Raw genomic sequence first — 576716 nt, 5'->3', positions numbered from 1 at the left:
TTCTGACTGGTGTGAGGTGATACCTCATTGTAGTTTGATTTGCATTTCTCTAATAATTAGTGATGTTGAGCATATTTTCATGTGCCTCTTGTCCATCTGTATGTCTTATTTGCAGAAATATCTATTTAGGTCTTCTGCCCATTTTTTGATTGTGCTGTTTGTTTCTTTGATATTGAGCTGCATGAGTTGTTTGTGTATTTTGGAGATTACTCCTTTGTCAGTTGCTTCATTTACAAATATTTTCTCCCATTCTGATGCTTGTCTTTTTGTCTTGTTTATGGTTTCCTTTGCTGTGCAAAAGATTTTTAGTTAGATCCCATTTGTTTATTTTTGTTTTTATTTTCATTACTCTAGAAGGTGGGTCAAAAAAGATTTTGCTGTGATTTATGTCAAAGAGCGTTCTGTCTATGTTTTCCTCTAAGACTTTTATAGTGTCTGTGCCTACATTTAGGTCTTTAATCAATTTTAAGTTTATTTTTGTGTAGGTGTTAGAGAGTGTTCTAATATTATTCTTTTACACGTAGCTGTCCAGTTTTCCCAGCACTTCGTTTTTTTCTTTTTGCGGTATGCGGGCCTCTCACTGTTGTGGCCTCTCCCATTGCAGAGCACAGGCTCTGGACACACAGGCTCAGCAGCCATGGCTCACAGGCCTAGCCGCTCTGTGGCATGTGGGATCTTCCCTGATCGGGGCACGAACTCGTGTCCCCTGCATCGGCAGGCGTACTCTCAACCACTGTGCCACCAGGGAAGCCCCCAGCACTTCTTATTGAAGAGGCTGTCTTTTCTCCATTGTATATTCTTGCTTCCTTTGTCATAGATTAGGTGAACATAGGTGTGTGGGTTTATCTCTGGGCTTTCTAGCCTATTCCATTAATCTATATTTCTTTTTTTGTGCAAGTATCATATGTCTTGATTACTGTAGCTTTGTAATATAGTCTGAAGTCAAGAAGCATGATTCCTCCAGCTCCGTTTTTCTTTTTCAAGATTGAACATATATGAAAATTCCTCTTTAAAGATTCCTTTCTCACAAATATTCTATAACTTACTATTTTCATTTTCTTATCATTTTTTCCCTCTTATTCTGGCAATAATTTTAGTTTAGAGCAACATTATTTTTTTTTTCCTCAACAACAATGATAACAAAAAATGCATCTCCATTACTCATACTGTCTTTTACCAAAAGCACATATCCTACTTTTCATATATAGTCATTTTTTTGGTTTTATTACTTTTAGTAGTTTTATTTTTAAAAAAAACAACATTTTTGCTGAGACTTTCAACTTTATTAGTTTAAATGTTATTTTCTTAATTTCAAAAACTTACAAAGCTTATCTAGAAAAGAATTGATATAAGAATAATTACAGATTTACTCTTAGAAGATAGCATAATTGCCTATGCATTAAGTTAAATGAATATAAATTCCTTCTACATAATATAATTAAAATAAGCCATATATTTTTTAGAAATTACAGTATGAAATTCACTTGTGTCTATAGGTTTATACTCTTAATTGCTCTGTTAGATTAAGGATGGTAGAATAGGTGAGGGCAGTAGGATCTTCACATTATTCCTGAAGAGGGCTGCTCTAAGTTGAGTAAGAAGAATAAAGATTTGAAAGATAGGACAACAACTTCTAAACTGATGGCACTGCTATGAACATCTTGGAAGCCAAGACCAGAATTCTCAGCCTTGCATGTAGTTATAAGAAACGGGAGATGTTCTTTTAAACAAAGATTGCTGCCTGACTACAAATCTGAAAAGACAAGGCAACAAGTATGAGCCTGTCAAAGAGTGATTATAGCCTGGCATAGAGGAATTATCACTCTGTGTGTGTGCAAAACAGAAAGAGTGGTTGTTCTTTTATTGGCCTTTTCAGCTGATTGTATATACCCTTCTGTTGCTCAAGCCACTGTGGTATAAGAGCAGTGGCTTTCAAACATGTTGGATCATTCCATAGCAAGAAATATTAGTATATATATGGCCCAGCACATAGCTATACTTACAAAACCATATAAAAAATTGAAATAAAAGTATAACAAACTGAGATGTAATTCCTATTTTTTAGTATATGCCATGCATGTATTGATTGACACTTTATAAAATTACTCTTTTATGTATATATAAATAAATAAATTATAATAAATTATCTGTAAATTATATATAAAATTGAATATATATTATTTACTTATCTATATTTATATAGATACCATTTATATTTTCTATTTAAATAAATGTAAATTAGGGTGTGACATCAACATCATACTGGAGGGAGATGCTCTCTTTGTCTCTCCCCTTTTAACATACAACCAGTGAAACATCCACAACTCAACAAAGGTGCTTCTGCCCCACACACCAGGATGGCTGAGTATTCTCCATATCTGTACACCTAAAGTTATGTGGGCTGGAACACATAGAGGAGTCAGAACCAGGGGGGACAGTGAAGGCAGTGTCTTCAAGACCAATTCCCTTGCCACAGTGGCTGAGCCCACAGTTCCAGAGAACCCAGTAGAAACAAGGGAGGCAACACACATGACTCTCTACTCCCGACCACAGAAGCACCCATGGTCACAGATAACTGGGCAGCAGAGGCAGTGGGCCTGTGACCCCGTCTCTCCAGCTGTGGAGGCACCCAAGACTCTGGACCCCCACCCTGTCCCTGCAGTGATGGAGCTCATGAACCCAACAACACCAGACATGGCACAGGAGCCCAGCACCCTGGCTCCCCTCCCCCACTTCCCCTACAGTGACAGAACCTGTGACTCAGGACATCCTGGACATTGCAGAGGCACCACCATCCTGGTGCCCTAGACAGCAAAACCAATGACACCTGCTGTAGCAAGACACCAACAACCCTGGAAGCACAGCAGCAATATCAAGGGTACTGAGCAACACTCTGACAGAGGAAAGTGCCAACTCTCAAACATAGCCAGAGGCAGTTCAGGAAAGAGACACCAGAAACTTGTGCTAAAGCGCCACCTACTGAAAAATAAAAGAAGACCCTAATTTCTAACATGAAACATTAGAATCAAGTGGAAGAAAAAAACAACAACAAAGCTTTATCTAAAGAAGAAAGGACAACATTTACTTTACATGTGACAGTCATGGTGCCATCAAACACAATGAAGAACCACAGTAAAACTGTATCACAAAATAATAATTCTTCAGAAACCAAACTTAGAGTCATAGAATATTGTGATCTAACAAATAGAGAATTAAAAATAACTGTCATGAAGAAATTCAATGAGCTACAAGAAAACTCAGAAAGACAGTTCATGAGCTCAGGAATAAAATGAATGAACAGAAGAAACCCTTAACAAAGAGACTTAAACTCTAAAAAAAGAAAAAAAACATAAATTCTGGAGCTGAAAAACAAGACGATGAATGCATTAGAAAACACTGGAAATAGAGCAGATCATATGGAAGAGAGAATTAGCAAGCTTGAAGATAGAAATCTAGAAATGATACAAGTAGAAGAAGAAAGATAAATAAGATATTTTAAAAATGAGAAAATTCTATGAGAGCTATCTGAGTCTTTTAGGAAAGGCAACATTAATGTAATGTCTATACCAGAAGGAAAAGAGAAGGAGAAGGGAGCAGAGAGTTTATTTAAAGAAACAATAGCTTAAAACTTCCCAAACCTGGGAAGGAACTGGATATACAAGTCCATAAAGTTAAGAGAACATCTAATTACCACAATGAAAAATACCTTTTCTAAGACACATTATATTAAACCTGTCAAAAGTCAGTGAAAAAGAAAGAATTTTAAAAGCAACAAGGGCAAAAGGAACCTACAAATAACCCCCATTAGGCTATGAAAAGATTTCTCAGCAGAAACTCTATAAGACAGGAGAGATTAGAATGACATTCTCACTCAAAATACTGAAACATAAAAATTGTCACCAAAGGATACTCTATTATTCAGATACAAAGGAGAAATACTTTCCTAGACAAACAAAAGCTGAGGGAGTTAATCATCACTAGATCCGCCTTACTAGAAAGGATCTCTTCTACTAGTACCAAAATTCAAAAATACACAAAACTTTGCGTAACATGATAGACAGACAGAATCAGAAAATTGCAACTCTATCAAAATAGATTGTAAAACAGTTTATTATAGTATAATGGTGAAAGGGTGGGAAAGTATGAAAAAATAACTGTGGCTACTTCAATTTGATAACAAACTCACAACATAAAAAGATATAATTTAGGACAACAAAAATATAAAAGGAGAAGAGGAAAAGGACAGACCCTGTATAGGCAAATAAAGGTAAGATGATATCAGCAAAAACAGGACAATTTTATCTGTGATTCATCTTATACAGATGCCATAGTAACCACAAAACATAAACTAGAGCAGAGACATGAAACAAAGAAAAAAGGAATCAGAAAAACATCATAGAAAACCATTGAACCAAAATAGCAGACAGAAATTCAAGGAAAAGAAATAATGGAAATATTTGCAAATGAAGCAACTAACAAAGGATTAATCTCCAAAATATACAAACAGCTCATGCAGCTCAATATCAAAAACACAAGCAACCCAAACAAAAAATGGACAGAAGACCTAAATTGACTTTTCTCCAAAGAAGACATACAAATTGCCAAGAGGCACATGAAAAGATGCTCAACATCACTAATTATCAGAGAAATGCAAATCAAACTACAATGAGGTACCACCACATACCAGTCAGAATGGGCATCATCAAAAAATCTACAAACAATAAATGCTGGAGAGGGTGTGGAGAAAAGGGAACCCTCTTACACTGTTGGTGGGAATGTAAATTGATACAGCCACAATGGGGAACAGTATGGAGATTCCTTAAAAAATTAAAAATACAACTATCATATGACCCAGTAATCACACTCCTGGGCATATACCTGGAGAAAACCATAATTCTAAAATATACATGCACCCCAATGTTCATTGCAACACTATTTATAATAGCCAGGACATGGAAGCAACCTAAATGTCCATCAACAGAGGAATGAATAAAGAAGTTTGTGTACATATATACAATGGAATATTACTCAGCCATAAAAAGAGACAAAATCATGCCACTTGCAGAGATGTGGATGGACCTAGAGACTATCATACAGAGTAAAGTAAGTCAGAAAGAGAAAAACAAACATGTATATTAACACATATATGTGAAATTTAGAAAAATGGCAGAGATGAACCTATTTGCAAAGCAGAAATAGAGACACAGATGTAGAGCACAAATGTATGGACACCAAGGAAGAAAAGGGATGGGCTGAATTTGGAGATTTGGATTCACATATATACACTATTTGTATTAAGTAGATGGTTGGTGAGGGCCTACTGTATAGCACAGGGAGAGAAAAAGAAATAATAGAGATATAGAGCAACCAGAAAACAAAAGATAAAATGGCAATACTACATCCTTAACTATTAATAATCACTCTAACTGTAAATGGATCAAATTCACCACTCAGATGTCAGAGTGGCTGAATGGATTAAAAATCAAGACTCACCTATATGTTCCCTCTAGAAGACTCATCTCAGCTCTAAAGACAAGCATGAGCTCAAAGTAAAGGGATAGAGAATGGTTACTCCAAGCAAATGACAGCCTTCCAAAAAAGCACATGTAGCCATACTCATATCGACAAAATAAACTTCAAGCCAAAAAAAGTGACAAGAGACAAAGATGGACATTACATAATGATAAATGGGACAATTCATCAATAAGACATAACAGTTATTAATATATATGCACTTAACATAGGAGGAAAAAAACATCTAAAGCAATTACTAACAGAAGTAAAGGAAGAAATTGACAGCAACATGTTGATAGTAGGGGACTTTAACACTTCACTTACATCAATGGACAGATTATCCAGAGAGCAAAGCAATAAGGAAATAGTGGCCATAAGTGAACATTAGGCCAGATGGACTTAATAGATTTATATAGAACATTTCTTCTCAATGCATCAGAATACACATTCTTTCCAAGCATGCATGTAATATTCTCTAGGATAGACCTCATACCAGGCTACAAAACAAGCCTCAACAAATTTAAGAGGAGAGAAATTATTTCAAGCATCTTTTCTGATCACAGTGGTATAAAACTAGAAGTCAACTACAAGAAGAAATCTGGAAAAATCACAAATATGTGGAGCTTGAACAGTATGCTACTGAATAGCTATTGGGTCAACAAAGAAATCAAGGGAGAAATTTAAAAATACCTGAAGACATATGAAAATGAAAATACAACAAACTAAACTTTATGACATGCAAAAAAGTGGTATTTAGAGGTAATTTTATAGGAAAACAGGTCTACCTCAAAAAAAACCAAGAAAAAGTCTCAAATAAACCATCTAACTTTACACCTAACAGAACTAGAAAAAGAAGAACAAGCCCAATGTCAGTTGAAGGAAGGAAATAATAAAGATCATAGCAGAAATAAGTGAAATAGAAACTGAAAACACAATAGGAAGATCAATGAAATTAAGAGCTGATTCTTTGAAAAGGTAAACAAAATTGACAAACCTTTAGCAAGACTCACTAAGAAAAAAGAGAGAAGGCTCTGATAAAGTCAGAAATGAGAGGAGAAACAAATACACAGAAATACAAAGGATTATAAAAGAATATTATGATAGCTATATATCAGCAAATTCCTAGAAACATATAACCTCCCAAGGCTGAGTAAAAAAGAAATAGAAAATATGAATAGACCAGCCACTAATAAAGGGATTGAAATGGCAATCAAAAACCTCCCAAGAAACAAAACTCCAGAACCAGATGGCTTCACAGATGAATTCTACCAAACAATGAAGAAGATTTAATATACCCTTCTCAAACTCTTCCAAAAATTGAAGGGAGGGAACGCTTCCTAATTCATTTTGTGAGGCCAACATTACCCTGATACAAAAACCAGACAAAGACAACACACAAACAAAAATTATATGCTAATAAGTCTGATGAACATTGATACAACAATACTTAACAAAATATTAGCAAGGAAAAATACAATACATTAAAAGGATCATATGCCATAATAAAATGGAATTTATTCCAGGGATGCAAGGATGGTTCAACATCCAGAAATCAATCAATGTAATACAGCACATTAACAAAATAAAGGAAAAAAATATACGATCATCTAAATAGATGGAGAAAAAGCAGTTAAGATTCAACATTCATTTATAATTAAAACTCCCAATAAAATGGGTAGAGATGGAACACACCCCAACACAATAAAAGGCATATATGACAAACCCACAGCTAACATGATACTCAATGATGAAAAACTGAAAGCTATCCCTCTTTTAGGAAAAAGGACAAGGATGCCCACTCTCACCACGCTTTTTTTTTTTTTTTTATCTTTATTGGAGTATAATTGCTTTACAATTGTGTGTTAGTTTCTGCTTTATAACAAAGTGAATCAGTTACACATATACATATGTTCCCATATTTCTTCCCTCTTGTGTCTCCCTCCTTCCCACGCTCCCTATCCCACCCCTCTAGGTGGTCACAAAGCACCGAGCTGACCTCTTTGTGCTATGTGGCTGCTTCCCACTAGCTATCTATTTTACGTTTGGTAGTGTATATATGTCCATGCCACTCTCTCACATTGTCACAGCTTACCCTTCACCTTCCCCATATCCTCAAGTCCATTCTCTAGTAGGTCTGTGTCTTTATTCCCATCTTACCCCTAGGTACTTCATGACATTTTTTTTTCTTAGATTCCACATATATGTGTTACCATACGGTATTTGTCTTTCTCTTTCTGACTTACTTCACTCTGTATGACAGACTCTAGGTCCAACCAACCTAACTACAAATAACTCATTTCATTTCTTTTTATGGCTGAGTAATATTCCATTGTATATATGTGCCATATCTTCTTTATCCATTCATCTCTTGATGGACACTTAGGTTGCTTCCACCTCCTGGCTATGGTAAATAGAGCTGCAATGAACATTTTGGTATATGACTCTTTCTGAATTATGGTTTTCTCAGGGTATATACCCAGTAGTGGGATTGCTGGGTCAAATGGTAGTTCTATTTGTAGTATTTAAGGAACCTCCATACTGTTCTCCATAGTGGCTGTACCAATTCACATTCTCACCAGCAGTGCAAGAGTGTTTGTTCCCTTTTCTCCACACCCTCTCCAGAATTTAATGTTTGTAGATTTTTGATGATGGCCATTCTGACCGGTGTAAGAAGATATCTCATTGTAGTTTTGATTCACATTTCTCTAATGATTAATGATGTTGAGCATTCTTTCATGTGTTTGTTGGAAGTCTGTATATCTTCTTTGGAGAAATGTATATTTATGTCTTCTGCTCATTTTTGGAATGGACTGTTTGTTTTTTTTGTTATTGAGCTGCATGAGCTGCTTATAAATTTTGGAGACTAATCCTTTGTCAGTTGCATCATTTGCAAATATTTTCTCCCATTCTGAGGGTTGTCTTTTGGTCTTGTTTATGGTTTCCTTTGCTGTGCAAAAGCTTTTAAGTTTCATTAGGTCCCATTTGTTTATTTTTGTTATTATTTCCATTTCTCTAGGAGGTGGGCCAAAAAAGATCTTGCTTTGATTTATGTCATACAGTGTTCTGCCTATGTTTTCTGCTAAGAGTTTGATAGTTTCTGGCCTTACATTTAGGTCTTTAATCCATCTTGAGCTTATTTTTGTGTATGGTGTTAGGGAGTGATATAACTTCATACTTTTACAGGTACTTGTCCAGTTTTCCCAGCACCACTTATTGAAGAGGCTGGCCTTTCTCCACTGTACATTCCTGTCTCTTTTATCAAAGATAAGGTGACCATATGTGCATGGGTATATCTCTGGGCTTTCTATCCTGTTCCATTGATCTTTCTGTTTTTGTGCCAGTACCATACTGTCTTGATTACTGTAGCTTTGTAGTATAGTCTGAAGTCAGGGAGCCTGATTCCTCCAGCTCCATTTTTCGTTCTCAAGATTCCTTTGGCTATTCAGGGTCTTTTGTGTTTCCATATAAATTGTGAAATTTTTTGTTCTATTTCTGTGAAAAATACCAGTGGTAGTTTGATAGGGATTGCATTGAATCTGTAGATTTCTTTGGGTAGTATATTCATTTTCACAATGTTGATTCTTCCAATCCAAGAACATGGTATATCTCTCCATCTATTTGTATCATCTTTAATTTCTTTCATCAGTGTCTTATAATTTTCTGCATACAGATCTTTTGTTTCCTTAGGTAGGTTTATTCCTAGATACTTTATTATTTTTGTTGCAATGGTAAATGGGAGTGTTTTCTTGATTTCACTTTCAGATTTTTCATCATTAGTGTATAGGAATGCTAGAGATTTCTGTGCATTAATTTTGTATCCTACTATTTTACCAAATTCATTGATTAGCTCTAGTAGTTTTCTGGTAGCATCTTTAGGATTCTCTATGTATTGCATCATGTCATCTGCAAAGAGTGATAGCTTTACATTTCTTTTCCAATTGGGATTCCTTTTATTTCCTTCTCTTCTCTGATTGCTGTGGCTAAAACTTCCAAAACTATGTTGAATAAGAGTGTGGGAGTGGACAACCTTGTCTTGTTCCTGATCTTAGTGGAAATGTTTTCAGTTTTTCACCATTGAGCATGATGTTGGCTGTGAGTTTGTCATATATGGCCTTGATTCTGTTGAGGAAAATTCCCTCTATGTCTACTTTCTGCAGGGTTTTTATCATAAATGGGTGTTGAATTTTGTTGAAAGCTTTCTCTGCATCTATTGAGATATGATCATATGGTTTTTCTCCTTCAATTTTTTAGTATGGTGTATCACATTGATTGATTTGTGTATATTGAAGAATCCTTGCATTCCTGGGATAAACCCCACTTGATCATGGTGTATGATACTTTTAATGTGCTGTTGAATTCTGTTTGCTAGTATTTTGTTGAGGATTTTTGCATCTATGTTCATCAGTGATATTGGCCTGTAGTTTTCTTTCTTTGTGACATCCTTGTCTGGTTTTGGTATCAGGGTGATGGCCACCTCGTAGAATGAGTTTGGGAGTGTTCTCCCTCGTCAATATTTTGGGAGAGTTGAGAAGGATAGGTGTTAGCTCTTCTCTAAATGTTTGATAGAATTCTCCTGTGAAGCCATTTGGCCCTGGGCTTTTGTTTGTTGGAGGATTTTAAATCACAGTTTCAATTTCAGTGCTTGTGATTGGTCTGTTCATATTCACTGTTTCTTCCTGATTCAGTCTTGGCAGGTTGTGCATTTCTAAGAATTTGTCCATTTCTTCCAGGTTGTCCATTTTATTGGCATAGAGTTGCTTTTAGTAATCTCTTATGATCCTTTGTATTTCTGCAGTGTCAGTTGTTACTTCTCCTTTTTCGTTTCTAATTCTATTTATTTGAGTTTTCTCCCTTTTTTTCTTGATGAGTCTGGCTAATGGTTTATCAATATTGTTTACCTTCTCAAAGAACCAGCTTTTAGTTTTATTGATCTTTGCTATTGTTTCCTTCATTTCTCTTTCATTTATTTCTGATCTGATCTCTATAATTTGTTTCCTTCTGCTAACTTTGGTTTTTTTTTGTTCTTCTTTCTCTAATTGTTTTAGGTGCAATGTTAGGTTGTTTATTTGAAATGTTTTCTGTTTTTAAGGTAGGATTGTACTGCTATAAACTTCCCTCTTAGAATTGCTTTTGCTGCATCCCATAGGTTTTGGGTCATTGTGTCTCCATTGTCATTTGTTTCTAGGTATTTTTAAAATTTCCTCTTTGATTTCTTCAGTGATAACTTTGTTATTACTTAGTGTATTGTTTAGCCTCCATGTGTTTGTTTTTTACAGATCTTTTCCTGTAATTGATATCTAGTCTCGTAGTGTTGCAGTTGGGAAAGATACTTGATACAATTTCAATTTTCTTAAATTTACCAAGGCTTGATTGGTGACCCAAGCTATGATCTATCCTGGAGAATGTTCCATGAGCACTTGAGAAAAATGTGTATTCTGTTGTTTTTGGATGGAATGTCCTATACATATCAATTAAGTGCATCTTGTTTAATGTATCGTTTAAAGCTTGTGTTTCCTTATTTATTTTCATTTTGGATGATCTGTCCATGGGTGAAAGGGGGGTGTTAAAGTCCCCTATTATGAATGTGTTACTGTCCATTTCCCCTTTTATGGCTGTTAGTATTTGCCTTATGTATTGAATTGCTCCTATGTTGGGTGCATATATATTTACAGTTGTTATATCTTCTTCTTTGATTGACCCTTGATCACTATGTAGTGTCCTTCTTTGTCTCTACTAATAGTCTTTATTTTAAAGTCTATTTTTTTTCTGATATGAGAATTGCTGCTCCAGCTTTCTTTTGGCTTCCATTTGCATGGAATATCTTTTTCCATCCCCTCACTTTCAGTCTGTATGTGTTTCTAGGTCTGAAGTGGGTCTCTTATAGACAGCATATATATGGGTCTTGTTTTTGTATCCATTCAGCCAATCTGTGTCTTTTGGTGGGAGCATTGAATCCATTTACATTTAAGGTAATTATCAATATGTAAGTTCCTATTCCCATTTTCTTAATTGTTTTGTGTTTGTTATTGTAGGTCTTTTCCTTCTCTTGTGTTTCTTGCCTAGAGAAGATCCTTTAGCATTTGTTGTAAAGCTGGTTTGGTGGTGCTGAATTCTCTTAGTTTTGCTTGTCTGTAAAGATTTTAATTTCTCCATCAAATCTGAATGAGATCCTTGCTGGTTAGAGTAATCTTGGTTGTAGGTTTTTCTCCTTCATCACTTCAAATATGTCCTGCCTGTCCGTTCTGGCTTGCAGAGTTTCTGCTGAAAGATCAGCTGTTAACCTATGGGGATTCCCTTGTGTGTATTTGTTGTTTTTCCCTTGCTGCTTTTAATATGTTTTCTTTGCATTTAATTTTTGATAGTTTGATTAATATGTGTCTTGGCTTGTTTCTCCTTGGATTTATCCTGTATGGGACTCTCTGTGCTTCCTGGACTTGATTAACTATTTCCTTTCCCATATTAGGGAAGTTTTCAACTATAATCTCTTCAAATATTTTATCCGTCCCTTTTTCTCTTCTTCCTCTGAAACCCTTATAATTTAATTGTTTGTGTGTTTAATGTTGTCCCAGAGGTCTCTGATACTGTCCTCAGTTCTTTTCATTCTTTTTTCTTTATTCTGCCCCCCAGTAGTTATTACCATTATTTTATCATCCAGGTCACTTATCCATTTTTCTGCCTCAGTTATTCTGCTCTTGATCCCTTCTAGAGTATTTTTAATTTCATTTATTGTGTTGTTCATCGTTGTTTGTTTCCTCTTTAGTTCTTCTATGTCCTTGTTAAAAGTTTCTTGCATTTTCTGTATTCTATTTCCAAGATTTTAGATCATCTTTACTATCATTGTTCTGAATTTTTTTTCAGGTAGACTGCCTATTTCCTCTTCATCTGTTAGGTCTGGTGGGTTTTTATCTTGCTCCTTCATCTGCTGTGTGTTTTTCTGTCTTCTCATTTTGCTTATCTTACTGTGTTTGGGGTCTCCATTTTGCAGGCTGCAGGTTCATAGTTCCCATTGTTTTTGGTGTCTGTCCCCAGTTTTTAAAGTTGGTTCAGTGGTTGTGTAGGCTTCTTGGTGGAGGGGACTAGTGCCTGTGTTCTGGTGGATGATGCTGAACCTTGTCTTTCTGGTGGACAGGTCCACGTCTGGTGGTGCGTTTTGGGGTCTCTGTGGACTTATTATGATTTTAGGCGCCTCTGTGCTAATGGATGGGTTTGTGTTCCTGTTTTGCTAGTTGTTTGGCATAGGGTGTCCAGCACTGTAGCTTGCTGGTCGTTGAGTGAAACTGGGTGCTGGTGTTGAGATGGAGCTCTCTGGGAGATTTTCATCATTTGATATTATGTGGAGCTGGGAGGTTTCTTGTGGACCAGTGTCCTGAAGTTGGCTCTCCCACCTCAGAGGCACAGCACTGACTCCTGGCTGCAGCACCAAGAGCCTTTCATCCACACCGCTCAGCATAAAACGGAGAAAAAATAGTAAGAAAGAAAGAGGATAAAATAAAATAAAATAAAGTAAGGTAAAATAAAATAAAGTTATTAAAATAAAAAATTATTATTAAGAATTTTTTTTAAAAAAAGTAAGAAAAAAAGCCACACAAACAAAAAAGCAACAACAACAACAACAACAAAAAAAACGGACGGATAGAATCCTAGGACAAATGGTGAAAGCAAAGCTATACAGACAAAATCTCACACAGAAGCATATACATACACACTCAGAAAAAGAGGAAAAGGGGAAAAAATAATAAATCTTGCTCTCAAAGTCCACCTCCTCAATTTGGGATGATTTGTTCTCTATTCAGGTATTCCACAGATGCAGGGTTCATCAAGTTGATTGTGGAGTTTTAATCTGCTGCTCCTGAGTCTGCTGGGAGAGATTTCCCTTTCTCTTCTTTGTTCGCACAGCTCCCGGGGCTCAGCTTTGGATTTGGCCCCGCCTCTGCGTGTAGGTCACTGGAGGGCGTCTGTTCTTCGTTCAGACAGGACGAGGTTAAAGGAGTCGCTGCTTCAGGGACTCTGGCTCACTCCGGCCGGGGGAGAGGGTGGGGTGCAGATGTGGGGCCTGCGGCAGCAGAGGCCAGCATGATATTGCACCAGCCTGAGGCGTGCCGTGCGTTTTCCTGGGAAAGCTGTCCCTGGATCCCGGGACCCTGGCAGTGGCGGGCTGCACAGGCTCCCCGGAAGGGAGGTGTGGAGAGTGACCTGTACTCGCACACAGGCTTCTTGGTGACAGCAGCATCAGCCTTAGCGTCTAATGCCCGTCTCTGGGGTCCACACTGTTAGCCGCGGGTCGCACCCATCTCTGGAGCTCCTTTAAGCAGTGCTCTTAATCCCCTCTCCTCGCGCACCAGGAAACAAAGAGGGAAGAAAAAGTCTCTTGCCTCTTCGGAAGGTCCATACTTTTTCCTGGACTCCCTCCCGGCTAGCCGTGGTGCACTAACCCCTTCAGGCCCTGTTCACGCCACCAGTCCTCTCCCTGCACTCAGACCGAAGAAGCCCGAGCCTCAGTTCCCAGCCCCGCCCGCCCCAGAGGGTTAGTAGACAAACCTCTCAGGCTGTCTCATCACTCTCATTCAGCATAGTATTGGAAATCCTAGACAGAACATCATCAAGAAAGAATAAATTATATTCAATGTTCTTAATTCAGTAAGGCAGGAAGATTTATAACCCTTAGAAATATAATTCTTTAAATTTTAAAGGGTTAATTTCTGTATCAGCACAGTTAAGATTCCTGTAGTCATCTGAAATATCATTTCAAGTTGAATAGATTATTATTTTTAGAATTCAAGTTAAGAAGATGTCCACATCTTGGTAAGAATATAAGCAATGTTTGCCATCGTGTATATTTGTTTACTTGTTTGTTGCTGTAGGTATATTTAATTATTGGGTTGCCTGAAGCATATAGTATGATAACTTTGCTCTAACTCTGAAACCCAAGCTCTTTCTGATACGCTATAACAATTCTTAAAGATTCATATGAGGAAATTCATTGGACGGGAATACTCCTTTGATATAGGTTGCATAAATTCCCCTGAAAAGATGAGTAGGACTTATATCTGCTAACTGGGCATAACAATTTTATGTAAGTCTTCCAACCTATAGGCTTAAAAATTACATAAATACAAGCAGCTTCCTGAAAGAGTCCCCAAATTAGTTTATTCTTCTGTTAACAAGAACTGTAATCTTTCTTCTACAAAATGGTGAGCAACTCTTTGAAAAACTTGTTAGAGAAATCAGTTGTTAAGAGTGTAAATGAAAAAAAAAAAAAAGAGTGTAAATGAAGACTTTAATCATGTATAGTCAGAAACCATAGTTGAGGATTATGCATTTCCATGCGGCCTAATGTTAGGTGTCCTAAAAAGCTGCAGTCATTATGCTACTAAAAAAGCCTTAAAGGGTTTTAAAACTTTCTGACTTAGCTAGAGATCAGTAAAATTAATCAGCCTTTTCTTAGGCAATTAAGCATTGATAAGAGACTGTCATCTCATTTTAATTTTTTAGACATCATTAGAATTTCATATTGACTATTGCCTTCCTGCATACTTCTTTAAAACGTTTTTCTACTAGTTATAAAATTATAACCAATGTATATACATATAAAACAAGAAAAAAAAAAGTTAATCACTCTAATCCCACCATCCAGAATCAATAACTTTTTAGCATGGCAGTGTAATTTAAGTTAGTTCAGATTATCTTACATGTACAGCTTTAAATCCTGGGGGTTTGTTGTCATTGAAAATACTTTAAATAATATTTTTGCATGTTGGAATAGAGCTTTTGTTAACATCATTTTAAATGTCATATTCAATTCTATCTAATGTCCAGCTTAACTGAATTTATGTTGTTTCTAAATATGCCACAGATTTCATAGTTTCTATGAGAAACATAAATAGTTTTAAAAGAAGTATCAGTAAAGGCCTTTAAGTAATGGGGAGGAATTAGTTGATCAGTCAATTAACATGTATTTATTTAGCATCTTTGATGTGTCTCATGCCGACCTAAGAGCTATAAAGAATGACATAGTTCTGAACTAGGAGAATGGGATATAATTGAAATGAAGGGAAACTATGATGGCCCCAAGAAAGAGCACCCAACTGAGCCCTGGATTCTCATCCCAGCTACATCACCCAGTGCCCTGTAACTAACACTGATCAAATTGTTAAATTGCTCTGAGCCCATTCTCTGTCTTTAAATGAGAAATAAATAAAATAATCCACATAAACCTCTTAGCAAGATCCCTGACCCATAAAAATGTTCACTAATTGCTAGTATTATTTTTACAGTCACTTGCTTTGTGATTTTGGGTAAACACTGAGATTCACAGAGTGTAAGTTTCCTTAAAGCTCCCTTAGGGACCACAGAAAAGTGTGAGAGAGGTCCTAGGGAAGAAAGGTAAGTGAAACTGAGTACCTTAAAGGAAGACAACACATGAATAATCATTAACATACTGTGTGACTATCATTATGATACACAGATACATATAAACATGAATTACATTTATAACCTCCTAAAAACTCTATGGAGCAGATTACTTTAGTCCTCATTTTTCAGGTGAGGGACTAAGGTTATAAATCTCAAGTAATTTTTCCAAGCTCACTAAACTTGTGAGTGGCCCAGCCAGGTTCAAACCAAGCAAATGGACTTCAGAGCAAGTCCTGGTATACTGTACGTCCTTGCTATTAAAAAATTAAAAGAGAGAGGAAGGAAGGAAGGAAGAGAGGAAGGAGGGAGGGAGGGAAGGAAGGAAGTACAGAAGCAGTGAGGAAGGAAAGGAGGAAGGGAGGAAAGGAAAGAAGGCACGGTTAATTTAGTTTAAAAATGTATTGAGGGACCACTATGTATCAGGAACTGTGTTAGATGCTGGAGTTACAAATATGAATACACTAAACATGATCTCAACTCTTCACAAGTAGAAGCAGGCATGTGAAGAGGTTTGTGCAAGGATAATGGTAAAAGTATATCCAAGGTCAGAAGGTAGCTCAGCAGTGATTAACTGATTTGCTCTGTGGGGAGGAGGGCCAAGGATGTCCTGGATCTTGGGATAAGGAAGGGCTTCACAGAGGAGGTATACCTGAAAAGTGTTTGAAGTGTTAAATAGGCAATTTCCACATTGTCAAGGGAAGAGGGGCATTGTGGGTAGAGGGGACAATACATCTGAAGGGATATAATTATGAACCAGCATAGGATATTTTAGAGAAAACATACAGTTTCAGCACTTCCAGGACATTGAATGAAGAGCCAGGAGGTTGACCTCTCTACCATTTAGGACACCTAGAAGTCTCATCAAAGGCTCTATTTAACCAAAACACACATACTACACTGTTTTAAATAATGGAATTTAACCTGATTAAAAATGACATTTTCCAGCCATAGACATAAAATCTTGACGTGAAAGGCAACTGTGCTTTACACTGTTTTGCAATAGTACATTCAGTGAATACTAGACTGTTCCCTAAGTGACCTCCACTTAACCAACATGCCTGTAAACTCTCATTCCAATCCCTCTGTAATACCCACTGACTGATACTCATGACAGTTGAATACTCATAGCTAGTAGGCAGTTCTCTAGTGTGTCCATGCATTTCTGAAACCATTAGATCAATTAAGAATATATTTGACAGTAAGAATCAGAAAGCACCAGGGAACTGTTTTCCTCACTTTACAAGAAGTCAGAGGTAGGCAGTTACAGTTCAGTAACTCAAGACCCCACAGTCAAGAGCATGGGATTGCACTGGTCTCTCCTTTGTGTAACAAAATTGTTGCTGAAACTCCAGCTATCATGCCCAGGTCCTCCTTATCATGGAAGGAAAAAAGAAGGAGAAAAAAAAGAGATAAGCGTAATACTAATTACATTGTCTTGTTTTGTTTTTTTGTTATTGTTATTATTGTTTTTTTTAATTAGAAAAGCAAACGATTCTTCAAAAACTAGTACAATAGCTTTAAAAATGTTGTTGAATTGTTGAATTAGGTGTATGAGGGCAAATGTAAAACATTTGGGGAGAAATCATGAAAATCTAAAAAAAAATCTGTACTCAAATTACTTGATATTTGTCTTTAAGTTCTTGTTCCCTTCAAAGATACCAAAATTTGAAATTTTGAAAGATGCACTACTGGTGTGTTTTATGCAAGAAAAAAAACAAACAAATAAGGGACTTCATTGGGTGTAATGCTACCCAAAGAAAGCCCTTGACCCTATATCAAAGGACTGGCAAATAAATGGGAATTTATATCCTTTGGTTAAAATAAAACAAAGTATATATGTATACTTTCATAAGAGTCTCTTCTTTGACTTTTGGATTAACCAATTACTTCATTCATTCACTCATTTATTCATCTATTTACTTAACAAACATCAATGAGTAACTGCTCTGTGCCAGCCAGCACAAGATGCCAGGGCTACATAGATGAACAAAGCATAATCTTATCTGGCAGATACAGAAAACCAACGCTAGAGATGTTTTAAAAAATACCAGGGAAACTCAAGTGAGTTGGGGAACTTTACTTCCTAACACAAAAAGAGAAATACTTTAGCATCCAATCCCTGCCACCCATTACTGAATGAAGTGAACAACTTGTGTTTCAAGTAATTTATAAGGATCAGAGGGGAAATTGTAACAGAGTTTTTTAAAAATATTTATCTCCAAAAGTATTACCTGTGTTATTTAAAATGCACACCATCACATTTGAAACACGACTATCATGCGCTAACTGCAAAGAGAATAAAACTGTTTTGTTGGGCTTAGCACTTTCCAAAGCTCTGGGAGTTGATCATCAAAATAAAAACCTATTGTTCTGGGAAAGGTGAACAGCAGGAACGTCAAGAGTCCTGGAGAAGATCATTCATTTGCAGTCCTATTTGGCAGGAGGTCAAATCTCTGAGTATTTCTGTGCCCAGAAACACTGAAGTCACAATGTTTGGTTTGATCAATTTTTGCCTCCTTGGCCTCTCCTCACCAGTCAGGGCAATTTACCATGCCAGGTCTGCCTCTAGGCTCTGCTTGCATTTTTAATGAGGATATTGCTTCCTTCTCCCTCGCCTCTGAGATATCTTTGCTATGCTTGAGTGGATTCAAGATCGTGTAGAAGTAACGGAATTAAGCTGTCAGCACAGCTCTGCTTAATATGTTTTTAGTCTGCCTTTGTTTGAGGGATTCATTTTTCTTAAATTCTCAGTGCTCTTCAGCACCACTGAACAGAATAACATTAGTGTGCATTTGTCATTATATCACTAGTTAGACATGTCCTTCTTTCACAGGAGGAAACTCAGAGCAATAGCACTCATTAACTACTTACATTAAAGTCTCGACAAAAGCCAGGTTGGAGTGTGAAAACTCATTTACACCTGCTGGAAGGGGATCATTAGCCAACTGAATGATGAGAAGAGGTGCATGCTTAGGACTGGGAAGGACAAGAGGGTCCCAGAATTTGACTTCTTGAAGCTTTTAATGCCGGTGATGTGGAGCACTTCACGATTCTGATCCCAGACTCAGAATTAGTTCTATGGCAAGCCTGAAGTGACACAGCCCTGAATTAGTTTAGGGATTTTTCTCCATTCTAAGAAGGGCAAGGTCAAGAATACGCTTTTGATTAGAAAGTGCCAAGCATTATGATTAGCAAACCATTCTTAAATTTGGCATGCTTTGCTTTAAGAGTCCTCATGGTGTGGGATGATTTCTTCCTCTTCTATATTTCTCTTTTTTTGTGAGGAGTGAAGTTGGTAGACAACATGGTCACATTGTTTCTGTTTTAATGGAACTAAGAGATCCACAATTAAGGACAAAGAAAATTCAACACACTGAATTATAGACCACCTAGTCTAATGCTCTAGGTAGGAAGGGCCTGCATGCATCCTTGCCATCAAAACAGTAGGCATAGAGGATGCTCCTCCACTGTCCCTCCCTTCTCCCTCTCCTCATTCTAATTCTCATCTTCTGTTCTACAAATGGGCAGATATGGGCAGAGATGCAAATGCATTGTTGACACTGTGTTCCTCTAGACAGTGTAATGCCAGTTTTCCCTCCTTCTTATAGGTGTCCCCCAATCTCTATAAATGACTCTCTCTTAAGTTTCTCCTAAAAGCAGGATGTATACACCATCTATGAGATTCCCTACTCACACACATTTCTCATTCCTGCTCTTCTCCTCCTTCTTATGTGACCTGAGGGCAGGAAACAAGGAGAGCAATTTCATCTGGTTCTTAACAAAGCCTGAGGGACATATGTGGCCCCAGTTCTTGTGACTCCTCACCTCTTTCCTTAGAATGTTTTGTACCTGATGCACCTTTATCCCAAGTTTTGGACCACTGTTAGCAGCCAGAGAAAAGAGGTAAAATTCCATTTAACATTTCTTCCATTAGTCTGAAAATAATACAGAATACCTGCCCTCCTTGTTGGCAGTTTTAATAATGTAACCCTCTTTTGGATTCAGCAATTACACCAGCTCAAATCTTGACCCAAATGTATGGTTGAACAAGTGAAGGTGCTGAAGAAACAGGACTCCCTAAGGAGACTTTGGAAGAATGACCTCCACCTCCAAGCCCAGCAAACATCTGCTCCTGACACTTTCTCACAAATCACAACAATCTGCCTGGAAGGGAAGGGAGGATGGGAGAGTTTGACAGGTCTGTGTGTCTTTTGGTTGAATAATCACTGCTATCTTAACTGTTTAATTAGAAAAGAAAGGAAAAGGCTTGCTTTCAGGATGAAGGATAAGGGAAGTTACCTAGCCTGAAAAATATGCATTTTTTGTTTTTCTCCAGAGCTTTTGGATTGTTATCAGTCATCAACCTTACTTATTTCTTCTGATAAAAGGGAAGTTGAGGATTGAAGACAATTTTTAAAGTTTATCAGCAAAATTTCTCTAAAGGAGTTTTGACTGGGTGCTGGTTCTGACTTGGGCTGAGAGTGACTACAGGTGCACTGCAGGGAGAGGAAGGGAAGGGAGCCTTGGTGAACTTCATTTCAGTTACAGAATGTGAGTCTTCAAAGGAGAAGTGTGTAGTTGTCCTAGAAGGGACCAAAAAATTGGCTCAGCCCTGCAAAGAGAATCCAATAATTCCTTTTACATAACCAATTTCCTCCCCAGAGCCCAAAAAAGATTGTAAGTTGAATCCAAATGTTATCATTTATTTGTTTTTTTAAATTTATTTTCCCAATCAACTTTGTACTTGCCCAGAAAAAATAAGCCTCAGAAGAATCACATGTGGAGTGATCCAAGGGGAGACCTTCAAGATGACGGAGGAGTAAGACGTGGAGATCACCTTCCTCCCCACAAATACATAAAAAATTCACCTACATGTGGAACAACTCTTACAGAACACCTACTGAATGCTGGCAGAAGACCTCAGACTTCCCAAAAGTCAAGAAAATTCCCATGTTCCTGGGTAGGGCAAAAGAAAAAACAGAGACAAAAGAATAGGGTTGGGACCTGCTCCTCTGGGAGGGAGCTGTGAAGGAGGGAAAGTTTCCACAACTAGGAAACCCCTTCACGGGCAGGGACAGGCAGAGGGAAGCTTCAGAGCCACAGAGGAGAGGACAGCAAACAAGGGTGCAGAGGGCAAAGCAGACAGATTCCCACACAGAGGATTGGTGCTGACCAGCACTTACCAGACTGAGATGCTTGTCTGTTCACCTGCCAGGGTGGGTGGGGGCTGGGAGCTGAAGCTCGGGATTTGGAGGTCAGACCCCAGGGAGAGGACTGGGGTTGGCTGTGTGAAGACAGTCTGAGGGCCTAGTGAGCCACAGCTAGCCAGAAGGGAGTCCGGGTAAAAGTCTAGACCTGCTTAAGAGGCAAGAGACCATTGTTTTGGGGTGTGCAAGGAGAGGGAATTCCTTTCCCGTGTGCCCACAGTAGGCAGAGCACTGCCTAAGTGAGCTCCAGAGAAAGGTGTGAGCTGTGGCTATCAACTCGGACCCCAGAGGCAGGCATGAACCACTAACACTGCCTCCACTTCCACCAAGAATCCTGTGTGCAAGCGCAGGTCACTACCCACACCGCCCTGAGAACCTGTGCAGCACACCGCTGCCAGGGTCCCGTGATCCAGGACTAACTTCCCTGGGAGAACACAGTGTGCCTCAGGCTGTTGCACTGTCATGCTGGCCTCTGCCGCTGCAGGCTCACCCCGCATTCCAATTATGACTACCATACCCCTTCCTCTCCCTGGCCTGAGTGAGCAAGAGTGCCCTAATCAGCTGCTGCTTTAACCTGCTCCTGTTTGGGTGGGGAAAAGACACCTGAGGACAGACTACACCCAGAGGCTGGGCCAAAACCAAAGCTCAACCCCAGGAGGTGTGCAAACAAAGAAGAGAAAGGGAAGTTTCTCCTTGCAACCTCAGGATCAGCAGATTAAATCCCCACAATCAACTTGATAAAACACTGCATTGGTGGAACACCTGAATTGAAAATGAATGTTCCCAAAATTGAGGTGGTGGACTTTGGGAGCAAATGTAGACATGGGGTTTGCTTTCTGTGTTTGATTTGTTTTTGGATTTATGTTTATCTTAGTATAGTTTTTAGTGCTTGTTTTCACTAATAGGTTTGTTTATTGGTTTGGTTGCTATCTTCCTTTTTTTTAATTCTCTTTTTGTCGGTGTGTGTGTGTATGTTTCTTTGTGTGAATTTGCCTGTTTAGATTTGCTTTTACCATTTATCTTAAGGTTCTGCCTGTTCTTTTTTGTTTGTTTTTTGTTTCTTTTTTTTGTTGAGAATGTGTGTGTGTGTGTGTGTGTCTGTGTATGTTTCTTGGTGTGATTTTGTCTGTTTAGTTTTGCTGTTGCCATTTGTTTTGGGGTTCTGTCTGCTCCTTTTTTTTTCCTTCCTTTTCCTCCATGCTGTGCGGCTGGAAGGGTCTTGGTGCTGCAGCCGGGGGTTGGGCCTAAGCCTCCAAGGTGGGAGAGCCGAGTCCAGGACACTGGAGCACCAGAAACCTCCCAGCCTCATGCAATATTAATTGGAGAGAGCTCTCCCAGAGATCTCCATCTCAACCCTAAGACCCAGCTCCACTAAGACCAGCAAGCTCAAGTGCTGGATACCCCATGCCAAACAAAGAGCAAGACAGGTACAAAACCCCACCAATTAGCAAACAGACAGCCTAAACTCATACTAAGTTCACAGACACCCCAAAACACACCACCGAATACAGTCCTGTCTGCAAGAGGTACAAGATCCAGCCCCACCCACCAGAACACAGGCACCAGTTCCCACCATGAAGAAGCCTACACAAGACACTGAACCAACATCACCCCTTGGGGGTAGACGGCAAAAAAACAGGAACTACGAACCTGCAACCTGCGAAAAGGAGACCACAAACACAGTAAGTTAAACAAAATGAGAAGACAAAGAATATGCAGCAGATGAAGGAGCAAACAAATAAAGAGGAAATAGGCAGTCTACCTGAAAAAGAATTCAGATAATGATCGTAAAGATGATGCAAAATCTCAAAAACAGAATGGAGAAAATACAAGAAATGTTTAACAAGGACCTAGAAGAACTAAAGAGCAAACAAACCATGATGAACAACACAATAAATGAAATTAAATATACTCTAGAAGGAATCAGCAGTAGAATAAGTGAGGCAGAAAAATGGATAAGCAACCTGCAAGATAGAATATTGAAAATAACTGCCACAGAGCAGAATAAAGAAAAAGAAGAATGAAAAGAATTGAGGACAGTCTCAGAGACCTCTGGGACAACATTAAACTTAACAACATTCTAATTATAGGGGTCCTAGAAGAAGAAGAAGAAGAGAAAAGGAAAGGGACTGAGAAAATATTTGAAGAGATTATAGTTAAAAACTTCCCTAACATGGGAAAGGAAATAGTCATTCAAGTACAGGAAGCACAGAGAGTCACAAGCAGAATAAACTCAAGGAGAAACATGCCAAGACACGTATTAATCAAACTATTGAAAATTAAATACAAAGAAAATATATTAAAAGTAGCAAGGAAAAAGCAACAAATAACATACAAGGGACTCCCCATAAGGTGAACAGCTGATCTTTCAGCAGAAACTCTGCAAGCCAGAAGGGGGTGGCAGGACATATTTAAAGTGATGAAAGGGAAAAACCTACAACAAAGATTACTCTACCCAGCAAGGATATCATTCAGATTCAATGGAGAAATTAAAATCTTTACAGACAAGCAAAACTTAAGAGAATTCAGCACCACCAAACCAGTTATACAACAAATGCTAAAGGAACTTCTCTAAGTGGAAAACACAAGAGAAGGAAAAGACCTAAAAAACAAACCCAAAACAATTTTAAAAAATGGTAATAGAAACATACATATTGATAATTACCTCAAATGGGAATGGAGTAAACACTCCAACCAAAAGACATAGACTAGCTGAATGGATACAAGAACAAGACCTCTATATATGCTGTGTACAAGAGACCCACTTCAGACCTAGAGACACATACAGACTGAAAGTCAGGGGATAGAAAAAGATATTCCATGCAAATGGAAATCAAAAGAAAGTTAGAGTAACAATACTTATATCAAACAGAATAGACTTTTAAATAAAGACTATTACAAGAGATAAAGGACACTACATAATGATCAAGGGATCAATCCAAAAAGAAGATATAACAACTGTAAATATGTATGCATCCTACACAGAAGCACCTCAATACATAAAGCAAATGCTAACAGCCATAAAAGGGGAAATTGACAGTAATACAATCATAGTAGGGGACTTTAACACCCCAGTTTCACCAATGGACAGATATCCAAAATGAAAATAAATAAGGAAACACAGCTTTAAATGACACACTAGGTCAGATGGACTTAATTGATATTTATAGGACATTCCATCAAAAAACAACAGAATACACTTTCTTTGCAAGTGCACATCAAACATTCTCCAGGATAGATCATAGCTTGGGTCACAAATCAAGCCTCAGCAAATTTAAGAAAATGGAAATCATATCAAGTATCTTTTCTAACCACAATGCTATGAGACTAGATATCAATTACAGAAAAAAAATCTGTAAAAAATACAAACAAACGGAGGCTAAACAAATACACTACTAAATAACCAAGAGATCACTGAAGAAATCAAAGAGAAATCAAAAAATACCTAGAAACAAATGGCAATGAAATCAGGACAACCCAAAACCTATGGGATGCAGCAAAAGCAGTTCTAAGAGGGAATTTTATAGCAATACAACCCTACCTCAAGAAACAAGAAACATCTCAAATAAACAATGTAACCTTACACCTAAAGCAATTAGAGAAAGAACAACAACAACAACAAAAACCCCATAGTTAGCAGAAAGAAAGAAATCATAAAGATCAGATCAGAAATGAATGAAAAAGAAATGAAGAGATCAAAAAAACTAAAAGCTGGTGCTTTGAGAAGATAAACAAAATTGATAAACCATTAGCCAGACTCATCAAGAAAAAAGGAAGGAGACCCAAATCTACAGAATTAGAAAATAAAAGTAAGTAACAACTGACACTGCAGAAACACAAAGGATCATGAGACACTACTACAAGCAACTCTATGCCAATAACATGGACAAACTGGAAGAAGTGGACAAATTCTTTGAAAAGTACAATCTTCCAAGACTGAACCAGGAAGAAATAGAAAATATGAACAGACCAATCACAAGCACTGAAATTGAAAGTGTGATTAAAAATCTTCCAACAAAGAAAAGCCCAGGACCAGATGGCTTCACAGGTGAATTCTATCAAACATTTAGAGAAGAGCTAACATTGATACTTCTCAAGCTCTTCCAAAATATGGAATATCACCATCCTGATACCAAAACCAGACAAACATATCACAAAGAAAGAGAACTACAGGCCAATATCACTGATGAACAGAGATGCAAAAATCCTCAACAAAATACTAGCAAACAGTATCCAACAGCACATTAAAAGGATTATACACTATGATCAAATGGGGTTTATCCCAGGAATGCAAGGATTCTTCAGTACAGGCAAATCAATCAATGTGATACACCATATTAACAAACTGAAGGATAAAAACCACATGATAATCTTAATAGATGCAGAAAAAAGGTTTGAACAAAATTCAACACCCATTTATGATAAAAACTCTCCAGAAAGTGGGCATAGAGGGAAACTACCTCAACATAATGAAGACCATATATGACAAATCCACAGCCAACATCGTTCTCAATCATGAAAAATTGAAACCATTTCCTCTAAGATCAGGAACAAGACAAGGGTACCCACTCTCACCACTATTATTCAATATAGCTTTGGAAGTTTTAGCCACAGCAGTCAGAGAAGAAAAGGAAATAAAAGAAATCAAATCAGAAAAGAAGAAGTAAAACTTTCACTGTTCACAGATGACATGATACTATACATAGAGAATCCTAAAGATGCTAAGAGAAAACTACTAGAGCTAATTGGTGAATTTGGTAAGGTAGCAGGATACAAAATTAATGTACAGAAATCTCTTGCATTTCTATACACTAACAATGAAAAATCTGAAAGAGAAATTAAGAAAATGCTCCCATTTAACATTGCAACAAAAAGAATAAAATACCTAGGGCTAAACCTACTCAAGGAGAAAAAAGACCTGTATGCAGAAAAATATAAGAGACTGATGAAAGAAAACAAAGATGATACAAACAGATGGAGACATATATGATGTTCTTGGATTGGAAGAATCAACATTGTGAAAATGACTATACTACTCAAAGCAATCTACAGATTCCATACAATTCCTATCAAACTACCAATGGCATTTTTCACAAAACTAGAACAAAAAATTTTACAATTTGTAGGGAAATACAGAAGACCTTGAATAGCCAAAGCAAACTTGAGAAAGAAAAATGGAGCTGGAGGGATCAGGCTCCTTGACTTCAGACTATACTACAAAGCTACAGTAATCAAGACAGTATGGTACTGGCACAAAAACAGAAATATAGATCAATGGAATAGGATAGAAGGCCCAGAGATAAACCCACACACATATGGTCACTACATCTTTGACAAAGGAGGCAAGGTTTTAAAATGGAGAAAAGACAGCCTCTTTAATAAGTGATGATGGGAAAACTGGACAGCTACATGTAAAAGAATGAAATTTGAACACTCCCTAACACCATACACAAAAATAAACTCAAAATGGATTAAAGACCTATATGTAAGACCAGACACTATAAAACTCTTAGAGGAAAACATAGGCAGAACACTCTATGACAAAAATCACAGCAAGATCCTTTTTGATCGACATCCTAGCTTAATGGAAATAAAAATAAAAATAAACAAATGGGACCTAATGAAACTTAAAAACTTTTTCACAGAAAAGGAAACCACAAACAAGACAAAAAGACAACCCTCAGAATAAGAGAAAGTATTTGCAAATGAAGCAACTGACAAAGGATTAATCTACAAAATATACAGGCAGCTTATGCAGCTCAATATCAAAAAACAAACAACTCAATCCAAAAAATGGGCAGAAGACCTAAACAGACATTTCTCCAAAGAAGAGATACAGATTGCCAACAAACACATGAAAGGTTCTGAACATCACTAATCATTAGAGAAATGCAAATCAAAACCGCAGTGAGGTATCCCCTCACACTTGTCAGAATGGCCATCATCAAAAAATCTATAAGCAATAAATGCTGGAGAGGGTGTGGAGAAATGGGAACCCTCTTGCACTGTTGGTAGGAATGTAAATTGATACACTCACTATGGAGAACAGTATGGAGGTTCCTTAAAAATCTAAAAATAGAACTTCCATATGACTCAGCAATCCCACTACTGGGCATATACTCTGAGAAAACCATAATTCAAAAAGAGACATATCCCAATGTTCATTGCAGTACTATTTGTAATAGCCAGGACATGGAAGCAACCTAAGTGTCCATCCACAAATGAAAGGATAAAGATGTGGCAAATATATACAGTGGAATATTACTCAGCCATAGAAAGAAACAAAATTGAGTTATTTGTAATGAGGTGGTTGGACCTAGAGTCGGTCATACAGAGTTAAGTAAGTCAGAAAGAGAAAACCAGTACCATATGCTAACATACCTATATGGAATCTAAAAAAAAAAAAAAAAATGATTCTGATGAACCTAGGGACAGGACAGGAATAAAGATGTAGATGTAGGGAATGGACTTGAAGACATGGGTTAGGGGGGAAGGGTAAGCTGGGATGAAGTGAGAGAGTAGCATTGACACATATATGCTACCTAATGTAAAATAGCTAGTGGGAAGAAGCTGCACAGCACAGGGAGATCAGCTCGGTTCTTTGTGACTGCCTAGAGGGGTGGGATAGGGTGGGTTGGAGGGAGGTGCAAGAGGGAGGGGATATGGGGATATACATATACATATAGCTGATTCACTTTGTTTTACAGCAGAAACTAACACCACATTGTAAAGCAATTATACTCCAATAAAGATGTAAAAGAAAAAGAAAAAGCCCATGTGACAAATCATAGGATAGAAGAAACCCCTCAACGCACGAACACTCACATTTTGTGTTTGCTTGTATTGTGGATAAATAATAATACCAACAAACTTAAAATCCCTCCATGAAAGCTCTTAATAATTTCTCAAATTTCTGTAACTCTTCACAGATGATAAATTACTTTCCCACATAATCCTCATTTAGCCACTAGAACAATCCTGAAAAATTACTATTTGTTATGTCCAGTTTTACAGAGTAGTAAGCAAATGCATAAAGTGTAAGGGACCTGCTGAATGTCTCACAGTCAGTCATTGGCAAAGGTGGATCTTGAAACCAGGTGTCATAAACTTATTTCCCCACACCATATATCCCCCTTTATTATTTCACTGAATTGTCCAGTATCTTCTCTACCTATTCAATTTCATTTTGTAAATGTTTGATACAGAGAGCTGACTGAAGTCAGGGCACTCACTCTATGATTCCCTCAACAGTGACCAACACAGCATTAGACCTTAAATAAACACTTATCTGATAAATGAATGAATGTCTATACCATTTATTGAGAATATATTTTTTTTTAGATTCTGTTCTTTTTATTTTGGAAAATACAGATTTTTAAAAGTTAATTGTTATATTTTTATTAATTAATTTTATTGGAGTATAGTTGATTTACAATGTTGTGTTGGTGTGCCTTACGAGGTATTTTTATATACACAATATTGTGTGATCCTTAAAATACCTCATTAAGTATCATCCCCATTTTATAGGGGAGGAAACTAAGGCCCAGAAAAGTAAGAGAACTTTCCCCATTCACTCACTAGAACGTACAAGTGTATTTGTAGACTGTGTTTATTTCTATATCTTTCCTCTTCTCCTTACATCTCTCCTTACCCAGTCTCTAAATCTGCAACATCCAATATAAGAGTCACTAGTGACATGTGGCTATGGAGCACTTGAAAGGTGAGTAGTCCAAATTGATATCTGCCTTGAGTGCACAGTATACACAAGAGTTCAAAGACTTAATATGAAAATATGATTGGAGGATATATTGTTGATATTTTATGTTGATCACATGTTAAAGTTATAATGTTTTAGATAAAGTTAAATAAAATACATCATTAAATTAATTTCTTCTGTCTCTTTTTACTATTTATTTTGTGGCTACTGGAAAATTTTAAGTTACATAAATGACCACATTTTTGGCTTATGTTATATTAGAAAGTGCTACTCTAAATATTCCCTGTGACCTTTCAAGTATTACCTTCTCAAATATTCAAGTATATAGCACTTCTTTAAATTTCAAAGTCACTTGAAATATATATCATGAAAGTTAATACTTCCTTACATTTTTTCCTAATTCTTCTATGGAGAAGGAGTTAAGGAACAAAAATATCTCTATAATCTCCTCCCTTTAATTTGATTCAATTGTTGTGTGAATCCAAGTTCTCATTTCTTCCACTGTCCCTCCTCTCCTGCATCTCTGCCTAATAATAATAAGTACATTTTTTTTTTTTTTTTTTTGCGGTACGCGGGCCTCTCACTGTTGTGGCCTCTCCCGTTGCGGAGCACAGGCTCCGGACGCACAGGCCAGCGGCCATGGCTCACGGGCCCAGCGGCTCCGCGGCATGTGGGATCTTCCCGGACCGGGGCACGAACCCGTGTCCCCTGCATTGGCAGGCGGACTCTCAACCACTGCGCCACCAGGGAAGTCCAAGTACATTTTTTTAAAGTATCTACTGTTGTATTAATCAAAATGGTTAGAATATGGTGCAGCCACCAATGACCCTAAAATCTTAACAAAAAAAGTTCATTTTTTCACTGGCATAAAACCCACCGCAGGTATGGGTTTCTCTCTAAGTATTGGCTTAACATTCCAGGTTACTTTGATTTTATAGCACTTCCATTTCAACACAGCTTTCATCATTATCACTAAGAAGAAGAGTACAGAAGATTTTAAACTTCCACTCAGAAGTGATATGTATCACATGCCCACAATATTCCACTGGCTATAGAGAGCCACATAGCTAGGTTTAACTTTAATGGAATGGAGAAAAACAATTCAATGTATCTAAGGTAGTAGACAACTGAATATTGGTGAATAGTAGCAGTGTCTACTATAACTCCTTGCTGAGTGTTGCATAGGTGGCCTTATGTTAAATATCTCCAATTCTCATAACAATCTTCTAAAATGGGTACTAACATCCTTAAACAGAGGAAGGAAAGAGATTAAATAAGTTGCCCAAATTCACAGCAAATCAGTAGCTGAGTCAGGATTTGGCCAGAACCCAGATCTTTCTGGTTTCAAAACCTGTAAATTCCTAACTTCCTTCTTCACTCTTAGGCTAACAAAATTGTTCATTCCCTCTATGGGTTTCTGTTAGCATTTGGTTCAAACATTTAGCCTTTTAAAATTTATTCTTCATAATTAATTGTCTGAATTTCCAGCTATACTCTGAGTTCCTAAAGGAGATGATTATCTTCCTACTTTCTGTGTCTAAAAGAGTATCCAGGGCAGAGTTGTGCCTTAAAAATATTTTTTAATCAAATGACTACATTGATTCATTTTGCAGGGAACACTGTGGAACCACTCAAATGTGCAAAGCTAATTCTATAGATGTTATATAATTTAGAATTCTACCTATATGAAAGGACATTTTATATGACAATCATAAGGGAAGAAGTTTATACAGAATAATCAGGTTCTAATTAAGAAAATAAAGACAATTGAAAGAGTAGTTCTTGAGGAAAAATGTGTCAGTGTGAGTCTAACAGTTACCCCAGTCAAGTCAGTCAAACCCAGGGATCTAAACACAGCCATTGGGCAGGCCAAACTCAGCCTCACTTGAAATAGCACTCCTTCTCAGTGGGACTCACACCTCATATTGGAATTTGAACCCACGATCCCTGACTAGGACGGTACTCAAACCCACTGTCTTTTGATTAAAACTGCTCACCTGGTGTCAGGACTTACTGACGCTCAGGTTCTTTTGTCTTGTCACAGAAAAAATTCAGTGTGAGGCAAAGCAGCAGGCAAAGAGTGAGTTAATTAACATAGGATGCTTGTGAGCTGTACGAGTAGGCTGGCAAGGGAATGCAACAGCCCCAAGAACAGAGAGGGCCATGCTCTTATGATCAAAGAAAAAGTGGGGAGGGGAGAAGACCATTTTCTTCCTCATTCTTGGGCAGATGTCAAGGCTTACATCATTAGTTCCTCCTTTGGCCCTATATGGTTTAACCAGGACTGTCATGGTGTTATTTAAATCATCTGCATATTAGCAAAAGGGTGGTAATGTATACTAAAATATGGTAATTTATCTCAGGTTTCAGTATAATGTCCCCTTTCACCTAGCTTTTTTTCCCTTTCACCTATATTTCTGTCTTGGCTACATGCAGAAATGATACTCTTCAAGGACTATTAACACTCTGAATTCATGTAACAAGATTCAGACCCTATAGTTATTGTCTTGTGTTTTAACTATCTGGGTTTGTGGCTTGAGTGTGTCTGACATTTGGATGCACCTGGTCTTCCTTCAAGGTAGTGTAGATTGTCGCTTGGTTACTAGATTCTTTTCTTGAGCAGTCATTAGCTTACAACAATCTCCCAAACTCCCTTAAAATTCCCTTTCTGTTTTTAATCCCCTAGTGGGATTTCTAAACTGACTATTTAATTATCCTACTCTATCCCTATCACACTCATTTGTTTACATATTGTCTATGCTACTTTTGTGCTATAAGGGCAGAGATGAGTAGTTGCAACAGAGGCCGTATGGTGGGAAAAGATGAAAATAATAACTAGCCTCTTATAGAAAAAGTTTGCTAACCTCTAGTCAAACCAGAAGTCTTTCCTTGAGAGCTAATCAAAGAGGGCAGCTTTATCAAAGCCATACTTAAATCTAAGAGCTTCATTAGAAAAGGAGCTTTTCAATGCCTTCCCACTAGGGACAAATAATAACACACCTGTAGTCAAGGAAAGTTGTATTTTTTGGCTCATTGCAGCAAGAAAGAGAGCACAGCATGGAAACTGTAAGGTGTCTCAGAAAGAGAGTACTAGAAGGGGCTTGTTGTAGGATTTGTGCATGTGTTAGGTGGTTTGGGGTGGGGGCGTTTAAGATGGTATAGTTTTGCTGTGTATTAGGAGCTGTCAGAAAGTGGGGAAAAATCTTATTCGTTATCTGTATTAGTCAAGCTTCTCCAGAGAAACAGATTGAATGGTGCCCATCCATATTGGGGAGGGCAATCTGCTTTACAGTGTCCACCAATCCAAATGCTAATCTCATCCATAGATATCCTCAGAGAAACATCCAGAAATAATGTTTAATCTGAGCCCCTGTAACCAGTCAAGTTGACACTTAAAATTAACAATCACAATATTTTACCAACTTTTATCTAAAAGGTAAGGGGGATGGAGCAGAGTGAAACCGTAGATAAAGAAGCAGCAGTCACTCATATTAGCTGAACAGGGAGATGTTTGATCATTGCTGTAGTTTGGACAGTGTTGTTTTTGTCTGTGACTCAGATGACAGAGTGGTACTGTTTTGACTTGTTCCAGGATGGTCAGAGTGACCTTTTCTGATGCTGGGTTCTGTGAAATTATTTATGTTCAACAGGAGAACACCATGGCCCAACTCAGGTACAGAAGTCAAGGACAAATTTTCTCTCATTCAGAACCTCACCTCTCTGTCTTTGGCCACTGCTCTCCTCTTTCTCAATCTCTCCCTTTATTTCTAGTAGAGACAATAGGTCACTTGACTCAGCAAACTGAATGAATTTAGAGCAATATCCTTATATAGAGTCAAAAAAATGTATTCAACAAAAAGCAATCTCACCTCAAATTAAGGAGGGAACTTGATTTCTTGTAAAGAGTACAGTAAGTCCCCTACATATGGATGAGTTCCATTCTGAGAGTGCGTTTGTAAGTCCAATTTGTTTATAAATCCAACAAAGTTAGCCTAGATACTCAGCTAACACAGTCAGCTATATAGTACTGTGCTGTAATTGGTTTATAATACTTTTCACACAAATAATACATAAAAAACGAACAAACACAAAAAATAAAGAAAACATTTTTAATCTTTCAGTACAGTACCTTTAAAGGTACAGTAGTACAGTACAACAGCTGGCATACAGTGGTTGGCATCGAGTGAACAGGCAAGAAGAGTTACTGACTGGAGGAGGGAGAGGACGTGGGAGATGGTAGAGCTGAAGGATTGTCAGCAATAGGAGATGGAGAGCAAGCTGCAATTTCACTCATGGCTGACACTGTTGGTACAGGTTCTGGTTTCTTGCTGGATTCAATTCTATCTACCCTCTTGAAAAAACAATCCAGTGATGTCTGGATAGTAGCTCTTTTTTTTCTCATCATATATGACACGGTAGCCCTGGATTGCATTCTGAATGGCTGCTTCAACCTTTGTGTATTGTTCTATGTTTGGGTCCTATGCCTCAAAAACTTAACAGTGCCTCCTCAAATAAAGAAAATCCCCTTGCCATTTCCTGTGTCGTGAATCTCTTTGGTTTTTTAGCTACTTCTTCCTCTTGTCTCTCTTTGTCCTTTCACTGGGCCTCCAATTCCATCAGGTCTTCATTAGTAAGCTCCTCGTGTTGCACAGCAACAGTACTGTACAGTAAAGTACACAAAAGCACAACCACTTGTAGAGGATGCACGCACATGACAATGTACGCCAGACATGGGAACTAACTTATGTGACTGGACATGAGAATGCACGCTTGCATCTTTGAAAGTTCACAGTTTGAAGGTTCATATGTAGTGGACTTAATGTACGTGCTTTGAAGACAGACATAACAGAGTTTAAAATCCGAGCTTCACCATTTTCGACGATATCATTTTCGAAAAAAATCTCAAAATAACTTTATTTTTCTTCATAAGCCTTATTAAGCTTAAATAAATAAGCCTTATTTTTCTTATATGTAAAACAATAAAATTGTTATAAGGATTATGTAAAATAATTTTTGTATAAGCACAAAGTACAATGTCTATCATGTAGGAAGTTTTCAACAAATAATAGCTATTATTACTACCAAATAATGATGGGCACTTCCTGCATCAAATGTTTCATTTTAATGAACACAAATAATAAAGTGACAACAAATGTGATGTTGTTAATTGATAGAGAACAAGCGTACCCTTTTTGGTGATAGATTGTTAGTGACCTAGAAAAAATATTGCAAAATAGTGTTTAGTTCATGCTCCCAATTTTCATGAATAAAATATCTTTGAATATTGGAAAAGTTGACTGTTTTACACACATATTAGTGATTTATAGTTCTTCTTCTGTATGTTGAACACTCATATTCTTTGACCATTTTTATCAGATTATTGATTTTTTTCCCTACATTACCAAAACCAAAATAAATCATTGGAAAGGGAACTTGTCGATCACCTTTCTTTCAAAAATTCCCTGTAGTGACGTATTGACACGAGGGTTGTCACTTATCTTAACTACTTGGCTCCTACTTTATGGTTCATGTTGTAATGTTGACAATGAAAGAAAATTACAATTTAAAAAATATTATAGTACCAAGAGGAGCTAATCTTGACTGTGAGCTGTAGAAAACAGGTAGGTTGAACCAACAAAAGGAGAATACTATGGGCCATCTGGTTTTCAGTGAATTGTTCTTAGAGCCGACAAATATGTTATGAGCCATTAAAAACTCTTTAGTCGACCATACATAAATTATGGCCCTAATTAGTTGGTTCAGTTTTGCTATGGGTGGTTTATGAGGCACCAGGCAGAAAAGACCAGCTCTTGCCTGACTTCAGATAGAGTTCACATTAGAATATTGGCAACCGGGCAAATATATCTCAATCACATGTTCCACTAATATCAGAAGAATGTGGCATGAATTCCATATGGTGAAAAAGTAGGCCAAGGAGTTTTGGGTGACATAGAGCACATGAAAACCTAGAGGACTATGACAGCCCTACTGGAATCCTGCCATTTTACCAAGTGCTCAATAACAGATGGGATGTTAAAAAAAAAACAAATCCCATGTATATTTTTCTTAATGGTTGCCATGGGATACAATTAACATATTTTTAATACAATAAACCATAGCCAAGAGTTAAAAAAATAAAATGTGAAACATCATAATCATCTACTCAAATGGGTTCAGAGAGTTCACAGGACACACATTTTTAGTGACTTAAAATTTGGGGTGGAAACTAATACCTAGGGTTTTGGAATTCCTAGGAGAAACAATTAGAAAGAAAATAATTTTATTTCCCCCCTAAAATAGCACTTGTGTTGAATTCTGAGGCATGAGATTGAAAGCATATTTCCTCAGGTAAGACTCTCACAGTTGATGGCAGAGGCATAACTAAACATAACAAAATTTTATGACAAGAACTAGACTAAATTACATATAGTGTAGGTCTGGAACACAAAAAAGTAGTGATCATCATCTGGGGAAAATTTGTCAGAAAAGAGGATGCTGTTGAGACCCCACCAAACCCCTGTCTGCTGAAAATGCTGGCTGATGACGATTTACAGCTCCCCTTTTCTCTAGAGAATTAGATAATTTGTTTAAAGGGGAACTGCCTCCTTGATACATTCTGTGTATACTCCCAGATCTTGGCCAATAACTGTTTGAAGTTAGGAAAAGCATATTCCCCTTGCCTCAAGATTGGGCATACTCTGAGGTGCAGTCTGTGCTCCAGACTTTACCCAAGGGATCAGATGGAAGCTAGTCTCCAGCTGACACCACCTCTTGCTTAGTTCATCTTGCCCTGCTCTTCCATTACTCCCCTTCTCCTGTGAGCACTCTCCCAATAATTCCATTGTACAGGAATTCTTATCTCAGGAGTCATTTCCAGGGGGTCCAACCTAAGACAGCTTTTTTTGTGATCCAACAGACCAAGCTAAGTGTTAAGGTACATGTATCTTTTCAACTGATAATAAATTCAACTATAGGGATGAAAATATTTTCCCCATCAACATGTCCCTCTTTATCCTGTATAAAGGTAAATACTGTCTAGACTGTAGTGCATTAGAAGTCAATCATTTCTTTGATATACACTTGGTCCTTTTTCCCCCCACAAATATCAGTATAGAAAATCTACTTAGTTCTTTGTACTTAATTTGCCTTTTTAGTCCAGACTTCTAAATTTAATCTCAAGTATATGATGCTTATTTTATGTTTGAAAGATCAAGCCTATTGTTATCAAAAAACGCTTCCTTATAATCCAGGAGCTCTTGATTTTTATGATAGTAATTGAATAGCATCACCAACTTCTACTTGTGGGGTAGCCTAAAGTGCTAAATAAATTATGGGAGTTCTGTTGATACTCCCAGGGGGTACTCTGAAGAGCAGAGTAAAGTAGTTGCTGTTTGCTTATCCCCCACTACTCCAGCTCTCTGTCCCTTTTCAAATGAGAGAAGAGATTTAACAAATCACTTAAGCCTGAATCCCCACCACATGCTTGAATCCACAGTTGAATATCTTGACCTGGTCATTCAAACTATGCATAAACATTCCAGGGTCAGGAAATTGACTCAACATAATACTTTTCACCCTAAAATGATAGAGTATTTTAAAATAGAGAAGGCTAGAGAGACAAATCCAGGCTCTTCATTTCATTTGATGAGGTAGCTGAAGATCAGAGATGAGAAATTCCTTCAGTGCTATATAGATACTGTTTATGATTTTTCATACAGTGCCACCAGATTATCTTTTCCTGGATTTCCAGTTTTCTCTCCTTGCTCTGTCTTGCTCAAAATAACAAACCAAAACAATCAAAACACAAAAAACTGACAAAATTGTTGTAGCAGATGACAAGTTAGAAAGTTTGTGGCATAGCTCATTAATGCTAGGAGCTCTTTGAGTATACACATAAACTGGCTCTGAATATTAAGAATATCTGTCAGATTTATTAGGAAATCTGCCCATGTTGTGAAGCTTCACTTCTGTTTGACTGTGAAAGGCTTAATCATTAATTTGCCTCACCTGATACTTTATAAGATAACCAGATCTCAGAGCTTAAATTCCAATTTGGATCTGATGTTATTTCTCAAGAAAATCTAGTCTAAGTCATAAATCCTACAGTTTTAAAGTCAAATATGGAATTTCTATTCTCCTATAAAGTGGCTAACTAGAAACAGCATCCTAAGGATATTTCACGTTTTTAATGCACAGCCTATAAAAATGCATTTATTCATTCATTCAACAAATATTAATGAGAACTTATCAGGTATCAAGCACTGTGCTGATTCAAAAATAAAAGTGCTCCCAGTGTGGTAGGAGGATTGACAAATATAATACTTGCTGTGCATACAGGCTTTTATGGAAACATGCATGGGTTCCAGGCACTCCTGCCTCAAGACAAACCCTCACACTGAATAGGATGTGTATATATGTGTGTGGCAAGTTCAAAAATAATTGCATTGAAAATGTGCTAAGTGAAAAGGGGGAAATCATTAAGGCTGCTTGAGTGGGTTTCATGGAGTAAAAGGACTCAAACCGAATCTCAAAGACTAGAAAGGCTTATGCCAAGTGTACCTTGAAGGATCAGGAACTCCAGGTATGGGAATGTCATGCAAATAAGTTTGAAGCTGTAAAACAGCAAGACAAGTTCAAAACCTACAGATTATTCTTTTCAGCCGAAGTGTAAGGCATAGATATCAATGACAGGAGATTAAGAAGTATAGGAAAGAAGGAAACCATCATGGAGAAACTTATCTCCACTGTTGAGAAAGTTTAATTTCATCTTTTAAACAAGAAGGGAGACAGTGAAGGGTTTTAAGTATGTAGGTGATATGGTTAGGTTTCATGTATATATCTACAAACATATAAATATATATTTGCATATATATGTATATATATTATGTGTATATATAGCATATGTGATATATACCTGTGTGTGCATATATTATAAATATATTTCAAATATATATTTTACAGCATTGTCATTATCATAATCATGTTTTAGAGTATTTGGGAAGAAAGTGTGAATTTTTTAATAGATGATGTTTGAACAACTGGTTAATCAAGTAGGAAAAAGAAGGAAATTGGATTCCCAATTAATATTTAGATAAAAATAAATTTCAGGTAGATTAAAGACCAAAGTATAAAAAGCAAAATCTTTAAATGTCCAAAGAATATATAGAAAAATACATTTAAGACCTTAGGGAAGGGTATACTTTTTTAAGAAATGAAAAGGAAAAAGACTGATAAATTTGACTACAGTAAAATGTCAAACTTCTGTTCAAACAAAAGCCCTGAAAATAAATCTAAAAGACAAGGCAGTGTCTGTGAGAGATACATTTGAGATACATGTAACTGACAAAGGACTAATCCACAATGAAATACACTTAATATCCATTCTAATGGATAAAATTTTAGAGTATAACAATTCCTCCTATTTTTGAAAAAACAGGAATTCTCACATATTACTGGAGAGAGTAAATGTTGGTACAACCACCACCAAGGACAACTTGGCCATACTCATGGAGCAGAAAAGGTGTATGTCCTCTTACCCAGCATCTCCACCTGTGAGTGTAGCCCTTAAGACAATGTTAATACATGGAATAAATGCTTCACAACAAATGCTATTCTTTTGTAATCTGATTTGCATCAGCAAAAATATTAAAAACATCTCAAATATCCGTTTACAGGACAATAAATGAATTGTGGTGCATTTATGTAATCTTTTAAGCGGTATAAAGCAATTAAAACAAATGAACTGAAAATGTACTTAACATGAAAAAAATCTCAAAAACCTACAGTTAAACAAGTATATTGTAAGATGATACGTATATGGGATACCAATTATATACAATTTTAAAAACATGAATATTTTTACTATGTAGAATAAATATGTAATAATATGCAAAAGCATGCATGGGAATGATAAATACCAAAATTCATGATACTTCTACCTCATCAGCTACCAGTAAATAATTATAATATTTTTTAACAGCTTTTTAAAAAATAAATTTATTTATTTATGGCTGCGTTGAGTCTTCGTTGCTGCGCGCAGGTTTTCTCTAGTTGCAGCAACGGGGGGGCTACTTTTCGTTGTGGTGCATGGGCTTCTCACTGCAGTGGCTTCTTATTGTGGAGCACCAGCTCTAGGCGTGTGGACTCAGTAGCTGTGGCACTCAGACTCAGTAGTTGTGGTGCACAGGCTTAGCTGCGGTGCACAGGCTTAGTTGCACTATAGAATGTGGGATCTTCCAGACCAGGGTTTGAACCCGTGTCCCCTGAATTGGCAGGCAGATTCTTAACCACTGAGCCACCAGGGAAGTCCCTTTTTTAACATCTTTATTGGAGTATAATTCCTTTACATTGCTGTGTTAGTTTATAACATTTTTTTGAGAGTGGAATTAGTGTCATGTGTTGCTGCAAATGATTTACAGATACTTAATTCTATCATTTAATCACCATAACAACCTTATAAGATATATACCATTATTATTCCAAGTTTATAGATAAGAAAACTGAGGTACATGGAGATTAATAATTTGTCATTGTTATATAGCTCGTAAATAATAAAATGCTGGAATTTTAACCCTGCTCTTAACTAGGACATGGTAATAGTTACCTCTGAGGAAAGTGGGATCCAGGGAAGTATACAGAAGGATTCAATTGAAATGTTTAATTTCATTAGAATTCTGGAGAAAATATGATAAAATGTTAAGACTTGATTAAACTAAGTAGGGAAACACAAGTTTTCATTATGTTATTCTCTTTAACTGTCTATGTATTCATATTAGATGGAGAAAGAGAAGAAAGAAAGGGAAGAGGGAGAAGGAGATGGCACAGGTAAGGAAGTTAGGATGAGAAGGAGGGGGCAGAATAGGGGATGGGAAAGAGAGACTTCCCTGAGAGCAGAGTAAGGGATGAACTGGAACGGGGCAAACTAGCATCAAGGGAGCAAGTAAGAGAATCTTCTCTAGGCAAGAGATTACAAATGCAATCAAGACATTTACTACTACTTGGTGATGATGTACCTAAAATGAGTCCTAAACTGTTTTATTCATGAAAAATCTAATAATATGCCTTAGAGTTTACAAAACCCCTTTCTACATATTTTACAATTTAAACATTCCCCGTAACCCTGTAATGCAGGCAATATTATTACTCCCTCGGAAACCTGAGGCTTAAAGAAGCATAATAACTTGTCCAGTAACCCTGCAGCTAAGAGGTCTTGGGATCAGGACATAGACTTGTGTCCACTGATTTAAAATCTCTTCTGCTTCTCAGATGTGAATAGTTCAAGGAGTCTCACAGCAGCCGTATCTATACTAAATTAACTACCTGACTTTAAAAATGTATTTACATGGTCCTTAGTAGCAGTCATATTCTTTCAACATAAAAACTTCATCTCACACATAATTTTCTGTAATCCATACTCTCAGTACTTGTGCTTTCAAAAACATCAATTTTAATTCCAGCTTTAAAGTGAGACTGGATAGGAGACTTCATATCATACTCATTTGCTATAACTTTTTGACTTTGAAGTTAACATAATTACCAAACACTCAGTTTTCCATTTGTTAGATTCTATCATTCCTGGCAATCTGATGTTATAGGTAATGTTATTCTGCTTTGTAATACGGTGAAGAAAGAACTTGGAGAGGGGAAAAAAAGCCTGAGCAATAATGTTTGCTCACCCTGGGTCACTGAAAGGTGATGTTTCCACTATGAATACATTGGTTGCTTATAGCCTCTCCCCACAAGTGGGGAGAACCCTGTTCAGGTTCAAGTACATTTTCTTTTTGAAGTTGCCAAACTTCCAATTTGACATTACTCTGAAAAAAGTGACAGATTATTGAACTACAGTAACTTTCTTGGAGCAGAGCCAATAACTAGAAACCTACACTTGTGCATAGAAAATTCTGCACAACAACTTTGCTTTATGAAAAGACTGGTCTTTAAAAAGATTACATCCAAATGTCTTGATATCTTAAGTTTTTCAACAAAACCAAAATAGATTCACAGATATAGAAAACAAACTTATGGTTACCAAGGGGGAGAGGGGGGAGGGATAAATTGGGAGATTGGTATTGACATATACACACTACTATATATAAAATAGATAACTAATAAGAACCTACTGTATAGTACAGGGAACTCTACTCAGTACTCTGTAATGACCTATATGGGAAAAGAATCTAAAAAAGACTGGATATATGTATATATATAACTGATTCACTCTGATGTACAGCAGAAACTAATACAACATTGTAAATCAACTATATGCCAATAAAAATTAATTTAAAGAAAGAAAATTCAAAATATGGTGATTAGATTGATTAAAATTTAGTTATTCCCAAATTTGCACAATTTGTGAATATTTCTGAAGCAAGCTACACCTACACAGACCCAGCTGTGGTTTTTTGTTTGTGTGTTCATTTGTTTTGCGCTGTTTTGTCTTAATGTCTGAATTTGCCTTAATATTTTGAACAGATCTAATATTTCCATGAACCACTGCTTTATGTCCCCTCTGCCAGGACATGGCTATCAGCTCCCCCCACCCTCTCACCATTCATACCACAACAAATCAGGAGCATTTATTTAATTGGGAAGAAGGCTAATCGCAACTTGTGAAAATTTGAATTGTGGGAATATATTTTTATATGCAGTTGCATTATTTCATTTCCTTGCATAATCCACGCCATTATTTTTCTGTGTGTTTACCTTAAAATAAAGACTGAGGTGTGAAAGAATACTGTCTGGTGTTCTACTCTGCCATTCTCTTCCCTTCTATTACAGCTTTGTGTCTTAAAATGGCTTTAAGCTGAAGAAGATCTGTAGATTCTGATGTGAGAAATAGAACCAACTTGTTTACTAGATATTAAAACCTAATTAACGCCTTGTTTGATTTAGTTTCTCAGTGGCTTTTCTTCTAAAATCTGAAACCATAGTAAGAACTTCCAAGTCCCCAACAAAAAGATTTATAACTAGAAATTAGGAGAAAAACACTCTTCTTACTCCCTAATGTCTTGTATACACTACGGTTTCCAGGATGCAGGAAACAGGGTCCACAATGTGAACTAGGCTTTGAGGTGGAAATAACAAAAGCACACTTAGTGGTGGAAAGACCAGTCCAAATAGAATAGTGGGTTCACTTGGGGAACTCTAGGGTGGTGCAATAATTGAGGACCAGATGATGAGAAAAATTGAAGGCCAGAATATGGAGTCTGTATTGTCCAGAATGAAGAACAATTAAAGATAGACTTTATTTCATTTGTGATGAGGATAGTTGTTGAAAGGAATAAGTGAATATGAAAGAGAATTTAAAGACTTAAATATTCAACAGAACTTGGCAACTAATTAAGTAGTTTATGTTCCAAGACTCTTGTTTAATGTACTTTAAAAATATTATCTGATTTAATTCTGATTTTAAAGATACCCAAAAAGCTGGAATAATTAGTTGCAGTTAACAGATAATGAACCTGAACTTTAGGAAGGTTAACTACATTTCCTGAAGTCACACAGCACAAAAGTGATGGAGATAGAGTTTAACTCAAGTTGATCTAGATAGTATCCACATGACCTTTCTAACTCACTAAGTGGTCTTCCAAGGTAATCTCAAGTTTTGAGAGGTTATATAATAGAATGGTTAATAGCATGCATGGGTCTGGAGTAAGACTGGCTGGGTTCATATCTCAGCTCCATCATTTAATACCCATTTTATTTGGGGCATATCACTTCAATTTGTATGTCATTTGTTAAGTAGGAATGAAAATAGTCCCCACCTCAAAGGGTTATGATCAGAAGTAAGTACTTAGAACAGTGTCAAGGAAAGAGCATGCATTTATTAAGTGCTCATTTTTACTATTATTCTCCTCTTTGTTTGGAAAAACAGAATAGTGGTGTTATAGTTATGGGGAGGTGATACAGAGATAGGATTTTGGAAAAAATCGGGTGAGTTGGCTTTTAGATACGATGAGACTGTTATATTGGCAATGCATCTGTTAACCAAGAATTCCAAGAACAGAGACCTGGTTGAGGCAAAAAAAAAAAAAAAAAAAGTGTGTATTTGGGATTTGTTAGGATTACAGCCTGGGAAGCACGAATTCAAAGAAAACGCTTAAACTGTGTTCCACTGGACTACAAAATGAGGGAGATTTATAAGGCAAAACCCCACAAGGTTACATAAATTGTCGAGAATTAGGATTGGAGCTGGCAAGAAGTAAGGGTGCTTGTTAAGCAAGGTTTGGTTGGGGTCAGAAATAATACACAGTTGCAAGGGTGGGGGGACTTTGAAACTACAAGGTTGCAGCTAGCAGCTACTAGCAGATACTGTTTTGAAAAAGTGCTGGTGGTATCCTTGAGTTTGACACAGTTCAGAGAAAATTCAAGTTCTCAGTAATGTAGGAACATGTCTGAAACCCTATCTACAATGGCCACCTGGCTCCATTTTGGATGCCTGAACCATAGTTACTCCATTTTGATTTTTAAATAATCTTAAATTTGTCATCACTACTATAGGTTCATTAGCAGCCATGGCTCCTGGAGTAACATTCTACTAGGACCAAAGTAAGGATTTCACTAGACCTAACATTATACCTGCCATCCGGTCTTTAGGGGCTCAGTATATTAGCATTAAAATATTGGACTTACTATATTAGTAGGAGTAATTGACCTAATTACAGGGAGGAGATAAGGTTTATGCCTCATAGTAATGTAACAAGAAGAACAAACCCAACTCCATATTGGATCTTTCCTTTTGTGCTCTGTTGCCTGTGCTTAGTCATGCTGGCTCTGCACCTTTGTAAAGGAATGTTGCCTATAGCCCGAAATATACATAGTAGCCCTTTCTCAAGGTTCTGCCTCCCAGTCTTGACCTTTAAAGCCATAACATTTTTTCATTCACATAGAGATAAAAAGCTGCAGAAGAGAAAATAGCATTTGTCTTATTAAAGGTTTACAGGAACATAGTGACCAGACCTACATGGACAGCTGCAAGAACAAAGGATTATCACATCCCCTCTGGGGTCTTGGAAGAACCAAGAAGTCTGCAACAACCAGCCAGACCCCCACCCCTTTAAATGTAAAAGAAGCCTGAATTCTAACTGAGGTAAGATGTTTCTTTAAGACACCAACTTCTAGGTCTGCTGGCTTTCTGAATAAAGTCACTATTTTTTTTTTTTTTTTTGCAGTACTCGGGCCTCTCACTGTTGTGGCCTCTCCCGTTGAGGAGCACAGGCTCCGGACGCGCAGGCTCAGCGGCCATGGCTCATGGGCCCAGCCGCTCCGCGGCATGTGGGATCTTCCCGGACCGGAGCACGAACCTGTGTCCCCTGCATTGGCCGGCGGACTCTCAACTACTGCGCCACCAGGGAAGCCCATAAAGTCACTATTTCTTGCCTCAGCAACTTCTCTCTCCATTTATTGTGGTGAGGAGTACAAGCTTGGACTCAGTAACATTTTCAGATTTTAATCTTTTAAATTGACATGTCTTTTTATTCCTTATTAAATGCAAGGTTAAAAAAAAAAACTATAACATTCTCTATTAAATACGATGTAAAAGCTGTATTTCACATCACCCTCTGACTGAAGTTGAAATCATCTACAGTTCTTAACTACCTGAGTCCCAAACAAGCGGATTAACAAAGGAACACTCCTGCAGTCAGCATCTGATGCTCTGCAGGAATTTCTAGGTCATCAGCCCCAAAGGCTGTGATAAACATCTTTATAATCTTTTCAGTGGTAAAAAAAAAAAAAAAAATCTTTAGATAAACCCTAGTCCTATTAGACCCTAGGTAAACAAATACATGAAGAGTAAGATCTCTACACAAAATAATTTCAAACAGGTAACTATAAATTATATTTACCTTCTGTAGTGCAAACAGAGAAAACATCATGCAGTAAAAAAGGGCTGTATCATATTTTTTTTACCATCTTGTTTAGGAACAGTGGATAATTTCAATATCTGCCATTCTCATAAAGAAAGAAGAAAGAAAATGTCATATGGCTGGTATCAGACACAATGGAGGGACTTTAACAAAAATGTCCTCCATAGCAGCAACAATGGAAATTTCCAGGAAGCAAAAGTAAAGGAATGTAGTCTATGCAAGAGGTTAGTACTGTCGGCATACAGGGTTTGAAGTCTTTGATATTTCCAAGGACAAGAACAAGAAAGATCCAAGACCAGCAGCCAAAGATAGACACTAGAAGAATACTTTACTCGCTAGATTATAGGAGGAACAATAGAGTCAACAGAAGGAGACATTGAAATGATAAAAGAATAACAGCAACATTCTGGTTGTAAAAGGTTAAGGTGGTAAAAACTTAAAGTACCCAGCAGAGAGGTCTTGGAAAATGAAAAATGAAAAAAAAGGTTAACAGATGTGTAAATAAGAAATTTAGAAAATGGCCTTCTTGAGAAGCGTTTCAATAGAATGATGGAAATAGAAACTACTTTTGAAGAGCCTACAAGGGAAATTGGTGAAGAAATTGAAATAGCAAAAAAATGTGCCTCTTATTTAAGAAGACTGAAAAATTGCCAATGCAAGTAAAGAGGATTGTACATAGACTTGTAAATACACAAGCATTTCCTGCCAAGTCGCCTTCATACATAGCCAAATATGATTTCATCCCAGCTGTTCTCGGAATTTTCAAGAGTGAATTAGTGAAGTGTTAATTAACAAATTTTTAAAAATTTATATCTTGATGTTCACTATCTAGATTTCTATTTTACTTAGGCAAATTTCACAGAATTTTATAATGTTTTACAGGATCAGAGTAACTATATATATATATATATATATTTTGGTTATGATGATTGCAATAAGTTCGATATTTAAACAAAGTTTCAAGATATGGTATTTTCAGATAATACTTCATATTGCTCTGGGTCCTAAATTTGTTGCCAGAAGAGTTGTTGCAAAAAAAAAAAAAAGTCATCAAAAACTGAAGTTTCACAAATCTAAACATAATTTATATGTGCCAAGAAAGTTTGCTATCTAAAGCAATCTATTTTTCTATCTACATACAAATTTAACATTAATTTTAAACAATTCTATATTTTCTCATGCATACTTAGAAGCAACCAGCTGTGCATATGTATACAACACTTAGAAATGCAACTTGAATATTCCGTAAACTGCTGGTTTTCCATGTCAGCAACACATAAAGCCAGGCTCACCCACTTTGACCTCTTATACTCACTTTTCTCTCCAGCCGTCAGGACAATAGATTTCCTGTCTTGGGTTATTTTTTAGGAGAGGGAAGTCCAAAAATAAATTTGTTTTTAACCTTTCTGATACTTTTTTTTTTTTTTTTTTTTTTTTTGCAGTGTACGGGCCTCTTACTGTTGTGGTCTCTCCCATTGCCGCTCCGCGGCATGTGGGATCTTCCTGGACCGGGGCACGAACCCGTGTCCCTTGCATTGGCAGGCAGACTCTCAACCAGTGCACCACCAGGGAAGCCCTCTGATACATTTTTAGTTTTACCTTGCAGCTTCTTTTTCCTCGGAATCCATGGGCACTTCCTCGAAGCCAGACCAGGTTCCTTCATAACAGTGGTTCCAAATTCAAATGCCAACTGTGGCTAGGCATATTACACAACTCAGAGGTCACAATGATGCCTTCAGGACTGTTTTCATAAATAAAGTTTTATTGGAACACAGCCACACTCATTCATCTATGCATTGTCTTTTGCTATTTTCCTGCTACAACAACGGAGTTGAGAAAGTAAGACAGTGACCATATGGTCCTTGAAACTAAAAACATTGCTATTTGACCCCTGAAGTAAACGAGTTGGCCAGAAATAAACAATAGGAAATGGCAGGGACTGTGGTGAACCAACAAGGGTGCATTACATCTGAAGGACCTAATAATTATTACCATGCAGAAAAAAGCAGGCACAGCTTACCAAATTCAATATTTGAAAAAAGAGAAATTCCGATTTTATATGATATCTTCAAGTTTCTAAGTGTTAGCTACTAAATCCAACTTTTTAAATGAATGAAACCAAACAAAATTAATCTACTGCCTGCATCTACCATTTTACAGCTTCTGAAGTAACGCTTACTAGCTATGTGGTATTTGGTAAGTAAGTTTCTCCGTGTGTATCAGTTTCTCATTTGCAAGCTGCCAACACTCCAAAAATACCAACAAAGTAAACTCTGATGATTAAGCAGAACTGGAATTTTTGCTTACCTTCACTAAAGGAAGCAAGTACAGAGTCTTAGTCCTGTCTTAGCCGGGGAGTGGGGAGGGGGAAGGCAAGGCATTTATAAGACTTGGAAAGGAGTCTGTTTTCTTGTTTGTTTATCTGGTTTTGGTTTTGTTTTGTTTTTTGGCCATGTGGCATGTGGGATCTTTGTTCCCCAACCAGGGACCAGGGGTCGAACTCATGCCCTCTGCAGTGGAAGGGCGGAGTCTTAACCACTGGACCGCCAGAGAAGTCCTGGTGGGGGGACAGTCTGTTTTAAGGTGTGTATTTCAGTGTGGGGAATGATAGGGATAGAGCAAATCTGTGACATAGCACAGGACAGGTGGACACAAAGAGGAGGCCTTGGGTTTGACGAGCCTGGTTGAACTATCTATTGTACTGAAGAGGGGGTATTTACGCTCATGAGAGCTGGTTGATTAGTCTACTGTTTGGACAAATGGATTTGCAGTAAGCTCTTGAAACAACAAAAAGTTATTTTCAACTTCGTCTTCCTGGGCAGGAATTTCCTGGGATAGTAAGTTAGCTCTGCCGTTGTAAATGGTTTCAGTTCTCAGATCCCCCTTGTGGTTACTCTTCAGGCTACCCTGATGGATATATCATTAAATATGGGAACAAAGGCAATCCTAATTTCACCACTGTGTGAGTTGTCATGATTGCACATGAAGTTTTAGCGGATGGCCATTTTAACTTCTAAAAAGTATCAGGTTTTCCTGTACTCATTTGTTGGATCATTTGGTGGGACAGTGGCTAGGGGACAACAGCTATGCTTCAGCATTTAAGATCATGGAGATCAGAGAGCTGAACATAGCAAATGAATACTAAGAGAAGGATTATGATCAGAGTTTATATGCAGTGTAATTCTCAACCAGGAGCCAAGAATGCTCTAAGTCAAGAGGAAATATCCAAGCCCTAATCTGAAGAAACCCAGACCAGAAATGGGGTTATTAGCTATATTATATAATTTCTTTACTATTTGCTTCTTGGGTAATTTTTATAATATTAAAGACCCTGGAGAGGTATAAGCATAACATCCTTCCTTCAAAATAGCATATGTTCCCCAGTGAGAGGACAAATTATATCCAAAGAGCTCCTGTTCTAAACTGACACCTGATCAATTTCATGACCCTCTCTAGTGAGGAGTTCTATAGTCTTGGTGGTATTGTCTTATTCCTCACACATTCTTTGAATCATAACCCATTGGAGTCCCCTACTCTCTGGGCTATTTATAAAGCATGAAGTAAAGAAGCTTGAGGATAAAAGAAAGTGATCCAGAATTCCCCTTAAAAGGCTGGAGTTTCAGTCTTCAAATCAAGGCTCAGGTTGGTTTGTTTGTTTTCTGTTTTGAATTAAGAATCTAATTATATCTTCTTCAGCAAAGGCAAACATGGATTTAAAAGTAACCCAAGTGATATCAGGGACTATCCTAAAGGCAGATATTCCATCCACTAAATTGACAAATCCATTGCTAGTTTGCAGGTAATATAACCAGTTGACTTTTGTACCACAATCGAATGACAGTCATCTAAAGTCAACTAATGATGTATTTTCCATATATATATATATATATATATATATATATATATGGCTATCAAATAGTTTTGAATGAAATTTATAATAAAGAGAGCATTAGGTAAGTCTAAATCAAAAGAGATTTAAGTTGAATTTAACCAGCATATCTGACTTGTGAGGTCTGTGGAAGTTAGCAGCCTCCAAATAGGCACCTTCTATTCCCTAGTCCTTTTTCAAGTTCTATGTCTGTGAAGGTTCAGTTACAAAAGCGACCTCCCACAGCAGGACCCTGTTCTTGGTAGAGATAGGAACCTCTCTAACCAGGTATGAAAATTTTAGATTTCTAAATTTTAGATTTCTTGCTGTCTGACCCATTGTAGTATACGCAATCTAAAAATTATTTTAATTGTCAAGTTATTTAGGAAACCAAGATCCATAACAAGTGGCACAAAGGGAAAGAAGCTATAAGGGTCCCAAAGGAAAATGTATACAAACCCAAATGATGGTTAATTTCAGTCTTTTATCAACACATAATTAAAATCTAGCCAGGTGTTTTACTTATAGCTGAAATGACTAAGGAGGCAAAAATCAACACAAAGAATAGGGGCTTTATGGATAATAAAATGAAAGTTAATTTGATTCCAAAGAAAGAGGAAAGAAAATAGGAAAATGCATACCTAAAGCTTACAGATTAAAGCATGACAACTTGGACTTCAAGTTGTTATCTGGATTTTAACCATCGATCTTAGTTGGAAGATACAGTCCATCCTAATTATTTGCTGATTTGATTCTTGCAAATTTGCCCACTTACCAACAATTATTTATAACTTCCAAATCAATATCCATGGTGCTTTTGTGATCACTTTTGGATATTCCCAGCACAGCAGAAAATTTAAGTCTTCCAACATGCTCATTCCAAGCTGAGGCTGAACATGGTAAAACTCTACCTTCTTGTTTCAGGTCTCATAGTGTTAGCAAGTATCCTTTCTGTTTTCTATTCAGTAGCATGTTTCCTGGGTTTTTTTTTGTGTGTGTGTGTGTGTTTTATTGATTTTACTGTTTAAAATGGCCCCCAAGCACAGTGCCAAAGTGCTTCCTAGTGTTTCTAAATCCAAGAAGGCTTTGATGTGCCCTATGGAGAAAATATACACATTAGATAAGACATGAGTCATGATGCTGTTGACTGGAAGTTTAATGTTTGTGAATCCACAATATATATTAAGTAAGGTGTCTTGACACAGACACACACACAAAACCAAGTTATGTATTGATCAATTCACAAAAAATGGGACCAAAGAGTTGAAAGAACTTAACCCTATATTTCAATATGGGAGAAGTGGTTCAGTATTAATTAATCCAGTGCTCATGGCAACTTTATAGAATATAACTATCATGAATGAGAATCTATTGTATCAGCATCTCATACCACCATCTATTTTCTCCAAAGGTCTTGAGTAAAAGCTGTCTTCCTCCAAAGATTGATTCTTAGTGGGAAATATAACTGTAACTTCTGACTCAAAGGAAATCAAATAGATAAACACAATTTTATTTAAAATTCTTCTCATTGCCACAGAATTTTGGTCAATCTAGCAATTTATAATGTTATTTAAACCTCAAGTTACCTCAGCTATTTAGATAAGACTTTTGCTGTACTGATTTCATAGGATTTATAAGAATTTATGCCACTATTAATTTACTATCACTATTTATTTTCTATCATGAGTCCTTTTCCTCAAAAGTCTATCCTCTCAAGCATCTATTTGTTGGCTGCCTTAATCAATAAGAAAATATATCAAATTCACTTTGATATGCTCTTCCATAAACTGAAATGATCTTTGAAGCAACTGTCAACCTTCCTTTCAAAAATCCCATGAAGTTTTGTTTCCCTCTGAACAATATTAGACATATGTGCAATTCAAAATTTTTGGATTTGTAAATTCTTTATTTTTAAAATTAAATTAATAAATGCTTACTAAATTATGATAGGCATTGCTAGAATTGTTAAACTGAGTACATTTTCCTACTAAGAGGAAATTATTATTATTATTTTTGGCGGTACGTGGGCCTCTCACTGTTGTGGCCTCTTCCGCTGCGGAGCACAGGCTCCTGACGTGCAGGCCCAGCGTCCATGGCTCACGGGCCCAGGTGCTCCAAGGCATGTGGGATCCTCCTGGACCGGGGCACGAACCCGTGTCCCTGCATTGGCAGGCGGACTCTCAACCGCTGCGCCACCAGGGAAGCCCTAGAGGAAATAATTTTTAACAAGACTTCCATTCTGTTAAATATACTGAATCATTTCCATTACTAAGTTTTCATACTAGTTGAGCATTACTGACCACTCTCAGATTTTAAAAAATATATTTAAAAATTATCCGTTGCTTTTATCATAAAACTAACACATACTATTATACAGAAATGTGAAGAGCTTAGAAATATAGAGAATAAAAATTAAAATTCCTATTTGCTACTCAATTTCCATTCTTTAGAGGAAATCATGGTAAACAGTTTTGAGAATGAATATATTCATGTAGTCTATCAATAAGCAAATGTGTGTGTATTCATATGTATGTGTGTATGTTCATGCAGGGGATGAGATCAGACTTTCTTCAAATGGAATCCTCTTATAGATGTGTTTCTTTCCTTGAAACATACTTCTAATTCCCTTCCAAATTTGTATGTAAAAAACTGCCTTATCCTTTTTACCTCATCTTTTTAATATATATCCCACTGAATAAATGTGACATGATTCACTGGGTATTATTTATGTATCCAGCAAGACAATAACCTTAAAAATGTTATTCCCTGTTGTTATTTTTCCAGTATATTGCTGTCATTGCCCATCTTGGCAGGAAATATCCTTCTCTCCCTCTTGAAGTTTCCCCATTGAAATATCTAGGAATACAGGTGGTTTACTAAGACATCTGTTTTCCCTTCAGATGCCAAGTGGAGGGAAACTAGAGAGTACAATTAGCCCCCGACTGCCATTGCTTCTGCCTCTTCAAAGTGCCCTTTTGTTGAAAGCTGGTCCTATTGATGGGTATCTACTAGAAATGTTAGTAGATGTGTATCTACTAGGTGATTCCAAGATTGAGCTACACATTAACATTTGCATTCACAATCTCAGTTATTCCCAAATCAGGGCAACTGTGGTCTGATGTCTGGGTCAGCTTAGGGATTTTAGTCTCAGCCCCTTGCTGTGTTAGAACCAGCCTTTCCTTATGAGCCTCTAGTCTAGACCTGGGTGTTACACCCTGACTCTGGTCTAGATGTTTTTCTCAAAAGTTATACCCACATTAGGCTAAGCTGTCACTTCCAGTCAGAATTCACAACACTCTGACTCCATCAGTAAGTTCTAATGACACTGTGTTTCAAATGAAAAAAAAAACTGGGGTCTCAATATAGTTGGGTTCCTCCCAACAGGTTACATGACTATTATGAAAATGTACCCAGCTTATTCCCATGAACCAGCACTCAGTATGGAGGAGTGTTTAGGGAGGCCTTTTGCCAGGCCATATGGAGTCCTGCTACAGACTTTTTCAACAGTTAGTGGTGCTTACCTTAATTAGGGTAACCAAAGGGATCCTTTAAGGTGTTTTCAGAAGAGGTAAAAAGGTATATTTCAAAATTCTACCTTCCCAATCCAAGAAGCAGAAGCGGTTTCATCTACTAAAAGCTTGAAGACTCAATTCTCCAGATATAAACTGCATTTGTTTATAGGGAAGTAATAATTTTATATATTACTTTCAAACTAGTCAGTATACTTATTGTTTCAAAATAGATTTTAATCAATTCTCTTTGGTTTTGTCAGCTGAAAGTAAAGGTTTTACTCCCTCTTTGCTGCTATTCATATCTCTTATTTTGTGTTCTTGTCTATGGAAATAAGCTAGTTTTTCCACTCTGTGTTAAAAGTGACTGTGGGCTCCTTGTCTTGTTTGTAAATTTAATAGAAATGTTTCTAGTATTTCATATTAAACATGAGACTGACACTTTTTGACATGATCACAAGGTTTTATTTCTGTTATGCTTTTAATTAATAGATTGTTATTTTCACCAGTTTTATATTTTTATAATGAACCCTGTTTTGTCATGCCACAGTATTCTTTTAAGTTACAGCTAGACTCTATGAACTTATTTATTAATTTAGAATATTCTCATCAAGATTAATAAATTAAATTCTATATGTATTTTTCCTTTTATGCATCCTGTATTAAATTGACTGCCTTCCAAAAAATAAAAAGAATTTTGATGTCTATCTTATTTCTCCATGCCCCTGAACCTCACAAATCACATCAGATTAATGAATTCTCTAGAGAATTAACCAGTGAAATATATAAGGCTAGTTGTTCATTTTTTTCTTTTCTTTTCATTTTAGAAGATAGTTCTCCAATAACTTTCTCAGGTATTTCCATGGCTATTGTCCTATTTTCTCTTACTCCTTAAAGACAGTTTTGATGATATATATTTTCCTTTAAAAATAGTATTTTTTCCCAAGTTTTAAATTCATTTGCATAATATGATAAAAAGGTTCTCTCACATTTTTAAAAATGTTCTCTGTATCTGTGAATGGTTCACTTTTCAGTTCTAATTCTGTGTGTTTCTGCTTACTCTCATTTTTTTCTTAATTAGAATTGGCAATTTACTTTCAATATACATCAACATAGACAGTATGATACTATGTATGTATTAGTCTAAGTTACACTTAAGGTGAAAAAAATCCATAGACCTAATTATAAATTCATGACCCAGCTAGCATACTATTTTGGAAGTCTATGTTTCAAATGTGATTACTATAAGTGCTTCAGCTATTGATATACCAGTTACACCAGAAGCTTTGTAAATTAGCATAATTAATATCAGAAATGAATTTTCACCAGTAAAATTAGTGAGCTATTTATCTGTGCAATAAATGTTACAGTGGACTCTTCCTGGAGAGATGGGTTACACTCAATACATATAGATTAGCTACAACATATTTAAAATATTGTCCTCCCTGAGAGATCATCTTCAAAGATGACCAGCATCAGTTTCATTTTTAAACACTAACAATGACCAATCCAAAAAGGACATTAAGAAACCAAATCTTAACAATACCATCAAAAAGAATAAAATACTTAGGAATAAGCTAAACCAAGAATGCAAAAACTTGGACGCTGAAAATTACAAAATGTTGCCTAAAAAAATCAAATAAGACCCAAGTAAATGAAAATATACCTCATGTTCATGGATTGGAAGACAATATTATTAAGATGTCAATACTACCCAAAGCAACCTATAGATTTAATGCAATCTCTAACAAAATCTCAAAGGTGATTTTTTTTTTTGCAGGAATAGAAAAATCCATTTTAAAATCCATATGGAATCCAAAACAGCCCAAACAGTCTTGAAAAAGAAGAGCAAAGTTGGAGTTTTCACACTTCCTGATTTCAAAACTTACTTCAAAGCTACAGAAATCCAAGCAGGTTTGAAATTGACATAAAGACAGACATATAGACCAAGGAATAAAGAGCCCAGAAGTATAACTCTCATATATAGTCAAATGCTTTTTTAAATGGGTACCAAGATCATTCAAAGGGAATAGGACTGTCTTTTCAACAAATGATGCTGGGAAAACAGGGTATCTACAAGGAAAAGAATGTAATTGGATCTTTACCTTACACCATATGCAAAACTTAACTCAAAATGGATAAAAGACCTAAATATAAGAGCTAAAACTAAAATTTTTAGGAAAAAACATAAAAAGAAAGTTTATTACATTGGATTTGGCAATGATTTCTGAATATAATATCCAAAACACAGGTAACAAGAGAAAAATAGATAAATTGGACTAAAAAAACCCTTAAAAGTTCTGTGCAGCAAAGGACACAATCAACACAGAGAAAAGAAACCCTATGAAATGGGAGGAAGTATTTGCAAGTCATATATCTGAAGGGGGGTTAATATCCAAACATGTAAAGAATTCCTACAGCTAAACAACGAAAATCAAACAATCTAATTTTTTAAAGAGCAAAAGACTTGAATAGGCCAGAAGAGAGTGGGATGATGTTGTTTTTAAGTGTTACAGGGGAAAAAACAAAACAAACAAACAAAAAACTGTCTACCAAGAATTCCATACTCAACAAAATTATACATGAAGAATGAAGGAGAAATCAAGAATCCCTGCATACACAAAAGCTGAGGGAGTTCATCAAAAGCTGACTGGCCCTGGCCTACAAGAAATGCTAAAGGATGTCATTCAGGCTGAAATACACAGTAATTCAAAGCCATATGAAGAAATAGAGAACTCCAGTAAAGGTAACTCTATAAGCAAATATAAAAATCATATTATTATACTTTTGATTTGCAATTCCTCCTATTTCCTACATTATTTAAAAGACAAATGCATGGAACAATTATTGTAAGTCTATGTTAATGAATACAAAATGTATAAAGATATATTTGTGACAATAACAGTATAAAGGGGGGATAGAGCTATATTGTAGAAGAGTTTTGTATACTATTGAAGCAAAGATAATATCAATTAAAAATAACTTGTTACAAATTTAGTATGGTAACTGTAATTCCCATGAAAAACACTAAGAAAATATCTAAAAATATATACACAAAAGGAATTGGGAGTGAATCAAAATGGTACACTACAAAGACTCACCTAAAAGAAAGCACAAAAGAAGGGAGTAATGGAGAAAATGAAGGACAAAAAAAGTGTGACATACTGAAAACAAATATCAAAATGGCAGAAGTAAGTCCTTCCTGCAGCAATTGCTTTAAAAGTAAATGGATTAAATTCTCCAATCAAATGTCAGAGGTTGGCAGACTGGATTTAAAAAATTGTATTTTGTCTATAAGAGGCTCATTTTAGATCCAATGACACAAATAGGTTAAAAGTGAAAGGATAGAAAATGATACTTCATGCAAATACAAGCAAAAGACTGCTGGGGTAGCTATACTAATATCAGACAAAATAGACTTCAAGTAAAAATCTCTTACAAGAGACAAAGAAGCATACCATATATTGATAAAAGGGTCAATTCATCAAGAAGATATAATAATCCAAACATAAGCACCAAACAATAGGTCTCCAAAATGTATGAAGCAAAACCCACAGAACTGAAGGGGGAAAATAGACAGCTTCATATTAATAGTTGGAGATTTCATAAATAATTGATAGAATATCTATACCAAAGTTAAATAGGAAAATAGAGGATGTGAACAACACTATAAATCAACTAGATATAACAGATATATATAGATCACTTCACCCAGTAAAAGCAAGTGCACATGAAATCATTTATAGTGCAAAATGTTTGAAATGTTCTGTTTCACATGTAAAATTTAAAAAATAAATAAATGTTGATATTCATGACAAATTTTAGTCGGAGACTTGTCATCAATAACTGGTAATGAGGTTTTAGAAGCTACTTTTATCTACCATATTTTACTATTTTGGAAGCTACCATTGTGTATTAAAAAGAATTAAATTGTCATAGGTCAGTTTACAATAGGTCAGAAAGTAGTTTGTCATGCCCTGCAAAGAACCAGTTTTTAGATTTAGTCTTTGTTCTTTTTATTTTCTGTTTTCTATCTCACTAACCTCTTCTTTTATCTTTATTTCCTCATTTAATTTTCCTTAAGTTTTTAAAAATCTTTCTTCCAACTTAGGTTCAGTTAACAATTAATTCTTTTTGTATTATATTATTTAATAACACAAGTGTCTAAGAAATGAGTTTTTCTGAGTACAATTTTCAACAATATTATTTATATCGTAATTTATGTTTTTATTATTTTTACTTTTTAGACTACTTTAATTCACATTTTAACAAGTTATTTTGTGTGCCTTATATTTCTAAGTAGTTGTTTTTGTGTTACTTTTCTATTTTATTAGTAATTTCTAGTTTCAATGTACTCAGCTTAGATAATATAACATTTATTATATAGCTTATGATCATATCAATAACTTTTGGAAGTTATTATGCTTTATAGGATAGAGACGTGTATGTATAAACTAAACAGAACAATGATTTACATATGTATAAACATATATAAAGAGAAATATACATGGATATCTCCCCAAAAAGCAAAATAATATGTGTGTATGAGTGTGCATGTCTGTGTGTGTGCATGTGTATGAACACTCTGTGTTGATTAAATTGAAGGGACATTCTCTGTTAGCTTCATAGAGTCTGGAATATAGATTTATATCTTTGACTTATTTTTCCTCTTATTTATACTCCTTAGTCATATACATTCTTTGTCTGTCTATTTTATCCATAGCTGGCTGAGAGATGTGTTATGTTAATTTCTTGTCCTATTTTTGCTTTTGCTTGTTTTTGGTTTTTTTGCTTTATGTATTGTGATGGTATTTTAGTAGCTATACAAAGACTTGTGACACTTATATGTTCTTTGTGGATTACAGCTTGTTCATCAGAAAGTGCCCCAGTTTGTCTCCTTTAAAGCTCTACCTTGCATTCAGTCTTGTCTGATCCTAACATTGCACTCCCTGATTATCTTTGTGCATATGTGACTTTTATCTTTTTAACGTCAACTGTTGTGCATTTGGGGCAGTTCATACTTGTCGTTCATCATGACCCTCAGTTCTCCACACTACCATGCAAAGAAAGACAGGTACATCTAACTTTAGAGGTTATTTCAGCTACTTGACAGTAAACATGAATTTATAATGTCAGATGAGAATATGAAAAAAAAGCTAGGTATTACAGTCATCATTTTCCTGAGGAAAGCACAAAAATAAATCCCTCTACATAGTTTCCTTTACCAACATTTCTCAATTCCTAGTCTCGGTATCCTCTACATAAAGCTCCCCTTTCCCACACCTGTTTCTTACCTCAGGCTTTCATACTACTTACCCCCACCATACTTTTGAAAAACCCCACACACTTCTGCATTTCATTTTTCTCTTCCCCAGGCAATCTTATCTACTCTCACTATTTTCCATGCCATCTAAACACTTATGGTCTCCAAATGTAAATCTCCAGATTCAAATTGTCATTTGCGCTTTAGAACCACGCATGTGAATTCTTTGTTTCTCAGCCCCCAAATCTGTTCTTCCTCTGTCTTCCTCATCCCATTAATTGGCCTACCTACTTGCCCACACCAGAAACCTAAGATTCACACATGTCCTCTTCTCCTCCACTTCTCACCTCTGCTTAATCATTACTAAATCTAATGGAGGCTGATTCCTAAAAAGCTCAAAACTCAACCACCTCTCTCTTTCTCTACTGCCATTCTCTTTTGGGAATCATTATTCTTTTCTCAAACAGTTATAGGGGTCTTTTAAAATGCAAATCTTGTCATGCTTACCCCTCTCCACTTAGAATTATTCTGTGGATTTGGATCAAGTAACATGAGTCCCTGATTCCTGGTAGTTCCTCTAGGCTTAACTCATACACTCTTATTCCCTTTATTTCATGCAGTTACATTGGAACTTTCTATGTATCTGTAATAAGAAAAGTTCTCTCCTGTTGCAGGTAAAATGCTGGAATATTTTCTTCCTTTCTCCTCAGACTTCTGTGCTTCATTTTTTTCATGCTTCAGTAAAATTCAATTTTCATGGAAGTCTTCATAGGCCAAATTAGATCTTTGTGCACACACCTCCCAGATGGCATTCATCATACTTGTAATTGTTCATTTTGTGTTTTTCTCACCCTTTAGACTTCATGAATGCAGAGGGAAATCCTGTCCTGGATTTTTGCTATGTTCCCAGCACCTGTCATACTTCCTGAGATGTGATGGGTACTTAATAAATACTCATTAACTACAGGAGAAAAATATGAAGTAACTGAGGTGATTAGATAGATGGTGCACACATTTCTTTCATTTATCTTTTTGCTGTATTGTTTCTCTTTTTATTTTAAAATTGATGAAAGGATTGTTTACCCCAACACACACAGAACCCATTTGCTCACACCATGAAAATAATCTCCTCTACTCTAAATTAGAAAATTACTGCAGACATTAGAAACTCCTATGATTGTAAGTTTCTCTTTACTTAACTCCTTATTTTCTATGAAACAATCAGACTCCTGGAACATTACCAGATAATTCTGTCATGTTGTCTAATCATGAAATTCTAATAATTTCAAACAGAACAAATATGTTCTGGTTTACATGATTTCAGTCTTATTGTAGATTTCAGTCTGCACCCTTGACAATTGATATTGGGCAGCTGTATAAAATTAATCAAACATATTTTCAAATAGACACCTTAGTGACAAGTTGCTTTTTCAGAGAGATAGAGTTACACTTTAAACTATTTTAATGAGTGTAGAAATTCAGTAGCAATATTTCCACCCAGTTTTCATCTAAAAGTAAAAAATAAGTTAACTGAAATTTAGATAATGTATGAAAGAGGAAACTCTGCTAATAGACTTTTAAAATTCTTATTAAGTGAAGGAAATGCACAGAAATGTGAGATGAGCTTATTTATAGAGATGTCAAAAATAACTTTCAACACATGCAGAAAACCCTTTTCTTTGTAACTACTTGAGTTGGCTTTATACTGTGGTTTGACACTTTTCCCTGAAGCTTTCTCTATTTTGGATATAAATAGAGTGGAATAGAATTAGACATTATTTAAAAAAAAATAGGTGGTATATAAAGTTTTTGTCACTTGGCCATATCTTGGAGTTAACTTAAAGGCTTAATACCCTTCAATAGTTTCTAACTCTCCCAGAATCCTAGGAAAGTGAATTGAGAAAGTCCATGTAAAATAATTTGCCAAACTCTAGTACTTGTCTCAGCAAGAGATGGCATTCAGTCACTAAATAATGAAAACTAAGTTTATTTTTAAAATATAAGCTTTTTAGTATTGGTAAGTTTTGAAAGTTCTAGGAGACTAAGCTGTCTTCCTTACCTAGTCAAAAATCCTTTACTGATTACAGTTATGACTTTCAAATGGTGGATCACGAAATTCCTAGAATTCCACAGACATGCCTCAACCATTAGAGTAGGTAACAAAGGGATTAGGGCTTCAACACATGAATTTCAGAGGATGTATCAGTCTAAAACATCTATCCTCATAGAGATAGTTGGATATACAAATCTGATGTCTGGAAGAAAGTTATGGGTTGGAGTCAATTTGGGAGTCATGCAAAAGTAGATAATATTAAAAGCCAAGAAATTAGGTGAGATCACCAAATGGTGACTGTGGATAGAAAAAGAGAAAAGAGATCCTAAAATTATAGCCATGAGCACTAAAATACTTAGAGACTGAGGAAATTAACTGAAACTAATAAGGGACACTAGGAAGGAATGAACAAAGGGTGCACACAAGTTGAGGACTTGGCTTTGGTTAGGAACATGGATGGAAATCCATAGAACCAGAAGAGAAAGCAAAGGAAATTGTGCAGGCAGCTGAACTGAGGAGGAGGTGGAAGCTTGGGAATTTCCTTTTGGCTGCTTCTGTTTTCTCAGTGAAATATGAAACAAGGTTCTTAGCTGAGAATGAGGATGTAGGAAAAGATCTTGGGGGGATTTGAGGAGAGAAAAAAATGAATGAAATGGTCATCTAGGGGAGTGAGAGACTGAATAGACCAAGGAAATATAGTCTGTCTGCTAGGCAGTATTAAAAGCCTACATGAAACCACAATTATGAATTTAAAAAGGAGAACTTTTAATGGTTAGAATGGCTATGTGCTTTCTCCAGCTGGGTTCAATCCTGTGCAGGGGCAGAATCCATGGAGAGTTGGAGTTAATCAGTTTAGCAAGTTAGTATCATAAAGAGAGAGAATGTTTGCAAGGGAGAGATTCCAATATTTGGGTAAGAAGATGCAGTATGGAGTAGGGTGAGAGACAGTAAAAAGGTGGTATGACTGATGGGTTTTAAGCACAAGTGTGTGAAGGAGTGTTAGTGATGGAGGACTAGAGGGAGTGAGCTAGAAAAATAGCAGGTGCTAGTTGAAGAGTGGAATGTTTAAATTGAGCTAATGAAGAGGTCAATAATACTGGTACTAACAAGGCTAGCACATGGCTGTGGAAATACTGACTTATATACTTGCAAAAGAAGATCACTGGAGGAAAGGAACCCAGAAACTGAGAAGTGAGGATTAAAGAATGTTGCTAGTGTGGAAACAAAGAGGACCAGTACATGATTGTGGGAATTAGTGGGATAAGCTCACTAGAGAAGAGAAAGTTCAGACACAGAGATCATCTACATAGATATGGAAGTCACCAAGATTATAATAAAACCAACAGGGAGAGAGAATTAAGATCTTCAAAGATTGAATGAGAGTGACTCAAAGATCAGTTTGAAGACTTCAGACTTAAATGTGGGTATCTTTAGAGAGGAAAAAAGTGGAGAATAATCTGGAAGCAGTAATGAGGAGCATGAAAACATTCTACCCCCTAGCTCTGTGACATGAGGAGCATGGGACAGAAAAGCACTTCAGAGTGCTTCAGGGAAACATTGTTCTGAGGAAAAGTCTGGTGCTCTTAGATTTAAAAAGTAAGAGAAACACTCAGAGAAGCTACAGGCACAGGATTAAACAGATGGATCAACATAGTGGAATGGATGTCCAAAATGGGCATAAAAACATAAGGAAACTGAATGCGATAGATGTGGCATTTTACATTGGTGGGGGAAAAACAGATTATTCAATACATGGGACAATTATTCAATCATTAGTAAAAGTAAAATCCTGCATCTATTTTTTTCTGAATCCATCATGAATCACAATTTAAATATAAAAATAATAATTTAAAAGTTCTATAAAACATTTTAAAAAATAATTTTAAAATCTTCAAGAATGAAGTTTTTCAGAGCATGCAAAAAATATTGAAACATTAAAGGAAAGGGTTGAATGTTTATGCTATAAAAAGAGAAAATTTCTGAATAAACACTAAAGAATTAAAAGGCAAACAATAAACTTGAAAAAAAAAGTTTGAAACACCTATTACAGACAAAAGACAAGTTTTGTTAATATATCAAAATGACACACTAATCAACAAAAAAAAGAGATGAGAAAACTAATAGACCACCAGTCCTGTAGGATTAGGGCCCCACCCTCATGACTTCACTTAACTTTAATTACTTTTTAAAGACTATATATCCAAATACAGTCACATTGGGGATTAGGGCTTCCACATGTGGATTTGAAGAGGACACAATTCAATCCACAGCAGGCAGGCATCAGCAGGTGAAGTCTAAGACATATGCTTGGGAACTAGATACAAAGGAACTTAATGAAACCTGAAAGATTGAATTTGACTGGAAATACTCCAAATATAGTAATAGTGTTCAAAGAATGCTGGGTAGAGAGAATATAACAAGTGCATCTGTTAATGCACTTAACTGTCTAACTTAATTCTGTTAAACAGAATTCAAGAAAATAAGACCTGGAATCACCACCTTAAACTAAGCTCCATATTGACAACATATAACCATATAACCTATATAACTGCTGCCTAAATGATACATAAATGAGATCTAGGAAAAAAATCAAGACAGCGAAGATGTTTAGCTCTTATAAACAATAGAATAATGTTGAAGAGCATAGAAAGGAGAGTGACAGGGAGAGAAGAAAGGAGGGGAGGAAGAGTGAGAGAGAGAACACTTAGCTTAGGGAGATATGCAGGTAAATTTTCTCCCTTGTAATAAAATTTTTTGCCAAAATAGTTAGAAAGAATTTTGTAAATAGTGTTAATTGGTGTGATGTAATGGGGCCCTTTCATATTCCATATAAGTCTTTGAGTGTTCTTTCTTGATTAGAAAATATGTGAAGTCAGACATAAAAACATATGCAATATTTTTTAAAAATAGGTTCTTTCTTATACCAAGTGGGGCTCAAAGCTCACAGTTTTGATTTATCCATTTTCAAAGTTCTAGATGAAATAAATTAATCAGTGTAATAGGGAAAATTCTAAATTGCTACTGGAAATAAGTCTCTGAAAAGTTTCAACAAGACACCAGAGCAAGGTGAGAGGAATGCTAATGTTGCCATTCATAAAATACACCAGTGGATGCTGCCTGAGAAGTAGAGGAGCAAGCACAATGTTCCAGGGATAGAACCTCAGCTCTCTGGCTGCATCACCGTGAACCACTCTTAAGAATGAGCCAGTATCATGTCATTGGACATGAAAAGGCCAAGGAGTTCAAGAACAGACATTCTGAGTATGTAGAGCAATGGCTTCCAATAAAACAGACCCTGTGGGAAATTGACACACCCATCTCATGCTTTCTACACCATAGACAGTTGGCAAATGTTAGCCTATAAAACAATCTACAAATATCTCAGCTTGTATGGTTTACCTAATTTTCTTTGCCTGATGTATTTCAAACAACATGAAATCAAGACATGTTGTTAAATTTTTTTAGTATTCCCAGTGGCAAAACAAAACTATCCTAATTTAGTGAAGGTTACTTTTAACCTTTTTATTTCAGATCACAGCAGGAAATAAAATAATAGCTGAACTTTTCTATCTTTTTGGCATAATGGAAATCCTGAAAACATTTCAATCTCATTTTTATCAATTACATTGGTAACTTCTATTAACTTTTCCCTTTTTCTTTAATCTACCCTTTCTAGTTTCTGTTCTGCCTGTCCTTGATAGAGGAGCTGCACAGCCTCAGGACCTGGGAGCAAATAAAACGTTTGCCTACTAAAAGTGAATGATCCTGAAGGACTTCCCTTTGGGTGGTCTAAAGATTGCAGCTGAGAAGTCACTTCGCGTTTTTGGGGATCTGAGTTTTCCAACTATCAAATATGTAAATTAATTCAACTGTATTTTAATACGGATGAGGATATGACCACCATGAAAACAACACAACTTCTCTGGTTTTAATTGAACATTTTATACTATTTCATTTTATCTCTTCTCAGTATGTCAATTATACTTCTCTTAAAAATTTTTAGTGATTGTTCTAAAGTTAACAATATAAATCTTTACCTAACCTAAGTCCACTTTCAAATAACACTATATTGCTCCTATCCTCTGCACATCATAAATGAAAGAGAAAGTATGATTGAATGACACTTTTCCATCAAGAGATGAAAACAACACAAACTCACCTGAGCCAAAGAAATTAATCTAATTTCTCAATCTTATCCAGGTGGATTTTGGTGTTTTTTGACTCCAGGGGAAAAACAGAAATAAAAAGAAACAATCAATAAATGCAGTTATATATGCATTTAAGTTAACCACAAAACAGTTAAATATATAATGGATATTAATATATCTATATCAATTTCTGGAATGTCTTTAAATGTAAATGGTTTAAAATCACCAGATCAGAGATTGTCAGACTGAATTTTAAAACAAACATCAGGACTTCCGGGAAGATGGCGGAAGAGTAAGACGCGGAGATCACGTTCCTCCCCACAGATACACCAGAAATACATCTACGCATGGAACAACTCCTACAGAGCATCTACTGAACGCTGGCAGAAGACCTCAGACCTCCCAAAAGGCAAGAAACCCCCCACGTACCTGGGTAGGGCAAAAGAAAAAACTAAACAGAGACAAAAGGATAGGGACGGGTCCTGCACCAGCGGGAGAGAGCTGTGAAGGAGGAAAAGTGTCCACACACTAGGAAGCCCCTTCGCGGGTGGAGGCTTCGGGAGGCGGAGTGGGGGAGCTTGGGAGCCGCGGAGGAGAGCACAGCAACAGGGGTGCGGAGGACAAAGCGGACAGATTCCAGCGCAGAGGATCGGGCCGACCGGAACTCGCCAGCTGAGAGGCTTGTCTGCTCGCCCGCCGGGGCGGGCGGGACTGGGAGCTGAGGCTCCGGCTTTTGTTGGAGCGCCGGGAGAGGACTGAGGTTGGCGGCGTGAACACAGCCTGCAGGGCGTTAGTGCGCCGCGGCTGGCCGGGAGAGAGTCCGGGGAGAAGTCTGGAACTGCCGAAGAGGCAAGAGACTTTTACGTCCCTCTTTGTTTCCTGGTGCACGAGGAGAGGGGATTAAGAACGCTGCTTGAGAGAGCTCCAGGGACGGGCGCGAGCCGCGGCTAAAAGTGCGGAGCCCAGAGACAGACATGAGACGCTAGGGCCGCTGCTGCCGCCACCGGGAGGCCTGTGTGCGAACACAGGTCACTAGCCACACGCCCTTCCGGGGAGCCTGTGCAGCCCGCCACTGCCAGGGTCCCGGGATCCAGGGACAACTCCCCCGGGAGAACGCACAGGCGCGCCTCAGGCTGCAACTTCTCGCCGGCCTCTGCCGCCGCAGGCCCGCCCCACACTCCGTGCCCCTCACTACCCCCGGGCCTGAGTGACCCAGAGCCTCCGAATCAGCGGCTCCTTTAACCCCGTCCTGTCTGAGCAAAGAACAGACGCCCTCCGGCGACCTACACGCACAGGCGGGGCTAAATCCAAAGCTGAGCCCCTGGGAGCTGTGAGAACAAAGAAGAGAAAGGGAAATCTCTCCCAGCAGCCTCAGAAGCAGCGGATTAAAGCTCCACAATCAACTTGATGTACCCTGCATCTGTGGAATACCTGAATAGACAACCAATCATCCCAAATTAAGGAGCCCTGTGGATGAAAAGCTCTTGGTGCTGCAGCCAGGAGTCAGTGCTGTGCCTCTGAGGTGGGAGAGCCAACTTCAGGACACTGATCCACAAGAGACCTCCCAGCTGCACATAATATCAAACAGCAAAAATTTCCGAGAGATCTCCATCTCAACGCCAGCACCCAGCTTCACTCAACGACCAGCAAGCTACAGTGCTGGACATCCTATGCCAAACAACTAGCAAGACAGGAACACAACCCCACCCATTAGCAGAGAGGCGGCCCAAAATCATAATAAGTCTACAGACACCCCAAAACACACCACCAGACGTGGACCTGCCCACCAGAAAGACAAGATCTAGCCTCATCCACCAGAACACAGGCACTAGTACCCTCCACCAGGAAGCCTACACAACCCACTGAACCAACCTTAGCCACTGGGGACAGATACAAAAAACAACAGGAACTACGAACCTTCAGCCTGCAAAAAAGGAGACCCCAAACACAGTAGGATAAGCAAAATGAAAAGACAGAAAAACACACCGCAGATGAAGGAGCAAGATAAAAACCCATCAGACCTAACAAATGAAGAGGAAATAGGCAGTCTACCTGAAAAAGAATTCAAAATAATGATAGTAAGGTTGATCCGAAATCTTGGAGATAGAATGGACAATAGAATGGACAAAATGCAAGAATCAGTTAACAAGGACCTAGAAGAACTAAAGATGAAACAAGCAACGATGAACAACACAATAAATGAAATTAAAAGTACTCTAGATGGGATCAATAGCAGAATAACTGAGGCAGAAGAACGGATAAGTGACCTGGAAGATAAAATAGTGGAAATAACTACTGCAGAGCAGAATAAAGAAAAAAGAATGAAAAGAACTGAGGACAGTCTCAGAGACCTCTGGGACAACATTAAACGTACCAACATTCGAATTATAGGGGTTCCAGAAGAAGAAGAGAAAAAGAAAGGGACTGAGAAAATATTTGAAGAGATTATAGTTGAAAACTTCCCTAATATGGGAAAGGAAATAGTTAATCAAGTCCAGGAAGCACAGAGAGTCCCATACAGGATAAATCCAAGGAGAAATACGCCAAGACACATATTAATCAAACTGTCAAAAATTAAATACAAAGAAAACATATTAAAAGCAGCAAGGGAAAAACAACAAATAACACACAAGGGAATCCCCATAAGGTTAACAGCTGATCTTTCAGCAGAAACTCTGCAAGCCAGAAGGGAGTGGCAGGACATATTGAAAGTGTTGAAGGAGAAAAACCTGCAACCAAGATTACTCTACCCAGCAAGGATCTCATTCAGATTTGATGGAGAAATTAAAACCTTTAGAGACAAGCAAAAGCTGAGAGAGTTCAGCACCACCAAACCAGCTCTACAACAACTGCTAAAGGAACTTCTCTAGGCAAGAAACACAAAAGAAGGAAAAGACCTACAATAACAAACCCAAAACAATTAAGAAAATGGGAATGGGAACACACATATCGATAATTACCTTAAATGTAAATGGACTAAATGCTCCCACCAAAAGACACAGATTGGCTGAATGGATACAAAAACAAGACCCATATATTTGCTGTCTGCAAGAGACCCGTATGCTAACACATATATATGGAATTTAAGAAAAAAAAAATGTCATGAAAAACCTAGGGGTGAAACAGGAATAAAGACACAGACTTACTAGAGAATGGACTTGAGGCTATGGGGAGGGGGAAGGGTAAACGGTGACAAAGCAATAAAGAGGCATGGACATGTATACACTACCAAACGTAAGGTAGATAGCTAGTGGGAAGCAGCCGCATAGCACAGGGAGATCAGCTCGGTGCTGTGTGACCGCCTGGAGGGGTGGGATAGGGAGGGTGGGAGGGAGGGTGACGCAAGCGGGAAGAGATATGGGAACATATGTATATATATAACTGATTCATTTTGTTGTGAAGCTGAAACTAACATACCATTGTAAAGCAATTATGCTCCAATAAAGATGTTTAAAAAAAAAAAAAAAAAAAAAAAAAAAAACAAACATCAACTGTATATTGTCCATACCAAACCCATTTTAATATAGTGACTCAAAAACATTAAATGTAAAAAGGCTGGAGAAAGCTACACCATGCAAACACTAATTAAAAGATTGGTGATTTCAGACAAAGCATACTTTAGAACAAGGGAGTGTATTAGGGATAAAGAGGAGTATTACATATTATAAAGGGGTCAATTTTATAAGAAGACATAACAGTCCTAAACAGTCATCCTCCTAACAATAGAATCTCAAAATATGTGAAGTAAAAACTAATAGAACTGAAGGAGTTCTATTAGAAATGGAAAAACACACTATTATAGTTGGAGACATCAACAGTCCTGTGTCAATCAGTAATTGACAGATCAATCAGGCAGGAAAATAATGTAGTCTGTAAGTCTAATTTAAAAAGGAGTTGTAGTGAGCATTATATTCTAATTGATAAAATTGGTTCCCAGAGGTATGGGTTAACAATTCTGAAACCGCTATATGTGTACACTAGAATTAAACAAGTAAATGGTTAGCAGATGAAAAGATTCAGATTATCAGTGTCAGAGTCAGGGATTACAGAAAAGCAAGGGGGAAAGGCAAGAATAATCCATGTGTTAATGGATCAGAGATTGAGACATCAATATGAGCTCATGTTTAGTTAACATAGTTATAGATGGTTACATATAGAGATATCTACAAATATATGCATATATACCAGTTAGTACACAAACATATATATATATATTTCCTTTCTCTGTCAGCTGAGAGAGTCTAGAAACAATGACTCTTTAGCAGCAACAAGCATACCTAGAATCAAGATCTTGATGTCCAATGCCATTCTCTAAAAAAGTAGCCAAGATTTTGGAGAAGTGGCTGATTCTAAGATTGGGGCAGAAAATAAGAAAAGTAAGAAAGTCGAATTAAATACACACACACACACACACACACAAGGACAGGAATTATGTTATGTCAAAGAGCCAAATGAAAGTGCTCTCAATCTCTAAAGCAGGACAATTAAAGTAGTATAGGATTATAACACAAAGAATGAAATAAGTACCCATTAGTCCATACTGATGTAAATAAACGATTGAATAAATAAATAAATGGGGGAGAATAGACAAATATCCCATGCAGAGAAATTCCACATAATTTATATAGATACTCATTCTTTAAACGACGGAACATAACTTTCCACTCCTTAAGTGTGGGTTGTGCATAGTGACTGGCTTCCTAAGAGTACAGTATAGAAAAAGGGGGGTGGGGTGGAGAATAACTTTAAAATGGACAAAATTGTTAAACATTACAAAGTTTGACCAGGGTAATATCAACAGTGATAAATCATGTTGATAGTATGCCCCCTTAATATGATGTGATGAGAATGGCATTTTACCCCTGAGATTATTCCTCCCCAATACCTGTAACTCCAGTCTAATCATGAGAAAAACATCAGACAAATCTCAACTGAGGGCTATTTTACGAAATATCTGTTCACTTCTTCTGAAAACCATGAAGGTTAGCTAAAACAAGGAAAACGTGAGAAACTACAACAGCCAAGAAGAACCTGAGGAGACAGGACAATTAATTATAATATGGTTGCCTAGATGAGATCCTGGTACATTATAAGGAAATTAGATAAAAGCCGAGGAGTCAATAAAATATGGACTTTTGATAATGATAATGTATCAATATTTGTTCATTAATTGTAACAAATGAACTACAAATGTAACTATTAATAATAAGGGAACTGGGTATAGGGTATATGGGAACTCTCTGTACTATCATCATATTTTTTTCTGTAACTCTAAAACTATCCTAAAATTTTTTAAAAGTTTATTTAAACAAATTTAAGCCTCTTTCTTTCTTTTTTATTTCTTTTTTATTTTTTTGCGGTACACGGGCCCCTCACTGTTGTGGCCTCTCCCGTTGCGGAGCACAGGCTCCAGACGCACAGGCTCAGCGGCCATGGCTCTCGGGTGCAGCCGCTCCGCAGCATGTGGGATCTCCCCGGACTGGGGCACGAATCCGTGTCCCCTGCATCAGCAGGCAGACTCTCAACCACTGTGCCACCAGGGAAGCCCTAAGCCTCTTCCTTTAGTGATAAAGAAAACCTTCCTCAGACTTTAAAATAGTAGTCCCAACCCCCTTCCCTTCTAGCCATCAAGGTTTCCGAAAATTTTAATACTTAATCCTGGTCACTGAGTTACAGGCTCCAATGCACTCTCGGAAAATCCATCTAGTAGGTGCTAATGTGATGAGCAAGATGATGTAGCCTTACATCATCCTCTTGGATGTTGTAACCTGCACGGTTTATATGGAAAAATGGCTGCAGGGTAATTAAGATCCAGTGCCTAAACAGTGTGGGTGCTTAATGATTGTTAGCTAAAGGAAAAATAGATGCATTCATTCAGTCTTATTCCAATAATGCTAGAAAAAAAAAATGAAACTAAAACTTATGTCTAAGAAGTGGAAAACAGTATTCTCTGTGATTAAATTGAAAATTATCTTAATGTGTAATTAATGGACTACATGTGTGTGTATTACATTTGTTTCTTAAAGAGTAAACCTAATTGTTGGCCAAGACTGATTAAGTTATTCATTTAGCAGGGGGAGTCACTTAATGAAGTCAGTCATTTTCTAAATTTATTGTCATTAAAATTAATTGACAAGACTTTTAAAAAGACATTCTCAGAATTCTGTTTTGGCAGTCATCATCACTGGTTCTACTCCTGAACATAGCTGTAGGTACATTTGTTCTTAAAAAACCATAGGTGCAAGTAGGAATTTAAATGTTTCTGACTTATAGACTGAAGCCTGTATTTTTCTGCTCTCATTGGCGAGTCATGGGCAAGAAGTTTGGAGGCCCTGAAACCTCAACAGAAAAGAAGAATTTAAGATTTCTATTTAAATGTGATACAAGAAAGCAAGGTTTGGATAAAAAATTTCTCCTCTCAATTTCAACTTCATTTGTTTTTTTACTTCTTTAATTCTTGCTCTTCTATTGGTTATAATTAATGACTTGTAAACATTGATAAAAAGAACTTAAATCACAGTTAACTTTTATTCTTGTAGATGTTTTAAAAATCATAAAATAGTTTTAAAAATCATAATCTGAGATCTTTTTCCCTGAAGCTAAAACTAATTTGATCCAGCTAACCATAGAACATGATTTACTAAATTATACAAGATGATTATTTTTCCATGAATCAAAATATCTGAAATAAAAGAATTATAAAATTAGTGAATATAGTATGGCTATCACAGACCATAATATACATTTTTTTTAACTTCTTTATTGGAGTACAATTGCTTTACAATGGTGTTTTAGTTTCTGCTTTATAACAAACTGAATCACAAATACATAAACATATGTTCCCATATCTCTTCTCTCTTGCATCTCCCACCCTTCCACCATCCCTATCCCACCCCTCTAGGTGGTCACAAACCACCTAGCTGATCTCCCTGTGCTATGCGGCTGCTTCCCACTAGCTATCTATTTTACATTTGGTGGTGTATATATGTCCATGACACTCTCTCACTTTGTCACAACTTACCCTTCCCCCTCCCCATATCCTCAAGTCCATTCTCTAGTAGGTCTGTGTCTTTATTCCCGTCTTACCCCTAGGTACTTCATGACATTTATTTTTTCTTAGATTCCATATATATGTGTTAGCATACAGTATTTGTTTTTCTCTTTCTGATTTACTTCACTCTGTATGACAGACTCTAGGTCCATCTACCTCACTACAAATAACTCAATTTTGTTTCTTTTTATGGCTGAGTAATATTCCATTGTATATATGTGCCACATCTTCTTTATCCATTCATCTGTTGATGGACACTTAGGTTGCTTCCAAGTCGTGGCTATTGTAAATAGAGCTGCAAAAAACATTTTGGTACATGACTCTTAGAATTATGGTTTACTCAGAGTATATGCCCAGTAGTGGGATTGCTGGATCATATGGTAGTTCTATTTGTAGATTTTTAAGGAACCTCCATACTGTTCTCCATAGTGGCTGTATCAATTTACATTCCCACCAACAGTGCAAGAGTGTTCTCTTTTCTCCACACCCTCTCCAGCATTTATTGTTTCTAGATTTTTTTTTTTAACATCTTTATTGGGGTATAATTACTTTACAATGGTGTGTTAGCTTCTGCTTTATAACAAAGTGAATCAGTTATACATATACATATGTTCCCATATCTCTTCCCTCTTGCGTCTCCCTCCCTCCCACCCTCCCTATCCCACCCCTCCAGGCTGTCACAAAGCACCGAGCCAATATCCCTGTGCCATGCGGCTGCTTCCCACTAGCTATCTACCTTACTACATTTGTTAGTGTGTATATGTCCATGACTCTCTCTCGCCCCGTCACAGCTCACCCTTCCCCCTCCCCATAACCTCAAGTCCGTTCTCTAGGAGGTCTGCGTCTTTATTCCTGCCTTACCCCTAGGTTCGTCATGACATTTTTTTTTCTTAAATTCCATATATATGTGTTAGCATACGGTATTTGTCTTTTTCTTTCTGACTTACTTCACTCTGTATGACAGACTCTAGGTCTATCCACCTCATTACAAATAGCTCAATTTCGTTTCTTTTCATGGCTGAGTAATATTCCATTGTATATATGTGCCACATCTTCTTTATCCATTCATTCGATGATGGGCACTTAGGTTGTTTCCATCTCCGGGCTATTGTAAATAGAGCTGCGATGAACATTTTGGTACATGACTCTTTTTGAATTATGGTTTTCTCAGGGTATATGCCCAGTAGTGGGATTGCTGGGTCATATGGTAGTTCTATTTGTAGTTTTTTAAGGAACCTCCATACTGTTCTCCATAGTGGCTGAACCAATTCACATTCCCACCAGCAGTGCAAGAGGGTTCCCTTTTCTCCACACCCTCTCCAGCATTTATTGTTTCTAGATTTTTTGATGATGGCCATTGTGACCGGTGTGAGATAATATCACATTGTAGTTTTGATTTGCATTTCTCTAATGATTAATGATGTTGAGCATTCTTTCATGTGTTTGTTGGCAGTCTGTATCTCTTCTTTAGAAAAATGTCTATTTAGGTCTTCTGCCCGTTTTTGGATTGGGTTGTTTGGTTTTCTGTTATTGAGCTGCATGAGCTGCTTGTAAATTTTGGAGGTTAATCCTGTGTGAGTTGCTTCACTTGCAAATATTTTCTCCCATTCTGAGGGTTGTCTTTTGGTCTTGTTTATGGTTTCCTTTGCTGTGCAAAAGCTTTGAACTTTCATTAGGTCTCATTTGTTTATTATTTGTTTTTATTTCCGTTTCTCTAGGAGGTGGGTCAAAAGGATCTTGCTGTGATTTATCTCATAGAGCGTCCTACCTATGTTTTCCTCTAACAGTTTGATAGCGTCTGGTCTTATATTTAGATCTTTAAACCATTTTGAGTTTATTTTTGTGTATGGTGTTAGGGAGTGTTCTAATGTCATACTTTTGCATGTAGCTGTCCACTTTTCCCAGCACCACTTATTGAAGAGGCTGTCTTTTCTCCACTGTATATCCTTGCCTTCTTTATCAAAGATAAGATGACCATATGTGTGTGGGTTTATCTCTGGGCTTTCTATCCTGTTCCATGGATCTATATTTCTGTTTTTGTGCCAGTACCATACTGTCTTGATTACTGTATCTTTGTAGTATAGTCTGAAGTCAGGGAGCCTGATTCCTCGAGCTCCATTTTTCATTCTCAAGATTGCTTTGGCTATTCGGGGCCTTTTTGTTTCCATACAAATTGTGAAACTTTTTATTCTAGTTCTGTGAAAAATGCCAGTGGTAGTTTGATAGGGGTTGCAATGAATCTGTAGATTGTGTTGGGTAGTAGATTTATTTTCACAATGCTGATTCTTCCAATCCAAGAACATGGTATGTCTCTCCATCTATTTGTATCATCTTTAATTTCTTTCATCAGTGTCTTATAATTTTCTGCATAAAGGTCTTTTGTCTCCTTAGGTAGATTTATTCCTAGATATTTTATTATTTTTGTTGCAATGGTAAATGGGAGTGTTTTCTTAATTTCATTTACAGATCTTTCATCATTAGTGTATAAGAATGCCAGAGATTTCTGTGCATTAATTTTGTATCCTGATACTTTACCAAATTCATTGATTAGCTCTAGTAGTTCCCTGGTAGCATTGTTAGAATTCTCTATGTATTTTATCATGTCATCTGCAAACAGTGACAGCTTTACTTCATCTTTTCCAATTTGGATTCCTTTTATTTCTTTTTCTTCTCTGATTGCTGTGGCTAAAACTTCCAAAACTATGTAGAATAAGAGTGGTGAGTGTGGGCAACCTTGTGTTGTTCCTGATCTTAGTGGAAACACTTTCAGTTTTTCACCATTGAGGATGATGTTGGCTGTGGGTTTGTCATATATGGCCTTTATTATGTTGAGGAAAGTTCCCTCTATGCCTACTTTCTGCAGGGTTTTTATCATAAATGAGTATTGAATTTAATCAAAAGCTTTCTCTGCATCTATTGAGATGATCATATTGTGTTTCTCCTTTAATTTGTTAATATGGTGTATCACGTTGATTGATTTGCATATATTGATGACTACTTACATTCCTAGAATAAACCATACTTGATCATGGTGTATGATCATTTTATTGTGCTGTTGGACTCTGTTTGCTAGTATTTTGTTGAGGATTTTTGCATCTATGTTCATCAGTGATATTGGCCTGTAGCTTTCTTTCTTTGTGACATCTTTGTCCGTTTTTGGTATCAGGGTGATGGTGGCTTCTTAGAATGAGTTTCGGAGTGTTCCTCCCTCTGCTATATTTTGGAAGAGTTTGAGAAGGATAGGTATTAGCTCTTCTGTAAATGTTTGATAGAATTCGCCTGTGAAGCCATCTGGTCCTGAGCTTTTGTTAGTTGGAAGATTTTTAATCACAGTTTCAATTTCAGTGCTTGTGATTGGTCTGTTAATAGTTTCTATTTCTTCCTGGTTCAGTCTTGGCAGGGTGTGCATTTGTAAGAATTCTCTATTTCTTCCAGGTTGTCCATTTTATTGGCATAGGGTTGCTTGTTGTAATCTCTCATGATCCTTTGTATTTCTGCAGTGTCAGTTGTTACTTCTCCTTTTTTATTTCTAATTCTATTTATTTGAGTGTTCTCTCTTTTTTTCTTGATGAGTCTGGCTAATGGTTTATCAAATTGTTTACTTTCTCAAAGAACCAGCTTTTAGTTTTATTGATCTTTGCTATCGTTTCCTTCATTTCTTCTTCATTTATTTCTGATACTATCTTTATGATTTCTTTCCTTCTGCTAACTTTAGGATTTTTTGTTCTTCTTTCTCTACTTGCTTAAGGTGCAAGGTTACATTGCTTATTTGAGATGTTTCCTGTTTCTTGAGGTACGATTGTATTGCTATAAACTTCCATCTTAGAACTGCTTTTGCTGCATCCCATAGGTTTGGGGTCGTCATGTCTCCACTGTCATTTGTTTCTAGGTATTTTTTGATTTCCTCTTTGATTTCTTCAGTGATCATTTCGTTTTTAAGTAGTGTATTGTTTAGACTCCATGTGTTTGTATTTTTTACAGACCTTTTCTTGTAATAGACATCTAGTGTCATAGCATTGTGGTCGGAAAAGATAGTTAATACAATTCCAATTTTCTTAAACTTACCAAGGCTTGATTTGTGACCCAAGATATGATTTATCCTGGAGAATGTTCCATAAGCACTTGAGAAAAATGTGTATTCTCTTGTTTTTAGAAGCAATGTCCTATAAATATCAATTAAGTCCATCTTGTTAAATGTATCATTTAAAGCTTGTGTTTCTTTATTTATTTTCATTTTGGATGATCTGTCCATTGGTGAAAGTGGGGTGTTAAAGTCCCTTACTATGAATGTGTTACTGTCAATTTCCCCTTTTATGGCTGTTAGTATTTGCCTTATGTATTGAGGTGTTCTTATGTTTGGTGCATACATAGTTATAATTATTATATCTTCTTCTTGGATTGATCCCTTGATCATTATATAGTGTCCTTCTTTGTCTCTTCTAATAGTCTTTATTTTAAAGTCTATTTTTTTCTGATATGAGTATTGCTACTCCAGCTTTCTTTTGGTTTCCATTTGGATGGGATATCTTTTTCCATCCCCTCACTTTCAGCCTGTATGTGTCTCTAGGTCTGAAGTGGGTCTCTTGTAGACAGCATATATATGGGTTTTGTATTGTATCCATTCAGCCAATCTGTGTCTTTTGGTGGGAGCATTTAGTCCATTTATATTTAAGGTAATTATTGATATGTATGTTCCTATTCCCATCTTCTTAATTGTTTTGGGTTCATTATTGTAGGTTATTTCCTTCTCTTTTGTTTCTTGCCTAGAGAAGTTCTTTTACCATTTGTTGTAAAGCTGGTTTGGTGGTGCTGAACTCTCTCACATTTTGCTTGTCTCTAAAGGTTTTAATTTCACCATCAAATCTGAATGAGATCCTTGCTGTGTAGAGTAATCTTGGTTGTAGGTTTTTCTCCTTCATCACTTTAAATATGTTGTGCCTGACCATTCTGGCTTGCAGAGTTTCTGCTGAAAGATCAGCTGTTAACCTTATGGGGATACCCTTGTGTGTTATTTATTGTTTTTCCCTTGCTGCTTTTAATATGTTTTCTTTGTATTTATTTTTTGACAGTTTGATTAATATGTGTCTTGGCATGTTTCTCTTTGGATTTATCCTATAAGGGACTTTCTGTGCTTCCTGGACTTGATTATCTACTTCTTTTCCCATATTAGGGAAGTTTTCAACTACAATCTCTTCAAATATTTTCTCAGTCCCATTCTTTTTCTCTTCTTCTTCTGGGACCCCTATAATTCGAATGTTGGAGCATTTAATGTTGTCCCAGAGGTCTCTGAGACTGTCCTCAGTTCTTTTCATTCTTTTTTCTTTATTCTGCTCTGCAGTAGTTATTTCCACTATTTTATCTTCCAGGTCACTTATTAGTTTTTCTGCCTCAGTTATTCTTCTATTGATCCCTTCTAGAGTATTTTTAATTTCATTTATTGTGTTGTTCATCATTGCTTGTTTCCTCTTTAGTTCTTCTAGGTCCTTGTTAAATGTTTCTTACAATTCTCTATTCTATTTCCAAGATTTTGGATCATCTTTACTATCATTATTCTGAATTCTTTTTCAGGTAGACTGCCTATTTCCTCTTCATTTGTTAGGTCTAGAGGGTTTTTACCTTGCTCCTTCAACTGTTGTGTATTTTTCTGTCTTCTCATTTTTCTTATCTTACTCTGTTGGGAGTCTCCTTTTTGCAGGCTTCAGGTTCATAGCTCCTGTTGTTTTTGGTGTCTGTCCCCAGAGGCTAAAGTTGGTTCAGTGGGTTGTGTAGGCTTCCTGGTGGAGGGGACTAGTGCCCGTGTTCTGGTGGATGAGGCTGCATCTTGTCTTTCTGGTAGGCAGGTCCACGTCTGGTGGTGTGTTTTGGGGGTATCTGTGGACTTATGATTTTTGTCAGCCTCTCTGTTAATGGGTGGGGTTCTGTGCCTGTCTTGCTAGTTGTTTGGCATAGGGTGCCCAGCACTGTAGCTTGCTAGTTGTTGAGTGAAGCTGGGTCTTGGTGTTGAGATTGAGATGTCTGGGAGATTTTTGCCATTTGATATTACATGGAGCTGGGAGGTCTCTTGTGGACCAGTGTCCAGAAGTTGGCTCTCCCACCTCAGAGGCACAGTCCTGATGCCTGGCTGGAGCACCAACAGCCTTTCATACACACAGCTCAGAATAAAAGGGAGAAAAATTAGAAAGAAAGAAAAAAAAGAAAGAAAGAAAGAAAGGAAGAAAGAATGAAGGAAAGAGGATAATATAAAATAAAATTATTAAAATAAAAAACAATTATTAAGATAAAATTATTTTTTAATGAAACAAGAAAAAGGATGGACAGAACCCTAGGACAAATGGTGAAAGCAAAGCTTTACAGACAAAATCTCACACAGAAACATACACACTCACAAAAACAGGAAAAGGGGAAAAAATAATATATCTTGCTCCCAAAGTCCACCTCCTCAATTTGGGATGATTTGTTGTCTATTCAGGTATTCCACAGATGCAGGGTACATCAAGTTGATTGTGGAGCTTTAATCCGCTGTTCCTGAGGCTGCTGGGAGAGATTTCCCTTTCTCTTCTTTGTTTGCACAGCTCCTGGGGCTCAGCTTTGGATTTGGCCCCGCCTCTGAGTGTAGGTCGCCTGAGGGCGTCTGTTCTTCACTCAGAGAGGACCCGGTTAAAGGAGCAGCTGATTCAGGGCCTCTGGCTCACTCAGGCCACAGGGAGGGAGGGGTACGAATGCGGGGTGAGCCTGCGGCAGCAGAGGCCATTGTGACGTTGCACCAGCCTGAGGAGCGCCATGCATTCTCCCGGGGAAGTTGTCCCTGGATCACGGGACCCTGGCAGTGGCGGGCTGCACAGGCTCCCCGGAAGGGAGGTGTGGATAGTGACCTGTACTCACACACAGGCTTCTTGTTGGTGGCAGCAGCAGCCTTAGTGTCTCATGCCCAACTCTGGGGTCCGCGCTTCTAGCCGTGGCTTGCGCCCGTCTCTGGAGCTCCTTTAAGCAGCAATCTTAATACCCTCTCCTTGCACACCAGGAAACAAAGAGGCAAGAAAAAGTCTCTTGTCTCTTTGGTAGGTCCAGACTTTTTCCTGGGCTCCCTCCAGACTAGCTGTGGTGCACTAAACCTCTGCCGGCTGTGTTCACGCCGCCAACCCCAGTCCTCTCCCTGTGCTCCGACTGAAGCCTGAGCCTCAGCTCCCAGCCCCCGCCTGCCCCGGTGGGTGAGCAGACAAGTCTCTCGGGCTGGTGAGTGCCGGTCGGCACCGATCCTCTGTGCGGGAATCTCTCCGCTTTGCCCTCCACACCCCTGTTGTTGTGCTCTCCTCTGTGGCTCCGAAGCTTCCCCACTCAGCATCCCACAGTCTCCACCCATGAAGGGGCTTCCTAGTGTGTGGAAACCTTTCCTCCTTCACAGTTCCCTCCCACTGGTGCAGGTCCCGTCCCTATTCTTTTGTCTCTGTTTTTTTTTATTTTGCCCTACCCAGGTATGTGGGGAGTTTCTTACCTTTTGGGAGGTCTGAGGTCTTCTGCCAGCATTCAGTGGTGTTCTGTAGGAGTTGTTCCACATGTAGATGTATTTCTGATGTATCTGTGGGGAGGAAGGTGATCTTCGTGTCTTACTCTTCTGCCGTCTTCCTCAACTCCCTATCCATTTTAAATGTAACGTCTGACACACATAGGGACATAATAACCATTTATTGAATTGATCTGTGCCATTTGTAGATTGGTACCTGTCTTACACAGAGCCTTTCATTAAATTTTAAAGGTATATAAGGCACTCGTGAATAGCTGCATATTTGCTTATAATTTTAACAGAGAGGATTTTTGGTTGTTGTTTTCTTTCCTTTCTTTTTTTATTTCTTTTTCTTTTTTTCTTCTTTTCCTTTTTCTTAAGAAAAGGATCAACTGCATGGGGATTGTGCAATCAATACTCCATCACTCTCAGTTACCCATCTAGCTATTTGAACCACCCAAACCAGGCACCACCGTAAATTAAAGTAGAAGTTAGCTTAATTGTGAATATGGTGCTGATGTAGGAACAAATTATATATTTGCTGGTTTTCTCAATTCAAACATATCAAGTAAGGGCTAATATTACACTATACATTCTATGTGCCATCTTTCAATTACACTGTCTAAACAGGAGTAACAAGCAAGTCTTCAGGGGCTGAACAGGTAACAAACATGTTAAGTAACTAGGATGCCAGGCAAAGGGGCATGGTTCTCACTAGTGTCATGGAGGTATAATTGTAAATTAAGCTTTATTAGAGAATAATTTATAAGTAGGAAATACGTGATCATAAGCTCTTATAATTCCATAAAGAGGAGTGCTTGACCTGGCATAGTGGTCTGTATGCACAACATAAATACCTCTGGGATAGGAACTCTGCATTTCCAATGCTCCACCTCAGTGGTTTTCAAAATGTGGTCCCCCACTGCTCCACCCCTACACCTACAATAGACCAGCAGCATAAGTGTCAACCAGAAACTTATAAGAAATGCAAATTGTTGAATCTACTCCAGACCTATTGAATTGATTTCCCTTGAGACATCTTGTTTGACCTATGGAATATTTAGAATTATGCCTTTTAATTTCCAAATATTTAGGTCTGTTAGGATTTTTCTTTTATATTTCTGGTATTTTGAGTCCATTATTGTAAGAGAACATTTTTTAATTTTTTCACTTTTTTTAATTTAAGGTTTTGTTTTTTTTTTGTTTTTTGGGGGTTTTTTGGTAGCCCAGGAAGTGATCTGTCTTGGTAAATGTTCCATAGGCACTTGAAAAAAATGTGTATGCCGATGTTGGATGGTATGTACCATAAATGCTAGTTACATCCTATAGTTTTTGGTGTTTAGTTCTTCTATATCTTTGCTGATTTACTAATAGTTCTACCAGTTATTGACACAGGGATGTTGAAGTCTCCAACAACAATTGTAGATTTGTCTATTTTTCCTTTGTTCTATCATTTGTTTCATGAATTTTGAGGCCCTGTTGTTTAGTACTCATACATTTAGGATTGTTATATCCTCTTGTAAACTAACCTTTTATCATTATTAGATGTCACTCTTTGTCCCAGTAATTTTCTTCACTCTGAAATCTACTTTGTGGGAGAAAAAGTATATTAGTATAGCTATTCCAGGTTTCTTCTAATTAGTGTTTGCATTGTGTATCTTTTTCCATTCTTTTATGTTCAACCTACCTACATTATTATAAGTCAGTTTCTTAAAGATATCATATAATTGGATCATATGTTTTAGACAGATTCTATCAATCTCTGTCTTCTCCAGTCTGCTATAGAGTCCATCCAGTGAGTTTTTTATTTCATGTATTATATTTTTCAGTTCTAAAATTTCCCTCTTAGAAGTGAGCCCTTCAGCTCCAGCCATGCCTTCAGATGACAGAAGTTCCAGCCAACATCTTGAGTGAAACTTATGAGAGACTATGAACCATTACAATCTACGATATTCCCAGATTCCTCAGAATATGTGAGACGTTTGTTGTTTTAAGACACTGAGTTGTGACATAATTTCTTATGCATTGCTATCAATGCTAGTTTTTTCAGAGACAGATGCATTAGGATGGGAAGGTGTCAGGCATTTATTTTATTGTATCACTTTTATAAAGCAAATCAGACTTCAAGAAGATTATGCCCAAATTATGTAAAAATGGTATCAATAAACACCAGTCCAAGTTTATTTTGGCCTTTTCTGATGGAGAAAGTCTCTATACCCAATATACTTGTCAGAGATAAGGTATGTGTTAAGAACTTAAATTTATTTATGCCATGAGCTATACCATTAGACCATCTTGGAAATATTTTCATAATGTTAATATATTTTCTTGTCCAGAATACCAAGATATCACTTTAACAGAATCCTTGACTTATTAAGGTCTCTTGTTTGAGCAATTTATAGCTGCAATGCCTCCTCCCCTATTCCAACTAAGAAAGTGATATCTAAGGCCCCTTATGGGCAAGAAATACATTTTTATTTAAGATATATGGAAAGACATCTTATCAGAGATACTTTTGTCTGCTTCAGGTCCCTGTACACTTGGAAAAGTACCAAGCCATTTGAACAATGAAGCAAATCCCAAATAGCCCAAGCTCTTTTCAGATTGAGCTTTTAACCCCAGACCATCAATGAACACCTGAGACTGCAAACATGAGAGCTTATTTGACTGGGCAGTTAAAATAATCAACACATATCACAAATAATTACTGTTGCTCTTTCTACCCTAGCCCACGTGTCCAGGCAGAGAAAATTAATAACAAAATGGCCAAATATGCAGGCCAACAAAATTTGTTTTGAGAGGCCTCTGAGGAATCTGGAAATCAGGATTTCTAGTTTGAAGTATTTGAAAGCACCTCTTCCTAACATAAACTATTCAGATGTAAGATGCTGTTATAGTTTATCCTGGGACTAAAGAGATAATATTTGACCATTCTATGTCTATGAAGTCTTGGTTACATTCTGTCATTCAAAGTCATACAAAGAAAATATAATTTGTGTGTACCCATGCACTGCTTAGACAGATGGAAGCACAGCAGGTAGGTAAATACTGACATTCTCTTCCATGAATACCTTCAAAGAAAGGGTCAAAGATAAAATAGTAAGTAAAGTGAATGCAGATTAGGCAGAACATCTGTTTAAATAGGATAACAGAGAAAACATTAATTGCTTTCTCACATAAAATTTTCTCTTCTAATTTATCAATGAGCATCTGGTTAATTCTCCATTCCTTGTAGCCTACCATATTGGCTTTCTGATTAAAATTAATAGCTTGATAAAGTACAGTTAGCTGCAAGATATAATTTGTGCTTTCTCTTTTTTGATTAGAAATTACTTGTCTTACAAGCATAAAGCTTTTAAGAAAAGCAACCATTGAAATATAAAGTTATTCTTGCAAACTTGTAACAGCAAATTTGAACTTCCATGGATTGAGTTGTGAGTTTTAATAAATTTTACTTCTGGTGGACAAAACAGGAGACTATTTTTAAGGAATAAAGAAACCAATATGATTTCATCTGGTTCATACCTTCTCTTATGCAACATATGATGCTTCTCACTTCCTTTCTTAAATCATTTCACCTCCCCAGCATTCATGACAGAAAGTAATCTTTGTTCTTTCACACCTATTATGTTCCTTCTTTTATGTTACATGAAACCTCCTCCATTTAAGCATTCTCTTCCAACTAGTTATTCCACAGGGTCTCATTTAGCTGATCTAGGTGGGGTCCAGGCCCAGGCTTACTTCTTCACATATCTAGTAATTTTTAACTGTATTCTGGACATTGTATATAGAAGAAGAATGGGGACTGAAATATCATATCATTTTGTTTTGTTTTCAGAAAATGAATGTCTGAAAGATATGCTGGATGGCTGGGCATTCACATTACTTCAAGAGTTGAGTTTAGTTGGGGCTGAGCTGCAGTTTTAAATACATTAACTTTACCCCATTAGCCTCACTGACAACTTCCTGAAACAGCTAGGAAGATCAGGGATCAATCCCTTTGATTTTGACAGTGTTTGAAATGGGAGGGGTACTTGGCCATTTTCAGATAGTTTTGATTCATCATTTGATTCAAATGCACAAGAGCTATAGAATCTAAATACTCTGAAAATGTGCAAGCCTGCACACACACACACACACACACACACACACACACACACACACACACACAAATCTGCCTTCTAACCCCTTGTCTATACATTCTCTATACATAAAAGTTTTGGTGGGAAGAAGGTGTAGCAATGCGATTTTCAGACTGAGTCTGAATATGTATAGATTTCAATTTATTGCACAATACTCTCATTTAAATACTCAGCTGGTTTCTCCTCATCCCTGAAAAATCTCATGTAAATCAGATCAATTGCTCCACTTGGACATATCTAAACCAGACACGTTCCTTCAGGTATGAAACTTTCTGCTCATCTGTAAGGAACCGTTCTCAAGAATTCAGTTCATCAAGGCATCATTCTCTACTTTGTAACCTGATTTTTTTTTTAAAGCATGATCCTTATATTATCTGTTTTTGCCTCGTGTTACCATGGGAGCAAAGGTATTTTGCTACTGGAAGCAGAAATCCACTCCTCTTAGAGATGCTCATTCATCAACCCATGGACCTTACTTTGAGAAAACTACTAGGAAATTGCACCATAAACAACATTTAGAGAAATCTGCTTAAAGTCATAACTTACAGATTGTTTTATATTCCTTACAGCCTAAGGCATGCATACAAGTCAAGCAACAGAAAAATGTTATTATTTCACCAAGATATTAGAACTATCAGCCACTAAGAATCCTTTGTAAAGCATCCCTTCTTGGTTTAGATGAAATTTATGTCAAATTTTACTATTGCTCACTCAGAGCCTAACACTCTTTTCTTATTTCAAGTATTGAAATAAGGCTTATCCTCAAAAAGTGCATACCAAAGTCATCTTCTATTTTTCCTCTGAGTTAAATGAATATTTTTTTAATTAATAAATGTAATTTGTCTGTATTATATTCAACATGAAATTGGCTTTGGCTCTTTGGGGGCTTTTTTGGTTTCATACAAATTTTAGGATTACTTTTTCTAGTTCTGTGAAAAATGTCATTGATATTTTGATTGGGATTGCACTGAATCTGTAGATCCCCTTCTGTAGTATGGACATTTAAAAAATATTAACTCTTCCATTTCATGAGCATGGTATATCTTTCCATTATTTGTGTCATCTTCAATTTCTTTCATCAATATGTTATAGTTTTTAGAGTATAGGTTCTTCATCTCCTTGGTTAAATATATTTCTAGAAATTTTATTCTTTTTGGTACAGTTGTAAATAGAATTGTTTTCTTTTTAATTTCTCTTTCTGATAGTTCACTATTAATGTATAGAAATAAAACAGATTTTTGTATATCAATTTTGTATCCTGCAAATTTACTGAATGTATTTATTATATTAAAACTACTTGTTCTAACAGTTTTTTGTGTTGTCTATAGGATTTTCTATATATAGTATCATGTCATCTGCAAACAGTGAGAATTTTACTGCTTCCTTTCCAATTAAGATTCCTTTTATTTCTTTTTACTGTCTGATTGGCTAGGATTTCCAGTACTGTGCTGAATAATAGTGGCAAGAGTGGTCGTCCTTGTCTTCTTCCTGATCTTAGAGGAAATGTTTTCACTTTTTCACTGTTGAGTATGATGTTAGCTATAGGCCTATCATATATGACCTTTATTATGTTTAGTTATGTTCCCTCTATACTCACTTCGTTGAGAGTTTTTAATCATAAATGAGTGTTGAATTTTTCAAAAGCTTTGTCTGCATATATTGAGATTTTTATGTGATTTTTATCCTTTCTTTTGTTAGTATGTTATATCACATTTATTGATTGAACAATCCTTGCATCCCTGCAATAAACCCCACTTGATTGTGAAGTATGTTATATTAAGGTATTGCTGGACTTGCAGAATGAGTTTGGAAACAATACCTTCCTCTTCAATTTTTGAAGTAGTTTGAGAAGGATAGGTGTTATCTCTTTCTTAAATATGTGATAGAATTCACATGTGAAACCATCTGGTCCTGGACTTTTTTTTGTTGGAAGTTTTTTCTTACTGATTCAATTTCATTACTAGTAATTGATCTGCTCATATTTTCAATTTCTTCCTGATTCAGTCTTGGGAGATTTTACATTTGTAGGAATTTGTCCATTTCTTCTAGGTTGTCCAAGCAGTATATAATTGTTCAAAGTAATTTTTATGGTCCTTTTTATTTCTGTGGTGTTAGTTGTAAATTCTCCTTTTTTATTTCTGATTTTGGGGAAGGTCTCTTTTTTTCTCTGAAGAGTCTGGTTGAAGGTTTATCAATTTTATTATCTTTTCAAAGAACCCAGCTCTTAGTTTCATTAATCTTTTGTACTGTTTTCTTTGGTCTCTATTTCATTTATTTCTGCTGTAATCTTTATTATTCCCTTCTTTCCACTAACTTTGTGTTTTGTTTATTTTTTTCTTTTTCTAGTTCCTTTAGGTATAAGGTTATATTGTTTGAGATTTTTCTTGTTCCCTGAGGTAAGCCTATATCTTATAAACTTCCCTCTTAGAACTGCTTTTCCCATAGATTTTGGAAAGCTGTATTTCCATTTTCCTTTGTCTAAAGGTTTCTTTTAAATTTCTTCATTGATCCATTAGTTGTTTAGTAGCATGTCATTTAACCTCTACATGACTGTGTTTTTTCAAGTTTTCTTCTTATAACTGATTTCTAGTTTCATACATTTGTGGTCCGAAAAGATGCTTGATATGATTTCAGTCTTCTTATATTAATTGAGACTTGTTGTTTGGTCTAACATGATCTATCCTAGAGAATATTCCATGTGCACTTGAAATGAATGTGCACTCTGCTGTTTTAGGGTGTAATATTCTGTGTATATCTACTAAGTTCATCTGATCTAATGTGTCATTTAAGGCCAGTGTTTTGTTATTGATTTTTCTCTCTGAATAATGTGTCCATTGAAGTGGGGTGTTAAGATTTCCTACTATTATTGTGTTACTGTCAAGTTCTCCCTGTATGTTTGCTAATAGTTGCTTTATATATTTAAGTGTTCCTGTATTGGGTGCATATATGTTTACAAATGTTATATCTTCTTGTTGGATTGAACCCATTATCATTTATGTAATGTCCTTCTTCGTCTCTTGTTGCAGTCTTTGTTTTAATGTCTTTTTTTCTGATTTAAGGAAAGCTACCCTACCTTTTTATTTGTTTATTTCCATTTTCATTGAATATCTTTTTGGCAACCCCTCACTTTTAGTCTGTGTATGTCTTTGAATCTGAAGTGAGTTTCTTGTAGTCAGCATAAATATGAATCTTGGTTTTTTTTAATCCATTCAGCCATGCTATGTCACTTTATTTTTAAGTACAGGGGTATAATTTAAGTTTAATAATGGTGTGACTTTAGAATGCTAGTAAAAGCACTATAAATGAGTCCAGAGAAAATTTCAATAATGGGGAGTATACTGGGTTCTGCTTGAATGTGGAAGGAGTTCTAGTCAGTCATCAGAGGAGAGAGAGACAAGCTAGCACTGCATGCTGAGAATCATTTCATCCATGGCTTCCCACACAAGAATTTTGGGCAATACCATGGAGCATATTTTCAGCAATTGTTTTAAGAAGTCTTCCAGTATTTTCTTTATGAACATTTTTAATTGACTATAAAATAAAAGCCTTTGCATTGAAGAATAATAAGCATTATAAGAAGGTAAGTAATTATTACTTTAAAAATAATCAACCTGATGCCTAAAGAAGTTAAAGAAATTTCTCCAATGATAAAACAAATCAAAGAAAGACAAGGCCAAATTTTAAACTCAGATATTCCAAAATATGTCTTTTCCACAGATTATTTTTCCCTTTATTCTAAGATCTGTTTCCTCTACTTTGCAAGTTGGAGTAGATTTCTTTCCTTGACATTCAGTCTTGGGGATGATTTTTTTTAAATTGAAGTATAGTTGATTTACAATACTGTGTTAGTTTTAGGTGAACAGCAAAGTGATTCAGTTATATATATATATATATATATATTAGATTATTTTCCATTATAGGTTATTACAATATATTGAATACAGTTTCCTTTGTTATACAGTAAATCCCTGTTGCTCATCTATTTTATGTATGGTAGTTTGTATCTATTAATCCCATACTCCTAATTTATCCCTCCCCTGTCTTTCTCCTTTGTAACTATAAGTTTGTTTTCTATGTCTGTTGGTCTGTGTCTATTTTGTATATAGATTCATTTGTATTATTTTTTAGATTCCACATATAAGTGATGTCATATAGTATTCATTTTTCTCTGTCTGACTTACTTCTCTTAGTATGATATTATCTAGGTCCATCCATGGTGCTGCAAATGGTAATATTTCATTCTTTTTTATGGCTGAGTAGTATTCCATTGTGTATGTATGTCACATCTTCTGTCATCAAAAAGAGTACAAACAGGGCTTCCCTGGTGGCACGGTGGTTGAGAGTCCACCTGTTGATGCAGGGTACACGGGTTTGTGCCCCGGTCCAGGAAGATCCCACATGCCACGGAGTGGCTGGGCCCATGAGCCATGGCCACTGAGCCTGTGCGTCTGGAGCCTGTGCTCCACAATGAGAGAGGCCACAACAGTGAGAGGCCCACGTACCACAAAATAAATAAATAAATAAAAGAGTACAAATAACAAATGTTGGCAAGGATGTGGAGAAAAGGGAACTCATGTACAATGTTGGTGGGAATGTAAATTAGTGCAGCCACTGTGGAAAACAGTATGGAGGTTTCTCAAAGAATAAAAAATAGAACTACCACATAGTCTAGCAGTTCCACTCCTTGGTATATACCTGAAGAAAATGAAAACATTAATTCAAAAAGTTACATGCATCCAATATTCACTGCAGCATTCTTACAATAGCCAAGATATGCAGTCAGCCTAAGTGTCCATAACAGATGAATGTCCTTATTTTTTACCTACTGTATCAAGTTGAATTCTAATTTGACTGTTAAGGTTTCCACAGTGTGACTTCAAGCTACATTTTGAACTTACTTCTTTGCATGTATCTTGTGTCCCATCCAAACTGGAATAATATTCTCTGTGTTTCCTTAACAGGTCCTTTGCTTTTTCATCTCTAAATGATTATGTCTGTTCCAGATGAAAATTCTCTGTTTCTCATTGCTCTCTTTATCCATCAAAATCCTGTGCATCCTTTAGCACCATCACCTTGACATACATCCTGATCCATGAAACTTGACTTGATCCCTTTCTCTTTATTCTCCGTATAGCATGTGGCTTTTACCTCTCCAAAATGTTTGTTCAGCTCTATATTATAGTAACAAATTTTTTGTTTCTGAAACCAGAGTGTGAGATCATTGAAGGAAGGAGCTAAGCTAACTCATGTCTGTATCTCACACAGCCACATCCCCACCAGCAACAATCACATTGCATTATGGTTAGTATCTTTTACACAAATCTTTATTTAAAATATGATAATTTTATATTGGAAAGGTACAAGATCAATGTGAGTTTCTGTGTTCTCACCTCATTCACTTGGTAGACAAAATATATTGAGGCTCTAGAAAGTTTAATGAAAGGAATTTCATTAAATTTAAACAAACCCAAATATAAACTATTAAAATGATACTTACTTAAGTGATTCCATGTTAGATAAGATTAAGCATGATTTAAGTAAGAGAAAATATGTCCCTTAAATTGATTGTTTTCCATCTGTTGTTTAGATTCACCACAGTAGAATGTACTGCTTTATTTTTTTTTTCATATTCCATCCATTTATTCATCAAATATTTATCAAAAGCCAGCACTGTTCTAGGTACTTCTACCCAAATCCCCTTAGGACAGACTGTTGCATTTCAGGGTTTTTCGTGTTCCTGTTTCTCTTCCCCCATTCCAATACACTTAAATTTTACTCTGAATTCAATAGTACCAACAGAGTCAAAAAAGACAAACCTTTATTCATTTTAATGGGTCTTCTGGAGTAACAACACAAAGTTTATAGAGCACTGCTATAACTAAGACATTTCAGGATATGAATTATTACCTAATTATGCATCTTGCAATAATAAGTGCTTTTATATATTCTCATTCTAGACCTTCTGAATAGTTTTTAAAACATTAATTCATTTATTAAAATTAATTCCAAATTTTAATTCTGAACATATTGTGTAATATTTTGACCTGCGTGACAGCTGCTTCCTTGCAAGCAGTCAGATGGTATTATTAATACCATGAAACTTTGCATTTATATTCCTTTGTGTCTTTCCTCAAGGAATAACAGTGCTTCTGGGCTGGGTCATCAAGAGAAATCCAATATGTGAAGAGTACTGAAGGAGTGGTGAGTGGCTAGTCATAAAACAAATGGGTTTGTAGTTCTCACCTGTGCCATACAAATCCACACAGGCTCACTTCAGAAAGGGAGAGTCTTTTGAACAAACATATAAATGATTCACCTTCAACTCTATTTCGTATTCAGGTATAGCTGCTCTAAAGCTGCTCTTTTATTTTGTAGAGCAACCTGGAATTCATCAGAGACAACCAAGGCCAGCATTGAAAAAATCAATACTCCTCCAGGTACTCACTCTTTTGTCACCTCCAACTTCTCCTGCATGCCACCACGCTGCCTTTCTAACAAGTAGGGTAGCATGTGAGCCATGTGTTTACATGTGTATATGCAGGCAGACGTTGCCAAGTGGAATCAGAGAAGTCTGTACTAATTCTTACTCATATGAAGTCAATATTACTCTGTAGCCTCAAATTTAGCAGTTACACAGATGGAATCACAATCAACCTCCTGGAGACTGGATATACTCTTCTTTTAAATGAGCATGCTCAATATAAGAGAAACTGAAACGTCTATAAATATCTGTAAATTTTAAATTTATACATATAAGATATGTACTTATAAGTCATAAATATATAATATACATAAATATATATAAATTATATGTATTTCAGTTTCCCTTATATTGAGAGTATTATTGTTGGCCTGGTAATTATGGATGGGCACACACATCATGATGAGATTAATCCTGATGACTTCTTAAGGTAAGGTAGAGAGTCAGTTAAATTATAATACCGTTCTTGGGATTAGGCAGTTTATAGAAGTCAGGCAGAGAAGCCAGACAGTATTTTCTAATGGAGAGGAAAGTAATGAGACTCTTTTATATCCTACTAAGAGTAGTATTAAGCTTGGTAGGGTGTGATCAACAAACTCAATACTCCTGAATAGATATCAGAAACTTGGACTAGCCATTTATTCTCAGATACAGACTAAATATGCATTTACTTATGTTTTCATTCTTTGAAAATTTCTTGATTTGTCATTGGACCTTGATTTTATGACAGAACATTTTTACTTTGTAACTTGTCAAGTAGTAGAACTCAGAAGAAACCAACCTGAAATGTCTTTGTCCGAATTTCCTATAAGAAGTAGAAAATGAGGAGAAACAAACCTTAATTCTCTTAAAGACCTAAGATGCTGGAAAGAGGATTAACTTTTCCTGCATTAAAATGGAATTTTCAAAATTTATATAACAAATTTCTTTTATATTTGGCTCCTAGTAACATTCTGAAATAAAACAGAACTTGAAAATAATTGGAATTTTCATTAAGATTGAACTTAAGGCTCCTCCTCTTTTTCTTTCCCTTCCCATTCTTTTCCTTCCAAAACAATTCAGTCAAATAGCACAAACTAACACAACATAGTAAAGCAATTATACATACATATATATATATATATATATATATACAGGAAAAGGACATTTGTACAATGTTTGTGTGTATAGTTCTATGTCATTTTATCACACATGTAGATTTCTGTAACCACCACCAAAATCAAGATTCAGAACTGTTTTATCCTCACAAAGTTCTCTCTTATGCTACCTATCTATAGGCACATCCATCCTCTTTATGCATCATCCCTAAACCATGGCGACCAGTAATACATTTTCCATCTATATAATTATCTTATTTCAAAAATGTTATATAGATAGAATTATATAGTATGTAAACTTTAAAAGTTCTCTTTTTTCACCCAGAGTAAAGACCTTGAGATCCAAAAAAAAAAAAAAAAAAAAGCTATTAGGTAGAATTCAACAGGTAGGCATCATATTGGAAGGAGAATAAGGTAGACCCTGGAATGGATGTTGAAACCAAAGTGAGGAAAAGGAGGGGATCCACATGGGGGATGCAGCAACAGTGGTCCAGGATTTGGGGACCCCAGTAAAGAGAGGAAGCACCCACACGGGACAAACTGATGGCATCCAGTGAAGGGGGAGAGGGGTGTGTAACAGGCAGCAGCAACAGGAGATTAGGGAATAGATCAAATAAGTGAATATATTAAAGATAATGAGAGCAAAGTTTCTCTTTGTCAGAGAAGGGAGTTACAAGTATGGAAAGAGAGAAGACTGGAATGTATTTTGTGGTGTAGGATTTGAGTTGTAGATATCAGTGTGAACTCATGGTTTTCAAAATGGATGGATGGATAGATGATAGATAGATAGATTGATTGATTAATATAGATAGGTAGATGATAGATAAATATGTGTATGTATGTATGCATGCATATATGTATAGATATTGTGTGGGTGTGGGTGTGTGTCCCTAGCTCTGTCTACTGACAGTAACACTCAATACCAAGAAGCATACTTAGCATCCAGATCATGATTTTAAATACCCTTCTCCACCTATAGAAATCAGGACTTTTTGGAAGGATGGCTGGGAAGATACAAGCTGAGCCTGGAATATCTTCTTATACCTGAAAATAAGGCAACACCCCCCAAATGATGCAGATTTCTCAAAAGGACATAGAGCCATTTTGCAGGGGTATCACTGGTCAAATCTGAGACAGTTTGACTATCAAAATAAATAATAATAATTGATTATAATCATTGAGTAAAACTGGCATCTACAAGTCCATACTGATATAAAAAAAGCAACAAATAAATTGAGAGTGTAATGAAGAATGATACATTTACATAGTCTCAAAATACCCCCCACAAAATACATATTAATTACAAATTGAAGAATCCTAGCAGATACCAACTTAAGTCATCAAAGTTAATATCGTCAGTAATGCAACAAATTAAAATGTTGTGCCACCTGAAAGGAGGCAGTAAGAATGCTGTATCGTGTCTATGATATTCTACCAAAGGTGTATAACCTGAATCTAATCCTAAGAAAGCATCAGACAAGCTGAGGGACATTCAGTAAAACAACTAGACTCAGGACTAGCCACGTGATTTGTGGAGCCCAGTGCACACTGAAAAGGCAGGGACCCTTGTTCAAAACGTATCAACACTTTTAAGAAGTAACATTAGAACACTAAACAAAGTACAGGGTCTTTCTAAGCATGGGGTCCTGTATGACTACACAGGTCACACACACATGAAGCTGCCCCTGCCTGGCCTTTTCAAAAGAGTCAAGGTCTCCAAAGTCAAGGGAAGACTTAGGAACTGCTCCCAACTGAAGGCAAAAGAGACCTGACAACAAAATGCGATGCAGTATTCTGCATTGAATCCTTTTGCCAGAAAATATATTATTGGGACAAAAGGCAAAACTTGAAAAAGGGCTGAGAATATGATGGTTGCAATGTATCAGTGATAAATTCCTAATTTTTTAATTACATTTTAGTTATATACGAAAATATTCTTGTGTAGGAAATACATACTGCAGCTTTTGCAGGTGATAGCAATTTGCCCACAAATGGCTTGAAGAAAAGGGAAGCTCTTTGTACTGTACTTTCAACTTTTCCGTAAATGTAAGATTATTCCAAAAATATATTAAATTTAAGGTGAAACCTCTCTAGATCTGACTACCCGCTTGAAACCCTTTTTTTAAAAAAACCTTGTATGAAACAGGACAAAGAAGTAACTGCAAGCCCTTTCGTAAAATTATCAGAAGTCTTCATATGAGAAAGGCAGAGTTCTGGTTATAAGGAAACACTATGGTCTCATTTCTGAGCTTCTTTGATGTCTGGGTTCAAAAGTCTCTGAAATCATATCACATTCTCACAAAGTGACTGTTTCATTGCAGGGCTGTCACCCTTCCCCCACGCCCCAATCCCCCAAAACAGTGACTCAGTTATGCTTTCTAGGTTTACTGTAGCAAATGTAGTGGAGTTTACCTGAGGATCTGACAGACTAAGGCCAAAGGGATAATACCGTTCTTTAGGTCACCACAACTCCACCTGGCTTCTCTTCCTTTTGCTGCTAATTTTCACGTGCAGGCATGTGCACGTGTATACACACACACACACACACACACACACCATAAATAAGAATAAAATGGTAATAAAAATGAAACTAGTAGATTCTGATCCAGACATGTTGGCATAGACCTGTTTTTCCATGTTCTTCCCCATTAAATACAATAACCCCTGGAAATAAAGCCAGTGGCGACCAAAGGAGAGTTCTGAAAGGCGGTTAGAGGAAGACAAACTTGTTTGGAGCCCCGTGACTGTAGGAACAACACAACAACATTCTTAGGACACCCTACCAGTGCATCCCAACAGAAGAAAGCAACTAAGCATAAGAGTTATTGACCCCTGACTGAGCAACAGAAGGCAGTCCAGGCAGGCTCGTTCCTCTTCTAGGATCAAACGGGAGTCCCCTGCATGCACCAGAAGAATTGGGCACCACTTCTCATTAGGGAACCCAGCTAAGAAGCAGCAGCCAGTCACTAGCAAGGGGATCCCCCTTTCCCACCACCACAAGTAGTCGAGCCCAGGAAGCCCCTTTGTCCGTGGTCCTGAGACTCCCTTTTTCAACTGAGAGACACCTAAGGGGCACAGCCTGGAGAAGTCCCTACTGTCCCCTCAGGCAGCACCAGCAGGGAACAATGGAGCCCCAGGGGCACCAGATACACTAAACAGGACAAAAGGACACGGCAAAAACTCTGACTAGGAAACTCTCATTGGAGACACAGCTCATAAAAGTAGGTCAGGACTTTCAGGCTTAAACGTTAAATGGTGTGACTGTCTGTTAAATAAAAGATTTAAATAGGACCCAGAATGTCCTGAGGTTATAGGTAAAATGTCCAGAGTATAGTAGATAAAAACTCATCATACCAAGAACTAGGAAAATCACAACTTGGAGGAGAAAAGACAATCGACTGATACCAAGGCTGAGACAAATCAGAGGTTGGAATTATGTGGCCAGAATTTTAAAGTGGCCATCGTAAAAACACTTAAACAGTTAATTATAAATTCTCTGAAGCAAGCTAAAAATAGCAAAACTCAATTTTAATAAATAGTAGTTATAAAGAAGAATCTAATGGAAATTATGGAAGTGAAAAATATGATAACATAAATTTTAAAAAACTCATTGAATGAACTGAATAATAGGGGGGAGATGACAAAGGATAGAACCAGTGAACTGAGGACAGATAAAAGAGCATACCCAATCAGAACAACAGAGAAAAGAGACAGGAAAAAAAATGAGTAGAACCTTTGGAAACCTGTGGGACAATGATGAAAAATCCAATATTCTTGTCATTGGAATTCCAGAAGGAGAAGAGATAGAGAGTAGGTCTGAAAGAATATTCGAAGAAATGACAGCTTTGATACCTCCTCTCTATATTTCCAAGGAAGAGTTGGTTTAAAAACAATCTAGTCTCCTTAACTCCTATAAATGTCCAAGAAGCTGAAAGAGAGAACTGGATTGGTTCTTTCCTGGTTCCGTGCTAACTCATAGGATGATTTTAGGTAAGTCGCTTTATCACTATGGCTTATGAGATTTCCATTTCTTCATTTGTAAAAGGAAAAGGGGGCAGTGGCTTAAGGGAGACAATCCCCAGGGTTTTTCCAGCCCTCTGAATCAATGATATTTGCCTTCTGATTTTTTTCAATAGTTTTCAGAGCCCTAGAGTGTATAAGTACTTGAATCCTTACTGTTCAGTTCTCAGCTCCCTTTGGGTGTGAATTCAGAGCTGATAAAATTTTAGGTCTCAAAGATCTGGTCTGATGACAAGCCTCACCCTTCCCTGACACCTCCCCATCTCTCCTAATTCTCAGGAAAACACATTTTCATTTTCACTTTTGCTGCTCAGGGCATGACTTCTACAAATATTCTATGTCACCTAGACCACTTCAAATCCACGCCTACAAACATCTTGACATTTATAATCAACACTTAAGTTGCCCCATTACTCCTCTGATGTAGGTTAGCGGGGCACAGAAATTGCCAGGTGCCTACTGGAGAGTTTGTGCATATACTGTCAGGACTCTCACCTACATTAGATTTGCTGGAAGATGGTAGAAAAGCATTTAAACTCTCTCTGCTCCGATTTAAACACTGAGGAATAGGACAACATTTGGGAAGCATTTCAGTTTCTTGGATAAATAAAAATGCACTGGGCACTGAGGACTATTATTATCCTACTTGTGAAGCACTTCATCTCTCTGTCTGTAAGGGAGCTTCTGCCTACACGAAATGTGTAGGCAGCATGTCAGCAAGCTGCCAATGCCCTGCATTAAGTATTTCCTGTCATCTGTGCTTGTCAGAGATTAGTTTGCAGACATTTTTGCAGAAAGCATGAAAAATACATACTGTTGAATACAATATTTATCATACAACAGCTCCAGTGATTGAAAAGCATCACCCAACAGCATCCTCTATTGTGTGATTTCTTTCCATCAATGTACCCTAACTAGGCAGTACATCACTAACCACTGAGTCACCCCTAGTCTAACACAGAGCCAAGACCAGGAGTTGACTCAGTTCTACAAGAGCATCGTGGTGTTCTCTGAATATATGTGTGTGGCTTCCCGTAAGGAAAAACTGAGGATACAAAAATATATAATTTTTTATTATTTATTTTTCCCCATAAAGAACACCCTGCTGCCCATTTCAGTTGAAAGTCAACTCCCTAAGGCCATGAGTTAGAATTAGGGGAAGAGATATACTCAGTTACAAGGAACATTAAGCAGCACCTCATCTTCCTTTTCCTAATATACATGCTCCTGGGATAATAAGATTTTGAACAAATTACTCTCTTTATTCCATGAGTGCCATGAATTCTGGCAGGGTTTACTTTGACAGCTATTTTAACGGTACCATTAACTCTAAAATCTGTCAGACCAAGTTTGTCTTCCCTCCACTAATGACATTCTTGCCAAGAGTCAAAGTAGGTTTTAGCAGAGGGGAGGAGATGTTGGAACCAAACCAGCCAGGGAGGCTGGAGAGACCTCAGGTAAAGGACTGAGCCCTCCCCTGGAAAACATTCCACCTCTCTCCTCACTCTCCTGTAGGAAGGACATTTCAGGCCAGTTTGTCAAGAAGCAAATGCCCCTTTCCTTGTTCTGTTCAACACACATAATGACAAGTGTGTACTACCTTCTTTCTCTACCCTGACTTAAATTCTGTCATTTTCTTCTTTGAGTTTCTTTTAACAGAATTGTTCTTAGTGTGGAACATTCAGTTCTTTTCCAACACTGCCCTTATGTTGAGGCCAGCATGTGATAGCAACAATATCATACTGAAGAAACATTGTGATCCCCAAGTGGGGACAATACTTCAAAACAGATTGGAAAGAAGGCATGAGCCAGGTAAGAGTGGAGGAGCACTGTTGTATCCTAATACCTCAGGAGTGAATAGAAGATAAGAATCCCACTCCCAAAACATTAGAGGAAAGCAACTCTAGAAAGAAAGGGAGGCGAAATATATGTACATCATATATATATATTTATTTCCAAAATGTTTTGTAGCCTGCTTGTGCCCCTCCCCAGTCTGTGAACAATGTATTATGGGAACATTTCTACATCAAGTCATAAATACCTACCTCATTCTGTTTGACATTTGAATGATAGTCTCTTGTAAGAATCCCCCATAACTTATTTAATCACCTGATTTGTTTCTAGTTTTCAATATTGTGAACAAGTCTACACATAATTACTGGGTTCCTTGAAATAAATGTGTAAATGGTAGAAGTAAAACTGACAGATGAAAGGATATAAACAAATTGCCCTCCAAAAATATTGGATAATTACAACCAGACGTCCCAAAATATATGTATGGAGTGCTTACTTCCCAACATCCATGTCAACACTGAGCTTTATTCATTTTTAATCTTCAGTTTATTATTTAAATTTATATCTCTTTGATACTAAATGAGAGTAAACATTTTAGCCCATGTTTGTTGGTCAACAGCATTTTTGTATGTAGGTGTATGTGAAATACTTTTTCTTGTTTTTTTACCAACTTTTCCATTAAGGTATTAATTTTTTCTTAGCTATTTATAAGCATTTTTATCTACTAAAATGCCTAGTTATATACTATGTAATTATTTTCCCAGTTTGTCAGTTATTTTTAAATATTGCTATGATGATTTTGCCATGCAGACTTTAAAAATATCATATGGTAAAAATCTTGCAGTCTATTCTTTGATGGCTTCTGACTTGGGGTCTTCCCCAGCTAAAATTATAGATAGCCCTTGACCTTCATATGATTAATTTTCACGCAAGCTGGAGTTCCCTATACTACACTGCTGTCCCCAAACCAACTTGCCAATAATGAACTCAGACATTTAGACATTCAGTGTTTATGACATTAGGTCATAAACATTCCATTTTAATTATTGTATGTTTTGCACTCCCTACTAGCCAAGGTCAGCTTCAACAACATAGCTATTTTTAACCTTGCAGTAGTGTTTCTACAATTAATTACTATTTTACTCTGCTTTGCTTTAACAAAGATTGGTTTTATAAGGCAACATTTTTCCCTCTATTTTAATGGACCCCCGCCACCCCCAAAATTAGTTAGGCTATGTAATGTTACTTGCTGTTCCAAACAACCCCAAAATATCAGTGGCTTACCACCATGAAAGTTTATTCCTCATTCACATCACAGAACAATACAGTTCTGAGTGGCTCTGCTTGAAATGGTTACTCATTGTGTAGCTTTTGTCTTGTCAGAGTCCTTTGCTTGTAGGCAGATAAACAGGAGAATGAAAGACTATGGGAGACTGCACAAACATTTGTGGTCAGCCCTTCAAATAGTCTATATCCCTTTTTCACAGACCCCATTGTCCAGAACACAGTCACAAGATCCCAGTCAGATATAAAGGAGACTGAGAAATTTAGGCTCTCTGCATTTCCAAGAAAAGGAAACAGGACTTGAGAGCATCTAGCCAGTTTACCACATCCCCTGACTATATAAAACAATACATATCTATTGCTTTACTTCCATACATTTAGTTTCATACATATTTCATACACATGTATTATTTATGAAAGAATGGAACTATATGAATAAAAATATTTACCGGCTCTCTTCTATTACTTTTATGGTTTTATTTTTAATATTACACATTGAATCCATCTGGAACTTGTATTTGTATAAGGAAGTATATACAATGTGACATTTGTTAAAAAAATAAACATTAAATAATCCTTTTCTTATTTATTGATTTGAAATGTTTCATTTATCATTCATTAAATTTTCAAAGATTTATTTAACAAATTCAATTAAATGCTAACTTTTTTCTTTTAACATCTTTATTGGAGTATAATTGCTTTACAATGGTGTGTTAGTTTCTGCTGTATAACAAATTGAATCAGCTATATGTATACATATATTCCCATATCCCCTCCCTCTTGCATCTCCCTCCCACCCTCCCTATCCCACCCCTGTAGGTGGTCACAAAGCACTGAGCTGATCTCCCTGTGTGATGCAGCTACTTCCCACTAGCTATCTATTTTACATTTGGTAGTGTATATATTATTTAACAAATTCAATTAAATGCTAACTATAAGCCAGGTACTTTTTTAACACTTAAAGTTAAACTACTTTATTCCCAAACAACCCTATGAAGTATTACTATTATTATTCCCATTATAAAGACCAGAAAACTGCAGCCTATAAGGGTTACTGAATTACCCAAAGTCATGGAGTTAGTAACTGGTAGAACTGGATTTGAACCTAGGCATCTGGCTCCGGGGTAAGTTCTAAACCACTCTATTATGCTGCCTCTGCAAACATGTGAGCCTTTAATTGGACTCCTGCTGTGGTCATTTCAGAAGTGGGAAGACCCCCCCCCCCCGCAACATACATCCAAAATGTGATTCATAAGCTGAGACTGATGATAACAGACACACACACACACACACACACACACACACACACACACACACACACTCCTCAAGAGGATAGGAAAAGATTTACTATTTACACAATGAAGCGTTCTGGAGAGAGCACAGTATGGTCCAAAGCAGGTCCAACGATGGCCTCAGGAACAGGGAAATGGTGCTGGTAGTAAGTCTGTATTAGTTTGCTACGTGTGCTGTAACAAAGCACGACACACTGGGTGGCTTAAACCAGGGGTCCCCAACCCCTAGGCCATGGACTGCTGTTGGTCCGTGGCCTGTTAGGAACCAGGCCACACAACAGGAGGTGAGCAGCAGGCGAGTGAGTGAAGCCTCATCTGTATTTACAGCCACTCCCCATCACTCGCATTACCACCTGAGATCCGCCTCCTGTCAGCAATATGGTGAGTTATATAATTATTTCATTATATATTACAATGTAATAATAATAGAAATAAAGTGCACAATAAATGTAATGTGCTTGAATCATCCCGAAGCCATACCCCCACACCCGCTGGTCCGTGGAAAAGTTGTCTTCCACGAAACCGGTCCCTGGTGCCAAAAAGGTTGGGGACCTCTGGCTTAAACAACAGAAATGTATTCTGTCATAGTTCTGGAGGCTAGAAGTCTGAGATCAGGATGTCAGCAGGGTGGGTTTCTTCTCAGGGCCTTGAGGGCAGGATCTGTTCCAGGCCTCTCTCCTGGGCTTGTGGATGGCTATATTCATCTTCACATGGCATTCTCTCTGTCTGTCTGAGTCTAAATTTCTCCTTCTTACAGGGACACCAGTCATGGTGGATTAAAGCTCACTCTAATAACCTTATTATAACTTGAATACCTCTGTAAAAAAACCTATCTCCAAGCAAGTTCACATTCTGAGGTAGTAGGATTTCGGATATTAATACACGAATTTGGTAGAGGGGATGCAATTCAGTACATAACGATGTTTTTTTATGGTGGTTAGGGATGGGGCCAGGGTGAGGGTTTCCCATGGACAGGCAGAATCTTCTGTGGTTTCAACTTCATGCTGATGCCAAAGAAGGGAACACCTGGGCTCTCTTATCAGTTTGCCCAGATGTAAGGCAGAAGGGGAAAAGAGATTGGTGGGGTTTCAAATTGTCTGCAAACATCAGAAACAGAGTCAGACCCCTTATTACAGTTTTAACCAGGTTATTAAATCATTCCTGATCCAGCATGTTTTAATGTCCAGCATGTCCTGATCCATACAATGTTTTAATTACTGTACCTTTTTAAAAACTTAACAGCTTAAAAGAGCAAATGCCCACCTAATTATCCTTTATTCAGAATTTTAAAACTATATGTCTAACGCATTTACTTTTCCAGATGAACTAATATCCAATATCCAATTTGTCAAAATCTTTGACCAAAAAGAAACAATTTGATTGGAATAGCATTAAATTAATATATGAATTTAAGGAGAATTGACATTTTGAAGAGTATGGGTCTTCCCATCCTGAAACATTGTAATTTTCTTAATGTGTTCATCTCTTCTTTAAATACCAGTGGTAACCACCCTCTAAGATATGTCGCCAATGATCTGCACCTCCTGGAATTAATGCCTTGGTACAGCTCTCTCCCACATTTTATCAGGGTTGTTCTGAGTGACCCCAGAATACAGCAGAGGTGAAAGTATGTAACTTCAAAGGCTTTATCCTTGCTCTCTCTTGGATTACTCATTCTGAGGGAAGCTAGTCATCATGTTGTGAGGACACTACAGTAGCCTACAGAGATGTCCAGTTAATGAGGAACTGTGGCCTCCTGTCAACAACCTACACCAACTTGCCAGCCATGCAATGAGCCATCTTGGAATCAGATCTTTTAACCTCAGTGAAGCCTTTAAATAACTATGACTGCAGCCAACATCTTAAATGTAACCTCATAAGAAACCCCAATCCAGAAACATTCAGCTGAGCTTCTCCAAAATTCCTGGCCCTCAGAAACTGTTAGGTAATTAATAATTGTTACAGATTTAAACTGCTAAGATTTGGGATAATTTTTATACAGAAATAGATAATGGTTTTATGCTTTCCTCACAAATGTGATCTACACTTCTTAGTAAATCCATTCTTTGGTATTTGACTTTTTTTGTTTGCAATACCCTGAAAAGATACAATATCACGTCATTTACAAAAATCATTCCGCTACACATTTCAGATACTGCACTATCTTTGTTGTAATGCTCAATCTTGAGGACAAATTACATGACTTGGGTCACCTAGTTGTCATCAGGATAAACAGTGACAACAGGGAACACTCTGTATTTCAGATTATTTGGAGTGTTCACCAGTTCAATGGAAGGAGATGTGGGATGAACAGGCTCAACTCAAAAAGAAGGAACAAAATATATTCATTGCAACATCTTTCTCTATCCCCATTTCACTTTCTTCCTGTTGCTGTGCACCACATGACATAGAGCAGCAGGGACATTTGACAAGAGAGTTGAGAAGTGCAAGCCTAGAAATAAAACTTTCCACTGCCATCTTATCCAGTGGAGTTTTTTTTCTTAACCTCCTCTTGATAGGTTCTTAATATTTAATAATGCATAAGACCTATTCATCAACATCAAACGGTCCTGCCACTAGAAACAGGTACCAAGGCATCTTGGTGACAAGGATAGAATTTAGAACCAACTACATGTGCTTTTCCCAGTATCCTAAGTACATCCCAAAGTCCCTGCTCAGAAAACCCTAGTCACAAAAGAAAATTCTAGAAGCACTCTGTATCTGTCAGGGTCTGTCAGAAGACAATAGTTACATGAGTGATTTGCACAGAAAAAAAACTAATAAGAACTTTGATCACGTGAAAAGGATTAACTATTAATAGGGGGAAAGTAAATGCTAAAGAATAAATGAATGGCAAACCTAAGAAACAGCCACTACCTTAGGCTGAGACAGCACTCGAGGAAGGAACAATGGAAAGGTCCTGCCTCCCCCAAGGCTAAGAGCCAGATCTTAGAGCAGTGTGACTGTGGCTCCTTGGAGTGGGAAGATGTTTGCTAAGGTGATACCGGTCAATGTTAGCAAGTAGGAAGTGCCTGCGTAAGTACCAGCGGGACTTCCTGAGAAGCTCTTCAGGGTGGTGACTGTGCTGAGATTCACTGACAAGCTGCCCACTGCCAAAGGAGTAAGAACACTACCAGAATCAATGAACACCCCCTTCATCTTGCAGCGTTCCTCCATCGCCCTCTACTGATAAGGGCTAGCTTTGTTCCAGCTGGCAAAGGAGGAATGTATACAATATACCAGCCCAGGGTTGCCAGGTATTACTAAAGACAAAGAAAGGTGGATTTGGAACTGAGCGGCAACAAGTTGATGACTGGCATATGCTCTAAAGCACAATGAAATGCAGAATGTTAAGGAGAAAATTTTTTTAAACCCCTGGAAAAATAAGAAAAATCAGATTATAGCTGGCCTCAGGTTCTACCTTAAAATTGGAAATTCAATATTGCTCATCCTCTTCTCTATTATAACTCTCCTCCATGAACTTTCTCAACACTATTATTTTCATTTTATGGACAAGGAATCTAGTAGGCCAAAGGATATGCTCAAAATATTTCCTTTCCAGCCCTCACAGTCACATTCTCTGACTAAGAGAAGAAATCAAGTTCAGAGTTCCTGAGAGACAACAATTATCTGAAAATAAAGGCTGTCATGTAATACTAAAATATTTTTATCACAATTTCTATTTTCCTTTCAACTCATTTCATTCTGCTAAATTAAATACATCAGCATAGATGCAGTGAAAAGGGGAATCAAAATGAATATTTTTTCCCCACCTGTGGGGAGCAACCATGAGCATCCCCCCTCACTCTGCAGTTGCTGACATGCAAGGATAAAACCCAGCAGTATCTACTCCTGCTTGGAAAAAGTACTCGGGATATATATTCTACCTGGAGGCTGTAAGTCTATGATCAGATCTGCTTTGGGGAAAATTCCCTGCTTCTCTCTTCCTTCTGTTTGAGTCTTCAGTATAATAAGCAATTTAATCAGCTCAGCTCCACTAGAATGCTTCAGATATTTGCATATTAGCACTACTTCTCTTTCTTTTCCTTATTAAAATTGGCATCTACTGTGTCACAATGCAGAATTGCAGAGCCAAGCACCCGGGGCCGATGACAGCACAGATACACAGATGCTTGTTCAATAGCCTCAGTGTCGGTCTCTGCCACTTGTCCCTCAGACCTGCACTTTACCAGCTATAGAAAATCCATGCTGGTCCTACCCTATCCAAAACAAATCAGATGAGAGATGTATTTTATTATTGTTAATGAAACTGCTTACATAAAAGTTCAACACAAATATCTCTCTTGCATGATTAAAGCATTGACGGGGGGACGGGGGAAGATGGCAGAAGAGTAAGATGCGGAGATCACCTTCCTCCCCACAGATACACCAGAAATACATCTACACGTGGAACAACTCCTACAGAACACCTACTGAACGCTGGCAGAAGACCTCAGACCTCCCAAAAGGCAAGAAAGTCCCCATGTAACTGGGTAGGGCAAAAGAAAAAAGAATAAACAGAGACCAAAGGATAGGGATGGGACCTGCAACAGTGGGAGGAGGAAAGGTTTCCACACACAAGGAAGCCCCTTCGTGGGCGGAGACTGCGGGTGGCAGAGGGGGAAAGCTTCGGAGCTGCAGAGGAGAGCACAGCAACAGGGGTGCAGAGAGCAAAGCAGAGAGATTCCCGCACAGAGGATCGGTGCCGACCGGCATTCACCAGCCCAAGAGGCTTGTCTGCTCACCCACCGGGGCGGGTGGGGCTGGGAGCTGAGCCTCGGGCTTCGGTCAGAGCACAGGGAGAGGACTGGGGTTGGCGGCGTGAACACAACCTACAGGGGGTTAGTGCACCACAGCTAGTCTGGAGGGAGTCCAGGAAAAAGTCTGGACCTGCCAAAGAGACAAGAGACTTTTTCTTGCCTCTTTGTTTCCTGGTGCGCAAGGAGAGGGGATTAAGAGCGCTGCTTAAAGGAGCTCCAGAGACGGGTGCGAGCCACGGCTAAAAGTACGGACCCCAGAGACGGGCATGAGATGCTAAGGCTGCTGCTGCTGCCACCAAAAAGCCTGTGTGTGAGCACAGGTCACTATCCACACCCCCCTTCCGGGGAGCCTGTGCAGCCTGCCACTGCCAGGGTCCCGGGATGCAGGGACAACTACCCCGGGAGAACGCACGGCATGCCTCAGGCTGGTGCAACGTCACGCTGGCCTCTGCCGCCGCAGGCTCGCCCCGCACTCCATACCCTTCCCTCCCCTCGGCCTGAGTGAGCCAGAGTCCCCGAAGCAGCTGCTCCTTTACCCCGTCCTGTCTGAGTGAAAAACAGACGCCCTCAGGCGACCTACTGCAGAGGCGGGGCCAAATCCAAAGCTGAGCCCCAGGAGCTGTGAGAACGAAGAAGAGAAAGGGAAATCTCTCCCAGCAGCCTCAGAAGCGGCGGATTAAACCTCCACAATCAACTTGATGTACCCTGCATCTGCAGAACACATGAATAGACAACGAATCATCCCAAATTGAGGAGGTGGACTTTGAGAGCAAGATTTATTATTTTTTCCCCTTTTCCTCTTTTTGTGTGTATGTGTATGCTTCTCTGTGAGATTTTATCTGTATAGATTTACTTCCACCATTTCACCTAGGGTTCTATCTGTCCCTTTTTTTGGTTTGTTTGTTTGTTTTTCTTTGTTTGTTTTTTTACTTTAAAATTTTTTTCTTAATAATATTATTTTATTTTAATAACTTTATTTTACCTCAATTTATTATATTTTATTTTATCCTCTGTCTTTCTTTCTACTTTTTCTCCCTTTTATTCTGAGCCATGTGGATGAAAGGCTCTTGGTGCTGCAGCCAGGAGTCAGTGCTGTGCCTCTGAGGTGGGAGAACCAACTTCAGGACACTGGTCCACAAGAGACCTACCAGCTACACATAATATCAAAGGATGACAATCTCCCAGAAATCTCCATCTCAACACCAGCACCCAGCTTCACTCAACGACCAGCAAGCTACAGTGCTGGACATCCTATGCCAAACAACTAGCAATGCAGGAACACAACCCAACCCAATAGCAGAGAGGCTGCCTAAAATCATAATAAGTCCACAGACACCCTAAAACACACCACCAGACATGGACCTGCCCACCAGAAAGACAAGATCCAGCCTCATCCACCAGAACACAGGCACTAGTCCCCTCTACAAGGAAGCCTACACAACCCACTGAACCAACTTATCCACTGGGGACAGACAGCAAAAACAACGGGAACTACGAACCTGCAGCCTGCAAAATGGAGACCCCAAACACAGTAAGATAAGCAAAATGAGAAGACAGAAAAACACACAGCAGATGAAGGAGCAAGATAAAAACCCACCAGACCTAACAAATGAAGAGAAAATAGGCAGTCTACCTGAAAAAGAATTCAGAATAATGATAGTAAAGATGATCCAAAATCTTGGAAATAGAATAGACAAAATGCAAGAAACATTTAACAAGGACCTAGAAGAACTAAAGATGAAACAAGCAACGAAGAACAACACAATAAATGAAATTAAAAATACTCTAGATGAGATCAATAGCAGAATAACTGAGGCAGAAGAATGGATAAGTGACTTGGAAGATAAAATAGTGGAAATAACTACTGCAGAGCAGAATAAAGAAAAAAGAATGAAAAGAACTGAGGACAGTCTCAGAGACCTCTGGGACAATATTAAACACACCAACATTCGAATTATAAGGGTTCTAGAACAAGAAGAGAAAAAGAATGGGACTGAGAAAATATTTGAAGAGATTATAGTTGAAAACTCCCCTAATATGGGAAAGGAAATAGTTAATCAAGTCCAGGAAGCACAGAGAGTCCCATATCAGATAAATCCAAGGAGAAATACTCCAAGACACATATTAATCAAACTGTCAAAAATTAAATTCAAAGAAAACATTTTAAAAGCAGCAAGGGAAAAACAACAAATAACACACAAGGGAATCCCCATAAGGTTAACAGCTGATCTTTCAGCAGGATCTCTGCAAGCCAGAAGGGACTGGCAGGACATATTTAAAGTGATGAAGGAGAATAACCTGCAACGAAGATTACTCTACCCAGCAAGGATCTCGTTCCAATTTGATGGAGATATTAAAACCTTTACAGACAAGCAAAAGCTGAGAGAGTTCAGCACCACCAAACCAGCTTTATAACAAATGCTAAAGGAACTTCTCTAGACAAGAAACACAAGAGAAGGAAAAGACCTCCAATAAAAAACTAAAACAATTAAGAAAATGGGAATAGGAACATACATATCAATAATTACCTTAAATGTAAATGGACTAAATGCTCCTCTCATATCAGAAAAAATAGACTTTAAAATAAAGACTATTAGAAGAGACAAAGAAGGACACTACATAATGATCAAGGGATCCATCCAAGAAGAAGATATAACAATTGAAAATATTTATGCACCCAACATAGGAGCACCTCAATACATAAGGCAAATACTAACAGCCATAAAAGGGGAAATCGACAGTAACACATTCATAATAGGGGACTTTAACACCCCACTTTCAGCAATGGACAGATCATACAAAACGAAAATAAATAAGGACACACAAGCTTTAAATTATACATTTAACAAGATGAACTTAATTGATATTTATATGACATTGCATCCAAAAACAAGAGAATACACATTTTTCTCAAGTGCTCATGGAACATTCTCCAGGATAGATCATATGTTGGGTCACAAATCAAGCATTGGTAAATTTAAGAAATTGAAATTGTATCAAGTATCTTTTCTGACCACAACGCTATGACACTAGATGTCAGTTACAGGAAAAGGTCTGTAAAAAATACAAACACATGGAGGCAAAACAATACATTATTTAATAACGAAGTGATCACTGAAGAAATCAAAGAGGAAATCAAAAAATACCTAGAAACAGATGACAATGGAGACACGATGATCCAAAACCTATGGGATGCAGCAAAAGCAGTTCTAAGATGGAAGTTTATAGCAATACAATCGTACCTTAAGAAACAAGAAACATCTTGAATAAACAACCTAACCTTGCACCTAAAGCAAGTAGGGAAAGAACAACAACAACAACAAAAAACCCAAAGTTAGCAGAAGGAAAGAAATCATAAAGATCAGATCAGAAATAAATGGAAAAGAAATGAAGGAAACAATAGCAAAGATCAATAAAAATAAAAGTTGGTTCTGTGAGAAGATAAAAAAGTTGATAAACAATTAGCCAGACTCATCAAGAATAAAAGAGAGAAGACTCAAATCTGTAGAATTAGAAATGAAAAAGGAGATGTGAAAACTGACACTGCAGAAATACAAAATATAATGAGAGATTACTACAAGCAACTCTATGCCAATAAAATGGACAACCTGGAAGAAATGGAGAAATTTTTAGAAATGCACAACCTGCCAAAACTGAATCAGGAAGAAATAGAAAATATGAACAGACCAATTACAAGCACTGAAATTGAAACTGAGATTAAAACTCTTCCAACAAACAAAAGCCCAGGACCTGATGTCTTCAAAGGAAAATTCTATCAAACATTTAGAGAAGAGATAACACCTATCCTTCTCAAACTCTTCCAAAATATAGCAGAGGGAGGAACACTCCACAACTCATTCTATGAGGCCACCATCACCCTGATACCAAAATCAGACAAGGATGTCACAAAGAAAGAAAACTACAGGTCAATATCTCTGATGAACATAGATGCAAAAATCCTCAACAAAATACTAGCAAACAGAATTCAACAGCACATTAAAAGGATCATATACCATGATCAAGTGGGGTTTATCTCAGGAATGCAAGGATTCTTCAATATACGCAAATCAATCAACGTGATACACCATATTAACAAATTGAAGGAGAAAAACCATATGATCATCTCAATAGATGCAGAGAAAGCTTTCGACAAAATTCAACACCAATTTATGATAAAAACCCTGCAGAAAGTAGACATAGAGAGAACTTTCCTCAACATAATAAAGGCCATATATGACAAACCCACAGGCAACATTGTCCTCAATGGTGAAAAACTGAAAGCATTTCCACTAAGATCAGGAACAACACAAGGCTGCCCACTCTCACCACTCTTATTCAACATAGTTTTGGAAGTTTTAGCCACAGCAATCAGATAAGAAAAGGAAATAAATGTAATCCAAATAGGAAAAGATTAAGTAAAGCTGTCACTGTTTGCAGATGACATGATACTATACATAGAGAATCCTAAAGATGCTACCAGAAAAGTACTAGAGCTAATCAATGAGTTTGGTAAAGTAGCAGGATACAAAATTAATGCACATAAATCTCTAGCATTCCTATACACTAATGATGAAAAATCTGAAAGTGAAATCAAGAAAACACTCCCATTCACCATTGCAACAAAAAGAATAAAATATCTAGGAATAAACCTACCTAAGGAGACAAAAGATGTGTATGCAGAAAATTATAAGACACTGATGAAAGAAATTAAAGATGATACAAATAGATGTAGAGACACACCATGTTCTTTGATTGGAAGAATCAACATTTTGAGAATGACTCTACTACTCAAAGCAATCTACAGTTTCAATGCAATCCCTATCAAACTACCACTGACATTTTTCACAGAACTAGAACAAAAAATGTCACAATTTGTATGGAAACACAAAAGACCCCGAATAGCCAAAGCAATCTTGAGAATGAAAAACAGAGCTGGAGGAATCAGTCTCCCTGACTTCAGACTATACTACAAAGCTACAGTAATCAAGACACTATGGTACTGGCACAAAAACAGAAAGATAGATCAATGGAACAGGATAGAAAGCCCAGAGATAAACCCACACACATATGGTCACCTTATCTTTGATAAAGGAGGCAGGAATGTACAGTGGAGAAAGGACAGCCTCTTCAGTAAGTGGTGCTGGGAAAACTGGACAGGTACATATAAAAGTATGAGATTAGATCACTCCCTAACACCATACAAAAAATAAGCTCAAAATGGATTAAAGACCTAAATGTAAGGACAGACACTATCAAACTCTTAGAGGAAAACATAGGCAGAACACTCTATGACATAAATCACAGCAAGATCCTTTTTGACCCACCTCCTAGAGAAACGGAAATAAAAACAAAAATAAACAAATGGGACCTAATGAAACTTCAAACGTTTTGCAGCAAAGGAAACCATAAGTAAGAGCAAAAGACAACCCTCAGATTGGGAGAAAATATTTGCAAATGAAGCAACTGACAAAGGATTAATCTCCAAAATTTATAAGCAGCTCATGTAGCTCAATAACAAAAAAACAAACAACCCAATCCAAAAATGGGCAGAAGACCTAAATAGACATTTCTCCAAAGAAGATATACAGACTGCCAACAAACACATGAAAGAATGCTCAACATCACTAATCATTAGAGAAATGCAAATCAAAACTACAATGAGATATCATCTCACACCTGTCAGAATGGCCATCATCAAAAAATCTAGAAACAATAAATGCTGGAAAGGGTGTGGAGAAAAGGGAACCCTCTTGCACTGCTGGTGGGAATGTGAATTGGTACAGCCACTATGGAGAACAGTATGGAGGTTCCTTAAAAGACTACAAATAGAACTACCTTATGACCCAGCAATCCCATTACTGGGCATATAACCTGAGAAAACCATAATTCAAAAAGAGTCATGTACCAAAATGTTCATTGCAGCTCTATTTACAATAGCCCAGAGATGGAAACAAACTAAGTGTCCATCATCGGATGAATGGATAAAGAAGGTGTGGCACATATATACAATGGAATATTACTCAGCCATAAAAAGAAACGAATTTGAGCTATTTGTAATGAGGTGGATGGACCTAGAGTCTGTCATACAGAGTGAAGTAAGTCAGAAAGAGAAAGACAAATACCATATGTTAACACATATATATGGAATTTAAGGAAAACAAAAGTGTCATCAAGAACCTAGGGGTAAGACAGGAATAAAGACACAGACCTACTACAGAATGGACTTGAAGATATGGGGGGGGGTAAGCTGTGACAAAGCGAGAGAATGGCATGGACATATATATACTACCAATCGTAAAATAGATAGCTACTGGGAAGCAGCTGCATAGCACGAGGAGATCAGCTCGGTGCTTTGTGACCACCTAGAGGGGTGGGATAGGGAAGGTGGGATGGAGGGAACCACAAGAGGGAAGAGATATGGGAACATATGTATATGTATAACTGATTCACTTTGTTATAAAGCAGAAACTAACACACCATTGTAAAGCAATTATACTCCAATAAAGATGTAAAAAAAAAGCATTGACAGGCCAAGGAAAAGGTGAGAACATGACAAGTAATTACAGTAGTGGTATGACACTTGCAGAATTTATGTTACTATGTTTTACACTGTATTCAAACAGTGAGTAATTGTGCATATCAATAAATTAGATACTAGGCTAGAAGTGCCACTAAAAAAAAAATCAGGTTTCATTATATTTTTTAAATTAAACCAAACAATCAGTGGGGCTTAGTGATCTCCCTTAGAAACTAGCTTCTAGATGTGTTGACTCAGAAGTATTATTAAAATGTTGAATTAAATTATTGATTTTTAAAGTCTCATTTGTAATGTATGGGAGAGACTGCCCTTTATTCTTAAAATCCATTCTCTCACAAAGCCCACCTTGCATCAAGTTGTGTCCATGTAAGTAATTATCATCAAAGGATGTGGTAAGATGTGATTTATATCACTTTCCAGACAAGGCTTTCTGGAAATGCGTGTGCCTGCTTACCACCCTGCTTCCCCTTCCATCAACTGAATACGGAAGATAGCATGACCATAGGACCTGCAGAATGGGGGAAGTCACAATTTGGAAGGAACCTGGGTCCCTGAGTCATCAACAGGGAAGTCAGACTCCTACTGATGAAGCATACCTACGTTTGGCTTTCTCATGAGAAAAAGTAAACTTTTACTGGGTTTGGACCATTACAAATTGAGATGGGGTCTCTGAATGTTATGTATTTCTTTATGTATTACCAAAATATAAGAACATTTTAGACCAGTTAAAAGGTCTGGGAATCTGATCTTTCTCTTCCCAAATGCTACTTGATCTTAGCCAAGTCATCTAATCTTTCTAGCCCTAATCTTATCTGCCAAGAGTGTAAATTTGTTAGACATGCCCACAGAAAACATCTTCAGAAATACTAAAACTGCATTTTTAAACTATGGTCAAAAAAGTTGTTATTTCAGAGAAAATAAATATTGCATGTCTTGAGGTAGTTTTAGGATGTAACAGATGAGACAGAATTTTGATTACATTTGGGCTTTTGGCACATGCCAGCACTTTCCCACTGACATTTATTCAAAGTGACTAGTGACCTACAAAGCCACCAAAATATCCATCAAAGCAACTGAAATATCGCATTCCAAAATATAAGCGCTTTATGGCATCATGAATGATGCTTTCAAAATTCAGCATTTTCCATAGCACTAAGCACTGTGTTTTATGCTCAGTACATATTAATTGAATTTAATTGGTCAATTAGGAAGGAGCAACCATTTCTCTTAACTTAGATTCGATTGGCTAAAATCATCAATATTTCCAAATATGCTTTGTAATTTCAGTAGATAGATTTCACATTCTCATCTATTCTTAATGTCACTTAACTTGTAGCTTTGCTAGTGGTGGATCCAAAGGATTTTCCTTAGCCTCCTTTCTTTTTTAAAATTTATTTTAATTTTTGAACCTGAAAAACACCTCTTTCCAAAATCATATTTCCTTTTAGTTACAGCACTTCTATGTAGCAGTAGCATACCTTCTATTATGTCTACTCATTTTTCTCTTTTGGTTATGTTTCCTCTTTCTTTTCTTACAGGCTTTCCTGTGAAGCTGTTTTTCTCTCTCTCTTGCTGTTTCATGTCTGAGCTAGTGATGCCTGAATTTTTTCTCTAGGTTTGCCAATTTTCCTGAGATCTCAAATGCCTATTGTCAGTTGCTTAAAGAATGCACGTGTTTTCCTCACCGTCGCTTCAGTTTCCACATGTCAGCATGTTTTCTTCCTTCAATATGGACATCTATCCCCCTACATAGTTGTTTGAATTAGCGACATAAAGTTCTGCCCATTGTGAAGCCTTTGAATAATCATTGAATTAGCCTTCTTCTTCATTTTCCACATCGAATTTGTTGCCAAGTCCTTTCAGTGTTGCCTGCAAAGCACCTATTGAATTCATCTCCTTTTATTGCTATGATCAGCATCTCAGTCCAGATGCTCAGTCCTCAAGTGTGGGCTTGACTATTCTATCCTAATTGACTATAACTCCATGCAACCCCTACCCCCAACCCAAAATACAGTTTACCAATTGTTCTTAAATCTGGCTGCACATTGAAATCTCTGGGGAGCTTTTAAGAACATATCAATATCAAGGCTCTCCCCTAGAAATTCCGATTTACTTTGTCTGGGGTACAGTCTGAACATGAGGATTTTTTAATTCTCCCAGATTATAATAATATGCAGCCAAGATTAAGAACCACTGAAGTATCCCATTTCTAGACTGTTTATTTCAAGGAACATTTTTTCCCCCCTGTGGATGTAGTAAATCAGATCTGTTCTTTCATTATATTTTCTAAGTGGCTACTGTTGGTATATAGAAAAGCTATTGATTTCTGCACATTGATTTATAAGTAGAAATATTTTAATGAACTTTTTCATCTCTAAGAGAGTCTGAAAATTAATCATCTTGGGCTTTCCAGGTTTATAAACACATCTGTATTAGTTTCCTATTGCCCCTGTAACCAATTTCCATAAACTTAGTGGCTTAAAGCAACACAAATTTTAGCAGTTCTGGAGCACAGAAGCCCACAGGGCTGCATTCCTTTTGAGGGCTCTAGGGAAGGATTTGTTTCCTTGCCTTTTCCAGCTTCTAGAGGCCACCTACATTCCGTGCTCATGGCCCTTTCCTCCATCTTCAAAGCCGACAGTATAGCATCTTTCTTCCTCTCTGACCTCTACTTCCATCTTTACATGTTTTCCTTACCTGTATTGCATCCCTCTTTTAAGGACCCTTGTGATTACTTAGGCCCACCTGGGTAATCTAATATAATCTCTGCATCTCATAATCCTTAACTTAATCATGTCTGCAAAGTTCCTTTTGCCAAGTAAAGTAAAACAGAGGGTTGTCATTATTCATCCCACTACATCATCTAAAGATAATGATGAATTCCCTCCTTCTATCAAATATTTTTTACCTCATTTCTTTCTCTTTTCCCTTGGCTTTGGTCAGTCCTTCCTGTTACTCTTTATAGTAATGAGATATATTCCCATCTTATGTGTAGATTATTATTTATCCCTGAATGTAGGCATTTCTCTCTGGTCCTATTATTTGCTAAAAATAGCAGTTGGGGTCAGGGATGACCTTAGAACATTGTCCTCTTTCTTAGGGAAATATCATTCCTCAGTTTTCAGAATTCCCACTTTTAGAGTTAAGAAGATTATTCAAAGCTCCCAGGACTTCTTTGTAGTTTAATATTATTTATCTCTGTTCAGCTGAATCTGAAGGGAACTTATAATAAAAAGCTGATTGCTGCTTCTCCCTCTCTTCTACTCTGCCTCACCCCAGTTCATGTATCTTGGATCAGAGGCTATCTCAAGAAAAGGAAAGATGGCATGTATTTCTAATAGTATGAAACTGGGATCCTAAGGATGTGTTTCTTGCTTCTCCTTAGGCCAACTCACACTCTGATCATCCTCATTCCTAGTAAGAGACACTTTCTTTAGAGCTTTTAGGACAAGTTCACTGTGTTTAGGAATTTTTTACCATTGTTTAGGTTTAAAAAAATATGAGTCTATGAAGGGGGTCAATTGATTAACATGTTCAAGCTCCCTTCCAAACTCCCTTCGGGTCCACCCTGACCCCTGATTTCCTGCATTTTGAGTAGAGTCTGATTTTTGCTAGACCAATTTCTACATGTCCATAATGAGCAACAACAGAATAGAAGAAATCAGCCAGACTGAAAATGTGGTAACAGAAGGAAGAAAATGGGAGGAGAGAAACCAGAAAAGGCGATTTTACAAAGTGTCACAAAGGATGTGTTTTTCTTCCATTTATTTGTTTGTCAAATATCTATTAACTTCTATACGTATCTTCTATATATTAGACACTGCAGGGTAGAGCAGTAAACAGATTCATCAAGTTTCCTTCCTCAAGCTCACATTCTAGTTGGTGAAGATAGTTAATAAATAAACAAACATACAAACAAACAACATTAGCTTCAGCTTGTGGTAAATTCTAAAAAGGAAATAAACAAGATGGTAGGATGGAAGTGATGAGATGGAGAGACAGTTGAGGGGGTCAATGAAGTACTCTTGGAGAAAGTAACATTTGAACTGTAGCCTGAAGTATTAAAGAAAGCTTCCTTTTGTAAAGCTGGTTAAGGGGTGTTCCTGTCAGAGGACATGAACCCTAAAACAGGAAATAACTTGCCTCATCTGAGTAGTGAACTGGTATGAGGAATGTCTCAGTGTGGCCAGATGGACAAAGGGGTGAGGGCAGGGTAGCACAAGGTGAGTGGGAGAGGGAGCAGAGGCCAGATGGTGAAGCTCAAGTCCATGTGGCCCAGACTTGAAGTAGCATCTCAGTCCAGCATCCAGAAACAATCAATAATTAATTCAATTAAACTTTTTTTCTTTCAGAAAAGTCTAGCTCCTCTGTTTATAATCTGAATTTCTCTAATCCCCTCTATCTTCTTTGAAAACTTCAGTTCTACAGTTACCTTCTCTTTCCTACATCATGTGTCCTCCAACCCCTGCCCTTTAATGGGATCAATTCAGGAGCATATGAACAAAGAAAAGTCCAGGACCAGATGGTCTCAGAGGTGAATTCTACCAGAAACTTAAAGAATTAATACTTACCCTTCTCAAACTGTTTCCAAAAACTGAAGAGGAGGGAAACTCCCAAACTTATTTTATAAGGCCAGCATTACCCTGATACCAAAGCCAGATAAGGATACTACAAGAAAACAAAACCACAGGTCAATATCCCTGATGAATATAGATGCAAAAATTCTCAACAAAATACTAGCAAGCCAAATTCAAGAGTTTATTAAGGGGGATTTATCCTTGGATACAAGGATGGTTCAACATACATGAATCAATAAATATAATGCACCACATTAATAGAATGAAAGACAAAAATCATATAATCATGTCAATAGATGCAGGAAAATAAATTTGATGAAATTCAACATGCTTTCATGATAAAAATTCTCAAAAAATTGGATATGGAAGGAATGTACTTCTACATAATAATGGCCATATATTGTATGACAAACCCACAGCTAACATCATATTAAATGGTAAAATGTTGAAATCTTTTCCTCTAAGATCAAAAGAAAAGGGTGTCTACTCTCACCACTCCTATTCAACATAGTATTGGAAGTCCTAGTCAGAGGAATTAGGAAAGAAAAAGAAGTAAAATTCATCTAAACTGAAAAGGAACAAGTAAAATTGTCTGTTTACTGATGACATGATCTTGCATATAGAAAGTCCTAAAGACTCCACAAAAAAACTGTTAGAGCCAAGAAACTAATTCAGTAAAATTTCAAGATAAAAAATCAACATATAAAAATCAGTTGAATTTACTATAGGAAACACTGAGAAAAAAATTGAAGAAAACACAAATAAATGGAAAAAAATCTCATGTTCATGGATCAGAAAGTAAATATTATTAAAATGTCATACTACTCAAAGCCATCTATAGATTCAATGCAATTTTTATCAAAATTCCAATGGCATTTTTCACAGATATAGAAAAAACAATCCTAAAATTTGTGTGGAATCAAAAAAGACCCCAGGGGCTTCCCTGGTGGTGCAGTGGTTGAGAATCTGCTAATGCAGGGGACACGGGTTTGGGCCCTGGTCTGGGAGGATTCCACATGCCGCGGAGCAACTAGGCTCGTGAGCCACAACTACTGAGCCTGCGTGTCTGGAGCCTGTGCTCCGCAAAAAGAGAGGCCGTGATAGTGAGAGGCCCACGCACTGCGATGAAGAGTGTCCCCCGCTTGCCACAACTAGAGAAAGCCCTCGCACAGAAACGAAGACCCAACACAGCAAAAATAAATAAATTTTAAAAAATAGACCCCCAAATAGCCAAAGCAATCTTGAGAAAGACAAATCTAGAGATATCAAGCTTCCCAATTTCAAATTGTATTATGAAGCTATAGTAGTCAAAACAGTATGGTACTGGCATAGAAAAAGACACATAGACCAATGGAATGGAATCAAGAGCCTCAAAATAAACCCATGTATATATGTTCAGATAACATTTGACAGGGTAGCCAAGAATAATCAATGCAGATAGGATAGTCTCTTCAACAAGTGGTGCTGGGAAAACTGGATATTCACATGCAAAAGAATTAAATTGGACACTATCTCATACGAGTCACAAAAATTAACTGGAAATGGATTAAGGACTTTAAGACCTAAAACCATAAAATTCCTAGAAGAGACCATATGGTAAGCTACTTTACATTGGTCTTGGCAATGGTTTTTGGATTTGGCACCAAAAGCAAAGGCAACAAAAATAAAAATAAACAATTGGTACTGCATCAAACTAAAAGCTTCTGCACAGCAAAAGAAACCATCAACAAAACGAAAAGGCAACTTACAGAATGGGAAAAATGTTTGCAAACCATATATCTGATAAGAATTTTTTTTTTTTTTTTTGCTGTATGTGGGCCTCTCACTGTTGTGACCTCTCCCATTGTGGAGCACAGTCTCCAGACGCGCAGGCTCAGCTGCCATGGCTCACGGGCCTAGCCACTTTGCGGCATGTGGGATCTTCCTGGACCAGGGCATGAACCTGTGTCCCCTGCATCAGCAGGCAGACTCTCAACCACTGCACCACCAGGGAAGCCCTCTGATAAGGATTAATATCCAAAGTATATAAAGAACTCACACAATTTAACAATAAAAAAAAATCCTATTAAAATATGGGCAGAGGAACTGAATAGACATTTTTTTCCAGAGAAGATATACAATTAGCCAACAGGTATATGGAAAGGTGTTCAACATCACTAATCCTCAGGCAAATGCAAATCAAAGCCATAATGAGATATCACTTGACACCTGTTAGACTGGCTATCATCAAAAGCACAAGAGATAAAAAGTGCTGACCAGAATATGGTGCACTATTGGTGGGAATGTAAATTAGTGCAGCCACTATGGAAAGCAATATGGAGGTTCCTCAAAAATTGAAAATAAAACTACCATATGATCCAGCAATCCCACTTCTGGGTATATATTCCAAGGAAGTGAAATCACTATCTCAAAGAGATATCTGCACCCCCATGTTCATTGCAGCTTTATTAATAATAGCCAAGGCATGGAAACAATCTAAGTGCCTGTTGATGGGTGAATGGATAAAGATGTGGTAATATAATAGAGCACAGCCGTGTGCAGCCCTTAGCAGGCAGCTGTTGCTCTGCGCCGATACCCCGCACCCCGTTACCAGGCAATGGTTACCTCAAGACCACTAATGGTTGCTCAGCCATTGTTCAGTGCTGCAGTGGGCCCCTCCCCCAAGCAAGCAACTGTCAGTGAGCAACAGTTTGTGGGCCTCTTCAGCCAACGGTCAGTGGAGTGGTGGTCGTCAGGCAGAGAGTGAGGTAAAAGACAGATCCCGGCCTTCTCCCTGGAGCCCTCCAGCTCACCTGGCCTCAGGCCAGTGGGTGACCTAATGGGGCCCAGGGAACAGGCTGGGGGCTGTGTCCTGCAGGTCTCCAGAGCCCTCACCAAGGCTGCCCACTGGCCGGGCAACCTAATGACAGCGACAGTTTGCATCCCTGCCTCTGCAACCTAATGACAGCGACAGTTTGCATAGGATGCAGTTTGTGGGACCTGGCCCTCGCCATTTGGGTGGCCTGGGAGCCTGAGGGCTGGTTGGGTCCTGGGCACCTGACTCCCTCAGTGATGGTGGCTGGACAGGATCTGGGGACCTGACCCTGAGGGAACCATCAGCTGAGATCTGCCTCTTCAGCCAGGATCTGGACCTCAGAGGGTGAAAGTTGTGCCTTGGGACCTTGCCCTTTCTTGTCAGAACAGAGAATAACATTTGCTTGGTGAAGATTTACAGGAACATCATTACCTGACCATGACCTGACCTCAAGAACAAAGGATCTGACATCAAGAAGTTTGCAACAACTAACCACTCCCCTCCTTCACTTTTCCTACAAAAAGGTTTTGCTGAAAGCTTTCAGGGAGTTTGGGAGTTTTAAGGCATGAGCCACACATCTCTATGCACGGCCCTGCAATAAACTTTTCTCTGTTCCAAACTCTGACGTTTTGGTATTGTTTGGCCTCACTGTGCATTGGGCACATGGACTTGCATTTCAGTAACAGTAATATATATACAATGAAATATTATTCAGCCATAAAAAGGAAGGAAATCCTGACATTTGTGACAATATGGATGGAATTTGAGCACACCATGCTAAATGAAACAAGTCACACAAAGACAAACACTGTATGATTGTACTTATCTGTGGAATCTAAAAAAGATGAACTCATAGAAGCAGATTGTAGAACTGTGGTTGCTAAGGGATGAGGATTGGAGGGAATGGGGAAATATTAGTCAAAGGGCAAACATTTTCAATTATAAGATGATTAACTTCCAGGTGCAGCATGGTGACTATAGTTAACAATATGTATTATTTACTTGAAAGTTGCTTTGAAAGTAGAGCTTTAATATTCTCACCATAGCAACAATAACAAAATGGTAACTATGTGAAGTGAAGAATGCATTAACTGACCTTACTGTTGTAAACATTTCACAATATATGTGTATCAAATGATCACCTTGTACACCTTAAACTTACATGATGTCATATGCCAATTATATCTCAATAAATCTGGGGTGTGGGGACAACTAAGAAAATAATGTTTCTAAAAGGTGAAGAAATGAGGCTGGAGAGGATTGTGGGATCAAGAGCATATTAAGATGTTAGCACTAAATTGTTCATATGCTTACTAGATTTATCCCATTAGAGATGGGGATGCAGGAAAGAGAGGGGCCAACTGTAGAACTGAAGTCTTCTAAGAGCTTAGAAGGAATTAAAGAAATTCAGATTACAAATGGAAGAGCTAGACTTTTCTGAAAGAAAATAGCTTAGTAATGAATTAATTTTTAATTGTTTCTGGCTGCTAGACTGAGATACTGCTCGAAGGCTGGATCACATGGGTTTTAACTTACATTTGAATCATATATCAGTTTTTAGCTGCTGTGTCTATTATTGGCAAATTGTCTTCATAGTTGGTGAATTTATAATTATTTCTTTTTTTTTTTTTTTTTTTTTTTGCAGTACGCGGGCCTCTCACTGTTGGTGGTCTCTCCCGTTGCGGAGCACAGGCTCCGGACGCGCAGGCTCAGTCGTCATGGCTCACGGGCCCAGCCGCTCCGCGACATGTGGGATCTTCCTGGACCGGGGCACGAACCCGCGTCCCCTGCATCGGCAGGCGGACTCTCAACCACTGCGCCACCACAGAAGCCCTATAATTATTTCTTAATTTTATTGTGAAGGGAGGTTAACTGTTTATTCTTTTATTGTTTCAGGTAGGCTAAACATAGGGGACAATTAAAAATGCCATCTATTCTCTGTGATATTTTTACAGAAGTTCTCTACTAGTTTAAAGTAAAAGTTATGGTACTATTATTTACTTGTATGTTTTCTCCAGAAACTCAGTCTTAAATATCTATATCATAGGCATCATGGAATATGAATTTAAAAGCTAAACATTTTCTCTCTCTTTCCTTCTCTCCCTCTCCCTCCATCCCCTCCTCAATCTACCTCTATCTCTTCCCCTCACTCTCTCTCTCCCCCCTTTCCCTCCCTCCCTCCCTCTTTCCTAGCCATAGTTTAAATACTATTGGCTTGAAAGTCAAACAGCATTTCCTTCCTTTCAGTGTTTTCTCTAAGGGTGTCCTAGGATGATGCTTAATTAGAAAATATAATGATTTAAATGTTTAATTATTTTAACTAGGTCCAAAACTGTATGACTGTATTGGCATAATTTATTTTTGACCAACATTTCCAAGCTCATTTTCCAATTAGTAGACTCAGTTGAGATATTATCGACTAATTAATGATATTAACTTATTGTTTTCATAATATCACACAACCATCAATCACACTTGAATATGAGTTAGGAATTTTATGCTGGTTTATTAACAGGCAGTGTAGGATGATTTGTTGGATGATATAAAAAGCCTAGAGAACAAGATCACTTCTTTGCATGTACATCCTTTGGCAAATTAAAAAGCCTAACTCTTTAATCTGAACAAATGGACTCCATTTCTTTCTTAGAACTGTCCCTTAAAATCCAAGGGACAGTTCATACCTCTCTCTCATATCATTTGTCCAGATTTAACCTTGGAATAAACTGGATTTTTGTCCTAGCTCTGTGCCCTCAAAGCTCTGAACCACAGACAAATCAATTCATCAATGCTCAGTTATCTCAATTAAAGAATATTTGTCTCACACAATTATTGTGAGGATTAAGTGAGAAAATGTTTGTGAAAGCACTTTAAGCTGTAAGGCCATATAAAAATATATTGTCCTTATTTTATTTATCATCATCATCATCTTTATCATCATCATCACTATTTGGACATGTCCTCATTTACGATCATTAAAAATAATGCTTTAGGTAATATTTATGAAAATATTTGTATAAATCTAGATGGTAAGCAACTTGATAGTAAGTTAAAACCAGGTCTTATTGTTATTCTCTCCCATAAGCACATTCCAAAAATGTGTGTTGAAATGTGTACTAAATGTTTTATAAGTTTGTTCCTGCATTTTGAAAATGTTTCCTATCAAGCACAGCCCTCAATTTTAAAGTGACTCACTCACACGTACTGAGCTCTTACTTTTAGGTGGAAACTATCCTGAGCATTTTTAATGCAAAACCTCTTTTAATCACCCCAACAGCTCTAGAAGGTAAGGTACTATGGAAATCTCTTCCTTCAAAATGAGGCTTTCCTTTTTTTTTTTTCACTTAAATGTTCCTTTTTTTTTAACATCTTTATTGGAGTACAATTGCTTTACAATGGTGTGTTAGTTTCTGCTTTACAACAAAATGAATCAGTTATATATATACATATGTTCCCATATCTCATCACTCTTGCATCTCCCTCCCTTCCACCCTCCCTATCCCACCCCTCCAGGCAGTCACAAAGCACCGAGCTGATCTCCCTGTGCTATGCGGCTGCTTCCCACTAGCTATCTACCTTACGTTGGTAGTGTATATATGTCCAGGCCACTCTCTCGTTTTGTCACAGCTTACCCTTCCCCCTCCCCATATCCTCAAGTCCATTCTCTAGTAAGTCTGTGTCTTTATTCCTGTCTTACCCCTAGGCTCTTCATGACATTTTTTTTTTCTTAAATTCCATATATATGTGTTAGCATACGGTATTTGTCTCTCTCTTTCTGACTGACTTCACTCTGTATGACAGACTCTAGGTCTATCCACCTCATTACAAATAGCTCAATTTCGTTTCTTTTTATGGCTGAGTAATATTCCATTGTATATACGTGCCACATCTTCTTTATCCATTCATCCGAGGATGGACTTAGGTTGTTTCCATCTCCGGGCTATTGTAAATAGAGCTGCAATGAACATTTTGGTACATGACTCTATTTGAATTATGGTTTTCTCAGGGTATATGCCCATTAGTGGGATTGCTGGGTCATATGGTATTTCTATTTGTAGTTTTTTAAGGAACCTCCATACTGTTCTACACAGTGGCTGTATCAGTTTACATTCCCACCAACAGTGCAAGAGGGTTCCCTTTTCTCCACACCCTTTCCAGCATTTATTGTTTCTAGATTTTTTGATGATGGCCATTCTGACAGGTGTGAGATGATATCTCATTGTAGTTTTGATTTGCATTTCTCTAATGATTAGTGATGTTGAGCATTCTTTCATGTGTTTGTTGGCAGTCTGTATATCTTCTTTGGAGAAATGTCCATTTAGGTCTTCTGCCCATTTTTGGACTGGGTTGTTTTTTTTTTTGTTATTAAGCTGCATGAGTTGCATATAAATTTTGGAGATTAATCCTTTGTCAGTTGCTTCATTTGCAAATATTTTCTCCCATTCTGAGTGTTGTCTTTTGGTCTTGTTTATGGTTTCCTTTGCTGTGCAAAAGCTTTGAAGTTTCATTAGGTCTCATTTGTTTATTTCTGTTTTTATTTCCATTTCTCTAGGAGGTGGGTCAAAAAGGATCTTGCTGTGATTTATGTCATAGAGTGTTCTGCCTATGTTTTCCTCTAAGAGTTTGATAGTGTCTGGCCTTGCATTTAGGTCTTTAATCCATTTTGAGTTTATTTTTGTGTATGGCGTTAGGGAGTGTTCTAATTTCATACTTTTATATGTACCTGTCCAGATTTCCCAGCACCACTTATTGAAGAGGCTGTCCTTTCTCCACTGTACATTCCTGCCTCCTTTATCAAAGATAAGGTAACCATATGTGTGTGGGTTTATCTCTGGGCTTTCTATCCTGTTCCATTGATCTATCTTTCTGTTTTTGTGCCAGTACCATACTGTCTTGATAACTGTAGCTTAGTAGTATAGTCTGAAGTCAGGGAGCCTGATTCCTCCAGCTCCGTTTTTCGTTCTCAACCTACCTAAGGAGACAAAAGACCTGTACGCAGAAAATGATAAGACACTGATGAAAGAAATTAAAGATGATACAGATAGATGTAGAGACATACCATGTTCTTGGATTTGAAGAATCAACATTGTGAAAATGACTCTACTACCCAAAGCAATCTACAGATTCAATGCAATCCCTATCAAACTACCACTGGCATTTTTCACAGAACTAGAACAAAAAATTTCACAATTTGTATGGAAATACAAAAGACCTCGAATAGCCTAGACTTTTCTTTAAAATGGGAATTTCTGATTCTGGAAAGAGTGCTTACCTTAACACACTGGAAAGCCAAGTGAATCAGCTTGTGGTCCCACTCCTGGGAAATATGTCTTAAGAAGGAATTTGTTTTGCAACATCTTCAACATCAATTACATTTAACATTGGAAACTTCAACTTCCTTGCCTAGCATATTTTATGACATTTTCACTGACCTCTTTTTTCTTTGGCTGCTTCATTGTGCGCAGGCTTTCTTTAGTTGCTGTGAGCGGGGGCTACTCTTCGTTGCAGTGCATGGGTTTTTCATTGCAGCGGCTTCTCTTGTTGCAGAACATGGGCTCTAAGCTCGCAGGCTTCAGTAGTTGTGGCTCGCGGGCTCTAGAGCACAGGCTCAGTAGTTGTGCCACACGCGCTTAGTTGTTCCATGGCGTGTGGGATCTTCCCGGACCAGGGATCAAACCTGTATACCCTTCATTGGCAGGTGGATACTTAACCACTGCGCCACCAGGGAAGCCCTCAATGACCTCTTAATTGAGAAATATCTGAGCCATATGCTGTCAATTTGGATAATTTTAAAGATGAAAGGGTGATTTTTATTGATTTCACTCCAAAAGCAGCATAGCATGGATATGAGGTCACGCCAAGAGGAGCTTTGGAGAACATGCTCCATTGGGGGCAGAGTCTTTATCTCCCACAGGGCCTAAGACAGTGTGAAAAACATAGGCTGTCAATGAATGCCTGCTGAATTGAAATGAATCAAGATTGTTAAATTAGATGAGATACTAGAAGAAAAGTCAAAGCAACAAATAACAAGCAGGTTGTTGGAGAAATAAAGAAGACAGAGGTAAATTGCCCTCCATTTCAGAACCAGTAAGTATAGTAAATTGACATGGGGTATATTCTCATAATATATTTAATGATAGATAATTTGAGTTGTCTCATCACTTGCCAAGAGAAGAGAAATATGAAACAGTACTCGGAATAAATAAATAAATAAATAAATAAATTTGAAGAAGAAGTCTTTGTTTAATCAAACCATATTATGCTTTGTTAAATGGGAAAGCTGGATAAAAATATCTTGGAACCTCAAAATATTCATCAAGTGTAGAACATTAATATAATAGTTGAGAGCATGTGGCCTCTCATCTTTGCTCAACAATTCCTTCCCTTAGATGATGGGACTATGTAAGTGGGGTGAGTGGGAGAAACATGGGATTTCAAGTCAGACCAAATGTTATCTCTAATACCCTGACCTTGAACAAGTTACTTCTCTCTGATGGTGCTTCTCAAATTTGGGGGATGCATAATAATCACCTAGGACACCCAGGTGCCACCCACAGAGATTCTTGATTAGTAAGTGTAGGGTAATTTCCTGGAACCTGATTGTTAATAGGCACTCCAAGATATTCTAATGCAGGTGGCCAAAATATCTTTCTCCTAAGGAGGAAATGATAATACTCATTAGACTGTGGATTTGAGGGGTTTCTTGGCACAGGATCAGGGAAGAAAAATGAGGTAACACATGTGAAGTCATGTAGTTCAGTACTGGCACTTTGGAGGTGCTAAATACATATTGTCAGGAGTAATTCCCAAAGTTATACAGGTATCATCCAGCAAAACCAACCACCACCACTTCTGCTGCTCCCATGCTTCAAAGCTTTCCTGATACCTCATGCTCTTGCTGCCATCAGCAGAAAATGCATCAGGAAACCATCTAAATGAGTGAATCAAATTTCAGTTTCTTAAACACACCTAAGAGGCAGTCATAAAGAAAAATGTATTAGATTAAACCTAAAATCTGCTGCTCCCAGGACCCCAAGTCCTGAAGCCCAATTATACACAGATCCTTAAAGTCACTGATGTGTCAGTCAATGTCCAGTCCAAAACAAAAACGAAGCAGGAATGGCTCTGGGAATTCTAAGTAGGGAGAATTTAATACAGCATTTCCAAAGTGTTGGACTGACTAGAGGAGAAAAATAAAAGTTTAGTTTGTTCAGACATTGGTAATGATAGGAAGCCTCCATTTTCTAATAGGACTGAAGGAGCAAAAGGGTAAATTGTGGTACCCAAAGCCTCTGCTACGTCACTGAGGTTGCCAGAGCATCCACAGCCATTATTGGAACCCCATTTCTGCTACTTGACAAAAAGCTAAGACACTGTTCTTCTATTGATGCTGCTGTAAGTCCAAAGGCATACTCAGCTATTATCATCACAGACACTGGGCCACAGGGCTATGTTACTGAGGCACTGGTGTCTACAGCTGCCATGCCACCCCTACCAGAACCAGAGCAGATAGCCCCATGCTGTGGAGGCTGCTGTGTCTTTGCTGCCACTGCACCATGTGGAACTCTACCTGAGCAGGACCTCAAGAGCCTGGACTTCTGTTGTCTGAGGAATCAACCAAGGGGACTGACTTCTTTTCTCCATCCCTCCAATATGTCTTCAGTGTCTTCTATTGGAAGAACCTAATTAGAAGCCAGCTGGCAAGGGAATCAGAGAAGTGTAGTTTGTAGGCTTCTAGTCTCTCGTGATAAAGTGAAAGCACAGACGGGAGGAAATGTTGCTAAGATCCAACAAAGTGTCAGAACAACCTGCTGCATATCTCTTACCAGACGGGAAATAAGTCCATTTGTGAGGGTTATCCAGACACCAATGGATTAGAAAACTCACTCTTTACTTTTATTCTTTCTATAGTTGATCAGAGAAAGTATGATAGAAGATTTTAGGAATAAAACAATACATTTGGAATTTTGTAAGTGTGAGCTCATCAGAATTTGTATTTCAGAGATTTTACCATGAAAGGTGAGTATAAGGTTTTAGTTGGAGTTTTCAGCATAGTAAATGGAGGTATTTCCTTCAGGACTCACTTATTACTTGTAGCGTATCAAATTAGTTCAGCTCAAGAAACTGCTTTCTCCTATGAACTCTTCCAGTACCTATTTCTGGAGTTATCTATTTAGCATCTAACATATAGTGATTGGGAAATGTTTGCCATGCAAATAGATGCCTTCTTGAGAACTGGATTCTATGGTTTATGTCTCTTAGTGATCTAACACTTAGCAAAGGTCTTTAGACATAGTAGTTGTATGATAAATGTTTGCAATAATGTTATTACAAAACAAAACAAATGCAACTTAAATAATAAAAAGTAATTTAAATAAAGATAATTTTGAATAAATATTAGTTAACATTTTTGCTACATTTTCTCACTCCCCTCTCATTTCTTAACTATGTGCAGTACATAGCAAATACCATGACACTTCACCCCTAAATACCTCAGCATCTGTCTCCTGTGAACAAGAACATTATCTTATATAACCACAATGTTATTACAAGTCAAGAAATTTAACATGGATTTAATAATGTTGTCTAATATAAAATTCATCTTCAAATTTTCCCAAATGTCCTTTATATCTGTTTTTCCCCCTGTCCAGAATCCAGAGTACATGTATTGCATTTGGTTCCTATTAAACCAAAATAATCTCCTTCAACCTAGAACAATCTCCTAATAATTTAGGTCAGTTGACTAGTACAATGTTCCATATTCTAGATTTGCCTGATTCTTTATGATTAAATTCAGAGTAAACATTTTTGATAAGAATACTGCATAGGTGATGTTGTATAAATTCCTGAGTCACATTTGTTCTATTAATGGGGGCCCAAGTTTAAATATTTGATTCAGGTCAGATTAGTGTCTAATCTTTTCATTATGAAAGTACCCTTTTTCTGTCATTTAACAAGCAATCACTAGGGTGATATTTTGAGACCATGAAATATGCTGCTCCCTATTTCACCAAGTAATTTTAGCATCCTTGATGATCCTTGCCTGAATTATTATATTGGTGGTATCTAAATGGTTATATTCTAACACTATCATTTCTTCCACGTGTATTAGCTAGCATTCTTCTATGAAGAAAAGCATCCATCCCCCTCTCCCATTTTTCGGTATTGTTATAAGTTCATGTATTTTTTTACTTGTATTATACTCCATTGCCATCATTATTTTTTATGCTTAAATTGTCTCAAATTTAGCCAGACTCATCAGTTTAGCTCTTGTATCCACTTGACATGTTCTCAATAGTTTTTGAACACTTTCTTACTTTCAGGCACTAAAACATTCCTAGGTTCACCTTGTATTTTCTCTGCCTCAGTCCTGGAATTATCCATTTCTCAAAGGAGTCCTGCTCCCTTTTATTGGGTATTTAGGGTCTCACTTTTCTTAATGAAGCCATTTAATTGAAGCTTTTCAAACCCAATTTTAAAGGCAATTTACTAGTGGGCCACTTCATTATCTTCACATAATTTCAAGATGGTATTGATTTGAAACTCAAGCACTGATTGAATTCTTTCAAGAGGAATGGTTGATGTTCTCAAATTTTCCCAGTCTGTGCTATAAAAGATTAACAGCCAAAATATAGGATAGAAAAGTTGAATTTGATTGTTACCTGAGAGGATATTATGAATAGTTTATGTCCCTACCTTTGCACTTCTTAAATTTATGTCACAATGTGCATTACGTAAATACAGTACTTTACTGCCTTGTCCATTTTCTTTCCCCCTAAATACTCAAATTGTGCTCAAATTATCTTATTAGTTCAGTATATTGTTCTAAACTAGGGATCAGCAAAACTTTTCTGTAAAAATTCAGAAAATAAATATATTAGGTTTTCAGTCTTTGTGGCAACGACTCAACTCTTTAGTTATAGCAAAATCAGCCATAGAAAATATGTAAATGAATGAGTGTGGCTATGCATCCAATAAAACTCTTTTTGCAAAAATAGAAACTGAGTTGTAGTTTGCCAACACCTGCTCTAAACGAAACAAAACTAACAACAATAATTATGACAACTCTTTATTTCTATATTATTGCTACTACAATTATAAATGAAATTTGGTGATAGTTCTAGAATCCAAGGCATTCACTTTTAATGTTTTGCCATGCTTCCTTCCAGTCTTTAACCTATGCACTTTTCTTACATAATGGTCATTGTTCTCCATACATACAGTTTTTCTCCAGCATTTTTCATTAAATTCTATAATCAAGACACTTCTCCTTTGAAGAGATACTGCTGAATTTCCCTTGCCCCATATTGCCTCCACCCTCCCTGAGTTCACCTGCAGTCACATGGACAGCTCCCAGACACGCTGACAGCTTCCTATCTCCATCACCAGCATCTCCGTTTTTCTGCTTGAAGACTTTCTCCAGGCTCATGGGAGCTTGCGGTCGCCCCAAAGTGCCATGGATTCAACCTTCCCAAGGGCAACCCTCAATCAGTGAGGCACTGGAACTGGTGGATCCAGCTTCCCTTTTCTTCAATGCCTATTTTTACAATTTATCACAATTATATTTTTGGTACATTTTCTCCAGTTTGTTGATATTCCCATTTTGTTTATAAATGTTTTATGTATATATGTTTTAAATATGTATTTTTATTAATTGATTTTTTACTGCTTTATTAGCTTTAGGTTGATAAAATTCTCTCCCAGATAGTGATATATATGTATTCTTCAATTTAACTTTAGAATCACTTAGACAAATTACCAAAATCTTATGTATATATGATAAAATGTTGAATTAAGGTGTGTGTATATATATACACACACACCTTAATGAGAACTATATTTTAACAAATACATTTATTGACATGTTATTTTATCATATTGGAACTTTCCATCTATTAATTTAGATTGACTTGCCATAGTTTAGTCTTTTTTTCTTAGTATTTATTTATTTATTTTATAACCCTTTTTTATTGAATCATAGGTAATTTACAATGTTGGTTAGATTTAGTCTTTTTTTAACGTCTCTCAGTAGTGTTTATAGATTTCCTTGATATAGATGTCATGTAGTCTAAGTTAAAATTATTGCTGGGTTTTTATCTTCTTCATTGCAATTGTGAAATAAGGTTTTTTCCTTCATCCATTACATTCTGTAAATGGTTGAGTAGTTTATAATTATTACTGATTTTGTACATTTACCTTGTACCTAAAAGAATTTTCATATTCATTCCTGTACAACGTAGATGTGCATTTATGGAATTGTATTCTGTTGAGATGCTATCAGCTATATACAGGGACTGTGTGGGAACAATCTTTTTGAAAGACACTGCTGTAATGATATAAATATTTTGAGAAGGCCGTTCATAGCCCATTTACAAGGATAAAATGGTCTACGGTCTGCATTTTTTTTGTTTAATTTCTGGCTTCATTTAATATCCTTAGTCTCTCCTTATTCTAATATGCTAGTTTTCTGTATTTTATATCTTCTTATGGGTCTCCCTACATAATCTCTAGAACCACCAAAATTTAATTCCTTTAAAATGATATTAACTCTAATCATTAGAAGTTGATTCTTTTATTTTCTAAATATGCAAAGGAAATAGAATTTAGCTTCCTCTTTTTCAGTACAAATCAAATATTAAAATACACTTTGCTCCTTTACAAAACATATTGCCATACAGTGCAATGGCATTTTTCTCCAGTTTGTTGATTTCCAATTTTGTTTATAATTTTTGATGAATACAGGTTTTAAATATTTATGTATTTATGTCAGTTTACTTTTACTGCTTTTTTGGCTTCAGGCTTATAAGATTCTCTCTTGGGTAGTGAATATTTGACTCTTAGATCAAATTCCAGCTCTGCAACTTACTGTGCGAGCTTGGGTGAGGTACTTAAACTTTTTGTGCCTCAGCTCCCCGATCTGTAAAATGAGGTTATAAGGACATCGTGAGGATTAAGGTGGCACATTCTAATATGCCTGCTATGCCTTCACATTATGTATTTTATTAATTTTAGGCTCTCCTTTATTTTATAGTTATTCTATAAAGTGCTTAAAGCACAGATGTTGCCTACCCCTATATAAAAGAAAAAACTTAAGGGTGCCAAGGTTTACAACCAACCATTCCCTGTGGGGACCAGGAGGGGTTTTTTTAAGGCGGGAGTCAAGAGTAGTACCTGCCTCTTCCCCTACCAACAACAACTCTTCTGCATCCTTAATTTGTTGCCAAACTATTCAAGAACTCCCAACATGCAGCACCAAAAGCAATCAGACCAACTTACTGGCCAAGAGGTGACCTGGAAAGGGCACTTATCTGGTTTGTATGTACATATCCTTAGAGGACTCACTGAGAATCCTTGATCCTCATACAAAGCCCTAAAAAAGGCAGCAATTTGAGAGGATTCAAAGTACTCAAAGGACATAAAAGAGAGGGACTAAATCTACTCCCTGAGGAGCTATTCTTCCAGAAGAATGGGTGTTTGCTTCAGTCATACAGAACTAAGCCTGTACTTTAGACACCAATTGTGCTTTTGGCTGTGACACACAATTTAAAAATAATCTTGCGTTCACCTAATTAGAAGAGCAAGTGAGTCGAAGACAGTATACACAGACACACTCACACATGCATTTACTTTTTTGTATAACAAGATGAAACACTGGCATTCATAAATTGATAACAGTTTAAATGCCTTTCCCATTTCTTCCCTATTCCTGCCCACCTTTCTCCCTTCTCTATTGAAATTTTCATTTCCTACACATGTGCATTACAAAGGATGCCAAGCGTAAGCCAACAGATGTTGCAGGAGAAAAAGAAAAATAAACATTTACCACTTCTCAAAAACATAAAGATACACTTTCTAAGTGGATTGAGTCATGTATATCAGATTGCACATTTATATGTACCTGAATTTCTTTTTATATCACCACCTCTCAATGGTGGCCCAGTTTGTTCCTTTGACCAACAATGAAGGGAACATTAATATGATCATATGTATCAACAGAGGTGGCACCAGTGATAACAGAGAAAGCCTGTGCATTGGTAATCTGATCAGTCTTTAAGAAGGCAAGCATGCGGAATAATGGAGCCCATGTGTGATGGGTAAGGGGAAAAGAAAAGGGGGTTGGGCAGACTCTCTTGTGGTCTCAAATACCTTCAAAAAGACAGAACTGTAGGGATTTGAGTGGCTTGTATTACCCATGTAAGACAGATAATCTTGACTCACCTTCCTGTGTGTCTTATTCTACACTTCAATTTAGAGTACATGAGAACTTTTGTGACCCTTTGTTTGTCTTTGTGCATTATACTGGCTGAAAACTTCACAGAGATACACTTCTATGAGGTATCTTTTCAGTAACTTTGAAACTTATCAAATGCAAATTAGACTGGGGAGCTTCAAGATAGTAGAAGAATAAGATGTGGAGATCACCTTCCTCCCCACAAATACATCAGAAATACATCTACACGTGGAACAACTCCTACAGAACACCTACTGAATGCTGGCAGAAGACCTCAGACCTCCCAAAAGGCAAGAAACTCCCCACGTACCTGGGTAGGGCAAAAGAAAAAAGAAAAAACAGAGACAAAAGAATAGGGACAGAACCTGCACCAGCGGGAGGGAACTGTGAAGGAGGAAAGGTTTCCACACACTAGGAAGGCCCTTCGTGGGCGGAGAGTGCGGGTGGCGGAGCAGGGGAGCTTCAGAGCCATGGAGGAGAGCATAGCAACAGGGGTGCGGAGGGCAAAGTGGAGAGATTCCTGCACAGAGGATCAGCGCCGACCAGCACTCACCAGCACTAGAGGCTTGTCTGCTCACCCGCGGGGACGGGTGGGGGCTGGGAGCTGAGGCTCGGGCTTCGGAGGTCGGATCCGAGGAAAAAGACTGGGGTTGGCTGCGTGAACACAGCCTGAAGGGGGCTAGAGCACCCTGGCTAGCCAGGAGGGAGTCCGGGAAAAGGTCTGGACCTGCCGAAGAGGCAAGAGACTTTTTCTTGCCTCTTTGTTTCCTGGTGTGCCAGGAGAGGGGATTTAGACCACCGCTTAAAGGAGCTCCAGAGATGGGCGCGAGCTGTGGCTATCAGCGCGGACCCCAAAAACGGGCATGAGACGCTAAGGCTGCTGCTGCCGCCGCCACCAGGAAGCCTGTGTGCAAGCACAGGTTACTATCCACACCTCCCCTCCCAGGAGCCTGTGCAGTCTGCCACTGGCAGGGTCCCGTGACCCAGGGACAACTTCCCCGGGAGAACACACAGCGCGCCTCACACTAGTGCAACATCAAGCCAGCTTCTACCTCCGCATGCTCACCCCCACACTCCGCACCCCTCCCGTCCCACGGCCTGAGTGAGCCAGAGCTCCCGAATCAGCTGCTCCTTTAACCCCGTCCTGTGTGAGTGAAGAACAGACGCCCTCAGGTGACCTACGTGCAGAGGCGTGGCCAAATCCAAAGCTGAACCCCGGGAGCTGTGCAAACACAGAGAAAGGGAAATCTCTCCCAGCAGCCTCAGGAGCAGCGGATTAAATCTCCACAATCAACTTGATGTATCCTGCATCTCTGGAATACCTGAATAGACAACGAATCATCCCAAATTGAGGAGGTGGACTTTGGGAGGAAAAATATATGTATTTTTCCCCTTTTTCTCTATTTGTGAGTGTGTATGTGTATGCTTCTGTGTGTGATTTTGTCTGTATAGATTTGCTTTTACCATTTTTCCTAGAGTTCTGTCTGTCTTTTCTTTTTCTTTTTTTTTCTAAGTATACTTTTTAGCACTTGTTATCATTGGTGGATTTGTTTTTGGTTTGCTTGCTCTCTTCTTTCTTTCTTTTTTAATTGTTTTATTACTTAAAATATTTTTTAAAAAAATTATTTTTTATTTTAATAACTATTTTATTTTATTTTACTTTATTTTATTTTATCTTCTTTCTTTCTTTCTTTTATCCATTTTATTCTGAGCCGTGTGGATGACAGGATCTTGGTGCTCCAGCGAGGCATCAGGGCTGTGCCTCTGAGGTGGGAGAGCCAAGTTCAGGACATTGGTCCACAAGACACCTCCCAGCTCCACGTAATATCAAATGGTGAAAATCTCCTGGAGATCTCCATCTCAATGCCAAGACCCAGCTTCACTCAAATACCAGCAAACTACAGTGCTCAACACCCTATGCCAAACAACTAGCAAGACAGGAACACAAACCCATCCATTAGCACAGAGGCTGCTTAAAACCATAATAAGGCCACAGACACCACAAAACACACCACCAGACATGAACCTGCCCACCAGAAAGACAAGATCCAGCCTCATCCACCAGAACACAGGCACTAGTCCCCTCCACCAGGAAACCTACACAACACACTGAACCAACCTTAGCCACTGGGGACAGACCCCAAAAACAACAGGAACTATGAAACTGCAACCTACGAAAAGGAGACCACAACACAGTAAGTTAAGCAAAATGAGAAGACAGAGAAACAGACAGCAGATGAAGGAGCAATGCAAAAACCCACCAGACCTAACAAATGAAGAGGAAATAGGTAGTCTACCTGATAAAGAATTCAGAATAATGACAGTAAAGATGATCCAAAACCTTGGAAATAGAATGGACAAAATACAAGAAACATTTAACAAGGAACTAGAAGAACTAAAGAGCAAACAAATAGTGATGAACAACCTAATAAATGAAATTAAAAATTCTCTAGAAGGGATCAATAGTAGAATAACTGAGGCAGAAGAAAGGATAAGTGACCTAGAATATAAAATAGTGGAAACAAGTACTACAGAGCAGAATAAAGAAAAAAGAATGAAAAGAATTGAGGAGAGTCTCAGAGACCTCTGGGACAATATTAAACACACCAATATTCGAATTATAGGGATCCCAGAAGAAAAAGAGAAAAAAAAAGGGACTGAGAAAATATTTGAAGAGATTATAGTTGAAAACTTCCCTAATATGGGAAAGGAAATAGTTAATCAAGACCTGGAAGCACAGAGAGTCCCATAAAGGAAAAAGCCAAGGAGAAACACACCAAGACACATATTAATCAAACTATCAAAAATTAAATACAAAGAAAAAATATTAAAAGCAGCAAGGGAAAAACAACAAATAACACACAAGGGAATTCCCATAAGGTTAACAGCTGAACTTTCAGCAGAAACCCTGCAAGCCGGAAGGGAGTGGCAGGACATATTTAAAGTGATGAAGGAGAAAAACCTACAACCAAGATTACTCTACCCAGCAAGGAACTGATTCAGATTTGATGGAGAAATTATAAGATTTACAGACAAGTAAAAGCTAAGAGAATTCAGTACCAACAACCCAACTTTACAACAAATGCTAAAGGCACTTCTCTAGGAAGGAAAAACAAGAGAAGAAAAAAACCTCCAATAACAAACCAAAAACAATTAAGAAAATGGGAATACGAACATACATATTGATAATTACCTTAAACATAAATGGGTTAAATGCTCCAACCAAAAGACATAGACTGGCTGAATGGATACAAAAACAAGACATGTATATATGCTGCCGACAAGAGACCCACCTCAGACCTACAAACATATACAGAGAAAGTGAGGGGTTGGAAAAAGATATTCCATGCAAATGGAAAACAAAAGAAAGCTGGAGCACCAATTCTCATATCAGACAAAATAGACTTTAAAACAAAGACTATTACAAGAGCTAAAGAAGGACACTACACAATGATCAAGGGAAGAAGATTTAAGAATTGTAAATATTTATGCACCCAACATAGGGGCACCTCAATACATAAGGCAAATACTAACAGCCATAAAAGGCGGAATCGACAATAACACAATCATAGTAGGGGACTTTAACACTCCACTTTCACCAATAGACAGATCATCCAAAATGAAAATAAATAAGGAAACACAAGCTTTAAATGATACATAAATCAAAGTGGACTTAATTGATATTTATAGGACATTCCATCCAAAAACAACAGAATACACATTCTTCTCAAGTGCTCATGTAACATTCTCCAAGATAGATAATATCTTGGGTCACAAATCAAGCCTTTGTAAATTTAAGAAAATTGAAATTGTATCTAGTATCTTTTCCGACTATAACACTATGAGACTAGATATCAATTACAGGAAAAAATCTGTAAAAAATACAAACACATGCAGGCTAAACAATACACTAATTAATAACCAAGAGATCACTGAAGAAATCAAAGAAGAATTCAAAAACTACCTAGAAACAAATGATAATGAAAACACAACAACCCAAAACCTATGGGATGCAACAAAAGCAGTTCTAAGAAGGAAGTTTATAGCAATACAATCCTACTTTAAGAAACAAGAAACATCTAAAACAACGTAACCTTACACCTAAAGCAGTTAAAGAAAGAAGAAGAAGAAGAACAAAAAAACCCAAAGTTAGCAGAAGGAAAGAAATCATAAAGACGAGATCAGAAATAAATGAAAAAGAAATTAAGGAAATGATAACCAAGATCAATAAAAATAAAAGCTGGTTCTTTGAGAAGATAAACAAAATTGATAAACCATTAGCCAGACTCATCAAGAAAAAAAGGGAGAAGAATCAAATCAATAGAATTAAGAATGAAAAAGGAGAAGTAACAACTGATACTGCAGAAATACAAAGGATCATGAGAGATTACTACAAAGCAACTCTATGCCAATAAAATGGACAACCTGGAAGAAATGGACAAATTCTTAGAAATGCACAACCTGCCAAGACTGAACCAGGAGGAAATGGAAAATATGAGCAGACCAATCACAAGCACTAAAACTGAAACTGTGATTAAAAATCTTCCAACAGGGCTTCCCTGGTGGCACAGTGTTTGATAGTCTGCCTGCCAATGCAGGGGACAGAGGTTTGTGCCCCGGTCCAGGAATATCCCACATGCCGTGGAGTGGCTGGGCCCGTGAGCCATGGCTGCTGAGCCTGTGCTTATGGAGCCAGTGCTCCAAGCAGGAGAGGCCACAACGGTGAGAGGCCCACGTACCGCAAAAAAAAAAAAAAAAAAAAAACCTTCCAACAAAGATTCCTGGCCCAGGACCAGATGGCTTCACAGGCAAATTATATCAAATATTCAGAGAAGAGCTAATACCTATCCTTCTCAAGCTCTTCCAAAATATAGCAGTGGGAGGAATACTCCCAAACTCATTCTACACGGCCACCATCATCCTGATACCAAAACCAGACAAAGATGTCACAAAGAAGTAAAACCACAGGCCAATATCACTGATTAACATAGATACAAAAATCCTCAACAAAATACTAGCAAACAGAATCCAACAGCACATTAAAAGGATCATACAACATGATCAACTGGGGTTTATCCAAGGAATGCAAGGATTCTTCAATATACGCAAATCAATCAACGTGATACACCATATTAACAAATTGAAGGAGAAAAACCATATGATCATCTCAAGATGCAGAGAAAGCTTTCAACAAAACTCAACATGAATTTATGATAAAAACCCTGCAGAAAGTAGGCATAGAGAGAACTTTCCTGAACATAATAAAGGCAATATATGACAAACCCACAGCCAACATCATCCTCAATGGTGAAAGACTGAAACCATTTCCACTAAGATCAGAAAAAAGATCAGTTTGCTCACTCTCACCACTATTATTCAATGTAGTTTTGGAAGTTTTAGCCACAGCAATCAGAGAAGAAAAATAAATAAAAGGAATCCAAATTGGAAAAGAAGAAGTAAAGCTGTCACTGTTTGCAGATGCCATGATACTATACATAGAGAATCCTAAAGATGCTACCAGAAAACTACTAGAGCTAATCAATGAATTTGGTAAAGTAGCAGTATACAAAAGTAATGCACAGAAATCTCTTGTATTCCTATACACTAATGATGAAAAATCTGAAAGTGAAATTAAGAAAACACTCCCATTTACCACTGCAACAAAAAGACTAAAATATCTAGGAATAAACCTACCTAAGGAGACCAAAGACCTGTATACAGAAAATTATAAGACATTGATGAAAGAACTTAAAGATGATACAAATAGATGGAGAGATATACCATGTTCTTGGATTGGAAGAATCAACATTGTGAAAATGACTATACTACCCAAAGCAATCTACAGATTCAATGCAATCCCTATCAAACGAGCAATGGCATTTTTCACAGAGCTAGGACAAAAAAATTCACAATTTGTATGGCGACATAAAAGACCCCGAATGGCCAGAGCAATCTTGAGAATGAAAAATGGAGCTGGAAGAATCAGGCTCCCTGACTTCAGGCTATACTACAAAGCTACAGCAATCAAGATAGTATGGTACTGATATATAAACAAAAATATAGATCAATGGAACAGGATAGAAAGCCCAGAGAAAAACCCATGCACATATGGTCACCTTATCTTTGATAAAGGAGGCAAGATTATACAGTGGAGAAAAGACAGCCTCTTCAATAAGTGGTGCTGGGAAAACTGGACAGGTACATGTAAAAGTATGAAATTAGAACACTCCCTAACGCCATACACAAAAATAAACTCAAAATGGATTAAAGACCTAAATGTAAGGCCAGAAATGATCAAAGTCGTAGAGGAAAACATAGGCAGAACACTCTATGACATAAATCACAGCAAGATCCTTTTTGACCCACCTCCTAAAGAAATGGAAATAAAAACAAAAATAAACAAATGGGACCTAATTAAACTTCAAAGCTTTTGTACAGCAAAGGAAACCATAAACAAGACGAGAAGACAACCCTCAGAATGGCATAAAATATTTGCAAATGAAGCAACTGACAGAGGATTAATCTCCAAAATTTACAAGCAGCTCATAAAGCTCAATATCAAAAAAAACAAACAACTCAATCCAAAAATGGGCAGAAGACCTAAATGGACATTTCTCCCAAGAAGATATACAGATTGCCAACAAACACATGAAAGAATGCTCAACATCATTAATCATTAGAGAAATACGAATCAAAACTACAATGAGATATCGTCTTACACCGGTCAGAATGGCCATCTTCAAAAAACCTACGAACAATAATTGCTGGAGAGGGTGTGGAGAAAAGGGACCCCTCTTGCACTGTTGGTGGGAATGTAAACTGATATAGCCACTATGGAGAACAGTATGGAGGTTCCTTAAAAAACTAAAAATAGAACTACCATACGACCCAGCAACCCCACTACTGGGCATATTCCCTGAGAAAACCATAATTCAAATAGAGTCATGTACCAAAATGTTCATTGCAGCTCTATTTACAATACCCAGGACATGGAATCAACCTACATGTCCATCAACAGATGAATGGATAAAGAAGATGTGGCACATATATACAATGGAATATTACTCAGCCATAAAAAGAAACAAAATTGAGTTATTTTTAGTAAGGTTAATGGACATAGAGTCTGTCATACAGAGTGAAGTAAGTCAGAAAGAGAAAAATAAATACTGTATGCTAACACATATATATGGGATCCAAAAAAAAAAAATAAAGTTCATGAAGAACCTAGGGGTAAACAGGAACAAAGACACAGACCTCCTAGAGAATGGACTTGAAGATATGGGGAGTGGGAAGGGCAAGCTGGGACAAAGTGAGAGAGTGGCATGGTCATATATACACTACCAAATGTAAAATATATAGCTAGTGGGTAGCAGCCGTATAGCACAGGGAGATCAACTCAGTGCTTTGTGACCACTTAGAGGGGTGCGACAGGGAGGGTTGGAGGGAGGGAGATGCAAGAGGGAAGAGATATGGGGACATATGTATATGTATAACTAATTCAGTTTGTTATAAAGCAGAAACTAACACACCATAGTAAAGCAATTATAATCCAATAAAGATGTTTTTTTTTTAAAAAAAAAAAGCAAATTAAATGGTAGTTCCATTATTGCTACCAGCACATCTGCCACAGAAAGGACCAGTGGGCAGCATTCCCTGACTATTCCGTAAACTTGACAATTAGGTTCCACTTTTTTTCATTTTTACTCATGCTTCACTTTCTGATACACATCGAATTCATTGCTTAAACCACTATGATAGATTCATGTGCATGTGATTTTAGATTAGGTAAAAGTATACACATCATTTATTTATTTTAGAGAGTACAGAATACTAAGATCTTTGGGGGAAAAGCAAACAAATAACCATAAAACTATATAGCAACTAACTGGAGTACGTCAAAACCCACCTGGGTTGAAAAAACAAAAATAATTATAGATGGAGCATCACAGTAAGTGGACTCCCAGTAGCTGATTCAGCTGACATGGCCACAGATGGAAATGCATTTCCCTCAAATAAATGACTAATTGAATTTATGCCAAATAGATTTCATGCCAAGCAATTGTGAAACAAATCCATTTTAATTCTTTTCACTAGGTCAATAGGTTATTTTCCTTGGTTGCAAAGGAAAATAACAATTAATTTCTTTCTGTATAAGCTGAGAGCTGAGGGTTTCTTTTCCCCTCTAATCCCCTAGTAATAATTAGAGTTACATAGAAATATAAGTGAAGTAGAACTGCTTGCTTTGATCATTTGGATAACGTGAAGAGTTCATGGAATTTTTATTCCTAAACATGCCTATAAGTAGAAATACCCTTCTGACTTATGTGGTATAGCTAGTAATAATGGACACTGTATTCTATTCATCCTGAAATGTTCCTGTAACTACCAGGATCTGATATATGATAGAGGCTTAATAAAAGTTTTTTGAATGAAGTTCTAGAAACAGGAAAATAGACAAAATGATCTTCAGAATTCACTTCAATTTCTACAATTTCAAAACAATAGTAAGGGAAGTAAATTTTCATGTTCATTCAGACAAAAAATATCATAGATTAAAAATAGATTTGTGACTACATTTAGATTGCCTGATTAGTTACATCCAGTTTATCATATAAATACTCACATGAGGTCCATTTTGTCCAGATAAACTTTCTGACCAATGAGAATTTTAATTTTCTTTCAGACGCCTTTATGATTTCAGCATTTTTAAATTGCTTGAAGTCAGCAGCGACTGTATACAAACAGATCTCTGGGACTGAGAGAAATGTCTGAGTTTGCATGGTGAAAAACAGTGGCCATCATTCTAATGCTTGCATTCATTATTGCAGTGAGGTACTGCTGAAAAGGAAACATTTAAGCAACTGCATTGATCAAAATTGGTATTTGTTGCAGGAATCATGAAACAAAATCAACAATGGTTTCTTTTGATTTATTCATTGCAGATGTGCAGAGCATTAAACTTCTTATTCCAAATGGCAATTTTACTGCAATTAGGGTGTAATCATTATTCGTAGTATAATAGTGCACTCTGCAGGATTTCATTTCTAAATGCAAGATGTGCTAATTATGCCTTTGACAGAGACAGAGAAAGATGGAAGAAGAAAAGAGAGAGAAAGAGAGGAAATGATGAAAAAATGGAGGCGGGGCTGAGGAAAAGAAGGAACAATCAGAAAAGGATTTGTGGAATAGTGGTAAAGAGGCCCCAAATATTTCCATGCCCAGTTTACCAGGAAAGGAAATACCTAATTTAAAAAGGGAAAACAAAAGAAAAAGTGTTCTTTTGACTGCAAAGTACCCTGTCTTAAATATTTTAGGAAGCTGAGTTGGGCAGTTCCATCCTTTAAGAAGAAAATGACCAATGATTTTACTGTATATCTGTCTATTATCTGAAAAGATAGATAAATTTCAAGTAGGACCCATTTTTTTCCAGCTTTATTGAGGTATAATTGACAAATAAAATTGTAAGATATTTAAAGTGTACATTGTGATGGTTTGATACAGGTATACATTGTCAAACAGTTCCTCCCATCTAATTAATTAACACATCCCTCACCTCACATATTTAGATAGATAGATACATAGATAGATAGGGAGGGAAAAACATTTAATTTCTAGTCTCTTAGCAAGTTTCAATTATATAATACAGTGTTATCAACTATAGTCACCACACTGTACATTAGACCCTCAGATCTTACTCATTTTATAGCTGAAAGTTTGTATCCTTTTACCAATCTATATTTCCCCTATCTCTCATCCCCTAGCAAACTACTTTTCTACTCTCTGTATCTATGAGTTTGGCTTTTAAAAATAGATTACATATATAAGTGATACCACACAGTATTTGTCTTTCTGTGTCTGGTTTATTTCACTCAGCATAGTGCCTTCAAGGCCCATCCATGTTGTTGCAAATGGCAGGATTTTATTCTTTCTCATGGCTGAATAATATTCCATTGTATGTAATATACCACAACTTCTTTATCCATTCATCCATTGATGAACACTTAGATTGTTTCTATATCTTGGCTCTTGTGAATATGCTGCAATGAACTTGCGAGTGCAAATATCTCTCTGAGATAGTGTTTTCATTTCTTTTGGATACATACGTGGAAGTAGGATTGCTGGATCATACAGCAGTTCTATTTTCAATTTTTGAGAAACCTCCATGATGTTCTCCACAGTGGCTGCACCAATTTACATTTTCATCATCAGTGCACCTGGTTTCCCTTTTCTCCACAGCCTTGCCAACACTTGTTATCTCTTATCTTTCTGAGGATGGTCATTCCTTTTTATATAATGTTATTTTTCCAGTTTTATTAATTGTTGACATATATCACTGTATAAGTTTAAGGTGTACAGCATGATTGTTTGATTTTCACATATTGTGAAGGATGATAGCCATTCTGACAGGTATGAGGTAATACCTTTTTTTTTTTTTTTTTGCGGTACACGGGCCTCTCACCATTGTGGCCTCTCCCGTTGCGGAGCACAGGATCCGGATGCGCAGGCTCAGCGGCCATGGCTCACGGACCCAGCCGCTCCGCGGCATGTGGGATCTTCCCAGACCGGGGCACGAACTCGTGTCCCCTGCAACGGCAGGCAGACTCTCAACCACTGCGCCACCAGGGAAGCCCTGAGGTAATATCTTATTATGGCTTTGATTTGCATTTCCTTGATGATTAGTGCTGTTGAGAACCTTTTCATGTGCCTGATGACCATTCATATGTCTTCTTTGGAAAAATGTCTGTTCCATTCCTCTGCCTATTTTTTAATCAGATTGTTTTTTTCTATTGAGTTGTGTGACTTCTTTATATATTTGGATTGTTAACCACTTAACAGATATATGGCTTGCAAATATTTTCTTTCATTCCATAGGTCGCCCTTTCATTTTATTGCTGGTTTCCTTTGCTGTGCAGAAGTTTTTTTTTAATTTTATGTAGTCCCAGTTGTTTATTTTTGTTCTTGTTGCCTTTGCTTTTGGTGTCAAATCCAAAAAATCATTCCTAAGACCGATGACAAGGAGCATAATCCCTATGTTTTCTCCCAGGAGCTTTATGGTTTCAGGTCTTAAATTTAAGTCCTTAATCTATTTCCTGTTATTTTGGGTGAGAAGTATGAGATAAGGGTGCAGTTTAATTCTTTTGCATATGAATATCCAGTTTCCCCAGCACTATTTGAGACTACTATTTCCCCATTTTTTATATTAAAAATCTTTCATCTTGAGTGTTTACTTTGATCAATTAGTGGTACCAGGGTCATGGGAGAATGGTAGTGGCAGCATAAGTTCCATGCATTTATCATCCCTTGATATGGTAAAAAGAGTAATGAATTGGTATTCAGAGGATCCATGTTCAAGTTCCAATCCTACTTTATCATTGGGTTATAACTCCATGCCCTGAAACAGTGTCTTACACTTAATAAACATGTGCTAGAATAAAAACTCAATACATAGACCTGAGAGGACTTTGAATGACACAGCTGAGTTTGCAGACTGCTTCCCTAGTATCAGTCTCATCTAGTCCTAATACCAAAACTGTGGAGAAGGAGGTACTACTGATAGCATGGCAGAGCGGGAAGAAAACCAAAGAGGTGAGAATACAGATCTGGATTTTAATTCTGACTTTTCTATTTAGTTTTCTCACCTTTAAAATGAGGTTTATAGTAATAATGACTCCCAATGAATGTAATAATGTCCACTTTGGAATGTGGCATTGCTGCTCTTCTCATCAGGACTGGCCTTGTGACTTACCCTGACCAGCAAAAGCAATATTTACAAGTGTGATACCTAAGCTTTAAGTTATTTTATACTTTTCAATTTCACTTCCTTGGAATCCTTAGGCCATGATGCTGTGAAGGTCAGTCTAGCTTAGTGAAGGTTAAAAGGCTACAGGTAGAAGAACTGAAAAGACTCTGTCCCTTCAACTGCCAGATATGTGACTGAGGCCCTCTTGGAAACTCCAGTCCCAGTGGAGCCATCAGATGACAGCAGCCATATGAATTATTTCCAATGAGGCCAGGAAAAGAACCACCCAGACTGTACATGCCCAGAATCATGAGAAATAATAAAATATTATTGTTTTATACCACTACGTTTTGCAATGTTTTGTTATACAGCGATAGGTACAAGAACAATGCCTACCTTCTAGGATTGTAATGAGGACTAATATAATGCATTACCTAAAATGACAAAAACATGAGAAACTCAATAAAGGGTCAGTAGTATTATTATCTTCCTCTTACATATGTGTAATAGGCTTACCACAGCTAAGTGAATTAGTCAAGGTCACACAGCTTTTAATAGTGAAGAAATGCCATATAGACATTAAAATCAAGAGCAAAATTCTGTGGTCACACTCCCTGGACCCACCACTCATTAGTGTGAGACCTCTGGTAGGCTGATTATCTGTAAAATGGAGCAGTAATCATGCCAGCCTAAAGGGGTTGATATGGATTAGTAGAGATAATGCATGCATATTAATTAGCAGAGTGCCTGGAACATAAGAATAAAGTGGTATAAAGATTTTAGTAAAGGTTTCCATTTTAAAATATTATAGAAGTTTTACATTCTTCCTTTAACAAATTTACCTTTAAGCAGAAATTCTGTGGGCCCTGAGGCAAACCTACAGTTTCATCCCAGTCAAGGATATAGACAAGATTAAGGTCACATGACAGACTGCAGTTAGGAAGTTCAACCACATGGACTTGAATTTAGGGCCTCACATACAGAGTCAGTGACCAAATGACCCAACAGACAGGTATGAGCAGATGTGGTTTTCTAGAGTACAGCTATGACTCAGGGGTTAGTTTAAATGGGTAAAAAGCAACAGATGAAGAAATGAGATTAAACTATGAAAATGGGGATTATCATTCAATGAGTTACCAACATTCTACCTGAGGTAGAACAAAGACAGTTGACTCTATGCCTTTTTTCCAAGTAGAATTCTGGGCATATGCTGCTAAGGGTCAGGTTCTGTGTTATTCCAGGCTATCCAAGAACTGGGTGCCAAGATGGGATTAAATTTACAAGGAGTTATTAGGGAAATACCTGTATGAGAAAAAATAGAAAAATGATAGGGGAAATGCTGGGCGAGCCATCAGACCATGATGCCAGTCTGACCCCAATGTTTGATAGACGTGTTCTAGACCACCATGTTCTCAGAAGAAGGTTTGACAAGGTCTTGAGAGAGTACTTGAGCCAAAGTATCCATGAGAGCAGTCCCAAATCTCCCAGGAATGGGTCTGCCTGTGTATCTTGGCCAAGCTCAGTCATTGGCTGGAAGCAGCCATGGGAAGCATGGACTAGGTACAAATGTGGCAGTAGATTTCAGAACACAGCAGCTGGGGCTCCTGTTCAATTACACCTTCCATATCTGATAGTGTGCAAGGAGCATTCTCATGGCTGCCACAAGCCCCCTAGAGAAAAGCTGGTATGAACAGGTACTACATTCACGGGGAAGTCATGGACATTCTGGCACACCAGTGTGTTTCAATTGCAAATATAAGGATGATAAAGAAGTGATAAAGCTACTCAAGAGAACTGTTCTTAAGTCTCACTAAAGGAGAGAAGATGTCAGGACATGGAAGAGGTTTGTCTCTGTTCTGAGATATTGGTTTTACTTCAAGTGACATCTCTTTTTGTATAATTGATAGACAAGGATCTGTCCAGGGTTGGTTGAGTAGAGTGTTAAGTAGGTATCCGTAAAATTCAGATGGATCCTCTGACATCTCTGCTAAGAAGAATAACCGCTGCTCTGCAGAGAGAGGTGAAAAGAGGCTGAATAGACATCTGAAATCAAATAATCTTTATCACCCATATTTCAAAGAATTCATTTCATTATTATATGCACAGGGATTTATATCTCTGAAAGCAATCAAAGAGTTACTATGTTCTCCAAATGAAATTATGTATTATTTTAATATTGACAACAAAAACCCATTTGCAATTCATCAAGTAAGTATATTTGTTTCATCTTCCTCTTTCTCCCTCTCCCTCATTCTCTTTCTAATTTTTTTATATTCCCCTTTCAGTCAAAATTTAAAGTTTCACAACAGCTAGAAAAAAAGCTGGTGAAAAAACACATGCTGATTTTTAGACTCTACTATCCCATTATTTCTAGTAAGTTAGATGTTTCATCCCTATAAGTATTTATCAGGAGCTTACTATGCGTTCAGGTCTTTCTTCTAGGTATAAGTGGGAATAAAAAAGATCAAACAAGAGTCCAGCTCCTCCAGAAATTTCCAACAGTACTGAAATTCCTCAAGGACGAAGGAAATGCCTTTCTTCTCTAGAACTGTCACATACTGTGGTGCAAGTTTTTCACTGCCCAAAGATGGCCAGCCAAGGAAGTAAGATAAAGTTTGAAATAACCCATGCTCTGCTCATCAAACTATGCAACCTGACACAGAACTATGTCTTCTAAGAGAAAAGCTGCTTTTTTTAAAAAATTGGCACAAATTTGCCATTTGACTAATGGTACCCTGAAAATAGCTCTGAAACTTAAGTGTGCTCAACACCTAGTAGGAATGCACTATTAAATGAGTGAAACAATTATACATTAGAAAATGCAGTGTATATTCTATTGTCCAAATGCATGGTACAGAAAATAGTTTCTTTTAGAGATCAAAATATAGAGAGACTGCCACAAGTTATATCGTTCTTGGAAAACTACCTTTGTAGCAGAATCAATTCTCAAATATACACATGGATGATTCACAACAGAGTTAATTGAGAAGGTCAGAACAAAAGACATTGTGGGCTTTGAATGGATATTGGATGATTTTTGAGACTCAGCAAAACTACTGCCTTAGTGCATTTTGCTCATTCTCATATTCAAGCAGATCTGCATTGCTCTAATAGCCATTGATTGGTAGCCAGAAAGGCAAGTCCTAAATTAGAAAGATGAAGTCTAACTGGGAACAAATGCTTGTCAAAAATCAATCTACCAGAGAAACAGATCACTGGCTAATAATCTCATGCAGTAAAACAGGAAAGAAAAAAAATGTATTTTCCAGAACTCTAGGGGAAGGCTAGCTGGCTAAATGGAGCTCTCTCTAAAAGAGGAGCAGGTAGAATTAGAGACTGAGTGGGATGAGTCTCATGGTGGGAGAGAGAAAAGATAGCAGAGCGTGAGATGTGGAGCAACAACGGTAGCAACAACGGAGAAATCCTAATCAAGGATCTCTGAAATAAGACCACATAAAATGTAAGTCATCACATTACTACATTCACTGCGGTATGTATAATCCAGATGAAAGCAAACATGAAGGGGCTTATAGGACTTTGTAAGAACTTTGGCTTTTATTGTGAATGAATTTGGAAGTCACCAGAAGTTTGAGCAGAAAAGTGTTATAAAGTGGACTTTAAAAAGTTTGGCTGGGGCTTCCCTGGTGGCGCAGTGGTTGAGAGTCCGCCTGCCGATGCAGGGGACACGGGTTCGTGCCCCGGTCCGGGAAGATCCCACATGCCGCGGAGCGGCTGGGCGCGTGAGCCATGGCCGCTGAGCCTGCACGTCCGGAGCCTGTGCTCCGCAACGGGAGAGGCCACAACAGTGAGAGGCCCGCGTACCGCAAAAAAAAAAATAAATAAATAAATAAGTTTGGCTGTTATATTAATATTTAACTGTAATAGGGCAAGAGGAGATGTATTATTTGAAGGCTACCTCAATAATCCTTGTAATAGATGGTGATTTGGACCTGGATGATGACAGCAGTGATAGTAGGTACTACATATTAATGTGGTATAATAGCCGTATTAGGCATAATGTCAATATAAATGCATAGTTACTAAAATCATTTTAAATGAATTTAGATGTAGCTGCAGTTCTGAAACTACCCATCTTTATTCTTTTTCCCACCCCTCAAAACTGAAGAGGATTATTGTTCTTGCCTGAGAATTTGGTTGAGCCCTTAAAAGTGACAATTTCAAGGCTTTAACCAGATTTTTCACACTTAAGAAAATAGGTAATTTAAAGTTACCTTTTTTTTTTTCTTTAAACAGGTCAGCAGAGGCATAATTTGGAAAGGGTAAGGTGAAAGAAACAAATGGAAAGAAACTAACACAGTTCTGCATTGTGATATACTGTCCAAACACTTTGAGGGATAATTTAAAATTATATAATTTTTGAAATAATTTATTGACTATCAAATATATTGCTGGACCTTAAAATAATTGAATTAAAAATTATTTTCAAAATATAATTCTTTCTCTAAATTACAATAATATATATCCATGTAGCTGCAAATAAAACAGTATTGTACTGATTATTAGTGTTTGATTATTGATGTTATAGCAAAAAAGTATAAATAATGTAAGTGGAATACTTATTTTGGTATGGATTAATTTCCTTTACTTTCTTAGCCATATCTACCTCTAATCTCTTACCACTAGTATTCTTCTTAAAGTTGCTTTTTTCAAAATGTTATTTTTTAATTTTTAAAATTAAATTTCACACATCACCCTCAACATTGCATTTTATATGTAATAGATTTTAAATTGTTGACACCTCCAGTTGACCTTTCTCTGTAGACCAAAATGTCTTTAATTGAGAAAATCATTCCCAGAGACACTGAGGTATCTCAGTGTCTTGCTGGTATTGCTCAGAGCAGGTATTGCTCAGAGCAATTTCTCATAAATGGATGTTTTTCTCAATCCTAATTCTTTGCTTTTTTTAATGTGTAAATATTTCAGAACAAATATTTTTATGGATACTGTTACTTTTGCTTCCATTTAGATATTTTCTTTAATAAAAAATCATCAAATCTCTATTTATGATTTTTTCTCTATGATTATTTTGTATATTTTGCCAAATTTTGCTATCTTCATAGGCCTCTTCAATTTCATGTCATCCTAGCAGAGAATAATAATTTTTCCAATTAATAAAAAAGTATCATCAAAGTATTCTTCTTATTTGTCAAGGTATTCTGAAGTGTAATTACCAAATTTCTAAATGAAATCTTTTATACCAGTGCTTATCAAATTATAATGTAAATACAAAAGCCCCATGAATCATGTTAAAACAAAGATTCTGATTCAGTAATTCTGGGGTGGGTGAGAGTCTGCATTTCTAACAGGTGATGCCAATGCTGCCTAGGACCACAGTTTGAATAGCAAAGTTACAATCTAGGTTTTTATTGTTTTATTTGTTCAGTTTCTCCTTTCCTTTTTGAGAGACCAAATTCACTGTCTTCCTGTTTGCAAGCTTGCTAAATACTTCAAAAGCTGCAGTTTTTTGGCATTCATGTGTTAAATATTTTGATTAAAGATTTCCAATTAATTTTGAACAAAATGCCATCAAAATTAAAGGAGTTACTTTAAAAAAAAGCATCATAAAACATTTAGTTTATTTTCTAAAGTTTCTCATCACAAATCCAACATTTCTGACTAATACTGGATAACTAAGAGCAGTAAGCATGTACTGCCATGCTGAAGTATTTTTTTAAATTTAATACCATCTTCATTACCAAAAAAAAAGTTGTAGTTTATTTATTCTAAGTGGATATATATGACATTTGTTATTTTGATTTCTACAGCTTCCATTTTGATTGGTAAAATAGTATATTTGGTTTAGATGCAATTATAAATAATGTGTGTACCACAACCAACTTCAAGTACATTTCTGCTCCATGGCCTTTTATTTAATAAGAACATTATTTTTACCACCATACTCCACTAAAATCTGTATTCATCTTTTCTCCACATAATAAATATTTTATATTAAATGTTGACATATTTAACTAAATTTATAATAGTATTCACAATACTGTCAGATGTTGTAATTTCGACAGAATGATTTTGATTCCATTAATTGGGACTTAAAAATTCACTATTGTTGAATTTATCTAAATTTATTTTCTACTTGAATTATTTGTTTACACTGAGGGAAAAAAAAGTGGTATCATTTAAATCTTTGCAAAGTTCTTCTGCTAATGAAATTACCATATTAGCAACAATTACTCTACTTTTATTATGCTCACAAGGAAAGTTGGAATCAACAATAAAAGAAATTAATTTGAAGCCATCATTTGATCTAAATGAAAAGTCATTCTTCACAAGATGAAATGTAAGTGCACTTTCTGTAGCTCTATGTTTTTAGTCATTGCCGATGAGATAGTATTCTTAAAGTAACTACTAACTTTCAAAATAAATGATGATGCTTCTTTAATATTTTATTTATTTAGTATATTTTTGACTCCTGGTTTTTATGTGGTCATCAATATCATCACAACCTCCTTAGTGAATAATAATTGTCAATAAAATTTTATGAAAGCTTCACATTCATTAAAATGTTCTTAAGAAGCAAAAATTCATTTTTAATCTTTTATTAAATATACACTTTTTTGCTTTAGCTCATTGCAGCAATAATTTATTACAAAATTTAAAAATGCATAATGAAACAGTAAAATAAGTAAATCGTTGTAGATAGAGTAACCATAGAATAAATGACAAAAATCACTGTGGAAACAGCATTCCAATAAATATTTCTCAAACATGTTTTACATATATCTCACCTATAATTTCGCTAGTTTCCCATTGTCTGTGATTGGTGCTTTGTGTGTCTAGCATCTCAAGGCAAGCCCACAGCAATTTACCAACTGGCCAGCAGAAACAGCAGCAATAAACAATTCTCCCTTTTCTGCCTAAAAGTAGGTGTTAGCTGTCCCTAGCTTCTCTAGAGTGCACTTGAGTTCAACAGCAAGCATCTTAATGCTATCATTCAAAGGAAGAATTTAGGGTGTTAGCTACCTTACATTTGGAAAGAGTCAGAAAAGAGAAATAGGTCATCACTAACCCATTTTTCATATTTAACTATGTGTTAAAGTAAGAACCCTTTTCACTGCACATGCATCTGACACTCAAGATGGCAGAAACTAGAAGTAGAAATGAAATCAACCAAAGGCACACTGGTTATCTGAATGCAGTTATCTATAATGACATTATGCTCAAAAAAAATGAAAAATCTAGGACAAATGCTAAATGAAACTGGATACCATGATTATTGCCATAAACCAGGACTGCCTCAGGCAAAACATGGAGTACAGTCATTCTGATTAAAATGTGAAGTACTATCCCCCCTGTAAGAAAAACAATCTCTCAACTTATTAGGAAAGTTAGGAAAATGTTTCTCTCCCCTTAAGGATTTAGATGGACTGCAGTAGCTTTGCTTATAGTACAAATTTGGCCTGCAGACATTTTGTTGGATTACACAGAGTTGTTTTTTATTTGAATTACTTGCAAAAAAATTAAATTGGAGATTTCACACATAGAATTGTGTTTTCTCAGGAAGAAAGAAAGAAAGTCCTGACAACTCTAAGCTTGAATTTCCACATACTAAAAATCAAATGTAATGTCACAGGGCCATGTTGTCTTACAAATTCAAAGAGCACCACTTAGCTTGTAACCTAAGTAAAATTAATACAATGGAGTTGTACTTATATGATACAAATGTGTTACTCCCTGGATCTGAGCAACTTCTGAGGTCCTGAAGCTATGAAATACACCTTTAAAAGAAATACATAGTCTTCAGTTTGACACAACCCCTACCCTACCCAATCAATCAATTTCCTTACCTGGCCATCTAAGCAACTGAGTTTGTTACCTCTGCTTTAGACTATACTTATCCTAAGAGTTGTTTCTTTTTGAAAGGTAAGTATTTCTCTTTGTTTGATTTTATAGTTAGCTACTGGACAACCAAAATAATGAAGAAATGAATCTGCAACTCCCACTGGTGGAAAATACTCAAAGGGAATTGCCTTACACCATCCACTTTTGTGTGGGTTTTGAGTAATAATGTCCTCCAGACCCCATTACTCTTTAACACATTATTCAGTGGGGTCGAAGAGAAAGGGGCCATGGGTTCTGTTGTGCTGGAGACCTCAGACCATTATTCTAAATATTACTTAAACAAATAATTAAAACGTTGTCATATGTCCTCCATGTGGGTAGGGAATAGCATGGGTAGCCTGAAGTACAGCAAGTAGAAGAAGGTGGTGGTCCCAGAAAGAGATGCATATGAGAACAGTGATACAGAGTAAGGAACAGAAAACATTCCAAAGATACCCCCCACACTCAGAATCAACCATTATCCCTCCAAAGTTGAAATTCTTGGATGCTTTCTACTATGGGAATAGTTGTATTTCCCACTGACTGTTCTTCCCTTATTATATTGTAATTTCCTTTAGACTCCAATCTTTTAACAATGTTGGGTATATCCATGAAGGCTTGCATAGTGGTGTTTTGGACAAAAAGAAAAATGGGGGGTAAAGGCTAGTGTGATTTTCTGGTGCCCAAGCATACTATGGAAGGGGGTGTATGTGGGAGATACAAGTGGTGTTCAGCAGAGTGAGATATAGAACACACGACCTTAAGGAGCAGCAATTCCATGAATAACCCATGACTCAAAAAGAATATGAAACTAACCCTCACTACTGAATACAAGAGGAGGTGCAGAAATAGAATGAATAGCAGAAATATATGTATATATATATACATACACAATATATCTACATATACACACATTCATATACACAAGTATATAAGTATAAATAAAAGATGGATAGATAGATTGTTTTGCAAGTAATTCCTTTTGAAAGAAAGAACTGATTAAAAGATTTGGAGGTCCTTACCTTTTCCTTGTAAAATTCCTGGAAACTAAAATTTGCATCTTGCATCTTCCCTACACCTATATAGCCAATGAGTGACATTGTGTGCTCAAGTTTTGACACTGTAAGCATTATACTAGTCATTCCCATTGCCAGTTTAAAAGTACACCCTTGTTTAATGGCTAGAATGCATCTTGGCAGATAAGGTATATTGAATAATGTCAATACAGCTTGTTAAAGCTGACAATGTATGCTCAGAAGGTGTCAAACAGGAGCAGAACACAGCCTTCATCCTGACCCAGGTTGCTTAAAGCTGAAGTGTGGTAAATTGGGCATGTCTGAAATGGAGCTGTCAAGCTTAGAAGGTTTAATATTGACTTTTGCCCTACAGACCTCAAACAGACTAATGTACCTAGGCACTTGCACCTAAGTTACAAAGTACTTGAAAAATAATACTTATTAAAACTACTAAAAATGCCCTGTGAAGTAAGGGGGCAAGTGAAATTATTACATGATATATTATTTCCTTCTACAAATGCCCATATGATTCTACCAAGTTTCCTTCCATGGATTTATTCCAAGGATGCATATGTTTCCTTTTGACGATTAGTGATGGTTGTCTCAAGCACCGTGTTGAGAGGCCATTTCTAGGCTAAAACTAAAGAGTATCACAATCCAGTCTGGCCAGAGAGGTGTGGGTTGAAAATGTCAACACAAATGCCAGGTGTTGGCTGTAAACTAAACTGCTGGGTATGGCAGAGATCTGTTGTATCTGGTCTGTGTGGGGCCATGCTCAGTGTAGTTAATAAGTTAAAATGTTGTAGACTTGTAGGGAAAGGTTTATTGTTCGACAAAATTCACCTTCCCGTCTAATGATATTACTATACGGAAGAAAAAAAAAACTCTTATGGGAACAAAGTGGATGAATCAAGACTGTATTCTGAGTAAGGGAGAAATAATTTTTTTAATGAAGTATCAAGTCAAAAAAGATGGAGGAAAAGAATCTGAAGCAAAAGATTGATAACACTGGTCAAGTAAATAGCGAGAGAGTTCAAGGGTAAGAATCTGGAGAAATTCTATGAGACAAAGATATAGAGAGGAAGGGAACCCTTTACATAATCCTGAAATGGAAGTTGAGAATGGAGGGGAAGATGCTTAAGGTCAAGTTAGACACTCCAAATGTTAATTAATGATAACTGAATATGGGTATGACTGACAACTGCAGTGAAGAAACTGGTACCCAGTATACCACACACTACAAATATAGACAGATAGGTAGATAGATAGATAGACAGATAGGTGTGCTACACATGACAGATATTTAAGAATTTATGTAAGTTGCAAGGACATTAAATAAAATGGTTAACTGAAGTTAAATATAAACTTCCAGGGACTTTTTCCTTTGTCCAACCTTAAACATTTCTATGACATGAGTTCTGAAAGGCAAATGAGTTGAAAATCACATGTTGTAGGCTGAATAACGCCCCCTACCAAAGGTGACTATGTAGGAATTGGATGAGGAAAATGTCCTGCAAGAGTTTTAGGGAAGGTGAATACTCACAATCGGAGACATGAGCAAAGGGTAGACTTGGTGAGCTGAGCACCAAGTCCTGGAGGATGCTCTAAATGAGAGAGAGCAGTAGATGGCAACTTTCAAAACAGAAACCTTTGCCATAAAGAGAATGGTATGTGAGGATTGTGTACCTAATCTTGAAAAAATTTTAAATAGCATTTCTGAGGTCTACCTGGTGAGATATTTCCATCTAAGAAGAATTCATAACCAACTTTCCTTGTATTTCTTATGCTTATTTTTCCCAACCTGGAGACCATTTTTGTTCTAGACTTTGCAACCCACTTGGCTCACCTCGTATACTTAGAAAAATTGTCTCACTTCCTTCTGAGCAAGTAGTTTGGATGTCAGTTCTAGTTTTTGTGTAATTGAAAAGATTTTTAGAAGTTCAGTTAGAAAGTACAATGAGTGGTGAATACTAGCCTCCTAAAAAACTAAGCAAGCAGTGGGGCTTCCCTGGTGGTGCAGTGGTTGAGAGTCCGCCTGCCGATGCAGGGGACACGGGTTCGTGCCCTGGTCCGGGAAGATCCCACATGCCGCGGAGCGGCTGGGCCCGTGAGCCGTGGCTGCTGAGCCTGCGCGTCCGGAGCCTGTGCTCCAGAGCGGGAGAGGCCACAGCAGGGAGAGGCCCGCGTACTGCAAAAAACAAAACAAAACAAACAAACAAAAAAAAAACGAAGCAAGCAGTGAATTGCACTTCCAAAAATGATGAATTGAGCCATGGATCAAAGAAAAGGTGTGTGTCTTCATTTGTGTAATAGGAGAAGCTAGGTAAGGAGAGAATTGAGTTGGGAAAAACTGAATTTCTTATAATGGGTTCTGTATGTTATTCTTGACAGATCCCATTTTGATTGAAGAGTCTGCTTGGTTCTGAAAAGCACACCACCTGTTCCACATTGAGGCACATTCTGCCTGCAGTCAACCTTGCACCACACACGTACACACACACATTGAGACAGAAAACACATGTATCCCTGCTACAACATGCAGCTTTGGTGGCACCTATGGGTTTCTCTGTGCATACTCTCTAGATTAATAGCTAACCTGCCAACAGTGAGTAGTTGACTCGTTACATAATTCAAGTCCAGATTTCTGATTACATATTGCCTTAACTAACACCAATGTGGTCAGTATATAGCAGTACAATTTCCATTCTGATGGTTTTTCAGAACTGCTATCCCACCTCTCTCTCACTGTATCACCATGGGGCAGTGATGGGACAGTTCCGTGGGATGAAGGAAAGGGAGGAACTAACCAGCATTTTGCAAATGTCAGTAATTTATGATAGCTTCTATCATGATTTGTACCAAAGTCATGCACCATTAATACAATTATTTAATTGTATTATCCTTTAAATTGACTTGCTATGTTTACTTGGCCTCATCCTAAGCAAATAACAACCATGGTAACACAGATTTAAGGGATGAATAACTTTTTAAATGCTCATTCAAATCCATAACTGATGGAACAAAAAAAAAAATGTTCACACATGACCTAAAATCATCTTATGTGCCTAAGTCACACTTTGGAAAATTCACATCTAATAGAAAGCCCAGCTGAGAGCTGCTAGAATTTCAGACTGAGCCCAAAATACCCTAGCTTGAGCTGGATGAAAAGTCAGGAGTGGAGAATTCTCATTGCAGACTCACCCTTCTCATCTAAATACACCATCATTTCTCTCCACTTTTCCACATCTTTACTACTAGCAGATACCATTCAAGTACCGGCATCTGTTAGAAGAAACTGAAAAGGAGAAGAAATAGAAATTAAATAAAAGAAAACATATCTGACAACTGAAATGGAATCTGCTTGGTTTTCTGCTGTTCCTGCATTTTGTAGGTTGAAAGGCTACTATCAAAATATTGTGGTTATAAAAACATCATAATTATAGGATCTTGAATCATGTTTGTTGTCACTCCATGCCTTTGCCTTTGTCTTTCTTTTAATCTCCTCAAGGTACCATAATTATGTCTTCAGTGCGGGTCAATTATCTCTGAACTAAAAAGCAATTTACCATCATTACCTCTGATTATTCTTCCCTTTTCTTTGATCTTATTTTGTGCAGCAACCAAAATTTTGTGTTTATTCAACCCTTCTCTTCCCTGGTTGCCTTATTGGCAGAGCTGAGATACAGTAGAAAATCATTCCCCTGCCATTTCCAATATTATCCTTTCTCTTCATCCCACTTTTCAAATATTTTTGGCACCTGCACATTATCAAAATATATTCAAATGATCTTATTACCAGTGTAGCTCCTGACTAACACTGTCTTTTTAGTCACAGTGTCCCTTTCATCTTTTTCTTCCCAACCCTAACTATGTTTACTAAATCCAAATTAGTATACAAAGGCCCATTTAAACAGCATTAATATGTTAAAAAGCGACTGCATCCTCTTTTCAATAATCCTGAGACTAATGGACCTCAGGTCTTACGTGACACAGAAAATAAACGAGACTGTGTTGGAGCAATGATCCATGAATCATGAAGGACCTCTCCACTATGGTTACAAAAACTAATGAAATTAGCATTTCTTTTGGTTGGAAAAGGAACAAAGCGAGAAAGGGTTTGAGAGAAATGATCTTAAGAAATAATACTTAAGACATAATACTTGCAAAATAGAAATACACAGGTCTTATTGGTTAGGTTTTTTTGACAGTTGTCCAGAGGAGTAAAAAGACTAAGAAGCAAAGTAATGTGTTTGCTTTCTCTTTGTGGAAATGGGATGCACACAAAGGATGAGGGAAGCACAGCCACAGATACATTCTTTGGGGCAGTCTTCCTGGTTCCATGCCATCAGGCTTCATGATGATTTTTCTTGCCCCATATTGACAAGCTGACTTCCCAGAAATCCCCGCAGTGAGTCAGAAAGACATTCTTGATGCCTGGTATCCAAATGTACTGTGCAGCCAAGTAAAAGTGGGAGAAGGGGATTCCCAGCAGAAACTTCCTCCAACTCCCTCTGGCCAGAGCTCTGTATGTAATCAAAATTTTTGCTCCTACCATATCTCAGTGCCCCCTCTGCATCTTATGAGGTACTTTTCCTGTGCTGATTATTCCCCTCTATTTCTCATTGCTCTGAATTCACAGTGAGGGGGAAAATATCTTAGAAATACAGCCCACTGTGGCAACTATTTAGCAAATAAGTACCACTAGATGTGTTGCAGGCACCACATAGAGAGAATCCTCTAGGTCTTTGTTCTATGTAACTCAGATCTGGGGCATGGAATGGGAAGACTGTGGTACTGGAACAAAACTGAACTACTTGATATTTTAGAAAAACTGCACTATTTTCAAGAAGAATAACTTTTAAATGATTGAGGCCATCATGATGGGAATAGCACATGATCAGAGATCAGGATCCCAAGATAAGATTCTCATACTGCACCGTCCCCAGCTGAGGGATTTTGAAATCACATAAGCTCTATGAGTATGAGGGTCCCAACTCCATCAGAGGGTTTCTGTGAGGATCCACTGAAGTAATACATGTGAAATGCCCAGAATTAAAAATAATGTACAAATACAAGATGCTTCCTATAAACTAAATGTTTGTGGTCCCCTAAAATTCATATATTGAAACTTTAATCTCCAACATGATGGAATTAAGAGGTGGGGCCTTGCTTGCTTCATGAGGACGGAACCCTCATGAAGGGATTAGCGTCCTTATAAGAGAGTGAGAGAGCTTCCTTACTCTCTTCTCTCTGCCCTGTGCGGATACAATGAGAAGATGGTGGTCTGTAAACCAGTAAGAGGTCCCAGGGCAAGTGGACTAAGACGATGCTTTTCAATAACCCATTTTACGTTTTCCTACTCTCTACATGGCAGAGGGAGAAAGTCCTGTTATGAATTTCATGCATGTGACACTCATCCAGGTGTTCTCACATATTTTTTCTCATTTAAACCTGAAAACACCCCTAGGAGAATTACATTAATATCCTGATTTGATAGCTAAATAAAATGAGGCTCCCAGAGGATTAATAATCTTCCCACTTTTGTGAATTTCATGTCTTTACTCACTCAACAAATATTACATGCTAGATATTGTTCTAGAACAGAGATTGGTAAGCTATAGATCACAGGCTAAATCCTGCCCAATGCCTATTTTTGCAAATAAAGTTTTATCGGACCATAGCCACACCCAGTCTATGGCTGCTTTCATACTATTGATACAATGGTAAAATTAAATAGCAGCAACAAAGGCCATATGGACCACATAGCATAAAATATTTTCTCCCTGGCCCTTTGTAGAAAGAATTTGCTGCCTACTATTCTAGGAGCTTAGAATACAGCAGTGGTAAAAATAGGAAAAACAAAAAACCAAAGAAACAACCCCGCCCTCACGGTGCTTACATTCTAATGGGAGAAGACTGTCAATATGCTTAAGTAAAAAGTTCACATAGTTAGAAAGTTAAGTGTCATGGGAGAGAGGAATCAGGGTAAGGGGAATGGGGCATGTTTAAGGGGAGGAGTTTCACATTCTGAAAAGGTGTTTTGGGCAGTTCTTATAGTGAGTTAAGGGTAACGAGCAGTTGACTTGGGGCTTTAGAGGCATTGTAAGAACTTTGGGGTTTACTCAGTAAAATAGGAAACCACTGACATTATTTAAATGGAGAAATGCCATGATCTGATTTGGTTTTTAAAGTCTACCTCCTGTTGTTCTGTTGAAAATGAAGTGTAGTAGGACATGATCAAAGCAGGGAAATGAGTTAGTGGGCTTTTGTAATATGGTAGACAAGAGATGATGACTGTAGCAATGGAAATAATGAGAAATAATTGACTTCTTGGAATATTTTGAAGGTAGAGGAACAGGATTTGCTGATGGATTAGATGAGAGGAAAGGAATCGAGGATGACCTCCCCCACTGCCAGGTTTTTGGCCTGAGCTGGAAGACCAGAGCTACTATCATCTGAAGGCTGGGGCTGAAGCAGATTCGAAGAGGGAGGTAGTTTCCCCGGGGCGACTGTAACAAAGTGCCACAAACTTGATGGCTTAAAGCAACAGAAATTAGTCTCTCTCATAGTTCTAGAACACAGAAGTCCAAAATCAAAGTGTCAGCAGGATTGTACTCCCTCCAAAGGCTCTAGGGGAGCATCTTCCCTTGCCTTTTCAGCTTCTGGTGGCATTTCTTGGCTTAGAGCTGTATGACCACAATCTCTGCCTCTGTCTTCACATGACCTTCTCCTCCTCTGTGTATCTTCTCTTCTGTCTCTTATAAGAACACTTGCCATTAGATTTAGGACCTACCTGGATAATCCAGAATATCTCATCTCAAGATCCTTAACCTAATTACATCTGCAAAGTTCCTTTTCCAAATAAAGTCATATTCACAGATTCCAGGTAGAAATATCCTTTGGGAAGGGCACCATTCAACCCTCCACAAAAGGAAAACCAGAGTTCTATTTTTACATGTTAAATATGAGACTCGTCTGAATTTATTGAGTGGAGATGTTGAGTAAACAATCACATGATGGTGGAAGCCAAGAGTTCAACCACTCGTTCCTCTAACCATGCTTGCTCAGATGTCACAGGAGTCTCTTCTATACAATCGAGTAATTGACAAAATGGTCCTTGATATAAAGTAATTTGCCCTGGCTAGGTCATTCCCAATGTTGATGCCCTTAGATATAACCCAAAGAGACTTCTGCTTTATCTTTTAAAAAATGGTGTGGATTTGACCAAGCAAGATGAGATTCTTGGAGGTAGAAGGAAAGCAACACTGTTTGTTTTCCTTTAGTGATGAGATTAAGCTTAGTACAAAAGGCCCTAATGAATGCCATGGTTCGATTGTCCCTGGTTCGATTGTCCCTGGTTCGATTGTCCCTGGTTCCCGCCTTGTGAAACACTGCAAGTATTTACAAGCTGGAGTTAAGAATCCAACCAATAGTTCAGAACAGCAACTTTCTCTACTCTACAAAGAATAAGTGGCTTTGCTAGCAGCATTTTCTAACCCATGGACCTAACTAGCTGAGAAGGAATTTGAGCATTATACCATTTAATACTGACTCAACATAGATATTCTACCAAATCAAAAACTTCAAAGCTCAATATATTAATGAGTTCCTGGAGTCTCTGGAGACCTGTTGCTGGTCAGATAAATGATCAGTCAAAGTACTTTCTCTTTAATTTAAAATGAAAATTGATGTTCTCTGGTCTCAAGTGTAATCATGTTAATTTATTGGGAAATATATAAGGAATTGCCAAAAGTAGGAATGAGCCAATTATTGGTTTAAATGAGTTTGGGTTTCCTTGTTTTTGTCAGTCTGATTCATGAAGTATTTTCACTTTCAGACAATCAAAAGTTATCTATATAGGTTTGGGCCTTATTAAGGTAGCTAAAAAGGCCCAGGGGTAGAATTACAGCCCTTTTCTAAAAAATAGTGAAATTGATATACTAAAAATCTAATTTAAACATTAGCATTTGCTACTTTTAATAAGTCACAGAAAGTGGATGCCTTGGGACAGGATAATGCCAGAGAATGCTTCTCAAATGTGGCTTTTTTCCTCCAAAAGGTTTCTGGCTCCATTTTTTTCAGAATCTGCCAGGACAGAAAATATCCTGATCTCATGGTTCGTTCAATGACGTAATTGAGTGAGTAGCTTCCCTAAGCTTCTATCAAGTAGGGAACATTAGGAAATCTTTTGTCTCAACTTGGGCACCAAAGGTGCATCTAAATGACTCTGCTACCTTATTCTTTCAGGACAGAAATGAAAATAATTGGAGAGGACTCACATGTTGGTCCTTTTCTCTTACAGAAAGAGGAGAAAGCAACATGCCTTGCCTCATAGTCACTACCCCTTGCTCTAAGGGAGATAGTAGTGTGAAGTTTTTTTAAATAATAGTCTTTAGCATTAGGAGTACATTTGTGAGTATCCATTTTGCAATTTGTCTCTTCTGTGACTTTTGGCAAGTCACTTAACCTTTCTAAACCTCATATATAGAAAAGAGATAAAAAATAGTACATATTTCATAAGGCTGTCAGTAGAGTTAAAAGTGAAAAATACAACACATTGCCTAGCACAAGGTAAGCAGTATTAACTGTAGCTATAATTATTATTATTATCTGAATACTCAAAGCAGGGTTGAAGTGAAGTGTTAATAATTCCACACCTTTCTGTCTGAGCCAAATGTCCTTTGATTAAATCTTAGACCCAATCACCCCAAATAAGAGACTTTGATGAAAGGACAATTCTGCTGAAAATGTGATGAGAAGTTTGCACTCCTATTAGTGAAAGTAGAAAAGTTGTTTTTATTCATTTTTGTGATTTGGCTGTGGATCCAAAGGCCCTAGGGCACCTGGCATAAAGAACTAGAAGTTATTATTAAAAACTGAACATTTTTGATGAACCTAATAGCCAAAGGCAGATCAAGTCCACATAGCATGAAGCCTAAAAGTAGGGCAATAAGAAAATCAGGGCTGAGATAATATTCAAGTCTCAGACCTCTGGCAATAAATAATGGAATAGGTCAGAGTGAGTGAGAAACAAACCAAGCCAGCATAAATGCTGATTTGGGCTCTTTTCAGAAAGAAAATGTCTACCAGTAGTCATTGATCTTGAAGTTGTTCCTGTCACTGGGAAGTCAGAGGCCAATTATATCTGATTTAAGATCCCACCTAGATAGGTAGTTTTGCCAGATTCCACTCATTGTTAATTTCCTATTCCATCATCTATTATAAAAGAATCTTAGTCTTCAAATAAAAAAAAGCTCTCACTTCTACCCTTTAGAATGTCTTGCCAGCTTAGCCCCATAATTTTCCTAAGGTGGAGCTCACCTTCTTCTACCTAAAGGGGCATTCACTGCCTTACTGGAATAACCTTACCAAGAGTTAAAAGGCAGTCTTTAAAGCCTATTAAGAGATAAGAGAGGTGAGAACTGTGTACACAGACGTGCACACATATGTGTTGATTGGTGAGGGAGTCTCAAAGCAATCTCAAATCCTGAGGGTGAGCCTGGGGGACATGACCTCCAAACAGCCACCCAGTAACAATAAGCAGCCATTCATTCATTCCCTTAGCAAAAATCTGAATTCAAATTTAATATGAATTTAGTTAATTCATATTACTGGAATGCCTACTTTTACCAAGTGTTGGGGTGGACAGGGGAAATTAGGAGGTTATAATAGTCCAAGTGAATGACAATATTGTTTTAGATAAAATAGGTAGTAAAGAAGGTCTTGAGAAATGATTGGATTCAGGATATGTTTTGAAGGTACCGCTGAAAGAATTTTACAAGAAAAAGAGGAAACTCGAGTTGAATCCGAGATTCTTGGCTCGGGTGACTTGGATGGAGCTGCCAGTCACTAAGATAACCCTGTGGGAGGAGCAGATTGGGAGCTTAGAAATCAAGAGTTATGTTTTAGCCATATTAAGTCTGAGATGACAACTTTACATCAAGGGGGATGTGTTGAGTAGGCAGTTGGATGTTTGAGAATGATTTCGGGAGAGGCATGTGGGTTGTAAATATAAATTTAGGAGTTTTCAGAGTTCACATGGCTTTCAAAACCCTGAAACTGGGAGAGAGAGCTTAGGGAGTGAGTATAGAACCCGAGGAGAAGAGGTCTGAAGAATGGGCTTCAGGGAGATGAGGAAGAACAAACAGAGATCCAGGAAGGGTAACAAGCAAAATAGAAGGAAAACACAACCAGGGTACTTCCTGGAAGCAAAGTGAAGAAAGTGTTTCAAGAAGAAGAGAATGATCAACTCTTCCTAACATTGTTGATAGACCTAATATGATGAGGAATAATAATCACCTACTGGATTTGGTACCATGGTGATCATCAAGGACTATAGAATTGCTCTTTCAGTGGAAGAGGGAACAAAACACCAATTAATATGGGTTCAAAAGAGACTGAGAGTAAAGGAAATGGAAACAGCAAATATAGACATCTGGTTTTGAGGAATTTCTCTATAAACGGGAGAAAACCCTGACAAAGGAATCAAACCACTGGCTAGTTTCCTGAATCATAGGGTGATTCAGGACCCCATTAAGTTCCAGAGCAAAATCCAAGTTGACAACACTCTAAAGATCATATGTTCAACCCCACTGGGATGGTGGAAGAGATAGAGATAAGTAAGTGAGCCCTAGTCCTCAGAAAGGTTTCAGTCAAGGAGGAGAGATATTTAGGATATCAGGGTCAGAAAAAAATTTAATTGCTTTTAATCCTTGAAACAACCTATTACTTCCACTTAGCAGACCCTCAGCATCTATTTAACAATGGGAGATTTTTGAATATTTGTAAGTCACTCTGAAGTTTCAAGATGTGTGGCTATTTTCAGTTTTGCTGAGGAGAAGGCTGGAAAGTGTGTACTGTCAGTCTTGTGTGGGGAAAAGGACCACTTAGCCCCACCTCCCAGCAACTGCATCTCACTCAGCTTTATGGTTATCACCTAACTGCCATGTGAGTGATAATATGTGTCAAAAGTCTCAAGTAGGTTAGTTAAGATTTTTTTTCATACTTTACAAAAAAGAAAATATGCCATCAAAATTTCCTATTAGAGTAACAATATATTAAATGGAACATTTTCTATTATCTCAGGATTTTGGCTGAAACTCTAACACAGAAAACAATAAAACATATTCCTAGATTATTTTTTTCTCCCTGCAGGGCTAAATATCCAAGCACCATCATGAATGACACAATGGACAAGGAAATTAATGATGAACTGACTGATTCAGGAGAGACAAGTGGTAATAGTTGCCATTCAACCTCAGAAGACAACATACCTAACTTATAAACACAGAAAAATCTAGCCAATATACACATAATCATACGAGTTACTATATTTAATTTCAGAATCAGAACCACTTAGTGGCAAAGCAACAGATTTTCATGATATATATCCCTTGGGTTATGCAAAGAAAATTAAATCCAAACACAGATTTACAAGACATGGTTTGTAAGAAAAGAAAAATGGTCCAAGCGTGCAGCAAAACATAAAAACACACAAAAATAAGAATATAGTAGAGAGTCAGGGTAACTGAAAAGTTGAATTTGTTATGGGATTTTGGAATTTAAAATAATTAAAGACCCTGAAATGGCTTGATCTGTGGCAGTTGTACAAATTTTTATCAGATAATTATTGTATATAAGATGAATCCATGCTGTGCTAAAACATAAACACATCAAATCAGTGACTATGAAACCTTCCATCATCTTCTGCTTCTGACTTATAAGACTAGAAATTCAAATAGTTATTGAACAGAATTGGTCGAAGAATTTTCATACAAGTGAAGAATTCTTTTTCTTTCTCTTCCTACCCCCTTAGGAAAAGATTTGGAAGGGTGGTGTCTCCCCTCTATCATGCCAAGAGAAAGAAAGCTTAAAGATTAAGAAAAGAAGTGAGGTTAATACTAGTTTAATGCCCTTTGAGCAAGAAAAATTCATAGGCCTGTCCCAAGTCTCTGTGGAGCCAAAGTGAAGCTATGGGGAGAGATATTTGAAGAGTCTGCTATGTATCCCCAGGAGTTTGCAGGCACAAATAGTAGTCACTGGGGAAATCTGAAGGTGAGAGGCTGGCTGGATCAGCCTTTGTCTACACGTTTAAAAGAGGGCTATTAGAATTTGGGGAGACTGCTCTTCCATGATTTGGCAGGATAAGGATGTATGTCCTAGGGGCCAAGTAACCATGTTTGAATTGTCTTGTTGGGCTTCTACCAAAGAGGATGCCCTGCTGGCATAGGACAAGCAAGTGGTAAGAAGCTATAGGGATTTCTGCTACAGGCAAAAGCTTTTGGGGGTATCATCAGGTCCAGCCAGAGGGTGCATCCATATCAGGGGCCTGTTCATGAGAGATGTGCCCATAGGGCCCTTTGGAGAATCCATTGATACACCCACAGAAGAGCCAATATCTGGATGCCTGCCATGAGACAGTGCATGTACAACCACAAGAGAAATACAAACAACTAAAAAAAAACCTTTTCTCCTACCATCTAGAACCCTCCTTTTGTCATGATCTCAGAAGAACCAGAAAAAGGGGGAGGATATGTGAAAGTTCCAGAGGAATAGTGACACAACCGTCCATGCCAATTTTTACCTCTGTAGCTCTAGCATTCTGAGATATCACCTTCTTAGAAGAGAGAAAGTATTGCACGTCATGAGTGACATGGATATAAGGCTCTGATAATGCAAAGGTTAGATTACAAGTTACTCACCTCTTACTGGAGTCCTCTTTTGTAATTTTAATAGAAGTAATGAGGACCAAATTGTGAGGGAACGTGACACTGTGTTCAACAGCCCATTCCCCATTAGATTAAATGTCATCTAATTGGAAAAGCAGGCGTTAACACAACTGGAGCAGTGGAGGAAAGCTTAGTCAATCTAAGCAGATTCTCATAACTCTAGATATTGATTTTAGATTACAAAATCATTGATAAATTGTACTACACATCTAGGTTTATTGAGTATTTCCCAAAAAAGGTGTGGAGAAATGGGAAGTCAGTGGCAACCATTATACAATACTTCAAGGGGGTGACCATGTTGTCATTACCTGCCATGACAGCATCTATTATTCTTCAAATCCATCCACACCCAGATGGCTTATTTTTCTTCAGATTGTTGATACTCAGTGAGGCCAAGCAATGAGACTAGTTCACTTTTTTGGAACTTTAAACTTCCAATGTAGAGGAGCTATTTGTAATTTTCAGTTAATACTAATGGTGATTATGATTGTATATTCAACAACAGATCAGATATTTATTTATTTAAGTGAGTGCCATCCACAGACATCCATTCACCAGCATTTGTTAAGAACTTATATTGTTCTTCAATTCTGCTAACAATCAGGGACTCTGTGCAAGATATAGTCCCTGTGTGACTTCAAAGGACTCCTGCCTAATTGGAGAGTCTAACAAGGAAATTGTAAGTATGATACATTGTGTTGAGTGGTATATAAAGATATATAAACAATACCCAACATGTACCAATTACTTCCCATGTATCTGTGAGGTAGTGATATCAAGCTGTCTATCAAAGGTTCATGTTCCTCTTCTGAAGGGAAGAATTACTGCTGGGAAGAAGCTGCCCACATAGGTACTACATTTCCCAGTCACAGTCAAATATAAGGAAGACCATATGGAATGTGGGCAGAAGTGATGTTTTTCTGATATTCTCCATTAACCCTTTTCCTCTCCAGGCATATATCCCACCACTGCCACCTGAAATAGATGATAGATAGATAGATAGATAGATAGGGCAGATAGATAATAGATCACCCAGTAAAAACTTAAAAGTTATATGTTGATGATGGCAGAGCCTCCATCAGCCTGGGCCCCTGAATTACTGTGTGGAGTACCCTCTCTCATTTATGGAGTGAAAAATAAACTTCTATGTTGTAAAACAACAGAGGTTTGGGGAGTTGTCAGCTAAGCAGCTACTTTGCCATTACTAATATACCCAAAGCGCTAGTTACAAATTCCTGATGTGATTAATCTTTTAAAACAACCACAACAACCTTATGAAATGGTTATTATAATTATCCACGTTTTATCAGTGAGGAAACTGAGGCCCAGAGCTGAGATGCCATTTGTTCAAGGTCACAGAGGTAGTAAGTAGTGAAGGCAGTTTATTAGTGACTAATAATAAAGAATAGAGTCATTTTGGGCCCTGACCTTGAAGAGGTTTCCGTCTCAAGGTACAGATGATATAGATGTGAAAATTCCTAAATATAAAAAATCAAAAGTCTGAACAAGAAACATAAAATCTCATCTGCATATTTTCAGAATGAATCTCCATAAATAATTTGAAAATGCAATAATAATCCAATGACAAAAAGTTAAAATAATTTAAAAATACATGGCTTGGAAAAATTAATTCAGAAGCAATTAATGGTAGAAAAATATATATGTTTGGATTAACAGGATATAAATTTAAAACAATATAATTTTCATTTTCATTCAGAATTTATGTAAAGATAAGCATATAATAGTAAGAGTTTAGCATCAAAAGTGTTTTATAATCAGTTTAATTTATTTATTTTTTATTTTTATTTTTTTGCGGTACGCAGGTCTCTCACTGTTGTGGCCTCTCCCGTTGCGGAGCACAGGCTCCGGACGCGCAGGCTCAGCGGCCATGGCTCACGGGCCCAGCTGCTCCGTGGCATGTGGGGTCTTCCCGGGCCGGGGCACGAACCCGCGTCCCCTGCATCAGCAGGTGGACTCTCAGCCACTGCACCACCAGGGAAGCCCTATAATCAGTTTTAAATTCAATTTTATTCTTATAAAGTTTTTAAACTAATTGAACCAACTACTGAATATTAAAATTTATTTATGGGTGTTTATAAAAACTTTATTATAGATGCTTATCTGACTCATTCAAAAAAATGGGGAAGAATTTGAGGCAGCTTACAGAAAAGTGAACAATTGAATAATATAAAATCTTGAAATAAGTGAGCTAATTGGTGTGAAAAGGTAATGAAGTCAAAAAATAAGTCAAAGATAAGACTGATACAAGATTTATAACAAGTGATACATTTTCACAAAAGGAGGTGCATATTTATATCTGATTTCCCTGGGCAAAAGGTAGTGAAAATATTAAGATTAATTACTAGAGTTACAATATTGTTGAGGGGAAGTCCAACCTTTCTGGGCTTCGGATATGAACGGAATTTCTTCTTCATCCTTACATAGAAGAAGCTATATAATACAACAGACTGTAAAGCCTCAATACCATGCCTACAAGACATGCATCTGCAAGATTCACACAGCTGTTTTCTGTATAACATTCCTCAGTACTAACCTTGGTGTCACTCCAAACCTAGCTCAGTAAAGACAGTTTATAAAGAGTCAAAATAATGCAGTCTAGGTACACAGTTCTCTAACGGTCCAAGTCTGATGTTTAATTATTCCGTCCCATCTACTTACTGGGAGATGACATAGCCCCACTTGGAGAATGAGATAGATCAGCCTGAAAGCACTGACAGAAGCACATAGTTATTATTTACCATAGACAGGTGAGAGGGGTGATGGCAGGAGGAACGGGAATTACAACCCCTGCAAAGAGAAATTAGGACGCATACATAGTAAGAAGAAAGGAAGGAAGGAAGGAAGGAAGGAAGGAAGGAAGGAAGGGAGAAAGGGGAAAGAAAGAAAGAAGCAAAACTGTGTTGAAAACAGAATTTATGTAAAGATAAGCATATAATAGTAAACAATGAAAAAGTCATCATTATCTTTAGATTCCCTTTTTTATACAAAGAATGACCTACTGGAGCATCAAGGCATATGTTTTCAATTGTTATTATTGAATAAGGATTTTCTGTCCTACTCTACTCCTTTCCTGCAATTAGTGACGTATAATATGGCAAGAGGTAGGGATATAATGACACATCTAAGTGCTGTTAACTAAGCCATGTATGGTCTTAGCCTCATTTGTACACCTACTTGGCCTGTAAGTCAAAGAGCAAGAATGATGTCACCTAGCCACAGAGAACACTCTGGTAGAAACTCCAAATGGTAGCTGCATAGGAAGTGAGGGAGAGGTCAGCAAGCTGCTGATGAATGTGGAGGTGTATCTAATTAGAAGTGTATCTACTGACTCATTTTAATATATTTTGCTCCCCAAACCCATTCCCCTAGTCCTTGCTTCTTTAGAGGTTTTAGTGCCCAGAAAAGGGATCCTAACAAGGTATCCAGAAAGTGACAGTATAAAGGTTTCAATGCAATGGAAACGACCTTAATTCTAAAGGGGAGCTGGGATTTTGATGTTCCATGGAGCTGGAACAGTGGTTTTAGAGCCCAGGAAACTTTCTATAAAACTGTAACGAACAGCAAAGATAAATAGAAGACTAATTAGGGCTTAGATCTCTCAGAAAAGAAGTTTAGGATCATTCAGTAGGAAAAGAACCCATTTTCTAAGACTGATGGCTAAAGGCATCTGTGAATCAATGAACAAGGAGGGAAGCTGTATGTACCAGCTGTTTACTCATTCATTTGTTCAGCACATATACTGAGCATCTGCTTTGTTCCAGGAACTATTCTGACTCTAATCCCTTACACAAATAAAAGCTATGTTTTAAATTTCCTTTTCTTGCTCACTGTCAGAGTATTTAAATTTGAGATATACTCTGCTTTCTTTTGTCATCTTTAGTAGACCTTTATTGTATAGAGGAATTCTACTTGCATTTTTTTTGCTTAGCTTACTAATATTGCAATTTTACTCCACAATCAGAAAGTGTTAGTGATTGTGTGCCATTTTATACAGAAGAGTGGAATATTAAGATGGAATTATGAGAGAACCAGGAGATATTGTGAACTTTGAGACAAAAACAGTTTTTTAAGGAAGACTACAGCTTTGCCTCTGGATGGAATAACTGGATGTGACTTCAAGTGGCTACACAAGAACATTTTACAGTGCTAGGAAAGAGCATCCTCGGAGCTGTATAATCACCATGAAGGAAGCTGTATGACCCAGTAGGTAGGAGGTGGGATGCAATGGACGAGAAACCTCAAAAAATCTTGCTAAGAAACTAATACTCAAAAAGTATTCTGTGGCAGGCAAATCATGTGCTTCAAGCTAAAAGAGTATTGATGCCTTTGGCACAAGTGATTGGGTTAGGGAGAATTTCCCAATTATGACCACCTGAGAAAAATGGCCCACTTTGGATGGTGGTTAACCAACCCAACTTACCTAGGGAGACTAAAGGTGAAAGGTAGAAAGCAAAGCAGGCACTCCTGAAGGAAATTCAGGAGCCATTATTGGAACAACTAAGCACTAGAACAGAGACATTTCTATATCCTCACTCTGTGCAGATAAAGTGCTACAACTCTTACAAACTAAAGGGGCAAACAAATATAGTGGTGTTTGGAAGGCAGGTGTTTTGAAGCCTCTTATCCAGAGAAGCTATTAGGTGGTATTAGGAGTAAGCTCTAGATTTGGTGTCAGAAAACATGGGTTGGAGAACTAGTTAAGTCATACACTAAATTTGTGATACTGTCCCAATATGTATACTGAATATTTTACTTATTAGGAAAATATCCTTTCCATTTCTTTCAAGGCTCAAAGCCATGTTGATTTTGATGTAACACTATAAATTCTTTATTTTTTATTTTTATTTTTTGTAGTAGGCGGGACTCTCACTGTTGTGCCCTCTCCCATTGCGGAGCACAGGCTCTGGATGCACAGGCTCAGCGGCCATGGCTCACAGGCCAAGCCACTCCACGGCGTGTGGGATCTTCCCGGACTGGGACACGAACCCTTGTCCTCTGCGTCGGCAGGCGGACTCTCAATGACTGCGCCACCAGGGAAACCCATAACACTATAAATTCTTAAAGGTAAAAAAATTATAACTGCCATGTACATGCAAGAATAAATGTTGCTAGTTTTCTCAGCACCACTTACTGAAGAGGCTGTCTTGTCTCCATTGTATGTTCTTGCCTCCTTTGTCATAGATTAGGTGACCATAGGTGTGTGGGTTTATCTCTGGGCTTTCTATCCTGTTCCACTGATCTATATTTCTGTTTTTGTGCCACTACCATACTGTCTTGACTACTGTAGCTTTGCAGTGTAGTCTAAAGTCAGAGAGCCTGATTCCTCCAGCTCCATTTTTCTTTCTCAAGATTGTTTTGGCTATTCGGGGTCTTTTGTGTTTCCATACAAATTGTATAATTTTTGTTTCTAATTCTGTGAAAAATGCCATTGGTAATTTGATAGGGATTGCATTGAACCTGTAGATTACTTTGGGTAGTATAGTCATTTTCACAATATTGATTCTTCCAATCCAGGAACATGGTATATCTCTCCATCGATTTGTGTCATCTTTGATTTCTTCCATCAGTGTTTTATAGCTTTCTGAGTACAGGTCTTTTGCCTCCTTAGGTAGGTTTATTCCTAGGTATTTTATTCCTTTTATTGTAATGGTTAATGGGATTGTTTCCTTAATTTCTCTTACTGATCTTCCATTGTTAGTGTATAGGAATGCAAGAGATTTCTGTGCATTAATTTTGTATCCTGCAACCTTACCAAATTCATTGATTAGCCCTAGTAGTTTTCTGGTGACACCTTTATGATGTTCTATGTATAGCATCATGTCATCTGCAAACAGTGACAGTTTTACTTCTTTTATTCCAATTTGTATTCTTTTTATTTCTTTTTCTTCTCTGATTGCCGTGGCTAGGACTTCCAATACGATGTTGAATAATAGTGGCAAGAGTGGACATCCTTGTCTTGTACCTGATCTTAAAGGAAATGTTTTCAGTTTTTCACCATTGAGAATGATGTTTGTTGTGGGTTTGTCATATATGGCCTTTCTTATGTTGAGGTAGGTTCCCTCTATGCCCACCTTCTGGAGAGTTTTTATCATGAATGGGTGTTGAAATTTGTCAAAGCTTTTTCTGCATCTATTGAAATGATCATATGGTTTTTACTCTTTAATTTGTTAATATGGTGTATTACATTGATTGTTTTGTGTATATTGAAGAATCCTTGCATCCCTGGGATAAATCCCACTTTGACCATGGTGTATATGTAAAATAATGAAATTAGAACACCACCTAACACCATACAAAAAGATAAACTCAAAATGGATTAAAGACCTAAATGTAGGGTTTCCCTGGTGGTGCAGTGGTTAAGAATCCTCCTGCCAGTGCAGGGGATATGGGTTCGAGCTCCAGTCTGAGAAGATTCCACATGCCGTGGAGCAACTAAGCCTGTGCACCACAACTACTGAGCCTGTGCTCTAGAGCCCATGAGCCACAACTACTGAAGCCCACACACCTAGAGCCCGTGCTCCACAGCAAGCCACCACAATGAGAAGCCTGCGCACCACAGTGAAGAGTAGCCCCTGCTCGCCACAACTAGAGAAAGCCACAGCAAGGAAGACCCAACACAGCCAAAAATAAATAAATGAATAAAAGACCTAAATGTAAGACCGGACACTATCAAGCTCTTAGAGGAAAACATGAAAATAAAAACAAAAATAAGTGAATGAGACCTAATTAAACTTAAAATCTTTTGCACAGCAAAGAATATCATAAACAAGACGAAAAGACAACCCACGGAATGGGAGAAGATATTTGCAAATGAAGCAACAGACAAAGGATTAATCTCCAAAATATACAATCAGCTCATGCAGCTCAATACCAAAAAAAAAAAAAAAAAAAAAAAAAACCCAATCCAAAAATGGGCAGAAGACCTAAATAGACATTTCAGCAAAGAAGACATACAGATGGCCAAGAGGCACATGAAAAGATGCTCAACATCACTAATCATTAGAGAAATGCAAATCAAAACTACAATGAGGTATCACCTCACATCAGTCAGAATGGCCATCATCAAAAAATCTACAAACAATAAATGCTGGAGAGGGTACAGAGAAAAGGGAACCCTCTTGCACTGTTGGTGGGAATGTGCAATTAATACAGCCACTGTGGAGAACAGTAGGAGGTTCCTTAGAAAACTAAAAATAGAACTACCATATGACCCAGCAATCCCACTACTGTGCATATACCCTGAGAAAACCATAATTCAAAAAGACACATGTACCCCAATGTTCACTGCAGCACTATTTACAATAGCCAGGACATGGAATCAACCTAAATGTCCATCGACAGACCAGTGGATAAAGAAGATGTGGTATATATATATACAATGGAATATTACTCAGCCATAAAAAGAAATGAAATTGGTTCATTTGTAGAGAAGTGGATGGACCTAGAGACTGTCGTACAGAGTGGAGTAAGTCAGAAAGAGAAAAACGAATATAGTATATTAAATCCTATGTGTAGAATCTAGAAAAATGGTACAGATAAACCTATTTGCAGGGCAGGAATAGAAAGGCAGACATGGAGAACCGATGTGTGGACACAGGGGGGAAGGGGAGGGTGGGATGAATTGGGAGATTAGGTTTGACATAAATACACTACCACGTGTAAGATAGATAGCTAGTGGGAACATGCTGTACAGCACAAGGAGTTCAGCTCGGTGCTCTGTAATGGCCTAGTTGTGTGGGATGGGGAGGGGAAGGGAGGTCCAAGAGGGAGGGGATGCATGTAGGCATAGAGCTGATTTACTTGGCTGTGTGGCAGAAACTAACACAATATTGTAAAGCAATTATACTCCAATTAAAAGAAAGAATAAATGCTGCAACGTTGTATTAAATGAGTATACAAAGTAATATGTGCAGGATGATGGCTACTTTGGAAAGACTGAGATACATGTGGAAAACAAAGAGGATACTCAAAAGTGGACATTGTGATAGAGTGGTGGGATTTTATATGATAGTTCCCATTTTTCAAAACAAACTGTGATATTGTTTTATGTTTTCGTATCAGAAATTAGACTAAAACAATGTGTCCATGTGGAAGCATTGGCTCTCATCCAGAAAACATGAGTGGTTAATAGAAAAACCCTGTGCAGTTGCAGACATGTGAGATTTTGAATAGTATACAACGGAAATAAGAGAGAGTCAACGAGTTCTGGAAGGAGGCTGTTTTCAAGATGTATCCAACCTGAACACTCTTTACTTTCATCCCCACCTCATGCTTTAGCCCAGATCAGAGAGAGAAGATTCAGACGGAGAAACAGAGAGCATAGCCCAGAGAGACCTTGGACAGATGTTGAGCACTGGCTCCGTGTCAGGCATTGTGTTGAGCCTGCAGAAATATGCAGCAGTGAATAAGCAGACATGCTGCTTCTCCACACAGGGCTTCTAGAAATGTGTGTGTGTGTGTGTGTGTGTGTGTGTGTGCATGCTGTCAATGTGAGAGAAGAGAAAATCTCCTCAACTTCTTTTTTTGTTTGTTTTTTTGCGGTACGCGGGCCTCTCACTTGCTGTGGCCTCTCCCGTTGCGGAGCACAGGCTCCGGACGCGCAGGCTCAGCAGTCATGGCTCAAGGGCCTAGCCGCTCCGCGGCATGTGTGATCTTCCCGGACCGGGGCGTGAACCCGTGTCCCCTGCATCGGCAGGCGGACTCTCAACCACTGCGCCACCAGGGAAGCCCCTCCTCGACTTCTTTATAAACAGGAATAGAGATGGGAAGATCCAGGGATACAATCAGTGATGACTCTCTAAGGCCGGAACTTTCATCAATTACAGACTGAGAAAAAATATTGACAATCTCTCGTTTTAGTACTAAGAACCCTTTAAAAAAAAGAAGTTGTAAAAAAAAAGTTGGTATAGGATATACATAGCACAGAATGCAGAAAAGAATCAATGGAAAATATAGAATGAGAATAATTTTTTTTAAAGCTATCCAAATAAAACCAAGAGAGACATTGCCTTTTGCTGTTTCCTACTTTTGGTTTAACCAATTCTTCTGTAAGAACAGAATAAAAGTTCATCCTTAAACCAAACTTTACATTATTGTTTGGTTGTTTCTTATATAAATGTGCATAGATTAACTCACTAGTAAACTGCATATATTTCTCATCCCATTCAGTAATTCTTTGTTAATCCTTTGTTGTGTTTTAAAATACTGAGTTAATTACTGTTTAGATTTCATATAGGTATGCACGTGTGTGTGTGTGTGTGTGTGTGTGTGTATAATTGTTTTACAAAAACTTAATGTACGTGAGATAGACCCCAAATGACAAGATTCTGCTGACAAAACTGGCAAAACCCACAAAAAAGCAGATTTTGCAGAATTTTACCTTTACACTTGTTCTTGTCTGGGCTGCAAAAGAAATTTGCAAAATTTCAAGCAACGCTTCACTGGGAAAATCTGACCCAATGTCAGAAGACCTAGGCTCAAATCCAAGTCTTACCATTTATGAGCCTTACAATGAAGAGCCTTTCACTTGAACTTTAAATTTTATTTATTAAAAAAGTACCCCCCCAAACTTATTTACTCAAAAAATATTTGTTGATGGTTAATTATGTACCAGTCTCCTAATTCTCAAGTGTTTGTCTTCAGGAAACTGATATCCTTGGCCAATCAAAACTAAGAACAGCCCGATTTTAATGAAAATGCACTGATTTCAGTGGCATCAGGAAAACAGTTCAGAAGTATAAAGGTTCTCCCCAATGTCTCAATGCACATTTCAACAAATAAAACAAACCTAACAAATATAAGAAGAGTAAGGACCATGCCTCCAAGTCTTTAACTAGTACCCACTATTTTTTAATATGTAAAACATTCTATGATGAAGGGAATTCAGGATATAATGAAAAATGCAGAACGCTAAGGTATGTACAAGGAAATAAAAAGAGATATGTTGAGGCAATTCTGATGTCTCAGTTAACCACAGACATTTGATCCTTATCCCTGTGCCTAATTATAGCTCAACACTCCTCCTTAATCCTCCCCAACAGCAGCATGGAGCATGGATTGCATGGGGTCAGCAATGGGAATAGGGACACAAATTAGAAGGATGTATAGCAATCTTTGTACCCTAGGAACAACACATACTTCAAATTTCCCTAGAACACATTAAAATCAGCACATACTAGAACAAGCTAAAGAAACTTCAAAATATTTCAAAGTAAAAAAAAAAAGACTTTTTTAATAATGCAATAAACTTTAAATAAAAACAGAATTGCTAACCAAAAACTCAACTATTTAAAAATAGAAAAGACTTTTTAAGATAACAATTGGGCAAGAGAAGAAATTAAAGCTGATTTTATAAGACAATATATATAACAATAGGAAAGGGAATAGTTTATGTCAAAACTTATGAGATATGAACTAATTTCTTGTGATGAAATTTTACACTATAATTGGTGTTATCATTAAATGAGATAAAAATAAATTAAGCATTCAGCACAGTAATTTATAAAAACTAACATCAAATTAGACTGAGTGGCAGGAAGAAAGAAATAATAAAGTTATGATATAAAGAGAATATAAACCCCCAAAAGTAGTATAGAAAGAAACATAACCGTCAATGCAGAGGTATATTTTAAATAGTTGAATATAGTCTACAATTCTGTGCTTATGTATTTGAAAATTATGATAAAATGGGCATTTTCTAAGAAAACAAAAATGACAAAAATTGTCCTAAGAAGGGTAAGCAAACTTAATAAAAAAATGAATGAAGAAGGAATTGAGAAATATAGTCAAAAATGAATTCCAGTACCAAAGATTGTTATAAGTGATTGCTTGCAAATTTTTAATTATCAGAAAATCCAGATGCCACTTAAACTATTGTAGTGCAAATAAAAAAGATGTATCTCTGCAATTCATTATACAAAGCTAGCATAATCTTGCCAGCAAGGTGTAACATAGCACAAAGAGAACTAAAGTTTAGGCCAATTATTATTTAAAAACACAGGAAAATTCTAAATAATTGAAAAATAAGTCCATAAACATAATTAAAAGTATAGTATAGTATGATCAAGTTGGCTTTGTTATATAATGCAAAGGAGCTTAATAGGAAAATTTTTAAATATAATTCATCATATCAGTAGGTCAAAATAGATAAATCATGTGATTATCTTGATACTGAAAAGATAATTGATAAAACTTAATATCCATTCCTAATCATCTTAGTTAGTACCTTAATCATGTAAAGAGTGAGACTCGCTCAAACTGGTAATAAATGTCATTCTTAATTGTAAAATCCTAAAGTCATTCTCTTTATAGTAGCAAGGTAATGTTGCATGTGATTATTACTACTATTTGAAACTATTGTTATTTAAACAGAAAAATAATATTTATTTATATGAAAAATATATAGACGTGAGAAAGAACTGGGTAAAAGTAAAAATATTGCTTTCAATATTATTATTGAATATATTATATTCAATATTATTACCTGGAGAAATCTAAAAGAATCCATTAAAACCTATTCAAACTAAAAGGAGAGTTCTTAAGGTTGTAATATACAAATAAATATACCTAAATGTCCTTTTATAAATGAGAAACAACCAATTAGAAAAAAAAATCTTGTTTATAGTTGCAACATAGAATATAAAGTGCCTAGAAATTAACTAAAGACTAGAGACACTAAATATGGCTAAAGCTGTAAATCTTCCCTGTAAGATATAAATGAAGTTTAAATATTTGGAGACACGAAGATGCTTATGAATAGAAAGGCTTAATAATGGAGGATGTCAGTTCTCCTCCTCCTTCTTTGTCACCAATTACTCTGAAATGGTATGGCGATATTAATTAAAATTCCAATGCTATTTGGGGAGAGAACTTAAAATAACTTTAAAGTTCATCAGGAAGAATAAACGTCCACAAAGTTTTAAATCTTCCTGTGATAACAATGTCTAGTTATCATCGTTAAGTGGCCCTTTTCTCCTTTCAGGCATGTAGCAGGATTACACTTCCCTGCCCCTTGCAATTAAGCTAAGCCATGTGACTGATTCTGGCCAATGAATTGTGTCATTTCTAGACATAAGGACTTAATTGCCAGTGTGAGACCTTTCAGCTCTCTTTCCCTGCACAGGAATTGTGGAGGAGAATTTGTGTTGAAAAGTCAGAGCAGTCTAGATTGCTGAGTGTTTACGTGGAGGACAGCTTTCCTGAAGAGACATCTGAACCCACAGTAGACTTCTTGTGAAAAAGATAAATCTTTGTTGCATGAAGCCATTGAGATTTGAAGGTTGTTAATACAACAGAACCCAGCGTAGGCTTACTGATGAACTTCTTTGTAGGAAAAATAGAACTGTCATAAATAGATAGAAAAGACATACCTCAGGCTGACGTGAGATCATAAAAATGAGCAAAGGATATTGTAATAGCAGTTTACAAACAAAAAAGCACAAATGGACAATAAATATATGAAAAAAATATTATATTTCACTACTAAATAAGAAATGTAGATTTATTTATTTTTATTTATTTGGTTTCACCAGGTCTTAGTTGCAGCAGGTGTGCTCCTTAGTTGTGGCCGGCAGGCTCCTTAGTTGCAGCACATGTACTCCTAAGTAGCAGCTCACGGGCTCCTTAGTTGTGACATGCGAACTCTTAGTTGCAGCATGCATGTGGGATCTAGTTCCATGACCAGGGATTGAACCCAGGCCCCCTGCATTGGGAGCACGAAGTCTTAACCACTGTGGCACAAGGGAAGTCCAGAGAAAATGTAGATTTAAATTGTGATACAATTTCACACATTCATTTAACTGAGTGAAGTTAATAAGATTCATGAAATTAACTTTTGGAAACAATGTGGGAAAATAGAAACATATATTGCTTGTACATTTATAATATAATACTAACCCTAACTCAGAAATTTCCCTTTAAGCTCTCTAAAGATTTTTTCCATGTTCAAGGAGATATGTACATGCATGTTCATTGCAATATTATTGCTATTAGTAAAAAGAGGAAACAGTCTATGCCTCAGAAGGAGTCTAAAAAAAAGACTGTTTAGTCCTTAAATGGATCTGTATGTGCATATGCCATTACAATAAAGGTCACAAATCTAATGTAAAGTGGAATAGAAGTACACAAACATTCATGCCTACACACACACACACACAAAGAATCCAGTTTCTTATTATTAAAGACAAAGCTATGAACTAATGTAGACAGATCTGTTACTGTGGCAACAGCAACCCCACGTGCTTTGTTTGAACTCAATAAACAATAGAAAATCCTTGAAATTTCTTCCTTATCATCTTCATTGAAAACATTTCCTGATGGCTGATGAATCATGAATAGCACTATTTGACTGCTATAGGGTTACAGAGTATAGAGAAAGCAATTTGCTTTTGCCCTTTCAAGGTTATGATTTAAATAAAAATGTCAAGAACAGCTGAGGGATAATGATGGGTCTGATTTATGCCAGTACATCAAGTAAGTGAACAAATTCCAAAGAAAAAGGAAATGATGGTATATAGATTAAGATATTTCAGACATAGATATTAGCCATATATTCAGAAAGATTTGTGGATACATACACAAATGCAAATGTAGATAGATATATATGTATATATAGACAGGTATTTTTGTTGTTTATAAAAGATAGTATTTGGAACAATTGACCTTCACACTCTCCTGAAACAAACAAAAAGTGCATGAACATAGTGTGCCCATAGTTTAGAGACAGAGACTTGCCTCAGAGATATTCTGGTCTACTCTTTCTCAAACATAGAACATACAATGTTACAAGATATGATTTTAGTTAATATGTGAACACTTTATTTTAATAATTAAATACTTTTTATCAGTTGACACTTTATGGCAAATATATAGTATTACTACCTACTATTTTATAAAGTTAATTTTTAAACAAGTTATTTAAGTTAAAACGGGTTGATCTGCACCATCTGCTTAATTTTTCTGTAAATCTAAGACTGTATTAAAAATAAAGACAATTAAATATGGTTTGGTTGAAGGAAATATATTAATAAATAAAAGCACAGGTGATCCATAGTTATGGCAAACATTATAAGGCAAAACACAAACTACTACTGATTGGGAAATTACTATAAGTTCTATATTTGGGAGTTTTATCTACCTATCATGTTGCCTTCATTTGTCACTGTGGTCAACATTTGTAACTTCATCTTTTAAGGTAAATCTACATACCAATCCTTATTGATGCACAGAAGACGTTTTCTCCCAGAAACCTTAAAATTATGCTTACATTTCAAATAAGGCCAAGTCAGGAGACAAACACCACACCAGTAATTTAACAAGGAAAATTTAATATAAAGAATTATTAATGAATAAAGAATGGTTAATACTAAAAGCAGTAAGAGAGGATTCTAAGACATAATAGCAATTGAAGCAGCAATGGCAGGAAGCAGCACTATTCCTAGGACTAAGGGAGAACAAATAAGAAAGGAATTTAGAAACTTATAGGAGCCCTTCCCGCAAGCTGAGATTCAGATCTCTAAGAAAAGCTATAGCAGCTACAGGAACACACAGCCAATAGTGGAAAATCAGCTTGCCAAAGGGCAGCCACTACAGCTAGACTACAGGGGTAGACAGCTGCTGAATGGAGGACATATTTGCTGAAGAGTGAAGGCTGCAAACCATGAGGGCTGTAGAGATGAGCATGTTTCCCACTATTACCTGCACACACACACACACACACAGACACACACACACACACAAACCAATATGTGGCTATCACAGCAGACTGGAAGAAGGAAAAGAAATCCCTTCTTCCTGCTCTGGCCTTGCAGAATCACTCCAGCACACTTTATTATCAAAGACAAACATTGTGCCAACCGGAAAGAAGAAATGTCTACAGGGCCCAGCTCCAGTATCCAAAGCACAGTGAAGAAGAGTATAGTTCAGGCTAAGAGGCAATAAATTCATAACTGGTACAGTCAATTTAAAGGTGTGATTCATGAGGACACGCTTCCAGAAAAATTAAAATGCACTGTAAGAAAATTCTTCATGTGCAATGAAAATTTGGCCTAAGGCTTTTAAGTCTGAATGGGTTCTTAAAAATGAAAAAAATATGAGAATTTGTATGCATTTCTATTTAAAATACCCACTCCTTGTGAAAGTTTCCTAAAGGAAAGCAGAAAACCTAGGAGTATTTTATAAATGATTTAATTCAGTAAAACTTTAAAAAGCTTTTATGGCAAAAGGTACTATATACAAAACCAAAGAATAAAAGATAAACTTAGGAAAATACAAACTATTTGCAATATGTATGAAGACAAAGAATAATTATCATTAATTTACAAAGAGCTCCTTCAAACTGATTAAGAAAGGATAAATAAACCAATAAAAATGAGCAAAAGTATCTGAAGAAGCAATCACAAAAAATGACATGCAAAAGGCCAATATGAAAATACTCTCAAACACAATAGTTGACAAAACACAAAATAAATACAAATTTTTAAAAGGTAATAGTTTTCCTTCCACTTGGAAAAGTTTAGCAACATTTCATGAAGCAAGGAAGTAAGTAAAGAAGTCTACTCATGCATTGTTGAAAGGCTTAACTTGCAACAATTTTTGAATTGCCTTCTGGCAATATGGATTAAAATTTATAATGCAGGCATCCTTTAACCAAGCAATCCTACCTCCAGAAATTTATTTTAAAAATAAAAATAAAATATAGACATATGAATGTATATAAAAGCATTATTTTATTAGCAAAAAAATGGGAAAATTGGAGCATCTTTCAATATGAGAATGGTTGAGTAAATGACGTACATTCTTAATATGGGATATAATGCATTCATTTTAAAAACTGAGTTATATTTTTGAGGGCTGTCTTGAAAAAGTATTCATGAAATAGAGTGAAGTGAAAAAAATTCCAGAATAACACATACTGTGATTCTGGTTTTATAATAAAATTGTATATGTATACAATTGATGTAATCTTGCATAAACAAATAAAAATATATAGAATGATAAGAATTTTATGTTTAACAGTGGATACATTGAAGAGGGCAGAATTGGAGCTTGAGAAAAAACACTATTAATTTTAATCTAAATACTTTCATAATGTTTAAATTATTACATCAGGCATGTATTATTTGTATTTATTTTTTTCTTCTCTTCCATTATGGTTTGTCACAGTATATTGAATATAGTTCTCTGTACTATACAGTAGGACCTTGTTGTTTATCTATTCCATATATAATAGTTTGCATCTATTATTTGTATTTAAGTGACTAATATTTAGATATATATGCCTGCTTTAGTGCTGGCTTATGAAGTTCTAATCCTCTTTTCACTTATGGCTAAGGTAAATTGAGCAAATCTAGTCTGAAAAATAATAATTCAAAAAATTAGACTCAGTGATATGTAAGGTCCCTTCTTTTCCAGTATTATATAAGGTGTGTGGGAGATGTATTGTCAGATGGAAAGCGGGAGTACGGCTGCCTTAGGGGAGGAAGAGAAGTGGGCTGTAGAAAGGTTTAAAGGACAGATGCAGATGAGCAAAGCTGAAGGACAGTTTTCTAAACAGAAGTAGAGTAGGCAGTGAATTCTATTTTCATGTTCTTCATTCACAAGAAATAGTATCATCAAGAAGGAAAAAACTGCAAACCACCTTCACCCTTCAGAGTATAGCAGAAGGATCAGAGGATGCCATCTGCCACATGCACTGTCACAGGAGATGAATTTCCTAAGGTAGAAGCAAGTTCAGATTTCTACTTCAAATTACCCACTTGAAAATCAGAGGAAATTCTAGAAATAACTGATCAAGGTAGCTAAACACAGTATAAGTAAAGCCCGACTAAGTTATAAACAGCGCTGACAGAGTCAGCCTAAAGAGGAGATGGGCATCCCACAAGCAATCAAAATGTAATTAATTGGTTAAAACAATGGCTAAGATGAGAACATTCCTTTGAAATAGTGTGGAAAGGGGGATGCCCTGGAGGCTATACATTGATTAACCACTTTGTAGTCAATGAACTAGATTTCATTGAATATACATGGTAACTTTAGAATACATGTTATTACACCTCTATTTTATAAATGAGAAGCCTAGGGAGGGAACTGACTTGCTCTTTTTGCAATGTTAATAAGAGGAAAAGCCAAAAACCAAACCCAGTTCAGATACTAACCTTTACGACCTTTATATTACAGTGTCTCCCAAACTGGCTTACTTCACAGAAGGATGTTAGGGAACCGTATGTTTCAAACTCAGCATATCGATTGCATGCCAGCCATGTGTCTAGAAGAATCCCGTTTGCTATGGAGAATCTGAAAAAAACAGGTGACATGGAGGTTCTTTTAGGAAGGCTAGTATGTTTGGGGTGGGGGGGGAGGTTAACTCATACAGATGGCCGGCTTCCAGCAGTGTAGTATATAAACGCCTACAAAAGGCAGCCAGCTAACGTGAATGAAAACAAGTAAGCCCAGTAGGGACTGCGCAATTAATATGGCCCAGAGTAAATTAAAACAGAGCTTTCAAAGAGTGGTATCTATTTCATAAGGGATGATTATCCCCATTGCTTCTCCATTTAACAACTCAATTTGGTCTATTCTTAAACTTGGTAGGAGTGAATGGTGCTTCGCAGTAGATTACCTCAAATTTAATGCCATGTTCCCACAATTAAGGCATATTATTCAGGAACTGGTAAATATTCACCATTATCGATTTGGCTATGTTCTGTTCAGTGCCTTTTTCAACAGTCTCTCAACTGCAGTTTGCCATCATTTCTGAAGTGACATAACAGACCTATACCCAGCTGGTCATTGGGTACCTCAACAGTTTTTAATCACACGTAATCTTTACAGGCAACATCTTAACTGCATTCAGCTTTCTCCTGGGGCACAGATATGACATTACATTGATGATATTCTCTTCCAAGATGACTCATTTAATATACTTGTTAGTACATACAACTACTCATAAAAGAGCTCAAAAAATGGGGATTGGGCTTCCCTGGCGGCACAGTGGTTGAGGGTCTGCCTGCCAATGCAGGGGACGCAGGTTCGTGTCCCAGTCCGGGAAGATCCCGCGTGCCGCGGAGCGGCTGGGCCCGTGAGCCGTGGCCACTGGGCCTGCGCGTCCAGAGCCTGTGCTCTGCAACGGGAGAGGCCACAACAGTGAGAGGCCCACGTACCGCAAAAAAAAAAAAAAAAAAAAATGGGGATGAGCCATTGCCCCAGATATGATTCAAAGCCTCAATTAAATTCCTTAAAATTATTTGGTAAACCAAAGGCCACTCCATCCCTGACACTGTCAGGAAACAGCTATTGACTCTTTCAGCATCTACAGCTATAAAACAAGTCCAACATCTTTCAGGCTTTGGAGGGTTCTAGAAGCATATACAAATTTTTGCTTAAGCCCATTAATGCCATTATTTGCAAATCTTCCCCCTTTGAATGGGGCTCCCTCCAAAGAAAGTCTGTAGAATCTATCCAAATTACAAAACAGTAGGTACTCTCCTTAGGGCTTTCCAGAAACTCCTTCATTCTAGAGACTTTAGCAAACTCCCTTCTGTGTCCGGGAGTCTCTGGACCACCTATGATGGCCATAAGCTGTCCATGGGATTCTCAGATAAGAAGCTGCCCTCCTCCTTGGTCCCATACTATATGCCATTAAGTGGTAATTGCTGACTACATATTGGGCTCTCTTTGAAACAGAGGCCCTTGAAGGCCCTGAACCTGTGACCCTTCACATGTAGCTTCCCTTCATGCCTAGTGTCATGGAAGTAGCACCTGCAGCCTTGGCATGGCCACTGAAGCCTCCTTGCTAAAGGATGGACCCAAATCTGGGCCCTCTGTTGTACCGCACCTAACCAGACGGAGTGGCCTCACCCCTCCACAGTTCCTTGCTACATGCTATAGTGCTATAGTGTTAATGGTCAGCGTGTCTCCCCAAGGACTCCAGTTTCATAATTATGTGGCCATTTGACTTTATCTCTCAGCTTGCTGACACTCTATTTTTTGTTTAGCCTTTTTTCTCTGTTGTGTTCTATTCTGGATATGTTTTCAAGTTCATTAATCTATTTTTCTGCTCCATCTAATCATCCCTTAAACCCACCCAGTGTGTATTTCATCTCGAACATTTTATTTTTCATCTTCCAAAATCTGAAAATCCATATATTTATGTAAATGATATGTATATATACATATATATATATCCTACATATATATATATCCTATGTATATATAATTAAAAACATTTTTAATAAAACACTGTGAAACCCAAACAAAACACATTAATGCTCCATGAACTACTATATCTCAACGTCTGGGAATAAAACAGGATTTAAAATCAGACAAAGAAGAGGTTCGAATTCCAGATTCAATGCCTAATTACTGTGTGGATCTTGATCAAGTATTTCAATTATTAAAATAAGTTTGTATTTTAACTTAGATTTTAACTGAAATGGTTGTGGAACATTGCCTGAGCCTGTGTTGACCATAGTGAGATTTTTTAGAGTATGCATGTCAATTCAATATTGCCAAAACCCACAGAACCTAAGCAAGGAATCAAAGTTGCAGCTCTGTTCAGCTGCTGAGCATAACCTCCTGTCACGCATGGGCAGCCACAGATCCCGTCCTACAGCCCCACTTGGGCAGGATGTCAAACCCACAGCCCTGTCCAAATGTTGAGCATAGCCACTGGCCCGGCACAGCCAGGGAGCCTGAAGAGTGACCCTGCAAAGCCTCAGTACCACCCAAAACACAAAGCCCAGCCTACAGCCCCACCAGACTACTGAAAACAGTCTGTGCCTTGCCCAGGCAGGGAGCTCAGCCAGTGACCATGCCCAACCAAAGATCCTGGCCAGCGACCTCACCTGACAGCCAGGCACAGCCAGGAGCCTACCTGCTCACGGAGTGCAGCCTAAGGCCCTTCCAATCATGAAGCCCTACCTACAGCCTCACCTAAACACAGAGCTCAGCCAGCAGCACCATATGCAGTCTGGGAGCACAGCCTGAGACCCTATTTGACCAGAAGTGATTGTGGAGCCCAGTTTGCAGCCCTGCCGGGGAACAAACCTTTGACCTTGTACAACCAGAGATGATCCTCTCAAACTCTTCCACAAAACTGAGAGAAGTGGGAGAAAATATTTGCAAATCATATATCTCATAATGGGTTAATATCCAAAATATATAAAGAACTCAGACAACTTGATAGCAAAAAAAAAAAAAAAAATCTGATTTTAAAATGGACAAAGGGCTTGAATAAACATTTCTCCAAAAAGGATATGTAAATGGCCAAAAGGTACACAACTACACTAATCATCAGGGAAACAGAAATGAAAACCACAGGGAGATATCACCTCATACCTGTTATAATGGTTATTATCCAAAAGAAAAGAGATAAATGCTGGAAAAGATGTAGAGAAAAGGGAACACTTGTGCACTGTTGGTGGGAATGTACCTTGGTACAGCCACTATGAAAAACAATTTGGAGGTTCCTCAAAATATTAAAAATAGAATTACTGTATGATCCAGCAATTCTACTTTTGGGTATATATCTGAAGGAAATGAAATAACTATCTCAAAGAGATATCTGAACCTGCATTTTCCTTGCAGTATTATTTACAATAACTAAGACATGGAAACAACCTTAGTGCCCATGGATGGATGAATGGATAAAGAAAATGTGGTATATATATAAAATGGAATATTATTCAGCCACAGAAAGAAGAAAATTCTGCCACTGTGATAGTATGGGTGAAACTTGAAAACATCAAGCTGAGTAAAACAAGTCAGACAGAGAAAAACAAATACTGTGTGATCTCATTTATATGTGGAATCTAAAATTTAAAAAGGGGAGACCTTCAAGATGGTGGACGAGTAAGATGTGCAGATCACCTTTCTCCCCACAAATACATCAGAAATACATCTACATGTGGAACAACTACTACAGAACACTTACTGAATATTGTCAGAAGCCCTCAAATTCCCAAAAGGCAAGAAACTCCCCACATACCTGGGTAGGGCAAAAGGAAAAAAGTAAAAACAGAGACAAAAGAATAGGGATGGGACCTGCACCTCTGGGAGGGAGCTGTGAAGGAGGAAATATTTCCACACACTAGGAAGCCCCTTCACTGGCGGAGACAGGGAGTGGCGGGGGTGGGGGGAAGCTTCAGAGCCACAGAGGAGAGCGAAACAATGGGGGTGCAGAGGGCAAAGTGGAGAGATTCCCGCACAGAGGATCAGTGGCAACCAGCATTCATCAGCCCGAGAGGCTTGTCTGCTCACCCACTGGGGTGGGTGGGGGCTGGGAGCTGAGGCTCGGGCTTTGGAGTTCAGATCCCAGGGAGAGGACTGGAGTTGGCTGCATGAACACAGCCTGAAAGGGGCTAGTGCGCCACAGCTAGTGGGAAGGGAGTCCAGGAAAAAGTCTGGACCTGCCTAAGAGGCAAGAGACCATTGTTTCAGGGTGCATGAGGAGAGGGGATTCAGAGCACCTCCTAAATGAGGTCCAGAGACAGAAGCGAGCTGTGGCTATCAGCGTGTACACCAGAGACGGGCATAAAACTCTAAGGCTGCTGCTGCAGCCACCAAGAAGCCTGTGCACAAGTCATTATCCACACATCCCCTCCTGGGAACCTGTACAGCCTGCCACTGCCAGGGTCCCGTGATCCAGGGACACCTTCCCTAGGAGAACACACGGCGCGCCTCAAGCTGTTGCAATGTCATGCTGGCCTCTGCTGCTGCAGGCTCGTCCACATTCCATACCCCTCCCTCCCCCCAGCCCGAGTGAACCACAGCCCCCTAATCAGCTGCTACTTTAACCCCATCCTGTCTGAGCAAAGAACAGACACCATCAGGTGACCTACACGCAGAGGTGGTTCCAAATCCAAAGCTGAACCCCAGGAACTGTGAGAACAAAGAAGAGAAAGGGAAATCTCTACCAGCAGCCTCAGGAGCAGCAGATGAAATCTCCACAATCAACTTGATGTACCCTGCATCTGTGGAATACCTGAATAGACAACAAATCATCACAAAATTGAGGCGGTGGACTTTGGGAACAACTGTAGACTTGGGGTTTGCGTTCTGCATCTAATTTCTTTCTGCTCTTATGTTTATCTTAGTTTAGTATTTAGAGTTTATTATCATTGGTAGATTTGTTTGATTTGGTTGCTCTCTTCCTTTTTTTAAAAACAAAATATATATTATATATATATATTTTTTCTCCTTTTGTGACTGTGTATGTGAATGCTTCTTTGTGTGATTTTGTCTATATAGCTTTGATTTTACCATTTGTCCTAGGGTTCTCTCTGTCCTTTTTTTTTTTTTTTTTTGGTATAGTTTTCAGTGCTTGTTATCATTGGTGGATTTGTTTTTTGGTTTGGTTGCTCTCTTCTTTCTTTCTTTCTTTTTTTCACACTTTTCTTCTGAGCCGTGTGGCTGATAGGGTTTTTGTGCTCCAGCTGGGTGTCAGGCCTGTGCTTCTGAGGTGGGAGAGCTGAGTTCAAGACATTGGTCCACCAGAGACCTCCTGGCTCCATGTAATGTCAAACGGTGAAAGCTCGCCCAAAAATCTCCAACTCAATGCTAAGACTCAGCTCAACTCAATGACCAGCAAGCTACAGTACTGGACACCCTATGCCAAACAACTAGCAAGACAGGAACACAAACCCACCCATTAGCAGAGAGGATGCCTAAAATCATAATAAGGTCACAGACACCCTAAAACACACCACTGGATGCAGTCCTGCCCACCAGAAAGACAAGATCCAGACTCATCCACCAGAACACAAGCACCAGTCCCTCCACCAGGAGGCCTACAAAACCCACTGAACAAACCTTAGCCACTGGGGGCAGACACAAAAAACAACGGGAGCTACGAACCTGCAGCCTGCGAAAAGGAGACCTCAAACACAGTAAGTTAAGCAAAATGAGAAGACAGAGAAACACACAGCAGATGAAGGAGCAAGGTAAAAACCCACCAGACCAAATAAATGAAGAGGAAATAGGCAGTCTACTTGAAAAAGAATTCAGAATAATGACAGTGAAGATGATCCAAAATCTTGGAAATAGAATGGAGAAAATATAAGAAATGTTTAACAAGGAACTAGAAGAACTAAAGAGCAAACAAACAATGATCAAAACACAATAAATGAAATTAAAAATTCTCTAAAAAGAATCAATAGCAAAATAACTGAGGCAGAAGAACGGATAAGTGACCTGGAAGATAAAATAGTGGAAATAACTACCACAGAGCAGAATAAAGAAATAAAGAATGAAAATGATTGATGACAGTCTCATAGACCTTTGGGAAAACATTTAAATGCACCAACATTCGAATTATAGGGGTCCCAGAGGAGGAAGAGAAAAAGAAAGGGACTGAGAAAATATTTAAAGAGATTATAGTTGAAAACTTCCCTAATATGGGAAATAAAATAGTCAATCAGGTCCAGGAAGCACAGGGAGTCCCATACAGGATAAATCCAAGGAGAAACACACCAAGACACATATTAATCAAACTATCAAAAATTAAATACAGAGAAAAAATATTAAAAGCAGCAAGGGAAAAACAACAAATAACATACAAGGGAATCCCCATAAGGTTAACACCTGATCTTTCAGCAGAAACCCTGCAAGCCAGAAGGGAGTGGCAGGACATATTTTAAATGATGAAAGGGGAAAAGCGTGCACAGGAAACACAAGAGAAGGAAAAGACCTACAATAACAAACCCAAAACCGTTAAAAAAATGGTAATAGGAACATACATACCAATAACTACCTTAAATGTAAATGAATTAAAAGCTCCAACCAAAAGACATAGACTGCCTGAATGGATACAAAAGCAAGACCCATATATATGCGGTCTACAGGTGACCCACTTCATACCTAGGGACACATACAGACTGAAAGTGAGGGGATGGAAAAAGATATTCCATGCAAATGGAAATCAAAAGTTGGAGTAGCAATTCTCATATCAGACAAAATAGACTTTAAAATAAAGATGATAACAAGAGACAAAGAAGGACACTACATAATAATCGAGGGATCAATCCAAGAAGAAGATATAACAATTGTAAATATTTATGCACCCAACATAGGAGCACCTCAATACATAAGGGAAATGCTAACAGCCATAAAAGGGGAAATTGACAGTAATACAATCATAGCAGGGGACTTTAACACCCCACTTTCACCCATGGACAGATCATCCAAAATGAAAATAAATAAGGAAACACAAGCTTTAAATGATATATTTAAAAAGATGGACTTAATTGATATTTATAAGACATTCCATCCAAAAACAACAGAATACACTTTCTTCTCAAGTGCTCATTGAACATTCTCCAGGATAGATCATATCTTGGGTCACAAATCAAGCCTCAGTAAATTTAAGAAAATTGAAATTGTGTCAAGTATCTTTTCCGACCACTATGCTATGAGACTAGATATCAATTACAAGAAAAAAATCTTTAAGAAATACAACTACATGAAGGCTAAACAATACATTACTATCATATCACCAAGAGATCACTGAAGAAATCAAAGAGGACATCAAAAAATACTTAGAAATAAATGATAATGAAAACATGATGACCCAAAACCTATGGAATGCAGCAAAAGAAGTTCTAACAGGGAAGTTTATAGCAATACAAACCTACCTCAAGAAACAAAAAACATCTCAAATATACAACCTAACCTTACACCTAAAGGAATTAGAGAAAGGAGAACAAAAACTCCCAAAGTTAGCAGAAGGAAAGAAATCATAAAGATCAGATCAGAAATAAATGAAAAAGAAAGGAAGGAAACAAGAGCAAAGATCAATAAAACTAAAAGCTGGTTCTTTGAGAAGATAAACAAAATTGATAAAACATTAGCCAGACTCATCAAGAAAAAAAGGGAGAAGACTCAAATCAATAGAATTAGAAATGAAAAAGGAGAAGTAACAACTGACACTGCAGAAACACAAAGGATCATGAGAGATTACTACAAGCAACTCTATGCCAATAAAATGGACAACCTAGAAGAAATGGACAAATTCTTAGAAATGCACAACCTTCCAAGACTGAACCAGGAAGAAATAGAAAATATAAAGAGACCAATCACAAATCTGTGAAAAAAATCTTCCAAAAAACAAAAGCCCAGGACCAGATGGCTTCACAGGTGAATTCTATCAAACATTTAGAGAAGAGCTAACACCTATACTTCTCAAACTCTTCCAAAATATAGCAGAGGGAGGAATACTCCCAAACTCATTCTACACAACCACCATCACCCTGATATGAAAATCAGAAAAAGATGTGACAAAGAAATAAAACTACAGGCCAATATCTCTGGTGAACATAGATGCAAAAATCCTCAACAAAATACTAGCAAACAGAATCCAAAGCACATTAAAAGGATCATACACCATGATCAAGTGGGATTTATCCTAGGAATGCAAGGATTCTTCAATATACGCAAATAAATCAATGAGATAAAACATATTAACCAATTGAAGGAGAAAAACCATATGCTCATCTCAATAGATGCAGAAAAAGTGTCAACAAAATTCAACACCCATTTATGATATAAACCCTCCAGAAAGTAGGCATTGAAGGAACTTACCTCAACATCATAAAGGCTATATATGACAAACCCACAGCCAACATCGTTCTCAATGGTGAAAAACTGAAACTATTTCCTCTAAGATCTGGAACAAGACAAGGTTGCCCACTCTCACCACTATTATTCAATATAGTTTTGGAAGTTTTAGCCACAGCAATCAGAGAAGAAAAAGAAATAAAAGGAATCCAAATCAGAAAAGAAGACGTAAAGCTGTCACTGTGTGCAGATGACATGATGCTATACATAGAGAAACCTAAAGATGCTACCAGAAAACTAGAGCTAATCAATGAATTTGGTAAAGTAGCAATATACAAAATTAGTGCACAGAAATCTCTTGCATTCCTATACACTAATGATGAAAACTCTGAAAGAGAAATTAAGGAAACTCTCCCATGTACCACTGCAACAAAAAGAATAAAATACCTAGGAATAAACCTACCTAAGGAAACAAAAGACCTGCATGCAGAAAACTATAAGACACTGATGAAAGAAATTAAAGATGACACAAACAGATGGAGAGATATACCATGTTCCTCGATTGAAAGAATCAACATTGTGAAAATGAGTATACTACCCAAAGTAATCTACAGATTCGATGCAATCCCTATCAAACTACCAATGGCATTTTTCACAGAGCTAGAACAAAATTTTCACAATTTGCATGGAAACACAAAAGACCCCGATTAGCCAACGCAATCTTGAGAAAGAAAAACGGAGTGGGAGGAATCAGGCTCCTGGACTTCAGACTATACTACAAAGCTACAGTAATCAACAGAAATATAGATCAATGGAGCAGGATAGAAAGCCCGGAGATAAACCCACGCACCTATGCTCACCTGATTTTTGATAAAAGAGTAAGAATATACAATGGAGAAAAGACAGCCTATTCAATAAGTGTTGCTTGTAAAACTGGACAGCTACATGTAAAAGAATGAAATTAGAACACTCCCTAACACCATACACAAAAATAAACTCAAAATGGATTAAAGACCAAAATGTAAGTCCAGACAGTATAAAACTCTTGGAGGAAAACATAGGCAGAACACTCTATGACATACATCACAGCAAGATCCTTTTTGACCCACCTCCTAGAGAAATGGAAATAAAAACAAAAATAAACAAATGGGACCTAATGAAACTTAAAAGTTTTTGCACAGCAAAGGAAACCATAAACAAGACAAAAAGACAACCCTCAGAGTGGGAGAAAATGTTTGCAAATGAAGCAACTGACAAAGAATTAATGTCCAAAATTTACAAGAAGCTCATGCAGCTCAATATCAAAGAAACAAACAACCCAGTCCAAAAATGGGCAGAAGACCTAAATAGACATTTCTCCAAAGAAGATATACATATTGCCAACAAACACATGAAAGAATGCTCATCATCAGGCTTCCCTGGTGGTGCAATGGTTGAGAGTCCGACTGCCGATGCAGGGGACATGGGTTCGTGACCCGGTCCGGGAAGATCCCACATGCCGTGGAGCTGCTAGGCCGGTGAGACATGGCCGCTGAGCCTGCGCATTCAGAGCCTGTGCTCCACAGCGGGAGAGGCCACAACAGTGAGAGGCCTGTGTACCACAAAAAAAAAAAAAAAAGAATGCTCAACATCACTAATCATTAGAGAAATGCAAATCAAATCTACAATGAGGTATCACCTCATACCAGTCAGAATAGCCATCATCAGAAACTCTACAAACAATAAATGCTGGAGAGGGTGTGGAGAAAAGGGAACCCTCTTGCACTCTTGGTGTGAATGTTAATTGATACAGCCACTATGGACAACAGTATGGAGGTTCCTTAGAAAACTAAAAATAGAACTACCATATGACCCAGCAATCCCACTACTGGGCATATACCCTAAGAAAACCATAATTCAAAAAGAGTCATGTTCCACAATGTTCATTGCAGCTCTATTTACAAAAGCCAGGACATGGAAGCAACGTAAGTGTCCATTGACAAATGAATGGGTAAACAAGATGTGGCACATATGTTCAATGGAATATTACTCAGACATAAAAAGAAACGAAATTGAGTTATTTGTGGTGAGGTGGATGGACTTAGAGTCTGTCATACAGAGTGAAGTAAGTCAGAAAGAGAAAAAGAAATACCATATGCTAACACATATATATGGAATCTAAAAAAAAAAAACAAAAAACTGGTTCTGAAGAACCTGGGGCAGGACAGGAATAAAGACGTTGATGTAGAGAATGGACTTGAGGACACGGGGAGGGGGAAGGGTAAGCTGGGACGAAGTGTGAGAGTGGCATGGAAATATATATACTACCAAATGTGAAATCGATAGCTAGTGGGAAGCAGCCCCATAGCACAAGGAGATCACCTTGGTGCTTTGTGACCACCTAGAGGGGTCAGATAGGGAGGATGGGAGGGAGATGCAAGTGGGAAGAACTATGGGGATATATGTATATGTATAGCTGATTCACTTTGTTATAAAGCAGAGACTAACACACCATTGTAAAGCAATTATACTCCAATAAAGAGGTTAAAAAAAAAAAGAGGTAAATGGGGTCCCTAGAGCCATACTCCAAATACTATAGCAAGGAAAGTGTGTCTCTTGCTATAAGATGCATACTGATGAAGTTAACTTACTGAAGTCTATTAAAAGAAATTCATCTAATATAGCAATAGTGAATCTTATCTCCATAGGCCAAAAACTCTTAAACCTGATAGAACAATTGTCCTCTCATCCAACACAATTTTACAATGAGGTTTTCTCCCTTATCTAAAGTATTTTGTGTGTGATTTTCTTACCAAGAGACAATTAACTGACACTGGACATTAACATCTCTCTCAACCTCTTCAAACAATAGCATCAAATTATTTCTTTTCTTGTGGAAATTGAAAAGAAAATCATTAACAGATGGTACCAAATTATAAGACTTTCTTTTTTCTATTTAGTATTTCTATTTTGCAGTGGCTTTACAAACACTATTGTTTCTTTTTTTCAGCAGGAGTTTCACAATTATGATGGGACATTTTCTGCCAATAACAAAACCAGTGGCTCGTCTAATTTGGGACTATCAAAAGCAGTATCATGTGGTGACCATAGCCAGTTTCATTTTTCTGTACCAGTAGAGAAGTATATGTAAAATAGAATATAATTTTCACCGTGACTAATGCATTCAGTAATTATTACTAAGGTAAATTCTCAAAGAAAAATAGACAATTATTTATACTAAACTTTTTTCATTTTGTTTTGTTTTTACAACTTGGCTGCCTGTCTGTCTTTATTAAGGTAATACTTATTTGATCTCTAGTTAAAATAAAAGATTTTTGTCCAAAAACAAAAAAAAAATTAAAAGAAAACCTCATAGATATAGGGAGAACACAAAGATGGCACCCTTCAGCCTCTGTCTTTGGAGAGTATTTCAGTAGGCCCCTGGATGTGTGTTAAATTAGACGCCTGCCTCTCAGGCCAATGCTTTAAGATAAGCCTCTTCCACAGAGACTGGGTGTTTTTCAGTCAGCTGCCTCTGTGCTGGGATCGAGGGTCGAGGGTGGCTGAGTCCACGCAAGCCCTTTATGGACTGTTTCTCAGTTTGCGATAGTCTTGTTGGCTTCAAAGCTAGATGTTTTGGGGGCTCGTTTCCCAGGTGCAAGTCTTAAAAGCTAGGGTTCCAGATGTGGGGGTGAAATCCCTTCACTCTTTACAGAGAAGCTCAGGAATTTGATTTTCCTCCCAACTGTGGGTCACCGTGTGCCAGGTGTGAGGCTTCTGGCAATATTGTGTTTCAGTCTCTCCTACCTTCTTGGATGTGTTTTTTTTCTTGTTCACCCAATGTGTAGGAGTTGCCCAGCTAGTTTGTTTTGTGTTTTGTTTTGTTTTGTTTTTCCCAAAGGGCATTTTTCCATACGTAGCTCTAGATTTGGGATGTCTGTGGGAGGAGGTGGGTATAGGCTCCTCCTTTCTGGCCATCTTGAACTGAAACTGTTAATTCTTAATTAGCGTGGTATCTAATTGCCTAGCCCTGGTCAAATTTTTCTTGGTCCTAGGGAAGATTTTATGGAATGTACGGTGGGTTGACTCATTCTGCTGGCACTTTTTTTTTTTTTAACATCTTTATTGGAGTATAGTTGCTTTACAATGGTGTGTTAGTTTCTGCTTTATAACAAAGTGAATCAGGTATACATATACATATGTTCCCATATCTCTTCCCTCTTGCATCTCCCTCCCTCCCACCCTCCCTATCCCACCCCTCTAGGTAGTCACAAAGCACCAAGCTGATCTCCCTGTGCTATGCAGCTGCTTCCCACTAGCTATCTATTTTACGTTTGGTAGTGTATATACGGGTGTTAAGCTTTAATTCTTGGTTTATATGTTTGGTCAAAATATGGTCTTTAAGGGGCTTCCCTGGTGGCGCAGTGGTTGAGAGTCCGCCTGCCAATGCAGGGAATATGGGTTCATGCCCTGGTCCGGGAGGATCCCCCATGCCGTGGAGCGGCTGGGCCCGTGAGCCATGGGTGCTGAGCCTGCGTGTCCGGAGCCTGTTGCTCCGCAATAGGAGAGGCCACAACAGTGAGAGGCCCTCATACTGCAAAAAAAAATATATATATATATATATATATATATATATATATATATATATATATGGTCTTTAAGGACTGAATGTGAATCAAATGATTTCTAAGGGAAATTTTCTTTTCTTCCAGTATGATCTGCAAAATCCTGCCTATGGTTTCGTGATGCTGCTGGTCTGTGTCCCTACAACCTGAGCACTGAAGGTGGGACTGTTTTAGAGGATAATTTCCATTTGGATAACTTCCCTCTGAAGGATCAGGGTTTTCTGTACACTTAGGTCACTGTGCTAGGAAATGGAAGGAAATGCTTTTTTTTCTTTTCTTCTCTTTTACATTTCTTATTTATTTGTTTATTTATTTGAGATATTTTGTAAGAAAAATCAGTTTCCTTCAGGAAATTAAAATGAATATAGACTTGCTATTTTATACTATACTGATACTTTTTGTGTACCTTCATAAAACTTTCCCCAGGCAACATTCCAGGGAGGCAACTGTTAAATCACTTCATAACCAGTATCAGTGGAATACACATAATCTTCTGCTAGGTCTTGAGAGAAAAACATGAACTCCAAATTAATTTTGTCTGTCTTCAAAGAGCTTATAATATATTTATCCATTCCATAAATGCATTCAGAACTATTTTTGATAGATTACCATGTGCTAAGTTATAACTGGCTGGGGAGGCAGGCCACACAAATGAAACTTTTTTTCTACCAGAAACAAAAAATGTGGTACTGCGGGCTTCCCTGGTGGTGCAGTGGTTGAGACTCTGCCTGCCAGTACAGGGGACATGGGTTCGAGCCCTGGTCTGGGAAGATCCCACATGCCGCGGAGCAACTGGGCCCATGAGCCACAACTACTGAGCCTGCGCGACTGGAGCCTGTGCTCCGCAACAAGAGAGGCCGTGACAGTAAGAGGCCAGCACACCGCGATGAAGAGTGGCCCCCTCTTGCCTCAACTAGAGAAAGCCCTCACACAGAAATGAAGACCCAGCACAGCCAAAAATAAAATAAATAAATAAATAAATTTATTTTTTAAAAATATATATATGGTACTGCAATGCTAATATTAGCATTTTTATTCCAAAATATTATTTAAAGCAGCATAAGTTTGTGTCAAATGAGTGATAAGATCTTAAGGCCTGTGGGAGTTCAGAAGCAAGAAATGTCACAGGAAACTAGGTGAGTCAAGGAAGAATTCCTTGTGAAGATAGTATTTCAGCCGGCAAATAAAGAGGAGTTTAATTTGCCATCATAATTTTCTTGGCATCTGGCCCCTCCCAATCCAAATCTTTCATCCTGGAAAATCACTGGCCTCTATGTTTCTCTGTTTTTACCTCATCCCCAATCACAAGTCCTGTCCTCTGAGAACACTATTCATAGAATCTTGACCCTGAAGAGATCTTTGGAACATGGAAGAGATTAAAGACCCACTCTTCACATTGAAGCAGGAAAGGGACCCAGAGGCCAGTCCACTCACTCCTCCACATTGCCCTGCAGCAAAAATCATGATACCTCAAGGCGAATATACCATGTACCTTAAACTACCTGTCTAGGTCCACTCACTAACAGAATTCGCCAGATAGATTAAATGGTTAACTGCCAGTGGTTAGACTGCTAATTAGTGATACCTCCTAGGTGAGACCTTCGAGTCTGGTGCTTCTGTTATTACTCTTAGTTCACCATCAAAATAAGCATCACCTCTAATTTAACCTCAGGACCAATTACATAATTTACAACAAATGTTAAGAATTTTAAGAAGGGGGCAGAAGACCATTAAACAAATCAAGAGGCCCTTCTGGGCATGGGGACTTTGTGACTATATACGTTGCCTGCCCACAAAGCCAGCCTGCTTATCCTTCTTATGTTGATCCTAAAGAGGGAGAAAGAAAATGGGTAACTAAAAAAATGATTAATTCCAAGTGAAAGTCACTTTTAGCTTCAATAACTTTTTTCCGTCTAGGAAATGTGGGTGAGTCATTCAGGCAGCATGTCTGTGGGGAGGAGTCTAATGGTCCCACTGTAGCAGATTTCACAACATACTTCCTAAGACTTGAATTTTACCCTCTAACTAAAAACAAAACAAAAAAAACAACAATAACAACAACAAAAAATCTATGAACAAATAGATGTCCATCAGTGACCCATTTTCTGCCTCTTTTGGTTTTATTAAGCTTTTCTGTTATAAATACTGTTCTTGACTACTTTATGTGAACTGAAGTCCTAAAGTCAGAAGGCAAGGTGAAATATTATAGCGGCCAGGGGAGGATAGCCTGATCTTTAGGTGAAACAGATGGGCAATCAAGGGATTTGGAGTTCTTTCTCTCTTACTGCATTTTCTGAAGTGCAGTGAGTAAACTAAACCATGGAGAATTAGTTTGATGCAGGTAAACAAAGCTCTTCCCTTTTACTAGCTCTTTCTATCCTTCCACCCTCACCAGGCCTCAGAGTTGCCAATACAACAGAAAATCTCCAACACCTTTAAACAGCAGAAAGGCTGTCTGAAGGGCTGCTAAAGAAATGCAGCTGGGAAGGGGAGCACTTTATAGTTTGCTTATTGTGTCTGGTGTCAAGCTGGAACCAATGATGCTGTCATTCTGAAAAGAAAGTAATCAACATGAAAAAGAGCTTATTTTTTTTCTATCCAGGCCCCCACCAAAGAATCACTTAGATTTTATATTTAAAATAGTTCTGGGAAAAGAAAAGAAATAAATACGCTGGGTTGGTTCACATAACTATCAAAAAGCCAGTTCATAAACGCAGGGATTAGCATTTCCCAAGGGTTAACACATGGTCCTTTGAGGCAATTTAAGTTATTTCTGACCCCATTTGCCTAAAAAATAGAAGCTTCCCGTAAAGGTAGCTACCTCTCACCCTGAAAAGGGGTATAGTGGAGACTCTAATGCAAATAAGGGAATAATCAAAAATATTCCTATAAGGTTTTGCGATATAGCATTTTTAAGGAGCAGAATTTCCTTAATTATATTTGCAGACATGAATGTACATATGACACACTGGGTATACACTGACTCATGAGAGAAACTACAGCATCTCAAAGCTTTCTGAGGAGAAGAGTGTTATCAATTTGTGATTGTAAAATGTAGCTAATCCATTTATGGATAAAAGACTATAAAAATTCTCATGTGCTCAGGAATAAATCACTGTATATACATGTATTAATATTTAAAATCAAGAGATCCCTTCCTGGACTCCATTTCTGGAAATCAGAAGATAATAGGCATGCCCAAATGTGCGTATTTTTGGATAAAGATGAAAAGAGGAACCAGGGCCTTTCATAGGGTTGCTCTTTTTAATATCCAAAGCACGGTCATACCCATTCCCCACTCTACCCGCCCCTACTCAGACACCTGCGGTTGCTGCCAGCCAGAAACTGAACACCTACCTTGCTCCTGACCAGGTACTGATATTTGAAGAAGACAGCTTTCCATGTCCAAATTGGGGCTGATATCCTTTGGGGAAAGTGGAGGAAGAAAGAGAAAAAGAATTTGAGGGTTGAAAGGCAGTGGCCTTCCAGTTTACCTGACATTCCCACAACCAAACCATTAGCAGAGGCAGCAAGGAATAGAGAAAACACTCATGAAACTGCAGGCTGAAGCCAGAGTATAAAACTTTTTGTTTTTCTCTGGATTCATTTGTGTTATTGCTGATGTTGCTTATATGTTCTCTTGTAGTTCAGAGTATCATGAACAGCCACTGGGGTGTAAGATTAGATCTCAACTCAGTATAGCAAGACCAAACCAGATAAATCTCTGATAGAAACTGGAAGCTGGGCTGGAAGCTGTGCATCTCAAACTTTCCTTGAGCTGTAAATCTGAGAAGAGGATTTAATCACTCTTCAAAGGGACAATGAGCAGAAATAAAGAAAATTCACACACCATGTCTCTTGACTGAGTATCAGTACAGCACCTACCCCATTCAAGAATAAGTGTTCTTAATTCTATGAGTCTTTGAATATATTATTATATAGCATTAGCATGGCCAAGTAAACAACGGGCATGGATGGAAGAAAAAATATTTGTAATAATTGCAATCTCCACTGCTTACTGCCTGTTACCTGAAAAGATCTAGTAATATTTTTCACTTGATGATGTCTCAAATGTGTCTCTCTACCTAACCTGATTCATTTTTGTTCCCACTCTTACCAGATCTTTGAGTCTAGATCTTACACACTACACTGAAGTCTTTCAGAAATGCAATTACAAGTCATGCTCCTTTGGTTCTGATTTGCATTTCTTAGATTCCATTGCCTTCTAGAGCCATTTTACTTTGAAATATAAATCTAGTTTCAAGCAATAGGCATCTCAGAATTAAGGTAGAATATTAAGATTTTTTTTCTTTTTCTGTTCAGTTCTTATAAGGAATGGGACACCTAGACCAGATTTGATGAGAAACAACCCAGGGTACTGAGTTTTTAAATTACTTCTGGTTTGCCGGAAATTTGAATGTCCCTAAATGACTTCTGTAAAGGAAGTATTGCCGGAAGTCTGTAACTTTCCTGGAATTTGAGGTAGATTCCTGTGCCCTGTGTTCTTGCTGAAGAAGAAATAGCATAAATCACATTCTTAATATGAAAGCTCCATTCTCAAGGCCGTGTCTTAAGCTGATTGCCAAGGAGAAAACAAGCTGAACCAGGTCACATAACAAAGGGCTATTTCAATTCCAAAGAGTATGAGAATGATAACTTAGATCTAGTTCACGGTTGCTACTACTTCAGTTTGCTACCAAATCAGTAAACGATCAGTGTAAAAGGATACATGAAATTAAAATGCAAAAAAGTGGAGACACCTTGACAATACTTTCTTTTTCCTCAGGGAGACCCCAAAGCTTTGTGGTCTAGCAACACACAAAGTTTCAACAACCCAGAGTCATTAGCTTAGTGAAAGGTCAAAGCATCACTCAAGGGTCTACCAACTACCATATAAGGAAACTCCTTGCTAACTCACAATAACTTATTTCACTGTTTCATTCATATCTCTGTCAAAATCAGGGTGCCATAATTAGGAAAATGCCTTCAACATCCAAAACACATTCACAGACCCACTGCAGACAGCTTCTTTGATTTGTCGGCCTTAAAAATAAAACAGTAATTATTTTACCAGCAAAATGGGTTTATTTGGGAAGAGCAGAGAATTGCAGTTCAGGACAAGCAAGCTATGGTGAAACATAGGCAAGTCCAAAGAGACAAAGGGAAGGTCAGCTTTTGTTAGGTTTTAGGAGGAAACTGGGGAGGGTTGTTTTGAACAAAATTTCCTTGGAGAAGAGCAAGAGTTTGAGATTTTGACATTTTCTCATTGGCTGCACTCTGGAGTTAAAGTTTTGTTGCTGGGGCAGGAGAGTTCTTCCTTCTTTTTCTTAAAAGCAGGAAATAAAATTCCCATGTGATTCATGTCCTCACTTGTCAAAATAATTCTTATCTTCCTTCTTCCTGCAATGAGTGTGTAAGAGCTCCCACTTCAGGGCTTCCTGACTCTATTTTATATGAGGTTTTCTTTATTTATTTTCATAAATTATAAGAAATGAACTCTGACAAGCTTAAAGAGAACACGATATTTATTGGAAAGATCTTGAATAGTGACATAGTCCATGGAAAGGCTGGAGAAGTAGACGCTGAGAAGGAATTCTCGGTAAGACATTGATCAAAGTGCTCACACTAGAATAAAGTAAGTATTTTTCCATGTTTCACAGCACCTCCAATATCACAAGATAGTGATATTAGTCAATGTTGACTAATATCACTATCTAATGTTGACTTGAGTCAACATTAAAACATATGACCACTCCTTGGATAGGGGAGAGGAGACCATACTGATGTACAGTGCTACCAGGATGACACACAATCACAGAGAAATTATTGCTCAAAAGTTACTTGCAATGTTATTACAAAGCAACAGGTGGTGGATGGGTTAATGGATACTGAGTTTCTGAACAAGCATCAAATATCCACTACCCAGCCCAATATATTTATGCAACATTCTTCCTCATTAATTTTCTGCTCAAATGTTCCTGGGATGGTCACTCAGCCCATTTGGAGGTGCCACACTGACTATAAGATCAATCCACAGCATTCCTGCAACTGTGTATCCAGGACATGAGAAGTTGTGCTAATGTAGTCAAGTTACTTGCTCTGCCCTTAAGAACCATGACCCTGAAGAAAACCCACTGCGCTGCAGCTGTCCCCAGTGAAAAATTCAGTGCTTGTCAATTTTTACAAATGTTTTAGCTGAAGACTTTGAGGAGTAATTCTTCTTAGAAGGCTTTTCTACCTCACTAGAGAGCCCTCCAGGAAAAAAAGTCTTAAACGTCAACAACAAATATCTCCTACTAGCTGTACCGATTTTTCCCTAGACAGTCTCTTGGAATTCAAGATGGGATTTTAAATCTGTCTTGAGTGTATAAAGGATGAAAAAAAGAGAGAGAGAAGAGGGACAAGAAACAATGAGGGGGGATATGCACATACTTTACCCATGTGGGTCTCAGTTATTTCACCTGCACTGAGTCAACCACCACAAAGCAAAAACACCTCTTGTTTCATTCCCACAGTATGCCATGTGACCTACATGACCAGTTCATTTAGATGAAGTTAATGAACTCACTAGTGCTCTATTGACCAAGCTGAGGATCTGTACTGGAATATGATAGAAAGATGATGGCATTTGGGGAAAATCAGGCTGAGATTTATATCCCTGCTCCTCTATTAACTAGACAAAAAAAGTAACCCTTCTGAACCTTATCTGAGGTCTATAAAATAATTTTTATTTTGTCCCTATTCAGTGAGATGATATATGTAAAGTGACTTGTGTTTAATGGATGCTCAATAATGATCATTCTCTCTTCTATCTCTGGTATAATTAGAAGAATATAATTATATTCTGGAGCATATAATTAAATCTGGAGCACACATAAAAATCTAGTCTTCATTTCTTCACACGTTAAATAAGAATTTATTGCATGTCTACACTATGCCAGATACCATTCTAGAGACTGGGCATGTAACGGCAAACAGGACAAATAAAGTCCCTTCCCTCATGAAGGTTACATGCTGGGGGAAAAGATAGTGACAAATAAGTAAACAAATAAATACAAAATATAATCAGAGAAAAAAAGTGGTGAGTGCTCTGAAAAACATAATGTAGGGTGGGGATTGGCTATTTAAATAGAGTAGAGAGGGCTTCTCTGAAGAGGTAACATATGAATACTAATATGAATGATTTTTTAAAATGCTGACCTTGGAGACATATGGAGAAAGATGGTCCAGGTGGAGGGGACAGCAAGAATTAAGGCCCTAAGTTAGCAACGAGCCTAATATTTTTGAAGAACAACAAGAAAGTCCACGTGAGTGATGCTCAGAGGGAGTGGGATACACTGTTAGGAGAGAAAATCAGAAAAGCAGCTCTTGCCAGATCGTGCAGGGCTTTGTAGGCTTTTGTGTGGAGTTTAGATTTTATTCTCATATAATGAAAAATCATGGGAGGGTCTTAAGAAAGTTAGAAATATAATTGGACTTCTGATTTAAAAGAATCACTTCTGGGGGCTTCCCTGGTGGCGCAGTGGTTGAGAGTCTGCCTGCCGATGCAGGGGACACGGGTTCTTGCCCTGGTCTGGGAAGATCCCACATGTCGCGGAGCGGCTGGGCCCGTGAGCCATGGCCGCTGAGCCTGCGCGTCCGGAGCCTGTGCTCCGCAACGGGAGAGGCCACAACAGTAAGAGGCCCTCATACCGCAAAAAATAAATAATAAAAATAAATTTAAAAAAAAATTAAAAGAATCCCTTCTGACTGCTACATTGAGAATAGATTCCTGAAGACAGTCATCATCCCCCACTCTAAACACATTTCCGTTCTAATCACAGTCTTTGGGCTACAGTCTAGGTCACTCATGAATTTCTTCAAATTGATATTAAACATAATATTTTGGGTGTTGTCTAACCAGTTCCAAGTAGTATGAGACTATGTACCTCAGTTGCTCAGCATACTGTATGTACAGCAAGGAAATCTAGGGTCATATTCACTTTTTAAAAAAATTACTGCGTGGCAAGGTGAAGTAAGAATCACTAGATTGACTCCTGCTTGAAATAATTTAAAAACTGGGTGAAATATGTGAAACAAAGATTTTCAGACATTGTATGTTAGATAGCACAGGGTAATGATTCCCGAGAGAAGAGAAACAAATAAGGGGAGCCCTACAATGGCTCCAGCTTACCATCTGAAGAGTTTCCAGAGCAATGAGTCAAGAAGCTGAATGGGGGAGTCCCGACAAGTCAAGGTGGCAAGAGTTCTCAGAGCAAAGTGTCAGAGAAGAGAGAAGAGCTGCACAGACAGAAAGCTCTGGAGGTCTGTGGAGAGTTCCCCTCCAGGCTCCAGGTGAGAACTTAGTGTACACAACTAAGAACACTACCCAAAAGTCAGGGAAAGAACAATTCAAAAGGACTAGAGGGAACAGTCTCCAGAGCTCACGTGGGACCAAGAATAGTTTGTGTTCCCACCAGGCAGAGTGGAAGAACCTTGTAATGCATCAGACATTTGGGTATTCAGAAGGGTATCTTTCTCCACTGTGAAAGATGGAGAAAGCTAAGCTGTACACTAAAGGCTGCCCTAATTCCACCTTAAAAATTTTAAAGCAAGGCTAGAAAATATTAAATAGTTTCTATGTAATGGAAATGCATTCCAAAATAAATCCAAAAGAAGAAATCGAAAGAGAAATTAGAAAGTATTTGGAATTAAATAAAAACAAAATATCAAAATTAGTGAGTAGACAAAACTAAGCCCAAAGTGAGCAGAAAAAAGGAAATAAAGATCAAGCAGAGCTCAGTGAAACAGAAAACATAAAAGCAATAGTGAGAATCAATAAAACCAAGATCTTGTTCTTTGAGTAAATAAAAGTAATAAACCTCTAGCCAGCCCAAAGAGAGGAGACACACCTGAAAGAAAGAGAAGACATAACTACAGGTCCTAACAAATATTAAAAGGGTAATAATGGAATGTTAGAAACTTTATGTCTAAATAATTAGATGAAATGGACAAATTCCTTGGAAGACAAGCAAGCATAACTAAAACTCCTTCAAGAATAATTAGATAATCTGTAGAGCCCTACACCTATTAAACATATTGAATTTGTAGTTTAAAATTGTCTCCACAAAAGGAATTCAAAGTTCAGATGATTTCACTGGTGAATTCTATAAAATACTTTAAAACAAAATCATAGAATTCTACACAAACTGTTCCAGAAAATTGAATACATGAGAACACTTCCTAATTGATTTTATGAGGCCATAATTATCTTTATATCAAAATGAAATAAAGACATTAAAAGAAAACACAGCCACAGAACAATATCCCTCATGAAAAATACAAAAAACCTTAACAAAGTAATAGCAAATCAAATCTAACAATATTTTTTAAATGCATAATGACCAAGTGAGTTTATCCTATAAATATGATTGGTTTAATATTTAAAGATAAAGCAATGTCATTAACCGTGTTAACAAGTTAAAAACAAAGACCATGATCATCTGAAGAGAAGCAGAAAAACATTTGACAAAATCCAACATCCATTCCTAATGAAAACTCTCAGCAAACTAGGAATAAATGATACTTCCTCCAACCTGATAAATGTCATCTATGAAAAACCTACAGCTATCATCATACTTAGTGTTGAAATATGGAGTGTTTTCCCCCTGAGACCAGGAATGCGGGAAATGGTATCTTTACTCACTCCCTTTACTCATTTTGTCTTTGGTGCAATAAATCAAGACAAGAAATAAAGGCACCTAGATTGGAATGGAAGAATTAGAATTGTCTTTATGTGCAGATGCCATGATATGCAGAAAGTCATACAGAGTCTGCAAACAAGCTACCCGAACTACTGAGGTTGGCAAAATTTCAGGATAAAAGACAATTTTAAAAACTCAATTGCATTTCTATATGCTAGACACCAAACTCGTGTCTTTAAAGACAGGGTTTCCTGAAATATAAACCAAGGAAAAGCTAGAGAGTTTGTTTAAAGACACAAATTGGGTGATTCTAACAAAAACTAAAATTTGAGAACCACGGATATAAAACAAACATATTGAACCAATTTCATTACAGTCAAGATTCTGGTGCTCCAAGTGGGCAAAGCTGCATCTTACAGAATTCTGTCCTGAAAGTGATGGTTTGTTCCTGGTTATGTTAAAAAAAAAACAAAAAAAAAACATGCTTTATTTATCTTGCAGCTTTGTAAGTTTACATGTTGTCAAACTACTAAAGCATTTTAGGAAATAAATAGCAAAAAGTTAAGAAATACTCAATATACATCAATAAGAGATAAAGTCTCCTGGCACAGTTACACGATAAAATATAATTCAGTGGTTACTGTGAATTAATAGATCTGCATGTGTCAATCAACATGGCTCACTCTCTAACATGCCGTTGAATGAAATAGGGAGTTGTGAAACATTCACATAATTTTTAAAAAATACAAAATACACATAGGTTTTAAGCTTTTGTATATAGTGAAAATTTTTCAAAAACATGGGCTAGCAGGATTCACACAAAAGGTATATTAAGGACTGACTCTGAGTAAGGAGAACAGGATTAGTGAGATAGAGACTTCAACTTAAAAGATCAGAAGTAAAAAGAAATTTATCAATTTCACATTTATTCATTTTCTGTGGTGGGTACATAGGTGTTAGTAATATTATTCTCCACGTTCTTTTCTATTTCATTTTTTTCCCCCAAATTAAAAAAAATGTTATTTGAAGTTTGATGTCTCAAAACATTGTGAGGGTAATAAAACAGCTATAAAGCAACTAGTGACAGAGATAATAAGGCAACATAAAAAAGCAGAAGAAAAATATGAGTCAGCTGTGATTTCTGTAATTACACTGATTGAATTTTGTGGTTATTTGGGGGAAGGGATGTTCCATTCCCACATGTAACAGTGTCACAAAACAGCAGTTTGAGGTTTCAGGGGCACCTTGCTTTTGATAGCTATATCTTTTAAAGGGCTTTTGGGAATAACCAACCTTTCCAAGATTCATTCCAACTCCTAAAACTTTCAATCAAATTACACACAAGCAGAACCCCCTGAACTTCACAATCACCTGTCCTATCACCTTCAGGGTATGGTAATCCTTGCCATTGATGTACAGCACTTCATAAACTAGGAGATAGCAGATTGTAAGAGATCTAGCAATGAGCCCCTATGATGTGGCATTTACTGCATTGAGCATATTATAGACAGTATTTTAGTGACTTCTCACTGCAATATTATGAGGTACATGTTATCATACCCATGTTACAGACGAAGAAATTAATACTATGAGGTTAAGACCCATAGCCAAAAAGACTGGTCCAGCATGTCTCTCAGTCCCCACATGCACAGCATACATAACAGCTCCTCCCCTTTCTCCTGCTAACAGGGAGAGTGTACCCCATTAGGCAAGAGCAAAATGAATTATTTTAGCGGCCCGAGGGCAATTATTTGTGTCTTAAGTGGTGGGAGTGAGGTTACCAAAAAGTCTAATGCAGATTGCCTTTGGGTCCCTGATAGTCTGATTTCTATTGTTCTTAATTACTTTACACATTCCCCATGTCTGAAGCAACTCTAACATTGGTCAGAAGCTAATGTGTGTGGTCTTAATTGATTTTGCCGTCTTAGCCCAAACTCTCCCAGCCTTAGAGCTCATCCCCAGCCAGACCTCAGGCAGGAGCTGATTGAGGTTCCCAACAGCCCCCGTCATGCACCTGCCATTTCAGCTCAGCTTTTGTAACCAGCCAGGTAACCAGTGAGAGGCAGAGAGGAGATTGGAACTCCAGTCTTTCAATACTCCAAAGCCCATAGTCTTTCCTGCATACCAGCTGACTTTCCTATTTAAGCTCTGGCAAACACAGAAGGATCTTAATTAACATTTGCCTGTAGTGAGAAACTTTTATCTCATTCTGAGTTCTCTGTGGGATGTTTAGAATTCAGGTGACTTCTGAAACAGTAGACAGGAAAGAAACAGCACAGCTCAGCTTTCCCAGCTTCTGCATTTGCCCCTGCTTGACTGCCTCACAGCACAAGAGCAAGAGTCTCTTTGGTTTGAACTTAACAGATGCTTGTTTCCTAATAAGATCTTAGAGAAAGAAAGGCAGAGGGGAAAGTGTGACACAGGAGCTTGAGGTAGTCAGCTATGAAGGCTGCATTCCCATTAGCCCTCTAAGACTTTTTGATAGAGAAAAGGCCATTAACTGAAATTGGAGTCTCTAAGTGATTCCAGGCATGCTGCCTGAGTTTGGGGTTCCAAATACTACAAGGAAGCTTTTGCTGCTAAGTTTGTCAATTAATTCCTTGAGCCCAAAGGGGATTTGAGAGAAGATTAAGCCATATGCTACTGATTGGTTTACACTTAAGTCGGAAATGTATTGTTTAGAAAGTAAGATTTGGTGGGGGGAAAAAAAGGCAGAAAGAAACCTTATAGTGCCGTTCTAATACCATTAAAGATTTATTTGCTTCATAGTAGTAAAGTAGAGATTTTTTTCCCAAATGTAATTCAAGTCTAATCTCCCTTAACACCTTAATAAAAGTAAGGTGAGGTCGAGGGCTTCCCTGGTGGCGCAGTGGTTGAGAGTCCACCTGCCGATGCAGGGGACACGGGTTTGTGCTCAGGTCCGGGAAAATCCCATGTGCCGCAGAGTGGCTGGGCCCATGAGCCACGGCCACTGAGCCTGCGCGTCCAGAGCCTGTGCTCTGCAACGGGAGAGGCCACAGCAGTGAGAGGCCCGCGTACCGCAAAAAAAAAAAAAAAAAAATCATAGATGGAATACTGGAACCATAGCAATGGTGATGATTCTCCCTAATTCCCCCATTAAAACATATAAAGCCACTAAAATAGCAAAACAAAACTCACACAGACAACACCCACAACACCAGGTAACAAAGGTATTCCTATGAACCCCAGAATATAAACAGGTGGGGAATGACCACTTAGAGCCGAAAGGCCCTTGTGATATCAGCATCTATGTGGAATGAAGCCAAAGGGCGTCACACACACCTGAGAACAGGGGACCCCAAATTGTTAACAGGGGCACACTGGACAGCACACATCGCAAGCCAAATGAAAACACACCAGAAAGACAGGTCCAAAATGAACAAAAACGGTGACCTACTTCCTCAAATAAGCTAAAAAGCACATGAATTTGATATAAGACACAGAGTACAACACAAAAATAGGTGAAATAAGAGAACAGAGCTCAAGAAAATTTTAAAATACATTGCTAAAAATCATTTCAGAAATGAAGACTAAATGACTAAACTAGAAGGAACACAGAAGTGAATAAACACAAAAGACCATGGAAGTTGAAAAAGAAAAAAAGTAGCAGATATAGAAATTTTTTAAAAAATGAAGAACCAACACACCTGTGTTAGCTTTCTGTTGCTATGTATCAAATATTCCCCAAACTTACAACCATGTATTATCTCTCTTGGTTTCTGAGTGTCAGACAGTACATAAGTGGGAGAGATTATTCCTACTCCATGATGTCTAGGGCTTCAGCTGGAAAACTTGGGGGCTGGAACCATCTAAACCCTTGTTCTGTCATATACCTGACAGTCATTGTTGGTTCTTTTCTGAGAGCCTGGCTAGGGTTGTGAGACAGGCTGGGACCTGGGACCCTTTGCTGCAGTGCTGCAATGCTTACACATGGACACACCTCTCCTCAAGCAAGAAAATACAAAGAAACTATATGGGACTAAAAATAACTGCACGCATGTGCAGTTGGAGCAAATTCTGGACCCAAAAGATACAAAGAGACCAAAAACCAAACTGCCACTTTTGAAGAGCCTGGAGCAAAAGCAGGGGGTCAGGAGCAAAAGTGGGGTACTGTGCATGATCCTTGCACACAAAACCACCTAAGGGGTGGGCAAAACACCTAAGCCACCCCTCCAGCCCAACCCCTGGACATACCCCTACCCTCACCCCATATAAGGAACAAGCTTGCCCCCACTCAGGGAGCGAGCCAGCAAGGGAACCTGTTGTTCATTCTCGCTCCCCTCTGCTGCAGCAGGGGCCCCAATAAAGCCTTGCCCGAATTTCTTGTCTGGCCTCTGATCAATTTCTATTGATTAAGGAGGCCAAGAACCCTGGTTGGTAACAGCTGGAACACTGGAATGTGGCCTCTCCAGGTGGCCTGGCCTCCTCACAGCATGAGGGCAGGGTCCCAAGGCCAAGTATCCCAAGAAACAGTCAGGAGGAGGCTGCATTATTCTTATGACCTAGACTCAGAAGTTATACAGTATCACTTCTTTCGTCATCCGTTGGTCGAGGTAGTTCCAAGGCATGATCCAGATTCAAGAAGAAGAAACAGAGACTCACCTCTTGGTGAGAAGCATATCAGCCATAATGGGAGAAGAGCATGTGGGTGGAATAAGTAGGTGAGTGTGACCATCTTTGGAAAAATACAATCTGACACAAAACTTCTAATAGAATCCCTGAGGAAGTAAACCAAAACAATGGAGCAGAAAAATACACAAACTTTACCTGAATAAAACTTTCCTATAAGTTTTAACTAAAAGAAAAAAAAAAAGAAGAGTTGACATTATATTCTGTAAGGGTACACAATCTACCCGGGAAAATCAGCCCAGAAGGACCCAAACTGAGATCTATTCTAGGAAAGCTACAGGACTGTTGAGGGGAAAAAAAAAAAAAAATCCTTTAGACATTCATGCAAACCAACCAATTCACTTATAAGGAAAATAAAAGTGTCATCATATTTTTACACCAGTGCGTTATTCCAGATAACAGTGGAATAACATGTTAAGTTACGAAGGGAAAGAAAATCTGAGCCAAGAATTCTACATACCAGCAAACTAACTTTTAAGTATAAAGCCCACATATAAACTATTATGAGCATGCAAGGATTTGAGGACTATATTGTTTCTTTGTGCCTTTCCTGAAGAATTACTAGAGAATAATACATTCTAAATGATCCAAGAAACACTGACATAAAGGCTGGTAGAGTTCCAGAACGGATAGTCTATGAGACCCCGATAATGACTGAGTTTGTCAGCCCAACATACAATTAACCATAGTGTTAATTATGGAAATATCACTTTAAAAAATCAATCTCTGTGCTTCCAAATACAAAATGAAGATCTATGATCTGCCCTTGAACTTTGTGGCCTGCAAAGAATATGAAAATCTAGCAGTGAGAGCACATGGTCTTTATTACAGTTATGACTGATTTGTATTGTGTGGTTAAGATTCTAAAACCAATATTTATCTACTTTATCAGGTTTTCTAATTAAAATGAGACGTACTTTTATAGGTATTCTGAGGATTTCAAATTGTATAGGTCATAGTATGACTTCTTAATGTCATGCCGAGTTCTTGTCAATAGACTCAAATTGACAAGAGCAACTAATTAATGTTACTAAAAGTAACACAACAGTGTTTGTCTATTTTTTAACTGACTCTCAATAAAATTTTACTTTCACTATCCTTAGTTGGAATATACAAAGATATTACTTATTTCTTCAAATTATCCCAATATTATAATAAAGAGGTATAATTATGCATATTTTAAGTATCCTGAAAATGTACATTAATAACTTTTAAAAGGAAAAATTCTGAAATGCTTGTAATAAAACACCCAATTTTAATTTTATAAACAACAAGATCAGTAATGATGTCTATTTATTTTCATAAACTTTTCAAATTTTGTATAAGAAAAAAGGAAACAGGTTTTGTACTGGCTGTTCCCTCTGTCTTGAATACTCTTCCCTCAGATATCCACATGATTCACTTCCCCTTTTCCTTCAAGTCTGGGCTCCTTCTAAGTTGGAACTTCTCAGACCACCCTACTAAAAACTGAATTCTCCATCCCCACTCTCTGCTTATTTGTCTTTGTGCTATTTCTCACTCTAACACAACATACATTTGTCTGTTTTGTTCACTTCTGTATCCCCAGTGCCTGGCATATAGAAAGCACTCAATAAGTATGTTAAAATAAAAGAAAAAAATAGACAGTGGGTCAGGGAAGGTTCTAGATGATCCTTAGGACCAAAGGTTAAATGTCATATTGCAAAGCATTTTTTGTCTTCAAACTCTTAGAACCCTATTTGAAAACAAAATGATTCTCTTATCCTTCTTATAGAGATGAGGAAACTAATATTCAAAAATGCTTCATTACTCACTGTGTAAGTAGAACACTTACTATGAGTCAGGTTTCAGGTACCAAATTCAGTGCTCTTGCCCCTTTATCAGTTAATTCTTAGTGGAGTCCACAGATGTTACAGTGAGCATTACAAAATCAGCTTCAGGGCTTCCCTGGTGGCGCAGTGGCTAAGAGTCCGCCTGCCAATGCAGGGGACACGGGTTCGTGCCCCGGTCTGGGAAGATTCCACATGCCGCTGAGCGGCTGGGCCTGTGAGCCATGGCCACTGGAGCCTGTGCCTGCAACGGGAGAGGCCACAGCGGTGAGAGGCCCGCGTACCGCAAAAAAAAAAAAAAAAAAAAAAAAAAAAAAATCAGCTTCAGGTAAGTAGTGAAAATAAAATACCTTTGAGGAAAAGAAAAAAGAAATAGAAAGCGATATTTAATATAACCCAGTACTTCTCAAGTAGGGCGTTTTCGCCCCCCAGGAGACATTTGGCAATGACTGGAGACATTTTTGTTGTCACAAATGGGAGTGTACTACTGGCATCTAGTGGGTAGAGGAATAGGATGCTGCTAAACATCCAATGTTGCATAAGACAGTCCCCACAACAAAGAATTATCTGGTTCAAAATGTCAATAGAGCCGAGGTTGAAAAACTCTGATCACCTGAGATTTGCTTAGTCTTTTGCACACCAAGCAAGACTAATGCACCATGAAAATCGGTAATAAGGGATAGAACAATTCTTATCACATTACCTTCAATCATTTAGCCTATTGTTTTAAACGTTGTTATTTAAAACAATGTAGTTTACTTACATATAAAACCCTTTAATTGTAATTTAATCACCATTCTTTTCCTTGTAATTAGCTCATTAACTGTCTTACTAAGTAAAAACAACACTAAGCAAATGAGCTAATGAGTGTCTAATGATCGGTTACTAAAAATTACTACAGATGGCTTACAAATGGCTAGCTTCTTTACTACTACTGGGAAATTCAGTTGCTAACCTTAAGTAATTGACTACAATTAATATAGCAGAGTGTATACATAAACTGCAAGACGGTTAGAGCTGAAGCAAGAAATTTTCATCATTTCTTGGGGAAAATACATTAACAAAAGGATTGTTTGCATTCATGACCACATACCTCCCTCCGGCGGCAGAGCCTGGAATGAGGAACGGCATATTAGAGTCAGGAAAAAGCAGACGACAGAGCACTAAACTAAGGAGGCTTGGAGATGCCAGCTTATCCAGCACTGGAATGCTGACAGGGAAGCTGTAACTTAAATCAGAGATCAGGAGCCAGAGTCCAACAACCCCAGAAGGTAGGTTTTATTATTATAAACTGTTTCATTTATTGTTATTACCTGTTTTTCAGGTGGAAAAACTGGGTACAGAAAAGTTCAACCACTTGCCCAAAGACACAACAAGCAAGCAGGGATTCAAACCAGCAATCTAGCACCAGAATTGTTCTCTTTATCACTAGGAAATGATGCCTTCTTCCTATTACACTGCAAACTCAATACAGAGCCTGCCACTGCAGAATGAAGTGGATAGGTTTGTCACATAGGTGAATTTACTTGAATTTGTAATCCCAAAGTGTAGCCAGTTACACAGGCACCCTCTGGCCTCAGACACCAGGCCACTGAATAGACTTTAAATCAGAGAGATACTTTGGAGTCAGGCAGATCTGGGTTTGGGTTTATACTCTGCAGATTACTCTTAGTGTCACTTCTGGTAAGATAGTTAATCACTCTCCACCTCAGTTTTCTCATTTGCAAAACGGGAGTAATAATGTTTATCCTAAAATATGCTATGATGATGAAATAAAATCATATAAAATGTTTACACCAGGACCTGGCATATAGTAGGGGTTTCCTTCACTTTTATTGCTATAGCAAATAGCAATCTTGAAAACATTCTGTTGTAATTTTTTATTTTTGTGTTAAAATTAAAAATATACTTATACCCTATAAGTCAAAGGTAACACAAGAGAAGTTTCTAGTTTCTACACAAGAGAATATTTTCTTTACAGTTCATAGATGTGTGGAGTAGGGATATTTATAATTAAGGGAGTGGCAAAAAAGTGATAAAGAAAACTAAGGGAATTGCCATTATAGAAGCTGATCTCCTACTTCCTATGGGCACCAAGAAATAGCCCATAAACTCATTTCCTCTTTCATTTCATCACCCAACATTTACTGAATACCTCCTGTCTTCTAGGGGCTAACTTATTCACTAGAAATATAGAAAATCTTGAAACAAAAGGAAATAGTTTATGGTAGGAAACAATGAGATTTTCTCCATTCCACAAATATTTATGAAGTACTAAGCATAAAAAGGCAGGAGACACTGTCAAGATGCCTGTCTCTCCCAGAACTTAGCAAGTTGTGTGACAAGTTACAACAGGGGGACAGGATACAAAGCACAGATACACAACACTGTCTTCAGATCAGGGGCATCATGGGAGTTTCCCAGCGAATCACCTCTGATCTGCACGGTGAAGGGTGAGTGAATGCTTCCTGAAACCTAGAAGCAGCAGAGCACTGCCGTCATGAGCATGTGGTGTGGATTCCCAGATCTGACTCTTCCTCCCTGTGTAAACTCAGGCAAGTGCTTCAGGTCCCTCCTTTATAAAGTGAGGATAATAAGGGTACCTACTCGTTCTGTTGCTGAGTGTACTGAATGCATTAATAAATGAAAACCCTCAGAATCCTAACTGGCTCATAATTAAGTGCCCAACAAATTTGGCTGTCATTTCTCATTCTTCCAGTTTCAGCTTAAATGAGAAGTGAATGGCATGTACAAAAAAATCAAGGGCATGAAAACCCGGAACCATTTGGAAGACTGCACTTAGATTGAGTAGACTGGAGCAGAGCATCCTTCTGGGGATACAGATAGAGCCCAGATCATGCGGAAGGAGCCTGGCTCCAGTACTGACTAATCTGGATTTTATCTTGATGGTTATGGGTCATGGGAGACACTGATGGATTTTTAAGCATGAGAGTGATTGGATCTAAATTCTATTTCAACAAGATGACTCTGTTAACAATGTAGAAAGCATGTGGGCCAGAGGCAAAAGTGGCTGCAAAGAAATCAGTTACAGTGCTATTGCAGTACTTTTCCAGGTGAAAATATTAAGGGTCTTGACCTAGGGCAGGGTAGTGAAGATGGACAACTTTCTCGTAGGTGAGGCAGTTGGATTAAAGGTCTTATTCCGATCTCCTAAAAGACTAATCTTAAATCCATTACTCATATATCGGGGTTCAAGGTGTAAGAAGAAAGGTGTTTGTGCATTTTTTCTAGGGTTTGGATAATGTCGATTTTTTTCTTTTTCTTCCTGTTCCTCAACAGACATTTCTTTTCTGAATGGTCTCAATGATGATGCATTCTAAGTGCTTGTAGACTTAGAAAGAAAGAGTGCAGAAGAATCACTGGTCTCCAGGGGCAGACAGCAGTCTACTTCTACGTAGGACCACTGAGTAGAATGCCAGGGTAAAATGACATCTTTTGATTTAAGTCTCCAAGCATGCTGTATTACCAAATCTGCTTCCCATGCATTATAACATCTCCGTGTATTTCATGACAAGAAGTGGGAGGAAATTTACTCTTAATTTCATTCATTACACTGAATTAAATCATGCACTTTTGAAATATGCATCTTAAATTACTCACAATTTGGATTAGTGTCGTTTCCATAAAATGTGCTAATAATAAGTTATGTGATTCCCTGTTTCAGAGAAAGAACTAATTCATCAAGGCTAACTTCACTGCTTTAGAACCTCCTAAAAAGTGCAGATGGATGTGATTTACTGTTAATGTGCAGAGCTAAATTTGTTGGAAAAATTCCTCTGGTATTCTTGGTGAATGACTCCAGGTGCAGTTATTAAGGTCAAATATTACAGTGTTACTGTCAAGATTTTTTTCTACAAAAACTAAGGGAGAATTACATGTAATCCTTAACATAGAGGCTCCTAATAAAGTATGTCCCACCTGCAGCTCTTAAGGCAAGATTCATCTCAATAAAAACGTGTGCTTATCAAAGTTTCAATTGTAGACTTAAGAAAATCATAAAATTATAGGCCTAGGAAGGAAGTTGCATAGCTTATTCTCTATTCCCTTGGCTCTAGATGAGACAATATGTAAAATGCTGCAATTCCCTTTGGTATGTGGAGGCCATCTGTAACACATCTCTAAGGGTCACAGTGGTTTCAGCTGATCTGGTGGGAAAGGCAGCTACTTCCTCTTTTTCTCATCATTCTACTTGGGCCCTTGCCAAAGATGCACATTTGGTCAAGAAGCACAGTGTTCCGAACAGAAGGACCATTTATCTTATCAAGGGTATTCAAGGATTTGTTCTTTCTCACTGCGAGTTCTAAAAAGGTTTATTTAGGGCCAGAGAGAGGATGACATAGGACAGTAAATTTTCCAAGACTGCCATTCACTGAAAAACTGTTTGAGATTGACAGCCCTCACAGTTCAGAATTTGAGTTTAATCTGAATATATAAGCCAGAAGTACTTTAAAAATCATGTCCTAATCTCTCTCCTTTTTTACATTTACGAATCCAGTGATATGAAAGGACTCCCTCAGGTTGTATGACTAATTAAAGGCAGCCCAAGGATTAGAACTCAATGATTGCATATTGTCCAAATAACCTAAGTGCCTCGTGTTGTGGGATATACTCATGCTTCTAGTTCTCTTTTGATAATATGATTTTTATCTTCCTCTTTAATATTAGAAGGAGGGAAAATTTGGAGAATTTCACTTCTGGCTTGCAGAATTATTGAGACTTGAGGTATATGGGAGAGAAAATTAAAGTTGCTGAGTCACTAGTGAATTGTTTTATTGCCTCAGATGATGTGGTGGTGTGCCCCAAAGATGCATATTCCTTGTTTAAAGGAAGAATCTCAACAATACAAAGGAAAACTACCCTGAATTCACTATGTCCTCTGGGTAAGCACTTTTGGCATGTGGTATCAGAGCTGAGGACAAGACTGAACACGCATGGCCAGGAGAGCACGAGCTTGGAACTTCTTACAATTCTTCAGGAAATGAGAAAAGTGACAAGGGAAAAGCAGCAATCATAGTTTCAAACTCCTGTGACACTTTCTCTCTCCCAACCTTATAAAATAATCAAATGTACCTACCAGTTCTTTCCTAGCGCTGCTTGATATTTAATTTAGTAGGAACTTGTGCTAAGGGCTACATGCTTAAAAGGATTTATGAGCAGACTGTTAGGAGGAAACTTTATAGTTTCAAGATCCAACTCAAACCCACTAAAGAGAGTGTTATTTCCTTATGGGAATCTCAATTCCTGCAACAAGGAAAACTGTGAAAATTAAAGCTGTTTTACGTGAAAGGGCCCTATGTGTCTCCTGCATATTTCTGTTGGTACCGTGCACTCTGACCATTGAAGACGTGTTTAGAGTGGGGATGGGGGCTGGGGCAGAGAGCAGTGGACACAGTGGTTTCAAGTCACTGAAAAAATCACTTGGAGATTTCTGCGGATATTTTCAGGGAGTACGGAGATTTGTAAGCTAGCTAAGTAGACAAGAAATGGCTTTTTAATCTTTCCATTAAATATACTTTCTATTGAAAGTATTTTTAAATGGTAAAATAGAGAACCACAGACAGAAATGTCTGCCAAGTCTAATGGTCATTTGAATGTAAAGAATGGAATCTGTCTACATCCAGGTCTGGTGAATTTTCAAATAATAGATACTTAATTGAAAAAAATTAAGTTTTCTATAAATCAAAGAATCAGGAAGGAAAAAAAAATCCCTTTTTGCAGCCCTATAACACTTGCCTGAATGGGACTAGACCAGGGGTCAGCAAACTACTTATGTTCAGCTCCAGTTAGTAAATATTTTAGGTGTTTTAGGTTCAAACTATCACAACTAGTCAACTCTGCCATTGTGGTGTGAGAGCAGCCATAGGCAACACAAATGGGCTTGGCTGTGTTCCAATAAAACTTTATTCATAAAAGCAGGAAGTGGGCTGATTTTGGCCAGGGATTTTAGTTTACCAACCTCTGGTCTAGATGTTGATGCCAAGCTGGCTACTTAGACTCCTAAGGGGGTCAAACTGAAATGTCCAAAGAAGAAAACGTGTGTGAATTGGAGGTAATTGGGTTACTGTAGATGCATTGTTGACAGATGCCATATAAAATTTTGACATATTCCTGGACCTTTCTCTTGACTTGGTCTTCTTGACTCCCATAAAATTCAAAGATTTAAAGATTAAGGGTCTGGGGCTTCTCTGGTGCCGCAGTGGTTAAGAATCCGCCTGCCAATGCAGGGGACATGGGTTCGAGCCCTGGTCCAGGAAGATCCCACATGCTGCAGAGCAGCTAAACCCGTGTACCACAACTACTGAAGCCCACGTGCCTAGAGCTCGTGCTCCGCAACAAGACAAACCACCTCAATGAGGAGCACACGCACGGCAATAAAGAGTAACCCCTGCTCGCCACAACTAGAGAAAGCCCGCGCGCAGCAACAAAGACCCAATGCAGCCAAAAATAAATTTTAAAAATTAAAAAAAAAAAAAGATTAAAGGTCTGCTTCTGATCTGGTCGGCTTTAAATCATCCTAATTTAATTTTCAACAATAAAAACTGGGTATCATAGACATGCAGAGGGGGTAGACTGATGATAAATCCAACCCACCTTAGTCTTCTAAAGGAAAATCACAGCACTTTTTATAAATGTGAGGCACGGAAAGGGTGATGTAAGACTAGCATTGAAATAAGAGACTAATAGATTTCAACTAAATTTTCTCAATCCTCTCCTATGAGTCACCTTGTACATTTGAAATGAGGGAATCACTAGCAATTCTCAGATATTTTAGTTCACATGTTTTAGTGTTTTTACTGGAGAATTTATGTCTTTAAAATTCACACACCATTTATCACTTTGCTTTATGCAGGGGAAAGGAACTGCCTAGTCCATATGTGTTGTAGTTTCTTAAAGACTTTCCTTAAATGTGAAGATAAATCAATCTCCAGCTGTGTGTCAGCAACACTGTCACACTGAGAAAAGGAGCCTTGGCTGCTTTCTATATTTTAGGCTTGTCTTTAAATGTCTGGAATTTATTTCACCTCCACAGAATCAAAAACCTTAAATGGAGAAAAGGCCTTAGCAAACCTCCTCCTTTATCACCTAAGACAAGCACAGACTGGGCTTCCTTTCACAGTGCATGTGAAGGGACTTCTCTGGCTGCCACAGCAGTTTCTCTTGGCAAGAAAAATCCTCCTCTTTTCTGTTTTGCCTTTGCTAGTCATAACCTCTGCTAGCTGACTTATTCTAGAGAATTTCAAGAGTCTTTTCAATAGACATAATATTTCTTTTTAAAATACTGATTTTCATAATTTTGAATAAACAGAATATTCCCATGCAGAAGAACGCAGTTTATTTGCCTCTATTTGTTAAAGAAAGTACAAGTTACATGGATTTCTAGATTACAGAAAAAAAAAGCCCCTCTTTGCCCCATTCCTGATCATTTGATCTTCATATACAGCTTATTCTTGATCCTTTATCTAAAGCAAATTTCCTTGCATTTGCCCTATAAGTAGATCCCTTCTTGCCTGTTGGGTCCCTCTTTAAGTGAATCATTTAACAGACCTGTACCTCACCATACTCACACAAAAGGCAACGCAGGGTATGTTTCTGTGTTAAAAAAGCACAAAAACTACACCCTTTTCTGGTACAGCTATGAAGCATCAGGGAAAGAGAGGAGATTCAGAGCTAAAAGATCTTGATTCAGACACAGCTCTGGCTCTGAATTTTGAATCTGAGCCTTGTCTGAAAAGGGGGATCATAATAACACTTACCTCTGAGTTGAGAGGATTAAAGGAGCTAATGCATTTAGAAATGCTTTGTAGACTGTAAGATGCTAATCAGTTATTTGTTGGCCTGATGACTTTCCCAGTACAGAAAAGGAAACATCTCATGAACATGACCCTACTCTCCTTTGAGCCAGATTGCCCTGGATAGGGTCAGACGTCAGAGGTATGTATTATCCTCAACATCTTCTGGTAAGTTTCTTGCCTTCCACAGTACTGTCTGCAGGCCATGTCCACATGTGCTTTTGTAGCCTACACTGATGCTGGCCTGAAATGCTTAGAGCAACAATGCTCCACTTATCCATATAGCCAGGGGAGGAGGAGAGAGGAAACAGGGGGAAAAGAAGGGGATCAAGGAGTTTAATGAAAAAGGGAATATTAGATGATGCTATGCCAGAGTCGATTTATTTCTGTAGAAATGGAGCTTTCCTCAAGCTATCCCACACTTGGAAATGGTTTTATTCAGTACTACAAATCAAAGAGAGCAAGCAGAAAACTGAAACATTGTACAGTGGCAGTGGGAAGCTTCCAGAATGTGTAGACAAAGACAAGGACTTTGTGCCTTAATAGTGAAATATGAACAACTGTCATCTGAGAGACCCTGAATCTTATGTACTGTAATATTCTCTAATAGTAAGAAGTGACTAACCCAGCATGAACTGCGTGGGATAAGAGCTGCCTGAAATCAGGAGAAACCCATCCATGAAAAAGAATAGTGAAAGAGAAGCCAAATAGGGCCACAATAAGCACTTTAACTTTTCTTTAGTGAAGAGGGTTAGAAGTTAACCTTAGAATCACATCTTAAAAAACAAACACACAAAACCACATCGTATAGAATTAAATTTGTTTTATAGATATATAGGTACGATTCTAAAATAAGTTTTGCTGCCTGGTAAAGGAAAGAGCCCCATTGCTCTTAACAGAATTGTGCCATCACTGGGTGTTTTTCTGTCTAGTTTTGCCACATTTTGTGCTTACTGTGAAATGTGCTTCTGACTCTTCCACATATTGTGAACAGAAACTGTTAAGAGTTTGGAATTTTCAAATCATGTATGTTCATGGGGGGTAGGGTGGTGTGATAAGAGAATTATTTCTTTAAAAAAAACCCTAAACTCAAAATTCTACAAGTAAGAAGGGAAGAGCTCTGAGAAGGAATCACTGAAAGAGGAAGGACAATTGTCCAAGGGGGTTTTGCCTTTGACAAACACATCCTACTTTTAATCCTGATGCCGGCCATATGCACTCCCTAGGGACATTGCCTCATTGGGAAAGACTGGAATATTTAAGTGTGACCTGATTAAAACTAAAGAATTAACAAAGAACAAAGAAGGCACACAAATGTAAAAATAGAATCATCACATTTAACAATTATAAGCTTAGAATCCTATTACACTTAGTTTAACAGTCATGGTACTATATACAGAATATATAAAAAAAAATTTAATCAGAACTAAATGAAAATACTGGCTCTGCTATTATTAGCTATGCAACATTGGAAAATTTCATTTCCATGAACCTAATTTTCTCACCTTTAAAAAGAGGTGATAGGGGCTTCCCTGGTGGCGCAGTGGTTGAGAGTCCGCCTGCTGATGCAGGGGACGCGGGTTCGTGCCCCAGTCCGGGAAGATCCCACATGCCGCGGAGCGGCTGGGCCCGTGAGCCATGGCCACTGAGCCTGAGTGTCCGGAGCCTGTGCTCCGCAACGGGAGAGGACACAACAATGAGAGGCCCGCGTACCGCAAAAAAAAAAAAAAAAAAAAAAAAAAAAAACACAACTAGAGACTCATTGGAAGTGATTATTTCAGGATAGGCTCATGACCTAAGTGGATGCAATAACTCAACTCTAGGACTTTTGTTTCAATTTTGGGGAAGAAAGACTCTCTCTTTCTATTGGTTAATTAGGGGATGAAACATAACACTGGAACAGCAGTCTACACATTAAACAGAGAATCTGCCTGAGAAGGAATCAACACAGAGGAAAGAATAGCTGAGAAATGAGAATGACCCTTTGTTTGAGAACTTGGATCCAGCCAAGCCTGAGTATTATCTTGGTACAAGACATTGAAGCCCTTTAAATTCTTTGTAAAAAGAATTTCTTTCTTTGATATCTAGATAGTTCAATAGCATCATTAAAAGATTTTGGCCACTGATACAAAGGTGGCTAGTCCAATTTGACAATAACATGACAATACCATGGCATTTGAATTCAGGTACAACTGCTACATTTAAAATGATAGTGTGTAGGTGGTTTTTAATTATATATTTAAAAGATTTATAATTTTTTTGCCTTCAGCCTCATTGCCTAAATGCCTTGGCAAAACCTGGTGTGCTTGAGTTACCTAACTCATACACAGATGAGGCTATAAAAAAGAGGGTCCATCTCTTCAGGGAGCCCAAGGTAGGAGGACACACACCAGCCTGTCCTTCTGCTACTATACCTGCTGGAAGTCACTGACTAGACAAGTGTTTTCTCATCTTATGACCCAACTATTTTGAAGATTGAGGACCATAGGCTATCAGGACATCTATACCATCTACTTGGCCATATTGGTGAGAAGCTGTTAACTTTTAACTGTCCTCTTGCTGGAGTGCTTTATTTTGTTTCCTGCTGTACCTAAGAAAGATAGGTAGTTGCCCTAAAGCTTGCTTTTGTTTTATCTACATTAAGTGATTCTATTTCTGTGTGTGTAAAGGCCCGCATATCTAGAAGAAAAAGAACTTGTTCTAATTCCAACCTCTGAAACTGGAAGATTTGTTTCTAATCCCACTAATACACAGATTTATGGCCTAGATATTTCAGACATAGGAGCCAATAAGTTCACTTTGGCTCAAACCAATTTGAATTACATTTTCTATACCTTGCTACAAAAAGAGTCTAGGCTAATACAGTACCTGACCCACAACAGTAGGCTTATCTAGTCTTGCAGACATAGACAAGTCTGAGTAGAATCTGCTCTTTCATCCTCAGAGCTCCTTTGCTGTCATGTGTTCTATTCTCACAAGAACAATGCAGTATAATCAGGTGTCTATTGAAGGCGTATAATATATATTTATAAGGTCATTCCAAATGAATATTAATACTGATTGGTTTAAATATTTTAAAAAACTATTCTTGTGAAAAATATCCACTTAACAGTGGGAATCATACCCTAGTCTCTTTATATGCCCCATCCCTAGTGAAATGCTAGGTGTATTAGTTGCATAAAATAATGAAGTTAAATTGAATTAGAAAAATCCCCTGGGTGGGAGGAGTTGAAGTGAGTTATTGTCAGTACAGAGTCCCTGTAGGCTATGTAAAAATGTTGCATGAGAAAATTCTCCTTTTATAAGAAAGAATAAAATGCACAATTACATCGACAAAGTCTAAAATAAGAAAAGGTATGCCAAAGGCTGCAGGAAGGTTTGATGCTCTGGGGAGGACAGAATTGCCTGTACTGGATGAGGAGTGAAAAGAGAAAGGGTATTCTGTCAGAAGCTATATTTAAAGAATCCAGATGCCCTCAAATAATTATAGTGATCCAAGCAGGGAAAAGGCCCAGTTCTGCCGTATTATGGAGGCTACCATGGGAATTGTGCTCCTGGAGTTCACAGCAGTCCCAGGACAGTCAATGGGGTCCCCCATAGGGGGATGATCCTACCTCTCTCATGTTCTACTCCCTTCATCCCATGTTCATGTATCTGGTTAAAGCAGGGAGGCAGAGGCTGTGAAAAAAAATTGAGTAAAACTCTGTGTTAGGAAAAAAATCCTAGTTCATAGATAGTCCTAAAGAGCAGCATTTTCCCAACTGAACTAAAGTTTATTTTGATAGTCCTATATTTCCAAGTAGCGTAACTAACACAAACAGCCTAGTTTCCCTATTGGAAAAACAGACATAATACTACTTGCCCTGTTTCCTTTGGTTATTATATGACTCAATGACAAAACTAACTACTGTACATGAAAGTGCTTTGTAAATTTGAACACAGTCCATGATTACAAGTTTTATTTTTGCCCCTCCTATGCCTGGACTTAGTGTCCTGGCTTTTAGGATTTGGCACTGTGTAAGTCAAGCACTGATGCTGAATAATTAAGGTAGTTTAACTGCTGCAAGCAACAGCCCCCAGATCACCCTGGCTTATCATGGCTAATTGCAATTTCTCACTCATGTCACACCCCATCATGCATCAGCAGGTGGTTTTTCATCCAAGCTTCTTGTATCTCATGACTCCCCACAACTCTAGGTTCATAGAGACCTCTCCTTTCCACCAGCTGATGAAGAAATAGAGTAGGCACAGTCCAGGAGCGAATTTTATGGGCAGATGGGGCAGAGGTACAACACTTCTACTCACATTCTGTTGTACAGCACCCAATGACATTGTTGCAGCTAACTACAAAAAGGATCTGGAAATGGTAAGCTGTGGTACCCAGGAGGGAGAGCAGAACATGGATAGCTGTGAGCACTAGATACAGACACTCAGCCAAGGCATTAATGAACTTATGCAATTCTTCAGCTTATATTACATGAAAAGATCCTCCTCATCTATGTACTCCCAGAGTTTCTGGTTTACAGACTCTCTATAAAACCGAATTAAATACACTGCAAGCCACTTAAGTGCAGGAACATTTTGTCACTTTATTCTTACAATGCTTAAATATAGTGGGTACTCAAAATATGCTAGTTGAATTGATAAAACTAGTCAGGTGCCCGATTCGACCTGATTCACGTCCAAAATCAGCAGCGGTTTCTTAAACACCTCCCACAATGCCACGTTGCTGCCAAGAAATGGTTGCCTAGCCAGAAAAGTTATTCTGAAACTTAGGGCTTTCTACTTTTCTCTTTCAAACCCAGAGACATCCACGACTAAAACATAGTAAACACTAATTATAAATGTGATGGTTGAGTGAGTGAGTGAATGAATGAATGAGTGAATAATTTAGTGAACTAACAAGCTACAGACCCAAGAGTTTTATAAATCAAGTGAATTTGCTATTTGGATCATTCAAGCATTTGGAAATCAGTAACTTTAGTTCTTTTCTACCTTCTTGTAAGTTTTGGGCTCTAATCTACCCAGATCTAACTGACCCACATTGATCTAACTGTTTTATCTAAAAGCTAATAACCTGATAACCTGGCAGATGAAAGACTCCAGTGTTAGTCCTTGATTGAACACTAACTCACTCTATGTTTTTGAGCAACTTGGTAGATCCCAGGGCTGCTCCCCCTTCCTTACTTGTCATTCATTTGGGACTTTCTCACACATTAGCTGTACCAGCTTGTTGTCTTGTATTCATGTCATCTTTCAGATTGTCACATCACTCTTCATCTGGGAAGAGATTTTCTCCTCAAATTGGTTGGAAACAATATGAGAATATGGCCCATGTGTTCTTTGTTATTACTCTCTAAACAACATTTTCCATACACAAAACAGAAATAGATAAATAGTCCTGAGGTTCACTGATGAATCCTTTCTATGTTCAGCAGACATTTTAGTCCTGACCATGTGCCAGGTGTAACACTGAGCTTCATTAAGTTATAGTCCTTTCTATCAGGGAGCATCTAGTGGGGAAAGAAAGAAACTAAACAAGTACCTACTAAGCAGTGCAATAGTTTATAAAAGAGTGTAAAAGAAAAAAGGAGTAAAGAAGAAAGATGAAGAAACTTAATAAACTGCCAAGGTTTAAAAAAATCTCAGCTTCACCACTCACTGGCTGTCTTTGACAAACTACTTAACCTCTCTTATCCTCAGTTTCCTCATCTGTAAAAGTTTAATAATAACAATAGCCATCTCATAGGGTTGTAAAGATGATTAAATGTATTAATATTTGTAAAATGTTTAGAACTGTGCCTGATCTCAGTAAATATCTAATAAAAGTTATCTCTTATACTTAGTATTTTTATTGTCACTTTATTGTAAAGTACAATAAAGATATGGTAAGTGATATGCCTGAATCAAGGTGTATTTCAAATAAACATTTAGAAAATAGTTTTTAAAAGCAAGATGGTTCTGGAAGTGTTTTAAAAAGTACTGTATATTTCCAAGCATTATTATTTGCCAAATTATAATTTTGTTGTTCTGTTCTTATAACAGGATGAATCCAGTATATACTTATAAAAACTCAGTTTGCACAGACCACGTACATTACATTCATCTGTCATTGAAATGGATCTGATAAGTATCAGAATTACTACTTTCCTGTATTATTACTGTAACATACTACTAAGTCATGAAACCTTCCAGTTACCAACAGAGCTTGACTGTTTTCTTTACTGTTTCTTTGGGTTGCAAAGATTGAAACCTGAGATTCAGAGCTGAGCTGTTTGTGGATCTGGCAGGCTGGTGACACTGTTGGGTATTTATTCGTATGACTTTATGGTGCAGTGTTGAAGTGCGGGGGAAGAATTTAATACAGGGAGGCTTGAGTCAAAGATAGAGGGGAGAATTAGATTTGGGAGGGAATTGCTTGGCATCTGTCTCCCTGTTGGCCAGAAGGACTGGTTTCAAAGTCCTATAGAGAGAGAAATTAAGGCCAGAAGCTGCAAGGTTAGGTCTGATAAAGGATATGTGAGATTCTGGGAACAAATTGTGCTTCTTCAGGACATTTTATGAAGTGAGACAGAATCAGAGTGAGAGCCATTTTCATCACATGAAGCCCATCCCCAAACCCATGTTCCAAGGCCACAAACCCAGTGTACTTTGAATCCCTCCCACCATGGATGCCAGCTAACCTGCTGAAGCCATACTGTGATGAGGGTGAGGGTGGGGCAGCTGCAGAGCCACATCAGGAGCCTCGACAAGAAAGCAGAGCCAAAGAACATGGTCAAACTTTTCCCTGAGCACATGTGTGCAAGCGCCCCAAACCTGAGGACTCCCAGAGATAACTAGGGGAAGCTTTGAAAGAGACTATGAATCTGTACAATGGGAACAGGGGAGAAAACCATCTCAGCAGGAGCAGGACATTTCACCACCTAGTAAGCAACAGGAGTGGGATTCAAATTCACTTCTCTGTCTTAAGATCCAGTCCTTTTTCAGAATATCATTCTGCCAAATTACTTTACATTGTACCCATACCACCCTAATAGCTACTTATGGGGAAAGAATATTACTCTAAACTGAATTACTAAAAAGAATTTTTTTAATTAAAAAATAAACTGAATTACTGCAACGTCCACTATTTCTGCTGCATTCTGCACATGCAAACACACACACACACACACACACACACACGTACAGCACTTCTTTTTTGTACCAGAGGAGGAATGTTTTAACTAAGTAATATTTAGCAAAAAAACAAAAATAGAGGATCATTTCCATGTTATCTACCCACTTGAGCCAGAGAAAGGCCAAGGAGTGGCCTATTAGGACCATGGTTCCAGAGGCAGTGAAAAGATAGAAGTTGTATCTTACATGTAGCTCCAAATCAGAATCCCTCCACCCCAAATGATAGAAATGCTTAATTAAGTCCATATTTTTAAGCACTCCAATCCTTTTTAATGTCATTATTTCAACTTTTGCATCTGGCTAAATACTCCTATTTTGGCCCAAGAAAGAAAAAGCAGGCTCCAGAAACCATTCTGCTGCTAGGAGACCTAGCGGCTTGAAAATGAGTTTTTGACAAATTGGAGAGACCACCTCCTTGCCCTGCACCTAGACAGCACGTAGCATTTTGTAAAGTGGCTTCATTCCTTCCACCCCCGCAGCCCAGCCTGGACCACATGGTTGAACCGTGTGATGCCTTAGAACCGTGTGATGCCTTGGAACATTGCTATTTCAACATGCCTTGAAATCATCCAGGACGGTTGCTGTGACCAAAGCAAAATTTTTAAATCGAGGGCCTTCAGGTATCTGGGTTTGCACCCCACCTCCCACACAACGATCTATGCTGCTTTGCTACTGAGAGCGCTTTCTCTGCTTTATTCTGCATCATGCTTTTATGCTGACTATACATGCTATGAGCGAAAAGACTCCTTCCAGATATGGCTCTAAAGAGTTGATCATAAAAGATTTAGCCTTAATGTTACAAGGTTATTTCTATACACTCAGCCTTAATTTGGAATTATAGCTTCATTTGACTCAAGAGATTTTTTTAAATTTCATGATTATTGAAGGTCTCAGCTCTCCCATATGTGCAAATTAAGCCAGGAAGGCTTGAAATTCACCAGCACACTGAATTAGTTTTTCCACCCTTTGGGTTCCCACAGCACTTCAAACTTCCTTTTAACTTTATGGTTACTAGGTGTCAAAATCATGTATGTCTTCCTTTCCCTCTAGCCAATAAGTGTCTTAAAGACAATATATTTTAGTTATCTTTTTATCCCCGAAGCTTAATCAAGTGCCTGGCAAGGACCTAATCATTACTCAATATATATGTTGTTGGATTAAAATTTTACATGTCCATGATAACCATTTCAATGCCCTCGGGCACTGTTTATACTAAAAACCTTATTTCTTCTCCATTTGTACCTCCCGTCCAAGAACCTCCACAGACCTGCCTGAAGCTATGAGAGGACAATAGTTCTAAGGGAGACAGAGAGGAATGTTTAGAAAGATAATGGATATCATAACCATATCAAGATTTCCCTGCTTCTTTACCTGCATATCCATCTCTTACCATCTTTATTCAAGCTCAAACTCTCCATTACCTGCACTGATAAAGGGAAGCTATAGTATACATAGTTCCAAATAGTAGATCATCTAAATAACCCTCTTGTCCTTTGGGGGAAAGTGTCATACAGAGCAAGAGCCCTAACTTCAGAGACATAAGGCTGAAGTCACACTTCTTACTTATAAGATGACCCTGGAGGTGTCACTCAACCTTTCTGAAACTCAGTTTCTTCACCTGCAATGTTTACCTTTCCTAGCCATAGGACTGGTGTCTGGATGACACAATTTGTACTATATTCTGCAAATCATAAAACACAGTACACATCTAAGATCATGGGAATATTACATTTAGAATGGAATCTCATGGCAACGAGTGATGAAGAAGCTGACATAGAATTAATATGTGGTTTTCTGCCAAATAAATATTAAAATGAGTTTACTGTTCTCAAGACTAAACCAAGTGACAATGTGGTGAGGCAGTCCAGCTACCTATTAGGTTCAGGGAGAACTGGATGGGGTTATAAAAGAGTCATGACTGATCCACTACATGGCTGGTTCCTGTGCAGATAATCAAGAGTTGACTAATTCACAGCAAGGGCACAAGCCAGCACCTTGCACCACTGTTACCCATATGGTGGAAAAACGAAGGTTGCTTCTGCCAAGTGCAGATCCAATTAAAACTTGGAAAGGTTGCTCCATTATCATATTTGCAGTCATAATTAAATTTGTTGCTGAGAAGAGCTGCCAAGCTTGCCTCTGTTTTGGAAGGTGGGACATCTGTTACCATTAGCATGGACATGGAGCATGGCCGAAAGTCACAAAAATTCTGCTTCAAAATAAACATTCAAAATAAACTATAGTTTCTTTTAAGGCTCAGAATACTAAGCCTTCTACCATTTAATCGCCTCCGTTTCCTTGTTATCTCTCCTAACTTGTGATTTTTTTTTAACTTGAAATGACTTTTCCCTGTCATTGCTCATTTCCAGAGTCAAAGCTCTGAACGATTAGAATTCAGATATGATTAAAATTCAACAAGGAAGATAATCGATTATCAGAATTAAAAACCTTTAAGGAAGACCCTTGATACTTCCTATGGAGCTACCTACTGCTGGGATTGTATATGACTTGATTCAACCACATATAGGAGGCAGCAAAGCTGGAGGGCTCTGGAGTACACAGTTAAGTAATAATATTAATGTATTTGCATTATATCTTACAGACAACATGAGCTTCCACATTCACAAATTATTTTAAACCAGACAGCAATGTTATGTAGTAGACAGTTGTCTTCTCATTTTGCAGAAAAGTAAATTAAGATTCTGAAACATTGAAATGCTGATAGTCTCACAGCCAAATGGTAGAGAGAGGAGAAATAGAATCCAGGTTTTCTAAATCCTACGCCACATATGTGTACTTAATTTATAAACTACATTAACTTATGTCAATAGAGCCCACCATACCCACATAAAGAGCTAAATGTTTTCATCTAAACAATTTTTTAAGATTATGATACTAAAAGATTAAATTAAAATCCATTTTCTTGCCTATTAGGATGAAACCCTGAATTGAATAATATGAACCAAAAGCCACACTCTCACTATATAGCCCTGACAAATCCTGCATCCGACTATGAAGCACCTGGGCCCTGAAATTTACAATACCAGAAAGGGGAAGGAGAAGCACGTCATGGAAAGAGCTCTAAGCTGAGAGACGTGAGTTCTGGTGCTTAAGGCGCAACCTGGGCAAAAGCACTTCATTCATTTCAGCATCATTTCCAGAACAGGAGGAAGAGATATGGCTGAAGTGAGTTCTCCCTAAGATCCCTTCCATGCTTAAAAACATCATGATTCCCATGAAGGACATTGAACTAGAATTGCACCTTATATTTTCCTGATGTATTGTCAGATCTGAGTTTGAATGACTCTAAGCTCATGCAGGTTTCACACTTACAACATTTTCCCTATAGCAATTCAGCCCCCAGACTCTCCAACGATTCACAGAGTCTTTAATGATAATAAACCTGGGCAAGGGAGCAAACAAATTAGTTCTGCAATTAATGACACGACAGTGAGAGAGATCTCAGAGCAGCAATTTATATAGGAGAATTCTCAGAAGAGAAGGTGGCCTGCTAGGCCTGAACAGTTAATCTTAAGTGGTCATTTAATTTTATATGAAAGGTGGCTTGATAAGAAGATGGAAAAAGAAAAAAAAAACATTCTGAGAACATATAACTAAAATTCAGCTCTCTTCCATGTTTGTATACATATATAGTAAATTCTAGAATTATTAATTTTATATATAAAGTAAGAAGGTAGAAAACTGAAAATCAAGAGCAGTGTGGAATAGTTTGAAAGGTCAGAATTTTCCAGAGAGGGCTTAACTTGATATTTCTGACCCCAAAACAGAATGTGGCAAGTTTTTAGTCTATGAAGGACGTTTACACACATGGCTTTGATCCTCACTGCAACCCTATAAAGAAGAAAAGATGTTATTTTCCCCAATTTAATAGATGGAAAAGGAACAATAAGTGTTGTGACCAAAGTCACACATTAAGAAATGTGTTATGCATTTGAAGCCACCAGAACACGTGTTAAAAGCCCACAAAATATATAATTTCTCTTCATAATGCCTGTTTCAGACAAGCACTAAAACTTACTAATTCAAGCAGCTCTACTCCTCACCCCAAAAGGCAACCAGAGGAAACAACTAAACATTTGAGAACATATGTATCAGTAGAGCTAGTAATCTGTCTTTCTGAGTCTCTTGTAAGTGGCCAGGACAATGTAATACAGTATCTTTTCGGTCAGAGTTTAGCTTATTACAGATAAAATTGTTGTTTTGAATATATGTGACATAATCAAACTATACATGGCTAACTGAATCATTTTTCCTTTGGGCATTTTCTTCTTTCAGTGTTTTATAATAATAATTATTATAGGGCTTCCCTGGTGGCGCAGTGGTTGAGAGTCCGCCTGCCAATGCAGGGGACAACGGTTCGTGCCCCGGTCTGGGAAGATCCCACATGCCGCGGAGCGGCTGGGCCTGTGAGCCATGGTCACTGAGCCTGCGCGTCCGGAGCCTGTGCTCCGCAATGGGAGAGGCCACAACAGTGAGAGGCCTGCGTACTGCAAAAAAAATAAAAGTAAATATAAATAATTATTATTATATACATGTAGGTAACTTTTGTATAGCAATTACAGTCGAGAGCAATTTACAAAATATTCCAATATCATATGAATTTAATTCTCTAATTAAAGCTCTGTGATACATAATCTATTGGCCTTTCCACATTTTACCTAGCTAACTCTTTTTTTATTGCGGTACGCGGGCCTCTCACTGTTGTGGCCTCTCCCATTCTGGAGCACAGGCTCCGGACGCGCAGGCTCAGCGGCCATGGCTTATGGGCCCAGCCACTCCACAGCATGTAGGATCTTCCCGGACTGGGGCACGAACCCGTGTGCCTTGCATCGGCACGCGGACTCTCAACCACTGCGCCACCAGGGAAGCCCACCTAGCTAACTCTTAAAAGGCATCAAAACTCAGCTCAGTTCTGGAATCATATTCTGACCTCCAAGTCTCTGTTTCCACCACAAATTACATTTGGTAATTTTCCTATTGGACTCAAAGCTCCCTAAGGTCAGGGGCCTCTCTCTCATTGTATCCTGGTCTCCTGTCATGTATAGGTGCTTAATAAGTGAGACTGAACAGACAGATGAAAGCAGGAATTGGGAGCTGTAATCCAGGTAATATACTGGAGAATGTACATTTAACAGAATTCACTGCATTATTATTTGAGCTGATTGGCCAATGTTCTAGAATGTTCAACAGAGTCTATATTTTATGTCTAAGTTAAACACAAACTGCTTTCTCAGGAGACAGAGACTCTCAAAATCAGGGGCTGGACAAAGTCTCCAGAACCATCTGATACAATCCATGCCTACAGGAAAGTAAGTGAGTGTCTAAATAATCCATGGCATTTTCTGCTTCATTTAAAGCTTCATTTTTCCCCCTTAAAACAGGAGAAGAAAGAAGTAGCAAAGATTGCCTTTGTAGAATTTCTGGTTTCTATCCAGAAGAATCCTGCTCCCTTGCCCTGACCCTTGAGAGAACAGACTCCCAAGAGTCCCTGGAAAACTGCCACTTACATAAATTTGTCCCTGTTCAAACTTCCTTCATTCTTCCACTGGCAAAACCTCTTTCCTCTCTCACACACATTTTCAACTACAGAACAAAATGTCCATTTCACACTGTTCAAAATCTCCGTCTCATTTTTCAGTGCTAAAACGATATAGTGCCCTGCAGTTTCTCAGACACTCATTCTTTTAAAGGCATTGGCTGAACCAAGTTCATTGGCTGCGGGTTTAATAAACTCTCTCACAGTGCTGGTATCTTTCAGGCTGTCAGTTTAAAAATCATTTCCTGAGCACCATAGATCACTGCAGAGAGAGAAGTACACTCACAAAGAGAAATAGCAGGAGAATACCAGAATGCAAAGACTGCAAATGAATGGCTCAAAGGCTGCCACTGATGAAGATAATGATTAGACCAGTTGTAAATAAAATCACTTTAAAATGCAAAATGAGACACCCCCATTAGAAAAAGGTTGTTTATGTTCTGGCATTTTCAAGGGTAATGAATACAAGACATTAAGAATTACCCAAGTTGTCCACTTAAAAATTCTTAGATTTCCTACTCAGTGCTCAACCCCCTGCCTAAAAGATGAAAGACATTCAGCTCTATCAGTGGTTTTGTTCCTTACTTACTTATTTCATTTATCAGTGGTTTTGTTCCTTACTTACTTATTTCATTTTACTCTCACATAAAATCAGGACCATTCTTAAATCCAACTCTCCTTAAGGATGGCCCATTTCCTTCTCTCTCTTATAAATCTGATCCCATTCTCTCCTTACATAACATGCTTTGCAACCTGTCCACATACTGCCTTGCACTTCCTTTTAATTGCGTATGTTTAAATGTCTTGTCTCACCTAATAAAATCATAAACTACTTAAGGGTAGGAATAATGACATATTTCTCTTGTCTAACCCACAACAGCTGGCAGAGTAAAAAGCACAACACAGGTGTTCCATATAAACCCTTTGATGTGAATAAAATGAGAAACTTGGAGGCTGAGAAAGTGATTCTGTCTTTCCTTCTGGACTTAACAGAAATGCCATCTCAGAGCTTTCTCAACTCATGCATTATTGATTTTTACAGGTGCCACCTTTTTCTAAGGAGATATGGGGCACTAACAGCCAACCGCAGTGTGTGACTCTAATCAGCAACAATTTCGGTCTTATCCTAATCAGAAACACTTGTGCAGTGAGGATGGGTCCCATAAATGACAATCATCTCACCATTGTTAAATCATGAATGCACCATAATATCATCAAAGCACAAAACTGCCCCAAATTGTTCTCTTAAGTAATCGTACTGAAAGATTAGGCACCAGCAGGTAATTTGGCCTTATCTTTCTTCAGAAAAACTTAGAAGGGATTTGAAGTTGAATAAATCACCATGAGCAATTGTAAGAACAAACTACCCAGGGCATTTCAATATCTTTCTGTCTTCACACATATGGGGAAGATAATTTTATACTCATGATTTTCATATCATACTCTGGGCTCATAGTTCTGTTAGAGTGAATAATATTCTCCTTTCCCCATCAAAAATAGTGTACATGCATTGATTCAGGCATAGGGTTTCCCAGACATAAGAGATATTGACACAGGATTAATTGTTTTCCCAGTTTTCTGGAAGATGTTTGAACCTAAGACCGATCCTGGAAATATAGGTCCTGTCAGCCAAAAGAAGAGATCAGAGTGTGATAAAAGACATTTTAGAAAAAGATGGCAAGGCCAAGAACAGATAGGGTTTGGCTGGAATGCTGCTGATAAATTTTTTAAAAATAATCATTGTAGTACCCTGGGAACTATATTATTTACTTATTCAGTCTATACTCATTAAGCACCTAGTGTATACAAATAACTGTGCTGAGAAATGCAAGGCATACAGAGATAATGATCTGTCCTGAGCCCTAAGCAGTCTTGTAACCTAGTAGAAAATATCGTGTTATATGCAAAAAACATTAAGGCACCATAGACAACATGTGAAAAGGAACACCAGTGTCTTTTATATGATTAGATGATGTTTCACACACCTACCTGATGTTCCATAGAGATTAGGATTCAGCAGGCTTGCCGTATACCTAAAAATCTGTATATCTTTACAAAGCTCAGATGATTCTTATAATTAGTCAAATTTGAGAGAGCTCCAATTAGATTTTAGTTTAGTTGGAGAGTGAGACAATTTATACATGGAATGATCAGTACACAATTAGGAAAGTCATAGCTATTCATCTGGTTTTGAGGAACAATTAAGAGATAAATGTAGGTGTGGGGAACATTCTAAAATAGAACAAGTTGAGCTAAGCACAAAGGCAGGAAGTCACAAAATATATCAGGGGAGAGAGAAAAAACAGTCAAGAGAGGAAGGTAGAAGCCAGAATATAGAGGGTCTTGACTGACAAGATATGAGTGAGTTTTGAATTTAATCACCAGGGACTAGGAAACAACTGATAATTTTTCAATACAATCAAAGTATTACTTATGAAGAATTATTTAGCAAATAGGAATTTACAAAATGGATTAGATTAATGGAATAATTGGAAGCTTAGAAACAAAGAAGAGGATATTGTAATAGCTTAAGCAAAAATGGGGTACTGCAGTAGGATAGTGGCAGTGGAAAAGGAGAACTTGGAATGAAAGAAGTTGGAAAATTTGGTTACTAATGGTGTATGGAGGGAAAGGGAGAGGTAGGAAGATGACTAGGCATTGCTAAGCCTGGTAGCCACAGGAGAATGGAGATTATTAAAAACAAAAGAAAGAATCCAGAAGTTGAGCTAGTTTGACAGGAGTAGGGCTGGGCAGTTAATGATTTCAATGTTAGATTTGTTGAGTTTAAAGGATTTGAAGAATATTTGTGTGGAAATATCTGGTATAAAGATGGGGGGTCAGGAAGTGAGTGGAACAGGCCGTGGATATAGGACAATCAAAAGTCTTGCAGATACTCTTACCATAGGATCTAGCAGTTGTGCTCCCTGGTATTCAAAGAGCTGAAAACTTAAGTCCACACAAAAAACCTGCACCCAAATGCTCACAGAAACTTTATTTATAATTGCCGAAGCTTGGAGGCAATCAAGATGTCCTTCAGTAGGTGAATGGATAAACTGTGGTACATCCAGACAATGGGATATTATTCAGCACTGAAAGGAAATGGGGTTAACAAGCCGTGAAAAGGCATGGAGGAACCTTAAATGCATGTTACTAAGTGAAAGAAGGCAATCTGAAAAGGCTACGTATCATATGACTATATATATATATAAAATATATATATATAATATGTGATATATATATATTATATATATATATAAAAAATATTCTGGAAAAGGCAAAAACTATGAAAAGAATAAAAAGATCAGTGGTTGCCAGGAGTTGGGGAAAGGAAAGGATGAGCAGATAGAACACAGTGGATTTTCAGGGTAGTGAAATTACTGTCTATGATACCATAATGGTGGACACATATTATTACACATTTGCCCAGACCCACAGAAAGTTCAAGACCAGTGTGAACCCTAATGTAAACTATGGACTTTGGATGATAATGATGTAGTTTCATCAATTGTAACACATGTAGTGCTCTGGTGGAGGATGTTGCTAATGGGGAGGCTTTGCATGAGTGGGAGCAGGGAGTATATGGGATCTCTCTTACCTTCCTCTCAATTTTGCTGTGAACCTAAAACTGCTCTAAAAACTGAAATCTTGGACTTCCCTGGTGGCGCAGTGGTTGAGAGTCCGCCTGCCGATGCAGGGGACGTGGGTTCGTGCCCTGGTCCGGGAGGATCCCGCATGCCGCGGAGCAGCTGGGCCCGTGAGCCATGGCCGTTGAGCCTGCGCGTCCAGAGCCTGTGCTCCGCAACGGGAGAGGCCACAACAGTGAGAGGCCCGTGTACCGCAAAAAATAAATAAATAAATAAATAAATAAATAAATAAATAAAACTGAAATCTTTAAAAAATATATATACACACACAATACTGATGCCTAAAATTCCAGTGATTCATTTTTCTTGTTACCATTACAATTTTCCTCTTTGCAAAGGCAGATAGAATGTTTCTAACAAAGAGTAGGAAAGAAAATGCAGAATGAGAAGGGGGAGAGTTAAAGCAGTAGAGAATTTTCTGAAAAAGAGATAAAAGGCGATAAGCAAGGGGCATCAATGAGGGGATCAACTTCCACAAAGATTTTCCTAAGACTGAAGAAAAATACTTCCTTTACTGTAATAAATCCTAGCCTTGAGGAAGCTGTGGAGTGCTTGGGACTCTCATATAATTGCTGCTAGAAGTGTAAATGAACACAACTGTTTTGGAAAATTGTTTGATATTATCTACTAAAGCTGAACCTGCCAATGCAGGGGACATGGGTTCAATCCCTGGCCCAGGAAGATCCCACATGCCGCGGAGCAACTAAGCCTGTGTGCTACAACTACTGAGCCTGCGCTCTAGAGCCCGGGCTCCGCAACAAGAGAAGCCACGACAATGAGAAGCCCGTGCACCGAATGAAGAGTAGCCACTGCTTGCCTCAACTAGGGAAAGCCCATGCACAGCAACGAAGATCAAACACAGCCAAAAGAAAAACAGAAAACAAAAAAACACACAAATGAATAAATAAATTTATTTAAAAAAACTGTATAGGACTAGAGAATTAGGGTTGGTTTTTAGCTTTGGATATCAGAAAATATTCTCTTAGGTAACAAATAACCTGGGATTTGAAGGACTTCGTTATTTAGTTTCTCATGCACATTTTAATATTTATTTTGATCTATGATGTAACTAATTAAGATTTCATGTTGATTAAGGAGAGAAGAAACATATTTTTACTCCACACACACAAAATAAAGTTTCAATAAATTGACTCTGATTTCAAATTGGTAGAATCATGCTCTTTGTTATTAAGTGAGTAGATCACTTGCTTAAGGCACCTTCTGAGGACCAAGAGCTGAGACTAAAACAAAATACAAGAACAAGACTAGTCCAGATTTAATGGGTTAGGGAATTGAGAAGGATGGATTTGGGTCACAAATGAAAGCTACCAGCCTGAAGGGAAGTAAAAATCACTAAATGTTAAACTCATTCTGTGGTGGATAAAACTTAGAGTCTGAAATACAAAACCAGAGCAGCCGCCCTCCCCTAGCACTCAGGCTTCTGAGAGGCAAAATGTTTCATATGAACCAAAGTAATATAAGGTGGAGATGAAAAATACCCTCTCCTCAGCCCTCCTCCCACCCCCACCCACATACCCTGTTTCAGTTGACTGGTAGTGGCCACCTGGAGCATAGTGTCAAGAAAGATGCTGAGGCCATATGCAGCCTCAGCAGAAAGGAGTGCCAGTATGGCTCATCTATATTTATTCTGGGGGTAAGAGGAAGAAACATAGAATGACCAACATTTCACCCTCAGTTTCCTTGAGATTCTCTTGGTTTTAGCACTAAAAATCTAGGATGTTTCTCACTCTACCAGGAAATGATTACCTGCCTTTGCCTTCAACGGTCTATTTCAAGGAGACTGATCTTTGGAGAAAAATAACCTCAGTTGGTTATCTCTTTTGTACAACTAATTTATGAGATACCTTGTCTCTCAGAATCTCAAGCTCCTTGTGTAAAGTAAAGAATATAAAATCTACTGTATGGGGTTATGAGCGGACAAAAAGGAAACAATGATTATAAAGAGCATTGCAAGTCACATCATGGAATCCCAATAAATATTATTAGTTCACTCTTCTTTCTGGAACAGCAATTTAAATCAGTGCTACTACTAGCACTCTTAATGAGGCCAAGCCCCTCATGGACAGTCCCATCCAAATCAGTTTCTCAAATTGTATTCTGTAATGTCTTATTAACACACACACACCAAAAATGGGCTCCAGAGCAAAATACTTTCCAGACACTCTGGGTTAAATAAAGTTAAGCAGGCTCTTTAATGTGAGTCTTTCCATCCAAGAAAGCGATGTAGGGAGCAGCTTCTCCCAACTATCTCCCAAATATATTTAACCGAGAAACTCTTTTCCTCCATGGATCATCTCTTAAGACTAGTACTCTTTAGAATACCTAATAAAATGCTGACCCATCTCCACTCAAGGAAAAGCAATGCAAAGCTCAGATCTGAATGAGAAGTGAACCCCAAACCATTTGCTCATCAAGACAGAAAATTATAGACGAAAGGAAGACAAGAGTTCAAGAATCAGAGATCTGGGGTCAGGTCCACATTTTGGTCATACTGAGCTTTGTAACCCTGTCCCCTTCTGCACAATGCAGAGAACGAACTAGAAAGTCTCCACACCCATCTCAATATTCATCTTTTTTGAAATTATTCCCTTGGAGGTAGCATTATTCAAATACCTTGATCTTAAAAAAAATAACTACAGAATCCTTTTGCCATTTTGCTTTTTGCTGTCTTGGTTATTATTATTAGTTGTTATCCTTACTTCCTTTTAAAATGCTTCTCCAGCACACTACCTCTACCATTTTGTATGTTTAAATTATGCCTCAGTTTCTGCTGCTGACTCTACTTTCTCTCCTTCGAACAAGTTCTCCCTCTTCCACATCCCATGGCATGCTTTTCCCAGCTGAGAACATGAGTTTTCATAAAACACCTCCACGTACAGATTGCCTGAGCAAAAAAATAAACCTCATAATTACAAGGACCAGTGGTTCCCAGGTCCATGCAGATAATGCACTCCTGGGTCTTATTTTTTTCTGGTAAAATTGTAATAAGGACAAAAAAAGAAAATAGCACAATGTGAATCAATTCTTATGACAGTAATTGTAATGAGGATGGGACGTGGTACAATTTAGGCATTTGACACCCGACGCTCCACTTGGTAAAAATCTAATCTATTTTTCATTAGAGTTTCCTCACAGAAGATCCCATGGGACAGGCCAGAAGCCCCTGTTCCACGTGCAATCAGATTAGTCCATCTGGCTTCCAGCCATCTCTAAATGTTGTTCTCTGAACAACATGCAGATGGACACTAGAGTGACATTTTTTAGTTTTAGCCAGGGAAGAAAATATAGCCCATTGTGCTGAAATGTCCTGTTAACAGTGCATGCAGAAAAGGTATTGCTTCCATGAAAATTATGGGGTGAATTTTTAGTGGTATCTAACCAGAGGACCCAAGAATTTGCAAATATGCCCTACTACCCTCTTACCAAGCAAGATTTCCAAAGGAGCTTAACACAGAAGAAATTATAGCACATGGTTTATAAAATCTCTCTTTGTTTTCAGCTGAGCTTTGCCGAATACGCCTTAAAGAAAAGTACTGATAATATTGGGTTATAACACGCAGCTTAGTTTTAAGCCCTATGCAGGGTCACCTGCTTCTCACATGCAAGCCTGGTTCCAACTTTTACCACCCCAGGACCCAGCGCAATGACCAGTGTTCAGGGGGAAAAAGAAAAAGGAAGATGGCCAACCCTGTTAGCTGGCCCTTCTCAGTTTACTAGTTGCAAGGCCTGGAGAAGTGGTAACCAGATTGAGTAAGCTGTACTCATATTTACAGTGAACCTGCCCACTAGTGAACCTCCAATCAGTACCTCGGGCTTGAAGTCATGGGTCAGCAAACTATAGACTTCAGGCCAAATCCAACCCACCTTCTATTTGTCTGTCTTTGTAAATAAAGTTTTATGCAAACACAGTTTTAAATGAACACGTGACCATTTTCTTATGTCTTATCTATGTCTACTTTGACTCTATGACAGCAGAGTTGAATAGTGGTTAAAAATATCATCTGGTCTTCAAAGCCTGAAATATTTATCTTTGGCATTTACAAAAAAAAGTTTGCTAACCCCTGCTCTGAGTGCTCAGATTTACTAATTACCCTCTCTGTGGAAAAGCAAGGAAAGGGCTGAGAAGCATGCAGAGAGGCAGGGGCACTTCCTTCTTACTCAACCAGCTCACTTCTGCTTCCGTTAAACCCCTTGGGTTTAACAATCAAGCCTATATCCAATCAGAGGAGTGGCTGAGGCTCCCTCCAGAGCACTGGACATACAGACATACATGAGGCTTGGTTTACTCTTTCTTTCTCATAAAAAACTTTTTACTGAGACCATAGATTCTTTCACTTCTGTGTTCTATCCTTGGGACATATACAAAAAGACATCTATCATAATGCTAGTCATAATAATAGACAAAATTTGGGGAAAAAACCTATATATACAACAGTAGGGAAAGGGCAGAGCCACGTGATATAGCATTAAGTAAAGTATTTTTGAAGAATAGATATTATTCATATTAAAATTCCAAATAAAATATGGGATATAAAATTATGTTTTCAAAACTTTTAAAGCAAACACACATAGACAGGCACACATACATGATATGTTTAAAGGTAGTTATTGTGTGATGTGATTTCCTGTTTTGAATGTTCCAAATTTTCCATAATAAGCATGAGTTACATTTAACATATTCAGATGGCTTGAAGGCACTTGTTCAAGGAGCTACTTGAAGGGCCCAGACTAGAGAGTAGTAACTGGAGGAATTAAGTCTCCATCCATTTCCACCATATTTTTGAAAACTTTAATTTTAACAAAGGGTTCCAGAGCTAAGAAAAAGTTGAAAACCACTATTATTTAGAGTGTTATCAAAACTTTTTTGGAGTAGTTTCCAAAACCTCCTTTTCTGGTGCATGAGTGGATAGGAATACAGTTTTTCCTGGATTCTTGGATTAATGATTAAGGAGGGTACTGTAAGGGTTCAGGTCCTGGTGCTTACGTGACACAATCCTTAAGGGAATGGGGCCAAATGGGTATAGAATTCAGAAACCCTGATATCTTAAAATGTGGAATGGATCACAAAAATATCCTTCCTCTGCAGCCATAACCAGAGGGAAATGGAAGGAAAGAGAATAGGGAAGCTCATCACTCTATAACACATGAATCCCTTCCCAGGGCAAAGGAGTGACCGCTGCAATTGTTCTAGATATCTACAAAGTGGACTGCTCTGACAGCTTACATTTTCTCTTTTTTTTCTAATTTTTACCAATATTTTTAATTGTACTTTTTCTCCTGCTTTTAATTTTCTTTATGATAGAAGAGAAAAAGAGTTAATAAATAAATAAAAGCCTCTAGTATTGGTTTGATAGGCAGATTTGCCTCAATACACTGTCCAGACTAATCCTCAGCAAAGTCCCAGATAAAGAAATGCATCCACTGGGTTGATGAGTCAGCGTTGCATAAAACTGAGAAGCAATTTGCCTCCACCACTGCTCTCAGTAGGTAACTGTTGTCTGAGGAACATGCCAGCTATGCTAAATGCCATTTCCCAGCACTGGGCTCATGAGCTGACCTCAGAAAGTGTCACTCTGGCAGCCTAGGAATGAAGGTCCTCTGGTTTCATGGGGAAAGCAAATGAGATGTTGGCCATCAGCCAATGCCAAATATTTCGGCGAGGCTCCCATTGGTCTGTCATGATAAATAATACCTGCACACACACACACAAACACACTCCTTCCCTTAGAGACTCCCTTCCCCCATTCAAGTTTTAACAAGCAGTTATTTTATTCTTACTGTGGGTAGTCAGTGTTATACATCAGAATTTCTCAGTAGTAGTCAACTCCATATTCTGGGATCCTGGCATACAGAGAAAGTTCAATAAATATTTGTTCAAAGAACTCAGAATAAAATAGCACAAGAGGTTTGGTCTGGCTAACAAATATTCTTTAGTAAACTCTACTATATCAATTCAGGTGAAAAGTTAGTATCATGCACGAGCTTGCCCACAAGTGAACGGCACAAAGCGGGAAAGGATCCAAGGCAGACAATACTCTCAAGTCCAAACAGGTAAGTAGAATTAGGATGTTCCATCTAAGAACAGAAGAGCTACAGCCATTGGATAAAGTTTCAGAAGAAGGACTCTGGTTTACAGGAGGACAAGTAAGGTCAAAAATTAGCCCCTTGTCATAGATGGCTTACAGGAAAATGATTTGAAAAAGAAATAAAGATTAAAACACAATCCCAGGCCTGTGTATCAATATCTAGAAGAAATTATGCTGAGACTGTGAGGTGAGAACTGGTTGATTCCTTCTGCCTCAGATCAAACTTCTTCTGGTATTGGATGGAGTAAGCCTAAATCTACAAAAAGGAATTAGGTGTGATAGACTTAGAGAGGAGAGGGATACAGAAAAGAGTAAAACAGACAAGGTGTGACCCTTGCTCTATTAACATGGAGTACATGGACAAGTAGTTGAAAATTCTTGAGTATCCTTGCAGCTAATCAATAGTACCCTTAATTCTGTGAACACATATATATCTTTTTTTATGGACAGCTTCACTTCCCATATCTATCCTTCCCAAGAAATAAATTTGCATACCACATAAGGTTGATTTCTCAGAAAAACCTCAGAACCTAATAGGTAAATGGACTCTAAGACTTTCATTAATTTATTTACTTTTACAAGTAAAAATAACTATTACTTGTTATTTCACAAGAAAATACCAAATTATTTTGTTATTTTATTCCTATTGTTACTGACGAAGAAATTTAAGTTTGAAGTGTGTGCACAGAACAGCAGAGCTTGGATCTGAATAAAGATCTCTCAGATGCCAAAACCTACTTCTCAACTGCTCCTCTAAAAATTGTTGGAATCTTGTTAACTGGCCACTTGGAGTTTTATACTTTCAATAGAAAATTAGAACAATTTAAAATGTACATAGGGAAAAAAGCAGAGGAGACATATGGGAAAGAAGTCAATGTGAACTCAGAGACTCCCACGCCTCATTAAGGGATTAAAATAATCCATTGAGCTGTGATAAATTAAAAGGGTTCCTCTTCTCCGCCCACAGCCTCATCTCCTTCTCTTTCAGCCTTAGTGAGATGAAGCTACATCACCCAGAGATGAACCAGTCATAGTTAATAATATGTATATTAATAAAATATTACCATAGTATCTAAATATTTTATGTGTATCAGGTTTGTTTTATTATCTTGATTATAAGCACCTGAGGTTCTGTGTGTTTGTCTTCTTTCTTTTTATACTGTCTTCAAAAAATAAATTCAATCTTTTTTAAACATCATCTTTAAATGTTATACAGTGTTTCATTCTAATGGGGATAGAGCTCTTTTAGAATGAGTTCCGAAATACCCTCTTGCTATTATGGTTTGCATTAGAAACTATTTGAAAAATATAGTGTTCTTGCCGAAGTTGTTAAGGGGATCATCCTATGAAAATTCCAATAAACACCTGAATTTCAAGTGCTTGTAGAAAGCTATTTTGAGAAGTGTGAAAGTTACTTTCTGTTTAGAAACATATCAATCTTTTAAATTTTACTTTTAGGAGAAAAAAGAGAACAGAGAGAAGAAACAGGCATAGAATTTTCTTTGCTCATCAAAGATATAAATTGATAAAGACAAATCTAACAGCTCTATTGGACCCTCACAATGTAGTTTACATCATGGGAGCTCCATAAATATAAAATAAATGGATAAACAAATCACAGCATTCTTAAGTAGAAAATAAGAAGTACTATATCTATTGGGAAGCTAAATACCTCATTAGAAAATGAACAGTGAGAATGCCACCTTAATTATTTGATATATTATTTGGTATATATGTGTGTGTGTGTGTGTGTGTGTGTGTGTGTACACATATATACATACAGTTTACCCTTGAACAATGTAAGGGTTAGGGATGCTAATTCTCTATGCAGTCGAAAATTCACATATAACTTATATTCGGCCCTTTGCATCCTTGGATTCAACCAACTGAGGATCGCATAGTACTGTAATATTTACTACTGAAAAAAAATCCCCATAGAAGTGGACCTGCATAGTTCAAACCTATGATTTTCAAGGGTCAACTGTACATGCATGTATATGCACACACACACTCAAGTATATGTTTTTAAAATAATTCATTTTCTAGTACACAACTAAGAGGGAGATAGTCTTGATCACCTGCAATCCCACCACCAAGAAAGACACCACTGTTAACATTTTGCTGTATTGTGCTGCCTTCCATCTCTGTCATACATATACATATGAGAGAGAGAGTAAGATTACACATACATCCATCCAATATATACATTTCCACTGTAGAAATCAAACTGTACATAGATTTTTTATTCTGCTTTTTATATACAACATTTTAACTGAGAATTTCCCAAGCAGATAGAAATAGTCATAAACATTTTTAATGACTGCATAAGATAACAACTAGAAGTATAATACTCTATGAAACTATTTTATTGTCATCTGTTTTGGGGAATTATAATTCTTTGTAATTTTTCACCATTATTATTAAAAATGCAATGAATAATCTTCTACATAAACCATGGATTATATTTGCAATTTCTTAAGATTGAGTCCTGTAAGTGAACTACTTTAGAAATAATTTAAGGTGGTTTTTAACTTTAAATACATATTTTTTTGCTTACAGGAGTAATACATGCTGTGGTAGGCAGAATAATGACACCTAAGGATGTAACTAAGGGAGAAGAGTAAGCTTCTGCAACTTTGCTGACTTTGAAGGTGGAGGAAGGAGGCACATGCCAAGTTTTAAGGGGTGGCCTCTAGAAGCTGGAAAAGACAGGAAAATAAATTCTCCCCTTGATTCTCCAGAAAGGGGCACAGCCCAGTAATTTTAGCCCATAGTGACCTACATCAGACTCAGAGTCTACAGTCTACAATTGTAAGATAACTGAAACATAACAAATGTATGTTGTTTTAGGCCACTACCTTTGTAGGAATACGTTACACCAACAATAAAAAACGAATACATGTGATCTACAGAGCATCTGGAATATGGAAAAAGGCACAAAGAAAGTAGACATCCATAACACTAGCATCCAGAACTTTTTAAAAACATTAAAATGTCGATACATTTCTCTCTAGCTTGCTTTTTTAAAATGATAATATATACATAGTTTCTTTTTAATTAAGGGTACACTGAATCCTCTACTTCCCTCCTAATATTAAACTCATTAAACAAGCTTTGTTAAAAACTCATTTAAAACATTATTTGAATAACTATTTCATTAATATATCATTTGTATGCACTATAATTAATTATACATTAGACTTTTCAAATATTTGTGGTTATTAATTATTCTTTTCTTTATCCCAACTTTTTTTTTTTTTTTTATAAATTTACTTATTTATTTCGGGCTGTGTTTGGTCTTTGTTGCTGCACACGGGCTTTCTCTAGTTGCGGCGAGCGGAGGCTACTCTTCGTTGTGGTGTGCAGGCTTCTCATTGCGGTGGCTTCTCTTGTTGTGGATCATGGGCTCTAGGTGGGCGGGCTTCAGTAGTTGCAGCACGCGGGCTCAGTAGTGTAGTTGTGGCTTGCAAGCTCCAGAGCGCAGGCTCAGTAGTTGTGGCACACGGGCTTAGCTGCTCCGCGGCATGTGGGGTCTTCCCAGACCAGGGCTCCAACCTGTGTCCCCTGCATTGGCAGGCAAATTCTTAACCACTGTGCCACCAGGGAAGCCCTATCCCAACATTTTAACTTAAAAACTTTCAATATATAGAAAAGTTGAAAGACTCATTCTGTGAACAACAATATACCAACCACCTAGGTTTACTATTAATTAAACATTAACTAATTAATGTTCAACTATATTTAGCTTAGAATATATCCATCCATTTATTCTTCCTCTATACACCCATCAATAAATTTTGATGCATTTTAGAGTTATCTGTAGATAACAATAAGCTTCATCTCTAAACATTTCAGCATATATATAATTAACTAGCACTGAATAAAAATTTCTTAATTAACTTCCATATAAATATATATCTTCTCTGAATTTTGATTATTTTCTTAAAATAGCACTTTGGAAAGAGAATAACTGGGCCAAAATTTATGAATATTTAAGGTTTTCAAACATATAAACAAATGATTTTCAAAAAAGTTTTGTCAAGTTATATTTCTACCAGTAGTACATGAGACTATCCATTTAATGGTATCCTTGTGAATATTAAGTATTATATTCTTCATTAATGTAACACCAGGAAAATTGGATGTTATTTTTTTACTTTGAATTTGTTTGATGTTTGATGATTTGGAACATTTTCCCATGTTTTTCATTTATATTTCCTCTGTTAATTGTCTGATTCATGTATGCCTATTCTTCCATTCAAATTTTAATGTTTTTCTCATCAGTTTGTGTAAGCTTTTTGTATATTAGAATTATTGACAAAAGAATATGAACAGCTTTAAGGAACTTGATGCATATTTTCAACTTCCTAAAAAGAAAGAATGTTACATATGGCATAATGATGAGAAATGAGACAGACTCATAAAATCTCTGTCTCTCAAAGATCAAATCTCTATGTCTCAATAACCAAATATCATTCAAAAAAGAAAATAAGAATAATCAACACTTTTCATTCTAAGATAAAAAGCAAACAACAAACAAAGAAAAACAAGCAAAAGTTACTCTGACTAATTCTGGTCTCTAAAATAATAAAACCTTGAATATTTCTTGTAAATCTGGACTCTAACAAAATTATTTTCTTAGGTTTTTGCTATGCTGCTGTCTGAGGACATGTCATAAACTTTCTGAATTTCATAATTGTGACAGAGTTGTCATCTTTCACTATGAGAAGACCAACGTAAACTTGGTAACCATGCAATTTTGCACTTTGATTCCCTAAAATGCTTTTTGTGTTCTGTATTTCATGAGTCAGTCCTCCTGAAGTCTGACTCTCCTGCACTCTTTACAAGTGAACTTTTTCTTTTTTTATCTAAATGCTTCCACCTCTGAATATTTTGGACATATGTAATGATTTATAAGAAGAATTCCAATAAATAATGGAAGAACGTTTATATCAGACTAACCCTCTTGCAAATAACAATTACAAACTCTGGACAAAATTTCTTTAAATAACTGCTTGAAGGCACAGGAAAGCAACCAAAATCAAACAGAAAATGGAAGGGATTTGACTCTTGAAAATCACATGTGTTTATATAATTTGTTCCATGAGGGCACTCCATAGCATGGAGTGGCTAAAACTTGCAAAGCAAGGTACAGATTGTTTTGGTTTGGTTTGGTTTTGACCTAAGGAATCAGGAAAAGGAGTTTGGAACTGCAAGAGTCATTGGAAATTAAAGGGGGAAATTTCAAATAAAAAAGAAATCCATAAGGACCCAACTTTGCAACTTTGAGATTTCCTTCAAATGCTTGTCTAATCTCCAAACTACACATACATGAGAGAGACGCCAAGGATACCAGGGTGAAAACAGTAGCTGGAAACCTAAAAGAGATGAATAAGGGGAAAATGTGTAATTCTAGACCTCAAAATTGGAGGAACTTGGAAAACGTCTCAAGCTTTTCATGGAAACACAGAAAAACCACTTAAGGAGTAAAGGAAACATTTCACAACTAAAGAATTTGCCCTAGGAATTATGGCAAGAAAGGGGACCTGGTCTTGCAGATTATAGAACTAAGCCTTCACAGGTTCAGGATTAGCAGTGAGTAATTTAACTGCCTTCTAAAACAAAACTAAACATCCTCTAGTGGAAGATAACAGAACCCAGTCTCTATAAAGTGTCCTTCAAAATATCCAGTAGTCAATGAAAATTTACTAGCCTGTGGGGGGAAGGGGGGACCACAGTGGAAAGACAGGAACATGTAACTAACAGTCAAGAGAAACGTTATTCAAGAAAAACATACTCAGAACAATCCAGATTTGCTATTTTCAGATAGGATTTTAAAATACTATCTACTATACTATACTACTATACTATACTACTATACTACTATACTATACTACTATACAGTTATATTAAAAGATATAGATATAAATATATATATTGAGAATTTAATAAGAGATTTCAACATTATAATAAAAAAAATACCATTGACCCTTGAACAACACAGGGGTTGGGGCACCGACCCCTGCACAGTTGAAAATCCTCATATAGCTTTACAGTCGGCCCACCATATCCACAGTTCTGCATCCCTGGATTCAACCAACTGTGGGCCATGTAGTACTTTAATACATATTTATTGAAAAAATCTGTGTATAAGTGGACCAGCGCAGTTCAAATCCATGTTGTTCAAGGGGCAATGGTAAATCTAAGAACTAAATAATACAATATCTGAAATCAAAATTTTTTTTGAAAAAAATCATTGGATGAGATTGATAGTAAATTACACACAACAACAAAAAAAGACCAGTGAACTTGAAGGTAAGTCAATGAAGATCATCCAACTGAAGCATAAAGAGAAAAAAAAACTGGGGGGAGAAAAGCTAACAAAACTTCAGTTACATCTGAATCAATATCAAGTACTCTAATATTCATGTAACTAAAGTCTTGGAAGGAAAGAGAGGGAATGGGGTAGAAAAAAATTTGGCCAACTTTTTTCTAAAATTGATCAAAAATATATTAGCAAATCCAAAAATATCATTGAACTCCAATCAAGATAAATACAAAGAAAATCACACGTATGTTCATCAGAGTTTAACTGCTAGAAAACAAAAATAAAGATCTTAAAAATAACCCCAGGAGAAAAAAATCATTACATGGAGGGGAATAATGAAAAAATGACAGTTGACTTCATATCAAAACAATTTAGGCCAGAAAATAATAGAATGATATACATAAGATCTGAAAGAATAGAATTGTCAACCTGGAGTTCTATATCCAGCGAAAATAACCCTCAAAAATGAAAAGAATAAAGATGCTTTCAGAAAAAAAAAAAGGAAGCCACAAAAATTTATTGCCAATAGACCCACTAGAAATTATACCAAAAAAATTGGATCCAAAGGAAGTTTATACATTAGACAGATTTTTTAAAAATATTTTTGCTTGCTGTTTCCCTTTAAGTTTCTTTTATTAAATTGTTGTTATTTTACATAGCCATATCTTTCCCTTCTTTGTTCCAATGTATAAATTAACAATGATACTAGATGACAAAGGATGTGATTATGAGACAATTATTATGATATAGCTTTACTTACTATTTCATTTTTGTCCTGGTAAAAATAAACTAGATTTTATTATTATTCCAGTTACTGTATACTGTGACAATCTTTATTATTTTACTACTATTTGAGATGAGGAAATATAATTTGCCCAAGATAGTTTCTACTGTCACTCCCATTTTACAGATTGCAGAACTGTGAATTTGGAAAGATTAGGCAATTTGCCTAAGTGAAAAAGCTAGTAAATTGCTAGCTAGAATTAAATCACAGGTCGCTGACTCCACAGCCATGCTCTTAATCAAAGTATTCTATACTGCCTGCATTCATCCTACAAACAATATTCCAGTTCAGAGATCAGGGAAGTAATCACTGACAGTTTCTTATAATGCTTGTGTAGTTCATTATATTAAAATCTAACACTTTTTTAGATATATGATGTGAAATGAGGATTTAACTGTACATTAAGTGTTTACATATTTGAGGGTCTGGGTCATCTAGCCTGTTCATTGATCATTCTGTCTACCTCTGTGCCAGTAGCATGCTCTTAATAATTGGGACTTTATGGAAAAGAGTTTTGACAGCTGAGCATCACAAAGTTGTTCAGCTTCCCTTACTGTGACCTTTTAAAAAAACTAATGACAAAACACCAAATGCAGCCTGAAGAAGGTTACACAAATTTCAGCTCTAATAGCAAGTTTCCTTTAGCTGGTATAAGAAGTAGGGGAGTTTTTGTGGAACTGACTCGTGTATTTGCATTTTTGACCCCCTGCTGACATCTAATCTTCAGCAAAGTGACATGTTGTTACACTGTTCAGATTGCTCATGTGGGAGAGATATCTTATCATTATCATTCAGCTCCCTGGGCTAAGAGTAGCAATTGGGCAGTGCAGATTTTTTAGAGATAGCAAGAGTGAAAGCTGCAGAACACACACCCCAATTCTTCCCTCATATTTCCTGAAAATTTTCAATCATTATTTCTTTTTTACTCATAAATTTGGTTTTAATAGAAGGGTCATGAACAAGCTTCTGCCTTTTTCTTATCATCCAATGAAAGACCATTTCTTAGGCTGGAATGTAAATGAGGGCACACAAATCTTGCTCTCTTACAATGAGATTTATTTACTAGTATTTTCTATTCCCTTCGTCCAAAATTACAAACATTTTCTACAACACTGTGCAAGATAGCCTTTGCCCTTACACTTACAAAAACTATAAATGGTGCTAGGAAGTCAAGTTTACTTTCTGAGCTTTCTAATAAACATTTCAGAAAAGGTCATCTCTCCCAAAGGAGAAGTCCACAGATTGACAGCAGTTGGGGACCTTGGCATGTTGTGACAACTTGGATGTCACTTCCAATGATATGTGTCACCATTCTTATGGAAACAGGATTTCAATGGTCAAAAATGACACCTGTGTTTTCCCTGCACCCAAGGCTACCAGAAACAATTAACTTCCAACCTGCTTCTCCTGTATCAAAAAGACAGGAAAGATTCTTTTGCATGACCACTCTGAGACTATGGACAGCCCACTGCAAGATGTGAAGCTGCTTCTCCAATCTCTGGAGTAAACATCTACAAGATATGTTTGTAGTATTTCTTGTGCTTCTTGTTATAATCAGCTTTCCACCCAGTCTTCCTCTTCCCTTTCACCTTTCTTTTCTGTTGCAAGTCTTTTTCTTCTGGTAGACATGACCTAACATCTCTCTTCCCTGACCTCCAGTTTATTATCTACTCCCAAAGTTGTAAACTTCTTTCGCAATGTATATCCTTCATCTTGTTTCCTACTGTTAATCTTTGTCTTTCTGCTTATTCAGATAGAGTCTATCCTTCAAGAAAGATTTCAAGTGCAGTAATTCCTGACTTCTCTCCCTCACACTGGTGGCTACTAAATATACAGCTTGAACCACACTGGTTTTCATTTAGTTTTATCTACTTTACAATATCATAGAATGTTAGAGCTAGAAAGGATATTGAAATCATCTGTTCTGTTCATCAGAAAAAAAAGAAGCATAGGAAAATGGGAAAAATAATAAGCACAAAATAAGATATAAAAAAGTCTTAATAAAGACTAAATTTGTCAGTTTTAAGACAGATTGTTAGATTGAATTGTTTTAATTCAAAGAAAGGCATAAAATAAAATAGGAGAGAAAAAGGAAAGCACCTTAAAAATAAGTTTGCATAGAGATATTAATATAACACAAAATAAACTTTAAGAGAAAACCTCTATCAGTGATTACCACTAATATTGATAAAATGTCGACTCACCTAGAAAATATAACATTTCTAAAGACGTATCATCCTAATAAAAAATATACCAGCAAAAAAAAAAAAAATTACAAAAAATTAAAAACCACCCTTATCGTGGAATATTTCAACCCACTTCCCATACTACCAATATGCCAAGCACATAAAAACAGATACTGAAGATTTGAACAACATAAATAACATGACTGATTAATGAACATATATATATCAGCACCTGTCAATTTTAAAATGTATATTCTTTCCATGCATACAAGGGACATTTACAAAAATTAGCATTTACAAATACAGATCATAAGTCAAGTCTCAAAGGACTTCAAAGAACTGATATCATGCAGATTATGTTCTTCTACCACAATGCAATTAAATTCAAAATCAATAATAAAAGAAAAATTAAGAATTTCCATACATTTGGAAATTTGTAAATATCTCTTTTAAATAACTGAAAAGTTGAAAAGGAAATTATAATAGAAATGTTAAAATGCTTAGAAGAAAATATTGTGTATCAAAATCTGTGGAATATAGCTAAAGTGGTTTTTAGAGGGAAATTTTAGCTTTAAAATAAGCTTCTATTAGAAAATTAAAAAGCTAAAATTAACGAGTGAAGCACAATAAAATTGGAAAAAAGTAATCAAGTTAAAAGCAGAAAATAAATGAAATAGAAAACAAAGTCATTAGAGACCATCACCAAAGACAAATTCAACTCTTTAAAGAGATAAGCGCAGTAATTCTCTGGAAAATTAATTCAGAAAAAGAGACAGAGGGAAGAAACAAATTAAAATGTGATCCAAAAGAGGAATAACTATAGTTACATAAGAGATATTTTAAATGCTAAGAAAGCACTATGAACAACTGTATGCCAAACATTTTGAAAACTTAGATGAAATGAAAATACACTAGCAAAAAATAATAATAACATCAAAACAGTCAGGAAGAAGTAGGAAGTTTCATAACTATTTTGAAATTTTCACACAAAAATCCACACTCAGGTAATACTGCAGAATATTTCCACCAAATTTCCAAGATACATATAATTTCAACATAACATAAAATCTTCTAGAAAATAGAAAAATGAGAAATATTTTATAGGATATAATTTTTTCAAGTGTTCATCAGTTTCTCAATATGGTCATGTAAAGAAATAAGAAATAGTTACAAATAAGTTCATCTGTACCATTTTTCTAGATTCCACAAATAAGTGATACTGTATGATATTTATTTTTCTCTTTCTGACTTACTTCACTCTGTATGACACACTATAGGTCTATCCATATCTCTGCAAATGGCACTATTTCATTCCTTTTTATGGCTGAGTAATTTTCCATTGTATATATGTACAACATCTTCTTTTTTTTATATTTTCAACATCTTCTTTATTCATGCAAAGCAGAAATAGAGACACAGCTGTAGAGAACAAACTTATGAATACCAAGGGGGGAAGGGGAGGGTAAGATGAATTGGGAGATTGGGATTGACATATATATACTACTATTTATAAAACAGATAACTAATGAGAACCTACTATATAGCACAGGGAACTCTACTCAATGCTCTGTGGTGACCTAAATGGGAAGGAAATCTAAAAAAAGGGGATATATGTATATGTACAACTGATTCACTTTGCTGTACAGCAGAAGCTAATACAACATTGTAAACAGCTATACTCCAATAAAAATTCTTTTAAAATTTCTAAAAAGAAAAAAAGAAATAGTTATACATTTGTCAGTTTGTAATAACTCTCTGCCCTTGGAAAACTTTTTTTTCTTTTTCATGTTTGCTTAGTAACTTTATCTCTTTCTCCATGTTTGCACATAGAAATATGATAGCATATTATTTTATTAAAGCTGCCTATTTGATGTATATAAATGAGTACCAACTCTTCAAAATAAACTTAAAGATTAAGAGTTAATGTACAATTTTTTAGTGTAGGAAAATAGAAAAAAATTAAAATATTATTTACCACATCTTTGGAGAAATGATTATTTCCTCTATTTAAAGCAATACAAGAAATCATAAATAGAATTGAAGACTTGCTTGACCATCTAAAATTAAAAGGCATTTGCATAAAAAAGTAAGTTAAAGAGGAAAACCAAAGTTATGAAAATATTTGCAGCAAGTTGTTAATATATATTACAAGAAAATAGCTCAAGCCACCAATAGAGAAAATGGACAAGGGATAGCAACAATTCAGTCACACAAAAGGAAACTCTAATGAATAAATATATGGAAAATGTTCAACTTCACTATTAATAAAAATGTAAAGTCAATCTTGAGATAACAATTTTTACCTATTAAATTATTTGAACTATTCAAAAGTTTAAAATATTCACTTTGAAAAATGGCAATATTGTATTGACATTGGTATAATCCTATGTGCTTGTGGCATTGTAAGATAGTACAATAATTCTTTCAATCTACTAGAAAATGGATCCTAAAGAAATAATAGAACAAAATAACAATGAAAAGCTAAATCCATGAAGATAGTGCCCCAATATCTATAGCAGCAAATACTTGAAAACTATTTCAATGTCCATGTAAATGATGGCACATTAAGTTAATGAAATAATGTAATATTATACTCTTATCAAGCAACTATTAAAATAGACAATGTGAACACTACGGAGCATAATAGAAAGTATTAATGCTATCATAATGCTAAGTAAAAACAGATTATAAATCTGACTACCAAGACAGCAACTACAAAATAACAAATGCATATGGAATTGAAAGAGCATTTGAAAACTAGGAAATCAATTACTGGGTTAAGATAACATACAATAAATGACTAATATTTCATTGTTTAAGCTTCCTTTTATTTTGTTGTAAAATTGCCTTTCAATTTTTCAAAAATTGGTTTAATAAGTGAGGAGTGATGAAAGCTAGCCTTTCAAATCCAATGACTTTAGTGTGAACATTTATCACAGTAAGTGGATTTGAAAGATGACCATTAAACTTCCAACGGATTTATTTAACGATAATGTCAAGGCATCTGGCCATAGTTATATGCTTCTTAGTAACTCATCACTACAAGTAATTTTCCAGAACATTTTTTCCTTTTCATTTAATCAAATTCATGTACAAACCAAAGAAATTCCAAAAGGCCCAGTGCTGTTCTCATAGGAGATTTGATGTGGTTAATATAAGCTCTATGGTTCATAGGGTATAGCTATAGTTCCCCAACAAGAGGCTATTTTGCAATTTGCCTGCAGTCCAAACATTCCTGGAGTTAAATTTTGAACTGTAATATCTAGATTACTTGATCAAATTTAGCTACAGTTGAAAACAACCAAGAATTGTCATCAAAGGTGATTTGGACATTGAGCTAATTAGCTAATTAGCTACTAAACATATTTGCATTAGACTTATTTGTTCTACAAGGATGACAGAATCTTTACCAGCCCAGATTAAATTTCCTGGATATAACTGGAGACCAGTAACGTACAGGGTCCTGTACACTTACTTTTTTGTCTTCTCCTCCCCACCTCTAATCCTCTCCATTACCACATGGAAATCTTCCCCTATGTTGGAGTACAGTAAGGAGAGAAAGTGAGGTATGGTGATGCGATAGAAAGAAGTGCCCTCACATTACAGGGCACCTCTGTGTATGGAGAAGTCCCCTCAGGCACGACTTGACCTCCAGGTGCTTCCATCATAAAGTAGTTGCTTCAGAATTGATTGGGAGTGACAGACTTTGGTTTCAATGTTGAAAAGTAAATAACAACTCCTCTTGAGATAATCACTGCTGAAATTCAGGTACATAATAATGACAATAATAGCTAAGATTTATAGGACAAATAATATTTTACAAAATGCCTTGATATATATATTATTTTGTTTAATTCCTACAGCAATTTTGCATCCAAAGATATAATTATTCTCATTTTACAGGTGATAAAACTGAAACTCAAAGAGATAATAAATAGATTACCAAAATATGCAGATTTATGTATAAGTATCTTTATGTAGAAAAGATATAAATGAGCCCTCCACAGTTTGCGACAAAGACTTATCTCAAATAAGGTGGGAAGCTCTATTGCCAAGATTCAAGCACAGGTCTTCCAATTCCAAATCTCATGCTCTTTTGTAAACAGGTAGGGTTACCCTTCTTAGTGAGGTATGCCTTTTTTTTGGTCTTGGGGAAAAGAACATATATGTGTATCCGGATGTGTAGCAGTATAGTTAAATTGTCATTTGAAACTCAAAGCTGACTTTAACTTCTTCTGTGTTTGTTGAGGAAGTAAGGAAGCAGGGTAGAGAGTATGGTTTAAATCATACCACTTGAAAAATAAATGTCTATATGCTCTTTAAGAGAAAGGCAAAAGAAAACTGAAGCTTTAAAGCCTCTGACAGTCCTTCTGTTGGACTAAAGAGTTTCAATTACTCTTTATTTTAGCAGAGCCCAGTAACGGGTCTTTGGATATGCAAAAGTAGACCCAAACTCTGTAGAAGGATGAAAAGATAAATCATTCTGTATAATGATGTGAGGGAAACTGAAACTAGAGAGGGGAAAGGAAATTGTGTAGCAATGTGGTGGACAGACTCTTAAAAGCATCTACTATTCAGTTTTTTTGTCTACAGGTGATAAACTTCATCATCATGTACTTTCTTGAACATCGTGCTCGCAAGCACGCACACACACACCTTGCATAAAGGATGTGGGGAATAAACAAAGAAAAAAGCTAAATCCCATGTTTGATTCACCGTGCAACCAAAGCAGTGTCAAAGGAGGTAAGTTGTAATTGGATTGAAATATCAAAGTAAAAATTGACCATGAGAACATAAGTCCCTGAGAATCTGAAAAAAAATATGTGTGGGAAAGTATCAGAGTTAGCTCAAAGGACAGGTTGACTTCACAACACCTGGGTAAATAATACATGTCTGGGTGAAGAATCCTTTATATGTAAGTATCTATATGTGGAAAAGCTGTGAATGAGCCTTCCGTAGCTTGGTTTATCCCTTTATTCAGCAAATATTTATTCAATGACTATCAATTACCAGGCATTATTACTAGATGCTGAGAATGTCCGGGAGAATAAGACATAGCTCCTTTTCTCAAGAACTGAATGGTTTAATGTGAGAGAGAGATAAGGAAATGGATTATTGCGATTCGGTTTAGAAAAAAACTAAGAAAACAATGTCACAGTATTTTGACAATGTAAAGAAGAGACACCCATCCCAGTCTTAAGATCAAAAAGACCTGCTAAACACACCTCCTACATTTTCCAGAACAAACCCAGTTTTGAGTAATTTGCCTCCATAGATATATTTTAAAGTGTCAATCTATGTACACTGATAAATGATTTGAAAAATATGGCCATCACTTCCTTAATCTGTCAGGAATGTACTCATCTTTATGTATGTTTTCCACCTTTAAAATTACCTTAGGAGTACGAGTGTGTGCCAAGATGGAATAAACTTACCACACAGCTTCTCTCCCACTGCTTACAACTAAACACTGCACAGAATACAAAAAGCAAAAACCTGAGAATTTTGAAAAATAAACACTATTAGGAAACTTAAAGAGCAACCAGAGTGTGTTGAGTTCCTTGTTTTTTCCTTGCTTTTTTCCTTCTTTTACCCCAGGGCAGTGTGGTGTGGAAATGCACAACAAAACCTCTGAAAGAAACATCATTTTTCTGGCTAGAGGACTGAGACAAGGCACTCTTGCAAAGTAGAGGGTTCTCTCTCTCTCTCTCTCTCTCTATTTATCTATCTATCTATCTCTTTCATTTTTTCTCTCCTGGACATGCCTGGAGGGCAGCCCAAGTCACAGAGCTGCATTGTCATCACAGCATGGATGGTTGTGTGGGCACCAGCACCCTTGAGGGGAAAACCCATCTCTCTGGCCAGAGAAAATGGGGAAAAGGATGTTTGTGGTCCAAAGAGTATACAGGGATGTCGCTGTTAAGTTTTCCTCTCTGTCCTCTTGCCTCATCACACCACAGGCAGCCCTAGTTGTGTGGAACTATAAGACAGTGCAAGAGGCTAGCACTCGTCGTTCTGTCCAAGGAAACTAAGAGAGGAGGCCCTGAGGAGCTGGGGAGAAAGACAGGGCTGTGACAAGGGTGAGGCAATGTAGGCATCTAGGGAGCAAAATTGAGGAGAGCACTAGTTCTCAGGGTCATCCAAGTGCCAGCTCAGTACATTCACCACACCAGAGTGAGCAGCTCCTAAAATTCTGCACCCTGGGTGTCTCACACTTAATAAAAAATCTTGAATACACTTAGAGAAAACTGACATCTTGCATAAAAGGAGAAAAGTGATTCAAATGAATTACGAGTTTCTCCTCAGGAATTTCTAAAGCCACAAGAAATTGGAAGAACATCTTTAGAGTGTTGAAAGAAAGAACTGTCAACTGAGAATTCTATAACCAGTAAAAATACCCTTCAAAAATGAAGACAAAATAAAGCCACTTTGAAATGGAGGAAAATGTATGAAGTTTCAGGTGAAGAGACATTTTTCACCAGCAAATCAGTTCTAAAATAAATGCAATAAGAAGTTCTTCAGGTGGAAGGGAAATGAAACCAGAGGGAAGCTTGGAACTTCAAGAATAAAGGAAAAACAACAGCAATGGCATGCATCTGGATAAACACAATAGACCCTTTCTCCTCTTAAGTTTTCCTAAAAACACAAATAAATGAAACTAAAATATAAAAATAATGGAGAAAATTCAATGAAACCAAAAGCTGGTTCTTTGGGAGATTAATAAAACATATAATCATTAAAGAAAGACTGACCAAGAAAAAAAAAAGGGTGAAGATGCAATTTTCCAGTAATAGGAATGAAAGCAGAGCATCACTACAGACAGCACAGATATTAAAATAATAATAAGGATGTGCTACAAACAGCAGTAAGCCCATAACCCCAACAACATAAATGAAATGGTCCAAATTCCTAGGAAAACTCATTCCAAACTACCAAACAAACTACCAAAGCTCATTCGAGAAAATTAGATAACTAGAATGTTCCTATAAATTGAATTTCTGGTTTAAAATCTTCTAAAAAATACTCCAGTCCTAGGTGATTTCACTGGCCAATTCCACAAGAGATTTAAGGAAGAAAGTATATGAATTCTACACAATTACTTCCATAAAATAAAAGAGGAGAGAAGATGTCCAAAATCATTTCTGTGACCAGCATTACCTTGATACCAAACCCAAAGACATTACCAAAATAAAAAATACAGTGCATAAATATAAATTCAAAAATCCATGAAAATAGAGTTAAAATATTAGCAAATCAAATCAAAGAGTATATGAAATGGATCATGACCAATTTGGGTTTATCCCAGAAATGTAATGTTGTTTCAACATTCAAAAGTTAATCAATATAACTAATCATCTTAGCTGACTAAAGAAGAGAAAAACACATGATCACTTCAATAGATGCATAAAGGCAATTGAGAAAACTCATATCCATAAATAATTTTAAAAAGAAAAAAAACCTCTCAGCAACTATGAATGTACAGGAACTTCCTTAACCTGATAAAAGTCATTTACAAAAAAACACCATAGATAATATCATACTTAATGGTGAAAGACTAAATGCTTTCATCCTAAAATTGAGAATAATACATGCTTTCACTGTTCCAATTCAATAGTATTCTGAAACACCCAACCAGTGTTTTGGGGGAGGAATTTTAAAAAGACATACAGATTAGAAAAAAGAAATCAAATTTCCTCTGTTCCCAGATGATATGATTGTATACATAGAAAATCTAAATGAATCTATAAATGAGCTTCTAGAAATATTAACTGAGTTTAACAAGGTGTCAGAATTCAAGCTCAATATACAAAAATCAAGAGTATTTCTATACATTAGCAATGAATAATTAGAATTCAAAACTTGAAATAGTACCATTTACAATAACACAAAAAAATTAAATACATAGGTATCAACCTAACAAAATGCATGCAAGACAATATGATAAAAAGTACAAACCACTGATGAAAGAAAAAGCAAAAAAGATCTGAAGAAATGAAGAAATATGCTATATCAATGAATTGGAAGAGTTAATATTGCTGTCAGTTCTCTCCAATCTGATCTGTAGAACCAACAAAATACCACTCTAAATCCCACAACACTTTTGACAAGAATATTCTAAAATTTATGGGAAGGCAAAGGTACTAAAATAACCAAATAAATTTTAAAAAATGAATGAAGAAGGCTCAAATTACCTAATTTCAAGACAATGTAAAGCTACATTAATTAAGAGTATAGTGAATGGATAGCCACTTAGATCAATAGGACAGAATAGGGAGTTCATAAATGGCCTACTTATATATGAACAACTGATTTTTGACAAAATTGCAAAGGCAATTTAATGGAGAAAGGAGAGTTTTTTCAGTAATGATGCTGGAACAATCGGAATCACAACCTACATTTTACTTTTTATTGAAAAATTAACAGAAAATAGATCTAAATGTAAAATGTAAAACTATAAAAAGTTTAGAAGAAAACATAAGAGATCTTTGTGGCCTTAGATTGTGTAAAGAATTCTTAGATATGACACCAAAAGTGTAATCCATAGGTGGAAAATCATGATAAATTGGACTTCATCAAAATGTAAGAACTTTGCCTTAGGAAGGACACTATTAAATAAAAATATCAGCCACAGATTAGGAGAAAATATTTACAAGTCATGTATCTGACAAAGAACTAGTAAACAGAATCCATGAAGAACTCTCAAAATTCAATAACAAGAAAACAATGTACATTGTTGTGCATAAGATCTGAACAGACACTTCACCAAAGAAAATGTATGGATGGCAAATAAGCATGTAAAAAGATGATCAGCATCATTAAAAATATAATGAAAGACAATTATACATCTATTAAAATGGCTAAAATATAAAAAGCTGATAAAACAAAATGCTGGTGAGGATGTGGGGTGTCAAGAATTCTCATACATTACTGGTAGAAATGCAAATGGTGCAACCAATTTGGAAAATAGTTTGAGGGTTTATTATAATTAAACATATGCTTACCATACTACTCTGCAATCTCACTCTTAGGTATTTGCCTAAGAAATATGAAAACTTATGTCCATGCACACAAAATGTATGCAAATGTTTAGAGCAGCTTTATTCATAATTGCCAAAAACCAGTAATAAATGAAGTGTATTTCAACTTGCAAATGGATAAACATACTGCAATGCAGTCACACAGTGGAACACTACTCAGCAAATGAAAAAGAGTGACCTACTGATTCACACAGACATGAATGAATCTCAAATGCATTTTGTTGGGCCAAAGACAAAGTCCCAAAAGACTACACATTGTATTTTATCCTATGACAGTCTGATCAGGCAAAACTATAGGCACAGAAAACAGATTCATGATTTCCAGAGGGTAGAGTTGGGGGAAAGAGTTGACTACAAAGAAGTACAAGGGAATTTTGTGTAATGGAAATGTTCAGTATCATGGCCATGGTGTTGGATACACAGCTTTATTCACATGTCAAAAGGGCACAGAACTATATACACTGAATAGTAAATTTTGCATGTAATTTTTTTTAATAAACACCTTACATATGCTTGAACACATAAGAAAGTGAAAAGTTGACACTTGACCTCTAACAAGTGTTAAAAGGAAACATGCTGAGACTCTGGGAGGGCTCACACCAAGGAGTACTTCCCAGAACTTCTGCTGCCAGTGTCTTTGTCACTACGGTGTGCCACAGCCACCCCTAGCCTCTGCAGGAGACCTTCCAACTCTAGCAGCAAAAACAGAAAGAGGCTGGTCTATGATGACATTATGGAGTTGCCATATTGACCCTATGCTGCTCATTTCTAGAGTTCTCATTATATGAGATAAACAAAAGAACACATTTATTTAGGAAAACTAAGAAGGAAAGAATGGCTGTGGATTTGCTGCCTGCCCAGGTGATACCGTGTGGATGAAAGACTCTTGGTGCTCCAGCCAGGAGGAGTGCTGTGCCTCTGAGGTGAGAGAGCCAACATCAGGACACTGGTCCACAAGAGACTTCCCAGCTCCACATAATATCAAATGGTGAAAATCACCCAGAGATCTCCATCTCAACACCAACACCCAGCTTCATTCAACGACCAACAAGCTACAGTGCTGGACACCCTATGCCAAACAACTAGCAAGACAGGAACATAACACCACCCATTAGCAGAGAGGCTGCCTAAAATCATAATAATTCCACAGACACCCCAAAACACACCACCAGATGTGGACCTGCCCACCAGAAAGACAAGATCCAGCCTCATCCACCAGAACACAGGCACTAGTCCCCTCCACAAGGAAGCCTACAAAACCCACTGACACAACTTTAGCCACTGGGGAAAGACACCAAAAACAACAGGAATTACAAACCTGCAGCCTGCAAAAAGGAGACCCCAAACACAGTAAGAGAAGCAAAATGAGAAAACAGAAAAACCCACAACAGATGAAGGAGCAAGATAAAAACACACCAGACCTAACAAATGAAGAGGAAATAGGCAGTCGACCTAAAAAAGAATTCAGAATAATGATAGTAAAGATGACCCAAAATCTTGGACCTAGAAGAACTAAAGATGAAAGAAGCAATGATGAACAACACAATAAATGAAATTAAAAATACTCTAGAAGGGATCAATAGCAGAATAACTGAGGCAGAAGAACGGATAAGTGACCTGGAAGATAAAATAGTGGAAATAACTATTACAGAGCAGAATAAAGAAAAAAGAATGAAAAGAACTGAGGAGAGTTTCAGAGACCTCTGGGACAACATTAAATGCACCAACATTCAAATTATAAGGGTTCCAGAACAAGAAGAGAAAAAGAATGGGACTGAGAAAATATTTGAAGAGATTATAGTTGAAAACTTCCTTAATATGGGAAAGGAAATAGTTAATCAAGTCCAGGAAGCAGACAGAGTCCCATACAGGATAAATCCAAGGAGAAATATGCCAAGACACATATTAATCAAACTGTCAAAAATTAAATACAAAGAAAACATATTAAAAGCAGCAAGGGAAAAACAACAAATAATACACAAGGGAATCCCCAAAAGGTTAACAGCTGATCTTTCAGCAGAAACTCTGCAAGCCAGAAGGAACTGGAAGGACATATTTAAAGTGATGAAGGAGAAAAACCTACAACTAAGATTACTCTACCCAGCAAGGATCTTATTCACATTCAACAGAGAAATTAAAACCTTTACACACAAGCAAAAGCTGAGAGAGTTTAGCACCACCAAACCAGCTTTATAACAAATGCTAAAGGATCTTCTCTAGGAAATAAACACAAGAGAAGGAAATGACCTATAATAACAAACCCAAAACAATTAAGAAAATGGGAATAGGAACACACATATTAATAATTACCTTAAATGTAAATGGATTAAATGCTCCCACCAAAAGACACAGACTGGCTGAATGGATACAAAAACAAGACCCATATATAGGCTGTCTACAAGAGACCAACTTCAGACCTAGGGACACATACAGACTGAAAGTGAGGGGATGGGAACAGATATTCCATGCAAATGGAAACCAAAAGAAAGCTGGAGTAGCAATTCCCATATCAGACAAAATAGACTTTAAAATAAAGACTATTAGAAGAGACAAAGAAGGACACTAGATAATGATCAAGGGATCAATCCAAGAAGAAGATATAACAATTGTAAATATTTATGCACCCAACATAGGAGCACCTCAATACATAAGGGAAATACTAACAGCCATAAAAGGGGAAATCGACAGAAACACAATCATAGTAGGGGACTTTAACACCCCACTTTGACCAATGGACAGATCATACAAAATGAAAATAAATAAGGAAACACAAGCTTTAAATGATACATAAATCAAGGTGGACTTAATTGATATTTATAGGACATTCCATCCAAAAACAAGAGAATACACCTTTTTCTCAAGTGCTCACGGAACATTCTCCAGGATAGATCATATCTTGGGTAACAAATCAAGCCTTGGTAAATCGAAGAAAACTGAAATTGTATCAAGTATATATTCCAACGACAATGCTATGATACTAGATATCAATTACAGGAAAAGATCTGTAAAAAATACAAACACATGGAGGCTAAACAATACACTACTTAATAACGAAGTGATCACTGAAGAAATCAAAGAGAAAATCAAAAAATAACTAGAAACAAATGACAAGGGAGACACGAGGACCCAAAACCTATGGGATGCAAAAAAAGCCGTTCTAAGAGGGAAGTTTATAGCAATACAATCCTACCTTAAAAAACAGGAAACACCTCGAATAAACAACCTAACCTTGCACTTAAAACAATTAGAGAAAGAACAAAAAATCCCAAAGTTAGCAGAAGGAAAGAAATCATAAAAATCAGATCAGAAATAAATGAAAAAGAAATGAGGGAAATGATAGCAAAGATCAATAAAACTAAAAGCTGGTTCTTTGAGAAGATAAACAATATTGATAAACCATTAGCCAGACTCATCAAGAAAAAAAGGGAGAAGACTCAAATCAATAGAATTAGAAATGAAAAAGGGGAAGTAACAACTGACACTGCAGAAATACAAAGGATCATGAGAGATTACTACAAGCAACTCTATGCCAATAAAATGGACAACCTGGAAGAAATGGACAAATTCTTAGAAAGGCACAACCTGCCAAGACTGAATCAGGAAGAAATAGAAAATATGAACAGACCAATCACAAGCACTGAAATTGAAAATGTGATTTAAAATCTTCCAACAAACAAAAGCCCAGGACCAGATGGCTTCACAGGAAAATTCTATCAAACATTTAGAGAAGAGCTAACACCTACCCTTCTCAAACTCTTCCAAAATATGGCAGAGGGAGGAACATTCCCAAACTCATTCTACAAGGCCACCATCACCCTGATACCAAAACCAGACAAGGTTGTCACAAAGAAAGAAAACTACAGGCCAATATCTCTGATGAACATAGATGCAAAAATCCTCAACAAAATACTAGCAAACAGAATCTAACAGCACATTAAAAGGATCATACATGATGATCAAGTGGGGTTTATCTCAGGAATGCAAGGATTCTTCAATATACACAAATCAATCAACGTGATAAACTATATTAACAAATTGAAGGAGAAAAACCATATGGTCATCTCAATAGATGCAGAGAAAGCGCTCGACAAAATTCAACACCCATTTATGATAAAAACCCTGCAGAAAGTAGGCATAGAGGGAACTTTCCTCAACATAATAAAGGCCATATATGACAAACCCACAGCCAACATCGTCCTCATGGTGAAAAAATGAAAGCATTTCCACTAAGATCAGGAACAAGACAAGGTTGCCCACTCTCACCACTCTTATTCAACATAGTTTTGGAAGTTTTAGCAACAGCAATCAGAGAAGAAAAGGAAATAAAAGGAATCCAAATCTGAAAAGAAAAAGTAAAGCTGTCACTGTTTGTAGATGACATGATACTATACACAGAGAATCCTAAAGATGCTACCAGAAAAGTACTAGAGCTAATCAATGAGTTTGGTAAAGTAGCAGGATACAAAATTAATGCACAGAAATCTCTGGCATTCCTATACACTAATGATGAAAAATCTGAAGGTGAAATCAAGAACACACTCCCATTTATCACTGCAACAAAAATAATTAAATATCTAGGAATAAACCTACCCAAGGAGACAAAAAACCTGTATGCAGAAAATTATGACACTTATGAAAGAAATTAAAGGTGATACAAATAGATGGAGAGATATACCATGTTCTTGGATTGGAAGAACCAACATTGTGAAAATGACTCACTACCCAAAGCAATCTACAAATTCAATGCAATCCCTATCAAACTACCACTGGCATTTTTCACAGAACTAGAACAAAAAATTTCACAATTTGTATGGAAACACAAAAGACCCCGAATAGCCAAAGCAATCTGAGAACAAAAAACGGAGCTGGAGGAATCAGGCTCCCTGACTTCAGACTATACTACAAAGCTACAGTAATCAAGACAGTATGGTACTGGCACAAAAACAGAAAGATAGATCAATGGAACAGGATAGAAAGCCCAGAGGTAAACCCATGCACATATGGTCACCTTATATTTGATAAAGGAGGCAGGAATGTACAGTGGAGAAAGGACAGCCTCTTCAATAAGTGGTGCTGGGAAAACTGGACAGCTACATGTAAAAGTATGAGGTTAGAACACTCCCTAATACCATACACAAAAATAAGCTCAAAATGGATTAAAGACCTAAATGTAAGGCAGAAACTATCAAACTCTTAGAGGAAAACATAGGCAGAACACTCTATGACATAAATCACAGAAAAATCCTTTTTGACCCACCTCCTAGAGAAATGGAAATAAAAACAAAAATAAACAAATGGGACCTAATGAAACTTCAAAGCTTTTGCACAGCAAAGGAAACCATAAATGAGACAAAAAGACAACCCTCAGAATGGGAGAAAATATTTGCAAATGAAGCACTGTCAAAGATTAATCTCCAAAATTTATAAGCAGCTCATGCAGCTCAATTACAAAAAACCAAACAACCCAATCCAAAAATGGGCAGAAGACCTAAATAGACATTTCTCCAAAGAAGATTGCCAGCAAACATGTGAAAGAATGCTCAACATCATTAATCATTAAAGAAATGCAAATCATAACTACAATGAGATATCATCTCACACCGATCAGAATGGCCATCATCAAAAAATCTAGAAACAGTAAATGCTGGAGAGGGTATGGAGAAAAGGGAACACTCTTACACTGCTGGTGGGAATGTGAATTGGTACAGCCACTATGGAGAACAGTATGGAGGTTCCTTAAATACTACAAATAGAACTACCATATGACCCAGCAATCCCACTACTGGGCATATACCCCGAGAAAACCATAATTCAAAAGGAGCCATGTACCAAAATGTTCATTGCAGCTCTATTTACAATAGCCAGGAGATGGAAACAACCTAAGTGTCCTTCCTCAGATGAATGGATAAAGAAGAAGTGGCACATATATACAATGGAATATTACTCAGCCATAAAAAGAAACAAAATTGAGTTATTTGTAGTGAGGTGGATGGACCTAGAATCTGTCATACAGAGTGAAGTAAGTCAGAAAGAGAGAGACAAATATCGTATGCTAACACATATATATGGAATTTAAGGGGAAAAAATGTCATGAAGAACCTAGGGGTAAGACAAGAATAAAGACACAGACCTACTAGAGAATGGACTTGAGGATATGGGGAGGGGGAAGGGTAAGCTGTGACAAAGCAAGAGAATGGCATGGACATATATACACTACCAAACATAAAATATATAGCTAATGGGAAGCAGCTGCATAGCACAGGGAGATCAGCTCAGTGCTTTGTGACCACCTGGATGGCTGGGATAGGGAGGTGGGAGAGAGGCAGATGCAAGAGCGAGGAGATATGGGAATATATGTATATGTATAACTGATTCACTTTGTTATAAAGCAGAAACTAACACACCATTGTAAAGCAATTATACTCCAATAAAGATTTAACAAAAAATAAAAAAAAAATAAAACCGAGCCTGAGAAATGTTAGGTAATTTTTTTTTTTTTTTTGTGGTACACAGGCCTCTCACTGTTGTGTCCTCCCCCACTGTGGATCACAGGCTCCAGACACACGGGCTCAGCTGCCATGTCTCACGGGCCTAGCTGCTCCGCTGCATGTGGGATCTTCCCAGACCAGGGCATGAACCTGTGTCCCCTGCATTGGCATGAGGACTCTCAACCACTGCGCCACTAGGGAAGCCCAGTTAGGTAAATTTTAATAGTTTGAATCTGATTGCCATGCTCTTTATTACACCAAATTGCCTCTCATGTTTTAAACCTATGGCTTTAGAATAGAAAAGTAATTTTTAATCCCATCATTAGGACATGTCAATGTTAAAAATCATCCTTCCATTCAAATAATCTCTGATAGTTTAAATATTTCTTGAAAATACATAATCTCATTTAATCCTACTAATGCCTGTGAGTAGGGAAGGCAGATTTTAAATCCCTCACATTACAGAGGAAAAATATGTGACCCAGTGAGTTTGAGATTTGGTGTAAGGCAGAGCCTAGACACAAAGCCAGGTTGTCTAATTTTTATGAGTTTTCATGATTCCCAAAACACTGTACCAAAGAAAATAGAGGTATGTTACTTCAGCTTTCATTTTGCATATGGACAGATGACCAGGAAAACCACAAATCACAGGGGAAAATAAACAATGACAGCTCTACCTATGACTATCATGGTTGAGAAAAAGTTGCTCAGTCCCTTCAGACATGTCACGTGTAATAATTATCCTTCAGAACAGAATGCAAAATTCCTTTAGCACTTAGCCACCATTTCACTTTCTTTGTCCTCTATTTTAAGGCCTCTATTTAAATATTTAAATTGTTACCCACTAAGACACTGTAGGAACAAAATAAACTTTTGTGGACTTTTCAAATCCTCTGATTATTGATACAGAAGATAATTTGGATAAATTTCAAGGGCATTTTGCTGAGTGGGGGAGAAAAAACAATTTCAAAATTGTTTTGAAACTGTATGATTCCGTTCCTGTAACATTCTCAAAATGACAAAATGACAGAAATGGAAAACAGATTAGTGTTTTCCAAGGGTTAGGAATGGAGGGTGGGGAGTGGCAGAGAGGCAGAATAGCAATGGATGTGACTATAAAGGGGTATTATGAGGAATTTTTGAGATGATGGAGCAGTTTTGTGTCTTAGTTGGGGTAACGGTAACAGAATCTACATGTGATAAAATTGCGTAGAACTACACATACACACAAAAATGTGCATGTGATTTGGTAAACTCTGAATAAGCTCTGTAGATTGTACCAATGTCAATTTCATGGGTTTGATAATTGTACTATATAGTTGGTAAAATGTTACTACTGAGAACTACTATCATCTTTGTATTTATTTTACAATTTCCTGTAAATCTATAGTTATTTCAAAAAATAATCTAAAAAAAAAATTTTTAATCTGCTGATCTTAGCGGGGTCTTGTTGGATCATCAGTGTCTATGCCTTGGCAGATCTATTCTACTGTCCCCAAAAGTCCCCTTCCCCCCAGGAGAAGTGGCAAGGACTCTCAGGACTGCTGTCAAATGTATCCTTATCTCAAATCTAATCAGGTTACTTCTGTTTTTAAAACACATCCATAGAATAAAGTTCGAATTCCTTCTTGAGTATGACAAACAGGTTCATTGTAATCTGAATCCTGCTTACTTTTTGATGTCCCTCCCCCTCTCCCCAAAAAGAAAAGCTTTCATGCTGGTGGTTCTGATTATGCTCTTCCTTCTTTCTGGAATGACTTTCTTCATAGACTCTACAGACTCACACCGTTTTTTGAGACAACCCAGTTCTGCTCCCAGTAGGCCTTGCAGCTAAAAAGTAGCATATGGCAGGTCAAAGCTGGACCCGCCAACAGACCCAGTGAAGACTCCTCACAGCCTCTCCCCAGCCAGGATTCTTAAGCATTTGCCTTTGCCAAGTACTAAATCCACTCACCAATATCTTATAGCTAATCTCCTGTGATCCAGATGCAAAGCCTAACCTAAATTACCCCAGAAGGGAAGCATGTTGACTTTCTCTTCCACCATTTCAGGTGTTTACTACCCACCAAGGTTTCAGAAGCAACACTAGGGCGTGGCCATGACAAAAGGTAGCACTAAGATTGGATACTGAAACAATAAATCAGCTAGACTTTGCCTATATGGGTTACCTGTGAGAGGCTGAGAACAAACAGCTTAATTTGCATCACACAACCCCAGGGTTTCATGGGCATCCCTTTTAGAGGAGAAAACAATACAGTAAAGCTGCAGCTTAACCCAGGACCACGAAGCCAATCCAGTCCCATTCACTTGTTTATCCTGAGTATTTCTGACCATGTCTGGTTCTTCTGACTCCTACCTTTCCATCCCTGGTGACTAATCCATTGACAAGCAGTAGCACTTCCTGAAGGGGGTGCAGTTCAAACAAAGTTATTTTGAGAGATTATTGAAGAGGAGTGGAATATATTCATGAGGTCAATTCTTGTCCCACAGAGTACACATTTTTATCTAGCACTGAGCTGATTTTTAGCTTAGAAGGACATTCTGATTAACCTTATCTTTAAAATATCTTCTCATCATAACTGTACCAAGTTTGCTGGATCACCAAGCAATACATATGGATAAGATAAAGAACTGTCGATCCTTTTAAATAATTCAACAGCATATTAATCTTTGTGAACTTTGTGGGACTGTGTTAATGTCAGCTTTCCATTGCTTATCTGGGAACACAGAGTATTCAGGACACATTTCTCACCTCAGTTAAAGAACTACATCCCGTTCAAGATGGTGATGTAGGAAGTTCCTGAACTTACCTCCCCCCATGGACACACAGAATCTACAGTTACGTGTGGAACAATTTCCTCTGAAAAAACACCCCAAACTAGCTGACCGATGACTACACATCAGGCAAATGAAGAAAAACCCACAATCAAGCGGGTAGGAGAGGCCGAGACACAATGTTGTCATAAACCCTACCCCCAGCAGATGACTCACAAGTGGAGGGAAGCAAAGGAGTTGAACGTCACATTGGGCACCCCAACTTTTAAGACTTGCACCTGAAAGTTAAGCCTTCAAAACATCTAGCTTTGAAAGTCAACAAGGCTGGTGTCCATGAGACCCACAAGATTCTAGTGAACTGAGAAACAGCTCCAAAAGCTCCTGTACTCAGACTCACCCATCCCAGGGCCCTGTGCAGAGGCACCTGGTTGAAAAGTGCTCAGACTTCCTGTGAAAGGAGGCAGGGGCCTGGCAGCACCATCTTCCCACTCTCCCTCTGCCTCATCCAACTCAATATGTCTCCAGAAAGGAGCTTGTACCCTCTTCTGATACCCTGATTTTTGTGGCTGCCACTAGGGGCCACCTCTAGATTACCTGGCTCTGGTGGCCAGCAGGGCTTACACTCAAGGGTCCCACAGGACTAATCTGAAGCATTTGGCACTGGCCACACATGAGTATTCTGTGAGTGGGGCCCTGTTCTGAAGAACAAGGGCTGATTCTTCATTTCTTCCCAATCTCTTTTCCCTCCAGGTAAGTAATAACCCTAGAGCTGTGCCCATAATACCTAATAGAAAAGGAGAAGACATGGCTATTGAAGCAGAAGGATCAGCCCAGTAGTAGATAGGATGGTTCTTTCCTTCCAGCCACCCAGAGCTATTTCAGCCAGTTGCAGATGGTGAAAGCTACTCAGAGAGACATCAAAACAATGTAGATGCATAGAAGTTATCTGGCTAATTTTATGATACAAGTTAAGGTGTGCATTAATATAATCTTATCTACATAGACCAAAATACCAGGTATTGTAGAATCTGCCTATAAACACAGAAGCATAGAGTTCTTAGTGATTTTCTGGTTCAAAAAAAAAATGACAAATATTTTTAACTCTAAATGCCCTAAATTTACAATCTGTATAAGGCATGTATGTAGAATTCAACCTCTATCTAATTGTGAAATGTTAAATCCACTCATTATTGAGTATCTGATCAACCACTTTAAATTAAAGAATATTCCTAAAGAAAGTATTTTCAAATCCTTGCAAAACAATTTATCTAATTAATGGCTCAAGTGTATGTCTCTAGGGAATGGATGTACAGTAAACCATACTTTTTACAAGAGCTGCTCTCTACTCATTGCCTTCATAAAGGATTGCCAGGTTACAGATTTAACTGGTACACCACTGAGTATTTGTACCCTCAAATTTTACCTGATGGAGAATGTTGATAAGAATTAAAAACTTTTTAGAAGTAAGAATTGATTTATCTATAACTTTGTTCAAACACTCTCCTTAGGAGGTAAGGCTGGTCCACATGATAAGCAAAGACTCAGTGCTAGGAGTTTCCAAAACCTTTAAACTAGAGGGTAGCAACCAATCTACGGCAGTATGAAAAGAAGCAGGAACATACACACAAGTCAAAATATATTGATGATAGCTGAAAGTAAGATACCAAAGAAGCAATTAAAAAAATTGGGGAAGGAATCCACAATGCCAGAAATGGAAGATTTGAGGGAAGGAGTCAAAAGTGTAAGGTCAGAAGGGGATTAGATCAGGCAAAGAATACATCAAGAACAAGCAAGGAAGATCCAAAGTCCTAACTAAAAAGACCCTTCAAGGGTCTGTGGTGTGCTTTTACATTTGGGCAGCTAGGAAGACATAACCACCTGGCTTAACACATCAGAAGTAGGCTGCAGAAGCCTTTGATCACACAGATGGAAACAGTGTATGGGTCAGTCATCTCAAAATAGGTCAGGGACTCCAAATGATTCTTCCAAACCTTTGTTAAATCACCCCTGTGAAAAATAGATCACACAGGAATGGGCTCCAGACACTGTCAATTCAGAACTTAACCAGTGTTTTAAAATTTTTAAAAAGCTGAGTTCTAAACACTCTACTTTAAAATTTATACTCAGAGTAAAAATTCAAGTCAGGTTCCTTAGTTTTCCTATCAAAATGTTAACTCTTCCCCTTGTGCATTTTCTTCTAAAGTATATGGATCTCTTTCAATCACTAACACAGAATATTTGAAATTAAGAAAGGAGACACTGATCTTCATAATATATTCTATCCATCTAATCTAAAAACTCTCCATGAGACAACTGATATTCTACAGAGACAGGCTAAGAGAATTGTTAAATATTCATTTCCCTCAATCTTCTAACTTTTATCTCTGAATCAAATCAAGTAGCCAGAAGAGCTATGTGCAAGGATTATTCTATTAGTTCCCTATAAAAATGCCTTTACAACCCAGTGTTATATTATGTCTTCTTATTGAAAGGACCAAAAATTTGTCATCTTTTGCAAAATTGCTATTGAAAATAGTACATTGTGTAATGCTTTCTCTATAAAACATATCAAAAGCAAAATCAGTGCAAGGGAAGTATTAGATTCCCTAACAAACAGAAACTTTTTCAGAAAATGATGTCATTGAGGTTTTCTACCAAGACATCCAGGAAGTTCAAAACTAGTATTTTTGTACCTTCTCCATTATTGATTCTATATTCCTCTACTCCTGTCTTATTGGAGGCTCACTCAAGTCAGTTTTGGAAAGAGGAAGTATAGGATTAATAGATATTGGAAGTAAATATAAAAATAATAAAAGTGGAATGATAATTATAGCTTCACTATTGTTTTCTTTTTTTATGAGTGTGCATCTCATGGTTAGATCCATTTATTTTTTTATTTTTTATTTTACATCCATTTATTAATTTGGATATTGAGGAAAGTTCCCTGTGGCAGAAACAATGCTATACATTTACCAATCTCCATTTCATTTTCCTCCTCCTGGACATGCAGGAAGAATTATTCACTTCTTGCCCAACCTGCAGTTAAGGTGGTACTATATCTGTGGATTCTGGCCAATAAAATTTAGAAGAACAAATGTATATCACTCTAAGCATGACACTTAAAACCATTCCATGCTATCTCCTTGCACTGTCTTCCCCTTCTTCAGCAACCCTGGAAGGCATGATGAGAAAGTAACATCATAAGAGGATGCAGCCTCCATCAGCCTGGGTCCCTAAGTGACTATGTGGATGGAGTAGAGGCCCTCTATTCTCCCAAGTTGAACATCTAGCATAATTAGTAAATTCATTGGTAAATTCATTAATTGGTCATTTTTGTAATTAATTGTAATTGGAAAATTAATTGGTACAAATTGATAAATAATTGGTACCTATTGGTAATTGATAACTAATAGGTTCAATGGGTAATTGGTAATTAATTGGTAAATTAACTAATTGGTAAATCACTTGGTAAATAAATTAATTGATAAACTTTTTCTCTGAATAAGTGACTGAGATTTCAAAGGTAATTTTGTTATCACATAGCCTCTTCTCTCCTTACTAGTTCCTGTGAAATATGTGATTCAAGAACCCTTCATAAAAATTCTCACCTTTTATTCTTGACTCGGATTGCAGCCTCAGATAACTTTCTGCTCTATTATCCCAATGAGCTGGACTAGAAAACATGGAAAATTCTATGGCCTACTCTTCATATGGTCTTGTTTTCTTAATTGTGGTAAAATATACCTAACATAAAATTTCTCACCTTCACCATTTTTAAGTATACAGTTCAGCAGAAGTAAGTACATTCACATTGTTGTGCAACTATCACCACCATCCCTCTCTAGAACTCCTTTTATCTTGCAAAACTAAAATGCTATATTCATTAAATAATAACTCTCCATGCCCCCTACCTCACCTCCTGGCAACCACCATTCTACATGCTGTCTCTATGAATTCGACTAGTCTAGGTACCTCATATAAGTGGATCATATAGCATTTGTCTTTCTATGATTGATTTATTTTACTTAGCATAGCATCCTCAAAGTTCATTCATGTTGCAGCATGTGTCAGAATGTCCTTCCTTTTTAAGCCCGAATAATATTCATTGTATGTATATACCACATTCTTTTTCTCCATTCACCCATCAATGGACACTTGGGTTTCTTCCACGCTTTGGCTATTGTGAAAAATGCTGCTATGAATATAGGTGTACAAATGTGTCTTCAAGACTCTGCTTTCACTTATTTTGGATAAACCCCCAGAAGTGGAGTTGCTGGATCATATGGTAATTTTATTTTGAATTTTTTAAGGAACTGCCATACTGTTTCCACAATGGCTGCACCATTTTACATACTTACCAACAGTGTACAAGTGTTCCAATTTCTCCACGTCCTCGCCAACACTTGTTTTTTTCTGGTGTTTTGAGAGTAGCCATCCTAATGGGTGTGAGGTGGTATCTCATTGATTCGCATTTCCCTGATGATTAGCAATGTTGAGCATCTTTTCATGTGCTTACTGGCCACATGTACATCTTCTTTAGAGAAATATCTATTCAAGTCCTTTGCACATATTTTTATCAAGTTCTTTGTTTTTTTGCTGTTGTTGAGTTACCGACATGGTCTTTTAATGCCCAAACCTGAGCAATTAGCTCTTTCTTCATCCTTTTCCTTTGGATTCTATTCCAAACTACTTCTTCTCTCCAGAGATGAAGGCTTAAGAAAACTATATTTTCCTAAGATAGGCTTTCTCCTTATATGCAGTTAAAGCTGGGATATTTATTTTCACTAAATGTAAAGACTAAAGTAAATTTTATCTGAGGAAACAAGGTGAAACTTCTTGAAAAGTTAGAGCTTTGTGTATGTCATAATTAATTAGTTCACACAAATTGCCAGCAAGGATCAGGCCAAAATGTAGGGACCAACAGTGAAGGAAAAGTGAGGCAAGATCAACTCAAGACTGATCATACGGCCCTGCAAAGAGAAGCTTAGCCAAACAAAAGTAGCTATGTGGTCCACAGCATATTTTCCACAGGTCACAGCCTGAGCTATTTGAGGTGCATTTCCAGCAAGTAATTAAATTCTTATTTGTCCAATTCAGAGAATTAAACATGCCAGTCTAGGTCAGGGTGGAGATAGTTTATCACTTTCTTGCTTCAGAGAAGATCTCTAGCTGTTTCCAATTCATCCCACACAAGCTCAGGTGGGAACACTCCCTTTCTCACCATTACTGCCATGATGGATACAGGGCTCTGCTTTCATCCTCTGGGGTCGTATCCTGCTTTCCTCTGGGGCTTACAAATGATTTGGGACCTTACAAGATGGAGGAAGGTGGTAGGCTGTTCACCTCAGATAGATTGGACAGGGACAGAGCAGTCTCCAAGCACAAAAAGCATCTTTCTGCTGGGTGGTCAGTAGACCTTGTGCTAATGAAGTAAGGACATCTTGCTAGACATGAGGTAAATCTAACAGAGACCCTAGACACGGGTGATGTACCCTGGTCACTAGCAGGGAGACTGGATGATCACCCATGCCACTGATGGGCTCTGGTCACTGGGGGCAAACACTACTTGCTCAAGTACAGTCTGTGGAGTATGAGGACGCTGACTCCCCAACAATCCCTTCGGGGGCACCCTTGACTTCAGCCCTAACAAGCGTTTCCTCTCATCACTTCCGCTCTCTCCCTTTGTCCTCCTCCCCCAGACCTGGAGAACTTTTTCTATACTGAGGAAAAGGATGATACTTGTCATGTTTTTTCCCTAACAATCTGAATATGACTCATAGAACCTAAACTTAAGAAGCTCAAAAGCCAGGAAGAGGCACATTTTTCCCGTATGCTCTCTGCTAATTCATCCCTGCCGTGATAAAAAGAAAGAACAGAAACACCTGTGTATCAATGAGGGTGGTCAGCTGGCATTATATCAGAAGAGCCTCAGTCCACAGGAAATAACTACAAGCACTTCTATATTCATATTTTAATCAACACTTGAAGTTTGGCTAATTGGCACAGGAAGTAGCAGAAATGGGTTTTTATTGCTGAAATGTGTTGCATGTTAAATAACGTAATAAATGCTAGATACGCAACTCCTCTTTGGGAAAATCTGACGTACTCAAGATATGTGGATTGGCTAAAACATTTTAGAGATATGTTTCACCCTTGCAATACGTGGGTATAAGTATCTGAACAGGCTTCCGACTTTTTCCCTTAAGGATGATCTTGCCATCTCTCTCCAAGATTCTATTCTGGAAACAGCATACAGAGTCTTCAGACACACCTGCTACATTTTTTTTTTTTTTTTTTTTTTTTTTTTTGCGGTACGCGGGCCTCTCACTGCTGTGGCCTCTCCCGCTGCGGAGCACAGGCTCCAGACGCGCAGGCTCAGCAGCCATGGCTCACGGGCCCAGCCGCTCCACAGCATGTGGGATCTTCCCAGACCGGGGCACGAACCCGTGTCCCCTGCATCGGCAGGTGGACTCTCAACCACTGCGCCACCAGGGAAGCCCAGTCAAGGTGCTTTTTAAGAGACCTATAATATCTAAGCCCATGTTGCGCGCTCCTCCTCAAACTTGTTTCCAGCTCCCAACCTATCAAGTCCCCATCTGGTCTTGGGGCCTGATTCCTGGCTCTGACTCATATACTTCCAACTTTACTGTTCTTTTGTAAAACATTCCAGTTTCTCTTGGTTTTCTTTTTCATTCTCTATAACTTGAGGCAATGAAGGCCATAGATCTAGCAGTTCAAATGAGGAACAGGAAATGCAAAACAAAAATCCAAAAACCTTTTTGGTAGCTATTCCAAAAATATCTTGAAGCCATGACTGTCCACCCTGCTGATTGCTCTTTTTCTTGATAAGAATTTTATTCATTCATTACGGGGTGATATTCTGCAGACACCCTCAATTTGGAGACAGTAAATTTCTTCATCTGACTCTTTTGTTTCAGGGGCTGTAATAGTATTTACTTAAGTAGATCTCCCCATAAATTTTGCAGGTCCTTCTTTTTCATCCAGGAAGTGACCAACACAACATTTCTGTCTATAAATGAGAAGAGTTAACCTTGCTACACTTTCTGGATTTACTGTTGGAGGCCTCAGTATCTGTCCCCTATGTTTCCAGATTTGCAAATGAGACAGAGCTGAGCGTTATCTCACAACTCATGCAAATTAGATGCCAGGAAAGCTATTGAAAAGGAAAGATGGTATCATCTGTCTTGCAAGGGCATTGCTCAGATTGACAGCCCCACATTTAACCTCCTCTTTTCCTTCCCACGAATTAATAGCTCAGCTCACCCTCCCTAAGAAGTCATCTGCTTTATTGAAATGAAATTCCAGCTACATTGGGGAGAGCCACTAGACAAAATCTGTCACTTATTTCCTTTGTTCTCCTAGGCTGGAAGGGTCCATACCCTGAAGGATAGATTGTCTTGAAGAATGTTTAAGGGATATTTTAGATGTGAGCGGTGAAAGGGGTGAGGGCTGCGGGGGTAGTAAATACACTTTCCTGATTTTCAGATGCCTACACATTTATAGGCTTTAGTCAATGGCCTCCCTGCTGTTCCCGGCTATCATTCCTGCATTTCGCCTGATGTCCAAGAAATGATGTTGCTAGACTTATTGATCAGTACACATCCTAATATATTATGACTGCCCAGACTTAAGGTTAATTCAACCTACTACATGAAAATAAGAGTACCCAAACAATATTTGTCATTATTTGTTTTGATATATTCAGATGAACCTATAATTAGTATCAAACCACCAATCAAGAGGCACACATGTGTCCATGACCCAAATATAATTAGAAAACATGGCTAGTAACTAGTTATTCACTGAACAAATATTTATTGAACAACTACTATGTTCCAGGAACTGTTCTAGGTGTTCAGGATACAGTGTCAAACCAGACAAACAAGATCATTGCTCTCAGAAGTTTATAATCATACTGAGAAACCAGAAAGAACATACCATAAAATCAAATAAATAAACTCACTGATTTCAGATTGAGGTAAATGTCATGATGGAAACAAAACAGGGTGAGGTGATAGGGAGCACTGGGGTAGACACACTTTGGGTAGGTGGTCAGGGAAGGCCTCTCTGAAGAGGTGACATATGAGATGAGACATGAATGATGGGAAGGAAATAGGTATAAACAAACTAGGGTTCAAAATCCCAAGGTACATACCAGCTTGGGATAGTCCAAGAATTGAGAGGTCAGTGTGGCTAGAGTCTCATGACTGAGTCAGAGGGATAGGAGGAGCCAGAACCCACTGGACCTGGTAGGAAGACTCAAGAGTTTTCAGCTGGAGTTGGCATTATCTAAGTTTTAAAAATACCACTCTGGGAATTCCCTGGTGGTCCAGTGGTTAGGACTCGGTGGTTTTACTGCCGTGGCCTGGGTTCAATCCTTGGTCAGGGTACTAAGATCCCACAAGCTGAGAGGTATGGCCAAAAATTATATATATATATACCACTCTGATATTTTTTATATGAAACTGGGTGAAAACTGAGTAATGGTGGAACATAAATGAGACAATAGTGTAATCCAGGTGACTAATGGCAGGGACATAGACTAGGGTGTGTGGGAAAAATAAACCACATTGGTTTTGAATCACAAACATCATAGTCAATTCTTTATTCTAAAATTGATGATGCTGGAAAAAACAGGGGTTGAACTACTTTCTCCCCACTCAGAAAATTTTGGAAATAACATATACATTTGGAAGAAAAAAAAGGAAGCAAAAAGTGGAGGGAAAGTATATCGATGATGTCATTTGCAACATAAACAAAAGCAACATACATTTTAGGAATCAACACCTTTTCAGGGTTTCATGATTCTACCCATTGTTTTCAAGAAGAGAACAAAGGTTACAATGCAAGTACTTAAAGGCAAACTCAGATAAAAAGAATTTGACAAAAATCTTGATTTATAGGAGATAAAAGAAAATCTCAAAAGAGGAAATCTAACATTTGGGACAGGGAGAAAAACAGTTAAATTTAGTCTTATTGGAAACCACCTTCAGCTTGAATAATTGGATAGTCAAAACTTCTGTTTAGTTTGAGTTTCTTATCAGATCAAAGTAAAGTCTTTCATAAACAGCACTGCATCTGTATAAACAAAATTTCCACAGCATTTTCTTTCAGTGAACGATTCTTTGTTTTAGATGTTCCCTTTTCAGTCAAGTTGGGCAAAAGGAAACATACAATTTTTATCGCAGCTTGAATTCCACAAGTGTGAGCAGTGGTGATGTGAGGAGATAGATTCAGAACACATATACAAGCAATGAGATGAGAGTGATGAGACTTTGCTACTGGATTAGATGTAAGGGGTAAAGAAATGGGAGGAATCGAGGTAAATGCCTCAACTCTGGGCTTGAGCAGTAATGTAGGTCTTTATGAAAGTAAGAGGCTTTAGTAGCCTTGGAAATGTAGCACCAAACTCCTTAGAAACTAAGGAGTCTTAGGAGTTGGTCCTTACTGGTTTAGTAAAGACTCCAAGGTTCCTGAGAGCAGGAGCAGAATATACACACTTGGGTATGTCCAGCAACTAAAGTGTACTGAGTGTAGTTGCAGATGTATGGATTACTACAGAGTCATGCTTGAATAGAAAGTTATATTAATGAGGGTGTGGGGTCAGTAAACCAAAGAGCTTTGAATAGACTACTTAGCATGGCTGGAAAACCAATTCTTGTTAAGATCTAATAACTAATAATCACTAGCATTTGGATGATTACCTTGTATTAATTTTACGGTACCTTATATGTATTGTTTCAACTAATCTTCACAGAACCCTATGGGGTAGATCCTGAAACAAAAACAAAGGGTATCCAGGGGCTTCCCTGGTGGCGCAGTGGTTGAGAGTCCGCCTGCCAATGCAGGGGACACGGGTTCGTGCCCCGGTCCAGGAAGATCCCACATGCCGCGGAGCGGCTGGGCCCGTGAGCCATGGCCGCTGAGCCTGCGTGTCTGGAGCCTGTGCTCCGCAATGGGAGGGGCTGCAACAGTGAGAGGCCCGCGTACCGCAAAAAAAAAAAAAAAAAGGGTATCCAAACTTGCCCAGAGTCACATGGTTAGAAGTGGTAGAGCCAAAATTAGAACCCACACCAACCATCAAGCCTTGGCTCAGAACAAAGGGTGAATGATGTTCCTAACATGCTTGGCATTTCACCACAAGTGAATCAGTAAATTCTGTGGAAGTGTACCTTTCATAAAAGAAAGCAGAATTTCGAGGAAGGCAGATGACTCCATTTGAAGTTCAAGACCTGGAGAGCTCTGTGCAGAGCAATAGGTATGCTCTGAATGCTGTATTGTCCGCAGGATGGCCCAGTGCGTAGGACGGTGAATCATGGCCTCTGGAGCTACATTTGCTGCAGACTTATTCACTTACGGAAACAGTGCCTACCCTCTCCTTTGGGTTAGTATTTCCATGGGTGGAACCTGCAACTCAAAAGGACATTTATATAGCTTCCTTTCCTCTCTGTATAGTAAGTCCCCTACATACGAACAAGTTCCATTCTGAGAGCACATTTGTAAGTCCAATTTGTTCATAAGTCCAACAAAGTTAGCCTAGGTACCCAACTAACACAATCGGCTATATAGTACTGTACAGTAATAGCTTTAAAATACTTTTCACACAAATAATACATACATAAAAAATGAATACAAAAATAAATCTTACAGTACAGTACAGCAGTACAGTACAACAGCTGGCATACAGGGGCTGGCATGCATGTTCGAATCTTTGAAAGTTCACAACTTGAAGTTTCTTATGTAGGGGACTTACTGTAGTATGTTTCTGTAGAGAAACAGGACCAATAAGTTGTGTGTGTGAGTGTGTGTGTACGTGAATGTGTATATGTGTGTGTGATTTATTTTAAGGAATTGGTTCACGCAGTTATGGAAGCAGCAAGTCCAAAATCCGCAAGGTGGATTGGCAAACTGGAGCCCCAGGAAGAACTGATGTTGTGGTTTAAGACCAAAGGCCATCTGCTGGCAGAATTTCTTATTGCTTGGGGGAGCTCAGTTTTCTGTTCTATTCAGGCCTTCAACTGATTAGATGAGATCCACACATGTTATAGAGAGCAATCGACTTTACTCAAAGTTCACCAATTTAAATGTTAATCTCATCTAAAAACACCCTCACAGAAGCAAGGCCAAATACCTAGGCACCGTAGCCCAGCCAAGGTGGCACATAAAACTAACCATCAAACTCACTTAGGGAAAAGATGGAAAATCAGTGGCCTCTAAATGTTTTCATGTTGCTCCTTCCCTGGGAAGGTCCCAGTCTTTGGGGGGATGCAGCACGATACATAACTAATGGTTAACTCTATGAGTTTTGGTATTAAACCTAATTTTGAGTCCTAGCTCTTCTACTTACTAGCTTTGTGACTACGGGAAGGTCACATTCACTTTCTACCCAAAGGTTTCTGATTTGTGAAATACAGGTTATAATGATCAAATCCCAGAGTTGCAATGAAGTGATGGAGACACAGCACCTAGTACACTGTGTCTCCACAACTACCAGCAGGAGAAGCCATCTAACTTTGCCCAGGTAATGGTGAGGGTAACTATTTTCACCTTGTGGAACAGAAAAATAAAAGCAACATAAAGGACCTAGATTATAAAATATTCCTTAATTCAATTCCCCAAAGTTAGACTCATACTAGGATCTTTCCCTACCTATTCAAACCCACAATGATGTCCCTTTCTTTGCACTACTTTGCACATAATTGTAATTTAATGCAGTTTAACACTTATTTCTATTCTTTAAATCAGTGTATTCCTAGGAAGCACAGGATGTTAATAGGTGTTACCCACACCGAAAAGGCTCCTGATCACATGAAATTTGATATTACACAGGCTTCTTTATCAGATTTCTCAGAGCCTTTAGGGTACATAAGTACTTTGAAATCTCTGAAGGATGATATAATCTGCAACATTTCAAATTTAAATGACCACAGAACCCTTTCTGATGCAGCTCTCCCACGATTAGTGTTCTGCAGCACACTCTTTGGCAAACAATGTCTAATTGTTTCGAGTGTGCCAGCCTTGTCTCTCAGGTTAAATCATAAAGTCCCCAAGAGTAGAGAAATAATTGTCTCTTTTATATCCCTACTAACACCAGCACAGTGCAGAAAATAGAGCATTTCAGTAAATATGTATCGTTTGATAAAATTATTCTAATTCCTTAATAATAGTTTCTATTTTTGGAGTGCCAACTGTATGTTAGATATTATTCTAGGCACTAAGAAGACAAAACTTAGTAAAATACAACCGCTGCTCTCAAGAAACACAGTCGAATAAAGAAGAAAGGTAAGCATATAAATACTTGCTAATTGCTATGTCATGTTTACAAGGTCTTGGGGTGATGCAAAGAAGGAAATAATACCTTCATGGCAGGAGGCAGAGAATGGACAGGGATGGTTAGGAAAGGCTTCACTGAGAAGGTGACAAGTGAACTGAAGTTTAAGCACTGAGAAGGAATTCTCCAGACAGGCAAGGAATTAAAGGGCATTCAGGAAAAAGCAAGAGACATGCCCAAAAGCACAGACGTAAAAATAGCACAGCTTGTTTACTGAATCACAAGAGTCCTGTATGGCTTGTGCATAAAATGTACGGGAGGCTGCTGTGGGAGCTGGAGAAGAGGATGTAGGGGAGGCAGGTCGTGGAAGGCCTGGTATCTTGATGCCGTATTAAAAAGTTTTAACTGTTCTTGAGGTAATGGGAGCCAGAGATGGATTTGGGGGGTCTTGAAAGTGTTGAGGAAGTTATCAGGAGGAAGGAAAAGACAGAACCCAGGAACCACATACTCCCAACTTGAGAACACGGCTGATAATGACACAGCATGGTGTCTGTGTTTCTTCCTAATTGAGACAAATCCGTATCATCTCCGTTTGTTGATACTGAATCAGTACGATTGCCATTTAAGCATTCCAGGTAGCCCCGTCTGGAATAATAGTGTCCCTCCAATATGAGGAATTACTAATTAATATCTGACTATTTCAAAAAAGAATAAGTGAGAGTTTTGGGTAACTGTGAATGATAGTATTATCATAAACTGGTCTCATTTGGAAACCCCATGATATTTGAAAAGAATTATGTCAAAAGCATCCTTGAAAATATTTCTGGTTTATTGTTTTTAAAAACAATATTCCTTAATATGAGAGTATATAAGGAGCATACTTTGGTTGAAGCATGCTCTGTAATAAAAGAAAAGGATTATGATTCTACCTTGTAGTAACCCCAGCATTAATGAAATTGCTCTCTGGGGAGAACTCAACATATGCTTTTAAACACATTAAAAATTTTACATGATCCTTTAAGGATTCTTCTAGAATAAACTTCAGAGTTAAGCAGCTCACTTGAAATCATAACTTGAAATAAGTCTCTGGGCTTTGAGATGATGCCACTGTCTTCTTGCCTTTCTCCCTCAAGCCCCAATTATTAGTCCTCCCCACACTGCACCACTTTATTACCACATGTGCTGTGAGTGACCGAAGTCCACTGGACATGTTTTCAGAGCAACATGATTTCACAGAGAATCTTCAGTTCCCTACATAATAAAAAAGGAAATAAAGGGACTTCTCTGGTGGTCCAGTGGCTAAGACTCTGTGCTCCCAATGCAGGGGGCCCAGGTTTAATCTGGTCAGGGTACTAGATCCCACATGCCACAACTAAGAGTTTGCGTGCCAAAACTAAAGATCCTGAGTGCCTCAACTAAGACCTGGTGCAGCCGTATTTGGTGATGCTGTGACAGCATCTGTCTCTCACAAGTGCAGTGCAGGGAGAAAGGAGACCCACTCCCAAAAATGACAGAAGGATATGAAGGAGGTATTAACTCCAGGAAATCCTCCTAAATGAAATAACCAAACCTAAAAAGAAAACAATAAAGCTCAAAATGACCTGGTTGTTCCCAGAGAAGGCAACCGAATAAAGGACAAAGCCTCTGGCTAATCCTCAGGGCTCTGGCTTGAGAACGTAATCAGGAACAATCTGCAGGCAAGCAGAGGAGGCTGCTGCTCACCTGGAAGAATCCAAGAGGCACCTGGTGTTAGAAGTCAGCTCTTTGGCCTGGACCTCATAGGGCAGTGGTGGGACACAGGGATCTGGGGTCTTCTCAGCTCTGCAGTGAAAGCACTCCTATTCATCAACTCAAGGTCATCAGCTTCAGAGATTCTAGAACTCCCTAACCATTTCGAGAGGTAGATTCATTAATCAATATGGCATTTGCCTGTGGTTGTAGAGCGAACTATTCAAGACTTCTGTAACTGTAACCTGAGCGCTATTGATAACAATAATTGGAACCTCAGGAGATAACTTGGAGAACCCAAACCCCCAGGTCAGCAGGGATGGAGAATGCTCTGGGGAATACTAAAATATCTTCCACCCCAAAAGTAAAAATGTGACTTGTAGGCCTGAGACAATGCAGGTGGAGCTAAACAGAGGGAAGTGCAATCTGCTCAAGGCTGAGTGAGCCCCGCTCTGGGGAGGGATGCCCCTGTACAAATGCTCATGTTTCATTTTCTTGACATAGGGGTGAAAAAGCTTCTGTCTTTGCCTCAGACGACTGAATGTCTTTTTTCTTTCCTGCTAAGGGTTATAATTCTACTATCCTTGTTCAGTTTGCCTAGGAAAAATCACATGTGACCTAATATATAGTGTCCTCCTCCTGTGATGACATTCCCTCACCAATCACATATTGGATAATTCACATTATGGAAAATTGTATTGTAGCAGGACGACTACTGGACTTTCTGCTCTACATCTCTCCTCTAGACCATATAGCCCTGAGAGGAACAGGGAACGGAGATCTGGGTGTGGTCACCAACCACAGGACCCAGTGATCCTAAAATGCACCACAGTTTCTCTTTCCATGTAACTGACAGCAAGGTGATGCCAGAGCTTGTGGGGAACAAGCCCAAAGGTGGCTGTGGGCAGATGTAGGCATAATTCCATGAGGGGGTTTATAACATTAGAATGTCTCATGGGAGGCAAGTACAGGCTATATAAGTACAATGGCCATTTCTAGACCTTCAGCTTTACTGAGAATGGGGGGTTGGCACAGTGGGCAGTAGGTAAAAAGAAATGAGAATACAGGTCATGGAAGCCAGGAGGAAAAGGTATTACAAGAAGAGAGCTGCCACCTGTGTACAGATAAGTAACAGGAAATCTCTGGACCTGGCAACATGGAAAATATTGTTTTCCTTGACAAGAGCAGTCACATGGGATGGATGGATACAGGAGCCTGAGGAGAGTGAACTGGGAGGAGAATGTGTTATGAGGAAGTGCAGAGACTTTAGACCAGGGGTCTGCAAAAGGCCAGATGGTCAGTATTTCAGACTTTGTGGGCCTTATGGTCTCTGACACAGCTACTCAACTCTGCCATTGCAGGGTGACAGTAGCCACAGATATAAGCAAATGGGCAAGGCTGTATTCCAATAAAACATAGACAATGAAAATTGAATTTCATATAATTTTCACATCACAAAATACTTTTCTTCTTTTGATTTTTCCCCAACCATTTACAAACAGGAAATTCTTAGCTCCTGAGCGGTACAAAAATGGTTGTCAGGCCAGATTTGGCAGGCCATACTATGCCAACTCTTACAATAAACTACTCTTGGGAGAAGGTTTTCTGTGAATGGTGTTGAGTAGATAACAGGGAACCTATAGATCAGAAGGGAATGCCAGCGTAATAGGGAAGAACAAATCTGACTCCATATTGGATGCTTCTTTTACTTTAACCTTTGTATTCTACTGCTTTTGCTTTGAGTTGAGAATGTTGCCTATAGCCTGAAATATACAGGATAGCCCATTCTCAAGGCTCTGACCTTTAAGGGTCTAATACTTTTCCATTCATACAGAGAAAAAAAGTTGCAGAACAGAGAACGGCATTTGTCTTGTTGGAAGTTTATAGGAACATTGTGACCTGACCTATGTGGACAGCTGCTGCAAGAACAAAAGATTCCAACACCAAGAAATTTGCACCAAACAACCACACCCTCTCCCCTTTTTAGTATAAAAGAAGCCTGAATTCTGACTTGGGTAAGGTGGTTCTTTGGGACAGTAGCCTACCACCTTCTCAGTCTGCTGGCTTTCCAAATAAAGTCGCTATTCCTGCCCCAACAACTTGTCTCTTGACTTATCGGCCTGTCATGCAGTGAGCAGTGCAAGATTGGACTTGGTAACACAAACTCCATGCAGGAGATACATTTTTTCTCTTGTGTTCTAATCTATCCTCAGCTTCTAACACGGGGCTTAGCACATAATAAATGCTTAATAAATGTGTGCTAAATAAATGAATTAATTTTAACCTAAGTCTGACTACTAAGTCCATCTACTTTCTACTCTATCCCACTGCCACACAGGCACATGGATATCTTGAATTAGAACCTACAAAATTCTCACCAGATAATAAAATAATAACCTGTCTGTGTGTGCCATGTGCTGTGACCCCTTCACTCCTTCTGTCTACCATACCTGTCTACCAAACTGGCTGCCTGCTTACTTGACTTTTCTTGAAACCCCCTGACACAGACATCTGCTTATGTGCTCAGATTTTACCCTGAAAATTCATCTGAGACTACATATACTGGTTTTTGAAAACAGCCCTGATTGAGTCAGGAAATTCCCCACCTGAATACAATCTCAATTTTCTTTTAGTGAAGAATCCCTTTCCTTAACAGAGATACATAGCTAAATGAGAAGGCCCAGCCAAGAAGATGAGATTAGAGAGATAGATAGATGATAGATAGATAGATAGAGAGAGAGAGAGAGAGAGAGAGAGAGATAATAGGCAGACAGGTACATATATACATATACACATACATATACACATAAGTACATGTACACATGTATACATATACACACTCACATATATACACATATTTTTTTCTTTGCTCTGTCATTTTCCTCCTTCTCTTTGGAGACCTGCTATCTTATCTTTCTCACAAACAGCCTCTGAGCTGCTCTGCCTGATAAGCCCATGAACGGGCAAGCCCTTTCAGACTTCTCCAGGGTTTCTGGCAGCTATGCTGGCTGAGGGAACAGATAACCCTGGGTTTGAGGAATGACAGAACTTTCCTTGATCCACTAGGTGATTTGCTAAGCTCTCTGCTACACATAGATACAGGGTCTGTGTTTTCAAAGATCACTCAGGAAGACAGAACCAGGGAGAAGAACTGTCAGCATAGAATTTCCACTACAAAAATGACTCAAGGAGCAAATGCTCACATTGCCTTTTCCTCCTCTGAGCTTACATCACTTACAGTGTAAGCCACTTGGAAGGTAATCACACACCGGGCTGGGTTATTAAAGCCTCCACCCACTTTTTTAGTCTTATCATTCATTGCACACTCTTTTCGATCCCTCACAGCCTATATTTGAGTCACACTGAATTTTCTGTCATTTTTGAACAACCCATTTTCCTCCACATCATTTATTCACTCTTTTTTTTTTTTTTTTTTTTTTTGTGGTACGCAGGCCTCTCACTGTTGTGGCGTCTCCCGTTGCAGAGCACAGACTCCAGACATGCAGGCTCAGCGGCCATGGCTCACGGGCCTAGCCACTCCGCGGCATGTGGGACCTTCCCGGACTGGGGCACGAACCCATGTCCCCTGCATCGGCAGGCGGACTCTCAACCACTGCACCACCAGGAAGCCCTATTCACTCATTTTGAAGCCAATGACCTACCTCTCTCCCATCTCATCTCCGTGGCCCTCATCTCTTTCACTCAAAGTCCCACCCATCTTTCAAGCCTTTACTATAACTCTCTTTCTTCCAGGAAGTTTTCCCAGATGCCCATGTTGGCATTCACATCTCCAGGTCTAGCCATCCATTTCCATTTATTTCCTCCTCTGTTGCAGCATCTACCACATACAGTAGATTTCAACAGAGAGAGTATGTGCTCTTGGTAGACTGACATGGTTCAAATCTTATCTCTGCCAATTACTCACAAGGGGATCTTAAGCAAAGTCAGTTAACCTCTCTGAGAGTCTGTTTTATTATTGATAAAATGCCTAAATGTTTCCAAGTTTGCTTGAGTAGCAAATGAGATACTGAATGGAAAGCGCCTGGCATGAATGATCAACACAGGACCAGTTTGCTCCTTCATCCCACCCATTCTATAAAGAATGACTTTGTCTATACAACTTCCATATTTGCTCCTACCCAAATATTTTTCATAAGGGATCTGGCCTGTATTCTTAAGAGGAAAGTGTTTAAACCCAAACACCTATAACTAACCTCTCAAGTTAAACAAAAATAGAATCAAAGAGTGATAGAGTAGAAGGCATCTGGTACCGTTACCACTGTCTGTCACCTGATAGCCATGGGTGTCTACACATGGACTCAATCTAATAGAATCATTGGCCATTATCTAGTCCTGTGTTCCAGGCCCTAAAAACTGCTTTTCCAAAAGATCTTTCTCTCTAGCTCATATCCCTTCAATGTGCTGACTATACCTATAATCATGGCAATACTGCCTTGGTTTGTAAACAAAAAGGAATTATTGAAATAAACAATTTAAAAGGCATATACCTTATATGGCTGTCCTTACATTATTATATTACCAAATCTTTGATATTTTTTATCTCATCTTAATTCTCTCTCACTTTTACATAACTCATTTCAAAGGGATGATAATATTGGAACAAGCGTAGCTCCACGCATTTTACAAAATGGAAAAATTAGAGTTATAATGGTGAGGACAATGTGGCAATGTTGCCACTGATCTCTCTACCATGGCCAAAAACTTTAGAAGACCAGTGAGTGGCGTCCCTTGTCTAAGGGTAGGCTCAAGTTTGTCCCGTGGTCATCATTCTCAGGGCGTATCTGGCCTCCACCAGACTGAGGTGGAATGACACTAGAAATCATGTGTTTAAAGTAGGATATTTTCAGTTTGCCATGAAAGAAAAACAAAGGCAGGAGGAACAAGGAAGGAGTTGACAGCCCCGTGGGTAAAGAATATGCTTTCAAAAAAGGAGATGTACCCAAGAAGATGATCAGCTTCTCAGGCAAAGCAAAGCGTACTCCAGTAAAGGTCAGGTATTCCTCTCAGATCAGAGTCGTTGAAACCAACTATTTGTTTTAAAGTGAGTTCCTTAGTATTTGTGTTTATGGATCCTGGTTTCCCTCATGTAGGGAAACTACTAAAGGAAAAAAAAAGCACAAACATCATTTCCTATGACCTATGCCTGGGAATATTAAATGGTGCTTGGCTATTTAAATATGCTGTTTATACTGAATTCAAAGTGCATTATCCTATATCTTAGCTGATGTTGAAACACTTAGCCAAATGCTTAATGCCCAGAAAAAAAAAAATAGGTAATGTCAGAATGTTTTCACTAGCTCTTAAGTTAACTCTTGGTTATCCAGCACCATATGAACACAGTCAACCCCTAATATTCACAGGGGATTGGTTCCAGGACCCATCGAGGATACCAAATTCTGTGAATTCTCAAGTCCCTTATATAAAATAGCATAGTATTTGCACATAACCTATGCACATCCTCCCGTACACCTTAAGTCATCTCTAGATTACTTTTAACATCTAATAAATGTAAATGCTATATAAATAGTTGCCGGTGTGCAGAAAATTCAAGTTTTACATTTTGGAACTTTTTTCCCAAATATTTTTGATCCATGTATGGTTGAATTAATGAATATGGAACCCAGGGATACAGAAGAGCAACTGTAAGGCCTAACATGTTCCTGAACTGTAGAGGAATCATTGAATAGTGGAGAAGAAATATTAGGAATCTGCTTAGGTGATATCCTGAAGGAAGTTCTGATCTTTTACTAAGATTAACAAAAGGCTAAGGGACTAAGAATTCTGTACCCAGTTCCACTATGGAGGGTGTAGGGGGGTTTCTCTGCACCAACAAAGCAATGTTCTGACACCACCTTGGTGTCCTACAATTCAACTCAATTTGGATACCATCTACCTGGAGAAAGCGTCAGATCCCACAGGTTAAGGGCTTAGTCCTACAAGACTGCTTCCCCCGCCAACTTCAGGTTTACACCTGTGTTTCTGATCAACAAGCTACAGACAGAGGTTCCAAAACCCTTTCCTTGAATTTGATTAATTTGCTAGAAAGGCTTACAGGACTCATAGAAGCATTTTACTTACTAGATCACTGGTCTACTATAAAAGAATATAACTCAAGAACAGCCAGATGGAAGAGATGCATAGGGCAAGTATAGGGAAAGGGTGCTGAGCTTCCATGCCCTCTCTAGGCCTGCCACTTTCCCTGCATCTCCACGTGTTCACCAACCTGGAAGCTTTCTGAACTCAGTCCTTTTGGGTTTTTATGGAGGCTTTATTACAAGGCACAATTGATTAAATCACTGGTCATTGGCAATTGATTTGACCTCCAGCTCCTGTCCCCTCCCCCAGATGTGTGTGGAGGTGAGGGAGACTGACATAACAGAAGACACCTTTATGGCTCTCATCACTTAATGAAATTTCAAGATTTTTAGGAGCTCTGTGCCAGAGACAGGGATGAAAACAAAATATGTATTTCTTATTGTAAATCACAATATCACAGGGACAGACCAAAAGTTGGGATGACTAACACAACTAAAGGGCACTCCGTGGTGGAACCCATGAAATGGCAAATAATTCCTGGCTTGCAGAATGCCAAGATGCTACTCTAGGAATATGCAGGGAACTGGTACTGGCCAGGGATGACCCTTCCTAAAAAGAAGCCAAAAAATTAATGGGCTCTTGCAAGATACAATCCTAGGTCAAAAGTTGTCAGATTCTTGGTAAGAAGCCATATTAATAATTATAGCCTATTACTCACCATGTCAGACCTCATAATAGGGGTTTTACATGCCTCATACCATTTAATTCTCACAGCTCTTTGTAAGATGGGAATTATTTTCTCTACTTCATAGACAAAAAGTTTGAGGCTCCAAGGGGTGAATGAACAGCTTGTTAAGTGTCAGAGGTGGGATTTGAACTCTGTATGTACAGTGCTTAAGCCTAAGTACTTACTACCACATAGCCCAGACCCCCACGAGGTCAGACACTAGGGAATTAAAGACATAAGAGGGGTCAATGAGGCCAAAGTCAGGAGTAGAAGTAATGCATCTGCCAGTTGACCTTTAAATATTCCGTGCAAGGGCAGAAAGTTAGAAGATGATATCTGACAATTTGCTCTGGATTGCCAATTCATTTGCTTTCCCATGCTGCTTCATGCTCCCTTTAAGTTGATCCCTGTATCCTGTCTCCCTTGATTGGTACAGGGACCTTTCTAAATTCCCTTATCTAGAATGTTAATCTCCACCCTGTAAATTCTCTTAGTCTCAGTGTACCTGGCAGTTGCTATAAAATATATCCACTCCACAAACCTTAGTTGGAAACTTTAGCATACCGATCAGCCTCTGACTCCTCTGATTTCCTTTCACTTGCTGGCCCTCAGCTCCATCCTTCCCACCCCACTACTGCGGTGGGGTTAACACCCAAGCAGGAGGTCACAGTGTCCCGAAAGAGCAGTAAAGCTGTGGGCTAAGTAAACATTCCAGTTCTAAGCAGACATTCTAATGATGGTGAGTTCAAAAACCTTCATCAAAAACCTTCATCAAAGAGGGCACAAATCAGCCTTGTTGAACACCCATGCAGATTCCATGTGTTAAGTGGCAGAGAAAAAGAGCAAGGACCCTTTTCAGATATTCAGGTTTGAGTGGAAATTTCCACTGCTGGCCTCCAGACCATCACTGAGAAAACATTTTCTCTCTGCCAGAAAATACTCGCGACTCCTCCTTCTCAGGCGCTGTTGGTTGATTCAGTGGGTGCACCAATACTTTTCTTCTCAGGACCAATGCCAGCCATCTAGCTCTTTCTTGCTTTCCCTGAACTCCACATTTTGCTCAGGAAGTGCTTAACTGGTGCTTTAGTACCAGCTTAGTTCTCCCTCCATTATTCCCTGAACTCTGACAGCCCCATCGCAACTCTCCTCTTTTTTTTTTTTTTTTTTTTTTCTTGCCGTACGCGGGCCTCTCACTGTTGTGGGCTCTCCCATTGCGGGGCACAGGCTCCGGAGGCGCAGGCTCAGCGGCCATGGCTCACTGGCCCAGCCGCTCCGCGGCATGTGGGATCTTCCCGGACCGGGGCACGAACCCGTGTCCCCTGCATCGGCAGGCGGACTCTCAACCACTGCGCCACCAGGGAAGCCCTCTCCTCTTTAATGTTTAATGCTATGATGACTGTTACTGATTAGGACTAAACTTTACCCTAGGATGCCTAGGGAATAAATGTTTTTTATTAAAAGTACAAGAAAGGGAAAGCCATTCTGAAAAATAGAAAAGATTCCTGTGATTTCCCTCTTGAGACTCATTGAGCAGAGAGCAGAGTTGGCTTGTGGTTATTATTTGATCAGCTAGAGCTAATCTGTGTTGATGCCTCCTGCCAAGTCCTGCCATGTGTGCGTGATTTCTCGTCCATTAATACGTAATGTATAGATCTGGATACAGGCAAATCAATGATCCTGCTTCAAGGAAGCAAAGCCAAACTAATGGAAACATTAGCCCAAGACTTCAGAAAAATTGGAGATTTGAAGACCCCGATGTTTGTGTTTTGTAAGTGTGTGTGGGAGTTTTCAAGGAGGTGGGAGGCAGAGAAAAGGGTCACAGAGTAAAAAGGAGGGGAAACAGGGGCAAAATTGTATCCCTTGAGGCCAAGATAACCTGGCTGTTCTGTGTAGAGGACGTCTGATGGTAACAACAAAGGCTCGTGGAAAACAAAACACAAATGATTCCAGGAATCATGGTTTTGTTGTGTTAAATTATCAGATGCAACAAGATATATATTTAGCTCTATTGAGCCAAACTGAGAATTGGCATGAACACCCACTAGAGAAATTATAAAAACAGACTGTTCTAGGGAAGACTGTCTCTGCCGTGTTGAATTCTTCAGTTCACAAGAAATCTGAAAATTGATGGCCCAGACACAATGTCTTAATATCCATGGGGGGTTAGGGGATGTGAAATTGGAAGGGGTCGGGAGTAATCTTGAAGGCTGGCTGAACTTAACTACTGTGTGCCTGTGAAGCCAGTTTAAATCCATCTCTCTCTGGAGATAAATTTTTTAAACTTTTGAAATATACACTATGCCCTTTAAGTTATTTACATGTAAAAATGCTATCAGATGTTATTATTTTTCAGAAAATACAGATTTTCTAGGTGAACTTAATCTAGAATTTTATGATATAAGACACTTGTAAGAAGCACTTTTGTATACCACTAAGAATTCCCAAGACTGGGTTCAGTACCTAGTATGTAGTAGGTACTTAAGAAATGTTTAAACAGAAAAATAGATGAGTGAGTGAATGAAGGAAAGGTATCATATGCATTCAGTTAGAGCATCCTAGATGCATGCAGGTGTAGGCAGATAACTTTAAAATATTTTTAAATTATAAGAACATTTTTACAAACATTTTAGATGATTATGACCTCTTTTCAGTACTTGGTAGTGAGTCTACCCTCTCTGAGTAAAGCAGAAACCAGATGAGAGCCTTATATTTGTGAGTAGAATAAAGAAAAGTTAGGTACCCACTGTGTGAGTTTTTCACTTGGGAAGTCACAATCCTTAGTTGGCATGAGACTCAGCTATAACACACCATTAAGAAAATTCAAGCTAAGCAAACATCAATAGATGCCGTAGGGTCTGAGACACTCAAAGTGGAATTTCAGACAAGAGGGGGAAATTCTGAATGGTTCAGAGACTACAAAAAGCCAAATTTACTACAAAAAAAAATTACAATTTGATAGTAGCCTGTAAAACTCAATACCTTAAACTTCTATGAGACAGAATACTGTGATCGTGTGAACACAGACATAGAAATACATTTTGATGTTACCACTATTAGCAGCTGTCAGGTATTGAATAACCTATGCTATGCACTTTGTATGACCTCATTTCATTTAACACTTAAAACAGCCTGAAGCTGAATATTATCTCCATTTTATAAATGAGAAAATCGATGTATAGGAGGTGAAGTATCTTTCCAGGGTGGCATAGTCAGGATGTGACAGAGTTGAACACAAGTCCATTTGACTCCAAAACCTAGCTTTTGATCTCCAAGAGCCACTGCATTCTGTTTCCAGAAAAACGAATATAGAAAATTAAAATTTTGTTAGTTTACACTAATTCAGACATGAATTTAATATTGATGTGCCTGTAGTGAAGGTCCTCTGCTAGGTTCTGGGGATATGAAAGTGAATAAAGCATAGTTCTTGTCCTCAAGGAACTTATATCTAGCATAAGAAATAGACACAGGCACAATGAAGTATAACATAGAAGTCCAAGCACTGTACAGTGATACAACTGAGGAAGCAACTGCCTGTGTAGAGAAGAAATCAAAATAAATATTTTTTTGTCAAAAGACTATAGATCTTCTTAACTGGCATAATCAACAATAAGATTAAGGACTGAGGTGAGCATAATGTGTGATACCTAATGAGATGTTTCTAATTCTGTTATTTGTGCTTTGTTTCTGTGCAGAGCTCTATATAATCATGAAATATTTTATGAAATATACCTTGTGAAAAGTGAAGCTGTAGGAAAAGCCTCCTTGCAAAACTGAAGCAGAAAAGCAAGAATATATTCAATGACACAATTATTACTAACAGTGAAATTTCACCCTTTTACTTAACTAAATCAGCACTTGAGGACATACACACAGCATTCTCCATTGTGAGCTGATTCTGCCTTTATTCAAAATTTAAAAAGAAAATGCCTGTGATTTTTCATCATGTCATTAAACTACAAGCTAACGTACTTATAGTTGAGTAATAAAAAAGAAATATAGGTCAAAGAATATCAAATAACTTCTTGCAGCCGATAATATGCTCATGGTATTAGGCAAACAAAAGAACTATGAGATACCTTAGTACCTAATGATGAATCACATGCATAAAAATACCTAAAGGTGTGGGACTTCCTTGGTGGTCCAGTGGTTAAGACTTTGTGCTTCCAATGCGGGGGGTGGGAGTGGAGGTGGGGGTAGGTCGATCCCTCACACATGCTGAGCAGCGTGGCCAAAAAAGATGAAAAAAAAGAAAAAGAAAAAAACCTAAAGGTGACTCTACCAACATGGAGAAATTCTCATTAGGAAAAGAGCACTGTGAACTAAAATAATGCAGCTAGAAAGATTTATTCTGTGTAAGAGTTATTTTGATTTACACAGACATAAATTTTAGGAAAGTTTTGAAGCCATGGAGATTTTATCTCCAGGTTTTGTAGAGAATTGTCCTTATCAAAGAAGGTGAGGTAAAGATTTCTTAGATAGGCACAAAAAGCAAAAAGTATTAAAAAAATTTATTTAGAAAATCTGATTTTATCAAAATTAAAAACTTCTCTTTGAGAACACTGCTAAGAAAATGAAAAGAAAACCTACAAAATGGGAGAAAATATTTGTAAAATGCATATCAGATAATAGACTGATATCCAGAATATATGAAGAAATCTTGGGACTTCCCTGGTAGTGCAGTGGTTAAGAATCTGCCTGCCAATGCAGGGGACATGGTTCGAGCCCTGGTCCAGGAGGATCCCACATGCCGCGGAGCAACTAAGCCCGTGCGCCACAACTACTGAGCCTGCGCTCTAGAGCCCACGAGCCACAACTACTGAAGCCCGTGAGCCACGGCTACTGAAGTGCCTAGAGCCCGTGCTCCACAACAAGGGAAGCCACCACAATGAGAAGCCCATGCACCGCAAAGAAGAGTAGCCCCCGCTCACCACAACTAGAGAAAGCCCACAGTGCAGCCAAAACACAACACTGCCAAAAATAAATAAATTAATTAATTTTAAAAAATAAGTATTTATTTAAAAAAAGAAACCTTACAACTCAATAATAAAAAACAACACAATTAAAAATGGAAAAAATTTGAATAGACACTTCATCAAAGATATACAGATGGCAAGTAAGTACATGGAAAGATGCTCAATATCTTGATTTGTTGAGTACCTACTAATAACTAGTAACTTCATTAGTTGTTAGGAAAATCCAAATTAAAACCACAATGAGATATTACTTCACACCTGTTAGAATGACTAAGTTAAAAAATCTGAGCATAACACTTGTTGGTGAGGATGTGGAGCAAATGCAACTCCCACATACTGTTAATGAGAATGTAAAATGGTCCAGCACCATTGAAAACATGTTTGGTGTTTTCTTAAACACCAAACATGGTGTTTGGTGTTTGGTGATTTCTTAAAAAGCTAAATATACACTTACCATATAACCCACTCATTCCACTACTAGGTAATTACCTGAGAGAAATAAATATACGTTCACACAAAGGCTTGTTCATGCACGTTCATAGCAGCTTTATAGCCAAAAACTGGGGTGGAGGGGGAATTGAGAGAATGTCTATTACCTTGTGAATGAGTCAACAATGTGTGGTATAGCCATACAATGGAACATTATTTAGCAATAAAAAGGAACAACTATTGATACATGCAACAACAAGGAGGAAGCTCAAAAGCTTTATGTTGAGTGAAAGACACCAGATTAAAAGGTACAAGCTGTGGATTCCATGCATATGGCATTTTGGAAAAGGCAAAACCATAGTGAAAGAAACACATGAGTAGTTACCAAGGCTTCATGTGGGGATATTGACTACAAAGCAGCTAGAAGGACGTTTTGGGGGTGATGGAAATATTGTATATCTTTATTGTGATGGTGGTTACATAACTCTCTCTCTCTCTCTCTCTCTCTCTCTCTATATATATATATATATATAAATAATATATCTGTCAAAATTCATAGAACTGTATACCAAAACAGGATAAATTTTATTGTATATAAGTTATACCTAAACCTGACTTTAATAAAAGAATATATATGATATATTTATTACATTTGCCTTTAAAGTTTAGTAGTAGAAAAGTATTTTACACAATCTGGATCCCAAATAGAATTGTCACATGTAGGAAATCATAAACTATCATTTATTCAACAGTAAAATAAAATCACTACCTGAATTTACTAATAAATGTTTTTCTATTTTAAAAAGTAATCAACCATGAGCTACTGAACCTCAAAAATTCCTCATCTGTAAAAGAATGTATATTAAACTGAATGTAGGATTTTCTATTACACACTTAGGAGTTAATCATTCTTAGCTAATGCTTTGTCAGCTTCAAAAATCCCCAAGTTATATACTTCTCCCAAAGATTATAAAATATAGATATCTGAACCAAATGGATTCCACTAGTTACATTTCTGCTTTCTCACAATGAACAAAATATAGTAATTAGTAGGAGCACCCTTTATGTAATTTTTAAGGATTATTTCAACCTGAGTGCATAACATGTTCCCTCTGGTCTGTAGCACACTCTCTAATGAGCAGTATTGAAAGAAGAATCACGCCTTCAAGGGTGAACTTGGTGAATACCTGCTGCAAACGCAGGCTCATGAAGGCTGCCATCCGTGAGGTGATTTCAGCTCGCTGTGTGCAATCTGAAACCAGCAATTGCCTCTGACTGAGAAAGAGTGTAACTTCACATTATTGTTTCTGAGCTTTCTGAAACAGGGTATTTTGCCTTGCACGTGATAGATATACTTCTCTCTTAGTTTATTTTCATCTCATTGTATGGAATATTTTCCATAGAGGATTCAGGAGGAAGCAATGCAGGAAGCTGCTCCAGGCATTGGTGGAATGGCCTGATTATTTAATTTTTTTGCAGAGAGCTCAAGGGAAGAACTGCAGCTGCACTCCAGAGCAGCTGATGCTTAGCATGGCACTAGGGTGACACATCCATACATCTTAATAAAGCACCATGCATTAATCTATTAGTAGCAACTCAAGGAAATACTCCAGTGGCCCAAGCGAGATCGGGTGTATGGTAAAGACTAAAAAGATGGACAGGAGAAAAGCATTACAAAGAAACTTAATGATAATGTTTTCTCCCCCACCACAAAATAGAGAAGAATGGTTCACAGTAAAGGAATCGCTGTTGGAAGAATCAGCTGGATATGGTGGGAATTGAACTACAGGCTCAAGCAAGTCAGATATGCATTGAGGTTATTTGTCCCATTTGATACACAGGAAACAGTTGAAACAGCAGCTGCCAGCTCCTGGAATGTCATCAACAGAAAAAACTCTGGCAAGGCAATTACAAGAAGTGTTACTTAATTTTAAAAAATGTAAAAGCATTTTGCAAGCCAAAGGTTAGGGGAGACAGATATTAGCCAGCTGACTGGCTTCTTTGAGGTCTAGAGTCAAACCTGGTTTTTGCATGCAATGGATGAGGTCAAGTGGAAGGTAGGCAATAGTGATACAGCAGCACAACACTGGACTTGGAATCAGAAGATTTACATTTGGATCTCCATTCTGCCATTTGCTAGCAGGGTGACCTCTAGCAAGTTACTGAACTAATCTGAAATTCAGTGAAATAATGAGTATGAAAGTGCCTGGCACTAGCAGACACCAAGCAGAATTTTGCTTGATCTGTTTATCTGATGTGGAGACTTCAATGCACGTAGTTCCAGCCTTGTGTGATGAACGTTTCTTTTTAAGTGTTTTATTGTAAACAGTTTAGTGGCATAGAACTCTTCAGTCAAGATGTCAATACCTCTCTTGAGTAGGCCTAACCAAGTGGGGTCACTCTCTCAGCTGACCCGCCTAAATGCTTAATATACACTGCCTGCAGTTGTGTGTACTTACTGCTAAATTACTTTGTAAGCATTCTTATGTCTGTTTATGTGTGCATACCCTGTCTCCTCAATTAGGATTATTGACTTATTGAGCCATAAAGTATTTTAGAGGAGAGTTTAGGCCAAATTTTTTTTCCCATTGTATGGTGGGAATATCAAGGTCCAGGGAAGTCCAGTGGCTTGTCTCAAATCATACATCGATTGGTGACAGAGTCGGTATTAGGACCAAGTTCTCTTCAATCCCTAGCCAATGCTTCTTTCTCCCATTTCTCATCACAAACTATTCTAAAAATAAGCATCTGAGAACAAGAACCAGTTTTGCTGCTATTGTTGTTTATACCTAAAATCTGATACCCATTCATTTACGAAGAGTAATCAAAATAGAAAAATGAATGCACAGTTAGGTAATTAAAATAAAAGCCAATGTGTGATAACTCTACAGCAGAGGTACAAAGTGCTTTGGGATCAAACAGAAAAAAGGGATTGATTTTTGTCTGAACTGTTGCTAATCATCAGGAAAAACATAGGATTGGGACTGTCTTATTGAAGGGTAGAAAATAACTAATTTCTTGAACTTCCCTGGTGGTCCAGTGATTAAGATTCAGAGCTTCCACTGCAGGGAGCGTGGGTTCAAAGCCTGGTCTTGTGGGGACTATGATCCTGCATCCAGCATGAACTGCAGCCACAAAAAAAAAAAAAAAAAGAAAAGAACTAACTTCTAATATAGAGAGGCTAGTTTGCTAGAGACTAAGGAAATGGTCAGTGAAGCAGTAAAAGTAGAGAAATATATTACTGAGCATCTATTAAGCTATTATAGGCCAACCTTTGTTGTGATACTTTCACGTCCATCATGTCATCAAATCTCTGACCAACCTTCCTTGGCCATCTTTATTTCAGTGCTAATTGGGAAATATTTAATCCTTGTAAGATCATTTTATGAATATGAATTAGTAGATTATGTTCCTTCCATAGTTATTAATTAGGCAGCTATTACCTGCAATAATCTTAACTGGGCAAAAAAGTGAATATTTTCTCATTTGAAGGATTTCTAAACTTTGAGAGGCTATAAGAATTAAGTATTCACATACAGTGGTTTCCAAATCCAGCTGTACGTCTGAATCCTGGGGGAAGCTTTTAGAAAATGTAGATTCCAAGACCCCATTCCCCAGAGATTCTGATTCTGTTGATCTGATATGCAGGTAAGAAGCTGCACTGTGTATAAGATGCCCAGGTGATTTTAATGTGCAGCCAGTTGTGGAAAGCACAACTGACACAGGAATTGTCTTTTAATTTGTGTTTTCATAACATTATTTGGCTATTAGATTGAAAACTTGGGGAACACTATTTGCATTGCAAGGACAAGTATCAGTTATAAAGGGTTTACCATGAACTCACAATGCCAGTAGGAAGGAAAAAAATCTGTCATCCACCTGATATGATAAAACTGCTTTTGCTGACCTATTGCAGCTACTTTGTATGAGAGACTCTGAGCTTTATTTTGCAATAACAATGGATATATCAAGTCATAAAGAGAGGGTATAAGAAATGCTCTGCTAATGAGCATACTGGTGGTTAAAGGGAAAGAAGCCATTTCACTTGAGACAATTAAATGTGGATCTGCTCAGTGATATTTGGGTTTATAATTACATACTTTGCCTATAGAAACAGCCTCATTATTGAAAATTTTCAGGAAAAATAATGTTTGATACCATTGAAACAGTCATTTTGGTTAACACTTTTTTAAACAACACCACATTTAAGTAATGCAACTAATAATTAATAGCAGAATAAACTACATTCTCTGCCCATGAATAGGTATAATAATGAATATGCAAATATGCAAATATATGCTAGAAATACATTGGGGGTGGGGTGGGGTGGGGTCTTAAAAGATTGGTAATAATTATGTTAGAAAGGTAGGGGGCATGTTAGAAAAACTACTTAATGCATTTGTTTATTTTTACCAAATAACTAGTTGGTAAAGAGATTTACCAAATCTCACTATTTAAAGAGATTCTTAGTTATATTTGTTTATTCCACAATCTCACCACTCTACTAATTAGAAAGTTCTTCTTGAATGTTCTTATCCCTTTCTATGTAATTCCAATTCATTCCTAAGAGGATGCTTTGGTTGACAGAAATCCTGCCTTAAGGACATGGCAATTGGATGGTTTGACTTCCCTACAGAGACAAGTATTGACCTCTACAGGCAACTCAAGGCTCCTTGCTTGTCCCCCACCCTCATTTTACACCTTTCCAAGGATGAGGCCTGTGACGGGGAAGACACTTCAGTCTTCAGGGGGCAGGATCGCTGATCAGGATGACATCCTTGGACTGAGGGCTGTGCTTTTATGGGCAGAGATTTTAAAAGTGTTAAAAGGTCACCTTATTACTGTGGTCTTTCTCCACTTTCTGTAGATCTCCCTCAGGCACCAGGAACAGCAAGGGCTGCTTCCAAATGGAAAGAGGCTGACCAGCTTGTCACTTCTGATGTCCCCTTTTGCTAGGGCTGGGCCAGGGCAAAGCCAGGAGCAGGGATATTTTTGCAGTGGGGCAAGGGGGCTTTTTTGCAGTCTGGCTCTCTTGGCATGGCTTTTTCTCTCGACAATGGGACAAATTTCTGAAATTGGAAGTGGACTTAGGGGAAAACAATTTGGCCATTTTCCAAGCATTGATTCTAGGCTCGTAACTAGAGGCAAAAAGGGAACTTTCTATAGTTTAGCACTCTGTAGAGTTTTGTATTGAGGTTGGAGAACAAACCCTGCTAAAAATAAGGTGTCTGTTTATTCTCTTTTGCCTCCATTGTGTTTATATCTTCCCAAGGGACACTGCTAAAGTCTTTCTGGGTGCCCCAGCCCAATATCAAACCCATTCCTTCTCTTTATAGCACCCCAACTCACCCTCCCCACTCCAATGGAAAGCACAAGTCCAAACTGGGATCTGTGTTTTCAACCTCAGTTTCTTTCCTTCTAAAAATGCTGCTCCAGGTAACTAAAGCTCTTCCTGGTTGTGCTTCCTACTTCCAAGTAGCAACTTGTCTGTGAGTCAATTACTGAAGAGTTTTCAGGACTTTCTACCCGTCACCTGCCTATTCAAATACGATGACCAACCTAAAACACCTGTCAACTCTTCCCATGAATTATTAGGTCTGTAATTAAAATCCAACAGAGAGCTCAAAAATTAATTAGGACAGGAAACAGCTATGTGAGCAGCATGGAACACAGCCTCTATAAAGGAAAACAAGCTTCATATAAAGCAAGGGTGTACTGCAGGCCTCTGTCCATCTCCCCAGGCCTCTGTCCATCTCTGTTCCCTGAACTGCCTTTTTCTGACCTGTAACCTCATTGTGAAGGTGCCTAATGGAAGACTCCACATGGCAGCATCAATACATTGCATTGACTGTCTGATTTGCTACTTAAAATGTAATCCAGAAAAGTGTATTTCTCCTGCTTAGAGAAAAACACAGAAATTTAGAGGGATCAAATATCTTGTTGCTCACACCTGGGTTTTATTCTTCAGGTCTCCAACACCCTGTGCATGGAGAGTTCTTTTAAGTTTTCTGGAGTCTGCACTCATGGGCATAAGGCTGTGGAAGCAGGACAGTACAGTGGTTACATACACTGGAATCAAATGTATCTGCTACTTACTGTGATCCCTTGGGCAAGTTACCAATACTCTGTGCCTTGGTGTCTAGCACATGGCCAGTTTTCAAATCTTAGGTATGTTATTAATTCAGGTTAGTCCCTAACAGAATGATGATAGTAATGATGTCTGTTTTCTCCTGCTCTCAAGAGGGGATGCTAAAAGATTCATATTAATAATTTCAGTGTACTCCTAGATCTGTAAGAAATAGTTTCCAAAATCAGGGTGCCATGTTTTATGCAATGTTTGGCGATTGGCTAAATATTTTTTTTAATAGTAAGAATGAATCAGAGAAATGAAATATCCTTCAGCATAGCTGTGAAGAGAGATATATTAACAAATCCAAGAATTCAGCCCTTCAAAAATAAAATACCTTTTCACCTTGAATAGCTGCAAAATTGCACCTCCTTTCCCATATTGTGGAAGAAAAGGACAAAAATTTCTTCCAAAATCTGTTATTTTAAGATTGGCAGTCAGAGAAGGGGACCATAAAACACTGTCAGAAATGACAAAGGTTGAATTAAATTCCAGGGACTGTTAAGAGTGATGTGAAGGACTCATCTCTGGCCAGGAATAACTGGATATAAAAGCATATTGGGGCTTCCCTGGTGGAGCAGTGGTTGAGAGTCCACCTGCCGATACAGGGGACACAGGTTCGTGCCCCGGTCCGGGAAGATCCCACATGCCGCGGAGCGGCTGGGCCCGTGAGCCATGGCCGCTGAGCCTGCGCGTCCGGAGCCTGTGCTCCGCAACGGGAGAGGCCACAGCAGTGAGAGGCCCGCGTACCGCAAAAAAAAAAAAAGCATGTTGATTAATAATGTAACCTTATTTTAAACCTGTTCCCAAGTAGCCCAAAATCCTTCGCTGCACTCAGATGAGAAATATGAAAAGGTTTCCCCAAGATCCTCAATAGAAGCAAAAACTGGAATAAACTAGACTTGTCACAGAACAATTTTCACCATATGGAGCCTGAATGCCTCACTGAGCAGCCCCGAAGGGTCTGAAGGGGATACACAATCATGCTTGCTCCTCGTCAAATGCCCCAGAGAAAATGTCTGTGCTTTTTCAAGGGAAACTCTTTATTTATTTTATTTATTTATTTATTTTTGCGGTACGCAGGCCTCTCACTGCCGTGGTTTCTCCCGTTGCGGAGCACAGGCTCCGGACGCGCAGGCCCAGCGACCACGGCCCATGGGATCCTCCCGGAACGGGGCACGAACCCGCATCCCCCGCATCGGCAGGCGGACTCTCAACCACTGCGCCACCAGGGAAGCCCAGAAGCTCTTTATTTAGGCACACACAATCCATTCAAAAACTAGACACAAAGTCTAAGACGAATGCTTAAGAAAATCTCCAAACATAGCCAATATTCGGTGAAGAATATTTCATGTACAACTCTGGTTCCCAACCTACAGGCAGAGGAGAGAGTGTTAGGCTCTACAGAACTATCAGAAATAGAGATTCTTTACGGTTACCTCTAGCAATGGGAAATCAGCTGTGAGGTTACATGTGGAATTAAGAACAGCAGAAATCTCCCAGGAACCCAGGAATGGCTGGACTGAAGCTGGAATATAGTTTAAAAACTGTGAGGTTTTTTTCAGGACATACAATTCGCAAGACTCATCAGCATCAAAACTCTGACAACCCTCCTCAATGGTAATCCTCTCAGATTCTCTACTGTTGATATTATTAACCCACTACCCCACTCTCTATTTGGATATCATTTTTGTGTCTTTTGGCCTTAGTTTACTGATAGCTTCTGACTACTCTTGGCTCCTGCTGTATCTGATCCTACTAATGATTGCCCTATCTATCTACCTACCTATCTCTTGATCTATTCATCTATCTAACAAGAGACACTAACTGATACAAAGTCTCATACCAGGTCACTTCTAAGGATGCCAACCATGTGGAGACTGGCTCATAGATTTGCTATTCTTACTTCAGGTCGCTCTCCTGGTCCAGTCAGCTAAAATGGGGGAGTCAAATGATTTAGAACAAGGACACTCAATGTATGGCCCACAGCACAAATCTGGCCTGCCAGCTGTTTTTGTACTTTGATTCACTTAGGTATTGTCTGTGGCTGCTGTTCACTACAAGGGCAGGCAGTTGAGTAGTTGCCCACAAAGCCTGAAATATTTACTATCTGGCCTTTTAGGAAAGTGTCTGCTGTTCCCTGATTTAGAACACAGCCAAGCAAGGAAGTACTCTGAAAAGGAGCTATAAGTGGGTTTTCTTAGGAAAGGCTCAGGAGTGGAGCAGATATTCTGAAGCTAAAAGCCTCAGGAGAAAGCTGCAGAGTTGTCTTGAGAAGTACTTGGATCTGTATGCACGTTACAGACCGAATAAATATGCATACATTCAAATTATATAGACGATTTTGCTGTGGGTAAAATATAAATTAATTCACTTGAAAGTGATATTGATCCCATACTATCTCTTCAATGACTCTTTTTTCTCTGTGAATTGGAATGGATTTTCAATCATGTTGAGAACCCCTGATATAGAAATATCAAACTAGTACATGATCTGAAAAGCATTTCTGTTTAGCTCTGGAATGCAATTTGATGTTGTTTTGTTATGTTTTTGTAAGGAACGTGGTAGGACACTCACCTTATAACATGGGGTTAAGGCTAATATGAAATACTATAATTTCTAACATTTTGGAGCTCATCTGGTTCTTTTATGTTAAGAAGCCAATGAGGAAAAAACGTGATCACTAGACTCAAGAACTTAATGAAAAGTGAATTTTCTGTCCATTTGACAACAAAATTAACTCTGCCCACTAAGCTATGAGTTCTTCCTTATTTGATTGTGAGCACTTGGCATGTAGAGGTTGGATTTTATCTCCTTCATATACCACTGATTCCTAACACAGTGACTGGCACATTTGGGGACCCTAATATGTGTTTGTAGAATAAACAAGTGAATGTTGCCATATGTTCTCATGGCTCAGTTAACAAAGCTGACAGAGAATGAACTTTAACTGGAAAGGAATCTGGGCACAACTTTGTAAGTGCTATGCCCCCTACAGAGATGAAAAAACACTTAAAAGTTCTCCCTATAAGGGAATCGGGTGCGGAGTTTGTGAAATCCAGACTTAACTAGTGCTTTCTTCCCCTCCTGGTCATTGCAGTATTTGTGCTCAAGCCTATACTAACAGACCTGGCTCTAACCCTATGTCGCCCAGACCTTTAATCTATTCCAGCAGCCAACCCTCCTTGCAAAGTTAGTTCCACTCTGTGTTCAGCACTTAGACTGAATCACAATCTTTTACCAGACAGTCTTTCTCAATAGCTTGGAAGTTCATATTGTACCTCCGTATGATAAAATTCAATAACGAATGAATAAGTGATCTAAAGGATGTAAAATATAAGGCTTTATCCTCTCCTCTCCCTGACCATCTATGCCAATTGATCATGACATACTTCATTTGCTAGACCTACCTTCTTTCTACACATCTTTCTTAATGGTGTAACCTCTCCAGGTAGCCTCTACTGTATTTCAAAGTTTGCACAACTGTAGGTATATATTTGCCATCCAGAGGTTCAAATCCCAGACATGGCTTTTATTAAACCATCCCTTTCTGCAGCTATCTAATTCCTGATACATGTCAATCCCCAAACAACCACCTCCCCAAGCCCCCCACCTGTCTGCTAACTAAAGAATATCAGGTTTTACTGCCTATGTGAAAAGCAGCGAGCAGCATCCATGTAACTCCCTGCAGAGCAGCGAGCCTTTAGCAGCAAAGCACCCTGGAAAACACAGCTGCCTGCCCTTCCCAGAACGCTCCTGCTGCTCCCAGGGATCATTCGGCCAGAATACAGCTACCCAGCGAGGCCTTTGGGAGAACTTGATAAGTTAAACAAGGCTGCCCTCTCATGGTTAAAAAAAAAAAAACAGCTATATAAAATAAAATGTTTTCTATTCTCCAAACACAGAAATCCAGGGCACCCTATTGAAACTGTGAGTGATGCTTATGTCTTTTTTTTTTTTTTTTTTTTTTTGGTGGTACGCGGGCCTCTCACTGTTGTGGCCTCTCCCGTTGCGGAGCACAGGCTCCGGACGCGCAGGCTCAGCGGCCATGGCTCACGGGCCCAGCCGCTCCGCAGCATGTGGGATCTTCCAGGACTGGGGCACGAACCCGTGTTCCCTGAATTGGCAGGCGGACTCTCAACCACTGCGCCACCAGGTAAGCCCGCTTATGGCTTTTTAAAAGCAGATAATTTAAAGCACACAAGTCAGCTTCTAAGATAAGATAAATAAGTAAAATTGTAAGCGAAAAAGTACATTGTCCATTGAAAAGCCTGCTCTAGATTGAATTATAATAATCATCAAGAATTCATAACTGGTTTCAGAATTTAAAGGCTGATGAAGTAATCCTTAAAAACATGGGATTTCTTTAATAGGTGATTTGTTTTAGACTTTCGTTGCTTTACACAGCAGCAACAAGGGTTCCATTCATATACTCATTCATTGAGTAAATATCTATAAAGTACTTACTAGGGAAATTCAACAATTCTAAAATACTTTTTTCCCCCCATATATTATCATTTCTGATGCATTTGACAAACTGTGGTGTGTTATAACTTGTCACCAGGTGGCAGTTAGAGACGTGGATAGGGTTGTCACTGCCTGGGCATATACAGTCTGCTTGTTGCTGCTGTTGGCTCATAACAACAACAGCAACTACTTCATGATTCAGTCATCCCTCCCCAAGTCTATTTAAGGACCATTTGGGGAGGGAAAACCAATCCTGCTTGTTGCCTGATAAACCTTTCATTGATACTTTCTGGTAAGACTAAGAAAGCACCACCACCCAAACTTGCAAAATGGGTGTCAACAGTTTAAGACAAAATATTGGGAGGAAACAGGGGAGCAGTTTAAGGAATGTTGAAACACCAATGCTCTTGATGGCACGAAGGATGACACGGTGTGGAAAAACACACTGACACACTGACATCTCTGAGCCAAGAGTGAGTCAGGAAAGTTGGTTACATATGGGGGAAAAATTTTGTTAATTTTTTTTTTTGCTTTCATTTTTCTGCTCAGATATAAATAGGAGTCATATATGCAAAACAATCTAGGACTATTGTATCTCAAAGGGTTATTTAAACAAATATAAAATAAAAATGCTAAGTAATCAGGAAGCACAGTTTAATTGGAAACCTTTCATCTAATTAGTAGTCCCTAAAATAATAGTGCATCTTACAACAAAGTCTTAGATTCAATGAACCATGGAATGTACTAGCAATGTCACTGTCACTGAGTAACGTGGCAATGAACAAACAGAGCTTTCTCTGCCCTCATGAGCCACATGAGGGGGAGATAACTATAAACATGCAAACAATAAAGGCATGAGACCATTTCAAATAGTGTTAAGTGCTATGAAGACAATAAAAGAAAGTAATAGGATAAAGGGAGGCCAGGGCAGAGAGAGGTTTAGATTAGCACTGTAGGGAAATGCAGGGGCAAGGGAGAGTATACCATCCCATCACAACAGGTGAAGGAAGAAATGTGTTCAATAAGCAGGCAGAGGTCAACTGTGACACTGGCATTAGGAGGAAAAGTAAGATGAGTTGAGAGGACTGTCCTTAGTATTGGCAAGACCATATCTTTTTTTATTTATTTTTTTTAATATTTATTTATTTATTTAGCTGCATTGGATCTTAGTTGTGACACACAGGATCTTTGGTGTGGCACATGGGATCTTTCATTGTGGTGCACAGGCTTCTCTCTAGTTGTGGTGCAGGCTCTAGAGTGTGGGGGCTTAGTTGCCCCATAGCATGTGGGTTCTTAGTTCCCCAACCAGGGATCTAACCTGCATTGTAAGGTGGATTCTTAATCACTGGACCACCAGGGAAGTTCCAAGACCATATCTTTTAAAAGGGAGCTTACAGCTGGACTGAAGTGTGTTGAAGGACAAATGAGAGGCAAAGATGTGGGTAAAATGGAGCAGGACCCTGTGGGGCCCTCCCATGTTTCTTGTTTGCAGGAATTTGGCTTCATTCAGCCTCCTTGACCTTCCCTGAGTTCCAAAGGGCAGATTCAAACAGTTGCTTATCAGGGAAGGGAGAGAATGCAGAAACAAAGGAGGGGCAGTCAAGAAACAATAGTGCAGCCTCAGAGCAGGGTCCTGGTTCCTCCTCAGGGAATACACATAACAATATCTTTGAGTTCTTCTACAGGAATTAAGGCCCCCACCCAGGTGGAGGAGGGTAATTTCAGGCTGAGCACCAGATTCATGGAGCACCACCACCCTATTACCTCACCACCAACCAATAAGAAGAAAATCTGCACACAGTGGAAGATAACAAAGACTCTGGTGCCCTCCCCAAATAATTCTTCCTTTAAAAACTTTCACAGCCAATCAGAATCTTAGGATTTTGGGTTAGAATCTTGGGTTTTTGGACACGAGTCCACCATCTCCCCAGGTTGCCAGCCTCTTGAATAAAGCAATCTTTCTGTTCCTACGAGCACTTGTCTCTTGAGTATTGCCTTTCCAGCAGAGAGCAGCCAAGCCCGAGTTGATAACATGGGGGGAACAAAAATGCATCTCTTTGGATAGGTGTGCTTTCAGAGACTATGGGGAACTACATGGTGGGCCTTCCCTGCAGCACAATGTAGAATAACAAAAGGGTATGCTTTGCAGTTTGAGGGGGGCAATATTAACTTTTGCAAACAGGCAACAAGTGAAAAATAATCATACAAAACAATTTCAGATTATAACCAGCATTATAAAGGGCATAACCAAAATGACGTGGTAGAAAGTAGGAAATAGGAGCCTACTTTAGACTTTGGGCTTTAACAATTTTGAGCACCAGTAATATGCCAAGGCCTTTGTTAAAAGTGTTCAAATGTTGTGTCATTTAATCTTGAGACACACTGAGAAATGTGGAATTGGCTCCACTTTTATAGATAAGGAAACAGGTTCTGAAAGAATGATTTGCCTGTCAAAGTTCACAGTCAGTGAATGGCTGTGAGCCAAGCCATTTGAACCAAGTTTAACATCTAAATTAATGTCCCTGTTTCCTTTGCTGTCCACCTCTTCTTTCAAGGCTCTCCTGGAGAACAAACATCCTAGGAGCATCCCTCTAGGCCTGCCCTTTCCCCACTCCAGCCTGAAATTCCAGTGCTGAATCTCTTGGGTTTTTTGAGCCCCATTCCCACCAGACATTTTTTCAAGTAAACTGATCAACAAATCATACATGATTCACAACATGTTAATAGAAACTAAACATGTGACTGATATAATGCTAGTAGGACATACTTTTCCCAAATAGGTGACTCTTGCATATTTAAATAGTGGTGTTTAGGGAGACCTTGCCAAACCTCAGAAGCTGTTTTCTAATAGTGGACATTTTAGGACACCTAGTAGGTTAATAAACTGGTTAATATTTACTGAGTTTTATTATAGTCTGAGCATCATTCTATGTGCTATACATCATCTCATTTTTCAAAATAACCTTATGAAGTTATTTTTATCATCTGAGATCTGGGACTTGAAACCAGGTGATCTGACTTGCATATCTGAGCAAGATTTCCAAAGGAACACATAGGAATTAAATTACAAACCTCAAATAAGTTAAGTGTGAACTGGTGAGGTCATGAAACCCACCAAAAGCAAGTTGCCTTGGGTTATGAAAATATTGGTTCCCCTGGTTTACTTTTCAGATAAAATTTTGGTTTAAAACTTCATTGGAATCCTTTGAGATGACAAATTTAGCCAAAAAGTGCTCTTTAGTCCCAGATCTCAGTGGCACTCCTTAATTATAAGTATGATGAGGGAAGCTAATGAAAGCATTTGTGTGGTTTAAAGTTCAATATTGGTGGAAGGGTGAATGTTTAAAATCAACCAACAAACTTTTACTTAGCACTGCCAGATGAGGAGTGCTTGACTAGATGCTGCAGGTGTTACCAAGCCAAACTTGGGTCCACTCACTGGATGCACAAGCAAAACACATCTACTGACACCAGGTTGCAGAGAAGCAAAGTACAGTGTTTATTGCAGGGCACCAAACAAGAAGAATGGGCAGCTAGTGCTCAAAAGACCCAAACTCCTCAATGGCTTGCAGGGAAGGTCTTTTAAAGACAACTTTTGAGGTGAGCATTGCAGGGTGCATGATTAGCTCGTGAACTTTCTTCTGATTGGTTGGTGGTGAGGTAACAGGGTGATGTTTCAGGAATTGTAATCATCCTCCTTCTGGTTCCAACCAGCCTGGGGTCTACATGTTTGTGGTCAGCATGTAATCACCAACTTCCATCTGGGTGGGGGTCTGCATTTCTGTGGAACAACTCAAAGATACAGGTCAAATTGTTATGTATATTCCTTGAGGAGGAACTAGGACTCTGTTTTATTGCTGAACTATTGTTTCAGCTATCATTACCTGTCTTGAGTGCCTTGTTTTTCCTTTGATTCTGCATTCCCTCAATTCTCTAATTGTTAACTTCTTGTCCCTGCTCTTTGGAACATGGGGAAGGCCTAGGAGACTAAAACCTTTTCTAAAAACAAGAATGGGGGGGCATGAAAGGGTTTTTGTGTCTGGGAAGACCCTGCAGGGTCTTGCTTGGTTTCACAGGTGCTCCCCAAGATCAATGACAGGAACTTGGCTCTGGGTACAGTTTGTCTCATTCCTAAGCTTTGGAATGAGACAAACCCAAATTCATCTCCCAATTCTGAGTGACTTTAGGCAAGTCATTTAGTAAAATGGAAATAACGATTCTTAGTTTATAAAATTATTATTATTATTGGAGATACCAAAGCACTTTTTAGAGTGGCTGGCACAGTAGGAAGTCAACCAGTGTTAGCTCCCATCACTCTCCTTATGCCTCTCTCATCTTGCGTCTCTAAGTTCAGCCAAAAGCCCAAGAGCAGGAAGAGAGAAAAGACTGAGCTTTGAAGTTAATTTCCAGAATAAGAAGTTTCCAAGATGTAGATACTAAAAAATAACTGTGGAAATAAAGTCAACATACACCTTTGTACATATAGTTTTCAAAAACAATGGGCAATAATTATTGTGTAAAATGTTACTTTTAAAGATAATTAATACTAATACATCTATAGATGCATAGGGTCTTGCTATATTTGAAAGAACCCAAGCTTCAGTCCAATTTCATCCTTAAAGAGTATTGTCTTATGACATTTAAGAACTGCTGGTCTGAGCAGTATTCATAGAGGAGAAAAGGCAAGGAGATAGATAAAGAACACAAAGGAATCTGAAACTAATTGAAAGAGAAGAATTGAGGATAATTTCAAGATTTTTTATTTGGGAAAGTATGATACCATTAGCCAATCTGGGGACTTTTAAAAATCTTGATGCCCTTGATACATTCCAGGTTCGTTAAATCGGAATCTCTGAGGGTGGGAGCCAGGCATCAGTACTCTTTACAGTAGCTCAGGTGATTCCAACACATCCATCACTGCCTTCATCAAAACAAAGAAGTCAGGTAGCATACTGAGACAGTGGAGGAAGGGGATGAGTATAATTCTAGTTCTGTCAAGGTCAGAGCTCCAACAAGGCATCCAGGGAGGAATTAAGGACTGGATCTCAGGAAGGATAGAGCTCAAGATTTTGGAGAGTCATTCATGCATTCAATAAACTTTCCTAAGGCCTGTTAAGTGCCTGGATACCAAGCCCAACAAACAGGATTCTATTCCCTTGAGGGGCTTATATCTAGGAGGGGGGAACATATTTCTTTTTTTTTGGCTTATAAACAAGAGAATTTTATTTCTCACAGTTCTAAAGGATGAGAAGTCCAAGATTAAGGCACTGACAAATTCAGTGTCTGGCGAGAGCCCACTGCCTGGTTCATGAATTGCCATCTCTTTGCTGTGTCCTCACATGGTGAAAGGAGCAGGGAGCTCTCTGGGGTCTCTTTTATATTTATTTGTTTGTTTATTTATTTAGGTTAGGCTCTTGTTAAATACCATTTTTAAAAAAAAATTATTTTATTTATTTTTTTATACAGCAGGTTCTTATTAGTTCTATCTATTTTATACATGTTAGTGTATACATGTTAATCCCAGTCTCCCAATTCATCCCATGGGGGGAACATATTTCTAAACAAACAAGCAGTACAAAGTGTTGTGAGCTCTAAGACAGAAATCTGTATGTAGGACAGGAAAGGAGGACTCAGTTCTCTTGGGAGTGGTCAGAAAATGTTTCAGAGAGAAGGGACAAGGAGAAGGCATCCTGAGGGAAACGGAGAAAGAGGAAAAGAGAGACTACAGAACTCTGGGGAGGCTAACAGTTTTAGCAGGCAAGGAGGAAGATGGAGCCAGATGAAGATCATGAGAAGTAGCAGCCAGAGAAGGGAGTACTGTATAGGATAGGGAAGTGCCCTGAAAGGTGAGGGGGGAAAGAAGGATGGCTAATGGGACGGCATCATATAGCACAGAGAGGGCAAAGAGGATGAGGCTGAGAAATGGCTTGGAGTTGATGATCAAGTGGCTACGGAAATTAGTTTCCACAGTGGAACAGCTAGGGAAGAGAGAGTGGGAGATGTCTGGAACTGGACCCATTAGAAAAAGAGAAGGATAAAGAGAGGGCTAGAGAAAATACTGGGTTGCCCCAAAAGTTCATTCCATAACATCTTTTGGAAAAACCTGTATGAAAAAACTTTTCGGCCAACCCAATACTATGGGGAGGAATGGGGGAGAACATTTAAATATTAAAATAGAGAAAAGGTGCCTGCAGTGGGAAAAGTTTGGGACTCAGGGATAAGCTATTGTGTTGCATTCTCTTAGCTGGAGCTGAATGGCCTTGGGGCGGTTACTTCGCTTAGCTGGCTGTCCATTTTTCATCTGTAAGATGATGCAGTAGACATGAGATTTATAAGGGTATGTCCAGATCTGACAATCTAAAAAATTTAGTGGAAAGAACAGAATCAAATGAGAGGGTGAAAAAGACTCTTAACTGCATAAAGCCTGATGATGGGTCAACTTTGTTTCCAGATACGTGTGTTTGCCACGTTCGGTCACCTCATTCTCCAGGTACCATCCCCTAGAACCCACTTTTTAAAAAGGAAAGGGTACCACCTACCATCTATGCTCTACCCATGAGAGTACATAGGTTAAAGTCACAGCTTCTGGAATCATACAGTCCTTCACTATGACTGCATGAAAAATGACTTACTTTGGTTTTTCTAATCTGTAAAACAGAGTAATAAGAGTACTGGTTTCAGAGTTATCATGGGATTAAATGAGAGAATGCATGTGCATGTAATGTATTTACAGCACACCTAGCATATAGTTCTAGTAAAGAAAATATTAGCATTCTTGAACAGGTACAGAAAGAACAGCAGGACCCTGTGCCAGCAAAGTCTATGTATATCTTCTTTAAGATAGGAATACGGGTCGTGATATACTTTGAACCACACAGATCTTTAAAAGAAAAATGAGGAGAAACATGCTCAGTAAGCAGATTCACCTAGTGGCAAAAATACAGGCTCTAGAATCAGGCAGCCATGATTCAAACTCTAGTCAAGCTATTTATTAGTGTTATATATACATATATATATTTTTTTTTTTTTTCGGTACGCGGGCCTCTCGCTGTTGTGGCCTCTGCCGTTGCGGAACACAGGATCCGGACACGCAGGCTCAGCGACCATGGCTCACGGGCGCAGCCGCTCCGAGGCATGTGGGATCTTCCCGGACCGGGGCACGAACCCGCGTCCCCTGACGTCAGCAGGTGGACTCTCAACCACTGCGCCACCAGGGAAGCCCTAGCTTTATATTTTTAAATCTCTGATTACATATTTGTACAAATGAAGTGTATGCTACCTGTCTCCAGGCTTAGGAAGACTGCATTCAGATGGAGTTCCACTTCCAGGCACTTAAGTGTATTTAAAGTACTGTAAAGGTTATTTGCAGGAATTCCCTGGTGTTCCAATGGTTAGGACTTGGCATTTCAGTGGCCCGGGTTCAATTCCTGGTTGGGGAACTAAGATCCCACAGGCCACGCAGCGTGGCCAAATAAAAAAATAAAGGTTATTTTCTTTGCTTCTACCTAGCATTATGACTTATGTGTAAATAAACGCTTAGTAAGTGTTTTTAGAATTGAAATTTTAGTGAGATTTTGCTCCTGGTATCCAGAAATTTTACCCTTGTTTCTTTCTGGGATTCTGCCTCTTCTCTGACCTTAACTTAGCTGTGAATTCTATCCTACTCTCAGACCATACTAACACGGACTGGGTTGATTATCCCCCCGGGGACTTGGCAGATCATGGAGAAAGTGGCAGAACACAGAAAGAAGGCTGCAACCACCACAACACCCCCGTAGGCAAACGGGGAGAAAAGAGCTTCAGGTAGTACCCATCAACCTGGTTCTGTTTACCCCGACATAATGTCCTGAACACACTCCCTGGTGCCATGTTTTCAGTGCCTCAATCCTGTAGCACAAGGAAATAAAAAACAAAACTTCTCCCATAAGAAGTAGCAGAATTATGTTAAAAATATGTATGTTGATTCCTTCCCAGTTCTCATTCCCTGGGAAGGCCACTAACACCAACAGCAGCCTAAGCTGAAATTTTCTCTTTAAGCTTGTAGGGTTCAGAGAGTGGAATATTTTGTAGAGTCTATAATATGAAAGAGATTAGGTTGGTGATGTCACAAGAGGTTTTCAACAGTGTGGGCAGAAGCTGTAGCGATGACTAAGGTAGTTGATAAGTAGCACCACAAGAAGTAGTTATTGGGCTTCCCTGGTGGCGCAGTGGTTGAGAGTCCGCCTGCCGATGCAGGGGACGCGGGTTCGTGCCCCGGTCCGGGAGGATCCCACATGCCGCGGAGTGGCTGGGCCCGTGAGCCATGGCGGCTGGGCCTGCGCGTCCGGAGCCTGTGCTCCGCAGCGGGAGAGCTCGCGGCGGTGAGAGGCCCGCGTACCGCAAAAAAAAAAAAAAAAAAAAAAAAAAAAGAAGTAGTTATTCACCCTGGATAAGCAGGTGGAGAATATTAGTTACAGGCAGGAGGCATTTACAACAAAAATGATTCATTCTAGATTTTAGAATCCCAGGTATTAGCTCACATGGGTCAAGAAAAATTAGAAATAGCAGAATTAGAGCAAAAAAAAGTTAACCCCTTGGCACACACTGGAATTGGTTTTGATTTCTATTTTAAATATATGACTAAGGACATAAGCCAGACCGATCTCCTTTTGATCTCTTGTCACCATTTCCAGGGCCCAGGAAGGGCTTGTCGAACTGGGCCCCACTTGACCACAGGAAGCAAGATCTAGAGGCACAGGGAGCCCATCTTATGCTAACTTCCATCACCTTGGAGACACACCACTCCCCAGCAGGCTCCGGCATCATCGTGGAAGATTGTTACCATCGCTAATCAGATGTTAATCGAATGCACCAGAAAAGGAAATAAATTCCGCTTCTGAAAGGGCAGCTGGAAAGAGGTTGAAATGCTCCAGCTCGGATTTACATTCCAAAGCAGTCCTAAAGCCAAACACTCCCTGCCGGAACAGAAGGAAAGCCCCTCTCTTCTTCTCACCTTCGCTGGAAAATAGTTCCCTGGAGGAACCGAGAACTCGCTGGGCGGCGCCACGTGGTCCCTCAGGAAATTGGGGCGAGACAAAGGACGCCGGCTCCTGTGAGGCCTCTCGATTGAAGCCAGTCCCTCCTCCTGTCCATCACCTGCAGCCTTAAAGTGCCAGGGACACATCTTCCCTCCCGGATCTCTGGGGCGGGTAGATAAGTCGGGGTGGGGTAAATATTTCTAGTTAGGCGATTCACTCAGTGGTTAAACATGTATTTTGTGGGTGCCAAACGCTGACCTGAGCGGGTTATGTGGTTAATGCTCACAGTAACCCGAGACGTGTGTTAACTCCATATTTCCTTCTTTACAACGGGGAGCAGGAAGCGCAGAGAAGAACAGCACCTCGCCCCGTGAGCGGCAGGATCCGCCCCCGGGTCACTCGTCCCCAGCGGTGTCCCCAGGGCCGCCCGGCCGGTTCCGCGGCTCGTGGCAGGTGCGCGTGTGCCCGCCCCCTCCGGCGCTCCCGCCTCAGCCCCCGCAAGGACCCAGCCCGGAGCCCGGCGCCTCGCAGCGGCCAGGGGAAGTGCGGCCCGGGGGGCGGAGCCAGGGCCGTGCGGGTGGAGTCGTGAGCCGCGGTGTTGGAGGCCCGGGCCGGCTCCCTGCGCTACCATGGCGTTCGGGAAGAGTCACCGGGACCCATACGCGACCTCCGTGGGCCAGCTCATAGGTAAAAGGGGGACCCCTCCGGCTTGGGGCCGGGACGCTACGCGTTGACTCTGTTCCCGGCCGCAGAGGATCGCGTGGGTCCGAGTTCGACGAACTCCTCCCCGCTCCCCCGCAACTTTCCCAGGCCCCGCGCTCCGCTGGTCCCGAGCGGCACCTGTCCCCGCCGACCTCTCTCGAACCCCACCTCCTCACCTCCCGTCTTCCGGTGCTTTCCGGGGTGGGGGTGGGGTGGAAGCGGACAGGTGGACCGAGGGGATCCAGGTGTGGCGTGGCTGGGCCTCTACAGGGGCGTGTCAACTTCTGGGTAAGGGGAAGCTGTTCAGAAAGTGAGTCCACCCGAGGGCCAAGTGTTGTCCTGCCCGTTTTGCAAAGAGAAAAAGTTTCCAGGAGGTTAAGTGCAGTGACCTCGATGTGACAGGCAGGTCTCCAAACTAGTTCTGACTCCAGGCCCTTAAAACGTGAGTTACTTTTTAGGGGTGAACAAAGAGAACGAACATGCCTAGCACTGGAGCGAAGGAAGAGGGAGCCAGGCGCGCTCTGGGTACACAAGAGGCCTCTCCAGGCCACTAGGGGCTACACAGGTGTCTGCCTGACTCCTTCCCTCTCCCATGGCCGTGCTCTGATCCATGTACGCGGAAGCCGGAGCCAGTGCCTGGACTGTTTAACAACACCGGCTCCCTTCTCCCTGGTCTCTGATACCTCCCTTGGGAACCGGGTGTGGCACCAGTGCATATAGATGCCAAGCAAATCATCATCACTTCGGGGAGCTTCGTGGGATGAGGAAATCATGAAAACCTGGTAGTTGTAATAAGGAGGCTCAGATTTGAACAGTTTTGCCTGCAGCTCAGTTAACTGCTGTATGACAAGAACACATTACCCAGGGACTTCCCTGGTGGTCCAGTGGTTAAGACGTCACCCTTCCAATGCAGGGGGCGCTGGTTCTATCCCTGGTCGGGGAACTAAGACCCCACGTGCTGCGCGGCCAAAAATAAATAAAGAATGAATAAATTAAAGAACCAAAACCAAAACACTACTCAACCTGAAGCTTAGTTCCCATACCTTTATAAGATGGTGAGTGTAACTATCATTGAGGAGGAGATGCTTTCTAAACTGTTGCTGGCTGTATCTCTGTTGGGTATTAAAATGAACCCTGAACAGAAGTGGATTCAGGCTGCATCTTCATAAGTTGATTTATTCTTTAATGCTGTGAACATTTACTGACTGCCAGCTATATCCCTGGACCTGGACCAGGCAAAGGTAAGATGTGGTCTCAGCCATCACGGAACGCATAATCTTATAGGGAAGACGCACACAATTTCGTACTGACAATAGTGCAGTACCTTTGCAATAGAAGAGAAGTGTAAAACACCCAAAACTTATGAAAAGGGAGAACTTAACTCTGCCATGGCCTTTGAAGGGTGAGTAGGAGTTTTCTAGGAAGATGGGAAGGTGGGAAGAAGGAGGACAGAATGGGGAGCAAGAAATCTGGCAGAAAGAACCTTGTAACTGAACACAAGATTGGTAAGCCTTGTCCATTTGAATGCCAAATTCAAATAGTGTTTCTCCTAGATGAGGAGCAGTCTAAGCTTTGGAGTTCCCCTAACCAAACCTTTATCCTCTTCATTATCCTTTTAATTTTTGCTCAATTCCCCTAGAACCTCATGTTTTCATGCTGAGGGATATTCTCCTTTCTCGTAGTAGAGATGTTAAGCTCATTCAGGTTGAGTGTTCTATTATCCTTCCCAGGTGACATTTTGTATTCTTAAGGAGGATGTCAGAAGAGGGAAAAGCTATCTGACTGTTTAGTGATGGGGTTACAGGTACAGGAGCCTTCAAGTCTGCCTGGTGCAGCTCTGGTTAGTACAGGTGCTAGGAAGTACATGGACAGTTTCAGTAGATCTGTCTTTTTCTCAACACCACCCCCAAAGGAGAATAAGTGACTTTTAAAAAGCAAACAAAAACTGGCATCAAACATCAAACAACCTAGATTTGAATGCTAGTTCTACCGTGTACTGACTGTGTAGCCTTGGGTAACTTCCTTAACCTCCTTGAACTTCTGTTTCATCACCTCAAAACAGTGGGTTAAATGAAATCGCATAAGATAAAATACTTAGTTTAGCACTGTGCACTTCATCTTGTAGGTGACTGTCCTTCTCTGAAAGACAGGCAGGCAGATGGAGATTTAGCTGGGCTGTCCTGGCCCTGCAGCCTTTATTAATAGGTCACTCATTACTGTTGCAACAGAAACACCTGGGTTTTGACTGATTCTTGAATTACTGGGAATTGCTCAGAAAAAAAAAATCTCTCTGCTCTTTGGTGATATAAACTTAATGGTACTTGCTAGTGAACTCCAGGCAGATTGTTTCAGGAGGACCAGACATGTTTTATTCTGTTGTAGCTCAGATTCAACACAACAGCTTTTTCTTTGCAGAAAAGGCTACATTTGCTGGAGTTCAGACTGAAGATTGGGGCCAGTTCATGCACATCTGTTACATAATTAACACTGCCCACGATGGGTGAGTTCAGTGTGTGGTTCATGTATTTGCCTCTCATAAGAAGTGTCAGAACACATTTTCTCTTGCAAACTGGTTTTCTTGTTGAAATAGTGTTTCCATCACCCTTTAAGCACCCACTGCCTTTTGAAGACATGTCAGGTTGAAATATTAGGACAGCTGCTTGTTTCAGCATGTGGAATATCTGAGAATCCATTATAATTTTTCTCCTCTTTGCCTTTTCCTTAATAGTTTCAAATTTTGTCTCGGTGAAGCTCAAATTCCTTGTTCTTTAAGGAGAGAGGAAGATACTGTTTCCTTTGTTAGGAATTCTTCTTGCTCTGATTGGCAATATTTTATGTTACTGTAACTGAAAAATATTATCAAGAAGCTAGTGGTCTCCTGGTGGTGACCTGTCTCTGGGCAGTTGTCATTACCAACCAGGAAATAATCTAGCAGTTGTTTTCCTCTGCGTGTCACAAGACAATTTTTTTTTTCTTCCGAATGCCAACTCACCCATGTTTATGCTGAGTTCTTAAACAATGTGTTATCTTTTGTTACACTTCTTAAACTTTACAGAATTGAAGTTTAAAAAATAAAATCATTAAGAAGACCAACTATTTTGTGATTTAGTCTGAACTACAAGTTGTTAAAAGGGATACAATTCTCTTGATTTTCCTGTGCATTTAAACTAATAATGAACAGCAAAGGAGACTGTCTTAGTTTTTGTTGATGAAGAAAACATTACACTTAATTATTGACTATCTCAATGGAAAGTGCTTATGGTTAGTACTTTAAAATATTTATGGTGTTTTCCCTGTAATCTTGTTTACCATATTTGTTTCCTCTAAAACTTTTCTTCATTGATAATACTAATTTCTTCATTGATAATGCAAAAAGGGAAATGCAATGTAAAATTTTTTTCTTTTAAAACAGTGTCTTTATTCTTTTCAACTTTTCTAAGGGTTTCATCTTAGATATCATATATGATTTTTTAGAAATATATATAATATTTTATAATAGTTACAATTTTAAGTATATGTAATATTATGTAATTATATTATCATATAATAGAAATTCTAAATTCAAAAAATATTTGTATCTTTTTTAAGTTTTGAGGTATAATTGGCATATAGCACTGTATAAGTTTAAAGTGTACAGCATAATGACTTGAATTACATATACTGCAAAACAGTTTCCACAACAAGTTTCGTTAACATCCATCACCTCATACAGTTACAAAAAATGTTTTTTCCTTGTGATGAGAACTTTCAGGATCTACTCTCTTAACAACTGTCAAATATACCATACAGCAGTATTAACTATAGTCATCATGTTGTACGTTACATCCCCATTACTTATCTATAACTGACCATCTCAGAGTAAATTTAGACTGTCTACTTACACATAGTTCCTCCTTTTGTAACATAACATTGTAGCATATCAGAACCTGACCTGGTTAGTCCTAACTCCTCCTACATCCCATTGCCTATAGGATGCTTAGGAAATACTAATAAAAATAGGTAACATTTTTGGAAATTACATTTCCTGTAAACTGGTTCTGTCTGTTGATATGGGCTGTGGGTGTGAGTATGCGTTGATATGGGCTGTGGGTGTGAGTATATTTCACATGTAGTGCTTTCTAGGTAATGATCATCATCTGCATATTTCATTTGATTCTGACAAGGAGGTAGGTGGTATTGTCTGCCTAGATGTATGAGGAAACGGGTGTAAAAATGTTAAGTCATCTGCCCAGTGCCACACAGAACCAATACCTTGGTTATCTCCTTAGCCGTTCCTCTTTCCACACTGCATGCTGCTTTTCAGAGACTACTTGCTTTCAGCAATGGCTACGTTGATGATTTTACTGTGTTTATTGCCACAGGCCAAAAGATGCAGTAAAAGCTTTGAAGAAAAGGATTTCCAAAAACTACAATCATAAAGAAATACAACTTACCTTGTCAGTAAGTATTTACTTTAATGTTAAATTAAGACCAGAATTTTCCAAGCTATAGTCACGTTTCTAATTTTGGGTATAAAAGATACAAATATTCTGAGATAATTAATAGGTTAGCAAAAAGTTATTTACAGTATGAATTAAAACTATTCATTTATTGAGAATTGCAGAATCAAGGGAGTTTCGTTGTTTGTAGTAGCATTTAATTCGGTGGAAAGTGAGTGTTCCTGGAAAAGCGTATTTTCCTGGTTAGGAGATGGGAACTGGTCATGAAAAACCTGTAGGTACTGAGTTGCTCAAGAAGTTTGTGTATGTGTTACACATGGGGAAGATTGAAGCTTGAGAAGTGCCTCCCCGTCATCTTTCTACCTCATTTGAACACCTCTGTGGAATTCTGAGATGCTGGAGGCTCTTTAGGGTTCAGCCAAGTTCTGCTGTTTGGTATAATTTGGAGAATGTTCTTTGTTGATTTAAACAATTCTCCTGTGCACCTTATTGCTTGATTTGGGTGTGGGCATTTATTTGACATGTTCCCATTTTCCCCCAACCTTGGCCGTGTGACCTCTTCAGTTGCTTGGTGAGTTGCCCGTTTTACTTCAGTATGTTTTGCAAACCCTGCCTGCTGCCTGAGAGTGAGCTGTGTGGCTTTCTAGTTTCTTCTGTGTGCCTTTGCTGACCTCAGCCCAGCCGCAAGCCACATGTGGTTATGGCACTACTCTGCCAGCATCACACTGCTCTTAGGGGACTTGGACGTGTTTATCTAGAGGGCTGTGGAACAGAGGTGAGCACAGCCCCCCTTTTCTAGCTTCAGGGGGAAAATCATTTATCACATCTTGCTTACTTGGAGAGTAACTGAATGAGAAAATGAATTGAAGTCTTAATGATACTATCACTGAAGAAACCCTTCAAGTTGGGGTCTGAATATAGTTTTGGAGGGATTTTCTTCTCTCATCTTTTTTGACCTCTCCCCTGTCCTTTACCATAGCAGCCCCCTCAGGGAGGTCACAGAATGCAGGCAACTGGAGAGAGAGGAGTAAGGCACTTTAGTAGAAATGTCAGAACAATGGGTTGGTGGTGGAAATAAACCTTTGCCTGGTACCTGGTTGATGCTCTCAACAACCCTTTGAAGAAGTTGTATTATTGACTCCACTTCAGAAATGAAGAAACTGAGACTTAGTGAGGTTAAGTGATTTTTTTTTTTTTTTCCCCTCCAAGATTTAAGTAGCATAGGCAAGATTTCAGTCCGGTTCTCAGATTCTAAATTCCATGTCCTTGCCCCATACACCTTGCTTCTCAGAACAAATCAAGCCCCTTGAAAGAAAAGGCTGCTGTGTTTCATTTGTGTTTTCAACTCCTTTCTACATGGTAGAAGACCTAGTGCATCAGTGTACCAGGTGTTGAGTGGTTAAAATGATTGAGTGTCCTTCAGCTCCCATCCCACTCTCCTAGCATCCAGGAAGGACTCAAGGAATGTACTGTAGAATTGGGGTAGAAAGATACGTAGCTGTGCCCTAAAATGAAGTGGATCTAGGATATCTCAGGGCTGCTGAAGGTTAGGAGAATTGACTGAGTAACCTAAGGGCAGAAGATGAATTTATGCCACTTTTGAATTTCAGCATGCGGTATTTCACCTTCTCACAGTTGTTTATTCTGTATAATGCGTTTGTCTCTTTCTCTGTTGTAGCCAGCCTACGTGACATTTCCATGGTTGCTTCTTATCCTCAGCTCCATATCCTCCTCCATCACAGTTCCTTCCTTCTGGGGATGAACCAGGACTCTTCCCTGGGGAATCTGACTTATCCCAGAGTGTTGTCTCTTTCAGCCCTCCATCTCTGAGTTCCCACTCTTTCTGTCCTTCCAGTCGTCTGATCTCTTAGGCCTTACTCCCAGCTAGCTGCCTGTTCCCTGTTCCACCTCAGGTAACTGTACATCCTCCACCTCCTAATTTCCACACCAGTACGTGAGAACAAGTGAATCTAAAACCTGTGCCAAAGTAAAGGTGAGAGTCACAGGTTGGGGGTCATTGTTAGGGGCAGAGTTCATTAAGGTACCTACTTCTTGGATTTTCTTTGAATTGGTCTTTGACTCTTACTAGCTTCATGCATATTTCCCCAAGTTGTATAGTCAGTGGCCCAATCACCTCACCTCACGCTACTCACTGCATTGTAGTGGTGTCTTTAAGGCTTCAGAACAGACTTTAATATTAACTTAAGCCAGACTTAATCATGAGAGAGATTAGTCACAGAAAGAATCATCCAGGGGCTTCCCTGGTGGCGCAGGGGTTGAGAATCTGCCTGCTAATGCAGGGGACACGGGTTCGAGCCCCTGTCTGGGAGGATCCCACATGCTGCGGAGCAACTAGGCCCGTGAATATTTAGCATTCATTTTACTGTTAGGGAAAATGAGATTTGGAGGCAAAGTATCTTGCCTAAGACTGCATATCTGGTTACATGAAGTATTTTTATAAATTCCCATTGAACTAGAGGCACTTTTCCTCTCAGCAGTTCATCAGATAAAAACTCATCATAACAGTATATCAAGCAAAAACTCATTTGTTATTCAACTTTTCAGCTTGTCTTTTTCTAAACAACTTGCATTAAAATACAATAGATTCATCTTAATATGTTTTGGCTTCTGATTTTACTTTCCTTTGCCTTAAAGGTTCTCCCTGTATATTTCACAAAGCTGCATGTGCTCAGCTTCTGTATTTTATGGTTGCATTTTTAGCCACATTGCCCTTAAAACTGCAGCTTTCATACCTTCTTATTTCTGTATTGCCATTAAAGTGACACAAATACAGAGCATGGTGTAAAGTCAGTTTTCAGGGCTTCTTTTCTGCAAAGATGATTATACCTATCCTGGTCACGTTATGGTTTTTGTGACCTCGGAGAAGGTGTTAGCATGGGAACTAGAGATTTAATTTTGTTTTTAGATCACTTTTAGAAATCCACTTTCTGCATGCAGTTCTTCAATACCAGCTCATTCTTTCTTAGCCTGACTTCTGCTTATGTTGCTTTATTGAAAATCTTTTTTTCAAGGTGACTGATGACCCCACTAACCAACAAACCTGGCTGAGTTTTTCAGTCCATATTCTTAACCATTTGACACTCCATCCTCCTAGAAACTCTGCCCTCTTTTGATTTTACCAACATTATGTTCTATTTATCTTATGCATCAGTTTCTGTTGATTGCCTTTCCTGAGCGTCCTTCTGGCCTCACAGGTGAACCCCTTTGTCCCTTCCTCTCTGCTCATCCAAGGCAGGCTTGATTACTCACTTTTGGCCTCACTCTCCCCTGAACTATAGCTGTGCATGTACAGCTCTCAGCAAAAAATCTCTACTTGAATGTCTCATTGTCCTTTTTGTCTTAGTCATCTTGAGCTGCTCTAACAAAATACCATAGATTAGGTGGCTTAAACAACAGACATCTATTTCTCACAGTCCTGGAGGCTGTGAAGTCCAAGATCAAGGTGCCGGCAGATCCAGTGTATGATGAGGGCCCACCCTCTGGCTTGTAGATGGCCATCTTCTTGCTGTATCCTCACATGGCCAAGAGAGAGATGATCTGTCTTATCCCTTTCTTATAAGAGCACTAATCTCATTCATGAGGACTCCACCCTCATGACCTAACTCCCTCCCAAAAGTCCCACCTCCAAATACCATCACATTAGGGATTAGGAGGTGCAACATGGGAATTTGGGAGGGACACAAACATTCAGTTCACAGCACTTATAAACTCAAAATATCTAAATTTCAACCCACCATTTTGACCTTCGACTAGTCATAGTATCCCATCCACTTCCAGATTTCCATCAATCTCATGCAGAGTAACAGTCACTTAACTTTCAGCCTTTCCTTTTCAACAAACCCCGGTTGCTGAAAGTTCTTGCTTCATAATTCTCATGTCTTTCCCTTCCTTGTACCCACATCATCCTAGTTTAGGCCTTTCTGCATCAGGCTGTACTAGTGGGTAACTGCTGGATCTCTCTATCATTCCAGGGTCTTTGCCCTCCAATTCCCTTTGTAGGGTGCTGCTTGAAAACCTTGTCAGAGTACTATGCATGCACTAACCTTTCTCTCAAGTTCAGGATAGAGGTGTGATGGTGACAAAACTAATAAGAACCCTTCAGTGGCTTCTTACTGCCTTCAAGATAATCTTCAAATTCTTTACATTGCCACACAAAATTTCTCTACTGTCTGGATGAAGCCCCTCCAGACTTAATCCACCCACCTCCCCAATGTCCCCAGTTTGCTGATGTAAAGAAGCCTCTACAAACTGGAGTACTTATCTTCCTCCTCACAGCTCATATGCTTTGTCACCTGTACTTATATTTTTTAATACCATTTACCTGTCTAGACTATTGCTCTATACTTATTTGTACTTTTCTTGACCATTTTTCAAAGCCCAGCGTAGAACCACCCTTTTCCAAAAGTCTTAAGACCACCTGGCCCTAAATTATCACATCTGCCTATAAAGGTCTGTAGCTGGGGTAACCATGTAATTTTTCATCTAGGCAAGGACATTTTTGAGAGTGAAAGGAGGTATCATCATTAATAAAACCAGGACAACAGGAGTTCACCAGGACTTTCCTGGCAAAACTAGGACACGTCACCTTGTATAGAGCCCACATGCTTTGTTTGCACCTCCCATTGGCCCTTGGCATTTACTACCTTGCATAGTTATTAGTTCTCATATAATTGTGTCCTGGCTCCCCAACAGGACCATCCGCTAAGCAGTTACATTATGCCTTATATTTCCTCACATTTCCAGAACCTAACATTTTGCCATGTATTTTAGTAGATACTAAATTATGTTTATTAATTGGAATGCTGGTGGAAATCATTACTTGGCAATTTTTACCTTATATTTAGGAGGTGGTTTTGCAAAGAGATAAAACGTTTGATTTTTCTCTTTAGCTTATTGACGTGTGTATGCAGAACTGTGGTCCGAGTTTCCAGTCTCTGATTGTGAAGAAGGAATTCGTTAAAGATAGTCTAGTTAAGCTGCTGAGTCCCAGATATACCTTGCCAATAGACATTCAGAATAGAATTTTGAATTTCATTAAGGTAAGTCTATTATATATCTTATGGGATGGTGAATGTCTAAGATTGGAGATTTAATTACCTAACTCCCAATTGGTTCAGTGATCCTTTACAAGCCTGGGATTGAGCCCCGAAGAGTTTTTACTATTCGGTTTTCCATGTAATAATAATTTCTTGGCATTGGATAGGGGCCTTTTTCTGAAGAATTTGTAGTCTTTTCCATACATGTCTTTCAGTTTCTATCTTATCTACATCAGATAGGAGAGAGAGTGACGTGTACGTTCATTTTGCAGGTGTGGAAACTATGTTCTGGGGTAGATAACTCACTGCTTTCAGAGTTATTTGGCAAAAGAGCTACTGATGCTGTTTTAGGATCTGTTAATTCTAGATTTAGTATAGCAAAAAACAAACAATAGTATTTATTCCAGAGTTTCATTAAATTGTTGAGGCATGGCAGTTTGGTGATTAAAAATATATTATTCTAATGGCCATCATCAAAAAATATACAAACAGGACTTCCCTGTTGGCACAGTGGTTGAGAGTCCGCCTGCCGATGCAGGGGATGTGGGTTCGTGCCCCGGTCCGGGAAGATCCCACATGCCGCGGGGTGGCTGGGCCCGTGAGCCATGGCCGCTGAGCCTGCGCTTCTGGAGCCTGTGTTCTGCAACGGGAGAGGCCACAACAGTGAGAGGCCCGCGTACCGCAAAAAAAAAAAAAAAAAAAAAAAAATATATATATATATATATATATACACACATACACACACACAATGGAGAGGGTGTGGAAAAAAGGGAACCCTCTTGCACTGTTGGTGGGAATGTAAATTCATACAGCCGCTATGGAGAACAGTATGGAGGTTCCTTAAAAAACTAAAAATAGAACTGCCATATGACCCAGCAATCCCACTACTGGGCGTATACCCTGAGAAAACCATAATTCAAAAAGAGTCATGTACCACAATGTTCATTGCAGCTCTATTTACAATAGCCAGGACATGGAAGCAACCTAAGTGTCCATCAACAGATGACTGGATAAAGAAGATGTGGTACATATATACAATGGAATATTACTCAGCCATAAAAAGAAACAAAATTGAGTTATTTGTAGTGAGGTGGATGGACCTAGAATCTGTCATACAGAGTGAAGTATGTCAAAAAGAGAAAAACAAATACTGTATGGTAACACATATATATGGAATCTAAATTTTTAAAAAAGTGGTCATGAAGAACCTAGGCAGGACAGGAATAAGGACGCAGACATAGAGAATGGACTTGAGGACATGGGGAGGGGGAAGGGTAAGCTGGGACAAAGTGAGAGAGTGGCATGGTCTAATATACAGTACCAAATGTAAAATAGATAGCTAGCAGGAAGCAGCTGCATAGCACAGGGAGATCATCTCAGTGGTTTGTGACCACCTAGAGGGATGGGATAGGGAGGGTTGGAGGGAGGGAGACACAAGAGGGAGGAGATATGGGAACATATGTATATGTATAACTGATTCACTTTGTTACAAAGCAGAAACTAACACACCATTGTAAAGCAATTATACTGCAATAAAGATGTTATATATATATATATATATATATATATATATATATGATTATTCTAGTCTCTAAAAATGTACATTCAAAAGTAGCTTTCTTTTTCTGAGTAAGGTACATAATTGTCAATCTCTCATTTTCTGTCACCAGTTTAGGAGTTGTGTTTTGTTTTGCTGCTTATTTATCTCTGGAACTTTCCATCTCTTGAATTCAGACATGGTCGCAGGGTTTCCCAGGAGCTGTGGATGTAAGTGAAGTGAAAGAAGTGTACCTGGACCTCCTTAAGAAAGGTGTTCAGTTTCCTCCATCAGATGCAGTGGCTGAAACAGCCAGACAAGAGGTAGGAGGCCGTTCTTTGACCTATGTAGAGTAAGACAGTGTAGTGCATGGGTCTTTTCTCTTTGAAAGGGACCACCCTAGCTCCACCTAGCTTCACCTAAAAGATTAATCTGTTAGAAGGATACTGTGATACCTCATAAAATACAAGCCGCAAGAAGGGTGGTGTTAGCTGGATCTTTGAACAGAGAACCAAGCATTCAAATGCCTTGTTACTTGTCTACCTTCCTTTGATCATCAGCTTCGTTCTTCTCTCTCATTGCAGACTAGCTTTTTCCACATGGTAAACAACATAGCTCCCAAATTTTCATATTATAGCCTTAGCTTTTTCACATTCCACGTCCCAAATTTCAGGGAAGGGCCTCATTGAACCAACCTAGGTCAGTTTTCCATTTCTTCACAAATTAACTAAGGTCATGTAAGAACGGGGTTGCTCCATATAGAAATTATTTAGGTAGAGCAGAAGAGGGGCAGTTTTCAAAAGAAAAGATTGGTGCTAGACAGGCAGGGGTCTCTATTATACGTATTCATATAATAGATTTGCTTATTAATACTGTGCCCATAGAAGAGTTTCGCAATGTTCACATGTATTCATTCTCAAGTTTGCAAGCAACTTTCAAGGTTTTGAACTTAGAACACTTGTAGTGACTGATTATAATTCATCTCCTAACTTCCTATGATTTCCATAACGTAAAAACAGTAATTCTTTCCTTCTGCATATTGGTGAGTCCTGCCTTGGTAGAAAAAGCAATTCAGGTGTATACCAAAAGTCTGATCTTTGTGAAGGCTTTGTCCTGAGGGCTCACTCTCCCTAGTGACTGAGTCATCTGAATGGAAAAACTGGATTTGGAGTGGCTGACTTAATTTAAATAATAATATTTCTATATTTCATGTTGATAGACTGCTCAGATCTCACCAAATCCACCACCATCTGTTCCTACTGCACCAGCTCTTTCTTCTGTGGTTTCCAAGAGCTCCACTATTATATTGGTCCCAGAACAGGTAACAACAGCAATGACTGTATTTATTGATGACTTTTTCTAAGTTCTAAGTACTTTATATATAGTTTGTTTATTTTTAACGATATTATCATAAGGTAGAGGTACATTTTAACCTCATTTTACAGAGGAGGGGACTGAAGCTTAGTGGCACTGTATAAGTTATGATGGTTCAACTCTAAGTGGAATTAATCCCATGGATTCTGCCTGATTATAAAAGCCTGAGCTTTTAACAGTTGTCCTCGTCGAGTGGCTTTTGTGGCTTTGTGGAGGCTTGGCTGTGGGACGGATCTTGTGTAAGTTGATTCTTGTTGCTCCTGATAGGACTGTCTGTATGCCACACCAGAGAGCTCAGTAAGTGGTCATCTTATTACTATTATTAACTGTGCCAACTGAATTACATTTACTTGTTTGTCTATATCTGTTTATCTAATGTTTAGACAAGCAATTATGAAATGAAGCTCATTTCTGTCCTGCTATAAGGGAACTATCATTTAAGACTTTATATTATTATTATTCGGTATTATATAACAATCCATGTGATTAATTCCTCTTAGAATTTAATCCAGGAAGAAAAAAAAGTGTTTCTCTCTTGATTCTTCCCTCTTAATTCCATGGGACTATAAAACATTCACTTTTTTCTCTCCCATTGGTTTCTAAGAAACCCAGACTAACATTTGCCATTTTCTTCGGGTTGCTGATATGGTTACCTTCTCCCTTCTCCATATTGATTCCAATCTGACTTTTTCCCTTCATTAACTTTCCTAGAGCATAGTTTTAAATTTATTACAAGAGCTCTCAAGACCTTTTAGAAGGTGACAGATTGTACATTTGTAAAATAATTATATGTACATTTGTATAAATTTGAAAATATTAAATTTTACAAAAGTGTTTTCTCTGCAAGCAAGAAACAAGGTAGCCATTCATTGTGTCACACTTACTGGTGATTGTGTTGCTCTCGACAGATTGGAAAACTGCGCAGTGAATTGGATATGGTGAAAATGAATGTGAGAGTGATGTCTGCCATATTGATGGAGAATATTCCTGGGTCTGAAAACCATGAAGACACAGAGCTTCTGCAGGTGTAGTATGATTTCAGGGACAAGCAGTCCCTGAAAGTTATTCTCTAAACTTAGAGACTTGGAGATAGAAGGCACCGTAATATTGACTTGTCCATGCTCCAGCATGTTTACTTGATTTTTAAACTTAACAAGGAGCTGCAAGGATGACTTTATCAGAAATGCCGTGGTAACTTAGACGTGGTACTTACCCTCTTGCAATAAATAATTTAACATCATTTAATCATTCATAGCCTAGCCATATACAGCCTCTACTAATCTCTAATTGTTTTCAGTGTGTAAAAGTTACCTATCTATTCAGCAAACATAATGAGTAACTATAACGTGTTAAAGGATATAGAAATGAGGAGGCTGTCCTAGTCCTTAAGGAACTTAGGTCTAGTGAGCAAGAGTGTTTTGTAAACAACAAGTTTAATAAAATATTGATGCTATAATAGAAATGTATTTATCATACTGTGGGTTCAGGGGTGGGGGCAAGGAGAAAGGTGAGGGTTTTTGGAAAGGTTTAGGTGGAGGCAGTGCCGACGCTGTGGAGGAGCAAGTGGACAGTGCATTTGGATGTGTATGGGCATGTGAAGGACACGGGCAGCTCATTATGACTGGAGTGGGGGCCCTCCGAGACCCTCTTCTGTGTCTCTACATCCAGTGCACTTTTTCCCTCTAATGGTTTGTTCTAATTTTCAATTTTAAGGGTTTTTTTTGTTTTTTTTTTTTTGCGGTACGTGGGCCTCTCACTGTTGTGGCCCCTCCCGTTGTGGAGCACAGGCTCCGGATGCACAGGCTCCGGACGCGCAGGCTCAGCGGCCATGGCTCACGGGCCCAGCTGCTCCGCGGCATGTGGGATCTTCCTGGACCGGGGCGTGAACCCGTGTCCCCTGCATTGGCAGGTGGACTCTCAGCCACTGCGCCACCAGGGAAGCCCATCAATTTTAAGTTTTAACACACACTTTAACACATTATTTTAGAAGCAGTTAGAGGAAAAAAAGCAGTTTCTAAATCTTTTTCTTCCCCCCAAAGTTAAGAAACTTATATTTTTACTTTTCTCTGATTCCACTCCCCACTTCTCATGTTGTTGTTATCTTTCCTTTAAGTCCTTCGATTGTTAGTAAATAACATTTTTCCTGATTATTGCTTGTTTGGGAAACAATCAATGGTGTAAAAATGTCCTTTTTCAACATTACCACCTGTATTTAACTGCTATCTCTTTAAATTGTTACTAGTGGTAAACTTTGAGTGTTTACGTGTCCAAAGATGTCTTTTGGCTGCCATGTTAAGGGCTCACAGTGTGGCCTAGGTACAGAATTATTTTCCTTAAGTCCTTCAAAGATACTGCTCCATTGTTCTTGCACCCAGTGGTGCTATTGAGAAGTATCATATTATGTATTCTTGCACCTTTGTTTTATAATCTGTTTTTCTGATTGTATTTGTGATTTCTCTTTAATGCCTCTGAAATTTCACTATACTGTGTCTAGGGATATGTGTGCATGTATGTGCATATGTGTATTTACCTTACTTAACCTGCTTAGTATCAATACTTGATAGGCCTTTTGCCCTGTCAGCTTAAGTGTATTTTGCTTCTGGGAAATTCTCAGCTCTTATTTCAGATATTTCTTTTCTAGTATTCTTTCTGTCTTTGTATGGAACATGATTTAGATGATGAAACTTTCAGTTATATTTTTCTTATCTCAACTTTTATAAACGTTTTGTTTCTTCTTCCTTTTACGCTGTAGTTGTAGCAAAGCTTCTCAATTTTATGTATTATTTCTCTTAAATGTGAACATCAGATTGTCTATTTGGCCCTCCTAATGAATGTTTTATTTCAACAATTTTTTATTTTAAAAAATTATTTCAATTTTTATAATAGTTCTTTCATGGATACGCTTTTCCCTTTTGTCTTTCTAAGGATAGTAATTATTTTTAAAGGTGCTTTTCCATTTGCTCTGTGGATTCTCTTTCCTTGGGTACAAGTTCTTTTGTTCATCACCTCTTTCATTTCATTTCTCAAGTATCTGGATAGACTGGTGATAGTGAGCTTATTTTTGTGTGAGATCCCTGACAGCTCGTCTGCATTTCTGTGACCCACCTTGCCCATGCCAAGTGGAAAACACTGTTACTGCAGCTTGTTCTTAGTACTATTTCTGAGTATTTCTGTGTTTGCTGCTGTTTTCAGAGTACATAGCATTGGCACGGGATGATGCTGGGTGGGTTATATTGGTAGCTGATCTTCTAAGTTATATGCTTCCTATTTTTCCTGGTTGCTACCAGCAACTGGAAACAGTACCCTATGTCTCTGTCCCAAGCATTGCTCCCACCTAGACACAGATGCTCCTGCCTCAGCTGTCTGGTCTCACATGGGGAGAGAGGCGTGAGCACAGGTTGTCTTGTCCAGTTGTCTCACTACCGTACCTCAGCTGTTTGTTAGCTGCCCCTCATACTGTCTTCTTCTGGCTTCCACGGTCTCTAGTCATGGAGCATCCTTCATTTCCTTCCATGTTCTGTGGCAGTACTCATTGTGGGCAGTCTTGAGTGTCCTGGACTGTGCTTTCCTCTAATCCAGGGGTCAGCATGCTGTGACCAGTGGGTTATATGCAGGCTTCGGTTGTCTGTGAACTCAGAATGGGTTTTACATTTTTAAACGATTTAAAAGAAAAAAACAGGTCATTTCTCAAGTTATATCTATGCAAGCCTACCTCCAGAGACCACAAGGGAGTCAGACACACCCCTCAAGGAACCCCTTGCCACCCCCCACCCACTATCAATGGATTTGAGTTTGTGGTATCCCTCAGGTGCACAGAGGGCTTTTAAACCACAGCTTGGGAGCATCAGGTTCCAGGAGAAGGGTGGCAAGATCTGGTCTGCCCAGGTTATTGCAGACTTGATATGCTATGCCTAAGTGGGCTTAACCCAGGTGGCAGAAGGAAGCCATTAAAGGGATATAAGCTGAAGGACTGCATAACTAGGTAAAACTTTAGAAAGAGTCCTCTGGTGAACACTGAGATGACAAATTCTGGGGGAAGCAAGACACAACTCTTGGAAACAATTTAAGACAGCATTTCCTACTGGTCTTATGTTGTATGTTATGTGGGGAATATGACATCTGTGGTCAAATAAGTTCCAAAACCAATTGTTTACTGCATTTCTCCTCTTGGAGGGTCAAAAAATTCATTAGTATAGTAAAGGCTCTAAGAGTCTTTTTTTATTGAAGTATAGTTGATTTACAATGTTGTGTTAGTTTCAGGTGTAGAGCAAAGTGATTCAGTTATATCAATACATATATATGTATATATCTATATTCTTTTATTTGATTCTTTTCCATTATAGCTTATTACAAGATATTGAATATAGTTCCCTGTGCTATACAGTAAATCCTTATTATCTATTTTATATATGGTAGATATATTTTATATATCGTCCTAATTTATCCCTCCCCCAACCCCTTCCCCTTTGGTAACCATAAATTTGTTTTCTACGTCTGTGAGTCTGTTTCTGTTTTGTAAATAAGTTCATTTGGACAATTTTTTAGATTCCACATATGAGTGATATCATATAATATTTGTCTTTCTCTATCTGACTTACTTCACTTAGTATGATCATCTCTAGGTTGCTGCAAATGGCATTGTTTCATTCTTTTTTTTGGCTAAGTAGTATTCCATTGTGTATATATGTATATACCACATCTTCTTTATCCATTCATTTGTTGATGGACACTTAGGTTGCTTCTATGTCATGGGTGTTATAAATAGTGCCGCTACGAACATTGGGGTGTGTATCTTTTTGAATTAGAGCTTTCATCTTTTCTGGATATATGTCCAGGAGTGGGATTGCTGGGTCATATGGTTACTCTGTTTTTAGTTCTGGAAGGAACCTCCATACTGTTTTTCCGTAGTGGCTGTATCAGTTTACATTCCCACCAACAGTGTAGGAGGGTTCTATTTTCTCCATACCCTCTCCAGTATTTATTATTTGTAGATTTTTTGGTGGTGGCAATTCTGACCAGTGTGAGATGATACCTTATTGTAGCTTTGATTTGCATTTCTCTAATAATTAGCAATGTTGAGCATCTTTTCATGTGCCTGTTGGCCAAATGTATGTCTTTTGATTGGGTTGTTTGTTTTTTTGTTATTGAGTTGTATGAGCTGTTTTGTATATTTTGGAAATTAAGCCCTTGCCGGTCACATTGTTTGCAAAGATTTTCTCCCAGTCTGTAGGTTGTCTTTTTGTTTTGTTTATGGTTTACTTTTTTGTGCAAAAGCTTGTAAGTTCGATTAGGTCTCATTTGTTCATTTCTATTGCCTTGGGAGACTGACCTAAGAAAACATTGCTACAATTTACATCAGAGACTGTTTTGCTTGTGTTCTCTTCTAGGATTTTTATGGTGTCATGTCTTATGTTTAAGTCTTTAAGCCGTTTTGAGCTTATTTTTGTTTATGGTGTGAGGGAGTGTTCTAACTTCATTGATTTACATGTGACTGTCCAACTTTCCCAGCACCACTTGCTGAAGAGACTGTCTTTTCTCCATTGTATATTCTTGCCTCCTTTGTCAAAGATTACCTGACTGTAGTTGTGGTGTGACCTATTTATGTGTGACCGTGGGTTTATTTCTGGGCTCTCTATTCAGTTCCATTTATCTATATGTCTGTTTTTGTGCCGATACCACACTGTTTCAGTTACTGTCGCTCTGTAGTATTGTCTGAAGTCTCCAATGGTTATGCCTCCAGCTTTGTTCTTTTTCCTCAGGATTGCTTTGGCAATTCTGTGTCTCTTGTGGTTCTGTATAAATTTTAGGGTTATTCTAATTTTGTGAAAAATGTTATGGGTAATTTGATAGGGATCACATTAAATCTGTGGATTGCTTTGAGTAGTATGGCCATTTTAACTATATTAATTCTTCCAATCCAAGAACATGTGATATCTTTCCATTTCCTTGAATCATCTTCAATTTCTTTTATCAGTGTTTTATAGTTCTCAGCATATAAGTCTTTCATCTCCTTGGTTAGGCTTATTCCTAGGTTTTGTTTTGTTTTGTTTTGATGCAATTTTAAACAGTATTTTTTTTACTTTCCCATTCTGATATTTCATTGTTAGTGAAAGAAATGCAACAGATTTCTGTGTATTAATCTTGTATACTGCTACCTTGCTGAATTCATTTATCAGTTTTAATAGTTTTTGTGTGGAGTCTTTAGGGTTTTCTATATAGATATCCTATTGTCCACATATAATGACAGTTTTACCTTTTCTCTTGCAATTTGTATACATTTTATTTCTTTTTTCTGTCTGATTGCTCTGACTGTGACTTCCAATACTGTGTTGAATAGAAGTGGTGAGAGTAGGCATCCTAGTCTTGTTCCAGAATTTATTGGGAAGGCTTTCAGCTTTTCACCATTTAGTATTATGCTGGCTGTGGGTTTGTCATAAAATGGCTTTCATAATGTTGAGATATGTTCCCTCTCTACACGCTTTGGCAAGAGTTTTTATCATGAATGGATGTTGAATTTTATCAAATGCTTTTTCTGCATCTGTTGAGATGATCATGTGGTTTTTGTCTTGTTTTTTGTTGATGTGGTGTATCACATTGACTGATTTGCATATGTTGAACCATCCTGTGAGCCTGGGATGAATCCAACTTGATCATGGTATGTGATCCTTTTCATGTGTTTTTGGATTTGGTTTGCTAATGTTTTGTTGAGGATTTTTGCATCTGTGCAAAGAGTCTTTAACCCAAAGTTTACAGACTTTTTGACTAAAGAATCTCTAGTTGCTAAGTATCTGTTAATATCCTATAGAACATCAGAGTAATATTCATTGAGAAATAAATCAGTATTTTGGATCAGTGGTTTTAAGTATATTATTTTTAAGATATTTTACTTAGGAACGTTATATCATTTTGCTAATGATTCTTATGGTTCCTGGCCTTGGGCAAGTCATTTACTATCATTGGACTTAGTTTCTATATATATATATAAAATGAAGAGCTAAGATAAGAGCTTAGCTCTTCATTTATACATCCAAGTTATGAGGAGATTAAAAAGAAAATTAATTATAGAGTTCCTGTGTAGTAATCCCTTTTAAAAAATCCACAATCAAAGGCATTCACAGATATAAATTCTGTGACTCATGATGTTAACAAGCATGTTAAACTAAAATTTAAAAAGTAAATATCAAAGTAAAAGGATATGTGGCAGATAATATTTTTCAAAAATGGACATGGCAATATTCCTAGTTCCACACAGTCTTCCCAGCCTTTCAGAGCTCTCAAATGAAGTGATAGGATTTTTCTCTCATGTTTTTATCTATCTGTGGCAAACAATCACTCCTTCAGTAAAATGTACACTGAAACATCCCATTCAAATATGCGCATCCAGTTTTATTTGATGCCATCGTGGAGTGCACTGAAATGCCTTTTTGTGTCCAAGTCTTTGGGTACAGATGTTTGGTTGAATTTTGCAAGGATAATGCTGATTTGCTGGTTGCTGTTTTGATGCCAGAGGCTAGGGTTGTGTGTTGCCTTGAATAGTAAAGAGACTTGGGCTGTAAATCAATGTTAGAACACTACTCATGGCCAATTCCAGTTGAATGGTTCTGGCCCCAGGTCAGTTTGTTTATGGAGCCTATTGAATGTGTAACTTTATTTTTCTCTCTTAACCCGTTTTGTTAGTAACAGAGAGCTGGTGCGGGGAGCACTGTTTTTAAATTCTTTTGACAGGTATTTGAACTTTTTCTTGTAATCTAAATAACCTCGTAAAAGAAAACTATTTCTCTATTCACAACACTTCAGACACCAGGTCTGAAGTTTTTTCCCTCACATTAAATCATTCTGGCACTAGCTACCCAGAGATAGCACAGACCCCACATGTTAAGAGGCTTAGTCCCACAAGACTGCCCCCACTTCAGACGCCAATTCACAAGTAGTGGGTACCCAAGTTGCCCACACTTCTGTCCCATTTTGGCTACAAGTCAAATCGGGGGTCCCCGTGATCCCCTCCTCAGGTCCAGTAATTTGCTAGGATGGCTCAGGGAATCCAGGGAAACACTTTACTTACTATTACCAGTTCATTATAAAGGATATAGATGATAGCCAGATGAAGATGTCAAGTGAAAAAAGTACAACCTAAAAGTTTTGTGTGTTTTTTTTTTGTTTTTTTATTTGCTGTGCTGGGTTTTCATAGCGGGCTTCTCTAGTTGTGGCACGCATGCTCCAGAGTGCATGGTCTCAGTAGTTGTGGTGTGTGGGCTCTTTAGTTGTGGTGTGTGGGTTTAGTTGCTCCACAGCATGTGGGATCTGAGTTCCCCGATCAGGGATCGAACCCGCGTCCCCTGCATTGGAAGGTAGATTCTTAACCACTGGACTACCAGGGAAGTCCCTAAAGGTTTTGAATTATATTTTATTCGGTGGACAAAACTGAAGACTTAAGCCCAAGACACAGCCTCTCAGATAGCTCTAAGGTACTACTCTGAAGAAGCAAGGGAGGAGCCAGGATATATAGGAGTTTTTTTAACAAAGACCAGGTAATTGGAACATCAAAAGATTACTGTTACTGAAAGAAAACCAGATATCTCATGTTAAAGAATTTAGTGCTTTTCTATGTTTGCACAGATACAGGAGTCTGGACTCACTGAAGTCATTCCTTTGATATACACCTCAGCTATCTGGGGTCAGCATCCTGTGCTTTCTCATCCTCACTTTCCTCAGGGTACACTCTTGGGGGGTGGCTGCAGAGGCTGACTGCTAGATGGTGGGCATCCTGTTTCTATCTTGAGTTCCTTCAGGGCTCACCGTCGGGGAGGCTGTAATGTGATGGCTTGATGGCTGCAACATCCTTTGTTTACTGATATGGCAGGTGACATTTTTCCGTTGTTGACAAAGAATACATACAGCAAGGTGTGGAAGGGTCCTGAGCACAGGAGCTTCTGTCCCTGTGGAGTTGGAGTTCACCACCTTCCTAGCATCTGAGTGTGTTCACCACCTAGAAGCTCTCTGAACCCAGTAGTTTAGGGTTTTATAGAGATTCCATTACAGAGGCATGATTTATTTAATCATTGGCCACTGGTGACTAACTCAACCCCCAGTCCCTCTCCCCTTCCTGGAGGTTGCAAGTTTCAACCTTCTAATCACAGGGTTGGTTCCTCTGGCAGCCAGCCTCCATCCTCCAAGAATTACCTCATTAGCATAAACTCAGGCTTGGTTGAAAGGGGCTTCTTATCAATAACGAAAGATGCTTCTCTCATCCTACTGCTCTGGAAATTCCCAGGGTTTTAGAAGCTCTGTGCTAGGTACTGGGGATAAAGACCAAATATATATTTCTTCTATCACAATATCCTGTCCAACTATGGTCAATCTAAAATAAGGTGATGGAATCTAAAAATGAAACCAGCAAAGATAGACTATGGAGAAATAAAGTAATTCTTTAGTTTGTACTTTTTCAGAGGTTTTGTCACAACAGTGTAAAACCAGCAGCCCCCAACGTTTTTGGCACCAGGGACCGGTTTCGTGGAAGGCAATTTTTCCAGGGACTGGGGCTGGTGGGGGGATGGTTTCGGGATGATTCAAGCACATTACATTTATTGTGCACTTTATTTCTATTATTATTACATTGTAATATATAATGAAATAATTATACAACTCACCATAATGCAGAATCAGTGAGAGCCCTGAGCTTGTTTTCACTTGCCACTCACTGATAGGGTTTTGATAAGATTCTGCAAGCAGTTGATTTATCATGGTCTCTGTGCAGTCAAACCTCTCTGCTAATGATAATCTGTATTTGCAGCCACTCACCTGCGCTAGCATCACTGCCTCAGCTCCACCTCAGATAATCAGGCATTAGATTCTCATACAGAGTGGGCAACCTAGATCCCTTGCGTGAGCAGTTCACAGTAGGGTTTGTCCTCCCATGAGAATCTAACGCTGCCACTGATCTGACAGGAGGCGGAGCTCAGGCAGTAACGCAAGCGATGGGTTGCGAGTGATGGGGAGTGGCTGTAAATACAGATGAAGCTTCGCTCATTTGCCCGCTGCTCACCTCCTGCTCTGCGGCTCGGTTCCTAACAGGCCGCAGACTGGTACCAGTCTGTAGCCTGGGGGTTGCGGACCCCTGTTGTAAAATCTACAGATTAGTGGAGTTAGGGCCCCCAGACAACGCTGGCTTCCTGCCTAGCTTCCCCATGTAACCGCAGGGGCTTTTGGAGGCTTCAGCATGAGCCTGGTGGGGGGTCATCAGAGTTGGGGTAGTGGGCAAGGTGGGAGGCATTGAGGACCCAGGAGCATTACAGGGCATTCAGAGTTTTTCTGTAAAGAAGTACTAAAAGTATCTGAAATCCACTGTGATAGTTGTGAAACAGACACTGTTTTTTCCCCAAACTAGCTAATAACCACTTTTTTTCTTTTAGCTTGTTAAAAGAATTTACCTTCTCTTCCCCAAACCCCTTTGAAATGACAGACAAAATATGAAAATAAGAATAAATTCCAAGGATTACAGGAGAGCCTAGACAGACCGTCAGGGTACCAGAAGAGTGAGGATATTCAGAGTCCAGTAATGTAGGTGGGATCAGCCAACTGAGGTACACACAGTCCCAGAAGAAAGAGACCCTTACAGTGTGACTTTCCTCAGAAGAAGCCTATAGTAACCTCAGAATCAGAGTAAGATTGGATGGGCCTTAGGCACTCACATGGACATGAGTCTGTCTTCTGCTGTCCCAGCACTATACCTCCAGGAACAGGGAACTTCCAGTGTCACTAATAAGACCAGAGAAAAAGGACTTCAAATAACTTGTGGTTTCCAAGAGAACATGGGACTTCAGCAATCAGAAGAAAAAAGAAAAACACTCACTAGGGCTTTTAAACTTTGAAGGCAGAGGGTCTCATCCCTAGAGATGATAATGCAGAAAGGCTGTTAGAATTCTCAGGAAGAATACGTAGTTTCCTTCTCTCCCTCTAAAGGTGAAGTTTCTCCTTCTCCTTGCCGTTTTCCTTTGTGGGGCTGAGCTGCTTTTTCTAACTTTTTAACTTATATAACAAAAGGAAAACTTTGTTTTTTGTACTACTCACAACCAGCACTTCTGACACCAAATGTATGGGTTTTTTGCCCACACTGACTGATTTTCTGATGCCAGCTGGGTGTCTTAAAATTAAATTCAATTCCGACATTAAGTACCCAGAGTTAGCATCAGATCCCACAGGTTAAGGGCTCGGTCCCACAAGGCTGCCCCACTTCAGATGCCCTTTGCAAGTTTAAGTCTCCCATACTTCTGACCAACAGGCTATAAACCGGGGGTTCCCACAACCCTCTCCTCAGGTTTGATAATTTGCGTGAATGGCTCACAGAACTCAAGGAGACAATTACTTATATTTAGTGGTTTATTATAAAGGATGTTACAAAGGATGCAGATGAAAAGCCAGGTGAAGAGGTACAAAGGGTGAGGTCTAGAAGGGTCCCAAACACTGAAGCTTCTGTCCCTATGGAGTTGAGGTGCACCCCTGTCCCAGCACATGGGTATGTTCACCAACTGGAAGCCCTCCGAACCCCAAAGTTTATGGATTTTTATGGAGGCTTCATCAAGTAGGCATGATCAGTTAACTCTCATCTCTAGCCTCCCTTCCATACCCGGAGGATGGAGGATAGGGCTAAAAGTTCCAAGCTTCTAATCAAGTTTTAGTCTTTCTGTTGACCAGCCCCCATCCAGGAGCCCATCAAGAGTTGCCTCATCGGAACAAAAGATGCTCCTATCACCCAGGAAGTTCCAAGGGATTTAGGAACTCTGTCAGCACTGGGGGGCAAAGATCAATATGTATATTTCTTATTTTGTATATAGGTCGTAGGCATTCAGATGTCCCAGCTGCATCTCAGTACCTTGTTCGGGCCCCAGGCTTTGTCTCCTGCCTCTCAGGGTTATTAGAGACTGACAGATGGGTGCCTTTCGGGCCCTTGTGCCTTTATTGCCTCTCATATCTTTGGATCCTATTTGGATTTAGCCTTTGAGGACTTCTCATGCTTTCTTGAAAGGTTAGGCATGCACATTAAAATACTTTTATATTGTATCCAATATTTTTAGGTATTTTGTTGTCAAAAATATTTTCAGGATATTGAGTACAGTGCTGTGTTGAAAATCAAGAACTATATAGCTTTTTTCTTTAATTGAGGTAAAATTCACATAATATTAATAAAAATGTTAAAACATTTTAAAACATTTTTTTAAAACATTTTTATGTTAAAACATAAAATTAATCACTTTAAGGTTTACAGTTTAAAGTGTACAATTTAGTGGAATTCATGTTCACAGTGTAACCATTTCCTCTATTTAGTTCCAAAACATTTTCATCATCCCCAAAGGAAAACCTATACCCATTAAGCAATCTCTCTCCCTTCCTGTCTTTGCCCAGTCCCAGGCAACCAGTTATCTGCTTTCTCTTTCTGTGTATTTATTTACCTATTCTGAGTATTTCATATACATGGAATCATAAAATATGATTCTTTCACTTACTATAATGTTTTCAAGGTTCAACCATGCTGTAGCACATTTTATGGCCCAATATTCCATTGTATGGGTATACTATATTTTATTTATTTATTTATTTATTAGTTGATGGACATTTGAGTTGTTTCTACCTTTTGGCTATTGTGAATAGCTGCTGTGAACATTCATGTGTAAGTTTTTGTTTGAATACCTATGTTCTTTTGAGTATATACCTCAGAGTAGCATCACTAGGTCATATAGAAACTCTATGTTTAACTTTTTGGAGGAACTGCCAAACTTTTTTCCACAGTGGCTGCACCATTTTACATTCCCACCAGCAACACACAGGTTTCAATTTCTCCACTTCCTTGCCAACACTTGTGGTTTTCTGGAGTTTTTTAGCTACGTAGTAGGTGTGAAGTGGTATCTCACTATAGTTTTGATTTGCGTTTCCCTAATAACTAATGATATTGAGCATCTCTATAGCTTTCTAAAAGGTAGACCAGATCATGTTGCTCCTTGCTGGAAACCCTCCAGTGGCTTCCCATTACACTTGGAATAAAACCCAACTTTCTTACTCTGGCCACAAAACCTCTCCCAGTCTGCTCCTGCCCGCCTTTCCTTCCATAGCTCATGTGTCCTTGGTCCAGCCACAGCGACCACCTTCCTATTCCCTGGACACACTGAGTTCGTTCTTGTTGGGGAGCTGTTTCACCCTTGACTCTCATGCTTCCCCTGTCTTTTAATGGCCAGCTTTTTCTCATCATTCCAACTTAGTATGTTACCTCCTCAGAGGGGTCTTCACTGGCTCCCCAGTTTAAAGTCATCACTTTCTTTTTCACCCCCTTTTCATTCTCTGCCCAGCACACTGATGCTTTTCCTGCATGATTGTGCAGCTGTCTTTGCCTTCTAGAATGGATGCTTCAAAGCCTTGTCCTGTTTACTGCTCAGGTTCCGCTCCCAGAGCAGTGCTGCACAATGTAATCATTCAACAAAAATATCTTTAATAAATTAATGGATTTTCCCTTGATTTTATGTGGTTTAAAATTAAAATCTTGGGACTTCCCTGATGGCACAGCAGTTAAGAATCTGCTTGCCGATGCAGGGGACACGGGTTTGATCCCTGGTCTGGGAAGTTCCCACATGCCACGGAGCAACTAAGCCTGTGTGCCACAACTACTGAGCCTGTGCTCTAGAGCCTGCAAGCTACAACTACTGAGCCCACGTGCCACAGCTACTGAAGCCCGTGTGCCTAGAGCCCATGCTCCACAACGAGAGAAGCCACTTCAATGAGAAGCCTGCGCACCGCAACGAAGAGTAGCCCCCACTCTCTGCAACTAGAGAAAGCCTGTGAGCAGCAACAAAGACCCAATGCAGCCAAAATTAATTAATTTAAAAAATAAAATTAAAATCTTTATCCTTGGTATCAGTTAGAGATTTTCCCTTCATTGATCTTTTTCAGTTATATGGCTGGTTGTCCAAATAACATTTAGTAACAATTTATACCTTCTCCACTGATTTCAAATACCTCTTTATCATATTTTTATTCTAGTGCAAGGATGTCTTTCCAGAGGCTGTTCTCTTGGTTTGATCTGTTTGTCTATCCCTGTGTTGGTATCATACTATTTAAATTGCTCTGTTTTCATGCCTTTTAGGGCTTATCAGTGAAACAGATGGCATGCTCCATTTGGGTAATTTGAAAAGAACTTAATCAAGGTACTGTTTATTTAGTGAGGTACCACAGGGCTCAGAGAAACCACAGGAGCAAGTTTGTTACCCTGGGCTATTAGCTAATACCCCTAGGCATAAATAGGCAAGAAGAAACTTTTGCCAGAACCCAGTGGGCAGAATATGAGGAAGGCAGCCTTGAGAGTAGTGGTGCCTTTGGTGGAAGGAATGAAGATAATATCCAGACCTCACTCTCCTTCGCCCTCCCATTTCCTCCCCGTGCATCCTGTGGGCTGAACCCAGTCAAAAGCTAGAGGGCAGGGGACCTGGTGGTATGCCCGCTACAGGCCAGCCCCCAGGGCACACAGCAGGGCAGAGTATGGATGGTGGATCTGGAAGGCAAAAGAAAGGTGTGCAGCCGGTAGGAAAAGTCTCCGCTCAAAAATTTCTCGGCTCTTCTTGTACATATACTTTACCAGTGATCACAGTCTTATATGCAGTTTGTTAACATTAAAAGCATTTCCTGTTTTGTCTGTTGGCGCATACCTTCTGGCAGCTGTTCTGTTTATTTGAAATGCATTGTCTGTTTCCTTCTGTCTGAAATCTGGTATACTTATGTGGAATCCCCTATCTGTTCCTCCAATCCGTGCCGAGCGGTTAGATCCCGAAGCCCTGCTTATTCTCAGAGCTCCTTTCTCTTTGTTAGATTCTTAGGCAATGAAACTATTTTGGTGAAAGACACCTTTCCCAACCACTTTGAACTTCATTAGGGGCAGAGACAGGATTTCTTTTAGCTTGCCAGAGTGGTGTGCGAAGATTCTGAGGCCACGTCTAGTCTATGAGTATTGCGATGAGTTAAAAGTATCTGTTCTGGTCACAGCAATGAAATGTTGCTGCACGTTCTTGCATTTGTTTTCTAGGTATTGTGTACTTGTCTCTGAATCACCGTGCTCTTACCGTGAGTGGCTCACCTCCCATTTTAGTCTTGTTTTTGCCTAGACCCAGTAAGGACAATGAAAGAAGAGAATGTTTTCGTCTTCTGTAGAATAAAGTGAGCTCCAATTCTGAAAGCACAACTAGAAAAAGCCTTACTCTAACTTATTAGAGAAGTTTCAAATCATGTGAATCTAAAATTTGGTCCTGTGAGAATAATTGGTAACAGTTGAGAAAAAAAAACCTGAGAGTAAAATAAAAAGTCATCTGCCCTGACTGCTCTTACTGTCTTTCCCATTCAGAGACTTGTAAGGTGTTAAGAGTGGAAGGGACTTTCAATGCCATTAAGACCATCTCCCTTTACAGATGAGGCTACATGTTCAGAAAGGGAATGATTTGTCCACACAGTGGCAAGCGAGTGATGGAGCTGGAGTGGGAACCTTGTCCTCCTGAGGCTGTGTTCTATCCAGTATAGCTCTTGTTTCTCATTTTGAACCCAGGACTGACTTTCTAGCATAGGTGGCTAACCTATTGTCTGTTCATGTGGGTATATATTAGCTCCTGAGCTAGAGTGGAAGCAACTTGAAGGCAGTAACCAAGACCTCTAGTTATAAATCCATACAGCTATGCACATTTAGAGTGTATGTTTTGTGTACTGAGTGAGCTTATCAAATGTCTATTAAGTTGAATAGATTGATCCTCTGTTGAAGAATTAATGATTTAGGGCAAAAGAAGGGCTAAGGAGTTACTGAAGATGTTTACAATATTTAGTTGGGAAAAAGAGTTGGAAGTTAATGATTTTCTGGAGGATTATGTTAACTGTTAACTTGTCATTCATTCAACAGAAGCCTGTAAAAGAAAGAAGAAAGTGTATGAGCAAGTTATGCTGAGGAATGTTTGGTTTCATGGTGAGCGGGGGCAGTTTTGGTTTTGAATATATAGGGACGTTCTCGGGGTCTCTTGCTGTCTTGGTAGGAGGTCCTGGGAGAGAGGAGATGTGTAATAGCAGTAGTGCCAGAGGTATTATTTCCAGAGAAGGCTGTTAAGCAAACACATTTCTTCCTTTTATTACTTTTTCAAGGGATATGTTCAGATACTTTTGTTTTTCTTTTTATTGAGTTGCCCTGTGTTGGTGAATGTGGGACAATTGCAGTTGAAGTTCAAAGTGTGGAAGAATCTTCTTCCTTAATTCCTGAATGCTCTGCGAAAGAGTGGGAGCCATCTGGATGTCAGAAGAGGAAGCTCTTAATGAGCTCCTTTTTGTTTTGCTCCAAAGACGTTTGAATTGATTGTTAGAATCACTTTAGCTCAGAAGCCTGCCTGGGCTTTGATATGGTGTAAAGGGAGGCGATTCCAGGGCCTCTGTGATGGGCATATGCACCAGCAGCTGTTCCTCCGTATTTTAACTCGTGCCCCCTTGCTCCCCACATCCACAGCCCTGCAGGTGCCTGCTGTGGGGAACTTCTGACCCATCCTTTTGGTCCATGGTACTTGATCTGTGCTGTTTCCAGGTGGCTTGGCCCTCCTCTGAGACAGACATCAATTGCAAAGATCAGAGTGGGCTGGCTTTTGAAGAGGTTTTTCAAATTCTGCTTTGCAAACCTGCTGAGAAATGTGGTGCCCCTTTCATGTTTCCATTCCATCTGTCTCTTGAGAGGACAAAGGGACAGTCTTCATGTGACCGGGGGCTGTTGACGTTGGCTGCAAATTCATTTCAGATTACTTTCTACTTTTGTCACAGGCATCTAACAGCCATTGTATTTCCTTGATCTTGACATTGTTCTAGCAAGGCTGCCAGTGAGCAAGGAGGAGAACTGTTCTGTACACTAACGCAGAACAGAGGTAAAGTTCTCGTTCATCATGGGGTTATAACCAAATGCTTCTTAGTTTTTTCCTTTTTTTAAAAAATATATATATATGTATTTATTTTGGCTGCACCAGGTCTTAGTTGCAGCATGCAGACTTCTTAGTTGTAGCATGCATGCCGGATCTAGTTCCCTGACCAGAGATCGAACCCAGGCCCCCTGCATTGGGAGTGCAGAGTCTTATCCACTGGACCACCAGGGAAGTCCCAGGAATGTATAATATTAGTTTGCTAGTTAAGCTGCTAGGGACACCTCCTTAGGCAACCATAATACATTCATTGACTACCCTGTATGCCATACGTGGGTTTCAACCGCATCATTTTCTGTTCTGACAACAACCCTATAAGATGGTTGTTATCCTTGTTTTACAGATAAAAAAGTAAACTGAGGCTAAGTTTTAACCATATCCCGTATCAGGTATGTAGATGGGAGAGACCTTTGGATCACTGAGTCTGAAGTCTTTTCTCTTTGTGCTCTACCAGGGGACCATAAGTGACTCAAATTTGGCAACCACCTGACTTAATTTTACTAGGATGTGGCCACACCCATTTGTTTACATATTGTGTGTGGTTACTCTCACCTTGGCAGAGTTGGGTAGTTACAACACAGGCTTTGTGGCCTACAAAGCAGAAAATATTTAATATCTGGACCTTTAAGGAAAAGTTTGTCAACTGCTGCAGACAGTGACCACATCATTAGGAACCGGGACAATTTTTCTGGTTGCACAGTGCAAGTATGAAAACCTAGAGTCTGTCATCTGTCTGTCTCACTTTTTTTTTTCCTTTCCCTTTTCTTCTGTCTTCTAAATACTTCTGTTAAGATTTTGTGGAGGTATGGTAGCCTTTACCTCTAAGTCTAAATGCCAGCTAGTAGTGGTTTGGTTTATTTATTTAGAGATTTCCTGTTGGAAATCTTGTGATAGATTGTTTGAGATTCTAAATGGTTTTGTGAAGTGTAAGTTTTTCAGCAGGTCTTTTTTTTTTTTTTTTTTAAGTCTGTCTTTCTTGAGGGAAAAGATCAGATAATGTAATAGTGCTGTGATTTAGCAAGTTCTGCTGCTTTCATTTTGAAAGGAGAGCTTCCCTGTGTTCTTGCCTGATGTTAATGTATTATTACATGGACAAATTCTAGCCAGGGTGGGTTTGAAGGAATATTAATACCAGTTTTATGCTCCTCAGGCTTACTGGAGGTTTGCCTAAGAGAAAGTAAGTTGTAAGATAGCAGTTCTCAAGTATCAGTGTACATAAGAAACACTTTGAGATGCTTGTTTAAAAAGTGTAAATTCCCAAACTCTCAGCCTAGGCAATTCTGAGTCAGTAAGTCTGTTGTAGGTGCCTCTGATGCTTATGAGAAAAAGCTGGTTTGGGGAGTAGAGTCTTGTGTAATACAGTGATTCCAGGCAGTCCAAATAAAAATGGCATTGATGACTAGTTTTTTAATCCTGCTTCAGTTTACCTTGGAATGTGATGTTGTAACTATAAACGTTACATGTTTAAGTAAAACATAACAAGAAAATTATACTGCTATAAATGCATTTTAACTACTTTCTTCTATTACCACAAATAACAACAATAGCATTTTATGTTTTATGTAGTTCTTTATAGTTATACAGTTCCTCATTATACACCTCATTTGATTTTCTGTCACCCCTTGAGGTAGATGTGGCAAGTAGTATATTTTTCACTTGTCAAGTGAGTAAACAGATTTAGAAAACAAGTGATTTTTTTTCCCTAACACAGCACAGCTAATAAGTAGTAAACCTAGAATTCCTGTACACCACTTCTGACTTCTAGTCCAGCATTACATGCAATGTACATTATTGTCCTTATGATGCCCATTTTGATTTTTAGAGGAAAATATTGTTCTGATATCCTTCATAGAGAAAGGATGAGCTGTCCATAGTTAAATACTTTGGTAATCTCCCATAGGTGACTCAGTGTGGAGATGGTCACAGTAGTATACAGATTGGCAAATCAGTTGTTTTTTTAGCACTGAAGAAGAAATCTCTCTCCTTCTTTGACAGAAACTTTATAAGACAGGTCGGGAGATGCAGGAGAGGATCATGGACCTGCTTGTAGTGGTGGAGAATGAAGATGTCACTGTTGAGCTAATTCAGGTGAATGAGGATTTGAATAACGCCATCCTTGGATATGAGAGGTGAGCAGTGGCACGCCCTCTCCGACCCTCCTCCAGTGCTAGTTTAACCTCCAGGTACTCTGTGTTCTTAGAGTGCCTACAGGTGAGCACTCAGAAAGATCAGGAATAAGTTCTGGACATGGCTGCCTTCCTCCCAAGATAGGGAATCCTGGTCCTGCTCTTCTGGGAGTGTGTGATATGGCTTGCAGGAATGAGCGTGTGCCTGAGCAGTGTGAGGGGCATTCACGGGCAGTGTAAGCAATGCTCACGTACTGCCCTGTGAGCAGGGCCTGGATCTTAATCACAGAATGTTGTCTGCACTGAGCACATCGTAAGCTCTCAAATAGACCAATGCTATAAACAAAGAGTCGTAGTGAAAGTGAGGTTTACCCTAAGTTTGAGGTGGAGAACAACATGGAAATGGTAAAGAGAAGAGAGGAGGATATTTATATGGAGAAAATAGTCTACACAAAACCAGAGTAGCCAGTGAGGATAAGCTGTATATGAACACAGATTTTTTTTTCTAAATTCCATTCATAAAAGTATGAAGGCAAAAAGTTTAAACACAGTCATCTCTTGATATCTGTAGGGGATTGTTTCCAGGAACCCCCCCCCCCAAGGATACCAAGATCCACAGATGCTTAAGCCCTTTATGTAAAATAGTGTAGTATTTGCATATAACCTATGCACATCCTCCTGTACACTTTAAATCATCTCTAGATTACTTATAATACCTAGTAAATGTAAATGCTATGTAAATAGATGCTGGTTCATGGCAAATTCAAGTTTCCTTTTTAGAACTTTCTGGAATTTTTCTTTTTCAAATATTTTCAATCTGAGGTTGGTTGAATCCTCAGATACAGAACCCACAGATACAGAACCTGTGGATACAGGGGTCAACTGTACTCATAATTTTGTTTCTAACATTTTAGTATTTTTCTAAACTTTTTTATAGTCGTGATCATATAAAGAACATATACTTTTGTTTCTCCCTTGATTTTCTTTGCCGTAAAACCAGTATTTGTGTATCCTATGTTCTTAAATGCTTTGGCTAAACCATTATTTTTAATAGCTGCATAATGGTCCACGTTTCTCTCACAGTTCACTTATTAGGCATTTAAGTTGTTTCCACGTCTTTTATTCATTCATCAAAGTAATAGTCTTTTTTTTTTTTTTTTTTTTTTTTTGTGGTACGCGGGCCTCTCACCGTTGTGGCCTCTCCCGTTGCGGAGCACAGGCTCCGGACCCGTAGGCTCAGCGGCCATGACTCACGGGCGCAGCCGCTCCGCGGCATGTGGGATCTTCCCGGACCGGGGCACAAACCCGTGTCCCCTGCATCGGTAGGCGGACTCTCAACCACTGTGCCACCAGGGAAGCCCCCAAAGTAATAGTTTTATAACCTATTGTAATCTATAGTCAAGCCTATAGTCAGGAAAACACCTTCAATCATATATATAAATATACACACTTGGAAAGTGAAATAAATGCAGTGAATAGGAGGTCTGTTTAGTGAGAATAACAGCCAGACCTAATCCAGGTCAGAAGAAGGACAGGAAGGCTTCTATGAGGAAGTACCATTTAAGCTGAGAACTCTGGGATGAGGAGGAGTTGACTAAACCAGGAGCAGGTAAGAGCACATACGGTTGTGAAGCTATGGGAAGGCACAACAGGCCTGGGGAGAGAGCTGGCACCTAGAACCCGGCCCCAAAGAGCGGCAGCATGCTTCGCTTGACAGGTGGCTTTCTCCTCAGTCTTAATGAGAAGTGCTATATACAAACATAGCTTCGGGCAAGTCTCCTGGTCTCTTTCCAAACCTGTACCTAGGCCTTCCTAGCATAGAAATTCTGGAGTCTCTGAGATCCCCAAACTTTTTCTAGATCCTTGTTTCAAATAAGAGTTGTATTGGCATTTTGGGTAGGGCAGTTTTCCCTTATGTGGCCCCTACCTGCTAAATATCAGAGGTTTTCCTCCTAGTTACAGTGACATTTCAAGACGCCCTTAGGGGAACCATTTCTGTCGAGAATTCCCTGGAATTAGTGGCCATATTTCCCACCAACAGATGAAGAATGGGACCAGTGTGACATAAGGGAAGGAGGTGAACAGGTCCGGATTCAAGTCTTACTGATGATTTTGGACAAATTGCTTAACTTTTTTTAAGATTTGGGTTTTTTCCTATTTATTAAAGAGGATAATACTACCTATTTGGAGAGGGTTTGTTTATTTTATTTGTTTGTTTCTAAGAATTAAATGTGATAATGTATATTAAAGCACCTAGCTGGGTGCTAGCACATTAAATATTAATTTCTTGTCCTCCTCCTCTTCTTGTCCCAGTGAGCCTTCTAATTTATTGTCTAGACTTTTTTTCCCCACTCATCGTGAATGAACCAAGAGAATCAGGGAAGTAAAACCCACAGCTGCAAAATAAGTTCTTTCCCTCACTATCTCACTGTCAGGGAGAGCGGCCGTTCTGTGAAGAGGTGACAGGGCACCAAGGGAGGGATGTGAGCCCTGTGACCATGTTCCCTTACCACTGAGCAAAGCTTGCCCTTCGTTTTTTTTGGGGTTTTTTTGTTGTTTGTTTGGTCTTTTTGGGGGGGTGGTTGGTATAAATCTTTGTAAATGGGAAGATATCTAAGGAAAACCATATGGTTTTCAGTAGAGTGCTGACTCATGGTTTTCATTTTGGAGAATTCTATTACAAACCATAAGACCCCTTACTAAAAGCTTCCTCCAAGGGGGAATGTGTGTTTATCTGGTCTTGATATCAGGAGACTGGGTTATTTCTGTGAACAGCTTTTTCTGATTCAGCTTTGAACCAGGGCTGCATTCCTTTTTGGAGGAAAATCTTTTCCTTAACTTGTGCAACTTATGCCACTTTTCTAGGCTCCTGACCCCTTTCCTCCATCTTCAAAGCCAAAGTTGTCTGGTCGGGTCCTTCTCACATTGTATCCCTCTTGCTTCCTTCGTCTGCCTCCCTCGTCCACATTTAAGGACCTTTGTGATTACACTGGGCTCATCTGTGTGGTCCAGGATAATCTCCCTGTTAAAGTCCACTCATTAGCAATCTTCACTCCATATGCCATCTAACATAACATATTCACCGTTCCATTGATTAGGATGTGGATATCTTGGCAGGGGAATCATCCTACTTACCATGCTCACCACAGTCTGCCCTCTGTTCCCTAAAGATTCACATCCATCCCACAGGCAAAATACATTCACCCTATTCCAAAATCCCCAGAAGTTTCCACTCATTACATCCAGGGAATAGCTGTGCAAATAAGGTAACAGAAATTGTTACTCAAGGCTTGATTTGTGAAGGTTGTTCATACCTTGCACATAACTAGCTAGCATGCAGGAAGCCAATACCATGAGTAGATGGAAGAAGTAGTACGTGTGTTAGAAAGGGGAAAATCCTTAAACCTAAGTCATGTTTTAATTCAGTATAAGCTTTTAGACTTGAAAGTGTTTAGGTTCATGGAATCAATGTGTCGTAAGAGTAATACTATGTATTTCTAAAGCAGCTTTTAGTTTGCAAAGCATTTCCACATTCATCCACCTGTATTATCTGTCTGTATCTCGCCCTTGAGAATAACTTTGAGGAAATGGTTCAGATATTGCTATTCTCTTTGAGTAGATGGAGAACTGAGGATCATATGTGTGGTCCTATAACTACTCAGTAATAATACTGACACTTGTGCCTTGGATTTCTGCTTTCAGCTTCACTATTCTTTGAAACCTATTCTCTTATTTATTTAACTGCTCCTCCTTTACCCACAGTGTACGAACAATGTAAAATTAAAACAAAGTTGTAAAAGGTAATATTGTTAGGTGTCAAGTGTCTTATAAAAATGAAGATTAAACAGTGAAAATATGTTAATTGTATGTGAATTTTATGGAAAATGATCATTTTTGATAATTTTGGCAAAATTAGAAACAACTCAAATATTTGAGAATAAGGAGAATATTTATATATGTGATTCATTAGGTTAAGTATGCAACCACTATAAGTTGTATTTCTGAATAACTAGAAAAATGATCTGAACATAATGGAATTAGAATACAGAATTATGTAAAGTATAATTTCAACTAAGTTTAAAATAGATTAACTTACAGAAAAAAATACTAGAAGGAAGTATATCATAATATTAATAGGAACCATATCTTGATTATGGAATTATTCATATTTGTAATATTTGTCCATTTTCTCATAGTTTTCTTTAAAGGCATTATTACTTTTATAAACTGGGAAAAAGTTATTAAAGTACTTTATTGGGAATTGGGGATGAGGCTGATTATCCCTAAATATTTGCACATTAATAATTCTGTTAAATATTATAGCATTTTCATATCTGTTTTCTTTTAAAGACTTGCATTTTGTTAATTCAAACAGGTTCATTCGAAACCAACAAAGAATTTTGGAGCAAAATAAGAACCAGAGGGAAGATGCCAATGTAAGTAAATAGAACTGTTATAAAATAAACAATTGAAAATTTTATGAATTCTACAGCAAGGAGCAAAGCTTATATAAAACAAGTCTTAAAAAAGAGAAGACATGCATTAATGATTTGGAGTGGTTTTAGTAGTGTAGAGTATCTGCCTTAATAACTCATTGAGTTATTGATAAGAGGTCATAAGAAGATTCTCTAATTAAGCAGGGACCCATGTCAGTGGCGAGATGTGATTAGTACTAGCATTGTCTATTGAATGGAGAGTTCCCTCTCAGGATACTTCCAAATAGGATCTTCCTTTCTCCAAAGGAAAGTCTGGGGAGAAAGCTGTGACAAACTGCCTGACATAGTTTTTTCTAAATTGTGTTTTTGTTTGCTTTGTTTTCAGACTACCAGTGAACCTTCTGCCCCATCCTCCGATCTCCTTGACCTGAGTCGCAGCCCTCCGATGCATAGGGCCACTTTGGGAGAACTCAGCACCCTGAATGCTCAGCTTTCAGACTTAAGTAAATAAGCACATGGGCCTTTTCAGACCAGTGGAAGAGCTTGATGTGAAACAGTTCTCTTGGTTTCTTGATTAAATGGAACCTGAGAAGAACTGAAGTCAGTTTGAATATCAGAGAACTATATCAGGAGATTTAAGTACTTCTTGACAAATGGTAGGTCACACCCAGTACAGGAATGGGATGTGTCTGGCGGAGGAGGTCCTTGAAACTCGTCCCACTGGCTTAGTATTTTGACAAATTCGCCTGGCCTGCTTATAGAGCTTGTTGAGCTCCATGGCCAATACTTAAACCTACTGTGAACCCACTCACTATTATCTTTGGTTTTCTCTGCCATACTATAGCATCAGGAAGGGGAATATTTGATGCATATAGACAAAATCAGGAATTATGAGGCCTCATGATGGCGAAATGTGGAGGGCAAATCACAAGCTTTTGAGTCAGAGAAGTCCAAGTTGAAATCCCAGTTCTGGCACCTCTTAGCCCCCCACCTTAGAGACTTTCCTACTTTATAAAGTGAGAGCAATTGTTGCTTTAATGGTCTTCTGTGAAGGTAAATGAATGATGTTGCACTGTAGGCTTAGGGTTACCTACCTTATCTGTCTTATTTGTTGTCTCCTATTACCCTTCCCAAAGAGTTTTGGTAAATTACAAAGTAAAGATGATGAAAAATGCTGAAATCCAGAATTTTCTGCCAAATTAAAATCAGTTTGTTTTCCTTTATGTTAGCAGGATTTTTTAGAATCAGAATAGTCAGTATCACTCAATTTGTGGTTTTCTTATTACTTAACCCATTTCTAAAATGTTGGCTGCTTGCTTAGACCAGTGGGATGTTTGGAGTCCATTATATTGAAGAGTTTTCTTGAGTTTTTATCAGGCATTTTCAGAGCGGGGGTGGAAATAATTATTCTCTTTGGGGTGTCTCATGATTATGGGAACTTGAGAGTTTGGAGAGGTGAGGGTAGAGCTCTATATATGCCATAGCTTTTTACTTTTGTGCTTGACAGGAAAAGACATAAAATCCCTTCCATTGTGAGTCAGCTTGGGATTTTAGAAAACCCAACACAATAACGTTTGCTACCTTTACAACATCCTCTTTTTATGGCAGGGAATTTCTCTCTTTCCAGTTGCCATAAATGATGTTTTTGAATTTCTGTTTGAGGAAATCCCACGATTTTACGGTGACAGAACTATCTCAATCTCCTTAATTTGGTGTTTTTTTTTTAAAAAAAAAAACAGAAAATTCAACAGAACTGATGGACAAAATGTTTTAGAGCCAAGCAATAAGTACATTTTGTGTTCTAGATTTCAGCTCTACAAGTCCTGTTGTAACAAACAACTTGAAACCCAGTCTTCATCCACAGGTGGATTTGCTAGCCTCAGAAAACACAGAAACACCCCTGTAAGTATGTCAGTAATACTCCAGAACTAATTCCATCTCATTCTGATTCCTCGTATTTAAGAAAACATGACATAATAGAAAAGGTAGAGACTTAGGAATCATACATAACTGATTTAGAATTTCAGTACTGCTTCCTATTAGCTGTGTGACCTTGGATGAGAAACTTAACCAGTGTGAGCCTTCATTTCTCTTCTAAGAATACTCTCTAGGATTCTTAAAAAGATTCTGTGCAATGCTGTATGTACCTCCTAGTATAGCACTCAGTACATAGCAAGCCTTCCGTAAATTCTCTGTTTCTCTTATTTTTTTAGTGGTAACAGGAGGTAGGAAAAATACAAAGACAAAGTGGGGGAACAGAAACGACCACACAGATTGCAGAGCACTTGCTATGTGGCAGGCACTTTGCTGACCTGTTTTTATTTATTGCATTTAATCTTTTCAAAAGTTCTTGGATCAGTGCTATTATCATTATTCCCATTTTATAGGAAAAAAGGCTGAGACCTAGGGAATAGAAGTTCATGTAGCGATTAAGTAGCAGGTCTGGTGAACTGATAGTTCACCAAAAAAGAAATACAGATGATTTAGAAACATATTTTTGCTCAGTGATGCTCAGCCTTACGTACAGTTACAGAAATATAAATTAAACTGCAATAAGACTTTTTTTAACCTCACAGATTGGCAGTAGTCTACATGTTTGCTAACATGCTTTGTTAACTGTGGAGAGACAGATACTATCACAAAACTGTGCAGTTTTTATGAGGGGCAAGTGGCAATATCTATTAAAATTATAAATGCATTTACGTTTGAACTTGCAGTCTAGGAATTTATGCTTATTTATGCAAAATAAGGTCTTTACAAGATTATTCTTGACAGCATTTGTGCAATAGCTAATAATTAGAAACAACTCAAGTACCCTTCAGTTTGGGGAATGGTTAAATAAACATCTACACAATATATTATTATACTTCTGGAGAAAAAAGTAGGCCCTCTATGTGAGGGACAATCACCAATGTATTTATTATTAAATGAGAAAAGGTGCAAAGTAGTGTGTGTATACTATCTCAAATTTGTATAAGAAAGTGAGAAGTAATATATGCTAATATTTGCCACTCTTTGCATAGAGAATCATAAGAAAGATGCAGAAGAACCTAAAAAAAACATGGTTACCTAAGGTCAAGAAGAGGCAGGATGGAGCAGATAAACAGCAAAAAAATAAACAGAAGTTAGATTTGCCTTCCATCAAAGCCTATTGTATTCTTTTTTTTCCTTTTAAATATATGTATTTTAGGTAATAGGCAATACATTTCCATGATGCAGATATCAAAGCAATATAAAAAGATGTACAAGGACAATACTTGATCTCATCCCACCCCCATCCTGCCTCTTGCCCTCCCTTGGGTCATACCTGCTCCCACCCGGGAAACCCCTTTGTTAGTTTCTTATTTATCCTTCCAAAGTGTCTTTAGGTAAATAAGAATATGAATTATTTTTTCTCCTTTATTAAATAAAGGGCAGCATACTATGCATACTGTTTTGAACCTTGCTTTTGTTTTTCACTCAACAGCATGTCTTGGCTGTGTTTTTATGTCAATGGACTTAGATATTTTTTAGTTACTTTTCTATATTAAAAAGGAGAGGGGCAGACTGAGGAGAAGAGAAAGGAGAATCAAACTGGGGAAAAAAGCAAAAAAAAAACAAAAAAATGTGTAAGGGAAGAAGAGAGAAAGGAAAGATTCATGTGCTGGGACATGGCTATCTCTTGAAGCACCAGGTTGGGTCATTACCTTAGCTTGACTCCCTCTGGTCTTGACTGCTGTGATGCAAGTAAATGTTGAAATGTTGTAGGCAGAACTCCAGTGAAGTTGATTAGTAAACAATGTGGTCTGAAGTAGCTGATTCTGTTTTCCTTTATTCTGCAAATCTTGTTGGGAAAGATTGACCATAAAGATGAAATCCCATTACAAAAAATGTCTGTCTATACAACTCACACAAAGATCAAATCCTAGCTAACAGCTGCTTAGTTTTGTGGATCTCATACTCTAAGGTGCATAAAAATCACTTGAGTGATTATTGAACAGTAAAATTGCTGGCCACCAGAAACTCTGATTCAGTAGCAAGAATCTTTAGTTTTAAAAAATGTCTCTGGGGAACCATAAGTGATCGGCTGATCGTTAGAAACCCTGTTATAATTGTCTGCCCAAGTTCCAGATATCAAAATAATTATAATAGTTCTTAGAATTTACTGGAATAAAAGATAATGTGTGACATCTATATTTTGTTTTCTAGACTATGTCTTTTGTATCTATTTTTTTTCTGATTTTCAGAAGAAGCTTATATTGATACATGAGTGAAAGTATCACTAGTCAGTTTTTTAGTGATGGAAATTGAAGCGCTAAAGTTACCTAAGGCATGAATCTGGGTTAAATCATATGCCAAAGATTACATATGAGTGGCAAAATCAGCCATCAAAATATCTTACAGTCTTGAGATTTTTCCATCTCTCTGTGTTTGCAGTTTAATTTATCATCACAGAACAAACGAGTGATGGAATTATTCATAACAGAAAGGATCCCTGAAAAGCGATGATGATGGGATAAAGCCACAGGTCATATTTATAGCCCAGTTAGTATCAGGCCATAGGCTAAGAAGAATAAGAAATGCTTACTAATTACTTACTAGTGCTCCCTACAGGCCTATGAGATAGGTATCCCCAATATTCACTGTACAAGTGAAGAAACCAAGGCTGCTAACTAGTGCAAAAAGAGGATTCAAATTCAAGTGGATCTGATTTCCATACCTGCTCTCTTTATTTTCTTTCTGCACTTTAATTTTATTTTAAAAATTTCCGAGAGCTTCCCTGGTGGCGCAGTGGTTGAGAGTCCGCCTGCCAATGCAGGGGACACGGGTTCGTGCCCCAGTCCAGGAAGATCCCACATGCCGTGGAGTGGCTAGGCCCGGGAGCCATGGCCGCTGAGCCTATGAGTCTGGAGCCTGTGCTCTGCAACGGGAGATGCCACAACAGTGAGAGGCCCACATACCGCAAAAAAAAAAAAAAAAAAAAAAATTCCGTATGGTAAAACTGACCCTTTTTTTGTTTGGTGTACAGTTCTATGTATTTTAACATATATACATAGATTCATGTAACCACCCCCACAGTCCGAATGTAGAATAGTTCATTATCCCAAAAAGCTCCCTTATGCTATTATTCCTTTATAGTCACACATCCTCATCCCCAACCCCCAGCAGCCACCAGTCTGTTCTCTATCATTATAGTTTGTGACAATAGCATCTGAATAGAGTCATACAGTATGTGATATTTCTAGAAAAGTTTATGTAAAATTATTTGCTTCATGTATTTGAAGCTGTCTTTAAGTGCATTTGCATTCAGGATTGTTGTCTTCTTGGTGAATTGACCCTTTTATCATTATGTAATGTCCCCTCTTTATACGTTGTAATTGTCTTTGCCCTCATGTTTACTTTGATATTAATATAGCCACTCTAGCTTTCTTTTGATTAGTGTTCACATGGTATATCTTCTGCCTTTTTACTTTTTTTTTGGCTGCGTTGGGTCTTCGTTGCTGTACGTGGGCTTTTCTCTAGTTGCGGTGAGCGGGAGCTATTCTTCGTTGTGGACCACGGGCTCTAGGCACATGTGCTTCAGTAGTTGTGGCTCACGGGCTCTAGAGTGCAGGCTTAGTAGTTGTGGTGCATGGGCTTAGTTGCTCCGTGGCATGTGGGATCTTCCTGGACCAGGGATGGAACCTGTGCCCCCTGCATCGGCAGGCAGAGTCTTATCCACTGCACCACCAGGGAAGCCCTGCCTTTTTACTTTTAACTTAATTATTTGAAGTGAGTTTCTAATTGATAACATATGGTTGGGTCGTACATTTTTATGTATTTTAATAATTTATGTCTTTAATTGGTATGTTTAGACCATTTACATTTAGTATGTTTGGATTTAGGTCTAGCACTGTGTAATTTGCTATTTGTTCCCTTTGGTGTGTGTGGGTTTTTTTTCTGTTTCCTCTTTCCTTCATACTTTAGGTTATTTGAATGTTTTCAATATTCCATTTTATCGTGATTTTGTATCTTTGTGTAGTGTATATATGGGGAGGGGAGGAATGGTTGCTCTAGGAATTACAGTTTTTGGGGGGTACTTAAAACCAGTATTTTCCCATTTGAAGTGAAATGTAGAAACCTTATTATCATACAGCGCTCCCCTTTAATAATATAAATTATAGTTACTGTATGTATTATGTCTGTTAAAAAACCACAACTAGACAATGTATAATTATTATACAATTATTTTTCCATAATATAGTTTTTGCTTGCAACCCTCAAATAAATTTTAAAGACTCAGGAAGAGAAGAATAGTCTATTATATTTACCCAATAGTTACCATTTCTGTTGCTTTCCTTCTATTCTGGTACAATTTCTCTTCTCTCTGAAGAATTTCTTTTAGCATTATTTTAGAGAAGGTCTGTTGGTAGTGAAAGTCTCTTAGATTATTTCATGTGAGTATGTCTTTCTCATTTTTGTTCCTGAAGGATATTCTCATTGGATTCTGGGTAGATGGTTCTTTTCTTCCAGCAGTTTTTAAACATTGCTCCAGTCTCCTCTGGCCTAAATGGCTTCTAATGAGAAAGCTAACATTCATTCAAATTTTCCCCTGTTGATTCTGTGTTGTTTTTTTCTGTCTGTGCTTTAAGAACTTTTCTTCTAATTTTCAACAGTTTGATTATGATGTGTCTGAGCATGGCTGTCTTTTGGTTTTACTGAGTGTATTCATTTCCTGTGGCTACCATAAAAACACCACAAATTGGTGGGTTTAAAACCACAGGAACTTCTCTTTATAGAGTTCTGGAGGCTAGAAGTCTGAGAGAAAGCAAGGCAGTCTCCCTCCAGGGCTCTCAGAGGAGAAGCCATTCTTTTGCCTCTTAAAGATTCTGGTGAGTGTTGGCACTCCTTTGTTATTTTGGCTTGTGGCCACATCACTTCACTTTCTTTCTCCACCTTCACATTACCTTCTCCCCTGTGTGTCTCAGCCCCTCCTTCCCCCCACTCCTGTTTTTCTGTTTTAAGGTCACTTGTCATTGAATTTAGTGCCCACTCGAACATCATCTCAGTGTCCTTAATTATATCTACAAAAACCCTTTTTCCAAATAAGGTGACACTCATAGGTTCCAGGAATTAGGACAAGGACATAACTCTTTGGGAGCCACGACTCAACCTATTACACTGAACTTCTTGAATCTGTGGGTTTGTCTTTGACCAAATTTGCGAAGTTTTAAGCCTTTATTTCTTCAAATGTTTTTTTCAGCACTACACACCTTCTGCCGTCCTTCTGGGACTTTTGATGGCACACGTTAGATCTGTTGTCATTGTTTCATAGATCCATAGGGTTCTGTTCATTGCTTTTCTCACTCTATTTCCTCTGTCATCCCCACTTTGCTGTTTAGCTCATTCTGTAACTTTTTAAAAATTTCAGTTACTGAAATTTTCAATTCTAAAATTCCCATTTGGCTCTTCTTTATAATCTTGTGTTTCTTTGCTGAGACTCTATTTTCCTGTTTTTTATCAAGAGTGTTCACAGTTCCTTGCTGAAGCATTTGTATAAATAGCTGCTTTAAAATTGTAAGATAATTTCAGCATCTGTGTACTCTGGATGTCAACCACTGTTGATTGTCTTTTCTCTTGCAAGTTTAAATTTTCTCAGTTCTTCATATGCATAGTAATTTTGGATTGTATCTTGGACATTTTTAATGATATGAGACACTTCATCTTATCTAAATCCTGTTGAGAATGTTGATGTTTTGATTAGTAGGCAAACAACCTCATGAGGTTTACGCCACAGTTTCAGCCTGCCTTCTGTGTGCTTCGGTTCTGATGTCAGTTAAATTTTCAAAGCCTTGGCAGTGCCATTGAGACCTGTCCCACATGTGTGCCACCCAGTATTCATGTAAGGTCTGGATAGCAGGCTGTGTGTTCAGTTCTCAACATCTTTGGCATTTATTGGGATCAGCCATGGATGCATAGATGCATAAAGTTGTTTCATAAACAACTTTAAGGTTGTTTTCCTGAATTCCTCCCTCTTTGTGATTTCTCTGGTTCTTTGCTTTCCTGGGACGCCCTTTTTTGGCTCTCCAGTCAAAAAGCTGAAGGTTTACTATGCCATGCATTTCCTTGACTATGCTTGTGTTGGGCACCAAATGGCAAGACAGAAGGGATAAAAGAAACAACAGAGGTTTGCCATATCCTCTTGGGATCACAGTTCTACCTCTTAGAGAGGAAGGTTCCCCTCACTCAGAGTTTTAAGCCCCTGTAGGTCCCTGTTGCCTCTGCTGTCACTGCAGCCACCTTGGGATTGCCTAGGGTTTGGGGTGTGAAAGAACAAAGAGGAGAAAAGGGATGGGGGATTTCCACACTCTCTCTGAGCATTAGGATTTCCCTTTTCTGCTCCTTGAGTGAGAATGAGAGGCTTCTCCTGGAGCTCTGTCTTCACTGCCCACTTGGATTTTAGGCTGCACTGCATTCCAGTTAGGGAATACCAGAGGGGCAGAACATGGTAAGTTCACCAACATTTCACTGATACTCAAATTCTAGTCTTCTTTCCCAATCAGCCTGTAACTAGTGTTTACTTTTCAGTTCTCAAATATTTGCTCCACGCATCCTGTCCATGTTTTATAGCTGCATTTGGTGGGAGAGACAGGGTGAAGTGTGTTTATTCCAACTTTACTCCAAACTGTCCCCCCTTCCTAACTTCTACTCTGCATTGCCCCTCATCCTTTAGGAAACGATGGGGTGGTAGCTACGCTCATGCAAAGACTGAAGGCTCTGCTGTCACTGGTATAGTGTGCACACTCCAGGGTCTCAAGGCTGCCACTGCCTGGGGACAGGGTTTTATCTTTACTGTCTTTGGTATTTGGGCATCATGATCTGCTGGGCACTAAAACCAATGGTAATTTTTATTGATATATAAAATTAATACATTTGTGTAGTCTGAAGGTACATTTTGGGTTTTGTTTTTAGACCAGGAAACTCATCTTTTGGCATCTTTGATCTCACTGTAGGGTAATCATGCTGTGTTATCACACTATCCTAGGTTTGTCCAAAGGACCAGCCAAAACCTCGCCTCAAGTCCTACATATGAGAGTGTAAGTAATGAAGACCTTCCCTGGCAGTGCACCTGATGAGCAATTATCATGCTAAAAAGGAACTCCTGGTCCTTAATTCTCATGTTCTGCTCAAAGTTTCTTTATAATGTGTTGATGCAGCCCTTGTTAGGACTTTTCCTTGCTGTCTTTTTAATCATATAAGATAGACAAGTGTAGTCTCACTTCCGTTAGAAAGATGGTTAAGGATCAGAATTCCCTTAGAGCTGTTTATATTTGCCGTCTCCACTTTCTTTCCTCCCATCCTCTGACAGACTTCAGACAAGTTCTCATTCCAGCCACTTTACTGGCAGAGCTCTTGTCAAGGTCACCAGAGACCTACAGATTTACTAAATGTAGTCCTGCAATTCTCAGTCTTCATCTCACCTGATCAACAGCAACTGACAGTCAGTCACATCCTATTTTCTGCACGTGTGGCTTTCAGACACCACTCACTTTGGGTTCTTCTCTTGCCTCAGTTCTCCATCCCCTTTGTTGGTCCCTCCTCCTCTACTGGCCTTTCAGTATTGGAGACCCCAGGAATCTGGCATTCATTCCTCCATGGTCTTTTGGTCTCATATCTTGAAATTCCATTCAGACTGACGACTTACAAGTTGCTGTCTCCAGACCTTATGCCTTCCCTACACTCAGAACTCACATTTCCACCTTCCACTTCACATCTCCTCGTTTTCTTTCAGCCCTGTCTCCCGATTTGCTCTTCCTACTGTCTCCCCCACTCAGTAAATGACCACTATTTCAGGGGCTGAGGTCAAAAACCTTGAGAAATCATGGTGGCCTCCACCATTTTACCTCTACCTTCAAAATATATCCATTATCCAGCCACTTCTCACCACCTCCACTACCACATCCCATTTCAAGCTACCATCAGATGGATATTGCAGTGGCCTCCCTGAGTGTTGCCTTGCTTCAGCCTTCACCTTCCTCTCCACCCCCACCCCCATCACACAATCTATTCTTAAAACAGAAACCAGAGCAATCTTTTATTTTTTCATTTTTTTTTTTTTGGCTGTGTCGGGTCTTAGTTGCAGCACATGGGATCTTTCGTTGCAGTGTGTGGGCTTCTCTCTAGTTGTGGCACACGGGCTCCAGAGCACGTGGACTCATTAGTTGCAGTGTGTGGGCTCTCTAGTTGTGGCACATGGGTTCAGCAGCTGTGGCACACGGGCTTAGTTGCCCTGCAGCATGTGGGATCTTAGTTCCCTGACCAGGGTTCAAACCAGTGTCCCCTGGATTGCAAGACCAATTCTTAACCACTGGACCACCAGGGAAGTCCCCATGGCAATCTTTTTTAAAAGTAAAGTTTGTATTATGTTACCCATTTGCTCTAAAACCACCTGTGATTTTCTTCCTGACTCCATTTTACTCAGTAAAAGCCTGAAATGCTGCTCTGACCCCTCCCACTACCTCTCTAGCTGCACCTCTTGCCTCTCCAACTGCACTGGCCACCCCCCTGCTTCAGAGCATATGACCATATGACCTTAGCTAATCACAGGACCCGCATCAGAATCAGGGCTCTGCTCAGTGTCCCCAGTGGTGAGGCATTCCCTTGACTATGACTGTCAGAGAAATATCCCACCCCAGCCTCTCTTCTCCCATTACCCTGCTTTTTCCAGAGAGCACTTGCTATCTGACACCTGTTTACGTTTGTTGATTGTCTGCTTCTTGAGGGTAGGGATTTGGCCTGCTTTATTTACTGCTTTATTTATAGAGCCTGGCATACAGTAGGTGCCCAGGACATACTTGTGAAATGAATGAAGAAAATTACAAGAAGAGATATTTCTAATTAAAACTTTAATCTTTAAGTCTTGATTTAATATCTTCACCTTATGCTTTTTTGTGGTTAATATTGTTTTTTGTCCTTTGAGGCCCAGGTTTTATTCAGTGTGGAACAACAGACTCTGGTCTGAGCCATACATTCCTGCTTCTTTTTTTAAAAAGCAACATTTTTTTTAAGTTTACATTTTATATGGGAAATGAGGTGCAATGGGCATGAAACCAGACAGAAAAGCAGTAAATTCTGTAAGGGGTTATTATCTTAAAAACTAAAATAATAGTTAATAATTACTAATTCTTATCCAGTTCAGAATATATGGTTCTTGGAATACTGCCCCTTGGAAGCCCAGGAATCTAAATTATAAAGTAAAGCTTAATGTAGAATGTTTATTTGAACGTACACCCTGCTCTCTTCAGTTTCCGGAATATTCAAATTCAGTATTACTACAGCCAGTTACTCTAAAGACCATTCCAGCAACACCATCAAACCAGACACCACCATCCCTGCCCAGCAATCATCCAGGTACTTGACACCTTATTATTTGCATCAAATAAGGAAACTTGTGAGAATATATGAATCTGCTAAAGATTTATTGGTAACTGAAAATAGATATACAGAGAGGAAAAATTAGAGTTCATTTACATTTTTAAGCTACATGAGATAAATTCAGGGCTGATACCATTATTACTGACATTAGGAGATTGTAAAAATGCTTGTGTTGCACTGAATATTGTATTTTGAGTGCTGAGGTAAATGAACCTGTAATCGAGGTTTGGAAACCTTTTTGTTATGTATAGATTTGTTGTACTTGGGAGTAGCATTGGAACACCAGTGTGCTTGTTTCTCGTTGTCAGTGTTTGTTAGGATCTTCTGTCAGAAGTCTAAGTCATAAAGAGAATATTAATTGTGTGTATCTCCTCGAAAAGCACAATGTGTGTTTCTTTTTGTTGCTTACAGCGATGACAAAGAATGATTTCCAGCCACCCAATTACTACGAGGTAATGGAGTTTGATCCCTTAGCTCCTGCTGTCACCACAGAGTAAGTAATTTACAAAATGATTATCTTTTTTGTCTTGGTTCCCTTTGGTAGCAGAGCTAACAGGGCTTGGTCATACATTTAACTTTGTTTAGGTCTTGGCAGAAATCAATGACCTTATTTAAAAATGACTTGTGAAGTTTTCTTGGAGGTTGTTGCTCTTAATGGTCTTGTTATTCTCAGCCTTGTGACTAAAAAATAAAAATGCTGGGGTTGCACATTAAGAAATAACCAGAACCATCGTGTGCATTAGTATATTCCTTGTAGATGCCTTGGAGGAAAGTCAGGTTCTCTCCAGCTTGAGAAGGGCACTATTCACTGATTAGTGACATAAGTACCACATGGATGGGGTATTTTAGTTGTTCTTTGACTAATGCCAAAAAAGACTTCTATAAGAACTTGTTTTTAATCTTCACTACCTATGACAAGAGTGTGCTTAAAATGGATTATTAGTGTAAAAATTACTTTTTAACTTGGAATCCTTAAAGCAGCATTATTTTGTGATTTCATATTGGTCAGTATATAAAAATATTTATGGAATGGTAGGCTCCTTAGAGCTTTAATATACTTTGACTAAAGGTTACCCCCAAAATTGTTTAAAATGATTAAAGCAGGTTTATGGAAATCACTGTTTAGAAACTAGCAGCCTGCAGGCTGTTATTTGCCTGCAGCTGTGTTTTGTTTGACCTGTGTGAATTTTAAATATGCATTTCAACACTAACTGCCAACAGTTAAAAAGTGGGATATTTCCAAAAATATCTGGACCTCTGGATTCTTTTCGATACAACAGCATTTTTACGTGTTAGCAATAGCTTGGGGCTGCGTAGTAGCTGCCTCTTTAAGATGAGACAGCTTCTGCAGTCCACCAGGCCCCACCTGGCCCACTGCATACCTTCATCTGACCTGCCTGGCATGTGTAGGCATTTGAGGTTTTGACCCTGGTTTAAACCCTCAATGTAGTGATCTATTTTGGAATGATTTATGAACGAATCTTAATAGGCTTAGGAATTCATTAAATATTTTTTCCTAACAAGATTATGAAACTTTCCTAGGTCATTCTGCTTGATAAAGTATCAATGAATATATTAGTGGTTTAAGGAATTAGAAACTGGTTAAACTGGGTATGCTGTCTGGAAACCGGATGTTTTTATCGGTTTCTCTAGGCAAATAGGAAGTGGAAAAGTATATTATTATATTTTAGTTAATTATGAGATTGTTGTAAGTAGATGTGGTGGTGCAATAGATATTAAAGGTAAGAGAGATAGTAAGAAGCTGGAATTCCCTACCACTACAATTCTTACTTTCAGGAGGGTAGGGTGTCTCAATTTCTTTGAACATTCAATGAAATCCAGGGAACTTCTGCCTAAGGAAAAGCACAAAATCTTGCAGAAAAGTTCTGGGATATTCACATCACTAGTTGTCCATGAACCCCAGGTTAAGAATTTCTACTCCAGGAGAACAGAGAGTATAGTATTTATGAATATACATATACATATACATACACATGATTCATCCATTTGACAAATGACTGAACACTGTCTATGTGCAAGGGGAATTGATTGCTGCCTAATTTATCGTGTTAAAACTCATGGAGGGTAAATCTAGTATGGATGCAGAAATTAAATCAGCAGGCAAACATGTATTTACAGTTTGTGTTAATGGTATGAAAGATATCGACTTGACAGTGTATAACAGAAAGAACTGATTTAAATGAGGGTAGAGAAAGCCTGAGAAGTGACGTTAAGGTTAAGACCTGCAGTTTTTAGTGTGACAAGTTTGGGAATCAGTGTTGCAGGCCCAGGTAACAACTTATACAAAGACCCTGTGGGGAGAGAGTTTGGCGCATTCAAGAAAATGGAAAAGCAAAGAGCAAAGAGAGCAACGGGGAACAACCTATTACCAGATGTGGAAATTGCAGTTTGGAAACAAAAAGGAGGGAGTACACAACTGTGGTAAACATTACTGAAGACAAACACTCAATAATGGACTAAGTAACAGGAAATCATTGGTGATTTTAGTAGAAGCATTTTGGTAAATCGATGGGGACAGAACCAAATTTCAGTGCATTAAAAAGTAAGAGATGAAGTAGACAGTAAGTGCACAGGTAACTTACATAGAAACTTAAACATGAAGGGATTGTGGAAAGTGGCCTGGGAGCTAGAGGATTACTGAGGTGATTAAGTAGACATGGGATAAAGGACTGTATTATTTTATAAAATGGGAGATGCTGGAACATCTGTGAATCCTAAGGGGTAGGATTTAGTAGAGAATGAGAGGCTGAAGATTTAGGAAGGGAGATACCTAAATGAGTGAGGTGTTTGAGAAGCCTAGGGGTAGACAGATAGGATCATAGAAGTAGATGATGGTGCAGATGAAAACAGAATTGAAGATTTGGTGATGGAAGCATGAGGAGGTTTCCATATCCAGACATTTAATTTACTAAAATGTGAGGTTTCTGACTGAGAGGAGGGGCATCAGAGATTTGAATAGAGTGAAGGAGGTTGAAATACTTTTGTGGAAAACGAGAGACAAAACTTATTAGAAAAACATTAAAATTTCTGGACCATGCTGGGGCTTCTTGAGGTTAGGGATCATGCCTTCAATGTGCTGTGATTTTTATGAGATTTTTTTTCCTTAGCCATGTGTTGTTATACTGTATATATTAATGTCATATTTCTAGGTATAGATATGTTCTATCTACAGACATATGTAAGACAAATATAAAGAATTGAACAAAGGCTGTCATAGAAAGGACTATATACAAAGCACAAAGATGACAGTTATATGCTAAAGGTAGCTCAGGAGTTTGGACTGTAATAACATACGTTAAATAAGCTAGAATATTAATTTTTAATGTTTTTTATAAAGCCAGGGAAAGCTGAACAATTTTTGCTTTTTTTTAAATCAGGAAGCAAACTGTCCAAATTTTGAGCCATATTTCTCATTAAATTACAAGTAAAATGGTTACATGAGATACATATTTATAAGATGTACGGGAATAGCAGCATTAGGATCTAAGAAAGTTATAATGTAAGCTTCAGGACAGAGACCTTTGTTTTTATTTACTGATATAGCCTGATTTCCTGAACACCTAAAATAGCACCAGATTTTTAGTTAAGTTGTTGGCAGCTAAAAGCCAAAATAGTACATTGAAACTGATATATAACCCTTTTGCCATTATGGCTTGTTTGTTTCAGAGCTATTTATGAAGACATTGATGTTCACCACCACAAAGGAGCTCAAAGTCACAGTGACCGTTGAGGTAAAGGCTTCAACTTACGCAACTTACATTCCACATGATTTCAGTGTAACTGTCACTTTCTACATTTATTATTTACATTTTGTAAGGGCCATCACAGTCTGACACTCTGATGAGTGAGATATTATTACACAAGTTCCTCTGAGTCACTCAAATTGTAATGAACTATTGTTCACTAATGAAATACATTCTTTGTGACCATGTTAGCTAAAAATTATAAATCTTGGGAATGCAGAAGTAGGTTTATGGTATAGAAATGTTAATGCTAACAAAAACCGATGATCAATAAAAACTTCTTAGCACTAGAATCAGATGTGTCTTTTATGTGCAGTTAATACCTGTTAGCTGGGACTGGTAGAAGCCATTCATTGTTAGTCTAGATTGGTCTGGATTCTATTGCTTTACTAATCATTCCATTTATTTACTAATAAATGCACACAGCCACCAGTAACCTATTAACCTTATTTATTCCCTCCACACCTTCCCCCATGGAAGTAGTACATTCCCACCTTTCCTCTACTAGACTGTGGCTCTCTAGTTACAAGGAATGGGGAAAGAGGAAAAGATGGAGATGGTTGACTCTTCTTTTTATTCCAGGTTGAAGTGGATGACCAGCTCACTAGCAGCATTATGGGTGCCAATTCTCCTAAAGGTAGACCCTGTCCAGCTTTGAGACCCAGAAGTTAAGACCTTCCAAAACGTCAAAGCCACAGTGGAACATTTCTCCTCTGCAGTAATGAGGTTTAAACAGAAGAGTAACAGTTCCAGAGTAACATTTATGGCTCCTGACAGCAGCTCAAGCTTTATCTCAAAAGAACTTGGTTGTAACATATATTCACTTAAAACTTAAGCAGAAGAAAAATTCTTGGTACTGAGGCCAACCAGATTAAGTGTAGCACCTTATGTTTCAGACCTTCCTACATTTAGAAATCATCACAAGAGCTCGGATAAGAGTAGATGAAGACTTTCATTACAAAATAATTGTTAACAGATGAAAGCATGAAATGTGAAAAACTATTATTATTCAGGAAGAATACTGAGTGCCTTCATTTAACTAAAGTTGAATTTAAAGTCAATTTGCACTTCTTTATAAATAATACTCTTGTTTAGGATTATGAATTGTAAAAGCCTTGATGATTGTAGTTTAATATTTCAGGTACCCTCAAGAGGTTACTGGATTCTACACTGTTTGCCTTTAAATATAATTCTTTATAACACTAAATGCTCCTTTTTTATTTCTTTTTGGAAAAAAGACTACTGGAAAACATTCAGAATAAATTGTACTTTGGTTTGTCATAAATTACTATTAAAACAGTTCAATACATCTTTTTTCAGAAGAACTCTGCTGTCAGTAAATCTTCACAATCCCACTTACATTTTAAAATTTGGAGACTTGGAACTATCACAAAAAATGCTACAAACCTACCGGATATACTTATGCATTTTATTTAAATTTCATGGTACTGAAATTTCAAAGTACTTGTTTAGTACTCTGAATGTAAAATAGCCCTAGATCCTAAAGGAAAAATACAGTCAAATTTGAAATCAGAATGTAATCTTTAGGCAAGCTGTTAGGGCTTAGTGATTCCTCTTCCATTTTGAGCTTTTAAAATAGTGACTGTTCATAATGAAAGTAGTAACCAACTATTCTAGAAATAATAATAAAAATTCATTGCTACAAGTATGAAGTGCTCATAATTTGAAAGGGGACCAGTGAATTAAGCTGAACCATCAAGTCCATGCCAACATATTTAAGAAACAAAGCAGTTTCTTCTAATACTACTTAAACTCTAAGTATGGTTTTGAACAGTTACACATTCTAAGTAGGGTAACTTAGTTGGGAAAAAAGAACCATAAGTATATAAAATGTAAAATAGAAGGCTTCACATTATTATAAATATTTCTCCTCTGAGAAGATACATGATTTTTCAAAAATCACAAATTTGAAGCAGGACTTAGTTCTGACTTCAATTATAGCCTGGAACCGGCAACTTATGCCCCTCCTTTGCTTCAAAAAAAGTATAAGAAAGAGTGATGAGATCAACATTCACCATTCTTGGATCTTCAGCAAATTCAGGATCAATGTAGAAAAATACCGGCATATCTACTTCCTCTTGTGGATTAAGCCTTTGTTCTTCAAAACAGAAGCACTAGAAGTTATAGAAAGGTATTCATTAATTAATATTTCTATTCTATTACCTATAATAGAAACTAATGCTTCATTTATTGGCTTTAATAAGCATTACTGTTAATTATAATCTTTAAATTCTGTAATAGAATAACAGCATCTTTTATCTCAGATTGAGTTTTCCTTTAAGGATTGAGAATCAGCAAATTCTTCTAATCTTAAAAAAGCAGATATCTATATGGTTTGACTCTCAACCTCTGCATAGCTATTATAAGCAATGAAAAATAAAGTTTGAAGTTTAGAAGAAATGAACTTTAAAAAATTAGTACCTACTAAACAGACACAAATAGATTTAGTATCAAACAATTTCATGTACCTTTATCACATTCTGTAATGTCTGCATTTAGTTATACCTGTATTTTATTGAAATACTGTCCAGCTTCAAATGGTACCACATTGTATGTAGAAATTCCAATTACTGGTTTGTCAGTAGGATTCTTAGCTTTATAAAACGCCAGTGCAGTCTCCCCTGGCACTACCTGTTTTAAGGAAAATATACATTATCCTTAAATCTCACATGGCTCCTTCTTTCCCTCCTAAATTAGTCATTATTATCATTTCAGACCATAATACCTCATTTAAACTAATGTTAAGGGTCAGCAAAATAAATTGTGAATACTACCCAAGAACATTTGATTTTCAAATGTTACTTGCATATGTCAGTGGAGAACCAATGTTCTCTTACGCATACTTAGATACGGATTGTCCTCTTGTATGTCTGAAGTCTTCAAGCAATAATCTGCAGATGAAGTTATTTAAAATGTATCCAACAAAGGAGGCAAGAAAATACAATGGAGAAAAGACAGCCTATTCAATAAGTGGTGCTGGGAAAACAGGACAGCTACATGTAAAACAATGAAATTAGAACACTACCTAACACCATACACAAAAATAAACTTAAAATGGATTAAAGCCCTAAATGTAAGGCCAGACACTATAAAACTCTTAGAGGGAAACATAGGCAGAACACTCTATGATGTATAAATCACAGCAAGATCCTTTTTGATCCACCTCCTAGAGAAATGGAAATAAAAACAAAAATAAACAAATGGGACCTAATGAAACTTAAAAGCTTTTGCACAGCAAAGGAAAACATAAACAAGATGAAAAGACAACCCTCAGAATGGGAGAAAATATTTGCAAATGAAGCAACTGACAAAGGATTAAGCTCCAAAATACACAAGCAGCTCATGCAGCTCAATATCAAAAAAACAAACAACCCAATCCAAAAATGGGCAGAAGACCTAAATAGACATTTCTCCAAAGAAGACATACAGATTGCCAACAAACACATGAAAGAATGCTCAACATCACTAATCATTAGAGAAATGCAAATCAAAACCACAATGAGATATCATCTCACACCAGTCAGAATGGCCATCATCAAAAAATCTAGAAACAATAAATGCTGGAGAGGGTGTGGAGAAAAGGGAACCCTCCTGCACTGCTGGTAGGAATGTAAATTGATATAGCCACTATGGAGAACAGTATGGAGGTTCCTTAAAAAACTAAAAATAGAACTACCATATGACCCAGCAATCCCACTACTGGGCATATACCCTGAGAAAACCATAATTCAAAAAGAGTTGTGGGGCTTCCCTGGTGGCGCAGTGGTTGAGAGTCTGCCTGCCGATGCAGGGGACACAGGTTCGTACCCCGGTCCGGGAGGATCCCACATGCCGCGGAGCAGCTGGGCCCGTGAGCCATGGCTGCTGAGCCTGTGTGTCTGGAGCCTGTGCTCCGCAACGGGAGAGGCCACAGCAGTGAGAGGCCCGCGTACCGCAAAAAAGAGTCATGAGCCACAATGTTCATTGCAACACTATTTACAATAGCCAGGACATGGAAGCAACCTAAGTGTCCATCGACAGATGAATGGATAAAGAAGATGTGGCACATATATACAATGGAATATTGCTCCATAAAAAAAAACAAAATTGAGTTATTTGTAGGTAGGTGTATGGACCTAGAGTCTGTCATACAGAGTGAAGTAAGTCAGAAAGAGAAAACCAAATACCGTATGCTAACATATATAGAATGTAAAAAAAAAAAAAAAAAGGTTCTGAAGAACCTAGAGGCAGGACAGGAATAAAGACACAGACATAGAGAATGGACTTAGGGACACGGGGAGGGGGAAGGGTAAGCTGGGACGAAATGAGAGAGTAGCACTGACATATATACACTGCCAAATATAAAATAGACAGCTAGTGGGAAGCTGCTGCATAGCACAGGGAGATCAGCTCCATGCTTTGTCATGACCTAGAGGGGTGGGATAGGGAGGCTCAAAACGGAGGGGATATATATATATATATACATATAGCTGATTCACGTTGTTGTACAGCAGAAACTAACACAACATTGTAAAGCAATTATACTTCAATAAAGATGTAAGAAAATAAAATGTGTCCAAGAACAAGCCAAGCCTAACTTCTTAACACTTATCCCTGAATATTATATAATTGACTAAAGATTCTTTTTATAAAAGGTTACCAACCTTAAACTTAGTTTACAACCAGAGTAAATTAAATGTAAACCAGAGTAAAACTAACTGAATAGAACTTTTATTTAACCAAAAAGCACTAATAGTTTTTTTTTCTTGAGAGAAAATAACGGATAAAATAAATTGCAAGGCTTTAAAGAAGTCAACGTAAAATGAGACATAAATAAAAAAAAAAAAAGAAATCACCGTCCAAAGGATGCTCTGTCGCATGTACCAATTTAGCAACTAACACCACTGTATACTACTGTGTGATTGCAACTAATATTCAGAACCATAATCTAGGGCTTCCCTGGTGGCGCAGTGGTTAAGAATCCGCCTGCCAATGCAGGGGACATGGGTTCAAGCTCTGGTTCGGGAAGATCCCACATGCTGCGGAGCAACTAAGCCAGCGTGCCACAACTACTGAAGCCTGCGCGCCTAGAGCCCATGCTCCGCAACGAGAGAAGCCACCACAATGAGAAGCCCGCGCACTGCAATGAAGAGTAGCCCCCGCTCGCCACAATTAGAGAAAGCCCGCATGCAGCAACAAAGACCCAACGCAGCCAAAAATAAATTAATTAATTAAAAAAAAAAAAACCAGAAAGAACCATAACCTATAACACCCTCAAATCACTGAAGAGATTCAATGAAGCTTACTAACCTGGGGAAGCACTAATATTAATAGGGTTTTCCAATAAGAGTTACAATTAAGCTTTTCTGGCTATTCAGTTCATGAGATAATTTCAGTTAAATCCTCTAATCACAATTTTAGGAAACTTTTAAGGTGTATAATCTTTCTGAAATAGAACATGACTATTTAGCATGATTACTTCAAAGATCCTCAAATTTTTTTTTTAAGGGACAGGGATACTTCTGATGTAAATCAGTAAACTACTTTCCATTGTAACCAATGATTTTCAACATTTTTCTTGTATCATCTATACCTGAGGTAAAGTCAACTATAAAGGATGACAGCTGCTCCTACCGTCAAGATTAGTGACCAGAAAACTTCTTAGTGAATTCTTAATACGATTCAAATAAAAACATGACATTTTCCATAGTTCCAAACTGACTTTTATTATAATGCCATGTAACTTAAAAGTATATCCTGTTACATTAGGTCAGAATATAGGGCACTGTCAAAAAGTAGTCTGCAGGAATAAAAGGATTACAGTAATGGAATCTGTCAGTATTTTGAAATTAAGTTTAGATGAATGTTTCCTAAATTATGAACCAGTAAGCGATGAAAGAAAGGATTTTTACATTGAAAAAAGCAATCTTTTAAAAACTGCTTTAATCACTTACATATATTTCTGTTTGCTGAGGTCTAAAGTTCCACTGGAGACTTGCATGCACATCTGCATTAAAGGTGACTTTAATGATGCGATCCTTAACAGGTACCATGTTTTCAATCTGGTCTGATGCATGACCTGCTACTGCCGATCCTCCAAGTCCAGTAGTCTAGGAAAAGACAACAAGGTACAATATAATATGCTAAACAACAATACAGTAGTTTTAAGTGCTGATGACCTATTTATTGGATGAAACAAAATTTTAAAAACTATTTAACTTTAATAATCCAGTAGCAGCAAGGTTTATATACTATCACTGGCCGTTTCCTATGAATGTGCCAATGGTTTGACCACTTTTTGGGTGTCAAGGGCCTATACTGGTTAAAGTCATATTATTCAGTAATCACTTGGTTATATGGCATGGTCAAAAATGAATCATTTGAAAGAGAGCGGACTCTCCACTGATAATAGAGCTCAGAATTTTTAGCTGAACTTTTCATTAAACATATATCCCCTTATTGTTAATATTTCATATCAACTATTATTATTAGAAATAAAATTTACCCACAACACTGTCATTTCAATAAACTATTTAAATAATTCCATTTTTCCACATCCCTGTCTGGTCCTTTTTCATATCATAACTTTTAGAACACAGATTAGTGTGTAGCTTCACTTCTATAGTCTGCTTTCCTCAAGCATCATAAGTATTTTTCCATGTTGGTAAATATTTTTCTGTATTTTTTTGTATAGTACAGCTTTTATATATATATATTACCAGTTAATCAGAGAACCTGATCTCTTTGGCCACTGAATCAACTAGTCATAAGGCATCAAGATAATCTGTGATACTTCTTGTCTATCTTCATTGCCATTAATTATTTCCTTATCAGAGAAGCTTAAAAAAAATTATTCTTTTGATGCTTGAGGTTGCCAGAATTCTGGTCTCCGGATAATTAACCTGTTACTATACTAGGAAAAAAATACCAAACTTGAGGCTAGGGAAGACTCCCAGCAAAATATAGTATTACCATCTTAGCTTGTTACACAAGTCAAGCAGCTTCACTCAGCTGCCATGCAATATAAAGTTACATTATAACCCTACAAGATACATCAGAGGGCAAGCCTTTATTTACTCTTGCTTAATAAACAAGTATATACTTCTCTTCAAGAGGGCTAAGTTTTAAGATGTTTTCCTGAAGAACCTGAGTCACTTAAATAAAGATTCCTGAATATTTTCTTTCTGACAGGCTGTCTTTGAATACAGATTCTTCAAATTAGTAAATGTGATGCTTTGAGAAATTAAACAATAGAAAAAGGCACTGAAAAGAAAATGTCCTGCGCTCCAGTTTAGTTCTGTCACTAGCTCTAAAAACTCACTAAATCTTACTTTCTTTGGGCTACACTTTCCATACTCATAAAATGAGCTCAGTGTATGAAGTGGTTTATATGATCCCTAATTTTTTGGCTCTAAAGTTTCATGGTTCCAAAAATAAAAGAGGTGCTCTTTTGGAAACGTCACTACTAAACATCCAACTATGATTTAAGTTTAGGATTACAAATTACAATTGTTTTTACTTTCCTGCCCTGCACTTTCACCCAGGTGCATGAAATATTGTCATTCACTTCAGTTTGGAGCAGGGTTTCTCAATCTTGGAACTAATGACATTTTGGAGAGGATAATTCTTTGGGGTTTTTTTTCGTTTTTTTGGTGGGGGTGGGGGAATGGATCTGCCCTCTGCAGTGTTGGATGTTTAGCAGCATCCCTTAGCCTCTACCCACTAGATACCAGTAGCACCCTCCCCCCCTCACTTCCCAGGTTGTGACAACCTAAAATGTCTTCAGACATTGTTAAATATTGCCTGAAGAATAAAATCAACACCCACCTTCCCCTGCCTACTCACCGGTGGTTTGGGGTGATCTACACTTGCTGTTTTAGATTCAGGTCTGCTTACGACTTAATCAACTGGTAGTTCTGGGATTCATGCTTGGTCCAGGCTGGCCTCTGATGAAAATTAATTCACATTCTACACTCATCCTCCAGAAATCAAGCTACTGCACTTTCCTACATAGATGCTGATATTAAGAGACTGAAAAGTCCTTCAGATTTCTGCTGTTTCAGCCATTATCGAAAATAAAGGCAAAAGTTAATCTTCATAAGGACAGGAGAAGTAAGCCAGGCATTAACAATAGTGGCAGGAAAGAGCAACTAACCAGTGATTCCCCAACTCTTCTGAGCATTGCAATCTTTAAAAAATTACTACTTCCTGACTCCCACTCCAAGACCTTCTGATTTAATCGGTTAGGGATGTGACCTGGGTGTCAGGATTTTGAAAAGCTCTCCAGGTGATTCCGATGTACAACAAAGTTTGGGAACCACTATCACTCACGCACTGAATGAACCCAATGTATAGCTCTCATTTATGTTTTTAAAACATAAATTCCTGACCCCTACCCACGTCTCCTAATCAGGATCTCTGGGGTACAGGAGCCCTGACATGTTTGTTTAAGAAGCCCCATGGGTGATCCTAATGCCCAGATAAAGCAGCAAACTACTGCCTAAGAACTTAGCAGAATATATATGAAATAGGTGAACTCTGCCTTTGCCCGCGGTTCTCAACCGTTAGCCTGCATCAAAATCTGCTAGGGAACTTATTAAATACAGACTGCTGGGCCCTGCCCCCAGAGTTTCTGATTCAACAGTTCTGCAGTCGGACTCAACAATCTGCGCTCAAGTTCCCCTCCCAGGTAATGATGCTGCTGCGAGTCCTGGGGTCTGCACTTTGAGAACCATTGCACTAGAGTTTCTTATCTAAAAAGGAGCCCTGTGTAAGGACATTACAGTTACATATTAACAAGGGGGAAAAGCCTCGAAGTCCTAATTCATGCTAGTTTGTATACATAAAAAGCTACTCCCAGTTTAACTACAAGTAGCAAGCACACTCCCATTTCCAGGGTTAACCTTTGCACAGAAACCATGGTTTCTGTGGTTCAAAGAATTGATGTATGACCATAAATTACATTTTAAAAGCGGGACCGTGTGTGAACAGCAGGAGAGTAAGGCAGATCGCTGGATACCGTAATACAGGTTGCACACCTTGCCGGTGGTGTAGCTGAGATCGGGAAATTTCACTAGGCAGAGGAGTATAGGCACGATCACTATAAGAATTCGGGTTCTACCGGTAGCCTTGTCACCTTCTTAGTGACCCTGGGCAAGTAAGTCACTTTCTAAGGCCTGTTTTCTTAGAAAGCGATTTTCTTTGGTAGATAATCTCGGACATCCCTCCAACACGACACCGTGGAGCATCGCTGTCTAGGGAACTGCCCGCACCCCCGCCCCTCCAGACGGCCCGCCCAACGGGCAGCGCAAGCCCTACCTGGCAGTAGAGCCGGTAAAGGGGCACGGCGGCGTAGGACGCCCCCAGCATGCCCACGGCCGCCGCGGCCACATACGTGAGGACGGTCTTGTTCCGCCGCCGCCAATCCTCCTCCTGTGCGCGCGTGAAGGGGTTAGTGCTCTTTGGCCGCCGCGGTGGCTGCACAGCCAAGCTCGGGCGCCTCCATGTCCCGAGCCGTCTCAGCTCCCTCTCAGCACCCCGTGTCCCGCTCCTCCCCGACCTGAGACAAGACTCTACCCTCTCCGCAGCCCTGGTCGGGTTTCCAGGGTGGTTCCAGGGCCACCCACAGAAAGGCACGCGAGTCCATCGCGTAACCCAGAGCCCTCCCATGGCACCCGGAAAGAACGCCCGCCTGTCAGAGGCCAGAGGCCAGATCTCGCGAGGCCTGCTCTGTCTCGCGATCTCTGGGTTGAGCCAGCCGCTGCCTTGGCTACGGGGCTCCTCAGGTGGCGGCGTCTGTAGTGGGGCTACGGAGGCCGGGTTGCCGGGTAAGTTCGCGTTTTGCTTCTTGACTGTTCCTCCCACTTTGCTTCCCTCCAGTCGCTATTTAAGTTACTTTTAGGAAAACGACTTGCGTTCTTCCGCGTGCTAGCCATCATCACGTGGGTTTGTGTCCCCGATCTTCCTAACCTCCAGCAGCCTTTGTCTAGACCCGGCGGAACCCAGCGGCCGCTGTCACGCGCGGTCCTTTGACTGGGGTACTGTGGCCGTCGATCCGCTATTACTGCCCTGAACTCCGGCTCGAGGATCACCTCTCCCAGGAAGTCTTCCAGTTTTAACCACAGCCCACTCAAACACTTGAACATATACATTTTCCCAGCCCCTGGGAATCGGCTTCTGCTGCTCTGAAGTCCTTTAACCATTAGCCCAGTGAAAATTAACCAGTTCTGGGGCGGGAGAGACGTTGTCAGACTGGTTTTTTGAGATGATAGTGACCAGGATATGAGGATCATTTAAGGAAGGATTGAAGGAAATGGGGATGTTCATCTTGGAAAAGAAACGCATGGGGGATGTAATAGCTTTCTTCAGTTGTGCTACAGGACAAACTAGGACCTGCGTGGGGCGGACGGCATAGGCAATTTTGCTGTAATGGAAGAAAGAATCTTTCAAGGAACTATAAAGTAGAGGTTAAGAGCTCAGATTCTGAGGTTACAGCAGGTCTGCATTCATACCCGGGTCCTCACTATGGCCGTGTGTCCTTAGGTTATTTGGTCTTTTTAAAACTTAACGGCCTTACTTGTAAAATACGAATCATAACAGTAAATGAGAATATGCATGTAAGTAATTTTCACAGTGTAAACATTTAGTAAACATTACTTTTTTATTGCTAATGTCCAGAGCAGGTATAATTATCCCCCACTTCATGGATGACGAAGCTGAAGTCCTGCGAAGTTAAATGACTGACTTTTGTCATTCAACATTTTATTTACTGTGCTCTCTTGTGGGCCAGACATTGTTCAACCTACTGGGCCTACAGCACAGAGAAAGTCAGAGAAGATCAGTTCAATTATGGAGTGTGTCCTTTCTACTGAGGGACTCAGGAGAAAAGCAAGTAACAGACACATAAATAATGGAATTTCAGATAACAGTACAGTGTGACTGAAAGTCAAGAGGAAGGGAGGTAGGGCTTCCCTGGTGGCGCAGTGGTTGAGAGTCCACCTGCCGATGCAGGGGGCACGGGTTCGCGCCCCGGTCCGGGAGGATACCACATGCCGGAGAGCAGCTGGGCCCGTGAGCCATGGCCGCTGAGCCTGCACGTCCGGAGCCTGTGCTCCGCAACGCGAGAAGCCACAACAGTGAGAGGACCGCGTACCGCAAAAAAAAAAAAAAAAAAAAAGAGGAAGGGAGGTAAAGTAAGGTCTTTCTGAGGATGTGACATTTGAGCCTAGTCCTGAGTGATGATAAGGAGCAAACTACACAATGACAATTCCAAGTCATGCCAAGACCCCTAGGCAAGAAAGAGCTACTTACCACTGAAGAACAAAAAGGAGGCCATCTCTTCCTAGCCTTGTGAGCAGGGAGAAAAGTGGTAGGAAATGGGTCAGCGCAGGTATACTGGGGCCAGATAATACAGAGCCTTATAAGCCATGTCCAAGCGTTTGTATTTTATTCTAAAAATAATACGAAGCATACAAGTGATATCTGATTCACATTTTTTAAAAGATATTGGTTATGGTGTGGAAAAGGGAAGGGAGCAAAAAAGAAAATAGAACAGTTAGGAGGCAGTTGCTGTAGTGCAGGTGAGTGATGATGGTCACCTTGAGAGAGTAACTGATTAACTGTGGTCACAGGGCCAGAAAATTAGAAACCAAAAAAAAGAAAAAGGAAAAAAAAAGTATCTTCTTTCTTTTCTACATTTTTTTTTTTGGTGTGTTAGTTTCTGCTTTATAACAAAGTGAATCAGTTATACGTATACATATATCCCCATATCTCCTCCCTCTTGCGTCTCCCTGGCACCCTCCCTATCCAACCCCTCTAGGTGGACCCAGCACTGAGCTGATCTCCCTGTGCTGTGTGACTGCTTCCCACTAGCTATCTATTTTACATTTGGTAGTGTATACATGTCCATATATACACTACCACTCTCTCACTTTGTCCCAGCTTATCCTTCCCCCTCCCCGTGTCCTCATGACTTTTCTACTTTGACACGAAAATTTCAAGATTCTCTGATTCTACAGACTTATTCCTGTGTTATGAGAATGTTTGAAAATTTTTTTCATCTGTATCTACCTTAGTTCTTATACCAGATTGTCATCTCTTTCAGGACAAGACCTGTCATATTTTAAATTCCTTACAGCATAGACTCAAACCCTGTGCAAACATTAATGTCACTGAAACCAACAAAACATTCCCTTTGACTATTCTTTTTTTCCAGGCAACCATTCCATGTAGCAAGAGGTAGCAGCATAAATATGTCACTAATAATGTCTTTGTTTTGTACTTTTATTTTGTTGTATAATTGCAAATGAAATTACTCTTTTCCAAGGTACAGTAATCTCGATAGCAATAGAGCAGTGTTGGCTGCAGTTCTTGTGAGTCTGAGTGTGCTTGTGATGTTGCATAAATCATTATGGTAACTAACGCTAAGTAATGGGTTCTACCATGAATGGAATGGGAGCAACTCAGGCAAGGCTAGTACAACCCTGTCCTGCAAGTAGAGATGTTGATTACAAACTTAAAACATCAGGGGCTGGACTGACGTTTCAGACTCAGCATCTTTTATTTGTAATATCATTTTTAACAGTAAATAATTGAACCTTGTGAACACTTTCTAGTTAGCTATGATCATGTTCAATTTTACATAGTAGGTAAAATACGTTGTTATTTTTCATACAAACCATTTTGGGGGATGGAGGTGAGTGAAATGGGTGCAGGTGGAAAAAGAAGGAAAAATGGGAAAAAAACCTGATAGTCACAATGTTTTCTTATCTGATTATTGGTTTTCAGGCTTTCTGACTTAAGGATTATAAAGACGTATTGTTTTTAAAATTTGGTTTCTGGGAGTTCCCTGGTGGTCCAGTGGTTAGGACTCAGTGCTTCCACTGCAGGTGGCATGGGTTCTATCCCCGATCTTGGAACTAAGATCTTTCAAGCCGCACAGTGTGGCCAAAAATAAAAAAAAATGGTTTATAATTACATTTTTTTAGTATTTTTGATGCATAAGTTAAGGACATTGCAATGTAAATCTTAATATGTTAGCCACTGAGCTGTATTTCTTAGCTGGCTGCCTAATAAAGCCATTTAGATCCATTTGGCAATTTGAAGTACCTAACAATTATTCCAACAGTACTAACAACTGTTTATTTGGTAGGTATTTATTGCAGTGCTTTCCTTCTACCTAAAAGAGGAAGAGTAATACATTTGAGTAAATAATAAGAACAAATGAATTGTAGTTTGCCTGAGAATAGACTGGATAATCACTGTTTTCCAATTAGTACACAATAATGGCATGAAGTTGCTGCAGTGAGTCTTGATATCCTAGTTTTTTTATTTCTGTGCAGCTTCCTTTATTTTTTTTTGATATGAAAACAAAAAAGTAATTGTTTATATTAAATTATCATCATGTAGAATCCACTTTAAAAATGTGGAAATATTTGCAGATTTAATTTTTATTGGAGTGTAGTTGATTTACAATGTTGTGTTAGTTTCAGGTGTACAGCAAAGAGAATCTGTTATACATACGCATATACATATATCCACTCTTTTTTTGATTCTTTTCCCATATAGCCTGGCAGCTTCCTTTAAACCACATGTTTGAGAGGCTACTCCATTTAAAAAATCTTGAATAAGTTTATGTGATTGACAGATAAGGTGAAATGAAAACAGAAATTATTCATCAGTAGAAGGCATTTATTTTTTTCAAGTAACATTTATCAAGATCAGGGCCAGCTTCATCGGTATGTGACCTGTGCAGTCAGTCACACAGGCCTTGCTCACTTAGTTGGACCCTGTACTTGGTTTAATCCTCTGCTGTCACTTTCTTGAAATTGTTAATAATTTTTTTTTAACAAAGGGCTTCGCATTTTCATTTTGTACTGCCCCCTTCCCCCAATTGATTATATCCCAAATGAACTGACTGACATTCTGGCATAATTCAGGCTAGGGTATAGTCAGCCTACCTAGAATAAGCAGAAGTTAAAGAGATAAGGCAAAAGGCAAATTCAGATCTCCTGAGAACAGTCAGGTTGTACGAAATAAGATCAAGCAAAAATTCTTATTTTTTACATGATGCCTAAGACTCTAAGTACTCTAGACCCTGCCTACTTCTCTCTAACTTCATCTCCTCTCTCTCCCCATTCGTCATGCTCCAGTCACACTTATTTTGTTCTGTAAACATCCCAAATTTTTTGCTGCCTTGAGATGTTCTCTGCCTGGAATACTTGGTACCTCAGTTTTTTTCCCTCAGTTTTTCTCCTGGCTGACCTATTATTTGGATCTTAGATGGAACTCTAGTACCCAGTCTAAATTAGCTCTCCTTTGTCCAGTCACATATGATCATATCACCTTTCAGTATCTAAAATCTAGTTCACGTTGTTTCCGTTTTTGTTATTTTTCTCCCAGCGCTAGCATGTAGATGCCATAAAAGCAGAGGCCTTGTCTTTTTTGGCATAATATCATAAGTATTTAGCACAGTGCTTGAACATGATTGTACTGAGCCAGTGATTGGCAAGCAGAAGGCAGTCAGGTAGTCTAAGGAAACTTGTGAGAGCAGTGAGCTGTTGGTCTGATGAAGATCTTTCAAGACGCCCAGAAAAAAAAAAAGACGAAGAAGCCCAGGTCTCCTTCTTTGAAGCAGTTTTCCGTTGTTTCCCACTGGGTTGTGCTGTGGGTTACAAGCAGATGCTATTCATCCACCTCCAAGACAAATGAGTAGCATTCCTGACCTGCTTAGATTCTTGAAAATCTAAGAAAAAAATGTACCACCAGGGGGAATATTGCCTTTGGGTACAGAATCAAGAAGATAGTAAAATAACCCTTTGGCCGATTTTTTATATCTTGATTTCCTGAAACTTTAATGCCATTTTAAAAGATCAGTTAAAGTCTAGCCCAGGGAAGGGAGTCATACCTGATTTTTGCCGATGTTCTTAAACAACCCTAGGATTATATAAATAGCTAATGCTGTCTTGAAGAATTTCTGCTGTCATAAGGTGTACAAGTTGTCACAGTTCCTAAACACTGTCATTTTCTTATATGTCTGTTTCTTCAAGTATAATACTGAATCTATAGGTCTAACTTTACAATAAGCGATATTGACATTTTTAATATTAGTTCCAGTGAATTTATAAATAGGAGGCATTTCTAATTTGTCAGTCACAGAATTCAGACAGATAACTTATTGGGTAGCCCTCCTTCTCCCTTAAAATGACCTTAATGTAAAATTTCACTGTTTCCTAAGAAAAAGCCTCCTTGTTCTCCTTTTTTTCTTTTTTTTCCCCCTTTCTAATGACATAAGCATAAGCTGTCACACTCAGTAATGAACTAAAGTTCCCCAGTCACTTGATTGAAATAATCTGGTGAGTCTTCAAAGACATTTAGATGTATATGACTCGATAGCTTCTGACAAAGCACCTTTCTCATGTGCTTTTTAAGATGATGATGGGAATGATGATGATGATGATGATGATAATGATGATGATGGAGGAGGTGGAAGAGGAGGGAGAGGGGAGAGACTGTTTGGGTTTAGTATTAAGCCAATAAATCTCTCCTCCCCTGTTACAACACCTGTCCTTTGTCTCTTCTGTTTACCATTTCACTTTAGAGGAACAACTAAAAGACACTAGAGTTCCTTGGCAACACAGCTTGTTAAGAACTTTGAATTAGATATAAAAATACTTTGTCGGGCTTCCCTGGTGGCACAGTGGTTGAGAGTCCGCCTGCTGATGCAGGGGACACGGGTTCGTGCCCCGGTCCGGGAAGATCCCACATGCCGCGGAGCGGCTGGGCCCGTGAGCCATGGCCGCTGAGCCTGCGTGTCCGGAGCCTGTGCTCCGCAACGGGAGAGGCCACAACAGTGAGAGGCCCGCGTACCGCAAAAAAAAATAGTAATAATAAAAATAAATAAATAAATAAAAATACTTTGTCAAGGGAGGATGAGAATTAGGTTCTTGCTTATAAAGCTCTTATGAGTCTATTCTAGTTATTATTTTAATCTTTGTAATGATAACTCAGTAAGTCTTCTAATTAATTAATTGTCTATAAGCTGTGAGTACGTGTATATGTATTGAAGTGTTAAATAAGATGCACTTGGATATAAATGAACATATTGCAGTTACACAATTTTCAACTAAAATGTAATATATGAATTGGGCCTGTTTTTCCTTCAACTAGTTTACTAGTAACACTAAAAAATAAAGACATTAAATCATGTGATAGAATTTGGGGTGAAAGAGATTGTTTTCTAGAAGATTTTACTAAGTTTCCCCAAAACAGTTTTTATCCTTTCAAAATAATAGGTGTTTTAAAAGGCATTAAGTTAATAGAAAAAATATCAAAATGCCTAGGAATTAAATAAATAAGAAATGTGCAAGACCCATATGAAGACACTTTAGAACACTGCAGAAGGTCACAAAAGAAGACTTGAACAAAAGGAAAGATATACCAAGTACTGTGACAGGAAAAATCAAAAAGATAGATACCAGAGCTTCCTCAATCAATTTGCAAATGTAACGTGATTCCCAACAATTAGCTTTTTTTTAAAAAAAAACAAGGAGATTTAGATGTTAATGTGTAAAAATAACCAAAAATAGCCAGGAAACTTGGATGAAAAAGAGCAGTGAGGGGGGTATTGTCCTTACCAGATATGAAAACATATTATAGAGTGTCTATGATTAAAATAAAATAGTGTTGGTACGTAAATACGTAGAATAACAAATGGGCCAGAATAAAAATGTACTGTAGTAGACCCAAGTACTTATGAGATCTGGTGTATGATAAAGGTTGCATCTCAAATCACATTTAATAAATGTGGTTAAGACAACTGAGTGATCTTCTTGGGGGAGAAAATAAGAGTTGGATCTATACCTTATACTGTAGGTGGTTTCCAAATGGATCAAAGATTTTAGAATGAAACTGTAAGAAAATATGAGAGTTCTTTGTAACTTTGTGGAGTCGGCAAGGACTTTCATTTGACTTAAACCAAAAATCATAAAAGAAAAGATAAATTTAGCCACAAACTTTTGCATAACCAAAAAAAAAAAATCTAAGAACAAAAGGAGGAAGATATACTTACAATTCTTAGTGCAGACAGAGGAATAATCTCCCTAGGATTTATGAACTAGAAAATAGACAGTAAAAAGCTAACAGTGAATAGGAAAATTGGCAAAAGATAGGAAAACACAGTTCACATAAAAGGTCCTGAAAGCATAAAAAAAAATTGCTCAGCCTCACTCAGACTACATTAAGATACCATTTTCATCAATATGACTGTCAAAATCCAAGTAATGTAGTATACCATGTTGGTGAGGATTTGGAATACCAGGCACTATTATTGTTGGAGGCACTATTATTGATGGAATTGTAAATAGTACAACCCTGCTGGAGAGCAGTTTGGCATTTTCTGTCAAAATAGCAAGTGTGTATAAACTCTGATTTTTGTAAATTTATCTTACAGATAGATTTGTACATGTGTAATGTGACCTATATATAAAGATTTCATTATAGCAATAGCAAAAAAAGTGAAACAATTTAAATATCTATCAATAAGGGAATAAATAAATATGGTCCATCCATAAAATGGAATACTATACAGCTGTGAAAATAAATTAGTATGCTATGTAAAAATATGAAAAGAATTCCAAGTTATATATTAAGTGAAAGAAAAAAAGAAACAGGTTGCACAGTAGTGCATATAGTATGCAGGGCTACCACACACTCCAGAGTACCTCTTCACATCAGAGTCTGTATGACCCATACAAACCCTCAGGATTGTACAGTGTACAACCTGAACAGCTGGGTGCTTTGTGCCTGATTGTAGCTACTTTCTGCATCTAAAAAATGTAAAGGAATCAGAATATTTATTTATATTTGTTTATTTGTATATAAAAGAACTAAAAGGATTCACAAGAAACTAAAACAGTGGGTACCTAAGTGTGGAAATGGTGTGGAGCTGGATAGGACAGAGATATGCATCCATAATATATAACCACATTGGAATGTATTAACTATTATTTAAATTTTAAAAATATAATGTTTCATATGGCATTATTATAGTTTAATCAAGTTAACACTTACCATCATTTCTGTCAGATGTTTTTATCCCTTTCCCTTTTATATTCTCTATTTTTGGTCTGGTAAAAAGAACTAGTTTTAGAAAATACTGAATGTCGTGTCTCTGAGAACATAAATTATTAAGTCTGTTATTCAGACATCATGTGCATGATAGGCAGATTTTTATCTGATGAGAGTTTTAATTGTATGGCATGAAAACTTCTAATGCAGTCATAAGAGAGTTGTGTATCAAAGTAAAGCTCTAATTTAAGTTTTCCAGAATAGAGTCAGCTTATAAAACAAAATATTTTCCCCCAGTGTTCCACTGTCTCTGTTTTTGCTGACCTAACCTTTTCCCCCTATGAGTCAGCAACCTAGAAAAACAAAATATTTTCCTTGAATAGTCATATTTTTAGTAAAAGAATAGAATATTTTCTTTGTGTCATTCATTAATACTGTGAAGTTGGGGGATTGGGGTGGATGTGTAACATTACTAGAACTCCTATCAATTGAGGACCTTGCTCGCTTGTATAAAGGAAGGAGTAGGAAACAAGCAAAGGAGAGGGAAGGAAAAGGCATTTTATGATTTTTAAGGATAAGACAATGGATACCTTGTTCATGTGGAGAGGAAAAAAAAAAGCCTGATGTTTGAATGGATAAGATTAAACCCATTTCATTATTGTAAAGAAGTTTAATTAGTAGTATCATCTTCATAGGGACTTCCCTGGCGGTCCAGTGATTAAGTCTCCATGGTTCCACTGCAGGGGGCACGGGTTCAATCCCTGGTTGGGGCGCTAAGATCCTGCATGCTGCGTGACACAGCCAAAAAAAAAAAAAAAAAAAAAATAGTATCATCTTCATAGAAGAGAGACAGCATTAATTAACACTCTCTTATCCTACTTTGTTGGAGGATGACATTTTTCCACATAAATTAATTTTCTAGTGTCCTGTAGCAGAAAAAGCTTGTGTTTGAAACCAGGCAGAACTGGATTCAAATTCCACTTTATAACTGTTTAGCACTGTGGCCATGGGCAAGTCACATAGCTTCTCCATTAACTGATTTTCTCTTATGTAAAATGGGTTAATATTACCTGCCTTTTGGGGCTCCTCTGAGGATAAAATCCTCTAGTATGATGCCTGGCTGTGTTGCTGTTTCATGACGACTCCTCCATTCTGGGTTAGATGGCCTTCCTCCATGCCCCCAGCACCCTGCGAATACCACTGTCAGAGCACTTAGCACACTCCTGATGTCTGTTTATTTGACTGTCTCTGGGGAGAGACTCTTTTCTTTTTATCTCACCTCCAGCACTTAGGACAATGACAGGTATGTTAGGTGAATGAAATAATTTAAAAACTGAAATTTCATTTTAATAGTTTGAAGTAGAAAAAAAATTAAATGACACTATATGGAATCTATTATAGAATTTAACAATGACATATTCATTATACTTGGATATGTTCCATGACCTGGGGACCCAGTGCCCAGCTAAGACAAATCACTACTGCATGGGGATCTTACTCACTTTGGTAACACTGTGAAGACAGCCCAGTTTTTTACATCTCCCTTAATCCTCATGGCAACCCTTTTAGCTAGGTGTTATTATTCCTACCTTAATATGAAGAGATGCCAGGAGGTTAGGTAACTCTTCTAAGGCTGTATGGCTAGCATATAGTGGTATTGCCATTTGAACTCAGCTTTTTTTTACTTAAAGCTAATGAATTTTTCATGATATTAAATAAGATAAATACACTTGAAATACTTAGCACAGTGTGTGACACATGGTGCCAATAGATGGTAGTTGCTATTATTATTGTTATATCAAAACTTCCTCACTGAAGGTTTGGGAATCTGCTCCATTCTGCTATATTATTAAAGCAGTCTATAATGAACTTATAAAAACTTACTTTTAGAATTGAACTCTCTTCTACCGCTGCATTAGTCTTGTGGACCACTGCAGCAGCTCTTGACTCTGAGTCATTACTCTGTCAAGCCCTAGGATTGTAAGCTCTTCCCTCAAGTTTCCCCTCCTTCCCCCATGGGGTACTGAGTAACCTTCTTGCTTCCTGGCCATCAGACTCTTGCTGCTGACAGCGCTTGGTGGCTTCATTTCCCTGCTACTGTTGATCTGTGTGCTCCCACTGTTTCTGTTGCTTGCTACCACAGGGGCTGTGAAAGTTGAAGCAGGTTTTTAACACCCAGACCAGTGATACAATTCTGTGTTAGGATCCCAGAAGGTTGTCGGCTCTTTCTTCAGAGTCCATTTAATTTATTGACAGAAGAATCTAGGATTTCTCTCACATAAGTAGTTGGAGAAGAGACGGGATAATCCCCTTGATTTTAGTTCTCCACCTCAGTTTCACTGTCCCTAGTACTTTGGGTTCCTGAGTCCCCAACCTCTCTGGGATTCTACAAGATATGTTCCTCAACATCTCTAGCTGTTTTTTAGGCCAGAATTTTGCCATGAATCAGTTATGGTGTGCTGAGTTAGTGATTGCCCCTTAGCTTCTTAGAGGTATAGCATGCCACCTCTGTTTACCCCAGTACACCATACAAGTATTACCACTTTCTATATGTGTGCTCAAACTTAAAAGTGTTTACAAAGCCTTTCCCTAGCTTTCAGCTTCTTCAGGCCTCCTTTATCAATTATCGTCCTACCATCTATTTTTTGTCTTCCAGAAATTTATTGAAACTTTTCATCTCATGGGTCTTCTTTCATTTTTTCGCTAACATTATGAGTTTATACTGTTTGTAACCCTTTATATTAGGGTTATATTAGTGGGCTCTTGGAGGAAAAGAAGATACATGCCAAGGTCAAGCTGCCATTTTTAACTGAAAATTGGATTTTTTAAAAAAATTAACTTTACTAGGGAATAATTGATTTATAACAAACAGCACATATTTATAGTGAGACAGTTTGGTGAGTTTTGACACATGTATCCATTTGTAAAACGATCGCTACTACCTACTGTACCTTTGAAGAAACTGATGCTTGGAGAAGCCTAGAAGCTCAAATTGGAATGCAGGTCTGTCTGATGTCAAGTTGCATGCTGTGGGCTCTGAAGCCTGAGTTCTAGTTGGGAAAGAAACCATTGACTATTTCTCATTTGTATAGGGAAAGTACACAATCTCTCTGAATCTAGCTACTCATTGCTTTAATAAGAGAGCTGTGCTAAATGATCCTAAGGTCTTTTTCAACTTCAGGTTTCTATACTTTATGTTTCTTATACAGAAGTGGTAAATCTGTTCAAATACAGTTTTTAAATTAAATGAAACTGCACTATTCTCTATAATTTTCACAGTGGAGCTATATGAGACATTAAAATAATATTTTTTTCTTTTTATAGGAAAGTATTTAAGAAGCTCATGGAGTAATATGAGTCAGAGTAATATAGGATCTGCAGGAAGTCCCTCAAGATAGTTGGTGAGACAGTAGGAATTTGTGTTTTCTTCAAAGTGTATTGTATAATTATTTTGCAGACATTCTGACTGTAAAATTCCTAGCCTTGTGCTCACAAGAGACATTTTCCTCAGTCTTTTATTATTATGTGTTTTTTAAGCTTAGTAACGGTGGAAGCTATAATAGTTACCTAAAGCTTAACTGTATTCTTCACTTCTGCTAGAATATACAGATTTTTATATAGCTATAGATATTAATAATGATATAGATATAGTCCTATAGCTCTATCTAGCTTTCTATCTACAGAACTGCCTTTACATTTCTCAGATATTATCAGCAATGACTAAAATGCCATAGCTCAATATATATAAAATACATCTATCATCTATACACAGGGACATATTGTTTACATGCCAAGTATATGTAATGTTTTTATGCACAGTTAAAATCAAATTTGACTGTTCTAAGACATGACAGTTTATTTTCTACTTCTCCAATCTTAGGAAAAGAAGAATTTATAGACTCTTCGTCAAGATCTTCATTTATACAGCTGTTAAATCCAAGGCTACAGTAGTGGTGAAACCATGAATAAAAATACATCTGCTGTAGTATCATCCGGTCTACTTGAAAAGTAATTGCTAAATTAAATTTAATATGTTTTGAACTATCATAGTTTAAAATATGTAGAATACTAATGAACATTTGGTGGAAAGTTTTATACAGCTACGTACCTGTGGTCTAAGATAGTGGTAATGAAAAGGTTGATCAGAGCTTTCTGTGTAAATCAGGGTAAAGGATAATTATGCATTCTCTTTTAGAATTATTTATATAGACTGCTTCTTAAAAATTTGATCTGATTTTTTAAATACCTAAAATATTTTATAATTCCAGTATAAAAATAACAATGTTAAGATTAACATTTGCTGACTAACAAACCAGCTCAAAATACCTTGAAACAAGCAAGCATTTATTCTTCCTCATGATTCTGTGAACAGTTCTTCTGGGCTGCACCAGATCACGTAGGGTGGCCTCATTGACATGTTCTGGGGCCTCATCTAGGAAGGCTGGATAGCTGAAGTCTCTTTCAACTTGGCATCTCATCTTCCAGGCAGCTAGCTCAGACTTTTTCACGTGGTGGTAGAATGGTTCCCAGCAGCAAAACACAAGTGTTTTTCAAATGTCTGTTTTCCTCACATTTGCTTATGCACCATTGGCTAAAGCAATTTAGATAACTAAGTCCAAATTCAAGGTCTAGAGTTACAGACTTTACTTTTTAATGGAAGGAACAGTAAAGTCACATTCCTGGGGGCATGCAGACAGAGACGAGAAGAATTGGCCGTTTTGCAAACATGTAACACACATATAACAAGGTATATTTGGAGAAGTCCTGCTTTCAGTCTTGTCTTTCACTCTGTGCCTTCATTCCTCCTATAAATAGCCATCTTTATTCTTAGTTCTTTTTCAGTGTTTCTTTTTGCATAAGCAAATACATATCCATATAAATATATATGCATGTGATATATATATGTGTGTATATAATTATATTTTTTCTCAAAGTTATTATTTATTCTGTATATAGTTCCACTGTATAGACATTCTTCTACTCTTGCTTACATAGTAAACAAGTGTTCACCAGCCCTTTGACTCAGGTTTGAAGATCTTCCCTGCAGAAGGGTGTCAGGTTAGTTAAACTCAAGGTATCTTTCTCTGATGCCTCCTCCTGGGAGCAGTGGAAAGCTCCAGTCTCATAGAGATATAAGCCAGCCCCAGCTGTTGGTAGGTGAAGAGCTCTGTCTACAGAGCTCCATGCATTGATGTTGAACAGTTTTACTCTGTGTGACAGCACAGAGTTTTATCCAACTACTTAGGGCAAAATCAAGTTCATGAGGAAGTAGCATATGACCAAGGCAAAATGTTCCAAAACACCCAGGATTCAGCTCCCAGGCTCCACTTGCCAGTGCATTCTTAACAAAAAGGTAGCATATTATATATAGTGTTTTGACCAGACTTTTTTTTAACTTAAAATTATATCCTGGTGATCACTTCATATCAATTTATAAAGATCTTCCTTGTACCTTGTTGTAACTGTATAGTATTCTGTTCTTAATATACCATAGTTTATTCATCCAGTACCTTATTGATGGACATTTGAATTGTTTGCTATTTTTGGTGATCATAAATTATGCCAAATGACGAACCTAGTATACAAGTCATTTGTATTTCTTGCCAGAGTATCTTTGGGAAAGGTTCCTAGAAAGGGGATTGTTGGATCAGAAGGTAAAGTTAGAGACTTCCAAATCCCCTCTTTAGGGGTTATGCCATTTTGCATTACCACCAACAATGTAAAAGAGTACCTCTTTCCTGAAGCCTTGTCTTATATTGTGAAAGTTCTAAATTTACATTGATCTGATAGGTGAAAAGCAGTGTCTCTGCCTGGTTTTTTTTGTTTGTTTGTTTTGTTTTGTGTTTTTTTTTTTTTTTTTGCGGTACGCGGGCCTCTCACTGTTGTGGCTTCTCCCACTGTGGAGCACAGGCTCCGGACGCACAGGCTCAGCGGCCATGGCTCACGGGCCTAGCCGCTCTGCAGCATATGGGATCTTCCCGGATCGGGGCACGAACCCGTGTACCCTGCATTGGCCGGCGGACTCTCAACCACTGCGCCACCTGGGAAGCCCAGCAGAACTATTTTTAATAGACAAAAAAAAAAAAAAAAAAGAAAAAAGGAAGTAATATAAATTCTTAACAATGAGGGAATTTTAAAGTAAGGTCCTAGCAAGTAAATACACTGCTGTGTTAATAATAGATACTGTGTGTTGGGATTAGAAAAGGAGGGATCCCTTACTGAAATAACATATGCTGGAGATCGTGTGTGTCCCCATTGAAGGAAATTGACATTTAGAGGGTTTAAGAGGTTATTGGAGGTGCTTAATGAGGACCTTTGTCCCCTTTCTTCATCTTGCCCTTTTCTAGGCTTCACCCCTTTACGTCCTTGCAGTCTAAATCTCCTGTCAAGAATGGACTGAGGTTCTGAAATCTGACTGTAGAACATTTTCTGCCTTTTTTCCCTAGGTAATTGACTATTACCCTAGTATCCCCAGATAGGCCCTCCAACCCTAGAGCTGAATTCAATATAATGCAACCCTAAAGGATGTGCTATATAAAGGGCAAAATATTCAAAAACAGGGAGTTTTGTAAGTTTTTTTTAAATTTTTAATTTCTTTCATTCTACTTTTTTATGATTTAACTTTTGAATACAAGTCTTCTTAAAGATATAGTCAGAACTTCTATGGCAGAAGTTAAGAAAATTTTTTTAAAGCCATAATCATATGTAAGATATGAAGTAACTCTTTTCAAAGAGCGGTTTCTGTGTTTTGGCACGTTTGAAGACAGCTGGAAGTCCTATATTCAACAATGGCTTTAATGCACCAGTGAAGTAGACCTTAGACCATACTTTGTCTCTGGAGTTAGACAGACTGCCCTCACATTGTTGTTCTCCAGCTTCGTAACCTTGGGCCACCAAGTTAACCTGCCCAGATTTGGGTTCTTTTAGAAAAATGAGGGTAATCATCATAGGGATTTTATAAATATTAGTTGAACGGCCTAATGTATGTATATTGCTTAGCACAACACCCACTACACCATAAGTAAGCAGACGGCCCTGAGCTTCATTTCATGCTTTATTCAAGTTCTCTTGGACCAGTAAAAGTGTCTGCTCTGACCACTGTTTAGAAACACAACTGAGGTGAAGGGGGGAGAGTACCTTTTGCAGAATTCTTTTAACAGTTCCTTCTTTTCTAATGGCATCACTTTTATGTCTGGCAGAAATTGCAGCTGGAGCAAGTGATTTGTACCAGGAAAATACTCTTTCTAAATTAAAAAGATAAACTGCATTTTTTTGAGATTCAAATGAAGGTCATATTTATTTTGCTTTAAGTGGCCAAAAACATGTCTTTTAAAGTCACTTACCTAATTCATTAAAGTATTTTGTTTTGGAATCCTTCAGTGTAGTCAAAATAATCAGTTAAAACTAAGTCTCTTCAGTCACCTTTAATAAATCTTTAAAGTTGTTTGAATAATATTTTTAAAGTATTTTCTACTCCAAAGAAATAAGCATTATTGCAGTAATTTCTTGTACTGTTTGGCTGTTTTATAGAAAAACTAAAATTAGAGCTAAGAAAATTCATTTGATTGCTTTTGTATGATCATACTTTTTAAAATGTCGTTGCTAGTGTATACGGAGTATTCTGAGTTGTCTAGTTCTAAGAATTTGATTTACCAAACACTTTAAAGAAAAAGTAGGTGCCCATCTCTAGGCTAACCTGTGCATGCTACTTTACTTTATCTTAGGGATCCTGCCTTTCAGATGATTACAGTTACCAAGGAGACAGGCCTTGGTCTGAAGATCCTAGGAGGAATTAACCGGAATGAAGGTCCCTTGGTATATATTCAGGAAATCATGCCTGGAGGAGACTGTTATAAGGTAAAATGAAAATAAAAATAACCCTTCACCTAAAAGACAAAACCACTAGTGATGAGGTGTGTTTTCCTATATCATCAGTAAAATTTTTAATTTTTTTTTGTGATGGTGTATACATCTAGGAAGTAGAAAGAATTAACATTTTGACTAATAAGACAGAGAAACATTTAAGCATGCATTAAGCTAAGGAAGAATAATCTCAAATTTTACTTTTTTTTTTAACTTTTTATTTTATATTGGAGTATAACCGATTAACAATGTTGTGATAGTTTCAGGTGCACAGCAAAGCAACTTAGCTCTACACGTACATGTATCCATTCTCCCCCAGACTCCCCTCCCATCCAGGCTGCCACATAACATTGAGCAGAGTTCTCTGTGCTTTAAATATAGCAGTGTGTACATGTCAATCCCAAACCCCTTAACTATAACTTCCCTCCACCCTTCTCCCCTGTAACCATAAGTTCATTCTCTAAGTCTATGAGTCTGTTTCTCTTTTGTAAATATGTTCATTTGTATCATTTCTTTTTAGTTTCCACAAATAAACAATATCACAAGGTATTTCTCTTTCTCTTTCTGATTTACTTCACTCAGTATGACAATCTCTATGTCCATCCATGTTGCTGCAAATGACATTATTTCATTCTTTTTTATGACTGAGTAATATTCCATTGTATATATGTATCACATCTTCTTTATCCATTCCTCTGTCGACGGACATGTAGGTTGCTTCCATGTCTTGGCTATTGTAAACAGTACTGCAATGAACATTGGGGTGCATGTATCCTTTCCGACCATGTTTTTCTCCAGATATATGCTCAGGAGTGGGATTGCAGGGTCATATGTTAGCTCTGTTTTTAGTTTTTTAAGGAACCTCCATAATGTTCTCTATAGTGGCTGTACCATTTTACATTCCCACCAGCAGTGTAGGAGGGTTCCCTTCTCTCCACGACCTCTCCAGCATTTATTGTTCGTGGATTTTTGATGATAGCCATTTTGACTGGTGTGAGGTGATATCTCACTAGTTTTGATTTGCATTTCTCTAATCATTAGTGATGCTGAACATTTTTTCATGTGCCTCTTGGCCATTCGTATGTCTTCCTTGGAAAAATGTCTGTTTAGGTCTTCTGCCCATTTTTTGATTGGGTTGTTTGTTTTGATGATATTAAGCCACATGGGCTGTTTATAGATTTTGGAGGCTAATCCCTTGTCAGTCACATCATTTGCAAGTATTTTCTCCCACTCTGTGGATTGTCTTTTCGTTTTGGTTATGGTTTCCTTTGCTGTGCAAAAACTTTTGAGTTTAATTAGGTGCCATTTGTTTATTTTTGTTCTTATTTCCATTTCTCAGGGAGACAGATTGGAAAATATATTGCTGCGATTTATGTCAGAGAGTGTCCTGCCTATGTTTTCCTCTAGGACTTTTATAGTGTCCAGTCTCACATTTAGGTCTTTAAAACATTTTGAGCTTATTTTTGTGTATAGTGTTAAAGAATGATCTAATTTCATTTTTTTTACATGTAGCTGTCCAGCTTTCCCAACACCATTTGTTGAAGAGAATGTCTTTCCACCATTGTATTGTCTTGCCTCCTTTGTCATAGATTCATTGACCATAGATGCGTGGGTTTATTTCTGGGCTTTCTATCCTGTTCCATTGATCTATAGTTCTACTTTTGTGCCAGTACCATACTGTTTTGATTACTATAGCTTTTTAATATAGTCTGAAGTCAGGGAGCCTGATTCCTCCAGCTCCATTTTTCTTTCTCAAGATTGCTTTGGCTTTTCGGGGTCTTTTGTGTCTCCATACAAATTTTAACATTTTTTGTTCTAGTTCTGTGAAAAATGACATTGGTAATTTGATAAGAATTGCATTGAATCTGTAGATTGCCTTGGGAAGTATAGTCATTTTGACAATATTGATTCTTCCAATCCAAGAACATGGTATATCTTTCCATCTGTTCGCGTCATCTGTGATTTCTTTCATCAGCGTCTTATAGTTTTCGGAGTGCCAGTCTTTTGTCTCCTTAGGCAGGTTTATTCCTAGGTATTTTATTCTTTTTGATGCAATGGTAAATGGGATTGTTTCTTGAATTTCTCTTTCTGATCTTTCATTATTAGTGTATAGAAATGCAACAGAGTTCTGTGTGTTAATTTTGTAGCCTGCAAATTTACCAAATTCATTGGTGAGCTGTAGTAGTTTTCTGGTAATGTCTTTAGGATTTTCTATGTATCTGCAGTGACATTTTCACTTCTTATTTTCCAATTTGGATTCCTTTTATTTCTTTTTCTTCTCTGACTGCTGTAGCTAGGACTTCCAAAACTATGTTGGATAAAAGTGGTGAGGGTGGGCATCCTTGCCTTATTCCTGATCTTAGAGGAGATGATTTCAACTTTTCACCATTGAGTATGATGCTTGATGTGGGTTTGTCATATATGGCCTTTGTTATTTTGAGGTAGGTTCCCTCTATGCCCACTTTCTGGAAAGTTTTTATCATAAATCGGTGTTGAATTTTGTCAAAAGTTTTTTCTGCATCTATTGAGGTGATCATATGGTTTTTATTCTTTACTGTGTTGGTGTAGTGTATGATGCTGATTGATTTGTGGATATTGAAAAATCCTTGCGTTCCTGGGATAAATCCCACTTGATCATTGTGTATGATCCTTTTAATGTATTGTTGGATTCGAATTGCTACTCTTTTGTTGAGGATTTTTGTGTCTATGTTCATCAGTGATATTGGCCTGTAATTTTCTCTTTTAATGGTATCTTTGTCTTGTTTTGGTATCAGGGTAATGATGATCTCATAGAATGAATTCAGGAGTTTTCCTTCCTCTGCCATTTTTTTGGAAGAGTTTCAGAAGAATAGATGTTAGCTCTTTTGTAAATGTTTGATAGACTTTGCCCATGAAGCCATCAGGTCCTGCACTTTTGTTTGTTGGGAGTTTTTTAATTACAGTTTCAATTTCAGTGCTTGTGATTGGTCTCTTCATATTTTCTAATTCTTCCTGGATCAGTCTTGGGAGACTGTACCTTTCTAAGAATTTGTCCATTTCTTCCAGGTTGTCCATCTTATTGGCATACTGTTGCATATAGTAGTCTCTTATGATCCTTTGTATTTCTGTGGTGTCAGTTATAACTTCTCTGTTTTTATTTCTAATTTTGTTAATTTGAGTCCTCTCCCTTTTTTCTTGAGTCTGGCTAAAGGTTTATCAATTTTGGTTATCTTTTCAAACAACCAGCTTTTAGTTTCATTGATCTTTGCTATTGTCTTATTTATTTATTTATTTCTGATCTGATCTTTATGATTCCTACTCTGATCTTTATGACTTCTTTCCTTCTACTAACTTTCGGTTTTGTTTGTTGTTCTTTCTCTAGTTGCTTTAGGTATAAGGTAGGTTGTTTATTTGAGATTTTTCTTGTTTCCTGAGGTAAGACTGTATTGCTATAAACTTTCCTCTTAGAACTGCTTTGGCTGTATCCCATAGGTTTTAGATCATTGTGCTTTCATTTCCATTTGTCTCTAGGTATTTTTTGATTTCCTCTTTGATTTCTTCAGTGATCCATTAGTTGTTTAGTAGCATATTGTTTAGCCTTCACGTGTTTGTGTTTTTTATAGTTTTTTGTTCTTGTAGCTTATTTCTAATTTCGTAGCATTGTGGTCAGAAAAGATTCTTGATATGATTTCAATTTTCTTAAATTTACAGAGGCTTGCTTTGTGGCCGAGGATGTGGTCAATCTTGGAGAATGTTCCGTGCACACTTGAGAAGCATGTGTATTCTTCTGCTTTTGGGTAGAGTGCTCTATAAATATCAATTAAGTCCATCTGGTCTAACGTATCATTTAAGTAAGACCTGTGTTTCTTTATTGATGTTCTGTCTGGATGATCTGTCCATTGATGAAAGTGGGGTGTTAAAGCCCCCCACTATTATTGTGTTACTGTCAATTACTCCCTTTGTGGCTGTTAGTATTTGCCTTATATATTGAAGTGCTCCTATGTTGGGTGTATATATGTTTACAATTGCTATATCTTCTTCTTGGATTGATCCCTTGATTGTTACGTAGTGTCCTTCTTTGTCTCTTATAACAGTCTTTATTTTTAAGTCTATTTTTATGGATATGAGTAGTGCTACTCCAGCTTTCTTTTGATTTCCATTTGCATGGAATACCTTCTTCCATTCCCTCACTTTCAGTCTGTATGTGTCCCTAGGTCTGAAGTGGATCTCTTGTAGACAGCATATATACAGGTCTTGTTTTTGTATCCATTCAGCCAGTCTGTGTCTTTTGGCACATTTAATCCATTTACATTTAAGGTAATTATTGATATGTGTGTTCCTATTGCCATTTTCTTAATTGTTTTGGGTTTGTTTTTGTAGGTCTTTTTTCTTTTCTTTCTCTTTTGTTTTCTTCTGATGATCATATTTAGTGTTGTTTGGTTGTTTTTTTTTTTTTTCTTTTTTTGTGTGTATCTATTGTAGTTTCTGGGTTTGCTGTTCCCATGAGGTTTTGATATAGTAGTCTATATGTACAAGGTTGTTTTATGTTGCTAGTCTTTTCCCTGCCTAGAGGAATTCCTTTAGCATTTGTTGCAAAGCTGGTCTGGTGGTGCTGAATTCTCTTAGCTTTTGCTTGTCTGTAAAGCTTTTGATTTCTCCATCAAATCTGAATGAGAGCCTTGCTGGGTAGAGTATTCTTGGTTGTAGGTTCTTCCCTTTCATCACTAAATATATCGTGCCACTCCCTTCTGGCTTGCAGAGTTTCTTCTGAGAAATCAGCTGTTAACCTTATGGGAGTTCCCTTATATGTTATTTGTCGTTTTCCCCTTGTTGCTTTTAATAATTTTGCATCTTTAATTTTTGTCAATTTGATTACTATGTGTCTCGACCTGTTTCTCCTTGGGTTTATCCTACCTGGGACTCTCTGTGCTTCCTGGACTTTGGTGGCTATTTCCTTTCCCATGTTTGGGAAGTTTTCAACTATAATCTCTTCAAATATTTTCTCGGGTCCTTTCTCTCTCTCTTTTCCTTCCGGGACCCCTATAATCCAATGTTGGTGCATTTAATGTTGTCCCAGAGGTCTCTTAGGCTGTCTTCATTTCTTTTCTTTCTTTTTTCTATATTCTGTTCCACAGCAGTGATTTCCACCATTCTGTCTTCCAGGTCACTTATCCATTCTTCTGCCTCAGTTATTCTGCTATTGATTCCTTCTAGTGTATTTTTCATTTCAGTTATTGCATTGTTCATCTCTGTTTGTTTGTTCTTTAATTCTTCTAGGTCTTTGTTAAACATTTCTTGCATCTTCTTGATCCTTGCCTCCATTCTTTTTCTGAGGTCCTGGATCATCTTCACTACCATTATTCTGAATTCTTTTTCTGGAAGGTTGCCTATATCCACTTCATTTAGTTGTTTCTCTGGGGTTTTATCTTGTTCCTTCATCTGGGACATAATCCTCTGCCTTTTCATTTTGTTTATCTTTCTGTGACTGTGGTTTTTGTTCCACAGGCTGCAGGATTGTAGTTCTTCTTGCTTCTGCTGTCTGCCCTCTGGTGGATGAGTCTATCTAAGAGGCTTATGCAAGCTTCCTGATGGGAGGGACTGGTGGTGTGTAGAGCTGCGTGTCGCTCTGGTGGGTACAGCTCAGTAAAACTTTAATCCACTTGTCAGCTGATGGGTGGGGCTGTGTCCCCTCCCTGTTGGTTGTTTGGCCTGAGGAGACCAAGCACTGGAGCCTACAAGCTCTATTTTGGGGCTAATGGCAGACTCCGGGAGGGCTCATGCCCATGAGTACTTCCCAGAACTTCTGCTGCCAATGTCCTTGTCCCCGTGGTGAGCCACCGCTGCCCCTTGCCTGTGCAGGAGACCCTCCAACACTAGCAGGTAGGTCTGGTTCAGTCTCCTGTGTTGTCACTGCTCCTTCCCCCTGGGTCCTGGTGCACACAAGACTTTGTGTGTACACTCCAAGGGTAGAGTCCCTGTTTCCCCCAGTCCTAAGTCCTGCAATCAAATCCTGCTGGCCTTCAAAGTCTGATTCTCTGGGAATTCCTCCTCCCATTGCCAGACCCCCAGGTTGGGAAGCCTGATGTGGGGCTCATAACCTTCACTCCAGTGCATGGACTTATGTGGTATAATTGTTCTCCAATTTGTGAGTCACCCACCCAGCAGTTATGGGATTTGATTTTATAATGATTGCACCCCTCCTATCATCTCACTGCAGCTTCTCCTTTGTCTTTGCATGTGGGGTATCTTTTTTGGTGAGTTCCATTGTCTTCCTGTCGATGATTGTTCAGTAGTTAGTTGTGATTCCTATGCTCTCGCAAGAGGGAGTTAGCACACGTCCTTCTACTCCGCCATCTTGAACCAATCTCAGTAAATTTTTAATATTAACTGAATGTTCACTGTGACCATTTCTTAGTGAAAGATATAGAGGGATTGGAAGATAGACCTTTATACTCGTGGCGTTTTAACCTAACAAATGAATAGGAAATAAATATGAAAGTAGCAGATTTCAAGCTGTAAGTAAATGTTATATATTTTTAATTATATGCTGTTCAAATTTTATTTTAAGTCTGGCTGAGAGAGGTTATATTTGAAGACATGTTATCTATTCACTGCTCCCAGTTAGGTTTAACTTAGATTAGTTAAAGTACTTCATTTAGCCTCTTCTAAATGCAAAACAAAACAAAACAAACAGAGCAAATAAAATCCACTCACTTCTGAATTTGCAGTAATTCTTGTTGAATTTGTTAATTATGCCAGTCACTAGTAGCCCATATGAGAAATTAGATTTAGAATTAAGACTAGAAAATATCTATTTTAGGAGTTATAAAACCTTACTGTCCTCTTCACTGTAAGAAATATGTAAAGCATGAGTTCCTTTTTGCTCTGGTTGCTAGGAAGCTCAGATCCATATTTGAAGCACTTAGTTAACAAATTGGTTACTATATTTTCATGCTCATTTCTCTTGAATTTTATTTGCTATTTCTGTTTTACTAATGTGATTCTACATGTCTTTTGTTGAAAATTGCCTCCCTTTTTGGAGAGATGTAGGACATAAAGAATTTAATAAAACATTCTATTAATATCAAGCTATGTAACATGAGAAGTGATACCCTTATAAAGTCTGTTTATATTGTCATTGTCCTTATTCTAGTTGTTTTGGTTGAATAAATAGTCCTACCCTTACCCCCACCCCGATTCGTACACCAAACACTGTTTAGAAAGCAGTTTGTTTATTCAATTGGATTTTTTTCCTTGTTAGAAAAAAAAAATCAGTTTAACTAGTAACTTCCAAAACAATAGATTTAAATTGTTTCAATCTTGCTGAGATAATAAGGTTTCCTCCAAATATACTTACCAAGTGGTAAGTATTATACAATAAGCATAGGGTATTATAATGATATAATTTTTGGCTATTGAATTTAATTTATTAACTAACTAAGAGCATACTTAAATGCTAAATTTAAACAAATTCAAACAAACGAAAAACAAAATTTTTCTTGTAAGAATTGAGATGTACTACTTTAGTTTTAAAGCTGAGATATGTCTGTGTGTGTGTGTGTGTGTGTGTGTGTGTGTGTGTGTGTGTGTATTCAGTATAGCTAAGGTATTTCTTAGACTATACTTGAAGTAATGCAGTAGGTCATGGTACCTAACAAGTGAAAACAATTTACTTTTAAGACAAGCATCAATTTGTGCTTTTTTTCCCACATGAAAAATATTTGTAGTTAAAGTAATAAATTGATAGCAGTGGTGCTGAGTGACTCATCTCCTGTCAGTGATGACAGACTAAGAAATTATACCTATAATGTATATTTTCTCTTGTTGATTTTCTGAGAATTTCATTGTTTGAAAGTGTATTAGAAAGCAAAACCATGTAATAAAGTATATTTTATATTTACCACTAGAGAGCAGCACAGAGTTATTAATGTTTTTTGACAGTATCTGGTCATGTCCAAGAGAAGAAAACAGCCAAAATAGAGAAAGGTGTAGACAGAGAAGAATAAGTAGGTTTGCAGTGCTTACATTTACTTTTGTGTTCTTCGTCAAGTTGGAGAGTTATGTACATGTTTACTCTGCAAATACAAATTAATGCAATTTTTTTAAAAAAAATTTTTATGAATAGTAATAATAGAATTTACTGTATTCTAAATACTGTGTTAGGCTTGTTAATAAACTTCTAATCTGTACAAAATTTCTCCAGGTGTTTTCATGGAATAGGAAACACTGGTTCATAGGGTATCCTTAATAAGTTGCTGAACTGAGCAACTGTTAATATTTTTTAAATGCATATGAGTGCTTTCACTTGCTGTAATTTTATTTTAACATTATATTGTTTCAGAACTAATAATATAGGCAATCTCAAGTTTATAGATGGATTATATTTCATTTATATTCCCAAACTTTATAGATAGGGGATTATTGGAACGCAGGAGTTACTTTAAGTAACCATGGTTAGCTTCTCCCCTTTATCCCAATACCCACATAAAAGTATTTCTCCTCCTGGAATATATGAAATGCAACACTGGTTCAGTAACCAAAATCGTCCTGTCTCTTTGAAAAACGTATTCTGAGTTCAAACTTGGAACATATTGACACGTTTTGCTAGTTCAAATAGGAAAGAAGATTCTCCCAGCTTTAAGAGCTAGAGGTAGCCTATAGGTTGGGAACAAATATACTACGTACTGAGTTAAGGGAAATATGAAATATGGGAACTCCAAGGCCCTTTTCACCCCACCAGCCAATCCGATATCAGTTTGGAGTCTCAGTGTTAAATCTTAGATCTTTTTTTGGGGAGACACTCCTTTGACACATATCCAATTGCCTGATCAACATTTCCACTTGGATCTCTTAAAGGCATCTCAAATGCAGCATGTCTGAGGCAGGACTCATGATAGTCACATCACACCTTCATCTACCCATTTCTTCCCAAACAGACCTCTTTCCAGTGTTCCCAATCTCTGTGAATGACACCTTCCAGTAGCACAAAGTCAGAAAACTAACAGCATCCAAACTACTTCCTCTCCCTTAACACCCATATCCAATTCCTTAGTACATACTATTGACTGTTCTACCCTCAATAGCTCTTGAACCCATCAGTCTTCTTCATCTCCACTGCCATCACCATTGTTTAAACTATCATCAGTTTTTATCAGACCTCACAATAGCTTTGTCTGCTCTTATGCACCATTCCTATTTCCCTCCCAGCTATCCAACTAATACTTACTTGCCTACAAGGCTCTGTATTATGTGACTTCTGCCCTCTACTTCTCTGACTCTCCATCCCCACCTATGCTTTCAGAGTAGCATTCTTTCAGTCCCTGGAAGGGGCCTGGTTCTTTCTCATCTTATATGCTGCTCCCTCTGACTGAGAACAGCTCCCCCCATTACTTTCAAATATCAATTCAAAGACCACTTACAAAGAGAGGTATTCCTTGTGCTTCCTCCATCCCAAGTCTAGGCCAGGTTGTTTTCCTGTCTGTGCACCTTTCCTTCATATCACCTGTCTGTGCCTGTTTCTTTCCTTCTCAGTTTATGATCATACATCAGTATCTGTGACTGTTTTACCAACTCTGCCTGAGCCACAAGTCTCAGATTATTTCCTAAGTGCAAGGATATTATCTGATTTTATTCACAATAATATCTTTAGTCCCTAGCTTGGTACCTGACACATATTAATTGCTCAATTAATACCAATGAATGAATAATCCTTTAGTCACATTTCTGAGAATTCACTGATCTGCCTGTTTACCATTCAACTACCACCATCTGGGCTCCACACAAAAGTACCTCTTCTTCTTAGCCCTTTGTGACCGATTCTGAACCACACTTTGAATGTTTTTGTTTTTTTCTTTGTTTCTCTGCTAATACTGTAAGGACAGCAGGCAGGAATCAAAATTTTTTCTTCAAAACTGACATATTTCATTTACCTGATTCTAGGGCGCGCGCGCACACACACACACACACACACACACACACACAGTCAGCCCTCCATATCCTCGGGTTCCATATCTGTGGGTTCAACCAACCTCAAATTGAAAATATTCAGAAAAGGACAAAGGCCTCTGGATGGCAGGGGGTAAAGAAACCAATCAATTGGTGGGAGCTAAAGCAGTAGCAGCCAAGATGGTTCACTTTAAGATGTCACTCACTTTTCTCCTTTGCCATTACTATTTGTGTTAGAGCCACCTTAATTTCCTCAAAGTGTTTCCTGGGCCTTATTCATTTATTGTGGACCTATTGTATACCTGGCACTATGCTCAGAGATATAACCATGAAAAAGACATAGTTCTGATCAACTGAAAGAATCAATGCTGCTAATTTGGGAGTTGCTGAATTAATATACTCCAATGGAAAAAAAAAAGATATGTAAACAAGTAAGGACAGTACAGAGTAAGTGCAATAATATAGATAAGTAAAAGTGCATTTGGAACAAAGAGAAGGAGACAATTAAGTAAATCTAGGGAGATGGAGAAAACTTACAGCAGAAATAATATTTGAATTTGGTTGTGAAGTTTAAATGAGAGTTCATCAGACAGAGAAGTGGCAAGGTGGGTGGTGGCATTCTAGATAGGAATTAATATGTGTAAGTGAATTAAAGTTTGAAAGACCGTGGCTGATTTGAAGAACATTTTCTGAGAATAGAATGAAGAATTTATATGCTGAGGAGGGAAGGTAGATGATGAGGCTAGAAAAAGTAGGTTGCAGCTAGTTTGTTGTGCCAGGTTTGGGAAGTTCAGTTCAGCTTTTCCCACAAGTGGGCAGTCATAAAGGGTTCTTAATTTGAGGAGTGGGAGGGTTAAATTTGCTATTACTGTAAAAATTGCCTGCAACAGATATGGGATTCTGATTCAACTCACTTCAATTTAACACCTACAATGTACTAGGATTTTATATACGTTATTTATCACAGCAACCTTGTGCAATAGGTACTTATCCCCACTTCACAGCTAAAAAAATGAGTCTCATGGAGATTAAACAAATTGCCTAAATTCATGTTAATAACTGGTATTTAAAAAGTGATACTTCCATTGACTTTCATCCTTTATGAAAGTATGGGAAAGGAATCCAAAGGCTTGCAGGAGCATTCCTTAGTATTTAGGAGTAATGAGTTAGAATCAGGCTGTATATATGGTTATGGTAACACATTATTTAGAAAACTGTAATGGTCATTATAATCTGGAATGGACAGTGTTGGCAGCTTTTAATGAAAGTATGCAAGTGTTCAAGAATACATTATTATTTCAACATCTTTATAAATGTCAATGTGAAAGAATTCAGACTGAAGTTAGGTGTGTGAAAGTGCTTGGCACCTTGCCTGTCATGTTGTGTTGTTGCTCAATAAGTGCTGAACCAGAATCTAGACAGTGTGGAAGAGGCCTCTCTGAAGTTACTATCTTCACAGACACATTAATCCAGCTGGGGCAGAATTCACTGGCTTTGAATGCCAGACTTTTACAGAAATAGCTTTGTTTTAGTTTGCAGGTTCTGACTTTTAAACAGGTTCAGAAATTCACATGATCAGCTAAGATCTTATTCTAGGAGGCAAAGAAAAAAAAAAAACAACTGCTGTGAGTACTTTTTAGAAACAAAAATATATATAAACACCAGAAACCACAGTCAGAGACTTTCTTCTTCTTCTCTTCTCTGACTCTTGTCTTCCTGGAAAATGCTACTTCGGTACATGGGTGTACTTTAATATAAGATGTGTTAAATTGCCTTACTGAGAACTTTTTCCTCTGCATGGCTAATACTGTGCGGCCCAAGAGGCGAATGTGGGAGGCTTCTGTTTTCTGAAGCTTTTTCTCCGTAATGCTGTCAACCAACTGTGGTTTCTATAAGATACATGGATAGAGGAGCTGTCTCCGACAGTTTAGAATTTAGTTCCGTGTTCCTTGTAGATGAGATTGTGCACCTCCCCTGTCCCCTTCCTTAGCTTTCTTTCATTGTTTATGAATATCTAGCTAGCAAGTTGTGGAGCTCAAATTCGAATTCAAATCTATCTGGTTGCCACAACTCGTGCTCTTTTTTCCTCATCAGTCCACTGCCTCTGAAGACTGCTGCCCAACTAGAAGACAGATGAGGTGCCATCTGGCTTATAGTCCTCATTATAGAATTTTCCCTTTTCAAGGAAGTTCAATAAAAGGCAGTTTAATACCAAGGATATTTAGATTAAAACAAAATAACCTAATATTTACTGTCCACCACCCCAATTCTAAAAGAACCTTTTTTCCCTTGTCAGTGTCCTTTAAATGCTTTGCTCCAATGAAGCAAGGCTTTCTTCATTTTTCCCTTTCTTTCCTCAAATTACTTCCAGGCTTTGGGACATAAATCAGTAGTAGAATAGTCATTAAATTTCAGTTATAATCTACTTTATTAAGCTGATTCTAATGAGGAATTTTTTTTGCAGATGCCAAATGGTCTAGAGCTGGATTTAACAATGACATTTATTTAATTTTATTTATTTATTTATTTTAAAATTAGATTTTAAGAACCTCTATTTGGCCCTTACTTCCAATGCCAGTTTTGGAATATAGAACCAAAATAAAATTCATCTGGTTAGGAACATTGTTGAGGCAAATGTCATGAGATTTCTTTTGATGGGCTGGAAAATTTCTTTTCTTTTTAATAATATAATATTTTATGCATACAAAAGGATATTGGAACATATATCTAACTTATGAAGAATAATAATGAAACAAATGCCTATGAATCCACTTAGAGTTCACCATTTGACTTATGAAGTAGAAAATTTTACTATTAAGGCTTCCTATATGTTTTCCCCCCACCCCATTGCATTCCCCACCCTCCCTCCCAGAAATAAGCACTCTCCAGAATTTTGTTCTTCCTTTTTATTAGCCTTATCATTTTGCCTGTGGCAAAAAGGTTGTTTTTGTTTGTTTGTTTGTTACCATTTCACTTTAACCTTAAGGAATGAGTTATCCTCAAACTACTATTTAGCATATTAAATTGAAAGCTCTTGTACCTAAGTTTCTAAGTATAGTGTGGGTATAATTGATTTAAATGCATATATAACCAAAGTCTGTCATAAGGCTTGGGCCCAGGTAATACTGAACTGTGTTTATAAAATCTTACAAAATCAGCTCTTTCATTTTACTGAACATTTAGGATCCATATGGTAGATACTTCCTCCATATTGCTTAGCCTTTTCTAGCATTACTACTGTGTTTTATCCCCCATACATCAAATGGAAGGAGAAACAAAAATCACTTGTGAATATAGCAATTGTGTGTTCTCTGACTTTGCTAATTATGTTTAATCACATACCTATAAAATCCAAATTAGTTTTCAAATTTTATATATTTTAAAATCAAATTGCCTTTTTGGATTTTTTTATGTTTATATTTCAGAAGGGTCATAGGGTCATTATGCATTTAGATTATAATATCTTTCATTACACAATATTTGAAATAACATGTTCCCATAAAAATTCTTGACAAATATTTTATATTTATTTTGCTTTCCTGTATACTCAGTGTTCAGTGTGAGAGATAATAGTAAAGGTCTTTTTTTTTTTTTTTTTTTGCGGTATGCGGGCCTCTCACTGTCGTGGCCTCTCCTGTTGTGGAGCACAGGCTCCGGACGCGCAGGCTCAGCGGCCATGGCTCACGAGCCCAGCCGCTCCATGGTATGCGGGATCTTCCCGGACCAGGGCACGAACCCATGTCCCCTGCATCAGCAGGCAGACTCTCAACCACTGCGCCATCAGGGAAGCCCAGTAAAGGTCTTTTTTTAAAAAAATATTGTTATTTAAAAGTAAAGTAACCATAAATCACCATTATTATATATTATATACGTTTATTACATATAATGCAGTTCAGACCAAAGATCAGTTATTCAGGGATATATCAATATTGTATCAGACTTTCAAACAGAGGAGTCTCATAACATGGACCTTTTTTATAACTCCAGTTGATTCTTTTCATCAAGGAAGTGTGGGAAATAATACTTAGGTAATGTTTACAGTATGAAAACAAAAACAGTAAGTGCAGAAGCTATCCCAGGGATAGCTTGGGGTTAAAGGCCTGCAGATACCTGAACTCTTCCTACTTCCCCATCCTCATTTCTCATGATTTCTGGCTCACACTTTTTAATTGAACACTGTGTTGAAGGCTATAGTCCCCTGCACACTATATGTTGCTTCTCATCTCTGTGTCTTTATCCTGCTACCTCCTTGATGGTAATATGTTTCTTCTTTACTTCCTTCCATCCCCTTATCTTCACCATCTCTTTTCCCTGGTTAATCCTATTAATTAAAACTTATTTTATACATAGTAGATAAGACTTTTTAAAAGATCTTTCCTTGAATTTGTGGAATTTACTTAAATACCATCAAGGGTGAAAATACTTTCTAACCATATAAGCTTCTTCCCTAGTTATAGAAATAATGCTTTCTGTGTTTGTACTAATGATAAATGGAGAAGCATCTTAAGAGCTGAAAATTAAGAGAGCTCATTCTTCTTTTCCAGTTTGAATTAAAAGAAAAGGCAGGGCTTCCCTGGTGGCGCAGTGGTTGAGAGTCCGCCTGCCGATGCAGGGGACAGGGGTTTGTGCCCCGGTCCAGGAGGATCCCACATGCCGGGGAGCGGCTGGGCCCGTGAGCCATGGCCGCTGAGCCTGCGCCTCCGGAGCCTGTGCTCCGCAAGGGGAGAGGCCGCGGCAGTGAGAAGCCCGCTTACCGCAAAAAAAAAAAAAAAAAAAAAAAAGAAAAGAAAAGGCAAATGAAGACTGAGAAAACTTGCCTGACATGTACATTAAATTTTGTAACTTTTGTGCTTTGTCTTATTCAGTTAGGCTAGTTATAGGCAGAGCCAGGACTTGACAAAGACAATGCCAGGCAGCCAATTAGAATTGGTCGTTATTAGTAGGATGTGAATAAAGCTACCTGTCCAACCAACTGGGCCTGAGTCACAGGAGGGGCAGCAGGTCCAGTGAAGAAGATGTTTCACCATGAACAGAAATGTGGGTAGAATCAATATAATTAAGATCCTTGACTGAATTTTTAAAAATTCTAACTGTGGAATAACTCAGTGTTTGGTGGGATGAAAGATAAAGGAATGCTCAGAAACTGAAGTGAATGAGGCTTATATTCTGAAATATACCAGAATTATTTAGCCTACTTTATCACATTCAGAGCTGTGTTTGTCTCATACAACTGACCTTTTAAAACAGGCCTCTTTCCTAGTGTACCAGACTATGGCTTCATATATTCAGGATTCCTTAGGCTGAAAGTTTATTCAAGGAGTACTTGAACATTTCCATTTCATTCATGTATATTACCAAACCAGACTTTAATCAAACCATTTTGCTGTTGAGGTTCTTTGTCTAAAATTTTCTTTTTACTCTTTTCTTTAAGTCATTCTTTACTAAAACTGTGCTTTGCTTTAATTGCATCAATTAACTTTTTAAGAAACACCTTAATCAGTTTCTTTACAAATGTTACTATTTTTGTTAGGATGGACGTTTGAAGCCAGGAGATCAACTTATCTCAATAAACAAGGAGTCTATGATTGGTGTATCATTTGAAGAAGCAAAAAGCATAATTACCAGAGCCAAGTTGAGGTAACTATTCTATCTGTAAGATAGAATGAGTCATTTAGTATGTCTCCCTAAAAATAGAAATTTAAGTTGTCCTAGTACTTTAGACCCAAAAGAAGTATTTTTTGATAATATATGAAACATTATCTTAGAATTCAATAGTACTATATCCATAAAGTGATTTCTTTTTAATGCTAGGTCAGAATCTGCTTGGGAGATAGCATTCATAAGACAGAAATCTCACAGCAGTCATTTAGAAAATCCATCGTGTTCATCCCTTTTACAAGCTACAGGAGAATATGGACCTCAAGCCTCAAAGTTTAGTCTTCTTTCTTCTTCCCCTGAAACACTAATTCCAAAGACCTCATCGACTCCCAAATCTACAGATGCCATTTTATCTTCTTTTAAGATAAATCAGGTAATCTTAACTTTTTCTGTTTATGTAGTCCACAAATCCCGTGTGTCATTATGTTTGTCATATACATATAGAACTATAATTTTGGTAATATAGTTTGTTAACAGATTGGTATTTCCTTGAAAGATCTTTTCTTTGTTTAAGATTTTATGCTATGCTGTCAATAAATACAGTTTTTCAAGTCAATATGTTGTTTGTCCAGAAAATCACGATCAGGAATGGCATCACAAAGATATGCCTAGATATCACTCAAACCTATGATATGGAAAGTTATATTTATTTTCAGATAGTCTCTAATATGGTTCTGTTCATTATTTTTTCTGTTTTCTGCTTGACTGAAGACAGGCAATCTTCCTTTCTGTTGCTCAGCTCTTTCCTGTACAGTGTAGGTGGATTTTGTTCCCTCATGTGTGTATGCTGGAATATATCAATAGTTCACCCTAGAATCACACAAAAGGGGGAGTTCCCACATCAAAATCGATATAGTTACAGTCATCCCTCATCACCTGTGGAGGGATTGGCTCCAGGATAACCTCCCCACACCCCGACAGCAGATACCAAAATCTGAGGCTGCTCAAGTCTCTTATATAAAATGGTGTAGTATTTGCATTTAACCTATGCACAGCCTCCCCATATACTTTAAATCATCTCTAGATTACTTATAATACCTAATACAATGTAAATGCTATGTAAATAGTTGTAAATAAATACAGTGTAAATGCTATGTAAATAGTTGCCAATGTGGCAAATTCAAGTTTTGCTTTTTGAAACTTCTTAGAGTTTTTAAAAAATAGTTTTAATCCATTGTTGGTTGAATTTGCACATGCAGAAATGGCAGATATGAAGGGATGACTGTAATTACTAATTGCAACAGTGCCATAAATAATGAGTTATAAAATAGAGTGTATACCCTATAAAACAAACTTGAAAATCAGGTAGGCTTTTAGTCAGTGCAATAAAATTCATCAAAAGTAATTTCAGTTTCAGGCCCATGCTAATCAGATACAGAGTTTAAGATTTTCTCTTAGCCCTTTATACTTTCTCATTTGGGGTTATAATACCTTTTCAGAGACACAGTGCATAGCCTTATATTTTGTTGTCCTTGGGTATGGTAGAGCTGAGAGCAGTTGTTACTTTCATTCTGAATTGCTGTGTTTGAAGATGAATATACCAAAATTTTAAAGGTTTTATATTTGGGGGACTATTGCTTTAATCTCTTTAATCATTCTTTTTATGTTAACGTGAGCTTCCCATGTGGTTTTTGACCTACTTTAGAAAATGACATTTCACCTTCCTCATTTTCTTTCATAGATAAAAACTGGATACAAGAAAACAGAACAGATTCCAATCACTTCTTCAGACAACAGCCCTACAGATATGCCTAATACAGGTAAATGCACATTTAATTCCTCTTTCCTGTTATTTTTTTCAATTACTCTCTCAATGAGGAGTACATAATGTGACTTAAAGACTTTAAAGAAGGGTGCATTATGCCTTTTTCCTTCATTGAATAAAAGAGCAAAATGAATCCATTGTGCAGCGGTCCCTGTTATATTATGACTTTTATTGGAAATTTTCCTGAACAAAGGGTTGAAATTTTAAAAGATGCATTATCATTGCAGTGTCTATGAAGCTGTAATAATCAATGAACTGTTGAAACCAAATAATGAAAACTCTTCTATAACTCAAGATTAGGCTGCCTTGCCCTTTTAGTGAAATCCTCGTGAGGTATATTAAATGCACCTTTCAGAGAAATTATAGAAGGGAGCATAGCTTAAGAAAAGAAGTATGTTTTGTTTTTCTTGGAAGAGATTATATAGATATAAATTAGAAAGAACATCAGTATTGTGAATTCAGTATTACTGGTTCTTAATTAGCATGAAATGATTTATTGACTTTTCAAAACAGTAAAGGATTAATTGTGTAAGCTACCCATAAAAAAAGGATTTTTATCAATCTGTAAAGTGTTTGTAGGCTCAAATATCAAGAAAAAATTCCTTCCCTTAAATTATCTCCAAAAGTTAAAGGGAACAACAATGAAAACAAACAAACAAACAAAACTATACTTATTGAAAGGAAGAGTTAATTACATGTCTAAATTATAAAGCAAATTGTTACTCGTATACTTTAATTTTTAATAGCATTGTGTAGATCAAAACTGCAAAATAAGGAAGAGTTAGCAGAAATTATATAGTGTCTTAGTCTGTGTGGGTTACTCTAACAAAATACCACAGAATGGGTGGCTTATAAATAACAAACATTTCTCACAGTTCTGGAGGCTGGAAGTCCAGGATCATGGTGCCAGCATGGTCTGGGTGAGAGCTTCCTTGTGGTTGCAGGCTTCTTATTGTGTCCTCACATGGTGGAAAGGTCTTAGAAGCACTGTGGGACCTCTTTTGTAATAACACTAATCCCATTCGTGAGGGCTCCACCTTCATGCTCTAAGCACCTCCCAAAGGCCTCAACTCCGGAGGTTGGGATTTCAACATATGAATTTCAGGTGGACACAAACATTCAGACCATAGCACATAGGTCCTATACTTAACAGGAATTTATAGTGAATTCCATAGTAGTTTCTCTGATTTGGAGCAATATTTACCAGTGGGTTAGGAAAAATCTTTAGCTGTCAATTATATGCCTTTTTACTTAGTGGAATTTGTTGACCCTTAGAAACTTTATTAGTATTATTTCCTTTACGTAATTAATTTTCATTCTCTTGATGCCTCTTTTAGCCAATTTATTTACTCAGTAAGTATTTACTGAGTATGTCATGTGCGTCATAGTTCGGTAGAAAATATGAAGGAACTGGGATATTTTTTTCCATGAGATACTTAATAGTATATTGTGAAATAAAATATGGGATTAAAAACCTTCATTATTCAGATTAGAAAGCACATATATGTGTGTGTTTATTTATGTGTGTGCGTGTGTGATTATTTTATTGAATAAATACTCGACTATTTGCAGTGTTCTGTGTTGACTAGAGCAGGGGGTGGGTGGTTTTGGTACTCTAAGAAGTATATGTCTTATGGACAAATAACACATTTGCACAAGATGTGTAAAGACATGAGCAAAGTAGATTAAGGGAAGAAGTAGTAAGTGACCTGAGTGTGATATAGGGAAAACACAGTGGTTAGTCACCAGGCTCTGAATGCAAACGTAGAGATTCAGATCTTTGCTCCCAACTTATTGGCTGAATTAGGTTATTATATTGAAATAGTTTCCTCATGGGTTTGTTATGAGTATTAAACAAGATTATGTATGTCAAGCATTTTGTAATTGGTGCATAGAATATGCTCAGTACATTTTGCTGTCATTATTATTAATATTACGGAATCTGAAGTTTAGAGTATAGCTCAGATAATATTCCAGGGCATGTTTTTTAGAGCAGAAGTGAAAGCTTCTGTCCTTTAATTCAATTTTGCATCCTCCCCCTCTACCCCAGAAGCTAGTACATAGTAAAGAATTTGTCACAAAATATGCAGAAATCAATAGAGAAAAATTTCTTGGCAAAAGTCAGACATCATCTGGATCTTGAAAGAAGTGATAAACATCAACAGATGGATGAAGGTAACAGATCATCCTAAGTGAAGGAGGCATCATCATCAAATGCAAAGAAGTAAGGTCAAGCTACATGTCAGGTGACCCTAGGAGGCAAATGTGATTAGAGCAAGGAGATCCTGTAGTAATGAACAAACTGAGGTAAATTTACATCAGTGACTATAAGAAATGATGCTAGATTTTGTAATAGAAAAATAATTTAGTGAAAAACATATTTGAGTGAGTTAACTGTATGTAAATATTAAAATGCAATTAAAATGGAACATTTTTCTAGAGTAGAAATGGAATTGACTCAGTACCATTTTCTTCCACATAAATGTAGTAGCCCAGATGTTTCTGGGGAGAAAAACAAAGCAAAGTCAACTCTAAATTATCTCTAGGTAACTTATATACCTTGTGATTTGTCTGTTATAAGTAGTTAATTATAGATTGTTCCCAAATTAGATCCTTAACCATCACATCTAGACTCCTTCAGCCAGCTGGTATTTATTAAAAAACATAAATGAGTTTTAATGTTAACCTCAACAAAAATAAACTTAATGAGGCAAGTCTACCCCTGTTCTCATCTCAGAAGCATTCCAAAGTGTAAAACTGGTTAGAATGTTTAAAATTCACATTATACTTGAGTATGTTTTTCGAAACTATTCTGTTATATAAATTTCTTATTTCAGAATCCAGAGTTGTTTACTACTGCCATACGCTGAATAATGCGTGAGTTTGTGAGTGAGCTAAAAACATGCTAACGACATTCCTAAGGAAATCAGTAAAGAATTACTACGTGAAGGAATACGATCATTAACTTTACCACCACACAAGCCTTAATTCTCCTGCAATAAGGCTTTTAAAACTGAAAACAAACTAGTGATGGGGAAAAATATCCATGGTGAGGGTTCATGGTATTAACTAAATGGTATTGATCCTACCCTTATAAAACATTTCCTTTCTTCTGCTCCTAAAAAGAGGAATAGGAAGAGAAGAGCCAAGGGAATAATAAGCCATACTTTGAAAATTCTCACCCCCTCCCAGAGAGGAGCAAATAAAGAGCCCAAGGCTGAAAGTGAGAGAGGACACTGGCAAATGAGGAAAACTGTCTGTGGGAGAGCTTTTCAGGTCAAGTTACCTTGAATTACCAAAGCCTGCTGGATTTATGTCCACATCCTCCTAAGGTTTTGGCTCAAATGTAAAGATTTAGGGGAAGTTTGGCTAGAAGAAAGTGAGGTTTTGTTAAGCCATGATTGCATATTGTTAAATGGGGGATTATTATAAGTTTACATTAAACTCCTATTAAATCTCTGTGTGTGTTACTATTAATGCTACTTTATAGTTTTCATAGTAGTTTTCTATGATTTTTAATTTACCTTTACAATCCCTGTAAGGTGATCTGTTTTATTCTTCCTACTTTACAGATGAGAAAACTGATGATGAAAGATATTGACACATTTAAGAAATTGTCTTCAGGGGTCATAAGAGATTAGAATCCTAACATGGTCACCTACTAGTTGTATGATCTTGGGCTAGTTTCTTTACCCTTTTGGGCCTTAGTCTCATCATTCTTGGGTTGGAAATAATAACACTTGTGTCACTGTGGTTATTGTAAAGATTAAATGAGCTTATATATATAAAGTACTTAGTGTAATGCCTGGCTAAAAGTAAGCATAAATAAGAGTTAATCTGTTATTTCCACTGCTGCACATAGCAAATTTTTATGCTTAGATGTAGGAAAACATACGTGAGAACCCACGCCTTGGTGTGAGTCCCTATCCCTCCCTCTCTTTTGTCTTCTCTCTATGCCTTCCACACACACTTGAATTGAGTAATTCACACCCAGGGTTAGTCTTGGTCTGAGATCATAATTAGGTTAGCTTGGGTCCACCTTGTGTTACTGTGCCTTAATGATAGGTCAGGCACCAGACTGAAAGTCGTTGTCAAGCCTCACATGTCCAAACCCTAAAAATGAAAGATAAGGTTTGACTTACCCGCTCTTTGGGCTTCCAAACCACTTCACTCCATGCTGATATTTTATGCTACACTTTAGGTTTGGCACAAAATTTCTCTTAAGAGGAAAAAAATTTTATATGTATAATGTATTTTTAGCCCTTGGCCAACAATTAGGTATCACAGCAACTAAGGCATCTTTGTTGCTTATGTCAAAATTGTAAAAATTTTATTATACTAAAATCAGTCTTTCTCTAGGTTTGACTTCCATTTAAAGCTAAAAGTCAGTAACCATTTTTTTTTCATGATCTTGACACCTATAAGCTATATTCAAGATTTTACATAGAATGTTAAGGAAGCGTTAAAGGTTTAGAGGAAGACTATTTATTTTCCTATGCACTTCTTATGTTCTTAAGAAAGAGAATGCAAATCATTTTGTACTTAGAGACAGATGCTCTGAGAAATAAAAAAAAAATTAAAACGCTGCATAAAAATGTGACATTTTAAAAAGTTTTTTCTCTTCCTCTTGTTTCTATGTAGAACTAGTAAAATACCATTTAAAAGTGTATTTAGAATGGTGACAATTTAGATATAAGGATTGACATGAATTGAAGGAATTTGCTTGGAAACTTGGGCATATTAAGGCAAATAATTTTTCAAGTTCTAGTCCCTTGTGACACCTGTTTTTTACTCATGCAACAAGGACAAAGCTCGTCTAAATAATCAGGGTAGACTGAGAAGGCATTAGACAATGGGTGAGAGGTGTATGACACTCAACTCTTGAGAATCCATTTATGCTACTTGGAATATAACTTCTGTAAAATAAGAAATAGGATTTTTAGTTCAAGAAGTTCTGAGCCTGTATCATACTTTATGTGCAAACTTGAAACAGTTTGCATTTGTGAGTTTTTCCATAGTACCTCCAGAACTCATGTAGCAAGACCACTTTTGCCAGAGAAAAATCATGACCTTCTAAATTTTCTAATATGATTTTGCTTATTTTGGAAGAAAAAAAAGACTTTTCATTTTGCAATTAGTAAGCTGTTGTGATGACAAGGTAACTGGTGGGATGTATGTTTGTTGTATTAATATTTCTGTGGGACTTAATGCATAATTGGCCACTCTTTTTATATCATGTCTTTTAAGGCTTAAGTGAAGCTGGTTTATATAATACATTTTAGATTTAAAGAACAAAAAACCATGAAAACAAAAGTGAAAACTGCTGATTAGCCAGAATTCTTTCTGAACTTCAGGAGCCCAGAACACATCGTGTCAAATGAAAAATTCTATTCCAATTAAATTTCCAATTAATGTGTACCCTGTTGTCTCGTAGATATTGCCCCTGCCTTGACTGATAATTATGGACCACAAGGAAAGAAGATTTCCCTAAATCCCTCTGTTCGCCTTAAAGTAGAGAAACTGGAAATGGTAAATACTTGAAATTTTCATTTTTCTTCCATAAAACAACAGCAAGGAAATATTCTCATTCTTTGAGAGGATAAGGGATTGGAGCCATTAGTTTCTTGAAGAGTTATCGATTTACAGTTAAATGAATGGCAGTTTGGGTTTAAACTGTTTAATTCATGTTTAATTTGGGCAGTTCATGGTGGTTCATTAGTACAAAATAGAAATAAAACCTTTTGTAACTAAATTGACCTTCAAATTAATCAGTTTCCTCCTGTGTAGGAATGAGACAAATGTGACGTTTTACAATATAGGATCAAAGGAAACATGGGATAAATTATGACAAAGTGTAGTAGACTTCAAATATGTAATGACAATAAGTGCAAGGAAATAATACTCTATTACTCAATTGTTTAAAAAGTGAAGGGAAACTAAATCTTAAAGAACAAAATAGAAGCCTACTAGATATAAAGAAGATGGTAGCAATGTACCAAATAGTATTATATTGAGAGTTTCTGTATATAAAAGAAACATAAGATGATTAAAAAAGAAAAATTAGGGGGCTTCCCTGGTGGCGCAGTGGTTGAGAGTCCGCCTGCCGATGCAGGGGACGCGGGTTCGTGCCCCAGTCTGGGAGGATCTCACATGCCGCGGAACGGCTGGGCCCATGAGCCATGGCCGCTGAGCCTGCGCGTCCGGATCCTGTGCTCCCCAACGGGAGACGCCAGTGAGAGGCCCGCATACCGCAAAAAAAAAAAAAAAAAGGAGAGAGAAAGAAAAATTATAAGCAGAAAATGATTTTAAAACTTTTCCTCTCAGGATACCTGGAAGATGACAGCAAAAATGTGTGATTTTTTTTTTTATTATGAAAATGGATATAATGCCAAAGGTTCACAGCCTCTACTTTCCTATCAGTTTTGTGGATAATAATTTTTTTCTTTTTTTCGGTACGCGGGCCTCTCACTGTTGTGGCCTCTCCCGTTGCGGAGCACAGGCTCCGGACGCGCAGACTCAGTGGCCATGGCTCACGGGCACAGCCGCTCCGTGGCATGTGGGATCTTCCTGGACCGGGGCACGAACCCGTGTCCCCTGCATCGGCAGGCGGACTCTCAACCACTGCGCCACCAGGGAAGCCCTGGATAATGATTGTTTACACTTTTAGGAACAGTATGAGAATGCATAGCTGGAATAAATATGCATTACCATTCATTAACATATTCAGACCTTTGCATGGTCCTATAGTAATACCCTTTTCAGTGCCAGTTTGAATCTTACTCTTTGTTCAAATTCTGACTCAATTCCAACTCCTTTGTACAGCTCCTTGCTAACTTTTATAGTTCAGGCCAATATTGCCATATTTTGCACATCTGTAGCACTGAACATTATTTTGCAGTACCCTGTAATCTTCTGTGTTTTGTTTTATCAGTAAGTCAAAGCTTACAATCTCTGTATACCTACCACCATTTAAACACCTGGTTTGTACTCTATAAAATTCTTATTAATTAGGTACTTGAGATGTCTCCTTCATATCTTCGAAATCCTGAGTATCTTTCCCTATGTTTTACTCTCTTTTTATTTGTGGCTGAAATGTAAGTTCTGGATAATAGCAAGTTTTACAATCAGTTAATAATAACATTTTCAAAAAATAGAATGTTTGAGGTTTAAAAACCTATCTATTAATATCTACAAATGAATAATTACTGTTTTTTAATGATATTGCTGTAATATATATTTCTGAACATCCAATATTTAATGCTAACCATTCCTCTGGATAAGGAGAAAACTATTCAGCTAATGACTTTACCTGGCAGTCATTATTCTTTGACTCAGTTTAAATTTCCCTAGCACATGATATTTTAAAAATCTGATTAATTTTCTTAGAGATATGAAAATCATCTAAATTTATATTGATTCTGAGAAATATGAGTTGCTTGCACATTGAGTATTCCACTTTTGGTCCTCCTTTGAGCCTTAGCAAATTGATTTTTGTAGAAAAAAATGGCAGTTTTACAGCAAAGGAAACCTACATTCTGTGTAAATTCAGCTTCCCTGCTTTTATTCTAAATATTTTTAGTGACTATATTTAGTAGAGCATTCTCTGTTTTTCAGAGTTTGAAACTAAATTTCACTTAATAAATTTTTTTTTCTAAAATCCATATTAGCTTCTATCCACCCATACATTTCCTAAACTACTCTTACTTTTTTGAATAGTTACATATTAATGTAATAATATCTGTATCACTTTAATCTGAAATAGATCCTTCTATTTTAGTTGCTACTTTGTAGACAAATTCAACTTTATTGTCCATTACATTTTTAACATATTTCCTATTTAGTAATAGATAAGGCCAATATTTTCAAATATTTAAAATGTAATAAAATTACATTTTTTTACTTTATCGCTTATAAGTATATTGCATATAGTATCTAGGAAATTGGTGATATAAAAGGTTTCACAAGGAAAAGGTGTTGACTGATTATGTGGTTATTAAGTCATTAGCTAACACAGTACAATTTTTAAGAAAGGCTAAGAGGTTAGAATTTGATGAAGGAAATTACCTTCAAGATGTATGTTTGTGGGGCATTGACTTCATGAAATCTTTCATGTTTTAGTAGTCGAGGTAGACAATTTTGTATCAGTATATACTGGAAAATAATTTCTAGCACTGAACTAATACTATGTGTCTCCTTTGATCCCACTGTTAAACTTATAAGTAGGTATGGTAAGCATAGCAAATAGGAATTTTTTTTTTTTTTTTTTTTTTTTTTTTTTTTTTTTTTTTTGTGGTACGCGGGCCTCTCACTGCTGTGGCCTCTCCCCTTGCGGAGCACAGGCTCCGGACGCGCAGGCCCAGTGGCCATGGCTCACGGGCCCAACCGCTCCGCAGCATGCGAGATCCTCCCGGACCGGGGCACGAACCCGTGTCCCCCGCATCGGCAGGTGAACTCTCAACCACTGTGCCACCAGGGAAGCCCGGGATTTTTCTTTTAGTTGGCTTGAAGAAGAAGAATTACTGCACCTTCTCGCTATCTATGTTTTTGTATCTGAGAAAGATGCTTTGGGATACAGATGCCATTTCACTGATATTTACTTTACCTCTTGCCATTTATGTAACATTTGAAGAAAGCTGTAGTGAGCAATGATATACCCAATGTCTGAATACAGTTAATGAGGTGTTCTTTGTATTAGGTTGGGAAGTAGGTGACTAATATTATAAGTAAGTGACATTTTTTAGATTCATCATTTAGATATCAGAAAAAGTTAAGGACATTTATTTGTCTAATTAACAAAGTTGCATTTTTGTTTACGGTGAAAACATGACATTAATTATACAAGAAATTATTGGAACCTATTTTTAATCAAAAATAAATTACCTCCAATTTATTATTTTTATCGAAGTATAGTCAATTTACAGTATTATATTAGTTTCAGGTGTACAGCATACTGATTCAGTATTTTTGCAGGTTATACTCCATTATAGGTTATTAGAAGATAATGGCTATAATTCCTTGTGCTGTACAGTAAATCTTTGTTGCTTATCTATTGTATATATAGTAGTTTATATCTATTAATCCCATACCTGAAATTTGTCCCTACCCCCCCTTCCTGCTCTTCTTTGGTAACCATAAGTTTGTTTTCTACACCTGTGACTCTGTTTGTTTTGCATATACATTCATTTGTACTGTGTTTTACATTGCACATGTAAGTGATATCACATAATATTTGTCTCTGACTTATTTCACTAAACATATTCTCTAGGTCAATCCATGTTGCTGCAAATGGCAGAATTTCATTCTTTTTTATGGCTGAGTAGTATTCCATTATATATACGTTCACACACACAATCACACAAACACACATCTTCTTAATCCAGTCATCTCTTCTTTTTTTATTTTTAACATCTTTATTGGAGTATAATTGCTTTACATTGTTGTGTTAGTTTCTGCTGTATAACAAAGTGAATCAGCTATATGTATACTTATATCACCATATCTGCTCCCTCTTGCAACTCTCTCCCACCCGCCCTATCCCACCCCTCTAGGTGGTCACAAAGCACAGAGCTGATCTCCCTTTGCTATGCAGCTGCTTCCCACTAACTATCTATTTTACATTTGGTAGTGTATATACGTCGATGCCACTCTCTCACTTCGTCCGAACTTACCCTTCCCCCTCCCCGTGTCCCTAAGTCCATTCTCTATGTCTGCATCTTTATTCCTGTCCTGCCTCTAGGTTCTTCAGAACCTTTTTTTTTTTTTAGATTCTATATATATGTGTTAGCATATGGTATTTGTTTTTCTCTTTCTGACTTACTTCACTCTGTATAACAGATTCCACCTCACTACAAATAACTCAATTTCATTTTTTTATGGCTGAGTAATATTCCATTGTATATATGTGCCACATCTTCTTTGTCCATTCATCTGTCGATGGACATTTAGGTTGCTTCCATGTCCTGGTTATTGTAAATAGTGCTGCAATGAACATTGTGATACATGACTCTTTTTGAATTATGGTTTTCTCAGGGTATATGCCCAGTAGTGGGATTGCTGGGTCATATGTTAGCTCTATTTTTAGTTTTTTAAGGAACCTCCATACTGTTCTCCATAGTGGCTGTATCAATTTACATTCCCACCAACAGTGCAGTGGGTTCCCTTTTCTCCACACCCTCTCCAGCATTTATTGTTTGTAGATTTTTTTGATAATGGCCTTTCTGACTGGTGTGAGGTGATACCTTACTGTAGCTTTGATTTGCATTTCTCTGATGATTAGTGCTGTTGAGCATCCTTTCATGTGTTTGTTGGCAATCTGTATATCTTCTTGGGAGAAATGTCTGTTGAGGTCTTCTGCCCATTTTTGATTGGGTTGTTTGTTTTTTTGATATTGAGCTGCATGGGCTGCTTGTATATGTTGGAGATTAATCCTTTGTCAGTTGCTTCATTTGCAAATATTTTCTCCCATTCTGAGGGTTGTCTTTTGGTCTTGTTTATGGTTTCCTTTGCTGTGCAAAAGCTTTTAAGTTTCATTAGGTCCTATTTGTTTATTTTTGTTTTTATTTCCATTTCTCTAGGAGGTGGGTCAAAAAGGATCTTGCTATGATTTGTATCATAAAGTGTTCTGCCTGTGTTTTCCTCTAAGAGTTTGATAGTGTCTGGCCTTACATTTAGGTCTTTAATCCATTTTGAGTTTATTTTTGTGTATGGTGTTAGGGAGTGTCCTAGTTTCATTCTTTTACATGTAGCTGTCCAGTTTTCCCAGCACCACTTATTGAAGAGGCTGTCTTTTCTCCACTGTATATTCTTGCCTCCTTTATCAAAGATAAGGTGACCATATGTGTGTGGGTTTATCTCTGGGCTTTCTATCCTGTTCCATTGATCTATATTTCTGTTTTTGTGCCAGTACCATACTGTCTTGATGACTGTAGCTTTGCAGTGTAGTCTGAAGTCCAGGAGCCTCATGCCTCCAGCTCCGTTTTTCTTTCTCAAGATTGCTTTGGCTGTTCGGGGTCTTTTGTGTTTCCATACATATTGTGAAATTTTTTGTTCTAGTTCTGTGAAGAATGTCATTGGTAGTTTGATACGGATTGCATTGAATCTGTAGATTGCTTTGGGTAGTATAATCATTTTCACAATGTTGATTCTTCCAATCCAAGAACATGGTATATCTCTCCATCTGTGTGTATCATCTTTAATTTCTTTCATCAGTGTCTTATAGTTTTCTGCATACAGGTCTTTTGTCTCCTTGGGTAGGTTTATTCCTAGGTATTTTATTCTTTTTGTTGCAATAGTAAATGGGAGTGTGTTTCCTTAATTTCTCTCTCAGATTTTTCATCATTAATGTATAGGAATGCAAGAGATTTCTGTGCATTAATTTTTAATCTTGCTACTTTATGAAATTCATTGATTAGCTCTAATAGTTTTCTGGTAGCATCTTTAGGATTCTCTATGTATAGTATCATGTCATCTGCAAACAGTCAATCCAGTCATCTCTTGATGGGCACTTGGGTTTCTTGCATGTCCTGGCTATTATAAATAGTGCTGCTATGAACATTGGGGTGCATGTATCTTTTCCATTTAGCGTTTTCTTTTTTTCCAGATAGATACCCAGGAGTGGAATTTCTGGATCATATGGTAGTTCTATTTTTAGTTTTTTTAGGAACCTTCTTACTGTTTTCCACAGTGGCTGCACCAATTTACATTACTTTCAACAGTGTAAAAGGGTTTCCCTTTTCTCCATATCCTTGCCAACATTTGTTATTTGTAGGCCTTTTTGATGATAGCCATTCTGACAGGAGTGAGGTCATATCTCATTGTTTTGATTTTCATTTCTCTTATAATTAGTATTGCTGAGTATCTTTTCATGTGCCTGTTGGCCATCTGTATGTCTTCTTTGGAGAAGTGTCTATTCAGGTGTTCTGCCCATTTTTTGATTGGGTTGTTTGTTTTTCGATATTGAGTTTGTGAGCTTTTTGTATCTTTCAGATATTAACCCCTTTTCAGTTGCATTATTTGCAAATATTTTCTCTCATCCCATACGTTGTTTTTTTCATTTTGTTGATCGTTTCCTTTGCTGTACAAAAGCTTTTAAGTTTAAGTTGCATTTGTTTATTTTTGCTTTTATTTCTTTTGCCTTAGGATACTGATCTAAAAGAATATTGCTATTATAATTTATGTCAAAGAGTGTTCTGCATATGTTCTCTTCTAGGAGTTTTATGATTTCTGTTCTTACATTTAGGTCGTTAAACGATTTTGAGTTTATTTTTGTATATGGTGTGATGGAATGTTCTAATCTCATTGTTTTACATGTGACTGCCAGTTTTCCCAGCACCACTTATTGAAGAGATGGTCTTTTCTCCATTGTGTATTGTTGTCTCCTTTTTTGTAGATTAATTGACCATAATTGCATGGGTTTATTTCTGGGTTGTCTGTTCTATATCATTGATATATGTTCTGCTTTTGTGTCAGTACCACACTGTTTTGATTACTGTAGCTTTTTAGTATAGTCTGATGTCTGGACGAGTTATACCTTCAGCTTTGTTCTTTTTTTGCAAGGTCATTTTGGCAGTTTGGGGTCTTTCATGGTTCCATATGAATTTTATGATTGTTTGTTCTAGCTCTGTAAAAAATGTTCTGGTATTTTGATAAAGATTGAATTAAATTTGTAGATTGCTTTGGATAGAATGGCCATTTTAACAATATTAATTCTTCCAATCCAAGAGCACAGGATACATTTCCAGTTCTTTATATCAGCTTCAATTTCCTTCATCATTGTTTTATCATTTTCAGAGTATATGTCTTTCACCTCCTTGGTTAGGTTTATTCCTAGGTATTTTATTATTTTTGATGTGATTTTAAAGAGGGTTGTTTTTTTCACTTTCTGTTTCTGATATTTCATTATTAGTTTTTAGACCACAGCAGAATTATGTATATTAATCTTGTATCCTGCTACCTCGTTGAAATCATTTATTAGTTCTAATAGTTTTCTGTGGAGACTTTAGGGCTCTCACTATGGAGTATCATGTCATCTGCAAATAGTGACAGTTTTACCTTTTCACCTTCAATTTGGATAATCTTTATTTCTTTTTCTGGTCTGATAGCTGTGGCTAGGACTTTTAATACTATGTTAAGTAGAAGTGGTGAGAATGGGCATTCTTGTCGTGTTCCTGAATTTAGTGGGAAGGCCTACAGCTTTTCACCAGTGAGTATTATGTTGGCTGTGGGTTTCTTGTAAATAGCCTGTATTATGTTCAGATATGTTCCCTCTATTCCCACTTTGGCAAGAGTTTTTATCATGAATGCATGTTGTATTTTGTCAAATGCTTTTTCTGCATCTTTTGAGATGATCATGTGGTTTTTGTCTTTCCTTTTGTTAATGTGGTGTATCACATTGATTGATTTGCATATGTTGAACCATCCTTGTGCCCCTGGAATGAATCCAACTTAATCATGGTGTATGATCCTTTCTATGTATTGCTGGATTCGGTTTGCTAATATATTTTTGAGGACTTTTGCATCTATAGTCATCAAAGATATTGGCACGTAATTTTCTTTTTCTTGTGGCGTCTTTGTCTGGTTTTGGTATCAGGGTAATGGTGGCCTCCTAGGATGAATGTGGCAGTGCTCCCTCCTCTTCAATTTTTTTGGAATAGTTTGAGAAGGATAGGTATAAGTTCTTTATATGTTTTGGTAGAATTCCCTAGTGAAACTTCTTGGTCCTGGACTTGTTTGCAGGGAGTTATTGTATTTCAGATTCTATTTCACTTCTGGTGATTGTTCATTCAAATTGTCTGTTTCTTCTTGACTCAGTCTTGGCAGGATGTATGTTTCTAGAAATTTGTCCATTTCTTCTAGGTTGTCCAATTTGTTGGCATATAACTGTACATAGTATTCTCTTATGATTTTTTGTATTTCTGTGATATCAGTTGTTATTACCCCTCTTTGATTTCTTAATTTGTTTATTTGGGTCCTCGCTTTTCTTCTTGGTGCCCCGATAGAGGTTTGTCAATTTTGTTTATCCTTTTAAGAAACCAGCTCTTGGTTTTATTGACCTTTTCTGTTGTCTTTTTGATCTCTATTTTATTTCCTCTGTGATCTTTATTATTTCCTTCCTTCTTCTGACTTTGGCTTTGTTTATTCTTTTTCCAATTCTTGAAGGTGGTAGGTTAGGTTGTTTATTTGAGATTTTTCTTGTTTCTTGAGGAAGGCCTGTATCACTATGAACTTCCTTCTTAGAACTGCTTTTTTTACATCCCAAAGATTTTGTAAAGTTGTGTTTTCATTTTTATTTGTCTCAAGGTATTTTCTGATTTCTTCTTTGATTACATCATTGATCCATTGGTTTTTTTTAATAGCATGTTGTTTACTCTCCACGTGTTTGTTCTTTTCACTTTTTTTTTTCTTTCTGTGGTTGATTCCTAGTTTCAGACCATTGTGGTCAGAAAAGGTGTTTGATATAATTTTTACCTCTAAATTTGTTGGGACTTGTTTTGTGTTCCAGTATGTGGTCTATCATAGAGAACATTTCTTGTGTGCTTGAAAAGAATGTGTATTCTGCTTTTGGGGGGGTATGCAGTAGACATTGATTATATCCAACTCTATTGTGTCATTTAGGACCTTATTGCCATATTGATTTTTTGTCTGCATGATTTGTCCATTGATGTCAGTGGGGTGTTAAAGTCTCCTACTGTTATTGTATTATTGTCAGTTTCTCCCTTTATGTCTGTTAGTATTTGCTTTATATATTTAGGTCCTCCTGTTATAGGGTGCTTATGTTAATGAGTGTAATATTCTCCTCTTATATTGATCCCTTTATTATTATATAATGTCCTTGTTTGTCTTTTGTTATAGCCTTTGTTTTAAAGTCTATTTTGTCTGATACACATATTGTTACCCCACTTTCTTGTCATTTTCATTTACATGAAATAGCTTTCTTTCATCCCCTCACTTTCAGTCTGTATGTCTCTTTAGCCCTGAAGTGTGTCTTTTGGTAGGCAACATATTGAAGGGTTTTTTTTTTTTTTAATCCAATCAGCCACCCTATGCCCTTTTTTAAAAAAATTAATTTACTTATTTATTTATTTATGGCTGTGTTGGGTCTTCATTGCTGCATGCGGGCACTCTCTAGTTGCAGCGAGTGGCTACTCTTCATTGCAATGCATGGGCTTCTCATTGCAGTGGCTTCTCTTGTTGTGGAGCATGGGCTACAGTAGTTGTGACGCACAGGCTCAGTAGTTGTGGCTCATGGTTTCTAGAGCACAGGCTCAGTAGTTGTGGCGCATGGGATTAGTTGCTCCACAGCATGTGGGATCTTCCTGGACCAGGGCTCGAACCCGTGTCCCCTGCATTGGCAGGCGGATTGTTAACCACTGAGCCACCATGGAAGTCCCCACCCTATGTCTTTTGATTGGAGTGTTTATTCCCCTGACATTTACAGTAATTATTGATAGGTAAGTACTTATTGCCATCTTATTACTTGTTTTCCAGTTGTTTTTGCAGTTCTTCTCTGTTCATTTCTTCTTTTTGTTTCTCCCACTCTGGTTTGATGATTTTCTTTAGTAGTATGCTTGGTTTCCTTTCTTTTTATTTTTTGTATATCTTTTGTAAATTTTTGATTTCTGGTTACAATGGGGTTCATATATGTTGATCCATAATTATATGTACTTCATTTAAACTGATAGTCATTTCAGTTCAAACACATTCTAAAAGATATACATTTTTTACTCCCCTCCCCTGTATTTTGTGTTTTTGATGTCATATTTTACATCTTAATGCTTATCCCTTAACTGTTTATTGTAGTCAGAGTTTCTTTTACAATTTTTTGTCTTTTAGTCTACTTATTTAAGTAATCTTCAATCCTTAATATATATCTGTCTTTTCTAGTGGGATTTACCCTTTCCTATAGATTCTTACTTCGCTTCCATTTAGAAAAGATCCTTCAGGATTTATTTTAGGGTAGATCTGGTATTGCTGAATTCTTTGAGTTTTTGCTTGTCTGAAAAGTTCTCTCTCCTTCTGTTCTAAATGATGATATTGCTCCGTAGGGTCTCCTAGTTTGCAGAGTTTTCCCTTTCAGCACTTTGAATATATCATGCCACTCCCTTCTGGCCTGCAACGTTTCCACAGGGAGATCAACTGATAGCCTTATGGGGATTCCCTTCTTTATGACTCTTTCTTTTTCTCTTGCTGCTTTTAGAATTCTCTCTTTAACTTTTGTTGTTTTAATTATGATATATTTTAGTGTGGGTGTGTTTGGGTTCATCTTGTTTTCAAATCTCTGTGCCTCTTGTGCCTAGATATCTGTTTCCTTCTTTCAGTTTGGGAAATTTTACAGCCATAATTTCTTCAAATACATTTTCAGTACCCTTCCTCTTCATCTTCTCCTTCTGGAACTCCTATAATGTGAATATTGGTACATTTCATGGTATCCCAGAGATGCCATATGTTACTTTTACTTTTTTTTTTATTTGCCTTTCTGACTGCTGTTCTGATTGGATAATTTCCATTATTTTATCTTCCAGATCACGCATGCGTTCTTCTGTGTCATTTAGTTTGCCATTTGTTCCTTCTAGGGTGTTCAGGGTGTTTCTTATTTCAGATATTTAATTATCTATTTTCGATTGGGTCTCTTTTCTTTTTTGGCCAAGCCATGCAGCTTGTGGGATCTTAGTTCCCACACCAGGGATTGAACCTGTGCCCTCGGCAGTGAAAGCACAGAGTTGTAACCGCTGGACCACCAGGGAATTCCCTCAATTGGGTCTTTTTTATATTTTCCAGTTCCTGTTAAGATGATCTGTGTTTAGATCAATTCTTTTCCCTAATTTAGTTAGCAATGTTTTGAACTCTTTATCTGGTAAATTATTTATTTCTGTTTCATTATTTATTTTTTAAGGGGTTTTCTCTTACTCTTTCAATTAAGAGTAGTTCCTATGCCTTTTCATTTTAGTTAACTTTCTCTGTCTCTAGGAATTTTGGTGAAACAGTTATCCATTGTGGTCTTGAGGGCATGTTCTTATTTGAGAGCATCGCTGTGCTGACTGCATGTTCCCAGTGCCTTTAATGGAAGGGCTGGATTTGATGTGGATGCCAGTCACATCTTTCCTCAGGGTGTGCTGGCAGCTGTCACCTTGGTAGGGCCTGTGGCTGGTGATGGAGGAGCTAAAGTCTGTGCAGGGTGTGAGGTGGGACTTCTCTGCTCATTGGCTGTCATCACCCTGTCAGGGGCAAGATTTGCTCCCAAGTTGCTGGAGTAGAATCTCTGAGGGTTGGGCTAGAGCTGGCTCTGATCTAGTGTTGTAAGGTAGCATGGAGTTAGTTGGGCTGGAGTGTTTGCTCAGCTTGGGCTGGCAAACTTAGCGAGGCAGTCACAGGAAATCTGGCCACCACGCTGCTATAAGAAATCTGGGCTGCTTCTGGGGCATCTCTTGAGTAAGCACCAACGATGGCTACCGTTGCCCTATCTGGGCTACGCCCCGCTCCCCCAGGTTGCCTCTGCATCCCTAAGTGAAGTCTTCTCCCAGGTCCTGGGTGCTCTAGATCCAGTGCCATGCTGTGGCAGAGAGTGAGTGGAGTGTTCTCTTTGCTTGGACTGGGGAGCATGTCAAGGTGGCAGCTGCTAGGGCAGACCTCTCTCCACCCTGCCTGGGAGCAGGCTAGCACCCACCCACACCTCATGAGTGGACTCTAGGCTTCTCCAGCCTTTCTGTCTGTTCCAGCAGTTCTCCAAGTGGCCAAGGGAGCTTGTCTCCTTTGCATAGCACCCCAGGACTGGGACGCCCAGTCTGTGGCTCAACCCACTCACACCCCAGGATGAATGTCCGTCCATGTGATCCCCCCTTTCCTCTGAGTTCCCTCCCATGGACACAGGTCCCAGCCCAATCACTTTTCTTCCCGTTCTATACAGGTACGGCATATCTTTCTTTCAGCCTTGGCTGTACAGGAGTCCTTCTACCAGTTTCCAGTTAGTTTTCCATGAGAATTTTTCCATATGTCGATGTATTTTTTATGTGTTTGTGGGGAAAGGTGAGCTCCATGTCCTCTTACTCTGCCATCTTCATCTCCCATCAAATTACTTTCAATTTAAATTTATGAGCTTACCTCACTGACATGCTGTATTCTTGTAAATTTTTCTTTCAACAGAATTTCCATCTGTTACTAAGTTTAACTCAGGAAAAATTTACACGGTAGTTAACTGCATTTTGCAATTTTATTATTACTTAATACAATAAGAATCACTGTATATTGAGTACCTTCTACGATATGTCTTTTGTTTGCATTATTTTTGTAAAATTGTTTTTATTTCTTTTTTTTAAAGGAAGCTTTATTTTTATTTATTTATTTATTTATTTTTGGCTGTGTTGGGTCTTTGCTGCTGCGTGCAAGCTTTCTCAAATTGCGGTGAGTGGGGGCTACTCTTCATTGTGGTGCACGGGCTTCTCATTGTGGTATTTTCTCTTGTTGCAGAGCACAGACTCTAGGCACACAGACTTCAGTAGTTGTGGCACATGGGCTCAGTAGTTGTGGCTCATGGGCTCTAGAGTGCAGGCTCAGTATGTGGCGCACAGGCTTAGTTGCTCCACGGCATGTGGGATCTTCCTGGACCAGGGCTCGAACCCGTGTCCCCTGCATTGGCAGGCGGATTCTTAACCACTGCACCACCCGGGAAGTCCCTGTTTTTATTTCTTTATAAAATATTTCTATTTTATTTCTTTATATGAGAATATTAATCATATGCAAGAATGATTATATTTTATGTGTAGAGTTTAAAGATTAATAAAACAAATACACATATACTCCACCACCCAGCTAAGAATGAGAATCTTTGACATTGCCTGTGTCTCTCTTCTTGATTGTATATATCTCTTTCCCCAAGAGGTAACTCTATTCCAAATGTTGAGTATCATTTATATGCTTTTTAAAAGTTGATTACTAAAATATTAATAAGGTCAAAGAGTTTATTTATCTTCAACCTAACTTAAATATTGTTAGAATTTTCCTCCTGTTTTTTCATCTCCTGGAAAAATGTTTGGCTCATAGTATATGCTCAGAAAATAATTGTTTGATTGGTGTATTGTTTTCCAATTTTCATTCCTACTAGTCTTATGCAAGAGTTCCCATTGCTCCACATTCTTTATATTTAGTCTAATTATAATGCATTTTGAGTTCTTTCTGCCATCTTATTTAAATTTTTTTTTCTTTGTTCTTGTTTTTAATCCCTTTTTTACCCCATGTTTATTGTATTTTTTTCGTTTGATTATGTTTGATTTTTTGGTGGTGGTTTTTGCATTTTATTTTTTTTCTCCCCCATCTTATTTAGGAATTGTACCTTCTTTTGCTAATCTTTTAAGGATTACCCTAAAAATTTAACATTCATCTTTAACTTAGTCTAAAGTTAATCAGAATCTTTACCCTTCTTTCAAATATACAAGGTGCTTATAATACTTTAACTCTGATTAGCCTCTACCGAACTTATATACTTCTTATTGCCCAGTATTTTAGCTTTAGTGATGCATTGTTTTTTCTAATTCACGGTCTTTCTTTGCAGTCACCTGCTATTTCAGTCACATAACCACTGAGTTTCTACCTAGTATTTTTATAATAATATCTTGTTCCTAATTTTATTCTTGATTCACCTTTTTTAACTTAAGAAAGATAAACAAAATGTGGTACATACATACAATGGACTATTATTGGACTGTAAAAGGAATGAAGTTCTGATATATGCTATAACATAAACAAACCTTGAAACATTAAGCTAAGTGAAAGGAGCTAGGCACAAAAAGTTACATGATTCTATTTATATGAAATGCCCAGAATAGTCAAATCCATATAGACAGAAAATAGATTAGTGGTTGACTGGGGCTGGTGGGATAGGGAAAAATAGCAAGTGACTGCTAATGGGTATGGGGTTTCTTTTAGAGGTGATGAAAATTTTCTAGAATTAGGTGATTGATGTACAACTATGTGAATGTACTAAAAGCCACTTAACTGTACACTAAAACAGTGAACTTTTTGTGAATTATATCTCAGTATATCTGTTATTAATAAAAAGTCACATTGGGGCTTCCCTGGTAGTGCAGTGGTTGAGAGTCTGCCTGCCAATGCAGGGGACACAGGTTCGAGCCCTGGTCTGGGAAGATCCCACATGCCGCAGAGCAACTAGGCCCGTGAGCCACAACTACTGAGCCTGTGCGTCTGGAGCTTGTGCTGCGCAACAAGAGAGGCCGCGACAGTGAGAGGCCCGCGCACCACGATGAAGAGTGGCCCCCACTTGCCGCAACTAGAGAAAGCCCTCGCACAGAAACGAAGACCCAACACAGTCAAAAATAAATAAATACATTAATTAATTATTTTTTTAAAAAAGTCACATTGAGATATAGAGTATGGTACCATCTATATAAAAATTAAAACTTAAAAATATTTTTTAAAACTATTCATCACATATATTTATAAAAATATGAAGTAATGGTGTAAAGGCATACTTGGGAACTATCCATGAGAAACTGCATAAAGAGAGATTGTAAGAAAGTGAAGTTATGCCAAAAAGTGGGAGAAAATATTCGTAATGCACATAACATATACAATTTTGATATCCAGAATATATGAAGAACTCCTAGAAATAAATCAGAAAAAGACGTGTCAATACTATTCCTAGGGTAGGAAGAAATTCCTAGAATTTCTTCCTACCCTAAAGAAATTTTTACCCATGTGCTGTAGTAGATGTGTACAAGAATGTTCATTGCTAGTAAGCAGAAAACCCCAATGTTCATCTAGAGGAGGATGGATTAATAAATTGTGGCATATTCATCTAATCAAATATTAGTTCAGTCAAAGTGAATGTATTAATGTTACAATACCATATAACCACGTGGATGAATGATAAAACAATCCTGTAGGGTAAAAAGACCAAGTTTTAGAAGACTATCAGTCGCATTTTAATGAAGCTAAAAAACAGCAAAACAAAAAAACATGTTAAGTATACATAGTATGTGACAAACCATTTTAAAGTAAATAGTATGGGAATGATAATGACATAGTTCCTTAGTAGTGGTTACCTCTAGTATAGTAGGAGAGGAGTATGTTACATGAATCAATAGTATTAGCAATTTTGTAATTCTTAAATGGATTCATGGATGTTTTAAAACATATATTTGTTACATGTATGTTTTTAGTATATTTCAAATATATAATAAAATACTTGGGGAGAAGTACAGAAGGGGCTTTTGCAATGTTTTGTTACATTCAAAATCTGAAGTAAATATACTTAAATACTAAGGTTTAATGTACTATTATAACAAGTTTTAAAAGCATGCAAAATATCTAAAATATACAGAATAGAAGGCTGTTATATACTGATAATTCTTTTAAAAACATAGAACACTGTATATAGTATAATTTAATTCTTGCAAAAGATATATAATTTATTTTTTTACATATACAGGTGTTATATACATAGAAGAAATCAGGAAAATTATACACCAGTCGATTAATAGTGTTTGTCTCTGGAGGAGTGTTTCTCAAAAGCAGGGATGTGGGGACATCCTCAGGGGACATTTTTTGCCTCAGGGGACATTTGGCAATGTCTGGGGACATTTTGGGTTTTTACAATTGGGAGAATGCCACCAAATTAGGAATCACTAACAAAAAATACTTCCTCAAGCTTTACATATGAAAATTTAAAACATATTGCTAAATAATTTATGTCAAAAACATTGCTAATAAACATATAAAAGAAGCTAAATCTCACTTGTAGTTAGGAGAATTCAAATTAACAAACAACATACTATTTCATATTCAACGTATTGACAAAAATTAAAGTGTGAAAACAGCAAATGCTGTTAAGAATGTAGAAAAATAGAGCTGCTTATATACTAGTGTTGCGCATAAATTGATACAACCAGTTTGGCGAGCAATTTTATAATATGTAAGAAATTTGACAGTATATATACCCTATGACTCAGCATTTCCTCTTGTAGGGGTGTACTGTAGAGAAATTTTTACACATCTATATGAGGAGATGTGTAAAATGTCTTATTATTAAAAAACAGTGTGGAGTAATTATAAAAAGCCCATCAATGAGAGAATGGATAATAAATTATAATATATTCATCCAGTTAGATACCATTTAAATTTAAAATAAGTGAAGTAGTTTTGCAGTTAACAATATTGAGCAATTGTGAAATTGTAGCATTGAGGTAAAAAATAAAATTAATTTGTAAGGTTATCCTTTTGTATTATACTATGCAGGTAAAATCATAAATGCACAAAATACTCTTTTATGTACTGATAAAAGAGTACATGTTATTAGGGGACAAATGTAGTAGTGGCATCAAATCATGGACAGGAAGGATATGCCAACCTTAGGATAGTGGTTCCTGCTGAGAAACAATGGAGAAAGCTTTCAACCAAGTCTATAATGTTTATTTCTTAAATATATATATATATAAATTTCAAACAAATACTAATATATACTTGATGATACTTGATGATAAGAAGTAAATGGGTGCTCTTTGTATTATTCTCTTTCCTTTTATTTATTTATTTTTTGGTGTATTTGGAACATTTTCTATGACTGAAGGAAAAGAATATCAAAAGTTGGGCTTCCCTGGTGGCACAGTGGTTGAGAGTCTGCCTGCCGATGCAGGGGACACGGGTTTGTGCCCCGATCTGGGAAGATCCCACGTGCCACAGAGCGGCTGGGCCTGTGAGCCATGGCCACTGAGGCTGCACATCCGGAGCCTGTGCTCCGCAATGGGAGAGGCCACAACAGTGAGAGGCCCACATACCACAAAAAAAAAAAAAAAAAAAAGAATATCAAAAGTTAAGAATCATTATTCCATGTTATGCAAGGCAATGACTGTGTAGATAGGGCAGGCAGATGACGCTTGGTTAAAATGCTCTAGAATCACTTTTGAAGGAATCTTTCCTGATGTTTTCCCTTCCTTCTGACTCCTTTTCTCACTGTGCCCAGCCACCTATACATTGACCAGTTTGGTTTTGCCACAGTACATCCTGTACACACTTCTATTAAATTACATATTGCACTAATTACATTTATTTACATGTTATCCTCTCCCTAGAGACCATAGCTCTTTGAGGGTAGTGGCTATATCTTGTTTGTGTCCCTTTGTATAGTTTAGTGCCTAACAAATAGTAAGCACTAAATAAATACTTGGTAAGTGAAGTGATGGATGACTGAACAGATTTCAAAGGAGGAAGGAATATATAAGGACAATTACTAGTATTAACCTTTACCTACATTTTAGTTTTGATGTTCTTGCCAGAATCCGATAATAGGGCATCTAGTCAGTCCTTATTCATTAGTTAAGATTAGATTTTGCTATATATAACCTGAGAACCTAAAATAATAGTGGTTTCCATTAGAAATTTATTTTTCTTACACCAAAAGGAAACCTGAAAGAAAGTAATCCAGAGCTGGCATGGAGGTTATACATGCTTTTAAGTATCTTTCTGCTCCACCGTCTTTGTTGAGGTGGCTCATGAACCAAGATGACTACTTAAATTCCAGCCATCTTTTCTTTCTTCCCTCCTTTCTTTTCCTTCCTTCTTTCATCTTTTTTTTTTTCTTTTAATTAAGACCAAAGAGAGAAGGAAAAAAGGGACAAGAAGTACCTACTCCACTTTTGAAAGACTTACCAGAAGTTCCCTGCAAGTTTGCTTTATGTCTCCTTGGGTAGTACATGGTCATATGGCCTTATCAAGCTGCAGAACGGGCTGGGAAATATCTTTTAGCTGAATGACAGTGTTTCTAGCTAAAGATTTTGGTTCTGTTACTAAAGAACAAGGAGAGAATGGACACTGAAATACAACTAGCAGGCTCTGAAATTTTAATTAGCTATGGGTACTAAAAAGAGAAGGTAGAGAGAAGAGGGTTCCAGAGAAAGCTTTTTAGTTTATTATTTATGTAAGCCTGCCCATAAACAAGCCAAAAATTAGAATTTTTTGTATTCCAACCAATTCCTGTCATCCTTAGTTTTGGTCTCAAATACAAGAAGATATCAACAAAATATCAGTGTTTTAGAGTGCTACTTAGAAAAATTAATGTTAAATCGGATTTATTAGGATTTCCTTGCTGTTTTTCTTCTGCCATGTCACATATTTTAAACTAAGAAATGGTTTGAATTTTGGTTCTAGGGATATGCTATTTGGCATTGGCCAAAGTGCTAGCCTTGGGGGAAAAAATGAGGTGGTGGTAGATCAAGAAGCTAATATTTAATGGAAAATTAATCCATAAATAGTCATCAGACTTTCTTTGATCATGATCACTGTTCTTGATATTGATTCTTTTCACTGGATTGTAAAATAAAGTTGTAATGAAAAGTTTTATTCTTTGGAGATTTGAAAAATTGCTTCACATGAATCCTTTTCCTTCCAGGCTCTAAATTATCTTGGTATTCAGCCCACAAAAGAACAACACCAAGCCCTGAGACAGCAAGTGCAAGTAGACCCAAAGGGGACAGTGTCTTTTGGAGGTAATATTTAGGTTCATCATGTGTGTCATCACAGAAACTTATTGTGGCCCATATTCACTGAGTGCCTCTTCTTTCTAAGGAGAGAAAGAAAAATAAAACCACATCTATTTTAAGTTCCTTAATCAGTATTCTAAAGACTCAGATAGAATTATTGGTCTTACTGGGTCAGCAGAAAGGAGAACTTTCTTAGAATCTTTCAGCTTTAAAATATTCCATCATATTCTTTTTTTATTTTTAATTTATTCCACAAACATTGCTTTAGTAATAACAAAAGAAACAGTATAATATATAGAAGCCCTAGTTCTGCTACTGTGAAATTCTAATTTTTTTTCAGCCAGTATGATATAATAAATATTTCATTATGCTGTATAATTATTCTTATTTTTATTTTATAATTATTATTAAAGATAGCAAATTGTGAACATACTCCATTGATATACTATAATATTAAGCTTTTCCACTATTGGGAATTTTGATGGTTTTTCATTAACTGACAATATAAATAATTCTATATTTAATATAGTTTTTTTTTCTTCTTTCTCTTAGGATAAATCCCCATAAGTGGCTTAGACTTTTGATATGTATTGATAAATTGTTTTCCAGAGACATTTTACACACATATTTGTTCTGCCACTAGTAATGTTTGAATGTAACAGTTTTTTGTATCCTTTACAGCATTAAGTATTTAATTTTTTTCTTATAGAGTAGATGCAACATTGTATCATTTCAAAAGCATCTGCATTGCTAAAAGAAATTTGGGGGTTTGAAGTGATGAAAAAAGATGTATTTGTTCCCCTCTGCTCTTGAAATCATACAGTGTAATGAGAACAAGAAACAAAAATACATGTAAAACCACAATGTATAAGGACAAAGTAGATGAGGAAAATAAATGAATTAGTGAGCAGAGGCATGTAAAGTCCAAGTGTCTGAAGAGATAGGAGAATCACAACGGGAAACAAGCTGATTCCTGGAAAGGCTTAGGAATTGAAAACATTGAGTACTTAAGGCTGTGTTAAGCAGCAATTATAAATGCTGTTCCCTGCCCCCTCTCAAGTAATCCACAACTACCATCCCTTACCCTTGCAGAGGAAAAAAAGTATATTCCCTTGAGAAATTAAACCAGATTGATTCTGGACCTATAGTTGCCAGCAGCTAAGGAATTTGGGGGTGTGTATGGTGAATTATCACTTACAAAACACACACAGATTGCTCAGTGATATTTGCAACCATGTGTATGCTCTGTAGGCAAGAGGTTGTAAGATTCTCTCTGAAGAACCTGAACAAAGTATCATAATAGCTGACCACGTTATTGCTCTGTAGTAAAACCTACTAATTGACAAAGCGAGTTATGCACACAAAATTTCCAATCAACGATTTAGTGCCTGATTCGTCTTAAATATGAACACCAGACATTTGGAGAAATCCTCCAACATAAAATATAAAGCCCCAAAGTATCAGACAAATAGAAAAAGAGGAACTCAGAAAAAGGGAAATATTACAAGAGCAAAAAAGAACTTCACGTAAACCATAATTAGCATCTTTTAAAAAGATAAGCGAAACTAAGGCATCCGCAATAAGAGTAGGGTACTGTAAAATAGGAACAATTAAAAGGATTACTGGAAACTAAAAATATAAGAATCAAATTTAAAAAAAACCTGAAGTTAGATGGATGAACAGGTCACACTCCATGTCTGAAGAAGCATATAGTTTGCTAGGTTGGCATCAGGCAGTGTTATATAACAAACAAGAGAATATGCCTTCGAGTCACACTTCAATGGAATCTTGCTCTGCTACTTATTTGCCAAGTAGCCTTGGAAGATTTAAGACCGTTAACTTATCTTAGCCCAAACTGTAAAATGGAGAGGATGAGAAGAACTACCGCAGAAAATTCTCAAGATGAAATCGCAAAGGGCCATGCGTAGCATATAGAGGCTGTTACAGAAACATTTCCTGCTATTATTATTATCATTATTAAACCACAGGTTCTTTTGGCTAGAAAAGCTGTAAATCATAATACTATCATATGTTTTAGAAAAAGTACTATTCATAATAAAAGAGTTGGAGAGATAGTTATGCCTGTGACATTTATTTGCTTCATTATCGTATCTGATTTATTAACTTCAGCAAAGTTAAATGAAATGAGTGAAAACCAGTTTATCTCTTACTTCTTATGTGAACTTAAATTTATCTGTCACTTCAGTTAACACTATTTTAAGGTAATTTAAGTAAGTTAAATTTTAAGCATTAGTTATAACACATAGCTTCAGCTTCATGTAGAAAAAGGTAAGGTTTGCTTAGATGCGGTTAAATGCTGTATTCTTACTGAAATGTGCTCTATTTTAGATTTTGTCCAGGTTGCCAGAAACTTGTTTTCCTTGCATTTGGGTGAAGCAAATGTTGGTGCACATGAAATTTCCAACATATTAGACTCACAGGTAGAGTATGCCCTATAGAATTGTCTTGATTGCACTTAAATCATAAGTCTTAAATGTTATCTGTCATATATATAGGCTTTTTTTATTTTTAAAAAAATGAATTATGCAGATGATACATGCTTTTTGGATAAATATATAAAATACAGATAATCAAAAGTAAAAATTTACCTTGATCTCCTCTATCCTCCTCTCTCACTATTCCCTCATGCTATTCCCATCTTTAAATTTACCACAGAAAAGTACTCATATCGTAAGTGTAAACCCTCTGAAATTTTACAATCTGAACCATTCTTGTGTAATCAGCATCCACATCAAGAAACATAACGTTAAAGAAACTACCAGGACCCTGAAGTCTGTCTCCTACTCGCCGAGTTCCTTTCTAATTACTAGCGCTTGCCCTCCCCACCCCCAGTCAAGGTAACAGCTACTCTTTTGCTTCCAGCAACATAGATTGGTTTTGCTCTTTTTGTGCTTTACATAAAATGGAATTGTGAAGTCAGTTAACTTTGTAACTCGTTTGTTCTACAAACCTTTGACACTTATATTGCCAAATCTTTCAGTCCTTTCTGTTATGAATTTTTGATACTGTTACATTATTAAAGAAGGTCTTCCCAATTTATATTATGTGTTAACATATCATATATAGATAACTTATTTTTGTTTATTCATGAGGTTGGGCCCCAAATGGATAACCATGTGTGCTTATTCCACGTCATTTATTCAATAACCATCCTTTTCCACTTTTACCACTAATTTGAAATACAACTTTAATACATACTAAATTGCATCTGGATACACAGCTCTGTTTCTTTCTTTTTTTTTTTTTCTTAAGCATCTTTATTGGAGTATAATTGCTTTACATTGTTGTATTCGTTGCTGCTGTATAACAGTGAATCAGCTATACGTATACATATATCCCCATATCCCCTCCCTCTTGCGTCTCCTTCCCTCCCTCCCTATCCCACCCCTCTAGGTGGTCACAAAGCACTGAGCTGATCTCCCTGTGCTATGCAGCTGCTTCCCACTAACTATCTATTTTATGTTTGGTAATGTATATATGTCCATGCCACTCTCTCACTTCATCCCAGCTTACCCTTCCCCCTCCCCATATCCTCAAGTCCATTCTCTACATCTACATCTTTATTCCTGTCCTGCCCCTAGGTTCTTCAGAAACATTTTTTTTTTTTTTTAGATTCCATATATATGTGTTAGCATACGGTATTTGTTTTTCTCTTTCTGAATTACTTCACTCTGTATGACACACTCTAGGTCCATCCACCTCACTACAAATAACTCAGTTTTTGTTTCTATTTATGGCGGAGGAATATTCCATTGTATATATGTGCCACATCTTCTTTATCCATTTATCTGTCACTGGACACTTAAGTTGCTTCCATGTCCTGGCTATTGTAAACAGTGCTGCAATGAACATTGTGGTACATGACTCTTTCAGAATTATGGTTTTTTCAGGGTATATGCCCAGTAGTGGGATTGCTGGGTCATATGGTAGTTCTATTTTTAGTTTTTTAAGGAACCTCCATACTGTTCTCCATAGTGGCTGTATCAATTTTCATTCCCACCAACAGTGCAAGAGGGTTCCCTTTTCTCCACACCTTCTCCAGCATTTATTGTTTGTAGATTTTTTGATGATGCCCATTCTGACCGGTGTGAGGTGATAGCTCATTGTAGTGTTGATTTGTATTTCTCTAATAATTAGTGATGTTGAGCATCCTTTCATGTGTTTGTTGGCAATCTGTATGTCTTCTTTGGAGAAATGTCTGTTTAGGTCTTCTGCCCATCTTTGGATTGGGTTGTTTGGTTTTTTGATATTGAGCTGCATGGGCTGCTTGTATATTTCGGAGATTAATCCTCTGTCAGTTGCTTCGTTTGCAAATATGTTCTCCCATTCTGAGGGTTGTCTTTTCATCTTGTTTATGGTTTGCTTTGCTGTGCAAAAGCTTTTAAGTTTCATTAGGTCCCATTTGTTTATTTTTGTTTTTATTTCCGTTTCTCTAGGAGGTGGGTCAAAAAGGATCTTGCTGTGATTTACGTCATAGAGTGTTCTGCCTGTGTTTCCCTCTAAGAGTTTTATTGTGTCTGGCCTTACATGTAGGTCTTTAATCCATTTTGAGTTTATTTTTGTGTATGGTGTTAGGGAGTGTTCTAATTTCATTCCTTTACATGTACATAGCTCTCTTTCTAAACAAACCACTCTGTTCTGTTGATCCATTTCTCTCTGCCACTACATTATTATTTTAATTACTCTAGCTTTTTAGTTCTAGGTTCATTGTTTAGTTCTAGGTTCATTGTTATTGTTAGGTTAAGTCTAATTTTTTTTAACTTCTTGATTTTGATCATCTGCATGATCTTTAGAATCATTTTGCCATGGTAATAAAATTTCAATTGGGACTTTCTTTTTTTAATTGGAATTGCATTGAATATAGAGGGTGGTTTGGGAGAAGTGAACGTGATTTTTTTCTCCATTCATTTAGATCTTTGTTGATGTTTTGGAAAGAAAAAATATATCTTGCTTCATGTAGGTCTTAAGTATTTCTTGTTAGATCTGAATAAGTATGCTATAGTTTGATGCTATTGGAAATGGGAATTTTTTTACCATTATATTTTCTAATTGATGATTAATAAAGATTAATTTTTGAATGGTTATTCTCTGTGATGCCACTTTATTGAACTCCCTTATTCCAGTTATTTTTCAGTTATTTATCTTAGGTTTTCTAGGTAGACATTTGAAATTAATTACTTTGTCTCCTTCACAAATTTTTACTTTTTCTAGATACTGTTGAATAGGAGCTACAAAAGTGAACAAGAAATTAATTTCCATGATATTTGAGTCATTTTACATTTTTAATTTTTTAAAAGAAACTAGCATTATCTTACTTAATTAATAAGTTTTACAGTTCACCATTGAACTGCTCAGGTTTGAACTGCATGTGTACACTTACACACGGATTTTTTTTTTTTTCCAGTGGTATATACTGCAATACTATACAATCTGAGGTTGCTTAAATCCTTAAGTGCAAAACCACAGATGTGGAGGGCCTACTGTAAAGTCATACTTGGATTTTCCACCCTGTGGAGGATCAGTGTCCCTAACCCCCCACATTGTTCAAGGGTCAGCTGTATACCATTCCAATTCTTTTTGTTTGTTTGTTTGTTTTTGTTTTGTTTTGTTTTGTTTTGTGGTACGTGGGTCTCTCACTGTTGTGGCCTCTCCTGTTGCGGAGCACAGGCTCTGGACGCGCAGGCTCAGCGGCCATGGCTCACGGGCCTAGCCACTCCGCGGCATGTGGGATCCTCCTGGACTGGGGCACGAACCCGTGTCCCCTGCATCAGCAGGTGGACTCTCAACAACTGCACCACCAGGGAAGCCCCCATTCCAATTCCTGTGAAACAGTTTAAGTAATAGAAATGTTTTCTGTTCCTTGAAGGTTTGAAAATGTTTCATATACCAAGTGATTTGGGCCTAGATCTTTCAGGAGAAGAGATATTTCCTACTTATTTTAATGTCTTCTAAGGTTGTTCTATTCAGGGTTTTGTTCTCTTCTTGAATAATTTTGTTAATGTACATCTTCCTAGAAAATTTTTCCTTTCATCAAGATATTAAAATTTATCAAACATTAACATGGAATTTTTTTAGATTTTTAATTCTTATTTTTGATGATATTGCTTTTTATTTCATAGATGTACTGCACTTTTTTTTTTTCTTTTTTTTTTGCCACACCACATGGCTTCTGGGATCTCAGTTCCCCAACCAGGGATTGAACCCAGACCTCCACAGTGAAAGCACTGAATCCTAACCACTAGACCACCAGGGAACTCACAACACAATTTTTACAAGTAATCACACCCATAAGTTTCTATAGGTCATATTTTAATAATGACTCAACAGCATATAATGTTTCCTTATTTTAAAGTGTTTTAAATATTTTCTAGTTATATAGTTCCCTTTTGATTACTGATTTCCAGCTTAATTCCAGAGGTTAGAGAGCATATTCTATGTGATATTGATCCTTTGACCATATACCCAGCATATAGTCAATTTTATGGAATGTTTCCCATCTTGTGGAAAGCATGTATATTCTACAGTTGTTGAGTGCAGTGCTTCCTATATGTCAGTTAGGTCACAGTTGTTAATCATGTGGTTCACATTTTCCATTTACTTTTAGAATTTTCTATTTCATTAATCTTTCTTTGGTCACCTTTTATTGTATTGTCTGTTACTGAGAGAGAGGTGTTTTATAATCTCTATTTAGTTCGGCTAATTTTTGCCTTACATATCCTAAGCCTGTATTATTAGGTGTATACTATTTAGTATTGTTGTATTCTGACAAGATATTGAATCTCTTCATTTCTAGAATGTTTCTTGCCTTAAAATCAACTTAGTCTAATTGTGTAATGGTTGGTGGTTTGGTTTGGTTTGGTTTCCAATTACTATAAATATAGTTTTGTTGTTGTTGTTGTTTTTTAGCTGCGTTGAGTCTTTGTTGCTGTACGTGGGCTTTCTCTAGTTGCGGGGAGTGGGGGCTACTCTTCTTTGTGGTGCGCGGGCTTCTCATTGCGGTGGCTTCTCTTGCTGTGGAGCACGGGCTCTAGGTGCACGGGCTTCAGTAGTTGCAGGGCACGGGCTCAGTAGTTGTGGCACGTGGACTCAGTAGTTGCTGTGTGGAGGCTCTAGGGTGCACGGGCTTCAGTAATTGTGGTGTGTGGGCTCAGTAGTTGTGGCACACGGGCTTAGTTGTTCTGTGGCATGTGGGATCTTCCCAGACCAGGGATCAAATCCATGTCCCCTGCATTGGCAGGTAGATTCTTTCTTTTTTTTTACATTTTTCTAAATTTATTTATTTATCTATTTATGGCTGTGTTGGGTGTTTGTTGCTGTGTGAGGGCTTTCTCCAGCTGTGGTAAGTGGGGTCCACTCTTCATCACGGTGCGCGGGCCTCTTACAGTCGCGGCCTCTCTTGTTGCGGAGCACAGGCTCCAGACGCGCAGGCTCAGTAATTGTGGCTCACGGGCCTAGTTGCTCCGCAGCATGTGGGATCTTCCCAGACCAGGGCTTGAACCCGTGTCTCCTGCATTGGCAGGTAGACTCTCAACCACTGCGCCACCAGGGAAGCCTGGCAGGTGGATTCTTAACCACTGCACTAGCAGGGAAGTCCCATAAATATAGTTTTTAAAGTTATAATTAAGATGCAATATTAGTTTCAGGTGTACAACATTGAGAATGATATTTTTATACATTATGCCGTGATTACGACAATAAAACCAGTTATACCCATCACCATACAAAGTTGTTACAATATTTTTGACTGTATTCCCTATGTATAAATTACAGCCCTGTGACTTATTTATTTTATATCTGGAAGTGTGTACCTCTCAATCCCCTTCACCTATTCTGCATCCACCCTGCTCTGTCTCCCCTCTAGCAACCACCTGTTCTCTATTTATGAGTCTGTTTCTGTTATATTTTGTTCATTTTATTTGTTTGTTTGTTTTGTTTTTTAGGTTCCACATGTAAATGAGATCATACAGTATTTGTTTTTTTCTGTCTGAGTTATTTTACTTACCATGATATCCTTCAAGTCCATCCATGTTGCCACAGATGGCGAGATTCTTTTTTATGTCTGAGTAATAGTATGTATATATTATGTATAATATATATAACATTATATCATTATATATATATATATATGTTTATATATACATACCACATCTTTATTTATTCATCCATCTCTGGACACTTAGGTTGCTTCCATATCTCGGCTTTTGTAAAGAGTGCTGCAACAAAATACATATACCTTTTTGAATTAGTGTTTTATTTTTCTTCAGATAAATACCCAGAAGTGGAATTGCTGGATCATATGGTAGTTCTCTTTTTAGTTTTTTGAGAAACCTCCATACCATACTGTTTTCCAAAGTGGCTGCAACAATTTACAATCCCACCAACAGTGCATGAGGGTTCCTTTTCTCCACATCCTCACCAACACTTGTTGTTTGCTGTCTTTTTGATAATAACCATTGTTGACAGGTGTGAGGTGATATCTCACTGTGGTTTTGATTTACATTTCCCTGATGATTAGTGATGTTGAGCACCTTTTCATGTTCCTGTTGGACATCTGTATATCTTCTTTGGAAAATGTCTCTTCAGATCCTCTGCCCACCTTTTTTTTTTCTTTTTTTGATAAATTTACTTTATTTTATTTAATTATTTTTGGCTGTGTTGGGTCTTCGTTGTTGCGTGCAGGCTTTCTCTACTTGCAGCGAGTAGGGGCTACTCTTCGTTGTGGTGCACGGGCTTCTCATTGTGGTAGATTCTCTTGTTGCGAATCACTGGCTCTAGGCATATGGGCTTCGGTAGTTGTGGTGCACGGGCTCAGTAGTTGTGGCTCATGGACTCAGTAGCTGTGGCTCATGGGCTCTAGAGTGCAGGCTCAGTAGTTGTGGTGCATGGGCTTAGTTGCTCCGTGGCATGTGGGATCTTCCCAGACCAGAGCTTGGATGCATGTCCCCTGCATGAGCAGGCGGATTTTTAACCACTGTGCCACCAGGGAAGCCCCCTCTGCCCATTTTTAATTGGGGTGTCTGTTCTTTGATAATGAGTTGTATGAGTTCTTTTTATATTTTGGATATAAACACCTTATTGGATATATCATTTCCAAATAATGTCTCTCATTCAGTAGGTTGCCTTTTTGTTTTGTTGGTGGTTTCATTCTCTGTGCAAAAGCTTTTTAGTTCGGTGTAGTCCCATTTGTTTATTTTTGCTTTTGTTACCCTTGCTTGAGGAGACATATCCAAAAAAATATTGTTAAGACTGATGTCAGGGTGTGTGCTGCCTATGATTTCTTCTAGGAGATTTATAGTTTCAGGCCTTACACTTAAGTCTTAAATTCACTCTGTGTTTTTTGTGTGTGTGTGTATGGTGTAAGAAAGTAGTCCAGTTCATTCTTTTGCATGTAGCTGTCTAATTTTCTCAGCACCATTTATTGAAGGGATGTCTCTTCCCCATTGTATATTCTTGCCTCTTATGTCATAGATTAATTGACTATGTAAGTGTGGGTTTATTTCAGGGCTCTTGATTCTGTTCCATTGATCTATGTGTCTGTTTTGGGCCAGTACCATACTGTTTTGATTACTGTAGCTTTGAAGTGTAGGTTCATGTCTGGGAGCATGATAATTCCAGCTTTGCTCTTCTTTTTCTCAAGATAGCTTTGAACAAACTGATCACTAGAAATGAAAACAAACTGATCACTAGAAATGAAATAGAATATGTAATTTAAAAAGACTCCCTATAAAGAAAAGTCCAGGACCAGATGGCTTGTTTGAATTCTACCAAACATAAAAGAAGACCTTTTACTGATCCTTCTCAAAACTCTTCCAAAATACTGGAGAGGAGGGAACACTCCCAAAGACATTCTGTGAAGCCACCATACCATCACCCTGGTAACAAAACCAAAGATACCACGAAAAAAGAAAATTACAGGCCAATTTCTCTGATGAATATAGATGCAGAAATTCTCAACAAAATATTAGCAAACTGAATCCAACAATACATAAAAAAGATCATACACTGTGACCAAATGGGATTCATCCCCAGTTCACAAGGATGGTTCAACATATGCAAATCAATCAATGTGATACACCACACCAACAAAAGAAAAGACAAAAACTACATGATTATCTCAATAGATGCAGAAAAAGCATTTGACAAAATTCAACGTCCATTTGTGATAAAAATTCTTACCAAAGTGTTATAGAAGGAACATACCTCAACATAATAAAAGCTATTTATGACAAACCCACAACCAATATAATACTCAATGGTAACAAGCTGAAAGCCTTCCCACTAAAATCTGGAACAAGACAAGGATGCCCACTCTCATCACTTCTCTTCAACGTAGTATTGGAATTCCTAGCCACAGCAATCAGACAAGAAAAAGAAATAAAAGTTATCCAAGTTGGAAAAGAAGAGGTAAAATTGTCATTATATGCAGATGACATGATACTCTCTATAAAAAACCCTAAAGACTCCACACAAAAACTGCTAGAACTGATAAATGAATTCAGCAAGGTAGCAGGGTACAAGATTAACATACAGAAATCGGTTGCATTTCTTTACACTAACAATGAAATATCAGAAAGGGAATATAAAAATACAATACCTTTTGAAATCACACCAGAAGAAATAAAATGGGAATAAACCTAACCAATGAGGTGAAAATCTTATATGTTGAGAACTATAAAACATTAGTAAAGGTAATTGAAGATGGTTCAAAGAAATCCAAAGATATCCCATGCTCTTGGATTGGAAGAATTAATATTGTTAAAATGGCCATACTACCCAAAGCAATAAACAGATTTAACCCAATTCCCATCAAATTACCCATGACATTTTTCACAGAACTAGAACAAATAATCCTAAAATTTATATGGAACCATAAAAGACTCAGAATTCCCAAAGCAATTCTGAAGAAAAAGAAGGAAGCCAAAGCAGTTCTGAGGAAAAAGAAGAAAGCAGGAGGCATAATCCTCCCAGACTTCATACAATACTAAAAAACTACAGTAATACAAGCAGCATGGTATTGGCACAAAAACAAATACTTACATCAATGGAACCTAATAGAGAGCCCAGAAATAAACCCACATACCTACGGTCAATTAATCTTCGACAAAGGAGGCAAGAATATAAAATGGGTAAAAGGCAGTCTCTTCAGCAAGTGGGAAAGTTGTACAGCTGCATGAAATGAATGAAGTTAGGACACACCCTCACACCATACAGAAAAATAAACTCAAAATGGCTTAAAGACTTAAATATAAGACAAGACACTAAAACTCCTAGAAGAGAACATAGGCAAAACATTCTCTGAGGTAAATTGTACTAGTATTTTCTTAGATCAGTCTCCCAAGGCAATAGAAATAAAAACAAAAATAAACAAATGGGATCTAATCACACTTACAAGCTTTTGCACAGCAAAGGCAACCAAAAACAAAACAAAAAGACAATCTATGGGATGGGAGAAAATATTTGCAAATGATGCAACCGACAAAGGCTTAATTTCCAAAATATACAGACAGTTCATATAACTCAACTCAACAACAAAAACAAACAACCCAATCAAAAAATGGGCAGAAGACCTAAATAGACATTTCTCAAAAGAAGACATACAGTTGGCCAATAAGCACATGAAAAGATACTCAACATCATTAATTATTAGAAAAATGCAAATCAAAATTACGATGAGGTACCACCTCACACCAGTCAGAATGGCCATCATTAAAAAGCCTACAAATAACAAATTCTGGAGAGGGTATGGAGAAAAGAGAACCCTCCTACACTGTTGATGGGAATGTAAGTTGGTGCAACCACTATGGAAAACATTATGGAGGTCAAACATATGTCCGGACAAAACTCTAATTCCAAAGGATACATGCACTCCTATGTTCATAGCAGCACTAGTCACAATAGCCAAGACACGGAAACAACCTAAGTGTCCATCAAAAGATTAATGGATAAAGATGCGGTACATATATACTATGGAATACTACTCAGCCATAAAAAAAGAACAAAATAATGCCATTTGCAGCAACATGGATGCAACTAGAGATGGTCATACTAAGTGAAGTAAGTCAGAAAGGGAAAGACAAATACAATATGATATCACTTATATGTAGAATCTAAAATATGACACAAATGAACCTATCTTCAAAGCAGAAAAAGACTCTCAGACATAGAGAACTGACTTGTGTTTGCCAAAGGGTGTGTGTGGGAGGGTTGGACTGGGAATTTGGGGTTAGTAGATGCAAACTATTATATATAGAATGGATGGACAACAAGGTCCTACCGTATAGCACAGGGAACTATATTCAATGTCCTGGGATAAACCACAATGTAAAAAGAATATAAGAAAGGATATATATATATCCTTTATATATATATCCTAAAAGATTGCTTTGGTTATTAGGGGTCTTTTGTGGTTCAATACTAATTTTAGGATTATTTGCTCTAGTTCTGTTGAAAATGCCATTGATATTTTGATAGGGATTGCACTGAATCTGTAGATTGCTTTGGGTAGTATGGACATTTTAAAAATATTAATGCTTCCAGTCCATGAGTACAGTATTTTTTTTTTTTCTGTTGTCTTCAACTTTTTCCTCTGTGTCTTATACTTATCAGAGTACAGGTCTTTCACCTCTCTGTTTAAATTTATTCCTAAATATTTTATTCTTTTTGATGCAGTTGTAAATGGAATTGTTTTCTTGATTTCTCTTTCTGATAGTTCATTATTAGTGTACAGAAATGCAACAGATTTCTGTATATTAGTTTTGTATCCTGCAACTTTACTGAATTCATTTATTAATCCTAGTAGTTTTTTGGTGGCATCTTTGGGTTTTTTTATATATAGTATCAATAGTGACAGTTTTACTTCTACCTTTCCAATTTAGATGCCTTTTATTTCTTTTTCTTATCTGATTGCTCTGGCTGGGACCTCCAATACTGTGTTGAATAAAAGTGGATGCAAGAATGAGCGTCCTTGTCTTGTTCCTGATGTTAGCAGAAATGCTTTCAGCTTTTCAATGTGGAATAGTATGTTGGCTGTGGTTTTCTCATGTATGGCTTTTATTATGTTAAGGTGTGTTCCCTCTATATTCACTTTGTGAGAGTTTTTATCTTAAATGGATGTTGAATTTTGTCAAATGCTTTTTCTGCATCTTTTTGGATGATCACATGGTTTTTATCCTCTGTTTTGTTCATGTGGTATATCACATTGTTTTATTTACAGATGTCAAACCATCCTTGAATCCCTGGAATGAATCCTAATTGATCATGGTGTATGATTCTTTTAATCTGTTGTTGAATTTGGTTTGCTAATATTTTATTAATTTTTACATCCGTGTTTATCAAGGACATTGTCCTTGATAAATTTTTTGTATGTGTGTTGTGTCTTTGTTTTTGGTCTCAGGGTAATGCTGGCCTTGTAAAATGAATTTGGAAGTGTGGCCTTCTCTTTAGTTTTTTGGAGTAATTTGAGAAGTATAGGGATTAACTCTTCTTTCAGTGTTTGGTAGAAGTTACCTATGAAGCCATCTGAATCTGGACTTTTGTTTTGGGGGAGTTTTTTGATTATGTATTAATTTCCTTACTAGTAATCAGTCTATTCATATTTTCTATTTCTTCATGACTCTTTCATGGAAGATTGTCTGTCTCTAGGAATTTATCCATTTCTTCTAGATTGTCTAGTTTGGCATATCATTTTTCATAGCATTTTCTTATGGTCCTTTGTATTTCTGTGGGTCCATTGTAATTTCTTTTTTATTTCTGATTTAATTTATTTGGAGTTTATTTTTTTCTTGATGGCTAAAGATTTGTCAATTTTATTTATCTTTTCAAAGAACCAACTCTTAGTTTCATTGATCCTTTCTATTGCTTTTTAAATCTCTATTTCATTTACTTTTGCTCTGATCTTTATTTCTTTCCTTCTACTAACTTGTTCCTCTTTTTCCACTTCCTTTAAATTTACACTTAGATTGTTTATTTGAGATTTTTTCTTGTTTCCTGAGGTAGGCCTTTATTGCTATAAACTTCCTTCTTAGAACTGCTTTTGCTGCATTGCATAGATTTTGGACAGTTGTGTTTCCATTTTCATTGTCTCAGGGTATTTTTTTAAATTTCCTCTTTGATTTCTTCATTGACTCATTGGTTGTTTAGTTGCCTGATGTTTAGTTTCCACCTGTTTTCTTTACAATTTTCTTCTTATAGTCTTTCTACTATGGTCAGAAAAGTTGCTTGGTATGATTTTAGTCTTCTTAAATTTACTGAGACTTGTTTTGTGGCCTAACATATGATCTGTCATGGAGAATGTTCCATGTGCACTTGAAAGAATGCATGTTCTGCTGTTTTTAATGGAATGTTCTGTATATATCTATTAGGTTCATGTGATCTAATGTTTTGTTTAAGGCCAGGGTTTCCTTATCGATTTTCTGTCTGGATGATCTGTCCATTGATGTAAGTGGGTTATTAAAGTCCCTTATTATTGTATTGCTGTCTACTTCTCCCTTTATGTCTGTTAACATTTGCTTTGTATATTTAGGTGATTCTGTGTTGGGTGCATAAATGTTTACAAGTGTTATATTCTCTTGTTGGATTGACCCCTTGTCTTTTGTTATAGTCTTTGTTTTAAAGTCTATTTAATCTGATATGAGTATTGCTACCCCAGCTTTCTTTCGTTTCCATTGTATGGAATCTCTTCCCATCCCTTCACTTTCAATCTATTTGAGGCTTTAGATCTGAGGTAAGCCTCTTGCAGGCAGCATATAGATGGGTCTTTTTTTTTTTTTCTTTAATCAGTGGCTTTTGATTGGAGCATTTAGTCCATTTACACTTAAAGTAATTATTGATATGTATGTATTTATTATCACTTTAGTTGTTTTCTGGTTGTTTTTGTAGTTCTTCTCTGTTCCTATTTTCTTCTCTTGGTTTGTTTCTTTGTGATTTGTTGGATTTCTTTAGTTTATATTTGGATTCCTTTCTTTTTATTTTTTGTGTATCTATTCAAGGTTTATGGTCTGTGGTTGCTGTGAGTGTCTTATATATTGACCTGTGTATAGCCATTTGTTTTAAGCTGATAGTCACTTAATTTTGAAGCCATTATAAAAACACTACGTTTTTATCTTCTCCACACATTTTATGTTTTTGATGTCATATTTTACATCTTTTTATTCTCTGAATCCCTTAACTACTTACTGTAGTTACAATTGATTGTATTATTTTTGTCTTTTAACCTTTGTACTGGCTTTTTAAATGGCTGATCCCTTGCCTTCACTATATATTTGCCTTTACCAGTGGGATTTTTTTCTTCCTTCCATATGTTGTCTTATTTCTAGTTACAGCCTTTTCTCTTCTGCTTAAAGAAGGCCTTTTAACATTTCTTGTCTGACTGGTTTAGTGGTGATGAACTCCTTTAAGTTTTTGTTTATCTGGGAAACTCTTTATCTCTCCTTCAATTTTAAATGATAACTTTGCCAGATATTATATTTTATTTTATTTTTTTCTTTCAGCACTTTAAATATATTATGCCACTCCCTTCTGGCCTGTAAATTTTCTGCTGAAAAATCAGCTGATGGTCTTATGGGGTTTCTCTTGTATGTGATTAGCTATATTTCTCTTGCTGCCTTTAAGATTCCCTCTTTTGCCATTTTAATTATAATATATTTCAGTGAGAATCTCTTTGGGTTCATCTTTTTGGGGACTCTGTGTTTCCTGTACCTGAATGTCTGTTTTCTTTTCCAGGTTAGGGAAATTTTTATTTCATTTTTTTCTTCAAATAAGCTTTTATTTCTACAAATAAGTTTTTTGGCCCTTTCTCTCTTCTCCTTATGGGACCCCTATAATGTAAATGTGGTACTCTTGATGTTGCCCAAGAAGTCTCTTATACTCTCTTCATTTTAAAAACTTCTTTCTTCTTTTTGCTGTTCTGATTGTGTGATTTTCACTATTCTGTCTTCCAGATCACTTATCTATTCGCCTTTATTATCTAGTATGCTGTTATTCTCTCTATTATATTCCCTCTATTGTATTGTATTCTTCAGTTCTGATTAGTTCTTATATTTTCTAAGTGTTTGTTGAAGTTCTCACTGTGTTCCTTCATTCTTCTGAGTTTGGTAAGCATCCTTATGTCCGTTTCCTTGAACTCTTTATCGGGTAAATTATTTATCTCCATTTCATTAAGGTTTTTTTTGGGGGGGTGGGGGTTTATTTTGATCCTTAGTTTGAAACATTCCTCTGTCTCCTCATTTTATTTGACTTTCAGTTTTTGTTTCTATAAATTGGGCAAAATAGCTACCTCTGTGGTTTTGAAAGAATGGCTTGTAGAGGAGCATTCCCTGTGTAGACTGCTTGTGCCTGGTGGCTTTGGCAGGCTGGATAGAGCTAGAGCAGGCAATCCATGGAGAGTGCAGCACCTGAGGCCACCTCGACAGGGTGGCTGGGGCTAGAATAGGCACAGGCTGGAGGAAGGCCTTGGTGAATGCTGCATCTGAGACCACCTTAGTGGGTTGGCTGAGGTTGGAGTTGTTGCATGCCAGGTTTGGTCCCAGGGGAGTGCTGCACTCAAATCTGCCTTGGTGGTGCAGCTCGGGCTGGAGTGGGCATGGGCCGGGGGAGTCATGGGGGAACTCAAATGATGGCAGTTGCTGGCCCCTCTGACCCCAGAGAGATCTCCAGCAGTTCCTTACTCATTTGCAGAAGCTCTAGGGTTAGTCCAGGTGCCCTTTAAACTCCTGTTTTTTGGTTGTGTCCCAGGGTGGGCGAGTCTGTGCTCAGGCCCCTTAGAAAATCTCTCCCTACTGCAGGTCAGGGTGGGGTTCTCATGGATACCATGTTTCCATCTTTACTACCCATTTCTATGTGGTCCTTCTATGTGCAGTAGCTGTCCATTCAGCCTTCAGGTCTTCAAAATAAATTTCTCTATATGTAGGTGCAGATTGGATGTGTTCGTGGGAAGAGGTGAACTCAGGGTCTTCCTATGCCACCATCTTGGACCCCTCTTAAATATTTTTCTTTTTATAAGGAAACCTATTATATAACTCTTTTAAATATATCTAATGAAATCTAATACTATAGTTTTTGGTACCCATAATTATCTTTTAAAAGAAAATTCAGGCATCAGTTCTTATTCTCAGAAATTTATCATTTTTCCTTTTTCTCTGTTAACTCTTACTTCTCTTCTATATTGCCCTAGATTGTTACCCTGATATGTTATAATTTCAAGCTTAAAAATCTTTCATTGATCACCCTATCATTTTGTTACCAAAAAATTTAGGTAAATTGTAATATATTTATTTCAATTTACTATGTTCATTAGATTTTACATATTAAAATTTTCTTCTGATTTGAGTAGTAATTATATTATTGATTCACAATCAAAAAATATAAATATGATATAAATTTTGTTAAATTATTTTATAAAGGTAATTTTTTAATGTAAATTCATATTTCAGTGGGATGGAAGGATTATTTTCAGTCCAGCTCTGTCATTTATAAGATTTCCATATTTGCATGGGCATTTCTGAGCTCTTTATTCTGCTGGTTTATTTGGTTTCATAAGTCTTGATATCTGCTAAGACACACTTTTCCACCTTGTTCTTCTTTTCAAATATTACTTTGGCTTATCTTATCTGTATGCATTTTTGCCAAAATCTTGCTACGTTGAATTTATAGACTATTATAACTGATGAACCTACACTGACACATCATAATCACCCAAAGTCCATAGTTTACATTACAGTTCACTCTTGGTGTATACATTCTGTGTGGGTTTGGACAAATGTATAATGACATGTATCAATCATTATTGTATCATACAGAGTATCTTTATTACACAAAATATTCTCTGTTCACTGCCTGTCATCTCTCCACGACCTTGCCCCCCACCCATAGCAACCACTGATCCTTTTATTGTCTCCATAGTTTTGCCCTTTCCAGAATGTCATATACTTGGAATCATACAGTATATAGCCCTTTCAGATTGGCTTCTTTCACTTAGTAATATGCATTTAAGGTTTCTCTGTGTCTTTTCATCTCTCTTATCTGGATGTTTATTTACCCATTTACCTATTGAAGAACATCTTGGTTGCTTCAAATTTTGATAATTATGAATAAAACTACTATAAACGTCATGTGCAGGTCTTTGTGTGGACATAAGTTTTCAACTCCTTTGGGTAAATACCAAGGAACTCAATTGTTGGATCATATGGTAAGAGGATGTGTAGTTTTGTAAGAAACTGCCAAACTGTCTTACAAAGTGGTTGTACCATTTTGCATTCCCACCAGCAATGAATGAGAGTTCCCATTGCTGAGAATGAGAGTTTCCAAAGACCTGGTTGTTTGGAAACTCTCAGGAGATTACCTAGTTCACCCAGAATTGAAGTGCTGATTTAGCAGATCTGATTTACTCTAAATGTAGCATTTAGAGTAGGAAGACTGAAGCTGTAAGAGCACGGTTCTCCTTCCACTCATCCAGGTGTTTTGTTTTTATCTACCTAATGTTGATAGCAGAACATTGTTTTCTAATTGCCAAAAAGTATTAAAAGCTACCATATCCATTTATGATGAGGAAAGGCAAAGGTTGTTGGGTGGCTTACAATATAAGTCAAGTAGGGAATTCAGAGTACTTTGTATGAGCATACAAAACTTTCTTAGCAACTGCAAAGAAATACTCATGCTCCAAATTAGTAATTTACTTCCTTTTTGCCAATATGATTTTAGGGCAGATAAGAATGTATTCAATCTGTGGCATTTTGATAGCAAAAGCAAAGTGCTGGTGGTAATGGTGCAAGGCCCACATGCCAATAATTTCCTGTTTGTGGCTTCAAATCAGATATTGTGCAAGAGTCATTATATCAGTTTACAAGAATTCTTTTGTTGTATTCTGCTTGTCAACACACAAAAGAATCCCCATAAAATGACCTGAATCCACAAATCCATAGTAAGAATGCATTTTACTTCACCACACTCACATATGTAACTGAAACAAAAGTCTCAAAGCATTACTTACCTTTTCTACATCCTTCTGTTCTTATTTAATATTCAATTTTATTTCATTAAATATTTGGTCTTATAATTTACTAATGAGTTATGCACCACAGTTTGAAAATACTGTAAGAATCATTACTTGTCAAACAGCTCACCAGAAACAAATTTTTAAAAATATATTTTTTAGTATTTTTCCCAATTTTTTTTTTTAGTTGAAAAACAGTATAGTGCCTCATGTGAAATAATATATCAATTAATCTGAGGTCATGATGCTGACATGACATTCTGTGAAGGTGAGGAAATTCCCCTCTGGTCACCCCCTCAACCATCTCATCTTAAACAACAGAGTCAGATTTTATAATCCATCTGTTAGGGATGCTTGTTTTTTACCCATATGTTTCCCTTTTTTTGGCTTGTATTTTTCTTAATTTATTTTTTAAAAATATTTTTACGGAAGCATAATGGACACAGTAATAAATAGAATCATATAGATGAACTTATTTGCAAAAGCAGAAATAGAGGCACAGATGTAGAGGACAAATGTATGGACACCAAGAGGGTAAGGGAGGGGTGGGATGAATTGGGAGATTGGGATTGATTTATATACACTACGACGTATGAAATAGATGACTAATGAGAACCTACTGTATAGCACAGGGAACTCCACTCAGTGCTATATGGTGACCTAAATGGGAAGGAAATCCTAAAAAGAGGGGATATATGTATACGCATAGCTGATTCACTTTGCAGTACAGCAGAAACTAACACAACATTGTAAAGCAACTATACTCCAATAAAAATTAATAATAGTAAAAAAGAATCATACAGTATGTACTCTTTTGTAACTAGCTTCATTTGCTGATCATTCTGTCTGACTCATAAGATTTCTTGAGATACTATCTTTTAAGAAGAAAAAATTGCTGAGCCAGTATAGTCAGTCCTACTTTTGTTTAGTTGACAAAAAACTTTTGGTTTTGGAATAATATGGCGTTTAGAAGCAAAAATATAATTATCTTTCTGTGATTCTAGTCATCATTGCTATATTAAAAAATTCACACAGTGCTATACCTGTGATTGGCACAAGATTACACCCAGAAAAGGCAAGGTTGGAGCCTACATCTATCAGTATTCTAAAATTAGCAACAGCAGACTGTAGTCCATGATATTGTGATGGCTTTACCACACTAATCAAGTATCATAAATGGATTATATTAAACTCACAGAACACCACAGGTATCTGAATGTAGACTTTTCACAATTGGGGTTCGTGCTAAATCAATTAAGTGGATTGCATTTTAACAAGTGAAATAGAATAGAATGGAAAATATCAAAGTAAACTGTATATAATAAGAATGATAATATTTCATTGATATAAATGGTATTTCTCACTATGTGTAGCAGTAAATACTTTATAGCCACTTCACTATATACTCATCCGTAAAACATTAAATGTATATTGAACAACTACAGTGTGTGTGGCATTGTGTTAGGTGCTCCAGCACATGTTATTAAGATAAATAAAACTGGAGCCTGCCCCTCAAGGAATTTAGGGTATAATGTAAAGAAATTTACAAATAAGATTTAAAAATGCATTGTGTGATAAGGCCATAGTAATAATAGAGCTTAGAACATTAGGAGAGGATTCATAACAGAGTTGGCATTTGAGTGAGTTTTGAATGATAAATAGGATTTTATCTGCTCAAGAGGTGAACAGAGAATGATAAGCGTTTTTATTAACATGAAAAACAATATGTATAATATGTTGGTAAGCAGAGAGTAATCTATGTTTTAAATAAGATAATTGGGTACATGCAGGTCAGTGAAGGAAGAGTAAATATTAAACTTAGAAATTTGTACCTGTGGTAAGTGAGGAGCCATTAAGGAGAATAATGACATGATCAAAGTGGTATTTTAGAAATAGTAATCTTAAATAATGTTGGTTATCTTGGAAGGGATTAACATGGTGGTTGGTAGTCTAGACTACCAAATATGGAATAATAAAGAGCTAAACTATGGTGAAGATGAGGAGAATGGAAAGGAATGGTGAGACAGATCTAAGATATTTACTGAAACAAGTATCTCGTCAATGAGGCTTGCATTTGGATGTCAGAACCAAGGGAGAATGAGTTAAAGATAACTCTGAAGTTTTTATTCGGATGATTAATGACATGTTGTTACTTTTACTGGAAAGAGAATAAGAAGAGAAAGGTAGAGAAGATGATGGGTTGTGTTTTGGAAAGAGTAAGTTCAAGATGCTGACAGGTATAAATAACCAAAAGGCAATTGGAAATAAGGAACTGGACACCAGGAGAGGGATTTGAGAATGATCTGGAGGGTGATAGTTATGATAGCATGGCAGTGAATGTTATCACTCAGGGAGAGCTTGTAGAGAAGGCAGCGGAAAGGGACAAACTTTGGGGAACCTCCCTTTTCCCCCATTTAAGGAGTAGAAGTGAAATTAAGTCAAAACAGCGTAAATATTCTGAGGGTAGATGAGATAGTGGAGTATGAAAAACCTAGGGAAGAGAAAGTTTCAAGAACAAATGGCTTGAGCAATGTTATATGTAGCAAAGTGGTTAAGCAAGTTGATGAGAGGCATTTATTTTGTCAAATAGCAGGTTGTTTGGTGACACTACAAGTAATTATTTTTGAAATGTGGTGATGGGAGGAAAGATACGTAAACCAGATTATAAGAAGTAAAAGGAGTAAGCAGGGGAAATGGAAGGGGAAAAAAGGGGAATACACAGAAATTTTAAGGAAAGGACGTAATTGGATGGATTCGTAATGGAAGGGTTTATCAATAAAATTAGACTGAAACAGAGGTTGTTGTTTTGTTCTGTTTAAAATGAATTGAGGCTAGGAAGGTGGCCAGTGCAATAGTGGCTATCCAGAATTGGCACAAGTCAAATAACTTAAAAATTATGATGATGGAGCACAGTGAAGGGAGAGTTGAGGTCAGACTTGCTCAGCTCAGTGCAGTGACTTTCTGAAGTATCTCTTGATATCTCCATAGGAGACGTGAGAAAGCAGAGTAGAAATGATTTATAATGTTACGTACCAGGTATCGCAGAGGTCAAGGGGCCTGAGGGTCAAAAATTATATCATGGGAGCCAGGCAGGAAAGGAGGATAAAGTCCAAGAACTGGAGGTATATTAGAAAATAGGTATCTGTCTGGAATCATTCATGTTAAATAGCAACAATGTATTTATTTCATTTGCTGCTTGCTTAGTTGAAGCATATTTGGAAAGTCACTGGGTACAAAGGGGCTTTTCAAAGAATTCACAAGTAATATCTATGGCCAGTTTTTTTCTGTTTAGCCCTGAAATAGCAATAAAGTTATAAAACTTTTTTTTTTAACTCATGGTGTGTTCTATGTCTGTCGCCTAGTGTTTTGCCTCCCAAAATGGTACCATGGACTCTTTTCTGCATGACTTACCTTCATTTTAAATGCAAAAATTTATGATTACATCCCTAAAAATCCCAATCCATAATTTATCTTAGTTAATTATGATAGCTCTGTTATCTAGATTCTCATTTAAACTCCTGAATTGTTTATTTTTACTTCTTAAGATAACAAAATAGAATAAGACCATCTGAATGTATAGTAGCAGTGTTTCCCAGAATGTGCTTGGTAGACATTAGTCCCACGAGATACTACAAAATAAAGGAGAGTGTGTGTGTGTAATATGGTTGGAAAACTTGAGGAAAACAAGTCATTATGTTACCTTTTGGGATATTCAAAATGCTTATTAGCATATCAAAGCTACTGGAAGCCCTGCAGGAAAGAAAGTTATTGTTTTCTAAATCCTGCATTTCTCTAACTTATCTGACCTACAAGGACCACTATCACCATCACCATCACCCAGTTATGCTTTTATACAAATCTAATTAATATCCTTTGGAACACATTTTGGGAAATATTGCTACATTTGAAATTGTATTTGGAAGTAACCTAAAACAGTGTAAGAATGAATTCTGTGACTACTTATGAAATAGAATGACAGAGACAGATGAAGAATATGAGATCATGTTATTATGGACAATGGCCATAGGTACACAAAAGCAAATGTGTCAGAACAAAAGGAACCAATAATTTTAGGAAAAATATTTCTGCAAAAACTTGAGGAATGACCCCAACTTCTGTTATTCTAAGACTTGGAAAGCAAATCTGAGTTTATCATATCCATACCACCATGATTTTTTGTTGAGCAGTTAGTAAGAAATCACAGACTAATGTCAGATCTCTGTGGGAATCTTGGAATGGCCACTTACTAGCTGTGAAACCTTAGGCATTTTACTAACCTTTTGAGCCCATTCCCTCATGTAAAATAGACACAAAGTTATGGTAAGGATTTAATATTGAATATATACAGTCCTTAGCAATGTATCTGCACAAAGTTCCTAATAAATGGTTGATATTATTAACTATTTGTATTATCTTTTCCTACTCTGCATTCACCTCTCCTATCTGAAGGGCCCTGCTTTACAGCTCATACTTATATAGCAATCACTTTCTCTATTTGGTCCTATAAATCATATTTTCTATACTTTATTTTTAGTTCTATTATAACTTCTGCATAGAAGATGGCTATAATTAGACTTGGATTTTTATCTCTGATAAGATTACCATTTTTTTTACCTTATAATTAACTGTCAGAGTTCAAGCTAGAAGTAAGAGAAATTGTCATTTCTGCTATTTTTTGTTGTTGTTATTCACCTGTGCATGAATTATTAATACTATCTTCAAGACAGTTTCTGTGCAGGAATCTTTTTAAGCCACTTTGGCTGTTACATTATATTTCATTTAGTTAAAACAATAATAGGCATAATCAATTAATGTACTTTACTGGGTTCCTGTAAACTATCTTGGTTGATAATGTCCAGCATTTTGTTAGCCTTATATACCATGTACTTGGTGTGGACATCTTTATGGAGTAGTTTATGTTGATAACTCATAAAGTCTTTTTAATTGAAGTATAGTTGATTTACAGTATTATGTTAGTTTCAGGTATACAACATAGTGATTCAGTATTTTCCAGATTATATTCCGTTATAGGTTATTACAAGAATCTGGGTATAATTCCCTGTGCTATACAGTATATCCTTGTTGCTTATCTATTTTATATATAGTACTTTGTATCTGTTAATCCCTAATCCCTGTTAATACCCCTAATTTGTCCCTCCCCCCTTCCCTCTCCCTTTCAGTAACCACAAGTTTGTTTTCTATGTCTGTGACTCTGTTTCTGTTTTACATATACATTCATTTGTATTATTTTTTAGATTCCACATGTAAGTGATATCATATAGTATCTGCCTTTCTTCTGACTTATTTCACTAAGCATAATATTCTCTGTCCATCCACATTGCTGCAAATGGCATTATTTCATTCATTTTTATGACTGAGTAATATTCCATTGTGTGTGTATACACACACACACACACACATATATATATATAAACACATACGTTATAAACACAGTCTTAAAATTTGGACTTTAAGGAAAAATTATATTGTTAAAATAAGAATAATAAAAATGAGAACAGAGTGTATATATCTCATAATCATCTAAATTCTGTATTAGTAACAAAAATATAAGGATAAGCTTAAATGAATTAAGTTACCCCAGATTATTTTAATATTCTCTTTTATCTAATGAAATGACTCCAAAGTAAGAAACTGAATCTTGTTATTGGAATGCAAAAGCCTAAGACTCATCAAAAAGGATTTTTATGTTCTCATAATTAGTATCTAATGTATAACTTTTCTCTTATATTTTAATGTTGACAGCTTCTTCCCTGTGATTCCTTAGAAGCAGATGAAATGGAAAGGCTTAAACATGAAAGAAATGATGCCTTGGAAGAAGTGAATACACTTAAGGTAATCTCCAATTTAGCTTCCTTATATTTTCTTTAGAAAAATGAAAAGAAAGAAAATTACCTTCTGTTGAATTCTGCAGTATCGGGGCTTAGCTTTTTTTTAAAGAATATTAATATCAAATAACTTAGCATTGAATGTTAATACCAAGTAATTTGATATTTATTTCTTCAGCTGACCTTTAGAGAATTAATTTTTTAGTTCACACACATATTTATATTTCACAATCTCCATCTAAGATTCAGTGTGAACAGTGGTTTTTAGTTATCCCTTCTGATCTAGCTACTTTTCACCCCTGTTTTTTCTTACGCTGATGGCAAGAATAAGGAGCCAACAAAGATTAGATGAGAAGCCCACAAAACAAGCCATGACAGTTTTGGATCCTCAGATGTTCATTGGGAAATACATTTTCTCCCATGTTCATGGGAATGCTTCAGGGACATCTTGTTTCACTAACATAATTTAGAATTAAGGCAAAGTGATTTAAGGGAAATAAAAACACAGTATATCCCAAATATACTTTAAGATTTTGGTTCTGTTTATATGTCTTCATTTCATGTTTAGTAGAATATTAAATTTACATTATATCCTAAGTTTTACAGGAAGCCATTATATTTTTCAAATCTTCAAGAAAAGCAACATAACTACTTGATTTACCATTAATTCACCATAGGAATATATTTTTAAATTACTTTTAATTATTTTCTTAAATAAGTGAAATTCTATTATTTGTTTAATTTTTATTAAAGCAAAATCTTTACACCAAAAAAAAAAAGAAAGAAAGAAAGAAAGAAATTTCCTTGCTACCTTAGTTTTTAAATTCTGACCTCTAGAGGAAGCCATTGTTTAACATATCTTGTTTATCCTTTGGGAGACTTTCTCTATGTAGCTAATCATATGTTTAAAAATACATGTGTATATATTTTTTAACTTTTACAAAATTGCATACACACTTTTTTACAACTTGCCTTCTTTTTTTCTCTTTGTTAGCATTATATCTTTGGTTACTTTTCAGGTTAACATATACAGATCTACCTAATTCTTTTTAATGCCTCTCCTATCATCAAAAGGTTCTATTCTAGGTTATTTAACCAGTTCTTTATTGATGGTTATTTAGGCTATTTCCAGTTTTCCATTATTAAAAATAATTCCATCATAAGTAGCTTTGTAGATGTATCTTTGGGCCGTTGTGCAGTTGTAAAAGTACAAATTGAATACATTTCTGAAAGCTGAATTGCTTTTATCAAAGAATATGGACGCATAAAATTTTACATGTTGCCAAATTCCCTTTCAAAAGATATTACCAATTCATGTTACGTCCAAATGTAAGCATTTTACTACTAAAGGAATATTTTATATTTCTTTTTACATCTTTGAAACCACTATCCACATTTTTTTGTGTAACAAGAGTTAAGATGAAAAATATAAATTTAGTTTTAAAAATATATTGACAGTAGTTTCCTCATATTCTCTTAGAAAACATCTCCAGGGTTGGTTACATTGGTAAGACAGCATTTTTATATAATTTACTCTGCATAAGTCGTTGAGTCTTACAGTTCATCAGAATTTTCTGAGGCTCTCAGATCTTTTTTATTTCCCTAATGTTTATCATTGTTAAATTTAGTGATATTTTCCTGTTTTTTATTGGAATATCAGTAGTAATTATTAGAATTTTAATTTAATTTAACATTTAAACAAAGTTTTCCTGAGGAGCTATTCAGTAAATCAGGATTCACATTTAAAATTTTTGAGATGTAACTGAGCATATCCTACTGTGACAAAACGTAAAAGCACGGGTGAAATATATTCTATATTTTATAATTTCCTTTACCTGAGAACCTATCTATTGGCTGAGAACCACTTGTTTAACTGTAGAAAAGATTGTACAAAGCAATAAATATTTCATTTGAGATAATGTTTGCACTTTTGAGTTTTTCTGCTTGTATTGATATTACACACACTCACACAAATAGCAGAGGTTGTTAAATGAAGTTCATGGAGTGTGTAGATGGTCTCTCATCACTTCCCATTATCCTGTGACATCTCTATTCTTCATGTCTGATTTGAGGTACAAAGAAAAATGAAGCCAAGAAAATTTGATACCAATGGCTAATTTTTATTTTGCAAGAATGATTTTTAAAAGTGCCATGGGCCTCATTTAACTTAAAGCCTTTCTGCAGAGTTCACATTGCTACTGCTTTGCAAAGCTGAATGAAAATAGATATATTTTCCATTTACAGATGCAAAAAACTAGGACACAAAAAGTGAAGGTGACTTGCATAAAACCCAGGAGCCAGCAGTTTCTTGACTTCTGGTCTGTGGCAGATTCATTAGATTGCTATATGATATTCATTGTCATGTACTTTCATTTCACCTGTTAGACAAGAATGAGCTGAAGTATAACAGAAAGCGAATTGCTTCCTGTAAACCCTGCAATGCTGCCATGAATATTTACCACTCAATATAATCTTCCAGCAATTCCTCTGCTTGGGTTTATAGTAAAATGGTTCTTAAATTACTCTTAGTATCTCTGATTTGATCAAAAACATGTAGATTTATTTATGACATACTTAACAAAATTGAACATTTTAGGATATTTGCTCAACTGAATTTTAAGTTCAAAGATTTTAATATTTGATTGACATGCCTAATGTTATTCTTCCTTAGTAACTATTATTTCATATTTTGGTTACACCAGTCATATCTTCAGTTTTACGGATAATCTTCCAAAAATAAACTAAATTAAGAAAATAATAGTTAACCCAGTTTCATAGTCCTCTTTAGTATAGTAAGAGACACTCTAAGTTGTAATAATAATGCTCTTCAATTTGCAAGCTCTTTGGCAATGATAGCTATTACCCAACATTTAGTTAATATTTATACATTCTGATCCTGATTGACTTATTTTGGACCTTGGATTTTGAGGTTTTAAAAAGCGGCTAACAGGGAGTCCACTGGTAGCTAGTGGTTAGGATTCCGGGCTTTCACTGCTGTGGCTCGGGTTCAGTCCCTGGTCAGGGAGCTAAGATCCTGCAAGCTGCATGGTGCCAGACCCCCCTCCAAAAAAAGTGACTAATTATAGTAACAGAAAATATGTTTACATCACCACAATTATACTGTAAATAACTAATTACTTTTAGATGGTATGTGTAAAGCCAGAAAAATGACTGGGAACTACATTTTCAAATTGTAGAAATTGGATGTTTGGGGAATTTATAAGCTTTGAAACAAAGCCCTAAATATCATACCCATTGATACCTTCATAACAAGTTATTAATTCAGTGGTTTTTAAATATAGGAAAAATTATTTCAATCGGAAACGCAAAGGAAACAACTGACAGAAGAACTCCAAAATGTGAAACAAGTAAGTGTATGTATTGTATATATGTGTTTTGTATATGTGTGCATAAACATATGAGGTATAATTACAAAGTATTGATGCTGTATAATATCCCAGAGCTTACAGATGTAAACAGTATAGTATAAAATAGTATAGATCTTAAAAGCGATCACTCATAGGGGCTGTACCCATGCTGAATTCCTGCTACCAAAGGAAATGTTAAAACTCCTCTTGGAAATTGCTTTCAAAGCCAGATATCTATGGACTGAAATGACCCATCTCATTGCTTTTCTCTTCTTTTTTTCTTTCTCTTTTATTTTCCCTTTTTCTTTTCTTCTGTTACTCATACTCATCTTATTAAAGATAAAAACAAAACAAGCAAAAAACAAAAACCTCCAAAGCAGAGCATTTTTTAATTTTATTTTTTAATAATGAAAAGTAAAAATTTGGGATTTCCCTAGTGGTGCAGTGGTTGAGAATCCGCCTGCAAATGCAGGGTACACGGGTTTGATCCCTGGTCAGGGAAGATCCCACATGCCGTGGAGCAACTAAGCCCATGCGCCACAACTACTGAGCCTGCGCTCTAGAGCCTGCAAGCCACAACTACTGAGCCCGTGTGCCACAACTACTGAAACCTGCGTGCCTAGAGCCCATTCTCCACGAGAGAAGCCAGCGCAATGAGAAGCCCATGCACCGCAATGAAGAGTAGCCCACGCTTGCTGCAACTAGAGAAAACCTGCACATAGCAATGAAGACACAACGCAGCCAAAAATTAATTAACTAATTAATTTTTAAAAAATTAATTAACTAATTAATTTTTAAAAAATTAATTTTCACTCTGCATCATTCTTCAGAGAATTTTAAGTAACTTACAGCAAAAAAATACAACAGCATCATCATGAAATAGAGATACAAGTAACAAACAAATAAAATATTAATAAGAGTAGGAAGTTAAGAGACCGTTGTTATAGATCAGTGGCAATCACCTGATTTTGAATCTCCCCAACATTATCCTCCCAGAAAACATAAAATTTACAGAGCAAAATAAAACCATACAGGACCCATACTGGTTTCTTTTGTTTGTTTGTTTGTTTGGGGGTTTTTTTGGCTGTGCCACTTGGCTTGCAGGATCTTAGTTCCCCAACCAGGGATTGAACCCAGGCCCATGGTAGTGAAAGCACCGAGTCCTAACCACTGGACTGCCAGGGAATTCCTAGGACCCATACCTTAAATATGGCTATTGGACAGGGAACACCAGAACCTTCAAACTACATACAAATAGTTTAAAAATTCCAACAAATTCTTGCAACTTGCCTGCCACTGAAACCTGGCGTACAAAGAGCAGAGGAGTTACGGCTTAAAAACTCTGAAAAAGAATAAGGAGAAACAGAGCAATTAGATGAAATACTACAAATAAAATCACCCCCAGAAAGAGAAAAATGCCACTATTAATGCCAAAATACTGAACAGAGGCCAGGTTTTTGTGGTTCTCAGGACTTGAGAAAGTGTGTGCAACCAGAAGTGACAGCCTTCGAGAATCATTGCTTCTGGGGAAGAATCAAATAGAGAAGGGGTGGTATCCCTTGGAGATTAGGAAATAAAGAGAAACAAGGAAATAAGAGGGGAAAATTAAGGATCTTGCAGAAATGAAAGAGAAACAAGACATACCAAACCTCCTCTATCTACCCTCCACTATGACCGTCAACAACATGATCCATAAAAGAAATTGCACAGAAGAGGGTGCTGTTGAACTAAGAACTCTTTCTATGAAAGAAAAAGGAATTGGAAAAAAAAAATCTGTCCCTGTCATTACAAGACAACTGTAAAAATCAGACAATATGAATTAAAGCTTTCCTCCTAATGAAAACTCCAAACAATTCAACCACAAAGCTGACAAAAACTGTAACACATCACTGCAAACTCAATTTAATATCATCAAACAAGCATTTGGCATTAAGAAAGAAAAGCACCTCAAATCAGAAATTTAAAACTGACTTAGAAAATGACAAAAAACAGGAATAAATGAAATGAGAGTTGATAAAACTTAGGAAAGAAAGAGAAGAAAAAGACAAAATGATACCAGAAATGAAAACTAAATTACAGGTTTCCCAAGGAAGAACATAATCAAATAAAAAGGCATTGAAGAAAACCAGAAAAATAAGAATGAAATAAAGAAGTAAAAGATTTTCTTAAAGAAGTAAATCAAAACAACTGAACAGCACTAATATTTAGAACTATAATCCAAGAAAACTTTTCAGAAATAAGATGACCTGACACTGTTAATGGATAGTGGGGAAATTTGGCCTGGAAAGATCAATTATAGGACCTATCCTAGTAAAACTAGTAGACTTTAAAGATAGAGAAAAAAATATGCAAAGTGCCTTCAAATGAAAAGGTCAAATAACTTACAAAGGCAATAGAATTAGACCAGCATCAGCCTTCTTGATACAACATACAAAGTAAGGCATTAGTGGAGCAATATTTTCATGAAACTAAAGGAAAGAATGTGTAAACCAAGAATATTGTATACCACCAAGTTGACTCCCAGATATCAAGGCCATAGAAAAACAGTTTAAAATGTGCCAGTATTCAGAGCATAATGTACACATGTAGTATTCCTGAGGAATCTGGGAGAGGTGAGTTTCACCCAGCCAAAAAATGCCTGGGATAACTTTGACAAGAATTTCCAAACTGTGAGCATTTCCTATCTGTTATTTTATAGCTGAGACTAAAATGAGAGTGAGTTCTCAGGTAAAAGAATAATGTGTAAACATTACATGTCTGACAAAAATCAAAGATGCAATTTTATTTTTAATGAGAGGAGAAGGGAGAAAAAAAGGGAAAATAGCATAAGATCATTCTGTTGTATGAGTAAAGTATAATAGTCACTGAATATTATTTAAAACTGACACCAAATATTAAAAAGATGAGGTAAATATTGAGGGAATATCAGGCACTTATAAAAAGCAATAATACAAATGTAACCTGTAGAATGAAAATACACATCTTCCTAATTACCAAGAGAAATCTTTTTAAAGAAGTAAAAGGGACACATGAATGAAGAAATGCAGTAAATATACACAATAATTTCAACAAAAGACAGTATGACAAAATTGAGACTGAACATAATAGTCATCTTAATTAACATAACTGGGATTAACTCACCTATTAAAATGTTTTAGGAAAATATCGTTTACCAAAACTGACCTCAATAGAGATAGAAAGTTTAATATACCAATTTCCATAGAAGAAATAAAGTTACCAAGAAGCCACCCTATAGAAAAGGACCAGGCCAAATAGTTTCACAGGGGAATCTAACCAAACCTCTGGCAATCAATCTCCCATAAATGGCTTCAGAGTATTAAAAAAAAAAAAAAAAGAAAAGAAAGAAAGAAAATATACAAATTCTTTTCTGGGAGCAAGTATAACATTTGATGCCTAAACCTGATAAAAGTAGCACAAAAAAAGAAAATGCAGTTAGACTAGAAAGACAACTAGGGACATACGAATTGGAAAAGAAAAAATAAAGCTATCTCTGTTTTCAGGTAACATAATAGTAATCCAGAAAACTCTAGAGAATCAATGATAAAACTAACTCATTGGAAAAATCCACAAGCCAGCAAGATATAAAATTAATATGCAAGGGACTTCCCTGGTGGGCAGTGGTTAAGAATCCGCCCACCAATGCAGGGGACACGGGTTCGAGCCCTGGTCCGGGAAGATCCCACACGTTGCAGAGCAACTAAGCCCGTGTGCAGCAACTACTGAGCCTGTGCTCTAGAGCCCACGAGCCACAACTACTGAGCCCGTGTGCCACAACTACTGAAGCCTGTGCCTAGAGCCCACGCTTCGCAACAAGAGAAGCCACTGCAATGAGACACCCGCGCACTGCAATGAAGAGTAGCCCCCACTCGCCGCAACTAGAGAAAGCCCACACGCAGCCACGAAGACCCAATGCAGCCAAATAAATAATTTTTTTAAAAAAATTAATATGCAAAATTCAATTGCATCCATATACACAAATTATAAGCAGAAGTTTTAACAGTTTAGATGAAACCAAAAATTATATAGAAAAATGGGTAAAAAACATGAACAGACCACTCACCAAAAAGTTATAAAAAGGTCATATGAAACATGAAAAGATATTCAGTCTTTCTCATAATAAGAGAAATAGCAATTAAATCTACATTGAGACAGGACTTCCAGCTTCTAGTACTGAGCAAGACACTTGCAGAGAACATTTTCCAAGAGAACAACTCTAAAACCTGGACATTACACACTAAGCAACAACCAAAGGAACTGGAACATGAACGCAGAGAAGCTGCTCCTCTGGGAAGCGGGGAACTATGTGAACTAAATTTCTTGTTCCGAGTGTTTTAAGCCTGGAGCTAACAGCAATCTGATACCAGTGGAAATTGACCCTCACTTGGGGTCACTTGGTATTTGAAAACATTCACAGACAATTCAATGAGGAAAAGCTGCTCATTACAATACATGGTGCTAGAACAAGGGAATATTAGTATGAGAAAAATTGAATCTCAACCACTACCTCATTTCATATTCAAAAACTACTCTGAATGGATTACAGATCTAAACGTAAGAACTAAAACTTAAATTCCAGAAGAAACTTTTGTGACATTGGGTTAAGCAAAGTTATCAAAACATATAACTAAAATTAGTAAATTTTACTATTATATATATAAATTATTCCTCAGCAAAGCTATTTTTTTTTTTTTAGATATGCCAGTACAACTTTTCATCCATCAGATTAGCAAAAATTCAGAAGCTTGACAGTGTGCTGTTGGTGAGGCTGTTTCAAAACAGGCATCCTCATACATTGCTGGTGGTAATGCAAAATGGCGTGCAGCTATGAAGGAGAATTTGGCATTTCTAACAAATCTATGTATGCATTTACACTTCAACCTGGCAACCTCACTGCTAGGAATTTGCCTTGAAGATATACCTTTAATAATATTAAAATACATGTGCACAGTATTTATTGTGATATTATTTGTAATTAGGAAATATTGGAAACTACCTTCATCTCCTAAGCATAGGTGATTGAATGGACTATGGTCCATACGTGCAATGGAGCTCTATGCCGCTGCAGGAGAGAGAAGGAAGATCTCTCCTCAGTAGTACAAAGTGATTTCCAAGAGATACTTTCAAGTAAAAAAGAGCAAAGGATGAAAGAGTATATATAGTATTATCATTTATAAACAAGAGAAATTATCATGTGTATCTATTTATCTTTCCAAAAAAAACCAAAGGAAGGATAAACTACACAGCAATGAAATTGGTTATCTACAACACGGGTGGGCACAGAGTGGACAAGATGCAGGAGGGAATGACACCTCTCTGAGAATACCTTTTTATGTAATTTTTACTTTGGGGGACATGTTAATATTCTACATATTTTTAAAATATATAAAGAAATCAGGAAAGATGGGAAAGGGAAAATGAGCTTAAAACTACAAGCAAAGTGAAATAAATTAATTCATTTGCATGTCAAATGAATACCATAAATATACCAAAGGAAAACAAAAGAAAGAATCAATTTCAGTAACCTATGAACACAGTATTTATGTTCAGTGTTTGACAGGTTGGGTTGAGTTAGAAAAGAATTGCAAACAAATCCCAGAACTTTTATAGTATGTTTTGTTGTCTTGTTGTTATTTTAGAGGTGTGGCCAAAGCCATTCTGAAACAATTTTAAGATGTAATATAGGTCTCAGCAAATGTGTTGATTGTTGTTGAGAACCAGAATCTCAATGAAAAAGCAAAGACATTCAAAGCAGAATGAAGGAAGTCAAAAAAGAATCCTGTGGATGTACTAGAATTGGAGGTATCATTGTGAATGCATCATTTCTAAAATATATATGTATGTATGTATGTATGTGAATATGAATAATACATGCCCATATATATATGTATGTATACACACACACGTGTGTGTGTGTATATATATATATATATATATATATATATATATATATATAATCCTAGCTCTGACAGCTGAAAGAGCCAAGAAGCAGACACCCCAATAGCAATGAGCATATAGCATATCTAAGTACCCATTTCCCACTAATAGGAATCCAGGCTTCTTGGAGAAATGACTGATTTCAGGGCCAGGGGTGGGTAAGTACAAAATGAGCCTGAAACATCTTATGCTAGAAAATAAGGAAATGCCCAAAATGATGGGATCATGTCACAAGGAACCAGCTTGAAGGGCCTTCCACTGGCCAATCTGGAAGTACTTGAGCACCAAAATAATTAAATACAGTAATGAACCATTGAAAACATTGTGATTCATGAGTCCATACCATAGTAAAGAGATGAATTAATTAATGAGGAGAACTGAGGGCTCTTTCTCATTATAGACTGTTGAGTGCTGACTGATAACTACAGTTATCAGAGAAGCTGCCAGATTTGGGAAGTCAGCATTTTGCATCTGTTTCAGTAATGGCTGGATCAGACGCAAATCATAAAATGCTAAATCTAGGGGGCATTTTTTTTTATGAAGAGCAGAACATTTACATATTTACATGGTTTTAAAGTGGCTTTTTATAAACTGCTTATTAATTGCAAGGGGAAAATAGTAATTATACAGTAGTGAAATCAGACAACTCCTAGACTGGTGCTAAAAATGGATATCACCAGTGAAGAACAGATGGGCATGTATGACTTCAAATGTGATACCTTGAAAAGGACGCAACATCAGTTATGTAGCATTATGGCTAAGAATGTATGAACCTGAATCTGGCCATGAGGAAGCATCAGACAAACCCCAAATGAGGGACAGCTTTATTTTTTTTAAAGGTGTGTGTGTGTTGGGGGTGTGGGTGTGGGTTATATTCTTCGGAACTGTCAATGACATAAAGAAACAAAAGAATGAAAAGGAAGGGAAGGAGGGAGAGAGGGAGGGAGGAAGGAAGGGAGGGAGGGAGGGAGGGAGGAGGGGAGGGACATAAGAAAGAGATGGACAGGGGAGAGAGAAAGACAGACAGGAAGAAAGAAAGAGAGAAAGGATGAGGGAGGGAGGAAGGAGAGAGGGAGGGAAGGTCGCAGATTAAAAGAGGGTAAAGAGACATGAAAACTAAAAAAAAAGCTGATCCTACACTGGATCCTGCACTGGAATGGGGAAAATGCTATAAAGGATATTATTGGGTCAATTAACAAAATTGGAATACAGATGGTAGATTAGATAAAAGTATTGTTTCAATGTTAAATTTCTTAAATTTGATAGCTGTACTATGGTTGTATAAGATAGCCTTATACTTAGGAAATACTAACGTTTGTAGGGGTAAAGAACCATGATGAGTGCAATGTAACTCACCCTCAGATGGTTAGAAAAAATTGTGTGTATATATATTTATATACATATGTGTATATAAATATGTATATGTATGTGTACATATGTATATAAGTGAGAGATTGAGAACATGCAAAATCTTGGTAACAACAACCTTGAAATATCAGTGGTTTACAAGAATACTTTATTTCTCACTCATGGACATGGCAAAAGGGTGAATCTGTGAGTTGGGTAAATTTGGGCCAAGGATATAAAGATGTTCTTTGTACTATTCCTATTCTTGTATCCCTTATGTACATTTGAAATTATTTCCAAATTAAAAGTGTTTAAAAGTCCTCTATTTTTGTCCAGTTTTTAGACCCCCATTTTATTAAGTTTTTTTGTACTTTGATTGATATGCCTTTTTAGTTCTGTATCTTCAATACTTGCATCAGTTTATATGGCCAGGCCGATTTACATTTTAGTGTTTCTTTGAATGCTCAAAGTGGACATTTATAAATCTTCTTTGTTAATTTTTACATGTAGAATAAATTAAGGGGTAGGGTTTTTTCTACATTTACTTAAAATTTTGTTTTCTCCTAAATGCTTGGATCTTAAAAGCTTTAGAATATCAAGCATACTTAGTAAAGTAAGGTAATATGATAGTATAAATGTATATAGCACGAAGTAAGCACTCAACAAATGTTAACTATTATGGTCATTATTATTAATAATAGAAGAAGTAATATTAGGTGTGGAGAAAGAGGTGGAAATGATTTGTTTTAACGATTTGATTTAGAGGAAGAAAACCTAATTCTGTCTGACGGAATAAGGAGACTTTTATTAAAGAGAAGGTGGACCAGACATGGAAAGGGGATAGCATTCCAGGCAGAGGGTGCAGCATGAAAATTGTGGTATGAAAGGGAAAGTCTTATCTTGAGAGTCAAAATGGGCCCTCTTTTGTATGCTAATTTTACTATTACTTGTTAATATGTTTGTATCTAAAAATGTGATGATAATGTCTGTCTTATAATTTGTTCCTAGTTCTTTAGCATTTAAGAGCCTAAAACGATCAGTAATATAGTAAGTTCCTAAAAAATAATAGTTTTGATTTGTATTCTTTTATCTTATCATTATTAAAGGCCTAGGAACATAAGGGAAACATGGAAAGATGAAAGCATTAGGAAATAACATTTGGGGGCTGTGGGGAGGTGTTGTGTTGGGGCCAAAGCATATAGGCACTTGAATACCAATCTAAGATTTGAGACAGTGGATTGCCAGTGAAGATACTTGACAAGAGGAGAAGAAAGATCAACTTGTTCCACCTATAATCTGACCCCTGTCTTTCCTTCACACTCTACATCTAACTTGTTGGCCCTACTTTTTAAAAATTGGAGAATTCTGCCACTTTTTATCACTTCCATCACTGGTCTAAGCTATCATCATCTTCTGCCTGTGTTGTAATTATAGCTTCCTACCAGATCACCCAGCTTTTACCCTTGCCCCACCCCCATACAGTCTGATCTGAACACAGCAGCCAGAAGTAGCCTTTTAAAACGTGTTAGAGCTCTCCAGAACTTTCCATCTCACTCAAAATAAAAGCCAGTCCTATCCCCCATCCCTACACCCCTCTAACCTCAATGACCTCGTTTCTTACCACTCTTCCCCCCACTCCCCTACTAGTTCTCCAGCCCCTCTGACGTCCCTGCACCATCACCCCACTAATGCTCCAGCTCTCACTGTCTGTGGATAAGTTTTTTGGTATTCCTGATTGCTTTCTTATATATTTTATACTTGTTATGTTTTTGTCCTTCACCTACTTTTTTAAATACAAAAATAATTTAACTATATTCTAATAAAAATAAGTATTTCAATTTAATTACCAATCATGATTTACACAAGTATTACTGTAACTCATGCTGTCTGTATAAAATATTCAGATAAGCACACTGTTGTGTAAAAAGTTTTTGAAATTAATTCATTCATTAACAGTAACCAGATCAGTTATGTGTTTATGTATACAACTCAAATGACTCACATGCCTGACACAAACACTACAGTTCAACACTAATATCCTAAATGATGCAGTGATAAAAGTGAAATACAATTCTACCAAAACAAAAAACTTTTAGATTTAAATGCAAACTGAAGAAAATTAAATTAAAAATTCAGTTCTTCAGCCTACTTAGCTATATTTCAAGTGCTCAATAGCCACGTGTAGCTAGTGGCTACCATATTAGACAGGGCAGGTCTAGAACTCTGCATCCTTGCTACTCAAAGAGCGGTTGAGGACCAGCAGTGTCAGCAACACCTGGAACTTAGAAATGCAGGGTCTCGGGTCTTAACCCCAAGACCTACTGAAATAGAATCTGCATTTAACAAGTCCTTGGGTGATATGAATGCACCTTAAAATTTGAGAAGTCCAGATAACAGGCAATGCAGGATTTAACTGGGTAGTGGCAATGGAATTATACCAAGTATACCAGGGCGGTCAGTGTGAAAGATGCCATGAGGGTAAAGTCAACCAGACTTAACAGGGATAGCATGTTCAGTAATAATCAGAAAAAGCGGTCGAGGCTTTGTAATTTGGTGATTGAGAGTCTATAATAATGCAATTAACAAAGCAAGAGAAATGAGATTGAGAGTAAAGATGTTTTAATTCATAGTATAGATTAATGCATATTTTCCAGTTTTAGCAAAAATAATTTTTAAAATATATATGTGTATACAAACATGTGCATACATACTAGCACAACTACTCATTTCAGAAACACACACTTGCAATAAAAATATGCCACCCAAAATGAACCCAAAACTGTCCATTTTTTTAGTATATGGACCTTGCATACCATTCATCTTCTCTTATTCATGTAGAATGTTATTATTCGGTTTAAGGGGATTTCAGACTTATTGTTAATGAAAGAGTTTCTATGCTTTAGTGAAAATACTTCTCCATTTTTCCAAGGATTAATTTCTTTTTTCGTAATTAGCAAGTCTTTAAAAATTACAAATACATGTAGTGAGGTGGATGGACCTAGAGTCTGTCATACAGAGTGAAGCCAGAAAGAGAAAAACAAATGCTGTATGCTAGCACATATATATGGAATCTAAAAAAACGGTACTGGTGAACCTAGTGGCAGGGCAGGAATAAAGACACAGATGTAGAGAATGGACTTGAGGGCATGAGGGTAGGGAGGAAGCTGGGACGAAGTGAGAGAGCAGCACTGACATATATACACTACCAAGTGTAAAATGTATGGCTAGTAGGAAGCTGCTGCATAGCACAGGGAGATCAACTCGATGCTTTGTGACGACCTAGAGAGGTGGGATAGGGAGGGTAGGAGGGAGGTTCAAGAGGGAGGGGATATGGGGATATATGTATACACATAACTGATTCACTTTTTTGTATAGAAGAAACTAACATAACGTTGTAAAGCCATTATACTCCAATAAAGATGTAAAAAAAAATAAAAATTACAAAGTAATTGTGATTAACTCTTCTCTTAAAAACTTTTAAAAACCAGTCATTTGAGTCATATGAAATTTGGCAAAATTTCTTTCCCCTTTTTTAGTATCCTTTTGAAGATCTTGATATGAAATCAGTACAGTACTAATAATTATGCCATATAAATCCTTTAAATACATAGGTAACCTAATTATTAAAACATCATTAGATTGACTTTCAATTTATTTTACAGTGCTGTTTCCAGTTGCTTCCAAAGGAGAAGAGAGCACAATTTGATATCCTTTGTTCATTTAAAACTTTTAATTTAATTATTGTGAGACCTGATCCTAAAAGCAGAATAATCTCTCCTTTCGAAGGTACAATACCTATTTTAAATTATGGAAATTAATTTACCTTTATTTAGTGTAATGACCCAAAAAGAAAGCAATGAAGAACTAAAGAGAGGGAGACAGGAAGAATGGGGAAAAGGAAGGGAGAGCAAGGGAAGGAAGAAATTAAAAGAATGAAAGAACAAGCTGTGAAGGGATCCTTTTCCACTAGAAGGATCAGGTACATTTGTATTTTTTTCAACCAGGGATGGCCTGGTTGTGACCATAATACTTTACTCACTGTTTTGTAAAGAATTGGTGGTACTATTCTCTAAAATCTAAGTATTTTTGATGAGTTTTCATGCCTTACAGAATAATCCAAACTAACTGTTTAAAATCATGAGCACAGTTTCCCATGAAATTATATATACTGCTTGTTATTTTTTCTTCAAGTTCTAACAACTTTTAACAGGCATGGGCCATTTTTCTAGCAACTTCCTTTGATAACAGCTTTCTAAAGCCTACTCTCATACAAGTTGTTTTTAAAGTTTCTTTCAGCACAGTGTTATGACCTAAGGCAGCAATGAATTGGTGAACAGTCCAAACCCAAAATATTTAGCTTGTCTAAACCAGTCTCTGCCCTAAAGAAACACGGGAAATTTCTCCAAGTTCAGATAAGCCCAGTTGTAGTTGGCCTCACCTGTGTAAAGGTTGGGTTGAACGCCTTAGGAGGGCATGAAGTCCCGAGGCTGAAACGAGGTCAGATCAGCACAGGATTCTCTGTGGACAGTTGAGCATGAACTTAGATACAGCTGGAACAGCTGGCATGTGCACTATTTTGGTTTATGGATTAAGCAACAACGGAAACTTTAAGAACAGATTAAATATATCTCTAAAAGGAAGAATAATATGTGATTACTAAAGAATATTCACATTTTCACACTTGAAGAGATTTGTTAATTTTGTGCATTTATTAAAGAAACAGTAAAGCCTCTAATTTTTAGAATTGATATGAGTTCTTACACCCCTTTTATTCTTCTTTAGTGATCTGAACTTTTTACAATAGCTCTGTATGGAACTAGTAGATATTCCAAGATGCCAATCTCATCTCTAGAGGAAAAAAAAAAGAAAAATACATGTATTTGTCAGGTTTTTTTGTGTTCTGAAAGGGGACTGTAGTAAAATATTCCTGTGTTCCCATTTCAGATGGTCACTTGTAACCTCAGAATGTCAACCTGTATTTTCTATTAAAAACTCTCTTTTAGCAAGGATCCCTCCTGCTACTCTGTTATAGTCTCAGCCACCTCCTTCCATGCCCCATCTCTTAACATCTAGCAACCACTAATCTGTTCTCTGTATCTATAATTTTGTCTTTCCAAGCATGTTATATAAGTGTTATCATACAATATGTCACTTTTGGGGATTGGCTTTTTTCATTCAACATCCTTCCCCTGGAATCCATCCAGGTTGTTTTGTGTATTTATGTTGTTCCTTTTTATTGCTGAGTGCTTATAAAACTGGTGAAACCTGATTAAGGTTGGTGGATCATATCAATGAAATTTCCTGGTTGTGATATTCTACTATACTAACGAAAGATATAACCATTGGAGGAGACTGAGTGAAGAGTACAGGAAACCTCTCTGTATTATTTCTTACAACCATGTGTAGTCTACAATGATCTTAAAATGATTTTTAAAAAGCAAATAAAACAAACAAAACACCCTCTTTGAGAAAAAAGATTATAAAGCTCCTACAATGATAGCAATCTGAGTGGAGAAACTTGTTAAACAAACTTGGTTGGATTTATTTTTCAACTTTAATTCCCTTTATGAGAATCAAAGAAATGACCCGTGTATTCTCCAATGTTAAATTTTGCCCAAGTAACTGCCTTAGTTAAAGACAGCTTGCTTGGAAAAGGAACACGAAGACAGCCCAGTTGTCATTCCTATTTGCAGACAGCAGCCATTATCTAGTGATTCACTGGAGGTGAATGTAGCATTCTAAACTACCTTTGGCAAACAAAGATGTCTATTTCAGATACCCATTTCCAAATAGTTGTTTCTTTTTAATGTAGAAAAGTTCTTACTATTTTAAGAATTCTGAGAGAAATTTTATTACCCTATTGATACTATAGAACTGTTTTAATTGTGTTAGATTAACTAGACTCACAGAATTTTCAGTGTTAGAGAAGTTTGGGAGGAAAGTGATCTTATTCTTCATAGAAACCTTTCAGTTCAATTTGATTACAGTATATTCTATATCAGTCGTCTTAGTTAGAACTGATGTTAGGGTTCTGGTTTCCATACTGTGAGCCACTTATTTTCTGGCTGTTCAGGGACCACATTCAGCATTCTTTCATCAGTTGTTTCACACATGCCTGCGGTAACTTATAAGGGCAACTTGGCAAGGGAGATGTTTCAGCTTCTTTTATTTAATGCTTGTTTTGTGTGAATGCACTGTGAAAGCTAGATATACTTTTTACAAGGAGCTCTCAATCTAGTAAGAAAAACGAAAAATAGAGGAAAACCATCACTTCCTAGAAAGCACTTCAGAATAGGTGCCCTATCGGTGGTGAGTTGTCAGAGACGTGATTGTATACCAAAGTAGGCATTACTCCCTATAATTTTCCTTATTTAACCCAAAACAAGCAAATATAAATCTGTAAAATTCCATAAGTCAGTTGCTAAGAGAGCACCTTTCCAGGGTATATTTTAAACATCTATGCAGATGCCAAACATTTTATGTTTCTTAATGTAAGAGCAATATATATTAACTTGGCTGACAAACTAGTAAATTTTACCCAAGGAGGAAGTAGTGATAAGGCAGTTGATACTATAAAACTCCTGTCTTGGCAGTTTAACCTGTGAGAAACACTTTCAGTACTCTTACTTTGCTGTGTGACTCATGACGTTGTGTTAAATGATTTATTCACAAACTACTTTAGAACTAAAAACAAGACTTCTCTAGTCCTACCTAACCTTACATAAATAAATCACCCTATTTGAAAATATTGTACGTACTTTGATTCATTGTCATCCGCATTAGATAGCAAAGATTGTCTATGACCATGGGTTTCAAATAAAATTGTGACTTCCATCACAATTCTTCATATTCAAGGCAGCTGATTTCCTGATATGATTGCTCATGACATTCTGCCACTCCTGACCATATATGCCCCTTATGTCATTTGTATCCCCTTCCCACTCTTGCTTTTTCTTCTTCACTTCTATTCTTAATCAATAACTGTTTTCCCACTTTCCCCACATAATTTTATAAGATCTCTTTACATTGTAGTTATTGACCCTATATCTACCAAATCTGTTGCAAATATTTTCCCCTATATACAAATTGTCTTTCTAATTTTTTAAAAGTTTTTAAACACAGGTGTTTTTGTATTGTCAAATCTATCTTTTTCTTTGTGATTTCTCCCCCCCTTTTTTTTAACTTTAAAAAATTTCATTTCTAGCAATTTCAGATACATATTTACCTGGTTTTCCTCCCATCTCTGTTTTTGTTTAGCCCACCTAAGAAATTACTCTGTTTGGTATATGGTATGAGATGAGTGTCTACACTTTACACTTTTTTTCCAAATAGTTTGTTGTCACAACCACTCATTGTTATGTGGTATCTCCATTACCATAAATTAAATTCTCATATAATCTAGGGGTCTGTTTGGGCTATCTAATCTTTCCAGTTGCTTTGTTAATAAATATTGGGCGAATGAATGTTTTATCTAACTTTTCTTTGGCTAGCACCAACTTTTGTAGTTTATATATGCCTTAAATTCTTGGGCCATGTCCCACGTTATTTGTTTTCTTTCTTTCTTTCTTTTTTTCCTTCTTATTGTTGTTTTTCAGAATTTGCTTACCAGTTCTCACTGATTTTTTTTCTTCCAAATCAATTTAAGAATCTTATTTATTATTTAGATCTTATTATATCTAGATTCAAATTTGGAACTCTTGGTCAAGTGCCATCAAAACAAACAAAATTTGATAAAATTTTTTTTCTAACTGAATTCTCTAAAAGTTAATTTGGAAGGACTAAATTTCTGTTTTTAAACTCCAAACTTCAGATGAATTCTAAATATTTGATAGCTACAAAAGTAGCCTTTGAGCGGTACTAGGTTTCAATGAACAAGATATAAATTCTGATTATGAAAGGAATTTCTAATACTGTAAATGTTCTCTTTTGGTACATTTGTAACCAGAACTGGAGAAGTAGGAAAATAGTTTTTTCTTTTATGTCAACCATCACTAAACCGGAAAATATGTGTTCAGGGTTAAATGTATTGTCAAAACAGAGTTTTAACTAATTTGTATTTTGAACAAAGTTCACATGGTAAAATTTATTAGATAGATGTACTTGTGTGTCTGTCTTTGATTAGGGATTTCTGTTTATAAACAGAGATTGAACATTGTTTCTTTGATTTTCTTTGATGTTCAGAGGCAGAATTCAATTTTGCACCTTTTGGAGGATGAGGCAGCTGCAGGTAAAGAAGTTGACAGCTCTTGGGAGGGTTAATTAGAGATAATTATAATTTGATTGACCTGCTTTTCCTCCAGAAAGCTTAACCAAGTCTTCCTTTGCAAAGTTAGGATTTTGCTTTTTCATACAAAGTAAAGAAAATCTTTGTTTCTTGGATTGACACATATCTATCATTTTTACTTTACAAAGGAGTGTCACCACACAAATCACAGAATCAGGGATATGGGTGGGATTGGAATGGACTTTCAAGATTATATAGTCCTTGGGAGCATGTATTTATTATATAAACTTATGGTGGAAAATTGTAAATTTTAGAGAAATATAAACTAGCATGCATAATTTTTAAATCTTTAAATTTTTAAATTTATTTCATGAAAAAGCAAGAAATAAAATTGTCAAACACAAATAAAGTGTAGCTATCTGTCCTTTTTCGACCTTGGTAGTCTTCATTCCACATGGTTTAGATGTAATCTCATTTACTTGATAAATACTATAAAAGGATTTTGTTTATATATAAAGAGAGTGTAATGAAATGATTTGCTTTTCATTATGTGGTATTTTTCATAGCATGGCTTATGGTTCTTACTGTAATTATTTAAATGAAATACATTTCTCAAATATTCCCATAAAATTGAAACCTTCCTGTGAAAACTTCTTACCTAATAAAGTTCTCTAAGGCAATTATTATATATGAAAAACAAAATAGTCATTTTCACTGTTTGTCCACTCAGTTATATCTCATATTTATGCTGAATGGAGCACCTGTTAATATCAGATAGGGTTTTACTCTCAGACAGCTTGTGTTCTAGTTTGGGCAGTCAAGACCTTTTGACATTAGAAAGTTGGGGAGTAAAATACTATTTTAATGACAGTTCAACATAACCATAGGAGATATTAAGTAGTATGTGATTAATTAAAGACAACAGATATTATTAAGAATAAAAAGAGGGGAAATCATTGTAAGCTTACGTGGTTTGGAAAGATTTGAGGAGGTAAAATCTGAAGTAGATTTTGAAGGATAGATGAGAACTGGATGAAGAAAAAAGAGGAAAAGTGCATTCACCTAGTGGAAGGAATAATGTGCTCAAAAGCATCTTGGAGGTGGGAGAGTTTAGTCTGGGAAATTTGGTAAGTGAATGTACTTGGATAGGGTAGTCCTGTAAGAGAGTCAAATGTGCTAAAACTGGAAAGGTTGATTTGGAACAAATAGTGGAGAACCTTGAAGTATGGAGATTGAGGATGTATTTATCATGTACCATGTACTTACCTAAGCAACATTTTCTCTAGTTACCTTAGGTTTGTTACCTAAGCAGTATTTCAGGAAAACCGATCCTTCAGAAGTAGGCAGAATACATTATAGTGAAGAACACAGTAGGCAGAGTGATTACTTATGTGATTTTCATAGTACCTAAGTGCGAGGTGTTAAAGACATGAACAGTAACATGATGGTGAGAATGGATATTAAGGAATGGTACAAATACATCATCAATGAAGAATTCACAGGTGCTTAATAACTGGTTAGGTATGGAGGTGGAGTAGTGGGATGGATGTATGCACGGAGAAGGCATAAAGAAAGGGAAAGGAGAGAGCACATATCAGAGACGTATATAAAGTTCTGTGAATTCATTTTCTCCTCCAAGTGCATCGTGGTTAAGGGATGAGTTGTAGGTTCATTTTGTGAACATCTAGCAAATTACTTTGTGATCATCCATTGAGAGGAATATGAAACATATTTTAATAAATTTGACACATAAGTTAAGGAAACTAGATATAACTTGCTTTTAAACGCTTTCCTTCAACAGCCCTCTTCCTGCAGTAACCCTTAATCTTTTTCACAAGCTGTAATGGGACCAAGACCAAGAAGGGTTTTCCAAAGAGTGGATGTAGGAAGCTGATAAGAGAAGTATTCTTTTGGGCTTGGTAGCATAAGTTACATTACACTAAAACATATATCTCTTTGCAGTCTCCTTTTTCTCCTGTCAACCATTGACATTTTGAAAGATTTACTGATTAGCTTAAAAATTACAGAACTTCTAAGTTTAGTGATGTGGATGTACTACCTAATTACAAATGAGCAACTGCAGTTAGTGCTTTTTCCTTCTACTTTAGGGAGCCGTTAAAAACTCACAACTAGAGGAGGAAAGGTTTTACATAATTGTTGCTAACATTAAAAAAGACATGTGCACATTATATTTCCGAACAACTATTTCAGTGCCTCAAGAAAGCCTTCAATCATTTGATGTAGTCTAGCCCTCTAATCACATTGGTGATTATGAATATATTTCAAAAGCAGTAAAGATGAACAGGAAAAAAACTGTACCAAGAACTGTAGTGGTTTCTTTAACCCTATTGTGACAGTTGTTTTGATCTTATAAAGTAGGTGTTGTTATTTACCGTTGTACAAATGAACAGAGCCTTGGAGAATTACAGAGCCAGAAAATGAAAAAAATCACATATCTAAGATTCTGAGGTATATCTCATCAAACGCCCATATTTTTAATTCAATATCATGTTAATGCCTTAAGGGGGAAAAAGTGCTATATGTGGAAAAACAGATAATATATTGTCTTTTGTTTGAGCTTATGCTCCCCTTTGAGTTTATACTGCCCTTTGTTTCAACACAATCACATAGCTAACTTCAAAGTATTTGTAGCCTACAAAGATTTTCATTTGTTTGAACTATATTTTCAAAGAAGAATGTGGTCTGATCTTCCCTGAAGGTTCATTGTGAAATTGTGAGGTGGAAAATCCTGATTTTACAATAAGACAGTGTGAGTTGAAGGCATTTCCTCAGTGTCACTGAAAGAAAGTTAAGTCAGAGATCTGCCTTCATAATTCATGATTCCCTTCTAGTGCATTTGTTTGTACTGCTTAGTATTAAAAAGCATAATGCTTATGTTGATTTTTCTATTTACTATTACATCTTAGTTTCTCTTATTTCCTAACTTTCTAAAATGAATTAATCTGTACCTAATACAAAGTAAATCAGTGAACTGGCTACCGCATTTACCCTGATGGGATTTCAGGCTCATGGTAAGGTACTGGGAAAATTCTGGCTCAATTGTTACTGACATAGGAGGCTTTACAGTTATTAGAAGACAGCCCAGGAGGAAAAGAAAAAATGGATTATGTGATCCTGTATTGCTAAATACGGCACACTGCTGCTATCTTCTCTTTACTGCTTCCTCTAAGAGTAGTCATTTCAATGCACTAATCTTTTAAACAGCCGTTCGGTGGGAATTGGGCTAGAACTTTACTAAGGGGTCACATTTACCAACCTGACAATTATACATTTACTAAAGAAATAGCATGAATTTATTCAGCATCAAAACCTCTGCATCTTTTACCACCCAACTGCCTTTCACACCATATTGCCATCAGTGCACTATAATGGCTATATAAATTCCATCCAGATTCTTCTTTTAATTAACTAGTATTCTTTGAACAAAAATAAAAGTGCTGTTTTTATAGAGGAATAAAAACTGCATGAAGCGAGTGTGAAGGAGACAAATCACCAAATTAGTTATTCTTTATTGCAGCTATGGAGAATTCTCTGTCCCTCCCTTTCTCTTCAGTAGCAATATTTTTTTTCCTAGCCTGAGTGAATGGAAAATGGGCAACAGTGTAGCAGCCTCGAATGTGTTTGAGTTTATTGTAATGACCACATCCTAAAAGCTCATGCAGGGCTGGACACTGATGATATTGTCATCTACAAGTGATTTGGTTTTTTAACATTTTCTGTAGTTGGTAGCCAAGAGCTCAAACTTTGTAACTATACTGCCTGGGTTCAAATCCCAGCTCAGCCACTTACTAAGTTTGCGATTCTGAGCAAGCTCCCTAACGTTTCAGTTTCCTATCTATTAAATGAGGATAATAATAGACATACCTCTCACAGCATTAGGTGGATTATCTGAGTTGATCCATGTAAAACATCTAGAGCTCTGTCAACACATACTAAGCCATTACCTCCTGTATGCACAGTCTAATGTGAAGTTGATCCTGCGCTGACACTGGTGACCCTTGATCACCTGGGCTGAACTGACTGATGTGGTAGTTAGGTAAATGTCCTTTTATTTCCTTAGATATTTCTTTCTAAAAGTACCTTTTATTACAAGACACTTACTTTTAAAAATAAGGAAGCAAAGTTATTTGAGTCAAGGGTACAATAGGCAGTTGGTTGGCCATGTCTCCATCCTGCAGCTGCTGCCAGATCTAGCTTTCTAAACCACTGTGTTCTCATACCAAATTCTGCTCAGAAGGTTTCAAGCCTTCCCCAGATCCAAGCACCTTTGCCTATCACGCCATTTCTACCAGAGCCCAGCCCTTTCCCTCCCTCTCCCCAATCTTTTTTTATCCATTGTGCCCCTAGAGGAAGCATCTACTCCAGTCAAAGTTGATCTATTTCAAAATTAGTCATTTCTCAAATGTACCGCATTCAGATTCCTAATTTTCCCTCTTCCTTTGTTCACACTGTTCGTTTGTCTAATATGTCCTACTCTCTTCCTCCACTTATCTAAGTCATACCTTCTGTTCTAAGCTGAGCCAAAAAAGGGAAAGTGTCTTTTACCCCCTTTGTATTTTTTATCACATAACATGATTGCCTGGATGCAGTAAGTGCTAAGTAAAAGTTGTTAATGATGAAGAACTCTTCTATTAGCTCTATTTTCAAACTACATTTATTTCTTTTATTTTTATAAATTTATTTATTTATTTATGTGGTTTTGGCTGCATTGGGTCTTCATTGCTGTGCACGGGTTTTCTTTAGTTGAGGTGAGCAGGGGCTACTCTTTGTTGTGGTGCGTGGGCTTCTCATTGCGGTGGCTTCTCTTGTTGCAGAGCACAGGCTCTAGGCACGCGGGCTTCAGTAGTTGTGGCACATGGGCTCAGTAGTTGTGGCTTGCAGGCTCTAGAGCGCAGGCTTGTAGTTGTGGCGCATGGGCTTAGCTGTTCCGCGGCATGTGGGATTTTCCCGGACCAGAGCTCAAACCCAAGTCCCCCGCATTGGCAGGAGGATTCTTAACCACTGTGCCACCAGGGAAGCCCTCCGACTACATTTAGGATCTCACCACTTCACACCATCTCCACCACTGTCACCCTGTCCAAGCTAAAGTAACTGTAGCTTGCCTATCCCATTCCTCTTCTCCCTATTACACCCTTGCCTACTCCTGTGATGAGTTGTCTGCTCTCAACACAGCAGTGAAAGTAACCCACATAAAATTTAAGTCAGATCATACCACGTCTCTGCTCAGAACTCTCCAGTCACTTCCCCTCTCACCCTGAGTGAAACTAAAGTCCTCTCAGTGGCCTCCAAAGCCTCTCGAGATCTGCAACTCCATGCCAACACCATCCCTGCCCAAACCTGTGACCACTTTGCCCTCATTTCCTACTGTTCCCTTCTTCCTGTCCCCTACTACTGTCCACTTCTGCCACACTGGCTTCCTTGCTGTTCTCTGAAGATGCAAGGCACAATCCTGTCTCAGGACCTTTGCACAAATTGTTCTCTCTGCCCAGAAAGTTCCTCCTTGGAAAACTTTCATGGCTCCATCCTTCCTGCAGTTCTCTAATTAAATGTCTTCTCAATGAGATCTTCATTGATTATCCCTAATTTGCTGTCTATCTTCCCAAACTTTCAATAGATTGTAAATTCTGGGGGACAAAAGGAGGACTTTTTGTCTATTTTGTTAGGTGCTCTGTCCTCAGTACCTGAAACAGAAACTGGCACGTAATAAGTACTTAATAGTTATTGAATGTATGAATGAAAAATTGGCCCTTAAAAATATGTCCTAGGGCTTCCCTGGTGGCGCAGTGGTTGAGAGTCCGCCTGCCAATGCAGGGGACACGGGTTCGTGCCCCGGTCCGGGAAGATCCCACATGCCGCGGAGCAGCTAGGCCCGTGAGCCATGGCCGCAGAGCCTGCGCATCTGGAGGCTGTGCTCCGCAACGGGAGAGGCCACAACAGTGAGAGGCCCGCGTACGGCAAAAAAAAATATATATATATGTATATATATATATATGTCCTATAGTAAAAATACTTCTAACCGTCCCTTAGGCTCAAACTAAAGCAAGTATCCTATAATAGCTCCCAGAAAATTAAAATAGCCACAGTTGAATATTAGCCATGGCAATTGTAGCAGAAAGTTCCATTGCAGAGAAAAGAGATTTCTGCATCAAGTGAAGAAAAAGAAGCGGTTTACATTATAACAAGTGCCATATTAAATTATATTGGTGTCCTGGAGGACTGTTATTGACCCAACACCACACATTTTTGAGAGAGCAAGTGGTTTTGCCCATACCATCCTCTTCCTAAGGTGGAGAATGTAGCTATTATATAGTTTTGTTTTGTTTTTGTGTTTGTTTGTCATCTAGCGGTGGAATAAAATGGTGAAAAGAACATTAATGTTGGAGTCAGGTAAACCTGGGTTTAAATTCTGGCACTAGTATGTGTCCTTGGATAGGATATGTAACCTCTCCGAGCCTCTGTTTGATTATGTATAAAATGGTTTTTAATAATGCCTTTCCCTCAGTGTTGTTCTAAATGTTAAATGGGAGAAGACGCATGAATTACCTGAGATGTAACATGTGGTTAATAAATGTATTGTGAACATTGCATCCCATAGAAATAGCTGTATATTTTGCTACTGAATTCTACCTTTTGGCTTAAATCAAAATGGAGAAGTAGCAGTTAGACTGATGTCTAGGAATAAGCTTTGGCTCCTGGCACTTGGACCACGGAGAAGCCCTGAACACTATAAATCTCTCAGCAGTATCTGATGAAGCTGCAAGAGCCTTCCTAGAACATGAGCCTACCACCTGCTTGACTTTTGTAGAAGCCTACTCTTTTTATCTTTTCAGCTAATTCTTAATCTTCTATTTTCCACTTTCAATTCTCCTTTGTTTCTCTTATTTTCAAAATTCTATGCTAGATGTGTGAAGTTGGAGATTCCATACTGAAAGTTTTCTAAGAAATCAAGAAAGGAAAAGTAAGGTCAGGCAGCTACTCTGTACAATAAAATAACGTGAATATTAATTTTCAAATTGAGATGTGAGAAACATATGTATAATTGATTCACTTTTAGAATTAGAACTTCCAGGAAGGAGGAAAATATTTTGTTTAAACCACTGAATTGTTTTTACATGTTTTTTTTTTCAATGGCATTATTTTTTGAAATTTTTAGGAAGCCAAAGCTGTGGTCGAAGAAACAAGAGCCCTGCGAAGTCGGCTTCATCTTGCCGAAGCTGCACAGAGACAGGCACACGGAATGGAAATGGATTATGAAGAAGTGGTCCGTCTGTTAGAGGCCGAGATTACAGAGCTGAAGGCTCAGCTTGCTGATTATTCTGACCAAAATAAAGTAAGCAAAACAGTTCTCTCTTCTAGTTACCATGGTTTCCTTGCCGTTGTCATGTATCCTGTTTTCATTTTCTTTTCATCTGCACTTCTAAACTAGGTCAGTGTTTGTCTTCTATAATTCAGTGATAGGATGATGTGTCATGATGGGGGTAATGTGAAGGTTATGAGCCTCCGTTTATCCAGATAGCTTTGGGATGCAAAAGTATGTGCCCAAATTTATTCAGGTCATTGGTCAACATTGTACAGCTCAGGCACTGAGTCCTGGAACTATTTAACATTTAATTGATTACATTGGTTTCCTCCTTTTTCCTAAACTTGCTAATTTGTCCTGTGGGGATGGGAGGAGGAGAGTCTAGGGATGGGGTTTGCTCTTTGATTAGAGCACTCAAGGAAGTGTGAAAGTTAAAGAATTTTTTGCCCAAGGCCCAAGATAATTAATAGAAAGAAACTTGAGTTTGAATTTAGCAGACTCCAATTTCAATAGTGAAATACTGAATGCTTTGCAGAAGGCAATGTGAACTTTTTTTAATGTGAATTTTTTCATTATGTGATTTTTTAAGACATACTGCACTCATTGAATGGTCTTCAAAAACTGTAACAGACATTTTTATTTCACTGAAGTAAGGTAGAAAATTAAATAAATTGAAATAGATATTTTATAACTTCATGAGTTCATTTATAACCATAGTGTTTATATCTCTCTAATACAGTCATCTTTCAAGAGAACATAAAACAAATTTGAAAAATTTGTGTGTATTTATTTAAACATAAAAGAGTTAAATACTTTAAATATACCAAGTAGAAATGAAACCAGTTTTAGAAAAGCAAAATACAGAAGAAAATCTGAAATTTTCTTCGGTTAGCTCTTAAGAATCGCTAATATATTTCTCACATCTGTCCATTTAAACCAATCCCAAAAGAAGGTTGACATTCCTGTCACCCTTTGATAATACCACAAGGCCAAGGGGAAAACATTACTTGAGACAGCAGAAATACTTAGGAATATTACTTGTATTTATTATTCTTGACCCAGTGTTTACATTCTGAAATCAGAGATATGTGCTTATTTCATGAGTAACTTTAACATGATTCTGAAAATATTTTGGGAATTTTCAAAACACTAAAAGTACTTTTTTTTAATAATAACTTGATTTACTTTTGGAGGGATAATCAAGTCTTTAAAAATACTTTTTAAATAATATAACATTCAAGGAGTTCACATGAATTTATTCATTTTTTTAAAAGCATAAGTTATTTGCTATTCTTTCTTCCAGCTCCTAGCTGAGAAACGTTTTTGTCCTAAGTCGTGTAGTAATATAATTAATTCAGTTCTTCTCTTTTTTAGCATAATGGTGTCTCATGCCATTCCTCTTAACAAAATCCTAAACTAAACCATTAACCTGTCTCTGAAGATAATCTTTTTTTTTTTTTCCCAAAGAGGAGATGTTATACATGAGCATCTTAACATTTTCCAAACCCAATACCAGTGGAGAAATAGAAGGAAATTTGTTTTTAATTGTTTGAGATTGCTTGAAGAGACACTGACCAAGATATTACAGGATTCAGATTCAATATTCATTTTTAAGGCATATTCTTTTTGTAACAATATTATTTTTCTTACAAGTTTTCCCTTATATTATCTCTATATTTACTTTTTTTTTCACCTTCAGCTTAAGAAATAAAACTTTACCAGTACCTTCGAAGACCCACAATATCCCTTTCCAATTGCATCCCCCTCCCTCACCCTCATAGGTAAACAAACCACTTTCCTGGATTTAGTGTTAAACATTTTCTTGATAATTTTACTACCTATGTATATATCCCTTAACAATATGTTGTTTAATTTTGCCTGTTTGTCAACTTTATGTAAATAGAAATATACTACTTTTATTGTTCCAACTTGGTTTTTCACTCAAAATTTTGTTTTTGTGATTCATCTATTTGAAGTTTATAGCTAGTTCATGTCTTTTCATTGCTTTTTTGTACTCCATTGAGTGGATATATTACAGTATATTTGTCCATTCTGTATTTGATGGACAGTCCAATCGTTTCAGTTTTCTTCTGTTATGAACAATGTTGCTGAAAACAGTTTTGTACATATATCCTGCTCCACATGTGTAACAGTTCTCTTGGGTTCATATCTTGGAGTGGAATTGCTAGGTTGAATGGTGATTGTATGATCAACTTTACTAATTACAATTAGGCAATTCCTAATTGTTTTTGAAAGTGTTTGAACCAATTTTATTCCCAACAGTAATGAATGAGAATTACCGTTTACCCCAAATCCTTGCTGATGCTTGCTTTCTTTTACTTTTAATTTTTATCAAACTGTTAGGTGTAATAAGTGTATCTCATTGTGGTTTAATTTGAATTTCTCTAATGATTTTGAGCTACTGATGTGCTGGGACCAGCTGGTACTAGTTTATGAGAGCTGACTGTGTGCATTTCTTCTTAACTGCATGTTCAACACATCATGTTGTTAGCTTGAAATCAGCCATGGTGGGGTTATTTACACCCCCAAATGCAATAAACCAGGGCTTTGCCCCTTGTCCCAGATAGTCAGTTGAGTTAATATTTATGCATTTATTAGGCATTTGTGTTTCTATGTGAAATGCTTCTTCATATCTTTTAACCATTTTCCACTGGGTTATTTGTCTTTTTTATATTCACATGTAGTGATTGTTTGTATGTTCTGGTTACTAACCTATCTTATATTTTATGTTGTAAAAATCCTCTCTGGAATTTATAGCTTACCTTTTCACCCTCTGGTGAAATGAACAGGTGTTATTTTCAAGTAATCAAACTTCTCAGTCTTTTCTCTCATGTGTCTTTCCAGAAGTCCTTCCATTCCCAAAGATATTTTTATATTTGTCTCTAAAAGTTTTAAAACTTTGATCCTTCTGTCATGGTTTTATGTCATTGTATAAGGTGGGGATTCATTTCATTCTTTCTTTTTTATCCTAAGTGAATGGCCAACTATACCAGCACCGCTCATTCAAAAGTCTCTTTTACTCTAAATCTTGATCCGATCAACCTGTCTAGTTCTTTTTCTTTAAAAGTGTGTTGGCTATATAACCCTTTGATCTTTTATATGTATTTTAGACTCAGATTATAAATTCCATCAAAAGAAATTAATACGATTGCCATTTTTACTGAAAATGCATTAAATATATAATTTGGGGGAAATTTACATATTTATGATTGTGTCTTGATTCATAAACATCATTGAGGAACAGAAAGGTTAATTGCATGTGGCCAGAGAATCTAGTCTATAGATAACTCCAGAATTCATTGATGGTTGCTTCATGGCTTACTGTCTGACCAATATTTACAAATATTCAAAGAGAGCTTGAAAAGAATTCTGCAATCATTTGATGTGTTGTTTTATATAGTCCACCAGATCAGGATCATTAATTGTGGGGTTCAATTCTTCTCTAGTCATATTAATTTCTTTGTCAGGGAATAAGTTAAAATTTCCCTTGTGATTACTTTTTAAAATTTTCTGTATATATTTGAAGTAATGTTTTTAATTGCATACAAGCTTAGAATTATGTTATCATCCTTTTACGAAAATGTTGTGACTCTTCAATCTTCTTTCCCCCTTAATGCTTATTTTTGATTGATATTAAAATAGTTATACCAGCTTTCTTTTGGTATCTACCTATGTATTTTTTCCATCCTTTTACTTTCAACTTTTCAGTGTCCTTATATTTTAATTGTGTCTATGATAAACAACTGGTAGTTGGATTTTTTTCCCCATTTTACTGATTTTTGACCTTTAATTGGAAAGGTCTTTCCATTTACATTCTTATTCACAAATGCACTTGGCTTCATTTCTACCCTTTTATTTTGTGCATTTTATTTGTCCCATATTTTCTAGTTGTTTGTCATTTTTTGCCTCCCTTTTTTTTTTTCTTTTTTGGATTGGGTCAGACTTCTCCTGTGTTCCCCTACTCCCATTTCATTTAGTTTACTCTGCTAGTTTAGAAGTTAGACACTTGGTTTCTAATTTTTAAAGATTATATTAGAAATGTTAACATTCTATTTTAACTTAAATTATAAAACTAATCACTGGCTTTCCACTTCTTCTAAATATTGTAAGGACTTTAAAACATAAATCCAATCATCCCTTTCTGCTTAATTTCTATTAACTAAGTATTTTAGTTCTTTCTTGACTTTTAACATCATAAATTAGATACTATTACAGTTTATTTTGTGCAGTCAACCTTCATTTAGATAGACCTCCATGTTTATCATTTTCTTTGTTCAACATTCTTCCTTTCATTTGACATCCTTGCTAGAATTACTTTCTTTTTTCCTGAAATACATCTTTTAGAAGTTCATCTTTTAGAAATAGTGAGTATCTATTGGTAATAAACTCTATTTTTGTTTGTCTGGAAACTTCTTTTTTGACTCTTGTTCTTGAAATATATTTTTGCTACATTTAGATTGTTAAATCGGCACTGAATTTCTTTCAGTGTTTTTATTCCATGGTTGTGATATCAGATGTCAGTCTGTCGTTTGTTTGCTATCTGTTGTTTCTTTTTAGATGATTTTATCTTTAGTGTTCAGCAGTTTGACTATGATCAGTCATGTGTTCACTTATTTTTATTTATATTGCTTGAGATTCATGGAATGAGGTTCCTGATATGAGGAACAGTGTCTTTCACCATTTCTGAAAAACCCTAAGCTTTTATCCTGACCTATTCCTCTTTCATTATTTCTAGTCTGTCTTATGTAATTCAGATTGGATGTATGCTAGATCTTCTTCCGGTTATTTTTTCTCTTTTCATATTTTCCATTTTTATTTTTATGCTCTATTATGAGAAGTTTCTTTACCTCTGCCTTCCAGTTCACCCATTCTCTTTTCATCTGTATCTAATTGGATAGTAAATGCATAAATTGAGTTTCTAATTATTACTGCTTTTTTTTTGACATCTTTATTGGAGTATAATTGCTTTACATTGTTGTGTTAGTTGCTGCTGTATAACAAAGTGAATCAGCTATACATATACATATATCCCCATATCCCCTCCCTCCTGCATCTCCCTCCCACCCTCCCTGTATTTTTACTTTTCAGATCTATTTTTTATGTCACCTGGATCTATTTTGATAGTTTCTTGTTTCTTTATTATGCTTTAAATTCTTAATTTTTAAAACATATTAAACATAACTTTATATTCTGTATCTGATCACTTCAGTAGCTGCTGTCTCTATAGGTTTGATCCTATAATTTGTTTCCTTCAGCTGACTTTTCATCCATAGTAGCTTATTTGCTGAGATCATGTTCTTTTGATACATTAAATGTAGGCATTCTTTGATGTCTGAGTTTAGCAAATAACCCCACTAGAGAAATTTTTTGTTTGCTTTTACCAGCCAGGGACCAATTTAAACTAAATTTTCAGCTTATGAATGTACAGGCCACACAGGTAATATAAATTCTGACCTGGAACCTGCATGAGTTGGGGGACTGTGGTTGGCAATTATTCGGGGGACACTTTTTTAACCATTCACCAGAGGCAAAATCAAAAGTTTTGTTTCTCCCTAATTCACCCATTAAAGTTCTCCTGTTTGCCATTTGTGCCTGATGAAACCCCAAACTATAGGCCTCCAAGGATCAGCAAATACCCTGAGATCAAATTGTGCTACAGTGTACTCTAACTTCAGTGGGTTCATTCAGCATTGCTATTGCTTATCTTCATGAAATTCCTTCACTTTTCCTGGAATTCTTTTACTTCCCCGTCAGCTCAGCTTTACATTGGGTCATATTATATTATATATTTATGTATAGGGCTTCCCTGGTGGCGCAGTTGTTGAGAGTCCGCCTGCCAATGCGTGGGACGTGGGTTCGTGCCCCGGTCCAGGAATATCCCACATGCCGCAGAGCGGCTGGGCCCGTGAGCCATGGCCGCTGAGCCTGCGCATCCGGAGCCTGTGCTTCGCAACGGGAGAGGCCACAACAGTGAGAGGCCTGCGTACCGCAAAAAAAAAAAAAATTTATGTATATCTTCAGCATGTTGGATTGTGCCACACTAATACGGGTTTCCGTCAGCCTCTGGTAACCATGTTGTCAAGAAATGCCATAAACTAATTAAAATGTATTTTAATATAAGAATATAATATAAACTAATTAAAGTGTATTATATATAACATTATATATAATAAATGTATTATTATATAACTTTTATTAAAATAAAAGTTATTTGTAGCTTATCTTAAAAAGTTTGCAGCATTCCTGTGCAGTTTAACTTTTAAAAATATACAATTAGTTAAGTACCCCGCAAAACAAGAAGATATGTACAAGAAGAGAGAAAATAAATGATATAGTAATGTTGGATATTAGTTAATAAAAAATGAAAATAGGAGCCACTAGTATAAAATTGAAGAAATGTATAATATGTTCCTTTTGATATCTCTGTCCAGGAAAGTGTTCAGGAGTTAAGAAAGCGAATCACAGTACTTGACTGCCAATTGCGAAAATCAGAAATGGCTCGAAAAACTTTTGAGGCATCCACTGAAAAGCTTCTTCATTTTGTAGAGGTAAATTTTCCTGTTACATCACTTTATGTCCATTTTTAAGAAATGCATAGACAACTGACATACAGGTAAATGTCATGGCGTTTGATGGCTAGTGAAACATTCTCTGGGCTCAAAACAGCAATGGTGACTTACAGTCAGATTTTAAATTGCTTAGATAATGAAAAGACCAGCTAACATACAGATTAAGAGAAATAATTGAGACAGGGTAATATGATCCCAAATATATACTATGTTTTAATGAACACTTTCTTAACTTTTGATACTATGTAAACATTAGTTGATAACTACCCTATAAAGAAATGTTTCTCTGTGTATTATAATTCTGAGTAGAATTGTATGTTAATGTAATTGATTTTTTCCCCTATATAACACCTTTTTAATCATATGGGTGGAGGGGGTTATAAATATTATTTAAGCAAGAGAAAACATTTTAAAAAGCTATCAAAGTTACATTATCACCTTCACTCTCTTGTTTGTCTCTAGGCTATTCAAGAAGTATTTTGTGATAATTCTCTTCCTTTGTCAAATTTAAGGTAAGAAAATTTAAGTGCTTTCTGCAGAGTATGGCCACTGATTACATTCTTCATCTGGTACTTGTGCTAAAATACTAAAATCTCTTAAAGTCTTAAGATAGTCAAAGCAATTTTTTTCCTTTTATAAAGACTACCACTAGCAATGTAGTTCTACTTCTAGTAACATATGCTTGCAGAAACATAGGAAAACTCCACCCTTTTCTGTGAAAACAGCAGTTCAATAAATGAAGATGATTCATTATATTTTAAGTTTCCACATAGCATTTTTGAATTTAGAAAAATATCGTAGTACATGGTAGTACATATGGTAGTACACCTTTAAACTCATTTTAATGTAATACTTTATTTCTTCAGGTGAAATCTGATGTTTTTATTGTTATCTATGCTGCTTATGATGTAAAATAATTATGTGAATACCATGATGATTATTTTCAGTATGATGTTAAAATACTCAGCAGTCAGATTCCGCTTGTATGGGTTAGACATGTCCCAAACTCCCACCACCCAAGGTTTCATTGTGACCTTGAATAATAATTCAAAAGCTTTGGTATTAAAAATGACTATTTAAAAGCCAGAGCCTGCCCTTGCAGGTTCACAGAACAAAAGTAACTTTAAAAAGCAACATTAATATATGTAACTGAATCACTTTGCTGTACACCTGAAAGTAATACAACATTGTAAATCAACTATACATCAACTTTAAAAAAAAAAAAAGCAACATTAAGCAACTTTTTGCTACATCTTGGAAAGTTAAACACTAGTAAAATTTGGCTCAGTCTTTTTAATATACTATATCATCTGTAATGGATGTTGGCCTTGGTATTCTACACGGAATAAAGGCTCTGTATTTGAATTTGAGAATTGATGCTTTAGTTTCTCCTTGTGAATTAATACTATCATGCTTAGGAAGATGCATTATAAGTAATGATGGCTTTGTCATCAGTCTAAAATTGTCTCTTTTCAAGTAAAAGTTTCAGCATAATGGTAAAAGTAAAACCTTGCATTTTAATTGTATCAGAATGCATTCATTTCAGGTGACTTTCGCATTTTTTAAAAGTGGTATAAATGCTCTAGGCTTTTTTAGATTTAGGGATAGCAAATGGAAGAGTTTAAGAGAGAATTTCAGGAGCAAATATACATATTGAATTTATATTTAATATTACTAGAAGTAGTAGTAAATGTCTCTTTAATAAATTTATGTTTAAGTGCTTAATTTAAGTGTTTACAAAACTAAATAAAAGGCCAAATCATGTTAGCATAACACAAGCACTCACAAAATAAGCCAAACAAATGATTTAGGAGGAAGCTATCCTTCTATCCCTTCCTCCTTATGTATAAGGTAAACCTAATTTTTTAAATATGCCTATTTATTATATAATAAAGAATTGAAAACAGAAATATTATTTTGTGGGAATTATTTCGATTATGGTTACAAGAATACAATGTTCCCAGAAATCAAAAATTTTTGTACAATTTCATAACTATGAAGAATTCAGACTTAGCAAAGATAGATATTATTCATTGTGTAATAAGTTTAGCTTTATTTTATTGCTTCCATAGTGAAAGAAGAGCTATGTTAGCTTCCCAGACGTCCCTCACACCACTGGGAAGGAGTGGACGTAACATCCCAGCAACGCTGGCACTTGAATCTAAGGAACTTGTTAAATCTGTCCGAGCCATACTTGATATGGATTGTAAGTTTTCTGCATTTTTTTCATGTGCTTAAAAATAACTTATTTAGCAAAACAAAAGAAGAAAATTTCAAGTTTGATAGTTTAATCTTGTTAAATGCATTGGTTTGCCTACAGTAAAATTGATAGCTTATCGATAAAAATCTTAATGCAACCAATTGTAGGGGGAGAATACTTGCTTTATTTAAAGTGCTCAAAATGGCTTCCAACAGAAGATAGCTGATTAAGACCTTTTTTTTTTTTTTACCTCTACTTCCATCTAAAGTCTCTCTGAAATGGAAGAATAAATATAAAAATAAATCCACAACAGCACTGGAAACCTAGAAGGTTGGACTCAACATTGAGGAAATTTTTAATAATATACAACAGATGGAATAAGATTGAAGATACAGCCCAGCTGTGCAAGAGACCCCAGAACACAATAAAGGTGAAAGACAGTGAGTTAAGTAGAACCATGAAAAACCCTCAAGATCACAAGCAGGGAAAGCTAGGAACAAACCCTGGGGCAGTCAGCAGGGTAACGAATTAAAGGGCTGTAGAGCAGCTGAACGAGTTCCCTACTCTTCAGAGCTAAGAGAATACCTCTCTCAAGGGACTGCATGATCTGTCACTGGACACCCCCAGAGTCAGCCGTGTTCTCAGTAACCTCCTTACATATTTGTCTATGTAAGACTCCTGTCTCAATTTAGATATTCCTGTCTGAAATTAGCAATATTTTAACTTTTAAAATTAGAATGTCAGTAATAGCTGCTTTTAGTCTTTACATTCTGATGCTAGTTAGAAGTTATTTAGACAGCCGTGTTCTCAGTAACCACTGGACACCCCCAGAGTCAGCCGTGTTCTCAGTAACCTCCGTGTTCTCAGTAACCACCACAGGCCACATTGCTCCTATTTTTTAGGAGGGATGAAAATAGCCACTACTAATGTATTATGTGTAAGATCAGAATTTTATATATCAGACATTTTTAAGCTAGGATGGGAACAGTGGAGGAAAACACCTGCACAGACATAGCCCAGTGGACATTGCAATCATTAATTTTAATTACCTTGCTAGCATTAACCTTTATATTTGTCAAACATGATTATTCAAAGAAAATTTTTGAAGTTCAGCAGAACTTCTTTGGAAGAAAAGTGGAAAATTACATCTTCACTTTTTATCTGTCATAAGATTATACCCACTCCGCTGCTTAAAACTAGCAAATTGTTTCTAAGTTGTCTTCCTATTTAGAAATACAATTGCTAATGTTTGCATATTTCCCAGCACTTTTGTAATTATATGTGACATATCTTTTTCAGTGTGATAATTCAGATAAGCTCAGCTCATTTTTCTTTCTCTTTAAGCAGTAGCTTTTTCCATCTGTAATGAAAAGGAGAAAATTGCTATCATGTGGTAGATAATTCAGCCACAGCCTCCACCTCATTTCCTTTGCCATGGCTATCCGATTATTTCAAGTTTCAATTTGAAATTTTCATTTGGGTAATTGCCTCCACTTTCTTGTTAATTTAAGTATACTCCAGGATGTTATACTATGGAATTTCCTCAGAAATGAAATTAAGATTTCTTAGGTCTTATAGGTTAAAACCAGTCACTAAGGAATATCTAGAGGACAATTGTGAACCATTTTTGGATCATGGACTCCATGGAAATCTGGTGAAAGTCCTCTTCCCAGAAATATGCAATTAAGCACATTTTTTTCATGCATTTTCAGAGTGTTTATGAATCCCAACTTAAGAACCCCTGATGTAAAATTACAGGGAACACGAATGCTTTCTACAGCATTGCAAACATGGCCATCCATCTCTCACAAGAATACCTCTAGCAGTGGAGAAGTATATGAATGACATAGGCAGCCAAGAGTCAAGCAGCACTTTGAATCCACATAAACAATGTGCCTCAGAATCTCTGATGTTCCCTGGAGGTCCCCCAGAGAGCACCTCAATTGGTCATCCAACTTCATTAGGCAAATTACTTAACCTCTGGGCCTGTTTCCTCATATAAAAGGTAGAGATTATAATATCTGAAGTGGCAGGATTGGAGGATTAAATGAGATACATGTAAAGTACCTTAAAGTATAAGATGTTCTATAAATGGCTGTTACTGCTGCTGGTACCACATTACTATCTATAGTAATTAATTTAAAGAATACTTTTTCTCTATGGTAAGCATTATATAATTATTTTCTAAAGCTTTGTTTAACTTTGATACATTTGAAAATGTGATAGATGAGACCTTTTCTTAATATATAACATTTATTGCTATTATTGATTTTGAGTTAGAATGTAATCATCACAGGAAACTGCGGTTAAATGTCTGAATCAGCAGCTTATCTTTCAGTTGTTTATTGCTAACTATAAGGAAACTTAGATCTGCTCTGTTACATTACCTTCAGTGAAACAGTATGTAGACATAATAGGCATTTTCAATCAGTACTGGAACCCCTGGAGGCCCTTATATTGATCTCCATCAATATTTACATGGTCAGTATTGCAATGCTTTAGTGTCATCTTTATTTGAAATAACTACATGTTTTAAAGTGTAATTTTCATTTGATTGACATCTAGATTAACAAAATTCTGTAATGAAAGCAGGAAGAGGCAGTTCTATTTTTAAAAAATGCATATTAAAACAATATCTGGAAAAAAACAAACAAACAATATCTGGCTGGATATCCAATAGGAGGTTTTTTATAAAAAGAGAACTTATTGACTCCCTGGTAAATCGGCAGAGTAAACACAGGCTTCTACCTTCCTTCCCATGGAAATGATCAATGGAATATAAAAATAGGGGGGAAGTCTTCAAAAGCACTAGCAGTTACAGGCAAATCCCCAAAACTTTTCAACATAGGGCAGGTAGGACCACATAGAAGAGAAGTATGAAGGTCCTCTGCTAAACAACAATAGCAATTATGGGAATAACTGGAGGGAACCCTGACAGGAGGGCACCCCTTAATGCATTCTAATTTGAAGGGGTAATGAATAAAGTCAAAGACTGGCTAGGGGGTAGATGGACTCTTTTTACTCTATTATTTTGGTGAGTCAGTGTCATTTGTTGAAATCCTCAGGGTCCACACAGTTTCTGTGTCAAGCAGAAGGCCATCTGGGGCTTGGTCCTTTAGTCAGCCTAGACACACTTTAGACCTGGCACACACTGGGGCATACAAGAAATGTATGTAAAGAAATAAATATAAAGGGAAACTGGCACAGCAGCTTCTGTACCACAGGCCACATTGCTCTGCACAGCCGCCTCTGGTCCTGGCTCACGACTCACTCCCCTCAGACTGATGCATTGTCCTTATACTTGCAATGCAATGCACATGGGCCAGCCTCCAGCCTGAGCTTTAGATCATACCCTCATCAACAACTTGGTTGAGTGTCAGGGCAGCCAGGGATCCACATATTTTTGCAAGGGTCAAAAACCAATTCTGAGTAGAGAGCTGTCTACATTCAAGGCTTGTATAAAGAGAAACATCTAACACACACACACACAGTTCATTCAAGCTCTTATAAACAAATAGATATATATGTATACATAGAAATATATGATTATGAAAAAGTCCACTTTCAAGAAAATAGGAGATAGCTGTCAAGATTCAGAATAGACTTCAGGATCAAGATGGTAGGGTGATCTCATGCCATTCTGTTCCTACACTTAGAAATGACGTTTAAAATTTTGTGTGTGTTCAAAAGATAAAAACCGAGAAAGGAACGCCTCCCTGCACCAAAAACAGAGGGTAAAACTATAATAATAACTGGGGTCTTCAGCTTCTGAGATACACAGGATCGACGTGAGCAGCTGGAGCAAAAGTTCAAACACCCACGAGGGCCCAAATGATGCCAGAGCGAAGGAAGCAAGGAGCAGGAACCTTCCAGCATAAAATACACTTTCTTTTCTCAACTTACTCACGTATAAGGCATTAAACAAAAATAAAAATCCCTTCAGTTTAGGAGCCATCTGGGCCTGCCACCAATTAAATTTGAAAATAAGTGTTCTCATCACTACAGGTGGGAATATAACTTGACACAACATTCTTGGGAATCAGTTTTGCAGTATATATCAAGAGCTTTTAAAATGTCTATTTGAAAAGTGTTTTTGAAAGTTAAAAGAAAATTTTAATGGTCAAATATTTTAACCTGATAATCCCACCTGTTAGTATTTTTGCAAAGAAAATAATCAGTGATGTGCTTAAAAATGTATATACAAGTATTTTCATTGTGGCATTTCTTATAAAAGCAGAAGTATGGATGTTCAACTGTTACATATTGGTTGAATAATTATATAGCTTTTACTCAACCCATTGAAAATAAAGATGAACTTTTCCCCTACCAAGCAACAACCATCCGATTACACATATTTGTCTATGTAAGACTCCTGTCTCAATTTAGATATTCCTGTCTGAAATTAGCAATATTTTAACTTTTAAAATTAGAATGTCAGTAATAGCTGCTTTTTGTCTTTACATTCTGATGCTAATTAGAAGTTATTTAGGCAGATGGAAAAAGGCTCTTTGAGAAAAAGGGGAAATGCAGTACTGCAATATTTAAAGGCCTTCACAATTTTTCTTTTGGATCCAAAGCTCACACTTGATATAGCATCTTCTCATTGTACTTATTCGAGGTCTCAGACTCTCATCTTTGCCTTCCTTATTTCCTTCAAAGCATATTTTTATTAACCAACATGAATTTATCATGTATATATATATATACCATGTGTGTATAGCCGTGTGTGTGTGTGTGTATGTATATATATATATATATATATATATATATCTTTGGAAGTCAGCTTTACTATTTAGAATGGGTATTATGGTATTTACTTCCCATAAAGTAATCATATTATTTATATATCTTTCTTCTCCTAGAATTGGGGAAAATGTTTCACGCATAGGGAATAGGTTATGTGATCTGATGCCATTTAAGAGACAGTTTCACCTGTTTTTTTAGACAGACCTATTCTCTAGTGACTTGGTTATTCAGAGCCAGATAATAACCACTGTAAATATTTGTGGTGTCTTACCATTCAAGGAAAATGGCAAACTCACATATTCTCTTATATTGTTGCAAATTGAAAGTAAGTTACTGCTATAATGTTCCATTAAGAAAATATATCAAATTTAATCTTGGGTCGTTTCTGGAAAATAAACTATACTTGAGTTATTCAATTTTGTTTTAAGTGGGAAAATTATTATTAGCCTCAAGAAAAATAAGTAATTTCTTTCCTGGCACAATTTTATTTCCAAAAAAAAAAATAGTGAGGGAAAAATATATCACTTAAGAAAAGGTAATCATTTAGATTCACTTAGTTTCATTACTTCGTTCTTTCATGAATTATTTATTGAGTATCTACAATGTGCCAGACCCTGACGTAGACCCTTTGATAACAGCATAAACAAAATCCTTGCTATCAAGCTGCTTAAATAAATTGTAAGGGCAGAGATGGACAAACAAGTTAGCAAATAAGTACGTGACAATTCCAGACAGTGATGACTGTGAGGCATATAATAAGCCAGATGATGTGTAAGGGAATGTGAGTAAGTGGGGATGCTACTCCTCCTTTTTTGAAGAGGTGACATTTGAACCAAGATCCAGCCAGGAGGAAACCTATATGGAAAGAGTTTTTTAGGCCAACTCTAAAAGCCTTGAGATAGGAGTGATCTTGACATATTTGAGGGATAGAAAAAAAGCCTGGGTATCTGATACATATGAGCAAGTAGGAGAGTAGCAGGAGGTAAGGGTGGAGATTTAGAAAGCAGCCAGATCGTATAGGGCTTTGAACACCACAGGAAGGAGTTTGGATTGTATTTTGAGTATTATAGAAGCCATTAATGGTTTTAAGCAGAAGGAATAACGTGATCGATCTGGTCTACATTTTAAAAGATCATTCAGGCAGTTTTTTGAAACTGGACTGTAGGAGTAGCGAAGAGTGAAGAAAGCAGGAAGACTAGTTGGCTATTACATGATTTACATAGGAGATGGTAGTAGCATGGGCTAGGTTTGGAGTAGCAAGGAACAGATGTTCATTTTTAAAAAGAGAAGTTGGTCAGCATGTATAATTTTTTGGAACACTTGAAATTCAGTATTAATGTTTAAACTTGATATTCATTGCATATCGGGTCAATGAGTAACCAAAAGTCCACAAGCACAAAGCAATTGCCTGTCATCATCTTGGATCTCAGACTACCTCATATTTCCCTACTGCCCCTTCTGCACATTAATTAAGTGTCGGGTATTTGCCTTTTTCATTAAACAAGTTACTGAGAATTGAAGTGTTGAAATGATTTAATAATACCAAATCTGTAGTAACCATCTGCTATTCTCTACTGGTACACAGGAAGCAAACATAATACAGTTTGTCAGTCATAAAAATCAGGAAGCTACCACGTTTCCAGTATTTAGTATACACAAACAGATATCCAGGGTGAGTCAATCCCAGAGCTACCACATCGTATGTGTTTTCACAGAAGATCATTTACAGGACAGTATTTCAGATATATACTTTAATCACATATACTGCCAGCAGCCGTAAGGTATGAAGGCATGGCTAGACAAGCAAGACCTAATTTCTCACACAAAGCAGGAATATAGCTGTCAAGGGGGTTGCAGAATGCACAATATCTAGGATTTAATTAAGTAAAAGGCTGTATACCTTAGTACTAACATGGTGAACAGACTATAACATAAAATGATTTCCAACACAAAAGCAGAAAAAATACAAGGAATGCTTCAGAAATTACAGAGGCATAGATGGTAAAGTGTAGTGAATTTGCTCTCTTCCAAAAAATGAAACTAATTCCTTGCACAGTTAGAACTCACTATAATAATAGGATGTCTAAAGTATAGTTCATGTTTCTATCCTATAACTGGACAAGCAAAATGTAAATGGTGGCAGAAAGAAATATTTTCCCTCAAGACCTGAAAATGTCCTCATTCAAACTGAATGCGTTCTTTTAGGTTAATGGAATAGGTGTTCTCCAGAGTTCATATGAGGACAAAGTATTAACTCATCTCAAGAAAGACAGCAGCAGTAGCACTTGTGTACAGCTACAGCTTTAATGATTATTTAATATGATAAAATATCAATTTAGATCCAGAAGTCCCTGCCTTCAACAACAGAATATTAATATTACTATTACAAATAATATATTTTAAAATAATAATACCAAATATATAGAAGATTTTTTAAATTTTATGAGTTTTACAGTTTAAAAGTACCATTTTACATCAATATGTTCTCACACAACCCTGTGAGATAGGCATTATTATGTCTAATTTAAAAGATTTGAAAAGATTAAGGGTCAGAGAACTTAATTTACTTAAGTCACATGCTTGGAAAGGACAATGCCAGGACCCTAACCTAGGCCTTCTACTATTAAGTCCTATAAGTCTCACAGGGGTATAGTTAAGTCATTATATCGCAATTAATTGGCAGAATTTTTTTTTTTTTCCTTGGGAGCATCTAAAATGGCAGGATGCCTTATATTCATTGTTATCTTAGATATGATCAAATATGATAACCTCTCGGAGTCTTGGTTTCCTGTCTCTAAACTGGGGATACAATCTTCATAAGATAGTTTCAAGGATTAAATGAACTAGTATAAAAGCACTTTGTAAAATATAAAGTGCTATGTAAAGATAAGATTATGTTTTAGGGCTTCCCTGGTGGCGCAGTGGTTGAGAGTCCGCCTGCCGATGCAGGGGACATGGGTTCGTGCCCCGGTCCGGGAAGATCCCACGTGCCGCAGAGCGGCTGGGCCTTGAGCCCTGGCCGGTGAGCCTGCGTGTCCGGAGCCTGTGCTCCGCAACGGGAGAGGCTACAGCGGTGAGAGGCCCGCGTACCGCAAAATATATATATATATATATATATATATATATATATATATATATATATGTTTTAGAGTTCATTTTTTATTTTAATTAGAATCATTGACTAATTTTCATGTCTTACAAATATTCAGAATAAAGCAACAGATTACATTGGTTCAGGAAGCTTTAATAAATTTCAATCAGGTATAGGTGGATACCTGACTCAGTGATATAGTTGTTTTCTCAGGAGGTCAGATTGGGAGAGTATCATTTTTTTTTTTTTTTTTTTTTTTAGAAACCTCTGTATTGTTTGATTGTTTTTTTCTTTGTTATTTTTAGAGTGAGCATTTGTTACTTCTAAAAATTAAAGCATCCTTAAGTAAAATAAATTTTTAAACACCATGGAAACCTCACAGTAAAAAATAAAAGCTCTCTGGGCTTCCCTGGTGGTGCAGTGGTTAAGAATCCGCCTGCCAATGCAGGGGATGCAAGTTCAAGCCCTGGTCTGGGAAGATCCCACATGCCGCAGAACAACTAGGTCTGTGTGCCACAACTGCTGAGCCTTCACTCTACAGCTCGCACACCTAGATCCGGTGCTCCCCAACAGGGGAGGCCACCACAGTGAGAGGCCCATGCACCGCAGCAAAGAGTAGCCCCCACTCGCCTCAACTAGAGAAGAGCCCAAGTGCAGCAACAAAGACCCAGTGCAGCGAAAAATAAAATAAATTAATTAAAGTAAATAAATAAAGAAAAGCTCTTTGGAATCATTTACAAAACATTGTATAAAGAGAGAATAATAAATGTACCTAAATAAAAACTTTAAAATCTTTAATAATATTTTTCACAAATTTATGACCTTCTGAACTCATCCAACCAAGATTACCAATTACATTAAAATGATTAGATCTTGGGACTATAAATACTATTGATGTTTCTCATTTCTTTTATAATAACCCCCAAATGCTAATGAAAGTTAAAGTCAAAGTAGATACAGCATTGGGAGTGAGAAAACCTAATTCCTGGATAAGATTTTTTAAACCTTAGGTAACTTCCTCAACTGCACTTTTGCTCCATTTACAAAATGAAAAGAATGAGCATCACAGCTTATTACATTACGGGATGAAATGAAGTAACATTTGTGAAATTGTCTTTAGTTTTTACATAAAAAGTAGTTGTTTGCACCCTAAATGAATATCTTTGTCAAAAAGATAGATTCACTTTTACTATTATAGAGGCAGAATAGCATAGTGAAAAGACCATATGCTGGATTCAAATTCCAGCTCTAACACCTAATAGATTTGTGCAAAAGCCCCAAAAGAGGTTCATGTAAGCTCTCTTGAGTCTCATTTACCTCACCTATAAAAATGGAGAAGGCTTCCCTGGTGGCGCAGTGGTTGAGAGTCCGCCTGCCAATGCAGGGAACACGGGTTCGTGCCCCGGTCTGGGAAGATCCCACATGCCGCGGAGCGGCTGGGCCCGTGAGCCATGGCCGCTGAGCCTGCGCGTCCGGAGCCTGTGCTCCGCAACGGGAAAGGCCACAGCGGTGAGAGGCCCGCGTACCGCAAAAAAAAAATGGAGATATCACCAACTCATAGGGTTGTAATGAGGATTAAAGATAATGTTAACTGAAGTAACTAGCTGATTAAAGTTAATGTTTATAAAGTGGCTCATATCATCATTATAATATATCATTATTTTATCTCATTATAGTCATAATCTTCATCATTCATTGTCATTATGTAAAAGGGTTTTGTCCTCGCAACCTAGTCTGATATGATCAACTATTCTCTTCCTCCCTCTTTTTTTTGGAAAGCTGGAAACCTTGGAAGGTGAAGAAAGGTTTCTATTAATGTAGATTTATATAATTTATCATTATTAAATCACTGAGCACACATAAAAATGATGTGCTAAAATCCCTGAAAACAATTCCAAAGTATCATTTTACTCTTTAATATAGCAGTAAAAATTTGAATAGGAAACCCAGCTTCAACTCAATTTTTTTTCATGGATATAAAGTTTGAAATAATAAAGAAAATGTGTATCTAACTGGCAGCCTCGAGGACTCTCATATTTCTTACTGTCTTGTCCGTGGAGAGGGAGGCCTTGCCGACCTTCTATAGATGATAGAAATACTGAAAGTGCCCATGGATGGGTATAACTAGGCATCAGTTCTCTGCACAACTTTGACAGGCATTTCACCCATATGAGGGAGGAGTAAGCCACATAGATATCTGGTGCAAGAATGTTCCAGACAAAAGGTGCAAAGGCCTGAGGCAGGAAGGTACCTTGTACGTTTGAGAAAAACAAAGAGAGCAGTCTGGACACAGAGGTCCAGCTCATTGTATCATTCAGTCCTCAGCTCATTGTCTGCTTCTCAGCAAGGCCTTTCCTAACTACCTGTTTAATTTGGGCCTTCTCTCTCCCTCCAAATACTCTATTTCACTCCCCTATTTTATTCTCTCCTTACGACTGTACACTATCTATTTTTTGTTTATTTTCTTGTTAATTTTCTGTCTCTTCTATTAAAATATGAGCTCCCTGAGAACAGGGATCTTGACTGTCTTGTTCAGCACAATTTAGGCAATGCCTAAAGCAGTACCTGGCACACAGTAGGTTCATGAAATATTAATATTTCAACATTGTGATTAATGTCTATTTAATATATATATTTAACGTATATGTTTAACATATATGTTTTAATATCATTTTCTTAGGTGTGAACTTAAACTAATGAGGTTTCATTTTTATTCACCAGAGGGCCATCTATTAACAATGACCCTCAGTCTGTAGTGTTAGTGAGCACATGAGGAAACCAGCACACTCACACAATGTTGATAGATGCTAGTCAGTTCAGCTCTTTTGGAGAACGGTCTATCTGTGTCTCTAGGAATCTAAAATGTACATTTTCTTTGACCCTTCAGTTTCACTTCTAGGAACCTATTATGGAAATAAACGCCTACTCATATGCATGAATCTAATATACAGAAATATCCACCTGTATGTGCAAAGAGATATCAAATAGTCAGTTCCTTCCACAAATATTCGTTGCATACTTGTGTATCAGGCACTGAGAAGAGAGGCTGGCTCTGCTAACACTGAGAATGTCCCTGAGGCTGAGGTATGAGGCAGGTGAGACTTGAGGAACAGCGGAATCACCTCTTCTCTCTTGTACATGTAGACCCTAGGTGGGGTACCACACATCATCAGCTGCAACCTTGTTTTTCAAAGCAACAAATCTGATAGATGGGGAGTAATACTATTGAAAGCCATGAACTGTGAGTGATGCACCACAAAGAGCATTAGAGATGAAAAAGAAAGAAACCAAAGTAAATCTGTAAGAGTGGACCTCAACAGCCCAGGCAGAAAAAGAGTACGAATGATACTTTCTCAAAGTAAATCATTAACTAGTGCATGCCAAGCTGTTGTAACACTGAAGCACTTCAACTGTTTTGTGTAACATCTGCTGGAATTGTAGTTCTTCCAAAAGAATATGGAAAGGATGTGATTGTTTATGTTTGTACATGTTTGGACATATACCACAGATTCCATGAAAGCAGTTTTGTCTTGCTTTGTTTTGTTTTAAATTTAGATAAAATGGATTTGTTCTCATGTTTAGAAACCATCAATGGGAATGTAGCTTGTGGGGTAAGAAATCCTAAAAGAAGAACTGTACTGTACACAATTACTTATAGTCTCAGTAGGAAAGAAAAGGTAGTGATATACAAATAAATCAAGGGAAACTTCACAGAACTCTTTGATGAGCTTAGATGTTTAAAAAGTATACAAATATTGGACAAAGAAACAACCTAGAACTAACATAAACTCTTCAGAACAGTGACAGGAATGTTAAAGCCAGTATTAAGTTGTTTTTTTTTTTTTAATTAAAGATGAGAAAAGCTATATTTGAAGCAGTAACAAAGAGAAAGAAGATTTGGTATGTTAAGTTAATATAGAGAGGGGAAAAGTCTAAGTAGTGTGTTAGGCAGATTCTTTGGTGGTCTCCATGGTCCCTACTTCCCAGTGTTGGTACCCTTGTGTGATTCCACCGCCCCCCCCCCCGGAGTATGTGCAGGACCTGTGGTTTACTTGTAACCAGTAGAACTCAGCAAAGATGACAGGATGTACACGATAACATTACATAAGATTTTAGTGCTCGTTTTGCTGGAGTCTCTCACTCTTTCCTGGCTTCAAAGAAGTGAACTGCTATGTTGGGAGACCCACATGGCAAGGAGTTGAGGGTAGCCTCAGGCTGACAGCCAGAAAACTGAAGCCTTGGATCCTATAACCACAAGGAATTGAATTTTGTTAACAATACCAAAACCTTCCCCAGTCGAGCCTCAGATGAGACCACAGTCTTACCAGACACTAAGCAGAGGACTCAACTAAGCCTTGCCCAGACTCTCAACCCACAGAAACCATGAGATTAAAAATATATATATGTATTATTTTAAGCTGCCAAGTGTGCAGTAGTTTGTTACACAGCAATAGAAAATGAATATCATAACTACTGCCATTTGCTTCTACCTTCCTAGTTGAGAAAATGACCTTCAAAGCAGCAAGGCTAGAATTTTCCCTGGAATAAAAAAAATTCCTTCTATTAGAGTTAAAGATACAAATTACATTTTTAGAGCTTTGAGTCAACCTTCAGACTCCCCATGAGATGACTCTTCTCTATCTCCGCCACCTCTTTAACTCTTTTCTATCCAGTCAAAGGAAGGTTGGGGGAATTTGAAGGATACTCCTTTACAAGCATAGTTAAAACAAGGGCCTCCAGAAGCAGACAGCTGCTGTTATGTTAGAAGTGGTGGCATGAGCTGAGAGAAACAGGTCTTCCTCCTCCCCATGTGATGTCTCATTCACATGTCACATTCCCACTACCTATCACAGTGCATGACACATAAGTTGATGGTCAGTGACTGTCTGATGAATGAATTCCTTGTTAAGTTACCTCACCTATAAATCCAATGAGAAAGAAGGAAAGTCATCCCTCCCTACTATGGTCCTTTTCCTTCTTAGACTTTTGGGAATTAAAAGGCAATCGTGACACTTATATGTGTACAAGGAAGTAAATGAATGAATGCTGAGAGTACAGAGATGAGCGAATTGCTTTTTGTTCATAAAAGGAATCTATAAAACCTAACATGAATACTGATAATTTTATAATTCTCTTTTTTCCTTCTCAGTCTACAGAGTTGTGTTTAGTTTTTTTTTAATTGAGATATATTTGACATGTTTAGTTTTATGAGTCTTGGTCAGTGTTGGTAAATGCCAAAAGCTTAATTGTCTGATTCCAAATGACATAATGAACTCACTTGTTATGTCTCCATTTTCTATCTTCACATCACGTAAAAGTACAAACTTTTTATAACCTGACAATAATTGGAATGCCTTTATCTTTCATTCATTTTATTGTCAGCTTCCTTCTTTGTAGACCTCCAGTGGAAACATAATTTTAACATTATTCATTTCTGTTTGGTACATTGAATGCATGATACATTGTACCTCATTACTAACAATTTGTGAATTCTTTATAAATACTTTCATTAATTAATTCCTAATTGCTTTGTTGGACATTACTGATGACAAATGCCCTGTTATAGTTTCATTTATGTAACCTATAAGTATAAAATGGGCAAAAATGTATACTCCATTGCTTTTAATGTCCATTTCAAAAACATGGTAATTTTTTAATCTAAACTAAGGAAATGAAACTATTTCAACTCATAATGTCATTATTTATGAATTAGGAAATTACATACCTGTAGAATTGAAACCTTTTTTTAAAAATGAATTGATAAGTGCTCAGGGGTCATGTGTAATGCCTAAGAACATGGTTAATTTTTTTAAATTTAACAAGCACTATATTATTTCTCCCTACAGTCTGTTGTCTAGTGGTCTTTAACACATAAATCATGCTACATCACTCTCCAAGTCAAAACTCTCTGATCACTTCCCATCACACTTAGAGTAAGATCCAAGCTCCTTACCCTGGCTTGAAAGGTCCTTCATTTCTGACCCTGACTAGTTCTCTACTACTCTTCCCCTGCTTATGCTACACCAGTCACATTGATCTTTTTATAATTCTTCAAACATGCCAAACTCATTTCCACCCCAGTGCCTTTGCACTTGCTTTTCCAACTTCCTAGAATCTTTTTCCTTCAGATCTTCACAAGACTTACTCCTTCATTTCATTCAGGTCCATGCTATAATGTCTTCTTTTGAAAGACGCTTTTCCTGGCCACTCTATCTAAAATACTAGCCCAGTCATCACTACCAATCACTCATGATCCCTCTACTCATGTTTTTCTAATAGCACAGATTGCCATCTGAAATTGTGTCTGCCCCCCCAGAACATAAACTTCAGGAAGGCAGGGTCCTCACTGTGTTGTTCACCACTGTAGCCCCAAAAATTACTACAGCTGTTATTCAATATGTGTTAAGTAAAAAAACTAAGATCATAGAGGTAGCCTGTGTAGGACTAAACATCAGCTGAAGAGAGAAACAAGGAAGTGAGGTAAAAATAACACGAATTTTCAAGCCTGGATTATTGGAGGGTGGTAGAACCGTTAAACGTCACAAGGAACTCAGAAGGAAAGACAGAAGGACCAGTTCTGTATTAGACGTTAGAAATGCTGGTAGACATCAAGAGGGAGGTGGGAGAGAGGTCACGACTAGAGATGTTGTTTAGGGAGCAATTCATGTAGTTCTGATAGTTGAAGCCCTAAGATGGCAGAGAAAGGGTGTAACAGGAGAAGAAGGAAAAGTCCTTTGGGGACAGCTCAGAAGAAGAGGGGCCAGATGGGGAGCAGTCAGGATGACAGGAGTAGGAATAAAGAGATTATGGGGAGCTTAACAAAAAAGAGCTCAGGGAGAAGAGAATTTCACAAAGGGAGTGTTAAGCAGTTCTAAGTGCTGATAACAAGAGGACAACATGTGAAAAATGGATTGGCTGTGATTGTAAGCATTTGTGACCTTTAAGAGAGAAGCTTCAGTAGATTGGCGAGGGCAGGAATACATTTTACACCAACACTGACTTGAATGTCAGTTTAATCTTTCCTCTGTGATTCATAAGGCATTTCAACATCTCTAAGGACCTCTTGGTCATTTTATAAATATCAGTTATGTAACTCAGTAGTTTAAAAAGTATTGGATTAAGGAAAAAAGATAAAGGAAATTGAACTGGATCTATACGGATCTTACAGCATATGGTAGAAGTTCCTTAATTTAAACAAATTACTGCCTGTGCCCAGGTTTCTGTGACTTTCTAGTGAGGAATGCAGTGTGCTCTGATAGCTGTCAACAAAGTGTCATTAAGCGTGTGCATAGTTTTTTAAATTGAGAAGTGCTAAGATAAAAGGGAAAATGTTAGTTAAGCCAACAATATTTTTATTTTATTATCTGCTGACATAAAAATGGGTTAAACTTTATTTTTGTTATTTTGAAAAGGTCTGAAAAGAATGAATAAGCAGGGAAAATTGCTCACACTCCACCACCAAGAGACAATCATTGTTTGCATTTTGACCTAATTACTTTCAGTCCTTTATTTCAGATTTTTAAAACTTCTAACACTTTTGTGTTATTTTTTTCTATAATGGGAGGAGGAATATAGTAGCCAACAGCATGAGCTTGAGAATCAGATTGCCTGGGTTCAAATCCCATCTCTTGATGAGTTTCATAACCACTCTGCACCGCAGTCTCCTCATCTATAAAATGCAGGAACAAATAATTCTTCCATAAACTTATTTGTCCTAATATCTGGCATATAAAACAGAGTTGATCCCATACTCTTTCCACCTTTCCAAACTTACTTGTTCTATTTTCCTCCTCCACTGGCACTCAATTGCAAGACTTTTCATCACTTTCATTATTTTAGTTATCATTTTCCTAATGTTCTCTACTTTTCTCATTGGTTTTAAGATGCAAATATTGTTTCCAAATATAATATAGGTTGGGAGCCACCTCTACTCCTGGATACTGAGCTAATATGAGAAACTGAGGAACCCTGTTGAGGATTGTACTTGTCTATAGTGGCCTTAAAGTTGCACTGCACTGTGCCCCCACATTAAAGTCAAACATGGCCTGACTCTGTTCTGAAATTAAAAAGGATAATAAACTAATTAAAGCATTTGATTGTCTGTATCAGAGTTATTATCCTGAAGCCATTAACCATACAATGATAATCAAATGACTGGATGGGCCATTAACAGTAATATGTCCCTAGGGCACCACATCACAACTGTGTGCATTATGTGCAGACTATTGTGACAGAAACGTTTCTAAGACTAGGCTAAATGTGAACTATTTAAGTAATAGAGAACCCAAGGGAAAGCAGTTTCTTCTTTTGTTTACTTAAGGAAAGGATTCGAATAATTGATTTCAAGTATCTTTAAAGAAAGGGGAGATTAAGAAAAATCGCCTTGTTAGCCTCTTGGTTAAAATAATTGGTCAAATAGCATCAAGGCAGAAGAACATGGCCATAAAAGCTGCAACACCTCTCTCATGGCTTCATGATCGAAAACAAAAGTAAGCCCTGAGTTCTCCCAATCAAACTCAATGGGTCATTTGCGTATGACAATTATAGTTATATTTCCCAAAGCCAACCTTGCTTTTGAGTGTTTTGGCACCCTTTCAATTACTCTCCTGTTTAGGGGCTCAGAAAAAAATAGGTGAAGTATCTATAATATTCTTTTTTTTGTGAGCAAGTTTTTTATCAACCTTACTCTTTTCTGAAACCTCTTTTCTCCGTTCTAGTACTGTAATGTAGGTTATTATCCAAAGGTGGATCTGTCTTTATTGATAAGGTACTGACAAGGTTCTGTGAAGTGCATCGCTGTGCTTTGGGTTGGAGAGTTTTTATAAACAGCAAAGTGCTATTGTTTTGTTGCTTGAGAAGATGGTGAATTGACATTAACTTAAGGAAACAGACTGCTGCAGGTTTTTCTAAGTATCTTGCAGTAAATCAACCTTCAAAGACTTCCTTAGGAAACACATTGGCTCTTTTTAAAAATATAAATGCAATATATTAAACATAGTTCTTAAATCATCTAGCTCTTTTTTTCTAATCCAAAGATAAGAAAAATATATCAATTTGTAATATGACTTCCTAGAGATTTGGATAACAAAAAGCTTGGACGGTCTTAATCCAGCAGAGCTGTCAGTTTCCTAGTTCTTTGTGTGTTTTCATTTGTTAGGAGTTGGCTAAGAGGAAGGTCACATTTGTGTGACCACTTGTGTTGCCTCTGTTCATGGTCTTGAAATTTTCTTTTAAAGAGGGACTAATTATGTACTTCTTCCCAAATAGAAAAGCAAATTTTATTTACATATTTTCTGAATTTTTAACTGTACCCTCTTTTTTATTCTTTGGAGTGGAAACCATTGTTTATTTGTTTTCTCTTTAGTGAAATGCAATGACACGATTATTTAAAAATAAGCTTTTACTAGAATATTTGTATCTCTAGCCCAATCACAGTTTACAGTAGTAATTCATCAGCAGAGTTCTGCCATCAGTGAATCTGAAGTTCAGAGTTCTAAAGCAGTTGCAAAGGGAAGCAGACCTAAATAATGAGAACATTTGTTAGGATGGCAAGGTATCATCTTCCAGCACCTGGATTACTTTCTGTTTGTTTGTTTTACTTTCTGTTTTTTTTGCGGTATGCGGGCCTCTCACTGTTGTGGCCTCTCCTGTTGTGGAGCACAGGCTCGGGACGCACAGGCTCAGCAGCCATGGCTCATGGGCCTAGCCGCTCCGCGGCATGTGGGATCTTCCCGGACTGGGGCACGAACCCGTGTCCCCTGCATCGGCAGGCAGACTCTCAACCACTGCGCCACCAGGGAAGCCCCTGGATTACTTTTTAAATTTACAATTCAGGAGTCAAATCTGAACTAAACTTGATTAATCAGAAGTGATTCATGTGCTGGGCTTAACCATGGTGGGAAATGACAGAGTTAAGACTTCTTCAATCCTTTTATGAATTGTTAACGAAGGGTTTAGTTCAGGCTTCCTACCTTAGTCTTGGAAGTCCAGTATAGGAATAAAGACAAACTCCAGGAAATAATGCCTAGTTTGATTGTTTATATATATATGTTTTTAATTTATTTATCTTATTTATTTTATTTTTGGCTGCATTGGGTCTTCGTTGCTGCACATGGGCTTTCTCTAGTTGCGGTGAGCGGGGGCTACTCTTCATTGCAGTGCCCAGGATTCTCATTGTGGTGGCTTCTCTTGTTGCAGAGCACAGACTCTAGGTGCACAGGCTTCAGTAGTTGTGGCTCGCGGGTTCTAGAGCACAGGCTCAGTAGTTGTGGCGCACGGGTTTAATTGCTCCGCAGCATGTGGGATCTTCTCGGACCGGGGCTCGAACGTGTGTCCCCTGCATTGGTAGGCAGACTCTCAACCACTGCACCACCAGGGAAGCCCGATTGTTTATATCTAAATTAAAACATCTGAGCTACTTTCTCATGTCTCAAGAGCTAGAAAATTCAATGAAACATACACATTTATAAACATATTTTTTAAATGCTCAAAGGAGATATTGCTGTTTCCCAAAGACGTTATAAATGCACTCAAAACATTACTGTGGAGTATATTTGCATTTAAGAGTATAGCTTAAATATTTTATAGCCAAAGTATTTTGTGGTATTTCTATTCTTTCCAAAGGCCATTAGTGCCTAAATCACAACACAGAGATACGTTTACCATAATACCACATTCAGAAAGCCGTGAAGGCAAGCAGTCTGTTGGAATGCACAGGGCAGCAAGTGTGCTCTCTTTTTTGTTTAGTTGTTGACTTACCACGTGACAAGTCAAGTTCCCCCATCTTAACTCTAATGCCTAACGATGCTACAGAAACTTAATTGGTATTTAAAACAGCTTTGAGATTTATAGATAAAAAAATTCACAGAAGCACAAATTTTATTATCTGGCTTTCTGTCTAGTGGTTCTTCTTAGTACACACTGAATATAAACTTCCTTAAATAAGAAGGTAACATGTTAAGACTGTGAAGAGGTCAAAAAGGATAATTATGGTTGTATCTAATTATCATGTAAGTTAACCAAATGTAATTACAAAGCAGTTGTTAACTTTTGTTTAAAGGTGTTTATTTTTTTTGTTTGGGTGGAAGACGAAAAAATGTTGGCCTTTGTGCTCTTCTGTTTTGGCAGTGCTCTGTTATGTGACCTAGATTTCAAATCTCTGTAGTATTTCCTGTATAAAACCAGTGTATTCCCTCTCTGTGCACCTTCCACTAATAATAAAATATGAGTCAGCTATGCAGAGGCACTATCTGTGTAAGGTTTTTTAATCAAAACCTTTTATTAATAAAAACAAGTACAAAGTGCTATTATAATGCAGATGAGCTAATAAGCTAAGTATAATTAAGAATCTTTCTAAAGAGAAATTTCTCAAGAGGTAAATATTTAAAGATTCACTCTTAATTTTTTTAATAATATGCTTTTTTTATGCATAAAGAAATTTCTTATTTCTAAGTCTGATGTAATCTTGGAATTCTTGGTAGGCAGAAACTGTGACTCTTTTAATATTGTACTAAACAAATATTTTTTGATCTATTCAAAGAATTTTTCTTATTACAATCTACTATTATAATTTAATTATTTCTTAATGAGTATTTACACTCTGGAAAACAAACACCTATACTGTTCTGTCATATGTGAAGTGATATTGGCAGATTTCAGCCATAGTATAGCCTTTCCTCTTGGCTCAGCCATTAGTATAAAAAAGACTAGTTGTGAAATAGCAACCATTATGCTTTAACATTACTGCTAAGAAACTGGACAAATTCCAGGTTATTTCACTGAACGTGCATCACATGGTCAAGGCTTCCCGACACTCTGGCCTTGACTAAATAGCACAGCAATCTTTTAAGTATTATGCATCTTAAAGAAATATAGGTCTATCCAAATTGGCTGCACTAATAGAAAATAAAATGATAGTTACAACTGTATCTAAATGACATCAAACATCTGTATTACAAATGAAACACTGACTCATCTAGCTGTTTCCAAAGGTACAGACATTTACATTTATGTGAGCAAAACAACTGAATGATTAATTGAATGTTTTGAGCTTGTGTTTGAATTTTTACCATAGTCTCAGACTATTACTCTAAAGCATTCTCCTTTAGACTCTGTTCTCTCACTCAATCATATCATCACTTCTATTCCTTCCTCCCCTCCCTTCCTTTCTTCAACAAATTCAGACTGAGTACCCACTATGTGTCAGACACTGTATATTGAGAGGGAGAGTAAAACAGACATGGCCTTCCTGGGGCATATACTTGGTAGGGGGTAACTGGATAGTTTTTAAAGTTTAATTATATACGTACAAATTATGGTAAGTGTTCTAAGGAACAAGAATAAAGTATTATTTATTCGGCAAACATTTTTGAGGACCAACTATGTGTCAGTCATTTTGCTATATTAATAGTAGATAGGAATGAATGAAACAATATGATTCCTGCCCTCATAGAGGAAATTTGGAAGAGGACAAGAATGGTCTGTGGTAAGATTTAAGTTGAGACTTGAAAAATGGCTAGGAGCCAACTATCTAACAAGCTGAGGAGAGAGCATTCTCTCCTTAGTAGGGAAGAGAAGGGGATGCAACACTCAACCCTAGGAACATTTAGAGGTCTGTAGAGAAAGAAGAAGCTGGACAAAAAAGGAATGATCTTTTAAAAATTTAGATGGCTTTTTTCATTTTCTAAATTTAGGTGGAAAATTAGGTGTGTGTGGTATTGTGGAAACCAAGGAAAACTAAATGCTTTTAAATAATTGTCCTGGTAGATAAATTTTAAAAACTTATTCTCAGCAAATTATAAAAGACCCCATGGTCACTAATATATATAATATATTTTATGTTATATAAATATTTATATATTTTTATTAAAATTTTTATATAAAAATTTATATAATTTTTATATTATATTAATATTTAAATATATTTTTTAAATTTTTATATATTTATTTTATATTACATAGTACCTGGTATATAATTATTCCATATTTCTTTTATATATATTTTAGAACCACTTTATAGAACTATAATATAGTTCTAAATATAGAACCAATATATATTTTTATATATTATATTTATATTCATTTTATATTATATATATGTGTGTATATATATTTCAGAACTGCTTTCTCCAATTTAGAAACTATCTTAACCAATCTTAATAGGCCCCTCTCTAGTACTACCATGAATTTAAACTGCTGCCAGTTAAAATGTATCTCAGAGTTGGTTGTGTTTGTTTCCAAAACGATTAATGCTAGTTGTACTTGCCACTGTAAATTAATTGCAATTTTTGTAATTTGATGAAATGTGAAAGTGGAAAGAAAAAGTTGATTTTACAAAAACTAAGTTGAATACTTTAGAGAGATTTAATAAAGGTGAGTTAATAATGCTATTGATTAGATGTAAAAGAGTCACCTGTAAAAGATTGGAGGGAAATTATAAAAGTCTAGAAGGATTCTACTGCTCTTGGGTTGTTTCATAACTGTTGTTAACTCTCAATCCACTCTGAAGAACCTGAAACTGGAAATGATAGCTGTTGCATTTTGGGTGTGGTTTCTGCAAGAAAAACAACACAGAACCGTAATCAGAGGACTGATCAACAAAGAAAAGCCTCTAGCCTAATAAAGATTGGCAGATGAATATATATTTATATGTTTTGATTTAAAATAAAATATATAAGTATAAAATAAAAAATATCCATGTATATATGATACCTTAACTGATGGTTAATCTTCTTCTGTAAACAATACAAAGATAAACTTTAACTCAGCCTATGTCCATTACCAAAATGCATTAACAAACTATCATTGAATAAATGGAATCTTACAATAAAAGTTTATTCCTTTTCTTTCATGGTTTCGATATTTAAATACCTCAAACAAGGAAAATGAGCCTTTGAGTGTTTTGAATTTGCTAAGCATATGTATATTGCACCTAGTCTTTGTTTCTGCACCTGGCCTTTATTTCTTTGCCTTAATCATACTGATAACTTTTAAGAATGTAATTGATTACCTATTAATTTCAACCAACATTATAGTTTCACTTTTATTCTTAAACATAACCACAGTTAAGGTTACTGAAGTGTACTTCTCAAGTAGAGAATATTATAAATTGAAAGGGTTTAACCCTTATTTTCTGAAATTCTCTTTACAATTAACTTCAGAACTTACCCAAGATACTTAGAAGACATCAGAATAATATTTAGTATTGCTACATGTTCAATATCAGTTCTTACTGCTCTATAAATTTAGCTGCAAGTATTTAATTATCAATAATAATATTTTTAAATTAAAATTCCATACTTAATAGTCAAATTGTCAGTGAACAATGTGGGACAGCAAGTGATTAAAGTGAGTAGGTAATAAAATAAAGTATAATAGAAGACAGTGATCCAATGGGGGAAAAATAGAAATGCAGTTTAAGATTCCCAGAATTTATAAATTAGATTCTTAAAGTAGATTTGATTTGTTGGATTTTAAATACCAGGTTTTGTACACATGCACAAATGTCTAATAACCAAATACAATGTCCATGGTCCCTACCTATAAATAGCTACACACCATTCTGTTACTTTCGTATTGCCGAGGAGGTAGCTTCCTGCCAGAGACATGTATAGTGCTTTGGGACATGGTTATTATATACAGCATCAGAAGTTAAGTCTTTTGGCCATCAGATAGGAGCAACAGGAAGACAAATTTTGGCTCAGTTATGAGAAGGAAACTTGGACAATTAGACCTATCCAAAAATGTGAAGTCCTATGTTTCCCATCACTACAGAGCCTGGAGAAATCATGAAAGACTTGTAGATATATTGGATGAAAATGGAACTTCTTAAATTCCTCTGTATGGCTGCCACAGAGCATTGAGTATTTCGTGCAAGCCAAGGGAGATGCTGTGGTACAACACCGCATCTCCTAGAGGAAGGAGTGTTATTTTATAATCTTCACAGGACCACCAGCCTTCCAAGCTCCATACCTGAGTTACATCAGCTCAGAGGAGCTTCTATTTTCTAGCACTTGCACATTTTCAACCCAGAATGAAACCTTTTTTTCTCTAGTTTTTAATGTCACCATTAAAAGAACAAGCAGTGGCCTTGTTCTTATACATGTTAGTCTTGCCTTCCATTTCCTTCCCTCCAACATTAAGAGTCTGACTAAGCAAATGACAGGAAATGAATTAAATATTCAACTCAGAAAATAAATTTTTTGGAACCAAGTATGTCTGAGTAAGACTCAGTACCCTCAAGGAGCTAGAAGTCTATGAAAGGAGAGGAATAAAGTAACTGTGCAAAATATCATAATGCTAAATTGAAGATTTGAAGTATTTTATGAATGGTAAAAAAGTGCTAATAGCTCAAAAGAACAATGAGGGAAATTGTTTTAAAACCAGGAAAGCATTTATAGAGAACGAAACATTTAAGATTTGGCTCTGAGAAATTTTGAATGGCAGTGATGGAATCAAAAGGAAACTGGAGCAAATGGAAGATAAAGAAGAACTGTCATAATTTAAAAGCACTGGAAGAATTGCGAGATATAAGACTGAAACAGCTATTTCATTATTTATGCCATTATAAGCAACACAGTCTTGAGAAAATATCGCAACATGAATTATTAACTGTATGCACATTTGCACTGATACTCTAGGGTCCCCAATTTCTCAGGCACTCTCATTCTGACAAACCAGGTACCTTAATATCTTAACTAACCTTCATCCACTCTCCTGTTGTCTTTTTAGTTTTGTTTTTGTCATCTGTGGCAGACTTAATGTTTGCCCTACCAAGTCTGTCACAGTAGAAACTGTAAAGCCAGACACTTGCTTTCGCAGCCTGCTGAATCTGGAAGTAGCCACACAACCCATTCCTGGCCAATGAGATATGAAGGAAAATCTGCTTAGGAACTTCTGTAAAACTTTTAATTAATAGATAAGGACAGATGGAACTGGGACTACCTCTTTTTCCTTTCTTCCTGCCTTCAGTATAGATATGATGTCTGTAGCTTTGGAGGCCTTCTTGCAACTACAAGGTTGCACTAAGGATGCTGGAGTAGAAAGATAGAAAAAACCTGGGACCTTGATATTATTGTTGGGTAAAGTCCAGGCTCCTTAAAAATAAACTCCTGTTTGTTTGCGCCTGTAATTGGGTAGTCAGTCACTTTCACCTGAAAACATTCGTAACTAATATGCAACATTTTTCCTAAATCTCTCCAGGCAATCTTACTTTTAAAAATCTGAAGATAAGTCTTACTTCTTGAGATGTGAATACTCAACAAACCATTGTTGAACATTTACTGTGCACCGAAGACTGTACTGTGTACCAGAAAGTGGTACAAAGATAAAACATGGCCAATGCCCTCAAGGAACTCATGTTTAACATGAAAAAGTGATAAGTGTTGTGATAGAGACTGGTACAAACCACAGAAGTACCATAGAGGAGGGGAAGATGAACTCTGGCAAGGAAATTAGGGGAGGATGCACAGAGGAAATACAATTTAAGCTGGTTCCAGATCCGTGAGCAGAGTTTACAAGGCAGAGAGGAAAGTGTTAGTAACTTTAGGCAGAGTTAATAGCCCGTGCAAATGCGGTGATGAGTTGAAGGAACGTGGCCTGTATTGGGGAAAAGCAAAAAGTTGCGAGTGGTGGGAATGTTTTTCTTTGTTTTTTTTGCGGTACGCGGGCCTCTCACTGTTGTAGCCTCTGCCGTTGCAGAGCACAGGCTCCGGACTTGCAGGCTCAGCAGCCGTGGCTCACGGGCCCAGCCGCTCCACAGCATGTGGGATCTTCCCACACTGGGGCACGAACCCATGTCCCCTGCATCGGCAGGCGGACTCTCAACCACTGCACCACCAGGGAAGCCCATGGAATGTTTTAAGTTTGCTTTTTTTCAGGAATGACTCTATTTTAAAATAAGACAGATTTTACCCCATGAAGATACTTGTATAATTAATAGAAGGTAGTTAATTTAAATTTTATCTCACTTGAATTTATGAAAATATTAACATGAGCTAATCAGTAGTTTCTCCTTAGATTGTAAACTCACATATTTAGATGTATGTGTTGATGTATGACTTTCTAAGCAAATTAAACCATTAAAATTAGAAGGAGATTGCCAAAAGTAAAAAATGTTTAAGCACTTTTGAAGCACTTATTTAGCTATAAATACTTAACATTTTTAGTTAAAAGTATTGTATACAATCATTAAAATATATCATTAAAGATCATTATCTCAAATCAAAGTGTACTTGAAAGTAGGAAACTAAATTTTCTTATTTAGGAAGTCTCAGAGATTTCAGTGATTCCTCCTTTTTTAATTCAAATTTAAATTTATATTCCTTGTGTTTATTTATTATCCCTCTTCTTTTCTGTTATTAATTAAAGCAGACATACAATTTTGGAGAGGTTTGCTCAAACTCCAGTCCTAAAACTTGCAATGTCCAGAGGACCCCAAATTCCAACGTAGTAGTTGGATTATCTCCTACCTACGTACTTTTGTTATCAGGATCCCCAAATATAGCAGCTTTTCTGTTTGTTCAGTAACTTAAGATAATTAAATGAAGGAGAAAGAAATACTTGGGGGCCTTATTACTAAAGCTGGATATGATGGTATAAAGCTAAGGGGAGAGTTGGCAGAATTGACATCTGATTTACTTGGAATCATTGTCTACATCAGTCAAACCAAATCAATATATAGAAATAAAAGTTGTTTATAATTGCATGTAAGTATTTGTATTCTGAATTATCAGAAATTATCATCATCACTGGTCAAATGAGAGATAATTCTCCTAGTTCTTAACTTCTTATGGTACCTATGATCTTTACTAAGTGCTGCTAGATGGAAAGATGCAAATAAGGGGTATGTGTTTGGGCCTTACTTGTGCACAGTGCCTGTTTACATGCTGTTTTGGAAGGTATGAGTCTATAAGGCATTTGCAGAATGGACTCTGATATATATTAATAGCCATATATATATATATATATATTTAAAATGTATGCATTTAAAAATAAGGTAGGAAAAACAATAGGATAAGTCATTTTAGAAACACTTTTTGCCCTCCCACTTCAAAGCAGATTTACCTAAAGTGATGGGTTTAGCACTCAAAAGAAATTTATTTTTATTGTACTGATTGGCAGATTTTATTTTTAAATGAGTTCAAGCTCTTTTAAAGAAGAGTATGAATTTACCTCTGTGTGGTCAATCTAAAGCAATGCTGTCAAGTAAGCTGATTTACCAGTGTGCAAAATTTGGATCCATTTATGTAGCTGTATTAGCCAGCTTGGGCTGCCATGACAAAATACCACAGACTGAGTGAATTAAATAACAGAAACTTATTCCTCACAGTTCTGGAGGCTGGAAAGTCCAATGTCAAGGTACCAGCAAGGTAAGTTTTATTCTGAGGCCTCTTCTTTTGGCTTGTAGGCAGCCACCGTCTCTCTGTTAGCTCACATGATCTCCTCTTTGTGCGCATACAGCGATGGAGAGAGGGGTCAGGATCTCTTCTTATAAGACAGTAATTCTATCAGATCAAACTACAGCCACACTGGGGGTTTGGGTTTCAGCATATGAATTTTGTGGGAACACAAACATTCAGTCCATAACAATAGCAAACTGTTAAGTAGGCAGTAATTAATATTTGAGAATTAATACACTGTTTACATTTGAAAGAGGTCTGAGTGCAACAGTTTACGCTCTGCACAGAAGTTGCTCTTTCAGCATTATTACAGAGTGACATAGAGGACGATCACTAGATTAGAAGTCACATTACTTTCCTTCCCTATAACTGACTCTATAACAAAGGTTTTTAACCTTTTTTGGTGTCAGTCTCCAATTTCTAAAGTAAGACAATCCAATAGAGAATTTCTAAGATCTCTTTCCACTCAAAAATTCTTTGATTCTGAGAGTTCCACTTCCAGTATGACCGAATAATCTCCTGACAGACTAACCATCCCTCATAACTCAATTATATACTGGCTGCCATATCAGTAAACAAAGGATGTCACAGTCATCAGAGATTGCAGCCACAGCCTATGGTGAGCTGGTGAGCCCTGAGGGAACTCAGGAAGAATACCTGCCATCTAGCAGCCATCAGACTGCAGCCACTCCCCATGGTGAGCCCTGAGGAAACTCAGGATGTGAAAACACAGGATACTGGCCCCAGATAGCTGAGGTGCATATCAAAGGAATGATTCCAGTGAGCCCAGACTCTTGCATCTCCCTATACACAGAAAAGTGCTAAATACCTTAACTTGGGATATCTGGTTTTCTTTAATTAACAATAATCTTTTGATGTTCCTGACTACCTGCTCTTTTTTGCAAAACTTCTATATAGTTTTCCTCCATTTCCTCTCGAAGCAGTTCCCTCAGGGTTACTTGAGATACTGCTTGAAGCATCCTGAAAGTTCCTGCCAAATAAAACAACTCTCAAAAAAAAAAAAAAGAACTCAGTTATAAACCCTGGGCAAAATAGAAAAACAACCACCTGAAGGCTCTGGAGAGTAAATAAAATCAGGCAGGTTCTGGACAATAGTCAAAACTTGGAAGAAGGAACAAACATGGCATAAGTTTCTTGTTTGTTCCACTTTCAGATTGAGGGCAGCACCCAGGGTTGGGACTAGCGTGAGGCAAGCAAGGCCTTCTTAAGGAGGCAATCACTCTTGTGTGCTGACTCTGCACTTGCATGAGCCTGAGAATGAGTACCTTCGTATATTTTGCACCATGGACACCTTGCTTGCCTCACCCTACTCCAAGACCTAACAGGACCCATGGGACAGTAAGACTCTGATAACCTGAAATCTCTATGACGTGTGGAACTAGAAGATGAAGTTTGAGGCAACCACCAGTGCCAGAAAGTGAGGGAGGAAAGCCTAGAGAGCAGACAGCCAGATACAGGGCCCCCAAATTCTGTATATAAACTCCACCCAACTCTCTGCCTGACCCCAAGCTCAGGGAAGATTGTAACAGCCCAGCCAAGGGGGGAAAAAAAACTGAACTAAGATTTGAGCCTGTGCCCAAGAGATAGATATATCCTACAGCGTGAGTCTGACCAAGTAAATTTCCTGCAAAATCAAAAATATCAACACTCCTCAGAGTAATAACAGAATTCAGTTTCTGCAGTGTAACATTCATACTTTCCAGAATATAAAACAATATTACCAGTGTAAAAAGAAACAGGAAAATGTAACCATTCTTAAGCGAAAAGACAATGAGCTGAGACCAACTCCCAAAAGATCCAGATGTTGGAACAAGGGCTTGAAAGTACTTGTTATAACTGTGTGCAATGAAGTAGAGGAAAATATATTCACAATGAATGCAAAGATAGGATATCTAAGCAGAGAAACAGAAATCCTTTTTTAAACTAAATGGTATTTCTAAAAGTAAAAAACATAATATTTTTAAAAATTAGAACAATGGTAGCCTGGGGAATGGTGGTAGGAATCAACTGGAAAGGTATCTTTCTGGGGTGATGGCAATGTTCTCTATCTTGATGGAGTTTTAGATTATACATTTGTCAAAATTCAGTGAATGTACACTTAAGATTTGTGCATTTTATTGTATGTAAATTGTACATCAAAGAAAAATTTCTAGGTAGTTGGGAACAACTGAAGAAGTCCCTAAATTAGAGAACTGCCTATAACCTGACAAAGAGACTGTGGTACATGACTATTGTCTTTGAAGTTCATTCAAAAGTGGTTATTGAGTGAATATATCCCACAGTGATGAGCATTCCAGGTAGAAAAACAGTATCTAAAAATCCACAGAAGGAAAGAAGTCAATAATTCTAGGAGGCTAGACACTAGGTGGGATTAATAGGACATGAAAATGAAAAAAAAAGATTGAAGCTGTATTTTAAAGTCTCTTTTTTTTTTTATGAGGTTTTTTATACGGCTGCCCAGAGAGATTTCCCTCTGCCTTTTAAAATTTTAAATTAAAAGGAATAGTTTACATATAATAAAATGTAAGTGTACAATTCACTGAGTTTTGCCAAATATATACAGTTGTGTAATACCACCATAATTGTATTACAGAACATTTCCATTACTCCAAAACTTTCTCATGTGCCCCTGTGTAATCAGTCCCCTCCATCACCCCTGGTCCCAGGCAGCCACTGACCTGCTTTCTGTCACTATAGTTTTGCCTTTTCTAATTTCATATAAATAGACTCCAAGTATGTAACACCTTACACTTAGTATACTGCTTTTGAGATTCATCCTTGGTGTTGTGTGCAATTGTATCAATGTTCAGCAGTATTTCATTGATTGATATTCCACAATTTATTTATCCAGTCACCAACTGATGGTTATTTGAATTGCTTTCAGCTGGGGCTGTTATGAGTAAAGTTTCTGTGCACATTCCAGTACGTGTCTTTCTGTAAGAAATGTGTTTTGAAAGGATTTTAAATGCCACACTATGGATTTTTGATTTTTTTAAGTGGTAATCAACTCTTCTGTGAGCACTAATAGTCTTTGAAGAGGAAAAAAAGCAAAGATCTTTTATCTTTTATTAGAGTTTATAATTCTTTAATCAGTATTGAGTTTATCTGACTGCATGAAGGCTGTTGTTTCAAAATTTTACCCGCTCTACTAATGTGTTTTTATTGCTTTTCTTTGCATATTTTAAAAAATGCATTTAATAAAAATTTAAACAAATCTTTTTAAAGGCAAATATCCAAAAGAGTTCTTGTTTTTATGATTTTTTCAAATTTTATCTGAAAGTAATGTGAGATCCTTAACAGATTTTCAGTTAATCACATTTTTTTAAAAATTTAAAGAGAAGGATGTTAACAGCAAAATGCTACATGACTAGGGACTAGTGATGCTTAGAGTTGCATTATTTGTCCTTAGGGTGGGAACATAAATGATCTTGACCTAATTTCATCTGCTCTGTGATAGTGTTTCTAAAATTGCATGTCTGTTGGTCCTCCACTATCCTGTTGTCAAAATCCACAAGTAACAGTTCTGCAAATATTTGTAAGAAAGTTCCCCTGGTGAGTACAAAGACCTTATAACAACAGTAAAATTTCAAATATGCTCAGGATTCATTGAACCATCAGCCCTCATGGAAAGCAGATTTCTTCAGTGGGTCAACAAATATTTCTTGGGTGCCCAGGATGTATGTGTGAGGCACTGTTCTGAATCTGGTCACCACTCTACCGGGCCTCAGATAGTAGTCACTCAACAAATGTGAGGAGAAAAAGTGTCGAGTAAAGTTTCTGACAGATCCAGAGCCTAGCTAGGTATAAGTAGCCAGAAGCACTGCTGAGAATGTTCAAGAGGTTACCATGCTGGACAAGCGTGAGGGAGATTTTGACCAGCTGGATCAGGGATAGCTTGGATGAGATTCCAAATCAGATTGATAGATGGGATCTAGAGATTTGAGTCCACCATCTCCAAGCTCACTTTTTCTGCCCAAGTTTACTGTGCCTAAATTTAAGATGCCATAATCCCTTTTATGTATTATCTCTCTCTCCCTTCTTCTGTTCCTATTTTCCTAATTCAAGTCTGTCAACTCTCAGGCAACTGTTAGTTGCAGGCAAATAGTAGTATCCATTTTAGACTACTCAACATATTGCTGGTACTCTTAACCAGAGGAAATCAAGCTTGCTTGACAGCAACTTTGCCACTTCTAATTACTAAAATCAGTCTTGCTGAATGGAGAAGAAAGAAGAGGCAGTTCATTTTTTTCCCTTCTAATACATGAATTAATTCATGTTCAGCAGCCACTGACCTCTTAATATCTTTATTATTGTAACAATAGCGGTGCTTTAAAGAAATCCTGTTTATCTTTGTACACTAAAGGGAATTAGGAACACACACACACTCTCTCACACACACACACACACACACACGTGACCTCTTTAGGCTGATTATGCAGAGGGAGATCTCATACTCTAGTGAAGAAAGCTTCAGCAGGTTTTATGCTGTTTTATTAGTGCACAAAATGAAGTTTGTTGTAGGTTATCGATTTTAAGCCAAACAAACCTAACCAGATCATTCCCCCAGCATCGTCTGAATGCCCAGAGACAACACCCAGTGAAATTCTGCATTCTCACCTTCAGTCTGGGTCACGGGATTGAAAGCTAGCTGCCTAAGAAAGAACATTTCAGCAGGCTTCTCGAATGTCTGCATATCAGAGTTCAAGGAAATCACCCCATGATTTTAACTGTAAAATACTGTAAAATTTCAGCTGTAAAAATCCTGACTTTTGCATCTGTTGGGAAAAGAAATGTAGAAAGTAAATGTTAGCTTTTTCCCTCCTCCTAACTGGGTATTAGTGTAGTATTTGCCCAAAAAGAGTGATAAGATAAAGAGGATTATGAACCACCAAATAACCTCTAGGGATATTTTTACCATGTTGTTCTTTAATATATTACAGCTTTTAACCTGCTCAGTGAATGACCTCTAATTAGAAAGGACTTATATCTAATTATATTAACATTTGAACTCCTAAATTTAAGACATACTAATATAAAAACATAAAATCTTCCTACATTATATAGTCATTTGATTTTTTGTTTGTTTGTTCAAATGATGATGTATGTAACCGTGTGTAAAAAATCAGATCACAGATCCTAAATTGTCTGTTAATATAAAGTTTATGCAAGTCTAATTTTAAGGAAAGTTTAAAGCACAATTCACAAAATCTATATAGGTTTTTAATAAATTATGTCCTTAGAAAGTTTTTATACTTAAAATACTGCATTATTTGGCTATTTACAGGTTACAACCATCTCTCAGTATAATAGGTTCATCTTTCATAGGAAAATTAGCTAGTAGTTCTTTAAAACTTGGCACTGCAGTTCATACCTACAAATTAACTTATACAATCGTAACTCTAACATTAAAATGTCTCTAAAATAGACTGCTTTGTGTTTAAGTATAAACATTATTTCAGTTTCTTTCAAAAGAGCATTTCTCTAGGTAATAAGGCAGAATTTGAAATGTTAAGAGTTTTTTTCTTTTGTTCTTCAGAAAGTTAAGCAAAATACTTTTGGACCATTTAAAAATATTGATTGTTGGCAATGCTAACAGGAATTAGGGAAATGGAAGCAGCATGACAATAGTTAAAAGCATAAGCTGTAGCACCAGATTGCTTGGGTTCAAATTGTGGCTGCACCATTTTTTAGTGTGACAATGGGCAAGTTACTTAAACCTCTTTATCCCTCAGTTTCTTCTCTGTAAGATGAGGTTAATAATAACACCTATCTCAAATGATTGTTAGGATAAAATGAGTTAATATTTTTTAAATACCTAGAAAAATGCCAGGCATATAGAAATCTCTGTGTAAACATTTGATAAACACATAGTTTATGATTAGGACAGTAATTCTCACATCATTTTAGACTGATACCGGTTTCATGTTATCATCTTTTGGATAAAACGATATTTGTATCCTTTGATTTTTGAACTTTCTATTAGGACCAGGGAGGTAAGATATAGGTTCCACGGTGGTTATACCGGACCTGGCTAGTACTGGCTTACAAGAATTCTGTGAGCTAATTGTGAAACATAATCATTATTAAAAATTAAAAATTGTATTACATTTTCAGTTTAAACATTTAAAAGAGGAATAAATACTCAAAACTTACCACTTCCTAATTATTTTCCTTATCTTTGTCATTGAGATTATTTATGTCTCATATCCGGGAATACTGTGTCATGGCTTACTACTACGTATTTCTTCCCAACTCTGTAGTCATTGACGTCACATAAGTAGCTTGAAATCAGTTATGGTAGGAGTATTTACACCACGGAAATCAGCAAATGCTACAAATTAGGGCTCCTCCTGCCCCCAAGAGCTGGTTGTTATGCATTTATCATCATACCACTCACTGAGGGTCAGAGTGTCCCACTGGTTTCTGTTATTCTTTTATTGGGTATTATCATGAGTGAAATAGAGACTATATAATTTCCTGTACTGGGAGAGGATTCTAAAAAATATCCCAGTATATTAATGGAGATTTCCCCTGTAGATAATTTAAACACCTTTCCTATATTAAGCATCCAAATTTCTCTATATCTCTAGAACCATAAACGAAGGAGAAGGAAGGAGCTATTATTTTCCTTACTCTGAATAATAATTGTCTCCTTTTGTATATATATCATATAGTTATATATTCTCTAATAAGAGTCTCACGATAACCCTGTAAGCTAGGCAAGCTGACTGCTATTATCACTATCATATAGACTCCACAAGATTATTATTTTCCCATAGTTTTTCAATTATAATTGAGGAACATTACATATAGATTCAAATTTTGTGACTGCTAAAAATTTCACTGTGATATATATCTTATTCTTTAGTGAAGCTTTATTAATTGTGAGTTAGATTCTCTCTTTCTTTCTTTCTTTCTCATAGCCACCCTTCCGCCCAAGCTCTTTCCCTCTCTTTTCCCTTTTTCTCAAGATATCAGATGCTAAAAGTTAAATGTGTTTGAGTTTTCATAACAACTACACTAGAAAATGTTTTTCAGATAAATTTGGTTATTTGAGCCCTCTGAGACTGATGGTGTTGTCTTTCTCTATTGTGTTCTTGGAATTCTCATTCTCCAGTGTTTCTCCCCATCCCAGCTCCTGCTATCATCCATGTGAGTCCACCACCTTTACTTTTCAGTTCTTTTTGTCCAATGCCCATTTTTTCCCACTTTACCATGGTCTTCCAATTCCACCACAAACCTTGGCACCACAGACAGTGGTTCAGACTCCTGACTCTCCCTCTCAAACCTCCTACCTTTCCAGCTCACTACATAGTTTATTTTCCTCAATAAGATCTCCTATTTTCTCTATCCTTCAGCCTCCACTGTTATTTTTACTTGTCTTCTTATTCAGCTTAAAGTCTGGGGTCCATTATTCCAATCACTCTTACACATTCCCTCAGCTCACTTGGCACTCTCTCCTTCCCTCCCGCTGTTTAACAAGACTCTGGGCCTCAACAAGCTCAGTCATTACCTTCTGTGTGATATACCCAAGTAACGAGCGTCACTGCAGTCACACGACCATAGTTCACTAGATTCCACTAGATCTCTTAATGTGTAATTATAATTATTTTAAAGCTCAATATTTTCTCTGGATCTGGTTCTGTTGGTGGTTTTATCTTTTGGCAATGGATCTTTTTCTCTTGCTTTTCTGTGTCTCATAATTGTGATTGTCAGTATTTGGAGGTACAGAACTGTAGAGACTGGGGTAAATGTTATTTAAACCCTGAAATGGGTCTGTCTCTTCTCTGTCAGGCCTTTAGTGTGTGTTTGCGGGGGAGGGTGGTTATTCACTCTCATTTGTAGGCAAGCTGGATTTGCATTTTGTTTCTAGGGTTCTATTGAGTTTACCACAGACTTCAAATTCCTCTAGTGCTTGTCTGCTGTTCTCTTGTGCTCATGTGAGGTCTGGGGTGCTGGGGGTAGGGGTTCTCAGTATGCCTGCCCCATCCTCAGCAGGCAGCAGGCTCCACACACCTGCATCACAGTGGACATTTACTGTCTGCTCTCTTGCCCTCTCCCAGAGTAGGCAGCTCAGTGTCAGGTGAGTGGTGCATGTGGGGAGTGAGGAGGTGTGGAGAGACTCTCAGCTTTCCTACTCTGGTCTCTGGGTTTCAGACAGGCCCCATGCCCAAGTCTCAGGGGTAGGACTTTCCCAGCCTTCCTGTCCCTCCTTAGTGGCAAACAACCCTACCTCCTACTAAGTGCTCAAGTGGGTTTCCTGCCCCGCTCCTTGTGGAAGTCAAACTCTGTGTCACATCAGTGCAGGATTCTGGATTTGAAAGGTTTCCTGCTCTCACCCCTCCATGACTTAGTGTCAGTGCAGGGTGAAGACATCAGGTTTTCTACCCACCTCACCCCACCAGGACAAATGAGGTTTTCGTGGAGTCTGGGAGGGACTGGGGGTGTGACAGTTTCTTGCCCCTCCCCCAGGAACAGATGACTTGCCTTCTGTCACTCAGATTCCTGTCCACATGTGGGAATGTCCCTTGTTCCTCCCCGAACTGCAGCCGGCTATTACTTCATATCAGAGGAGGGTCCAGGTCATGGATGATACTTCTGCTCCACCCTCGAACCTTTGCAGGTCCTGCATGAGCCCACACTACCCAGGGGCTCTCTCAGGTCTCCTGCCTACCCCTTGTCTTTCTCATGAGCAAAGAGCTGTTCAGGAAGAGCAGGCTCTCCTTGTGTCTAGGGCTCCCGGGGACACCAAACTATCATGCTAGCCCGTAAGCAGGCTTTACAAATTTATCACAGTTTTAGATATTTTCTTCCTACCCACTTTTATGGCAAGACTTCTTCCTGTGCTCTGCCACGAGAAAAAGAGTTCACGTGCCCCATCTTCCCTCAGAGGGGCTTGTCACCCTTTGGACTTCAGTTCACCTGAGGGTCAGCTCAGGTGAGGAACTTAGTCTCTGAGGAACTAAACAAAATTTTTTAAATTTTTTTTAGGTTGTGCAGCTTTCCGCACATATGGTGGGAGCAACATTCTCTTGCAGCTTTCTTCATCTTAAACAGTAGCATATCTCCAGCTTTCCTGTTAAGAAACTTTCAAACAATTTTAACATGGCCTACAAAACCCTGCATAGTCATATTTGCCTGTCTCTCCAGCTCACTCTTGTATCAGTCCCCTCCTAACTTACTCACTATTCTCCGGGAACAATGATTTCTCAGTTCCTCAAACATGCCAAGCTCTTCCCCATCCCAGAGCCTTTGCACTTGCTGTTCACTCAACCTAGTGTTCTTGCCCACGTCTGTACCTGGATAACTCCAGCAATTTCAGAGATCCTTCCTTCATCCTACATCCCTTTATCCACACTGTACATAAAGTACTTCCTCATTCTTTCTCACAGCTGGACAATATCCCGTTATCTGATATATAGTCTTTAATCAGTCCCCATTGGTGGTTATTTAGATTATTTTCAATCTTTTACTTTTACAATTAATAATCTTGTACATAAAGGTTATCTATAAGATAAATTCCTGGAAGAATTGCTGGATTAAATGGTCCATGGAGCCAGTTCAGCGTAGTGGTTAAGAGTCTGGGCTCCACTGCCCGCCAGCTGTGTAACCTTGGGCAAGTGATGGAACCTCTCCATGCCTGTTTCCTCATTTGTAAAATGGGGATAATAATAGTACCTCGTAAAATTGTTGTGAGGCCTAAGAGAGTTGGTACATGTGTAATGCAATGTCTAGCACATGGCCACTCCATTAATGTGAACTGTTGTTATTAGCATTTAAAATTTTAGGTAGATCTTGAAAAGTTTCTCCCCATACATATGTTATCATATGTATACTCCCATGAGTATGAGAATGACTGCCTCTTCATACCCTCAACACAGTGTCTTATTAAACTATCTTTTACTCTTTGCTAACATGATGAACACAGCCTCTCATACTAGTTTAATTTGTATTTCTCTTGTTAAGAGTGAAATTAAGCCTACTTTCATATGTTTAAGTACATTTATGTCCTGAATGTTCCACATGTTTCACAGACTCCTATTTGTCATTTCCTTTCTCTTACTGATTTGTAGGAGTTATTTATGTATTAAGGAGTTTAACCTTTGTCTGTGCTATGAGTTACTCTTTCATAGTATTCAATACTTTTCTTTCCTAGTACTTATTCCTACTTTTAATGGTGTCTTTATTTATGATTACTTTTTAATGTTTCATAAGACCAAGGTACATGTTAATTTGTTAATCATTATGTATTGAACACCAGGTAAAATGCTAAACACAGAAAAATAATCACTAAAAAAAATGATCAATAAATATTTAATGAAAGGGCCAAATATGACAAAGAGAACTTTCCTACGTAAATAGGCTGGGAAAATAGAAGGGAAACTATTTTGTATGGACACGTGATGAGTTTGGTTTTGGATATGTGGAGTGTTAGGTGACAGCCAGTGTTCTAAGCTGAATATGCACGAGACTCCTACTTTGGCAAAATACTCATGAAGAGTACTTTGAAACAAATGATCTCTGATGGAAAGAATGTTATGTGAGGGTTCATAAACAAATACTTCCAATCAGAAACAATAGTTGTCATAACAGTTTTAAAGCAAAGATGAAAAGGAAAAATAGAAGCATTATATATTTGCAAGTATAAAGATGTGGGGAATGTAGAAAAATTTTAATGCCTTGGGACTATAACGATTATTGAAAAGTATTTAGATAGTATGTTGTAATTATACCCAAATCACTTATTGTGAAGGGATGAAAATCTTTACTAAAGGACAATTGCGTCCATCATAGTTATATAAGCTTGTAGAAATCAAAAGAGCCCTTTTTCTATAAAGTAGGTTATTTGGTGTATCAATATATTGTGGTTTTTAACATAATTAATTGGACAGTGATTGTGTTTTCTATTACTGAACTATCACTGAAAGATAGTCGCTATCAATTTAGTCCCCAAGTCTGTTTTTTACAGACTATATTAACTGCATGAAGAAGAAGAAACCACTCAGTCTTCTAAAAAGAAATGCTATTTTTTCAGAACAGAGAATTTATCCTCAAATATTGTTCAATAAACAGGAATATCTTGATGGCTACAGTCATTGAATAACCATTTTGACTTATATGGATATGAATTGGTACCTTTAATAAGACCGTTGTGAAGTTATAGTCCTTGTTTACTAATTGTAAGAAAACAATCAGGGCAGGAACTCTATTTTGATGGCATGGGGATGCGGTATCCCAATGTCAATCTCAATTCTCAAATGATCCTATAGATTAAAAGATACTGTCTTTAAAGTATACATATTTTTGTCTCCTCATTAAAAAAAAAGACCTGTGAATTAATAAATTAGAAATATGGCTATAATTGCACTGAAGAGACAAGTCATTTAAACAAAAATCTTAGTCACATTAGAATGACTTTCTACTTTTAGCGTGTCTTTGCCCTATTGATCATCATTCCTGGCATTTCTGAACCTTTTTGTCATAAAAGCAGGGGTTTTGTGTACAGTCATCAGATTCTTCCCTTCAGGTGAGGGGCTTGTCAGCGAAAAATGAAGTGATCTGTAACAAAGGTGTAGAAAGTGTAAAGGCGATAAATCTACGTGAACTGCAGCAGCAGTTGATCATGGCCTGTCTGGCTGAGCGTGTGCTGGCCATGGTTACTATCGGAGATATATATAGTGTCACTTCAGGGGCTTTTAAGAAGCCAGTCATTTGCTTATGCTGAGTTCCCAGATATGCTTATTTTGTGCTTAAAATAGGAACATTTATTCATTAAGGGAAAAAAGAAACTCCTAGGTGGCCTGTGTTAATCCACAAAGGAAGTAGTTACAGAATTCTGGGCCAGGCTCTTATTTTATACAACTGTGTTAAAAGACTGGAGGTAAATATAAAGTAAAGCTTGTTTTGTTTTTCTTATAAAAATAACATCATTAGAGCTATTCTCAAAGAATATGAAGTGAATGATGATAGAGAAAGGTTTTATTTTGTTCATAGTTGCTGTTCCTGCATTTTTGCTCTGCCCCTTGCTGAGACTTGGGGAAATGGTTTGTTGTTACAGCTCAGTTACTTTCTAAAGAAGTAGGCTACCTGCACCAGGAGTCTGTTCTTTGATGTGTTAATGTTCTTATACTCATCAAAGGAGCCTTGATAAGTCAATACCAAAGACTGATCCAAAAGGTCAATTACAATCCTTTACAGCAGCCGTCCCCAACCTTTTTTTTTAAATTTATTTATTTACTTATTATTTTTGGCTGCATTGGGTTTTTGTTGCTGCGCGCGGGCTTTTCTCTAGTTACAGAGAGCGGGGGCTACTCTTTGTTGCGGTGCGAGGGCTTCTCACTGTGGTGGTTTCTTTTGTTGTGGAGCACCAGCTGTGGAGCATCAGCTCTAGAGCACAGGTTCAGCAGGCATTGCTGCGCGGCATGTGGGATCTTCCCGGACCAGGGCTCGAACTCGTGTCCCCTGCATTGGCAGGCGGATTCTTTAACCACTGTGCCACCAGGAAAGTCCAGTCCCCAACCTTTTTGGCACCGGTTTCCTGGAAGACAATTCCACAGCTTCGCTCACTCTCCCGCTGCTCACCTGCTGTGTGACCCGTTCCTAACAAACCGCAGACCGATACTGGTCCGTGGCCTGGGGGTTGGGGACCTCTGCTTAACAGTATTCAGGGGTGGAGCCAAGGGATGGAAACCCTTGTGTTCTAAAGGAGTACCACCCATAATTGGAATATAGAGAATGGGCTGCCTCAACCTGGGTCTGTTCTGTTGGTGAGGACAAAAATGTACTTATTTATAGAAATATGGCCAAATGATTGCTTGCTTACTTCAGTCTGCATCTCTTTATAGCTAACCAATTATTCTCAATCCCATTACTGAAATGGAAGCTGAGTTTAGCAAATTGGCCGTTAACATTTAATGCACAAAATTCTTAATTAACAAAATAAAATACTACAATCCATTGTAAATCACTTTGCTAAATTTTAGACTTCATAAGGAATTTTGTCTTGTCCAAGAGCTACTTTCAAACTGCTTGCTGATCTGGTACTCATATGTCGATTCCCTGTGGAGCTGAGTGAAAGAATGTAAAGGGAGCCGATTAAAGAAACTTTGAGCCCGAATAGACAAGCAGAGGCCATCTTGTCCATCTTTCTGCCGCCAGGAAAAAAACATCCCCTGCACCAAAAATTTTTGCTTGAATCCTGCTGACAAAAATGCTCACCGGGCTTCCCTGGTAGCGCAGTGGTTGGGGGTCCGCCTGCCGATGCAGGGGACGCGTGTTCATGCCCCAGTCCGGGAGGATCCCGCATGCCGCAGAGCGGCTGGGCCCGTGAGCCATGGCCGCTGAGCCTGCGCGTCCGGAGCCTGTGCTCCGCAATGGGAGAGGCCACAGCAGTGAGAGGCCCGCGTACCGAAAAAAAAAAAAAAAAAAAAAAAAATGCTCACCACATGTAAATGACAAGTCACGATCCATTTAATGCAACTAAAGCAGATTGTTAACTGTTCAAGACTTATTTATTGTGTTCTAAGATGCTGAGTATGAAAGCTCATCTGAATTGTTTTAATTCCTCCTTTCTAGACAATTATTTTGTACAAGAAATGTACTCAAATAATTGTAAAGCTGTGGGAAATTTGTGTCCAGAAAATAAAGTTATCTTTATCATCTTATTAAATGTATTTTTGGTTTCCTTTCACTCAAGGTCTACCTTACGGGTGGGAGGAAGCTTACACAGCAGATGGAATCAAGTACTTCATCAAGTAAGTACAAGCATCTCAACCAAGTAAGCAATTTTCTTCACATCTGGAGAGAACCTGGAAGTTGCAGAATAATCAGTAATACCAAGAAACCCTCTTGGAGGTTACAAAAATTAGTAACAAGAAGTGAAACTTCACCATTTTCATTTCATGTGATTTAAATGCTAATGTCAGATATTATTTAGAAAAAAAAAACCTAATAATTATTTCAAGGGAAACATCAAAAAATTGGAACAGGATTGTCATTTGAACCTAAATGTTGGCTGCCTCAATTCACTTTTGGCTAAAAGTATTAATATTTATGCAAAGTTAATATCTAATGAAAAAGTCTGCTTTGTCTCAAAATTTATTAACAATAATAGTAATAATAATCAACATTTTTTCATGCTTTGCAGTGTACACAGTTCATTTATTCTGCAAATTTTTTTTTTTTTTTTGCGGTACACGGGCCTCTCACAGTTGTGGCCTCTCCCGTTGCGGAGCACAGGCTCCAGACGCACAGGCTCAGCGGCCATGGCTCACGGGCCTAGCCGCTCCACGGCATGTGGGATCTTCCCGGACCGGGGCATGAACCCGTGTCTCCTGCATCAGCAGGCGGACTCTCAAGCACTGCGCCACCAGGGAAGCCCTGCAAATATTTCTTGAGCATTTGCTGTGCACCAGGCAGTATTCCATACCTTGGAGATACAGCAGTGAGATATACAGACTATATATATTCTATATATTCTCTGATATCAAGGAATTTACTTAATAGTGAGGAAAAACATACAATATATAACTGAGGAGATAAATGAGACAGTATATGAACAAACCTCATCTCAATGGAGTCTCAGAACATCCTTCATTTATAGATGAAAAAAATAAAAGCCTAGAGTAGTTGCCAAAAAATCCACAGCTAACTAAGTCACCAAGCCAGAAGGGAACCCAAGTCTTCTGACACTAGGATTCTCTCTAGTATACTAGACTGTTAGAGACCTCTCTTTGAAAGCCTCAACAGAAATACATTTTCTAGCTGCTGGACTGGTTAATTTTACTCTGGACATGGCAATCTGGTATACTTCCACTATGTTCTGAGTAGCTCTTTTCATGTCAGAGTTGGAGTTATGAGAACACAAGGGGGATTCCCAGCATCCTCTTAAAATCCCACGAGACTTCCTTATATGACCCTTTTTTAGCAAATGATACTTGGTATGCATTTGGGGAGGAAAAGAGAGATGTATCCTTGCTGTTCTTTCAAATGTGCAAGTATTTTTCAAAGCAATATCCACATTTTGGATTCTCAAACTCTGTGACTTTACACAGTTTCCTCCATCTCTCTTCATCTCAGTTTTCTCATCAAAAAATAAGGTGAATTGTACCTACTTTATAGAGTTGTTAAATGTTAAGCACCTAGCATAAAATTTGGAACACAGTAGATACCTAATAAAATAGTCATCATTAATTTACAACATGGAGAAAACATCATGGTGGAAAAAAGAACAGGAAAAATCGTATGACCATTAAAGACATTGAAAATTCAGAAGCTTCATATTTTGAAAAGATTTAAGGAAAAGCTAGGGGTAAACCTGGCAAAGTATTTTCTTGATTTTTTTTTTCTTGTGGTCTCTAGCAAAAAGTAATTAATAAAGCAAAGGTGTAGTTTATAATACATGAAGGAGAAAGGGACTTTTGGAGCAAAGGACCCAGGAATTCCATGAACAGATTACATTTAGCGCCATACTATTCACTTCCCAAATCATAACTCTTCTGGAAGGAAAGTTTCACTTCAATATGCTGTATTAACTATGTTTAGTTCCTGAGAGATTTGAATCACTGTACTGTAGGGGTGACAAGAAAATGAAAAACCACATCCAAATTTGCACTGGGTTTCTTTCTTATGTTCACGTTGTAATGGATAAGGGGAGAGATGTGGGAATGGGGGCGGCGGGGGGGCGGTGATGCTCAACAGCCAGGCATATGTTAGGGGTATTTTTCTACGCATTGTATTCTCTAATCTTCTTAACACTGTAGAAAGTGGGCATCGCTCAGCTCTTAATAGGACGATATTATGATGGTGGTGAGCTGCATCCTGCCCTCAGCCATGCCTGTCTCCTAGAAGGTCCCCAAAAGAAATGCCCCATCAAAGGAAGGCAAACTGGCATTCATTGTAAACCCAGGTTCTGAAGTCAGAGGCCTTTGAAAAATGTCAGTAAATGAGTCTGGACCCTGTGGGGAACTCTTTCACCAAGGCTTAGCCTTAGCCATCTGTCAGTATCCTAACCCAAAGCTGTGTCAGAGCCTAACCAGGAAAGGAAAGGATAAGGGCACCATCACCAACTACCAAGGAAAAGGAGGGAGAAAGAGACGTGAGTGTGAGTCAGAGAGTGAGCATGTCCCATTGCCTGGTACCCAGTGGTTTAAGCCACTGTCCTTTGCTGACTGGAACAGTAGCCTTGGGCTGGGCTCCTACTATAAGGGAGAACAGCATCCTAGGAGAAGAGAGAAGAGAAGTAGTAGCAAGCCCTTTGACTGCCCTGAGATCTAACTCAGTCCCGTAGAAGGAATGGAAAGCGGCACCACATTTGTATAATCCACTCCAGTCATAGAAAATAATGTACACTCTTTAGGGAGTTATCTTCCTTGACCTTAATCTTGACTCCTAAGGAAAGCAGAAAAGAGGTAAGATAGATTTGTTAAAGGACAGTGGTGGGCATCCTTGTCTCACCATTACAGTTGGAGAAACTGTGGAAAAGAGGCTAAACTCATCCAGGTCAGGCCGTAGTAAAATTTCAGAGCCAAGATACAGTTCCAGGGTTGTCTGAGTCCAAAGCCATCCCCCCAAAACACACACCCACGCTGCACCATCTCCATCTCCTTATTTTAATGTAGCATGTTTACATATGACAAGAAAGATATTTTAAACTGATCTTGATTTTGTTAGAATTCTATACTTTATTCATTTTTAAATAGCAGAATAGAAACTTAGTTCTAAGCACAAGTAGTCATCTCCTGGAGACTAGAAAGGTCAAACAGTAAAGATAAGAAAATCTAACAATATACCAGTGTTTTCTTTATCTTGTCTCATGGAGGAATGGACTGCTTACCATGAGTTGGCTTTTTTTTTTTTTTTGCGGTACGCGGGCCTCTCACTGTTGTGGCCTCTCCCGTTGCGGAGCACAGGCTCCGGACGTGCAGGCTCAGCGGCCATGGCTCACGGGCCCAGCCACTCCGTGGCATGTGGGATCTTCCCGGACCGGGGCATGAACCCGTGTCCCCTGCATCGGCAGGCGGACTCTCAACCACTGCGCCACCAGGGAAGCCCGAGTTGGCTTTTTTGCTAGTCATTAACCCCATTCAAGCACCAACATTTATTTTAGTTTAACTATTCTTAATGGAAGTCTTATTTTACAAGTATTGTGTGCTTTCCTGCCTTCTTCTACTGAGGCCCCTGAACAAAATCATTATAAACATCAATCTTATACATAATACAGTGAGTTCTGCAGGGTGACGTTAAGCTGTATAAGCTAGAATAGAGACACAGCTGTCATCTCTCCCCGATCTCAACATGCCTGGCCATCTCCTCATCTCCATTCTCCTTTTCAATCCTCTACACACTTCACCATCTTCCCCAGGAGTTTATTTGAGGAAGACAGGATGCCAAATAATCAGACTAATTTGAATTGCTTGTAAATAGTCCTGGAGTGTGCATCTACAAGGGTTTATATGTGAGTCAAGTGCATAAGTTCTGGTGCAGGTGGATTTGATTCCAGGAAGGCCATCTGGTATAAGGAAAAGAAGAGCATGGGCTTTGGATTTGGAGAAACGTAGGTTCCAATGCTGGTGTCTCCACAGAATAGCTGAATGACCTTGGCATGTTTACTAAACCTCTCTGGGCTTTAATTTCTACGTATAGAATGGAAAGAATATTAGCCCTTCATAGAGTTCCTGCCCAGAATGAATGAGCTTATGTATGTAAAAAGCCTATCATAACACCTGACCCAAAGTAGACACTTTCAGCCAAGGTTAGGCCTCTTCACTTGCTCCTAACATTTTGATGAGGGTTTCCTCTCAGCTCTTAGCTGCCTTCAGATAGGATGCCAAATAAGTAATGTCTGCATAAGCAAGCATCCACTATATGTCTTTCTTGGAACTATTTAGATTTTTGTTTTTTCATCCTCTCACTACCCCAACCAAACTTTTGAGCCTGGCTAGCCTGTGTTAGCTTTTGGGTAGGAGTAGTTCATTTACCATGTGAATGGTAATTTGGGGGCAAGAAATAACAAGTAATGAACTCAGTTCATTGCCTCTGTCACCTTTGCTTTAAAAGAACAGTGACTGAGATCCCTCTTCCAGAACATTGGAGGAGATGCCGGTCTGTGTACGTATACACAATGTCTGAGGTTGACACCTGTCACTATCTTCCCGGAAACTGAATTGTTAAATCTGATGGAAGCCAAGCCTTGGGCAAAGGAATAACTGTCAGTGCTGTCCCAAGAATGCCTAGACAAAGACGGTCTTCATTGAATATTCCTATCCACCCACATGTCCATTGCACACCCATTAATACTGTGTAGTCATCTACTTACCTTCTGACACAAGAGAAGAAAGCATTTTATCTTGTGTAAACAAACAATCAAAATATTGGCATTGCTAGAGCCAGTGTCTCATAGAACTAACAAAAGTATACATCTATATATGTGTATGTGTATACACCAATATGTGTATGCACATATGCAAATAGGCAGGGCTTACTCACTTGCTATATAAATACCAGTGCATTCAAGGGAAAACTTTCTTATTTTCTCCTTAGAGAGAGAGTTGCAGCGTTCTTAAATTCAATGACAAAATGCCAGTTATCTTGATAGCGCTGTAATGAAATTATCTGGTAAACCTGACCATTTTACCACCCAACTTCCTATCTTCCCTTTGCAGTTATATACTATTACAGATTTATAACAATCTTTTGATATGATTCCACTTTAAAAGTTCATATACTTTATATGTATGTTATATAATTTAACAGAATTATTATGAGCTATGTTTGAGAGTAAAAATGAACTTAATATTACAAACTAGACATAACTGCTACGTTGCTTTCGTTGAACTCTTTTTTTCTATTGAAGGTTTCAGATTCACTGTGATCACTGGCCATGATTTCATGTATTAATTCTCTATTGCTGCTTAATAAATTTCCCCAAAATTTTGCAGCCTTAAACAATAAACATTTATTTTCTTACCCAAGTTGCAGAGGGTCAAGAACCCGGATGTGGTTTCGCTGGATCATTCTGACTCTCTCTCGATGTGGGTTTCTCATAAAGTTGCAATCAAGCTCTTAGCCAGGTCTGGGAATTGAAGAGTAGTTTAATGGGGCTGGAATATTTGTTCCAGGCTCACATGTGAGGCTTCAGTTCCTCACCATAAGTGGACCTTTCTCCATCCATAGGGCCATAGGGCTGCACAAACATCGCAGCTGGCTTCCCCCACAGCAAGGGACAAGAGAAAAAGTGAAAGCAAGAGAAACACCAAGATAAAACCTGTAGTGTCTTTTATAACCAATCTCAGAAGTGATTGACATACCTTCTGCCATATGCTACTGGTCAAACAGAGCACCCTGGTACAGTGTAGGAGGCAGCTATACAAGAGTGTACATGCCAGAAGGTAAGGACCACTGGGAGCTATCTTAGAGGATGCCTATGACAAGGCTGTTTCACAATGTACTATATATAATATATTAATCAATAATTAAATTATTATACATATATTATATACATCTCTATAAACGATACAAAAATCTCAATATCATATACTTGCTTCAAACATTATATTATACTGTTGGTGATTTTTCAAGTAGGTATATTCATTGGTTTTTTATTTTGTTTGTTTTTTTAAACATCTTTATTGGAGTATAATTGCTTTACAATGGTGTGTTAGATTCTGCTTTATAAAAACGTGAATCAGTTATATATATACATATATATGTCCCCATATCTCTTCCCCCTTGCGTCTCCCTCCCTCCCACCCTCCCACCCTCCCTATCCCATCCCTCTAGGTGGTCACATAGCACCGAGCTGATCTCCCTATGCTATGCGGCTGCTTCCCACTAGCTATCTATTTTACATTTCGTAGTGTATATATGTCCATGACACTCTCTCACTTTGTCCCAGCTTACCCTTCCCGTTCCCCATATCCTCAAGTCCATTCTCTAGTAGGTCTGTGTCTTTATTCCCGTCTTGCCCCTAGGTTCCTCATGACCTTTTTTTTTTTTTTTTTTAGATTACATATATATGTGTTAGCATACAGTATTTGTTTTGCCCTTTCTTAATTACTTCACTCTGTATGACACACTCTAGGTCCACCCACCTCACTACAAATAACTCATTTTCTTTTTATGGCTGAGTAATATTCCATTGTACATATGTGCCACATCTTCTTTATCCATTCATCTGTTTATGGACACTTAGGTTGCTTCCACATCCTGGCTATTGTAAATAGAGCTGCAATGAATATTTTGGTACGTCATTGCTTTTGAATTATGTTTCTTTCAGGGTATATGCCCAGTAGTGGGATTGCTGGGTCATATGGTAGTTCTATTTTTAGTTTTTTAAGGAACCTCCATACTGTTCTCCATAGTGGCTGTATCAATTTACATTGCCACCAACAGTGCAAGAGGGTTCCCTTTTCTCCACACCCTCTCCAGCATTTATTGTTTGTAGATTTTTTGATGATGGCCATTCTGACCGGTGTGAGATGATATCTCATTGTAGTTTTGACTTGCATTTCTCTAATGATTAAAGACGTTGAGCATTCTTTCATGTGTTTGTTGGCAATCTGTATATCTTCTATGGAGAAATGTCTATTTAAGTCTTCTGCCCATTTTTGGATTGGATTGTTTGTTTTTTTGACATTAAGCTGCATGAGCTGCTTGTAAATTTTGGACATTAATCCTTTGTCAGTTGCTTCATTTGTAAATATTTTCTCCCATTCTGGGGGCTGTATTTTCATCTTGTTTATGGTTTCCTTTGCTGTGCAAAAGCTTTTAAGTTTCATTAGGTCCCATTGTTTATTTTTGTTTTTATTTCCATTTCTCTAGGAGGTGGGTCAATAAGGATCTTGCTGTGATTTATGTCATAGAGTGTTCTGCCTGTGTTTTCCTCTAAGAGTTTGATAGTGTCTGGCCTTACATTTAGGTCTTTAATCCATTTTGAGTTTATTTTTGTGTATGGTGTTAGAGAGTGTTCTAATTTCATTCTTTTAGATGTAACCAGTTTTCCCAGCACCACTTATTGAAGAGGCTGTCTTCTCTCCACTGTATATTCTTGCCTCCCTTATCAAAGATAAGGTGACCATATGTGCATGGGTTTATCTCTGGGCTTTCTATCCTGTTCCATTGATCTATATTTCTGTTTTTGTGCCAGTAGCATACTGTCTTGATTACTGTCATTTACTGTCCTGGAACCTGATTCCTCCAGCTCCGGTTTTCTTTCTCAAGATTGCTTTGGGTATTCGGGGTCTTTTGTGTCTCCATACATATTGTGAAATTTTTTGTTCGAGTTCTGTGAAAAATGCCAGTGGTAGTTTGATAGGGATTGCATTGAATCGGTAGATTCCATTGGGTAGTATAGTCATTTTCACAATGTTGATTCTCCCACTCCAAGAACATGGTATATCTCTTCATCTATTTGTATCATCTTTAATTTCTTTCATCAGTATCTTATAAATTTCTGCATACAGGTCTTTTGTCTCCTTAGGTACGTTTATTCCTAGATATTTTATTCTTTTGTTGCAATGGTAAATGGGAGTGTTTTCTTAATTTCACTTTCAGATTTTTCAACATTAGTGTATAGGAATGCAAAAGATTTCTGTGCATTAACTTTGTATCCTGCTACTTTACCAAATTCATTGATTAGCTCTAGTAGTTTTCCGGTAACATCTTGAGGATTCTCTACGTATACTATCATGACATCTGCAAACAGTGACAGCTTTACTTCTTCTTTTCCAATTTGGATTCCTTTTATTTCTTTTTCTTCTCTGATTGCTCTGGCTAAAACTTCCAAAACTATGTTGAATAATAGTGGTGAGAGTGGGCAACCTTGTCTTGTTCCTGATCTTAGTGGAAATGGTTTCAGTTTTTCATCATTGAGGACGATGTTGGCTGTGGGTTTGTCATATATGACCTTTATTAGGTTGAGGAAAGTTCCCTCTATGCCTACTTTCTGGAGGGTTTTTAATCAGAAATCTGTGTTGAATTTTGTCAAAAGCTTTCTCTGCATCTATTGAGATGATCATATGGTTTTTCTCCTTCAATTTGTTAATATGGTGTATCACATTGATTGATTTGCGTATATTGAAGAATCCTTGCATTCATAGGATAAACCCCACTTGATCATGGTGTATGATCCTTTTAATGTGCTGTTGGATTCTGTTTGGTAGTATTTTGTTGAGGATTTTTGCATCTATGTTCATCAGTGATATTGGCCTCTAGTTTTCTCTCTTTGTGACATCTTTGTCTGGTTTTGGTATCAGGGTGATGGTGGCCTCATAGAATGAGGTTGGGAGTGTTCCTCCCTCTGCGATATTTTGGAAGAGTTTGAGAAGGATAGGCGTTAGCTCTTCTCTAAATGTTTGATACAATTCGCCTCTGAAGCCATCTGGTCCTGGCCTTTTGTTTGTTGGAAGATTTTAAATCACAGTTTCAATTTCAGTGCTTGTGATTGGTCTGTTCATATTTTCTATTTCTTCCTGGTTCAGTCTCGGAAGGTTGTGCATTTCTAAGAATTTGTCCATTTCTTCCAGGTTGTCCATTTTATTGGCATACAGTTGCTTGTAGGAATCTTTCATGATCCTTTATATTTCTGTAGTGTCAGTTGATACTTCTCCTTTTTCATTTCTAATTCTATTTATTTGAGTCTTCTCCCTTTTTTTCTTGATGACTCTGGCTAATGGTTAACAATTTTGTTTATCTTCTCAAAGAACCAGCTTTTAGTTTTATTGATCTTTGCTATCATTTCCTTCATTTCTTTTTCATTTGTTTCTGATCTGATCTTTATGATTTCTTTCCTTCTACTAACTTTGGGTTTTTTTTGTTCTTCTTTCTCTAATTGCTTTAGGTGTAAGGTTAGGTTGTTTGAGATGTTTCTTGTTTCTTAAGGTAGGATTGTATTGCTATAAACTTTCCTCTTAGAACTGCTTTTGCTGTATCCCATAGGTTTTGGGTCGTCGTGTTTTCATTGTCATTTGTTTCTAGGTATTTTTGATTTCCTCTTTGATTTCTTCAGTTATCTCTAGGTTATTATTTTTTCCTGTAATTGATATCTAGTCTCATAGTGTTGTGGTTGGAAAAGATACTTGATACGATCTCAATTTTCTTAAGTTTACCAAGGCTTGATTTGTGACCCAAGATATGATCTATCCTGGAGAATAATCCATGAGCACTTGAGAAGAAAGTGTATTCTGTTGTTTTTGGATGGAATGTCCTATAAATATCAATTAAGTTCATCTTGATTAATGTATCATTTAAAGCTTGTTTCCTTATTTATTTTCATTTTGGATGATCTGTCCATTGGTGAAAGTGGGGTGTTAACATCCTCTACTATGATTGTGTTACTGTCGATTTCCCCTTTTATGGCTGTTAGTATTTGCCTTATGTATTGAGGTGCTCCTATGTTGGGTGCATAAATATTTACAATTGTTATAACTTCTTCTTGGATTGATCCCTCGATCATTATGTAGTGTCCTTCTTTGTCTCTTCTAATAGTCTTTGTTTGAAAATCTATTTTGTCTGATATGAGAATTGCTACTCCAGCTTTCTTTTGATTTCCATTTGCATGGAATATCTTTTTCCATCCCCTCACTTTCAGTCAGTATGTCTCCCTAGGTCTGAAGTGGGTCTCTTGTAGACAGTATATATATGGGTCTTGTTTTTTTATCCATTCAGCCAGTCTGTGTCTTTCGGTTGGAGCATTTAATCCATTTACATTTAAGGGAATTATCGATATGTATGTTCCTATTACCATTTTCTTAATTGTTTGGGGTTTCTTACTGTAGGTCTTTTCCTTCTCTTGTGTTTCCTGCCCAGAGAAGGTCCTTTAGCATTTCTTGTAAAGCTGGTTTGGTGGTGCTGAATTCTCTCAGCTTTTGCTTGTCTGTAAAGGTTTTAATTTCTCCATCAAATCTGAATGAAATCCTTGCTGGGTAGAGTAATCTTGGTTGTAGTTTATTCCCCGTTGTCACTTTAAATATGTCCTGCCACTCCCTTCTGACTTGCAGAGTTTCTGCTGAAAGAGCACCTGTTAACCTTATGGGGATTCCCTTGTGTGTTATTTGTCATTTTTCCCTTGCTGCCTTTAATATTTTTTCTTTGTATTTAATTTTTGATAGTTTGATTAATATGTGTCTTGGCATATGTCTCCTTGGATTTATCCTGTATGGGACTCTCCATGCTTCCTGGACTTGATTAACTATTTCCTTTCCCATATTAGGAAGTTTTCAACTATAATCTCTTCAAATATTTTCTCAGTCTCTTTCTTTTTCTCTTCTTCTTCTGGGACCCCTATAATTCGAATGTTGATGTGTTTAATGTTGTCCCAGATGTCTCTGAGACTGTCCTCAATTCTTTTCATTCTTTTTCTTTACTCTGCTCTGCAGTAGTTATTTCGACCATTTTATCTTCCAGGTCACTTATCCATTCTTTTATCTCAGTTATTCTGCTATTGATCCCTTCTAGAGAATTTTTAATTTCATTTATTGTGTTGTTCATCACTTTTTGTTTGCTCTTTACTTCTTCTAGGTCCTTATTAAACGTTTCTTGTATTTTCTCCACTTTTTTTCCAAGATTTTGGATCATTTTTACTGTCATTATTCTGAAATCTTTTTCAGGTAGACAGCCTATTTCCTCTTCATTTGTTAGGTCTGGGGGTTTTTGCCTTGCTTCTTCATCTGCTGTGTGTTTCTCTGGCTTCTCATGTTGCTTAACTTACTGTGTTTGGGGTCTCCTTTTCGCAGGCTGCAGGTTCGTAGTTCCCGTTGTTTTTGGTGTCTGCCCCCAGTGGCTACAGTTGGTTCAGTGGGTTGTGTAGGCTTCCTGGTGGAGGGGACTAGTGCCTGTGTTCTGGTGAATGAGGCTGGATCTTGTCTTTCTGGTGGGCAGGTCCACATCTGGTGATGTGTTTTGGGAGGTCTGGGCCTTATTATGATTTTAGGCAGCCTCTCCGCTAATGGACGGGGGTGTGTTCCTGTCTTGCTAGTTGTTTGGCATAGAGTGTCCAGCACTGTAGCTTGCTGGTCGTTGAGTGGAGCTGGGTCTTGGTGTTGAGATGGAGATCTCTGGGAGATTTTCGCCATTTGATATTACTTGGAGCTGGGAGGTCTCCTGTGGACCAATGTGCTGAACTTGGCTCTCCCACCTCAGAGGCACAGCCCTGACGCCTGGCTGGAGCACCAAGAGCCTGTCATTCACACGGCTCAGAATAAAAGTGAGAAAAGAAAGAAAGAAGAAGATAAAACAAAATAAAGTAAAATAAAACAAAGTTATTAAAATAAAAATTTTTTTAATAAAAGAAAAAAGAAAGAAAGAAGAGAGCAACCAATCTGGAAAACAAATCTACCAATTATAACAAGTGCTAAAAACTATACTAAAAAAAGAGAGAGAAAAAAAAAAGGAAAGACAGAACCCTGGGTCAAATGGTAAATGCAAAGCTATACAGACAAAATCACACACAGAACCATACACATACACACTCACAAAAAGAGAAAAAGGGAAAAATATATATATATATCGTTGCTCCCAAAGTCCACCTCCTCAATTTGGGATGACTTGTTGTCTATTCATGTATTCCACAGATGCAGGTACATCAAGTTGATTGTGGAGCTTTAATCCACTGCTTCTGAGGCTGCTGGGAGAAATTTCCCTTTGTCTTCTTTGTTCGCACAGCTCCCGGGGTTCAGCTTTGGATTTGGCCCCACCTCTGCCTGTAGGTCACCTGAGGGCATCTGTTCTTCACTCAGACAGGACGGGGTTAAAGGAGCAGCTGATTCGGGGACTCTGGCTCACTGAGGCCGCGGTGAGGGAGGAATGAGGATGCAGGGCGAGCCTGCGGCGCCAGAGGCCAGCATGACGTTGCACCGGCCTGAGGCACGCTGTGTGTTCTCCTGTGGGAGTTGTCCCTGGATCACTGGACCCTGGCAGTGGTGGGCTGCACAGGCTCCCCGGAAGGGAGGTGTGGATAGTGGCCTGTGCTCGCACACAGGCTTCTTGGCGGCGGCAGCAGCAGCCTTAGCGTCTCATACCCGTCTCTGGGGTCCGCGCTGATAGCCATGGCTCGCGCCCGTCTCTGGAGCTCCTTTAAGCGGCACTCTTAATCACCTCTCCTCGCATACCAGGAAACAAAGAGGGAAGAAAAAGTCTCTTGCCTCTTCGGCAGCTCCAGACATTTTCCCGGACTCCCTCCCGGCTAGCTGTGGCGCACTAGCCCCCTTTAGGCTGTGTTCACGCCGCCAACCCCAGTCCTCTCCCTGCGCTCTGACCGAAGCCCGAGCCTCAGCTCCCAGCCCCACCCGTCCCGGCGGAAGAGCAAACAACCCTCTCGGGCTGGTGAGTGCCGGTCGGCACCGGGCCTCTGTGCAGGAATCTCTCCGCTCTGCCCTCCGCACCCCTGTGGCTGCGCTCTCCTCCATGGCTCCGAAGCTTCCCCGCTCCGCCACTGCAGTCTCCACCCGCGAAGGGGCTTCCTAGTGTGTGGGAACCTTTCCTCCTTCACAGCTCCCTCTCACTGGTGCAGGTTCCATCCCTATTCTTTTGTCTCTGTTTATTCTGTTTTCTTTTGCCCTACCCAGGTACGTGGGGAGTTTCTTGCCTTTTGGGAGGTCTGAGGTCTTCTGCTCACGTTCAGTAGGTGTTCTGTAGGAGTTGTTCCACATGTAGGTGTATTTCTGATATATTTGTGGGGAGGAAGGTGATCTCCACGTCTTACTCTTCCGCCATCATGAAGCCGTCTACTCATTGGTTTTTAAAAGTTACTCACACCTGGCTTATAATTCCTTTGTGTTGATACACCTTTATATCACATTCTGAAATCTGAGATAGCACACCTTGTATTATAAAATCTGTTCTCCATTACATAGGAAGTATTATACTTACATTACAAATGCATACCAGTAAAACCTAGGGAGCCTGTGATTTCTGAATAAAACAGAAGTTTCTGTCTAGAGCAGAGAGGGCAAATAGATTTCAACTCACTTTCTCAAGTGTTGTTTGTGAAGAATTCTGAGACTATATTCAACCTCACTGATATGTCTTTTTTTGTTGTTGTCTGCGTTGGGTCTTCGTTGCTGCACACGGACTTTTCTCTAGTTGCAGTGAGTGAGGGCTATTCTTCCTTGTGGTGCATGGGTTTCTCATTGCGGTGGCTTCTCTTGTTGCGGAGCACAGGCTCTAGGTTCACGGGCTTCAGTAGTTGCGGCACATGGGCTCAGTAGTTGTGGTGCACGGGCTTAATTGCTCCACGGCATGTGGGACCTTCCAGGACCAGGGATCAAACCCGTGTCCCATGCATTGGCAGGTGGACTCTTAACCACTGCGCCACCAGGGAAGTCCCTGATATTTGTCTTGATGCATCAGAGATGTCTGCTGTGGGTGCCGGGGGAAGAGATGTGTGGGACACATACCACATTTTTTCAGTCTTTGGTCTTCTAGAGCATATTGCCAACACAGGAACTCTGCCAGGATGAACAGTAATAATGCAAACCGTAGGTTGGAATGACAAAATAAACAGTGACATTCCCCCCCAATAGTTCTTATGAGATAGTCAGTATTTAAGAGCTTTGCCTTTATGACTTCAAAGGAAAACTGATTTCCAATAGGCATGTTTTGTCTCATATCTTTCCAGACAGAGTTCATTAACAACCCTAAATGATTGTCTGAACTTGGGGTAGAACAGCCTATTAGGTTGTTTCCAGGTAGGAAAGAATGTAGATCATAACCTATATATGAATGAAATTTGTCATTGTCAGCCTTCTGTATTAATTAAAGGCTTAAGTTACATTGTATCATCTCATTTATAAAATAAATTAAAAAATGGAAAACACAAAAGGAAAAATTTGAGATTGTTTTTCTTACCTCCAACCTTATTTTGCACGTAGAGTCCATGTTAGGTAATTCTAATGTGATTAGAAATTAAGGAGACTGGGGAAGGGAGGGTGGAGAGGGAGGAATGGTTTCTGGATGGGAAATAAAAAGCTACTACTTTTAACTTTTCCTAAATCCTTAGCAGATGATTTTAGCTCCACTTTAGTAGGTACTGTCAGGAGCCCTCCCTCTTAAGACCTCATTAATTTGGCTGCTTTGATTAATTTTAGATGAGTTAAGAAATAGCCATGGACAGACTACTGAAGTCTAGGGCTCACTTGATGAGATGTCAGGGCAATTTCTATGTACCTAACTTCAGTGTAGATAAGGGAAATGGGGGTAAGCTCCTCACTGCCTTTGCATGTATGGCAATCCTGAGCATTTCATTCTTAATGAGACTATAATGAAGAAATCAACAGAGGACTTGAAGGAAGAAGTATGGAGCTTATTAAAATATTTTGTTCCCAAGTACTTCTAGCTATGATTAAATTGTAAGGTATTAAAACCACTAGTCTGGATGTACCCATCTATGTGATAACTGGTTTAGAATATCCAGTAACTAGTACAGTGCCTGGTATGTGTAGGGACTGAATAAGTATTTATCAAATGAGTGAATACGGTCATTGAGGAAGCAGTTGATAGGGAAAAAATATGGGCTTTAGTATCAGACAGACCTGGTTTCTAATGTTTACACCACCACTTTTGAGTGTGACCTTGGTATAATTAGTAGTATTTCTATTGTCTGTAACCCCTTTTCTCATCAAAAAACAAGGATAGTAGTTTATATCTCCCAGGCTTGTTTTGAGAATTTAACAAAATAACTCACCTGGCACAAGGTGAGTGCCTAATAGATGTTCATTCCCCTTCCCTTTCCTTATATTATTCTACTGCTATTTGCCAGTGGAGGAGCTTTATACGACAGCATTTGCACAGCTGCAAATAGAAACCAGCAACCAAAACCTACACTTATACCTCTCTCCAGCCAGTCAGCAGCCCTGTGACAGGAGCAAAGAGGCTGCAGGGCTCAGGAGCCTGAGACAGCCTGCTCTGGATCTTCTATAAATACCTACAAAGGGGTGTAGCCATATGAAACTCTGTATGAGCAACTGTCATCTAAACAGAAGGCCAGCCAGCTGACCGAGGTTACTCAGAATGGAAAGCCCACTGAAATGAATAAAATATCCAGATCTAGACAGCCAACATCAAGCTCTTTTTTCCCCTATTTAACCAATAACAGATATAACTGAGGCAGGAAGCATGTTTTTTAGCATTTTGGAGGGATAATATAAGAAAATCCTTCGGGATTGTGTAAAGTACTTTGGAAATTCATCACCTTTCTAGGGTGATACTTTTATTTAGCCGGATATGGCATCTTCTCTGCCTCCAAGACCCTTTATTTAAATTTCTCAACAAATACTAACTTTTTTGTCACTTTCCCTTCCAAATTTGGTTGCTGGATTAGTCTGCTAGGGCTTCCATGACAAAATACCACAGACTGGGTGGCTTAAACTGGGTGAAAAATTTATTTTTCTCACAGTTCTGGAGGACAGAAGGCCAAGATCAAGATGCCATCAGGATTGGTTTCTTGTGAGGCCCCTCTTCCTGGGATGTAGACAACTACCTCCTCACATGGCCTCTTCTCTGTGTTCATGGAGAGAAAGGTCTGATGTGTCTTCCTCTTCTTACAAGGACACCAGTCCCATTGGACCAGGGCCTCACCCTCATGATCTCATCTAACCCTAATTACCTCCACAAAGGCCCCATCCTCCAAACATTAGGGTTTAGGACTGCAACATAGAATTGGGGGGTGGGGACACAATTCATTCCGTAACAGTTGCTTCTTCCTTAAATTACTTTCCATAGATCTCTAGCACCTTTTTCTTCAGTCAGTTATCTCCAGTACAATGTATTATAGCATATAATCTTTCTTCCTGTACATTTGCCAAGTTTCAGGCAAATTGCAAGAATTAATACAAACCAGTGCCCCTTCCCTCAAGCTCTAGGCTTTAGTGCGAGAAATAGCTGAGGGGCAAGGGAGTGTGGTAAGTAGAATAATGGCTCCCTGACAATATCTATGAGCTAATCCCCAAAATCTTTGAATATGTTAGGTTCCATGGTAAAGGGGCATTAAGGTTGCAGGTGGAATTAAGGTTGCTAATCAGCTGACCTTAAAATAGGGAGATTATCCTGGATTATCCATGTGGGTCCAGTCTAATCACATGAGTCCTCAGCAGTAGAAGAGGGAGCCAGAAGGAAAGAGTCAGAAAGAGATATGACAATGGAAGCAGGGTCAGAGATATGTTGTGTTGCTGACTTGGAAGATGGAGGCCACAAGCCATGGAATGTGGGTGGCCTTTAAAAGCTGGAAAAGCAAGGAAACGGATTCTCCCCTAGAGCCTCCAGAACGAAATTTTGCCTTGCCAACCTCTTGATTTGAGCCAGTGAGAACTGTGGCGGACTTCTGAGCTACAGAACAGTTAGCCAGTAAATTAGCATTGTTTTAAGCCACTACATTCGTGGTCATTTGTTACTGCACCAAGAGAAAACTAATACAGGAAGTTAGAAGTGGAGGAGAGAGGGTGATGCTTATGATGGACCTAGAATGTGTCAGGCATAAAACTAGGGGATTTATATGTTTTCTCTCTTAACACTATCGAGGAAGGTCTTGCATGTTTTCTAGATTGGGAAACAGACTCAGAGTTTAAGTAACTTTCCCAGAGACATACAAGTAACCCAGTTAGTGCCTGGGCAATACGGAATTTCAGACCAGGTCCGTGAAGCTGATACAAAAAGATAGTGACCATGGTCTGCATCTAAGCCTGAGATCTACTATTGTGTGACCTTGGATAGGGCACTGGGACTCTCTTAGCCTCAATTTCTTCAATTGCCACATGATGTGAAAAGTTTAAGACTGCTGGAGAAGCAGGTGTCACACAAATAATTTTTATTCATACTGAATAAAGGTTTTATGAATTTTATGATAAATTATTTAAAAATGCTTTAGAGATAGAATCTATGATCATTGAAGTAATCAGTCAATACATCTTTAATTATTTCATCTTGTAAAGCTAAAGACCTCTTTTCAGGTGGTCTCATTTAATCTAACCCAAAGCCTCCATATATATTGTTGAAACCAACCCATATAATAGAGCCTCAGAGAGGAATATAACATAATGGTAAAATTCCCAGAAGTCAGATTTGGATCCAGATGCTGGCTCTAACATTTATCAGTTTTATGACCTGGAGTAAGTTATTTCACCTCTCTCACTGTTAGCTTCCTCATATATAAAATGAGGATAATAAATATAACTGTCTCTCCTTTAAAATATAAATATATATAATATAAATATATAAAATATAAACAATATAAATATGTAAATTAGGATATATAATATTTACAAAATATAAGTATAAAATAAGGTTCTAACAAACAGTTAAGCCCATTTATTCACAAGTCCAAGGTGGCACCATTAGAAGCAATCAGTATGTAAAGTTCATGAGAGAACTGTAAAGGTTGATGGCATATATGGTTTTTATCCCATAATTTTTTACTGTAATTGAAGGTTTCTGTGTTATAGCACTCACTCTCAAGTGGCTTTTGCACTTAGCATTATGGAGTCAATAATACTGACAAAATACCTCAAGAGTTTAAAGATGATCTCATGTGGAACCCCTCCAAGTCCCCAGTTTTGTGATGCTCAGTTTTCTAATATCATATGTATATTTATAGCTTTATATTTTTAGTGTAATCAGCTTAACTTTGATAGAAAAATAATATTAGGATAAGTATAAAATAAGTTGAAGTTGTATGTTTCAAATAATTTTAGGTTTTTTTTTTAAGATTTCAAATTTGGCAATTAAAAAAATACATTTAGTTAGATATTTATTAAACTTATTTTATTGTATAAATTAAATGAAAGCCTTATAACTTGTATTACAATTCTTACCATTTTAATAAGAACATTAAAATTTTAAACATCTTCTACATTTCATGCACTTCTACTCATTAAGTGGGAATTTAATATGGAAACTTTGGCAATGGTCTTGCAAACTTGCTTCTAATTAAATTTAGTTTCCATTAATCTATATTCTGACAGTCTTTTGATTACTAACATATTTCAAGTAGCCTGAAAATATATATTTATTGCCTGCTTTTTGTATTTTAGAAAGACAAGCTCTTTGGTTTGTAAAAAGTTGTACATATATTTAATGGGAAAGTAATAGTTATGGCTTCATCTTGAAATACTCTCTTGAAGTCATTTAGAGTAACACTAGCTGCTGTTACAAACCCTGCTTTTCAGTGGCTTAACACTCACACACTAGTCAGTGCGGGAATCCCTGGTCGATGGGTGGCTTTTCTTTTCTTTGGGTAGTGATTTTGAGACCCCAGCTCCTTCCAGTTCATGGCTCTGCCATCCCCTAGGGCCTCTGAGTTCTCTACGTTCAGTTATGGATGAGGCGTGAGAACAGAGAAGGCATTCCAGCACTGTTCTTGAAAACCCCTGGTCCACAAGACGTAAACATCAACTCTCTCCCCTTCCACTGGTGGGAATTAGTTACATGCTCACATAAGGATGTAGGGGGAGCTGAGAAATGTAGTCTCTGCCTGGGAGCAGCCTCCTGATAACAACTCCACAGTGTGGAATGGAGAACATAAATTTTGGTGGACACTGCCAAAGGGGGTATATGAGAATGTACAAATACACCAACTACAGAATTTTATAAAATTGCTTATTATTATCTAATAGTCCAGTGTCTAGGCACCAGTGTCAGTAGGACATGTTCTTAGAGGTCTTCTGAATTTTTTTATTCTATCACAATCCAAAACAGCATCAATTTTTAAAAGTTACCCAAAGCTATAGTCTGAGACCATAGAAACATTTTCTTTTTTTGAAAAATGTATCACCTTTGGACTTGGTATGTTTTTGCCTCTGTACAATAATTGACAGCAATCTAAGCCTGTGTATATTACTTCAAAAATATAATTCATATTTTTTCAGGACTTTTCAGCGTTCATTTTTTACAAGTCTAGTGATGTAATTTTTTTCCAATATTATGCATAAGTAATATATTACTGTAGCTTTAGATTCTTGTAACATAATGTACTATCTAGGCCTAAAGATTTTTTAATTAATTGGATTATTTAATTGCAAAATATATCTTATATGTTTTTTATAGAGAATGCCATAAATATAGAATAGAAATAAAATTTGTCTTCAAGAATGTAAAGATTTGAATGGGATCCTGCTAATGTTTGATCAGAGCCTCACTGGATTTCCAAATGCCTAATTACAAAATTCTCAAAGTATTCTGTGATATTTACAGAATTCATTAATGGGAAATACTCATTTTGATTTTAGGAGTATATTTCCAAAGTTATGTAAGAGGGAACTCTTTATATATCTGTGGAAATAAACTGCTTGCAATTTTCTCTTAAACATGTTTTGGAATGGATACTTTCTATTACTAATCTGTAGTCATTCTCATAACCAGTGTCTGACAAGATTACATGCTGCCTCACCAAGGTTTGATGACTTTTTTATAGTTTTATTGACATGGTTCACTTTCTGTTCTTCCCTTCTGATTTGTTTTCAATTGGGAATATTTCTTATTAAATCTTTTATTTTCATTACTACTTGAAGTTTATGGCCAGTTGTAAAATTTTTCAGTGATTCCAAGTACTGATACCAGAAACATTTTGGATTAACATATTTATTTGTCTTTATTTTCTGGCTCTTATGAATATTATATACATAAGATTACCCTGCTCTCTGTAAAAAAAGGACATTGTAAGTTAATTACTTTGGCTTATTATTCTGCAGCTTTATCTTAAATAGATAATATATGCAATCTTGCTAAATTCATAATAACATATAAATAGTATCATTTACAATGGAAGATTAACAAAAGAACCTCTTTCTTCATCACAGACTATTATAAGAATGAATCTCTACAAAACGAGTGTTCTTTTTGTCTTTAAACCACTTTTCTCTTAACTGGCTGTCCTAAATTTTCATTTAGGAAGAAAGCATTTTGCATGCTAGGAGGTAAGAAACATAAGGAAGGTAATTATAATGGAATTTAAATAATTCACTTACATTTCTTTGGCAATAAAATAAAGCATGTACTCTTAGGGTTTATTTTTTTATAAGCGCTAAAATATGTCTTTCAAATTACTAATATTATAAAAGAAACCACACAACACTGTCGTCTCCCCAGCTCAAATATTACTATTTTCCAACAGCAGATTGGCAGTCATTCAGAGGCAAGTAGTATTAGGCTTTTTAGATTTTCAAATATATCTGAACTGCTGTTGATTGCTCCCCAAATCAGGTCAGATACACTCTCTGCAGGAACATTTCCCAGAGGTACTGTATGTTCAAATGGAAGATTTTCATGTTTCACAGTCAGCCTCATTTATTTTCCAGACCTCTAAATTTTTCATACTAAGTAGCAGCATCTCACTTTGTGAACAATGGGGTCTTTATTAATTAAACAGAGTCAACAGGGTTGATTTATTCTCTCTCTTCTCAGTTGAATTACCAAGCACACAAATCAGAGAGGAAATATTTCTCATAGTAGAATGTTCTCCAAGCCAGTAAATCTGGGATTATCTCATCATACCGATTATGTCAAAGCTCTTTAGTCACCATGCTCACCAGGACATAAAATTGAATCGTATACACACAAATGGCCCCGTTCCAGCATCACAGGAAGAATTCCAAGTTTTACTTACAATATTCAGAAAACCCTAATTATTAACAAAAAACAAAGAAACAGCCATGATCATTATTGAATATCTACTCTTCACCAGGCACTTTACATGCATTACCTGTGTTTTAGAAGCATTGGTTCTGGATGTGTTTTTTTTTTTCTAGTGATTGGCTATTGTATTTGCATGTTTGGCGCTAAGGTGTGTGTTTTTCAATTGTGTACAGAGAAGTGTATTATGAACGTAAGATTAACCAATTAATATTTTATGGTATTATTTTGTATTTGGAGAAAGATCAGATGTTGATTTGTTGATTAAAAAGTGCCAAATGAAGTTTACTGTCAAGGATGACTTTCTGGCAGAACTTTCTAATATTCATTGTTCAGAGTCTATAACTACATTTTCTTCTTAAACATTTTACTTTTGCTTATTTTATATTATCAATTCAGTGGAATGTCCATATATGGGCAGTTATAATATTTCAAACATGAGAATTTTTTTAAGTCACATAAGAAAGTGTGTACCCAACCTTACCCCTCAGGTAATTAATTGTGCCTGTTTTTCTTCCTTTCCAGCCTCCCCAGTTAAGGAGCATTGTAGGGGAGGAAGGATTTATAATAATCTAAATTAAAGTCTCTTCTTTGGACTAACATATTATAAATGTGCTGATAAACAGTAAAGTAAATATACTAAGATATCCCATCAAGCTTTTTCCTTTCAGTTTTAAACAGGTACGTTGTATGGGACAATGTGTCCTCATTTCCCCTTGCAGTGGTATTCTAGCCCTCTGTGTTACACTCACTGGTAATTCTTTAAAACCACTTTCAATTTAGGCAGCTTTCCAGCTTTACAAAAGCCTTGAAATGAAGTTAACCTGTGCAGAATCAAATGCTTTGTAAGTTTAGCCTCCATAATAAGAAATCTCACTAAACCATTTTAAAGAGGTAATAGTAACATGGATTACTGTCAAGAGAATAACTATTCTTTGTATCACTTAACCACACTCTGAGGTTTTGAAACTATGAAGATATCTGGGCCTTGCCACCTCTACCTCCATCTTAAACAACCTAAGTGCATTTACTCTATCGTGAAACTATAAGTGATCTTCTTCCATGGAAAGCTGCATTTTCAATATTTAAACAGAAGAGTGGAACAATTTGTTTTAGGGGATAGGGATAGAATTTAGAATATAGGACTGAAAACAAACCAAATCTAGTAATAACAGTGAAACTGACCATTGGTACTAAGTGCAACATTTCAGTTATTGTCATCAACAGGCACTAAAGTAAGTGCCTCTTTGTGACAGATCCCAAGTTGTGCTCAAAGGCACACTCGTCCCATGCGTGCTAATAGGGCATGTTAGTTTGAGTAATATTATAAACTCTTGGAGAGTCGTAAGACACATTAGTATATTTAGGGCTCTGGGAAATCCTACAGTAAAAAAAACCTACTTAACTATGTTTAAACTAGTGTATCTCAAAGTTATTTGACCATAGAATTCTCTTCTTCACATAATATGTATTAAAAACCCTTATAACACACTTCAGAAATGTTATTCTGTAATATTTTAGGAAGTAGGAGATACTTTGAGATCCACAATCTTATTTGATCCTCATAAGTGCCAGCCCTCAGATGGACTTGATCTAAGACATGATGCTTCTCTGAAGTTGAGTTTGAGTAGGATGGGGGCAGGGGAAACTGATCTAGGATGGATAGGGCAGTGAGGTAAGCCAGGGCTAGAACAAGGATCCAAGGAGAAGGAATAAGTCATCCTATTCCAGAAGCTGTCTGTCCAGGACTCAGGAGCTGGGCAGATAGTGGTGGATTTAGGCGAGTCATCCAGCTGAAGGCTGGGAGTTGGATACTAGGTCTAAAAAACACCATGCATCAGGTAGGGGCACAAGTAGTGATGTTTCACCACTTCCTGAACATGCCCCATATGTTTGTACGTCCTTCCTTACCTCTGCTTGTGTTCTTCCCTGAAACGCCTAGTTACTTGTTCTGAGAATATGTTTGGTACCATAGACTCAGAGATAAGAAACAGCTCCTGCCCTAAAGGAGCTTTGTATGCAGTACAAAGGCCTAAAAATAAACAGGCATTTGTAATATGGTATAAGAGATAAGGCCATGGGCACAGATTGGAGGAATCTAGAGGGAGATTTGGTTCTTTAGAATTAGTTTGAGTTAGCTGAATAAACAAGACGGGAAGGGGAAAGATTGTAGCAGAGAAGAAAGTATTGTTGAGGCAGGTAAGAAACAAGGTATTTCGTACTATGGAATATGTATTTGATCCAGAAGGCATTAGTTTGCACTGAATTTTTAGCAGGTGAGCAGCAGTGTATGATCTGTCATTTAGGAAGATCTCTTGGCTGGAGTGGAGGATGAATTAAAAAACTAGAACAGAGGCAAAGAGACAAGCTGTTTCAGTGACCCAGGCCATAGCATTGGAAAAGGAGAAAGGAAAAGATTCCAGAGATGTTACAGAAAGGCAATCACAGGACTTGCTGATGGATAAAGAAGAGTGAGGAGTCAAAGATAACACATTCTCCTGCATTCTTTTGTTTTTTATCAAAGAATAAAGAAAAAAATGGGTTTTGTTGAACCTAAAAACGTATCTAAGACTTTTAAAAACTATTGGATCCAGTTCCAACTGCTTCCTAATTCAGGAGACTGCAGTAGGGTGGAAGCAGTGTCACTGGGATCACTGCTTGCGTGGTGGGTAGAAGTACAGTCTTTCAGATTGTAATTGTATCCCTTTTTCTTCCCAAGTCACGTAACACAGACTACATCCTGGATGCATCCCGTGATGAGCGCACTGACCCTGTCCTGCTCAGAGGAGAACGAAGAGGATTGCTCCAGAGAACTTCCTGACCAGAAGAATTGATGGTTTTCTGTGGGAAGCTGCGGTCCATGGTCTTCTGGCATCTCCGTCGACGTGGAGGGCTCTGACACGCGACATCTAAAATAGGAGTAAACCACACACTATTTAGTGAAGTGAAATGGAGATTGGATTTAAGCTATTTTTGTAAAACTTTTTGATATAACTGTATACATTTACAAAATTAATTGCCACTACAGTAGTTCTTTAGGAATAATCTAGTCCTGTTTTTGAAATCATATGTAATTAGATTTTATAATATATATAATTTTTCATATGTAATTATGTAATTTTATAGTTAGTTCTTTATAGAATACCAGACACAGTGGTTTTTATAATTAAGACACATTGAAAATTACATGAACACAGTGAAACACTTCATTTATTTGGTAATTCACTAACCTCTTATATGCGTACCTTAGGAAAGTGATTTCAGCAAGCTTTTCCACAGGCCACTGGATATATAGCTTACATCTTTATGATGCTTTCTAATTTACAAAATGCTTTTCAGACCCTGTTTTGTGTAAACCATACAACACGCCTGTGAGGCAACTCCACTGGGTATTTTTCAGTTAGGGAAAGAGCAGTTCAGAGAAATGAAGCACCTTGTCCTGGAGCTGAGGCTCACACCCTCACCTTCAGATTCCATGTCCAGGCCCCTTTGCCCCACACCCTGATGTCCCTGCAGAGGCAGGTCGCAGCCCGACACACAGGGTCGCATGTCTCTGTTGATGCAGCTGAGCTCCACAGCTGTGTACCCCTGGGGCCACAGAGACTCAGGGGGCACTTGTTCATTCAAACATGGCCCCCACCCAACCTCATGGTTCTCCTATAAACCCTTCCCCCAAACACTCACCAAGCAGGGGCATGGCTTTGTGATGTTGATTCAATGGGCTTCTTTCAGCAGCTCACATTTTTCTAAAGTAAATGGACCGACTCCCTCTTGGGATTTGCCCTGCTGGGTTGTCCTTGCCAGAGGGAGTGTTGAGGGGAGCTGATGAATAGAGGGGCATCCGGAATCTATGTATCAAAAGAGACATCCTTGAACTCCTCTGCTGTGCATTCCAGACTGACCTCATTATTGCTGATATCAGCCTCCAGACCGATTATGCTTCCGATCTTATTTCATCTTACTGTAAGAATGCTACTAGACAGTTTTTGGAAGGAATGAGCCATTGACTTGGAGTGCTAAAGATTTTCTCTCCGTTTAATGATTTAAACCTGGGGCTGGGAAGTTGGGGTGGGGGGTGGGCAGGGAGGAGGAAGTCATTTTAAATGCTCTGGGCATTAAGTACCAACTGAATAACAAAAAGGGACTTATCCTTACGCAGTGTTATTATATAGTTAGGTGATGTACTGTACTGAGTAAGCAAGTGAGCAAGAATCATTAATTAATCAGAATACTGTTCCCAAACCATCCGTGATAGCACAGAGACGTTACCGTGTCTGTCTGGCCTCCTCTTCTCCCCACCACCGCCACTGCTCTTCTTCCTTTCCCTCCTCTCCTCACTCCCTTCTCTCTTTCTCTCTCTCCTGCCCTCCCCACCTCTGAAATACAAGTAAGAAAAAGGAACTCGGAGCCTTGAGGATCACTTGACTCAGTGATTTTCAAACATCTTTTGGTGAAAAAGACTCATTTTTCAAATGAATTCTTAAACAGAATCTCAATATTTGTAACAGATTTTTTTTTTAATATTTCTGTCCTGCTTCAAACAAGATGGAGGCCCAATTAAAACAGCCCCCAGCACTGCTATGCAAACCTAAAACTCCTTAGAATATAGTGTCAGAATCATCCATTGTAACCATTTATATACATGAGTAAACTGAGATCTTGAGAGCTCACACAGTGAGGTCAAACTTAGACCTAGATCTTGAGTCTCCTAGTCTACGACATTGCATATGGTATATTATATAGATCTATGTGGTAAATATATGTGTACATTATGCTCAGGCACACATTCCTGAATATATGTAGGATTTATAATTTATGTCTTGAATGATAACATAAGTCAAATCCAGGCTGATAGGTAGTCATTAGCCCTGAGAAAAGTTTCAGAATGGCTGGAGAAACTTGTGTTTCCTCTGACAGCTCTTTGAATATTAGGAAGCTGCAGGGAGACAAGTTTTGAGAGAAGGCCCTGAAGGAGCTCTTTCCTTGTGTCCCCCAGAGGTGAGTGAGATTCTCAAACACCCCAAGTTACTTTTATAAATTAGTATCTATAATTGTGAAAGTACAGACTATTTGTGGTTGCCAAATTAATGGTATGAAGTGTCCCTCCCTTTCCTGGGAGTGTTTTTCTAATTTGTTTCTAGTGAGGAAGACACAGAAGATGCTCAAGTCACTTGGGATCAAGATCCTCAGGAAGCAGTTCACTGGCGGACGCCTCATAGGTTAACTTTACCATTTGGTGCCACTTTCCTTCCTGCTTCCTAATCGAATACCTAATGGAAAAGGCCTACAAAAATCGTAATGAAATTATTTATTGGGCATTTTGTACCATACATTCATGACGGATAATTTGCATGTATTATTTCATTATCTTCTTAAAACAACCCCATGAGGTAGAAACTATGATCATCTTCATTTTGTAAACAAGTTTAGGATTAGAGAGAGTTGCTGATCTTTGCCTCAGGGTGATTTATCACCTACGTGTGGAAACTGGGGCTCAAGGCAAGTCTTGTGGGGCCCATTCTCTTAAACCACTGCAGAGCCAGTTAGAGCCATTGTGTGTGACACTGGCGGCAGAGCTGGGGTCCGGGGGTCAGTTTTACGAAGAGGCAGATTCAAGTTCAGTGTGCTAAGGAACTTCCTTGTAGTCAGAACACATCAGTAAAGAATTCCCCAGGAGTAAGTGGAAACCACGTCCCAGGAAGTGTTCTGTCAGGCTGAACTCCTTACTGCAAGACTGTTGCTGAGGGGTTCAGGGTCTGAACTGGCTGGACCATTTGAGCACTGACTGAGATTTCTTCCTCTTTATGCTTCTGTGACCTCTGAACCCACAGATGAATGCCCCAAGAGATGCTCAAAGAAACATATGGTGGGGAGTCATTAAGAATCCTTATTCAATGCAAGTAGAATCCCCCAATTATTTCAGAGTGAGTTGACATTTATATAGCCCATCTTTCTTTAAGTCAACTCTATTGTTGTGGTCATTGTAAACTCTTCTCTGTTGACCCACTGACTCAGATTGTAGGATCTAAAAATCTCAATGTTCTTACATGCTTCCATCTCACTTTACTAAAGAGTGACCTGGCTTAGCCTTCCTTATGTATTTAATCTCAGAATATTGACCGAGCACCAACAATGAGCCAAGCACAGTACTAGGCACTATGGTGAAGTAGGGCAAAAGCCGACCATTTCCTGGCGTCTACTTACTGTTGGCTGAGAAGTTAAAAGCTTCTCAGGTAGTCAGAATTGAATAGCTTCTCTTTAATTTTTTTATTTTAAAAATAATCTATTTCCATTAAAAAAAGAATCAAGTAGTATGGAATTGAACAAAGTCAAAAGATAGCCTATCTCACTTTCCCAAGGTAGCTATAACTAATACTTTCATGAGAATTTTTACTCAAAGGAAATCATACTGTTAAGTATCTTTCTTTTGACTTAATATATTATGGTCATTTTTTTCATGGTGATACATAGATTAATGTTATACCTCAAATGTCTCCATAAAATATCACTACCCAAATAACACCTAATTTCTGTAGCCAACAATCTATTGATGAGCACTTAGACTAATTTAAATTGTCAGGCTTCCCTAGTGGCGCAGTTGTTGAGAGTCCGCCTGCCGATGCAGGGGACACGGGTTCGTGCCCCGATCCGGGAAGATCCCACATGCCGCGGAGCGGCTGGGCCCGTGAGCCGTGGTTGCTGAGCCTGCGCGTCTGGAGCCTGTGTTCCGCATCGGGAGAGGCCACAACAGTGAGAGGCCCGCATACCGCAAAAAAAATAATAAATTAAATAAATAAATAAATAAAAATTTAAAAAATAAAAATAAATTGTCTTCTGTTACTAACAATGCCACAGTGAACATTCTCATATTCATTAAATCCTTTTCCTCATACATCTATGTACTCTTATGCCAGTATGTCTATAGTGATGATACATTCATAAAAGTAAATTACTACGTCAAAGTTATGTTCATTTTAATTTTGGTATAAATTCACAAATTCTCCTCCATAAAAATAGGACCGATTTACACTACCAGCAATAGTGTATAAGAGCTTTTCTTCTCTATATTATAGAACAATTTTTTAGTCGAAAGACTGCCAATAACTTTTCTGATTGTTTTCGTCCTTAGAGTAATCCTTTTTCCATCATTATCTAAAGACCTGAATTTTTTCATCATTGTGTTTTAGTTGTCCCTTGACAGCAGAGGCTGACTCTGTATATAGGGGAGTCTAGCAGTGACCAATTCACTGTATGTCAAACACGTAATTACTGTCATCTTTTTATTTGAAAGTATTGACCTTTCCTACTTTATATATAATGGTGGCGAGGACCAACTTTTATTTTTTTATTTTATTTTTTTTAACATCTTTATTGGAGTATAATTGCTTTACAATGGTGTGTTAGTTTCTGCTTTATAACAAAGTGCATCAGCTGTACGTATACATATATCCCCATATCTCCTCCCTCTTGCGTCTCCCTGCTAACCTCCCTATCGCACCCCTCTAGGTGGTCACAAAGTACAGAGCTGATCTCCCTGTGCTATGCGGCCTTGGCAAAGTGCAAAGCACAATACAAATGCACTTTGAGCCTTGGTTTCCCCATCCCTGTGAGGGGATAGTATTCCCCTGACTCTTCCCAAACCAGTTCAGCTCAGCAACCATTTCCTGAGCACCTGCGAGATGCCAGACAAGATGCAAGGTCTTGAAGATAACACACTGAGTAGTTCTGATTCCCAAATCAAGAAGCTCATAGTCTAAAACACTTTTTTCCTTTCTTTCCTTTTTTTCTCAAAAACCTTGTATTTTTCCTTAAAGGATTGAGAAGTTAGGGGTTTGGTTAATAAGAACCCCTGAAGAGAGGCCCTTTATCACTCTCTTAAATTTGAATAATTCCAAAATAATATTAACAACACCCTTTGACTAGAAATAAAAGAAAAGGAACATACTGTATGAAGGGCCTCTCCAATAATAAATTCTAAGCAGCTGTAAAAATACAGAGTCAAATGATACTTTCATAAAGTATTTGCAAAATTAGAAAGTATTATCCTTTTTCTAGGGGGAAATGGACATTTTTATTTTCTCTGCTAAGTAAAATGCAACTATTTCAAAAGTCAACAAACTTGAATTTTACAATATACAGAACAAAAAGAACTAAGCTAACATTAAAACAACTTACATACTTTATTGTATATAAATTTTGAGGATGAAAAGAACTTTAAATAGAATACGCCCATGAAACTTAACTTTAGAAATAAAATCCCAAGATGTTTTAACTATAGCTATCCACATGTAATATCATTGTGCCTGCATGATGATTATGTAAATATTAATGCAGTTCTGTATTTGCTTTCTTCATATGACTTTTTAACATTTAACTAATACTACTTTTTTTTTTTTTTTTTTTAAAGTTTGAATTTCACTCTCAGCGTACAGGGGTGGTCTGAGGGAAAGTGCAATCAGATTAGTAGCTATGACCCCTCTTCATTCCTGTTCCCCCATCACTAAAATATTATCTGTCACTTTACCCTGTTTATTCCTTATACATTATTTATCAATTTGTAATGATCTATTTGTGTTTTGTCTTCCTTAATAACAGGAGTAAGAATGAGAGTACGTTCCTTGATGACAGGGATTTATCTGTCTCATTCACCATTATAGGAAGGATCTAGCACCATGGAGGAGGATCTAACACAGTGCCTGTCACATAGTAGGTGTTCAATGCGTACTTGCCAAATTGAATGTATAATGTGCTGTCCATAGATAAGACTTAGTTCCCACTTTAACTCTCATGCCCTTGTATTCCTTTATTCACTTTAAACACTGAGTGCTACCACATGGCAAACACTGCAAAGTCCTAGAGATACAGTGCAAAACATATGTGATCCTAGCCCCTATGTGATTTATATATATTTTTTTTTCTTTCTTTCTTTTCGGTACGCGGGCCGCTCACTGTTGTGGCCTCTCCCGTTGCGGAGCACAGGCTGCGGATGCGCAGGCTCAGCGGCCATGGCTCACGGGCCGAGCCATTCCGTGGCATGTGGGATCTTCCCGGACTGGGGCACGAACCCATGTCCCCTGCATCGGCAGGCGGACTCTCAACCACTGCACCACCAGGGAAGCCCGTGATTTATATTTTATGCAAAGGCTATTCAACTGAAATTAACCAAAGCTTTTTACACTTATTTTCTTTATTCCCCTTTTTTATTCCATAGCTGAACTTCTAGTCCATTTAATGCTCACTGTCTCAAGAAAGGTGTGTGGCATCAGAAAGCAGAGGAACACATGCTCTTTTAAGTTTCAAAAGTCTGGCTTCTTAGGGAATTGGAAAGGATTCATGATTTAGATCAAAGATCTGAGAGCACATATGATGTGGAAGAGCAAGGCTTTCCTACTCCCTGTCTAGGAAATAATTCCCTTGGCTGTGGGAGAGGAAAAAGAACAAAAATGTTGGTGCGACTCAGAGAAAGGGGCTGGGCCCCACTTCCTGGACCACCTTCTTGGGAGCAGCAAAACACAATTATATGAGTTAGTGTTGAGAGCAGAGGCGACCCATTCCTCACTGTACCCTAGGATGGAAATGATTGCATGCTGTGTATAGGCACAGCCTTGGACAACTTCAGTGAGCTTAGACAACTTCAGTGAGCTTCCTCTAGCCCAGTGTGGTCCAAACTGGAAGATCATATTGATTCCCATGAACCCAAAAGGATCACAGGAGTAGCAGGAAGACCCACTGGACCTAAATGAAGATTTTTTCTATTCAGTCCACATGGCCTCTCAGTGAAATGCAACTTGGATAGTGACAACAGACCATCTAAACCCAGAGTGCCCTGGCACTAAGTAAGCCTCCCAGAGTTTAGCAATGACTCCCCAGAATGGAGGGAAACTGCAAGTTGACTGAGATTAGTATTGGTCGAGATCACTTATTCCCTACCCCTGATGTCTTCTGGCCTGTCTGCCTCTGCATTCACAGGTAGTAACTGACATGCTTGGTGAGCTTGGGAGAAAGAAAAAGACATGTACTGTTTCTAGAACATTTCTTAATATATTCCCCTTTCTCTGATCCATGCAAACACTGCCTATTTGTTTTTCAGGTCTTTCTCATTTATTACCTGCATAATGGCATGGAGGCAATATACCTTTCTCTCTACCACACCTGTCCCCATCAACCTACCCACCACACTTCTGTCAGAATTATCTTTCTGAAACACACATCTGATTCTATTGCCCCCTTGCTGCTCTTCAGTTCCTAGCACCTGCCATTAACTGACCCTTTCCTCTCTTCCTCCAGCAGCATTTCTCACCCAACAGTCACTCAGATAGACTGTTTTGTCTAGGGAACGTCTCCTGCCTCATTCCCTCAGCAGATTCCTTCTCATCCTTCCAAGACACCCCTCGATACACCTCTTCTGTGAAGATCCTAACACATGCTGCTTCCCCCCAGCCAGCACCGGCACTCTAGGTACTATCTCTTGTTCATACCTCTGTCCAGCCCCTCTTCTCACTCGGGGGTGGTGGAGTACGAACTTCCATCCCAAGAGGAGTTGCTGACCTATTTGTCCAGACACCCATTGGGGTACTACATTTATTTACTAATTTATTTCTATCTCGTGAACTGGGTTACTGGGTCGTCAAGGCTTGAGGTCTGGTCCTACCCTCTCTTGTGTGCTTCCTGTCTCCATGTGGTAAAAAGCATCAGAGCTCTGGTTAAAGCCAACTAGTCCCTCTCACTGTGGCTGTCCCACTCAACATCACAGCTAGGTGAGTAAATCAGGGGGAGTTGGGAGGGAAATGGGAAGATAGAAGATTGGCTCAGATAGTCCGTTGTTTCTTATTTATATATTGTTACATTGGGGTATTTTTTTTTAATATTTTATTTATTTATTTTTAAACTTTTGGCTGTGTTGGGTCTTCATTTCTGTGTGAGAGCTTTCTCTAGTTGTGGCGAGTGGGGGCCACTCTTCATCGCGGTGTGCGGGCCTCTCACTGTCGTGGCCTCTCTTGTTGCGGAGCACAGGCTCCGGATGCGGAGGCTCAGTAGTTGTGGCTCACGGGCCCAGTTGCTCCGCGGCATGTGGGATCCTCCCAGACCAGGGCTCGAACTCGTGTCCCCTGCATTGGCAGGCAGACACTCAACCACTGCGCCACCAGGGAAGCCCACATTGGGGTATTTTTATCTACAACCTGGAGGGTGAGAAGGTTAACTGGGAGGAGACATGCTCTAAAATCCTACCCCATCCCCCTATCGCTGCAAACCTTTTAATAAAGCCTCTGTCACACTATATTTGCAATTAATTTGGGCGGGAAAGGGGGGCATGTGTCTCTCCTACTAGACTTTGAGCCCTTTAAGTCAGAATCCATATCTTATTCTTTACCTCTCTCACAGAACATGGCAGAGTATTGTTCAATAAATGCTTACAGAATACATTTTAAAAGTGATTCATTGCTTTCAAAAACTCTTTTGGCTGTTTCCTGCTTCTGGCAGAAAAAAACAAAGTGAATGAAAAAGAAAATGAGATGGGAGTTTAAGAACATCTACACCAGCTAGTTCTACTAAAGTTGGAATGATGTAGCGGATTTTTCTAGAAGAAGGAAGTGTATGCTGCATAAGCTTGACCACAAAACTCACAGTGTGATTGCAGTGGAAGGGTTGTAAAGCACATACAAAAATATTATTGATTTACCCAAGATTTTGAAAAATACAACAGAATGATTTTAGTATGGAAGGGTAGGTAAAGCCTAAAACCAAAATGCATGTGCATTTCAAGGCAACAGTGTTGAACTTCTATTCTTACAGGTTAATTAATCATGTTGCTAAAGAGTTGATTTGGTACAAGGGAGTTATGTATTGCCACAGTACTTTGAAGGTGCAGAAATTATCCCATCTATAAGTCCGTTGGAATTGCTTGTGTGTGCTGTTTCACAATACAGAAATACATCTTTCATCAGCAAAATATGGGGTGAGAAAACAGGAAGACAAAACAAATTGGGTGGATAATAAAGTTACCTTGGCATATAGACAGTTCAGGTCAGGCATTTCTCTGAAATGGAATATGAAAAGCTGTTTGTGGGGAGATCCTCTTTCTATATGCTGAGTAGTTTTATCATTCAGGGAAGTAATCCATGCATTAAATCTAATGCCAGCTTTTTATTTTTGTGCAGTGATCACATGAGTTATATATAGTTCTGTGATCACCACTAAAAAATAAAAAGCTGGCACCAAATTAAAGGCATGGATTACTTCTCTGAGTAATGTGTGTGCACACACACATACATTTATATATGTGTGTGTACACACATACACACTTTAGAGGAATAAGAAATATTTAATAGACTAACGTCTACAGAATTTCAAGAATGTGACGAAATGGTGGCCCCTCACTCACAAATGTAACCCCTACTACGACTCATACTAGGTGAAAAGTCTATGAAGTTATCTTAGTTTTCCCACCGTTGCTAAGATTGTTCATTGATTATATTCCTTCTGTCTCTGAGTAGCATATTCCTGATTAGTATTTCACCAAGTTTAAGACTCTATCAATTATAAGACTTACCATTATTTTTTCTATCACCAAAAATTGTTTAAAAGCATCTAAGATATGACATAGTACTTTGGATTTTTGTCTTATGTCTTTTTAAGTAAACTTAAGAGCTATTTGAACATAGTTTTTATCATGTGTATATATAAAGGAAAATGAAATACAAATAAATTGTGATATTCCTAAAACTTCTGTATATTCAGAGTGGAACTCTTCTGAACCTCTCTTTTGACTCAGAGTTTTCATCCACATTTTTCACAATAACATCCTGCCATCAAAATGAAGCATTTCTTAAAGGATTGTTCCACTACTATCCCTAGGAATTTCTCCCCAGGTCTTGACATCTATTCTGAGTTTTGATGCTGGTACTTTTTTTGATCTTTTCAAAAGGACTTAATAGAAGATTTTTAGACAATAATCAGGATTCATATTCCTTCCTCAAATAGTCCTTAAATGCTTTATTTACTGAAAAGTAAAGTAACAGTCCATTCATACCACAAGAAAAACAACCAAGTTCATGCATGCCCAGGCAAAGACAACTGTATCATTATAGTTGCCTTTTGCAGTTTTGGTGGTATAAGGGTGAGCCTAACTGCCTTCCTGGCCAACAGGAAGTGGAAGACATCATGGGTTGTAAGACACACCTTGTCGTATGTTCGGTTCCCCGAGGTGAGAATTTGTTTGAACTAGTGGGGGGAAAAAACATGGTAGGAAAATAGAGAAATAGGACTGACACATAGGGAAGGGAGAAAAGCCCACACAAGGTTGTGATGTCAAGCAAAGCCCATCCATCAGAAGGTGTGGAGGCAGGGATGACACTTTGGCTCAGTCCCACAAGGGAGCTCTGGGGAAAGTGTAAGTCCTGCTTCAGTTTTCCAAGTAGAGGCCAGGGAGCTGGAGTATTTATACCCCTGAACCAACAGTCATTGGTTAAGCATGGGAGGCCCGGGAGAGAGATATGAATTTCTAGGTCCTTCTAGCTCTGTGTAGGCAAAGTGGGTTCATGCAGCCCTACAACAAAGAGATGTAGGTGCTGGATGTTGGGAGTAAAATCACACAGAGCTAATGTTCATGAGAGTTGTAGAGGGATCCGAGAGCGCTGACCATGACTGTTACACATCCCAGTTTCAGACATTTATATGTGAAAAATATATGCCTTAGAACTGATGAAATGTGGTACTGAGGATCAAATTTCCTTCTTCCTGGCTCATCTCATAGCATCCTTGAAATTGAGTTAAAGATGAAATGTCTTAACAAATGAAAACAGAATGGCCTTTCTAAAAAATTATTTAATTCAATCAAAATTACTTTAAAAGCTATTCCTAAAAATCCTAATGGAAAATACTTGAAAGAGATCAAGTGATTTGTACCCCCACATTGACAGGAGTTGAATGTCTAAACTATCCAGGACAGAAACCGTATACTTTACTCTGTGAAGTCAATCTTTAAGCCTATTCAAACTCCCTCAGTAATCTATACCCGTGCCGTCTTTCCTGCCAATTTCAAAGAAATTAGAAACAAACTTCCCCCACCGGTGATATGAGACGTTCCTAGAATTATTGATTAATTACCTAAGATATGATAAAAAAAAAAACATGTTTAAAACACAGTAATACTCTATGTTGGGGAGGGTACATGACATCAATATCCTCAAGTATTTTTAGGGCATTTATAAATCACTGTAAAGTTTCTGGAAATCAGTCTTGGAATACCTATCAAGAACCTTAAAAATATTCAAACTTTTTGACCCTATAGTTCTACTACTATGAATTTTTCCTCACAAATAACCACAATTTTAGACCAGAAAAAAATTGTATTGAAAAGGTTTTCTGAAGCACTATTTAAAATAGAAATAAATACCTATAGACCTCAAACCAGGAGAATATCTATTGATAAGTAAAATATATTTAACATGATGGAAAATATTTAATAATATTTAATGACCCAGGGAAAATGTAACAATATAACATTAAGTGGAAATAAAAGAAAACAGAAGTCTGTTTACAGTATGATACAACAACATTTTATATATAAGTACCATAGAAGAACTTGAAGAAAATATTAGGTGACATTATTAGTGATATTTATTTTATTCATTATACTTTTCTATATTTAAAAAATTCTCTACAGTAAGTATTTTATAAGAAAAAATAAATGTTAGTAATTTTAGGTATGTATGGAAAAAAGTATATGTGAGCTGATGATATTTTTTATTTCCCCTTCATTTCCTAGGAGAGTTTTGCTTTAGAACTCTGTATACAATCTGGTAAAAGTTTTTTGTCTTCTTTGTTTTTTTTTGCGGTACGCGGGCCTCTCACGGCTGTGGCCTCTCCCGTTGCGGAGCACAGGCTCCGGACACGCGGGCTCAGCGGCCACGGCTCACGGGCCCAGCCGCTCCACGGCGTGTAGGATCTTCCCGGACCGGGGCACGAACCCGTGTCCCCTGCATCGTCAGGTGGACTCTCAACCACTGCACCACCAGGGAAGCCCAGGTAAAAGTTTTTAATGCTATAACATAAGGGCTGGAAAAAGGACTGATTGGGTTGTGGGTATGAATGAGACCTGACCTGTATCCTCAATAATTAAATTGGTTATTGTGGAAACAAACAAACAAAAAAAATTGCATTTAAAATTTCTCTCTACAGCACTTGTGTGGCCAGATTCACTGCCTTAACACTTATTCCGGATTTTTCTCTTGCTAGAAAAATAGGATTGTCACAGATGTGATATTTCCTTTTTCATTCTCTAGAGTGGGCCAAGTTTGATGGTAGCATAAAGACTGAGACCTTCACTGCTATTGTGGATGTCAATTAAAATATTCCTGAGCAGTAGCATTGAGTAACCATCCTGCAGGACACCCCGAGTTTGCCATCTGTATCTTGCCATTTTCAAAGATCCTGGACCTATTTTCTCTCCACTGAAAATATTTATGCAGTAAAAACAGCAATAGATTCTAGCAGAGTTGATGTGTCATTAAGTTTTTCAGATTAATTATTTGCACCTAAAGCCAGGTCTGAAGTATTCTGCCTTTGGACACAGTGCCTGGTACAGGACTCTGCCCTAAAAACCGAGCCTCTGAATAACGTCTTCGCAAGAAGCACAAAATCTTGGAGTCTGTATGGACTTGTAAGTCCCTTTGTCCAACCATCTTTCAAATGAAAGGAGCCTTTTAAAGCACTCCTGACCAATAGGTATTCAGAGCTTTGCTGGGATATTCCTATTGAGGAGGAACTTGCTAACTCCTTAAAAAAATTCTTATTTCCCTAAGGATGATTTTTTTAAAAAGTCATCTCGTAACATTCAACAAAGACATTGATCTATCCACAAGAACTAACCTGTGACTTAGCCTCCTCACGTGGATTTCCTTTGCTGATGGGGATGCCTCCCCACCGGAGACTAAGCTGGATGCCAGTCCCTTTCACCCCCATCCCACTGTGGTGTTTATAGTACATGTGAATAAGATACATAGTGCCATCTACACGGAAACTGTGACTCCTTTCATGTTAGGATTGAATCACACCCCCTCCCCAAATTCCCGAAGGCAACTAGGCTAACCACTATGCCACCAACCTCAGGGTGTGACCTTATTTGGAGATAAGCTCTTTACAAAGATGATGAAGTTAAAATGAGGTCATTAGGGTGAGCCTTAACCAATATCACTAGTGTCCCTATAAAAAGGGGAAATTTTGAAACATCCAGACACACACAGGGAGAACACCATGTGAAGACTGACTGATGTTACCATAAGACAAGGAACTACCCTGGGAGAGAGGCCTGAAGCAGAGCCTTTCCTAGAGCCTCCAGAAGGAGCATGGCCCTGCCAACACCTCCATCTCTTGGCTCCAGACTCCAGAATGTGAGACAACACATTTCTGTTGTTTAAGTCACTCAGTTTGTAGTACTTTGTTCCAGCAGTCCTAGCAGACTAATACACCCCCCAAATCCAGAACTGCCCCTTCTAAATTAGAAAAACAGTAATAATCACAGTATTAGCTACCTGAGTGACTGATATTGTTGGTCATTCTTTGTGGAGGTGAGTTTCTGTCCTATTGAGATCAAAAGTCAGCTCTCCTGGAGGCACATCTCAGCCTCTTCCCTTGCGGTGGGAGTTCACAAGACAGACCACCAGCTGATCCACTGGGGTAACAGTAAGAACAAACCTCCAAGGGGCCCATTTGGGTGATGTTCAGGCCAATATTTAAGAGGCCCATGGTTGCACGTTAGAATCACCTGGAGAGAATTTAAAAATCACAAAGCCTAGCCAGACCCCAGATCCATTAAACTGAATCCCTGGGAGTAGGACCCAGGCACCTATGTCTTGAAGATCCCCAAGGGGTTACAGTGTGTAGGCAAGGTTGAGAATTATTGCCCTAGACTATCTTTGAATCCAGGTAACTGAAACTTCCCAGGGAGCAGCCTGCCGAAAACGAAAGTTACATTCTTGGTGCATATATTCTTAGAGTCACAAAATTGAAAGTGCAATCTCAACAATGCTTACAATCAGATACACACACGTACTCTTCAATTGCATGATTTCCTCTGATAAAACTTCCCCACTTTGCGCATTTGAAAACTGCCATCAAATTCCTTTTTTTTTTTTTTTATTTTTGCGGTACGCAGGCCCCTCAATGTTGTGGCCTCTCCCATTGCGGAGCGCAGGCTCAGCGGCCATGGCTCCGGGCCTAGACGCTCTGTGGCATGTGGAATCTTCCCAGACCGGGGTACAAACCCATGTCCCCTGCCTCGCCAGGCGGACTCTCAACCACTGCGCCACCAGGCAAGCCCTAAATTCCATTTTTATTTATTTATTTTTTAACATCTTTATTGGGGTATAATTGCTTTACAATGGTGTGTTAGTTTCTGCTTTATAACAAAGTGAATCACTTATACATATTCATATGTTCCCATATCTCTTCCCTCTTGCGTCTCCCTCCCTCCCACCCTCCCTATCCCACCCCTCCAGGTGGTCACAAAGCACTGAACTCATCTCCCTGTGCTATGCGGCTGATTCCCACTAGCTATCTACCTTACGTTTGGTAGTGTATATATAAACTCCATTTTTTAAACGTCAATAATAATGCCACCAACTCACATTTATAGAGAATTTACAATTTAAAGTTTGCATCTCACGATAACATGGTGAAGTGGTCAGGGTAAGCATTCTTTCTATTTTGCATATGAGAAAACTGAGGCTCAGTTAAGTTATGTGACTTTCTCAAGCCATGTTACAGTTACCAACTTGTTCCAATTTCCCTGGGACTTTCCTGGTTTTAAAAACTGGAGGTCCCACATCTCGGGAGCCCCTCAGTCTTTGGCAAACCAGGGTAGCTGGTCACCCTGCACCTACAGCAAGAGGCTGAGATGAGTCCCAGTTACTTGCTCTGAAGGACTGTAGAGCATGTGTAAGCCAATCCCTCCTTTTGCAGGGAGAAGGAAAGACTTGTATGAGTCTCCAGAACCCCTGCTGGATCTCCTTCCACTCTTGAGATGGATGTAGAGGGGCTGCCAAGGCACAAAGAAAGAAAAGTGATGGGGTCTCCTCCCCCAACCCTATTTATGGTACATTCCCTAGGATTCAAAATTCCCAGACCACAGAGCAGAAAGCTGTGTCAAGTTTGCTTCTGTTTTGTTTTGTTATTGTTGGGCTCATAGTTTTGGTTTACTTAAGATATTTTTAAATAATCATACAGAGAAATGACTTTCTTGGGGGGTGTAACAATTCTATAAATTTTTTAATGTAACATGTATAGACACATTTGACCACCACCAGAATGAAGAAATAGAACAGTTTTATTGACCCACAAGCCCCTTCCTTCCATCCTTTTGTAGACATACTTGCCCCATCCCCAAATTCTGGCAATCACTGCTCTAGTCTCCATAACTTTTAGAGAATAATTCCATAATTTTTGTCTTTTTGAGAATATATAAATAATCATAGAGTGTGTAATCTCCTGAAACTGGCTTCTTTTACTCAGCATAATGCCTCTGAGATTCATCCAGGTCATTGCATGTATCAAGTTTGTTCATTTTCATTACTGAGGAGTATTCCATTGTATGGGTGGACCACAGTTTATTCATGCATTCACCTACTGAAAGACAGTTGGGCTGTTTCCAGGTTTTGGTGATAATGAATAGAGCTGTAATAAACATTCATGTCTTGGTGTTTGTTTGTTTTTCAATTGTGGTTAAAAAAAAAAAATCCCACATAGGGTTTCCCTGGTGGCGCAGTGGTTGGGAGTCCGCCTGCCGATGCAGGGGACACGGGTTCGTGCCCCGGTCCGGGAAGATCCCACATGCCACGGAGCGGCTGGGCCCGTGAGCCATGGCCGCTGAGCCTGCGCATCTGGAGCCTGTGCTCCAAAACGGGAGAGGCCACAACAGTGAGAGGCCCACGTACCGCAAAAAAAAAAAAAAATACCCCACATAATATAAAATTTGTATACTGGTTTTTGTATAAACATAAGAGTTCACTTCTCTAGGGGAAATATCCAGAGGCAAGATTGCTTGAGTATGTGTTGTGTTCACTTTTTATTGCTGCCATAACAAATTACCACAAACTTAGTAGATTAAGCAATACAAATGTATTATTATCTCACAGTTCCATAAGTCAGAAGCCTAAAATGGGTCTTAGCAGGCTAAATCCAAGTTGTTAGTAGGGCTGCATTCCCTTCTGGAAGCTGTAGGAAAGAACTCACTTTCTTGCTCATTCAGTTACTGGCAGAGTTCAGTTCCTTGAAGTTGTAGAACTAAGAACACTATTTACTTCCTTGGTTCATGGCCCCCTTGCTGCCCTTTCAAAGCCATTAACGTCACGTCTCTCTCTGACCCAGACAAGAAAGAGTCTCCGCTATTAAGGACTCAGTTGATTTGATTAGATTGGGCCCACCCAGATAATCCAAGATAATGTCACCATTTCGAAGTCCATACCCTGGGGAGTGGACAAGATGGCAGAGTAGGGAGACCCTGAGCTCACCTGCTCCCACAGACACACGAAAATTACAACTATTTGCATAGCAGCTAATGATGAGAAAAACCAGCAGACGAGCAGGAAAAATCTTCTACAACTAAAGATATAAAGAAGGAAACACAATAAGATGGGTAGCAAGGGTGGAGGTGGGGTATAGTCAAGACCATACCCCTGTTGGGTGACACACAAATGAGAGGATAATTATAATCGCAGAAGTTGTCCCTAAGGAGCAAGTGGCCCAAGTCCCACATTGGGCTCCCCAGCCCAGTGGTCTTGCACTAGGAAGATGAGCCCCCAGAACATTTGGCTTTGAACGCCTGTGGGCAACCCAGAGGGCTATGAGAATTAGAGGATCTACCCTTAAAGGGCCCACACAAAATCTCACACACTCCAGGACCCAGGGCAGAAGCAGTAATTTGAAAGGAGCCTGGTTCAGACCCACCTGCTGATTTTAGAGAGCCTCCGAAGAGGCAGGAAGCAACTGAAGCTCACCCTGGGACATAGACACAGGTGACAGTCATTTTGGGGAACTTGTCCTACCATGTGGACACTGGTGCTGGCAAGCCCTATTTTGGAATCCCACCTCTAGCTTATTAGCTCTGAGATCCAGACCCACCCACTAGACTGTTGGCACCAATACTGGGACACCTCAGGCCAAGCAAATAGCTTGGCCCACCAACCAGCAGTCCTAAGACTCCCTGAGCTCGTGGCTGCCCAGACCTGGCCCTGTCCCCAACAGGACCCAGGACCTAGCCGCACACACCAGTGCACCAGCACTATGCCCTGAACCCCAAGACCCCTGCAGCAGGAGACTCTGGGACTGGCTCCACCCACCAGTGAGCCAGCAATAGCTCTGGGACCAGCCTCACACACCAATGTGTAGGCACCAGCCCTCGGACCCCCTGAGCCACAACCCTGCCCACCAGCAGGCTGAAAACACCACCCCCGGTACCCAGGGTCCTGTAGCCAGAGACTTTGGGACCTGACTCTGCCCACCAGTCAGCTGGCACTAGCCCCAGGACCCTCTGGGACTTGGTTCTGCCCATCAGTAGGCCAATACCAGTTCTGGGAAACCCTGAGCCCTGCAGCCAGAGACCCCAGGACCTGGGTCCATCAACCAGTGGGCAGGCACTAGCCCCAGGATCTGGCCTCACACACCAGTGGGTGGACGTCAGCCCCAGGGCCACCACATCCCCAATTCCTGCTGTATCAGGACCCAGCCCATGCAACATCGTGCCAGCACCAGCCCCAGGACCCCCTTGACCGCATCCCCCACCCACCAGCGGGTGGATATCAGATCTGAGACACCTTGGAATCCTCAGTCAGCCACCCCAGGATCCAGCCCCACTTACCAGCAGGTGGACACTAGCTTTAGGACATGCCAGACACCACAGCCAGCCACGTCAGGAACTGGACCCACTCACTATCAGGCCAACACTAGATCCAGGACCACCAGCCCACAACCGCACCCTTCAGAATAAGACTCTGCCCACCAGAGGGCCATCACTAGCACCAGGACTCCCTGGGGCCTGCGGCCAGCAGCTTATGACCCAGTCCCACCCACCAGTGGCCAGAAGCTTCCACAAGGCAGGTCCTGGCAAGCAACCAGACTGGGGACCAGCCACACTTACTAGACCACCCAGAGTAGTCAGTGCAGCACAACAGAAGGACCCATACAGCCCCAAAATAAGGCACCCCTAAAGCATATATCTCTGGTGATCAGAGTGGAGTGCACTGCATACGATGTCTCCTACAAAAGGCCACTTCTCCAAAGTTGGGAAATGTAACCAACCTACAAAATACATAGATATAAAAACAGAAAATTAAGCAAAAATAGGCAACAGAGGAATATGTAAATGAAGGAACAAGATTAAAACCCCAGAACAAGAACTAACTGAAATGGCATTAGGCAATCTACCTGATAAAGAATTCAAGGTAATGATCATAAACATGTTCAAAGAAACTCCAGAGAAGATTGGATGAACAGAGTAAGAAGTTAGAATCTTTTAACAAAGAGTTAGAAAATATTTAGAAGAACCAAGCAGAGAAAAGGAATATAATAATTAAAATGAAAAATATACTAAAAGCAATCAACAGTAGATTAGATGATACAGAGGAACAGATGAATGAGCTGGAAGACAGAGGATTGGAAATCATTGAAGCTGAACAGAAAAAAAGAAAAAGAATAAAAAGAAATGACAACAGTTTAAGAGACCAACATCAAGCATACTAGCAGTCACAGTATAGGGGTCCCAGAAGGAAAAGAGAGAGTACAGGGAGCAGAGAATATATCTGAAGATATAATAGCTGAAAGCTTCCCTAATCTGGGAAAGGAAACACACATCCAGGTCCAAGAAGCACAGAGAGTTCCAAACAGAATCAACTCAAAAAGGAGCACATCAGGGCTTCCCTGGTGGCACAGTGGTTAAGAATCTGCCTTCCAATGCAGGGGACACGGGTTCAAGCCCTGGTCTGGCAAGATCCCACATGCCGCAGAGCAACTAAGCCCATGTGCCACAACTACTGAGCCTGAGCTCTAGAGCCTGCGAGCCACAACTACTGAGCCCATGTGCTACAACTACTGAAGCCTGCGTGCCTAAAGCCCATGTTCTGCAACAAGAGAAGCCACCACAATGAGAAGCCTGCACACCACAATGAAGAGTAGCCCCCGCTCGCCACAACTAGAGAAAGCCCATGCACAGCAACAAAGACCCAATGCAGCCAAAAATTTTAAAAAAAAGGACTACACCAAGACAAGTTGTAATTAAAAGAGCAAAAATTAAAGGTAAAGAGAACATTAAAAACAGCAGAAGAAAAGCAACAATTTGTGTATTGGGTTGGCCAAAATTTTCATTTAGGTTTTTCTGTAATGTCTTATAGAAAAACCCAAATGAACTTTTTGGCCAACCCAATATGAGGGACCCACCTCCTAGAGTAATGAAAATAAAACCAAAAATAAACAAATGGGACCTAATTAAACTTAAAAGCTTTTGCACAGCAAAGGAAACCATAAATAAAACCAAAAGACAACCCACAGAATAGGAGAAAATATTTGCAAATGAAGTGACCAACAAGGGATTAATCTCCAAAATATACAAACAGCTCACACAGCTGTATGTCAAAAAAAAAAAAACAAAAAACAAAAAAAACCAACCCAATCAAAAAATGGGCAGAAGATATAAATAGACATTTCTCCAAAGAAGACATACAGATGGCCAAAAAGCAGGTGAAAAGATGCTCAAATCACTAATTATCAGAGAAATACAAATCAAAACCACAATGAAGTATCACCTCACACCAGTCAGAATGGATATCATCAAAAAGTCTACAAATAATACATGCTGGAGAGGACGTGGAGAAAAGAGAACCCTCCTACACTGTTGGTAGGAATGTAAATTGGTGCAACCACTGTGAAGAACAGTATGGAGGTTCTTTAAAATACTG

At 37.7% G+C, this 576716-nt stretch overlaps 3 protein-coding genes across 8 annotated transcripts; 2 read left to right on the top strand and 1 right to left on the bottom strand.

Annotated features, from left to right (window-relative positions):
* Window positions 1-314060: 314060 nt before the first annotated feature.
* Window positions 314061-366627, top strand: TOM1L1 (target of myb1 like 1 membrane trafficking protein). Of its 2 annotated transcripts, XM_030881612.2 has the most exons (16): window positions 314061-314170; window positions 316601-316685; window positions 318547-318625; window positions 323535-323684; window positions 325416-325541; window positions 326438-326539; window positions 327501-327617; window positions 345555-345688; window positions 350061-350121; window positions 350507-350624; window positions 351927-352023; window positions 359126-359177; window positions 361386-361491; window positions 361927-362008; window positions 365203-365267; window positions 365862-366627. In XM_030881612.2, exons 1-15 carry the CDS (start codon window positions 314113-314115, stop codon window positions 365264-365266), a joined length of 1431 nt encoding a protein of 476 aa, XP_030737472.2. In that variant the 5' UTR covers window positions 314061-314112; the 3' UTR covers window position 365267; window positions 365862-366627. The 2 variants fall into 2 exon arrangements, 1 of the variants encoding a protein (XP_030737472.2); XR_009560367.2 differs by lacking the exons at window positions 361386-361491; window positions 365862-366627 and having other exon boundaries at window positions 365203-365217.
* On the bottom strand, window positions 361543-374973 carry COX11 (cytochrome c oxidase copper chaperone COX11). Its single transcript, XM_030881613.2, has 4 exons — window positions 374598-374973; window positions 371234-371389; window positions 367806-367931; window positions 361543-367414 (listed from the first exon to the last, which is right to left on the bottom strand). Exons 1-4 carry the CDS (start codon window positions 374946-374948, stop codon window positions 367232-367234), a joined length of 816 nt encoding a protein of 271 aa, XP_030737473.1. The 5' UTR covers window positions 374949-374973; the 3' UTR covers window positions 361543-367231.
* Window positions 374974-375020: 47 nt separating this feature from the next.
* STXBP4 (syntaxin binding protein 4) lies at window positions 375021-557794 on the top strand. Of its 5 annotated transcripts, XM_030881607.2 has the most exons (18): window positions 375032-375106; window positions 386670-386746; window positions 387226-387353; window positions 391070-391202; window positions 406663-406769; window positions 406944-407163; window positions 408472-408550; window positions 413990-414084; window positions 432950-433046; window positions 435390-435481; window positions 457813-457902; window positions 461198-461263; window positions 483964-484140; window positions 490563-490679; window positions 491163-491212; window positions 492773-492906; window positions 532853-532910; window positions 556490-557794. In XM_030881607.2, the coding sequence occupies exons 3-18, from the start codon at window positions 387307-387309 to the stop codon at window positions 556602-556604; spliced, it is 1677 nt and encodes a 558-aa protein (XP_030737467.1). In that variant the 5' UTR covers window positions 375032-375106; window positions 386670-386746; window positions 387226-387306; the 3' UTR covers window positions 556605-557794. The 5 variants fall into 5 exon arrangements, with proteins under 5 accessions (XP_030737468.1, XP_030737467.1, XP_060147030.1 ...); XM_060291045.1 differs by lacking the exons at window positions 375032-375106; window positions 386670-386746 and adding an exon at window positions 389693-389791 and having other exon boundaries at window positions 387280-387353; XM_030881608.2 differs by lacking the exons at window positions 386670-386746; window positions 387226-387353 and having other exon boundaries at window positions 375021-375106.
* Window positions 557795-576716: the final 18922 nt, after the last annotated feature.

This window comes from Globicephala melas, chromosome 20 (genome assembly GCF_963455315.2).
Source record: "Globicephala melas chromosome 20, mGloMel1.2, whole genome shotgun sequence".
Taxonomy (NCBI): domain Eukaryota; kingdom Metazoa; phylum Chordata; class Mammalia; order Artiodactyla; family Delphinidae; genus Globicephala; species Globicephala melas.
This window is presented reverse-complemented; position numbering and strand designations above follow the sequence as displayed.

Excerpts from the sequence above, each read along its gene's own strand:
- TOM1L1 (XM_030881612.2), top strand. The coding sequence starts at position 314,113 with ATGGCGTTCGGGAAGAGTCACCGGGACCCATACGCGACCTCCGTGGGC. Across the intron at positions 325,542-326,437 it reads CTGAAACAGCCAGACAAGAG|ACTGCTCAGATCTCACCAAA; the intron begins GTAGGAGGCCGT and ends TCATGTTGATAG. Across the intron at positions 350,122-350,506 it reads ACCAGAGGGAAGATGCCAAT|ACTACCAGTGAACCTTCTGC; the intron begins GTAAGTAAATAG and ends CTTTGTTTTCAG.
- COX11 (XM_030881613.2), bottom strand. The coding sequence starts at position 374,948 with ATGGGAGGGCTCTGGGTTACGCGATGGACTCGCGTGCCTTTCTGTGGG. Across the intron at positions 371,390-374,597 it reads TTTACCGGCTCTACTGCCAG|ACTACTGGACTTGGAGGATC; the intron begins GTAGGGCTTGCG and ends GTCTTTTCCTAG. Across the intron at positions 367,932-371,233 it reads CTCAGCAAACAGAAATATAT|GTAGTGCCAGGGGAGACTGC; the intron begins GTAAGTGATTAA and ends TCCTTAAAACAG.
- STXBP4 (XM_030881607.2), top strand. The coding sequence starts at position 387,307 with ATGAATAAAAATACATCTGCTGTAGTATCATCCGGTCTACTTGAAAA. Across the intron at positions 433,047-435,389 it reads GGGGACAGTGTCTTTTGGAG|ATTTTGTCCAGGTTGCCAGA; the intron begins GTAATATTTAGG and ends GCTCTATTTTAG. Across the intron at positions 461,264-483,963 it reads AACTCCAAAATGTGAAACAA|GAAGCCAAAGCTGTGGTCGA; the intron begins GTAAGTGTATGT and ends TGAAATTTTTAG.